General features: G+C 36.5%; 17 protein-coding genes and 4 long non-coding RNA genes across 49 annotated transcripts; 13 read left to right on the top strand and 8 right to left on the bottom strand.

Moving 5' to 3' along the window:
• Positions 1 to 5119: 5119 nt before the first annotated feature.
• LOC110381994 (protein nessun dorma) lies at positions 5120 to 13731 on the bottom strand. Of its 2 annotated transcripts, none has more exons than XM_064040544.1 (10): positions 13265 to 13731; positions 12462 to 12642; positions 11736 to 11949; positions 11124 to 11353; positions 10666 to 10826; positions 9974 to 10184; positions 9379 to 9551; positions 8787 to 8894; positions 7935 to 8104; positions 5120 to 7519 (listed from the first exon to the last, which is right to left on the bottom strand). In XM_064040544.1, the coding sequence occupies exons 2-10, from the start codon at positions 12640 to 12642 to the stop codon at positions 7426 to 7428; spliced, it is 1542 nt and encodes a 513-aa protein (XP_063896614.1). In that variant the 5' UTR covers positions 13265 to 13731; the 3' UTR covers positions 5120 to 7425. The 2 variants fall into 2 exon arrangements, with proteins under 2 accessions (XP_063896614.1, XP_063896616.1); XM_064040546.1 differs by lacking the exon at positions 13265 to 13731 and adding an exon at positions 12950 to 13102.
• A 1889-nt stretch (positions 13732 to 15620) lies between these two features.
• LOC110375617 (cytochrome P450 4g15) lies at positions 15621 to 24687 on the top strand. Its single transcript, XM_064040496.1, has 11 exons — positions 15621 to 16104; positions 16714 to 16884; positions 19484 to 19590; positions 19819 to 19906; positions 20321 to 20506; positions 21300 to 21375; positions 21574 to 21838; positions 22318 to 22386; positions 23302 to 23473; positions 23929 to 24108; positions 24502 to 24687. Exons 2-11 carry the CDS (start codon positions 16722 to 16724, stop codon positions 24684 to 24686), a joined length of 1491 nt encoding a protein of 496 aa, XP_063896566.1. The 5' UTR covers positions 15621 to 16104; positions 16714 to 16721; the 3' UTR covers position 24687.
• A 2902-nt stretch (positions 24688 to 27589) lies between these two features.
• Positions 27590 to 33209, top strand: LOC110375616 (cytochrome P450 4C1). The gene is made up of 11 exons (XM_064040683.1): positions 27590 to 27732; positions 28196 to 28356; positions 29963 to 30069; positions 30242 to 30332; positions 30750 to 30932; positions 31214 to 31289; positions 31468 to 31771; positions 31855 to 31923; positions 32107 to 32275; positions 32603 to 32782; positions 32987 to 33209. Exons 2-11 carry the CDS (start codon positions 28197 to 28199, stop codon positions 33151 to 33153), a joined length of 1506 nt encoding a protein of 501 aa, XP_063896753.1. The 5' UTR covers positions 27590 to 27732; position 28196; the 3' UTR covers positions 33154 to 33209.
• A 352-nt stretch (positions 33210 to 33561) lies between these two features.
• LOC110375615 (serine/threonine-protein phosphatase Pgam5, mitochondrial) lies at positions 33562 to 44352 on the top strand. 4 transcript variants are annotated; one of them, XM_064040431.1, is made up of 6 exons: positions 33562 to 33882; positions 34940 to 35127; positions 35588 to 35805; positions 38421 to 38551; positions 39021 to 39167; positions 41817 to 44352. In XM_064040431.1, the coding sequence occupies exons 1-6, from the start codon at positions 33710 to 33712 to the stop codon at positions 41872 to 41874; spliced, it is 915 nt and encodes a 304-aa protein (XP_063896501.1). In that variant the 5' UTR covers positions 33562 to 33709; the 3' UTR covers positions 41875 to 44352. The 4 variants fall into 4 exon arrangements, with proteins under 4 accessions (XP_063896501.1, XP_063896500.1, XP_063896503.1 ...); XM_064040430.1 differs by having other exon boundaries at positions 38418 to 38551; XM_064040433.1 differs by having other exon boundaries at positions 38418 to 38551; positions 39021 to 39176.
• A 926-nt stretch (positions 44353 to 45278) lies between these two features.
• Positions 45279 to 69954, bottom strand: LOC110375627 (neo-calmodulin). Of its 2 annotated transcripts, none has more exons than XM_064040425.1 (8): positions 69679 to 69954; positions 57085 to 57207; positions 53816 to 53919; positions 49181 to 49320; positions 48650 to 48793; positions 47908 to 48117; positions 47564 to 47620; positions 45279 to 47334 (listed from the first exon to the last, which is right to left on the bottom strand). In XM_064040425.1, exons 2-8 carry the CDS (start codon positions 57085 to 57087, stop codon positions 47225 to 47227), a joined length of 768 nt encoding a protein of 255 aa, XP_063896495.1. In that variant the 5' UTR covers positions 57088 to 57207; positions 69679 to 69954; the 3' UTR covers positions 45279 to 47224. The 2 variants fall into 2 exon arrangements, with proteins under 2 accessions (XP_063896495.1, XP_063896494.1); XM_064040424.1 differs by lacking the exon at positions 69679 to 69954 and adding an exon at positions 65159 to 65333.
• A 3601-nt stretch (positions 69955 to 73555) lies between these two features.
• On the top strand, positions 73556 to 89434 carry LOC110375618 (sodium/calcium exchanger regulatory protein 1). Its single transcript, XM_021333801.3, has 4 exons — positions 73556 to 73793; positions 87027 to 87193; positions 87584 to 87694; positions 89131 to 89434. The coding sequence occupies exons 1-4, from the start codon at positions 73724 to 73726 to the stop codon at positions 89179 to 89181; spliced, it is 399 nt and encodes a 132-aa protein (XP_021189476.1). The 5' UTR covers positions 73556 to 73723; the 3' UTR covers positions 89182 to 89434.
• A 1797-nt stretch (positions 89435 to 91231) lies between these two features.
• LOC135118390 (uncharacterized) lies at positions 91232 to 92331 on the bottom strand. The gene is made up of 2 exons (XR_010277551.1): positions 92056 to 92331; positions 91232 to 91741 (listed from the first exon to the last, which is right to left on the bottom strand). It is a non-coding gene; the product is annotated as an uncharacterized LOC135118390 (long non-coding RNA).
• Positions 92332 to 92395: 64 nt separating this feature from the next.
• Positions 92396 to 338274, top strand: LOC110375594 (unconventional myosin-XVIIIa). 2 transcript variants are annotated; one of them, XM_064040283.1, is made up of 37 exons: positions 113818 to 113883; positions 130127 to 130309; positions 138923 to 140137; positions 142913 to 143050; positions 208441 to 208623; positions 209092 to 209271; positions 212827 to 212951; positions 214387 to 214524; positions 214944 to 215087; positions 215630 to 215859; positions 216144 to 216291; positions 216808 to 216918; positions 217273 to 217402; positions 217736 to 217832; positions 218160 to 218283; positions 218752 to 218899; positions 219254 to 219354; positions 219820 to 219944; positions 220420 to 220595; positions 220808 to 220893; positions 221177 to 221315; positions 296674 to 296946; positions 304987 to 305076; positions 324265 to 324408; positions 324819 to 325052; positions 330119 to 330235; positions 330680 to 330841; positions 331340 to 331516; positions 331870 to 331999; positions 332285 to 332432; positions 332639 to 332744; positions 332853 to 333050; positions 334089 to 334298; positions 335313 to 335479; positions 336050 to 336259; positions 336612 to 336719; positions 337000 to 338274. In XM_064040283.1, exons 1-37 carry the CDS (start codon positions 113833 to 113835, stop codon positions 337082 to 337084), a joined length of 6531 nt encoding a protein of 2176 aa, XP_063896353.1. In that variant the 5' UTR covers positions 113818 to 113832; the 3' UTR covers positions 337085 to 338274. The 2 variants fall into 2 exon arrangements, with proteins under 2 accessions (XP_063896352.1, XP_063896353.1); XM_064040282.1 differs by lacking the exons at positions 113818 to 113883; positions 334089 to 334298; positions 335313 to 335479; ... (1 more) ...; positions 336612 to 336719; positions 337000 to 338274 and adding an exon at positions 92396 to 92689 and having other exon boundaries at positions 332853 to 333545.
• On the top strand, positions 120495 to 124231 carry LOC126056540 (uncharacterized). Its single transcript, XM_049849955.2, has 3 exons — positions 120495 to 120723; positions 121139 to 122165; positions 123991 to 124231. Exons 1-2 carry the CDS (start codon positions 120588 to 120590, stop codon positions 122158 to 122160), a joined length of 1158 nt encoding a protein of 385 aa, XP_049705912.2. The 5' UTR covers positions 120495 to 120587; the 3' UTR covers positions 122161 to 122165; positions 123991 to 124231.
• Positions 155144 to 158098, bottom strand: LOC110375595 (uncharacterized). The gene is made up of 3 exons (XM_021333757.3): positions 157816 to 158098; positions 156421 to 156662; positions 155144 to 156191 (listed from the first exon to the last, which is right to left on the bottom strand). Exons 1-3 carry the CDS (start codon positions 157976 to 157978, stop codon positions 155751 to 155753), a joined length of 846 nt encoding a protein of 281 aa, XP_021189432.1. The 5' UTR covers positions 157979 to 158098; the 3' UTR covers positions 155144 to 155750.
• Positions 240564 to 241847, top strand: LOC135118433 (uncharacterized). The gene is made up of 2 exons (XR_010277587.1): positions 240564 to 240731; positions 241498 to 241847. It is a non-coding gene; the product is annotated as an uncharacterized LOC135118433 (long non-coding RNA).
• A 5371-nt stretch (positions 338275 to 343645) lies between the features above and the next one.
• LOC110375596 (AP-1 complex subunit beta-1) lies at positions 343646 to 358421 on the top strand. 2 transcript variants are annotated; one of them, XM_021333759.3, is made up of 18 exons: positions 343646 to 343772; positions 343962 to 344148; positions 345180 to 345350; positions 347115 to 347312; positions 347650 to 347767; positions 348180 to 348370; positions 349037 to 349219; positions 350076 to 350258; positions 350736 to 350930; positions 353471 to 353563; positions 353951 to 354072; positions 354413 to 354603; positions 354959 to 355059; positions 355379 to 355483; positions 355855 to 355987; positions 356446 to 356563; positions 357166 to 357292; positions 357639 to 358421. In XM_021333759.3, the coding sequence occupies exons 2-18, from the start codon at positions 344041 to 344043 to the stop codon at positions 358038 to 358040; spliced, it is 2739 nt and encodes a 912-aa protein (XP_021189434.3). In that variant the 5' UTR covers positions 343646 to 343772; positions 343962 to 344040; the 3' UTR covers positions 358041 to 358421. The 2 variants fall into 2 exon arrangements, with proteins under 2 accessions (XP_021189434.3, XP_021189433.3); XM_021333758.3 differs by having other exon boundaries at positions 343718 to 343846.
• A 55-nt stretch (positions 358422 to 358476) lies between these two features.
• On the bottom strand, positions 358477 to 371648 carry LOC110375610 (PAX-interacting protein 1). 2 transcript variants are annotated; one of them, XM_049843218.2, is made up of 15 exons: positions 371442 to 371648; positions 368868 to 371351; positions 368223 to 368390; positions 367211 to 367324; positions 366773 to 366851; positions 364305 to 364456; positions 363829 to 363931; positions 363320 to 363519; positions 362809 to 362919; positions 362563 to 362709; positions 361985 to 362197; positions 361401 to 361553; positions 360892 to 360970; positions 360304 to 360535; positions 358477 to 359566 (listed from the first exon to the last, which is right to left on the bottom strand). In XM_049843218.2, exons 1-15 carry the CDS (start codon positions 371535 to 371537, stop codon positions 359002 to 359004), a joined length of 4896 nt encoding a protein of 1631 aa, XP_049699175.2. In that variant the 5' UTR covers positions 371538 to 371648; the 3' UTR covers positions 358477 to 359001. The 2 variants fall into 2 exon arrangements, with proteins under 2 accessions (XP_049699175.2, XP_049699176.2); XM_049843219.2 differs by having other exon boundaries at positions 363320 to 363417.
• A 3973-nt stretch (positions 371649 to 375621) lies between these two features.
• Positions 375622 to 398407, top strand: LOC110375636 (serine protease gd). Its single transcript, XM_021333827.3, has 9 exons — positions 375622 to 375972; positions 389562 to 389724; positions 391625 to 391825; positions 392466 to 392769; positions 393111 to 393319; positions 395524 to 395685; positions 396086 to 396201; positions 397003 to 397150; positions 397537 to 398407. Exons 1-9 carry the CDS (start codon positions 375766 to 375768, stop codon positions 397752 to 397754), a joined length of 1728 nt encoding a protein of 575 aa, XP_021189502.3. The 5' UTR covers positions 375622 to 375765; the 3' UTR covers positions 397755 to 398407.
• LOC135118396 (uncharacterized) lies at positions 381841 to 382245 on the top strand. Its single transcript, XR_010277558.1, has 2 exons — positions 381841 to 381915; positions 382098 to 382245. It is a non-coding gene; the product is annotated as an uncharacterized LOC135118396 (long non-coding RNA).
• Positions 398408 to 398576: 169 nt separating the features above from the next.
• On the top strand, positions 398577 to 402033 carry LOC110375625 (N-glycosylase/DNA lyase). Of its 2 annotated transcripts, none has more exons than XM_064040312.1 (6): positions 398577 to 398772; positions 398940 to 399290; positions 399810 to 399921; positions 400166 to 400340; positions 401147 to 401337; positions 401906 to 402033. In XM_064040312.1, exons 1-6 carry the CDS (start codon positions 398696 to 398698, stop codon positions 401996 to 401998), a joined length of 999 nt encoding a protein of 332 aa, XP_063896382.1. In that variant the 5' UTR covers positions 398577 to 398695; the 3' UTR covers positions 401999 to 402033. The 2 variants fall into 2 exon arrangements, with proteins under 2 accessions (XP_063896382.1, XP_049699179.2); XM_049843222.2 differs by having other exon boundaries at positions 398579 to 398772; positions 400166 to 400336; positions 401143 to 401337.
• LOC110375609 (N-chimaerin) lies at positions 402030 to 410232 on the bottom strand. Its single transcript, XM_049843221.2, has 8 exons — positions 410023 to 410232; positions 409745 to 409946; positions 409300 to 409530; positions 408664 to 408902; positions 407395 to 407646; positions 406426 to 406557; positions 405374 to 405479; positions 402030 to 404164 (listed from the first exon to the last, which is right to left on the bottom strand). Exons 1-8 carry the CDS (start codon positions 410054 to 410056, stop codon positions 403996 to 403998), a joined length of 1365 nt encoding a protein of 454 aa, XP_049699178.2. The 5' UTR covers positions 410057 to 410232; the 3' UTR covers positions 402030 to 403995.
• Positions 410233 to 413906: 3674 nt separating this feature from the next.
• On the top strand, positions 413907 to 418406 carry LOC110375614 (phospholipase A2). Its single transcript, XM_021333791.3, has 4 exons — positions 413907 to 414204; positions 416047 to 416206; positions 416675 to 416827; positions 417675 to 418406. Exons 1-4 carry the CDS (start codon positions 414021 to 414023, stop codon positions 417757 to 417759), a joined length of 582 nt encoding a protein of 193 aa, XP_021189466.2. The 5' UTR covers positions 413907 to 414020; the 3' UTR covers positions 417760 to 418406.
• Positions 418407 to 419060: 654 nt separating this feature from the next.
• LOC126055874 (uncharacterized) lies at positions 419061 to 426444 on the bottom strand. The gene is made up of 2 exons (XR_010277589.1): positions 420669 to 426444; positions 419061 to 420606 (listed from the first exon to the last, which is right to left on the bottom strand). It is a non-coding gene; the product is annotated as an uncharacterized LOC126055874 (long non-coding RNA).
• Positions 426445 to 426519: 75 nt separating this feature from the next.
• On the top strand, positions 426520 to 428347 carry LOC126055209 (uncharacterized). Its single transcript, XM_064040601.1, has 3 exons — positions 426520 to 427001; positions 427073 to 427136; positions 427492 to 428347. The coding sequence occupies exons 1-3, from the start codon at positions 426766 to 426768 to the stop codon at positions 427798 to 427800; spliced, it is 609 nt and encodes a 202-aa protein (XP_063896671.1). The 5' UTR covers positions 426520 to 426765; the 3' UTR covers positions 427801 to 428347.
• Positions 428348 to 428431: 84 nt separating this feature from the next.
• Positions 428432 to 454968, bottom strand: Rbp (RIM-binding protein). 20 transcript variants are annotated; one of them, XM_049843010.2, is made up of 22 exons: positions 454484 to 454967; positions 444344 to 444550; positions 443896 to 444094; positions 442806 to 443729; positions 442622 to 442736; positions 442370 to 442547; positions 441253 to 441400; positions 440561 to 440775; positions 440162 to 440365; positions 439890 to 440090; positions 439114 to 439308; positions 438693 to 438962; positions 437709 to 437768; positions 436593 to 436682; positions 435609 to 435851; positions 435137 to 435394; positions 434688 to 434915; positions 433933 to 434107; positions 433515 to 433712; positions 432334 to 432404; positions 431525 to 431554; positions 428432 to 431161 (listed from the first exon to the last, which is right to left on the bottom strand). In XM_049843010.2, the coding sequence occupies exons 2-22, from the start codon at positions 444545 to 444547 to the stop codon at positions 430844 to 430846; spliced, it is 4524 nt and encodes a 1507-aa protein (XP_049698967.1). In that variant the 5' UTR covers positions 444548 to 444550; positions 454484 to 454967; the 3' UTR covers positions 428432 to 430843. The 20 variants fall into 20 exon arrangements, with proteins under 20 accessions (XP_049698967.1, XP_049698970.1, XP_049698969.1 ...); XM_049843013.2 differs by having other exon boundaries at positions 433933 to 434095; XM_049843012.2 differs by having other exon boundaries at positions 435609 to 435848.
• Between the last annotated feature and the right edge of the window lie 1352 nt (positions 454969 to 456320).

Genomic DNA, 456320 nt, shown 5'->3' with positions numbered 1-456320 from the left:
CGATGGCGCGATGCGTTTTTCATCTCACGATCTCACTATCTCACTTGCGAGGTTCAAATAGGACACTCTGATGAAATCTGTATGTTTGAACTCATCGAACGACGAGAACGCATCGTGTCATCGTACAATCGCTGTCAATTAGGACGACGTCTTAGATGAAAAACGCATCGCGCCATCGCGCGATCGCTGCCAATTAGGACGACGCCTGAAGCTGCCGCCCCTGACTGCTTCAAGCGGTCCGTGTTTATATAGCCGGTCTTAGGTACCTCCCCACTCGGAGACATTTAATGGTTACTTAAGTCAATCCTTAGTGACGGAATGTCATACAAATCCTTCACTAAAGAATGGCTTAAGTAACCATTAAATGTCTCTGAGTGGGGAGGTTAGACTAAAAGCTGACCCCAATATGTTGGGAAAAGGCTAGGTTGATTTATTATAGAAAATCGGACCATTAATAAATTCAGATTTTTTTGTTACTAACACAGATACAACTATTTAGGTACCTATACCTTACCTATTAATGAAAATTGTTTATTTATAAGCTTTAATAGTATTTACCTATATTATGACACATGTAAGGAATTAACTATCTAATTAGTCATGCTGTGATTGATCAACATATTGGAATATTTTTTTAATATGCATATCTAGTATGACATACTTAAAAAACTTAATTAATTAATTGGTTTTTAATTGATGATTAGTGTAGGCACCGATTAATCGAGTACTAGCCGTTTTCCCGCGGTTTCACCCGCGTCGGGGGGGGGCTAGACTACCTACTTACTGCCCGTAGCAGGATAAAATATAGCCTATGTACCTAACTCACAGATAATGTAGCTTTCTAATCTATACACCTATACATAATTCGGCTTTGTTTGCACTGTTTAGTAGATGGTTTATGTGAAGTTTGCACAAAATCGGTCGAAAGGTTCATTTGTCACATTTTTTGTAACAAAATGGTGGGCTTTATACGTAACGAAGCACGTAACACGGGACACTAGCAATAGTTTACCAGAAACTAGGTATTTTGCAATATGCAGATTTAGGGTTTTAGGAAATGGAACGAACAAGGCACGAATATTGTTAAATTTTATTACCTACGCAACGCAAATATTTGATTGATTCGTACCTAATTGCTTCACGCTGAATTTTAATAACAGTCTATCATAATATTCATAATACTAGGAAACATTTTTTTGTTCGTTTGTGCCGAAAGGCTCCGAAACTATTGAACCGATTTGGACAATTCTTTAGCTAAGCTAGACGCTTTCCGACGTAACATCCTACTATCCTACTGATATAATCTATAAACTAATAGGTATTATAAAAAGTTGTGAGAATATAGGTACATAGGTATGGATGTATGTTTGTTTGTTATTCTTTCACGTAAAAACGGCTGCACCGATTTTGGTTGTTTGGTACGTAGATAAGTGATACCCTGGATTAATACATATGCTACTTTTTATCAACACACCACGCGGGCGAAGTCGCGAGTGGAAGCTAGGAGGCTATATTTTATCCGGGCTGTAGTTTTGACAGGACGCGGGTGAAACCGAGGGGAAACGGCTAGTATTAAATAATCTTGCACAGGTGTTTTGGACAATAAGTAGCTAGTAATGATGATGAGACAAAATTACAAGATTGTTTTTATTAGATAGCAACAAACAAACAAATATAATAAGTGCTTAAATCCAAATTTATGGTTTGTCGCGATGACATCCAATTCAATCATTCAATGACTGTGATTTTTAGGGTTCCGTACCCAAAAGATAAAAGGGAATAAATATTTTAAGGGTTCTCATACAACACACGCCATTTTTTGGTAAAATTTTATAATTGACGATATATCCACGGAACTCTTCGTGCGTTACAAATTGATATGAGTAAGTCAAAAGGAAAAAAACCTGCGTTTCTCTGGTTTAGACTGTACAAAGTCCGTGGTTAGGGGATCCCCGGGGCCCATAAGACCTGTACTTACCCACCCAAAAATATTGGTGATGTTTTTTCGAACACTGCTTGCGGTTTAAGATGAGCTTATAATGGCTTTGGGAAGAGGGAGATAAATTGTACACTTTTCCTTCTCAGCCGATTTCGGCATATAAGTATTATGTACCTACACAATTGCAATTCATAGATATTTATCTAATTTTCAACCAAATATTAATTTTAATATCTCTTTAAAAAACCTGGTAGAGAATGCCTGTGGAATTAAATCCGGCAATGTGCCATTTTTTTGTACATGAAATAGGTACAAATCAAATGATTAATTTATAACATAGGTAGGTAGGTACCTAGATTTATTGAAGACTCCGCGTTTGAAGTCATTTTCAGAGACCTATATATAGAGTCATGATGATAATGCAACTATAAATGCGAAATCTTATATCGAATGAGGACCGCAATGCGTTGCGTTGACGTCATTAATACGAGTTTTATATTAATAACAAAGGCATTATAATAACTGTTAAAAACCACACCTCAACCGGTTTTCGTGTGTGAAAAGCTTTACGGTGGATTTCAATAACTTATCTATCTTTTGATTTGAGTACTAGAAATAGAAAGACATTAACATGTAAAGAGCTAATGAAAAATCTCTCTATAATTACTTCATTAAAGTAGGCACTTAGTTATAGACAAACAATGTTGATATGTTTTTAATATAAAAAAATAGTTTCAAAATAAAAAGAGGCTAAAAATATATGCAAATTATGTACCTACTTAACTACTATACATACATCATTATACCAATCACTGCATCAATGAAATAATTCTTTAATGCAGAGTTTATTGGTTTAAGTAGTACCTAGCTATGTGTTTGTATAAAATCTTATCAATATTGTTTATCTTTAATGTGCCTATACGAATTTAGTAGGTACAGGAAGCAAAACAATAGACAAATTGATTATAATATTATTAAAATCCGCAATTAGAGGACAAAGTCCAAACTTCACGAATGAGGGTTTTTGAAATTTTTTCTGCCACCGGGTGGCGCCACGTATGCGTCTGGTCCAAACAGCTGTCAAATAGTATGGAATTGTAGGTGCCGAACTTATTGTTTATTGAAATTCTGTTATATTGGAAGTGTTATTGATTTTATTATGGACTACGGTCAGAATAAGGTTTCCGAACTAAAAATTGAGCTAAGAGAGAGGGTGCAAAAGTCACTGGTAGTTGAAAAATTTGTTAACACAATATGATTTAGTTTTTTTTATTTACTCAACCTCAATAGTAAAACAATAATGCAGTGCTTTAATTATAAAATAAAAAAACTACTAAAATCGTTCACTATTCATAGTAAAGATAAGCACTTTGACAGTTACCTGGACCTGACGACTCAGTGCGCCACCTGGTGGACGCCATTTTAGAAAACCCTCATTGTTTACGAATTTCAAATCCGATTATTTGACCAAAGTCCAACATTGAATTAGAACACAAAAAATCAAAATACACTTTAGTCACAACAAAGTATACAGGGTTATTGGTAAATCACTAACAACCTTGCAGGACTGTATTACTAACGTCATAAACTACAACTTTTGTTCTATGACTTTTTATAAAACATAATACATTTGCCAAAAACAAACCTACAAGATTTCATTGGTCTATCTAACACATTTCAACTCTATTTTGCTATAGTGATAAAATTTGCACGCCCCTACCATTTCTTCACCAACAAAAGGCCCGATCGAGACCAGTCGAGCGATTAGTCGACCATAGAGTGTGCGGACGAGTCGAGATTATCACACATTACAATAAATTCGTTTGGTGAAGGGTTTGCATTTTTAGAATGAATGCAAGATCTTTGTCTACCCTGCGCGGGCGCATAAAAACGACTGACGTCCGCTCGTAAATAGGTCAAACGCTCCCCCCGCCCGAGCCCCGCTCCCCTCCGCTGTCTTTTGTACTACTGTTTACTGTGCTTCGCATAGACTTCGTAACTTCTAGAGCGTACCTACACTTGAAATATTTTAAGTTTTGTGTGAAAATTTTGATGAACTAAAATCTGAGAATTATTAAAAGTCATAGAACAAAAGTTTTAGTTTATGATATTAGTAATATGGTCCTGAGAGGTTGTTAGTGTTTTACCTATAACCCTGTATAAGTAAAAACAGGCCAAGTGTGAGTCGGAATCGCATGCGAAGGGTTCCATACCATTATTTAGAAAATGAGCAACAAAATCATGTTTGTTGTATGGGTGCCCCCCAAAATATTTATTTTATTCTTGTTTCAGTATTTGTTGTTATAGCGGCAACGAAAATACATCATCTGTAAAAATTTCAACTGTCTAACTATTACGCTTCATGAGATACAGCCTGGTGACAGACAGACGGATGAGACGGGCGGACAGAGGAGCGAAAACAATAGGGTCCCGTTTTACCCTTTGGGTACGGAACCCTAAAAATCAAAACTCACTTGAATAACAACAAAGTATATAAGTAAAAATTATAATAATAGAAATTTTGTAACGTGCTAAAGTCCAATTAGTCACTCAAGGTTGTTCATTTTCAAGAGAGAAAAAACATGGACTTTGTACGGCTATTACTAGTTTATCAATATGTACTCAATGATTGTACTCAAAAAACCTATTTACTTTGGTTTCAGTGTTTTATAGCCAGACTACGAGGTAAGATTGCAACATCATTGAATGACGTTACTCATAAATAAACTGTGTAATATGCATCATCTTTGTTATCTTTTTTTTAACACGCTTTTATCTTTATGTAACTGTCTGTTTCTTAAAACTTGGTAGCTGTATGTAGTTCTGTAGACAATACAATAATATAGGTACTATTGTCGTACTAATGTTTCGAACCTTATGTGTAGTTACTTCTCTTGAAGAAATGTCGCTCTCGTATCGATCTGTTCAGTCACGAAAGGCGTTCTATCACAGACACCACCACATAAATCGTCTGCAATAGACGAAAAGGCCGTTGGACTGTCGAACTGATCTGATGAAGTAGCCGGAAGATATGAACTGGAACTTCATGATGGAACATCGTATTATAGCTGTGTTTGGACTTGTTAGAAAAGTCTTGAAATTTATTTTTACGTGAATTTGTAAAAGCGTGTTTTTCTAATGTTTTTTCGAAAGGTGAAAATTAGAATCCAAAAATAATTGTTAAAAACTATTTATTAAAACATAAAAGGGAATCACTTATTCCAACGAAACATAATATTTTTTAGTAAATAAAGGCACTTACAACATGAGGTACTTAAAGCTGCTCAATCAATAAACATTATTATTATGTAAAATACTTATATTAATTGGGTACCTAATAATTATTGTGTGAAACAGTATTTCACCTACGTCCCGTATCTGTGGACCATCAATCGCATTGGTTAAGTTCGACGACCTCGATGGCGCAATGGTCACCATGCCGGACTGCCGAACCTGAGGTCCCGGGTTCGATTCCCGGTTCGGTCGACATTTGTGTGATGAGCATTTGTTGGCCGTGATCTGGGTGTTACTATATGTATCTATCAATATGTATATATGTAGCTATATGTAGTCTATCAGTTATGTTAGCACCCATAACACAAGTTAATTAATAACTTACCATGGGGCTAACCGACCGTGTGTGAAAATGTGTCCAGGCATTATTATTATTTATTAAGTAGTTTTAGTTAACATACAGGCTGACAAAGTTACGTATTTATAACATTAATTAGTAGCGAATGGCCCTAAACTATTTTACACCTTCTTATATGTATAACATTTACATATATAATCAAAGTGAATAACATGCTTCATTGAATGTCTTTCAAGGCAGTCTCCAAAATTATTCAGTAGATTTATAGGTATAAGTATACAAAATTGAATCGTCATCATAATAATATTAAGCCAAGTTAAAAATATATTCAACAGAGAGCATAAATATTTATAATTCGCTTTTAAGATATGTGTGGTGGGTTGCACCATTTTACTATAACGATAGCTTATTTATTTATTTGTTTCTTGCGTCATTCGTGTTTGAATTAAATGTATTTTCTTTCTTTCTTTCATAGCTCAATCATGTTTAGTCATATCACCGAATTTACCAATGCGTATAGTTATCGGCACGGCTGCGCAGAAGTGATTTATCAGCAAAGATCCAATCCCGAGTGACGGCTATGACGCGATGCCCTGCGGGCCGATCACCGCTTTAGCCCGCCCCCGCGCCTCACTTCATACCACAAAAGGGACCCAATAAATTACTTCTGCGCAGGTGAAGGTCAGAGCCCAAGATTCGTGCCGATAACTATAGCAGTTTCACGGCTGGTTATCGTTATAGTGAAATGGTGAAACTTACGTCAAAATATGTTGTTATAATTTCATATGTTAAGTTATTTATTTTACCAATTAAGGCTGCATCTATATTGCTATTCGTGAGCATGAATGTAAAAATAAACTTTGGTAAAATAAAATCATATTATATTGAGATGAAAAATAGGTACTTAAATATGAAACTTAATAAACACAGAGACTGAATAGAGTATTACATCATTTCAAATGACAAGGCACATACAAATCATTTTCAGTACAATTCGCACCAAATATCTTTTCAATTCTTAAGCCTCCGTTCAGACAGACTGGGTCGGAGAGCATCGGCGCGCATTTTCCTTTTCACACGGACCGGAATCGGCTCCGATCGGCTCCGTTCGGTTGAAAGAGCATGCAATCGGAGCCAAACGTTTGCAAGACCGAGAAAAAGTACACGACCGGAGCCGATCGGCTCCTTTTATTATTTCACACCGAGCGCCTTCGAGTATTTTTAATGACAACAGCAGTGCACATGCAAAAATAAACCTTACTACAACTACTAACTACTCGATTTGCAATGCATTAAGAATTTGCTCTCCTCTCCCGGTCTTTCTGAAAGGACGAAGTTAGCCATTTGACTTATTACGTATTTGTTCCTGTAAGTAAACATTTTTAAGAAGCTTTACTCGTCCCATTGACATATATTCTAACGATAGACAAGAACATCCATACAAATAATTTACCCGCCTATGTTCTATTCTATTCTTGGTTAATGGCAAGTGAATCGTCGATGCCAATGTCAACGATACCCGCATATTTTTTTCTTAAAAATAATAATTAAATCATAGACTTGCAATACACTTGCAGTGTGGTGCATGTTTGTTATTGGATGAAATGAGTGGATAACGATGTTGATGCGCTGATATTTCTTGTAGTGTTTATACAGTAGCGAAATACACACGACGTCATATTATATATATCGAAGACTTGTCCGAAGATGGCTAAAATTGACTTCAAAATAGTAAAAAACAAAATACTATTGCGCATGCGTGTAGCGTCAAACAGCTAACTTCAGAATTGCAAACTTATTTGGCGCCAACTATTAATAAAATATCTCATTATGACTTACAAAATATATAAATAATTACCACTTGTCTGTTGTATTATAAATTGTATGTATTTTTTCATATATTGACGTCCTGTTGGACAACTAAAACTTCATTCTGTAGCTTGCCGGAGCCGATTTTGCAGTTCGCATGCACTAGTAATCCTTCAACGCTGAAATTAGAAACAAAGGAACTAATTAACATTTAGAGATATTATTTATGATTCAAAACTAAGTAGGTATGTAATATGTAAGTTAAAAGTTAATTATATTAAAATAATATTTTTTTTTTAAATCACTACATATTATAAAACAAAGTCGCTTTTTCTATCCCTATGTCCCTTTTTACGCTTAAATCTTTAAAATTACGTAACCGATTTTCATGCAGTTTTTTATCAGATAGAGTGTTTAAAGAGGAAGGCTTATATATATAATAACATCCATTAAATAGTGGGGAAATACTGGTAATCACGCGCGAAGCTGGGGCAGGTCGCTAGTATTACAATAATTATAAGTATTACTCAGACTTTGCATCTCGACATTACTAAACTTCGTGATAAAAGGTCTATAAAAACATGTAATCCTCACCCATTAAGGTTAGCAAGTTTATCGCCTTCTTCAACAGTGGTGTCCATCTCACATCGGATGCACTGCTCCGAACACTTGGCTATGACGGTCTCGTTCAGTTCTACTTGAGAGCCGGCGTACATCTGTATGCCTACTCCACAGTTATTTATTGTGCAGTTTCGCAGTTCCACCTGGGAAAAAACAACGGTAAATATGGTTGGTTATTGATTGGTGGAATTTGATGTTACAAAATAGATACCTTCCTGCATGTGCATATGCATGAAGGTAGTACAATATCTATATATCGGGTGTGTCGTTCATAATCACATTAAATTAAATGCATTAATATACTGGTTAATATATGTCGATTAACACAAAGATAAAAGAAAAATACGTAAAAATAAAAAAAAGATTTTTTCAAACAAAGTAAATGGAATAAAAAAAATGTGCAAAAGTTAGAACACCATATAAAAGTCAGTCATTAAAAACAACTGAAATTCTCCCTTGAAAACTGACAGCTATCAACTGATCAAAACATACGATACTCCTAACTTTATCTCTGCTTTACACTTGATGTTGTAAATTATAAAAACGAAAAATGACTCCTGTGGTTAAACCACTGAATGGATAAGGTTATTTTTTTTACAATTCGCCATAGAATATCATAAAGTATATGCGATATGATTTAATGTGATTGTGAACGACACACCCGATATATTTATTGTCTCGCGGAATTGACACTACATATTTTTATTAACATTAATAAAAAACTCACTCAAAGCTAGGCGGTTTTTAAAATAACTGATTTTAGTAACTATTTTCAGGACGGAAAAAATGCTGGTTAATTAAGATATACAAATAATAAATTTTTACCTGAGCTCCTTTATGAACGACGATACCAGAGTAAAAGTTATCAAACGTGCACTCCTCGATAAGAATCTTTGCTCCAGACATCGCGACTAAACCCTGTGCGAAGTCGCTCTGTAAGGAAAATTAATCTCTGTAAGGAATAATACTCATAGTACTTTTTATGTAAATATGTTTTAGACACAAAATCATTGAGTAAAATTAAGGATAAAATCTTGAATTTTGAATTGATTAGTGCTCATTCTTTCTAGCGCAAGAAGCGTTCTGTGTTCTGCAAGGGGACAATAATAAGGTCGATCATCATCATCAGTTTAGCCCTGTCCTAACTATGTTGGGGTCCAATAAATCAAACTACCGGTGATACAGGTGAGAACCCAGTGTTTAATGTTGAGACTACCTGTCTGTCTAACATAACCCAGTTTTTTCGGATTCCCTGGATGACAGACTTTCTGGCTTCTGACTGCCTATAAAGACTGCCTAAGATGTTCAAATGACAGTCGGGACTTACAGATTATTGTACCTAGTCGTCTGACAGCTTATTATATCATATAGTAGCTTCCCTGGGACATATATATTATATAAAAAGGCAGTATAATACCTGTGAACTGCTAGACTGGTCAGCAATATTACAGCGAGCTATATGCAGAGTTCCTGCTCTCATCACAATGACCGTGTTCACTGTATCACACTGTAACGTCAGCTCCCGGAGTCGGCAGTCGTCAGATAGCATGAGGAGGCAGGAACGCATGTCTGATGCCTGGAGGGTAGCGCCTGAAATGTGGAGCAATTTGTTGTAGTTGGGTAAAATTGTTGAGTTTATGATAAGGCGCTAAGTTAGGGTAGATTTAAGTTTAATGTTCAGAATAATTTGGACGCCCGATTGTGGCAGAGTCTAACATCTTATTGTATCTATATTGTGAGAAATAAATGTTTTAATGTTTATCTTTCGTTACTTTTATAACATTAATTAAATTAGTTTTCAGAGTTTTTCATTAAAGTTACTGCTCTTTTTTACACACTCTTCCGTTTTGTTTCCACTAGAAAGAAATTGCACTAAAATATTGTATGTATGAAAATACGGAATTTTAAAAACACTTTCGACTTTCCTTATGTAAAATTTGAAAACCTACGAATTCACAACCTCTTTTCGTGTAACTCGATCAAAAACCCATCAGTATTGAATATAAACATACCATTAAAACTCGTAATATTAATATTGGACAGCGGCACTTCAGGCAGCTGGTAGCTGCTGCTGCAGACGACCAGCTCCTCAGGCTCAAGCAGCAGAGCATCCTCCGGTGACGTCATCACGCTGAGAGTGTACTCGTTGGTCAGGTGGGAGACCAGGAACTTGGATATCTCGCCGAACTCGAACACTGAGCCGCCCTGCCAGAGGGCTACTACCTGGGAATTCATTTAATACTATTTTATGTCTGTTCCCTATATGCTATCTATCTGTTTTTTGGGTTACTAGAGATAGAGATTTGTCTTGTATGGGGGCTAATGTCGAAATTCTATCTATGGTAAGCTAATAAACAGTAGATAGAATATTAGGATTGGCCGTTAATGGTTTTGAGATAAAAACTATTCACGGATCTGTAACTTCAGATGCCTAGCCTTTTCCCAAATATGTTGGGCTCGGTCGGCTTCCAGTATGATCAGCTGCGGGTTTATGTGGCGCGACCGCCTATCTGACCTCTGCAACCCAGTTACTTCGGTCCATAATGTAATTGATTTTCAGACCGACTCAAAGGAATGAGTGCTTAAAAAAGGTGACAGCGGAGAATATAATGTTAAAAAGAAAACATTAACTGAACTTTATAGTCTATCTCAGGTAAAAATATATAACAGGTAAAATCCTATTCATGAAAAATTGGTAACTTACATTTTTCTTACACTTATTCTTCTGCCACTTGGACCGTTCCTTCGCTAGATACTGTTCTCTGATGAGCGAGTTCTCGTACAGAGTCCACTTGGACATCAGCCCGTCGAGCCGGGCGTTCATCTCCGCGCATAAGGATATGTAGTTTGGAGGTAGGAGGGAGTCTGAAATGAGAAAGGAATTATGTAAGAGATTTGTTTTCGCCAGCGGTTTTACCTGCATCCCGTGATATTAAAAAAAATATATTATTATTCTAATGTTCTATTAAGTGTAGTCTTTTATTCTATTGATTTTATCAATTTAAATAAGTATTTTGCTTTAATATTGATTATGAACCCGAATGCCTCGTTAGTTCTAGTAACTGATCAAACCTACCGTAAGTTACTTGACCTACCTTTCTATTTGCATCTCTGCTATATTTCTTTCCTCTGTGGGCTGAACTAATTAGTAATCACACTTACCATCATCATTAGCCAGGTCCCCCTCACACAGCGAGGAGTCCAGCTGCCGGAGCTTCTCATGGGCATCTATGGCACTGTTCCTCAGCAGCGTGATGGACCGGGCCACACAGTTCGGTATGCTACCGTTGTGCATATCAGACCAGAGTTGCATGCGTTCTTCTATTGTGTTTGGGAGTAGAACTTTGTCGTCTGCATCGTCCCATGGCATCCAGATGTCGTTGTAGTAGAATCTGTAAGGGTAGTTTGGTACTTATGTAATTGATTTTTGACTCTAGCTTTGATAATATTTAGATTGGTTGCATAAGCCAGTAGGAAGATATAACAGTTGCGTTTTGGATTTGAAAACCGAAACTAGCGAAGACGCCAACAAAAATTTTCTTCTGATAATATAAATGCGATGGTGATATTGTTTCTCTTTTAAGCAAATAGCATAGAACAGATTTTTGTAAAAAATTTACACAGTTAACATCATAATAAAACATACAAAGCCTTCTTTTCATGGGCAGAGCACTATCAAATTGGAGGGCACTATCAAAACCTAGTCATTGCGAACACATGATGTAATAATAATTTATCTATACAAATACCCCATTACCAAGTAAAGTAACTTACCTCAACAAATCAATAAACTCAGCCGTTGTAGCAGCATTGATACACTGTTCTCTCTGCTTCATGGTCGGCCACAGTTCAATCAGAGGCACATCTACAATGTTCTCCGGCAGAGACACGGACTCATGTTGCACGCTCAGCACGTCTACGCAGGCGGACAGGTTCTCAAAGTCTACTGAGGTCACTGTGATGTAGGCGATGCAGGGAAATCTCACTTCTGGAAAATATATTAAGCACTTCATGAGATCATATTTTGGTACTATTTTATTTTACTACAATTATACAATTCAAACTCAGTTATGTGTACAAATAATTATAAGAGATTACTAGATACATACATAGATAGTATTTTTATTTTATTTTTATTTATCAATAGTATATGGTATTTGCTCTTATTTTATACCAGAGAGAGAGAGAGCTTATCACCTTTGTAGAAAATATTTGTTAATTAAATTAAGTGTGATAAACAGGTCAAAGGTTATTTCTTGAATCTTTAATGTAGTTATGGGTCTCAATTTCCAGAACAATGATATAGCATACTTTTAACTGACTGACTTCTTATAAAGGAGGTCCTCAAGTTGATTATTTGTATTTTTTTTTTCAATCAAATTAAGGTTATGGAAGTCAAGTTAAAGAATTAAATAATGTAATGTTTAAGCTTTTTCATGCACAAATAATGATATTAAGATGACTTTGCATCAATTTCCAGTATATATTACTTAAACGTACCAAACTTTTTACAGAAATCTTTAGACAATTTCCACAAGGCGTCCCACCCGACAGGCTCCACCAGCAGCTCCGCCTGCATGCTCCACTGTTCCCGAGCCGTGCCACGACCAGAACTGAAGACTCGGAGCAACTCCTGCATGATCTCATTGTCGCTGCGGGAGAATGTGTATACTGATGGCATCTGGAAAACATACAAACATAATGAGAAGTTCCTCCTTTATAGGAACTAATGGGAAGTTGGAAAAAAAGTGAGATAAGCTCATGATGGAAACTGTCTTTTGCTGAGCATTTTCCTTAGTTAGCATATTGGAGTCTGCAATAGCAATAAAAGAGGTTTATTTAAAAAAATGCTTAGATCACCATGGTATTATCATGGTAGTGCAGTAAATTTTTGTAATTACAAACATTTTTGTAAATAGTCAATCGTTATTCCACGTCTGCCGATTTGTTTTGTCTTCTACTAAGTTTTAAAAGTGTAACATACTTACAATTTCAGCTTATAGTTCTTTTAAGTACGACACACTGATCTAAAATGGTCAAGAATTTACAAACAACAATTCGGTTTCTCAATTTTTTTTTCGATCACACAAGTAAACAAAAACTATGCAGATACTTTAGACTATTGTCAGAAAATGTACTGAAATACAATAGTATATATGATATTTCGAACAAACACAGTTTAACTATTAATTACGTTAAATCGGTAAACGCGTTTTCAAAATAACCGGTGAAAATGACTCATTCCTAAATATACGTTTCTAGAAAATGCTCGTAGTTATCAAATTAAATGTATGCATTTTTACCTTTGTTGCTGCTTCTGTTGCGATTTAGAATTTGTTTATTATTTTATTCAAGCGTAAATTATTATTTTAGATTCATAAATTTCGAGCTTTCGACCGCTAAACACCAAAGTTTTGAAAATTTAAACTCGTTTGACTTTGACAGTTTGTTTGTTTGACACAATCACTGACCTCTATATTTACCACTGGACCGGCTGTTCCGTACGTTTGACAACAATTTTTTTGTGCCCATTTGAAGCGCCAATATCGTCTAAGCGAGTGTCCACAGAACTAATTTTGACGTATAATTTCAAATGGCTGTGAGAGAAGTGTTTGTTCATTGGTTCACTGTAAAATAATTTTAGTACCACGGACACTCGCTACATCTAACAGCGCCAAAATGGCGATTATCAAACGGGCACAAAAGCACGTTGACAACAGCCTGTCCAGTGGTAAATATAGAGGTCAGTGGACACAATGGACAATGGTGTCGCGTTTGAATAGATTCCGTTTTACGCATTTTTCTCATAACAATATGGTTAAACCTGCTGCTTTAAAGTCGTTTTTTTTTAATATTTTGGTATTCTATATTGATAATACTATAATAGCTTGGTACGACAAAAAATGCAAAAAGAGTCCGCTAAGCCTCATTTTATAACTGACTGACTAAAAAAAATACTTGCACAACACTTCATAATCTTTCGTAATATTGGCTGCTTGACATCAATTTATTGTATTCCTTGAAAATGTTCCTGAAGTTAGCATCCTATAGTTATAAACGTATTATGCAGGTCTAACGTACATAATGCTACTTCAAGAAATAACATATTCTTGGAAACATATACCTTTTATCAACTAGGCAGGTCTATTTAGGTACCCAGTATCTCTGTATTTCTCATTGTACTCATCTTTAAAATAAGCCACTACAAATTCTTTCCGCAGCCACCGTTTCATCATTCAACAACCAAGAACTCCTTATTTGTCATACTAGAATAGCTAGTAACGTACTCTATTTAAAGGAAAGGGTTTGTTAACGTTTACCTAGAATTTGGGTCGTTAAGATAAGTATCAAAATAAGTCCTGAATACAAAACAGGGATTCTGTGGTATTATTAAGGTTAAAACGTGGACAACATGATAAACGAACTAAGTAGGTATAATGTGTTTAGGTATATCTACGTGACTACGCACGAGATTTTGAGAAATCTTACGTATGTAAATTGCGTAAACACTGGAAAGAAACGACGGGCATTTTTTGTGAGAACAGCCTGAATGAAATCTAGGTAGTAAAAATTGTATGAGCCGAATTTAGATCACGACCATTCTCAATGAACTGACATGAACTAGTAGGTGTGTCAACTTAGGCATTATAATATAAAATATTTACCTAAGACTTTGTGCTCAGGTACAGGCAAAGGTGCGCTGAAGTTTCTTCGCTTTCATTGTGGGTAAATATAGGGAATAGGATACCACCTGGGACCTGGGAGAGATTAGGCGCTGGACCCGAGCGACCAGATGCGACGGTTATTGTTTATGTTGATCTGTTAAGAAAATTATTTACCTAGGTACCCACCTACTACCTGCTGATGGGTACTCAGACTTTAAGACGCCTATCTTCGTGATGCTTTCCTTCCCCAATATTAAATTAAAGTTTTTAAGACTTGTACTTCTTTTAAATTTAAAACTTTTAAAGGGCTTTGGGATTATTAGAATAGGATGTACGACTACACAAGAAGATCCAGAAGGAGCAGAGGTGGGTTTTAGTAATTATTCTAGGTATATCTATCTTCTATATATATCTATGTAAATATATATAAAAATGAAACCCGCTTTCCGTTGACACGACATAACATGAAAGCGGCTTGACCGATTTGGCTGAAAATTAGAGGGGGGGTAACTTAGACCCGGGAGAAGGTTTTAGGATAGGGAGTTTTTGTCACCACCCAGCTATGGGACGTGGGTGAAACCGCCGTCGAAAGTTAGTTATTAAAAGTTAGTTATAGTTAATGAAAGTCAGATATTCCTTCCCATATTTTCTTAAAATACCTACATTGGAGTCTGCTTTCACTCTGCATGATGAAGAGTTTATTTTGATGTGGTCCATCGACCACAATAAACAACATCTAAAACTAGCAGATACAGGAAAACAGCTAGCCATTTACACAGACGCGGAAAACCCCAATTACATTGCAGGACAGAAAATTGACCCAAGGATCTTATGTCCAGTCATTCGTCAGCCATTATGCAACTGACCAGTTATTTAATACATACAATTACATTTTGTTGCATTGTGCATGCCTACACACTTTACGCATACATAGGTACCCAATGAAAATGCAAAAAAAAAAATATCACATAAGTCATAAGTACTTTTTATTCAAGCTAATTGTTAGCAAACGGGCCATAAAGTTAGTTTGACGTAAAGCCTGTATATATAAAAACTTATTTTATGCTTCGTAATGCACTAGTTGGTCAGTGGAATGGTAAATACCATGTCCATAGCCGTGCGTGGAATTCATTTCATATAGTTCACAAAGAGGTTCTATAGTCACCATACTTGCTTTAAGAGTAGAGCAGTGAAAAGGCCTAATACGGAAAGCCTTCCTGATAATAATATTACCTCATTTAATAAAAAAAAATAACAGCTTTTAGAAAGTGTTTCTAAATAACTTTTGGTTAATTTATTTGGCACCAAGTGTTTGGGTCTCACTTAATTTAGTAAATCTCTGTTTTCATGTCGTGAATTTGTTAAATGCTATTTTTTGTGAGGTGGTATAAAAACGGAATTGTGTGTAAAAAATGTTTTAATTCCTGCAAATCGTTCAGAGGAGCATAATTTGTGAAAATTCTTGAAAAAATTTCAAGGTAAATATTTTTTTACTAGTTGTTACACAGGAATTCGTACCCACACTCGGATAAAAAGTAGCGTCATTGTATTTTTTTTAATCAAAGCTATAGGTACGTACCAAATTTAATTTAAATTAGTTCAGTAGCTTTAGCGTGCAAGTGCAACAGACAGGCGGATAGTGTTACTTTCTCATTTATAATACGTCCCATTAATATCCTACTTCCTACTATCCTACTAATATCCTTCTAATATTATAATCCTACTAATATTATAAATGTGAAAGTTTGTGAGAATGTATGGATATATGTAGGTATGTTTGTTACTCTTTTACGCAAAAACGGCTGGACCAATTTGGTTGAAATTTGGTATGTACCTAGATAGGTAATGCTTTGGATTAACACATAGACTACTTTTAATCAACATACGACACGGGCGAAGCCGCGAGCGGAAGCTAGTTTACATATATAAGTCACGTTCATAGTATTTACGACTTAATTCTTGGATTCCTTACCTACTTAAGAAAGGCATTTAGGTACCACATAACTAGGATGTTGCCAATTTTTCTCTCTCGTTCTGTCGATATATTGTCTCTCATATTTTCTACCACCATGTATCACCACTTTCAGCTATCACCATGTGGTTCGAAGCACTGATGGTCATTGCTGCAGCAGTTGCCATTGGCTGGCTGTACTGGAGGTGGACTCACAGACGTATGCTGGAGCTGGCAGCCAAGGTACCGGGACCACCAGCATTACCCATCCTTGGGAATGCCCTCATCTTCATGGTGAATCCTGGAGGTAAGTTTGTGGGGAATCGGAGGTTTAAGGGACGGATCAAAGCCTTTTGTCGCTTAGGGACTAAATTAGTCATTTCGTTGTTTAGGCAATCGGTTGTTTGGGAATTTTGTAATCTGTATTTTTTTCCACAAAATACTAGGTTTGTACCTAGCTTTGCACAGCTTATGCACCAAACATTTCATACGCACTGACTAGACTGATACTTTTATCTACACTAACGTGAGCAGAAAAAAAAATCTCTTTTGGTACCAATTTTGTCCACTAGCTGTGAACAAGCATCCCCATTCACACCTTTCAATTTATTTTCCGCCCCCATCAGTGGCTCTCTGATTGATTCTGTCACTAGGGTTTGTCAGGTGCCCCCTCTGCACATTCCTCTAAGATATACTTATTGTTTAACATAATTAACCTCCCCACTCAGAGACATTTAATGGTTACTTAAGCCATTCCTTAGTGAAGAATTTGTATGACATTCCGTCACTAAGGAGTGACTTAAGTAATCATTAAATGTCTCTGAGTGGGGAGGTAAAACCTTAAAAGAATCTTGTCTGAAAGACAACATTCCTTACTTCAAAAGTCTCTTCAGATGCATACCTAACTATTATGTAGATATTCGCTTGTTACTAAATATGTACATTAATCAGAATCTTAATTAGCATGCAATTCATAATTACGTCTTGATTTTATTGCACCATAAAATTGTGAATAGGATTAACTGACAGTAAAACTGTTGTTTACGTAGTAATACACAAAGGGATATAATATATTAACAATACGAAACAGAGGATAATAAATTAAATTTTCATAAACAAATAACTGGCCACTGGCCGTTTACCAACAAGTTCAAGTAAAAACTGTTTACAATAATTTTCACGTTAATTTTGGACGGATAAATGGAAACGAAAGTTAGGTTCATATTCTAATTGGATTGGGTTGGACTGAGTTTTTTCTTTTAAGCGTAGGTAATGCAGCCACATATAGCTGAGCTCTGTGTCTCTGTCGCAAGGAGTCTGCTAGCTAGCCCACAATTATTAGGCTACGCAGTAAACCCGAAACAGTTAATAGCAAACTTCATATTAATCTACTCCAGACTACCGATGGACAAAAGCAAATCATATAAGAACTCCTGACTGTCTACGGAATACCAAAAACACCTATACCGGAAAATTCTTTACAATAGTTATTAAATAGTTAATATTAGTAATTAAACCAGATACTATAATTAACGGTAGTTCGCTCGGAACAAACATGTTCATTAGATATATGTCGCAAGAGAATAACTCTATTTATTTACGTCATTATTAGTTTGATTCCAAAGGCGAGATTCCACCGATGTACGGTGCTATGACGCACACAAAATATTACTTCTGGGCTACTCGGTCTAGCAAATTGTTTACAAAAAAATTGTTAGCAAAGTGCAACTTTTGTTTGCAAACAAATGCCTGCTATAGACTCGCGTCGACCGACACGTAGGTACCCTTTTCTTTGGAACCTTGCCATAAGCAATGCCTAACAGATTGAAAAAGTAACGCATCTACAATTCGTCCAAGTCATCTGATGGTAAAAGCTCCAGCCTCTCAAGTACGAGGCGGTTACCATTCCAGGCCTGGCAAGTACTTACCGAAGTAACTTTTCAAAAGTTATATGAAATTCTTCATGGTAACCTGATTGACAGTTAAGGAGATCTTAGTTGAGAAAACTTGGACATAATTAGGACCTTGAGCAAGCGTGAACATCATTCCTTCTCTGTGTGAAAAGAGGTTGATGATTAAAGGGCCGATAACATATCTAAATAGCCTGCATACTAGTTTAACCCACGGCTCGTGGGGTCCGAATGCCCATATCCTATTTAAAGATCTATCTAGGCGGCTGGTTGATACTTCTCGTGATCTAACTTGCCTTTTTACCTAGGACAAAGGATTAGCTTGGCGATAAAACGAAGCAATGCTACCAGCCTCTTGGGCACGCTTCCAATCGACAGTAGGTAACTGGTTTAATGTGTAGGTATAGGTCAGTTCTAATAGAAATGCAACGACCCGAGATGAACCGGACAGTTAACATGCAAATAAGTTAGACCACTCCAGTTGCGCAAACGTTGGGGTCGTGCTAGAGATTGAAGATTAATCATGTTTATTAACATTTGATCTCTATCATCTTCGTATTATAACACTTAAGAAACACTTCCAAGCTCAAAACGTTGTAGGGCCCATTTTCACCGATAGCTTGAACATCTGTTCTCGTAACACTGTTTACTTTGAAAAATAGTAAAAGTAAAATGAGGTTCGAATGTAATCGGTGAACTGGGCCCGAAATTTTCAAGATAACATAATCACGCAAGTGGATGATATATTTTCATGCGATGTGATCTTAGCCATGTTTGTTATGGGGTTTTACCATTACTTCATAGTCCGCAGAAGTGAGGACATATATTAAGAATATCTTGAATAATCTCCATGTCTAATGCCACATGGTACCTACCTACTTATACATTACCTAATACCAATGCGCCGAGTTCTATACAAAAGGTTTCAAATGCGTCACCACTGCAGGCGTAAGATACTCATTAGATCCCTAAAAATATTTATTCTCCTATTTTCAGAGATCCTGAATAAAATCGAAGCACTGTGTCAAACTTACGGAGACTACTTCAAGTTCTGGTTGGGGCCAGATCTCAACATCTGTGTTAAGAATCCAACGGATATCAGGGTGAGTAGCTCAAACGAATCTTTTTTTTAATAGTTCCATGGCACCTGCTCCCCGCAACGGGATAAAAAGTAGCTCATGTTTTCTCTCTGGACTAGGGATTCCTCCAATTTAAATCGCTCCTACAGTTTTGTCGTGAAAGCGCGACAGACGAATACACAGACAGTTACTTTATGAATGAAGTAAGGATTTTCAGTAAGAAATAAAACAAAAAAAACTGTTTATTTTCAGACACTGCTAGCGAGCAATAAGGTGAACCAGAAGGGGCCACTGTACGAGCTCCTTGTACCATTTATTGGCTATGGTATTCTAACGGGAGGTGAGTACTTTTTTTTCCCAACTACGTCGTTTGATTGGTGAGTTGAGGTGAGTTCTATCTCTTCTCCAGTCTAAAAGAAGTCTTGCAATTCAATTTTAAATCCCCACACACACTCAAACTTATTTTTTCAAAAGTGACTTAAAATAAATCACTTTTTGAACGTCAAAAAAACAAAAGACCCCAAAACCCCCACCCTTCACTACACATTAAACTCTTGACTGACAAATTGAAGAAAAATCGGATGGAGCACTTGCACTGCAAAAATCAAGTACTCACCATAAACCTTATATTAAACAAGAACCAATGAAACTGGCTAAAAGCAACAATACCATAAAACCATCTGATCCTTATTTGGTCCTTAAAAACAAGAATCACCCATAATATGTTACTATAGAGATTTTCAATAACTTCCAGGTCCTACATGGCGCAACCAACGGAAGACAGCAAAACCTTCTTACAACAAGAAGTCAGTGGAACACTTCACGCCTATATTTAATGAGGAGGCTGAGCAGCTCGCGAGGTTCCTCAGCCATAAAGACCCGAATGTGTCTTTCGATGTTTTCAAAGACGTCGTCAAGTGTACCACGCAGAGTGTTAACCGTAAGTCTCAGAAACATTTTTTTCTTTGTATAGAGCCTACCTCAATCTGTCAAATTTTTTCAATAGATTTTCAACCTTATCACAATAATGTAAGGTTAATGTTCGATTGGTAAAATTTGACAGATTCGGCTAGGTTTTTTTTTATTTTTATTTATTAATTACTGAATAGATTTGAAAATTCTACCACTGTTGGGAGGGTATTGTATTCCTTGGTGACATAGGATATATTATATTTTATCCGGGTAAGGCATGTACTACCCATGGGACGCAACTGAAATCGCGGAAAACATCTATTGTTCATAAAAGAGTAAAGATTATACACCTAGGTACTTTATTAGTATTAACATATTTATTTGACAAGCAATTCATTAGGTACCTATTAAAAGGAATGAGTAATTGATCGCCAGCAGTGATAATTTATGGTATATCTGCACTATTAACTGGTATTTATACTCCATAATCCAGGTTTTATAGATCAGGAATTGCCTTTTAATGGCATTACTCATTCGGCAATCATAATAGACCTTAGCATATAATGTATGTATATCATAAAACGAAAAAGTTTAGTTGTGTATGTTTGGACATGCTACTATATGGAACTGCTGGTGCGATTTGAAAAATTCTTTCAGTGTTAGATAGACAATAATTTATCGAAGGTTTTTTTATAATGTTGCACTTAGTAGTTTCTAAAGGACGCGGGTGGATTTTTTGGACCTAAGGGCTTAACATTTTCGAAAATCCAAAATGTAAATAAGTAAGGCTACTATTTTATTTGGTGATCTTTTCGTTTCAGAGACGCTCATGGGATTGTCAAAAGAAGATTCACAAAATCTGCACAGAATGGAAGAAATGGTTGCCAGAACACGAGAGTAAGTTAACTGACCTTTTATGGCCAAGTACACCACCAATCAGTGTCTACTGGGAAATCCAGCACTTCGAGCTGTGTTTTTGCAATCAATATTGAACCTTACACTTTAGAGACAAAGTTGAAAATTGAGTAGAGAAAGACAGATTGTAGGTTGATGTTCTGCCGTATTAAATCTATTATCTTTCTCCTTATCCCACAGCATGTACCAGCTAATCTTCGAAAGGATGACAAAATGGTGGCTGCAAATACCCTTCATCTACTGGCTGGTGGGGAAGAAGAAGAAGCAACTATACTTCCAGAAGCTGGTCGATGCTTTCTCCAGCGATATCGTGAGAAGAAGAAGAAAGGCCTTACAGGTTTCTACCCCTGATGAAGAATGTATGGGCGTTGCGGATCGATATATACTGCATGGGGATTTGAGTGAAAATGAAATTAAGAGGGATACATTTACTTTGTTTACTACGGTGAGGAATTTATGAATTATGTTTTTAGAAAATATAAAACATACTTATGGGGCTAATGGCTAAGTAGCAGCCGCACGTGTCCTGCGGAGATGATGTTATCTAACCCTTAATGTGGTCGGTCCGTGGATGGGTGACCATCTTGTCTAACGAGTTCCTTTGTGTTTCTAAAGCCACATTACAATTTTTTGGGCCCAGTTGCCATTTAAATATCTTCGCCATTGGTTAGGGTACCAGAAGCCAAAAAGTTTGGCAACCAGCACCGTCTTGCCAGGGTTATTGAGTTGAGAGGTTTGATAGACAATTGCTTTATGTCAAACACTGATACTCAGCTGTTCGGTCAGACTGGAAGCCCACCCTAACTTAGTTTGAGGGAAAGGCTACTAAGGCTTATTAAGACTAGGCAAATGACGAGATGAATAATTGAAAACGACTTTACCTATACGAAAATTAAAAGCAGTCAATGTATTCTTACTTTTCAGAGTCAAGAGGCAGCTGCAAAAATCGCATCAGGAGTTCTGATGTTCCTCGCTCATTTACCAGATTGGCAGGTACAAACATACATATTGTCTATACATCTAAACGAATGTTATGAGAAAGTTTCTAACTTCGACTTGCTGTTTCCCATACTCTCACCCGCGTCCCTTTGAAACTCTTCCTGCAGCCAGATAAAATACCAGGTGACGTTAAAGTGACGTAACTTCCCGACTATGTTTCAAATCGGTTCAGTGGGGTATATATAAATTAATATGAATAGAGGTATAGATTACACTATAGTATCTGATCTACCAAGCCAAAGGAAGGTGATTAAAAATAAACAATAATAACGCGGAAACTTGTGATTTTCCGGTTAACTAAACAATTTGTCATACCTGTCATTATTAAAATTATATCTAATGATACGCAATTAATGTAAAACTACTCTTGTCTTGAATAATTAATGTTATTCATAGAGTAAGCACCGCGTTAATATTTAATTTGATCAAAGTCATTTGCATTATTGTCAGGTATAAGGTAAAGTAATTATAAAGTTAATTGAACTAATACGCAACTACGCACACAAAATTTTGTCCGAATAAAGAAATTACAAGTACGACTACTTTAGATCCATTTTTACCAACTGTTTATCTACGTAGTCAACGGTAAACATTTGGGTCTTATTTTTCTAAAATGACCTTTTCGCAAAGCCACAAGACTCGAGTCTTTTAACCGACCGACTACCTACTTAAACTACCGTCGATGAAATTGGTCCCTAATCTTGAGAACAGACATTATTAACTTGTGATTTTCAATGGTTTATTAAACTACATAATTGATAAAGTACTTATAATATAATTGAATGGAATTTGTTAGGTATTTGTTGTAGGATACCTATACCTACAAGTTTTTGCTATATTGTACTTAATTGGTAAACTCTTGTTAACTTCCCATGATTGCGGACCTAAAGATCAATTCCTCAATTTCAGGAAAAGGTGTACAACGAAATGATCGAAGTGGTAGGACCGACTGGCCCGGTGACCAGCGAGCAGTTGAAACTGCTGCATAACTTAGACATGGTATTTAAGGAGACCTTGAGGTACTTCCCCATCGCGGCGCTGATACAGAGGACCGTGGAGGAAGAGATTACTATTAATGAAGGTATGGAGTCTCTGCAAGGAGTAAAAACCACTATTTTTTTAAATAATTTAAAAACTTTACTTGCATTTACAATATAGACCATTCCCATTAACGAGTTTGAACACTACCTACTTGTAAACTACTAAGTATTTACCTTCATCGTATTAACTGAAAGACACCTATTGCTGGACAAAGGCCTCCCCAAGGTCCACTACTTTGCTCTATTTTCAGAAATCCGCATCCACTGCTGCCCGAACCAACCTTGCCTAGGTCTTCCGTCCATCTAGTGTCTTGTGTACATCTAGTTATTTCCCTTGTAGATACTTATTTGAGGATTTATTTATTGATCGTTGCGGGCTTCTACTTAAGGCAGAAAACCTTAGCTTCATCCTTTACAGTCCAAGACTTGAAATACCCACGACTCCTTCATATAATAATTCAACTTACTCCACCATCATTACTATCTCCACTTCCAGGTAAAATAACCCTTCCAGAGGGTACCTCCCTAGTAATACCACTGCACCACCTGCATCGAGACCCTCGCCACTGGGAGCAGCCGCACCGGGTGATGCCGGAGAGGTTCCTGCCTGAGAACGTGAAAAAACGAGACCCTAACGCCTTTGTGCCGTTCAGTTTGGGCCCTATGGACTGTTTAGGTGATTATTTCCATAAATTAGAATATTCGTTTTCAGTTATTTTAGCTTTTATATGTGTAGTTCTATACTTTCTCGTTTATTTATTTGGTTTCTGTTCCATATTGTCCTCGTCGCGATTCATGTCCGATACACCCGGATCTAGTCCTTTGCCATTACCTAACCTAATTGCAAGCAAAAATAAATCGTTCTACAATTTTCAAGACTTGAATCGTGGCATGGACTATACATTATGTATATTTTGGTCGTTTAGGTTCTTTTATTAAAAGCAGACAATTTATTTCTTCAAAAGTGTCATGGAGTATTTTATGAGCGAAAAAATTATACATTCCCGACACTTGTTATTTCTTCCACTCATTTTATAAAAATTCTAAACAACCAATTTCTACTTTCCAGGTCGAGTATACGCCACAGCCTTAATAAAGACAATAATAGTGTGGGTCCTTCGCTACACCCGCTTAGAACCAGCCGGCAGCTTAGATAATATCAAACTGCACGTCGCGATCTCCGTCTCCTGCGCAGACGGGTACAACGTCAGAGCTAGGCCCAGGAAGAATGGCAGAATAAATGGTTTTACTTGAGCACTTGTTGGTTTTATTAATAAGCGAGACCTTTTCGTCGTCCTTTCGGACGTCCTCCAACAAGGTGGAAGACGCTAGATGCAGGTCGCCTCCAACGGGTATCTGTGGAGATCAAAGGGGGAGGCATATGTTCAGCAGTGGACGTCCTATGGCTGAGATGATGATGATGAGACCTAAACATATAAAAAATAATAAAATAAAAATACACAGATAAGTTGGCAACGTACGGAAATTGAGTACAGTACGTAATATTGTTGTTTTATTTAATCTTCCAAGGAACTGACCTAATGGAACCCTTGAATATTTTCTTTAAGTACACTCATAATTGTACACAGATTTTATAAGATTCCGTTAAAAATATTGGACAGAAAAAAAGGTACAACGGCTATGTAGACGCCATTTGTAATGTATTTGTTAGAAAAAAATATTCTGAAATATTGTCATCGCGGTCTGCGGCGACTATATTTTAACGCCTTTTGCTAGCAGCTTTGATAAAAACAGTTTTAGTATCTAAACGCTACAGCGTTACCTAAACAAAACAGGTAAATTGTCATTGAATAAGTATGAATTCACTTATTATCAGAAGCGTAAATAAGTAAGTAGGTCTATACATAATTATCTAGGTTAAGTCAATTAAAGTTCGCTGTGTTTGGAAAGTTTCAAAAAATTCTCAAAGTGATTTTGGCCCGACCCTTTGACCGCCCTACGTGAATCAGCGTAGCAGTGCTACGCCGTAGCAAATTACCAAACCAAAGTATTTTTGCTCGCCTGCCACTGCCGAAGAGCATAGACGTTTTTAGTGACCAATTTAAAAAAGACCGGCCAAGTACTAGTTGGATTCGCACACGAAGGGTTCCGTACCATCCAAACTAATATTCTACATATATATTAATCGATATCGAGCAAAAATGAGCAAAAAATCACGCTTGTTGTATGGGGGCCCCCCAAAATATTTATTTTATTCTAGTTTTCGGTATTTGTAGTTATAGCGTCAACAGAAATACGTAATCCGTGAAAATTTCAACTCTCTGACTATAACAGTTCATGAGATACAGCCTGGTGACAGACGGACGGACATAGGAGCGAAAAAATAGGGTCCCGTTACCCTTTGGGTACGGAATAAGAGGAGTATATAAAAGAGTACATAAGGGGAGTACATAAGAGGAATATACATATAAGAAAGTATATAAGAGAGTACATAAGAGGAGCATATGAGAGAGTACAAAAGATGAGTACCTACATAAGATGACTAAGAAAACGATAGGGTCCCGGTTTACCCGTTGGGTACGGAACCCTAAAAAACAATTATCTGGAGTAGGATATTGAGATTGAAGAAAAAAAAACAGTGAGCCAAGCAAGTGAAACAAGAATCATTATCCCAATTCACATTCTTTTTGTACGAAACTCATTTTCGTGGCGATTTCGTAAGCAAGACCGGGTTATTCAATATTTTGAAAAATAAAAATATTTTGCAAAATAAAAATCTTTCATAATCATAAGATAAACCACTCGAATATCCACGTGATGTGCAATGAAGTAACCAAATTACGCAAACTGGTGCAGTTTGTCAATAAAAAAATCAATTTAGTGCACAGATATAATAAAAAGGCCTTACGTTAATATTTTAATGCAGTAACAACTTTTTGTAAGCTTGTAAGTAGCTATTCGTAATCAAAGCACGTTTGAAATGGACCATTATAACTTTCGACAAAAAGTACTTCAGTTTCCTCAACAGATGACATTAAAAGATTAAGGGGAAAATGTACCAAAAGGATTTATTTTTAACACAAAGTGCGTAGTGTTTCAAGGTTTAGTGCTAAATCCGTCACACGTTATACATTCGAAATGAGGAAAAATTACTGTACCTACTTATGTATTTTTTGCGGGTGGAAAATCACCAAATTGCGTTAGTACTAAATTACCTGATTTCGCAAGAGTTAGATTGATCCTGGATATCCACTCTTCTTTCATTTCATTTAATAAAGAATAATTACCTATTTATGATCTACGTATATTTAAATCATCCCTATTTTTCTGGTCATCGAAGGCTAGACTAATTCCTATTTGTTGTATTCGTTCTAAACCTATTTAGAGGGCAGGTCTGGAAATAAACAAAAAACATTAAAAAATTCAATAAAGAAAAACCATGTAGGCAACTTATGTCCCGAAACAACTACTATGTCTCATTCTATATTTCATAACAATATGGGGACGCGGTCAAAATCCGATAGTTTTGAATATCCGTTCATATTGTAGCCGAGTTTTTATCAACATTGATTGAAAAATAATGTGTATAGTAAATACCGATGGTCAATTAATGCTCTCGATAAGTTGTGGTCGTCTCAGAAATGTCACTTTGCTATAATCCCAGCAAGTTTTTATCTACAGGCATCTAACGTGTGGTTTCCTATATCTCCATAAAATGTAATAGGTACCTATGTTCCACGGACCATGTGCTTCGATAATTACCTAGGTATATTATTTAGTTCTTTAGCTATTGAGAGATACAGCGACCTGTCGACACTTATACCACCTTATACGCTAATATGACACGGTACGAATGTTGAGGAGTCGCTCCAGGATTGATTTTTACGGTGACGGATAAGGTAGATGTACAATTAAAGTAGAGAAGAGACCACTAAATATTTAAACAGCGTTTTGAACTTTTAGTAACCCTGTTTTACAAGAAAAATGCTTGATTTTCGGGACTGTCAAGTAGCAATTCATCTTCAGTTCGAAATCCGACTCGTAGAGACATTTTAGTAATCCAGGCACCCAGCTTTTCTATAGATTTGGAAAACAGCTTAAATAATATTTTACAATTTCTAGTTCGTCATAATTTTAACTACAGCTGATACCTCCAACCTATCATACCATAGACAGAAGGCTCATTATATTCTTTGTCCTTATTTACTCCTCGACATTTGTGCCGCATATCACACGCACTATGGGCGGCATTTTTATGTGCAATTATTACGTTTACGTTGTCACGTACTTAGGGTAGTTTGTGATTCGTATTGTGTGTGGCACGACGTTTTGTAAACAGGTAAGCAATATGCAAATTGAAAAAAAAAAAATGTTTCATAATAACTTGGTAATCGAGGATTGATATGAAAACTCCTTGGACTTTTGTGAAAGTTTTCTCTTTTAGTCTGTGGTCGAACGTTGAGCGGGAAAGTTTCTAAATAGTTCGTTTTTCTTTTTCAATGTATATATTTTTATGTCAGTTATTTTTTAGACCATGTCAATAGCACTAATTGTTGTTCTTTATATTGTAATGAATTTTAAAACATAAAACATATTGCCTCCTCTAGCATATAATTATTGAGCTCAATCGCTCGTAAGTTTGTAAGGATTATCTGGATACATGCTTCATTGATGGTTAATTTAAAATATTTTCAAAGAACGAAAAACAGTAGGTATTTTTATTGTCCCGTATGCCTTCCCGTTTGGGCATCGCTTCTGCAACTTACAAGTAATTTGGCTCACTGAAAAATATTTTTTTCTAGAATGATCTGGCCTCTATACTTGGCAGCAGCAGCCTTGGTCGCCTCCTGGCTGCTATGGCGCTTCAAAAACAGGAGGATGATCAAAATGGCGGAGAAGATACCTGGACCTCCAACCATACCCTTGCTGGGAAATGCGTTGATGTTTATGGGTCAGCCAGAAAGTAAGTAAATAATATGATAGATTTTTAGTAAGTATAGATGTTCCCGAGAAAACTGCTTCCCGCGCCCGGAAAACAATTAGATTAGATCGAGAACTTAACATAGGAAAAAGATGCTTTTAATCAGTGATCCATCTAATCCCTGGAGCCGAGCTCTTTCCTAAGCCTTCTAAGCACAAGAGCCGCGGTTATCTTTTTCGAATAATACCACAGCCTCGGCAGCGTTTGGCCCTGGTGGGCCCCACTGGGGTTCGCTGATTCTCTTTTGGGAGCGCGTGGAATAACGCTCACCACCGACAAAAGCCTGTCGTCTCTTAGGAGACGGAAGGACGATGAGCCACCTGAAACTTTGTGACTTTTGTGATGACTGAGAGCCATCTCTCTACAGCAAACGCCCGTGGATGCTTCCACGTCCACCGCAGCGGCCGGGATCAAATTTATTTATGTTAGCTTTTAAAATTATGCCTGCCAACATTATTGGGTATATGATCTCACATTATTATGTGCCTGATATTGAATCGCAATATCGATAAAATTGATTAAGCGTCAAGCATAAAGTAATTGTAATTACTGTAAGCTCATCGGACAGTTATAAAATAATAATGAGTTTAAATCTCAAGGGTTCCGTATTATTCAGGCATTTTTTTTTCGCTTCACTGTTTAATTACGACTGCATTAATAGTTAACTCTATCTTTTTATGAAGAAACAATTAGTATTTCCTTAAAATATTTCATTGTAATTTGATTGTTGACTCGCTAAAGAGAAGCACTGACTAAAAGCTACCATGTTCCTTCTTAAGCCCTTTATGTACTGGGACCTCGCAGCAGGACATAATCCGTGCCATCAATGTAATCGGTCCAGTAGTTTTGGCGTGAATACTGTCAATAATAGTAATAGGATAAAATGCAACAATTACGACAGAGATGATTATTTGCATTAAAGCTGACCATGACGTATAAAACTACCATTTTCCTTGTCTGTTGACCCGGCAATGCAAGGGTTAAACTATTACGTGGAACAGTGATCATTTCTGACCTCTGTCCTTTACATAATAGCAATGTTATAATTGACCCGATGTTTATTTGTTATTAGGTGTATTATTTTGTAATTATAAATGGCTTTTAGAATGGAGTAATTGCTCTAGGTGACTATCTTGATATCTGTTAACGGCTTGACCTGTAATTATATTATTGTTGACTGTTGACAGACGTCATCGCGTAATCTGATTGAAAAGCTTGTCAGTGGTTGATGACCAGTTTTGACCAGTTATGACCAGTTTTCGGTTCCAAAACTACCGTTTTTTCAAGACAAATTATTTTATAGTTCCAGCTGATGTTAATTCCAGGCTTTCGACTATTTTTGAAGGCACTTTTTACTTTCTTAATCGCAAAAGTTGTAAACGCATTTTGATGAAACTTACGACCAAGTTTCATCAAAAAATATCAATAGAATAAACTCAAAAACTGCCTTGCAATTTTAAAAAATCTTCCTCGATGGTAATGCTACACTATAATTTCACCCGGGTACGGAAAGTTTAGCTACTACCCTCGGAACGCGATAAACAGCTAAGCAGTCAAAAAAGTTCAGAATGTTTCTGTCTGTTTTCAGAATTCACTGAAGTTGTGAGAAAGCTGATGGCAGATTATGGTGGGGTCATGAGATTCTGGCTCGGACCTGATCTGAACATCCTTGTCAGCAATCCCGATGAGCTGAAAGTAAGTTTGTTGTAATACGTTTATGAACCACATAAGTTGCGTACTTAGGGATTAGCTACGTTAATGGCAAGATTGCACCAAACCACCAAAATCTTTCGCGCATATTTTATTCCCAAAAAAATATTACTGTTTGTTAGTGTAAATACCTATATATAATATAATATTTTTTCAGCTACTGCTCTCTAACACGAAGACGAGTGTGAAAGGTCCTCAATACAAGTACATGGCGGAAGTACTCGGAGGTGGAATATTGAGTGGTTCAGGTGAGACTTCAATTTACACTATTTCACCCTTAAATTCATCCTCATCCAATACTCACCCGGATAAGAAGTATCTGTCATCTGTGCTCGGAGATTAGCAGCCAGCCGCCACTATGTTTTGCGGGAACTATACCCCTTTCTAGCCCCCAATACCCCCTTTACACATTGGTGGATGGCGTGTAGTGGCCACGCATGGGCCATTGTGTACTGGGGACTTTATGGAAAATCATCAAATGCCCTTCCCGCTTTGGGATAGCAGCGTTATGGAGTGTCAGACTCTTACTGATTAAAACCGATTATGTTCCTTCTTAAAGCCTTTATGTACCAGGGACGCGGTAACTCTTTCGGACAATTCCGCAGCAATAGGAGAACTGAACCGCTCTTATACCTAATTTACTATACGTATTATATACTTCCCAGGTCCAATATGGCGCAAACACAGGAAGATAGCAACTCCTAACTATGGCAAACGAGCTATAGAGAGTTACGGCGAAGCCTTTAACATCGAGGTGGACTCTCTTCTTCATAAGTTCAGGACTGAGAAGAGGGGAGAGTTTAATGTGTACAAAGATGTCGTGAGGACAACCAGTTATGCTGTTTGTCGTAAGTACATTGAAGTTAAAACTGCAGTTCTGTAGCTTATACCTGCAACGTGTCTTAGTAGTTTTAGTAGGGGAAAATATGGCGTAGTTTCTGGACAATTTCCGACAGACGCGTGGCTAGGAGCAGTGCTCTTAAAATCCACTAAGTCTACCTATGTCGATAACTACATAAGTGACATTTTAAACTAGTATAAGACTAAAAGTTTTTCTAATTTCCCAAGAAAAAAGAGAAAGTTATTTAAGATTAATGCTATAAGATTAAAATATTTTTTCCTTTTACAGAAACATTGATGGGCTTAACAAAAGAGCAGACCTTGAAATTACCTCACATTGAAGAAGTTATTGATTCATCACCAGGGTAACTATTACCTACTCGTCTTTATTACAACCCCTTCGCTTTGGCGTAGTTTGGGCCTTAATATGTTTGTTTGTTTTTTTGCTTGCCTCACTAAGACAGTAACAGCACTTTCACATAAAAAATCTTCGTGTTCAAAGATAGATTTCTATGTTCTCTAAATTATTTTCTCTATTTCCAGCCTCTACGACGTAATATTCCGAAGAATGACAAAGTGGTACCTCCAAATAGACCCAGTCTTCTGGGTGACAAGTGACCATCATCTTCAGAAGCATTTCGTGAACATCATGACAGAGTTCAGTGAACGCATCCTATTGCACAGGGCTGATAGATTGAAGACCTTGGAAGATAGTCAAAGGAACCTGATGAATTCTGAAGACGATGCAGGGATTAATACGCAGCTTAGTGTGATTGACAGGTTTCTGCTGTCCCAGGAGTTGAATAAAGAGGAATTGGTTCAGGAGACTTTTACTATATTTACTTCGGTAAGTTCTATTTGCACCTGAATTTTGTAATTTTACGCTACCTTAACTGCATTGTAGATTGCAATATTATGATTTTCTTTCAGAGTCAAGAAGCAACAGCAAAGATTTCTTCCTTCCTCATACTTATGATGGCTTATCACCCAAAATGTCAGGTAAGGAATATTGCTTGGTTTGTGAACTTTTAGAAGAGAACAGAGAATATATCCCTAGATATTCTTTTCTACATAACGCTGATCTATGTAATTTACATAGGTAACTGCTAATGTACCTAACGCATTTCCGTATCGACGAAAAGTTTGCCGGAACTGTTCATTCGTATATTTTATTGTTTTCAGGAAAAACTCTACGATGAAATAAAACGAGTAATAGGCGACGAAGATAGATACGTGACTGACGATGACTTTAAGCAGATGCCATATCTAGAGATGGTGTTCAAAGAAGTACTGCGGCTCTTCCCTATAGGAGCCATACTGCAGAGGACTGTCAACGAAGATATTACTGCTGGTAAGCTGTTAGAACAAGTCTTTATTAATTTTCATAAGTCCAAATCCAAGATCGGAAAAAGTGGAAAAGCTTTCTGTGAACCATATGTCCCTATTGTGAGATAGTGAAAGGACACCATCCTCACCATCATCTCCAAAGCGGAGCGGCGAAGTTTTTAAGCCATCAGATGTTTGTATTACGAAATTCTTTTAAAGAAAGGCCTACGCTTTACCTAGTTGCTGGAACAGGTTTTTCCTAGACGTTTTTGAAACTGAGAGGAACAGCTAGTGGATAGATACTTTGATTTAACAAAAACCGTTATTTAATGCCTCCTTTATTACCTTTCAGGTGAATATACTCTACCAGCAGGCTGTTCATTAGTGGCTCCTATCTACCATTTGCATCGTGACCCTCGCTTTTGGACCGACCCTGAACACTTCGACCCAGAGCGGTTCAATCCAGAAAATGTCAAGACAAGGAACCCCAATGCTTACATTCCGTTCAGTTTGGGACCTATGGATTGTTTGGGTGGGTACATATAGGAAAAGCTGCCTACATGCTATCCAGATACATAGGTTACATTACTGCGAAAATGCATCAAAATCCATTCAGAATGAATCTTTACTTTCTAACAAAGTCGTTCATAATATTAGTAGGACCGTACTAAATATATTTTAGTCTATTGAGCCAGTATAAACTGGAACTTATTGGCGTATTGTTTTAATTTTTCAGGAAGATACTTTGGCACTAAATTAGTGAAAACAGTCTGTGTGAGAGTGCTGAGAGAATTTGAAGCTTCATCTTCGGAGACCTACGACGATATGCGAGTGTTTATTTCCATTTCTGTCGCTTCATTGAACGGGTTTCCAGTTCAGTTGAAACCTAGGAAAATAAGCTAGATAATGAGAGAATAATGTTAATATTAATGAATGTTTGTAAGGGTTGAATAGTTAAATGATATAAATGTATTTTATTACCGCCGAGTTTTATTTTATCATTAAGGTCTATGTATTCCTCAAAAATGTTATTATTTTGTCCCCTTGCTAGACTCGTGAATTATGTGAAACTACTGGAATCTTTAATAAATTACAATAATCGACTAAAATATATTAAACTGTCTTCAGGCCTCGGGGCTTTTTTAAAATTTAGTCTAGAAATTGCATTTTTTAAATAACATACGTCGTTTAAAGAAGCTATAAACAGTTTCATAGTTTAACGTAAATAGTACATTTTCAATGCTTTAGTTGATTAGTAACTTTAGTTGACAGCACTAACCTATCCTTCCACCTCTATTGAAATTTCTTTAAAACTGTCAGTTTGCAAAACGTCGTGGAAGTAAGGAGGTTATTTTGTGAGCGAAATAATTTCAAATAAACTTCCTATTAATAGAATTACGGCAAAAAATACTACCGCAAATGGTATTGTATTGTCGTATCGGCGATTAATTAAATCAACATGGCTACGTGGTCGAGGTTTCAAAAGGTGGCTCTGCTAAGTTTGGGTGCCGTTGGAGGCGGTTTAGCGTATTACCGAATAAACAATGACACAGATGAGAGAAGATCTATAGCTCACAACGCTTGGACCACAAACTTTACTCCCAGCGTCCAATGGGATAGAAATTGGGACCAGTAAGTACTTTGTTTTATCAAAATATCTGATACTTATTTTCGGTCACGAAAAAATCATTTGTTTGCATAATTAGTAAGTAAATAGCGTGTCTAAGGCCTATTAGATACACAGTATTGTTCCCTTTTGTATTCAAATCCTTATCTGAGCGCAGTACGGAGGTTTTATTCATGCAGATGGCTTCCAATATAAGCAGGTCATAACCTACTTTATGACAGCAATGTTTTGATGCTAAAAGCGAATAAAGAGCGCATAAATTTTAACGTATTCTTCAATGTAGGTAGATCGTTTAGTGACCTTAAAATTTACCTGAAATGTGAAACAAATGTCATTATCAGTGTAACTCTGAAAATCTTATTAGGCTGTGCTATTTGTTAAGACAATGAGATTACATGAAGACAATATAAGGGACTTTCCCTCATAGAAAATAGTATGTATATAAAAGACAATTTTAGGGACTTCCCCTAATAGAAACAAAGTATAATTTAAAAGAGTTTTCCTTACTGAGACTATGTTATTAACATTTCAATAAGACAGTTTACCTTGACTTCCATATGCAAGACTATACTTGGTTTGAAAGTTAAGGTGTTAAGTCTTTAAATGTAAAATAAAAGGACACAAGGTTTGGTAGTATATGGCGGTTTGTGACACAATTATGGACTGCTTATATATTTTCTTGGTTTGTCTACACATTGATTGAGTACATAATTTAAATTATTTCTTTAAATAAATATTATACTCACATTATAAGACTAAATATTACTTACCAACCTAACCTTGGATCCGACCCCAACATAGTCGGGATAAGGCTTGGAGGATGAGGATGATGACTGAATATTAATTCAGTCATTTCAATTCTAAGGTTTTGGCTATATTGCAAAAAATAATTAGATAATTTTCACTACTCTTACTAGGTACTACTTTTTATTTACTTTCAGCAAGTTGTTCATTTCATTCAATAGTTTTTATGTGACAGTGTACAAACTTTCACATTCATGATATTTTATTATGTAGAATGTACATTTATATAGTATTCACAGTATCACTTCCCGTTTACAGCCGGGAACCGGAATGTCTAGTGAAACCAATAAAGCGGTCGGTCGGTGACCGTCCTGAAGATGACAACAAGTACAATGAAAAGCTGGAGAAGGCTAAGAGCCGTGCTGTAAGGCATCTGTTCCTGATTAGACATGGACAGTACAATATTGATGGTGCTAAGGATACCGATAGGACTCTTACGGATTTGGGTAATATGACTATAATATTTTTTTTGTGCGGTAACTAGCTTTCCGTCCAAGACTCTGTTGAGTCTCCAAAATTACTACCGCATCTATATAATAAACATCATAAGAATGTTATTCTAAATAACTATAATGGGACAGCAATCCATTCAGTAATTTTTGAATGAAATATTTACATATTTAGTATATTGTTGATTTACTACGAAACAATCAGAATCATTAAATAAATTCTTCCTTTCCCATACTCATATAATTTTTGCTGGAATTTCATTATTGCAAAGCCTCTTGTTATGTACTTTGCGATTTGTTTTTGTTAGCTGTCAAGAATATTTTTTTGTGATTTGAAATTAAGCACTTTGCTTTCTGATATCAATAATTATGTTACATCTTTTACCAATATATCAATATGTTTGCGTTGAGGGTCAAAAAATTGCCACAACTTAACAAATACTCTGTACCATTCCAGGCCGTCTCCAAGCAGACTTCACAGGCCAAAGATTGGCCAACCTTGACATAAAATGGGACCTCCTAGTCCAATCAACCATGACCAGAGCCCAGGAGACGGCTAATATTATAGCTAAGCACTTAGATAAGGATATAGAAGTTAAAGACTGCCAGTTGATTGAAGAAGGAGCTCCAATTCCTCCGGAACCTCCCGTTGGACATTGGAGGCCGGAACCCAAAGTAAGTATCACAATGATTTTTTTAACTATGTCTCATAATATCATGCGTGCATCATTTTAACAGAAGAATTCGTAATACGTTGACCTATTTGCTTTGTCTTTGTCACATTTGTGTTCAAATAATAATGAATAATAAACATCTTTATTTTCTCTTATATTACAATAATGTTAAACACTACTATATGTTGCATTTTTTAGAGAATGATGTCTGAATAAGGTTACCCCTGTGATACAGATCACCATTTATCCTTTTGAATCGGTTCATTTATACAATGCATTTTGTATGTAGTTATTCTATTGAAGGCACGCTAGCGTATTCATTTCTGAGCAATGGCCAACGAACGGAATTCTTTTGTCAACGCACGTGCATACCTCAAGTCAGATCAACTCTTTCAAATCATATATAACACAATACTTTTGTAATTTGATAGACTCCATTTTGAAAATATATTAAGTACTTAGGTACCTACTTAAAGATAAAATATAGGTTTGTTGTCTTAACATCGGATCAAAGTAAATAAGATAGCAATGAAAACAGATAAAGGTGCATATCAAAATGTTTCTGAACTACAATACCTGCACATAATCTACAAACACACCCAGAATTTGTAGTTATAGAATTTCGAGATATAAAACCTCTTTGCACATTCAACGGCTTCAGAGCTGCTTATTCAAATGTTACTGAAACTCTCAAAGGCTTATTGGAAATTCAAATCTTCTGATCACCTTAGGATAACCTGTTTGCTGTCATATCTATGCTAATATTGTATAGCTGAAGAAAAAGTGTTGTCTTGAAGGCCTATATTCTAAGGAACTACATGCACAATTTCTGTTTCTGTATTTACGGGAATTCTCATTTTCTTTCTTCATCTCTACTTAGTACATTATATTCACTTGGACATAATAGTAGACTCATTTTGCATATACTTTTGGCCTATCTTAGGCTCTATCTGTCCAAATTTCATTTAAGTCGGTTCAGCAGTTTTGTCGTGAAATACAGACAGGCAGGCAGAATTACTTTTGCATTTAGGGAACAGCTGGTAAAATATGTGTTGAATGTTTTTAAACTTCATTCTCCTTATTATAAAACAGGGTCTTGTAAAATATTTTTATCACTAATTTAAACTGACGTCCTGAAGTTAATGATCTTAACCTAATACTAAAGACCAAGTTTTATAATAAGGTGGTATTTGTCCAAATTGTACCACTTCGTGGACCTGTTAAATGTCATTCTATTTGGACAGTTGATTGCATGTATAATTACCATTTATATTTGTATTGTACTATACCACCCAGTATTGCATTTCATTAACCAATCCATTATTTCATCCTAACACCCAACGTCATTTAAGCTGAATTTCAATAACCTATCTGATTAACTTACTAGAGATAGAAGTTAAGACATTCATGTCAATAGAAAGTCTAGTAAGAAAGTTACCGATAGATATATTATTGAAATCTGCAGTTAATTGGTGTGATCCTTTTCCTAACATTTATATTACCTTTTATCTAAGCCTTACCCCTTTCAACTATGTCCGTACCATTTTAACTAGATTAATAGCACTTTCAAGTCAGAGTTACCCTCTACCTAGAGCCAAATGACTTAATATGGAAAATAGTAACCATACCCACACACTTCAGAGGCTTTATGGAGTAGGTCACATGTTGTTTTTACTAGAACTACAAGCTTCAAACATGAATAACATACTATATTGCACACTTATTATTCCTACACAACTTTCCTTCCATACTCAACCTTATCCTAACACACATAAGTTCTGAATTGCAATGCAACTGGCGAGTATAGTAATGCTATCGTTGGCACGTGCAGCAGTTCTTCCAGGACAGCGCTCGCATCGAGGCCGGGTTCCGTCGCTACTTCTATCCAAAGCAGACAACCCTCAAACTACCTATAACTACATTACCTTCCTCCAATCAAAAGTGCACCTTATCCTTCACACATTAGGTCTCAATTGGAATGCGCAGGCAACCGTCAGACTTCCTATCGCTACTTTACTTCAATTAAAACCCGACCTTATCCTAATACACATAAATTCTCACTTCCCATCTCTCTTTCCTTCGATCAAAATCCAATCTTATCCTAAACACATAAGTTCTAAATTGGATAGCGCAGGCAACCCTCAAACTTCCTATTCTTACACCCCTTTCCTTCAACCAAAATTCAACCTTATCCGCTACATTATTTCTCTTCAAAACTCAACCTTATCCTAAAACACATAAGTTCTAAATTGGAATGCAACTGGCGAGTATAGTAATGCTATCGTTGGCACGTGCAGCAGTTCTTCCAGGACAGCGCTCGCATCGAGGCCGGGTTTCGTCGCTACTTCTATCCAAAGCAGACAACCCTCAAACTACCTATAACTACATTACCTTCCAATCAAAAGTGCACCTTATCCTTACACACATTAGGTCTCAATTGGATAGCGCAGGCAATCCTTAATCTTCCTATTCTTACACCACTTTCCTTCAACCAAAACTCAACCTTATCCGCTACATTATTTCTCTCCAAAACCCGATCTTATCCTCACACACATACGTTCTGAATTGGAATGCAACTGGCGAGTATAGTAATGCTATCGTTGGCACGTGCAGCAGTTCTTCCAGGACAGCGCTCGCATCGAGGCCGGGTTCCGTCGCTACTTCTATCGAGCCCCCCCTGAGCAGACGGAGGACTCGTATACGCTGTTGGTCTGTCACGCTAATGTGATACGGTTTTTCGTTTGCAAGTGAGTATTTTATTCATAATTTTTTTATTGAGATACTTCTGACTGTCGGTTAGCCCCGTTAATTATTGATTTGCTTGTGTTACCCGGCTTTTACACCTGTAAAATGTCGTAAGCAACTTCCGTAAGTTGTAAGATACAATTTTGTATAACCTTGTGATTAGGTACATCTAAAGTACATATGCTTTACACATAATATTGTATTAGTCTATATTTCTAAAGTAGACTATAAAAAGTACAATAAGTCACATATGTCTTGGTTTATTTATATAGCGATATAATCGAGTAATAACTAATTTGAGTACTCCCGAAAAATCACTAAATAGAGCGCATTACCTAAATTAATATCATAAAATACCAGTTAGGTTGTTGTTTTGAATTCTAAATTTTCCTATACATACTTTTGTTATAAACATTATCAAACTAATTTATCGTTATTTCCAGTCAATAACAATGATATTTTCCGTTCCAGAGCACTCCAATTCCCGCCCGAAGGTTGGCTCCGAATATCTCTAAACCACGCATCCATCACTTGGCTATCGATAATGCCAAACGGCAACGTGGTACTACGCTCACTGTCAGATACCGGCCACATGGAGCCTAAGTACATCACTAGCCGGTAAAACAGGTCTCCAAAACGGTTGTAAAGGGTAGCTAGCTTGTTTGTTTGTTAGTTTGTCGTATCACAAACTGGGATTAAAAAAAAATATGTGACACTTTCAGCTGCAGAAAGATCCATTAAAATAAAATACATAGTGTAAAAAACGTTTCTTAGCTAGTCATGTATTGTGATTAGAACTCAGAGCGTGTGGAAAATTTCATCCTAATCAAAGACCGGGAAGTTGGTCAAATTAAGATTGCTAGATTTTGTTACATACTTATACTCTATCCACGGAAGCAAGAGCTAAAAGGTAAACAAAGAATGACACTTTTTCAAGATGGCGGTATAACCCGACCTATGACAAAAAGTCACATTTTTGTGTAAAATGGTCGCAATATCTGTGATTTTGTCATCGGTCGGGTTATACCGCCATCTTGAAAAAGTGTCATTCTTTGTTTACCTTTTAGCTCTTGCTTCCGTGGATAGAGTATAGTTACAAGTGAAGTTAATATAAGCGTGTTAATAAAAGCTTCTTAAAATCTTTTGCTAACACTTTTTATCTTGTTGACAAAGAAAGAGTCAGCAATCGATTTGAAGAAGCATTAATTTTAATGGTTCTTTCTGCAACTGACGGTTTAGCTCGAGTTCATTGGCAATATAAACGTCAGTTTTGTTTAAAACAACTGTGAGCTATACATTTTTAAGTAAGCTGACAGTTGTTTTAAGAAAAACGGAGGTTTATGTGGTCGGTGAACTTGGTCTTGCATTCGAATTACGTAATACAATTAGTTTAATTGCATGACAAAATTGATATGGGATTATCGATAGATCATATTACTATGGCTAGAGCTGAACTAAGAGTATCAGTTAATCGATATTACGTACCTTTTTTAAACATATCGACAAATTATGTGGTGATGGTTATTCTTCATATTATAAATATGTTACACTGCTTTGATATAAATATCAGTATATAGATACATGTAATTAAGTAATTTGAAATATAGCAATATATAAACTGCAGTGTCATAAATGTGCCTGAAATTGTTTTACGTAATTGAATGCAATTTGCACTAGCTTATCGTCCAAGAGAGATTTTATATACTGACATTCAATGCATAACAAATATATTGGACCTAGTTTCTCTTGAACCACAGGCTTATTCAATGGTTTTATAAGAGTAGATGTCAGCACCAACGGGAGTAAATTAATTATTAAGTGATGAAAAAACATAGACTTTAATGCTATAATTAATTTTCAATGTAAAATATTTTATTCTATTTTACTGGATCAAAACTGGAACTTCTAAGCATGTTCATATAAAGAGAATAATATATAGATTTTCATTCATGATTATATCAAGATGTGATCATGTATGAAAATCCCTGTTAATCAGTTGTGATGTTGCCAAGTCTTATCTGTGTTGCCATCACTAAATAATTAATTTATAGGCGATGTTTTTTTTATAAATGATGTGTAGTAGATAGTTATCACCTGTGTGTTGTAGATAGATACTATGGGCACAAGTATATAACACATTTTGATGCAATTTTGTGCGCTAGACCAACATTCATGTGCAATATTGAAATTATGTGTTCTATACATATACGTTTTATGACATAACCAGATACAAGCAATAAATGGATAATACCACGTAACAAGACTTATCACATCGAAATTGAAAGATAAGATTTATAACATAAATATGTTGCATATATCTGGGTTCGTCACACTAAGTTGTAGGACGAGCATTGGGATCTGGTTTAATCGCACTAACTTAAATTTTATAACAGCTCAAACATAAAAAAAAACTAAATAGGCTGGATTGCGTATCTACCCACTGAACACCTCAGCGTTATCCACTATTTTAAAATGTTTTATCATTTAAAATCGTCAGTGACGTAGGTATGTTTGAGATATTATGGCGTTATACGTGTTTAGTGAGAAGTTACCAAAGCTAGTAGTGGTTTAATCCAAATAATTGAATTACACAGGGAAAGCAAAAACCTTTTATCGTGACTTCCAGTAGGTACACCTTATTACCCGATTAAAGTGAATATCCTGGATATGGAATGATAAATAATGGAATTATAAATAAGGTGGAGGTTATAGACAATAATAATACTAAACCGCATTAAACGGTACTGATACCGGTACCATATCTAAACACGTTCGAAAATCCGTATTTCCCACGTTATATATAAAAAATAAAATATATTCTTACTTTGCTGCTACATTGTCAACTAATTACCAAGAAAATACCGATACATTTATTCTTAAAAAGGTATGTTTCGTTTTATACTAATCTGTGCAGATAGAACTAACAAGTAGATACAGACAAACAAAGTATGTATATGTCATTTCTGTTGAATTTGGGTGCTAATTTTTATGGTATATAAAAGAAATTTGCTTCTGGCAACACACTTTTTTGTGCATTTTCACGCTAAATGAAAACGTAGTTAATTTTAACCACAGTAGTTATATCTAATGTTGTGTTTTACGTTGCGGTCCGGGGAATTTAGCTATGCGGTCTAATAGGCCTCCTAATATTTTTGATGCAAAATTAAAATCTTATTTAACTATATTTGATATCAATTTAAATATTAAAGAGTCATGTGCAATTGTTTTTTAGTCTCAAACTTGAATTCAAAATTATTTTGCTTACAGTAATAGCAGCTTAAAACGCAATGCCAAGACTCGAGTTAGTAAGGAGAAGAAAGGGTAAGGTATTTCCAAAAGTATTTCTAATTGCACATTACAATCTATAGGTAAGGCTTATTTTTTTTAGTTCACAAAAAATCGATTCCGAAAATATAATTTTTGCATTTTTTGTGTTGATGAAAATGAAATGAATGTGGGAAAAAACAGTTTAAAACTAAAGTTATGTTTCTACGAATTTGCACTTTATATTATTTACTCTGAGATCTTCAAATGTGGACGTTCCCTATAACTTCATATAATGTTGCCATATATTTTTTTTAATATTATTTGCTGTTATATGTCTTGAAATGGTGAACCATAGTGAAATAAGCTTCGTTATTTTAAAAATTCAATTATATCAAGTCATTTTATATCCTTTTAAAATATAAATGCATCCAATATAGGTAGTTTGTCAGCATAATTTTGGTAGGCAATCTTGAATTTAAATGTTTTTAATACCTATGTGAATAATAATTCAAATAACTGTAATTTTATATTTTCCGTCAAATTGTAACAGTGCACGCTTTTTATATGCTTTCATATTATCATTGTAATTTTGTTTGTCATAATAATCCATTGTTTTTTTTTAATTCTATGTAAAAAGGTTGTTAGATAGTTTGTTTTATGGCTGTTTCATGTTATTATTGTTTTTTTTTGTGTACCATAGATTTTGTAATAGGAAATTACTGCAATTTTGTTGAGGATAACCATAGAGTATACTTAGGCCTAAGTGCATCAACAACAAAAACGTCTGTTTTTCTTAAAACAACTGGCACTTTGAAAATTAAACTGAAAAATTCATAGTGAATTTATTTTAAGAAAACGGACGTTTATGTTAACAGTGAATTTTGGCCTTACTTGCATTTAAAAACCTTATTTTGTAAACTAGCTTGCAAATGGTGGGTGAATTTGTTTTATCATATAAAATGTGTTCTTATATGTAAGAGTAAATTGGTCTTATCAAGTCTTATGAATATAATTGTATCTTCGTTACCTACGCATATAGAGGTAATATATTTCTTCCAGAGTACAAGAATATCTTGGTTATGCAACTTGCTTGTGTGTCGGCTGTCGCCAATTGTAAAACAATAGAAAATCAACTGTCTCTCGCGTATCTGTGCTCCGAATGCTTACTGATAAGAAAATAACAATATGCTGAGACAACTTACATAAAAAAACTTTATTACTTATCGATTTTGAACTGCAGTTTTTAGTGCCATAGACCAAATGTAAGATTATAGTACATGGAACAAATAATCAAAATATTTTTTCGACCACTGTTAGCCAATAAATTTGCCAGGTTGTTAGTGCTAAACCGAACATAATATATGAGACATTGAGAGCCATAGAAGCCTCGAACATTTTTACAATATTGACCTAAGGATTAGCTATCCAAAACGACTATTTAATCTTATTAGAGGTACTCGGTGGAATAAAAAATCTGCTGTCTGAAAAGGCTATGCAGAGGATGATTAAAAACAATAGTTAAGTGTATAGATTTCTCAGGCTTTCATGGTCTCGTATATCAGTGTTTCAATTACATATTTTAAGAATATCTAATCAAGTCTATGCAACCTTTTGAATTACCACTCAATCTAGTCAAGTTTAATGAAATATATATTGAAAATGAAATGTTTTAACACTATATCGAAGTTTGCTAGCAAAAAAACTGTTTTATGAGAACGTGAGGCATAATGGTAATGTACATTTGCTCTTATATTTATGCAATTACCGATCAAATGAGGGAAGTTTCTTATAAAATGTAAGTACATCAGAATAAGTATATGCATGCATCCATATTGTACCAACCTACTATCTATGTATTATTGTGATTAAATCCAGTGAAAGTGCTCAAATCAACTAAAAACTTTTATCGAAGCAATTTTATTAGAACTTAAAGCCCAATTTTGATGTAGACCTTAAGTTATGATTTATCGTCTATTGCCAATTGATAGCATCTTGTTTTAAAACAATCTTATTGTGTCCACCACTTGGAAGCAACTCATGACGAGAACTTTGGCTCCGGGGGCGTCATTACGAAAAGACCAGTGTGGCGAATAAGTACCTAAAGCTAAAAAAAATAGCATCTTAATTATTGAAGCAATACTAATGATTTGCCAACCTGTTTTCAGCAGTGGACAGCAATTGGCTGTTGATGATGGTGATACTAATAATTTCTGGGACCATAGTGTCCAATAAATAAGAGACATATACTCAGTAACTAGTTCTTTTATCACAAAATATTACTAATCGTGAATTAACAATGAGTGCGTTCTACCTAGAAATTGGGCCTAGTCTAATCAATGTGCCTTGCAATTCGTTGGTACACTGTCAATTAATGTAACGGTTAGGCTGCGTAAAAGCCAATGCATAACAATTTTGTACCGTAAACAGACTTGCCAAATTACCTCTAGCATTGTATTACTTATGTGAATTTGTATCTTGTATAAATAACTTAGCTGTAAATATTTTGTAATGTTGAATAAAATATGTATGAAATGTATTAATAGTTGTTGTTTTGTTTCACGCGAACCAACTCAAACTAAGTGGGTATTTGTCAATACTCAATACAATTCTCGGCCTCAACTGTAATGACATATCTACCTCACGGATTATGGAATGTAGTTACAAAAACTAACCTACAACTAATAAATAATGTCACTATGTAACTACAGCGATTGTGTGAAACGGACTTTTGTGTAGTTTACGCGGACCAATAGATATCAAGTCAAAATGTGCAGTACTCGTTTGTTAAAAAACAAAAAGTGCTTGTAAAAGTGCAGTTGCTCCAACATGTAAGCTTGTGTTATAATGGCCAACAATACCATGATGAAAATGGATGAAGACGCGGGCGAAACACTAGGGTAAATACTGGATAAAGCTTACAGTTGTTGTAAAATTATATTGCAATATTTTTACTGATAACTGTACAAAGAACTCCGAAATGTAGGTAATCTTTATAAATCGACACAACATATTGTTTGTTATTTAAATATTGCAATCATAAGAAATTATGCCTCAAAGAGACCTCTCATATTTTTATCTTTAATGGCAGTCAATAGGTTAATCTCGAGTCGAAACTTGCAACGGTCTTGCCAAACCATTGAAATGTAGGTACCTAAGACAATAATTAAAGCCCAACGGACGAAAGCCATCGTTTTCTTTTTTGACTTATATCTCAGGATCAGATCTTGCTTAAGTCCACCCATCTAAATTTGAAAACCCCCAAAATTAAACTTAATTCCAAATCGCGAAGTGGATGTCTGACCTCTTAATATCAGTCCTACCAAAAGCAGATTTGACCCATAGTTGTGAAGGCCAGCCCGCTGGTCGATCCTTGGTAAACAATGGAACCTGATTGAAAACGAACTTCAATAGGTTCTATTGGGTAAGGATTAGGCAGATGAATTAAAGGAAATAAAACACCAGTTCAAGAAGATTTTCTTTGTATATTGGTTCTGTATTATTAATGTACAACATCAATATTTTGCGAAATATCAGTTAATTTTTATACCTATTCATATTCATGCATTTTATTAGACAAATAAAAGCTCTGATTATATAAATTCTTGTTAGATATGTTGAAAAGTTTGAGGTATAAATAGTTGATATTTTATTGATAAAATCTTTAAGAAGATATTACAAAAAATAATTGAGTTAAGTACATAATGTAGATATGAATAGTGCTGGACAAATTCGATAGATCGAAAATCGTATAAGGTACGTATGTATGTATTTGGTACCTTGTACATTTTTCTAAGTTGGTAAAAGGATTTTTAACTTTTTCTCGCTCAATGCGTTGCGAAGGGTCCTGAGCTTACCAAGAGCCCTTGGTCGAAAATTGAAATATAAGATTTTTTCTACAACGAATCTTGTCCAGCACTATTTTTCTTTCGTCCTTATTTTCTATGAGAGGCAAAAACATTAAGCCAGAAGGTAGTTTCTAAATGTAAATAGTTCTAATTTCCTTACAATAGTCACAAGCAAGGTACGATTACGTTGCAACTATCTCACTCATTATTACAATTACCTGAAAGATAGTAAAAACGACAAAATATTTACATTATTTATTTATTAAAAAATTGGTGTTTTATGGAAAAATCACTATATTTATATATGGAGTTTGGTTTATATGTATATTTTCCCGTGTTGATCACGGGTCGGGTAGGCCATCTATGGATATTGCAAGACGATGGATTTTGTTTTTCAAGCTACGTAGACTCTTTACATAGATTATATTCTTCACAATGCAAAGGCGTTTTAAAAATATAACAAGTACTACTATAGAGATTCATTTTAAACAGAGATTTCGAACCTATCTATGAATGATTTGAGCAAGAGTTGGTGAGATTGAAAAAAATAGTTTTTTCTCTTCTGAGCAGTTTTTAGGTATTGATTTGAAGAAGTAACTTTTTTTTACTTTAATGACGTAGTGACTTAGGGAAGAATTCGTTGTACCTAGGTTTTTATATTTAATTGATATGGGTCCTTCTACTGTATGAATGAGATAAAAGTTGAGGATTAATTTAAAAATATAAATTGCAATTTTAGCGAGTATTTCGTAGGCCTAATTATAGTATGTAATTATATTATATCAAGGAATTATTTTATACAAAGGTATTTCCATACTACTTTATTATTCTTCAATTTCTGTTTTCGTAAACTAAAACCGCCAAGCCACATTTAGCTATCTTATGTCCTGACATTATTCAATGATTTCATATCGGAGTGCTGCATGAGGCCCAATGGGTCTCATAGAACCTAAAAGGCTGCTGATTGTTTTATGCCAAATAGTGTAAACCGGCTTAAAATATTATAGGCGCGTTCAAACTCCATATTCACAATAATATTTTAGTACAACGTAATAAATAATTAAAGCCAGCGTTAGCATAAAGCGGTCCACTTAGGATCGTAGCCAGGGTCAGATGACCTTATGATCAAGACTTTGGGCATTTTATGTAGCAAAGAACTGCCTACCAGAAGATCACGTGTTCTGTCTGAAATGGGGATTTTACTTATCTCTTCGGCCTGCTGAATTTATTCTTTTAATAACCATCGTAGGTGTAAGTAATGGCTTGTATGTGAGACCCCTGTTTCCTTTTGTATTGTGTGGGATTATTAACTTCACTAAGCTTATCTCCTCTACCCTACTCGCAAAGTTTATTGATGAAGATCATGGGCTAGTTGTACGAATACCTACATGACCTAGTCGCAAAAACCGAATAACCGTAATATACATTTTAACACTCTTGTATTCGAATCTTCGGTCATCTTCCCATGTAGTGTAGAGAAGTCACTGTATATCTTCCCAATGTTAACTTAGGTCAAACTGTTCCAGTACTCCTAACCCTGGCTACGTGATGCTGTGCAGTAGTTCAGTTGGCGGCGACGGTTCGCTGCAGCAGCAGGTCAGGTCCGTCAGTCGGGTCGTCCTCGTCTTCATCATCACACGCGTCCTCCGGCTCGCCGAGGGCGCGGACGAATTCTGAATTAAGAGAGGAATCTTTATAGAATATTCGTAGAAAAACTTTGTTTGATCAATGATTCAGAAGCTTATGGCCCAGAGACCGCCAAGACATAGCGGATAAGTTTTTAAACAACCAATACTGCCGACTAGGGATAACCTATCCCTGAGCGGAGAAGTTCTATTGGGAGTTTTAAAACAAGACTCCCCTTTGATTCTTTTGAACTTTACACTTCTAAAGTCAACTCACCTAGGAAATCTATGCGACCATCGCCATCAGCGTCGACTTCTTTGATCATGTCTTCGACTGAAACATTAAACAAGATTAGTTAAAAATAACGCAAAACAAATAAGAACGGGAAAAAACATAAAACCTAGGGATTCTCAGCTTGAAACTAGCCGAGACCCAAAAAATCACTTGCTGGGCTGCGGGGTTGTTCGACAGAGTTACCGCGGCCCTGGTACATAAAGGGCTTAAGAAGGACCATGGTGGGTTTTAGTCAGTAAGAGTCTGACACTCACTTACGCTGCTAGTACACAGCGGGAAGGGTCATTTGATGATTTGGAATAAAAAAACAAAAGCAGTCTACTCACTCTCCTCCTCCGACAGGTCTTCGCCCAAGCACTGCAGCACAGCCCTCAAGTCCGACGCGCAAATATAACCCCGGTTATGTTTGTCGAACACCCGGAACGCGTCCCGGAGCTCCCTCTCTTCTTGTTCAGCAGAGCTGGTTCCACCGCCAGCACCGCACATGGACTTCGATAGGATGCTCACGAATTCCTCGAAGCTCACGTTGCCGTCGCCTAATAGTTGGGGGAAATCAGTCAGTGAGTGTTTTGGCGTTTTTGGTAAGTGATTATGTAACATATATAGAATAGATATTCGTACATATTGCCAGGAAAAGGAGTTCGTTAAGGGAGATCAAGATGATTCATTTTGATGGAGGTAGGTATTGTAATCATGTAATTTCATAGAATATAACACGGTGTCTTCCATATGGAATGCTTCTGTAAAATAGGTACATAGGTACACAACTGGAGACATTGAACTCGAAGCAACAATCATTCTAGGTTTTTAGGTTCATTACTTATTGCGAAAAGCTTGCACGAAAACTATCCATTAGGTGTGCGAATGTGTAATTTACTTCTTTCTCTCATATGTTACAAGCATTTTCTTTACAAATTGAATACTACTTTTATCCTGTACTCTGCTATAGAGTATCATATTTCTTCAATATTATCTTCCATAAAGAATCAAGCGATACCTAGTCTCTTTTATCTTACTACTTAGTGGCTGCCTTGAGTGCTTTGATAAATGCTGTTTCGCTTGACTTACCATCGCTATCGACCTCCTGCAGCATGTCCTGCAACTCCTCGACCCTGGCGAACTGGCCGAGGCTGCGCATCACGCGCCCCAACTCTTCCTTCGTGATGGTCCCGTCACCATCTTTGTCGAACAAGCGGAATGCCTCGCGGAATTCTGGGAGGAGAGTTACAATTCAGTTTGGAGGTATTATGTACCTACAGTTGAAAGCCTATCCTTAACCTTGAGCAAGTGCGTCTCTGACCGAGAGAGGCTTGTAGGTCCTGCAGTGGGACTATAAAAATGTGATAAATGTTCAGTTGTCCAAAAATTGTATGCTAAAAAGTAATGATTTCAGTTTTATCTGATTCAGTCGAACTTATGTTTATTACCCACGAATATTTTAAGATTTTTAATGAATTGGATGTATTCTTTCAAATATGTAAGGATATGAGTCCCTCAGACCCAGCTTTAAAAAAAACGTCCGATTATAGATTGAACATTATTTTACGAGTCCTTTATCCACTAAATGACAACATTACAGTCCGAAATTGCCATAGTTACCTTTCATCTGCGTCCTGGTAATCCCCGAAGTCTCGTCAACTATGGAGGCCTTCCTATCCAGGGTGGTGTCGGCAGCCGGCTTCAGGAAGGTCACCTGTCGCGGCGGCTTCGATGGCGAGCTCTGCTCTGACAGCTGTTGGCTGAAAATGTTCAGAAAATAATGAGATTTGGGTTAGGTACAATTTTGTTAAAACAAATGAAGATCTTTAACATGTTCTCAGCAGCACGTCGTAGTGGTTTCTCTATTCTCTCCATTAGGTACTCCATACTTCGGTACAAGGCGTTTTCATATGGTCATAAATCTTAAATTTTTCTTATGAATAAAAAGCGTAAAGTTTAGGTTAAGAACTGTCAAATTCTTATAAACTGTAGCTTTACAGCTTAGTTAGAATAAAAATACATATTGACCTAAGCTTGCCGTGTAAGTAAACAACGTAAAAGGTACCTACCTAAACGAATAAATATTTCCTATTCGGTTTTATCAAAAATAAACTAACTAAATAGATATAATATGAAAGGTACACCGCAAACCCCAATTAAATAGGATTTTATATAAGGGTCCGAGATGAATGGATCGCGTCCTTCGACTTCTCGAACGATTTGACCAATAGCCCTGTCTAGACGTAAAGATTCGAAAAACGAAAAAAAAAATACATATTTCAAACATCTCTTTATATTGAAAGTTTTTCATATTGCTCTATAAAAAGACCTTTCTTAAATTATCTCTTTTTTATATAAATTCGACGACACTGAAAATCAGATACAAGCTTAAACTCGAGACGATATACAGCTGCTGTTCCATTTTATACCTATTTCTTACGAACCTATAGTTGCAGAACACCAAAATTCCTCAAAAGTATTTCGCCCAGAAACAGACGACTTTACTTTGACAAATTTAACATTTAAAGCAAATTCTTGTCCCAACAAACATTAGTTGTACATACGTAATGATATAATTCCTCGGGCGAGGCGTCCCGACATTGTTTGAACGAGTCTTGCAAGCCCGTTGGGCAAATAGAATTTTTAAATTGGATCGTTCGGAGCGCTGGCGGTGTGTATTTAAACGTTCACCGTTTTTGCAAATAGGAACTGATTTTTGCGATCGTTTGGTGGTCTTGTTACATCTAGAAGCATATGGAAATTGTGTATGTTTTTTACTCTTTCACGGAGAAAGTACAGAAAAGTTTTGGATGAAACGTGACAATCTTCTTCTTTTTATTAAGTAAGATACAAGTTTTCAAACACCCAAGAAGCGGTAGTGTCAGGGTTTTCTTAAATCTCCCTGACGCGCTCTGACGTGGAATTGTAACAACTGCTTCTGAGTAGGTAACGTTATGGGGCGCCGGCTTTACGGTATTACACCACCAACGTCCAGACTCCGAGATACTTTGTGACAATTTCTAAAACCCACAAACCTTTCGATTTTATCAACAGTTAGACCTTAGTCAATTTAGTAAATGTTTAGAAGTATCTTAACTAAGTATGTTTTCAGAATACAATTTAGATCCAGCATAATATCTCTTCTATAATGAATGGAGTCAGTACTTACTTCTTAGAACATTCCATACATACTTAAGTATTTCCAAGTAAAGTCGTTAAGAATTGGACCCTTAACAAGTTACTTCACAATGAAGCTCTTAAACAAACTTGCTCAGCATACTTCGATAGTTTGTCTTAAACACAGTTCATTGAGTCGCTCAGACGAGAAATTAGTGTTTGAATTTCATTCAGACATTCTAGATTATTTATGGCTTATTTACCTACTTTGACGATGTCCTAAAGAAATACATATATAAGGCTTTTTATTGTTAATTAGGTAAATAGTCACTTTTTGGAGTCTGAAGACGTAAAAAATATGGCAGTAGGTAAGTAGAACATTCGAGAGTCAAAGATGAAGACGAAAACAGCGAGATGGTACTTTTCCAAAATGCGTATAGAACCGGGTGCAGAATTTATGTAAAGAGCAGTAAAATTTTAATGAGCTGGCTATGGGGGATGGGGCTGTTTCATGGTGTTATGTCTAAGAAACAAGAGAATAACTAATTGCCCAAACGTTGAGCTTTAGTAAAGTTTTTACATATTTATAAGATGTATTTTTTATTTCAGATTTTTTTTAATGTTTTCTAAAATTAAACACGAATTAAATGGACCGGCTGTTTTTGAAAGTAAATAGTATGTACAAAAACCATCAACGCCTTTGTTAAAGCTAGTGCAATGTTAGCAAAATCTAAACGTTATCTACAAATCTAGAGAATTCCATAATTTTCTAAGTCCCTCAATAAAATAGGGGAGATGTTCCTAAAACGGGTACCCTTCCTAAAACGGGTAGGCTTTGCCATTCGTATATTATAGGTCTTAGTGTGAACCTGTGAGTGTAGAGCGGTGCACTTCCCTCTCGCCGATCACGGTCAGTTGGCTCGGGCGCCTAGAACGAGCGTTTTCGAGATTAGATGTAAAAAAAGTTTTTTGCAGAGTTTATTAAAAAAAATCGGATTATGCTAGTGCTGACTACTCAAATATGGTGCAAGATACGGTTTTCGCAGTTTTGTATTATCATTTTGCATGTTATATGCTTATTAATTGTGAATACTTAGTGGTCTCCTTGTTTACTATTTTAAGGTTAAGGTAGTTGAAATTTAAAACGTGCTTTTGGGCAAAACGGGTAGGGGCATAACGGGTGACTACCCGATTTGAAATATGGGACCACTTCCTCAATTGATCCCACAGAAAGCTAATCGAAGACAAAGGAAGCCACAGAGAGCTGAAGAAGTACAGGAACAGCGTGAAAAAGAAATTAAAATATGTTTTCTCTGATTTTTAACAAAATTATCTGCTGGTAGGATTATAATTTCAAATGTAACATTTAATAAAGTAAAAAAGTGATCTAGACTGATCAAAATAAGAAAACTGTTTAACATAATTACGGAGACTAATTAACGATAAAGATTTCCTGGATAACAGGAGGCTAAGATACGTTTTCTAATTCATTTATCACATATATTTATTAATTACCTGCTTTGCCCAAAGGCGCTACCCGTTTTAGGACCCCCCCGAGGGCAAAGCGGGTATTTCGAAGGGGTTTATTTTTTTTGATTTTTTTCTGAATTTTGAAGAAGATTACTAAGACTATCTTATGTTTTCCAAAGTTTATCATATAAACAACCCTATGAGTACAAATACAAGTCGCATGTAATGTTCTTGATTATTTTATTTAACATCTTCCCTTAGCTTACCCGTTTTGGGAACATCTCCCCTAATCTTCATTTCGTTAAAACTACAACACCATCCCCCATCGTTTCGTATAACCAGCCAAACGGTAGTTTACCAGCGCTTAGGGAAATTAAACATCTGGATACGTCATTACTAAGCCTTCACCCCTACAATATGCTCATCATCCGCTCATCATCATACGTAAGTGTGTAAATATGTGCGTCAAGTTTAGCCTTGTCTTTGTCAGTTCGTCATGTGTGACGTTACTTGATCAAAAATGCATGAGTGACCTGTTCCCACAGGGAGAACTTATCTTTCCGTCCTCCCTGGCTATCACTACGAATAGGCTTTACTACATTTGGCAGAGTTTTCCGAATAGTGATTTGTGTTGTCAGCTCCAGTTGGTAACATGCTCTAAGGTAAAACGTTAAAACAGACATTAAACTGGTCCGTGTCGTAAGACAGAGGGCGATCGATCCTCCCAGTATCGTTAAGTATTTGTTTTGCGCCTCTTTGAGCGCTCCTTTGTTTTACTTCAGAATGAAACGAGTTGTGTCGGGCTTTCGGACTTATTGGCTGAATTCTGGAAGTGTTAGGAATTTTTTAACGGTCCAATTTGCTTTAATTGTCTTGTGATTATTTTTTGCTTATCCAAGTATAGGAACGTAGTCATAGGGGACCTAACAGCATAAGCCAGGCAGGCATGCCGTTTCATGTTATCATGGCATAATGAAATGCAGGAGAAAGGAGAAAGAAAGATAAGATTCTTAACTTAGGGCGATAACGATATCATCAATATTTTTCGTAGATGAAAAACCAAGCTGCGGTACTTCACAAAGACACAAAGCTTAAGCAATCTACCACTGAACACTAATTTAATATCTGAAATCAATCTGTAAACTGCATTCAGTGCGGAAATGGAAAATGCTTTTGCACTCGTTTTTCTTTTTAAAAGCAACGTTTTACCGCTCAATGAATGCTAATGGAAAAGTAATGCCATCGAAACGGTTTGTGGGCAGATTGAAATATAATTAAATACGGACTATCATAGCGTTTAAACGGTACTGATGTTAAGAAATATGTATGTTATCGTTTTACGCAGTCAAACTGTGGACAAGCCAGGATAAACATGCTAACTGATACATCAGTATTGAGGTGATTAGTAACATCAGGTATCCGGCTAGTATCAAACCGAGTAAGAAGTTTCTTAAAGACTCTTACAATTATTTTCAAAGTAAACTGTCTACCAACCATCGGACCAATAGGCTAAAACGGACGGAGTAGTATGCGGAAACACTTATTTCAGAAAGAGTATTGTTGTGTCGTAATCGATAAAACATTCCCTGTTGCTTCTTCCGAAACGGCAATGCACGCTTAATTTAACCTCCCAATAAAGACAAACCTAGTATAAAACACAGTACCAACCTGTCTGAAGGGCTGAGAGCCAGCGCTGGTGGACCTCTGCTGTCTGGGCGTGAAGCCTCATCCGGGGGACCCGGCTCACCGCCGCTGCTGTTCGTTTGTCTCGTCTGAAAGAGACATTATAACTTCATTTATGAAAGCCAAAGTAGGGAGTTTTTGTCGCGGAGCTAATTATTGATGAACTTAATACCAGGCTTTAAATCAATGATGATCATGACTATTAAGTCAACTTCATCTGGATAGGCTATAATATAATAGTCAACTATGTAGAGGACGGTTTCCATTATATCCATCTCCATAGAAACAGCTGAGTAACGGTGTTTCACACGGAACAACTGCCTGTTACCTACCTGGAGAGCCTTCGAAAGTACGACTGATTCTGAAGCTTTAGGACTTTCCAGTAGGTACCTACATCTATTAGTTACAAATGACAGCCGGGACACACAATTTAGCTTCAACATGCCATCCGAAACTTTAATTCAATAAATCGTCAAATTCATGTTTTATTGAATTAAAGTTTGTTCATCATAAAAAAAAGAAGCTTTATCGGAAGCAATGTTAGGAATTGGGGCAACGGGGTTACCATTTTGTTTGACATGCAACATTGTTCAGATCGATATATGTGAGTTAGCATGGTGTCCTTTATAAAATTTTAATCTAATCCATACGTAGAAGGACTTGCAATATACATTGTTTATCTATTTTAGGAAAACGGCCAGTTTTATTTTTCTATGTAAATTAACTACCTTCTCGTAGTTACCTCGTGGTAAAATAAAGCCACAGAAACCTCGAAACACCGACTTTTACAAGTCTTATTTTTGTCTTTTAAGCATTTAGATAAATCTTATATTGTAAAATTATACTTTCAAGTTAAAGACCCAAAGCTTATTTACTCAAGAAAACTTCAAGAACACTTCCCCGATGATTTCCCTAATCCGAGCGGAGGTCATACATTTTTACGCAGCCTTGAGCATCCTCTTACATTCAAGTAACAACACTCGAAAGGCGAGATTCGCGCGAAATTCTTTCAACCATTCCTCAAATGTAGCTTCTGGTAATGCGCGAACATTTCTTAAATGCTCTCAAAACTGCAAATTCTGCTTATATATGTCACCGTAAGATTACAAACATCGTTAGATTACAATCTATCTCGAGAGATTGTAAACTGTCGAATTATTGTGAACCGCAACATCTGATTGCAATATAACGCATTATTTTTCGCTATATTATAATCTATCGATGAGAAATTGTCAAATTGTCAACTGTCCGAAAGCTCTCCCTGATTGGTCAGTCTTTTTGTAAGATCGACCAATAATCCGTTCTGTTCCCATGGAGTTCCCGTAGAGTTAGGAATGAAATAGAGGTGTCAGTTAAATAAAATAAATGCTCTTCAAAAATTCTTCAAAGATTTATTATTTAGTACGAGTATGTAATTAATATTCCTGACATATGGAGAGAACAAATTGTAACGAAATATTTATTCTTCAAACACAAATTGAAATTGGAAACATATTGATTTGTGACACTTACGCGAATATTAGACATCTAAATAAAACTACTTTTACGGATTTTATCGCGGTTATATTATATTATTTAATCCCGACGTTTAAAACCGACCGCGAAAAAATCCGTAAAAGTAGTTTTATTTAAATGAAATTGGAAAATTATAAGAAACTTTTTAAATAAAAAAAAAAACAAAACAATTAGGTAGTTTGTCTTCAAACACAAATTCATTCCTAACTCTACGGGAACTCCATGGCAACAGAACGGCTGGTCGTGATTGGTCGATCTTACAAAAAGACTGACCAATCAGGGAGAGCTTTCGGACAGTTGACAATTTGACAATTTCTCATCGATAGATTATAATATAGCGAAAAATAATGCGTTAAATTGCAATCAGATGTTACGGTTCGTAATAATTCGACAGTTTACAATCTCTCGAGATAGATTGTAATCTAACGATGTTTGTAATCTTACGGTGACATATACATTCCAGACTAAATATTAAGTGGAGTCCATTCGTGACCAAAAGGCTGGCATATACTTCGGCCAAAGAATATGCATTGCCATCCAGCGTGGCAATGCAGACAGTATTTTGGGCACGATCCCCGCTGACAGCGATGCGGATGAATATTTTGATGCATAGTTTAATTTTTTTTCCCTTTTTTTAATTTTTGTAAATATAATTTAGAATGTAATTTTTTTTGCCCAGTAATATTAAAGATTATTCAAAAAGCTAAAACACAATTTTAAATCTACAATCCAGTATCTCAAAGAACTTGCGAGAGATTTCCACGCCAATACATTGAAGCTTGTAACGTATTCAATGGCAATTTGTAGGGCCGATGCGATCAATTTCCATTCTGAGCAAAGCCGTCGCGTTCCCGTCGTGGAATCCGCCAGAAATCCCTACTTTCGACAGTTTGATCTTCGCTCTTCGCAATAAAGGAATATATTTTCGAATATTTTGCAATATAATAAATAGGTTTCGGGGTTTAGTCTTTGACATTTCACGGTGTTTTGAACCCTAATTTTGCCTTTGGTTCGTGTCGTGTATTAGAAAACTGTACACGCTTTTCGAATCTATACAAATTTTATAAAGCTGTAAATTTTACACGGGTGAAACCGCTGCGCCAGCGAAAAGTAACGTAACAATAGAACAGAAAATATATGCTTTATACAGACGGGGATTTATGGCTTATTCTCCCATCCCATTGTCCCAACAAAAACATACAGAAGGAGTGAAATGAAATACGAGATTCCTTTTTGCAGTTAAGTAAAAACTATAGAAACAACACGTTTTTGCATTTTGTTCCTAAGGTATGGATGGCGGTATAGTTTTTTTGACCATTCAAAGTCGCTACAGAAAACCATATAAAATATCTATTCAAAATTAAATAGACATCTCTTCGAAGTTTAAAGTTACTAAGTAAGCTGTTAGATTAATAGTCTAGTTTAATTAAAATTAGGCACTCAATTTTAGTTAAACCAAGATACTGAAAATTAAGTAAAGCTTTCCATTAATTTCCATTATTGAAATACCTAAATGTATTCGAGATAAAAATATTTCTAGCATAATTCGTGTTGAAGAACATGTTCATTTAGAAAAAATAATAGTAAAAACCTACTTGAATCATATTTTAAAGTAAGAAGCTTTTTATACAAATCACAAAGGATCTACTTTTTTTAGTTTTACAGTTAATTTCAGAGAGAAAAAATTATACGTATAAAGAAAAATGTTTAAGCGGTTTTCCAAGAAAATGCACACTCACCATGATCCCTTTGAGCTGATTCACCAGCGGCGAATCAGCGAAGAAGTTGTTCACCGCGGTGAATATGTTTGTGCGTTTGTTCGTCGCGGCGCAGCAGGCGTTACCACGCCCGCTCAGCTTGCGCTAAACAAACAAATAAACGCTGTATATTAATTATCTAGTTAAGTAGTTAATATGACCCTACACTTAATTCTAGCTTCCGCCCGCAGTTTTACCCGCGTCCCGCAAGATGGGTCACCTGGGCACTGGTATCACACTGGCACATGGATAAAATATAGTAGTACCTACTTAGTTAGAAAGTTTCATCAAAATTCATCCAGAAGCTTTTGCGTGAAAGATGAATGAACATCCATACATACAATATTTCGCATTTATAAAATGAGCAGTCTATTAGTTCTTTCGTTATTTACTTATTCGTTTCTAACTTATCAGACTTAATTTATATCTACCGGAGTCCAGAATATTTATAAATGAATGAAGGTATAAAGTACGTAGTGGTGTAGTAGAGCTCTGTATATAGAACTATTTGTGTAGAACAAGTTTTGACAACCTAGATAGATTGATGAAATATGTTTTCAAAGTAATTTTAACGCTAACATAGTTTCACGTTAAACAGTTACCAACAAGACGAAATAGTCGGGCGGAAACTTTTTGGAAATATCTGAAAAGCTTTTCATGTTTTAAAATAGAGAATAAAGTTTATCAAAGTCAAAATTCAAACTATTTTAACTTCAAAATATAGGCCTGTAAAAAAGCTCTTTCAAAACGTCAAGCTAGTTGCACGGTTCCAAGGAATGGGTCTCACGGAGAAGAACCGGTAACACTCCATATAATTTTTTTTGCACAAAATAATCAGTACATAAATAAGGTAAATACCCAATATAGAATTACAGCTGAAATATCCAGCTGATTAAACAAAACATACCTATTGATTATAAACTTCAACAGCAACAGTAGGTACCTTTTAAATAAGTAAACAGAATCCCAAAGCTTTCCACTACAAATTCTACAAGCGAATCCGTCTCAGTATTTTCCTCAGTATTAATCATCAACCTTCACTTTAAAATAAATGACTATCAAACCAACATATGTAGCTTAAAACAATATTATTCCCTACCTAACCAGGAATCTCCAATGTTTACGAAAAAGCGAAGTAGCTCATACGAAAGATGTTTCACCTTGCTAAGTTATTTACGAATCCAAAATGGCGTGGTTTGTGTCAGCAGTCTATCTAAATACTATCCGTTAGACAGGAATGATTATACCACGGAGTAGGGTAAGAGCGGAGATGCCATAATGCAGGTAGGCCAGGGCCTTCGTTTAGGTCAAAAACGTACGGTGTGCATGACATAAAGTTACGAGTAAACTAACGACGTGTTCGGATTCTTTGAGACAACTGTCAATGATTTTTGGTATAATAAAAATGGACGGGTTTCAAAGAAGGCGTAGAAAGTCTGAGATATAAGTAACGTTGCTCGTTAACCGCACATTTTGGCGCGCTACTTTCTTAGGAGATTTTCCGCTATGGCATCTCCGGCAGTAGTTTTGTTCTCCATGAATATTATTGCTGATTTTGTTTATATGTTCTACAAACGCAAATGATTCACGTATCTATCGGATACCTATGTTTTGTTCGTTGCCATTTTGTATCACGTGGGATTCACACCTTAAAACTGTGGTAAGAGAAGAGATATGAATGTTCTGATGACGTTTGGAAGGACCACAAAACTATTTTACTGTCTAAAACAAGGTACCTATGAGTTGAATGATCTTTTGACCTTTCCTAAACTTTGTTGTAGGTATAGGTAACTTCACTGCACTATTTGACATTAGGTTTTCTCTACAGAACTCTTGATCTAGTATAAAAAGTACCAAAATTTTAAAATGTTTACATTAACAATCGATATATATATTTACATTCCAAAGAAACGGCGTTTTCCATCAAAACAAATGTTGTCGTGAAAATAAAATGCATGCCAGTAAATCCTCCATTTTGGGAGTCGTTAAAACTTGACAGCTGTCAAGCGAAGAAACGCGCGGGAAACGTGACATTAAAACGGTTTTTTATTAAATTTATGGCGCCTGTTCCAATGTTCGCAGAGTAAAATGATTGCAGGCAGAAAATAATATATATTTACACAGAAAATAATCAAGGGTATTTAGCTCATTTGTCAAAACCAATGATAAAAAACATTATGCAGATAAGTCCTTACTCAGACGCAATTCATCAATGTACCTACACTATTCTACACATACCTAAGCAGTAGAATATGCACAGAGATACAAAATCACGTATGCAATACCTAGATATGCTAGGTGAGGTATTTTTCTGTTTTTCTTCTTTTTTTCACTACCTACTCACGTATTGACAAGTTCCATCGCCCCACAGATCCTTACTTACATATGCAAAAATAAGTCTGCATATCTGTCTATACATATTTTATGCCACACACGTATTTTTGTGAAATCTGGTTGGACTTTATTTTTTTTTTTTTTTAGCGACGTAAAATCATCAAATTGACTCGATATTTTGAAAAAAGAATGGACTTAGAAAATTACAAGTCATAGTTTTTTTCTGCCTATTTCGCCCAGAAGGTACACTTCTTGTCAACTTTGCTTCTGAAGTGAGCCTTATAAAGCCAAAATCTTGTTCGGTTCTTACATTTTAACCAGTGAAGTCATTTTTAGCCAACTTTGGAGCGTTTTTCACCAGAACAGTAAGCAAGTGAACCCGCAGGAAAGAACTTTGCAATATTCAAAAGCTTACACCTAATTGTATAGGTACGTATTGGAACAGGCGAGGAGTGTGCCAATAACGTCATTTGATCATGCATCCGTGCTCAGAAAACCTATCTAAATTGATATATTAACACTAAGCAAAAGTGGGATAGCTTTCGTTTGAAAATAGCTGAAGCTAAAGATGAAGATAAAGATAAAAAAATAAAACGCGCACATTATTCCTGACGAAGACCGGACTTTAAAGTCTGAACTCGCCAATCCAACTTGAACTATCTCCAGTGTATGTCCCACACGTTAAAAAAAGCTGATAATGATATGTATTGCTACTTAGACAGCACATTATTACTTATAATAAAATGACTTATCTAAGTATATCGCATTAATATGCGTCACCATTTCAATTGTATTATAACAACCATTAACATCATTATCATAAAATCTTATTACGAATATCACAACCACTTACCGATAATAGGGATTTTAATAATAAAATTACGTTTATTACTTAATCAGTGCGTCACAAACTATGCAGAGGCTCTGGCTTTGTTAATTAACTACTTACTTAAACCTAAGTTCAATGGAAGGGCCGACTAAAGGTTACGTGCCTACGTCAGAGTTTCATCAATAATTATTACGCCTACACCCAGACATAATGTGTAGTGTACCTAGTGAGGTGCAGATTTGGTATTTCACTGTTTTATCTGTAACTAACTGCCAAATACTTAAGGGAGCTATTAAAAAGGTTTTTACCGACTTACAAAAAAAAGGGAAGGTTCTCCATTCGAAACATTTTATTTTTAAACTTAGGTATAGGTTTTAAACTTAGGTTGCAATAGGCAAAAGTAACAGTGTACTATTGTAGATTCACACATGCAAACTTTCTATTTGTTACGACATGGGACAAAAAATAATCCCCAAAATGTATCTTATGTGACACAGTCATCTTTTTCAGACAGGAGACTTTAGAGCTAAGTATATTCTTGCCAAGATTTACCTAAGTCCGTACGTTTAGTAAGTACTTTTTCACACAAATATCTACACATTTAATCTTTCACGTTTATAATATTAGTATGACGTGATGTGATGGTGTGATGTTATACCAAATCAATTTTCTACTTAAATCCCATCAGACAAAACGATGTTCGCTGACGCAGGCACTTCCATTGCCAATCATTAGTGTTGTGCCTTATGTAAATAAAGGAACATTTAAGTATTAATATATGTATAAAATAACGTCAATTCCACGCTTTATACGAGAAAATACTTCGCTCCTATGTTATGCTTTAAAATCAGAAATAAACTCATGTTAAAGCAAGTTGTACAAATGTATCCTTTTGAAATTTCAAAATGGACTCTATTTTTGAGAAGTTCACGTTTTTTTTTAAATATAATTTAAGATTCTCTCTAAATCATTTCTGGTGATGCCGGCTAAACTCGTCCATTTGTTCAGGTGAATTATTCTTAGCTAAGAGTCATAAGAACTCCTACTTAGCAAGCATGCCTTATCTGTAGGATGCAACAGTAAGCATTAAATAGCAAATAAATCTAGCAACATATTGCAGTCTCCTCCATAAAATACAAAAGAAAAACAAAGTTAGAGAACCTATTTGTCATTCTGTGGCAGTAAAGATGCATTCGAGCAAAACGGGTCGGCCAGTTACTTGCAAGTAAGTTGCTTGACCGATATAAACTGCTGCCATTTATTATATAAAAATAAATTTAATAAGAAGGACACTCTAAAATAAATATGAAATAAGTAGGACCTGGACTATAAAGTCTGAAATCATCAACCCTCATTGAGCAAGCGTGGTGATTAGGTAATGCTCAATCCTTCTCCGTGTGAGAGGTCTGTGTCCAGCAGTGGGACGATAAAAAGGCTGTAACAGTAACAGTAAGTAGGACACTGAAGAAAAATGTCGTTGCTTTGTTATTTTTCTAAAGGGAGGGAAAGACTGAAGGATTAATGCGGCTGATCGTCGGCTGAAGAATATCAGTCTACTTTAGGTTGTAAGCCGAGCTTTCTTCAGTTCATTGAACCAATTTATGTGGATGTTTTGAGATTAAATTCTTCGTGTGGATAGGAATTTAGGTGAAAACAGTTTTGTAGACATATTTATGAACCACCAAAACAATGTAGGCAGGCAATGGTGAAAAGACTCCACTGTCTCAAAGAAGCAATCTGTACCTACTCCGAAATATTAAATCAAATCAAATCAAATCGTTTATTTTGCAAAGAATATGGGTACAGAATAAGATGTTAGATTTAAACAAAGTTCCAACACATTCTACCTTACGGCATGCAAAAGAAAAAGAAAAAGTTTTATTAGGTACTACCTATACAAACAAATAAAAATTTATTAAAAGGCAACAATTACTTAAATTATAATAGAGAAAAAAAAATAACATTATTATAGACTATCGTCATTCAGAAAATCTTGAATTGAGTAATAGCATTTATCTATAAGTAGTGACGTCAGCCTCTTTTTGAATAGACTTAAAGTCAGAAAAGCCTTAAAAGCTGAAGAGTTTGTTTGTTTGCTTAAACAAGCTGATCATAAGACCTATTTGAAAAATTATCTCAGTTTTAGGCAGCATATTTACCGAAGAAGACTTCACTTAGGTCGCTTGCTGTGTGTATTAGTGCGCGAAGTTTTCCAAATACAATCAGAACCTACTTCCTACGATTAGCTTATTCAAACAAATCAGCACACAAACTCTTAAGCTTAATAACAGCAGCATAGACATATCTACGTATCAACTAAATAACTCACAGCCCAGCGACCCAGCTTCCATTATAAAATGGCAAAGTCCGACATAAGCTGGGATTCAAAGGAAAACGCAACAATACTGCTTATCGACCGGCAAGAACTGTGTCCGTCCAGCTACCGGGTGAAAATGTCTGTCGGCTTCTTGCAATTCATTTATTTAGTAGCGTTTGTTAATAGCCATGTTATATGCACACATTAAAACATTATACAGTTCCCAATGTATCAAAGTTAAGTACCCAAATGATCATTTGCTTAGTTGTTGAGAAAGTTAAATCAGATAAGTAATTTCAGAGTTCACCTCTTTCTTTTGGCTTTTCAAAATCTCGATTGAAATCATTACTTTTTAGTCTTGCACTAGATATAAGCCTGTCAATATAGCCTGTCTACCAAAAGATACACTAAGAAAGGCTCATCTATTATATTTACTGAAACCAGAAACGCCATCCTTCTTACGCCAACCTAATCAAGATCCTGAATGAAAACCCCAACATTTGGGGTCGGCTAGATAGTAATCAAATAGTCATCCTAACACATTAATTCATTGTAAGTAGGTACATTATATGGAACCCCTTCACAGAATACATTGTTCGCGTTATTTATAAAAGTCATCTATTCTGAAAAGGTAAACCACCAGGCCTTTAATATACACGCACATTTTGGCTGCACCTTTTACTTCTCACGGAATCATCTAACAGCAAGTTTCATATACGTTTTTAGTATTCAAGTACGTAAGTTTTCTTAGCGTTTTAATATATTTTCCCAAATAACAATTCAAGTTCACTGTTATTATAATCAGTGATTGATTTCTAATAAACGACGCAAAATGAATGCAAAAAATCTTCGTTTTAAAAATAAAGTCGTAAGTCAATTGAGTGCTTTTCGAGATAAAACCGATGAAATCTCCAGCAAAACAGCAAAAGGACGCCCACGGCAAATGAGACGTAAGTATTTAGGAAAACAAATCATAAATCTTGCAGGTATTTTAGGAGAAAACCGATGTTAAACTTCACTGAACTCTAACAGGTAAAATTGGCACAATTGGCGGTTCTAGAAATAGTTCTCAATTATACGAAGCGTATGGCAAATATCGCCATAAACTTCACTATTGAGCGGCCATCTTGTTTGGAAACATGGAGTAAAGAAAGATGAGCGGAGATGCCATCATGCAGGTAGGTCAAGTGGCTTCTACTAGGTCAAATGTACGGTGGGCAACTGGGCATGACCAAAACGATTGTTGGGTGTTCAGGTTCTTTTTGACACCTGTCAAACATTTTTGGTAGGTATTACAAAAATGGTCGGATCCAAAGAAGGCGTGTAAGGGCCAAGACAGTATCGTCCTTCGTCTCCTGTTCAAACGCATTTTGGCGCGCAACTAGGCAATTTAGCGTTATGACAGCTCCGCTGGTTTGTTCTCCATGTTTAGAACAGAAGCACGTAAATCATTTGAAAATAACAACGGTTTCAGAGGTTATCCCACGCAAGGAGGTTCGCAATCTTTCAAACGTTTTCCTTGACACATGTCAGGGTTGTGTGGATTTTCGTTTGTGTCACGAACTCCCGATATACTTCCTTTCCTTATGGGGTTTTTGGGATACATACGGTATCTGTTTTAGCTATATATTTCTTTCTGTTTTTGGATAACAATGCATTCTTGAAAGGGACTCTGAATAACTGACTACAATACAAAGGGTAACATACTAAAAACTAGTAAATAAATGTTTTTAGTTCGAAACGCCGAAATTCCTCAACTTGCAACTTTTACTACTGTCAAACTTTTCCAATATTTTATCATGAAAATATCCTAAAGGTACATGTAGTTCATCATTTTTATAGAAGCACCCGAATTTCCGAACTTCCACTGTGTCGTACAAAAAAGTTTTAATATGAAACATTATTTAACGTGGGAACCGACACCGACTGACCTATTTTTTGGAACAAACGCACATGGGACTACTCCTTGTTTTTAAAACTGCGATGTTCGCAGACACTGTTTTATTATTCGCAAATAACTTACTAAAAGCTATATATTGGACAAGCTGTTTGCAATCCTTATTTATAAAATACTAGCTTCTGCCAGCGGTTTCACCCGCATCCCGTGGGAACCTCTGCACGAACGAATAAAAAGTAGCCTATAGCCTTCCTCGATAAATGGGCTATCTAACACCGAAAGAATTGTTCAAATCGGACCAGTAGTTCCTGAGATTAGCGCGTTCAAACAAACAAACAATCAAACAAACTCTTCAGCTTTATAATATTAGTATAGATATCAGATAAAAGAAGAATATTCCTCACAAGGATTTAAGTCCATTTTAGATTTACCGTGCAAACGCAAAAATAAAGCGAGTAAGGAACTATGGAACAAACGCGAACTAAGGATTCAACAGATTAAACGTTATCATTGGAATTCTCAAACCATTTTTTAACAGCCCAGATTTTAGACCAAGGGGAAATCCAATTGAAAGTCACAGGTCTACATCCGCAATTAAACCCTATCTTCCAAATTAACCCAAACAGGATATACACCAAAATAACTAACAAAAACAACGAAAAACCCAACATATACTCACTGGAGGCGAAATCCAGCACTGCAGCCAATTAATCATTGTGTACCAGAAACCAGATGTGTACCAATCACTCCGAAACTTCACGCAATTCAGACATAAATACAAAATCCGTTGATAGGCGTACGCGCAGACGGAACGTACAACCGCTGGGTTCGGCCTCAGATCGCGAACTACCACCTTTATTTATTCGATGTGTTGGGATCGTGCTATATTTGCAATCATGGTGAATCAAGGCATGTTTTCATGTTACGGGAAACCTAGTTCTGTCCTATGACTTGGTCAGACAAACCGCGATTTCTCAACCTATAGTAGGCCTGGGATTGTAAACCGTTCATATGCGACACAGGTCGTAAGCATGTCTTAATATGGATATTGACTTTGTTGTCCAAGCATACTTCTATTTATCTCATCTATAAAAAAACAAATACCTCTTCAGAATTCATATACCTTAGTAGAAACTTCTTTCCCACTGAGATAACCTAGGGATGTCCTATAAGTGACTGTAACTTTGCTGGATGAAAGTGGATTTGACCAAACTAATATTATCTATACTTATTTATTAGCAATGCTGATGAGTTTGTTTGTTTCTTTAACGCGTTAGTTTTCTCTCTAGAAATCTCAAGCCTCATGTTAGATAGGCAGCCCTAGCCCGTTTACTGAGGAAGGCTTTAATCAATTATCGGGGGCGCAAATTTGTTCCAACGCGATGCGCCGCAGACGGAAACAGTATCTCCAATGTCATCGGAAAGTCGGCAATACTTAAGTACTTTACATTTAACATTTTAAGCATGTATTGCTATGATATGAACTTTTCCGAAATGGAGTTTGTATTAGTATTGCTCAGTCTACAAACTCCAATTCTGGGCTTTAACCAAATAAACGTTCATACGCCCACGCTCCTGTATTTACTCGCTCCCAAAACTTTCCTTGACCACAAATAAAACAAGTTTGTTCATACCTACATATTTAGAAACACCACTATAAAAGGAAAGCCAAAGCTACAAGGAGTATCAATACCATCCACTTCTAGTAGCTGAATTTATGAAATTGAAAATATTTAACTTTACAAAGTGATTTATAAACGGAACTACGCGATGCCACTGATGGGGGTTATTATATCAGCACTTTTATGCTAGCGGATTTTTCGGTAAACGCTGGGATCATACGACCGGACGATGTCGCGGGTATACGAGCGACAGCGAACAATTGAGAAGACAACTACTGGTACAGAAAAGTTCGTCGATTTTTTTCCGTTCGGAATGTATCGCGTAGGTACGCTCGGTGTTGCTAAGAGCTACAAAAATCTGCCACTGCGAAAACGCTGTTAGATACCTCCCAAATACGGCAAGAATGTCGAATTAACAAAAATGCAATTAATGAGGATCGATGTTCAAACATAATTTTGAGCGAGCGTGTGCCCATTCCGGGGATGGAGGAATGATTAAGCCAAAATAGTTCATTGTTCGCTAATTATATTCGAGCGATAGGATAAGGCTGTTCTTATATGAGTATGTGAATGCAAATCCTAAAATAACTCAGAAATGTGAGAAATAAGGTCGACCTCCGATGATATCATCATCTCCCGAGCCTTTTCCAAACGTTGGGGTCGGCTTCCAGTGTCACCGAATGCATCATGGAGCGACTGCCTATCTAGGCCGAGAGAAAGTTAGATAACCTTCTCAGTTACCCGGGCTGGTTATGGTATTCTCTAAATAACTCGTGGAATTCCTTTTGCCCGTTGAATATTAAAACTGACTGCACCTATCAAAATATAAAATGTACAAAAGAACAACTAGAATTCAGTTGCAAAAGGTCAAAGGTATTATGCAAACCAATGCTGGGTAGGTAGGTAAGATTATGCGAATAATACCTACCTACTCGTAGATATGAATATTTTCATCTCAGAGTCATCTTATTTTTTATTTTTATTAAATAATAACGATCAAAGAAGTCAGTTTTTAAGGATACCATTACATCATCATCTGCCTTTTCTCAACTATGTTGGCGTTAGCTTTCAGTCTAACCGGATGCACCAGTGTTTTACAAGGAGCGACTGCCCATCTGAACTCCTCAATCTAGTTACCCGGGCAACCCAAATCACCTTGGTAAGACTGGTTGCCAGATTTACTGGCTTCTGAATACCCGTAACGACTGCCACAGATGTTCAAATAACAGCAAGGACAATTTATCGTGCCCTCCGAATCATGGTCCAACACATCAGTAGAAAGACACCTAATCTGTTCATCTGGTCTAATTCAGACTACTTTTTATCCAGGTGCGGGAAGAAGTTCCCTCGTGATACGGGTCAAACCACTGCTGAAGCTAGTGTAGATTAAACTTCGGTTTTAAATACTTAATTGAATAAAAATAAGACAATAAAGAACCTAAGTAGGTACCTATTCATTTCTTAAATGCCATAATTTGCATACCTATAAAATCCTGTCGAATCACTTTTATATACGCCTCTTGATTTCAATAGGTATTTTGTTATTAAATGAACGTTTAAGTTGTATAACCTTAACTTGACACCATATTAATAATTTTACCCGACTCCCAAGAAGAGTAATGTTTTATCTTTTATTTCTTTGAACTGAGGAGTTTTTTATCGTAAAAGTTTGGATGTGTGCTATGAAAATATACTGAATTAAGTACATAACTTAGCACCAAAGTAAGTACCTATTCAGGTGTAACTTAACAATACTGATAGCTGATCCAAGTAAGTATACTTATTATAAAGCTGAAGATTTTTTTTTTTGCTTTGTTTGCTTTAACGCGCTAAGCTCATCCGATTTGAAAAAATGTTTCAGTGTTAGACGACGTTTATCGACGAAAGCTACTTTTTATCCGTGTGAAGTTGTTTCTACAGGACGCGGGTTGGTCCAGTACTTCCTGAGATTAGCGCGGTCAAGCAAACAAACAAATTAGGTATGTAAGGCTTTATAATGTAAGTATAGATTTCGAAACTGATGTTTTAAAAGCAAACAACCTGTGTCCCTACAAAAGGATTTTGATAAAAGTTAATGACAAAAGTTTTCTATTAAAATAGGGTAAACTCGTTAGAGTTGGCCATAGTTTTATCTAGACATAATAAAAAAAAGAAAAAGTGTTGTTACAATCAGTCTTTTATTCTTATCATAATTAACAGTTATTAGTCTTGTAAAAATCAACGACAAATATTTTTTTATAATTCAAAAACATATTAAAAAACAATTTCTAAAAAAAAATAGAATTGGCCATCTCTCCCGGGGTATCAGGGTAAGTTGGCCATAGCTATACGGGATAGATGACCAGTACTTGACTTCCCTTTTCCCTTTCCCTTGTCCTGAAATTCGGCTCCTTTAGCTTTTTTTTCTTCTTCTGTCCACATTTGGAGCACATATCATGAAACTCGGTACAGTTTTCATGATGACCTGTCACAAATAAGACACTGGAGCCAATCTTCCACAAGACGAGTCTTATAATAATTTTCTCCGCATCCAGCGCAGTTATCTGCTTCGTTTTCTTTATCTTCTTCGTCAGATGTATCACACAATACTGGTTCACTGAGATCAGAACTGCTTTCGCTAATACGCCTTACAGCTTTCCGTTTTCTATTCTTATCGTTCTTTTCGTATCAGTCTTCTTATCTTTGGGTTTAACCATATTTTTTTTTGTGAATCTTCACTCCAACAACCACGAGTGGCTATGGCTTTTCTCTCATAATTATTTGGCATATGTAACAAAACACAAAACGCATTAATATCACTTCGCATAACAAGAATAATATGGCTATCTCAACCTGAATTTATGTGGTCATCTCTCCTCTTTCTGCGGGTGAGATGGCCATATCAAATTTTTGATTTAATTAAACATTAGCAGGCGCCATTTTGAGGTTATAATAGACGTTAACATTTGATAAACATAATAAACTAAGCAAACATTTAAAAAATGCAATAAAAAGTAGTACCACATGATAAAATATGACCACACTGTACAATTTTTGCAATACCCTGTAAAATAAAAGTTGATTTACTTACTTTTTAACATAAATACGCGCAGCAGCGTCGTCGCACAGTGTTCCCGAGCGTGGCTTGCGGTGTACTGACTGCATTGTAGAGCCATCTAGCTATGCATGCCAAAAATAATTCGATTGGCCATCTCTCCCGTATGGCCATCTCTAACGAGTTTACCCTATTCTGTTGAGTTAACCATCATAAAATAATGATTATTACCATGCTACGGTAACTACATAACGAAAGTGAATTAGGTCAATTCAATTTAAATCTTATCAGGTATTCCCATTCTTTTTACCTCTATATATATTCTTTGTCTATAGAAATGTTGACTATATACGTTATTTATGTATTAAACTTAGTATGTTTTACCTTTGTTTGGTTTAAAAATCGATTAAATATCTCACCTGTGGTACCATAATGCATTTGGCTCCAAAAATATCGAACTGTTCAAAAATGTTACCATAAACAACACTATTTTTTTATTCTATTACCTATAACTTAATAATATGATTATAAACTACAACTTACCTTAGAAAAAAATACTCGTACGAGGATTTACTTGTGTATATCAATATTCGCGCGTGAACCGATGAAACGTGGGCGTTTTCAGCACGACTACAGCTACACTGAAAGATGCTGAGCTACTGGCCTATGTCAAAATGTTCGCGCACGCGCTTCGCAAACCCATTTTAAAGGGCCGTTCTATCACTGCGACATATTAGAAAAGACTACCATAAAAATAAATTAAAAATCGAAAAACGCGTTCGCTTTTCTCGAAGTCCGATTTATAAATATGACATGATGCTATAGTTTCGACGGGACCAGGTTAATAAAGTCTGACCAACCTGTTTCGTGTATTTTTTATATCGTATTTTGTTGTTTGAAAACGTTTCTGCGACCTTAAGCTTGAATGTGATGGCATTCAAAACAAGTTTGTTTCAATTTATTTCGTCTAGTCGGAGCTATATGAATTTGTAATTACTTCCAGTTTGTAGCCTTATGCGAAGACGTTCGACGTAAATATTATTATATAGATAGCTTACAAATACGTGCCATACCTACAAAAACGTAAAGTACTTCATATTCATGTTTACATAATTAAAAACAACATCAAAGTATATCTTAGACACCAATGTGTTTCGGAGGGCACGATAAACTGTAGGTTCCGGTTGTCATTTGAATATCTTTGGCAGTTGTGACTGGTAGACAGATGCCAGAAAGTCTGACAACCAGTCTTACCGAGGGGTATTGCCCGGCACAATGATTCATGAAAACCTTCAGAGAAGTATCATGGCAAGGATTTGACTACGACATTCCCACCGCTGCGACCACAGCAGGAGGGGTTCTGGTGATTTCCCATAAAAAAATCCAAGGCATAATCCTGGTGCATAAGAAATTGTAGAAGAACTGTTAAAAACCGCTCGATTTGTGATGCAATTTTTGATGATGTTTTAATTTATTGTTATAGCATAGGTACCTACTTAGATTTCTTTATTTCGTAATATCTATATATAAATTTTCCTCTCAGATCTTGATGAACAATACTGGTTCTCGGCGCCGATTTATTTTAGCAGTTTTCCTGTTGATTAGGAAATCTTTTAAAACGTAAGGTCCACTCAAAATCTGCAAAAAAATACGATAATACCGGGTCAATACCTTACTAATGTTAAATGAAATTTAGTACGTATGATCGTTTGTATGTATTGTTTGTAAGTCTTTCACGCGAAAACAACTGAATAGATTTTTTTTGAACTTGGTTTGTTCAACATGACTAGGCCCCGAAATTACTTGACTGATTTGAAAAATTCTTTCACAGTTAGGAAGATATGTATGTATTATTCCATTATTAGTAAGTAACATAACATAGGTTATATTTCAACCTGGTACGGGCAGTAAGTATCAGGGTAGGGCTGTTCCCGCGGGACGCGAGTGAAACCGCGGGAAAACACCCAGAACTGCGTATACATACCTATATTATATCAAAATAACATAATTTGTAGCCCTACATTATAAGGTTTCTAACAGTGAAGGGTGTGAAGGGTTTCTTTTTATCCGGGTCCAGGCAATATTCGTAGTAAATCGATGTCTTGACACCGTTATTTTCAACGCTAAACAGTCAACTTCTTCTACGCTTGTCGCCGTAGTGGAAACCACATTTAATTAAGATTAAATACTACGTGCAATATACATTGTGATATACACGATATACATGGTTATACAAGCTATTAGAGGGGTATTTAGTTAATGGGGTACGCAGCCCGATGTTACGTACGAGTAGGTATTTATTCAATCTTTTAATTAGTAATAAAAACATTCGAATATTCTTGTGTTGGAATTAGCCTAGTGTGAAGTAATAATGCAGTTTCGAAGGACCGATTACCGCTCAATCCTTTTTTATGTGACTGGAGGCCTGTGCCCAGCAGAGGGATGAAAAAAAGACTGATGATGATGATGACGAAGGACTTTTAAAAAACGCGCGAGAAGTCAGAAAACTCCTTTAAATCTATGTGTTAGATTATAAGTACCTAGGTATTCCTATCAGTAAAAGAGTGTAGGTATTGTTTTGATTGAATGCGCTAATCTCAAGAACTTATCGGTCCGATTTGGAATAGGCTAGGTATTGAAATGTTCTGTTTTAAAATGCCCATTTAAGATAAATGCTACTTAAAAGCAAAGTAGCTTTTAAGTTTATCCAGATGAGAAAAGTCGCCCCAACGGTCATTATACTTTGACTTTGAGAAAATGACCAATTTGAGAAAAGTAAGCAGGTGTATTTTTTCTTTTAGTGTCTATTTTTGAGTTTCCGTACGAAAATGTTATGGATAAAATAAGATCGCTCACTTTCACATGACCCTTTATTCCGGCTTCGTGAAGGTATAAAGTTGTTTAACTTTTATCACTTAGGGCTGAAGCCTACCGGGGCTGCGGAATTGCTCGAATGAGTTAATTAAGGGCTCCAGAAGGAAAATCGTGGGTACTAGCTGTTAGTAAAAGTCTGACTTCGTGATTGATGAAAAAGAAAACAAATTAATTATTTTATTGAGAGCCAAAAAGTCACCAGTCTAACCAAAGGGTATTGGGTTGCCCGGGTAACTGGGTTGAGGAGGTCAGATAGGCAGTCGCTTCCTGTTAAGCACTGGTAGGTACTCAGTTGAATCCGGTTAGACTGGAAGCCGACCCCAACACAGATGGGAAGGAGGCTCGGGGGATGATGATTAAGAATCAAAAAGTAGGTAAGTAAATTAACTAAGAGCACACTGCAAACTTTGAATCGACCGATAGTTTGTTTGTGCTCATTAATCAATATAATACTTAAAGATAAATGGTGAAATAAATGGAACGGACATTACAAAGATTTTTTATTTATACAGTCATCGTACCGACTGAAATGGTTGATTGGAATCATGACATTGTATTCTAAAAAAACTTTCGTTACTCTGAATTCATTTAGAGCTCCTGACAAAATTTTAACGCAAGACCCAACGATGCATAAGATTGCGTTCGTTAATAAAGTAGGAGCTTTAAAAATTCATTCGATGTCTTACAAACTGTTGCATGTGTGCGGTGGCAACTCCTTCCCGCATCAGGTTAAAATTATGTACTACTAACTATTTATATTATACTGTTAAAAAGTCATAAAAATCGTTAAGTACTTTTTATAAGCAGGAGTAACACATTCTTACTTAAAATTGCTTTTACTTGTTTTTATTAACATACACATCCATTAATTAATCTTACTATTACATTAAATCTTAATATTACTTTCAGTTTGATGATTAATTCTATTTAAGTGTCATAAAATAACGTCCGTACCTAACAAGTTAGTTAAAATGTTAATCTAATCTAAAGCTATCAGTCAACTTTCCCGTACAGTTTTAATAACAATTTAAAGACTATTTTTCATTTTGAATCACAGCATTATATCCAAGTTGATTTAACAAAAAAAGAATTAAAGTACTTAACAATTCAAATCATTGTTCAGAAATAGCTTCATCCGGCCACTACAATTATAGGGGCTTTTGAAAAGAATTATCGAAAAGAGGTCAAAGTTTATATGTGGGAAAAGGAATGAAGCTATACAACATTTTTGCAATGTGTAAAACGAGGGGTGAGCAGCATTTCAAAGGGTTAACGCTAACAAGTATAAAAATGTGTCACTCATACTGAAATTAAATCGTAAATGTTACGTTTATGACACAAACATGTTATCTGCCTTTGCCAATATTCTCATATGACAACGCGTAATAATCTCTTTTATGAATATAATCCAATTTGCAAAGCAAACAAAATCTTTGCACTCGAAAAATCTATTACATACGAGTATAGGTCTATAGCCCCACCCTCATCTTTCCTTGTCTCCCGACTAACCACAGACTATAAAATCGGCGCGCGGTGTCAAGGTCATTTCAGTTCAGTAACGTCATTCGTTCCGCTCACTCACTCATTCGGTCGTTCACGCATGCGCAGAGGCGAGTAGCTGAACCCTTTGCCGCGTATATTCATTCCAGTTCTGACCGGTAGTACGGACTCACATACTTTTAACTTCACCAAAAAGCATTTTTTATATTAAAAAATGGAATTCGTCGGCAAGAAATACAAGATGGTCTCTTCCGAGAACTTCGATGAGTTCATGAAGGCTATCGGTAAGTGTGTTTGTACTGTAATATCATTGTAATACTTCTAGGAAAAAATCAATGTTGGATGCCGGCCGGCTTGTTCGCCAACCACGCCGCGAGGCTGAGCCGAGCCGACACCTTTTTTCACTTGTTGTACTTGAATGTTTGTCGGATGTACTTTCTTTTATTTATTTTTTAGGTCTATTTAATTTTCTCGTTTCTAATTTTGTTTCATAATTATTTAATTGAAAAAAAAAACGCCTACCTACATGCCAGCAAAATGTAAAAAGTTTTCTCCAGCAATACGGTATTTGTTACACGCTGATAAGTAATTTAATCTCGCAATTTACTTTAAAACTCACTTATTGTGAAAACGGCTGCAGTAAAAAATCTGCGTTTTAAATTTTTTTAGGCATTTTATGTAGGTGTAATATCTTTTTGGGAGTGTAGGGTACACCGATTTTTTCCGCAACAAAGATCAAAAGTATATTTTTCGTTAAAAGTGTTTCAAGCTTCATTAACGTTTTACTTAAATAATAATTTACGTTTTTTTGCGTGAAAAAATCTTTACTTATCCGCTGACCTTTGCCATTTACCTTATTCTTATATTTTCTGTACATGGTTATATTATATGTATTATAGTAGTGTAGGCCATACAATTTCGCAGTACTATTGTGCTGAAGCCTTGAACAGAGTATAATGATGTTTCAGGCACATGATTCAGGTCGTACATTTTATTACCTACCTGTTGTACCCGGTTTCGCTGTGTGCGTGAGGCCAAAGTTTTAGGTCAACATCGATTTAAAAGCCTAGGTTTCTAGGTAAGCCCGGGTCCTTTGTCCGAGCTTGTAATTACAAAGTATCTTTTGGTTCATTAGCCAGTTTTGCCGGGGTCAATAGACATTTTTTGTCGCATCGATGCTATTACTTTTATGGGGAGAAGTATAGGCATATTTGGGCATAAAATTATACTTTTTGGTTAAACCCATCGTTCTATCTGCGGTTTTGCATTTTAAAGACAATTTTCCTTTTTAAGATTGTGTAATATTGTAAAAATTTGTCGCAGTTATTAACCTAGTAAAATATTTCCCTCGACCTTTGAGATTGACTAACCTGATAAGTAAACCTGGCTAATCCACTGCAATATAAAAGTGATACGAAAGATTGATAAACTTGTAATCCTGTATTCCTTCTTATCGTGTTAACTCTACCTCCTATCTCGTGTTTCTGCCAATTTACTCCGTGCAGTCGGTTCATCGATTGTTCCATAGAATTCTGCCAGCATAACGGACATTTTGATAAAAATGCATACGCTCTGATAAAAAATAAACTGATAATACAATGGCTAAAAATACCCCACATTGATTTTGTGCAATAAAACCAACATAAAGAACGAATGAGTGAATGAAATAACAACGATCTTTGAAATTATTTTTTTTTTGTTTCGTCTGTAATATGTCAACCCTCTTGTTAAATTTAAAAAATAAACGACTTGACGTAGGTGGACGATAAAAAAGATTATATGTTTTATGCAATAAGTAATGCACAAAACGAGCATATTACCGCATTGCAGAATAAATGAGTCAAACCGGCTTCATAAACGCCCCATGCTTCCTACGTGCATTCATGCTCATTATTGTTCATTCTCAACTACCCACTAGAGTTTTTATAATAGAAATATGTTTTATGTGCGGCTAGCTGCTTCTTAATCAAAGAGTAAGGACCTGCTTAGAGCATTTTAATGAAGTTGGTGATTTTGAAAGAATAATTTTAGTTTCATTAAGAAAAAATTAAAAACAGCGTTGCACATGTCACTCTATAAAACAAATAATAATCGAAGTAAAAAATGTAATAAACATGTAATTTTTGGCCATCACGTAGGTATTTTATCACTTCCAAAAAATCATACAAACCATATCTATATACGAAAAATACAGCTTTAACAAGAATTTCCTCTATATAGAAACAATTTCTCGAAACAGCCAGATAATCTTAATTACTCATAAAATAAAGTTTTACCGACCGATAAAGAAAACTGTGGTTATTCACTTTTACTGGTAACTTTAATAAGCACCTGCTTTGTGAGATTATTCATATTTCTTATCGATAGCTCACAAAGGCCCCCTTGTAAGCATGGCGATTTACTCGATAACATACTGAATGAGCTCAAACATCTTTAATGGGTCTAATGAATACTAACATTCTTTCTCGATGACTGCTTTGTTGGTCGAAACTTCGATTAGGTCAGATGGCCGATTGACCGCAAAGAATTCGTTTTTTTTTTCTTCTTTTGAAGACCTGCAAGGTTGTAGTTAGACATGGATGAGTGAGCTTTGAACATAGGTTAAACCATGCGTTAAAATAGTCTGGGTTTTTAGGCTAGGTTAATTTTATCCAGTGTAAACTTAGGCTCATGGGTTGAGGAGGTTGAAAGGTAGCTGCTACTTTTAAAATGCCTATTATTATCTAGCAACAGTTAGCCGGCATTCTGAAAGCCAAGCTAAAGGAAAGCTTTTTAAAATTGTACTGAATCTAACTTCTTAATGGTACAAGATGTTAACAATTTGCATAACAATATCAATTGTGATTTTATCTCGGATATAGATAACCGTTTGTTTCATTACTTCGCGTGATGTGAATGCAAGTTTTTCCAATCTTATCCAGCGTCTCGTTTATAAGTAAAAAATCTTTCAGCTTGGTTGCATATTAGGTGCCTCGCGAAATTATTCACTTCCTTCATTGGATAATGTAACAAAAAACCGACACGTTTTTCATTGTCTAGTTTTTATAGCATCCAAGTAATTGTTGGAAGAATTTCTGAAGGAATTTGCATGACAAATAGATTAACCGCAAACCCTCTGAAAAAACAAGAATAAAAAGACTGAGAACGAAATCCAGACACAATGTTCGTTCGTTCATTCTTAATTCGAAAAAAGACAACATTCGTTCCCAAGAACCGTCAAAAAAACTAAAACAAATGCCATCACTATCAGTCATCATAATTCGAATTTCGAAAAAACATACTCGAGTAAAAAAAAAACCATATTGTAAGATGCCAGAGAGAAAAAACACAAAATCAACAAAACAGAGTTAGTCTCAGACCTTGGACTTAGCGCGGACTTTGACTCGACTCGACTCGGATACTTGCCAACACCTATTTACACTGTGATAATATCAGTTTTGCGACAAATACTTCTTGCAGTTTACCTATCAAAATAACTGTCAATTTATATTATTTTCTTCGTAATATCTGTAACTTTTTTGTGTCACAGATTTATTTTTGGATTCATTCTTATGCCGCTTTTAAAGTGACTTTTTTTTGTCATCTATATTTCAGTTTATATGCGTATACCTAGTGAATTCAGCAAAATAAGTTCTATAAATCGGTTTTGTGACATATTTTGTGTCTGGACAACATACCTAGTAGTAAACCCACTATAATATACTTACACGAAACAAATGAACATTAGCTATATTTGCTTAAGACCACTGCTGACAGCAAAAAATAAAATAAGATGATAGTATTAACAGATGTGGTTAAGTCTTAGTCACCCAGCATAAAATCTAATTGCTTAGCTAGTTAATATGTATTTTTATATTGTCTAACAAAAGAATCTTATGAAGAAAACAATCAAAGATAATCTGAAAACATTTCACAGCTTTACATAATAACATACAGGATATCCGTGATGTCTTAATCTGATTAGATATTGGTCCTTTTCAACCTTTGGCCTAACTTAATCACTTTTACCAATTTTGTTATATATAAGTAGGTACATTATATTATTAATGTCCATCCTCCTATCTTTTCAAGTTCACATAAAAATGATAAGATTGCACTTTTTGTACTTACTCAATATGTACCTATGTACCTACTATCTATATTTTTCTATATATCGGGCAAAAAAACATCACTATTTGACTGTATGCTTTACTTAAGTCAATGTACTCTGTCAATTGATCTTACGTGCAAATTAATATACCTAACAAAAGATATCTATATCCTTGTGGTCAAGATTACGTTACATACGAGAAATATGTCAGTGCACGCTAACATTCTACTGTTTCATATTTGAAATAATTTTAGCAGACTGTCTTGGACCAAAACAGCAACTATGATATGATTATTCAAGCAGATGTAGCCCAAAACGGATCCCAAATAGTCGTCTTACATAAATTAGTGTGTCATTGGCCTTTATATAACTGCGCCTATCTATTTATGTGAAATCTCAGCATCTAATGACTCAATCAACTTATTCGATGTATGCGGGTGAGGACAATACGGGTGCACTGATCCGTTGTGGTAGGTCTAAGACCTACCACAACGGAATATATTTTCAATTAATTAGGAAGATCGCATGAGAATATCCCGACATAGTTTAGCCATTAAGCTGCTATTGGTCGCAGGCTCCGACAATTGTCGTAAAATGGACGACAATCAGCCCCAATTGACGTCAATAAGATGCGAGACGGTTAGTTGAGAGCCGTCCATTTTCTATAACAATACTGATCTCGAGTTCCGTTTTCTATTTATGTGCATGTTTGATTTGCATGCGTTTATTGAACGCCACGGTCAAGGAGTTGTCGTGATTTTTTTTACTCTGTAAATAATATTGCTGGACAAACATGATGTAATGCTAAAAGCGCATGAATATCTTCGCATGATCTTTCAAACTTTAAGTAACGATCCTGATTTGTCATAGACGGTACTAATTCAGTGAATTCAATTAGGTTTACGAGATGACCCCACCCTAGTATTATTTCAGGTCACTGTAACAACACTTTTCTGCCTGTGGAAGCTTCTAGGACTAGATTGTATTGATTTATGGGGCGTTTTCCACGCAGCTTCGTTGTACGTCGACGCGAGACCTGTTGCCTCTCTCTAACGCGGAAACTGTATTTATGGAGTGTCAAACTGTTGCTAGTTAGTTGCATAAGCAGGGCTTTGATAAATAAGTCAGTCACCCTTGTCTGTGAATAGATCTCGGAAGATTTAGCTTGGCAATGATGCAGTTCTACCTATTCATTGTGTAGACGTTTATTTATAACTGTCATGTCGTCAATGCTGGGTGAATTTGAATGGAAAATTGCATAGCATATTACCGTAATGCTGGTATGATTCGAGGTCCTTTTGCTATGAATCGAAACTCTTTGAGAAATGGCACTCCTTAAAACCTACACACGTCAATAGCCAGACACTCGGCCATTTCGCATTCAATGCTGTAAAGATCCCAGGAGTATTCCTCTACTGAATGACCGTACAATTCCTGAATAGGCTGCAGTAAATTGAGCTTTAGAAATACCATATCCTCCTAGCCATGTGATCGGATGAGTCAGGATAGACGCAGATTATCTTGAGCGATTCAAAGATCAATTGATGGCAATAGGTTGGACACTCGTTTCCTTTGCTTGGTGAACGGATACAGTTGGCGTATGCCTACGCGGGTTTTATAATCTGCTGTCATTTGAACTTGACATTGCGGGTTACGAAGATTTATTAGGTGCCATTATTGGCCGTGCATTTTGCATGAACATTTTATAGTCATTCGGTAATTTTATTGTGGCTTTTTTATTTATTTAAGCATTGGAAAAATACCGTAGGTATGTTCTTAAAGTAACACGGATTATTTCTGATGTTATTTATTTTAAAGTATTTTGTTGACAATTGACATATTGAGTTACATGTTTCTTTTTCCAATTTGATGTTGAATTCGAAGAATTGGAACTCTTATTTATTACATAATTCAATAATCCAAATATAAATGTAACAACGAACCAATTATTTTCATTTTGATTTAAATACAAAAAATTGCATCCTAAATTGCTCATTAGTTTAAATGTTATTTTTATATCTAAAGGACGTTAACCAGACCGTTAACAGTAACAGGAAAAAAATTTTTTTTAGTTATGCACTTTTGCTTTAAGTAGGTACCTATTTATTTTTTGATGACTGTAATTTATGCATTTCTGAACTTGCTAAAATTCTATCTCTAGTTATCAAAACAGCACATAGATAAAATATTGAATACAGTCTTAAAAGAATATCTAGCTAGGTAGGTAATGAACACGAGACCGAATGATCAAGCACGTATCCTGAATGAAATGGCATGTTAAATCGGTCATTAGTTCAACTGCCGGGAATGATTTGATTACCCTGACTAATCACGCGATTACTTTACAGGTGAAGGTTATTTCAATCTTAGTTTAAAATGAAATTAAGGCAATAATTTACAATCTTAAAAAAGGGAATTTAAAGATTTCGCAATTTGTATTCATATTTAATGAACATTCACCACTTTTTTCACTATTATGAAACTAATTTTTATTTGTTAAAAATTTGATTTTAAAGAAAATATGACACAAAGTACGTAAACTACATCAAAGAAATTCTATATTTACCTACCTTTCTTTATATTTAAATGACATTGTATGCAAATAATCTGTATTACAAGACAAAGTCCAGAAGTCCACGTTTAATGCAATCCACGAGTATAGAACAAAAATAATGTTACGCAGGTCAGACATAGCATAGACAATAATAGATATACATACTTCTTGCAAGATCCTCTGAAAAAAAAATCATTGTGTAAAAAAATTTATAACGTGGTAAAAGTAGGCACGATGTAAATGAAGGATTGATTACATAATTTTTATTGCTATTTTTAAGCCTGACCTAATCAATAAAATTATAGCACCGAATTAATCGCGCTATAAATTACTTTTAAAGCCTCAGTTTATCATGCGGTAGATAACGCATTTCACAAATTTTTATACAGCCAGTGCTCGTAACTAGGGGAATGAGTTAAGTACATAAATCTTTAAAAAGTTCGCATATCATGCACAGTAAATGCGCCTAGATACGACATTGAAATAAAAAAAAAACAACTGACAGGTCAATTTAAAAAAATGCAGCAATCATCTCAAATCAAGTAAACATGAACAATAACATTGATTTAACTCTTAAATTACGTTCTTGAACATAATTTAATCGTATGATAACATTATAAATATGTACATTAAAAGTGCATCGACATTTTTTTATCGTGAGCTAAACTGCAACAAAGTGTAGCTGTAGTGGACATTGAACCTCTTTATTTATCTCTCTGGCATTCATTCTTAGCGCCGTTTTATTTTTAAACTTAGAATGATGAACGACTGAACGAAAGATCTATCCGTGTTATGAGCCGTCGGTAAACTATTCAAGTACCTATTTTCACTCTGTGGAAATATTCAATTCAAAAATATGTTGTGTGAAATTGTAGGTACTTAATTACCTATTTTATAAATACTTTTTCTTGTGATTGTCAGCAATAGAAAATATGAAAAATGTTTGGAATGAATAAAGAAAAAGCTTTAGAAAGTTTTATTATTGCGTAAAATAGGTAGGCTGTAATTTATTAGCCGCTAGTGAAACTTCGAGAAAATTTGTCACTTTGTACGAGTCTTGCAAATGCATGTAGGTAGGTACATCAAGTTGTCGTGTCTTTACTCAGATAAGCGACAGTCGTTTAGCAAATATTTTATGAGAGATCGGGAGGTGTTAAGTGTTATAGTAGGTAAACATGACACATTCTTAATTGTCCGGCCTGCTGCAATAATAGGTATCTAAGTCTAAGATTAAGGTTTAATTTTGCATACCTAGTTACAGCAACGTACTTCTGCTTCGTAAAATAATTTAAGTAGGCTTAGTCAATAATCTAAATTACTTACGAAATTTGTATGTCAACTCCATATGTGTATTTTTTACAATTTTGAAGTTTCTTTGATAAATCACAATGGAAACTTTTCTCACAAACGCCTACAAACTATCGATAAGATAATAATCTTTCAAAGGGTCCGACTTGTTAACATGATAATTTAAATAAATATTAACACTACTTAAATAGGCAATAAACGTGATAATACGCGATAAAATTACCTTTCCTAATATTTTATGACACAGATTAAATATTAGTCATAAATTGATCTAGAATAGATCAAGGGCACAAGAACAATATTCATTCATCCTAGTTCAAATAACCGAGACCTATCTATATCGATAAGTGCCTCTCTATAACTCAAACAAATGGCTATTTGATTGACAAAAACTTTCCTCCGTGTGTGTTCTAAATTGAAAAATTGCGCCAATTTAAAGGTCATCGGCCTTGACGTCACACCACGCGATGTCGACCAATAGCAGCGCACCGCGCCCACTATTCATCCAATAGCGACGCAGAATTGTTTATCGATTCATCTGTGCGTGTTGATAATAATTGGAGACATGAGATGCGGTCCAGGGGAACTTGTGACTGATTTTTACAGTGAATGATTTTTACTATATTATTATGAGGCCGTGATACTTATCTATGGAAATTTTCGCTTGTTTCGGCGTCAAATTAGGCCTTAGTGAGAGACACGGATGCTCATTGTGCTCAAATTGTAACACGAATCTTTGGAATTCGTAATTGGAGCCAGAATTGGCGGGAAGTTAGTCATCTACGTGGGTGGCTAGACTAGGCTGAGTTTCTAACTGTAGGTGCACTTGTGGAACTGCATTCTTGAGCGTGCATTCCGGGGCTGAGGCGATGCGTCCAGCGGGACTACCATATAAGTACTCCTTATTGACTAGGTTCGTACTGGTATATTGGTATATTGCAACAGGATAACCGCCATCTTGGAAATATAAAACAATGAATCGTTTATGTTTGCTTATCTTGTTAGGAGCACTCGTTAGGTTGTTGACGCTAATATGTTTAATTAGCTAAATTATGTGAATTGCAGTTTGTTTATATCTGTATCTTAGGTCATAATTTGTTGTTTACTTAGATTACACAACAACAACAACTTATTACATTGACTATTACGATAGATGATACAGCAGGTAACTGAAAGATATAAATGAAATTCAGTAAGTTCCTACCCACCTACTCGGACTTAGTAATGTGCTCTCAAACACTTCAAAACCCAAAAATAACGCTTTCAAATCGGTACTATTTGCAATCGGTTAGTCATTTCGATTAGGTACCAATAATAAGTGCCAATAAAGTGCTGAAATATGCAACATTGGCACTTCAGTCAGAGCTTATTTTCGTAGTACAGTGGCAAGAAGTTGGTTTAGTCTCCTTATTTCCCTTAGTTTCACCCACGTCCCGGGAGATCCGTAGATCGTATTGGTAAAATCTAGCTTAAGTACCTATGTCCTTTTTCAGGCCCTGGGCTGTGTTCAAAATTTCATTTAAGTACATTTGTTCAGCATTTTAAGCGTGAAAAAAATACTGTCGAATTTATATTACCTATTAAAAATTACTCATAGGTTAGGTTATACGGTGTACTTACCTATCGTGACTAATTTACCTAAATACTTCATGTTTAATTGTTTCATTATGAATGCTAATCATTCACGCTATGCTCCTGCCCAACGGTATTAAGTAATTTAATTAAAACAATGTTTTTATAGCCAATTGTTTTCCCTGAACACATTCAACGTTAGAATTCTGATAAGTAGGCATAAGGATAGGATCTGAAATAGTATATTTTGAACATTAAGAAGTATTATTTTGAAAGGTGTTTCCCATCATCATCATCCTCCGAGCCAGTCTAAGGTCGGCTTCCAGTTTTGAAAGGTGTTTCCCAATTTCCCAAAATAAGACTTCAATCAAGAAAAAAAGGTTGTCAATTAGTCTGTACCTACCTACTTGGTAAGAGTACCTAAGAATGTTTATTTTTTATCACAAAGTAAGTTTAAAAATATAGGAAAGATATAGATGGCCAGCTAGCTAGCTACTTATCTGCAGTCTGCTATAGACTGAATGAAAGCAGCAGTCGATTCAAGGTTTTCAAGTCAACGGGGATGTTTTCATTTCCACTATCTACCAGTACAACGTATTGTACACGGTCATTGTTGAGAGGAACAGATAAACATCCTCCTTGGAACAATCAGAGCTACTTCCATAGACTTGCCAAGATTACCAGACCATATAGAAACTACATAGAAAGGTTTCTTTGGAGACGGAACCCTTGGAACATCCTGGAAGATGGTTACATTAGTTATCTAAGATCCAATTACATAGTCAGTTACAGACATAGAACGACCTAATAAACGCGTGTTAATACCTAGTTTTTTGACATTTGCTGCAATTTTCTCCATGTCCAAAGCACCTTGACAGCTAGTCTATATAAACAGCTAACCCAGGCCCAAGTCCACCAAAAACAAAAACGTCAGTTTCCTTAAAACAACCATTGACATATTCTAAGCTCGATGAAAACAACTGGTCACTATGTTTTCACCACAGATTATGTTTTCACGTTCAGTTTTCAAAGTTAACAGTAGTTTTAAGAAAAACGGACGTTTATGTTATCAGTGCACTTGGATCTTAGCATGTCCAGACTCCATACTCACCGAGATATGACAGTGACTCAGTAACGTCTAGGTCATAGACACCGCATGCAGTAACCAAACACTAAATCCCATTGTCTCCGCTCGAGCTTCACGGATCCGATAAGATAAGAATGACACATTTGAAGGTCACATGATTCATTGCGAGGTCACGGCTGACATACTTATGTAGTTTATCTTTCTATTATGTAGGTAGGTATTGAAAATTTTATCTCGCGGCTGAATATCGTGGAAATTCATTGAGATAAGTAAAAGGATTTTTGTTGTGCAGCCAACGTTTTTATGGGATTTAAAGTTAAGTTTACTGTTTGTATCTTGTCTATAATAACTCGAAAACTTGAATGTCATATAGGTAATATGGCGGTAGCTTAAACTTTGAGAAGGGCCTACCTACAAGCCTTTTCCAAATGTCTGGAAAATATAATGGGAAAAGAAAATATAATTTTATCTACCCAGGTAGGTAAATATGTATATGTACTTTAGAACCTAATACTAAAGCTATACCTATACATAGGTATATCACCTTACTGTTAATTGTAGTAATTTTCTTGTCACATAGGTACGTTATCGTTTACCTATCCTATTAGATTACCCACTTTAATAGCCGATCAAACGTTTGATAAATTAAATAATCCTTATTAATTGCTTTTCTATTACTAATTAAATCTATTATCGTTGCTGATAATCTTTTAAGAAATAAACAATAGATCATTACAATCCATAAGTACCTATTTATTTATTTTGTTAGATTTGATTAGATTTCCTTTCAAGTTCAACATTTATCACGCTTCTTCACTGACCACTTTAAAAATAATAAAAAAAAACACAATTACTATACCTGCTAAAACAAAGGAAAAACATCTTTACTACGTGGTCTTAAGAATCAAAATGTTCTAAACAAGCACCAAAATGGATCAGCTAAGCCATATAAGGTGAGTGATTTCCGATCGGTAGCCGCGCGCGCATCGCATGTCGTCCATACTAATTAGAGCTTAGGTGCAAAGAAATATAGACCTTATTTGGTAAGGCATTAATTAGATTTTTCATTGTATGGTCTGTTTTTGTGCGGATAGAAAAACTTGCGTTGATACAGGTGCATCTATTTTCAATTGATATATTTGAGTTGCTCGTATTCTTTTAAACTGGAGTCTATAATTATTCAATAGGCTGGTTGGCAGTATAAAAACTACAGTCATTGATCTTATAAGAAGTAAAAACACTTATATTTCGCTTAGTTACAAAGAGATAAGTACTCTATTATTAGGTAATATTTGTAATTAAACACCTCATTATCTGATTGGACTTTGCACTATAATGCTGATTTATTTTGGACACGGCCAAAGTCCACGATTATCCGGGAACATATCATATCAGATTTAATAAAATAAATCTTTATCAGAACTTAGTTCCTTTTCATAATCAAGTAGGTATTAACTTAATTAAAGATAGAAAACTATAATGCTCTAAAAGTAGGTACCTACCTACACACTTACATGGTAAAATAAATATAGCATAAACCTCAAGACACATGAAATATTTTTTCACATACAATTAACTTCTTCCAAAATTTTAGCCGAAAACAACTGACAGAACAAATTGCCCAAAAGTGGTGGAACCAACTCACCAATTTGGCAATTCTGAACTCTGATACATACTTACCTACTATCAACGCCACTCGTGCGCATCACTCAAGCTAGTGTTTCTTCTTCGTTTGTTTTCACGGTCAGAGATAACAATTCCTCTGATAAGGTACTCTGTCAAGCTTGAGAGACAAGGGGATATTGTATTCGCGTATTTGTATTGATTCAATTTCATTAGACAACTAAGAAATGCAGGTACCTATATTGGAGTATGTCAAACAGTGCCCCGCGATCCTTGGCGGTCGTTACGGGTAATCAGAAGCCAGTACCTAAGTCTGACACCAGGGGGTATTGGGTAAGGGTAAGGGGTATTGGGTTGCCCGGGAACTGGGTTGAGGGTGTCAGATAGGGCAGTCGCTCTTTTTAAAGCACTGGTACTCAGCTACATCCGCGGAAGACTGGAAGCCGATCGATGAAACAGTGCCTCGCGAAATTGGCGACACTTGAATGTGAAATGACCTAACGCATTAAAAACGATTAAAATCTTGAAAGTTACTTACTTGCAATTGCAAGTAAATTAATAAAGAATTAGTAACTAGACAGATAAACAAGCTGACATAAGAGAACCTGAGGATAAGCTGAAGTCGAAAAATTACTTTTGACTAACGAGCCGCGAAAATCAATGTTGACCTATTAAAACCTCAGCCTACAACAGGTGCAATATAAATAAACTATGGTATCTTAGTCCAGTATAACTTGGCACCTGTTAGCAGCGCTGTTTATCAAAGGAAATGTCAACAATATATCAAAACCAGTACGTTTGTATCTATTTCTCAATTCTGCCATATGCCAAATTACCCTGGTCTTAGAGACGCCATTGACAAATGTCAATTTGGCTGTCATTTGTGATCTGGGTAAATCTTTCTTTTCACTAAAAAGTGTTCCAGAATTTAATTTTCTGTGAATGGTTTATGTTTAAGTATAACAATGTACCATTGGATGGGGAAAAAATACAAGTTGGTAGCCACCGACAATTTCGATAACTTCATGAAGGTTTTGGGTATGTACAAAACTAACTGCCTACGCGACGTCTCAAGATACGAGTCCCTCAACAGGTCACTTAAAATAGAATCAATTGAGAAATGACACATTTTAACTAAATATAAATTCTCCTCAGAATAGGGACAATTTCACGCCTTAACAATTCCCACCAAGAAACAATTTAACCAAGTCTACATCTCCCTCCAACCAAACCCAATGTTTAGAATAAACCTGTCTTCAATCAACTTCGTCTTCTTCCACCAGGTGTCGGCCTGATCACCCGCAAGGCCGCGAATGCCGTCACCCCCACAGTGGAGCTGCGCAAGGATGGAGACACCTACACCCTGGTCACCTCCTCCACCTTCAAGACCACGGAGGTCAAGTTCAAGCCTGGTGAGGAGTTCGATGAGGAGAGAGCTGATGGCGCTAAGGTAATCAAAAAAAGATCTCTTACCAAAAAATATTAAAAGTCGATTTGTAATCTAGACAGCAGATTCGGAATCTGCCATCCAAATACCAGATCCTTAAGAGAAGATTCAGAGACAATTCTTCAAAATTTTGGCACGTATCGGGAGCAGTAAAATTGTATACCTGTAATTGTATACTCCTTATTCAAATCACTGCTCACAGCTAGCCCAATGGCTGCTAGTATGAAAATGTTTCAAAAGCTTCATTAGATCTATCAAGACTAATTAGATCTTTCAAGCAAGACATACGTATTTCTACTATATTTATCTATCTTTCGGCTGTTCTGCAGCAGTTGATCAAACCAACATCATTTTCTCAACTCCATCCTAATGGTCTTCCATTGTAAATTCCAGGTCAAGTCCGTGTGCACCTTCGAAGGCAACACCTTGAAGCAGGTGCAGAAGTCAGCCGACGGCGTCGAGGTCAGCTACATCAGAGAATTCGGACCTGAAGAGATGAAGGCTGTAAGTATTGTAGCCATTGAAATGGTACAAAATATTTTGTGTAGAAATCTGACCATGAAGTCATTGAAAGGGGTTTAAAATAATTCTAATATGGAAAGACTATACTGTCGATGAAAGCTCCTGGCGACTAACAAATTCATGTCCCGTTAGTGAGAAAACACGAGATGAGAATAATGTAAAGTTCTAAAGTACGTTAGCATAATTAGGAATTGTGCCTAATCTGAAAAAACCGGCTGAACGAATTCAAGAACAATAAAAAAAGTTACGTCAATAAGAACGTTACACAAACAGGCTATTTCGAATAGACTCTAAATTATTATGACCCTGGTGAGTTAAGTAGGAACAGCAAAAATATTTGCCAATGAGAAAATGATAGAAATGAATATGCATTAAAGTTTTATAGCTAACAGAGTAACGGCATCTCAACGTTATCACATAATTGCAATAAACACGAAAATGATACAGCCGCTGTAAAATTAGACAAGCCTGCTAGATATGAAATCAATTTCACGGATACGCTAGAAAATTTATTTCTATTGCCTACATTTAATCAACATTTTTGCATGTATTTTATTTGAGTTCATGAGAGTTCAGAAACGTAATTCTTTTTTTTATGGGGGGCTTGTCAACGGCCTTTTTGTAATATGCATACTGATGATGATGACTATTCATATTAAGCCTCTTTAATACGGCTGCGGGATTGTTTGAAAGAGTTACCGCGGTCCTGGTACATAAGGCCTACAACGGAACACGACGGTTTTTAGTCAGTAAGAGTCTGACACTCCCTCACCGCTGCTAACCCACAGCGGGAGAGTCATTTGATGATTTTTGACGTCGCTTTAATACCAGCCTTAGCTTGATCTTTGTTTATATCTGCTTAACCGAAGAGTATTTAAGATGCAACAGAGTGCATCATTAAAATGGGATGCATCATGTAACCTTCTCCTTTTATGGTGGACAATAGACAGGTGCAATATGAAACTATTATTTCAATGTTTATCACCTACTTAAGCCTTTGATTGTCTGTTATTGGATCCAGTAGATGTAATGCATTCACCATCTGGTCTATTGAAGTATGGAGATTTGACCCTGGATTTTCTAAGGGCCTGTAATATAAATTCTATGCACGTTTATAAAATCAGGGCTATATTGAATACAAATTAGGTTTAGCTACAGGTCCATCTGTGGTATGAAAGTACCCTACCTACCTACAGATTTTTCAATGTCCAAATTACAAAGTACCTTATTGTATTACTCCTCAGTTTCTAAGCCACTGCGCGATTTTTTTTAAATTGATCTTTAGGCATTCATTTGACTGTGAGCCTATGAACATAACTTACCTTCTTTCTATTGCCTTCTTGGGCTATTATATTCAGTGACGTCACATGTCATGTCTTACCTAAAACTTCTGCTTATATTGTACCATCTTGTTCCAGGTGATGACCGCCAAGGATGTGACCTGCACCAGACTGTACAAGGTCCAATAAGCTGCTTCAAAAGACTGCGGGGCAGAGCCCTACTTGTGTCTGTACTGCACAACTAACTCTATAACTTATGTCGTCTAGGCTATTAGTATTCGTATCTACGTTGATTCGTTTCGAAACATCATGATATAAAAAAACGTTATTTTTATACTTTCATTGTATTTGCCAAAGTTTACGCGGTCGCGTACTGTCTTCAAGTTTCAACTGTTGTATAAGTTTTTCAGTGCATATTTAAATAAAACGTTTTTTTTTTGTATGTTTTGTTTGATTTTTTTCTGGACCTAGCACTTTTAAATCTAATGTTATAATTTTCTCACTGTATGAATGTGTGTGTTGCTATCAAACACGAACTCACCTCCATACATATCAACACCGTTAACGACCATTCCCATATTCTATATTCTATCTGTTGATACTTACTGGAGATAGAATTGTAACATTAGCCCTTAGAAGTAGTAAGTGAAATATGGAACCACCACACTCCAAGATTCTTTCTTACCCCCATACAAGTTTGTTGGGAAGGGCCGTGCGAATATGTATGGTCCACCGCGCAATACGCACTATTGATCAGATCAATTCTGTTACGTTAAAAAAAAAAACAACATTAACTTATGAAATTATTTCAATTCCACGAATAAAAGGGTACAAAAAAAGAGAGTATTCCAAGTATTTCCAAGCTAAGAGAGTTACTCTGTCGACAAAGATAAGTTTATATTAATAAGCATAATTTGATCAACTAGCTTATACACGAATGCATGTATTTACTACGAAGTATCTAGTGATCTTCCGTGATGGCTCCGAAGTAAAATAATGGAAAGGGAAAACGGTACGAAGGTAAGTACTGCGCTAATTCCAGAAAACTTGAAACAGGACAGAATGACAATATTATTTGCTAAATTCCTTCTATAGGTATACCTACCTCATGCATAGGTACAAAATGTTGGACTAGCAGATATACTTAGGTATCATTGTATTTAACTTGCAAAAGTACCTCAAAATACCCTCAAAATAAAAGCTGTAAGCAGAACCTAAACGCGAATGCGCGCGGTATCTAAAATCTTACTGTGTCTGTTTCAAGAGCTTACTGAAAAGATTTATCACGGTTTAAAATAAAGTGGCGAACTAAAAATTTATTTTTATTTATTTTTCAAAACCATTGACAATGACATCTACCGACGAGTAGCTGAAACTCGGAAGAACATTGTTAATAGTGACATCTAGTAAGTACTCAAGAAACTAATTGCACCACATGTTAGGTAAATAGTATAGCTATTCGACGCTAGGTGGCACTGTATATAATAACACGAGGTTTGAAAATTAAAGTAAAATAAACAGACGTCATGGCGTATAAAATTAAAACACCAAACTAATTAAATCATAACTGGGTTGAGTTTTTCTTCAAGGATAACTTTTAGTACTTTTGAGCGATAATACTTCCATTTTATATTTATAAAATTATTACGGCTAGGCTTTGGCTAGCCAAGTACTCACTGCGTACTTAAATTAAAATAAAATACATGTTATAATCATTGTCACGCATACAACAATAAATTATTTTTATTTTATTCTAACAATATGGATGAAAGTTAAAAAAAAACATATTTTTTCTAACTTTGACAACAGCACACAATCACTATTCTCGTGTGACAGGTTTTATGCTACAAAATTATGTTGTCTCCAGCACCATTTGAAAGTCGTGCTATTATTTCGACTTTTCAATTTATTCGGGTTGTAGAGGTTTTGCGGGCGTTGCACAGTGATTCACGCTCCATACAAAGGCGGCCATAAATACGAAACTCACAAATACTTTTAATTAATTTATTTTACACGTTGAAATATGTTAAGAGAAGTGTAAATTATTAAAATTATAACATATCCACATTCATTAAAAAATATATCATTACTATTTAGGTGTAAAAATGTCTCGCAGTAATTTTGTTTTAGACGATAAACCTAGAACATGTCATACTGCGACTTTTAATGAAAAATCTATATAAATAATGGTTATTTATATTAAAAACAACCATAAAGGAATAAAATAAAACAACAAAAATACACGAACAACCTTTTTTGCAAATACACACAAAACACAAAATATACCAGAATACATTCAAGCTCAAAAGTATTTACTACAAACAGATAACAAATCTAGTACAATTTTTGATAGTACACCTTTTGTTTTTGACAGGGAACTTTCGTAAACCTGTTAGGAAGGGATCTGAATGAAGAAGTTGATGGTTCAACTTTGTCAGACTTCTGAGATACATGTAACTCAATTCGCTCTACATCAATATTTTCAACTACATTCAGCCAATCTGAATATTTCTCTATAAACTTAGACCTACTACGATTTGATATTGCCCAATAATGAGAAATTCGTTTACATACATTCATAATTTTATTACTTAAAGTCTCTAGTTTGATATTTTCGATGTCATCCGAAAGGCACGATGTTTCTGTAAAAGTATTCAGGACATGTTGCATTTTTCATTTGGACTACCCTCTTTAGAGTGCCAAATGTCAAAAATAGTCGTCCTCGAAACAGAACATTTGAAAACTTTACCTAAAACAACATGAAAGCTGAACTTAAAATATAAAGTTTTTTTCTTTACTATGGACATGCATACTTTGACACTCCTTTAACCCAAGAAGGGGCAGAAAGATGCAGATGAAACTTATATGGTTTTATAAGAACATCCTCTTTATTCGAAAACATTTGCCTCAAGTGCAGCACTGAGCAGCAAAAAGTTATAGGTCCAAATGAAATCAAAGTATACCAAACAAATCTACAAAAACGCTACCTTCAATAAAAAAATAAAATAAAATATTAAACGCATTAAAAAAAATAAAAAAGTAGTTGATAATAGAAGTACATACCTTGGTCTTGGACCTCCATACTGTCACCATACGTAAACACTTGATTTGGAATAGTGACACTCAAAAACAAAGTGTTAAGTTTTGATGACTCACACGTTGCGATAATTAGACTCGAGATGCGCTAACTTCCGATGCACAAAAGTGAATAATAAGTTGACCTTATGACACTGGTATTTAGAGTTTTCGGAAGCTTCTTTACTTGTTAATCACTTAGTAAGTAGATCTAATGGGGATAAGCCGATGACATTTTTCGATTTATGGCCTTAGAGTGAATCACTGTGCGTTGCTCGACGCGTCCCGCTGCGTGTAGATGGTGTTTAGTTTACCCGTGCCGTGATAAAAGTGGATACGTTCGCATATTGCGGAGTTCGGAACGCGATTTTAACAATTATCGATAATTATACGACATCTGTCAAAGTTAACTATTCCGGAATTCTGTGTACGATGAGTTTCGTGTAATATTTTAATTGTAATTCATCAAAATTACTATGCCGGTGTGATAAAGTGTCCTTTTTCGTGTATTGTTATATGAATGTGGATATAATGCCTGGAATTTGTGATGTGTATTGTGTGTAACCACGGTTTGGTGTGTGAGGATTACACAGTTGCTTATTCGGATTAAAAATACGCACAAGTAAGTAAATATTTACACTAACTGCTTACGAAATATCTCTGTGAAGTCTATTGTCTGCGTACTCACGTTGTACTCGTGGTTACTGTTACAATATAGCAACTTTATTTTATTTTATCGAACTTGTAGGCAGACTACCTTGGTTTGGTACCCCCTCATAGCATCTTTATACGAGAGCACTTGCAAAAACGTTCTTTTTCCAAAAATTTGAATTTAGAATCCTGTGTTTATTTGCTGCCTTCTGGTTGGACCAGCTGAAATAGAATAAAAATGTGAATTCCTTAAATTATGCCTGCAACATTTACAAAATTTGTAAAAATCTTAGACAAAAATATGTAAATGGATGTGTGAAATAGGTTTTTACATTTCGTATTTTTTATTGTTATGCTAACCCTTAAAAAGTTATGGTAAGAGTACCTAAGACCTATCCTTTTCAACCACATGGCCCTAAATTGTCCAATTTCTTCTTATTGAATTACCTACTTATAAACAATCATGATTAATTTTTAATTACATACATTCTGCTATTTATTATCCACTAGTATTGATTGAATTTATCAGTACTGCTTATAATTAATCAATTTGCATTGATAACTCAAGGTTGATACTTTTTAAATTGTGATATACTGCAATAATTCACTTTATTAACTATTTATTTTGTGTTTGCTCATCTAGTAAATGTTTGTAAATTAGTGAAATGTGTGATGCGTAGTTCTGTATAATATTGTTTACTAATTTAAAATCTCCAGTAAGAGAACTTAGAAAAACAATAAATAGTAAATACTTCAACAATAAATACTACTGTTACAGCCTTTTTTATCATCCCACTGCTGAGGAGGCACACACAGAGTTGGATTGAGCATTAATAAATACTACATCAATAAATAATAAATATAAGACAACCCACTGACCCATGTTCTTTCTTTTATTTACAAAGTAGCTAGTGGTTCCCTTGAAACTGTTGTAGACATAAAATAAAACACATGAGGAAAAATGCATATGAAACCAGAAACTAAGTGTTTATACTTAATTAGCTAGCTTTATAGAACATATTGATAAGTAAATACTGAACATGATAATTCATGACAAATGACAAAATATTAAGGTATTTTAAATGTCCTCCATGATTTTATTTTGTACCATCAAGGAAACAGGGCCGAATTCAGTGAACTTATTACTACCTTCATACTCAATTTTTCAACAAGGAAGTGTTGAGTGCTTAATTTTATATTATAAGTAGGTATATGCAGTCAAACACACAACTCACTTTATACAAACTTTTTTTTATTGAATATGCAATATGTTCCAAGTATACATTAACCAGTTGCCACAGTTTTAATCATGTCCCAAAGGGACTATTTACTCTGCCCTGGTAAAACGTAGCCTAGTAGTAAAAGAATTTTCAAACTTTGTAGGTACAGCACAGCCAGAGCTGAGAGAGAGAAGCCATCTACATCTATATCTATACATATAATAAAATGATAGGAAAGTCAAAACTGTACATTGAATATTTTTTTAAAAGAATACTTGGGGGGTGATCCATAATCGATTCTGAACCCAAATATGTAGTTTTTAGAATTTTTGTCTGTATGTCTGTTTATCTGTTTGTCTGTATGTTTGTCCCGGATAAACTCAAAAAGTACTGCATGGATTTAAATCAAATTTTGCATGACTATTACCTGGGGGCCGGTTCAACACATAGGCTATATATTATCACGCTATCACCTACGGGGGTTGAGCAATGAATGATTAAATAAACGAAATTGGAAATTCTATATTGCTCACGCAGACGAAGTCGCGGGCAACAGTTAGTAAAATATAATTCTTTCATGTCATCATCCTCCTGCCCTTCCCCCATTTTTAATTGGGGTTGTCGCATTTTAATTTTAAAATTTTTCTTCTTTCAAACTTATTTACATTTTCAATAATTATGTATTCTTATTTTTATCTAAAGCTATCAATTAGCAGATAATTAAGTAATTTGGCTATCATAAAAATTAATTAGATGTGAATTAATTGATTTGACGTTGTAGCCAATGTTCAGTCTTGTGAAGTGTAATTTTTGAGGGTCACTGGAAATTTAATCAACCTTCATTTTGTAGAGATACCTTTCTAAAAATTATTGATAGGGTTTTGAAAATATATAAAGCTTTACTTTATTTCTTTATTATAACTTAGTAACCTGTTTTCTCAGTTATTCTGCTATATACTTCATTGCTATCATTATTTTAGTTGTTACTAGCTGTTTCACCCACGTCCTGGGGGTCTCCTTACTGAGCACAGACAAAATATGTAGGTATATTTATTTGTTTATTACACTATGGAAGACAGCTATATATAAAAACTTAACAATAGAAAAAATAAATATAAATAACCTTGTTACTCAGGGATTGTCTAGCTTCTCAACAAACAGTGAAAGCATTTTTCAAATAGTTTGGTCTTCACGGTACAAACAAATATTTTCCATAGATTAAAAACTTTACAGAATAAAACATTGCTGTCCTATGATTATAAGTTTATAGCACCTACAGTCAATTTGTTATTCCTAGGTGGCTTTTAAATATTAACTAAGCAATAAATCTACACTAAGAAATTACTTGCTTATATGGCAGTCAGCAATTAATTTGTAATATGTGCAGCTATTAAAATTGAAGGTAACTCATGATTATATGGGTTTAATAGCTCCATATGCTGCAAATTAAATAAGTATAAGCTTTAATAGGTTGTTAGTCATATTGTAAGAAATTGATGTGGTTAACGGTAGGGTGAGTTAGGGATAAATTACCCTGTTTCCCTTTTTTGTAACACTCAGAAACATATTTTTTTTACATTTATTTATTTATTTTATTTATATTACCATTTATGTACACACAGTAAAAACACACGAAAGAAGAGGAAGATTCAAGTGTTTTAAATGAAAAATTCAAGAGGCTACTAAAATTATTATTAATAAAATGCAACCACCTTGTAAAATTTTACATCCAAAAATGTAAAAAGGCATGATCATTAAAAGCTCAAGACTGGTAAAAAAAATGCCTTTTACCCTAAAATTATATTAGAAGAAGTTGCACGGTATTTAGGGGGAGGCGGTATGCTAGGGAGGAGACGAATCGATACCGCCCGCGGCCCGGCCCGGCCCGTCAGCTGAGCTGTGACCCCTAGCGTGGCTGTTGACACAGTCTAGCTAGGAAGTCATTGATTGAGACCTGTTGGCTGGTGTATTTAGAGATCTCGACACCTCTAGAATCGACAATATGCAGTTTCAGATTTAAATGCTGTGTGCCATTCTTTATGAAATCGAACTTTAAAGGCTGCAAAAATGCAAAAAGTCTTTTCGTATTTTGCGTGGCGATAGATATTAATGCAATTCTATGCAAGATACTTAAATGTAAACAAACTGCCAGATGTAGGTGGAGTATGTTTGCAATTAAATGATGGCTAAACCTATATATAGCTGAAATGTATGTTAATTAATCCATAGTTAGTAATTGTGACCAACTATGGATTAATTAACATAGCACTAGTAACATCTGTTTACCTAGTTATTTTTACCAAATAAAACTATTTTCTCTTTGATTTATTGCAGCCTGAAACTCGAAGCAAAGACGAAGTTCAGTGTGATGATGATGATGTCCTCCCAGACGTGTCCGTCGACGGCGACACCCTGTCAATTCCCGGCAATCTGTCTTCGCTCATGGGCCCGGTAGTGACTTGCGAACCCGAATTTGTTTTTAAAAACTCGGTCACATGATGCACAGTAGAGCTCTCCGTTTGCATTAAAGGTATAATTATACGTCGGTTTAGGACGGGTTTTACGGGCCAGGCGTTTACCATCAAGGTCTTCAAGACGATGGGACTCGAAGTTTTCTAGTCCTTGATGAATTGCCTTACGCCACTCAGATCTTTGGGTGGCTAGGTCCTCCCATGAGTTCGGGGATAAACCGGTCAATTTTAAGTGGCGCTTTAATACATCCCTGTAACGTAAATATTGTCCTCCAGCTTGTCGTTTACCCAAACTGATTTCCGAATAGAAAATAGTTTTCGGCAACCTGGAGGACTCCATGCGTACCAGGTGACCGCACCAGCGCAGCTGACCTTTCATCAGAAGGCACTCCATGCCCGCCAAGCCCGTCCGTCGAAGAACATCCGTATTGGGAACCCGATCTTGCCAACGTATACGGAGTATTGCTCGGAGACACTTCATGTGGAAAGTGTCAAGGCGTTTAATATCACCTTTGTAAAGACACCATGTCTCCGAGATGTAAAGAAGCAGTGGTAGAATTAAAGCTTTGTATACGGCAATCTTAGTCTGTAACTTAAGATCGTGTGAGTTCCAAACACGTTGTTTGAGTGCACCAAATGCTGCAGCCGCCTTTGCAATTCGTGCTGATATCTCAGACTCCAGACGATTGTCGCTACGTATAAGACTGCCTAGGTACCGAAAGGTTCCTACCTCCTCCAAAGTTTTGCAAAGTTTTTGTTCAGTGTACCGAGTATCAGACTGACAGAGATACTGAGTACCAAGTTTCTACAAAGCTAACAGTTGACAGTCTATATTGAATTATTTGATGTTCAACACGGCACGGCGTGAGTTGTGCTTTGTAACTGTCGCAGTTTCGCTATGCTGCCCTAGTCTACATAGATTAGACTACATATTTGCCTAGGCAGTTTGCTGTCAGTTCGTGTACAAGGCTAGTACATAACTTTGAGTAACCAATTATTAAATTGACGTCTATTTCTCCATAGGTACTTATGGTTCTATGAGTCTATACGACACATAACATTTAAAAATTAAACAAATGACTATCTAAGAAAGTAACTAAAAGTTTTACATCAGGAAAAGTAAGTTGGCCACCATACGAAAATGTTGTGTCTGCAGAAATGCAGACATGAAATTATGATTTCCTTATTTTTCAATTTATTTGAATGCAATGGACTTTGAAATGCAATATTGAAAGTAATACATTTTTAATTGCTAATCAAACGTAATTAATACCGTTGCTTATGAAAACTTATCGAATTAAAGCGAATATGCCACTCGTTCGTCCTTGAACTAAATGTCAAAGCAATATTTTATCAACGCTACGATCTTAGTTGGTAATTATTATGAAAGAAATATTAACTCGCCGAGTAATAGAAAGTAAAAAATTACCTAAGTATTTTAACCAATAACATTCTTTAAAGGGCGATCTCTTTTTATTATTGTAAACAAGTAGGTAGCTTGTCATAAAATAACTTAAGTAACTGTATACTTGTCAGTTACCTAAGGAAAATTCCGCACGAAAACAATGGATAAATGTCGGAAGTTATTCTTATTTATTCATAATAAATAAAAAGAGACAGACCCTCTTTAATTTAGCTCGTGTCTACCCATGTTTACTCACAAATTCTATGTTTACATTTTTGTTCTGTTACCACGATAAGACTTTTGCTACTATCCCATTTTGCCCCCGTCTACCTCACATCCCCATAAGGGAACGATTTATGAACGTCGCCAAACGTAACAGGATTTTTGATCAAAAAGGGGAAAAAGGCACTTTTGGACAATACACTATTCTTCTTTTACACGTGTTTTGGAACCTTGAGTCGTGAATAATAAATAGGTATTAGGTGGTCACGATTTCCGAAGCATGATTGACATTTTATGTTATTACTTATTGGCTTATTGTAAGTAGTGAGCATCGATAAGCACATAAACTAATAAGCAAATAAGTAGCTCCTACTTAAAGTAATCCACACCAATATTGACTATATTGCACGAACAAATATTGTACGTTAGTCCAGGGTAGTCAGTTTGAGGATAAAGAAATAATCGGAACAATAAAAGCATTATAAATTGCTGGATTTTTATTTGCATATCTCAAGTTTAAAATATTACTATAAAGTATAATTTAAGTAATTATGATAAAGTATAGAAAGCAACCACCATAACAGAATACTTACTGTCCGTCATTGTACCTAAACAGTTATAAAGATGAAAGTTTCTAAAGCTTAAAAGCAAGTAAGTGCTGTTGCAGACATACCTATTCATTCAAAAAATATTCTCAGTACATACTTCAGTATAGTTATCGGCACGAATCTTGAGCTCTGATCTTCACCTGCGCAGAAGTAATTTATTGGATCCCTTTTGTGGTATGAAGTGAGGCGCGGGGTCGGGCTAAAGCGGTGATTGGCCCGCAGTGCATCATAGCCGTCACTCGGGATTGGTTCTTTGCTAATAAATCACTTCTGCGCAGATGTAGGTCAGAGCTCAAGATTCGTGCCGCTAACTATATTACCTAATTATCTGATAGAATAGTTCCCATATTAACCTGCAAACAAGAATCAAGGAAGTGCAAGCCCTAACCAACGTGGCACAATAGTGTTCCACTTTGTGCTACTTGGTGCATACTGAGGCATAGCGCAATGACGTCATTCGGTCTGCAACGTGCAGTGCACATGTACCGGTTGACATTGGGGCAGTTGTGAATGTGCTCACTGGTTCTCATTGTGGGAATGTTGCTGGCCGAAGATGTTTGAAGAAAGAGTTTGTATATGACACTTTTATAAGGCCATGTAGTATTTGCCTGTTGAGGTGTTATGATCCAGTTTTCTTCATGAGATTGGCCCTAAAAGGGAGACCCTTGAGAGTCTCCCTTTTAAAGACCGGCAGGTTCAATTTTCGCTCGGAAATATAAATCCTTTTTCTGGATTTTATTAGGAGAGTCCACGAAATCGCTCTTCGGTAGATCACAAACCTTCAACTTCCTGACTAGAAAACTTATTCGATATATTCGATCCATAAAGCCATTTATTGAGTCTAGAAGGTTGTTAAAATCGCGTTGAAGTTTCATTCCAAGGCATGATTGATATTCAACATTAGGTACACTTCTTTCCAAGTATTGCATGTAAGCTAACCACTAATGCTAGGTAACGTTCACGAACCCCAATTCTATGTAAATAAGTCTGCAGTTCAGTCTAGACGCTTAAAATATCTGATTACGATCTGCAAAAAGTTGTACCGTATTATTAAGTCGATTTACGTTGGTACGAAATTAACTTTTGGTGCATTTTGGGGAATTACATAAGTTGACATAATGATTCTGAACTTGGTTGAAATTGTGTACTTCATTCGCAACTTAGGATCATTCAAAAGCAGTATTGCCAAAGGCTTTATCTAGTGTTAACTTTATGAATGCCATAAAATATTATTATTCCTACTAAGATATGAAAAGTCCGTACAGAAAAAGCGATTGCCTCGTAAAATTACAACTTCAATTGCGAAAGTGCGGATTTTAATCCATGACAGTTATAATCATCATCAGTTTTTGCAAGCACAGTTACTAAGCGTAATTTTATTAATATCCAGGTTATTCACATTAGCATTCAAGACGGTATTGCCCACACAGCAAGTAGAATCGTCGTACAATGTAATACCAATGACATCGAATGGCTTGCAAAACACACGTTTGGTCTAGCCTAGCTCATTCTGTAATACCTATGTGGGTATTAGCGTGTAGAAGCGCTATTCAGCGGTTTAATTGACCCACTTCCAGAGCTCTTTGTTACATTGTGTTTTACCCCTTTGTGCGACAGGGTATTAAAAGGTTTGCTCTGTTCGTTTTCTTTTCCGCCTTTTCCGAGTCGTTTTAGCTCGGTGCTGTCTTTTTGTGAGTGGCTAGTTGTGTTTGCTGGGCATTAGTATTTTTCGCCAGTTCCTGGGAAAGTTCTACACGTTTTCGTTGAAACACTGCTTTTTTAACATCATTCCATTTGGGATTCATTTGGTTTGTCACCGGAACATCAGTTAAATGCTGTATGATGGATAGAAAGTATTTTATTTATGTATGTTTCAAGCAATTACACAGGTATGCGAATTGGAACAGTAATGATGAACAAGATAAAATACTTCAAACGATATTGTAAACTATACCGATTTTAAAATCTTAATTGCCGCAGCAGCTCGCTGGAAAGACTAAAATAAAGTTTATTACCCCTTTTGCAGAATAACTGGCTGCAATAAAACGAAGTTTATTGTTAGTAACAATAAGCAAGACTGAAAATACTCTGTATTTTATAGTACATACTTATAGCAGAGAGAGGGAGTGAGAACAGTAAAAAGCTATTTAAAAATCAGTCTAGGAAGTTTTGCTTCCTTTATTTTAGCATTTGTTGGAGCTAATTTCAACGCGGTACTGCAAAAGAGGAAGATATTATCTAGCGGCTTCGTAACTGCGATTGGAGCTGGTATTGGTAATATTTGCAGCAGTCATTGCGTCACTCGCATACCTTGCGTACGTGCAGTTACGTCGCATTGTGGCGCCAAAGCATTCAGGCCTACTGTCATCATTTCCTTTACGAAATGACCTGTCTTTTTGCCAGGTAATGGGACTGCTCTCATCAGGTATTCTAAGTCGGTCCAGCCTGGAATACTTAATGTGAAAACTATGTGTCACTGTTTTTAACCTTTGAAAGACTCCTTGTCTTCCAAGATTGCTTTGTTAGGTCTTTTCCTTTTAGCAATGTCGACTGAGGAGCTTCTTTTCATCACCGTCAATCTAGGCAATATTAAGGGAAATCATTATAGACAGATTAATAAATTGGCGAGGGGATGCCGAATAGCCAACGATCGTATTTTGGTTATTCCAAATTCTAAACATTCCGTGAACACAGAGAAACTCAAAACAATCAACCCATTAACGGAATAGGACATACATACACATACTTCAAAATGGAATTCAGCTTCAATATCCTAATAACGCAGGATGAAGCTAATTACCAGTCCATTTGTAGCTATTTGGACTTGTATTCCTAACGTTCATTGCTCCACTAACCTGTTGGGATCCTGCACTGTTTATACCGAGCCCATTAGACACAAGACTGGTTATTTTAATAACGTTATGACTCAGGATCAGTAAATGGTATTGTAGTATTACTTGACTGGTGTCTGGTATCTTTCGAGCTGAATGGCCATGACTAGTTTACTCCAGTTCAAGTTATATTACCACGATGATTATTCACACTTCAATGCATGGCGGGCTGTATCGTATGTGCTTGTGAACCTATAGTTTTAAATTGCATTCGTTGACCAGTATTATAGTCAAGAATTGAGTTTATGTTTGGACATGGAGAAGTTATTCTATCTTAATAAAGTTCAGTGTCAAACATCACATTTGCCGAATGCATTTTACCTCTACCTTTTTCCAAGCTCTTCGTGACTCTGTTAAACGATTTCTAATCGTATACAGCTATCAAAACATTAGCTATGCACATCTGTATGCAATTTGTAACAATCGATCATGTATGTGTGATCGTGTCAATGCAAATGTCCGTATGGACTAGTGGTACGTATGTAGGTGAAAGTTGACTAAAATTATCGATTAAATTAATATGATGATAATTTGGTAATATTCTTATGTAATAGCTAGAGTAGCATAGAACAGAATTTATCTTACACCACAACTAAAGCTAAGTTTTAGGACCAGATGATCATTAAGGTATGTCATATTTCCTTTGCAAGTAATGGAAATGATCATGCGATTAGATCTCTGTTTAAAATTCTTCCACAGTTTCAATTCAATTCAATTCCATCCAAAGGTTGTCTTGAAGAAATCCCTTTTTAGCGATAAGATCGCCTTCAGAGAAGAGAAGATTGTGCTCATACATATCTGTTTTATATTACCTTAATGGTGTACAATAAAGAAAATTATATTCTGTTCTATTGATCTGTGCCCTGTATTGAATGCCCTGTATTATACCCATCAAGTAGATCATTTTCTTGCGTTGTCGTAGTACTAAGTTATTCAGTACCAGTAGTATTGAACATTTTATTACTAAGATAACCTAGTTCATAGTTAATCTCGATAGATATCCTCCGTTATTAAAACCTTGAGAAATTCCGATATTGCATTTTTCTCATTTATTCAGACTTCGCTCTTTGAGTACTTATATCTAGAACTTATGGATTCTACTCTAGACTGCAAGCATATAAGAGAAGTAAAGTCTGAGTATTTGGTAAAGAATTTATATTTTCGTCTGTGTTCATAAGTTCTTGTGTTATTTTTCATTTAGTCATTTATTTGTAGGTTTATCAGACCTTCCTTGAAAAAGTAGCATTTTACAGCTAACAGATTAAGTGGCTATGGTTTTTGTTGAGTAGTTCATACTTACTACGTTTCAAGTACTCGAATAGGTACGCCAAAAACTAAAGCCGAGTCTGTCCAGACGAAATGAAATTGATTAACCTCTTTTCCTACATCGTCGCTAATATGAAGAGGAAATTACTAGAATTCCACACAGCAGTCCGGATATTAAACAAGAACACTTCCCTTTAATCGTAGTCTGCATGTCTGTCGTTTGTAAACAAGTTTTTTTTAAAACTTCCGTCATCGCTGTATTAACTTGACTATTAATAAATCTTTGTTTATGAAGTTTCTGTTTGGGAGATGAACAAGATTTTTATAGACGGAATAAGTAAGACAATGCCAATGGAATGGCGTCACGGCAAACATTGTTTGGACTTTATGATGATCTTGTAACAATATATTCTGTAATTTACCTGCCATTGTTTTGGTAGTTACAATTAATTTCGCAGTAAGAGAAGTAAACAAAGAAACTATGAATATACCTTTAAACGACGAAGGTCAAATAGAAGAAACCGAAACGGCACCAAACAGGGTATCATTGACTGAAACCAACTCCATAGTTAAGAATATACGAGGTAACAAGCTTACTGATATTTCTTCTTCTTTCTCCTGCCCTGTTCCCAATTTTACTTGGGGTCGGCGCAATATGTCATTTTCTTCCATTTTCCCCTGCCACTCGTCATACTGACACTCACTCCCTTCCTATGCATATCATCTTTCAGGCAATCCATCCATCTTTTCTTAGGTCTTCTTCTTCATCCATGATATTTAACCAGTGAAAATAAATCTTATTCAGAAGATCAAAAATAGAACTAATATCCGCTAATAAAGTACCAGCAGTTTCGTATAATGAAGCCACAAACTTTCTGAATTGCCCGTTCTAAATACAGTTTCCGCGATTAACGCAGTTATAATAATAAGTGCATGAATCATACTGCTAAATTGGAAGTAGGTACGGCGTTGCTCTCGGGCCATGGAAACAGCGGGAAATAGTAGGATAGTAGATTTTATTCTAAAGTTTGGTTTTATAAAGCCTACAGCATCAGATGTTGCCTTGAATTTGGGTTTGATGAACCTCCACCGTACACATATATATATATCAACTCTTGATATGTACAAGTCTCCCTTGCTACAAGGGTTCACCAAACTTGGTCTTTTCTTGAAGAGTACTTGAATAATTTACACCCCTCTATTTCGTCAAATCTCCCCTCTTGCACACTGTAATTCGGCAGTATTCAGAGTTTGCGTCTGAAGTTCTGACATAAAAGCGACGGCCTATGGCAATAGTTGTGGATGTGTTGTTACATTATTAATCCAACTGTGTCAAGGAGGGATTTTTGCGGAAATAAAGGAAGAAGGTTGAGAATTGTTAACGATAGGTCTCACAGAAGATTGCAAAAAGAATAGACTAAGCAAAGAAAGGTAATAAAAAAATCTCTTAATAAGAAGACAATAAGAAAGTCATCGATATATATACCAAAGGATTTACACTAGATAATTTAGAGTGAATAGTTACGCTAACCACATAACCGCTACCCGTATGTCCTCATTCACAATTATTCTTTGCATATGTGGTCGTAAACCGCAGACATTGACCTTCTATTCTGAAATAGCGTTCACTTACTATCCAATATACATTGGAATAACATCGTGGTACGGAAATATCCGACTTGGGTCAGACGGTCATTAAATTGTTGATATGACATTATGTCTCAGAAGTTGGTGATTGATTCACCCGTGCATCGGAGAGCACGTAAATGTCGGTCCTGCGCCTGATCTCTCTCCGGTCGTGTCGGATTGCCGTCCCATCGGATTATGAGAGTGAAGGAATAGGGAGTGCACCTGTGTCTGCGCAAATGCTCGTGCACTATAATATGTCCTGCGCAGTTGGCTGATCTCCTTACATGAGAACAGCCGCCGTAGCCGTAGCTAGGAGGACATCATCATCATCATCATCATATCTCAGAAGAAGTCGATTGGATATTATATGCTTTAAATTATATTCTACAGAGATACATTCTACATTTCAGACATTGACAGAGATATCTGAATTTTCCTCTCGTTTTGATGCCCAGCTTCCACTACTTCGTTTAATCAGATTATAAAATACTCTCAAACGTCAACAAGAAACCGTTCATTCTTAAGTACTGGATTTTGAGTTGGGCTAGATTAATGTTTACATTAGCTTAGAAAATGGATCCTCTGACAGAGGACGAACCTCTGACAGTCGGGAATACACACACAAGTAATACTGTCTTTAGAAGCCAGATTGTCGAAGGCTGCTATTCAGCTTCTCAATCTAAAAAGAAACAGTGTGTAAAGATTACAAATAATAACGCAGAAATATACGTGCGAGTAAGTTTTATTGCCAATTATAAACATGCGAACTGAGACAGCAGTCGTAAATTAAAGTTGCGTAGTAAAACGCCTTTTATGGATAGGTAACTGTATTCTATAGAGTAGCAACAGGTGAGTGAGTTATGGTTTATAACATTATCGACGTTACATAGTCTAGAAATCTTATTCATACTTACAGATAGTATTTGTTATATTTCTATTTTTTTTATTCTTCTCCAGTCCTTGTCTATCCGTCCATATTATCTCTGATCAAATCAAACTATGGTATTCACCTTAATCTTCTGTGGTCTAATTACTTGTCTGTATTCCGTCCGTCTATGTATATTCTCTGTCAACACATTCTTGGTCCCTATTGTTCTAAAGTAAGATAGGTATCCATCTGATTCAATAGAATTTATAATGCTAATAATTTATCAAGCAATAGATCATCTCAAATACCTAGTAAAGTTATTTGAGAATGTTAAGTAACTGTCCATATGATGGATTATTAGCCGGGGCAAAGTAGCATCGTAAATATTTGTAGCTAAATGCAAAGGATGGTTAACCTTTAAGGGGTGTCTGTAAGCATGTTGTTCCATCTTACACTTTTAAGGTTTCTAATATGGGATATCCTTAACCCCTCTGCTCGACAAGATTTTGACATATGACTATACCGTTGATTCGGCGGGCTATTTTGAATCGCGACATGGAAGTCAAAAATTTGTACTAACTTTCAACACATGAATTCTAAGTCCGTAATGCCTGATTAGAAGTATTTTACCTATAACTTTAGAGCTCACTTATTTGACAACAACGTGCAAAGGTCAAATGGGGTCAGTTAATTCAGAAAAATATAATAATTACGGTGTTTTTAAGTCTATCGAAAAGTTAGGCATTTCAAATTTGGTGAAAACTTACCAATAAATAATCGCATCACTTTCTCAAACACAACACAAACGTCATATTTATAACATTTTCAATCCATTGCAATACATTTCGTGCACTTATTTATGTTCAATAACTAGAAAATCAGCACATAAAATACACAATAAAAATGAACAATATTTACAAGATCAAAGTCACAGACAAGTAGAGTTTGGAATAGAGTTTTATTTTTTTTTTCAATCATCGGTGTGCATTCGATACCTAAATCGGATATTTATTATAAATAATCGAATACCAATTTTATATATTTTTTTTAATAGCAACTTATTTCAATTTTATTTATTAATTTTAAATTATAGGTTCAATTTGTTTTTGTTGTTAAGAGAAAAGATATTTAAGTTTTATGAAAGTTTTTAGCATTAAATTTTTATATGTATTATTTATTTTGGTGTTGCGTCATTCGTAATAATTTTTAACTTTAATTGAATTTTTATTACCTATTACAGAATTTTAATTTATTCTTATATTATTTCTGAACAATTCTAAGATTTTTGTTTCGGCGGAGGGTAAGCCTGCTCATAGAGGTATTTAGCCTACTTCAATCGATCTCAGTGGCGTGCACTTGGAGAGGCCTATGTCCAGCAGTGGACTGCGATAGGCTGATGATGATGATGATGATGATGAGGGTAAGCCTGGTGTTCTGAAATATAATGCAATTTGTAACTACCAAAGTAATGTACTTATTTGATGTTGAGAAACAATAATAATAATTGATTGATTTTAAAGTCACCAAATATTTTTTACCGAATCCCAAAAAGGAGGTGGTTCTCAATTTGGATGTTTGTTTTTGGTCGAAAGGGTATATTCCCCATATTTGTTATTAGGTCCAGGATCTGATGATGGAAACCTTGAGAAATCGAGGGCAACTCTCGAAAATTGTAAGCAAGGTTATAACTTGACACTCAGATGTATGTCTGATAACACTATGAAACAGTAAAGGTTTTTAGCTGACCTGATGATGGAGACCAGAGAAGGTCGAGGGATCTCGACAACCGAACTTCTCTCGTCTCCATCTCCTTCACTGTTGCAGAGGCCTCGTAAATACGAATAATATAAGCACAAACACGAGAAAGTTTAAATATTCAGTTGTCGAGTTCCCTCGAACTTCACTGGTCTCCATCATCAGTTCAGCTCAAAACCTTCACTGTTGAATAGTGCTACCAGGCAAACACCTGAGTGATAAGATTTCAACCTATGTATTTCTGCAACTTTCGAAAGTTGCCCTCGATTTCTCAAAGTTCCATCATCAGATCCTGACCTGATGATAACGGGACAACCTCGGAAGTATACGCTATCAAACAAAAAAAGAATCATTAAAATCGATAAATAAATGGCTGAGTAATCGCGTAACAAACATACAAAAAAAAACGGTTGAATTGAGAACCTCCGCTTTTTGGGAAGTCGGTTAAAAATAAGTCGGCGGCGGCCATCTTTCCATCTTGGACCAGCTTTCGATGAACAGCGAACTATTTGCCCTTTCAAACAATGAAATCGTCATAAAATTTTGCGATAACTACACCTAACTACGGCTCTCGTCAAATAGCTTTGCCGCTCAGTTAAAAAGTTGGAAGTAACGAATCGCCATTAAGTTTGGCAGGTCTACAGGAATCCTGCACATAAAACACCCGAAGAAATAAATAAGTCTTCATTTGCCGTCTTCAGAAACCCTAAAACCGAAGATTTTTTATTCCGGCTACAACGTATTTTCTACCACTGATTTTCTAGCATTTTTTCAAAATAAATTAAGTCATTTTACTTTTCCTAATTTATTTTCAGATTATGGTAAGTACCTATACAAAAGTGCAATTTAGTAATATTATAATATAAAATTATTAAATCGATTCTTTATTTTAACGAATCGGATCATTCGATGCAAAACTTCTATCACCGTCGCCATCTTGTCTATGCGTCTTCAAATTTAAAAAAACAACTAATGTAAACAAACATGGCCAGTTCGATCAGAATTCCCGGTAATTACGATTGGATTTTAAAAAGGTATATTTCTAACGGGATGCTAAATATGAAAGGTTTGAATGCGTAAAAATAATTTAAATTTATTTAGTTATTTTATTTAGTACTCACAAATGTGGTTTGATTGGAAAGAAAATAAATATGAGCGTAAATAATTAGGAAAGTGTATGACTGATTCGCAGACCCCAATTGGGGTCTAAACCGAGCTTACGGTGACATTGATGTTCAGACCCCGATTGGGGTCCGCTACGGATTTGACGGTTAAAATCAATATAGGGAAGGCGCGAAAAAGTAAAACTAAGCAAGTAACGCTTGAAAGATAATCATGTAACTCCAAAGCCGAGACGTCGGAAGCAAACGATAAATTAAAAACAAACCATTCAATTATACATGGGCATGGATGTCCAATTTGCATAAGAAAGCCATCGACTGAGCCATACAAGGACAGTTTTTTCAAGGCGATTGAACTGGCCATCGCTTGAAAGGAAAGAAGCAATGATAAGTTGCTATTTATGCCTATAATGTCATACTATCGAAATATCCGTTCCCCCTTCTCCCCTCATAAAGAGTACTTCCTGTGTTCCGTCATTCGAGTACGTTGACCGACGATGATGGACTATCGGATGTAAGTTGTACGAGAGACTTAACGGGGCCCCAAAATCGTGTCTTAAATGTTTCGGGCAAACGGCTTTCGGCGAATTTTGCGAAGAGTTTTTATGGTGTTATGTCCTTGATTTAGGAATGTAGTTAGTTCAGTTATTTGATTAAAGAATTGTTTACTGTTCTTGTTGTTTTATTTTTATTTGAAGACATTGAACTGAACTCGTACGATCCAAGAACTAAAGCAGAAAAATATTTCCAAGATGCAGACAGGTGCTATGAGTTTCAATTTCATTCAAGAGCTGAAGAATAGTTTACGTAATACAGTGAACAATTACAGAACAGATCTATTGTGTATAGGTGATAATAGACTGTATGGGAAAACTGTCGCCGTCACACCGTTTGTACTGGTGGAAGCTATAGTTCTTATGGTGATAGTGATCTAAAGAACTTAAGTGGCAAAAGAGGTCACTCAACTTTGATTTTAATAAATACGATTGTTTTTTTAACCTAATGGTCTCATGGGCTTAGGATTAGGCGACCAGGTGTAGTTCACTATCATTTAATCTACCTTCTTTACATGTTGAATGTATGTGTCACTATGTAAAGCTTTCATGTAAGTACTACGATGGAGCATATCCTCAATGCAAAATTCTCAAAATAAAATATTACTCCAACCATACTCTCATATTTTGTTAGGTTTCCAATCAAAACAAACAAAACATTTAAATACAAATATGCAAAGGATTTGTAATTAATTAAACACATGATAATAAGAGGAAGCAATGTACTAAGAATTCAAACAACAAGGATAAAATCATTGCTTTAGCCTAGTTTACACATGTTTATAAAACTATATTCATTGGACGAGATTCCACTGACCTTTGTTAGTTATTTTCCTCTAATGATATGGTATTCAAAACAGTAGAAGCTCATATGAGACTCTTAATTAGGTTTACCTTGTTTTATTTCTAAAGTAGGACGAGAAGACTGTCATGCAAAAAAGATGACAGGGCCATCCTGAATGTAGAAAGTAATAGGTGGTACCTACTCTATAAAACTCGAATATTCTTCGTCATCTATCTTCCTTATCTGCATTTAGTCCAACGAAATGTGACTTTTAGTTAAGTTCTAAGAAATAAGAGTACAAACCAATCCACATGAACAACATTCATTCACTATTTAATCTAGACCGTATTAGAGGAGCAGATTAAAACCTTCAAGATGTTTTAAGGCTATATGGACTTCTTGACGTCGACCAACGTTCAAAACGTACTTGAACATTTTTTTGCCGTATTTTAAGTAAGTCCATTCTTAAAGAGACTACGCTTTATTACTTAGCAATATTTTACTTATAACTTACTTCTTACCTAAAGGTATCATTCATCAAAACCGATCCGTTTTCGCTGTCTGGCTCTCAGGCATGCGGCAACGCGAACCGCTAGGAAACACTGATACTTCCTCGTTGTAAGACTTGTAAGTCTTATAGTAGATTAATTTCATTATAATTATTTAGACATGGTGGTAATGGAAATGGTGAATACAGGTCTTTAGTAGTTTAATCTTTACTTGGTGCCATTTTACTTAGCAATCATTTCCGGATGGGAATCTTTCATTTAGGACCCCAAGATTACACCAATATGGCTAGACTGAAACAAAATAAGAAACAGTGTCGTATGATTTGAGACTTTGAGAGTACGTAACTATAAAAGCCAAGACAATAATCGCCTGCAGATTCAATCTCACATTATTCATCAACCTTAATTAAATTACACCTTCAAACAATACGAAATTCACATTACTTGAAAGACCTTTCAAGAAATTCATTCTAATGTCTAGCAACGCATCTTAAAACGATTAATTATATTGCCCTTATCTGGCAGATTAATTCTTAGGCCTTAAGTTTTCGCTCAGTGGCGTTAAAGGCATGCGGTAGTGGCTACTTCCTAATGGGTCTGAGTGGATGGCTGACACAGACCACCCAGGAGATCTTCTGAGGAGGTATTTATTTTTGATTCTTTATAGAAATGCTGTGGAAATAGGGAGAGGCCAGTTACTTGCTGTTAAAGCCAGATCGGTTGGCAACTGAACAATTAGGCAGTTTCTTGTGGGGTATGGTGTGGGCAAAATCTTTGCGCAATTCTATGAGAAGCTGAATTTGAAATGACATAATATCGATCATGAGTAAAGTTTTCAGTATACTGAAACGTAATGAGATAAAGTACAATGATTATAAAAAAAACCTGCATTTTGGATGCATAATTCTTCTACATCACCTACGATTTCGTAGAATGCAGTTCCAAATGCAACATGTTAGTTCAACAGAACGTTACACAAAGTCCAATGAAGAGATAAAACTAAAGCTACTAAGATGTTTGTTTTTACATTCAACATTATTTGTGTGTGTTTCCGTTCGTTTACTTTGTTATTCTCATCAGCCGTAGCGTAAGATGCGTGAGGGTTGCCAGTTATGTAGAAGAAATAATTACTATAAAATATTACCTACTTGTTCTAGAATGTATTTTTAAATTAATTAAAATTCTATATTATGTTCAACGCTGATCCTAGGGTATGGTAAGGGCCAGATAGACATTACTTGATTTTGAGTGTTATGAAATAAAAAAGTCTACCAATAGACAGCAGTCATTCGTCGCAAGTTAAACACTCTTTATCTCTTTATAACTAGTCCTGTTCAAATAAATATTAATAGATACTAGCCAACGCGTTCGTGATGTTAATCGTAAAATTATGATAATGTGCCTAATTAAATTCGTTTTTAGGTGACGCATACTTTGTACCGTCTGACTCGGCTGTTTGGATCAACACACGGTATTCAACATGATTTTTAGGGCTACCACTATTATTTTTACAATATGTCGTGTCATCATACTCCAAAAAAGTGTGTTAGAGGTTCACAGTACCTAAACACACATGACAGGAGTAATAAAATAAAATTGTAGGTACATAGATGCTGCTTATTTAGTTATAGAAATGCTGTAGAAAGCTCTTACTGCAGACCCATAAACATTATAATATGTATTCTTGATTGAACGTCAATGTGTCTTTACCACCAAACACACTGCTTCCCGTGACGACTTCCCCGGGCACCTGATATTAAAAGAAGCCCAAGCCTTCCTCAATAAATGGGCTATTTATCAACGACATATTAACCAAAAAACTCTTCAGCTCGATCTGACGCCATTTCTCTTGGTTTAACATAATAAGATTACAACATTACTGGCAGCCCTAAACGCAAACGAATAGAGAAACAGATGAAAAAGCATTACCGCGGCTCTGATTGCGTAACGAGGTGGATGAACCTTGTGCGTGCGAATCAAATTGTCTATGATTGTACCCTTCTGTGATGGCTTGCCATGTGGTTGGTTGGCTGTCATGGCGTATGATTGGTGAGGTGTCAGCAGTTGACACCTGGTCTGTCTGGTTAGATTTAAATGGTATTTTCACTGAGAAGCTGTCCAGTTTTTGTTTTGTTGGTTTAAAGGGATTATGGTGGATTTGCTGACGTCATGCTTCTGTACTGATGTCTCACATATGTTGTCTTTTAGTATTGTCCATGCTACTGACATGTACACAACACTAAATAACTTATTTTTTCTCTCTCCCGCGATGACAATACTTACTGCCGTGATGTCCATTAGCAAAACAGACTACCACAAACTTGCAGCTAAACACTTAACTTACAAAACATATTGCACAAAACAATATGTTATTCGGCACACAATAAACTATTATTATACTGCCAAGTTGTAACACCGTCGTAATGTCTGGAATGATGCAAAACTATGCCATTCATACCCGTAGCGTCTGTTTACAAAACTCCTCAGCTTTTACGGTATTTAGACAAAGGACCCATGCACATGTTATGATCACTCTACCTAGTGATATTTTCTAGTGCTCGCATATTTCCGTGAGTCATTTTGCACCTGTAGGTACTACCTAAGGAGTAAGGAAAGATGAGCGGAGATGCCATAATATTATATGTAGGTAGGTGTGTCAGGCGCCATCTTCTATGTCAAATTCGTAAACTGGGTGTGGGGTGGGATAACTACGAAGCGTTGGGGTGCTTTGAGACTTCTGTCAACGGGATCCAAACGAATAAGCACGAAAACAGTAACGTCCTTCGCCCCCCTCTCACCCGCATTTTGGCGTTCTACTTTCTTAGGCGATTTTCCGTTACGGCACCTCCGCTAGTCATTTTGTTTTCGATGTACCTACCTGATAGTAGTGAGTGCATGATTGATCCTCCATTGTTTTTATCAATTTTCATACAATACTCGTGTGAAATTCGTGTTTTAAAGTGCCAGTATTGTTTTTACTTGTTTTGTGAAGGAATTTATAAACAGAACGTTTTTATTGCGAAGTCGATTAAGTAGCTCCTGCCGGTACTGATTTAGCTACTTTCTTGTACCGACTTCTTTTGTTGCTGCAATTAAATTAGAGTTTATTGGCTCAAATATTAGAAACTATCATAATATAAGAAGAGCTAAGGAGCCAAAAGGTCCCGGTTTCATTCAAGAGAAGTTCATAATTTGAAGTATCCCGCCAAGTTAAGTACATTTCAAATGACCTGGAAAAAATAGCAAATTAGCTACCTACTTTAGTAGATGGATTTGGATAAATTAGAGAGAATGTCCATTAGAATAGTAACCAATAAACCTCTTACTTGTTTATGTTTATACCCAGTTTCCTACTTACAAAGTGACCTATCTACCTCACATTCACTCACCGTAACTATGATATAACTGCAGTAATTAATACAGCGCGTTGCGTCGCCACATTCCAAGGTATTGTTGCAAGCCTGCGCACGCGCCGCCCCACAATACCGCAGTACGGTGATCAATGTCGCTTTGTATCTTGTGTTCAGAAAGCAAAAAAACTGGTTTAAACATACACGAAACTTGTTGGAAATATTTTTGAACAAAAAATATAAACAAAAGTATTGTTTTACAAGGAGTTGGTAAATGGTGTTTCTCTTTAATGGCAATGTATGAAGTTATTATTTTTTAATGTGCATTGAAAAGTTAAAGTGTTAATTGTGTCGATTCTCATTGACTTAATTAGTGAGGAACTGTTAAAATAGTTGTGTGGTGATTGTAGTTTTTAGTGCTGGAAAATTGGTGTTTGTGTGTAGTGGATAGTGCTGTTAAAATGGACTATAATAGAAAGAATGTTCAACGTTTGTATTGGCTTTCGAAGTGGGTTAGTATTTTAACTATTGTTCAACTATAGTCACTCAAGTGTGCCGCTCAATGTATACCAATTTATAATGTTGAGGAGTTTGCTTAAATATTATTATCCATGGAGGTTTTAAGTTATTTTCTATAGGGATAGATGTTCCTACGGGACACTGTTGAAACTGCTGGCAGAAGCTAATTCGGTAATAAGATTTAGAAGCTGTCGAAATCCTTGTCTCTACCATGGACTGTTTCCAAGTCTTTGGCTGTTCCTGGTCGTTGACTCCGCAAGGACCAGAAGGGCGGGCGTTTTGGGGGCTGTCTTTTGTAAATTTGTCGTTCGAAAAGTGCTGATTTTCAGCCTACTTTGAATAAATGACTTTTGATTTTGATTTTGCAATTCTTGACACCGATGACTACATAGTCTTTAATGGATATAAGCAACAGTGACTTAATCTAAAACAAATAGAAAAGTGACATAATCTTTAAGTACTAAGCAGACATCGTGACCTACTCATATAAGCTTTTCAGTATCTACCTAGTCATGGTCATACATGGTTAATTTTAATCTAAAATGTGAAACGAATTCTTTAACTTCTCACTAAGATGGAATCTTTCTTTCCCACTTTATTTTACCATTTGCTTACAAAACAATTCAAGACTCATCCGCCTTTACGGATATTATCAAATTCTTATTGAGATTCTTCATATTCTCCGCAGTATAACTGATGAGAACAACATCCTACTCACATAAAAAATGCAGTATATTCGTCTGTCTCGTTTTCACGACAGAAAACCGCAGTGACGTTGAAGTTATCAAACCTTTTTGATCATATTAGACATATTAAAAAAAAGAGCATCGAATCTCAATTTGAAATAAGAATACAATAAAAACCTAAATAATCTTGCCTGAGATGTTTGTTTGAATTTTACTATCCCGATTAACCGAGCAAGCGTAAACAATCAATTTTAAAAGCAAACAGTTTTTTCTAATCCATGCGTTACTCGTTCTTCTTTAAGTCATAATTTCCGCACAATGATTACTTACTCATTATTGCCAGTAAAAAATATTCAATAATTGAATGAACGGATTGAATGATTCATCTCGTATCTATTTATAGGTAATCGATTACTATAAAAAACTTCGTATCTTTCTATGCCTTTGTGATATCAGTTTTTGTCCGGCTCGTGCTGTCATTTATTTTTTTGCTGAATATGATGACGAAGTTGATTTTTCTTTCCTCGTATTCTTTTTAGAATCTAATGGACACTGTTTTTTCAATGTTATAAAAAAAAGCATGAATACTAATTGAAAATAACAAACTACAAAAAAGGTGTAACTAACTTGAAGATGAAGGTTTTGGTAATTTACTTTATCGCTATAACGTATGGCCATTTCACCACATATTTCCCATAGTACGTAAATTAGTAAAAGCATTTTTTTGTATGTCCAACGCGTATTCGCTGGGGTGACGTGAGTAACGGCTATTCCGAGGCTCTCAACGTGCATAGAATACACTAAAACGCTTGAAGTCACACTTGTTTGTGGTAATTCTCTATTGTTTTGGAGTGTGTAAATGACCCATTTTTTTGGAAAACTGCCTTCAGAGAATGTATGAAGACAATATTGCAATATTTTTTGCCATGCCATGTATGAACTCAACTCAAAATCATTTATACTCTTTGGCTGCTAAAATAGCACTTTTTGGACTTGAAAATTCACAAAAGACATCCCAAAACGTCCAGTCTTCGTCACTTCTTCTTTTATCATTTATAATTTAACTGCCAATGCGAGTGGAAGGACCTGTTTTGGCAAATATTGGTCCTTCGATACTTTTCCAATTTTCTAAACTTTTGTACGTGTATGTGTATGTGCTAGAGTCATCGTCCTTTTCTCTTCTGTCCTGCCCCTCATTAACTACATCCAGTGATGATTTACCGCTGAGCTCAACACCTTTTATGTCGGCTAATACCATTAGGGGTAGCCATTAAGTACAGAATTGCTTACGCATTTCCACTGTCCAACTAATTGAATTGTTGTATTATCGGCTGGGTCGTTTACGATAGAGTTTATTGTTTAGTTTCTAATGTTATTTTTATAGGTCTTTCTTGGTAATTTGATTTGAAAAAAAGGAAGCATACGCGCGAACATCGCGAACGCCAGAAAGATAGACAAAGCAACTTTCGCATTCGTAATATTAAAAAGGAAGTACCTAAGGATTATTTTCTCTTTGATTTTGATAGGCTTCGGCTCGTATACCATCTTTCTAATTTTAGAAATATTGTCCATTGAAATATCACAAAAGACCTAACGATGAATAATCTGAGTTCGGACCCCTTTCGTCCTTCGATACATCCGCACTGTCATTGAATAAATAACATAAACGACACGGGTCACTTCTCATGGCCATTAAACTTTGTATTTGATTCATAATACATAGTTTTTTTTGCTATGTACATGTATGCTAAAGCAGCCGTTCAGTCTTGACCAAACCGGGTCTTTACCTAAATGCTTACTGTCCGTTAATTCGTATTTCGCATAAGTAATACGAATTATTATACATTGATGATCGTGTTATTAGACCTTCAGTACGGTTCAGTAAGGGCTCTGAAATCAGTACGGAGATGATCGGTAGGGCACATTATAACGACGATTACCTTCGAATTGACAGTTTAATTTGATAAAATTTTGAATATTATGTCAAATGTATTGTATATTTTATGTACAAAATTAACCTCAAAATTAGCAATTTAATTTAAACAGTGTGGTTTTCCTGTTGTCAAATTAATCATAGCAGTTACTTAATCGTCGCTTTGCTGTTGCAAACCTGTAACCAATCAAACGGCAACAGAGACCACCAACTTTTACATATAGGTACCTACATCATCTAATTCTCTCTTCCTCTCAATCTATCATCAACATACCAAGCACGATCCTATCAATTGGGCCCAACATAAAAGTGTACGCATCCCAATCCCGGCGCCCGTGACGCGGCGTCAACGCGTCTGGACTTAACGGGTCAACGCCCACTGACCGTAATATTATGGAGCTTGATACACGCACGGAGAACTGCTGTCCTTTCTCTGTGTGTGATGGAATGTGTGGTAATATTTTATACCTAGGACTGTAGTTGAAGGACTGAAGAGATTGAAGGTTTAGGATATAAGGGGATCAGCTAAGACGATTTTGTGGTTTATTTTTTAGCAAATGTAAAAGCTATGACAGTATACCGGTCAACGTCCACTGACCGTAATATTATGGCGCTTGATACACGCACGGAGGATCTACTGTCTTCTTTCTGTGTGTCTGATGGAATGTTGAAATACTTTGTACCTAGGACTGTAGTTGAAGGACTGAAGAGATTGAAGGTTTAGGATATAAGGGGATCAGCTAAGACGATTTTGTGGTTTATTTTTTAGCAAATGTAAAAGCTATGACAGTTTACGGGCCAATGCCCACTGACCGTAATATTATGGCGCTTGATACACGCACGGAGGACCTGCTGTCTTTTCTCTGTGTATGATGGAATGTTGAAATATTTTATACCTAGGACTGTAGTTGAAGGATTGAAGAGATTTGAAGGTTAATTAGTGTATCAGTTAAGAGGATTTTCTAGTTTATTGTACAGCAAATTCAGAAGCTATGACAGTAAACGGGTCAACGCCCACTGACCGTAATATTATGGCGCTTGATATACGCACGGAGGAACTGCTGTCCCTTCTCTGTGTGTGATGGAATGTGTGGTGATACTTCGTACCCCGACAGAAGATTGCAATGAAGGGTTGGTTTTGAATTAGATTTAACGCTGGTAGGTGGAATCAGCTAAGAGCAAAAGCTATGACAGTGTATGGGTCAACACTCACTGACCGTAATATTATCGCGCTTGATACATGCACGGAGAATCTGCTGTATTTACTCTGTTGTATTTTGTACCCGGGACATTGTTGAAGGATTGAAGAGATTGAAGGTATAATAACGGGATCAGCTAAGAGGATTTTGTAGTTTATTGTATAGCAAATTCAGAAGCTATGACAGTATACGGGTCAACGCCCACTGACATATTATGGCGCTTGATACCCGCACGGAAGATCTATGTCTTTTCTCTGTGGTATTTTATACCCGGGCCGTTGTTGAAGAGTTGGTCTGAGAGACTTAAATGTGATTAGGGCATGGGCTAAGAGGAGTTAATTTATGATATGTGAATGGATCAATGCCCACTGACCGTAATATTATGGCGCTTGATACCCTACACACGGAGGATATACTTACTGTCTTTTCTCTGTAGTATTTTTTACCCGGGCCGTTGTTGAAGAGTTGGTCTGAAAGACTTAAATGTGATTAGGACATGGGCTAAGAGGAGTTTGTAATCTATACTAATATTATAAAGCTGAAGAGTTTGTTTGTTTGAACGCGCTAATCTCAGGAACTACTGGTCCGATTTGAAAAATTATTTCTGTGTTAGATAGCCCATTTATCGATAAAGGCTATAAGCTACTTTTTATCCCGGTTCGTGCCGAGGTTTCCACGGGATGCGGGTGAAACAGCTGGCAGAAGCTAGTTTATAATACGTGAATGGGTCAACGCCAGTCATCGCCCACTGACCGTAACATTATGGCGCTTGATACCCTACACACGAAGGATATGCTGTCCTTTCTCTGTGATGGAATGTGAGTTATTTTATACCCATGCTGCTGTTGAAGGTATGGGTTGAGAGATTTGAAGGTTCATTAGGCGATCAGAAGAGTGGAATTTGCTATTTATTTATACAGATATATGACAGGCTTTGATGAAAATAAATCTGATTGTGTTTTCATTTCTTAGCGAATAGGTAGTCGAAAACATTGGATATTTATGGATTAAAAGGTTAACTAATACATAATTTGATTTGATAATATTCACACATAATGTCAACTCTGTTGCTACGTTTCTTATTTGGCTAAAATCGAATTAAGATACTACTTCTATTTATTTTTAGTGTGGCCTTGTGAAGTTGCCCTATGACTCATATAACTCCGTTAATAAACCGGGTCTTGACATGTGTTGATATTTTTTTAGTTTTATACATATTTAGCTAAACTTATATTCATCACATATAACGTTACTTATCTAGGATACGGTAAAAACTTGTTTAGTTGATATTTATGTTTTATTTTAGTTTTATCGTATTGTATAATAGTCTAAATAAATGTCATATTTTAATGGGATGAATTTCGAGGGATTGGTATTTATATTATTAAAAATGACGTAAGCGCCATTTTGACCTTTTCTTAATGACCTTTAAGAGATTCGTGGATGCATTCTTAATTATTACCAAATAGGATGCGTCCGAGATTATATAATACTTAACTAAAAATAAATGTCGATTTTATTAATTTTGCCATAAGGTGAAACGCAAAAATAATATGATGTCTACTTTTTATATAGTGTCCTAGGTAGCTTATGTCATAGTACACATTACGTTAACTACCAAATAAATCATTCTAACTGTTATTTAGGACCTACAGTTATATTGAAAAGACGTGTAAAATCTATTTTCGACTATAGTAACTCGTTTGGTAAAATTCTGAATGAATGACGCATTCGTATTGAATGAAAACAGTTATAAGCAACAATGTTAAGACCGTTTGCAACGAGACGTGAGTATTCAGAAACATTTCGTGTTCATCCCACTTATTGTTGGAAAGCTAACAGTACACTAACAAAGTCGCTAAACACAATAAATAATGCTTTCCTCTGTGAATGAGCAATACCAAAAAGGGACGTCATATATGACAGCTGTCATTTTGATCAAACGTCATTTTACTGGATGTAGCATTTGTTTGACTGAATAAGCATAATTCCTGTCGTAAAAGTCTTATAAGACACGTTTTCACCGACGACGACATAAACGTCAGTTTTCTTAAGACATCTTTCCACTATGAATTTTGAAGTTTAATAATAAACAGTTGTTTTAAGAAAAACTGACGTATGTTGTCAGTGAACTTGCGCCTTAGTGGCGTGTCTTTACGGTCTCTTCTCTTCATATACTTCTCATCATCCAGCGACTCATTCAAATTCACCAAGAACTTTTTGGATACAGACGACAGTAAAAAAGGTGGTGCGTCATTGCATTTGAAAATGTATAACAAAAATGTACCTACATTTGAACGATTGCCAATTCCTGCGTGCCCTTATGGAATGCGGATCAAAGTAATAAAAGGTTTCCCGTTTCTCTTTCGTTCTGAGGAAATCGTTTCAGCCTGATATCAATCTCATATCCTTCCTTAGATTTATTGCAAATGTAAATAAGATAATAATAAATAGCTTCTAGTAGTTTGGAACCGTGCGTATACCGTAGCTTCTGACGTTTTATAAGAACCTGTGATAAATCCGACTTTTAGACCGAGAAGGATATAGGTAACGTTAACTAACATTGAGTGAGCCCAAAGTCCATGGCTTAAAATGTTGTATTACACTCTGCTCTGTCCGAAGAGATCAAGAACAACTACGTAGTAACGCGCAGGTACTACACTATCCATCCACTGAATTTGAAATAAAAAAATAAAGATTGAAAACCAACAACTGTCAGCGCCCTCTCTTGGTAGGTAGGTCATTCGCGTTTTAGTGCTCACACTATCCGCCACGTTTTTTTCGTTCCTCTCAAATAATTATTATTTTAATTAAAAAATCCATCTTATAGGTACTCGTAAGTGTTTATTACTGTGTTAATCAAGCTTAAAGTTACAATTATGCCGAAAAAGCGATATAGTGATGAAGATATTGAGTCCTACGTAGATCGGAAAATGAGGAAGATCGAAAGAAAGTTACGGAAGAGGCGAGCACACCGTCTTCGCTCATCTTCACAGGATTCGTTAAAAATCTTAGGTAAGTGCCTATTAATTAGCTGATTTCATCAATACTACGGTTTTTTCCATAAGAAAGATTTATTTGTTTCGGTATGTTGGATCTACCCTCTTAATTTTAGAAATTTTATTTTCGTGGTAGTATATTATAACGGAATGTTCCTACAAGCTAAGTCGAGTTCTAACGATTACTACCCACATTATTTCATAAACTATTAACATAAATATACTTTGTTGGTTGTGAACATTTTAATGGAATGTTTCCGCCATCTGATAACAACAAGCTGTGTTCAGTCCACAGGGATTGTTACCAATGCTGATGTAATAAGATGATTGTGAGCATTACAATGGAATGCTTCCGTCATAGTTCCCCGCATAAATGTTAAATAACAAATTATGCGAGCAATTACAATTAAAGGCAATAATGCCCATTTCAGACGAACCTCACAGAACCCACCCTGGTGAAGAACGCTCGTCATCTCTCGCGCTAACTCATCAACCTAACGAGGCCGCACAAAATATAGACCACCATGTCGTGGATGACGCCCCACTTAATGACGTGGTCAATATATCGGAGCAACCTCCAGATTTATCAGCTTCTATTCTCCCTGATACTGCAGCGGCGGCCGCGCAAGTAGCGGACAACGATACAGTTGAGGATTCTCTTCCTGATGACATTTTAGAAATATTAGGGGAAGCCCCCATAAACGATAAAAAATTTGGCCCACCCTTGAATTCAAATCTAGCTATCAGGTGGGAGCATACAGCGACGAATGGTCTCTCTAAGGAAGCTAGAAAACAGATTCTTGATAAACATTCTATCCCACAAAACTGCAAGAATATCGATGCTCCTGCTCTCAATCAGGAGGTAAAAGCAGCTTTATCTGAGGTTCTCAGCAAGAAAGATAAAGCTATCGAAAATAAACAGAAGCAAATCGCATTGATAATCGCTTGTGTAGGAGATGCCCTTTCACAGATTTTATCCACCGATAGTACAAACATATCGCTTATTAAATCATTAACTGACGCCGGTAAACTAGCCTGTGACTTGCAACATACAGAATCCATGATTCGTAGGAGTTTTGTCTGTTCTTCAATCAAAAAAGAAATAAAAGATCACTTGTACGAAGCAAAAATTGATAGCCATCTTTTTGGTAGCCAACTGGGTGACTTGTTAAAGGCGGCAAAAGCGATTAATAAAACAGGTGCAGAAATGAAGACTGTAGCACCTATACCTGGACCGTCAAGAAGATTAACCAATCAGACGCAGAATTTAAACTCGCGGCGCCCACTTCCACCCATGAGCAGGCAGACGGGAGTTGCGGCGAGACGTTCGACAGCGCCTGCTCCGACCCGACCGGAGTACCCGCGCCAACAGCGTCGCGCCCCACCGCCGCCGCGGCCGCAGCCGAGCGCACCCTACAGGCGCTCACAGACCCACGCACCGCACCGCCGATAGAGCCGGTGAGTCATACAGGACGTTTGTCACACTTCATCGATAGGTGGCGTCTTATCACCAGCGATGGGCTACTTTTATCTTGGATAAGGGGTTATAAAATACCTTTCCATACTTACGTACAGCAAAATAATACCCCATCGGCACCAATCTTAAATAAAAATGAATTAAAAGCATATAGGGAGATTGTCACTGATCTAATTAAGATGGGTGCCGTATCACCATGTGTACCATGTCCGGGACAATATGTCTCAAGCACTTTTCTTGTACCCAAACCAGATGGAAGACAGCGTTTTATATTAAATCTTAAAAAATTAAATACATTTATAAATACAAATCATTTCAAGTTAGAAGATTTACGAACAACAATAAAATTAATTTCTAGAAATTGTTATTTAGCCACGTTAGATTTAAAGGACGCATATTTCTTGATCTCAATTGATAAAGAATTTCGTAAATTTTGCGTTTTCAAATACCATATATTAAGGGTTTGGATAATAATCTTTACGAATTCAACGTCCTTCCATTTGGTTTGTGTACAGCTCCATATGTCTTCACCAAATTGCTAAAGCCCGTGATGGCATTACTGAGAAGCTTAGGATATTTTTCAACTATTTATTTAGATGACATATGTTGTATTGGAAAGACTTATGAAGAATGCTTAAAAAATGTTCAGACGACAAAATTAATTTTAGAATCTTTGGGATTTGTTGTTAACATCGAAAAAAGTTCATTGACGCCACAGACTTCATGTAAATATCTAGGTTTCATTATTAACACAGAGTTATTCCATATACAGTTAACTGATAAGAAAAAGTCGCACATCATAGAAGAGGTGAATAATTTTATGACCCTTAACCGCTGCAAAATTAGAATTCTTGCTCGCCTGGTGGGTCTTCTGGTTTCTGCTTGTCCAGCTATCCAATACGGTTGGCTTTATACAAAGGAATTGGAAAGATGTAAATACTTAGCTCTGCTTAGGTCTAACGATTATGAAAGTTTTATGGATATACCTTCACACATTCGGCAGGATTTACTGTGGTGGTTAAACGCTGTCAAAAATAGTGTCAACCCTATTCGTGACGAAAAATATTTGCTTGAAATATTTTCAGATGCAAGCAAAACAGGGTGGGGGGTGGCATGTAGAGATGAGACGTCTAACGGACAGTGGAGTGATGTAGAAAAGGATCTGCATATCAACTTGCTAGAACTCATGGCAGCCTTTTTTGGCCTCAAGATATTTGCAAAACACCTAAAAAATTGTCAGATCCTTTTGCGCATCGATAATACCACCGCAATATCGTATATTAATCGAATGGGTGGTATTAGGTTTCCTAATTTAAATAAAATTGCTAGGGAGCTCTGGCAATGGTGCGAGCAGAGAAATATTTATGTTTTTGCTTCTTATATAAGCTCAGAAAATAATGAAATCGCAGATGCTGAATCTAGGGCCACGCATCCTGACGTAGAATGGGAGCTAACTAATCGTGCCTTCAGTAAAATCATTCACAAGTTTGGTTCACCATCTATTGATCTTTTTGCATCTAGAATAAATAGAAAGTGTGACTTATATGTGTCATGGAAGAAAGACCCTGACGCTTACGCCGTTAATGCTTTCACACTAAATTGGCGCAATCTAAATTTTTATGCTTTTCCACCTTTTTCTGTGATTTTAAAATCTTTGAGAAAGATAATCACGGATGAGGCTGAAGGCATTGTCGTTGTTCCATACTGGCCTACTCAACCTTGGTTTCCGTTGTTCGAAAGTTTATTAGTATCAGATATTATTCTGTTTGAACCATGTGACCAAGTTCTGTTGTCATGTTCCCACAGACCTCCACCTCCACGGCTTACCCTGGCTGCAGGCAGATTGTCAGGACGGCACTTCTAAGAAGAGGCATCCCGACTGCTTCTATTGATATAATGTACGCTTCACTTTCCAATAATACCATGAAGCAGTATGATACAGGTTTGAAAAGATGGTTCCTTTTTTGCCAATCTCACAGTGTTGATTTATATGAAGCTTCTGTCCCTAATATCATATATTTTCTTACGAAGCAATTTAATAACGGGGCCCAATACGGAACTTTGAATAGTTATCGGTCAGCCCTATCTTTGATTATTGGTTCAAGAATCGGAACTGATGATAGAATCATACGTTTATTTAAAGGTTTCTATAAACTTAGACCACCACTGCCTAGATATAATGAAACCTGGAATCCGTCTATTGTACTAAATCATTTGTCTCAATGTTATCCCAACGATAAGTTAGATTTAGAATGTCTCACCAAAAAGACTGTTGCACTGATCGCATTAGTGACTGCTCACAGGGTTCAGACCATCTCAAAAATTAATATTAAGAATATCAGTGTTAATTCAGACCACATATCTATTAAGATCCCAGATTTGATTAAAACTTCGCGTATTGGCTCAACACAATCCTGTCTTCATTTACCATTTTTTAGCCAGCAGCCAGAAATATGCCCAGCAGAAGCTCTCAGAGCATATATTTCGAAGACTCAGACAATTAGAGGCGCACAAGAAAACCTTTTCATAAGTTTTAAAAGCCCCTATAATTCGGTAAATTCACAGACTTTGAGCCGCTGGATTAAAAATGTTTTATGTGACAGTGGTGTTGATACCAGTAAATTCAAAGCCCATTCAACTAGACATGCATCTACTTCAGCTGCTCTAAGATCAGGCGTATCCATAGATTTAATTAGAAAAACAGCAGGCTGGAGTGGATCCTCATCAGTATTTGCAAGGTTTTATCAAAGACCAGTCCTAACGGATAATGCCAATGATTTTGCTGTATCAGTTTTAGAATCTTAATTACCCCTTTTTATTTCGATAGAAGAAATTTATTTTTCCAGTAAATGTAAAGAATGCCTTTTTCTCAATAGTATCTAATTTAAATTAGTAAGTATGTAGCATACCTACTTATGTAATTGCCATAAGTAATCATTAAGTATTGTAAAACAAATAAATATATAATTAATGAATAATCTGTTACATGCTCTTTATTTTCTTTTATTCAGTCATAAAATAACAAAACCGTACATACATACAACGCAACTGAATGCTTTCAAGTTCTACGTAGTTGTTCTTGATCTCGAGGACAGAGCAGAGTGTAATTGATGATTAAACGAACTTACCTGAAGTGAAGTTCAATCCCAATTACACGAAGGCTCTGTCCGAAGAGATCAACACCCGCCCGATCCCGTACTTGAACAACCAGGTGTGTTCAATTGATACCCAAATGCGTTGTAAGTATGTAATCGTAAGTAATTCCGTTCTCTACTTTTAACTAAATGACCTACCTACCAAGAGAGGGCGCTGACAGTTGTTGGTTTTCAATCTTTATTTTTTTATTTCAAATTCAGTGGATGGATAGTGTAGTACCTGCGCGTTACTACGTAGTTGTTCTTGATCTCTTCGGACAGAGCCTTCGTGTAATTGGGATTGAACTTCACTTCAGGTAAGTTCGTTTAATCATCAATTCTATGTTTTTCATTCTTCTGCATGACAAAATGATGATAGTGGGTCATATCATAACCCACTTTGCACAGCTTATTAGCTGTCAAGTATGGAAATAAGTTAATGCATGTTTTGTTTTGGTATTAATGTTTAGGGACAACCGGTCATCACATTAGTTATTTTTGTTTTACATTCATTTTCCCTTAACGCGCACATTTTGTCATCAGTGCCAATCGAACTATACCTAGAGATGTGTTGTGAATAGTGTAGTTAATAATTAATAATTGTTAATAACCAAAATAAACAAAGATGGGGCAGAAATTCGTAAGTCATTTTTTTACCTACTCGAGTAATTAAGTTACGATTTAATCAGTTCAGTATATAGGTTAGCGTATATAGTATATAAGTACTGGAAAATATATAAAATACAGGTGTAATAGGTATAAATGTACGTTGATAATAGAGAAGTATCTGTGGATCTGGTCTGAATAGAACAAGACACAATTTCGTAGACACATACCTACAGCTTGATAACCTATACGATGTTCTTCTTTATTACCAAGACCACGTAAGCGACACTCCTTGATTCACGACTGGACAGGCGATCCTTCAATACCTTGTCTTCTTCAATGCCATTAAATCCTTCTGAAAGCTGACTCAATTTGTATGCTTCGCGCATCTCATACAACGCGCTAGTACGCACAGAATGCGTTGACAGTTATTTAGATGCCATCGGTATTGTAACGGTAGTCTACGTGTTACTATTGTTGTTGTTATATTTAGTTACATGTAACAAGGCTGAGTTTATGTTGAGCGTAAAGTTTGCAGCTCAGAATGTGCGGCATCACTGAGTAACTACTGTAGCTATAAAGAGTTAAGTTCTTTACATGGAGTCCATCTCACCTCCTCAACCTAGTTACCCGATAATACTTTAGTAAGGCTGTTTGGCAGACGTGCTAGTGTCTGACTATTCAAAACAATTGACAGCCGGTACTCCAAAATACGGAAGACCTGGTCCTGATAAGATGGTCACCTAACTTTGTTACGACTCCTTACGATGATTAACCCTTGAGCCTGTTACTTATTAAGGCCGCTGTTACACGCTAGAGCTAAACATATTGTGATATGGTTAACTGTGTCGGTGTGCACACAGTCTTACTACGTAATTTATTTACACGAGTCTCGCGTGTTATAATTTTCAAAACGCTGCTTACTAAAGTTTTTACGTTAGAATTACGTTAGTTGTGTCGTGACCTATTTCACTAAACAGTAAAAAATAATGGTTATTTAAGTGTTTTATGAACATTACAACAAATGTCGTGTCGCTTACCATGTTATTGATAACACCATAGATATAACTTGCTTGTAGATCACGCATAGAGTTGCACATTACTTACTTACCATCCTTGGGTAGGTACCTTTACATTCAAGATATAGGCCAAAGCCTGCCAGAGCTACGGGATTGTTCGAAAGAGTTACCGCAGCCCTAGGACCCAGAGGGCTCCAAAAGTAACATGAATGGGTTTTGGTCATGAGTGTGACAAGCCACAGCGGAAGGGATCGTAAGATGATGACAAATGGGAAGTAGTTCCCTCAGGACGCGAGTAAAACTACGGTAGGAACCTGGTACAAATGACAACGGTACTTTAGCTTTGATATTCTGAATAGTTTGAAACAGGCCGTTAACCTATTCGCCTACAAACAATAAATGGTTAATTTAAAGTAATAAATGTCGTTGTTACTTGATAAGGAACAGTTTATTGGATAGCTTTGATAATAATATTAGTGTACGGGGTGGAAGCACGAAAGTAGGTAGGTAAATATTTTTTTGTGATGTAAGCGACACAGTAACGTCAATTTGTTCCAAGAAGTTTAGACAGTTTTCAGGTAATCTGCAATTTACCTTTGAAACTCATTATTCGGGCGGAAAAACAAGAGAATTTGAAGTTTTCTAAATTACCTTCTCGAAATATTAAGTTCTATTTAAAACTATTCGGTCGCAGAACTTTTCGAAAGTGTGAGACATAGAATTATGTTTGAGCAATTCTTAAAATTAAGTGGCGTTTTCAGTAATCAACATTTTCACTCTTATTCGGCTGTTCAGAATTTTAGTTGTTTTATGGTGGAGGTTCCTATTGCCTGAGGCGTTTGTGCACTTAAGTGTGACATACAAACAAACAACCACCTGCCTTAATGAGGAAACAACTCATTACGATTTACAAAATATTTGTTAAAGACATAATTGTACAGGTGCACTGATTAGATAAAGTTATTTGTGTTCGGCTAATGACGATATGCTCAATATGCTTGCTTTTACCGTTGCACGAAATTCTATTGATTGGTCAAAAACTTTTTCGTCTTGGCCTAAAAGAATTTGTATGGGCACAGTTTACTAAATTGTATGGGCTTTACTTTTAGCTAGGAAGAGTCGATCTATTTCTACCCCATTTTTCGGTCATCGAATTATTTCTGTCATTAAAATCTTTTGAGTTCTCCATCTCTATAAAAACTCGACTAAAGACCATCGATCGATGGCTTACTAAGGCAGTCGAGGTTATCGTACTTAATCCACAGATTACTAATAAATTGCATTATGTATGCTGTAGGGATTTTCTCCACTTTCTCAGCTTTTAGGATTCCTAAACTGTAGTCGTTTTGTTCCTTGGCTACAAATGAAGGGCTACGTGCTGAATTTAAAGAAGCATTCATTATTTAGACATTATGTAGAACGAAAGGGAGTTTGCTTGTGACGCTCTCTGCCCGAAACGGCTCCATCCATTGTGATGACATTGGTCCTTTTATCCGGGTGCGGAACGCAGTTCTCTAGAGTCGCGGCTGCAGTTGTGGGTGAAATCTAGTTGTTACTTACATACATACCATACTCTTCCGTTTATTTAGAGCAGTATGACCATACAAGAACAAGGTTATCTTACCTTTCCCGCCTTCAAAAGCGCAACAAAGTATCAAGAACATTGCCAGCTGTAAATAAATCTGAATGCGCACGCGTCAATCAATTTTATGGGTCGGCTGCCGCGAAGGCAAAGATAATATGGTTCGGATATCCAGTGCACTTCAAGTAAATCAAAGGGACGGGATGTGTGGTTTGTCACTGATAAGATAGGGTACAGAGAGCTTATAGAAAAGAGAATATTGGTTTTGTTACAATACCTACTTTCTATCGCAGGTTGCAAGTTCATTAAATAGAATAGGTAAATCCAATACACTACATGCAGATAATCCCTTTTTAACAAAAATGTCGTATCGGGGCCCTTCTTTTCATTTAAGTCGGTTTTTCCTGTATGACGGCAATAGTTAAAACCATATCTTCCATAGTGTTCTCCAACTTAAAGATGTCGCTGGAACCAAGACACTATAGCTACGGTTGATATAGGTACAGAATAAATTATGTCTTTAACGTCACACCATTTGACACCATACATTATCCATAACTTTTTCAACGTACTTCAAATCCGTCACCAATTCGAATTGACCCCCTTGAAACCCAATCTGTTCTACAGTGTCTCTCCATGTCATATCTTCTCACTGGCATGACGGGTTGCATGATAGATTGTTGTATGGAACTGACAGTTCTGTTAAACCAAGTGTTGGAGTATGAGTGTGATTGTATGAACGTATGTATGTAGATGATTGAGTCTTTCGAACACTATGTACTCTTCAGTTTTCGGGAGTTTTGGTTCTACGGTACCTACTTTTGATTTTTGATGATGCTATTTAGCAACTTTTAACTCTACGGTCCTCTTCTGTATAAGAGGAGGCCTGTGCCCAGGAGGGACTATAAAAAGGTTGATGATGGTGTTGATTCAACTTAAGTATATGTACTAGAAATACTAATGTAAATCGTTTGTGCCTGTCCAATCATTATTTAATACAGTGCGGTGTTATGTATGAGTATGACCGATGAAGATTTATATAAAAGCTCACATTCAACGCATAAATTAAGAACTAGGTTCTTTGGCAACGATAATGATTTCATAATATCCAGAGCAATGAACTTAGTTGCACTGTCCAAATGATTGCTATTGCGGTTACAAGCGTTGCACAATCACGATGATATTCTGGTCCTTTAGCCCGGAAAAATGATAGACAAGCAATGAATAAATACTCATAACTACATGATAATAATACGTACATAATAAAACACCCAAGGCGTTAAGTCTGCCGTCGCAGAAAATGTGCATAAAATATCATAGGTAAATAATATAATTGGTCGCTAAGTCCTATGAAAAGCAATTGACCATCTTATGTTATAAGTGCTAACACAACTGGTAGAGTATTTTAATATCCAGACAGCAACCAGGAATATCTACTACTTAATTACCCAAATGTCGACTGTAGTAGAATCTAATGCGGTATCTTCAGTTCGGCAGTCCAAGATGGTGGCCATTGCGCTAACGGGCTTAAAATACTTTCCACTCCTATAAATCAGTAGCGAGTTAAACAATTACTTACCAATTTTTTCTCTTTTTTCCAGAGCCAAGCCGCCATGTTCAACTTCATGAAAAAGACCGCGGTGTTGACTGGCGGCGACGTCGGGGCGGGAGAGGAGAGGGACGGGGAGAAAGAGAGGCGGAAACGAGAGAAAAAGGAGAGGAAAGAGAGGGAGAAGCGGGAGAGGATAGCGGCCGGCCTTGAGGAGCCGCTGAGGCTTGAGGAGGTGAGTTTGAGGGAATAAGTCAAATAAAGAATTGTGAGTAGGACTTCATGAGTTTTTAGGAAAGTCTGCGTGTATTAATCAATTGATTTTAAGATATCTAATTTCTGCGTGGTTTAAGATTGTTCTGAATTTAATAACATCTTCACGTATAACATCAATCAACAAGTGTAGACACCTTCTTAATACTTTCCACTTTTGTTTCATTATTTTCATTTGTTTTCTGTTGCTATACAGATGATATTCAACAAAGTTTTCCTTACAAATGAAATTCGAAACGAATGAACTTTCCAACATGTTAAATAAATCGTATCTCCAAGAAAAACAAACAAAGTCATCAGTTTCTATGACTAACAGCTTCAGAAAGTGGCAACCAACATTCTCAGATCACATCGCTTTGACAACATTTTCACATCACCACGGTAATAGCACCCATGTCATAATATATGCAATTATAATTAAAAAGTAATAAACCGGTCTGTAGAAAGTCACACGCCTTCTGTATACAAACGTACAAACGTAAGTGGACTTCTATGTCATGCTTTGCAAAACGCATTTTTATGCTGTAAAAGCACTTACCAGCAATTTATTTGGTAAGTTTATTTTAACCTGAATACTTTTATCGGGATTCGTGGAATAGTTCTCACGGGATGTGATGCAAATATGAATTGGTCCTTAACGTTATTTTTCGCGTTGACGTGACGTTGAATTCAGAAAAAATAATTGCGATACTTGTTAACAGTTTCTTTTATGCAAAGGTATATGTTAGCTATATAACCCCTGCCAGTTGTTGACATAATGTCTTAATTACAATATATAATTCATCATCACCTCAGCCATAGGATTTCCACTGCTGAAACATAGGCCTCCCATCTCCACAGATTCAATATATAATTGCTTCAGTGTAGTTTGTTTTTAACTCACTCTCTTTTGGTATTCTGCTTATCATTTTGAGTGGTAATAAAAAGTGATCCTATATTAATAACTGATGAAAGTCCAGCAATATTGCGCATCTCCAAACCTGCCAATAAAAATATAAACCCATATAAAAACAGTTATCGTTTACAATAAATATGTCTATCTACGGACATAATTCTGTTGGCTGTGGTAATGGTCGTTCAGCTTTATATCAATTCGTGAACAAGCTCTTCCGGTTTTTAGGCAACTCTGTTCAACGGTATTTTAATAAAATTATGCCTCAGTGTTTTTTCTACACATTTCTCTTCTCTCTACACACCGCTCCGTATATTATTTGTATATGTTTCGTTTTGTTCGGCATCTAAGCCTCATTGAGTATGTTGCATGTCTTTAGTTGTTCCTGTAGGATCAGGTGGATTATTATGCAATTTTTTTTTTCAAAATCTTTTCTATAGCTACAGATTATTATCTCACTGATTTTTCTACACATGTTTCTTCTAACAACACATCGCTCCGTTATTAAGTTTTTTTTTCGCATCAAAGTTTCATTAAGTATGCTGCATAACTTTAAATCTTCCTAAAATATTAGGCTATTTTCTATACACATTAGTACTTTCAAAATCTATTCTACAACCACAGATTATTCTATGTTAAAGATACCAGGTTAATCATTTATCCACTTATTGTATTTTGGTTCTCCAATTGTCAAGGTTTGTTGTCTACACATAATTAGAACAGCAGTACAGTTATAAATTCGTCTTGTTTGTCCTGACTTTGATGGGTCAATTCTTTTGTTTCCGTTTATAATTAGAGTTGTTTAAATTATAGTCTTATATCTGTATCATCTTGAGGATGGCGCAAAAGTGGTGTGTACATATCTAATGTATATTTGAACTGGCAGCGACCATGGGTTTCACCCGCGTCTGGTGGAACTGACTTCGCACCTCCTGATGAAAAGTAGCCTTCCTCGATGAGTCGACTATCTTTATACCTAAAGAATTTTCGAAATCGATTCGAAGAAGTTTAGATTCATCGAAGAGCCCACGTTTTAACAAAACTGTATATTCGTCAGTTCGTCAATGTCTAAGACAACCGGTAAATGTTTTTGCTCCACTCCTAGAAAATACACTAAAAACTGTTAGTAATCGCGTCCGAACAGGTCTTTCTAGATTAACTTTTTATGCTGTCTCGTGATTTGATTTCTTTTGTTTTTTAATTTACTTCCTTGTTCTAATTGATAAACGTCTCTACTGCTTTGATTGACTTTTACTTTCAGAATTATTTTAGTTTTTGTAAACCATTGTGTCCTTTTATGTATCAAAGGACCATTTCGTAGCATGAATGAACACATCAAACGCAACATTCTTTCTCCTCACTTGTAATATTACAATAATTTATGGTAATACATACAATAAACGTCTGTGTTAGTAGACAGAGCCCAAGACCACCCAGAAACATTCTATTGATATAATGAAGTACGTAATAAATGATTTAGTAGCGCACACATTTACTCACCATCTTATTCTTGCGCTTGCACATGATCAAGATAAATGGATGATCAAAATAAACAAATTCTGGTATTTGTAGTATGCGATTGTTAAGCACGACTGTGAAATGTCAAAGATTTCCATGACTTCATTTAAGGCTTGGCTCATATTATTTGATATTATTCTTGCTATCCTGTGTAAGGATTGCTCTTAGAATTCGTACACTGACTAAATTACCATGATCTCCTTCTGCAAAGTAAGGTTTAGGTTTTCGTTAAAAAATACGTCATGGTAATCAGATCTGTTCTAATCATCATCATTATCATCAGGCTTTTTATGATCCCATTGTGCACAGGCCTCCCTTCATATAGAGAGGGAAAGAGTTTTAACCACCACGCTTGCTCGATGTGGACTGGTGATTTCAGACTTTAAGTCCAGGTTTTAATATGCTTTCTTTTACTCCATTCTGATAGTGTCAATAAATCGTATTTCTGGAAGTTTTGTCTTACTCAATTATAGCAGCATTTCTGTTTAAACAGTTTTTTGCAATAAGCGTGCTGTCAGAATCATGATTCTAACAACTCGATTACAGAATTAAGCTACTAAATCAGCAATCCGGACCCAGCCTTACTAAAGTTCGGATCTTTCCAAAGCCTCTGAGAGGTTGTGTCGCAATAGGTCAAAAGTGCGAGGTTGCTATGGCGTTCACTTGTTCTTTGCTCTGTACCTCAATCCAAATTATATTTGGACCTATTAAACGTACGATTTGTATCATTATCCATAGCTTATTTGTTTTTGATGAGGCCATTAAATTCTCCAGTCGATTTTGTAGTACCGTTTGTTGAATGAATTGATGTACTCGTAACATGTTCTCGTTCTTTGTAGTGAATGGAGCAATCGATCTCTAGTGGGTATTACATTGTAGCTATTCCACAATTCGTAAGCTTTCTTGCTGTCATTTGCCTGCACGAACCTGCAACATTTGAATATAACTTTGCTTGCTTTTAATGTGGTTCTCTTGTTATCTTTCATCTCACGTAATGTCATGTTTTTCATCTTGTCCCTTAAACACTTTACCTTATCTTGCTTCTGAAGTGTCGTTATCTTCATCATCATGTAGGTACTCCACGAATACATCAGTTTTTTACAATTATGTTATCAAGTTTTTTTAAATTTCGAAAGTTATTTTTGGTGTCTACATTTTCCACTTTTAACGGCACGATGACTTCTCTACCATACTATCTCACACTTCTAAATTCAGGACAAATATTTCAGTGACTCTTTGCATATCCACTTTACAATGCACACTTAATACAACTGACACAGAATGAATGGCATCTCATTCATATTAACCTAGACTAGCATTCTCATCAATGAAAACATTTCGAATACAATAAACGTCAATCAATTTAATGAGAATCGATTGTTGGGTATTATTGATGATATCACCGATACTTTCAACAGGCTTATCGATATTGATACCTTTTATATATATAATATTGTTATATATATTGTTATTAGTGTTGTTTAGATCGATATTTTGTCGTATTGTTTGAGATGATAATAGGTAGGAAGCCAGTTATTTTTGGTGTCTACATTTTCCACTTTCAACGGCACTATGACTTCTCTACCATACTGTCTCACACTTCTAAATTCAAGACAAATAGTTCAATCACTCTTTGCATATCCTCTTTACATTGCAGACTTAATACAACTGGCACAGAATGAATGGCATCTCATTCATATTAACCTAGACTAGCATACTCATCAATGAAAACATTTCGAATACAATAAACGTCAATTTAATGAGAATCGATTGTTGGATATCATTGATGATATCACCGATACTTTCAACAGGCTTATCGATATTGATACCTTTTATAGATTTGATGAGTAAGTTATTAGTTTTGTTTAGATCGATATTTTGTCGATTGTTTGAGATGATAATAGGTAGGAAGCCCTCAAAGCTTTAGAAACAATAGAAACAGTACAATACATATGAATAGCGTGATTTGATGATTTCTGGGCATAACTATTCGTAATCGTTTAGTTAACGTAGAATACTGTAGTGATCTTTTTTCGACAGTATCTAGTATCCACTACAATTGAACATGAAATTATTAAATCTAAAATTCTCTTTGTCATGTCAAGTCAAGAATTTCATAGGCCTTCTTGATAAAAGGCATTCTTTAATATCAATAGGCGTAAAAATAATACCTAAATAAGCAGAACCGTCCAATCATACACCACTAGAAATACAGTTTTATCGGTCGAACAAACACTTAGAATGTCTTTATTTGTTGAACTTAGTTTGTTAAGGATTAGTACGTTTGTTCTAGGTGCGTATGGGCATACAACGTAGTAGAATTCCATATGAATTTTATGTGTTACGCCAACTCCTTTGGTAAATGGTGTAAAGGGTCCTTGGATTGTATTTAAGAGTATGTCGATGTTTTTATCGCTTACTTTGATTACTTATGCTTTTGTTAACGGAGATAGACTGAAGATCATAACTAGCTTCCGCCCGCGGCTTCGCCCGCGTGGAGTTCGGTTATATCGCGTTTCCAAAAGAATTCTTCAAAAGTCCGGGATAAAAACTATCCTATGTTCTTTCTCAAGGTCAACTCTATCTCTGTACCAAAATTTATTAAAAACAGTTCTGTGGTTTAGACGTGAAGGCGTAACAGACAGACAGACAGAATTACTTTCGCATTTATAATATTAGTAGGGATAGTAAGTATTTTAGGAATGGGGCCATATTCTATTAAGGTGGAGTAACTGCAACACTGAATGCGCAGAGAAGTTCCCTTTCGATTTATTTGATAGCCACGCCGCTACTAAACTAACAGAATAAATAAACAATAATGTCGGACGTCGGAAAACCATTCTACAAGTAACACAGAACAAACATCTTGATCTAATTTATTGAATCAAGTGATCTTCGGAAACCCATTGTCCAAACAACGAGGGGACTTTTCCCCCACTTCGAGAGTATTTTGACGAGAACCGAACAAACATAGGAGAATAAATTCTTACTCGATTCAGAAGAACGAACTGAAAGTTTGAAAGAGGTGTACAATTTGCAGCTTCACCTGTGAAAATAAGTGAGAGCCGATAAAATTTTTGATCATAAATTCCTAGAAATATTATATGCAATTAATGTGGTATTGTGTGTTGTATCAGAATTGACTTTCTGTATATCATGTTCATTAATAGGAAACGATAATGATACACATCAATTTTCATGATATTTTTATAAAAAACCGTGTTTCGTACAAACGATAGAATCATCTACAAAGCAAAGCGTTTAGAAAGGTGGATTTTTTTGTGGATTTGGCTGCAATGCAAGCAAGAAGTAATTCGTTGATCCTCAACTTAGATTGAAAGTTTTCATGTATGTATGCAAATTATATCAGTTCTATTGACACCAGTTTATAGCCTTTTACGGCTGTACTCAGCCATTTTAAAAACCTTCCTTACCTTCCGTTGTAAATGAATCTAAAGTGCTTTTTTAAATTACATTGTCCGTTGTTTACCCAAGTACACAAAACGGTCACTTCACATCTAACGGTACTATGAGATTCATCTTCAAGTTTCCATCTACATTATATGGGCGTTCCGCTTGCTGGGCTCATGCAGACGGAACGACACGAAATTAATTAGGGTGGGAAGTATTGAAAATGGTAGAACTAAGTGGACTACTTTTGTTAGTGCTGGTGGTTTATGAGCCGTGAAGGATGAAGTAGGATGGTGGGTTATAAGGATGAATGGAACACACTGACATATTGCTCTAGGTATTATTGTCAAACAATTAGATATAGGATAAATCAGTAATGATGAAAGCAATAAGATTCTTGTAAAGCACTGGTACTCAGCTGAATCCGGTTAGACTGGAAGCCGACCCCAACATGATTAGGAAAAGGCTCGGAGGATGATGATGATGATGAAAGCAATAAGATAGAACATCTTAGGCAACAGAGCTATGAAGAAAATTATATTTTTGTAGAAACAAAAGTGTCGTCACAAATCGCGTTTTCAATATGAGATTCTTGTCGTGAATTGTGTTGAATATGTAAACAAATTGAACTTATCGCGAAAACAAATCTTGTTTTCCTAATAAATTTCACGCTCGACGAAAAAGAAGAAATTGACGTCAATGACAATATAAATCATCCGATAACAATCAGACAGGCTGATAACGAATGCACTCTACACGCAATTTTCCGAAAGTGCTACCAGCCATTTGTAACCCAAGTATTTGGATGGGGCCCAAATTCTCAGGCACAGACACTGGCTAGACAGCCGACAGTTAGCAAGAACGTAGAAAAACAAAAGAACTATTGGTCATTGCTCACAAAAGAAAAACAAAACACAACCGTTACGTTCAACCTCTGACCGACAACTGCATGCTAAGAAATTGTTTGTCAACAACAATTATTGTTGTTTTATCCAAATAATGTTTTGTGTTAATATTTCTGTAAACATAGCTATTGTTACTTGGTTAGCTACATTTGTTCTATTCATTAGTTTTGTAGTTGTCCATTGAAATGGACGCGGAAATACCGATCACGATCGAAGCTACCGGTTTGAAGATGATAGGATTTGCTTTGACAACTTTGGTAATTGCTATTTTTAGTTTCCGTGTATCTGTGTGTGATTCTATGCTTTTGTTTCTGTTTAATACCAAACAGCAATAATCTGCTTACTGTTTCTTTTGTATGTTAAGTGCATCCTAATCTTCGCAGATTGTATTGTAACTTGACTACTAATCTATTCGTTATTCGTTAAATTAAATTAATTAAATATATTAACTATGTACTTAATTAAATACTTACTTTCTTGGAGTTCCCTAATATACAGAAAACGGTACCGCCACGGTACATGAAGTGGGAAGTCATTGAATGGCTTAATTTATGAATCAGAAAGTTTTTTTCTCGTTGGGTTTTTTGAGGTCGTGAACTGCAAATTGTATTGTTGAATGAGTATTTTTTCCTGTATCTAGTACGATATGCTATTTTTGTGCTTAAGTTTGTACCAAACTTACCAGCAATTACATGCATTTTCAACTTATTTCATTGCAACAAAATCCAGTCTCTAACTCTCCAAAAATGTGTAGCTCTGTAATTAATTTGAATTTAGATTCTCCGAATTAAACCGTACAAAAAAAATGCAATTTTGTCCTCTTTTATCACAGTTACAATTTACTTCATACATAAGCAATTATGAAAAGAGCGATTCCAAAACAAAAGAAGTTTCCTTCTCAGATTCAAAAGATGTAATAGTTTTACAATAGAATACCGACTTCGCCTTTCTCTGTGAGGCTTGTTCAGCTCTATCAGACCGCGTCTGACGGTCTGACGGACTCGTGTCTGATCTGGCACAATTATCGCGCCGTTAGAAAGATTCTAATCAATAGCAGCCTTGATAGGTTGTACGATTTCATCCAATTATGGTAAGAATTATTGTTCTGATGTATTGAGTGTTTTTGATCTAGTTAGTCGTTAGATTGTTTTCGTTTTGATATCTAATTACTGCTAGAAATATTATGATCAATAAACTTTCTTGTTTTACGAGTATCAAGATATTAATCTTGTCTACTTCACGGCTTAGCAGTCTCGTTAAAACGTTACACTACTGATACACTATGTGTAAATTGAATATACTCGTATAAGGACACATCAAGTTCTTTTTTAATTAATCCAGTAGAACCTGTTTTCTGTTATACTTTCGTTGGGAATTATTCATGAGACGCCCCGAGGAATGTCGCTTCCAAATTGCACCAACCCGTCGGGTTTTTGACCGATCACAATACTTCAACAAGACTTGTCGCCGCGAAATTGAGAGTCATCGGTCATTTCGCAAAACTTTATCCTTCCCCAACAAATTAAACCCTTGTCACGACGTAACAGGGATCAACTTCGCTTGCACTTTCTCCTTAACCAACATCAACATTATTTCCTCAAGTGTCAGCTGTTTGACAAATTACTACGTTCACTGTTTTGTTCACTTCATCAGTTTCCCATTTACAGGTGACTTGCGCATTTAAAGCGATTAGATTAAGCTTAACGATATAACGCTAATATCCTGCCATGGCCGTTCCATTAGATTTACTAGTTTTATTAACTGTTACATTTAACCTTCATGCCCACTGAGCCGTATCGAACAGATTTTACCACAACAATTCACTAAAATCTACTTTTATCGTTCACAGGTTCGGCGATCGCTGAAATTGCGGGGCAGACGCAAGGAAAAGGAGAAACTGCCGTCGGGCATAACAGCTGACTACACCGCCTCGCTGTTCGCCCACCTGGAACAAGATTCGAATTATTCCAATTATCCGCTGATACCTACCTCGGGGTCTAACTCCAATCTGAGCGACGAAAATAACCACCTGTCGCCCGGGTACCCCACAACTCATACCTGGAGCAAGAAGGAAGGAGTCCTACAATCCGACAGTTCTGAGACATCACTAAATTCATTAAATAATCCGAATAATGCCAATACCAGCCCTAGACAACCGCCAAATCTACCTCCTATACCACCGCGTCCTCCAAAGCGTGGGATCCTAAAGGGTCCACGTCTCAGCAACACTAGTTCAAATTCCGTAGAAAACAATGTCCAAAGCACCGATGCTGTTGATAACGTTAACGGCCAGGACACAAATCTCTTGGCTAGAAATACTCAGCAGAATGAGATGATAACGTGTGGTATTCCGGCTTCGAAGAGCACCTCGTCCAGCGATGATATGCAGCACGTGCAGAACTTTACCAAAAAAGTGATCCATAGCCCTGTGGAGACACAGTACAAAAACTATAAGAATAATTCAAATAACCCTTCGATAACGACCCAGGATGTTGATGAGGTACCAAAGACGAATGGGAACAGTTATATTGGAGTTACGTCGACGTCTCCTAGCGCTGATTCTCTCACTGACACTACAACGAACTCCTCATTCGCTACTCCGCCGTTCTCTACCTCACCAGTTGGCGAGTCGCAAGGTTTCCACAGATGGTCAAAGACTAGCAACTTCGATGATGTTTATCTACCACTGCCTTCGTTAACTCCTGTTCGATTGCCGAAGGCACGATACCTGACAATTCAAAGGCAGAAGGCGCCCAGAAATGATTTCGGCTTCAGTCTTCGCAGAGCTATGGTTCAGGAGAGGGTCTTCATTGGAGACATAAATGGACATGACAGTAATATGCTCCTGAATGGTGACAATAAGTGCAATAGCATGGGGATGGTCAGCAAGTTGACGTTCAAAGCTGTAATTCTGGCAGAACCTGGATCTTACCCGGGGGCTAGTGAGACTGGACTGTTACCTGGTGATAGACTTTTGGAAGTGAATGGTGTTAACGTTGAAGAGAAAAGCAGGGAAGAGGTCATTGACCTTATCAAGAGCAGTCAGGATTCTGTCACTATAAAGGTGAGTTTCAAACTGTCTATTAAGTTAATTTAAGTTAGTAAATATGAGTGATTCGTTTCAAATCGAATATCAAGCGATGCATCGCATCACAAATCGATTACTTATCAGCATTATCGATGCATAAAGATAAATTAGTTTCGGAGAAGCGAAGAAATTCTGTTTGTAAGATTGGGAACGTGTATATCTGCATGTAGGCTAAAATTCGACAAAGATAAGAATGCATTCACAAACGTAGGTAGTCTTACTGCGGATTTCAATAATGTAGCTATCTATGGATTGGCTTACTAAAGATATAATTGACATGCGCCCCATACGAGTAATGACAAATACCTATGTCTATTAAACAAATCTACAGATGTTTAAGTGAAGGTGCAATTTTCCTAAACAGTTTGGCAGCCGAAAGCAACACAGCTGATCTTGTTGTACTACCATTGGTTTCTGATCTCAGTGATGTTATGCGAAGTATTAGAATTATAATTTGTAGCCTGAAAGCCTCCTACGACATGCTTACAATTATTTTTTTTAATGTGATAGTCAATTTTGTAACAACGCAAAAAGGTGAAGCGGATTTAAATATAAACAATAGCAAATAATTATGAGTCCGTAAAAATGGCGATATGCTTTCCGACCAGATGTATCAAATTTCAGGACATGGTAGAAACTGTAGGAGGCAATATGTAAACAGTACTAGCTATGGGGTTTCACCCTATTCTCCTTGAGGAAAACAGGCATACTAACTACTGAATATTTCATTCAACAATTTGCAGTTAACATAACTTTTACCCAACTAATCACGTTTGTTACTAACGGTACTTTATATTTAATTTTATTACTCTAACTACTAAGTTGTTGCTTCTGGTTTAGACAAAAAACTACGAAACAAGATCATAATAATGATTTTCAAACGGCTTTCAGACCGTTAAGAACAGTTAAGCAATTTCTGTTTATAAATAGTTTCGTAGACAATCGCGATTGCTGAATCTGTTACGTTTTGATCTGTAGTTATCTTTTCTAATATTGATCCACAGTTACATAAACAAATCACTTCTTAATGCAATTAATACAAAGGTACGAATATTGCTATATAAAAAAGGTATATTGCAATATAAAGCGTTTGTTTGTCTGTTTGCGAGCTTTGAATGGGCTTATCTTTGGAACTACTGCACCGCTTTGATAAAATATTTGTATTAGTTAGACCATCAAGGGGGCCTGTAGGATGTAAATCCCGGTGCGCGGAGTAGTCGCTACTGAATGCGGGTGTAAACGCTGGTGGAAGCTAGTTATACAATAACGCTATAGTTAAAGTAACTGTCTGGTCTATTGTACTTGTAAGAGAACAATAAGAAATATAATAATATAACTCGCAAACAAAATGTGTGTCGATCTGTTACTCAATAACTCAGAAATAGCTGCACCAATTGTTAACGATTTTGCACACGCAAAAGGCGGTACGGTTATGTATGATATATCAATGTTTTTGTACCGGGAAGTAAAGCAGGTTTAATGAGTTAATAAATGCTGTTACAAGAACCAATGAGATAATTTTAAGATAACTTAAATAGATTAATAGAGAATTTCCGGCTATCGATTTCAAGTTAAGTAATTTTGTTCAATAATATTAAGTTACAGTAGTCACACCTACTCGTGTGTTTGTATCTGCAACACATTGCATTTGCATAGCTTACCTTTCCATGATATGCCCTGCAAACTGCAGCCAAAAACCAAATTCAAAAGAGTCCCGAATGATGTACCTAACTTACTATCAAGTTCAAGGAGGTACTTTTAAAATAAATTCATTGACGGTTAAAAACGAAATCGAAATAAACAAAACACGGTCGACAGAACAGTTACCGCTTCCTAATTAGGTTTATAACTTTTCAAAATAAACGACACCAAAATAAATTCATTGACACCTGAGCAAAGGCGTTACACCAAACATCCTACCAGACCAAAGAGTTTTCAACCCTGGCTTGTAAAGTTGTAACTATTAGTAATCTGTGCCCTGGCTCCCATCATACAACACGTTTGCATAACTTTCTCCCTCACACCGGGTGTTTACAAGAAAAACCACTTTCAAGCTCGATTTGTGTACATTCCTATTACACTTGAACTACTCTATTTAGGTCTGTAAGTAACACTGGCTGTATGATTGACATACCTTTGCTTGATGATTCATTTGTAGTAGCAATGGGTGTTTTGGGTTCAAATGATTTTGTTTTTGATATTAGAATCTTCTGTGCTCTTTTGTTTTGGTGTAGTTTGATAACTATGTAGGGCCGGGTTATACGTGTTACAATGGTTCAGATTTTAGATGTCCGAGAGCTAATTTGGGTTCAAATATGATCCAATAGATTGGTTTTAGATTTCTTTAGAAATACCCTTCCTTAAATTCGTCAGCCTGGCCTTTTTCCAACTATGTTGGGATCGATACTATCAAATCTAATAGGCCGCAGCTGAGTACCAGTATTTTGTATAGAGCCTATCTGACCTATTCCACCCAATTACCCGAGCAATCCGATACTTTAATAAGCGCAGTTGTAAGAGTTTCTGGCTTCTGCCTACCAATAACGATTGCCAAAGATGTACAAATGACAGCTGGTACCCAACCACGGTGTGTTCCGAACCACGGAGGAACTCGTGTATGACATAAATCGTCTACTTAAACACGGCATCGACAAGAGTTACTTACTTCACATTAAGATCTTGCCCCGTGTGACTGTTAGTTCTTAACCACGAGCCCTTCCATCCTTGCTAAAGTTGACTCTTACTATCCAGGTGCAACCCATAGCAGAGCTGTGTGAGCTGTCCAGAAGGAAAGCAGTCGACGGCGGTGGTGATGTCGAGCTGTCTGACAGCAACGTGAGGGGGGGCACTCTCAGCAGGTCTGGCAGTCGGCGGTTCACTAATTCTCAGGTATGTACCTACTTACTTAAATAGTTAAAGTACGGATTCCGGTCAGTAAAATGACATTTTCAGAGTTGCAGGTTTTCAAGTCCCAAATAAATAGGGATGTGGTAGAATCGACTTTTTATAATGTTTTTGATCTAGATTATTCTGGAAGGACGTAGCGCAAAATAATAGGTAATACTCGGTATTCTAATGTAGGACTTCATTACATAGTACAAAACGAAGTGGCTTTTTTTGTCCCTATATCCCTATCTTAACTTTTAAAAACTACGCAACGGATTTCCTTGCGGTTTTTTTTTAATACATAGAGAGATTGAAGAGGAACAAACGTTCCTCTTCAATCTCTCTATGTATTAAAAAAAATGTATGACTAGCGACGCTCCCCGTCTTCACGGGTGCAGTTATTATATTACCTTGGTTTTCAAATTTATTTTTCTCAGGTTTATTGAAACCTGGTATTTGTAGTATCTTACGGGCCTAGGCCAAAGTGAGATACTAATTTATTGATGGGATAATTTGAGATGATGAATTTGGTACTGCACTGAAATTATTGTCCAAATCTAGCTGTAGAAATTTTCTGACTATGCGACATGTATTTAATATAGCGGCTTTTTGCAATGTTAGGTAAGTGTATTTTGATAGATTTAGGGCATTCAGACTATTAAAAATTTGTTTTGGGATGACGCCTGTAGTTGAAATAACTATTGGGACTATTGTTACGCGGTTCATTTTCCAGACTCTAGTGATTTCTTCTTGTAGTTCTGTGTATTTTCTGATCTTCTCTGTGATAGTTTTTTGTATGTTATTTGTATTTGGTACTGCTATATCTATTATGTATGTGTGTTTGTTTTGTTTGTCTGTTAGTGTTATATCGGGTCTATTATTGTATATGGTGTGATCTGTGATGATAGTGCGGTCGTAATACATCTTATATCGTTCATTCTCTAAAACCGATTTTGGTGAATATTTGTAATATGGTGTGTATGGGTCTTGTGTGAGTTTGTATTTGTCTGCTAGCTTTTGATGTATGATATTGACGAGTTGGTTGTGTCTGTGTGTATAATCATTTTGTGTTAGTGTACTACATGCTCCTGTAATGTGTTGAATAGTTTCCGGCTTACTGTGGCACTTCCTGCATAGATCGTTTCTCATTGTTCTATCTCTAATTATATATTTCCTATAGTTTTTCGTATTAATAACCTGATCTTGTATCGCTAACATAAATCCCTCGGTTTCTGGGAACAATCCACTTAATTCTAACCATTTATTAGAAGCTTCTTTATCTATGAATATCTGCTGTAGATCGTTCGGGTGCCTACCGTGTAGTTCTTTTTGTTTCCATTTTCTGTGTATGTCTTCTATATGTTGTGCTTTATTTTCTGATTCTGTGTTATCGTCGTTGCTTAAATTTAGTGGTGTGTATTGTTCATCTAAATCGCTTATAGCCTTATGTAGTGTACTATTGTTTTGTTTCCGTCTGAAAAATTGCTTAAGATTTATGATTTGTCGTTTGTGAAGATAGCCTATTTCAATTAACCCTCTCCCTCCTTCTTTTCTAGATAAAATTACTCTTTCTATTGCTGATTTAGGATGATGGTATCTATGTTGTGTTAGTATAGTTCTGGTTTTCACTTCTAGGGCATGCAGTTCTGTTTTGGTCCACTTAATTACACCGAATGAATAAGTTAAAATAGGGATCGCATATGTATTTATAGATTTGAATAAGTGTTTACTAGCTAACCTCATTTTGCATAGCGAATGAACTCTACTGTAGTATTCTTTTTTTAATTTATCTTTAATAGTCTTATGTTCTAAAAGTCGTGCTTGGTTATAACCTAAGTATTTGTACAATTCTTCGTCTTTCATAGCTTCTATTACTTCCTCTGTATTTGTTAAATAGTTTCCTTCTACAATCTTACCTTTTTCTATATTTAGTTTACGGCACTTGTCTAGGCCAAAATCCATTCCAATGTCTTTAGAAAATGTTGCTGTTTTATCTAATAAACTATTTAAATCAGCGCTTTTGTTAGCATATAATTTTAAGTCATCCATATATAATAAATGTGTTAGTTGGTGTACTTGTGACCTATTTATTTTAATATCAAAACCTAATTTGGATTCAATTAATAACCTTGAAAGTGGATTGAGGGCCAGACAGAACCATAGAGGACTTAAAGAGTCCCCTTGAAATATGCCTTTTTTAATTGCTATCCCGTCTATAACTATGTTTGTGCTATTTGTTTGTATTTTAAGCGTGGTTCTCCAAGTTTGCATGGTGGTATTAAGAAAATTTATTATAGTTGGGTGAATTTTATAAATTTTTAGTACTTCTAATAACCATGAATGCGGAACACTATCGAACGCCTTCTTATAATCTATGTAAGCTATGTATATGTTTTTCTTAGATCTTTGGGCGTGTTTTAATATGGTGGAATCTATAATTAATTGTTCTTTACAGCCCATATGCCCGCGCCTACAGCCTTTTTGTTCTTCAGTTAAAATGTTATTTTTTTCAGTATGTGATATGATTTTATTGGTTAAACATGACGTTATAATTTTATATAGAGTTGGGAGACAAGTGATTGGTCTATATTGTGAGGGATCTTGGGTTCGGTTCGATTTTGGGATCATGTAGGTGATTCCCTTTGTTAGGAATTCTGGTAGAGGCTGGTTTCCTTTTAGAATGTCGTTTATTTGTTCTGCTAATATATTGTGAAGTGACTGTAGTCGTTTTATCCAAAAGTTATGCAAACCGTCTATTCCTGCTGCTTTCCAGTTGTGTGTTCTATTTATTATTGCTGTTAATTCAAAACTATCTATATCTTCAGAGGCCATATCTTCTATTAAATTAGATCTAGCTGTTTCCTCGTGTATCCACTGTGCTTCTTTATTGTGTTCAGTGCTATCTGACCAAATGCCCTGCCAGAATTCTTTTAGGGATTCTGGTGTCGGAGGATTTACTATTGTATTATTGCTACCTTTTAGTTTTCTATAAAATTGTTTTTCATTAGTTACAAATAATCTATTGTTATCTTTTCTTTCTTTAGCTTTCTTGTATCTTGCTAGTCTGTGACTCCTAACCAGTAATTTTTGCTTTAGTGTATCTAAATGTTCTTCTAGAGTTTTATTAAAATTTTCATGTGAACTGTGTTGTTTAGTCTTTTCTATGATATCTTTTACTTTTTTAACGAGTTTTTTACCTCTGTTACCATTTTTGTATTGAGTTAATCTACCTATATCTTTTCTAAATCGATCTATATCTATTTCTAATCTTTTTTGCCACGGTGGGTCTTTTGGTTTCCTATTTGTGTAATTCTGTCTTTCTATATTTATTTTTATTTTAAAGTGTGATGTAATCGTTAGAGCTGTGCAATAGATTAAAGTGTGTGTATCAACTAAGTTTTCTAAGGAAGAGAGTTTAGGGGGAATAATTTTTCGATTAAAGATATGTATTATATCGGATAATTGACGGGTTGATCTTATTTTTGGCAAAAGAGGTCTACATGCGGGGTCCATTCCACTGTATTTTATGACATTTGTTTCTAATTCATTACTCAATTTATCTAATAGTGACTGGTCATAATGGAGTTCCGTTATACTAGTTGCTATATTATCGGTATCGTAATGGGTGTTGTCGTGTATACTTTCTAGGTCAGGGTAGTCATTTGCTAGGCTTGTGTCATGCTGTAAGATGTCATTATGTGGAGTTTGTGATTGAGTTACATGTAGAGTGTTTGTGTGTTGAGTTGTGTTTTCTTCTTCTTTTTTAATTTGTTCTGCTACTTCGTATCTTATTTTGCTTAAAGTGTCGTCTGATAGTAGTTTGTTTCTAATTATAACTCGTCTTTGGTCTGCTATTCTTTGTTCTGTAACATTAAGTTCTGGGTATTGTAATTTAAATTTGTCAAATAATTGCGTGCAGTACATTGTTCTGTCCTCTTCAAGTTTTGTAATGTAATAGTATGTGCGCATGATGAAAATGTTCATATCTTCGGTCCATTTCATGCGCACTCTGGGTTTTCCCGCTTTGGTGGTCGCAGGCTGAGTAGCTGACGCCCCCTGCGAAGCATCCTCAACGGGACTAACTGTATTCGCCCTATCGTCTGGTCTGTCTGTCGGTTCGGCTGTAGTATTTTTATCGGGGAGAACCCGCCTGCTCAGTCCCCCACCGCCGATGGGTCGCATGCTGTGACACCCAGCATCGGCCCCAGGTGTGCCCCGACGATCGCCCTCGGGTAGCGGTCCTATACGTACTTTCCTTGATCTAGTCTCCATGTTTAATGGGTTTCCAGAGCCACGTTAGCCACGCCAGTAATTTCTCATTCGTGTGTCCGCCCCCCACGTGATTAGATGGTCAATCAGGACGTGTGGTTGTTTAGGGGGCTTATATTACCTATTATTTAGCACTGCACCCGTGAAGACGGGGCGCGTCGCTAGTCATACATAGACAGTCTATCAATTATTCCAGCGGAATGATTAGCTTATTATCTGTGACTCGTATTTTATTGGAATTTCTGAAACAATGTGTATTGTTACTCTGTCATTGTTACCTACATATGTTATTGTATTCTTCTTCTACGTTAGATTATTCAATTAGATGCGGAATCATAATTTTCTTTATGCATAGTATTATTGCTTTGTTTTAGTCATTTCATTCATATTGTTATAAACATGTTAGAAAAGGTGAGCTTCTAGTGATTTTTAACTAGATGAAACTTAAAATATGACCATTTTCAAAATTCGTGCGTGACAGTTCTTATTAAGTTTCCTACGGCTAAAAATATTACTTCATCATCATCATCTCAGCCATAGGACGTCCACTGCTGAACATAGTCCCTCTTTGATCTCCACAAAATATTACTTACACAGAATTAATTAACTGTATATATTGTCACAAACAATTTAGAAGTTGTTACCTAATGTATAGGTGTCATAAAAACGAACTGTTTACACGCGTCTGTCGTAATCGTTATTAATTAGTATATTGTTGTTACAAAACGACAGGTTTTTTAGCTGTTTACGTGTTGTCATGCGATATTGTGTGTTTCACACTTTATTTTATTCTGTTGAATAATGTTTGGGCAATAAAAGATCGTGTCCATGTTTTAGGTATGAGGAACAATTCATACCCATTTTTTTATAGAAATCAGAAAGAGTGTTTTACAATGTTTTATTTGTAATCCTTCTGAAACACTTTCCACCAAACAAAATGGTGGAATCACCTCTTGTTCCCGCGCAAACTTGTCTGTTTCAATTCCTACGGAACTTGTTGTGCTTATCACCCGTCTGCAGCCTGCACTAATTTTACAAGCATACCTACATAGCAGCTTAGCACCCCATCTTATAGTATATTCATAATTATACTTATATCTATGTGTCTATTACTCTTAAGCCGTCGACACACATTGTCGCGCTACTCCGCACGTGCTCAAACTATGCTCTCGTGTCAAACGGTTACAAAGAGAAGCTCATTCAACGTTGTCTTTGTAACATGTTATAACACTGTTTCCAGCCTTAGAGAACTCGCAGACTGTAAACTTTTAGTCGGCCGATAATTTGTCTGTCCCTATTAATCTGTATGAATATGAATGGTGACAATGCATATTACAAAGATCAGGCATTTAGCTGGTATCAGAGCAACGGACAACTTTGATTGAAATCCAGAAAAAAAATTGCTAACCGTCGGGTTAACTGTCCGTCGACTGTTTAGTTAGCAATATGCACGTTGGCTATGAGTTCTCACAGAATTGGCTCTTTATCAGAAAAAAACATGTTTTTCTTTAGTCTTGCATTCAAAGTTTTTAGTCGACCTGATACTGCACAAATACCTGACTGTTATAACGTATGCACTTCCATTCATCTTCATACTGATCTGTGAGCCTAAACACACTATCGGCCGACTTAAAGTGTGCAGTGTGTGTTGTCTTAATCTTATTGGACAACGGCGTCTAATGTAAAGTGACAAGCTCGTGCCTTTCATTAGTCAGAGGTAGTGTCACCTTACTAGGGTTGCAGTTACAAAGTTACAATATCGGCTAACATCGAACATTTAGGTCGCGTTCATGGGGAATAGAAATGCGTCTTTCATTTTGTCAATTTATGTATAGGTACTATACGGCTTTAGTTAGAGGTCAGTGAGCAAAGTCAAGAGTTCAATAGAGTTGACAGTCCTGTCAGTCAGTACAAAAAAAATGCAAATCTCGCTTGAAAATTGACAGCTGTAAATTGCACAAAAGATTCGGTACCCATAAGAGTAGGAAAGGCCCCCAGCTTGTGTCTTAATGTCACTTATCATACTGCTAAAGGTAAAAAAATACATACAATCAATCATACAAACTTGCTTCATAAATCAACTGAAACAGCCCATTCCTGACTAGATATGGGTCAGAAGCTGTATAAATGACTCTACTAAAATACTAGGTAAAAGATAGGCTGAATTGAACTTCATTTCACGTTCAAAATTGGAATTCTTACGTCTACTAACGTTTTAAGTTTGGTCACTGACGTTTACAGCCTATAAGCGTCTATAACATTCGAAAATAAAACAATATAGAACAGATTTAGGTGCATTGGTATTGCAGTCTAACGTTACATCATGTTGCGCGTGTCAAAACAATGTGCTCGACATCGATTGGCGCCAATGATCTCGATTAGGGTTGCCACGTTTTGAAGTAGCTAGCCGTTTTCCCGCGGTTTTACCTACGTTCCGATAGAACTACTGCTACTGCCTATACCGCTATAAAAAGTACGTTACGTTATATACGTTGCTCGATGAACGGGCTATCTAACACTGAAATATTTTTTCAAATGTCGATAATTTTTTTAATAAAATACCTTTCCCCAATTTGTGAAAATTAATTTCAGCTGTTACAACCATGCCACGCTTCGTAGCAAAAATGTATTTTTAAACGAATCGCATATGCACTCAAAGCAATAAACATTTACCTTTTGAACTCAGTTTTAAACATGGTACTGCATCTACAGTACAAAAAAAACGTTCAGATCTCATTATGCAACGTAGACACTCTAACTTTTCCTAATTAACTGAATTGCACTTCACTCTTTGAATACAGACTAACATTACCGTATTTGCTACTACTTGAGTTTACCTTTATTCTCTTTAGTTTTGTGTTCCTGTGGAATTGCGCAGAGCAACTATTACTGAGGTATAAATGGTATAATATTGGTTGAATGTAGTTTTCTATATGTAGGTTAGGTTAAGCTGCTATTTTTGATAGGGTTTGATAGGTCATGGAACCTAAAACCAAAATTTCATGAAAGGTGGTCGTTTTGGAACTCTCCTTTGTAGGATTGCTCCTCAAAAATAATTTTCTTCATGATTTGTTTTTTTTTGTGTTTTTCCAACAATTCAATACTGGATTTCGCTAAATCCTGCTAAACGTCAGGTGCAATTTCATATCGAATATTTGATTGTCCAACTCTGGCAAATTGCATAAATATGCTAAGATTTGTCGTAAAAAATAATTGAATTTCTGGCGGTCCCTTTATGCTTGTAATTTGATTATACCATATAGGACCTACCAAAACCACCATACACAATTTTGAAGACAGGAGTATTATGTAGCTACAGACACATCAACCTGCCTCAATGTGTCAAATAGATTCTCAACCTTATCACAATGCTGTAAGCTTAATATTCGATTGGTAAAATTTTAAAATTTGGAAGATTCGGGGAGGTACCTTGCCTCTGTACAAGACTTTCTTATTGTTAGCAATATAGGTAAGTACATATTTACATTTTTACATACAAACGACAACATGCCAGCTGATAAAACTGTACACTAAAGAGACAGTAAATTGACCCACAAAACGGTCGCTTTCGAATAATATTTTATTCGGTATTATTTTATCTGGCAACCCTGATCTCGTGGTGTGTTGCCAACATTGTGACATGCTGTCATTGAAACGTAACTGAAACGTTATCGCAATCTTACTTAACAGTTGTTGCGGTTTTTGCTTAAATTATATCAGTTTTTACCGGTTCACGAGGTTCAAAAACTAAGATTTTCTATGTGGTTACCACCAGGTTAGGTACCACGTACCTACATAGGTCTCCAGATCAGACCACAGAAAACTAGATCATCAGCTTAGAAAGTATTATGAAACACAGTATTTATTATTAAAGGCAAGAAAGGCAAAACAAAGCCCTATTTCCCATCTGTCATGTTTCAAACAAAATATGTACTTAGGTACTCATTAAATGTCCAATTATACAATAGCTGCTATGTGTGAGTAAATACGGTCATGTAATATTTTGTAACAAAATATCAAATTATATTCAAACACGAACGTTACGCCCCCAAATAATTAGCTACGGCCATTAAAAAAAATATAAATTCCAATTACAAAATACCTAGGTAGATATACTATATTTTAGCTTTGCTTATTCAATAGTGCGTGTAAAAACGTTATTGTTATACTGCAATTAGGTACAATACAAACACAATTTTTGCGCAGACAACGTGCTACTAAAGCATAAAATATATGTCTGTGCAATCCAGTTTGGATTCACGACGGTACTTTTATTTTGACACTAGCCGTTTTCCCGCAGTTTCACCCGCGTCCCGTGGTAATTACTGCCCGTATCGGGATAAAATATAGCCTATGTTACTCGTGGATAATGTAGCTTTCGAATGGTGAAAGACTTTTAAAAACGGTCTAGTAGTTTTTGAGCCTATTCATTACAACCAAACAAACAAACAAAGTTTTCCTCTTTATAATATTAGTATAGACTACGCGTCATACGCCATTTCCTATAACAATATTAGTAAGGCTTCTAACTACCACCTATTTCCTAAGATTAAAATCCCACAAACTACATATCAAGATCTTCCCCAATCTAAAAGCCGTGTAAATTCATCAATAACTCCTAAAAATTACGGTCATTCTGACCCCATGCTTCGTACAACAATACTGCAAGCTAGGGAGGGTTGATGAGCATCGGGGTCATTTCGACCTATTTGAGTTGATTAAGATGCAGTGGCCAGCCGAAGGTTAGACAAGTTGTCGGACGTTATTGATTTTTCCCTAACATGCAGACTGCAGTGGTTTTGGGGTTGAAAATAGCAGGGCACGACGATAGACGAATTTACCGTGTGATGTTTTGAAATGAGAGAGATTTTGCAAAACAGAACATGGTAATAAGGGGTCTTGATATTTAAGGTAGTATTACCTACACTAATCGAAGGTCTTGATCCAGTGTAGTTTTAATTTAGACTTTATCAAATGTACCGAATACACCGAGATTTGATCAAGTATTAATTATATTGAAATTAAAATGTGCCGAAGCAAAATCGAAGAATCTTCAAGCTGCTTTGAATTCAAACACCTGTCTGGCTTAAATTTCGCGAGGCAGGTGGTAAAAACAGGATTTCAGATAACAACCAGTACATACCTACTTATTAACTTTACTAATTAACCAAACACCAGGTTACGGTAAAGACGCAAAATATTCAAAAATATGCGTCTTATTTATTCTCCGTACAAGAATTTTCGGTATCTACCTAATGTACCTATATACCTGACATGGTACCTACACAATTTTATTTTACTACTACAAGTACTAATAGTCACAATTACATACACACACACATACCCAATTACTCCACAACACTGGTACCCAGTTCATTGAATAGGCTACAAGTCTGTTCCTCGTGGTTGGTCCTCATTGTATTTCAAGAGTCGACTGCGCCCCTTTGATCTGATGCAGGGGGCTCGTAATGCCTAGCCGGAGAATTATTTTCTAGACATTCATTGACAACTACGCCCCGAGCTAGGAGGGTTTTAGAAAAGAGTTTTTATTTTCGCGTAAATTGCCTGCGTATTTCTTTGATTCTGCAAAAATTTACTGACTTTTTTCAGTCTCATTTCAGCTGAAGGGAATATTACGGACTGAAAGTAGAAAAACACCATTTCCAAAGGCATTCTAATGCCGATTTGTACGCTAATATGTTTTTATCCCGGAGGGTTCAGAGTAGTTCTCATCGCAACAAGCGGAAGCACATAGGGGCGAAATCCAGTGTATGATATGATATGTATCAGTGGGTGTATTGTCAGAGCATAATTTTCCAATTGTACAAAAATGGATGGAGGCAAAAAACAGAAGTATTCCTTATAACAGAAGCATCTGAAATTCTTTAACAAACTGCCAAGTCCAAACCAACTATAAAATTACAACCAGTACATTTTCAAGAGTGAATCTACCAGCAACGTTCACTGCTATTAATTCAATATTAATTAATTACTCTCCTCCACACTATGAAGTATGGTTGAATCATCCCATAGGTACCTACGTATGTAGGAATATTGAAATGTGCTTCCGAGTCCGTTGAGAGGTTTCCAATACCGATGTTGGGAGGCTATTTCGATGAGAGTAATTGAAATTGGAGTATGGAAAACATGCATGGTTTTTACAGACTTCATAGATGTAAAATATTGTGCTTTCTGATTTTCGCTTAAATATAATAAGTTTTCGCTCTAGCCTAGGGAACTACGTCTCTCGACTGGATACAAAATAGTCTATCTCCGTATCTAGTCACTACTTATAACCATGCAAAATTTTATCTCATTCGCTTCAGCGGTTTTAGCGTAAGGAACCAAAATAAACTTGTATTTATCCTACTTCATATTATGTTTTTTACTTTTGTGAGGCTGTAAGGAGACTTGCATATGTAGACGTCTTGCAAGCATAACTTTAAACTTGCTTCAATTCACACCCAAATAATTTTGCTTCTACCAAGCCTGTAACATTCCCTATTAAAATTAATGCTAAAACAAACCCTGAAACATCTGAAACAGTGGAACCATTCATTAATTTTACAAGCGGCAGCTCGTCGACCCATGTTCGTCTAGACGGTCCTATACTATGTTGTGAGTAGTTACAAGTAGCGCTGCAGTCGGGACTTTACTATTTACGTGACTATTAGATACGTAGGAACTAGGCTCGGGAGTAATGATGTGGGAATGTATTCTGAAAAATTTAAAATGGATGCTGTCGTAGCTAAACCTGAAGTAAAAGCAAAAGGTGTTAGAAATATTTTTAAATTTCTCGGCGACTTTAGAAGTTAATGGGAAGAATTACTCGTAAAAATGGATCCCTATATCCCTCGGTCGCGCCATCACGCGTGAACCGCTGATTAGGCTGAATATTAGAGGGAAGGTAGCTTCTTAGACCCAGGAGAGTTTTTGTCACCATCCGGCTACGGGAAGCAGTTGTCTTGAGATCGCGGGCGGAAGCTAGTGAGGTCATGAAGATGTCGGTCATGTGCCATAATTTTAAAGATTAAAAATTCTTACAATAAAACAATCCGTTAAAGGAAAAAAGGCTCATGGCGAGTTTACGATAGTGCGAATTTATATCATACTGAAACGTGTGTCAGTCAGTTCAGAAAACAAAGACTCAAATGGAAATCTCCCCGAGAACGTAGTTAGGACTCGTTAGCACTCGTCAGTGCGTAAAGCGAATTTAAAATCTGATTCCAGTTGGGAAATGGAATTCAGTTTCTAATCCATTTTATCTACAGTAGTCTGATTGAAGTATTTTTCAATAACTTTGAAATTATTCCCACGATTGTCACATTTGCCCACACAATGCATAATTCCACTAAGTTACAAAAAAAATACTTATTTTATCCATGGGGGGTTGAAGTTGAAAGACAAACCTACAAAATTATTTTGGTTTTATACACATTTGATATTTTGAAGTTAATATAACAATCTTGTAATACAAGCTTGATACACGTTTCGGAAACAAAGCCTCCATAATTCTGATCGCTCATAGCTCGCTGTCCATTTACTCAAGTGAACAAATATTCATATTCAGTTGTTTATGACTTTACCTATGTAGTTTTTATTACTGAAGTAAATTAATCACGTCAAAGATTTTAAGTCATCTAATTTTTCTAAATGATTTTCTATGTAGTTGTCAGTGTACATATAGTTTTAATTGCTAGAATGCAACATTCAAGTTAATTATTGTTCACATTTCCTTTGAAGATATGTATAAATTTTAATAAAGTTTAGAAGAATGGGTTACTATTTTATTAGCCTAGCATAGTCTTCTAACAAAAACAACAGCAGTACTTATAGTAAACTTTTATTACAATAAGATCAGTAATACCGTACCTATCTGTTCAATAAAAAAATATTTTATAACAATTTTTTACATACTCTGTAAGTCAAAAGTAATATTCTACACTATAGGTCTTTATCACAAGACCAGAATATAATAATATCCATATTTTTCATTATATTTCTGGGTAAAAGAGAAAAAAGTTTTAGTTACAAAAATTGCCACTGGCGCTAGTTGTATGAAGATTTAAAGTTCAAAAATACATATCAATTTTTTAATATTCAGGTGTTATATACAGTTTCTTAGTTATTGAAAAACATAGTATAGGTTGAGGCAACATCTTGAAAATTAAGTCTTCATACGAGCTAGCATATTAGGTGGGTGTTTTACCATGACTAGTGAGTAGTGGTCATAGACCATATATAATTACTATAACTTCAGCCAGTATTTTCTGAAAAATGTATTCTTCATTAAGAAGCCACTAGTATATAGTATTGCAGTTTCATAGTTCACATCTAGCCTCTAGCAGAACAACAGAATTATTAAGAACAATCCATTAAGGATATAAAACATACTTTAGGATACTTCATGCTCCCATCTGCATATAAATAGGTGTTAAAAATTAAGGTTCTTATCAAAACTTTGCATTTCATATTTAGCAATAACATTACAAACTTCCATCTTGACTTTAGGTATTAAATTAGGCTGTAACTTTTTGACACTGGCCGCCATACTGCGGAAAAATACATCTACTTCATTGGTGTTTTCTTTTAATATTTTTTCTATGAGTTTGTCTATAGTTTGTGACCTTTGTTCTTGTTGTTTTGTGTCTTCGACGTATTGAATTGTATTCGTATTGACTATTTTTGGCCCTTTCATGAGTATAGGTTTAGGTAATATTTTTATAGGTGGCACATTTTTAGGCACAGGTATTGCTTTCTTTCTGCCTCCATTCTTCCTGCATATCTTCTTTGGAGGTTCTTCTGTTGTCTCTGTTTTTGGTAGAATTTTTAAGAAAGGTTTAAGCGGTAGTTGAGGTCCGTCCACAACAGTGATCTGAAATTTATAAAGAGTTGTTATAATAAAACATTTTATACAAATTTCTTGTAAGAAAAATATTATGAAATTCCAATGCTGTTGATTACAAACAACTAAGCAACCTATTTATACATTGAGACAAGTCTTACTAATGCTATTAGCACTCAGAACTTTGCCCACTTCTGTCATAATAGTTCAATGAACTAATCTATAAATATGCCGTAAATTAGTGTGAAATGACCATCACCTCATAATACTCCTGGTTATCAGTAATAACCTGCTGCTCAGCGCCAACCGACTCATCCTGAACTGGTTGTTCTTCCTGCGTCTCCTCCATTTGTACTGTCTCTTCAGTATTTTCCACCAGTACCGAGTCTAAGAACTGTAGCTTCTCGTAAAGGAAGACTTTGGTTCGATGCATAGTCCCTAGACGTTTGATGCGGGTGTAGCCATCTCGGAGACCTCTCCAGCGCTTCTTGCATTCCTCAACTGAAATCAGTGGACAAGTTAATTAGTTCTTTTTTTTTATGTTGTAGGGTGTCTTAATGATAAGATGCTCTAATGATCTAATGACACCAATTTCCTTTATCTTGTCTTACCTACTTGTTAATTGAACTTAAGACTTAATAATTGCACCATATGGTGTTACTATCCATCCTTCCATCCTCCGAGCCTTTTCCCAAACTATGTTGGGGTCGGCTTCCAGTCTAACCGGATTCAGCTGAGTACCAGTGCTTTACAAGAAGCGACTGCCTATCTGACCTCCTCAACCCAGTTACCCGGGCAACCCGATACCCCTTGATTAGACTGGTGTCAGACTTACTGGCTTCTGACTACCCGTAACGACTGCCAAGGATGTTCAATGACAGCCGGGACCTACAGTTTAACGTGCCATCCGAAACACAGTCATTTGGTGTCTAAGATATACTTAGAAAGTACATACAAACTTAGAAAAGTTGCATTGGTACTTGCCTGACTTGGAATCGAACCCGCGCCCTCATACTCGAGAGGTTGGTTCTTTGCCCACTAGGCCACCACGAACACCATATGGTGTTACTAAGTTAGTTTAATATTTGAAATGTTTGTAATATTAAAAAATTTAATTATTTATTAATGCACAAGCTTGTAATTAAATTATGAAAAGGTCGCTCATGATTTTTGTACATTATAAAATGTTTTTGTAGATTGGTTCTGCAAATTATGCGAATTCTGCGTATTTTCCATATTTCAAGCCATGTTTTTGTTTATTTGCTAATTGCTTATCATGAACAGCTTAGAAACAAGTCTACCTACGTCATCTAATATTGATTGAAACGTACATTTACAAGGCCAAACATACGATACTTTTACAAACCAAAGTTTATTTACTTTAAAATTGTAATGACAACAGCAATCAGCTGATTTTAAAACGGGTCTAAAATAGATTCCTATTGAGCAATACGTAGGCAATGAGTCTTCAAACGTTCAAAAATAGGTCACCGTATGTATTATTGGGAATAGACACAATTCTTCGAGCTTATTTTAACAAATATGACGACAATCTGTTAGTTTTTCGAATTCCCATTCAAAATCTCATTATGCCTTGCGGTTGTCCTACGCAGCACGGCAGTTTCACAGCAAAAAAAAACGAAAGAACGCTCACCTGGCTTCGATAGTTGCTCCGCTATTTCCTGCCATGTAGATTCCCTCGCTAATATGTTTTTCCGAGACGGATCGTAAATGTTGTACAAGAAACTATGAGGCTGCACTAAATCCACGAGCTGTTCGTCCTCCTCCGATGTCCAGCCAACCGCGTTCAAAGGCATCTTCAACTATCCGTTTTCGCTTGCGTCAGATATCTAAACAATATGTCCGCCGCCTATCACAGGAACGAAAATAGTCGCGCTGCGCAGCACGACGTCACAACCCAGCGATGTTGCTCTTTTGTTTGTGCATTCCTTCGTTCTCATTGGTCGTTTGTATGACGTAGTGGAACGGCACTGCCTCAGTCGCGCCATCTAGCGGCGAATAGCGGTTTCAGTGTGAATGCGCCCTCTGAGCAACTTTTTAGAAACTAGTAGTGCTGTTACTCGATACTAGATGGCGTTAATTTCTGAAAAGAAAATTATTTAGTTGATTTTTAGTCGTTCGTTATTTCAGCTTAAATACAAGCTATATGTATTTAAAATAAAATATGCAAGCCTTAAAATATTATTAGAACAAATGTACTACTACAAATCCGTTCACGGAATCCGTTCTGTCATTCATCTCCTCAGGAGGATGGATGCTTCCGCTTCCGAATATACCTAGCCAAAGTTGCTTCAATCTGTTTTAATAATTTATGTAATTTAATTAAATAATTACTTATTTATACAATTTAATAAATGAATACTTTCGGCAACAGGAGTGTATTTTTACTTGGCATGAGGGGCGCGGGGGCGCAGGACCTCTAGCGCCAAAAACGATTGTAATTTCACAATTTACCTACCGTCTACGAAAAAAGTATTTTTTGGTACGTTTTCACAGTTTCACACTTGCTCTCTGAAAGAATAGAATTAGGAAGACAAGGTAGTCCTGAAAGGACTTCTATTCTTTCTTACAAAATTACATACATACATTTTTTTACATAGGTACATACAATTTTTTAAATAAAATTACACATACGCAATAAATAAGTTGTCTGACAAATCCTAGACGAATCTAAAACTTGAAAGTAATCTCTGTTTGATCTACACTATCGGTCATAGATTAGATAATGTCGCATGAAGTTGCATCACAGTTTTCTTTTAAATAGAACTTTCTTCAGCATTTTGTAAGTGCAGCCCATGCAACTACTTCTTTTAGTACCTACGTACATAATTTATTTAAGAAATGCGTTTATCTAAGTATATGAAGCAATTGATACCGACCAGGGAAAGTCTCTTTTACCAAACCCAAGAATGCAATAATCTATCTATACAAATATATTAAAGGGGAGACATTGTTTTTTGTCTTTGTTTGTACCCCAAAGACTCCGTAACTATTGAACCGATTTGATAAATTATTTCACTGTTGGAAACCTACACTCTTCCTGAGTAACATAGGCTATAAGTACTTTATCCCGGCACGGACAGTAGTTCCCACGGGACGCGAGTAAAACCGTGGGAAAACGACCAGTCTCAATAACTAATGGGATATAACATAACTTGTTCAGTCGAGGAACTTAAACAATATGATCAGTCGTTTTGGACTGTTCTATCCAATATCATTGGAATTTGGCCTAATTCACGAAAGCGTTCACTAGTTTACTAGTTATCTCAAGTATTCAGTGCTTGCTAAACTGAATATTGGAATTCTTGTGCAGAATACTCTGGTTAGGTGACCTACTCTAAGCTTGGAGGCACGCTGTTGTAGAATCACAAACTTCCTAATAACGTCATTGATTTTTGTAGTAGTAGACTAAGGGCCCAATTTTGCAATATCATTGTCAGTTTAAATAAAAAGCCTGAACTAGGAACATTTACTTTCAATTTTCAAAGTAAACAGTTGTTTGAAGAAAAAACGGACGTTAATATTGCTAATGAAAAGGCCTGGGTAAGTATACATAAAAGTTTTCCTAACCAAATGTTCGCTGTAGTTTCACCCGGGTCCCGATGAAACTACTTGCAGTATCCGGATGAAAAGCTTGATATATTATGTTATTCTGTAGTATAAGCTATATTACTGCCAAGATTTATTAAACTTCGTTCAATTGTTTTGGGAAATAGCATCCATCCATCCAAACCTTTTACTTTAAAAGATACCTCACACCCAAAATTTCACGTTTATTAGTGTATCTGTGTGTGTCCTCAAGTGTGTCATTAAACTTCTAATATAAAGTTGGTATAATCAAATAGTTACGCATGAACTACAGATTTTATACATGGGGTAGTCGATGAAGTGTATATCCGTTGGCGTCGCTACTAATGCTCTTTTTAGCTATTTTCATGCTATGGAAGTCATATTTTTGTGTTGTGTATTTTGAAATTGAATTAGATGTTTTATGATTAAATTGCATACAGGAAATTAGTTCGGAGGTGTGAGAATGTATTCATTTGTATAGTGAAAGATACTTGTATCTTTCAGGATATTAATTTAGTTCGGCTAGCAGTTTGTGTTGCAGAAGCTAACTCAAGATTAGGCACCTTTTGAATTAGGCCTTATTTGTGCTGGCAAAGGATAAGCAATGGAAAAGTAACTTTAAAAATGAATACGATTGATTCAATCGACTTCCCAAAAAATAGGGAAAACTCATCATATCTCTGCCATCGCTTCCGCCATCCAGGGAAGATTTGGCCTAAGTAAATCCAGTCTTGTGTGTTGTGTTTTCGTTACAATTATGTTAACAATCGATTTTCTTTTGTGATTTCTCAATGTTTTCTTACCCGTCAGGAGGATTAGGATTTTCCAATAAACGATCGAATTAAAAAAAAGGCGGATATTTGACCAAAATCGTATTCTTTACCAAATTAAATATTTTTACTAGTTTCACTAATGTTCGGTTTATTCTAAACCAAGGACACAACGCCGTAATTAAAACCTTAACTTTCCCCAAAACTCATAACACCTAAAGTGTTTTACCTACCTATTACCTACGTAAAATACTGCATCATCTAAGGAAGAGATTTAGTTAACATCTCAAGTTATCTCCTTACACGATGTTTGTAGTAGATACGGAGATACGCCCAACTAAGCTCCCAAGCTAAACAGTTAAAATCTGCGCCGCGAACCGTGCGCACGCGTCGGTGGCCGTTACGATACGAATATCGAACTTAGAACGATCGTTTGAAATCGGAATCAGTTGCTTCGAATTTTAGAATAAATCGGTATTTTTGTGAAGTTTTCGTTGTTGTTTATCGATATATTTAATCGATTTATTTTTGTATCGATTAAAAGAGTTGTAAGTGTAGTGTTGTGTTTGAGTGTCTGGTTTCAACGGTGCATATCGGCTTCTTAATTTGAAAAGTGTAATTGAGCAACACTTAAGCCTAAATCAGGAATTTTGACAGTTGTCAACGTGACATCTGTCAACTGTTTCACGCTCGTTATGTTGCAGTCGTTTTGACATTGTAATTTAATGTATTCTAGTGTTGGTTAATTGATTAAGTAATGGACAGGTTTAACTTGTAACTGGATGGTGCGACAGACGCGGTTTAGATATTAGTGTGATAATAACTGTTATTAAACTTATCTATTTAGGTGATAATTAGCATAATATTCCGTTTGCTTAGACGTAGCTGCAGGCACATAAGTCTGGGATATTATGGCTTGAGGATAATTCAGTTCCTGGTTAGGTAACGAAATAAAAACTTGTACATTTCACACCTTTCCTAGAAACTCTTAGCATTATTTATTATTTCAGGATTAGTATTTCTTGTAATGTCTAATCAGACATAGGGAGTTCTGGTTTCAAATCAACTTTGCACCATTTGAACTTTGAGATCTCCATTGCTGAACACCTGAACTCGACGATCCGTCTTAAGCAAGCGTGGTGATTAGCGCTCGATCCTTCTCAAGGACGTACCCAGGGGGGGTCCAAGGGGTCCGGACCCCTCCCGAAAATAGATGCAACCCATAAAATAAATCCCTCAGTAGTAAATACAGTGCCAAATATGACTCTCAGTTTTGATCTGCGGGGCGGGCGGGTGGTGGCGGGGCACCTCAACGGTCATTGGAGCAAGTATTAATATACCGAGATATGCATTAAATAATTTGTGAAAACAATTTTCTTTTAATTTTAAGTATCCATTTACGCGATACCTTAATAATTTGCCTGGACCTGGACCCCCCCCCCGACAAAAAATTCTGGGTACGTGCTTGATCCTTCTCTGTGTAAGACGAGGCCTGTGCCCAGCAGTGGAACAGTAAAAATGCTGCTGATGATGATGATGATGGTGTCCTAGAAGATTTTACTTAGACATGAGATTGTTCAGAGGCTTAAGGCAAATCTCTATCTGCAAAAAAATATATAAATGTGAAAACTATTTCTTTGAACGGAGTCCTAACAGAAGAAAAATCAATAGCTTTCAGACTGCTTAGTGCTTAGAATAACTTACGTAGGTACCTAGGCACCTTAGGGAGTCGGCGACGTAGGTATGCCCAGCATTAAAATTGGAGTACCTAAGCAAACAGAGGTGTCTGGGACTATATTTATCGCAACTGACCTTTTACTAAGGCTTTTTATTCATTTAGAAATTCTTGTTGAAGATTTAAAGCACTATATTTTGGAAGTACATTTAGGTTTAGGTCTCCTAGGTCAATGAATATTTTTGATCAGTTCTTGCCTAGTAGTTTACCGTGCCTACAAAAAATGTAGATTGATATATAAGTAGTACAAGGTATTTTTAAATAAAGATTCTTCAATTTCCCACCCCTCCTAAAGTGCATTTAGAATAGATACTTAGAAATCATTGGTTACATCGTCATAACGACTTTACTGACGTCAAGGTGTAAACTACCATATCCCGACAATGTGTTCCGGCCAATTTCTGATCATCTAGTTAGGAGAATACGTCACTTTTTTACTAAATTGAGTATTCATTTTATTTATTAATTAATTTGTATCGTCATCTGCCTAGCCTTTTCCCAATTGAGTATATTCGGATCGGTTTCCAGTCTAACCGGAGGCAGCGCAGTACCAATGTTTTATTAGAACGACTGCCTATCTGACCTCTTCAAGCCAGCTACCCTGGCAGCCCGATACCCTTGAGTAATATAATATTATCTAAAAGTAATAAGTTGGACCTTACTCTTTTTCTACTTTTCATAATAGTTCTGCAGGCTATTATTCTAGAAAACCTTATTCATAATTCACCAAAACACCAAGTCTACATGATTCTATGTAGCCATCAAGTTGACACATATTTATGTGGTGGTCACGCAAAAAGACAATGTACGAGATCCCTCGGAAGTCGCGGAATGCGCGTGCGCGGTGGAACTGTCGCTAAAGAAGGGAAGAAGGATTAGGGATGCCAATTCTACAAAAAAATGCGATTAGGCTTTGATTATTCTTAAAGATTTGACAACTAGAGGAACACAGAACTTTGCACGTCGAATAGTACCTATTTGCCCTTTTTTCTGCAAATATAGTAACCGAGTTTGAAAAAAGCGGTTCTTCCTTGATTTTTTTTTCTATAAGTACTGAAATACTTACTTAATTTAAGTACTTTATTAATGATGGTATGTGGTAACGAAAAACGATAGTAAGTACGGACATCATAGATTTATAAGACGGACATGTAATAAAGTACCTGCGAATAGTTTGTATTCAAAACTTCAAAGCAGATTTTGTTCCTTATCCATAACTTTCTGCTAAATCAATAGGCCGATAACTTACTCAACATAATTTTCCGCCAATATCAACAACTTTTACCTTATAAGCTGTGAACAGTCATAAACGTAGGTGTATTAGTAAAAGTTGTATAATGAAAACAGTTCGTTGCACTATAGCCCATCAAAATAATAACCAACACGGTAGAATTACAATAAATCTATCATTAAACTTTCATTCGTTTTCAACTTAAAACAAAACTTTAATGTCTCATCACCGGACATCCGTAGGAAATAAATTCTTCAGAGTTATGGCAATAGTAAAATTGTGAGACGTGTAACTGGCAACCCTAATTGGGAAGTGGTAGCTTTGGTAGCTCCTTGCTAGATTATTTTCGTACGGTGAATATCCAGACGGCCGGCCGTGGAATGAAATGTGGCTCGCTTTATTTTTATTGCTATTATATTTATTTAGGTACAGGTTGGGGATTTGAGGTATTTCCTTTCTAAGAAAGTTGGTTAAGTTTTTTTGATTGGGATTGCAATCAACTATTACCAAATTAATCATTTTTTGTTATTTTCTTAATATATTAAATGCGAAAGTAACTCTGGTCCTTTCTATCGCAAATGTTAAATGGTGAATCTTGGTAGGTATTCAGAGTCTAAAGCCCGACAAAGGACATCGGCTATGCTTCAGCCGGGTGCGGGAAGTAGATTGCTCGAAACCTCACAGCCTTTGTTTAAGTAAAGTTGAGTTTAAATCTGTGTATGAACTTAAAAGTCTGCTATGACTCCTTTTACATTTTCCTCTCCATATCACATAGAAATGCATAACATACAGCAATTTCTCGTCGTACATTTAAAAGGCTTCTTACCATAAAATCAGTTACAACAAATATTATTCTATCAAATTACAAGTAAACTAATACATAACGTATGTAAATAAACCGCAGTAGTATGTTTGCACAAAAATTTCTCTGCACTCGAAGACGGCCCACGCTGTGACAACCGGTCACCGGTCATCGGTGACAATATGGCTATGAATAGTTATGAAGAAAGGTTAACGTGTTAATATGTAGGCTTTTGTTAATAGGTTTTACTTTTCTTGATATAGGTAGATACTTTATAAATAACAACGGTATGTGAGCTCACCTCATCTGCGTAGCCCATTCCCCAAACATGTTGGGATCAGCTTCCAGTCTAACCATAAGTAGCTGAGTAGGTACCAGTGTTTTACATGGAGCCTCTGTATATCTGATCTCCTCAACTCACGTACCCGTACAACCCGTTACCCCTTGGCTTGGCTTCTGACCACTCGTAAATATTGCCGAAGACACACAAATTTAACGTGCTTTCCTTAACACTGAGGAAACTCGTCTTAAAGTCCGATTAACCAGCACGTCCTTACGTAGCAAGTTTTAATATTTTGACATAGTTTTGCAGCATTGACATGAAAATTTAAGCGTTTATGAGCTGAGTATTAGTATTTCATATTATTTGCGTAATCACAGCTTATTTAAACTTCGTCCAGCTTTCTTTCATTATTTTGGTAGCTTCGTGGCTATTCTGTTATTTAAGCCAGTAATTACTATTGGTACTTGATGACCTGATGAAATACTTTATTACTCTATATACACTGTTTATTGTGCTCAATTAATTAAAATTAATTATTCATTAAATCAAAGCACGTTTGATTGAAACTCGTTGTAATTAAAATAACAATTAAATGGGAGTGGTAAAATGGCTGTCGAAAGATAGTTTGCATAATAATTGAGTAGGTACTTAAAAATCAATAGGCTTATATAGGTACTAGCTGTTGCCCGCAACTTCGTCTGCGTGGGCAAGTTTCATACAAACTTTCATCCCCTATTTTATTCCTTTGGGGGTAGAATTGATCAAAATCCTTTCTTAGCGGATGCCTACGTCATAACATCTACCTGCATGCCAAATTTCAGCCCGATCCGTCCAGTGGTTTCAGCTGTGCGTTGATAGGTCACTATGTCAGTCAGTCAGTCAGTCACCTTTGAGTTTTATATATTTAGATAGGATTCCTGATTTGCCCTAAGCTGACTTAATCTTACTTATGTACAAACTTTAAGAAAAATGACTTGCTTCTTGCTTCTTGACTATGAAGCTGCGTTAAGTTCTAACGTTCCTCCTTCCCTAAATAGTGCGAATCTTCATGTATTCTTATTTAAGTTAATTAGAAAACACAACAAGAGGCGTTATGTACTGTATACTACATAATATGCAAGGAAAAGTTTGTCAATGAAAAACCGTTGGCTTCAAACCGTGTCATAACTGGAAAACCGTTGTCTTCAAACATAACACATACCTACTCATTAGTAGAAAACCGAGTTTTTCTTCGATATCAATCAACATTTTTTTCATCTGGCCTTCAGCAATTAAGCCTAAGATTTTTTGCCAATAATTGTTGAATGATTACCGCGCTTCACTTCTAAATCGAGAATTCTTGTGTATTCACGTGTCACAACAATTAGTCGGCCATGTTAATTTTCAAGTGTTTAGTGAAATCTAGAGAATTGACGCTAAACGGACGAAGCGAGCGTGAAATTGTATGTACAGTCGATGAAAATATAAGATTGGACTTGTGTTTGATAAATATGTGTTATGCAGAAGCATACTGACTTACCTGCTTTTGAAACGGTATGCTTTTGTTCTACATTCTCCAATAGATAGTCGTATAAAAACTGCAATTTTAATGTTCATACCAAGATTGAAATTATTTTTGGATTAAGAAATCATCGCGTGATGACATCCTCATTACCCAAAAGAAATGTGAGAGAAAATAAACTAAGCAATCAACAGCAATTTAATGAAAATCTACAGTTAATTAGTCACATCTTTTACATGTCTCAAGCAAGAGCCATTATTACACGCAATGATAATAAGATATTTTAAGATTTTTATTTCATGTATAATGAGCATATTTTAGTAAGATATTCAATTATTTATTCTTAGGAAAGCTTACAGACTAATGACAATTGTAATAACTTAATTCATTTCTAATTTCCTAACAACAAGCTTCCGCCATTAAAAATACATATACTTATTAATTCCATATGTATTTGTGTACACAGATTTCTTTTCAGTAAAAGGATCTTTGCTTAGCTTACCTAACATCTAAGTTCTCTAAGCCACCAGTGTACTACAAGTTTCCCGAACACACAACAATTTATACACAAAACCATCACTTTTATATAACTATGTTATCATTTCATCGCTGTCTGTGAGACCACACCCTGATAAGAGCCAGCCAATAAAGTCGCTAAGTTAACTGTTTTTTATATCCGGCACATAGGTTGCGTTTAGTTGTTCATGCTGATCTGTTGATAAGCAGTAAAAGTGCAGTAAACACCCAGTTTTACTCTTTATTACTGTCGTATCTGAACTTACGCTTTAATTAAGACTTGAGATACGTTTTATTTGTGTTTGAACGCATTTTTTTTCGTGTAATGAAGATTGTATGAAACGAGTGTGAAGTCATTTCTGAGGGTGTAAACATCTTATGATTATGCAATATTTGGTTCTCCTTATTTAGGGACTGTCTTTGCTGCTCCCGTGTAAGACAATTCAATGTAGGGATCTAATAGCCTGCTTAATTTCTCCAAAAGAGTGTCACATGATGTCTGAGTGTGGATCCCAGATTATCCCGAAAAGCAATTCTCTGCTCATCATATTATAATACTTTTTGCGATGTTTGTGCGGGATACCGTTAATACTCTTAACATAAGCGTCTTATTGACATTACAATTTTCAAGATACAAGTTATAAAAATATGTATTGTAGAAATATGATGAAATATTTTGACAGAATTCTCAAAACTTTATGATCTTATTCAACCAGATAATCGTAAATCAAAGAACTTAAATCTGCTAAGTATAAACATATTTTGAGAGGCTCGTCTACATATTTTGGACTATAATCAGGCCTACCTTGTTATCTCATTTGTTTACAAAGATTTTTTGATACTTATAATGCTCAGACATCAGGGATTTAGAAGTTTTATGATATTTAAGACCTTCTTTCTTATCACCGTCTAGCTATGCTTCTATGGACATAATATCCTGTAGAAATAAATTGCTGGGATATGCGCTTGTCTCAATATATAATTAGGGTTTGCAAAATCTGACAAGGGTTTGGGTATTCCCATAAGTAAAAAACGTTTTTGACCATACAGGCATCAAAGTGCTTAGTTTTGATAAAGCCCGTCATAGTTGAAGATTTTCATATTTATTTTGGCCAACTGGTCTGGTTATGAAGTTTCTTGTCGGCTATTCTCCATGAGACCAACTTTTTGGAACCGTGCAACTAATGTGACGTTTCATAGAAACCTGCAAAGCCCTATTTGAAATAAAAAACATTTGACTTTGACTTTGGTATTCTTAAACATTAAATCAGTTTGTGGTTGATGAACATTTGATGAATCATACTTCTTTACTGCACCAAAATTTTCTCTTTGATAACCTTATCTTCACTTACGTTTATTTACACTATCTCTATCTACATCTATGGTAACAACTTCGTCATAGCACAAGTAAATAGTTTCTAAAGATTTCCCAGTTTCATTATTCTCGTTTTTCTGTACAACTGACAGTTTGTCACATTATTTGTTAGCATTTGCGGAACGTACGACGGCGCGGGCTATTTTCATGTAAATAGCTTCTATTTATATGGAATTACTGTGTTGCTTCTGCGTCGAACGGAGCGTCTCGGTGGCCCGAGTGTTTTGCTCGCAAGTGTACTGTATCTGGAAGTTTAAATAGGTTGTTATTGTCAAAGCTGTCTGTATGTTATCGTAATGATTTTATTTCTGCTGTTTTAGGATCTTGGTATTCAAGGCTATCTTTGTCTGTTGTGAAGTTCTCTTTAGTTTCAGTTATTTCAAGTTTATCGTTACGGAGCTTGGATCCATAATGCCAGTCAGAATGATCTTTAAACTTAAATATTGTGACTAAACCATGTATCAACATGTAATTAACAATATGTAGTCAAAAGGACTGCCTAACCTCTGGTATAATATTTTCTTGTATTATTTGCGTCAAACAATAGTGCTAGTGATTATTTGAGACAGCTCATCAAATCCTCAGCCAACATTGGAACCAAGTCTACAGCCAACATTGGCAATTCTTAGTTGAACATTGAAGGGCAAGACGACTCACGTATGAATTACATAAGTACGTAAGCATCAATGAACGATATCCATCTGCCAATACTCCAACATGAAGGCAGCAATATAATAATACAATTGACATTTGCTCCTGAGCTTCGTGTGAAGGATAACCAGTTACGAATACTTACTTATTGTTTTGCATTGATTTCTGTTCTCTATTATTATGCAACGGAATTGACTGGTTTAAGAACGGGGCTAGAGATAAACGCTCGATATTGTAGCCCGCTCTTTAATTAAGAGGCGGGGGTAGTTAATGTAGCTAAGTCTAGAATTTAGCCATAATTTTATTTGCTGTGTCGAATTGGGAAGGAATTGAGTCAGGATTGCACAATGAGTAGCTGGAAATATGTCTGTGTGTGGTCCTTAGCCAATCTTTGAAAATCTGTGGCCAATCGAAGTAAAAGTGGTCTTTTGATTCTACCTGTGGTTGTTGCCTCCTTTTATGAATGTCCTAAACACCATATAAGTATGACATATTCACCGTAAACTCAAGAGTTGCCATATGCAAATCTTCACAGGTGTTGCCAAGATTAGCATATTTACCGTGAGACGAATTGCGTGGCAAACAATTTGTTATACATATGTATGTATGTCTGTTATGTATTCGTGTGTCGTAATGAGTACTGTTGAAAAGTATGTGGAACTAAGGACCAGATGTGAGGAGTGTATTAAGGTCTTACATAATCAGTTGATAACAATCCCGCTTGTGGGATTTAGGCCTTCATTCTCAAGGAGTCTCGCCTAGACACGCTTATGCAATGGTGTCTCCTAAATTTTGGGTCTAGGACAGGGACAACAAGACATGATGAGTAATGTAGAATATTTTTGAAGCGTAGATAAGATTTGTTGCAATTTTAAAAGAGGCTCAAAATATTTTAATTCTGTATTTTTCAAGAAACGACTTTCTACCATGTTTTGTGGATACCAAAGATTGATTATAATAAGTTTTAAACAGGTAAAAGGAGCCTTTTGAAAGGGTAACCAATTCAGATTAATTAGGTACATTATGTACAGAACACGGTACAAGACAGATTCAAAGTACTAAAAGCCGTCTTATAAATATGTAGAACTAACAATACTGGTTGACAAACAGGAGTTGTTTATGTATGTATTGCGTTAGAACGTTTCCGACATTCTTTGCATTTCTTATTGTTAGTGCATTCTTGCAATCTTTGATGCAAGTTTTGTTAAAGCAAGCATTAGCATTCAAGGCGAAAGCCTAATATACTGACAGTCTCCTAACATTATGTTCTGCGTCTTCTAATGTTTTGTGTTCATCCAAATATGGTTAGTCTTCAACTTTTGAATGGAAGCCATATGCAATCGTAAAGTATGCTTCATTAATATCTTCAATAAGTTCTGTTTTGGCTTCTTTGAAGAGCAGTCATTGGGCACTGGTTTGATACAGATAGTTAAATATTATTTACAGCTGATGATGTTTTGTTCTAATTGCATCTAAATTATTTTAGACCACTAGGATCTTCTTGTTTGTCAATTTTGTTTCCTATTACGTCTACAATAGCTACTGGGCTTTAGTTATGTAATGCTGTATCATCATTTCAGTTTTTACCCAAAAAATATTAAGTTCATTCGCAGAATTATTCAGTATAAGTAATCCAAAAAGATAGCAATCGTCAACTGATATATTTGTGCCAAGATTTACCTTGTTAATTGAGTCGTGTTTGCTCTTTTAAATGTTGTTATTGCTAACGGAGACGAGACCGCTTTTCTTTTTAACTTAAGTGGAATTAATGTTCTTGGTGTATTTTTAGATGTTCCGAGTGAATCTTTATTTAGATTTGAGACTGAAGACGTTAAGTGCTGTTTTTGGTTTGATGTTTCATTCGTTGGTGTTTGATTATCGTTTTGATGCTGGTTTTAATTAATGACTTGTAAAAAATAATCACCAACAACATCCACGGTGTCATTAAAAAAAATGAACTCAATGCATAAATTATGTTTAGACATACTAGATCATGGAGAGGCCTATGTCCAGCAGTGGACTGCGATAGGCTGATGATGATGATGATGATGATACTAGATCATTGTCATGATTTAGTCCATCTTCGAAATATACTTTTCTAGGCACCCTATAAACAGTTCATCACTTATTAGAACAATTAAAGAAAAATCTAAATACCTTAAAAAATTTAAAACATATGGTAATAAATCTGATGAACTAACATTCAAGCTTCTTCGTGAAAGAGTGAAAGTATTGGAATCTCAGTGTTACCGAAGCTATTTGGATCTAACAGAACTTTCTATAAAAAATAACCCAAAATATTTTTGGACGTTTGTAAAGAAACGACATAATTCAAATGCAATTCCAAGCACCTTAAATTACAATGGTAATACCCTGCGGACCGGGGAATTAATATGTCAAGCTTTTTCCGAATACTTCCATTCTACTTTTCTCAATCCTAGTGTTAGTCACTCAAACTCTTCTCATTTTCATTTTATTGAATCGTCAAACCTTTCATCGGATGTTTGCGGAATTAACGTGAGCTCAGAAGAAATAATGAATTTGCTTCGAACATTGGACGCATCTAAAGCAGCAGGTCCTGATAACATATCATCCAAACTTCTTGTGTCGTGTGCACCGTCGATAGCGCAACCAATTTCGATTTTATTTAAAAAGTCCTTAAACTTGGGTATTGTTCCACAGATATGGAAATCAGCGTATATAACACCTGTGCATAAAAAAGGCGTAAAAACAGACGTAACAAATTACAGGCCGATATCCAAACTGTGTATTATAGCAAAGATATTTGAAAAAATTATATACAATCAGGTTTATAATGCTCTAAAAAATTCATTTAGATCTTTTCAACACGGTTTTTTAAAGGGAAGGTCTACTGTTACGAACCTGATTCTTCTAAACGAATTTATTACTGATGCTATGGATAACGGTGCGCAGGTCGATGTCGTTTATACGGACTACAGTAAAGCCTTTGATCGAATTGACCATAACATTTTAATTGCAAGGTTAAATAGCATGGGAATACGCGGTGATCTACTCAGATGGTTTTCCTCTTATCTTGTGAACAGATCTCAAGCAGTTGTACTCAACAACTATATTTCTAGCTGGGTTCCTGTTCCTAGTGGAGTGCCGCAGGGTTCATTGCTCGGTCCTTTACTGTTCATCATCTATATAAACGATATCGACTCTTGCTTAATCTCATCCAAGCTTCTGTGCTTCGCTGATGATATGAAAATCTATGCCACAATATTATCACAGTCAGATGCATCAGCACTCCAGGACGACCTGCGTCGTCTTGAGGATTATTGTCAGCGAAGTAAACTGGATCTTAATCCCGCGAAATGCTTGGTTGTTACGTACTCTCGAAAGCGTTCCATTATTGTCGCATCATATATTCTAGGTGATCAAATTCTACCCAGATCAAATTCCATCCGTGATCTGGGAGTGTATCATGATTCTAAACTTAGTTTTGAAACACACGTTGATGCAATAGTCGCCAAGGCATCTAAATCACTGGGTTTCATAATGCGGTTGTCCAAGTGCTTCACTCAAGCCAAAACACTAAAAATTCTATATTGTACTTTTGTTAGAAGCCACTTAGAGTACGCGTCTGAAATATGGAACCCATGTTACCACAAATATATTGACCGCATAGAGAGCATCCAAAAAAGATTTATTAAGTATTTGTGTTATCATCAAAAAGTAACGTATCAGTCTGAAAACTACCTCAACTTCTGTAAAAAATTTCATTTACTGCCTCTAGTTAATCGCCGCGAGATTTCTGATTGCGTTGGCTTGTTGAAGATTTTCAACAATAGTATCAACTGCCCTGATATTCTTTCCAAATTTTATTTCAATGCTCCTATGAAGTCTAAAAGGTTTAATCCACCCTTGCGTGTGCCATTATCTTCAACAAATTATAGACAGAATTCGTACATTGTGCGTGCAAGCAGAAATTTCAACAGGTTGTGTAAGCAGCATGATATAGATCCATTCCTAACTAGTGTGTCCTCGGTCAGAAAGCGCTTAAGCCGAAACTTTTTCATTTAGCCTTTAATTAATATTAAGGTTGATATGTAATGCGAACAAGATTGTACTTAAACTGTTTACTAGTTATTTAGCAAGTATTCTCTTCTCTGTACTTAAGTGTCCATAGAATTTAGTATTGTACTGTACCCTATAAGTGAGGACTTGTTATTGGCTCTCAGGTTATCTTACAGTTCCTTGTCTGTGTTTTTTAGCTGTTAGTCCTCCATACTACTTAAATAAATAAATAAATAAATAAACTAGGAAATATTATGTTTCGAGATTTATTGAAAACTGATACATGTAAATATCGCGATTAACGATTCATACCATATATCGTAATTATCAACACATGTCATTATAAAACCATAAAGATTTGATGTCCAAAGTTAATGCACTCATTTGCTTACATCTGGCGATTCATTTCCAAGAAGCCGTGAATTGTGATGCAGTGTCAAAAGATTGTGTTGAAAGATTATGTCGGACCCGTTTAATGTTTGGCTAACGAAATATTTTTATTGGCTGCGTGATTTATAGCCGATTTGTTTTATATTTTAGCTTCTATAGTAATAGTATCTTGTAGTAAAACTACATCTGCTTTAACGTTATATTCTTTGATACCAGTTAATCCCAAAAGATAGACAGGGGTATCGAAATCTATTGGTTCAAGTGTTATTTCTCTAGTTGTGTTTGGGTATCATTGAATAAAATCCATTGTCCTGTGTTGAGAACAAATCACGTAGCCCAAGACTTTATAGGTTGCTTTAACAAGTGAATTATTATTTATTTAGTTGTAGCTATTGTAATAAGTATTAGACTATTAGGCCAGCCCGCTGCAGTATTGGTAACTTGCTGGTTATATTATATTGAGTACTTTTAAAATAAATCCAGATAAGCTGCTGAACGAACGATTCTTGTCTGCCATTTAAACTTAAAATTGTCTTTCAAGTATTCTTATTTCTAAACCTCAAGTTCCAACACGAAAACAACATTGATTAATAGTTACGTTCCTAAATGTTCAGAATGAATATTTTTTTTTGCGAACTGGTTTTTTATTCAACGAATTATCAAAAGTGTCAAATTTTTTTTAGCAGCCATAATTTATTTAATTCGATTCGTTGTGAGCTTTTCGTTTTTCATTCAGTTTCGTTTTATTTGCAACCTCTTGCATCTTTTTAGATGTTTGCATATCGATTAGGCTCTGTTGCGTAGATAACTTTATTTATTTCTTAGTAATTATTATTATTGGAATCCACCTTTGTTTTTTCTTCCTTGAGAATTACCATTGCTTTTTGTGCATCATAGAAAATGCAAGCTCCTTCATTATCACAAGAAGAGATGCAATTAATTATACTTGTAGAGCTTGGCGCCTTACATAGATAAATGCTATATAAATTATATTTCTTTTAAAGACATATCCGTGTTAATCCAGCCTTGAAGACCCGTCTCTTGATTCCATTCATAGAATCGTTTAAAATCAAACGATTATTCTGTAGAACTGGATATTGGTATTTGAATTATATAATTTTGCATCTATAAACCGGTCAAGAGCGTGCCTAAACTTCGACCCGATATTTATGTGTTTTCGTGTTAAGACCTTATGGGATTAAGAAATGGTCAGTCATTCATAGTCGGCTTTTTGAAAGGCTCATTTAATATGTCAAATTATTTATTTTCCTATCTATACATATTTCCATTTGCATAATGTTTCTAAATTTCTTCTGATTTATTCGTGCTCGTGAATTTTAAATAGTTTTATCTTGAGCTTCATCAATATCAGCTATTAAAGATATACGAACATTTGAGGCCTCTTTAGAGCACAGTGGAGCAAGATTATTATGTGTATTTAAGATTCAACCCAAGTAAATTTCCGGATATATTAACACGTTATGTATAAAATATTATTCTTCGAACACGGCCGCAATACATACCTTCATAAGTATAAAGTTCTAAGAAGTTTTATAAAAAGGACTATTTAATATTAGACCCAGCGTCATTGAATAAATTACAATATCTGTCTCATTTGAGACCGTTTCCAAAGCTGTGTTTTTATTTTTTACTTCTTAATACTGGTCCTTTGGCCCGCACTATTTTAGTCTGGCGTCAGATTTTTTGTCGTAATGTAATATATCAACTCGTGTAAATGTTTTTGATAGTTTTTCTTGCTGATTGCGATCTAGAATTTGAAATTGGATTAGCTGAATGTTATTTATTGTGATTTCTTTAGTTTTATCTTGGATTTTAACATCTTCATTAGCTAAAATCGTCCATAGATATCCAGTAGTCAGTATAGAAGTTCTTAGAACATCGTTTCTACAGCGCTAATTGTTTCTTTTATTTTTACAACGGTTACAATCATGGTTGTTTTTTTACATCCTTTAGTTTTTGTTGCTTAACGAACAGTTTTTTCGTCTATATTTTTTCCTCATGTGCCCAAACAAATGCATATTGTATAAATTGTGGTTCATAATCCTGGAATTAAAGATTTAAAGGCTCAGTAAGATTCCTGTAAGGTTGCCTGGGTAACAGGGTTGAGGAGGCCAGATAGGCAGTCGCTCCTTCTTAAGCACTGGTACTCAGCTAAATTCAGTTAGACTGAAAGCCGACCCCTACAAAGTTGGGGAAATAGGTTGATGATGATGAGATGCTTGGAGGTCTTCCATAAGTGTGAACATTTAATGAATTCTATTCTTCAGCAAGGCGAGATGATTATGTCGTGATGAAACTCACGTAATACCGCTGTCATCATTAACATGATTGTTCTAGATAAAACGATAGCATCAATTAATCTTATCTGTTGTGATTATGCAAGTTTAGATACTAAAATAGACATCCTCTCACCTTGATCTTGGATCGTTTGACTTTCAGCTTATTGTATGGTTTTGACTTTTGTTTTCGTCTTCTTACTTACTCTTAAGATATTATTGGCTCTTTTTTTAATCTGTTCAATTCAATACTTACTTAATTATCTTTACTAATATTATAGGTGGGCAGGTAATTAACCCGAATTTGGTTTAACATCTTTGATATTATTAATGGCTATTATAAACGTTAATGCTGTGAATAATCAAGATGAAGTTTGACTTAGCAAATATAATATTTGTCGGATTTGAAGTTATGACCGATACATTTTATGAATTATCTAGCTTTTCTCTATGTTTCCACTCTGGTCTCGAGGGTAGGTAGTGCTTTCCATGCCCGAGTAAATAGTAGCCTATGTCATTCAACGGGCTCTAGACTATCTAATTATGTACTTATTAGTAAGGATTTGTATTGATATTACTTTTCAATATCATCAGGTAATTATTTCTCAGAATCAGCTGATCATAGGTCACACACTAATAAAGTATTCACGTCAAAGATTCGCTCACCTATGGTTTCACAGAAGCATTTACATTCGAACCAGGATTCGTTATCAACGAATCGAAGAGTAAGTTGCGAGTCACGATCGATCCACGAGATTGACTAACTGCTTGTTTGCACATGGTCCATTGATTCACGGCAATGTGTAACGTAACGTGTCAAGACGTTACTATAAAATATGGCATGGAAAATATAGGCTTCCTAAATTATGTACAGTTTTGAGAAGAACATTTGGTGGAACATCATTTTCTTTCTAGTCATGGTTATCTGCTTTGAAATCTACGTCATCGTTATTTTGAAAATCATTGCACGTAGTCATACCGCTTATAAGTTTATCTCTAGAAGGTCCTTCCTTGCGTTAACTTATCTAAACAGCTCACTGTCGTATCTTTCAGACAGCTATAATGTCATCTACATAAACAAATATTGCACAGTAAAAAATTTGTCCAAAAATCTTCGATTGGTCACAACGCATACCTTCGAAACACCTAAGATCTCGTGTGATAGTGGAATACTTAAACTTATGCAAGAGCAATTTCAATATTATCGAATAGGTGGGATCTGTGTCGCTAGACGTATTTGCATGAACGTTGACCAATAGCCAACAGCAATAGGTTTCTTTACTGTTTACAATGCTTATCGTTTGACTAAGAGCGTTTTCTTGTATTCTTTTGTGAGGCTTATATTGTCCGGGTCTTTTAAGACTAATGCTTACCGGGGTAGTGGGATTGTTCGAAAAAGTCCTGGGTTTGTCTTAGTTAATAGAAGTTTGACGCTTTCATTTGCTCAACCTTTAGCAGGAAGGGTAATTATTATCTTTGGGACATGTTCTCTTTTTTTGTGGCGTATTCTTTAAGTTGATATTTTTAGTCAACACTTTTTTGTGATTTGTGTGCTAAGAGTTGACACTGAACTTTGCACAAGAATAAATGAAGCATAGAAAAAAGGATAGCTTACGAATGCCTTAATCTAAATATGATTAACATTTGTTGAATGTCGATTCATAAAAAAACACTATTTTCGCCCACGTCTTCTTCAATCTTTAATTCTCATCTTCACTAATGTTTATGTAATTATAACAAATTATAATTTTTAACCTTCACCGTCGCCATCGAAATCGTTTAAACCCGATTTTTTATCAGTTTTCTTGTTAAACAGCTAATGTTTAACGAGTAGGAAGTTGAAACAGGTTCGAATCATAAGATAATCTGAGAAAACTACTGACCTTAATTTAGTGTTCAATAACGGTCATTTAACTTACATCTAATAACATAGTTTTTCTTAAAGAGTTTTTCCTAGTAATACGAAAAAGAAAACAAGTAGCAGGTCTGCGAATAGGGAATTATAATAAACTCATGACCAGTTTTAATCCAAGCGTTCTTATCAAAGAACGTTGATCTGGGTATTTTACATAGTCACAGAAGCAGAAAAAATTAAGAATTTACTAAAATCACCCAAAATAGAGACACTATCAGACATCTTTAAAACGACTGTGCTAGCGACACATATTGGTCACAACAAGTTGTAATGTCAACCTAACCCAAATGCGCTAATATGATAAAAAATGAAAGTAAACTTAGTTCCCACGATCACGTGCAGAACCCAGATAGCATACAACTTGTTCAAATATTGATGCAAGATAGCAATTTGGAGATTTATTTTTGTAGTAGATTGCTCATTTGAGTGTTTTTCTGACCCATATTTACTAATGCTTTCATGTTTATTCGAAAAGATTGTACATGTTCTGTCTCTTTAGGGTCTTCTGTTTCGTTAACAACAACAAAAGGATCACTATTTGATTCTATTTTAGCACTACGAGGCATAATTAGTTTCTTAAAATCAAGGTAAAGTTTTTCACTTTCTTTTTCAACTATATTAAGAAACATTGGACATGCTAAATATGAAACGAAAGAAAACAATGCAGCAGCCCACACAGTTTTTACAAGCGAACTTAACATATATCAAGAGTCACTAGTGGGTGGTCTTAGTCATTGGTCAGATGGTATTTATTGCCAATCAGTTCATATGAGTTCCAATTGTATTATTTACCATTGACCTTTACTTTCTATTAAAGAAATCGCTCCAAGATTCCTTTTGTCTTTATGTATCCTAGTAAAAAGTAGCCTATATTTTCCTTCTATCTCTGCATCTATACCATTTATAATTTCTACGAGTATCCGACATAATTTATTGACTAATGGTAAAAAAATCGTGACAAAACCTGAACATAAAAGTCTAAAATCGCCAACCCGTCACATACTGACGTGATTGACTCTCATTACTTCTCTGTTTGAGAAAACCCTACAGTAGAAAAATGAAAATGGCTGATAATGATGAATTCTATAACAAACTCTAAATCATCTGGTTCGACCCGTATAACCGTTACATCCAAACTCACATTGACATTTAAACTATTAGTTGTAATAGAAATAGATGATAAATGGCTTCGCGTTACCACAAAAGTGTTGTTACTTAATAATGCGTAGGTTTTATTGCATAGCCAAAAGTTTCTGGTTATTCGAAAGTTGGGTTTAATGTGACTTTTGGTATCGAGTTTCGTGATTTTCTTTTTTCTCCAGTTGCTTTAAGAAAAAACCTTGACCAGCGTAAGTTATCTTCCCTTTGTGGAACTGTTCTTAAAGCTAGATGCTGATTTTTGCCGTTGAGGTTTGAGACCCATAAAATGTTATTGGTCTTAGAAGTCCACAGTTTCTCGATCGTCTTTGAAAAAAAATGTTATTAGATTTGCTGATGGTATCAACATCATCATTATTAGCAATACAATCTCAGTTCACTGACTCAAAATGACTGATTGCATAATAATCAAAATTGCAACTCCATTAAAACACATTTAGTTTCCTAAACGATTGTAAATGAGCAATCAGGCAGATATTAACGGAATAAAATAATAATTTGTTCTTGATGCTAAAACATGCCAAAAACGTAGCATCTTGGGCATGATTATAATCTTTCTATCAACGTTTAAACGAGATAAAAGTTTCTAGGCAATCATATTTTAGAACACACCCAGTACTCGGTTCCAAAATGTCGTAACCAACATCTGAATCAATAATGTTGTATACACTTGTAATTTTTCTATAAAATTGCACCTAATTTATTTCGTTGACCTCAATCTTATCGGCGTTTAATCAAATGGACTCCTTTCTTTCTATCGTCTTACATTAATTCGATATTATTGATGAAGTTGTTTTACATGATTAAAATAAGTTATTTTTTAAAGAGATTTGACACTGGATAATCTCATAAAGTAAGATTTATTGTTCAAGTCAAAACTCCCTAACCTGCTTTGTGATAAATACAAATGTTAAGCTCCAAGTTAAACGATATGTTGTGTATCAATCTTGCTACTTACCTCCCAGAACCGCACTTAAGTCTCAAGTTAATATCCGACATTTCTCTTTAGGCTTGAGTACTATAATTTAAGTACTTAACTAATTGCACAGCAATTTGCGAACGTTGAGTGCGTGCGGCTTTGCCACGCGTGGCTGGTAAAGCCATGGAAACGGTAAAGACTTGAATATTATTATGTGTAGGTCACGTCTCTTGTTACTAGAGGTAGGCGAAGGGTCTCAAAAGCTTTGGTTAAGACTGTAGAAATTTATTTGGTTTTGGATAGTTCCGTAACAAGTATCGATTATTCTAATACCTCATTGAGTCTGAGAATGCATTGGTCCTTTGTTAAGTTTGTAAGAATTGATATTCAATGATAACTCACGAACAGCAAATCTGTCATTTTGCCCTAAATAATTACCACGATACAAATGTCAAAACGTCCATAATTCGTTACTAACAATATTTTGTTGCATTTAGCGCCAGTCGGCTCATGCTCACGACTCGTTATGATCACGCGCCGCTGATATACCTTATGATCGATATTATTGCGCCGATCTGCACCGTAAAACCTATAACTCAAGTAAATGCTCTCATTGTGCAGTGACATTCGATATGATCCGATCTACAGAACTCTGACCTCTTAAAATGCCAAACGTGGTGGGTCTATGTCCGCGTGAGACTGTGGAGAGAGAATAACTGAAGAATGTTCCACGTGCAAGGATCCTTCGAGCAGTCACTGCGCTGCGGCGACGAAGTGTCGCCTAACGGCAATAAAACATTGGCCGCTTTGGCAAAAATCCACAAACATTGTACCGGCAAAGCACATGCAAATGGATGCACCGACCACAAACATAATCCGTTAGCAAAGTCGGATTCAAATACCAGTCTGCAATCTCGTAAATCTTTTCGCAATGAATGCATAATAGAAATCAAAGAAGCAGATAAGAATAATCACAATAACGTCAAAAATCATGACGGATTGTACAGCAAAAGCTTCAGCAACAGTACTAGCTCCTACGAAGGTCATAGCGACACGGATTCGGAAAATACGTTCAAATCTCGATCAGACCAAAACAAAATGACCGATCCGTGTGAACGCTTGTTTGCGCAAAATACTAAAGCGTCTCTAATGAAAACTGCTCGGATGAGATACGCTGATGACAGTGTCATATCTGCTCTACAAGACGAAGTTGATGGAGAGAAGGTAAAACAACCTTTTTGTAGAACTCCACTTCGAGGAAGTTATAGAGAAAGAAAATCGGCTGTCGTAACTATTGAAGAAGTTAAGTCAGATGGTTCCAACCATGATGAAGAGTTAGCCAACGCAGTGCTTTTTGACGAGAAGAGAAAAACTCCGACTCAAATCAAGCCTGGCCTACAACGCAAAGGCTCTTCGGGAAGCACTGCTAGTAATGGTAAGCCCAATGTGAACGGTACCAAGCCTCCATGGAGGGGTGCCACCAAGAAAGGTATACCAGCTGAACCATTCTCGAGGACTCCATCATTCAGAGGAAGCATCAGAAAGAAGACTACTAAAAGTGATGGAATCCCGTGGAAGAAACTTTACGAGCTCTCGCTTTGGCGAAGATATGGGGTCAGTTTTGCTTCCGTTGGAGCTGATGCTGAAAGGGCCTTGCTTAGGCCTTGGACCGAGATGTCTTGTCAGCCTGAGCCGCCTCATTATATGGTAAGTTTTCTTTGTACATTCCATTCTCTGAACATAATGTCATTCTCATGTATCTGATGCCATTTCTCAGTCAATGATGATGTAAACACTCCACATCGCCTAACCTAAGTAGCTCTCTCGAAAGCTAGACAGCCGTCAATCATCGGGCCTGGGGCGCCCACTGCTCTTTGATAGCTCACTCGTATTTGGCAGGTTGATTGCTGACTTGCTATCGATGCCACGACTGATCATTACAAGAGGTCACGATGTATACAAGTATTGTTGGATTTACCTTTATGAGTAACTTATGGATTATATATCATTCTAGACTTAAGACACTTATTATGAAAATTGCGTTGGTAGGTATTCTTACAAAAATCTACTATTATTCGCACTAAATGCGGTCGTTGATCCAGGATTTAGTAGCTACTTGATACTATGAAAACTGTATAATATTCTTTTAATTCTGTAATTGATACTCGTCACGCTTGCGACCTGAGATGTTTTTTGTGTCGTAGTGTACCTAATACTTAAACGTCAATTTTCTACTATTATACTTAATTATATGCAGTGTGACTTCTTTTCACAAGGAGAAGAAACAACCCTTCAGGTGTTTATGGATTAGATTCCAAAGGTTATATTTATAGAGTTTAATCTTATCTTCGCCAAACAGTTTGCTCTCAGATGACACAGTTAAGCACAAATGGTGTTCTATAATATTTGCCAGGAATAAAAGATAAATGTGGTTCCTTTCAATGTGTGGATAAGGAAGATAGTATTTATGTTATCGCTAAAAGTGTTTGTTTATTGATATCTAGTGATGCGAGATCATGTTACAAGCTTGAAAGAAGGAGCATTTTTATTTTTATATTCACTCATGATGTTAATGATAAAGTCGTTAAACATTAGAGTTCGTAGATTACTCTCACGTATTTCACTTTCTCCCATCTAACGAAAATATGGTCGGACCAAATAAGTCTGTTATATTTGACCATAAATCCAACTGTTCACACAGTCATTTCCCGCAAAAGCGAACACTTTCGATTTGATCACGATAGGAGTTCACGGATTGCTACGTAACGGACGGATTCGTCCGGACCGTGACGGACCGGACGCCCGAGGCTGGTGCCGCTCTGTGATTCAAAGGCGTATGGGTTGATTGGATTGATTTTCCTGTGAGGTCCATTTAAGCATGGAGTATTACTACCCTATCTTGTCTTTTTGGAGAAAGGATTGATTCGTTCAATTCTCTTTCGGGAAACCATCATTGCAATGTAACTTAGAGATTTTAAGATGAAGGAAATGCTAAGGTAGATAAGAGTGCTACTTCCAATTTATGTAAATCTGCAGATTCATTTACTAACCGTCTTACCACAAAAACTTTTAAACGTCAGTTTATGCCTTGTCTAAAAAAATGTCAAATTATGACGTTGACATATGGTTCATTTTGCAGCCAAAATTTTATTAGACAAGTGTAAGACAGGGTTTAAAGTTTTTGTAGTAAGGCCCTTATAGTTTAAAAATCATGCTGATCTCTTTATCCTACTCAATGTTCTAGTCACACAAATAATGTTTTCAAGATTTAAGCTTGTTCAATATTTCCACAAAGTCTAGCAGGATAACAAAACAGCACAAGGACTAAATGTAAATCGTCAATGTCGCTGATTTGCAACGTCGCTTACATAATAAACTTACGGGAGACATGTGAATACAAATTAAGTGCGGATCGGTATATCGTGCTGTCAGAGAAACAGAGCGTGGGTACGGTTGCGACATTGTACGACTATGTAGTCCGGGTTAAGTTTTACTTGATTTATATTTGACAACGTGGTGCCTTGGTCAACTAAAATATTATAAGCAAAGCAAATACTAGAATTAAGGCAGACAATAATGTGGATGAAGAAGAAGAAGCTATGATGTTGATCATTGATAAATTATTTAGGTGAGGAAGACTTGATAAGGTCATTGAAAGCAATTCAAAATTAAGCCTATCTTGCCATGTTTTAAAAAGAATCTCATCACAAGTCACTATTTGTGTTAGTCAATACAAATATGACTTAACAATTTTCTGTAACTCAAAGTAACTTTGAACAACCTTCGATAAATGCGACTTCGAATCGTGACTGTTCAACAATTAAACATGCATTACCTAGAACTAAGAACACTGTGTCTCCTTCATATTGTCTCATAAACATCATGTTATTAACAACACAAGACACTACTGTGCAGATTATGCTAAGATCGTTAAGAGCCCTGCCTCATTAGGACGCCAATGGCGACGTCGCCGGCTACGTATCCAAACAGTTAGTATTGAAATGTATGAAACCTAACTCACTTGGCGACGGTTTGGCAACGTCGCCAAATTGGAGGTGTGGCCACGAGCTACAGTTCCCTACGTGGCTTCTGGCTACCGTGGCAGCCTGGCGACGTGGCCACAGTTGCCACTATAATGTACACGGTGAAGCGCACCTCCCTCACACAGTCGCCAATGTGGTCGCCAGTCAGTGTGTAATTTCTTCAGCGCCGACGTAAACAATTGACTGTCGAGACGCCATGGCCACTCGACTTGGCGACATTTGGATGCCAGAAGTAGCCAGACCAGTGCCGCTGGCGACGTCGCCATGGCGTCCTAGTGAGGCAGAGCTCTAAGTAAATGCAAAGCGTCTCGGTTTCCTAGTTGGAAAACAAATAGCAATTACCAACGCCTTCGTCGGTTATTTTTGTATCTATACATTCAAGGTCAGCATTGATTACTATTGATATAATAATATACATTACTGTTAATATTATTGTGGTCTGTATGTTAGCTTTTTGCGTTATAGTTTCGTCTATTGGATTTTCCTAATCAAACAACAAATCATGATAGTTAACCATCTTATCTTTGATCTTGAATATTTTATTTGACGATGATAAAACTTTTTTGCCTGTTAATACTGGGTGGTATTATGTCTTTTTTAATAGCAAAAATCACTGTATTGCCTCCTATTCAACCTTGGTTTTTCTACAAATTATCTTTTCTTAAATCTTTAGTAGCGTTACCAATTTTGTGAAAATTTATAGATTTTGGATACATTAAACCATTCCTGCTGTAACTGAAAGAGAATGTTACGATGTACCGTGAGATATATTAATCAGAATTCAAAAATGTGTTTCCAAATTATGTCCATCTACTGCTAAAACCAAATTAATAGCACTATAAATTATTTTATTTGTTTCTTAATTACTAATAAGCAAACAGCAGTAACTCACGAATGAATCGGGTGCCTTTCTACTCGATCTGTAGTTTGCAAAACTTTACCGATCGCTAGCCAAGCCCATCAATCGCAATAGGTCATAGAAATTGACTCGCAATCATTTGTATCGATATAATTCGATAAACGATCTCTTTCAATCGATTTGTCAGTAGTATTGTGCTGTTGAATAGCAACAATATTTGCATTGGCCGATTCATCATTATTTGTTATGTGAAAGGAGTTTGCTAGTGTAACATTGCTTATTCTTATTTTGTCTATTTACTCTTTGACGTCTAGATTAACTTCAGTAATAAAAAAACACTTATGTTGTTAAAAGCAATCATTGCATGAACATAATTGTAACAATATTAAATAAACAATATAATTTTACAAACCATCTAACAAGAGAAAGCTTACCTGTCATAGTAAATCAAATAAACAGTCCCATTAAAAGTCGCATATGCGCGTCGTATCTTATGCTAATGGTGGAACAGCAGCGATATTTGTATCAGCAAACAATGGCATGTCGCAACGTCTTTAGATTCATTGTTAATCTGCTGAATAATTTGTCTCCTACACTTACTTGCGAAACCTGAATTGGATGCCTTCAGATGAATTTAATCGCGATAAATCTTTGCCTTCAAAATGATTAGACGGTCGTGTACGCTCAGTCTTAGGAAGCAATCCTACTTACGCATACATTACTGATCCTGTTTTGAGTTCACCATGAAATATATGGGAAAATTCAATATCAGAACGTGTAATCTCGAGCAATAAAATTTTACGCGTAGCTTTTGCAGATATAACCTGTTTGCTTTCAAAGTTTTTGCAATTAGTGTAAAATAAAAGCAGTTTAATGATCTTATCTTCATCTTGATTATCGTCATTTCTCTTAAAACCGTCTCTAATTGTGAATCTATGCAAATTATCAGTTATTATATTGTCTATAAGATCATCTGATTTGGTCATAGTATTACATTTCATCACGATTTCCTTTTCGACGTTTAATTCCATGAAGACGTTATTTGCCAGAATCTCCTATCTCTAAATATTGACTATGGCAAAGGCTTTATTTTATGCCGTAACTTAAAGGGTCATGATCGCCCATCCACCAGACCACAGAAACTTGATAAATGAATTCGTACAACACTTATTGCATGATAAAGGGCTTAATCCGATAGATTCATTAATCAATGATATAAACGAAACCGATGCTATTGCCTAAGAGAATGCTTCTCTAAAAACAATTGATGTAATACTTAAATACCTTCTCCGTACTGATGTCCCAGCAATTAGAAGGGTTTACCATGAAGGTCACACTAATGTCAAGTATAATTTGTCTCCTACACCGCGTGAGTCTATTGTGAAACTTATAGGATATGTAAATTGTAATTATAATGCGTGTAACAAATATTTGTCTGATTGTTTTAGCGTTGCGTGTGGTTCAACAGCTGTTTTATTTGCATTGCAAATTTATTTTTATACATTTTTAATAGATTTGATCTCGAGGCTTTTTTTCTAAGGCTTTGGGTCCCATCGGACTATGAGAGTGAGGAAAATAGTGTCTGCAGAAATGCTGGTGCACTGTTATAAATCCTGCGCAGCTGGCTGATCTCCTAAGGTTAGCGGGGCAGACAATCGGTCTGAACGCCAATCAAATTCGAAATCGAAGAATAGATAGGCAACTTGTTCTTTTCTTCTTCTTATGCTATCTACATTCGAACATACAACAATGTTTTCTCCTATTCTCATCTTTTTGTATTTGAATAAGTTTTATGTTAAATAAGGCGACGCATTCTTGAATATACATACTCGAAATTATGTCAGGTTTTTTTCTTTGCTAGTTTATTTTACATCTGATGTTTCTGTAACATCTTCGATTTATAATCTTTTTGATCTTTAGTCTGATTACGCAAGATATAGACCGTATGACAATGTTAATATAACTTCTCAAAAAATAAGGATGCTAAATGCAGACGTATTTGGCGAAAGTGGGTGACGGAACCTGCGCAAGAGTAGATTTGATCTCGTCGGCGCTTTTGAAGATACGCTTCTGTAACACATAACTTATATGTATACTTAAGTAATAAATAACATAATAAATGATGTATGTGATGTAGCTAGATTTCCTTGACTTCATTTAGAAATAGCGCTTAAAGCGATAGAAAAAATATTGATGTAGCTTTAATATTTTGCATTCAAGAAGTTTTGTTACATGATATTTAGGTAAGGTAAGGCATTTATTAAAATGGTCTGTTTCATGTAAATTACATATGTACTTTTACATAATATATATGAAATGAAGTTATTACTCTTTATTTAGGTTTTTACACCTTCTGTAATCCAGTCGTAGTCATGTTAATCTTTTTTATGATTTTGCTCAAAATTTGACAATTCTTTTATTTACCTTCGAATCTTTATCATGTATTTCACTTTGCGATTCCTATTGCCATTTATTAAATTACAATTTTTTTTGTTACAGGTAAGCTTGCGGTACATACTATCATCTACATAGAACTAAGACCAGGTAAGTATGAATAATTTTAACGCAACAACAGGTTTTGATTATTGTAAATTGACATGTTTTGTGCAATACTCCTTAATATTTTATGGTTAGGTATTTGCACGTAATTACCGATCTGGTGTTTCACACTTTGGAATTTGAACTTAAGTCATTTGAAACGCAAAATCATTCCACGTAAAGATCTCGTGTCAAGTAAAATAATCAGACAGCCTGAGAAAGCTTCTTCTTATCCGGGTGCGATAAGTTTCCAGTGGGACGCAAATTAAAGAACTGTAGCATCAAGTAAAATATGATGATTATAAGATTCTGTTAACCTATGTTTGCAGAAGACTTTTCCATTCGACCTTATAAATAATATCTTGAGTAAAGTTAAATCATATTTTTACCAAAGCCATGCTATATTACGCATATAAGCATATCAATAAATATCAAAGTATCTCCCTGTAGACAATAAATTACTAATTCAATTTGCCCTAATGCAGATCATATCCCCTTTTGTTCAAGTATACTTAAGCGTTAAGATGATCAGATTTGATGGCTAATAATTAAGAATGACAGGGCAGATTGCGACTCGCATCATTGCTCTTGTAAAGTCATCCCTACTAATATATTAATGTGCAAGCAATTCTGTGTCTGGCTTTCTGTTTGTTTGTGTGTCTTGTCTCGGTAAGTATAACTACGTACTGGAGAGCCTGAAGATAAAATTTGATTTGCTAGATCAGAATTTGGTAAAGGGCATATACGATTATCCTAAAAACATTTTGGATTCACAATAATTAAGAGTAGATGTACCTAAGTGTTTACATACAGAAACAAAAATTCCATATATTCAACAAAGATAAGACCTATATCGCTATAAAAGAATGCAGCCACCTCCGTGCCACCATCAAAGAAATTAATTAATTAACATAGGATCCATTCTTCATTCCATCCATTTAATCACGTCCATGATCCGTATCAACCCTTTTAGGGAGTCAGGAATGCACTGGATTTCAACGGGACTAGAAATAACAGACAACACAACTGCATAGATAGGACGGAAGATGTGCGCACACATGTAAACCTCCATACATGAGGCTGCTTCACTATTGATGCTCGTTTATTTTACTCCAGTTTTTTAAACTTCGATTGGTGTGTATGTGTGAGTGACCCCCTACATGGCTGTCGTCAGTTATAATTGCATGTCAACTGGTATGAAGACCTGGACTTGGTATTGATGTCTTAGTCTTATGTGTAACTGGATGGACGAGATATCTGTTTGCGGAAGACGAGGGAATGTGTAGCAATGTCGGCTATTACTGGGGGTTTTTTAAACTTGAATTGAGTGTGGTTATGGAAAGAGGTAGAGGTAGGTTAAACTCATCGTTTAATTGTTTCCTGAAGTTTTGGTGAGGGCTAACGAACTCACAAATTCTGTTAACTTCTATTGACCTTATAAAAATCAAAATTGATCAAAAAATGTATATTTGACTGAAGTATACTACTACGTACTCTGTCCTGACAAGAAACTCATGTGTTGTTCTCCAATGCTTTTAGATTTGTTATTTTAATTCTGAACGTTGGCTACTCTCATAAGCATAGCCACAATAAGACTAACCTAACAAAGAAAGGTGACTTTGACGGAACCTGCATCTATAAAAGTATCGTATTCAAGCATATTTCATTCGATCGCAACGCAAATGACATTGGCGGCGCTAAGGCATTCGCCTACACGCGTCGATTTCCTTACAAAGTGACGCATAAGAATGACATAACGTCGACATAATAACAATTTATTATTCGATTCGTGTAATCGAGATGCTTCTGCATCGATATAGCTGTTAGGTGCTTCACTAGCTGTAGGCATAATTTGGATGGGACTATCTGTTCGGGAGTTCCCGGTTGCATTTGTTTCTTGGTCTAGTGCAAATAGGTGTCCTCAAAGGGATTGTATGTAACATCTTCAAATACCAATATGTCATATGCTTTGACAAAATGTCCTGGACGGAAATACAGTCGATATATGAATGGTAATTGATTGTCCTTTAATCGGAGGTAAGGACTATTCAAATTCTCATGTGGTAGCTACCATTGAAGCTGAATCTAGGAAGCTCAAAGATTCCAAGATTTTCTTACATATTATAGTTATAGTTATATTTTTAGTAGCAGTATTAAGTGAAGCATATATAGGCGTGTTAAAAACAAATGAACGTTACTTATGACAAGAAGAAAATTATAAAAGTACATAAGTACGAAACTTAAATCATCCACGGTTCAAGTTACACACTAAATCTTGTCACAACGCAGTTAAATACAATGTAGCAGTAACTGTTCTCAATTAACTAAGTCAGTACGACATGATTTATAGAGAAGGAATTAGTCAATGAATGTGTAACAGTCACTGTAATATTAACCATAACTGATTTGGTATTGCAGCTTTTACAAGTTGCTAAAATGTGCTCAAGCGAGCCATAGCACAGTCAACGTAGAAGATTAAAGAAGAATTTCCCATGAAAATTAAGGAATCCCAAATCATGTAGAATGATGTTTTGGTTATTGTGACAAAAGCGTTAATTTTGGTTATAAATTGAATTATTAAAAATTATTCCCTTCCTGCTTGTTTCGTCTATCTACATTTAGTTTCTCTTCCAATTCAACTGATTATCCTTCGATAAGTATTTCAATTTCCATTCCTTTCCACCTTTGCTCTCTCTCCAAAGTTCTTAGGCAGACTTGAAATTAGCTCATTCAGCTTACCTCAGCCTTTAAGCTTTGCAATTTTGTTTTCAATGCTCCTCTGACTGTTATATTCAGCAACAGTAGGAACATATTGTTATATTACATTACACACTATAATTAAACCATGTCTTCAATTAAAACTTCTGCCACAATCTTCGGAACTAACTTGCGCAGTGCCTCGCCGGCCGGTTCACAGTAAGCAATCGTCGCCCACGCATGTTGCGCAAGCCATGCGACGGATTTGTCGATCAGCTGCCACTTACTGGCGGTCTCAGAAGTTTCGTCTATTGTTTTAATAATTATTTTGATGTGTAGATAAAGGGAGTGACAGGAGGTAGAATTTAGAGAGTAAATTAAAGCTGAAGAACTCCAGGATGTAAATTGGAACATTTTAAAGCCTTGAGGGTCCTGCTAAACCTTGACCACAGTTTTGACAGTAATTTAATGCTAAAACATAATAGGACTTACTTTTAAATGATGGAAAGACTTGAAAGGTCCTAGCATGCCTTCCTATGTTCACCAATTTTTTTCGATAAAGTTCTTGTTAAAGGACCTTATGACTTTTATGCCTAGCCTTTTAGCTTTATTTAAGGGAAAAACCGCAAACTTAAATTCATCAAACTCTTCTAACCGCATAGACTCATCAGGTAGAGATAAAACACCTCTTTCAAATAATCGTCAAAAGGACCGACCGCCACTCTATCAGCCTACGACATTAGACAGTCCCGTCGCGTTGCGTGCGCGCATATCGCCGGATTTGTCGATCAGCTGCCACGGTAGCAGCCGGTGAAGCTTCCAAGAAATGTCTCTATTGTTTATGCTATGTGTTTTTGTTTTATTTATTATTTGGTCACGTGACTTGGTTGTGAATGAATCTATTTTTGACGTGTCGTCGAGTGCTACTATTCCTATTAAGGGGTTTTTTATTGGTTAAATCAGAGGTATATGGTTTCTTGATGAGGTGTGTGTTGATATTTTAATTGCAAATATAATAAATTTTACTTTGTAAAGTCATTTCCCGATTGACGCAGGAAGACTGTAGCGTAGGATAAAAAATCATATTAACTCATAGTTTTGAGGAGACATTGCGTCGCAATTTACTATGAGAAATAATACTATTCATACATATGTATGTATGTAGAAGACAGATCAATGTTGCATCTCCAATCTAGTTACTAATGCGGTAGGAAAGTTAGTCAATTGATTAAGCTTTCACATAAAAACTCGGCAACGATAAATCGTTCAATACTCTCCGACCGAACACTTACACTCACCATTCATTCACTCGGTCGCAATTCAACTTTCCGTTTGTTGAACTTGTTCAGTTATAACTTTGGTATAAATAAAGGTAGCTAGATGATCGTCTTCTGTTTCAAGTGTTTGATGTATGGTGATTATTGGTTATTTATTGTTTTTATCAGGCTTTAGAGCTTTATTATCTCTTTGTTTTTTCATGTTATTAACTAGCATCTTGTGATTTTGTTGAATTCTCTTATGTAATTATTGCTAAGATAAATGCGTCCTGCATTTTAATTTGGGTACATAAAATTATCCGCTTTACATACTATTGCATGATTGAGTAAGGAAACTTACAGAATTTTGAGCTATTTCAGATAACCCAGGCAGAATTGTGAAAATTAACGCTAGGGTTTAGTAGATACATAACCCGAAAGTCATGTAGCGTGATTGCTGGTAGTTATTTTTGAGTAGATTAGGTATTTAAGGCAAGCTGAAAACATGTCCTGTAACCTTACCCAGAACCTGACTGACAATTTGTGAGGCTTTAATCGAATTCAATATTTTCAAAGACGTATTTCAATAATTGTATTACCATATCTTTTTATGCAGTCTATCAACCTTTAATATTATAATTGGCACTTGACGAAGATCCACCGGTAATTCTCGTCAAAGTTGACAGCTAGATGGCGCATACCCAGACATGAGACATGCCATTCAAGAGTTTTATTATTTGCCTATCAACGGCTATGAATGAGAAGTTATTTCATTCAGTACTTATATGTTGATAGGTGAATGAAATTGTATGGTGTTTAGTATAGTTGTTGATATATTTATACATAGATTTTTGTTGTATTTTTGGGTTTGAAGAGCTTCGGTGGGTACTTGATAAATAAGATTTACTGCCGTGACTGCTTCTGTGATATCTACTTGATATTACAAAGCTGAAGACTTGGTTGGTTTGAATGCGGTAATATCAGGAAGTACCTACCTACTGGGAAGGCTTTAGTTCTCACAGTATGTGAGTGAAACCACTGCCCAAGACTACTATAAATAAAACGTATGACTTATGTATCAATCTTCAGATAGTAACCGATATACGATTGCAGCAATTTTAATAGTGAACAAACACATTTTCATACATCGTAAAAACAAATACGCGATTCAAATGAGACTTCTGCATCAGATATTAATTTTCCGGTTCACAATATCCTCAAGCACGAGACAAATACACTAGCGTGCATACATGAGATACGAGCGAGATACGGCGACATGACGTCCCATTTGTATTCAGTTTTACTGCAATTCAGTGTAAACTGTGCGTTGTATGCTTGCTGGTAGTGTACCGAGTTTTACATGATTTATGTGAGAAAGTTTGGTGAATGATGTAGACTGTTTTGATGTTGTTATTGAATATTTGGAAATACAGATACAGGGTGACCCTAATTGTTCCTACTCTTGTTTTTTCTTTCGTATAAACATAAGTATGAATAATATGTCTAGGTGATACAGATTAATGTAGCTAAGTTTAGTAGGTCAGATGGGTAGTCGCACCCTTGCTCGCACTCAGATGCACCCTTCGAGACTGGAAGCCGACGTCAACATAGTCGAGTAAAGACACAGCAGATGACTTTATTTGAAAACCTTTGTTCCTTGAGTGCTTGTCTCAAATTAAAATACCTACCTCAAAGAAAAATTACAATAAATTACTTCAACACATAAATCCCCACAATTAAAACATTAACATGCATTCCACATTACCTATTCAAACTGCATGTCAGATTTCCGCATTTGCCTGCACCTCACCATATTACGAGTATTTCCGACGCCCGACCTACATATATGCGATGCACTTAAGAACGTGCGCATACTACTAACTTTTAGTCGGCCGACTGTCGGTCCGTTGATAGAAAAACATTTTTTTTTTAGAAAATTGAATTCAATATTTTTTTGTCAATGAACAAATACCTCATCGTTGTGACACGTGTACTTCCATTCATCTTCATACCGATTTATGAACCCAAATAAACTATCGGTCGATTAAAAGTTTGTGATGTGCGCCTTCCCTTATTCTCCTATGGATAAAGTTCTTAAAATGGCCGCTTCGCTCTATGGAATGCTGAGTATGCTTCCTGTCTTCCTAATGCGTATTCTGAGCGCGTAGGTAGCAGAGATTAAGTGTCGCGTTTGTTTTTTTGTCGCTCTGTGGTTTGTGACGGTTATTTTTGAATCTTTTACGATTTATAAGTCGGTTACCTGCTAATGAGTGATTTTTTAAAATCAAGTTGTGTGCTTTTTATTTATTTACTAAAATAGGCAAGTCTGCTTTTAGTAAAGGTCAAATAAGGGCTACAATAAACCTTCCGGGGATGTGGGATTGTTCGAAAGAGTTACCGCGGCCCTGGTACATACCTAAGAGGCTTACGACGGAACACGACGGTTTTTAGTCAGTAAGAGTCTGACACTCCCTCACCGCTGCTAACCCACAGCGGGAGGAGTCATTTGATGATTTTTGACGTCGTTAAAAAAAAGGGCTATAACAAACCTTCTTGCAAGAAGACCTGTTAAATAAACGGGCGATTTCTAAAATGAACTATGATAACATTTGACGTAACTAATGAGTGTGAGTCAGCCGGCGCCTTTTCTGTAGCGTCGGGTTTCCATTTTGATGCACCAAGCGTTTCTAAATCCTTGTTGTTAAACGCACTGGGTAGTTTAGACGTCATTACTTTCCGTCGTAATAAATTTAGTAACTACTTCTGGGGATTTCATTTGCTACTCCTCAAACAACAGTTTGGTTTTCATGGAAATTTTATATTTTTTATGTGGTTTAAACACTCATTCATTTCATCTTTTGATCAGCCTAGAAGTCTTTCGGCTGAAATGACGAATCATTAATTTAAAAAATCTGTCATTACCAGTTGTTAGTCAAAAAATTAGATATGGTCTAGATACTTCCATTAATTTGAAGGAAACGTTTATAATTTTTTTTTGTACTGTCCCACTGCTGGGCAAAGGCCTACCCATTTTGCCTCCACACCTCTCGATCTTTTGAGTCCTCCCACCAATCAGGGTTGTAGGCATCCAGGTCATCCCGCCATCTCTTCCAGGGTCTACCCCGCCTGCGATGGGCAAATTAAATACATTACCAAGCAAATTAGTTAGTTATTTTAGTTACTGGTTACCCGTCGCAGTTTTCCTACCTAGTGCGTCAGTGCTTACGTGTAAACCAATGACCTTGTGTTGTGGAGAAATTCTGTAATTATGCTCTTTATGGTATACTCTTACCTGCACTGTTATGGAGCGCGACGATTGATTGGTTTCATTCAGTAAATGATCCCTGACTTGTTTCGGTTTTTCTTTTGTGGTTCTTCGTGCTGTGGTTATTAAGATTTTCTACGTGTCTACAAAAAGGTTTGATTCCAGGTAAGGCCAGTACCTATGTAACTTTTCTAAGTCATGTGGACGTGTAAACGCCAATCTACCCTGAGCAAGGGGGCGATTAACGCTATTTCTTCTCTATGTGACAAGAGGACATTAAAAGTAGTAGTGACAAGTAAGCAGAGGGACAGTAAAAAAGCCGTTAATGAGTCAAGATCATTTCCAGAAGCAGGATTGTAATATAAAGTAAAATTATTTAAAATTAAATAATATAATATTAAGATGACTCGTGTTTGATAATATCATTTTAAGTTCCATTGAAAAGCACCTCATATCATGTGGTGAGATGCCATCACGTATTTATGACACAGTTTGCCCAAAATGGCGCCTGTTTTGAGCGACACTACATCTGATTACAGATGTTACCTGTCGATAATGTTCGATACGTATGGATTAGTATTCATTTGTGTGTTGGTTGTATCTGGTAGCGAATGAGAGGGTGATAAATGTATTTATAGCAGAGTTTAATAATATGGAGATGGTTTTCGTAGTTCAGGCTCAAAACTAATATTGCAACTACTTATATTTAAAAAATTTCGCTACCACTTTCTCAATGAATGGGCTATCCAAATGAGTATTTTTTTTTCAAATTACTCTTGTATTTCCTGAGACTAGCGCGTTCAAACGAAAAAACTTCAGTATTATAACGCTTGTGTGTATTCGTGGTTCACGGCAGTTTTAACTAAGTACGTCTAATCAAGGATATGGTGTGCCCACGCGACTACCACATTTTCGGCAATCACTCAATAAGATTCGTCAAGGGCGATATAAAGGTATTAGAAGGAATATCCTCTACTAACTGGTCATAAAAATTCCAAATCCGATTAAAACAAGAAACAGCACGGTAGTAAATCAAGTGATTTGTCCAAATATTGCAATAACTTACGAAATACCGTAGTCAAGTTACCTGATCCTTTTGGGTGGCAAAATATTATAGCGAGATTACATCGTAAAAATAAACTACCTATAAAATTTAATAGCATAGAAAATCCCTAGTAATCTGTAGACCAGTTTGAAATGTAGGCTCTTGTTAATAAGATTTTATACAAATTAAATAAATCCTATAACATTTTATTGAAGAAATACCTGATGTTAATAGTCGAAGTTATAGAAGTCATGCACTAGAATCCAAATAATTGCAAAGGACACACGTAATAACATAATAATACCCATGTTTATATAAACCTACCATTTAATAGAGGAATTAAAAGCCATCGGCTGTCGGTTGACGAAGATTTATATTGAGTTAGAAGCTTTTAAGTGACTGCAAACGGTTTTCTAATGGGGATAAAATTGTTAAATTGTACAACTGTTGGTTTCGATAGAAACGCGGATAGCTTGATGGAGACAATTTTCTATTTAGATAGTGTTATTGGGTATGGAGCAGTAGGTACAGTGTGGATGGTGACGCCATCTGTTATCGAGATATGGTTAAGAAAACATAGTTGCAGTCATCAAAGGAAATTATGTTAGCAGGCTGCACAAAGACTTTAATAATATACATACAGTTAAGAGATCAGCGAGTCCTTTTTAAAACTGTCATCTGCTAGATATCGACAGGCTAATTTTTGAAACGTGATTTCAGATATGATTAATTAAAGCTTGGAAACATTCTAGTAAGTCAGTCTACCTACAGGGAACGAAGTCACTATGCTCATAAAAAACCCTGTGACGTATAGCAGTAACCACAAAGAACCCAAAAGAATTTAATGACGGAGATAACAATGACCATTACGCTTTATCAACTCATTCACTCCCGAATTTAACAACAGCTTCATTATTTGTCCACAAAACGAAACTGATACCACATCCATAAACACTTCATATCTATCACATGGCCACGTTAATAAACCATTTGTTCCCTGATCACGATTCTTTCCAGTGTTGGCAGTGTGAATATTGACAGTTTTGTAACATCTGCATCTGTAGCTTTCGTTGTTACATCATGGATTTCGTGGTATGTGATAATTTGTGTCTTGGTGGTTGTAAAAACTATTGCTAGTGTCAAATTTTTGATAGATGTTATCCGGAATTTTGTATTGTTGAACTTTCTGCGTGAGAATTTTGATATATGATAAAGTTTAAGGAATTAGTCGATAGCTGAAGTATGAGTCAACATCAGTGGTAGGTACTTTATTTTTCTTGCGTTAATCCGATTGTACTCCTTCTTTCTGTCATGTCTATTTACCTAGTTGACCAATATCTTGTCAGATTTTCTATAACGTTTTTTTCTGTTAGCCCTTGAAATATAATCTCCCATTTTCACATACGTGTCAACTTTCTTACACGTCCTACATCTCTTAGCGCTAACCTACTAATGGCCGTCATAATTGCCAGCCATACCTTCGCCTACTCCAATATTATTAGTAGCTTGAACAGATCGATAACTATCGGTTTCCTGTGCCACTCTGGGATTACATAGATCATTACTGTCGTCGCTATTATGTGTAATAACACGCTGACAGACTTGAAGACTTTCTTTATCGTGGTGAGTTGCCTCTGCTTCGGTTAAGACATTTGTCGGTGGTTATTCATACCTAGTATTAATGACGAGGCGTTCTTCAAATGTTATTACATTTGGAACGCTGCTTTAATCTGTTCTATGTCTAAGCTTCGTATGAATGGATGTCGTTGTTCAGCCAATTTCAACAGCAAACATAGTTTTGTACTTTTATGGAAAATTCGTGAGACGCAATTTATTATACTGCTGTAAGATTAAATTTACTAAATTACGATTATGTCTTTTGTTAATAGCAGTGCCATAAGTTCGCTCTGTTCAGTCAATATCGTTACAAACCATAAAAGGGAACAATACCCCATTATGTGAGATTTGATAATTTGCTGTTAATTTATACAATTTAATGGACACAATAAAATGTTAATATACTATTTAGTATGTAAGTAAATGTCCTAGATACTGATAGTAAATAATCTAAGCCTATAACAATAAATCTATTTGCAATTTTGAGTCCATGCCCCCAAGGCTTAGACATTCGAAGAACCGATTTCCTATTTGCAACCCTTCATGAATAACAATTAGGATTTCTACATAATATGAGCGATGTCTACAGTTGAACTAAACCCAACACTAGATGAAGAAGACAGAGTAAAGTAACATCGAGTCTTGATCAATTTTAGGTTTATGTATGTCACAAGTGCAACTTGCATGTATCTAATGCGCATAACGTAGCCGTTTTTAATGTTTGGTATTCTAATGAACAAAAAATCATTGGCTTTAGAAAGTCTGTTTTGCATTTTTTTAAACAGATGTCCTTGTTGCTTTTAAGACATATCTCCAAAAACTCTGTCCCAAACGTTTTTTTGGTACAACTTTCGCGTATTATACAAAATTCCTAACAACCTAAAATTCCTTGCTCTATATCGACCATCCTTTATACCACCCAAAGTACTCCTCTCGAATTCCTCAAGTGCAACCATTAAATCGTTCTGAACTAGAAACACTTTAGTAGATTACTTGGAATTCCTGAAATGTACGTTTGAGCCAGAATCCGGTTGTTTGGCGTGACTCCTGTTAACATTAGTTGATACTGCCAGCCTTTTGTCTTAGCTTATGCTAAATTGGACGGCTGGTTTCGCTAACTTTGCTGGCATATTTGGAATTCCATCGTAATGTTTTGTTCTAAGTAAATTATGTGATTGGATGTTTAGCTGTAGTATAATTGCGTGAAATAGATTTAGGTAAAGTATGGAATTTCTACTAAATAATAATACATTACTTTTACTGTCTATGTTTAGAATTTCACTAGCTTATTCAGACATTGTAATAATTGAAGTTCTACCTTCGCGTTACGTAATACTGAAGATGTGTCTAGTAGTCTTTCAATACAACTTGAATCTCCAACAATATTAACTCTGGACTGGACGACAATAACATTACTCGTTTTATGCCTTAACTAAATGACAACTAGTGTTTACAACTTCTGGTTAGCTAGACTCAATCATAATTAGATTACATAACGCCACTAACATGAATGGGCTTCCATCTTCAATAATTTTATCATATTTTGAAGACAACTGGACATTTTCCATGCTTAACATTCATCATCATCTTCCTGCCTTATTCCCAAGTCATTTGGGGTCGGCGCAACATGTCTTTTTCTTCCATTCCTCTCTGTCAGATCATCATCATCATCAGCCTATCGCAGTCCACTGCTGGACATAGGCCTCTCCAAGTGCACGCCACTGAGATCGATTTTCGGCTTCTCGCATCCAGCTCCTGCCAGCCGTCTTGCGAAAGTCATCACTCCACCGTGCCTGAGGACGTCCTACACTACATTTGCCGAGGCGTGGTCTCCACTCTAGAACTGGTTTACCCCAACGGTTATCGGTTCTTCGGCTAATATGGCGAGCCCACTGCCACTTCAGCTTGCTGATTCGGTGGTTCGGTCTCTGTCAGATAACATACTTACCTCCACTCCCTGCTTAATATTATCTTATAAATAAATATGGAAGCACTTCAGACATGGACATAATTGTATTGGATCTGTGCCCAGTTCACGAGATGCTTCAGGTTGAATAACTGCACTTTTTCCTCTCTCCCGTAACAAGTCTTCAAGTTTTGGACGATGGCCAAACATGGTTTTAATACTCTTACTGTAGTTGGTAACTATTGTATTCAGAAGGATTTAGATGTATTATAGATTGAATTTCCGTTTAGTCTGTTTTTCAAGAAACTCAAAACTAACGATTGAAAAGAAGAAGAACTCTTCTTGGCACTCGGGTAAATTATTGGTACATAGAAGGAGAAACCTGTATGAGTGTGAAGGTGTACTTGAAGAAATTGATATAAACAAGTTTTTCAATTTAGATTACTCAGACCAGTGTTCTTGTAGTCAGGCATAGCTATTATGTACCAACAGTGATGACGTAACATACATGCAAGTAGGTACACCTAACATCAAAAATATGCATAATACACGTCTCAATATGGCGACGCACGAGCTGCAGTCATTAGGGCTTGGAGTCAGGGTCGAACAACAATAGCCGTTGATTTTAACGCAAATCATGCATTTGTCTCCCCTGGGGCTCATTAAGAGATGCAATCTGTGTTTTTGTGTGGTTTTCGTGGTTTAAATGTACGTGTGCTTAATAAAATAATGGGGTGTGGATTTGAATGGTGGTCTAGCCGCAAACATGAGGTAATCCATTACGATCAGTTGTATGATTGATATTGTAGGCATCCTAGAAAGAAGCAAAGTAATCTATGGAGTATTGTCTATCAATTGAAAGTCCTGCTAGAGGCTAGTCTAATTCTGATGATTTATGTTATGAATACTTTGATACGGGATAGATAACATCAAATAAAAAATTGCCACCACTTAGACCATCTTTGCACTCACCTATTGCAACACCAACCAAATAATTTACCACCATATCTAAATCATATTAAACATCAAAAGCTTCACCAACAGATAACAATTTATCAAATATTCCTATATCTACTACCCATTTGAAGTTACCAATAAAATCTATTTTAGTTCTAACCCTACATCCGCATCAAAAAACGCCAAAAGTGTCGTAACTTGTAATTCTGTTCCGTGTACAGTCAACTGCACATCAGTGGTAACTGTCATGCACCTTAACTCAATAGTAATATGTACGATTTTCCTATAAAACTGTTACCACTGACCTGAAGTTGTACCAACAGATGTGCTCAGTAGGTCAGACTCTAACGTAAATAGTGTTTATTCAGACACCTGTGATGCTATAAAATGGCTGTAAAATTGTGGCCGTGTAAGCTTATAGGGTATAGGGCTGGCCTCCCACGGTGTTCAATGTTTGTGTTTGGTGTTTGCAAATAAATAAATGTTAGATCCTAATTTGGTGATGTTTGTGTGTTTAATAGCTGATGTTGTTTGTAATGGTGTGGTAGGATTTATTTAGGGTGCATAAAATTTGCTTTGTAGTTGTACTATCAAGCTTAGAGTAATGCCTTCGGGACTACCGCTTGAAAATTAGCTTTCAACTAGAAACTCGCATCCAAATCGGTTCATTCATTTAACAGCTACGGTCTATGGTGCCACAGATAGACACACAACCAGATGGCAACAAAAAATGTTTAAACTTGTAACACCCGTCTTTCTTCGGAGAGGTTTAACGTGCTTCTTTTCATAATTGTTAGTCTTGTTAGTCATCAAAATGAGACCCAAAGCAATCTTCTACAAATTCTGTCAAACAAAAGACTCAGAGAATTTGCTACAATCTTCAGTAGTTTCTAATAATACCTCTCTATATTTGACAAAACAGAACAACTACCAGCCCTGGAGCCTGATGGAGCAATGCATCATCCGCCAGCTGGAACGCTTAAGTTTCCGGAGGCTAAAATTAAATCGAAGCTCTCCCGATGCGGAGTTGCGTGTCCACTACGGTACTATTGTTACAAGTTAGCGATGTACAAATTAATAGAACCTGCATCTTGTTAATTTTAGAATAAATAACAGGACTTCATTTTGTAGCAAGTGTTGAAATTAGTATATAATAGGAATGCAAATATCAAATTGATTGACAGACACATACTAAGGTGAACAAGTTGCTATTAGTCGCAAAAATTGAGAGTCACTTATACACTTTGCTACCAGTCGTAGGGGCCTAGAGAGGTATGTACCTATCAGTTTGATATCGCCAATCCGGCTTGAGCAAGCGTGATGATTAAATGTCATTCTTTCTCTGTATGAGAAGAGCCTTATAACCTGCAGCAGAGATATAATAAAATGGCTAATGTTATTTCAAATTTTCAACATTTTTTATATTGTGTGTGGAACTGTGGTAGCATCTTTTTCTTCGCGACGCGGCGACGTTCGCCAAACTTAAATAAATACTATTAAATGTTGAAAATATAGTATAGTAAGTTCAACTCAGTTGTGCGCGCGGCCTTATGTGTGGGTAACCCTTGTACATATACAGTAACTTTGTGTGCGTGACAAGAGGTACAGTCGGGTACAATACAGTTATTTAGGGGTTGTATACGGGGGTTTAAAGAAAAACAGTTATTACGTAATTTAATGTTTATTTATTTATAATGATTATGAATCGCTATTTGAAAAATCAAATGATGAATTTTCGGATTCGCTACTCTCCAAGGAGAATTATAAATTCTGACTCCAATGTCAAAATGTGTATAGTATTCTTCTTTTTTCTTTTCTACATGTCGACAAGTATTACCTACGCCACATCCCTTCATCAATTTGACTTAAACGTTCATTTATGAGTTTCATTATTTTGTTATTTTGGTCGACATTATGCGAAGCAATATAACTTTTTAAAATTCCCCACACATTTTGTTTACATTATTATACTAGATTATACCTCTTTTTACATTCTTAGTCCACACTTTTATTTATTGTCCACGTACCCCGAGCTAGAAAATATGAACTTAAGGAGTATTCAATTCTTAGATACTGTCAATGTCAATTTGAAAAGACGTATGAAAAAATAATGAAAAACTATATTTAATAATAAAAAGCTTTGAATGTCGTTTTATTTTTTGAAACGCTTTATCTGACTCCTTAATAATTTCTCCGCGAATAACTAGTATTTTCGTAAACGACTGTACCCATAAGAAAAAGTGATAAGAACACGTCATCCTCGGACGACGTCACTGTCACACGAATGAAAGTTGTATATTTACAAGCCGACGCACACATAGGGCCGCGCGCAAATCTGAGTTGAACTATCTATAATAGTCTTATAATACAGAAGCAACATCATTAAAATTGACCCAATAACAAACAAGACAGGAACAAGAAAGCAAGTCAATTAACGAACAGAAACTGTCGAAACGCAACGACATTTTATATCTAAATGCATTATCTATTCAATGAGATCAAATTAAGCGTAATCAAATATTCTAATGTAATCCACACTTAAGTTGTCTCGTATAAAACAAACAATAAATAAAACTGTTACCGTTTTTCTGATATTAATGTAATATTATTTGTATAAGTCAATCTGTACGTAACTATGTAATGGAATCTAAGGTAACTAAGTTAACCATCTTCCAAGGATCGTAGCGTCATGAAAATTGGCAGCTGTATGTAGTTCTGATGACAATACAATAATATAGTTCTGTGTAACTTATCTGATGATGGAGCCGGAAGATATGAACTATAACTTCATGATGGAACATTTGTATCTCGGCTGTTTTTGGACTTGTTAGAGAAGTCTTGTCATGAAGTTTGACTACTTTTACGTGTAATAAAAGCCTGTTTTTTTTTGTTTATTCCGATACTCGTCCGCCCGCGGCTTCGCCCGCGTGTAGTTCGGTTATATCGCATTTCCAGGAGAACTCTTCAAAAGTCCGGGATAAAAACTATCCTATGTTCTTTATCAAGATCAAGTCTATCTCTGTACCAAATTTTGTTAAAATCAGTTCAGTGGTTTAGACGTGAAAGCCTAACAGACAGACAGAGTTACTTTCGCATTTATAATATTAGTAGGGATTGAACGTAAATTAATATACCTCATATTCTTTACGATAGTTTATGCTGATATGTTTCTAATAAGATGATGATATACGACGGTTAGCTTATTAGATTTTTTATTTATATTTGCTTAGAGGTTAATTTGTTTTGATTTATGAATTAATGTTCGGTTAATTAAGTTTAACTTTATTGGATATGTTTAATGAGGTTTAGGAAGCCACCGATTCTAAAATACAGTTAAAATAGGTTAATGTATAATACCACTGTAAAAATATTTAAACACAGTAGTAACTTAGAAACCACTGAGCTGATTTTGACAAAACGTGGCAAAGAACATATTGGTCAAACTTAAACAGGGGCGTAGCGTGGGGGGGGCAGGGGGGGCAAATTCCCCGGGCGGCAGCTTTTAGGGGGCGGCAAAATTTACCCAATTAAAAAAAAAACGTTACGTACGCAACTAGTATCTGCGCCGCTACATAAACTGTCTAACAATAACAAAACATTAAACAAGAAAGTTGAAACTTTTTAAACATAAAATTAATTATTGTTAAAATTTGGTACCTACTTAAAACACACGTGACACTACATTTTATGTAATTTTGTTTTTGAGTCTTTTAAAAAAAATTATTAAAATTTCGCGCTCGCTCCGCTCGCATAGGTATTCAGGAACTGTATGCGCTTAATTTTGCATTTGTCAACTAACAAAACGTTAAGTAGGTACGTTTGGGCTAAATTTTACGTAATTTTTGTTTTAAGTACGATAAAAATTTCGCGCTCGCTTCGCTCGCGTATTCAAAAACGATATACCCTTCTTTTTGCATCTATCAACAAGCAAAAAGTTAAGTACGTTTGGGCTAAATTTTACGTAATTTTTGTTTTAATAAGTCCAATAAAAATTTCGCGCTCGCTTCGCTCGCGTATTCAAAAACGATATACCCTTATTTTTGCATCTGTCAACAAACAAAAAGTTAAGTACGTTTGGGCTAAATTTTACGTAATATTTGGTAACGTCGATACAAAAAAAAAACCTTTTTTTGAAGTCGGTTAAAAATGACAAACGGCCAGTAACACTTGTTAAAAAATTCATGGGAAGGGGCGGCAAAATCGACAACTGCCCCGGGCGGCAGATACCCACGCTACGCCACTGAACTTAAAATATCCTTCTTTTCATGGGGTATTAAAATTATAATGTCGTAAAGCGGATCTCCTTGGATCATAGAGTTACAAGCACAATAAATATTTCGTATCTGTAGCAACTGTTAAAAAAAGTATGAAAAAAGTCAAGTCAATTATTGACAGTAGTATCGAAAACATCAACAAAATAAACTTTCCAGGAATATTTTGTCTAAAATGCTAAAAATGTGCAGTTCACATTACTAAGTCATGGTTCTACGAGAACCGTATGAACCGTAGTTCAGACATGATAAGTTCGGACTTCAATTCTCAGAATGGGCCAGTTACTGAGGTGGGCAGAAAAGTCTTGAGAGGTTGGATAGCTCGGTTTATGTATCCGGTATGTATTATTTAAAACCATATCTCCGAGAAACGGTACATATCTTATGGACTAATAGATCGGAAGGCACTTTAAGATGGTGCGTCCCGCCCGGCTGTCGTTTGAAAATCCTTGGCAGTCGTCACGGGTACCTAGAAGCCAGAAAGAAAGTCCAAGAACCAGTTTTAAAAAAGGATATTAGGATGAGAAGGTACTCGTAACTGAGTTGAAGGGGTCGGATAGGCAGTCGCTTCATCCATGTAAAACACTGGTGTGGTGACTCAACTTGCTGATGATAAATGATCGATCGATAATTCCTCGTTGTCTCCTTTTCCATACTTGATGCATTTAAACTACTACATGGAAAACACCAAAATTAAAATATTAAATGAACGCATAATAAACCTTAGTATACGAGCCTTGGACATAAGCAACAAACTCATATGAAGTCACCGATAACTTCTTATTAATCCTGATTTATTTCAATTACCTACCGTTTATGCGAACATTGATTAAATTGATAAATAACTCGAACAAAGTGATGCATCTTGCTGTACCGTCTAATAATAAACGTATAACCTTCGTTGTAAGAATACATAACAATACGTACCAGAATATTAATTAGCCAGTTAGCATTTACTTGAAGATGTATTTATTTTATTAATAATGAATATCCAAAATCTTGACATGTTGTTTTTGGATAAGAATGACAGGTTTTGAAGAATTGCAATGTAAATAATATGGTAATTTTGTGCAGTATTTAGAATTATGGTACCTACTTAGTTTTAATATTAACTGACTTCCAAAAAAGTAGGTACTAAATACCGCTGAGAGTATGTACCTCTTTTTATATGGTAAATCATCAAATTAAACCTTTCATCGGAAGTGGACCAGAGGGGAATTACCTATGTACTTGTAAAACAAATAAATAATAAACGCAATATCTCATTTCCGTCTCTTCCACTTCTCAGCTACCTCCATACCAAGTTTCAGCCGAATCAGCTCAGTTCTTGAGTTATAAATGGTTAAAAATACTAATTTCCCTAATTATAGCCCCATGTACATTAAGCTTTGACCGCAAATAATTGTCCAATCACTAAACATGACATTTGGTAGAAAGGCGCTCCCATGTTTATTGATTTGAGTAGTCATCGTCAATTACAACATGGTATGTCAAATGTCAGGCATACATCTGGGTGGCCTTTTATCTATATATATAAAAATGAAACCCGCTTTCCGCTGTCACGACATAACATGAAAACGGCTGAACCGATTTGGCTGAAAAATAGAGGGGAGGTAACTTAGACCCGAGAGAAGGTTTTAGGATAGTTTTTGTCACCATCCGGCTACGGGACGCGGGTGAAACCGCGGGCGAAAGCTAGTTACTGATGTTTAAGGACCATACAAGTGCTTCTTACGTTAGTCATCCATGATTAATGGATATGTTTTGTTATTGAAAAGGTTATATTTTCAGAGAGGGAAGCAACTGTCCCTTTAGACTCGATTTTAGGTGCCTTAAGGTTCCAAGCGTCGGTAATACTTAAACAAAATATTTGAATAAATCCATATTCTAAATGCGTAAGTACTAACTCTGTCTGTCTGTCGCACTTTCAAGCGAAAAAATATATATTTTATCCACAATATAGACGAAGGACGTAGGCTGCGTTTATCCTCGTTTGAGAAATAGTTCTTTCGCGGGACGCATATGGTACAGCGGCAAAGAAAATATAAAGGCATTTTTTTAATCTCTCTCTCAGAATACTTCAATTTAAATTAAACCAGGAACAAAACACCAAAGGAATACGTATTACTGCTAATTACGGAAACACACTTGTCACCCCGTGTAGGCTGTGCTTAACTTCCTAGTAGGCTTTGCAGTGTGGGTGACCGGACCGAAAGGTTTAGTTGATTAAGTTTAACTGTGACGAGAGCGTGGTGCGTAGGATTTTTGCGAGAGTCATACAGGCTGGTAGTTGTGACCTTTTTCGTGGCCAAGGTTTTGGTAATCTACTCTGCCGTCGTAATTAAGAAAGGCACAACTAACATTTTACAAATGTTGAGAAAATCGAGTTTAAAATATTTTTTGAATTTTGTAAAAAAAAACACGTTTAAAATGTGTTTTTCGAAATTGTGAAAATGTAAAATAAATGTGTTTTTTTGGTATGTACACAACGATAGCAATATTATATTTTATTTTAAATGGATATATTTAATAATTAGCATAATTCTTTTTAACTTAACATAAAAAATAACAAGAAAGGAGCAATATTATGTTGAAAAGGCACATATAACCAAAATGCCTTTTCAATGTTAAATTTTTAGTAAAAATTTAAAATTTTACGATGAAAAGGTAATTTTTTAAAATGAATATATAGGTACAGAAAATATTAGAATTAATTCATAACGCCGATGTCCCTTTTTTATATAACATAAATTTATTAGCGTAGGGGTAAATAGAAAGAGCATAACTGCCAGTTGTGACTTTTCTTTCTACATTAATTGCCAAAATGTTCGTTCCATTAAAATATATCGATAGTAAAAAGGTAAAATAAAAGTCACATCATACAATATGCCTTTTTATTGTAATAATATTGTAATAAAACTTAAAAGGTGATGTAGTTGTGCCCTTTAAGCTTATGCTATCTCTGTTTATTTTGCAGCTAAAAATCCACAAAAAATCAGGCAGATAGGCCTTTTTTTCCTGATTCCGAATATATATATAACTCATTTTGACAAAAAATGTTAGTTGTGCCCTTTTTCGGTAGCACGGCAGTACTTGCATTTGAATCCGGTATTTACAGCAAATCAAAAAAAATACTGAAAATTACAAATAAAATTCTATCGTCAATAATAGTAACTGGCATGAGACCCTTTTTTGAGATGTTCAATAAAAATTGGTCTATCTTCTCTAAGATAAGTGGCTTCCAGTAAACTGTCTATATGTCTGTCTATATCTTGGCTGCATAGACACGAATTTCGGTCTGTATACCTGGTGATATATACCGTTGCATTTTCTAAATGAACATAGGTACATTCTAAATAACGGACCGTATAATTAACGTATACGTAACTGCTCTTTGCAAGATTAAATATCATTAAAAATCACCACTAAACCTATTATCGGCCATCACTGACACTTCAGCTGTCGGCGTAACAATGTTCTGAAACAAATTACAAGCTTTCATGCTTACTTACACCAACGTTACTTCCTTTAAGAGTGCGTCCACATCTGGCGAATGCGTAGCTCGCGAGCTGCGCGTGTGCATTCTTCTTAGAGCCTTTTTTATGGGAAATAATCAAATGACTCCTCCCGCTGTGGGTTAGTAGTCGGTGAGGAAGTGTCAGACTCTCAGTGACTAAAACCCATAATGGTCCTACGTAGGCCTTTTATGTAGCAGGGCCGCGGTGACTTTTTCGAACAATCCCGAAGCCCAAACCTTGCACAAAACCATTGCAGTGACTGCACGCGTGCCGCGCATTCGGCAGATGTGGACGTACCTTTAGAACTAATTATGATACTGCGCTTAAGACGGTAATCGCTTTTCTTTTGTCTTAGACGGGCGTGCCTTGTTTGAGGGCTCGTAAAAGTCTTTCTTCAGAGCTAATGACTACTATGTACTTAGATAGTCTGCGTGAATTGTTTTATGTACCTAATTCACTGACGGTTTACCGGTTTACATTGTTCTTAGGGATTTAGGTGAAGTAAATATAACCATTAGCTTATTTTATCGACCCACTGAGGGGGCTTCCTTTCACAGAGAAGGATAATGTGCCCAAATATAGGCACATATAAAACGACTAATGAATCATATTATTATTTTAGAGGAACATACTTTCTCTGAAATTGAATTCTAGAACCTCGTTGCAACAACATCATCAAGGAACAAAACCAAACAGAAAACTAACTTATGAGCCATCATTTTTCCAAAGTCAAATCACTTTTTCATCCTAATTTATTTCCCTATGCATCCTAATTTTTACACTGAATAACCAGAATTCTAACTCTCCTACTACGGGTCTGCTGGAAGAGATTTCTTCTTAGAAATAAGCAGTACCTTTGTACTATTTTTGTTACTTCTTTTTCTTTTGTGTGTACATAAATCTATACTAATATTATTAAGCTGAAGAGTTTGTTTGTTTGTTTGAACGCGCTAATCTCAGGAACTAATGGTCCGATTTGAAAATTTATTTCAGTGTTAGATAGCCCATTTATTGAGGAAGGCTACTTTTTATTCCGGTACGGGAAGTAGTTCCCACGGGATGCGGGTGAAACCGCTGGCAGAAGCTAGTGGTTAAATAAATAAGTAAATAAATAATTCTTCTTTCTCCCCAGGCTAAATCAGAAGAGCAGTTAGCATGCGAGAAGGAATGGCTTCAAGCTGGTCACATGTGGCTGGCTCATCGCGGTGGCTTCACGGCCGTCGTGCGAGATGGAGAGGCTGATGCTGGCAGAGCCAAAGTGAGGGTCCTGCAGACTGGAGAGATTGTTACTGTCGATGAAGATGATTTGGAGAAGGTAAGAGTAGGAAGCTTTTGAATAGAGTATAATAGTTTTGTAGCGGTTTGTTGGTTATTACAACCCATTTACGAGGGAATACAACTTTTTAGATTTCTATGGGATGCAGTCATGGCAGCAACTTAATTGATTTAAATTATACCGCGTTGCTTTTAATGCCGTTCGTGTAGTTATAATATGTACCTATATTCAAGAAGTCTTCATTTGTTCGTATTTAGCATTATTATGATGAAATGAGTAGGTATACCTAAAGTCTAAAAATACTTGAGGTCAGAAGCACGTTCATAAAGATATCCTCGACAAAGGCATTAAGACTTATTTACCAGAAATCTTTTTCAGTTGATGTTATGTTGTGTGTTTCCTTTATGTGAACAAATGTTTTTTTTCTCCTTCATTCAACTGGTCATACATTCTCTAATTTTCATACGGCATCCCTCCAAATAACTTCATTTCACTTTGATCTTCCAGGCGAACCCTCCCCAACTAGAACGCTGTGAGGACATAGCCTCCCTCCGTTGTCTGAACGAATGCGGCGCTCTCAACGTGCTCCGTTCGCGATACGCTGCCGGTCTGCCGCACGCCCGCGCCGGTAATGCCCTCCTGGTACTCGGCCCACCGAAGCGTAGTGCGCCTATTTACACAGATAAGGTAAGAATTACTTTTCTACTAAAATTACGCTGTGAGGACATAGCCTCTCTCCGCTGTCTGAACGAATGTGGTGCCCTCAACGTGCTCCGTTCGCGATACGCTGCCGGTCTGCCGCACGCCCGCGCTGGTCATGCGCTCCTGGTACTTGGCCCGCCGAAGCGCTCAGCTCCTATTTACACTGACAAGGTAAATAATACTTATTTTTCTACTAAAATAACGCTGTGAGGACATAGCTTCCCTCCGTTGTCTGAACGAATGCGGTGCTCTCAACGTGCTCCGTTCGCGATACGCGGCCGGGTTGCCGCACGCCCGCGCTGGCCATGCGCTCCTGGTACTCGGCCCGCCGAAGCGGAGTGCTCCTATTTATACTGATAAGGTAAGAATTATTTTCCTACTAAAATAACGCTGTGAGGACATAGCCTCCCTCCGTTGTCTGAACGAATGCGGTGCTCTCAACGTGCTCCGTTCGCGATACGCAGCCGGGTTGCCGCATGCCCGCGCTGGCCATGCGCTCCTAGTACTCGGCCCGCCGAAGCGTAGTGCGCCCATTTACACTGATAAGGTAAAGTTCATTTTTTTCTACTAATAATACGCGGTGAGGACATAGCTTCTCTCCGCTGTCTGAACGAATGCGGCGCTCTCAACGTGCTCCGTTCGCGATACGCTGCCGGTCTGCCTCACGCCCGCGCCGGCCATGCGCTCCTGGTGCTCGGCCCGCCGAAGCGTAGTGCGCCTATTTATACTGATAAGGTAAAACTTATTAAACGGTTTTATTTAGCTCACCCCGTTTGTTTTATTATTTATTATTTATTCATTCTTGGGTCAAATTTAGAAATTGAAATTTCAGTGCCTTACTGTTGTCAGATTTATCTGAAATTTGGTACACACCTTTATTTCCGATGACATTACAATATAGTACTATCAATAACATTGTAAATCCAAGATGGCCGCCGTTACAAAATGGCGGATAACGTAGGTTTTATCAATCCCATCAATGTGGGTATCAAATGAAAGTGCTCAACCAGTAGAATACAATGTACTATATAAAATTCAAATCCAAGATGGCGGCCTCTACAAAATGGCGGATAACTTAGGTTTTATCAATCCCATCAACATGAGTATCAAATGAAAGGTCTCAACAAGTAGAATACAATATACTATGCAAAATTGAAATCTAAGATGGCCGCCGCTACCAAATGGCTGATAACAATTTTTATTAAACGGTTTTATTTAGCTCATCCCGTTTGTTTTATTCTTGGGTCAAATTTAGTAATTCAAATTTCACCCTCTTCCTGTCAACCGATTAATCTGAAATTTTGTATACACCTTTAATTTCGATGACAATACAATATAGTAATATCAATAACATTGTAAATCTAATATGGCCGCCGGCACAAAATGGCGGATTACATATTTTTCCACAACCCCCTCAATATGGGTATCAAATGAAAGGGCTACACAAGTAGAATACTGTCAGCAACCTCAGCGGGGCCCAACAGGGCCAAGGCCTGCCTGGGCTGCGGGATTTTTCGAAAGAGTTACTGTGGCCCTGGTACATAAAAGGCCTACGACGAAACATAACTTTTTTAACATTTTTAGTCAGTAAGAGTCTCCCTTACCGCTGCTGACCCAGGGAGGGGTCACTTGATGATTTTTGGCGTCGTTAAAAAAATTGACTTTTTTAAAAATTAGATTGTAATAAATTATCAGGGAAGGGACCGTGTAATAATGATGCATGAAATGAATTAGATAGTATGAGGAATATTCGGTAGGCATTTTCATTAAATACTAAAAACTAGAAAATAAAAAATCGGTAAAAAAACTTTTAAGTCAAACGGTTTTATCTTATGTGCACTGAAAACTAGAAAATAAAAAAATAGTTACTTACCTGTCAACCTACGTAGGTAATCTTGGTCATATTAGACTAAAATAAAAACGTGGGGCCCCTGTGAAATCCTACCTATGGCAAAGCATATCTTTATACTTTGGTAGATCATGAGCTCGGCGTTCGCTAGTGAAGCCGCTACGGCTGATTATATTGATGCTATTGAAATGAAATGAATGAAATGAAATTTATTTATTTGCTAGAATATAGGTACATTATGATGGTAAATACAATAACAAAAAATGGTTTCACTATATTCGACTTATAAATTAGTCATGCAAATATTTAAGTTTTCCTATAATCTAATAGCTAAATTTCTATTACAATTCTATTTCTCCTCTAGGTATTCTTTAACTGTATAAAAACATTTGTCAATAAGCCAGTTTCTGAGGGACTTCTTAAATTTACTCATAGGTAGTTCTTTAATGCGAGATGGTAGCTTATTGTATATTCGAATGCACATTGGGTAACAATTTCTACGGTTGACATTGATTGTCAAAATCTCCAGTTACGATTATAGTAAGTCGATGCAATCCACACCTATTATACCTCTAGAAGAAAGTACTACAGCAACATTTAAAGGGCCCCACGTTTTTATTTTAGTCTAATATGACCAAGATTACCTACGTAGGTTGACAGGTAAGTAACTATTTTTTTATTTTCTAGTTTTCAGTGCACATAAGATAAAACCGTTTGACTTAAAAGTTTTTTTACCGATTTTTTTTTTGTACTATAATTACGCTGTGAGGACATAGCCTCTCTCCGTTGCCTGAATGAATGTGGTGCACTCAACGTGCTCCGTTCGCGATACGCAGCCGGTCTGCCGCACGCCCGCGCTGGTCATGCGCTCCTGGTACTCGGTCCGCCGAAGCGTAGTGCGCCTATTTACACTGATAAGGTAAAACTTATTTTTCGAGAATGTAATAGAAATCTGAGGCCCTAGTATCCTTCTAAGAAGTTACTTGCTAGTCCGGGGTACATCTTTCAATGTCATTTGTTAAACAGGAGTCCGCAGAGGGTAGTTTCACCTACCCAATTTTTGAAAACCATTTAGGGTACATAAAGGTAGTCGTGGTGGCCTAGTGGGTAAAGGACCAACCCAAGTATGAGGGCGCGGGTTCGATCCCAGGTCAGGCAAGTACCAATGCAACTTTTCTAAGTTTGTATGTACTTTCTAAGTATATCTTAGACACCAGTGTGTGCTGTGTTTCGGATGGCACGTTAAACTGTAGGCCCCGGCTGTCATTGAACATCCTTGGCAGTCGTTACGGGTAGTCAGAAGCCAGTAAGTCTGACACCAGTCTAACCAAGGAGTATCGGGTTGCCCGGGTAACTGGGTTGGGGAGGTCAGATAGGCAGTCGCTCCTTGTAAAGCACTGGTACTCAGCTGAATCCGGTTAGACTGGAAGCCGACCCCAACATGATTGGGAAAAGGCTCGAAGGATGATGATTTAGGGTTACATGTTACGGAATCTCAGATACTAGCATATATGTGTACATCCAAAGGTTCCAAACCATTTTATACCCAGAAACGAAAAGTTTCGACTCCTGCTTGGGACATATTTGCGAGTCATTGTTTGATGAATCTAAGAACTCACGTAACGGGAGATGTGCCTAGTGTAGTACGGATCTATGTTCTGTCATTCTAAAGTGCTGAACTTCGTCTCCAGGTAGCAGCAATGTTCCGAGGCTGCCGCGCTGACGACATGCCCCCCCACGTGTTCGCCGCAGCTCAGTCTACTCACCGCTGTATGCTAGCGTCCCGACGAGACCGAGCTATCGTCTTCCTTGGCAGGTTAGTAATGGATAGAGGATGAATGCAATCGCACCGCAAATCAAAGATCTTTAAAAGCGGAGTAGAAAAGAATTTATGAGTTCGATGTTTGTTGAAATGGCTCAACTGACTTAGATGCAATGTTAAATTCAATTTTTTTTTCAAATAGGCCTATGAAAGCTCTTTGAAAAGTCAAACCAGTTGCACCACCATCCAAAGAGCATTTGAGTACCAAAACTGCTACTTCTTGAAAAACTTAGTAGGGACATGTATGTAGTCAGGCACATAAGTTGTTTTACAGAAGTAGAGCATGGGCAAAACTCTTACCATGAAATTCCAAAGATTAAATACACACAAATTATCCCCATAACCAAGTAGATTAACAATCAATCAACAAATAAATACCGCTACTTGTATCCAATAAAATCCTTTTCTCTAAGCATTTATCTTGTTAAAACCAACTATGACAAATTATCATTAGGCGCCATCTATCATTAAAATATGTAGCGGCAATTAACAAATTCACTAGAAAATTGGTTTTCGAGATCATATCGAAACTGGTTTCTTTATTATCCGATTTGGTGAACGAACAAAGGAATTTGAACTTTAAGCTTAGGTAGTGGAGTCTAATTTTGTTTGGAGCTTGTTCTGTATGTCTAAACCATTGTTAAAGGTCTGTAATTTCAAATTGCAGTAGTAAATTCTATTTCTACGACATTTTGGCAAAGGCCTCAAATAAAAAAAAGCAAAAATAGATACAATTTACCCAATGATTTCCTAAACTTTTCTCCACGACTACTATATTTCAATTTGTTGAAATAGATAAAACAGTAATTAAAAGATAACATTAAGTAATTAAAACAAAAAATATCACCTCAAAATTTACTGGTTTTTACTCAATACAGTTTTGTGTGGCAAAACGTATTAGCAAATGTCGTTTGCATACGTAATAGGGACATAGAAGGACGAATATAGTCATTTTATAGTTATTAAATATATTAATAAGTAATTAACAAGAAAACTAATCAAAATAAGCCAGTTTGTTTCATAATTTATGCCTACAAATGTCTGGAATTTAATTTATTTTTTGACATTTATAATTATTAAATGATAAAATATGAATATGCATATGACGGGGGCTATTTCATTTTATTTAGAAAACCACTTATGAAACTAAATTGAAAAAGTCGAACTAAGTTTACACGTAGATAATTAGGCTTGCCTGTTTTATCAAATACTTAACATGAAAATAATGTGTAATTTACATAATTATGCAAGAAACATAAATAAGGAATTATATTATGTCTGTTGGAATTAAAATTTATGATACCGTATCAAAAATACGGTACATGCTTGCATACACCAAACCAATCAAAGTTTCTTTACATCTTAACCTATGTAAAGGCCAGATACATAATAATATCTCACTAAAATCTTCACTCTATTTCTCTCCCAGGTCCGGATCGGGCAAGACCTCAGCTATGCGTCATTGCGTATGGTACCTAGCCAGCGCTTACCCAGCACAGGGATCGAAGCTGACTCCTGAACGATTGGACGCTGCTTTTGACGTGCTGCACCTATTTGGATCTACACGGTAAGTTTGTGTTCAGAGATTTTTTATTACTTTTAAAAGTTGACTAACAGGAAAACTCCTTCGCCCTATTTTTGCCGCTAATTGGCTCCGTTCAGCTTTAATAATTACATTACATAAAAAGTATGTGAATCTAATTTGCTTTACCTGTGAAATTCTGGCACTTAAGACTGCGATTGTGTCAAGCTTACATTATAAATGTTCTAGTACCTACTCCTTCACTATCAGATGTAGTTCTCGCCAACCTATTTGTATTGTGCTCCTGTGATTTGTGAGTCCTGGTTATTGCGCAGAAGAATATGGGTCAGGTCTCAGCCAGATGCGTGTACTTGTATTAGAAGTTTAGTTGCAGATCCACCATGTACCTCATTAGTTATCTTTATCATCAAATACCTAAACCATCTATTGTACTGCAATTCCAGCACGAGCTCCAACAAGCACGCGTCGCGCTTCGTGTCGCTCACGTCGCTGGACTTCGACGGCGGCGGCGCGCTGGCGGCGGCCTCCGTGCAGATCCTGCTGCCGGATCTGCGGCCCGGACAGGCGCCGTTACGGGCTCTGCACACGTGAGTACTGCACTTGCAGCACGAGCTCCAACAAGCACGCGTACCGCAGTCTGGAAGTTTGTGATTGATACACCCGTGCATCGGAGAGCACGTTTATGTGGGTCCTGCTTGTGATCTCTCTCCGGTCGTGTCGGATTGCCATCCCATTGGGCTACGAGAGTAAAGGAATAGTGAGTTCACTTGTCTGCGCGAATGCTTGTGCACTATGTCCTGTGCAGCTGGCTGATCTCCGTATATGAGAACAGCCGCCGTGGTCGAAATCGGCCTTGGACGTATAATTAATATAATTTCCATATAAAAACATTAAAAGAGACTGGGTACTCATTTGGATTTGATGAATATTAAATAATCATTTTGATCGAACCAGCAGCGAATAAATTCTGAATGTTTGTTGTATTTAAATGTGCAATTAGGTTTGTACACATAAATGCGTTTTGACACAGTGAAAACTTTTACTTTTGTCACTGACCATGTCATTAACTGTCATGGACCATGCCTCAACAACCTCATAAAACACCCTACTGACTTCGTTCCCCTTCCAGGCTCTACCACGGCTGCGACGGTCGTCTCCGTCGAGAACTACTCTTCGACCAGTCCCCCATCAACACGCCGAACCCCTTCATGAGTTCCACGGAGAAGGCTGATGCTCCTACCGAGTTCTCCGCGCTGAAAGAAGCATTACAACTCCTGGCTGTGACGGAAAATGAACAAATGGCTATATGGAAGATTATGGCCGCTATCTGTCATTTGGGATGGGCTGGAGCTGTTAAAGGTAGGGAGGTGTGATGATGAATGTTTGTTATGGAGAAATCTATCCGTGGTTAGGTGGTCTTGCCAACTACTAAAACTACCGCCTTGTCTAACTATCAAACCACTTTAAATTGTAAAAAGCGTGAAGCATACATTTTAGTCATCTGGTTTACTCACTATATCATACAGCCATCTTTAAAATGTCCGGGCGTAATTGCAACCTTTATGCTCGAACACATGCCCGAACTGCCAGAATTCCGATTAGTAAATTGATTCTTGAAGGGAATGTCAAATCATCCATTTTAGCGAACACAGGGTCCGGTATAAAGTACCAGTTCGCGAGCGCGGGCTGCGGGCAGCGCGCGGCGCGGCTACTGGGCGTGCCCACTGAGGAACTCGCACGAGCCGTGTTTGTGACCGTGCCTACGTCGCCGCAACCGAATGCTAATTTGAGGTGAGTTTAAAAAAAAGTTTGATAGATAAATCACTATTGTAAGGAATGTAGAAGTACTTGAATGAAGTATATTTTGGAATAAGGTGTTATATTAATGATAAAGCTGGAATAAATAAGCCACAATTAATATGTAAACCACCTTCAGATAGGCAGAGCCTCTCGATAAGATCTTTACGAACAAATGTGCACTTGGAGAGGACTATGTCCAGCAGTGGACTACGATAGGCTGATGATGATTATGATGATGTGCAAGAAGTCAAATGGCTACCTTATACAAAAGTCGAATTGCTACTAAATGCAATGTCGTTTGGCGCGAACTGTAGGACAATCACACAGATTTACGCTTTTCTAGATATTTTTTAGTGAAAAGTGATTTAGGTAGTTGTTGATTTCTTCTGTTTACCAAATTGACAGTAAGAACCAGGAATAAACACTGAAATTATAAAAAAAAACTTATCTCCCAAAAAGTCCATTTCACTTGACTTACATTAACATAATAAACTGCAATAATTTCAGAACGCCATCTCCATCGAACGAGCGTGAGATGTCGGGCACTGAAGCAGTGGACGCCTTCGTCACCGGCCTCTACAACGAGACGTTCAATATAATCGCTGCTTTAGTTAACAGGTAAATATGGTCTTTATTGTAATGTATTTATCGTCTAAATATAACTGATTTTTGGGGTAAGAAGTAATGTGAAGAGAATATTATTAATTACTTATCAAAAAGTTTATTTAGAAAGTAATAATTTATTCTAGTCCATTTTACATGTAATTTTACCTTGTAAACTGGCTGTAAAGTTTAGAAAATCAAAAGACACGACAATACAATGTTTTAGTCAATTTGTTCTTTTAAAGTAAGGTATGCGTCACAAAAGAAGTCTTGTATTTGCAGCGCTAGTGTATTGCTTCTAAATAATTTCCCAAGTTTCATTTTCTCTTTGATAAACTTCAACTCTATATTGTTATTTGTAAATTCCAGGAGTTTATCAACCTCAGCCAGGACTTCAGCGTCGATCCTGCTGCTGGACAGCCCCGGGGCCGACAACCCCATGTGTGCCGGCCAGCAGAGCGGCGCCCCGCTCTCCAAGCTGCTGTCTAATTACTTACAAGTAAGTGTTACTGCGGGATGGCGATGATCGAGATGATTCATCTTTAATCAGTACCTAGGCAAGCGTGGTGATCCCTAAGTACCCAATCCTTCTCTGTGTGAGAGGAGGCTTGTGCTTGTGGGAACTGCTTCCCTCATCCTGATAAAAAGTAGACCATAGACTTCTCTGATATATGCTATCTAACACTGAGAGACTTTTAAATCGAACTAGTATTTCCTAAAATAAGCTTTCGACCAAGCTCTTCAGCTTTGTTCCATTGACATCCAAGATTTTTTTTTTGTTTTTAAAAGTCATATGTGAGACAAATATTTAAATACTTTTGTTATTTTGCAGGAGCGCCTGCAAGCGATGTTCCACGAAGCACTGCTAGTGGCGCCGCGCGAGAGATACGCACAAGAGGGGATCACGCTAGACGACGGCAATGAAGAAGGTAATAAAACCACAGTTTTATAAAATAGCAGGTCTAATTTCATCGACAGTCGTTTTCGTAATCGGTCCGTTAAACAATGACTGTAAGTTTCCACGAAGAGGGAATATGTTCCTTAAATCTACTTTTCATATACTTATATAACTATAACTTCCTTTGGAAATCAGAAGAGAAATAAATAAAAGAAAACCCTGCTATGACAGCTGAAACGACTTTTGTTGTATCAAAATCCTTTTAGTGGTTTTGGCTTCAAAATATTATAAACTTTATATAATAAATAAACTTTATATAATAAAAATAGTAAAAAGACGATGTCAATGTGTATTTCAGACTGGCTATCAGAGACAGTGAACCCTGGACCTATGGTTGAGCTACTGGACAAGGCACCACAGAACACCATCGTACGAAGTTCCCAAGCTGATCTGAGAGAGTGTGACAGACGGGGATTGTTATGGTGAGATATTTAATCTATTGATAATTTATTCTATTTATTTATTTATCAGAAACACAGCTACCATTACAGGTACATAATTTAGTTTAGTAACATTTCTCTTCTCTAATTTTTCACTGTAACATATTATACACAGATTGGTCTTTGTGAATTCATTAAAAGTGCAGGAGTTTTTATTGGCTGAACTGTTAATTTAAACAGTGTCCATGGAGTCTCCGCCGGTTCCTCCTCATGAGACCGTCTTCTTCGGACCGTACAACCGGTACAACTAGCCAAGAATCTTTCAGGTCTATCTGAAATAAAACAAAATGACTTTAAGTGTTGAAGTGATATCAATGCCAATTATGTGATGAATTATTGTGCGCTTCTTTTGGTAATAGTTTTAATTATACTTTTGTTATCCCCATATTTCTAAATGGATCCTCAATGGACTTGATGAAGAGCCTAATTACGCCTTAAATTTTTTTCCAGGCTTCTAGATGAAGAGTCGATGTACCCCGGCTCATCAGACGACACGTTCTTGGAGCGCGTGATGTCTCAGTACGCGGCGCCGCAGCACACACACTACCTCATTAAGAAGGCTCCTCATGCCAGGCAGTTTGTGCTGCAGCATTTACAGGTAATATAGCCTTTTATTTAATACTAGATTTCGCCCATGTCTTGTACGCTTCTCGATAAAACTACGTCCCGTTCCTTCCTGGATAAAATAAGTCCTATAACACTTTAAAAATAACGTAGATAAAAGAATATAGAAATTGGATCAACAATTTATTTAAGGGGATTGGACACGAATTACCTGCAATAGATTTACATACAGAAACAACACACAGTAAAATCACACGTAAGTTCCCCCTAAAACTACAAAAAAGTAGACGTCTTCCAATTTGGAAGTAGTTAGCACACTAAGGCGGTCTCGATATTAAAAGTGCAATCGTTAATTAAAATAAATAATTATGTTTATAATATTTTTTAGGGCACAAACCCAGTTTTATACGACGTGACTGGATGGGTGAAGGCGAGCCGTGAGAACCCAGTTACCAAGAAATCCTTGACATTGCTGCAAGAGAGCCAAAAGTAAGTACATCATTTATTTTATTTCATCAGACGTTTATTGACTAACCATAAGTAGATGTTTTATTTACACGAAAGAGTAAATAAATTATAGCCGTCTCACCACTAAAACTTTTTAACGTCAGTTTAAGACTTGTCAAAAAAAAACAAATTATAACGTTGACATAAGGTTCATTTTGGAGCCACATTTTTTTTAGACAAGTGTAAAACAGTTGTTAAAGTTTTTGTAGTAAGGCCATAGATGTTTTAATTTCATAAGAATTTGTGATGAATACTCGTGTGAGTAATAAATGCTTGGGAGTGTATAATAGAGGCCAAGTTGCCGCGTCATACTTACTTAAATGGTCAATTTTTTTACTTACTTCAGACATAAATCTAGCTATATAATTTTTGGAATTAGCGATTGTCAATTTATTATCTCGAATTATAAAACAGTCTATATATTAAATTTTATTATTATTTTGTCAGCGAGGAGATCGGTCGCCTGTCCTCCTGGGCTCGCGGCGCGTGCGGTGTGAGCGCGTGGTCGGCCGCCGTGGGCGACGCCTCCACGCTGCGACGCGCCTCCTCCATACGTCGGACACTAACTTCAGGTAACTAATTCATTATTATATTATTTTTCAAAAACTAGAACGTTCAGGTCTTTGTAAAAAGTCGTTCTGTGGTTAATGACAAAGAATGATGTTCGAGATGACTTCAAAATTGAGGGTGATCATAGTTTGGAAAAAAAACAGATATGTGCTAAAGGGCTTGCGTGGCGAGGCATTAGATACTCGACATATTAATGTTTCACCCCTCCACGGAACAAATGTTGACTCGTCGACCGCTCGGGCGCGAATGACTGCTCACGATGGGGTCTATGATGCGGTCAGCTTCCAGATGCAATCTTAACAGGATGCAACTGAGTATCAGTATTTGACATGAAGCAACTGCCTTTCTGAGTTTCTCAACCCTGTTTCTCGCGTATCCCGTGCCTTGTCAATATACACTAAGATTACTAAGAATACCCGTGCCTTGTCAATTATACACTAAGATTACTTACCTATTATCCAACGTTTTTCCCCTCAGGCACAGCAGGCATGAAGCGTCGTTCAACAGCATTACAAGCGAAGTTCGTGGCAGACGGCATAGTGGACACGCTGCGGCGCTGCGGGGCCGCCGGCGTGCACTTCGTGTGCTGTCTGCTCACTAACCAGCCCACTGATGTGGGGGACGATGTTAACGTGCCGCTACTAAGGTCTCAGGTAAACGTCTCTAAAACAACTAAGGTACAAAAGACTCAGCACCTAATTTGAGAGCACCTTATAAGCCAACACGGTTTTCGTACACCAGCTAACCACAAAACGCCGCTACTGGCATATTTTTTGGATTTTCTTGCGTTAACCGCACGGCAGTTGTTATTTACTTTACATAACTATCCGTAACTTTGTTAAATAAAACAATTTTTTGTCCCCAGTTCCGAGGCTTCCAACTGTTAGATGCGGCGAGATTGTACAAACAGGGCTTCCCAGAACACATGCCACTTTCTGAATTCGCGCGCAGGTAAGTTTTCACAATCAGACTATACTATTACCTAACTTAAAATAAATCGATGATACTCTGATGGCCAATCTATGTTAATATATGTATACTTCTAAGAAGCTGTAGTTTGAAATATTGTTTAATCTTTCTTGCCCGTATGAAATGAAAAAAAAGAATACTTTTCAAAGCACAATTCCTTACAATAGTTCCTATTATTCCTGTGCGCTGAGGGTTACCACTGTGTAATCATTTATTATTAATTTGTAAATATTAACACAAACTCAATAAACCCTTACTTCCTTAGGTACCGACTGTTAGCGACATCAGAGAGTTCAGACTCTGACACAGTGCAGCAACCAGCGCTGTCAGACCGACAGGTGGTCGACGATATGCTGTTGACCCTGGATCTGGACGTCACCAGCTATAGGCTTGGACTTACTCAGGTATGTTTAGTTTTTAACTATATTTAAGTTTGGTACACATAAATTTGTGTCTAGGTGAATTTTTGAAATTGTGATTTTTTTGTGTTGCCTCGGTTTTTCATATAGTTTATTACTAGAGACCCGCCCGGCTTTGCACGGGTGCAATAAACCTCCAAAAGTACACAGTATTTCTCCACTATTTAATGTATGTTATTATACATATAAACATTTATTATACATATAACCTCTTAAGGCACTCTATCTATTAAAAAAAACCGCATGAAAATCGTTGGCATACTTTTGAAGATTTAAGCGTACAAAGGGACTTGTTCTCTTAAAACTTTCTGACAGTCGAAGCTATAAAGAACTAGAATACAGTCATGGACACATAATTAAAGACACCATTCACACCATTCACATTCATCTGTATTTCTTTTTTCTGATTACTACTGGAACTTTATTTTCTATTTTAAAATATTTAAGAGGGCATTGTGAAATATTAAAACTAAAGACTATCTTCAGTGATCCTTCGCGACAAGTTTTTTTTCGCTTTATCCGAATCTCGAGCGGTATGAACCATAACGTGGCCTGGCCATATAATTAAAGACACTCCATTTGCTCAGAGGAAGAAATGCAAATTATTAATATTATTGATGGTACTTTTCTATAACAACATTCCCTACACTGTAACTAAGCATACTAATGAGTACTAATATTTGGTTTATTTCCTTTTACCTCAATGACAGCACGACATCCCTAAGCGTGCAAGCGGTCAGTTTTGTTTTAAGTCGCTACGGGAATTTTCTTCCATGCTTCATAAAAATCTGTGTAAAATTGATCAATGTTTCATGTATGACTTATCGCCATTGTGTTTTCTGGCCGATCACCAGTTTTTTTTCTATTAAATTTGCGATGGGCCAAACCAAAACCGTCATAAGTTGCTCGATCAAAGAGTCCCTTTTACTAGGTACTCTTACAGTGTTTTTCAGAACTTTTCTAATTTGGAAAGTGCTAAGGACCGGTAAATTATGCTTAGCATATAACAAAATGCTATTTCTAAAATATTATAGTACTTGAATTCGCCTATTCTTAATAATATCTTTCTAAAAGATCACTACACCAAGTAGTGGGAGAAGCCCCACACTATTACTTTTTCGCCTCCTATGTTTGAGAACTTTCTTAGTGTATTTTGGTTCCATCTCATGTTTTGGAGGCGACTAATTTCGATACATTATTTTAGAATTATTCGTATCCCTTTGTTTAATGAGAAAAAAAAAATACATTTTTGAACACTTGTTAACTGCACCTTTCACATTTGATAGAAATAGCCAACTACAGTATGGACACGCGGTGCTTTTCCAAAAGTAACATCTTCCGATACCCATGCCTTACAGCTTTTCCCGACCCGGTTGTAGTCTAAAAGTTCTGCAGACACAATTGTCGTCCTTTTAGCATCAGATGACTCCCAAAAAAACCAGTACCGAATCATGTAAATGGTTCACTATTTGCCTTAAAGTCTGTTTGCGGACAAGTTTTCCTTGGGGTCGGTTTTGAGTTGTTCTCAAACCATGCCTTTTTAGTGCCATTGATAAGAAATCTTTAATAATAAATTTATTACCATGTACTTACTACAGATCAAGTGGTATGAATAAATCCGTATGTCAAAATATAGTATTAAAAAGCCTAAAACATTTTACTTACCAGAATTTTTGTTCTAGTCTTATAGATAGGACTAAAATGAAAATTTTTAATGAAATAAACCTAAATTATTACCTAATTCGAGTTTTCATAAGTATTTTACTCACTTCTAAAAAAAAGCATGGCAACTATTTGTATCTTTCGTTTTTTTTTTCTTAACTGGGCTTTAACTGTCTTTAATTAGCTGACCAGCCAAGTATCAGCTACAAAAGTTAGTGTTCATTTCCCACAGAGCTTTGTATCTAAAGTATTAAAGAAAGAAAATATTTTTTGTCCTTAATTTAAAGAACACAATGTAATGTTTGTTTTAATAATTATTACCTTACAGTTTATGCCGTGCTTAAGCTCATGTCAGTACCATAACTATTTATTTCACTTCGAGTCGGGGGGTGTCTTTAATTATGTGTCCATGACTGTATCATCATCGAGCCAGTTGTCAGCAGATGGCTTCGAACTGTCAGGGATATCATCGTGAAAGAAGTACAAAGCCCAAGTTCAAAATTTAACATAAACGTGAGTTCTTCTTAAAACAACGATTTTCTTTGAACATTGGAATTCATAATTATGCATATTCAGCCAAGAATTCGGCAGCAAAATTGCCGTAGTAAATGGATGCACCATAAAAGATTTGTCGTAAAAACCCAATGTAGTACGGTAGACTGCACATCAGTGGTAACTGTCATGCACCTTAACTCAATAGTAATAAGTACGATTTTCCTATAAAACTGTTACCACTGACGTGAAGTTGACTGTACGACTTTCAATCAAACATCTCCTTAAACAGTACTCGTAAAGACGCCATATATGCAGAATATAAACCATTACGTACATAATTAATTACTCATTTTATACCATCAACAACAACAAACATTATTGACATTTACATTAAGCCATAATTCAATAAAGTTCACAATAATTAACCTGTATGAAAGCATCTTCATTAATACTTAATTCTTTTAGTGAAGCGTTGCATAATGTATGGACTTATTAATTACCGGTTTTCCTGTCAAAAGTAATAGTTATTTGTTATACAAGAGTGCAAAGTTGATTTTTAACCGCGGGCTCAATTTTGATGACCGAGCAAGCGAAGGATTCTAAAATTGAAACACGAGCGTAGCGAGTGTTTCAATAATTAGAATCCTGAGCGATAGCGAGGGAATCAAAAGAGCACAAGGTGAAAAATCTTTGCACTCGAGTGCAACACGTAACTTTTCATCCCACCTCATCGAGGAAATTACTAAAACAAAATGGCGCGCACATATGAGTGTCAAATTAAAAAGTTGTACCTATTAAAGTTCACTTATTTGAAAACTCAGTTTAAAAATGAAACGAGGTTAAAAATGTATGTTAAAACAATAATAAAAATTACTTAATTAATTGAATAATTATTTTAGGCAGTATTTTATTTGTTTAATATGTATTTGTATGAAAAGTCTTATCAAGATTGTCACAAATGGAGTATTGCACACGATGTTCTAAATTCAAATCACTTTGCCGCTCTAGAGGATAAAAACGACTTTTGCGCTCAGATATCAAAGGGTAAAACTACTCTTTCCGAGATGGTGGGATGAAAAAGTAATTAAGAGTGATGTGAAGACGTCGCTTAATTGATACTTGTAAACAAAATTTTTGATGAAAACATATTTAGCTTTACAATTCAATTTGTATGCATCTTTAATATGGGGAGTTTTGATCTTTTAAAAGCCGATTTTTCAATCACCAGATATCTTTTATTTGAAGAATATATTGCACGTTTTGACAGCTTTTGTATAGAAAATATGTCAGTCAGCCATTTTTATTCCTCAGTTAGATAGTGTTACCTGATGATTGAAAATCGGTCCTAAACCCTAAAAAGTGCCAGGTAATTTTGTGACAATTCATTCACAATATAAGTTCATATATGAACGTGGGTCCTCCATGATGGTAAAAAGTTAACATGAATATAAAAAAAATAATCTTTGGCTTTTGAGCTAAAAATACATAATAGATTCCGTTTTTGTTCTGATTACAGAAATAAAACTGTAGACAATGTAACGTAAGCTTACGATTTTAAATATTATTTTCATCCCACCATCTCGGAAAGAGTAGTTTTACCCTTTGATATCTGAGCGCAAAAGTCGTTTTTATCCTCTAGAGCGGCAAAGTGATTTGAATTTAGAACATCGTGTGCAATACTCCATTTGTGACAATCTTGATAAGACTTTTCAAACAAATACATATTAAACAAATAAAATACTGCTTTAAATAATTATTCAATTCATTAAGTATTTTTTATTATTGTTTTTACATAGATATTTAACCTCGTTTCATTTTAAAATTGAGTTTTCAAATAAATGAACTTTAATAGGTACTCCTTTTTAATTTGATACTCATATGTGCGCGCCATTTTGTTTTTTTGCATTTAGTAATTTCCTCGATGAGGTGGGATGAAAAGTTACGTGTTGCACTCGAGTGCAAAGATTTTTCACCTTGTGCTTTTTTGATTCCCTCGCTATCGCTCAGGATTCTAATTATTGAAACACTCGCTACGCTCGTGTTTCAATTTTAGAATCCTTCGCTTGCTCGGTCATCAAAATTGAGCCCGCGGTTAAAAAGCAACTTTGCACTCTTGTATAACAAATAACTATTAGTAGAATGACGGTAAGAACTTTAATATAGCATGTCTTAAATCAATTGGGGAAAAAATGACGTTATTAAAAACGTCACTATTTATTTATTTATAACACAACTTTACGTAATACGGCCGGTTTTATTTATATTTTATACGCAATCATTTTTGTTTTTATTTTATAGATGACATAGGTTCTATTCAACTTCCGTAGTATTATATCCATTGGAATAAATAAATATTTATTTTATTTATAGACTTATTTGTGTGTTTGTTCGAGGTTTTGTTTAAGGTTTATTAATATAAATAAGGAAATCTATTGTCTAGCCTTGAATCTTGCCTCGACTTAATATTGGAAGATGTATTTGGAACTGAAATAGTTATTTTGAACAATGTAATACGTTAGTTACTAGAAATCTATAGCCTTGATGATAATCTGCCAATCATAACCAATTGCTATATAAAGCCCAATATATAGGTACACTGACTGAAATACTGATTTAATTTTTATTTATTTATACCAATTCAATTTCTGTTTGTACCTAATAAGGGCTTCGAAACTACCGAACCGATTTGAAAAAATCTTTCACTATTGGAAAGCTACACTATTAGCGACGAGTATTTTATTACAGTCAAAGAGTTTGTTTATTGGCTGCTAATCTCGGGAATTACTAGCTCGATTTTTTAAAAAATATTTCAGTGTTAGGTAGCCAATCTTTTAGTATGAATGTAGATGGATGGAGAGGAAGAGGAAGACCTAAGAAAAGATGGATGGATTGCCTGAAAGATGACATGAATAGGAAGGGAGTGAGTGTCAGTATGACGAGTGACAGGGGAAAATGGAAGAGGATGACATTGCGCCGACCCCAAATAAAATTGGGAACAGGGCAGGAGAACGAAGAAGGTAGCCAATCTTTTAATCAAAGTGCGAGAAGTCATTTCCACAGGATGCAGGTGAAGCCACTGTATGTCGCTAGTACTTCATATATCAACCGAATTGCAAAAAAATACAAACTTGATCAATCGATATGATGAGTGTTTGACTGATTAATGCGTCTACCTACTAAATATTCTAATTCGAGATTAATCGAGTTATTGGGTTGTAACTCGAGGTTGTTTCTCCAGTTTTTGTGATAATTAACTGCGAAACATACAGTGGAGTTGCATCCAAACATTATGGCCTTATAGTTGACGAAATATAGTTTTTACAGCCAACTTTGGCTTGATAGGTTTCTTGCGAATAAATTGGGTAGGTATTAGGTGTAGTAGGTATTGGACATAGTGATGTGTGCTCAGTGTATTTTTAGTTTTGGTTTTTATGCTTATACTATTAGCGGTTTCACCCGCGCCATGCGAGAAATACTGCCCATGGGATGTTATTATGTTACTCGGGAAGAGTGTAGCTTTCCAACAGTGATTTTTTTTATCGGTTCTGTAGTTTCTTAGCCTTTGGGTACAAATAAAAAAATGATTCCTCTTTATGATATAAGTATAGTCATTTACAACACAAAAAAAAACTATCCTAGTAGAACAATAAAAAAAAAAAAAATATATATATATCTAAAAGGCGTCGAAAAATTCATCCCCATCGCTGTCAACTGGGAGCGTACCCAAGAGGCTGGCAGCATTACCTCGTTGGATGGCCAAGTATAGTCTAGCAAAAAATATACAGGTATTCTGAATGCTGTTATGGGTGATTGCAATCGATGTTTTTAAAAACAAACAATAAACATTATGTCAAACTGAGTTTTTACATAAGATTGCTGTATAGAAATTGTAGCCAATCAAATATCATCAGCAAAATAACTCAAGAGAAAGGTAACAACAAAACGAACATATCGATAACAATTTACAATCGATGTTTTCATTCGATTGTTGTTAACAATCATCGTGATAATGTGTGTTTTGAACACGGAATAAGGAAATATGAGCGGAGACGCCATAATGCAGGTGGAACAGGCCTTCTTCTAGGTCAAATTCGTACGGTGGGCATGACCAAAACGATCAGTTATGACTGTTACGAGTAAACTAACGAGGCGTTCGGGTTCTTTAAAACATCTGTCAACTATTTTTGGTATTACAAAAAATGCTCTAATCCAAAGAAGGCGTACCTATAAGGGCGGAAACAGTAACGTTAACGAATTTTGGCGCGCTACTTTCTTACTCCCACACTCAGAGACATTTAATGATTACTTAAGTTACTCCTTCGTGACGGATTGTCAAAGAAATCCTTCACTAAGGAGCTTAAGTCACCATCAAATGTTTCTGAGTGCGTCCATTTGGAGATTTTTCGTTATGGCACCTCCGCTAGTAATTTTGTTCTACAAGGTTTACAAATAAAAGATCGTTGACCAAGTGAGAGTGATGACGCGTAAGATGCGTGTGCACCGACCATTAGACTTTAATGACGTCATTATTATTATAGAAGATAGTTTTCGACACCATTTTACCGTATTTAAGAAGTGACATTATATGGTAATATACCTTTGATTAATGGTTATGTAACGCTCGTTTGTTTTTTTATGACAGTCTAATGGCTTGATGACAGATGACGTTTTTTTGGACGGTTAAAATAAATGGTCTTAAGATTATGACACAGTATTAGTTGCTTCTGTTTTTAGATAACGTCTTTTGCTGTATTTATTTACTAGCATACATTATAAAGTTACATCATGCTGAAAGATGTGTTTAATTAAGTATTTTATTTTCAAATGACACCCTTTCTTTTTTTAGTTGTTGACAAAAGAGAGTGTAATTTACAAGCCAAACCTAAATCGAAGTTTTTTGACAAGTTGACTTAATAGTGAATTGTTTTTTATGTGTGGCCTTGGCCCTTATATGTTAATCACAAACTTGTCAAGTATGACAACCAGTCTTGCTTAATGCTATCAATTGAGATGTAGAGGTCAGATTATTTAAACAAAATACTGTTATTTTATTCGCACATTGCAAATGGTATGCCTGAATTTGCACGCGAATTGGCGAAGCTATAATAAAATCCGTTTAGTCATTTTGAATTTATTGCGAACAGACACAGGTGTTCCGTCACTTTGTTTTATATATTACCTATAAGTGATAGACATAAAATATTCAACAATGTCTTCTTATCACAATTTTCCCGCTACATCTGCTACATTTTCTATTATCTGTCAAGCAGGCCCGCGCAAGTGAAAGCCAAGTTGCGCAAGTTATCTTACGATTTATAACTCATTGCGTTCTACCGGGAAGTGGGCGAATGACATCGATAGCTGGTACTTTGATATATTATATGTATGTATCTAATTCACATAACTTTGTTACGTAAAATTGTTTTGATTTGAGTTTTTGATCAAGGTCGAATTTGTTTTTTGACATACTTCATGAACTATGGCATGTAATTGAAAAAATTGGTTGAGCTTGTCAAGTACCTAGATACTTTTAAGTTTGTGTGTAAGTTGTTTATTTTATAACACCATTTACTTTTGTACCCATATTTGCAAAATAAATATATCTTTATCTTTAAGTTATCAAGGGCATTGTTTAAAATGATTTAAAAGCTTAAATAAGAGACAAAAAATAAAAGGGAAATTGTTATCTTCCGCATTTATGACCAGATCAGTGCTTTCTCTGTTATTAGATCTGCTCAAATCGATTTGCATATGCAATGCATGTACCTGACATTTGAGCCAACATTTAAGATTTATATCAGCGGAAGTCGCATACTGATATTCTTACATTTATCAAAATAAATGTTTAAATATAGTTTTTCATTTGCAATTCAAAACTAAAACCATGCAACACTATCCATCAATTTCACAAAAAAATAAATAAACACGAGATAAGAATATAAAACAAGCAAGTCATTCCGCTTAAATCTTCACTCTCTTGTGTAACATGACGTAACTGTTACGTCACTGTCACACTTCCGAACATGTTCCGAATTGGCTCTGTGTGCCGATGCCTTCCACTCGGCCTTCTTTCACTCGCCTTTGCTTTTGTTCAGTGTCATTTAAAACTATGTTGGCCTACTTGTTGCTGGTTGTTGTTTCGCGGTTACGTCAACGCTTGATTTCACTGGCCGGTTATAGGTCGTTCTTAGTTTGATTTGGAATATTTGACTGAATTTAGAATATTTTTTTTAAAAATCTCATCGAAACTTAGCTATTGTTTGTAAAAACTTAGGGTACCGAATGTTTTGAGCAGTTGAGAGTTGTCAGTTTTCAAGGAAAAATAGCATTTTTTGTACTGATTGTTAATAGACATAGACCAAAAATCAGTCAGCCATTAATGCTGTTTTGACTGAATTTGGTATGGTTTCGTTTTTTTTACGTATAAATATCGTGACAAAACTACTTGTACCCACAATTATTCTAATTACTGTTGAAAACTCCGGTCACAATAGCATGAAATTGTGTATTACGCAAGAGAAAAATTTACTCCAATTTTACATAACCGCTTTCGTGAGCGCCATAGATACTTACGTGTGAAAACTTTTTATAAAGTCATTACTTCGCCCCAGTTTAAGAGAGAACCATATTTGTATTTAAGTAGTTTAAATTAAAAGAATTAGCAAAAGTAAAACCTTTGTGGTCTAATCTAGATGTTGCTGGCTGGTTACACAATCATTATCTTGATTCTATTTAATCTGTGCTCTGCGGTTTGTCAATAGCACTCACTGATTGGTAGTAGAGGAATTACTGGTTGCAATTAAAATAGATCATAGATTAAACTGTTACTTACATCTAGGCCTTTCCCTTGCATTTATTAGGTATTAGCCGTTTTCCCGTGGATCCACCCGCTCCCCATGGGAACTACTGCCCGTACCGGAATAAAATGTAGCCTAAGACAACAAATGTAGAGAATTTTTCAAATCGGTTCAGAGTTTCGGAACTTTTCGGATAAAAAAATTATAAACAAACTAAATATATGGTAGCAAAACGAAAATTGAAAACGAATTTTAAAGGTCAAACATGTATCATAAGATACGATTGATTGGTTTCAAGGCTTTAAAGCCGAATTAGATGACCCTTGGCTCGCGGCTTTTAAAGAATTAAAAAGACTGCGGTGCGCATTACCTTAAACTTTTTTGCACCGTACGGCCTAGACACATATGAATTGATATGAATATTATTAATCGTAAAACTCTTCTTAGTCCAAGTAAATTTAAGCCTCACTTACCTATTTGAATTAAATATAAGTTAACAGTCAAAAAAACATTTAGGCAATTTAAATAAATTAAACTATTTATTCTTAGGCACATTAACCAAAGAAAAAAAAATAGTTTAATTTCTTAGCTTCTATTTAGTTCCGTATAATTAATTCTTATGGTAATTAAAATGGCACTGTTAAGTATGTTTAAGATTAACATACGGTTTGAAAGGGTTAGAGAAAGGCGTCATAATTCACGTTTACTTGTAAAGGAATTCCCCTTTGGTACTATTGTATAATTCTATTTCCGCTGTCAGTAAATAAATATGAAACCTTACACGTGAATATCTGTTCTGAACATAAAAAGTAAAAACAGTATCTAAGTTGGATGTTGATGAAAAGTAAAAAAAAGAAGCTTATGCTTTAGTCTGATAGCGTGTGACAAATTATCTATGTACCTAATGAAATTGTTAGTAGACTTTTTGATATTTGGCTCATAAAACATGTACTTACAAAACCTTTCTTTTACAAAGTTCACATTAACATAACCTCAAATCGGTTGTCTATGTAAGTCATCACTTACACGAGTTTGTGGGATACTCATACCATGAAGACTTCAATTTAAAAAGTTAATAGGATAATGTTCTAGGGCTTTCTCGTGCAACACGAAAGTCCAATTTCAATTTACAAAATAGTAGCAATCAGAATTTCCCTACAATTTTCTTTTGTTAATCTCTCTAATTTACTCACTTGCTGGAAAATTATGATAGAAACCAATTTAATTTTGAGATGTGGAGAAATGTAGGACTCAACTTCAATGACTTTTGACATCTTTGTAAGTTTGTGGCGCCATCTTTAAATATCATTTTGTCAATTTACAAAATTGACAAATTACCTACTTTGGTAGTTTCCTTCAAATTCAGTCACACATCATTATTTTACTGTTCACTTCTGAAATGTTCAAAATATTTGTTTTTGATTAATATTGATGTAGAAAATGACATGAATACGCTTATAGTTGTAGGTACCATTTTATGGTACCCAGTTACCTAATTTATTTTTTGTGACTCATAGGTACATACATAAAACATTAACATTGAGAAACTAGTTTTTAACTAGGCCTCATAGGCAGATTTTTATGAACATCGAATGTAAAAAAATATATCTGCCTTTACAATGAAGGGTATGATTAAATTAACGTAATTTAGAGTAAAAAATAAAAAAATAAAATTATAGTGCTCATTACTCACACATAATTAAGAATTCTCATGTGTCACACATAATAAATTCTCTTATCTTGTATACTTTGCATATCTTTATTTTAAATAGCCCCTTGCATACCTAAAAATAACAGTAACTGTACATAAAGTTTAAAAACTACTTTGTTTTTTGTAGTTTTTGCTGGAGAAAGTCACATAAATTTTAATGTTTCTCTCAATAGAACGTAGGTTGTTCAATGGGTAAAGTATCGTAGTTCTTTTGTTTCTTGTTACAAGTGTAGGTACAGGCGTTACTTGTTCCCTTACAAAAGGCTTTTACTAATAATAGTTGTTAAGTGTATATGTATACTTGTAGGTAGGTACTTGGTTGGTTTCTGAAGTTGTCTTGACCGATAACTTCGGTTAAAGCACAGAATTTTGCGTTGAGTATTCGTTTTTTTAGTATGAAAGAAATAACCATCTCTATCCTTGACTTTTCATGAGACAGGTTTTTCGAAAACGCTTTCTTAATTTAACCAATTATTAGTTCCTATATTTTTGTTCTTGAGACTCATTTCTAGAAAAAATCGAATCAACTCATAAACCCAACAAATTACCTAAGTATGTGTACAACAAATTACCTATGTGTACAACCTCTTTTTATGAAATAAACCTTATTTATTTATTGTATGCGGTTATAAAAATATCTTCAGTTCAAAAGCCATTCACCCACTGCAGTCATCATTCGATTATCATACTTGACATTACATCTAACAAATGACAGAGGTTAAGCCCGACACGGTGTAATCGATTTGTTCAAGCATGGTCACACTATCAAGGCTTATCCCATGGTTTTTCTATATTCAGAACATTGACTTTCAAAATATTGATGTACCTACCTATGTTATTTTTATTTATTTTCACGGCCATCTGAGTTATTAAAGTGCGTTGTTTATTTTTATTTTATTTATTTGGCTCACCAACAATCGTTTACACGATACAATTATTACCTAAATACAAACATCATGAAACAATACTTGTGTAACAATCTCTTAAAGGTTGTTAGAGACTTTTGGTGACGCCCAGAAATATAATGCGAGATTACTTTTAATTATCTTTTTGATATTAGAAACAGTCAAATGTATTTTTTTTAATTTCTTTATCTATCTATGAATTTATTTTGAGATGAGATCTATAATAGAGCCTTATTTTTTTTAAAATTCTTTACCTACTTACCCAAAAACATAGAGTAAATAAAAAAGGCATTTAAATTAACCATAATATGTCCGCAAATATCTTTATATTTATAACAAGATTATCTACGAGTATCATTCTTAGAAAATCGGCCTAAATGTGATAAAAAAGAAATCTCTGGTTAATGGACACATCACTTTTACTAAATCGTGTTGGAACATCGCTAAGTACTTTATAATGTGCGCGGAAACATGTGTTATGTAAGTTATACGTTACTTAAAACTTAACTCATTTTACTTGCATATTAGTTCGGTAGTTACAACTATGTTAGTTAAGATCTCTAAGACATGTGTTGATATAACAATTTCTTTTCCTAATTAAAAACCAGAATCTCGCCTTCATGAATCCCGGGACTTTTGATTCTTGGATTCGGGGAGTCTTGATTTATGTCCTTTTTTGTGGGAAATTAGACCCCTCCCGCTGCGTATTTAGAGTGATCGATTGTCAGACTCTTACTGACTAAAACCCACCATGTTCCTTCTGGAGCCCTTCACGTAGGCACCAGGGCCGCGGTAACTCTTTCGAACAATCCTGCAGCCTTGCCGGCCTTGGCTCTGGACCCACTGGGGTTGATATGCCTTTGCTCAGGATCTAGTCTAACTTTGTTACACTTACAAAATGTCCGTTCATTCAGTTCAGTAATTTTGGCGTGAAAGCCCCGACAGACAGAGTTCCCTACTTCTGCATTTGCAATAGGTATAATAGGTAATAGGGTAGGGTAATAGGGGGTAATAGGTATCAGTAAGAATTTGTAGATGTGCATTTGTTCCCAGCCCCTCTAGAAAGTAGCAATGTGAAGGTGACACATGACTGTCAATTAACCAATTTGTCACCATCAAATTATTTGTAAGAAGCGTAGCGGGTCTCATAATCAATAATTACTCTACACGTTAAAGCGTGTAATTTTTTAAATGCTGAACCTTTTTATTATTTGGTGATAGTTTTCTTTGGAGTCAGTTTAAAATTTTCCGTGGTAAAATCTTTAATCTTCGAGTAGGTACTAGCACATATGTAGGTACAACTTATAATTCACATGATTCATGTAACTATGTAAAGTTGTATCATAAAATAAAACTGTTTCCCTTGTCGAAAATTCGTATGACTACTTTGTCTACACATTTTTTCAAGAAGAACTTAAGGTTTCTTTAAAAAAATCTATGTAGGCACTTATATCACTTTGCAATCCAATCGATCAATGCATCGCCATTAAGATTTATATCTCGGCTCACTAAAATGCATAATACATAACAATAAAAACTACTATAACAATAATAAATAACATTCGCGTTTGTAACAATAAATGCAATATTCATAAAAATACCGAGTGGTTGCGTAAACCAGCTGTTATGGAATATAACTGAATTTTATTGTGAATGTGAAAGCCATACTGGACTATAATAGCACAAGGTGTTTAAACTGCGAATACAGTTTTATCAAAGAGGTTCAACTATGAATTGTAAAGAAAAAATCTATTCTAAGTTGAAGAGTTTGTTTGCACTCTAATCTAATCTCAGGAATCAGTAGACCAAATTAAATATTTTTTTCAGTGTTAAATAGCCCATGTATCGAGAAAAGCCTTAGGTTTCTTTTTATAAAATTGTGCGTAGTAGTTTCCATGGGACGCGGGTGAAACCGCTGGCTGAAGCTAGTTTTAATATATTCAGTTGACACAATAAATAATGGTGAATATAGATTTATTTGTGCGTGTTTTTATAATAATACGGAAATGATAAATATCTACATTTATAGCATTTAGTATGTCACATGTAGATACTCGGTTTATAAAATATGAGGTGAAAATGCTGTGGGTGGTATCAAAAGGGATTCATAAATCTACAGGATAGATAAATCTTCGATAAGTAACACCAAACGGTATTTTCCATAATTCTTACGTAAATTATTCCTCTAACAATATTTGGTAAGTGGATGCCAGGCATTATTACTATGCATGGAATCCTGGGGTCGCTTCTCAAGTAACTATCATAAAAAAAACTGATGTCTCTCCGGTGGTGTCGGATTGCCGTCCCATCGGGTTATGAGAGTGAAGGAATAGTGAGTGCACCTGTGTCTGCGCAAATGCTCGTGCACTATAATATGTCCTGCGCAGCTGGCTGATCTCCTTAAATGAGAACAGCCGCCGTGGCCGAAATCAGCCGTGGACGCCATTATAACTATCATAAAGCTGCCCAGTCTAAGCTGATATGAAGTGAGAACAGCCGCCGTGATCGATAAATCGGTATGCAGAAACCGAGCTATGAAAGTTACAAGGATCTTTGATATATTTACTAACACCTAGACTTACGAGGCGATTGACCTACAGATTGGAGTCAACACATTCAAAAGTCTAGACCCAAAAATGCTAGTCTATTACATCACGATCTGCAGGGGCGCGATTCTACTAATTTGACTTAAGCGACATACTATTCACATCCGACTGAGATGCAATCACGACTTACGATTGAAGCATTCCGCTCTGTTTCTTTTAAATAAACGTTTTTATCCGTTTCTGTGATTCAGTAATGAATCATATTGTCTGCAAATTATTTACAATTGCAATATGATTGTAGAGCAAACTACCGTAAAGACCAAATGGCAGACCAATCGAATGTCATTGGAATACGATTGGTCTTATATTAGTAGCAGAATGCTCGCTTAGGTTAAAACTGCTATTGCGATTCAATTTTGACATGATCAACTTAGCAGCATCGGACCCCTGCAGTTAATTAAGACTAGAAATCTAGTGTTTGTTGCAGTCTGTTTTATGGTTAATACTTTTTCGTCTAGAAGTTTTTAAACCGGATTTTAACCGACCAGTAGATCAAAACATGAATTTTGAAAGTTAGATTGTACAGTTAATTTTGTCTGTGAAAGATATTTTTAATTTATCATTTGAAAGGAAGATGATTTGCGACCAAATTTTACTTACGGTAAAATGTTTTTAAATTGTAGCGAGCCGAAATATGAAATACTAATAGTTTTTCCGTGGTTAGACCTGTGAGAACTACTGCCCGTATCGGAATAAAAGCTTTCCAACAGTGACAAAAATTTTCAAATTGGTTTAGTAATTTCGGGGCCATGGTACAAACAAGCAATAAATATTTCCCCTTTATTGTAATGACTAGGTAGTTTAAATATATTAACCGTCAAGGTTTCCAAGTAAAGGAATTTCTCATATTGTTTAAACTGTATTTTATAATTTAATGTTTTCCTTTCATAAAGTTTAGTGAAGGAAATTGCTGCTACAAAGTTATGCTTGCGTGAAATATTAAATTCTAGATGTTACAAATTGCTCTTGAAATAATGTTAATTGTATTAAAGCGGGGCCTTTCCAGAAAGCGATTTTGCTTTTATTTTAGACATGTCAAAGACTCTCTTGTTCACTTAAATGATCTAGTTAATGTTATTAATGTTATAAAGAGTAGGTATTGTTATTGTTCTTGCACCCTAAAAGTTACGGAACTACTGAACTGTTCACTGTTCGAGTTCTCCCGTATTCGGGCGCAACCAATGGGAACATCTAGTTTTTCGAGATGTTTTCCTGCAGTGTTAATATGAGTAGAATTTAGAAAGTCCACATCCTTATTTTGAATTGATAGCATTTCCAAGATATTTCCCATAGCTCTGCTCGTGTTATCAAAACCTTGATCTAGCAAACCCACGTTTAATTTGCCAATTAATTATCAACATGCGTTAATTAATAGTAAAGCGACGCGGAAATAAGGTTCTTCCTACATGAGACTTTTGATTAGAACCAGTTTTATAACTTTAATGGCTCTATAATTTAAGGTTTTGTTGTTCCTCCGTTTTATGTCACATAATATACAACCACGGATGTTTGGTATACAAATGTGAGCTTTTGGAACTAAAGCTCACTAAAAATGTCGTCTGACTAAGCTTCCGCAAGCGGTTTCATCCGCGTCGGAACTTCTTCGCACCAAGACCAAAAATCGCCTCTTACCATAGCCTTCCTTAATAAATGGGCTACCTTACACTGAAAGGATTTCTCAAATCGGCCAAGTAGTTCCTAAGATTAGCTCGTTTAAAACTCTTCTGCTTTTTTATAAAATACTTTTTTTTTGGGTTCCGTACACAAAAGGGTAAAACGGAACCCTATTATTTTCGCTCATCTGTCTAGCACCAGGCTGTATCTCATGAACCGTTGCCGCTATAACAACAAATACTGAAAACTAGAATCAAATAAATATTTTGGGGGACTCATGGGAGTCCCCCAAAATATTACAACAAACGTGATTTTTTGCTCATTTTTGCTAGATTTCGATAAATAGAATATTAGTTTGGATGGTACGGAACCCTTCGTACGCGAGTCCGACTCGCACTTGGTCGGTTTTTTTTTAATTAAAGCACTTATTTGTCAATACTTTCTCCAATCATACATACAACAATTTATGTAAAGAAGACATAAAGACTCTTTAACATTGCCGCATACAATATTGTTGTTTGAATGTTAGCAATACATCAAGTAGTTTATTTCTTTCTCATTATACCTACTAATAATCATTGGAATGTTAAAACATCTGTTGTCACATAGATAGTTGATATTGATCATCGGTTTACCGTCATTGCTAATAGGAATGATAAATGGAGAATGACTTTAGAATGAGTAAAGTCTGTAAAATGTATTTAAAGCCTCATGTAGGCATGTATATTTTTCACTGTATGTACCGATGGAGGTAACAAGCTTCTCGTAGGCATGTGTGGTTGTAAATGGTTAGAAATACTTAGAACTTTTCGGGAGATTTAGGACTAAGGGATGATTTATATTAGGCCGGGCCGTGTCCGGGGCGTGCCGTATACGTGGCTCGTACGGGGCACGGATGTGAAACGTTACATACATTTTGTATGAAGCTGTTTATATTACAACGTGCATGATCCGTGGCCCGTCCGGGCCACGTACGACGCTCGTCTTTAGAATTTCGTAAAAGCCCGGACACGGCACGGCACGGCCCGGCCTAATATAAATTAACCCTTATGAACATGAACCTATGAAAATGTTCGATTTTATAGAATCGAATAAAATCGAAGTATATGCTTACCCGGTCCTGTCATTAAAAACGTCTTGCCACTAAACCTTTGCTCAAAAATTTAATCACTTATAATACCACAAGAGCTTCAAAATTATCGGGTATTTCCCGATAGGTTCGTTGCAAACAAATGAAGGAGTCAAGTTTTTCAGGTCAAAAAATCACGAGCGCGAAGCGCGAGTGATTTTTCCTGACAAACTTGACGACTTTATTTGTTTGCAGGGAACCTTGAGGGAAATGCCAGAGAATTTTGAAGCTCGTGTGGTATTCGGGGGATTATTTTTCCGTCCCAAATGTCGGCCACAACCTGTCAGTTTGACATAGCAACGACCAGAGAAAATATTCAAAAAATTATCAGTATAATACCATGTAGGTTGTACCACGTGACGTCGAATGGTGCAATTCTATTGGTCGATATTTGGGTCGGAAAAATAATCGTAATTATTTCTCTGTAATTAGTGTAAGAGAAAGTACTAGATTTTAGTAGGTATTGTACTTTTTGTACAAGTCATGATGCGAGGTGTTAATTAAGAATAGGCATTCGTAATTGTTCGATACTGATAGGCACTTGATATGAGTTTAGGCTTCATTTCAACATCAATCATGATCTCTATAGTAATACTAGCTGAATGTGGTACAAAATTATTCTGCTTTCTCTTGTCTCGTCTAAGGGTGAGTGGCAACACTATAACGCTAACCAAAACCATAACCAATCGTAGGTATGCTTGCAACCTGCCGGGGTTACGGGATTGTTCGAAAGAGTTACCGCGGCCCTGGTACATAAAAGGCCTACGACGGAACACGGCGATTCTTAGTCAGTAAGAGTCTGACACTCCCTCACCGCTGCTAACCCACAGCGAGAGGGGTCATTTGATGATTTATGAGGTCGTTAAAAAAAAGTTATGCTTCCCACCCATAGATCAAATCGGCGATTTGATAACTCAAAATAGTTCGGTTATAGTTGAATGGTGCAACAATCACATTTTTTAAACCAAATTCCACACTTTTCAAGCGTCAGAGCTTTCGTCAGAGTTATCTTTTAAGTACCCGATAGGAAGCAGGAAATCTGTCATACATAAATAAATTCAGATTTTAACACTGTGGGTAGCAATTATTGCTGTTCATAAAATAGAATATACCTAATAACTAACCTATAATTATATAACGGCCATTATATTCTGATCAATTAAAAAAAGCATTTGCGGCAATATGAAATCCATTTTCTTTTACACCATTTTCATTTATTATACGTACAAAAGATTTATGTAGTTGTGGTTTATTTAATACTGCAGCAAGCATTATTCATGTTTTGGTTACAGAATAATTTATTTTTAATAGATTAGATTATTGCTAGATTAAACTGTAAAGACAAGTTTTGTTAATGTTTCGATAAACCCGACTAGATTTTTAAATTAAGTCTTAAAAAAGTCAGTTATATCGAGACTAACCGTTCAAACTGGTTCTCGGGTTAAACCCCGGAAAAACAAAAGAACTGGCTACTGCCAGTATGCAGTAGGTATACTGATCTAATTAATATAATAAAGTACCTATCAGGAGGGTCCTTATTGTAACCAGCAAGCGTGCCATTTTTATGTTGAGTGATCATCATATTACCTACCCGACAGCGAAGAGCCATTTTTTTTTTACTTCATTCGTGCCCTTCAATCAATCCCCACCTGCTTTTAATCTTAAAAAACCTGAAGATCTGTTTCCATACCTACATAAGTACCTACTACTGCCTGGTACCTATAAGTTAACAATGAGTAAGCTTAAACAACATTTCGTAAAAAGTTTCCAAGCCAAATAACTATCCGTTGCATCACTATTTATTTAATTGTGTTATTTTTAATTAATTATACTCATCACATGTGAACAACATCCTACGGTTCATACTTAAACAATACAATGCAGTTACAACAAGTTCAAATTCTTTAGTATTGTTAATAAGTATTTAATTTTACTTAAGCTTATCTTAATTTCTACATAATTAACATTTCAGTAAATGCATTATTTTCCATATGGCAACTTGAAGACAATAATACGTTTAGTTATTGATTTATTAATATTCAAATATTTTAATTGATATTACTTATTAGGCCCAGCTTAAATAAATGGCAGAGTTGCCTAAATAAGTGACATAAATTTCAGAACAAAACATCACTAAATGTAAGCTGTACGATCACCGACGGCGACGTTATCCGTTTCGTATTACTGAATTCTCATTAGTACGTACCGGTGGCGCTAGTGTGCTGTGCTCGACACGATGGTTTGACTTGACACTTGACAGTAATGACAGTTCTACGTGACAGCGGCGCGGGCGGGATGCCGGCGGTAGGTAGACAGACCGTGGTACGAACGAAGAGCAGCACCGGCCTGTGCAAATAGTTCCATCCACAAGCAATCTGACAATAGACCGGAGTTTATTGTTCTTCTGTGAAGAAAACAACGAAAACATGTCGGGTCCCTCGATCGCTAAAATGTTAATATTCCTCCAAAATAATGAACAGAGGCAGGCCTCTTTCACTCGACGTACTTGCGCGCGATAAATGCCTACCGCTCGCTGGGTTACCGGTAGCCCCACGCGGCTCAGGGCTTTCAATAGTCACACGCACCGCGCGCGTTCCAATATTATTATTTTTATTTCGTGGTATGTTATGTTGTTGGTTTTTATTCGGTTTTTTAAGCTACCTAACAAACTGATGGATTATTTTGAGTTGTGTTGGTTTATATGCGACTATTGTAAGATTTAGAAACATTTTATATTTATGAACTTATCTAGTAATTCAATTTTTTTTTTAATAAATTAATACTTATCTAGAGGTACTTTATGATTATAACAACAGAGATCATTTGGTACTTATTTTACTTTAGATACCTACTTAGTTATATGAACTGTATTGTGAGTTTTGTAGATCAAAACACATCTCGAGTGGAAGTAGGTAGAAAAATATTCTTGATATTACTTTTTATTTTAAAACTCAGTTTTAAAAAAGGCTATCTTAAAATAAGCGTAACTTTGTTTTCCTACTTAAATATTAATAAATTGTAAGAAGCAACCCTTAGCACGGCCGCGGCACGGTTGCGGTCACTGAACTGTGCGCTATCGCATTGGAATAACAGTCAAGCGCTCGAGCTTTTAAGGTTCATTTTATAACGCAGCTAGGAATTTGTAGGTAGTTAGGGAACTTGTAGGTGCTTATAACAGTAGGTATGGACTTTTTTGTATGGAGTGATTTATCTGTTACGTAGTAACTATTATATAATCTGTGACAGAGGTTAATCACTTTCATAGTGCCAAAAGAACACTACACAATTCTGGAACTGCTTAAACAGATTAACATTCCTATTTCGGCGGATACTCACATACAATGTATGCGAAGCGCATCTCGTTCATGTGAAATTGACTATTTTGTCTCAGTGGACTCACCAACTAGAATTGAAGAAATGTTAGAATATCGCCCGTTAGTGAAATGTCTACACTTGAAAAATCCAGACAGAGACAGACAAAGGTCCAGATAATATAGAACAACGTCCAGAAACCCCAGGGCTGCGGTCGCCACCCGGATACGACTCCAGTCGCTGTGAACGGCGTAAACGAGTATTCACTGAGGGACCTAAAGGTGTACCAAGCGAAAAATTATGTCAAAAGAAAAAGAACCAGAGAAATTCGGTTTTTGAAATCAGAACACGAATATGAATGTAACAGAATCAAAGGAGATTGCCTGTTTTGTAAAGAAAGTTGGGCCCTAGTGAAAATGTTTGTGCACTGAAGATTTTTTATGTAAACTAATAATAGTAAAAACATTGTATTTTCATAATCAGAAACCTTTTTCATTTATTCACCCTGGTTCAAGAGATATTTTTTTTTTTCTGTTTTAAGAATGTAGGTTATAATGAGAAATTGACTTGGACATAGATTAGGTACTATGAGCATAGATATATGTACTGTACATAGAAGTACCATATATTTATGCATAAAATAATGGAATTATGTGTTGTTTCCCACGGTTACACCCACGTCCCCGGGAACTTCTTTCCATACCCGGATAAAATATAGATTACCTAATCTTCCCTCTTTATAATATTAGTATAGGCTCATCAATGTTATTGATGGTTATTATTATTTTTGTAATAGTACGGGAAATGAAAAAAATCAAAACATTAATAAACTATTTATATTTGATAAAATATTTCCTTGGCCTCAGCTTAAATACCACAATACTGGGTCTATTTAATCTTAGATTGAACTTGTAATGCTTGTAGTAGTTGAGGTGTTGGACCTGGCATTGGAGGTGGTTCAGGATCCCGGGGTCTTCTAATGAACATAAGGCATTCATGACTTGCGGGTCTGATTGAATCTTGAACCTCTAAACTGGAACCTTAAATGAAATAGTTAGTTTTAGTGAATATCAGTATATAGGTACCGAACCCTATATTGTTTTTGTGCAATCATATGAATAAAAATTGCATTAGAAATAAACTATGCAGCATTTATTCTGAGACATTATTTATAAAATGTTAAGCTCCATTGCAGGCATCTCAGGTTCAGTTCCAGGATTGGGTTTCTGGGTATTTCCATTTAGATTTCATGAGTAACCAAAAGAGTCTGGAAAACTGGGTTTGTGCCTGTTTGATTGCAATAGCCTCAACGTTACTACTTAGAACATAACTGACAAAATGTATTGGGTACTGTTAGGTACACCTCTGCCTAATCGTCATCACGCTTGTGGTTGGGGATTATAGGGGTAATAATACAGAATGTTATATAATAAATACCCACCAGGTGTGCTAAAGTCCATCTTAAAATCATGCTATGTTGTGGGCAGTCTCAACTCTGTGGTTTCTCTGACTTGCTACAGATACCACATCCATAACAAACATTCAAGTGGCCAGTGGCAGTTGACATATCCTCGTGAGATCCAGTTATATGCGACAATATCCTTTCTTGCAACAACAAATAACATTCAATACACAGGATATCATCTGACGTTACCTATAAAAGATTATAAAACCTACTATTAACTCTACTAACTACTATTCTATATTTATAACTGCCTAAACTTGTAAATACATAAACTCTCATAAAGAACTAAGTTTACTCTAATCGAATGTTATTTTGAGTTTGCATAGTGCATTTAGTCACTATATTGTGTACCATAAAAGGGTTCGTTTTGATATCGATTACTCTATTGATTAAAATACGTGTAATTTTCAATATTGATTTGATATCTGGCAACTTTTTTTTGTTTACCAATCAAACGGATGTCGACGTAATGTTTAACTATTAATTAATTTTAACTTTATTCCCAGGGTGAAAGAAATTGTATAAAAAATATTTGGGAACAAATAAAATAAATAATATTTTTAGGTTATTATTCCATTTAGGCCACGATGCCACAAAAGGGACCTGTTCGGTGGCAATCTCCTTAAAAGACTACAATAAAATAAAATAATGGACAATGTAAACATTAAAATAAACATGACGGTTGGCCACTACACTACCAAATTGTGATTTAACGTGAATTTTTATTAGTCACACGATCTATCTATCACGCTCATTTTATCTACAGCCCTTACAATGTTGCATTTTACGACACATTTAATAACATCTTAAAATGTCTGTTTCAGGTAATTACTTATGCACCAACTGACCCGAGGTAAAACTAATATGATTAAATCTTGCGTGTTCTTAAATTGGCTTTAAATAATATTCGCTCAAGGACTTTTAATACTGAGATCGATATTACAATTGCAAATGAAGGTATATCTTGGCTGTGGATGCAGCAGAATTATCAGTGAGATACGAAATATTGAACTCTGTTTGGAAACAGGACTTGCGGAACGATTCTCTCACAGCTAAGTTCAGTGACTTGTTTTGTATTAACGGTGATACCTTTTTCCCAACTAAGTACGTTGGGGTCGGCTTCCAGTCTAACCGGATGTAGCTGATTACCAGTGCTTTACAAGGAGCGACTGTCCTATCTGACCCCCTCAACCAGGTTACCCGGGCAACCCAATACCCTTTGGTTAGACTGGTGTCAGACCTACTGAGTTCTGACTACCCGTAACGACTATCAAGGATGTTCAAAGACAGCCGGGACTTACAGTTTAACGTGCCATCCGAAACACAGTCTTTGGTGTCTAAGATATACTTAGAAAGTACATACAAACTTAGAATAGTTGCAGGAATCGAAACCCGAAGTAAGAGGGTTACTTGAGAGGTCGGTTCTTTGCCCACTAGGCCACCATGACTTTTTAAGAAGTGTACCTAACTCAGGTACTTAATATATATATCTAGATCCTGCTTAGTTCTACATGTTCTCTCACCTTTTATAATTACAAATACCTACGTATTTATCTTACAACTATTCACCAAAATAGGTAACCAATCCACTGGTTGTATGAAATACGCATGTAATGCAGTCCTGGATTTATCAATAGGCCGTATAGACCGCGGCATTGTCACAAGGAGGCAAGAGATAAAATTAAAAAAAAGGTCTCCTTGGCCGAATTTACTACAAACATTAAAAAATTTATTTCTTTACATGGGGTGGCGGAAATAGCCTACACCAATTAAAAATAAAATAAATCTGGCACTGATGTAATGTTTTCGACTTTGACAGGATTTTAATTCAAATGCATCATCTGTGCTAAGCTAAATATATCTCGAATGTTCCTAACAACCGAATCTCTTGTAATTAGTGCTGTAATTCGATTTGAATGGACGGTTATCGATAAATCGACATACGTCAGTTCTCGATTCTGATCTTGCGATACGTCTAAATTATTCAGTGTTTTTAGACAATACAGCACCGTCTGTCTTAATTGACTCATCTCAGTAACGTTCTAATGATTGCTATCAAGAGGTATTATTCGAATCCAAATTCGTTTTGTTAGCAAATTTTAATTCGATTTAATTTTTTGATAGTTGAATGGTGCAGTCGTTTTGTATTTTTCGTTTGCATAATCGTTTTCTAAAGTTGGTCGAATAAAATAAAACAATTTGTTTGAAATAGGTTATTGTTTTTTTAATAACTGTTTTTTTTGTAATCTCTGAAATCTATTTTTGATCAGATTTCCTTATATAAATAATATATATGTTATGGACCATGTGATTAATTCGGGCATTATTTATAATGCCCGAGCATTATGAATAATGTCTAGCTTCATCGGGCCAAGTGATTAATAACTATCTTAACTACATTATTTATCACATTGCACGGTCATTATTATATTGCTACATGATAGTTGGGCAATTTGATAATAAAGCTATATTTTATGCGGTGCGAGGGTGGCAGTTGTTCTAATAAATAAATCCTGTTACTTGCCACATATTTTATGATTATTGTTTTAAATTATATGTTCTATTTTAATGGGAAATTATAAGTCTAGCCACAAAATTATTAATTGGACAATTGTCATCTAATTTACTAACTCGGCCTCGTTTTTCTTGATCTCATTTTCTTGGCTCGTTTTTTTTATGGTAGAATTTAATTTGGATTCAAAACATTGTATTAAAAACTGAACTTAGTGACGAAAACGAATCGCTGCAAAACCGACTCCACGTAGTCTTGTCTGCCCTACCCCTAGAGTGCAATTAAAAACCGCGTAGGCACGGAGGGGCGAGGCGGCCTGCGAGCTGAGGCGCAGGTAGTTGAAGCGCTCGCCGCCGCGGCTGAGGCTGGCCGGCTCAGCCGGCCAGCAAGCCGAAGCTGCGGTGGTGAGCGTGAAAACCATCTGCGACGATAAGCTCGCATGGGACCGCCGGAGCCCCGCAGCGCCGGAGCCGTGACAGAAGCCATGCTTGCTGCATGTTGCATGCTTACTTTGCTATGCTCTGTCAATTGATATGGGATGTGTTATATTTAGTTTATTTTAAGTTAAATGTCAATAACAATAAAAAAAATAAATTAAATATGTTTGTATTACTTTGCCCAAAAGGTCACGGGCAATATGTATAGTGCCCGGTCAATTTGATTGTTTGAATAATTATTATCAAATTGCACTCTCATATTGGGCATTATTCATAATGCCCGGGCATTATGTATACTGCCCAATTTATCACTTGGTCCATAACATATAAAATACTTAATACTAATACATAAGTTTACGAAGGAATTTTTCGTTTATTCTACTGTTTCGGAAAAATTACATGAAATTGCGTTTACTTCTCATTTTTCTTGTGCTTAATGTTTCTAATTTCCTTGTTTAATTGCTCACTCAAAAACAAGATACTTTCTCTTAGTCAAGTCTGAGTCACCCGGGTTTTTTATAGCTATAAACCGTATTTTGATCGACTGGTTGTTTAAGTTTCATAATAATAGATTGTGGTCTTAGAACGGACTTTAGACTGCGGTGCAAAGTCCAATTTTTATATAACTTTCGTCATGCGAAAGGGGGATGCCGTGCCGCCATAGTGAATCAGGCGCTGAGTGCTCGCAAGTAACATTAGCCATACCTTTCATAAACATCGTTATCGTTCATAATTAAATGGCTAAAACTGGCACCAGGTACACAATGATTAATTATGTTGCGAACACTGATTAAAAAATGCTACCAAAATGGACTTCATAGAACTCAAACGAAACGCAACATCACGGCTTACCTTTTGATATCTAATCTAAAAAAAATATTCTATTTACTGCTTTGGCCTTCTGCCTTTTTATATATCGTGTTATATACATAAATACATGTGTTGCAACACTTATTAAGAATATCCAACTCGTGAAGGTCACAGGATGTGAATGGGGACACTCACCTTCAAATCCGATTTTTTTCATCTTAATTGCACCGAAACTGCAATTGGTAATTTTGCATGCTTGCAACGTTTTGCAATTGTTTTTAAAATGCAGTTGCATTTTTTGTTGGAATTTAGACTGCAGATTTTTATCTGATTCTGATGAAATTTTACATTTGAGGGATGGGTTGTATTCAAATTGTTATTAAGTTAAAGAAGACTCTGAAATTACTTATGTCTCCCCGATAACACTAGGTATACAGGATAACACTCATTACACTTACTTTCATACAATAACTGTGATAGGGGTACTGATGTCCTCCTATCCGATTATTGGCTACGGCGGCGGCTGATCTCATGTAAGGAGATTAGCCAACTGCGCAGGACATATTATAGTGCACAAGATTTGCACAGACACAAGTGCTCTCAGTCACTATGCCTTCATTCTCATAGCCCGATGGGACGATAATAGGGGTTCTAGTAATAGGAAGTCTACTAAAGTTGAAGCCTGTCAGAGCTGCGGGATTGTAGAAAAGAGTTGCCGATACCCTGGTTCTTAAAGGGCTCGAGAAGGAACGATCTTGGGCTTTATTTAGTAAAAGTCTAACACTCCTTCCCTCTGAACCCAAAGCGGGAGAGGCCATCTGATTTTCCACATCAAAAAAAGTTCTTCTTAACTAAACCACCTACTTATAAACGTACAAAAAGTGTGCCAACTGACTCATCATTTTGTTCATACATTTTACATAATGCGTGTGCCTAAGCTAAATATGGCCCAAAGTTTTCTAAGCTCTATCTCAATAACTGGTTTTCAAGTAAATTAGTAAATACTAGTGACTGGCCAATTTTTTCGAAAATATCGGATGCGCTTAATGTTGCATGACTTAATAGCATTTTGCGGCGAAAGTTAGATTTCGGAAAACGGTTTCTGATTGAAAAAGAAAATGAACTAGAGTTTTTTAGTGGAACGTGATTCGGATTTTGATTAGTATTGTTTAATCTTATACTAGCTTGTGTTATTCAGGAATCATGTTTTTTTGACAGGTGTTAGTCGTCACTTAAGGTGACGCAATAATTCGTAACCAATTTATTTGAACATGTCTGTCGCATGTCAGAATTGGTATTAAGTAACAAAAAATGTTTTAGGTACACACACACAGCTATTTTTATTTCAATGTCAAATGCTTTTCAAAATCTTAATTATTTTTCGAAAATAAATGAATTATTAATAGATGCTTGTTCAAGTACTAAATCGATTGTAATATCACATTAGATTTTTTTGAGTTATGAGACTCCTACATATGTATAAGTTATAGATCCAATTAGGTCCACGATATTCGATTAAAGATTATTTCGTTATGTCAATCGATTTATTTTGCTTATCATCTCAACACGACAGCATCCCTGCATTTGCCTAAGCACGGTCTTATGCATTTATAATACAGCTGTTACGTGAACGCCGGCCAACTGTTACGCTACCGCCAAGAGGTGCGCGCGCGCAGTCTTGTACGGCAACGCACGCGAATCACGCGCACTTTCGCTCTCGCTCGCGACGTTTCCGCGGTAAACTTCCCTGGTATACGGAAGCTACACTTATCAGAAACACATCCTCATTTTTTATAAAATAAAGAAAAAATATTTTTTTCTTTTTTATAAAAAAAGGTTTTTGTCGGAAAAAATATTAAATGCATTTTTTGAAATTATTAAAAAAATATTTTGGTTGCGTAATGTTTATAAGTTAAATGATTACGAAATACCGTGTCTGGACTTGCATAATAAAATTGCATTCTGTGATTTGCATAAACTAGATTGGAAGTGAAAAAAGTGACTCAGTTATCGAATGTTTTGTTAACGCTACAGACAGTCTTATGTAAAACTTTGATTATTAATATCGTCTCAGAGTGTCAATTTATAAACTTTTTGGACAATATTATGTGCACTAGCTACATCACTATTGGTACCGCGACATAAACTAGAGAAACTTAACCGAAATTGTGGTCAAGGATCACTTCTTATCGTGACAAAATTTTTGTATTACGAATACTTAAATAGTGTTACACTGAAAAATAAACTAGAAGGACTAAAAACAGTGCTCAATTGACGAATTCTAGTGTTCAATTGACGAACTATTTTGTTCGATTGTCGAATTCTATTGTTCAATTGACGAATTAGTGCTGTATTGACAAAGTGACTTGTTGGTGACAAACATTGGTTCCAACTATCCCAGTGCAGTGTTGTGCAGTGTACTATGTTGGTGATATTGGCATACATTGGCGTGCGCTTCGCTCTCCATGTGTCCCGGCAAAGTGGTCGAGCACTCGCCGATGAGTGCTATACTAGGAAGTATGCTCATTTTTCTATATAAAAAAAAATATATTACCTACAAAATCCAACACAGATATTCGAGAGAGTAAACTTTTATATAGATACTTAAGTATAAAAAGCACACAGATAAGGCAAAGATGGTTTATAACTGTTTCAATTTTAGTGAAATATTCATTGTGATAAATTAACAGTTTTCTCTCAGAATAAACAGTTTTCCCTCGCTACTAATGGATAGTTTGATCTTTTAGTAGATAACAAATCAGAAATGTCTCTGAATCCTTAAAATATTCATCTGGTCAAACGTCCTTAACTCTAGTGATTTTGTCAAATACTATAAAATATTTTTATAAGTAGGATTTTATCCGCATTAGACAAAACTTAACTTAGTAAAGTAGCGGTCTATGCGAGTACTATAAATTCAGTCTATATGAGATATTATTTTAATTTCATTACAGCTGCAATGCGTATGCCGCAATGAGTAAAATACACCTCATATTTTCTTACTTATCATTGCTCACGTGTTCATAAGGTGTATTCTCTGACCTTAAAAACTAATCCATTACGGCGAGGGAATCCTGCACACAACTTGTATATTTATCTCGACTTAAAGTGATAACAATCTTGGCATGTTTACAAGTCAAGTTATGTTACTGGGGAAAAAGTTGAAAGTATTCTTATGAGGCCTTTTGAAAGATTTTTGGGATATTGTATTTGAAACAAAAAAGAACAACTTGAGGAAACCTGGACTATACAAGTGTGAAATCGCCAACCCGCATTGAGCAAGCGTGGTGATTAATGCTCAATCCTTCTCCGTGTGAGAGGAGGCCGCAGCCCAGCAGTGAGTGGGACGATACAAAGGCTGTAAAAGTATTTGAAAGACTACTAATTTTTGGTTTTGTGAATATAAAAGAGACCACAGTATAGGTTACACAAAAATAACTATTCAGAATTCTGAAATCTTTGCAAATGCCGAAATAGTTATCACTTTGGGTCTGATCAAACATGCTAGGAACGCTACGTTTATAAAGTGTTTCTTGTGGTATGGCGTACTACACATTCAACACTTATGTTACACGAAACAGAATATCACTAATTACCTACTGCAGTTAATTGAATCGTCAATTACGTGTAGCTTAATGAAAACATTTATTTAAAGCCTTACTTATAAACGTGAATTAAATAATAAGTAATACTTAAGGGCTGTTGAAGAAAAAATCTTTTTACCCTTGCTTAAGCATGTCCTAACTAATGAACCCATATATTTAATCACTACTTAATGCCTTTTTTTTTAACGACGTCAAAAATCATCAAATGACCCCTTCCGCTGTGGGTTAGCAGCGGAGAGGGAGTGTCAGACTCTTACTGACTAAACACCGTCGTGTTCCGTCATAGGCCTTTTATGTACCAGGGCCGCGGTATCTCTTTCGAACAACCCGCAGCCCCGGTAGGACTACTTAAAGCCTTACGCAGTGATTAAATATTAGTTAAAATAATGTTTAGAAGATGATTAGATGATTTTTATAAGTAAGGCTGTAAGTACTTAATTAATTGCAAAAGAATATTGTCAGTAAGTATCTCAATTTAGTCACACTTTTAACTGTCTAGTTAGATAATTTAGGAAAAACGTGACGATAACTTTCGCCAGGTTGTCTAGAATCATTTAAAAAATGGCACTCAAAAAGTGCTTAAGAATTCGTCAGTATATAATAAGTATAATATAAAGGTTCAATTTAACAGATTCGATTCCCGGTTCGGTCGACATTTGTGTAATGAGCATGCTTGTTGACCGTGGTCTGGGTGTTACAGTAGCTGTATGTAGTTTATCCGCATGTTGTGTTAGCACCCATAACACAAGTTAATTAATAACTTACCATGGGGGCTAACCGACCGTGTGTGAAAAAGTGACCCGACATTGTTATAAATATGTCTCGACCAGACCTAGAATTTGTACCAACATTCGGCTCAAAGCGACAGAAATGTCCAGTTTGAAAAAAAAAAACCCTAAAGGTCGCTTTTAATTCTTTTTGTTGTTGTATTTAAATATTTTCAATCATTAATAAAAAAATGTATGGCCTCCAAAAAAACCTGATCGTCGTATTACCAACATTCATCGCGATCTGAAGGTTACTGTTAATACTTATAATTGACATACTTCAGTACTATTTTACGATATTTTACGTAACAAACGTAATGGTAATTATTTTCAATACATTCATTTAATGGTAATTGAAAAATACCTTTAACTTTAACATTTAAGGCTACGTTACGTTGTTTTATCATTTTGCGATAGTACATTACAATTAATACTGTTTATAATTTTATCATACACCGCTTTATTAGAAAAAACTGTTAAAAATAACAATAAAAGTAGAGAATAAAACAAGAAAAAAAAAGGATGGATAAACAAATGAAATAATTATGCAAATCAGAGCTTCACGAGCTTTAATAAATTAAATAATAACTTATCTAAGTGACAAGTTGAAAGCGAAGCTGAAAACAGCAAAAATGGCACTAACTATCGCTTTACCTAAGAACTAAACAGTAATTTATAACCCTCATGAACAAGTCAAGCCGTCACTTTTCAGAGAAAATATTAATTTATGTTAATGACGTGTCAACTGTTGCGGCAGGTCATGACTTACCCGCTAAATCCATTACAGATATTGATATATTATTGTTTAGAATAATATGCAGTTAGAAGCTAGTATCTACGGATAACAAAATGACTACCGGAGATGTCATAACAATAAAAAATCTAAGAAAGTAGCGCGCCAAAATGCGGGTGCCCGAGAGACGAGGAACGTACTAGCTCCACCTTTACTCGCCTTCAATGGAACCCACAAATCATTTTCAAAATCGAATTGCCAATCTTTGACAGATTGGTTTTGATTTCTCAAGGACGATAGGGTTTATCGTTCAGACAGAATTGTGTTGCTGGGGAGTTTGTTCCACCACTTCTTCTTCCCAGCAAAAACACATAGGAAGTGGTGAAGGGTGGGCGTTTTGGGGGCTGTCTTTTGTAAATTTGACGTTCGAAAAGTGCTGATTTTCGGCCTACTTTGAATAAATGACTTTTGATTGATTGATCTCCGCTATCTTTTCATCCTCCGTATTTATATCCTACGTACGGTTAGAACGGAGAGAGTTACATTTTTCAATTATTTTACGAGGTATGTATCCGTTACGGTCTAAAAGTTTCTTGTATAGATTTATTGATTGTTATTTACAGTAGATTATTAAAATACCCGTGTGGTAAGATGCCTTTCATTTTATCGCAGACGTTTCAAAATATCTTAGATGCATTAAGTATTGCACTCGGCTATTAGTAACGAGCAAAAAGTAGACGAAATAATCTTTGAGTTTGAGTAACTTTAGAGATGTCGTGAATGATATTAATCGTAAGTCTGAACTAATTATCGAACTAGTAACTTAGTATTAACTAGTCATAGTTATAAATTAACTAAACTAAATTAAAAAAATTACAATAATGAGATATCTTTATTGATCGCAACAGATAAACTTGTAAGTAATACAATACAAAGCCACAGTCTAAAAACTAATCTAAAATTAATGTTGTAAGCACTATAAAATTACCGAGATTTATAACAAAAGTAGGTAAAGTAACACAAAAAAGCCTAGAATTACACACTGGTTTACTTATAAAAAACGTCAGCTATTTACGCAGTTTTCACATCACAAGTGAACAAACAGTTTCTCTCCAATAAGCACTCCACTTATAAGTGAGCACGCACTCTAAATAGTTCAACAAATATTGTTAAGATGATGCCCCATTGAGGCGGAAACAACGTTCAATATAATACCCTTAATTTTAAAGGTATATTTTTTTCCAAGATTTTGAAATGTGTTCCAAGATTTTTCTTACTCAATGCATCTTTCAGACTCATAGAGTAAGAAAAAGTTTTAGAGTAATACGTTTTTAACTGACTCGGGAATAAAGTACCTATTAGCATCCCATTATGAACTGAAAGTTAAGTTTAAGCCAGACAAAACAATTTAATCTTCGGCTTTATACTGCAGTAGGCATAAGCCGATAAATTTTCAAACCCAGTAATAATAAAGTATTCTCTCTCTTATTCCGTCAACATTACCAGTAACGTCACAGTGAGGGTACTATCGTATTACAACAAGTCTTACAAACAAGTGCCTATGCGCCGCAATGGAGCAGCGGCTTAACTATCATACATTAGAGCTATGTGCTGATGTGCCGATAATACAATTTACGTAGCTTTCTATTACGCTAAGCAAATAAGGCGTACAATTTCATAGAAAATGTATTTGTTGAAGACAAGTAGCTGAAAAATGCCGTATTTTGAATGCGAAAGCAAATGTTTTTCTGATAAGACGCCCACATAACCCAGTCTATATTTGAATTACAAAAACAGGGATATTAAAAAGTGATCGTGCAATGCAAATTCAGTGCCTAAATAGTGTAGTAAATTGTTTATTAGCACCTTGGTCTCGTTTGAACTCCACTAAGCATTTAGTAAGTTTTTATTCGAACTAAATAATTACATAGGAACTAAAATATTTGCCATGTTTAATTACGCAAATCTCTCTATACGTTAATTAAACATTGCCTACCATAGCTCATTATGACGACTCCACCTAACAATTCTTATCTCATCATTTTCAACACTGTTCACAAAAAAAAAGTAATTTATATAAGCTAACAGTCAATTATCATCTGTCGTGAACTATCAAAGGGCGATCAAATAAATTAATAGGAAAAAAAGTTTTAGTAGTATGACCATACTTTAAAGATCTTTTGAGACTGTCTATGAAGACAGAACCTTTTAAAATCCTCTTTTCAACATGGATTTACAACCTTTTTTAAACATTGGTATTTTTGCAAATACTTATATTTTTCTGTCGATTTTTCTACGGAAATTCTACTGTAAACAGTAACATCGAATTCATATTTTTGCTATAGTTAATTCCAGTAGTACATTCCCATCAATGTCCGGACATTTATTTATAGATCTGGCCAGCCTACACGGAAAATCATTAGAATGTCGACAAGTAATCAGACATTGATGGAGAAACAGAACGTTGCGTATCAATTTCTAATGACTATTTTATACCATAGAGAAAATAATACAATACTTTTTAAGTTGTTTTTTTTTAGTCTATTGTAAACAATAGTGCTATCTACTCTTTTATGTTGCATTTGATAGGAAAGAAAGTAAAGCGGAGGGTGCGTCGAAATGTTTAATCTGGTTTTGTGATTTGTTATCTGATTGTTAATTTAGAGTGACGGGTAATTATGTAAACAGGAAAAGATAGCTTTTATTTCACTATAGTAGGGGAGGCCTAGAAGGGATTTCGGGATTTACTCAAGCGCGGCAGATTAGTATATAGGGAGGTACCTATTACCCCATTTAACACCTCCACCAAATATAAGCCCTGTATATGCAGCCGCGCGTCTAGAATAAAGGATCAGATTAGTAAAAAAAAAATTATCATCTGACATTCTCCAGCGCGTCAGATTAAGTTAGGGTAAGTTAGTTATATGCTAAAAAGTGTATATTCCACTAATCTGACAATTTGCGATTGACGATAAGAAGTAGGAAGGTTACAAACTTGTAAAAAAAAAACGTCATCTTGACTTTCTCGAGCGCGGCTATTTTTTTTTTTTATTTTGAAGGGAGTAATTCAACGTTCACGAAAAACATAAAATCTGACGATTCCCGTAAGCCGAAGTAAGGAAAATTAATCGATAAAGTTTAAAGCGTGCAGCTACGTGATGCCGGTATTCTCCTCCCAAGTTTCTATTCCTCTCTCTCTTTTTTCAATTCAATTCATTTGCAATAAGTGTTAGTACATTTTGGGTCTTAAATAATCTACACTAATATTATAAAGCTGAAGAGTTTTTTGTTTGAACTCGCTAATCTCAGGAAGTTACTGGTCATGGTATGCAGATATATTGTTTTTAACGAAGACGATTCATTTTATTGGATACTTTTGTTAAATACGTGTGCCTTCCAGTTGCATTGTTTGTCTATCGTGATACCGAGAAATGCCGTTTCGTATACTTCGCCTTTTTTATACAGGTCGTGGTGGCCTAGTCATCCGGTTAACATTGGCTCTACTCTGCATAACGTGGTTCACAAATTACGCGCGTAGTGTCGCTTCTACAATGAAAGCAACTGCTATCTCTTTCTATCTGTTCTGCAAGAGTGGCAACGCGCAACTCTACTGGATGGTTTTAAATTAAACTAATAAATTAAGTCTTTATACGTATTTTTTTGTGTACCTATGAAAATAGCTGGGAAAAAGGCTGGGCAGATTATTTAGATTTTAGATTTATCTTTGTGTATTAAATTGAATAAAATTAGTTTTTGTAAGATTTACGCGTAGATTATTTTCGTCAAGCCATGTTATTATAGATTCTATTGTATTGTTTATGACACATGTATATTTATCAATGTCATTATAATTAAATGTAATTATTATAGAAATGTATGTAATGTATGAGCAGATTGATACACTCCGCTAATAGCAATGTCATATATATCATTGTATTATGTGCCTTCTTATCGAGAACAACATTTATTATAACAGCTTTGTTGAAATGTTTGTCCGTTCTGAGATATATCTCAAAAAGTGTCTTTTTGATCTATAGATCAAAAAGTGTGTAAAAGTTGATAGTACTTAGAAGACATACTCGTAGTAGCACTTAGATATTCCTTTAAAAACTTGAGATATCAATGGATTATTTAGTTTTAACTTTTACACACTTTTTGATCTATATCTCAGGACGGGCAAACGTCAACAAAGCTGTCATATAAGGTTGTTCTAGATAAAAAGGCCTATACAATGATATGTATGACATTGCTATTGGTGGAGTGTACGAGGTTCCGTATATTTGTGTCCATTGTCCTTTATGTTTTTCATACTTATTTGCTTATAAATAAAAGTTTTGTACTTCAAAGAATAGGTACATACTGGTTTATTTACTTGCAATTTTTTCAGTTCTTCAATTTGTTAAAAGGTTTGCAAAAAAACTTTCCATTGTCAGATTAAGCGAATTCCTCCAGATAATCGTCAGATTATAAGATGATTACGTTAAGGGTACATAAATGAACCATATATATCTTAATCTGACGCGCTCGAGTATTTCAAAATGGCGATTTTTTTTTGCAATTTCAAGTAATGGCCACGAGTTTAGGTCACGTCTAAATCGTCAGATTATTGCATAAGAGCCTTCGTTTTGGTTCACTTAACACCCCTTTTGATAATCTGACACGCTCGATAAAATTATTTTTTTTCCCATTTTTAACCCTTACCTACTACCACCCCCACCATGGAAACAGTCAGATTAATATACGTATGTTTTCAAAATGACGTAGGACGTGCATGCTATTAATATCTGACGCGCTCGAGTATGTCCATGCAACTGTTTTTTTTTACATTTTTGAAAGTTCATAGCCGCTCCACCCACCGATGAAAGTGTGTGTATGTCAGGACATTTTTTTCTTCTTATCATCTAAGCTTCGCAATCTAATAGGTCTCATTGACGCTCGAGTCACTCCCGATTTAGCACTCTCGCCTCCCCTACTACTAGCTCAGGCAGCGGTTTCACCCGCGTCTAGGTTCTTCTCGCACCCGGATAAAAGTAGCCAATAGCCTAGCTTGTGCAATGGGCTATTTAACACTGAAAGAATCGCTCAAGTAGATCCTAAGATAACAAACAGAATCTTCAGATTTATAATACGTATAATTATAAGCGTACATAGATGATTTACGATCTACCTTTTTTTGGTTTGAAATCATCAAATGACTATCCCGCTGTGGGTTAGCAGCGTGAGGGAGTGTCAGACTCTTACTGACTAAAACCCATCATGTTCCTTCTTAAGCCCTTTATGTACTAAGGTCGCGGTACCTCTTTCGAACAATCCCGCAGCCCCGGTAGGCGTAGATGATCTACTTACAATATAATGAATGGTACCTACATAACTGTATCACGTACTTACTTGTCACATGTACTTAGGAACTAATATTGGCAAGTCACTGTCATGGCGATAGAACCCGGGTGTGATTTGTCAAACATACATTGTTATTTTTGAACAGTGGGTGTTATGGCAGTATACGTAGGGAAATTGGGCGGAATATTTTCGTATGCTAATATGGGCAAGTAGAGCAGATTGAAAGTGGTAACTACCTACCTTATATCTCATAGAAAACTTATAAAAACTTGTTGTGGTGTACCTATCTGTCATCATCAGCCCTTTTACTGTCACAGTGCTGGGCACAGAACTAGATATACTTAGAAAGGACATATACACTTAGAAAAGTTCCATTGGTACTTGCCTGCCCTGGGATCGATCCCACACACTCGCACCAGAGGTTGTTACTTTACCCATTAGGCCACCACGACTTTTATCCTGTTCCTAGCTATAATATAAGTTGTGTAAAAGGCACAAAAAGTTAAGCATCCAAGCTTATTCCCATTTTTTTTGTTTAGCCTATGCTGTCCCACTGCTGGGCAAAGGCCACCCCCATAGCCTTCCATCTTTCCCTATCGGTCGCTATTTGTGGCCAGTCCTTGAGGAAGCTGTCTAAATCTTCTTATTCCCATAGCTCGCTAATGTGCCCATATTTTATGATGAAACTTAATGCGCTAGCAGCAAAGTACACGGCATATAACAAGTCTCGCAGTCATTTATAGATTGCGCAGCGCTGCAAAACGCTATGTTACCAAACTGGTTATCAAATGACCCCAAGTTAAGTAAAGTGCATTTGTGCGCAAGTCTGTTATAATGATGTTATTTTGTGTTATATTTGAGACTGAATATGAAGAGAAGGTGGTAAACTGGGGTAAATGGTCGGATGTTTGAAAATATATGCACATCGCTGGAAGTGGATTCATAGAGGACAAAAAAAAATGGTTTTTAACGGGTAGTTGCTTGCATTAAATTTTAAACGGTTTTTTGAAGTTTCATAGCTCGAGTATTGTTCTAACATTTCAGTTAAAATTGTAGGTATGTTCCGCAAAATCTTGGTTAAATATAACTGAATAAACTGCATAATGAGCTCCTTTCGAATATAAAAGTTAATTACATATATGCTTCTATAATGTCTAGACTTCAGCTACTTTCCAAAAAAATTGACTAGCTAATTATTCCATGTTTATTGCTTTACTACCTAGTGTTAAATTCACTGCAGCTGCTTACAATGAATCGATGAAAAATTGTTATATTTTGCAGGAGATTAGAATTAACTGGATATAATAAACAAAATTAGCGTATTCTGTTATTTAAAGGCATTCAATATAGGTTAGGTAAATTAGGAAGAGGACAAATATTAAAAAAAAAAGTTTTCTTATAACTTTTACCAAGGAACCCGCGGTTTTTAATGCTCTTATCTGCGTCTTTGTAGCATGTAAAAAAAAACTTGTACGTATTTTTATTACATAATCGCCTTGGCCAATGTACTCATCTGAATAAAACAAGTGTTTTCAAGATTACTTTATTTCAAGCAAATTATACACTTTTCTCAAGCGTAGTTTAGCAAATCATTTACATATTTTTCGTATTAAGCGTGCACTTATATCTGTATGCATTGTAATTTCTAAAATCTGTTGTGATACCGGACCGTTTGACAGGCTCCGTCATCTGTACGTCAAATGTCAAAATAAAGAGAGTGAAACGTCATAGTTTTGACAAGGACTGACGTTTGAATGACGTTTCACGACAATACAGCGGTTTTAGAACGTGCGATGTTTTCCGACGTGATTATGACATTAACAAAACATTTTTTTTTAAAGAAAACTAAAACTAGTCTTTACCGTGGATGCTATGTATTGTATGATAGTTAAATCTAAGGGATAGAATGTTAAATTGTTACTTTCAAAATCTCAGACATAGATGGTAGTGTACCAATAGGTTAAACGTTCACTATTTTTCTAACCCTCGGTAAAACCCATCTTATTACTTTCTAGCCAGGATGTTTAAACTATCCTTACCGACCAAAGCATAGAGGGCGCAGAAAGATCTCGAAAGAAAAAAAACTATTACTCTTCAAGTACATCATTAACGGACCACAATAACAAGACACATCAAAACGACACAATAGGCAATTTCTTTCGCTACAGTGAAAACTCGTAACATAGGACAAATTAAGGTCATGTGGGTTATAATTCGAAATAATAGGTCCTAGACGAGAGACGATACGCTACACTGATCCTGGTAAGTGGTCTGCAAACTAGTAATAAGGTAAATAAATAGTTATGCGGTTTTGGAGACAAAAAGTTGCCTGCAAATTACTGGTAGAGTACAGATTTTTGTGTACTGTTTTTGGGTATTTCCAAGTTAAAGGAGATCATTCAAGTCTCGAACATTTTGTACCCAAAAATGAAAGTGCCGGCCAGAAGAAAAAAATAGTAGATTCTTGTAGAGGATATTTGCCGTAACATTCAAGTATAGATTTTTATTCACGATAAACTCAAATAGCAGTCTGAGGGTTAACCGAAAACGTTCTTTACAATATAAAAAATCTTCAGGGCATCCTCGACAAGAATAGTACGATATTTTTGCGGGGACAAGGCCTATCGGGGCTGCGGGATTCTTTGAAAGGATTATCGCGGCCCTGGTTTCCCCATGATGGGTTTTAGTCAGTAAGAGTCTGACTTTCTCATGGCGAGAGGGGGGTCATTTGATGACTTCCCAAGTCGAATAGGAGTCGTTTGAAGGCAACGGCTGGCTTCTCCAGTTTGGGGCTGTAATGTAATGCTCCAAACATTGTGGGTATTTTCAAAGTCAAATAGCAGCCTAGGGGTTAATTGTAGACAATTCTTGTAATAGTAAAAAATCTTCAGGGCATTATTCTCTACAAGAATCTACTATTTTTTTCTTCTGGCCGGCATTTTCAGTTTTGGGTACGAAATGAATGTTCTCCTTTGGTGTCTACTTGGATACTGTTTTCGATTTGAATAATGTAATCAATCTATAATTATAAAATAAAGAGGAAACCTTTACTTATTTGTTTGTTTACTGTTTGGCTCCCAAACTACTGAAACGATTTATTAGTACGGGCAAAAGGTAGGTAGGTACATGTCACGGTACGCGGGTGAAGCCGCGGGAAATGTCTAATAAAATATGAATTCGATATCTTCTTGTTTTGGATCTAATTTTTTACGCAATTCTGTGGCAATAAATGGAATTAAGTTTGATACGTTTTGGTTGGGAAATATATTTCTTTCCATCAAATAAATAACTTACCCAAAACATTTGTGGGACAATTTTATTACCCACATCGGATTTCTTTAGCACTTTTTATTAATTTCGGTGTTAAATTATTATGTATTAAGTTCCCATGGATTGATCAAAGGTTTCATTTTATCGATTCTATAACCGAGAACATCAAAACATTTGATTAAGAAAATATTTTATTCAGATTTTCAAATCATTATCATGCAGATTTTCTATTAGCAATAAGTCGTTTGCTTTCCAAAACTAAATATATTGGCTTATATCGATTTATATTCGAAAACGAAGGCGTTTCTTTGAGAAAATGAAAAACTTATGGCGGTTTTAATTTCTCAGATGCGCACGTGGGCCCGCCCATTCGAAGTTTTATCAAATTGAATTCGAAAGTATTTTTGTATGTATTCTTTTACTTCCGGATATAGGTACTCAAAACCATACATAATACTTAACATTTTTAGTATATAGTTCCTTCATAAGTGTCTGTTATAGATGATAAACTAAGATTCAATTTATCGGTTTTTTTGTTTATGAACACTGAGAAAAATATTTGACCAATCATACAACCTGTCTCAAGCCTGAAGCTTTTCCAACACACAAATTCACATAAATGGGTCAGCCGAATACCCTTAGCTCATTCTTTTGGAATAAAAATAGCTAAGTACTCAATACAAATAACTACAATGTAAATATAACAAAGAACTTGATTATATAGATGTCTATAAAGTAATAGACAAAATAATTTTGATATTTTGACCGAGTCAGTCACCTTAACCCGTATGTCAAAGCCGTCTTCAGTTTTAATAATAAAAACATTTTAGCAATGTCATGACCTTTAGTTCAAGAAAATCTTTTGTATATTTTTTTTACCGCTTAATTCTACTGCCTAAATTATGGGTACAATGACTTTTATGATAATGTTGGAAATGTACTGGTATCGAAATAACTTCGACTGTGTAATAGTGTTTTAATTTAACAGCAGTTATAAAGGACAATCATTAAGAATTCAAAGGTAATAAAATAAACTTTAAAGAATATTTTGCTGGGTTCTCATCTAACCGCCTTCCGTGCACAGTCGGATAAAAAGTGATTCATAGACTTCCCCGATAGATGGGCTGAGTATCTATGAGTCTACCAATGATTGAATTTTTCAAATCAAAGAATCAAGAAATCTTGGGAAATCAAGTAGTTCCCAAGATTAGCGCGTTTAAGCATTATTTATATATTTCATGGTATTAGTATAGGTACGTAGAAAGATCATCGTACCCTTTATTGATATTGGTTTTGGCACATAAAGTTACGTTGTCACATACTCTGAACTGTGGTAAACCTCAGCTTCTTGCTGTCAAACTAAACCAACGGACGAAAATCTAATATTGTAGGTATGTATCGATTTCCTACAAGTTATTTTAGGTTTTTTTATCGATTTAATGCCTGAAGACTGATGATGATGATGATTTAATGACCTTTGTCTAAAAGTTTGGTTGTGTTGTGAAGCGAATGAACTGTCACAGCTGCCGTGAAAGAATGATTGGTTAATCTTTGTAATTATTGGTACTTGTAATACCTCTGAAATCTGCATACTAGGTTTTATTTAATCTGTGAGAAAAATCTATTGTTTTTATGCAACGACAATAGGTGTTACGTTATAATTTGTGTTAACAATAAATATAGTTCTAGTGGCAAGTTTTATTTATAACTTTTTTAAGCGTCTTGCGTAGGAAAATACGTTAACGATATTATTAACATATTTAAGAAAACTGATATATGGTATGGAATTGATTAAGAAATTCACGGTTTTAATCAATGTATTTGTGATATATTTTACTTTGCTACGAGCTACGCCGCGCTGCTACGAAATAGCGCTACGAGATATCGCATACGATACGCCTAGAGAGGAATGTTTATCTATCCTCAAATCTTTTATATACCTAAATATACAAAGATAATAATATATTCCTACTACGAAAAATGATCTTAGGTATTTTCAATTGGATGTTTTTTTCATTTAATCTACTTATTAAGTAATTTACAAAATTACTCGAAAAATACAATCATTATCTTTCTCACGAATCCCGGTAACGTATGTCATGCCCTACGTATAAGTAGGTAATACACTAACGGTACTTTTTGACATGCGTACGATATAGTACCTTTTTCGTCCACGCACTCATAGATAACCGTGCCTCGTTTACACGCAACTGGAAACTGTCGCGTGAACTCGACCCCGAAACTAGAACGCTTAGAAGTGGTCTGTTAATGACAGTAATTGTTTATTTATTTACACGGCTAGTAGTTCACATGGAGTAGTTTATTTTTCTTGGTATATTTTGGTAGAAGCATTTTGGAATATTTGAATGTTATTTTGGTAATATAACCTGTAATATGGTCAGGCAAAGGAAAAAGTTACAATATGATTTTAGTGATATCAAAAAAGAAGTCTCTTAGTTAACCTTAGATAAATAAAGTAATACGTAGGTAGCATATTATTTAAATGTTATACTCTTTTTCAGTTTGATGGCTTTTCTAATACATACAATAAAACTTAAGAATTATTCATGAATAGAATAATATAAAATATGTAGAAAGTTAACTTTTGAAGTGGGTAAAGGACCGTTTAAGAAGGCAAATAAAATTTTGCATATTTTAACCTATTAATTAAATATTTTAATAAATGCAAACTGGCTAGGCCTAAAGCATTAAGTTTGTAACTTTATCTAAATACAGTTCAGTTAATGGCCCTTAAAACTAAAACTAACTTTTTGCTAAATTAATATGAAATGACTAGTTTTTCGCTTCGAATATGCAAAAACAAGGTTTTTACGATCCTGCCAAACGTTAATTATGAAGTTTGGACATTCCGTCACGTGCGAGTTCAGTAACTTTGTTGTGAGATTTTTGTAAAAAAAAAGGACAAGACATAAACACGTGCGCCTAAATTACTTGTTTTTACTTAATAAAGCTATATAAAACTTCATTGACATCGTTTCATGCTTTTGTTTTCCTTTTATTTACGAAGCAGTAGAAAGAAAGGTTGAATCTGAAAATACTGATTAATTCATCAAAATTGATTTATAAATCAATACAAAATCAAAATAATGAGTCACAATGTCCGTAGATCAGAAACGGGTTTTAATGAGACGGAGATTTTTTACTATTTTTTGAGTTGAATTTATTTGTCAAATGTGGACTTTGACCATAACAAAATAGTTTTCAATGACAGCTCTATAGAGGTTCTTCTATAAGACTAAGTAATAAGCTAGCTTGTTTATTCCAGATTTAATAAGAAAATAACTTTCTAAAACTGTAACCACTATAGGACTCAATGTAAGCAAATGGCTTGAATAACCTTACAAATTAATTTATTGCAAATACTCATATGCATAATACTGCTTGTAGTAGTAAATTATGTGGTAATAAAAAGCAATTTGAATCGGATGTTATGCAATGCATTGCAAAAATGACCTTTAAAAAAAATAATGCCGAGTAGAAGAGTAGAAACACTTTTTATTAATTTGCGATCATGAAGATTTTATAAATAATTAAAACAATATTATCAAATATTTTATTTTTTTTATTAATCTTTTCTCAACATATTTTTTTTTCGTTTTCAAATATAAAAAAAAAAACATTTCAAAATTTCTTTTTTTATTATCATAGTGAAATAATATATGTTCAAACTTGTTATCAACAATAACCGAGTAAAAATGTTCAAAACTTTATTTGGAATGAAGTTTGTTTGAATAGTCCCACGAAATGACCACGCAAGTCACGAATAGTGCGTCTCAAACCTTGCTACTTGAGACGTGCGACAAAATCTGATCAAATAAATGTCTAAAGTACAAATATCGATAGACGATAGAGGCCGTTGAATTTCTATATTTGTAGAAAGCTCGTAAGTACAGTTTCTCAAATAAACCGAATATCTGACCACTAGGCCAGTACTGGCTGGCTAGTTAGTGGTCAAGTGCTCATAAATATGCAACGAGCCTTGAAAATCTCTTGTATTTTGAACCTCAAAAATAAAAAGCCTATAAAATTTTATAACGTCTTTAAAATAGAATAGAAATAGGCGCTGATTCTTGTGACAAATTCGATATTGATTAAAATACGCTATATTTACAAGATGACGATTGATTATGCTAATAATATTATGTTTGCGGTGACATTAAACGGTAATAATTTGAGAATTTATTCTCTTATGACCTTTGGTGCCATAAAAGTGACACTCAAGGGAAAATTAGTTTTCCATATTATGGTAAAAGTCTGCAATTTAACGAGCAATGTGCTATCTTTGACACTATTAAAAGATTTCTAGCAACCTAGAGAGGCATAGACTAATATATTCAAAGCCTCTTACTACTATTTTTAAGGATGTACATTTGTCAACAAAATAAGTATACAAATGACTACTTATGGCTCAAAAAGGAAATGGCTAGAACCGCTATTTTAACCGGCTTAAATAACTTTCTTTGATCGTCCTTGTTTTTACTGATAAACTATTATCGCGGTGAACGATCTACCTGTATTGATATAGTAAAGCTGAAGAGTTTGCACGTGCACGCAGTCCCGATAGTTCTATTCCGGGGTCGGACCTAAATAGCTTTGTGAGTTTTAGAAACTTTCACAAAGCACACCGGGGTCTGAAAGTTTGCAAAACTAGAGGTACACCCCCTTTACCATGCCTTGATAGGTCACTTAAAGCCGGCGTCCCCAAATACTACTCAGTAGCAGTCGTTGTTACATTTCCACGTCAGAAGCCGTCAGACAGATTTAAGAACACTCCAACACTAGGGCTTGTAAAGCGATTAAACCTGTAGCACATTCGATAAGTAGACTTTGACCCTTAGAATAATTAAAATAATCTACGAACGGTTTAGCGATGCGGTAGGTCGGGGCTAAAGGCGATTAATACCGCGAACAACAACTGGTTGGCAATAAAATATAGAAATGTTTAATTAATACCTTAATTAACATTTTATGCCCACACCAATCAAGGTGACAGTTTTTAGTATGGTTCGCAAAGTTTTTAAAGCAATAAATTATAAGTTTTACTAGCTGTTCCACCCATGTCCTAAGTAAACCATTTCCTGCTCCCGTTTGTAGTAAAATGTTGACTATGTTTTTCTCAATCTCTGGCTTGCCTACTTTAGAGATGCATAGTTCTAGAGGTTTCTACTTTGACGTAAACAAATCTTTTGCACACCAAATATTTTTGTTCTGAGAACACATTAACCGTCAGTGGAAAGCAAGCAGAAAATACAATATTCCATTTTAATATGCCTCTTACTACCTTAATTTAAATAATTTAACAGTTCAAAACTAACCAAAATGAAAGAAAGAGGTAATAACTCGCTCACTAGACGTTTATGGAGAAAGATACGCTGTGAAAACGGTGCGGTATTCATAAATGACTTTAACTATTCTAGTTTGTTATTTACTCTGTGACAGTACGTAACGATGTGAAAATTGTTAAAAAAAATACTACCGTGTGACCGTCTTTCGTAGGTAATTAATTGGATTTCCTGCTTTTTAATTACCGCTTAATCTTTATTAAAAGTAGATGTATCAATAAATCTTTCTGAACATAGTTTAATTCGATTAAATGTTGTTTACATAACATGAAGGTGGATTATCTAATTGTTTGGGCGCCATCTTGGAAAGTAAAAGGCGGCAAACTGTACCGAGTTGGAACTAATAAGGTTACGTCATTTTGTTATTGTTCCTTACTGCTGCTTCCGAGATTGTAGAGAAAACAATAATTAGGGCTAGTATCATAGCTACTGTTACTGGTGGTTATAAAAATATTTTCACTTTTACGTAGTTTATGAGCAAAAGACATCGTATTTATTTTCTTGAACTAAGTTTGAATGAATCTTTTAAAAAAATATTATAGGTAAAGAATGAAAAAAAAAAACGAAAATATATATATAAAAATACTCAAAAAAAACGTTATTAATTCTCAGACTAGTCAATTTATTGAAGTCGAACAAGAAATCGCATTACAAGTAGAAAAAAGAAATTGCATCTTCATATTATACGGAAAAAGATTTGACCTGATATAACCACATCAAGTTAATATTAAACGCATGATTATAACTATGACGTAATAATATGATGCATCTTTTATTCTCGCAATCGACCCAGTCAACCCGGTTGAATGAATGCGATACGTTACGTAAGCAGTATCGGAGCTTATGACCTCAATAGCGAGTTACTTAATAACTTACTATCACGGATCATACGTGGCATACAAACATACATAATAATAATATAATAAGAGTAGGAGTTGGCCTTCTTTTTGGGCATGGCAATTCACCAAATGACCTCTGAAGTGTCACACTTTGACTGAGTAAAATTGTATCTGTTTCTTCTGCCCTTTGTGTATTCTAAAGATCGCGGTGACTCTTTCGTACCATCCCGCAGAAAGTATGTGTTTTCTGTGGATTTGTCTGCTAATCAACATCCTTTTATACCATGATTTTAAGCAAATGAATATATTATATTCTAATATGTTTAATATATTCTTATTTTACCCGAGTTATATATTTGTCAATTTGACAACTTATTACGTATGTCAAATCTCCATTAATTTTCTTCAACAAAACTTAATGTCATCGATCTGTTATTCTGCGTAAACTGTTATAATGTATCGTAAATAACAAACATGATTCTTTGTTTGTGTAATAAAGGACATTGTCAAAGCCAATGCTATTGTCACTATCTTCACATATTACTATTACAAAAAAAACGCATTTTTTTCTACAACGTGAGAACAGAATTTTCTCACCTCTAAACCGTAGTTTCTTAAGTTATGGAAATTATATTTTCTTTTTAATAAAACATGCCTACTTGTAATGTTACGTGATGCCAAGGCATGGTTCGTCAAATGTTTGAGTTTCTCCAAAATTTTGGGACGTAAGTCGTGTTTTCGTCGTAAAGTCTTGTTAGGACGAACATATGTTTGCTTGCAAGCTTTGAAATCTAGAAAGTAGTGAAAGATTTTTCGATTAGGACATGAGATAGCTTTTAGTGCATATGAAATTCTAAACATTATGTGACCTGAGTATGGATATTTTTCTTGGCAATTTTGGTGAGAGTTCTTACACATTTACGTAGTAACTTTTTTTAAGTAGAACGATTTCCAAAACTGTTCGCAAATGATATCCTAAAGCCGTTTCCTTTCAATTAGTGGCGAAAACTTATCGATTAAATTGTATCTCGAGTTACAAATCCCTTTAAGATAATCGAGTCTGCGATGATTGTTTTAGATAAACTAACAATGTATTAAGTTTTTTAATACGTTGATTATATGTATTTTTGATTAACTGCGTGATTCCTTTTAATTGAGATGTAGGCCTACGGGGTTTCTTTATCGAGTATTTATCGACATGGTATGATGATGACAAGACATTTATAGATTGTTGTTGAAGGGTCACGATTTAAGTATTCTTTTAGGCTTTTATTATAATGAAAGCTGTAGTTTCACCTTTTCTAATTTTGGTTTATCTATAAGATTTTAGATTCACTATTGGCATATTCGCCTGCATAATGGACATGTGATATCGATCGAGATTTCGTTTTAGCGACTTATATTCTGATAATGAAAAGGTCAATCTCCGCACATCCCTACTTTCAACCCGATCACTTGAATACTTTAATTTAATTGCAATTATCCGTGAATTTCTCAAGATCCTACAGCATCGAATAAATTTTCATTAAAACCAGGATTTTAATGAGCATAACAAGCATCTTGAAATTCTTTGCACATATGGTCACATCTCCCTTATCTTAACGTGTATCATTTTCTCTTACTCTCTGGACAGTTAAACTGGTTTAACCACGGAGTAAGGAAAGATGGCCGGAGATGCCATAATGCAAATAGGTCAAGCGCCTTCTTCTAGGTCAAATAGTCATGGTGGGCATGACTAAAATGAAACTGTTTAACGAGGCGTTTGGATTCTTTGAGACATATGTCAACGATTTCTGGTATTCCAAAAAATGGTCTTATCCAAAGAAGGCGTGATAGAGCGAAGAAAGTAACGTTCCTCGTCCTCCGCACACCCGCATTTTGGCCCGCTACTTTATTAGGAGATTTTCCGTTATGGCACCATGGGAAATCATCAAATGACTGCTCCCGCTGTAGGTTAGCAGCGGTGAGGGAGTGTCAGACTAACTAAAACCCATCATGTCCTTTGCCATTTATGTACCAGGGCCGCGGTTACTCTTTCGAACAATCCCGCAGCCTCGGCCATTATTGCTCCTCCGCTAGTCATTTTGTTCTCCATGGGTTTAACTATCAGTCATCCTTGTTAACCAGGTTTGTGAGATGATGAGATAAGGGTCGAGTGTCACGGACTTGGGAGGGAAATGAGGCTTCCACTCTTACAGATGTTTGTCGCGATTAGAGCAATGTCTTTATTAGGAAAGCTGCTCTGAGGTCAGACGTGATTCTGAGATTAGTAATTTCTAAGGTTTTCTAAAATACCGTTTCGTATAAGCTTGAGTAAGAGTCGTCTTTGAGTACCGAGATAGTACTTTCGTTAACAATGTTGTATCCGATTGCCTAAACTAAACAAAGTAACTAACACTAATGCTGCATTATTTATCGAACCCTAATCGGTGGTAATCAGGAAATAAAGCCTCTCAATATAACAGCTGATGCCGACAAATATGTTTATCATGACTTATTCATAAACGGTATTTACTTTTTATCTCTGTAAACATGGCAATAAAAAAGGAATAGTTGACATGTTTATTTAAATTCAATCCAAAAACAAAGCTTAGTAAAACAGCGGAACTCTTGTTAAACTCATTGAACTGGTCCAACCTAACCACAATATATATTCCTTCATACAAAACCCACAAACTATCGCGGTACTCATATTTACGTGCATTATTTTCGTCATGTACATTTGACGTCCGTCACGTCAAGAGAGACGTCCGTCGCGACCTGTTGACGGAAGCGAACTGAATCATGGCTCTGAATGCTCTGATGTAACTGTTGATAGTTCTCCCACCTGCGTCTCCCCCCCCCCTCACTTTTGTATAACAGCTGTTCGTGTACAGCGTGTTGTTTTTTAAGAGGCTGTGTGTAATACGGATAAGTTGAGGAGGTCGGTTGGTAAATGATCGGTGACAAAGTTTACAACGTTTTATTTTGGATATTTTATTTAAACTTTTTACTATTTAGACAGTGTATTTAGACTTTTTAAATTATTTATAGTATATCTATTTATTTTAACTCAAGTGTTTAGATAGATAATCAAATAACTTTTTCACGTATACAAATTTCAAAAACTAGGATATCTAACCTTCGTAAGCAAAAGCAAGCGTAAAATATTTAGCTATTGGTATCTACACCTCATTTCACCATTCAATGACACACAATTCAACAACACACCTACACATTTACACAAACCATACCACAAGTAACACGCCCCAGCCGCCACAACATCGTCCCCCCTCCTCACAGATGCACCACCGCCGCCGTGGAGCTGTCAATCCCGGAGTGGGTGCACTACGTCACGGCGGCCATGTTCCTGCTGTGGCTCGCTCTCGGGAGGAGACGGAGTGACAGCCAGTCGTCACAGTCAACATGAGTGCCTTGTATGTTGTTAAGTTTATTTTTTATTTTGTTAACGGATGGTGAAATGTATCAAGAAGGAATAAAGTCAGGAGTTTGACCTAAAATGTGATATAACCGCTTTTTGAACAATATTATGCGCTTTTGAAATTATCATTAACGACAAAAAAAGCAATAGCTAAACTGACTTTATAAGTATGATGATATTTTTAATGAAAGAATCCAACTTTGTGAAATAACGAAATAAACAAATATTTGAATGACTAACTAAAGTATTTGTTAAAACACAGCAGTCATTTTGAACATAAACAGATATATTTACACAATTAATGAAAAAATAAATCTTCAACATAAAAAAAATAGAACACCAAAATGACTTCTCAACTCAGTCGCATCATACGTTAACCACGCATAAAACAGCAGCCTGTATACGAACTCGCTTCGCAGAGTCATTGACCGTAGTGCTACGCGCGCTACGAGATCGCACTGGCAGTCGCTCGCTGACAGCGAACGAGTAACAACGTATTAGAAAATGATTGTGAATTTTAGCTGGGTATTTATGATCGCGTAATTTTATTGTTATTTGAGAGATAGTGTATCTCTCTGAGTAGGTATGAGAAGTAAAGCTTGGATTATGGATAGTTTGATGTTGATATAAATAATTTCTTTTTTCGAAAGCTGCAAAGATTTACTAGGTTTAATTGGCAGAGCAAATCTTTAATTGGCGTTTAATTGCAGCTCAATACATTGTATGTATAATGCTCAAATATACGAGATGCAATAATTTTGTAACAATTAACATCAATTTAGTATTTTTTATTAATCTTATTAGTTCGTTATTGTGCGTAGCTGAAGACATGCGAACTCTTCACGAGACTTTGAGTTTATAATATTATCTATAGCCTGACGAATTGGTAGTATATGGTTTACTAGCATCGGTATGTAGACAGCGAGGGTGATGAACCATGATTTTCAAATGACATGGCTGTTCACGTTAACCCTGTCACTCCACGTTTATCATAGAAATCATCACCTATGAAATGGCCAAGCTATAATTTAACTTGGACGACGTTTGTCAGAATAAGAATATAAGTGTGAATCCCACCAGGATAGTGCAGCAGTTTCACGAGGGAAATCGAGGTGCACACCCAACTATAAACAATTTTTCACCACCATCAACCGGTCCAAAGCAAAACATAAAACGATTCTGAAACGGGGACTTTCTAAAATGGCCGCCCGTCATTCCTTATAAGAGGGTGAGGCACTGACAACGAATTTATCAGCCTAACTGGCAGACGCGGAACCAGCCAGCTATCTGATAGAATTCCCTATACGTATAATAAATAAGGTTTTACTTCGTCATATGGGAGTTGCCAGTTTCTAAAATTAATTAATATCTATTTTCTATCCCGAATTTTGAAACCTATTCAAATTTTTTGAATGTGGTATTTGGATGTTCACTCTGTTCTGTTTATTTGATAAGGCTTCTGTATTCAGTTTCATGTTATTTTGTACCTACTGGATTTTCTCACGGTTTCGCTCATGTCCTAAGGGCTCTACATTTCCGTATCCAATTAAAATATAGCCTATGCTATTCATAAACAAAGCTGAAGTTGCTTTCTTCTTGGTTAATTTTCGGACCTAATAATTAACAAAAACCAGCATCTTGAATAAAAACACAAAGTAAATACACATGTTCTTTTCGGTGTTCCCAATTTCAGTTCTTTCCCACCATATATTAAACGAATTCTGGCTCTAACAAACATGGTGTCCAATAACAAACTAACTAATAAAGTAACACATCAGCTACACCTCATTAAAATTTCCCTTCCTGGTCTACCAGACCAGAATATCTTCTTCAAGTTTTCCATATACGCAGCCTTTCTGATAACTGTGAAAGTTTATGAATAACCGGGATGGCTCGGCCACTCCTAAATAAACTCTTAGAAAGGACGTTATTACAAGTGATTTAATGCCGTGTTAGGCCGTACGTTAACTCTTTATGCGTGGAACGGAATGAAAAATTATTTATTCTGTGCTGGTCGTGTGAGGTGTCGGTTGTTTATGGTATAGCGTAAATCTGCTCGATTCTCACAACTTTTGGTCTAAGTAAAATAGTGTTTTAAATTGCGTTCAATATTATGTAACAGAGAATTTTCGTAAGCTACGCTTTTCCAAAATAATTGTAAACAATGAAATCATATCCTTTACGAAGGTCAGGAACCAAGGTTGAAACTCCATAGCACAATAGCAAGGCTGAACACGATACGTTACACAATACCCTATTGTTTATATGCTCTGTGGTCTTCACCTGTCAGATTGACACAACTTTCCCGCGCAAACATTTGTTTACTTCGCAGTTCGGCCGCTTGCCAATAGATGGCGTTACTAGTTGCAAGTTTTGTTTTACAACAGCAATTAAAAGAAAGCGTATGTATAAGATGATTATACTTTTGTTTGTGTTATGTAATAATAGTTGCGAACACGTAATGGGTAATTAGATAATTTTATGGTGTTACGATGGGGAAAATTAGAAGTTACATGTGTAGAATGTTTTATTTTGTTAATTAACTGTAAAGTATAAGTACCTAATATCTACACACATAACGACGTAATAAAAAAGTTATTAGTATATTATTTAACAATAATAACTCAGTTTTCATAACTAGTTTCGTAATATTTGAAAATTCGTTTAAAAATAACTGTCTTCGCAAAAATAAAATCTCATTTTCCTGTGTATATTAACCTATCACAACAAACCACTACAGAAATGCATTTAAATGTAAATAAAGGCATGCAAAACGATAACAAAGGCGTTTTCCATACGTATGCTAATGTTGCAATTTGTAGTTCACCGGCAATACAGAGCGTTTAACTCACTCACTCACTTTTGTATTGAAAAGATTTAAAGAGATCTGTTTAAGTATTGACGTGTCTTGCAAACTTATTTGTCAATGGTGTTATGCCTAAACTCCATGGAGGTGGATCGGAGAAGTATTTAAACAAAGAATTTCTACATTTAGAGTTACGACGAGATGTTTAAATAACAAAATTCTATTCGTTGTTTAAAAATTCTAGGATCCGCTCTAGGCTTTATCATGACGTCTTTTCCCTGCCATGAAATGTTATTTTAGCTTTGGTAAAAAAAAATGTTTAAAACAATCTTGATATGATAAGTCGGTGTACATAAAGGTATGACTTTTATTCTTAAACTCATTCTATTATTAATCTATTTTCAATAACATTTCACATCGAAGTTTCATCAGTGCAAAAAGAGAGTGCATTCATAATTTCATACCTACCATTTCACTGCACTTGCCTGCATAATGCACCACGTAGAACCATTGAATGCGTGAGTTGCATACATCTTTGTCGAACCCATCTTCATGCAAATGGCTTCATTGCTCGAAGTTAGTTCAATCGTGGCTTTTTTTGGTTAGGGAAAATTGCCCTTATTACGTCACACTAATATTATAAATATAAAGTTTCAGTATGTGGACGTTTGTAAAAACTACTGAAAAGTTTCAATGAAACTTTTGCAGTAATACTTACAACTCATAAGGTACATTAAAATAACAAGTGCGCCGTTGAAACTACAGCGAACAACTTTGTAATTCTAAATAACATTAAAGTGCCATATAGGTTTATGCCATATTAATTGCCTTCCAATACCCATTTTCGATATTTGGATAACATAAGTCAGTGACAGCATAACTATCGAAGACATTAGACATGATGTCATCTCACAAAGAAAATTAAAACGCCTCCTGTCGTAACTATCCCCGATGCTAAGAACTTCTAGTTACACCAAAACCTTCATACTCCCATTTAACTTAGAAAACCTTCCTTAAACAGCTCCGTTTCAAGTAAAAATATCATATTTTCTTCCATTGAGGAAAACTTATTTAACTTTACATTCATCCGCTTCTGACTAGCTAAGCCTGTACAATCAAAGCTCAATAGTCCACGTACGGCTTTTCAACGCGGTTGCGCGTGCGACGAATATGTTAACGTCTTGTCTGTGCTATGGCGCCCTCTGGTGGCAGTTATTTATTCTGTCTTTTGGCTTTTGTTTTGGAAATTAAGGCTGGTTTGTCAGATAAGTTTGTTAATTGTTCGAAGGAATGAATACGAAACACTATTATTAAAATTATTTTAGGCACAAAAGACTATTAAATGTCCATTCTACCTCAGTCCAAAGGAACCCAAAATATTAAGGTAAGATCAAGGGAGAATGATGACGATAATGCTCCAAAGAAACTTGAAATATACATACAAGAAGATAGTTAACGTAATCTGTCAGTAATAGGAAAAAACAGTATTAAAAACCCGTAATTTATGCAATAGTATGCTTTGCCGACGACGAGTGGTTACGCAGACGGAACCGGGAGTGCACGCGATAACTTTCTATATACACCTCGTCTCGATTCAGAGGAATACCATATTTAGTATACACATGTATATGAAGAATGTACACTGACTTAAACCCACCATGTTCCTTCTTAAGCCCTTTATGTACCAGGGACGCGGTTACTCGTTCGAACAATCCGGCAGCCCCACATTGATCACTTGACCTGATACCTATATTGAAATTTTTTGTAACTGGAGATGAACCAACTGTCATACTTGGGTGTCCTAATATTCCTTCACTTGACATTAGCTCAGCATTCGAGCTGTTTACAACTGGACGAGTAAGGCTGTAAATCAATCACTGCAACACAACGAATACTTACTTTAAAGCAATACATAATATTCAATACTGCTACTGAAAAACTAACAAGGCTATCCTACCCGAGAATCAAGCCTTGTATCTCAAAAATAGCACTTTACCCACTAAGAAAGTGCACAAGAAAATCGCAACAATAAATTACCCCTGACATTGTACCGTTTACATGTCAACAACTTCTGAGAGTTATAACAACAATTCCAATAGCGAGTTGTTAGCGTTTTGATATCAATGCTTGTAAATCTATCTGATAAACCGCCGCTTGAATAGTGAACAGCCTGTGAGAAACTCGCCATTTGTCCTATCAGAACCCGTTCTGCGACATCAATGATGTCGCAGTATACATTGCTGTGTTCGATGATAAAGAAATGGTGGAAGAAAAAGAAAATAAAAAACATAAGGGAACACCTTATGACAGATGTACTGTTAAAAAGGATAATATATTTACAACATAAAAACCACACATTACAATACTCTTGGAACTAGGTACACCTTTTATCCCTGAGTTCAATATCGATGTATCATACATATGCATTTAAAACAGAAGATACAATAAAGAATAGTCTTTTTCATTCTAAGATGTTAATGGAGTTACTGATAAACGAGCAATGAACGAAGTACAGAATGATACAATCGCTTTTCTACCTCTTAGTGCGGTCACGATTGACAATCATTTGAATGGATTATCTCTATTGTGCGAAATTGCTTACAAATTGTGTTTGAACCGGGGTCATATTAAGTGATGTTTTTCTAAGCGTTCATGAAAGTGGTGTGAAGATTTTCAAGGAGCGATTGGGTATTTTCTTTGGTGAAGATTTTAATGAGAATGAGCATGCTAATAAAGTAGATGATTATAATGGTGGTGATGCTAATGATTCTTTGCTGGCTGAAGTTTCTGATGATTCTAGAGCGATTGCAAATGTAATTAGAAGGTTGTTATGTAGAAATTAAGGTTACGTAAAGCATAATTGATTTGATAATAGGAAATCAACTGCTTTACCACAAAGAAAGATTCGTAATTTACATATAGGTAGACAAATAATAAAACTAAAAGGTGAATGCCCCAAAAATGTTAGACCAATTAATGGTTACCCAATAATAGCCATTTCTTTTGGAGATAAAATATTATGTAAAAACAAGAAAACGGTCAAAGATCTAATATAACCAGTTCTAGAATAAATAACAAGTTTTGTCGAAGCTGCATTTATAAATGTCTAGCTTAAATTGCATAATTTGATACGACGTGAAATTTTAATAAAATATTAACAAAGTGGCTAAACAGTTTGTTATCTAACTAAAACCGCTATTTACAATATAATATACATATACTATTAAGTAATATGCAGCTGAAGAGTTTGCTTGCCTGCTAGAATGCTAATCTCAGGAACTTCTGTACCGATTTGAAAAAATATTTCGTGGTTAGACACGCCTATCGATTTATATTTTCATTTTTGGGACTTGGGTGAATCTGCGTTGGCTAGTTTGATTACACTTCTATAGCTGATCTTTCTAGAAACTCCATCAGGATCTCCATCAACCATCTCCAATCAAAACGCAGTTTTTGTATGGCACGCACTGATCATTCAACAAAGTGAATCGTACCGTGGCTGCATTCCACCATCCACCATGGTTTTTCATGTCCTATTATAGTTACTGCTTTGCTTTCGATCAGTGAAAACCGTGGGATAGTCGGTGGACAAAAGCTCATGGTAAAAACGTCTAATTATGATCGGGTTGAAAACGAATTGATAGCACTTTTTCATGACTTTGGTTATATGAAAGTTGAGGCATGGAATGAAGATAAAATAGGTATAGATGGTGTTGTTAAAGTCTCTTCTATAAAAATCATAGTGGAATTTAATATAAATCAAGTCTAAGGAGTGTTAATCCAAAATTATCTAACTGGTAAATGGAGACCCAGTCTTATATTAAATGGCACTCTTGATATTTGGGAGCTTCCTGTTTCTCTTGAATGTTCTATTTAAATATGAAATTAGTCCAATTTAATGAAGTTTAACTCCTGTTTCCTAAATAAGATAAAATTAAGCCCACGTGTACTTAACTGAGTTCAACCTCGTATGCTTGTTTGAATGCGGTGTTCTGTTCAAATATTAGTCTTCACCACTTCCTCTCGTATTACGTTCGTTTAATTGTACAAACTGTAGCTTCAAGAGTTTCTACCGTAACATTTTTCGTATTTTCTGAAAACTTGTTTGATTTAACTTCAACTTTTCGTTAACGTTGGTTCTTACTGGGTTTGTTTTTTTGGAGAATCTCGTAGTTACATGAAGTCTTAGAACTAGGGCCTAGAACATAGATTTTTGTTTTACAGTGCCTCGCTCAAAACATACCTCATCTTATTCTCCATATATCTTAATAGAGACTACCACATTCACACGGAACTCCTGACCCTTCTTAATTTCCACTAAGTAATAATACTTTTATCAATATAAAAGCTTATCGCTTGCACCGCGTCTGCTTATTTGCTAACGGTCGCCTCCACAGTGAGACAGGAAACGCAGCGATGCCAGAACTGTATTGATATAGTGCACCAATGTTTGTTCAGGGCGACATCATTAGGACACTTGTTTGACTTTAGCTCCAACAGACTGTTCTAGTTCATTAGTATCAAGTTTACGTCCTGTTTATATATTTTAAACTAGGTTAGTTAAAACTTCAAAGGAATTTTCGCCATTCTCTAAAATTATTTTTTCGTTAACATCAATGTTTAAAATATCATGCTCTGGATAATAACTTTGACACTGCTGTCAATATCAGTGACCTAATAAAGACGGTAGAGAAACAATCTGATCTCGTTAACAATTGACCTGATTCTTTCAATCACAGTTTTAGTAGCCTAGAAAAAAATCTGGAATCGTCTCCTGGCAACAGATGATCAACCAATAGAAAATCACGGTAAAGGAGTTGATACACTAATAAAAGAAGATTACCACAAAATGTGTTCAAGAAAATAAGATTATCTTGAATCATCCAATGATGAACTTGAATTCAAAAAGACGCATGACAAACCAAGCAGAACATTGAAATGTCCATCATAATTCAACACAATTACGGTTCATTATTGCACACTGTGACGTATCGTTCATAATTGGATTGTCAACAATTAAGTGTCAACCAGACGCCCAGCCTGTCTTTATTAAATCTCTTTATTAGCTAGCAAGGCGATGTCTATACTGGATTGAATTTCATTGAGATAATTGCCCTGTGAGGTGGAATTGATGAGAAATAAGTAGGTCATGGTCATGAAGTTAATCTTATTGAAGAGTAATTTTTGCCATCATGGCTTTGCTTTCTGTTCTTTGCTCAGTATGTAATACATTATTAGACTCATATATTAAGATCAAAAAACATACACAGTAGACGTTGATATAGTTTTACTAAAAGGTACTTCTCCAGGACGAATTCTTGTTAACCTGCCTACCCTTGATCTACAATGTTTCTCTGAACAACATAAATATGAATGGCTGTAACTGTGACACACAGTGCATGTACACAGTACTCTATGCATCTTGACACGATTTCCAAGCTAATCCTCTCCACGGTCGTCGGTCACGGCACTTGGTAATTACATGTCGTGTTATGTCACACATTTTTAACTAACACCCGTGTATTGTGCGTTTCTTGCGTTTCGTTGTGGTAAGTGACAAATGTAACACTTTCTGTATTAGTTCCTTGTGTTTTTCTGTTGTTATGCTTATTGGTATTTATGTCTTTGTTTCTTGTTATATTTGTTGGATGAGTTTTTGGAAATAGTTCTACTGCATCATCATCATCATTCTTTTGCACAGATCTCAATTTATTTGGAGTTCATAAATCTTGTTATGATTCACATTTATCTTCATCATAATCTGTTTGTTCATTGTGTAAGTGCTATTCGTATAATATCAGCTGTCAAATCGATCGCTATTGTTTATCGTTGACCGCTATTCACGACTTATCTCAGCATGTTTATGTTTATTTGTCTATCTTTGTGTCTCAATAAAATTTTGTCTAGTTACTAAGTGCGCGTTTATTCTTTTTATAGCGTTATACTATTTATACGTAGATTAGGAATAAAATTAATGGTTGTATTCGGCGTTCTTTTTATCTAGAGTATTTTAATTATAATGAGGTTAAGCTGATTGCATTGTTACTTCACCATAGTTTTAGAATTTACTTTTGTTAGGTAAATGTTTCGTATTATTTTCGCAGTTTGCTTTTTTGATTCGTGTTGTGAAGAAGTGCTTGAGTTATGTTGGAATCTTACTAAACATAAGCGGGTAAGTAGGTCTACTGTTAAAGAACCACAACACACTATAGATAGACAGATTACCTATCAGATCCAACAAGTTCAAATACTGTATCTTCTCACAAAATAAGTAAATCTTCACTCTTTATATCTCTCACGTTATCACAAACAACTTAATTAACATAAAAGTGTGTCGACACAGTGTTTTTAAATTTCAAAACGGTCCTCCCAAAATTATTCTCACCTTTAGAGCTTCTAAGCCAGATCATTGACTTTGCTTTTGAGACAAAGAATTTTACACCTGTCAACGACCTCACATCCCGACAGCTTGTTGAGTACTGTCATATGTTACGTAAGAAAATGGTGTTAGGATTTTACTTTTAATATTTCAGATTAGGAGATAGGCTATTATGCATTGATTGTTATGTTAAGAGGTGACAGTGCACCTAGTTTGCATTTCGTTGACGTTATCATTAATTTATTCGTCTATGCGTTTCATAACTGTCTGCTGGTCCTTTTCTTTATTGGGTACTTTTGGTACCTATCTTTTGTTTACTGAGTCAAAACTCTTAATAATTTGCTGCTGCTGTACAAGTGCTATTATAACCTTAATAAAATTTCTTTTTGTTATGTTGTTTTTGTAGATTCTGTTAGGTTTCAACAACTTTCTCCGCTTTTATACATGTCAGGCCCTGAAATTTGCCCTGTGTTACTCACATGACTGTTATATTAATGTGATATAGCTGTCGTTTCATCTATTTATAAATAAATACCAAATGTTGAATAAACATCTACCCAAATTCGAATTCAACCTTTGTCCACTCACAATACTCTCATCATATATTACATAAGTATTAGTTCACCAATATTTACCAATATTGCGTCAGCTGCACTATTGACGTCTACAGCCTAACGTTACCTGAGATCATAGTCTACAGAGTCTACAGTCTACACCTGGTTTGTTACGTCTCTTTCATTAGTCATCACTAGATTCAGTTGGTCTTAGAAAACTGGCTGTTATGGAAAAATATTCGCGGTATCCCAAAGCTGGTTTTAATTGCGTAAGTTGACTTCCGTAAGAGACTGGTTCTGGATATTGCGTTATGTCGACTTTTAGATAGTTTTGCACTCTATCTTTGGGTAAAGCTAAAAATGCTGCTGACTCAACTCGTGGAAATGCTGGATTTTTTAAGGAAAGCGATAAGTTTGATTTAAAACATAGGCCTGTTATTATACTTTTCTCCATTTGTTTTAGAATGTTAACATAAACTAAATTCTTTCGGTATGTTTTTCTTACATCCTCAGGAGAATTCAATTATTTTTGTTTCATTTCAGTCTATTCGTAATTTAATCTAAGCTCATCTGACAATATATTTCTTTTCTTTACTGGCCTTACTGTTTGCTTTTATCTAACAACATTTTCATCATCAACAAAAACTGTAACTTCATCCCCAATAACAAAACATCTCAATTTGACATCAGTATCAACTTACATAATTCGTTTAATTTCAATATTAGAAATAACATCACGTATAGAGTTACTAGGACGCTAACCCGCATTTACGGCGACATGAAAGCAACCATTAACGGCACGTGTTTGGTTGCTCCACCCAGGATAACCGGGTTCTTCTTTAATTAGGTTACCCATATTACGTTTCTCAGTAACATTTGAGATTTCAGCTGTTTTTGCAACCTCGTTGAGTTATTTATTGGGTGGTTACTTGTCAGCTGATTTTCGTCGACAAGCGTTTGCTCTGCACATTGTAGGTTGATGCGAATGTATTGAACAAAATTTTCGTAGCTAATAAAAACTAATAAGCAAATGACTGTACTTATAAAACACTTTGTTCACACTACACACAAATGCACGCATTATGAAATGAAAGTACCAAGTTCATGTTTACAAAATTAGATATAGATGTTCGTGCTTCCGCAGTAGCTCACATTGTTTACGCGGCACGGGATCACAGACGGTTTGTCGGTCAATTACATCATTGTCCACGACCCCATTCCTACTTTCTATCGAGATTTATGGTTTTTATATAACTCGTTTTGTTCACGAAAGTATGCTCTTACTCATTACATAAAACAACAGGTTGTTTAAAGAAGACGCTTGGCTTACTTATCTCTTAAATTCTGCGATGAATTTATAACAACAATTGAATTTAAAGGTCGATTGTACACCATTGTGGATTGAACACAATCGATTGTAATAGTTGTTTGATGTAAATGGCATTTCTCACGAGGAATGCGTAACGGTTTGTTGTTGTTTAATTGAATACAGTCAGAGCGCATAAGTCATGTAAACGGTGGCCGGAGCGGTCGTCAATCGGTCCTATATCGTCGGTCGTTCATTAAAGATGATTTGTCACGTCTGTGGGCGCCTGAAGTGACATTGACTTTCTTATTGTCTGCGGCTGATAGCGGCGCGCGCAGCCTGCGCACATGCACGCCGCCCGCCGTGACGCGCGCGCGCATCCACGCTCCGCGACCGGCACCCGCGCGCCGGGCCCGCGACATGCCCGCAGTGAAAGTATTCAACATATTCGGCGGACAGAAGCCGACCGAGAAGCACCCTCCCTCCGCTCCCCCCGCTCAACAGGGCGCGCTGCAAAAGTTCTACAGGACTTTTTCAGTCGGTCCAGAAACCTCACCCGAGCACAAGGGCAGTAAAGTGACCGCGATCGCCGCCTGCCTCGAACGTAGGATCAGTGAACCTGTGAAAATTAGTAGTGATAACGTGCAAAAGTTTGTTACTAAAGTCAATATTACGGACGTTGTTGTGAATGCGAAGACTGACTGTTTGACGCCGCGTCGTCACGTGTACGAAAACGTAAACATTGCCGGCGATAATAATGTGGTTCGAGATAATTTACTCGACGAATCTAAAGGATATTCCTCGATCTATGAAGACGTAGCTATACTCAAGGCCGAGTCTAAACCTCCAAGTGATTCTAAACCTGAAACTAAATTAAATAAGGCTTTGGAATCGTTTGACAAAATCTTATCCGAGTTCACTTGCACGTCTCTTACTTCAGATGTGAAAGTCACAAAGAACAATTTTATTCCGCCTAAATTGCAAAAATCTAAGACTTGCAGCATAATTGAATCGCGTTGTATATTGAAAAAAAGTAATTCGGACCCTGAGACCGATTGTAAGATTAGAAACAAAGTCGCACGGAATAATTCTATAGACAAAACGACAAGTCTGTGGAATCTAGACGACATGAAGGGAAAAGAGTTGACGGCTCCGCTTGTGCCCCTCAGTGTGCCGCCCAATGACAAGATGAATCCTGATAAGTATGCTACGTATAAAATAACATCAAAAAACTCGTCTCGGCCGAACTGCTTCAAAGCCGAAGATTTAAAAAAACTTGACGTAAAAACGAGAATACTGAAGAAAACTTTATCTAATCCACCGTCGACACCGGTTCCGGTTGTATCTAAATCGAAGCCAGTAATGAAAAAAGTTGAGAAAAAAGTGAACGACCCAAAGAAAACAAAACCTAAAACATGTACAGATAATGGATCGTTAAACATAAAGATTAGTTTAGAAAGTAAAGAGACTCCGAAATCACAAATGCAGAAAGCAAAAAGTGTGTGGGAAATAGGAAACGAGTATGTGATTTCACCCGGCTTAGAGAGAACCAAATCCACAACTTCTATCGCGGGCTCTCCTAGTAAGATCCCGGTGATAAGGAGTCAAATGTCACACAACAAGTTCAGCAGTACACGGGCGCTTTTTTCTCCCACTCCGGTTGATCTAAGTAATGTAGACCAGGCCAGAGAGTGTGCTCAGAAAAAGAAACCGCTTGCGCCACGAAAAAACAACGACAAACCTGACGGAAGCAAACAAATAAGACAAAAGTCGCAGCTCAATCTTAAATCCGACGCAAAGCGACAAAATGACAAAACCAAGAAAGAGCCGGTTGACGTTAAAAGTAAAGCAGTATTGTCGACGAAATCAACATTGAAGGACTATTCGGACGAAATCAACGCAGTGCGAGCCAAATTACAGCACAGAACGATCAACAAAAGAGATATAGTCGTAACTCCGGATACCAAACGAAATGAAAATGAATCGGGGGATATCGATTCGACACTGTCACCTGTTAAGTCTATTGTGAAAAAACTCGAGTTAAAAACTGCTCAGGAGTTGAAAACCGAAACATCACAGTTTATAAACTGTAAAGTTATCCCTCCGGTACATAAGGAGTTATGCGTGGCGAACACAACTTTCCACAACCACTTGAGCACACTCGTCGGCCGACAAGTCAAATACGTTGAGTCGCGGGACGACTCCAAAACATGCTCCCAGATCGAGAAGCTGCCACTGCACAAACAAACTGAAGAGAAGATATCCGATACCCACTCAGATTGCAGCGACGACTCGGGTCATGTTTCTAACGACGCTGTGCACGATAACGACGTAGCGTTTGATAACGTGCACGACCTGAGTCCCGTGCATAGTGTCGACGAGGTGGATTTCAAAGTGTTCGACGGTCCCAAGCAGTTTGGGATAGATTTGCCGGAGAATGCTAAGAGTGTATGTCCCGTGCGGCCCGCGAGGCGCAGCGGGCGCGGCAACGAGGTCGCTAGCGGTACCCGCGCCACCGACGTTCCGAAAGTGGACGAACAGGTACGACACTGTTAACATATCGATAACAACAAATTACAGGTGCTGCTTATCCGCACTCGTTCGGTGCAAACATGCAACAATTTAGATCGTAACGATATTAAATCTTGTTCATGCTGACTAGTCTAACTAGATATAGAGTCGAAAGCTGTCCGCGCGCTCCCTTCATCAGTATTAAGTGCGCACGGTCGAAGACCTCTTTACCATTTCGTCAACGTAACAACTTACTATATTTGTAGAATACGCACGACTAACTGTGAATGCAATGACTATACTTATAAAAGAAATTGCACGTTACACATTAGTATTCGCGTCGATGACTCAAACAACATCGATTGTTTCCTAATAGAATACGTTTTAAATAAAACTTTCACATTTAATAACAATAAATTATGAATTTGCTTTATATTATTCAATAAATCTAAAATTCATTGGGACATTAAAATGTCAAGTTATGATTGATAAAGTTCTTATTGCTACCGCTGTAGCTTTAATGTCCGATTTCGCTATAGTCAACAATTTTTAAAATTAATTTATGATTATACAATACACCGTTTTGTATCCCTATTAATCTTCAGACGGAAGAATCGCGGAATCAAAGAATTAAGTAAGATGTCAATATCCACCGTATTATGTAAGATACAACATTCCTCGATAGTTATATTGTATTTTGCATAAAGCGATGATTTGTTGCGTTTATTTTATTATGCAACCCATTAACTACTACTAAGAACAAACGCATTCTTTCGAGAACCCGACGCAATTCTTCTTACATAATGAGGCTCATTCGAATTCTAGGACGCGTAAATATGCACTTTAAATGGTATGCAATAATTTCATTTTGAACGGTTTGTCGATTTATTTGGCAATTTAAGCACCAGGTGTACCGCAGGGGTCAATTTTGAGGCCAGATTTATTTATGCTTTTACTTTCACCGTATTCTTGCGTTTTTGACTCATTATTTTATTTCGTCTGTGGTAGTGTATTACGTTGATAAAATGTGGTGGTTGTATCGTGTTTTTCTTGTTACGCCAATGCGGTTAGAGAGTAGATTGATATGTTTTGGTGCGAAGTGTTACGTATGATTTCAAATCTGCATCTGTCGCGGTCTTGATCGATCGACGACGGTAAAGCGAATTTCATTTTATCTTCACGCAATATAAAAAAAACTATAATATTCGTGACCACGTAATATTTGTATTTGCTTCTTAAAAGGAGTTGGAATGTATATCTTTTGTTGTGTCATGTAAAATTCGAATTAGTTATGCTTCATGAAGGGTCAACAAAGGTTCACTTTGAAAGTTTGCTTTCTCAGAAACCGATGACTTGTGATATATCGTTGGATACACATAGGTACATACATATACGTATACGTACATACATGTACTTGCCACACCACAATGCTTAGTTAGCACAATGTCTCATTACATTTTAACTTCACAATCAACTTGTCATACCGTACCACATGTTTTATAGAAACCTAATTAAAATACACTAACGATCATTATTATGCAACTGCGAACCATTTTCCAACACCCGGATCATCTTTGGCACCATATGGACAGCTTTTCAAATTCTGAATGCACAACGAACCCTGGGCGGCTGGGCGTGATGCGTTGCAAGCAAAAAAGCCGACACTTTCAATTTCGACTTTCTCGCGTCACACTGTGACAGCAAATATTACGTGCAGATACACTATGCCAACTTTCCTTAATAGACTTGAAAGAAAGACATCAAACATTGAAGGGTTAACCTACCTACCAATGGGTACCTTTGAAATAGATGCCTTCAATTTACTCTTGAACTTTGACTCTTTTCTGACCTCCATCCGTTCAAAAGTCAAGTGCTTCATGCTACTGTAATTTTCACACACATAAATAAGTTTTTACTAGCTATGAAAAGACTTGAAGATCCGGTCACACGAATAGCAAAGATGCGTAACCAGACAAACGAGTAAATTGTTATCCTTTGTTTTACTCTTTAATGCTTCTTAATTAACGAACATCTTTATTTCATTGGTATTATAATTTCAGCATCAAAAGATTAGTATCTTCCCATTCCATAGCTGAAAATGTATTATTGATTGCTGATCTCATCTAGAATTCGAAAAGAATTGTTTAAAAGATCAAGATCATAACTATTCAAAGCATGTTATTCCAAATAAAAATGATGTTATCTAAACATCTCAATTATTTTACAGCGCAACTGACCTAATTCAAAAATCTTTATTGATCTGAAAGACCCAGATAGGAGTAGGTTTACATCATCTTCAACCCGAATCTTTCACGCAAATTCAAACATTCACATCGGAAATAAAGTCTGTAAGTCAATCATTGGGAATGTTTTCACAATCACGCTTCTCATGATTATCACGTCCGAATGTTTCATAACGTATCTTGTACAATTCAACTTTTCATTTCTCTTCAAATTCATTGCCAGACTTCAGCGATTCGATTTATTTGGTCACGTCTCCTATTTCGAAGATTGCTTTCAAATTAGACGTTAAGTTAGGTTCGAGTCATGTCGTTGGCATCTGATACGGGATATGCTCATCACGTACTGCTTTCGCTTCGGGGAAAGCCTTGTCCTGCTATCAAAACGACTAAAACATTGGCTAGTGTCTCAGGTATTGCTCAATCGGTTGTTTCACGTACGTAACGAAATACAGGTTTACTTTCTTCTAGGTTTTTATTTTTAGTGTCATTTCCTTCTTTGTTGTGTCATCGTTTGATCGTTGATATACATTTCTTACATTCACCATATTTACATACAAATGGAAATTTCCAGTCTACACTACTACAGACAAGTTATAACAACAAACAAATGAAGCCTAAACAATTTTTCACAATCTTCCATTTCCTACTAATTGCTTAGAACAGTTCATGACAACGGTACATGCATTTGCTTCACAAATATTAGCATTTACTCGTATTTTATCGCGTGTGGCTTCCCTCGTGAATGTGTGCCGGTTCCGCGGTTAATCAGTTCTTTCCGTTTTGTCTTGAACTTTTATTGCGGTTTATTAGTTGCCACTTTTATTTTGCCCGTCTAGACGTACGTTCATTGCATCTCTCACTTAAGTTCTATTTATAAAAGTTTCAAATTATGGTTATAAAAGACAATAAAAATGATCTCTCTGGGAATCATCTTGAGATTTACAGCTGCGTCTATTGTTTGCAAAAAATGTCATTTTTAACTTCGTCGTTTTATCGGAAATATTAATATAATGTACCTACACGGTTGGATCGTCGTCGTCCTCACGTGAAGCTGCATGCAGCATGCGATTTCTAGCGGTACTAATGCGCCTAGCGTCAATACCGTTAAAATTCTTATTATGATTCCGCAGAGTAAATTGGTAAATTGAAACTTGCGCTTCCTGAATCATTAATTATTTATTATTATTCATGTTTCGTGTTCAGCGAGAAACAATATCAGACGATTCATGTTACATAATCGTTATTGAAAAGAATGTTAAATAAAAGCGAACAGTCATCATCGAGCATATTATTGTTACGTGTAAGAAAAACATATGAAGATGATCTTTTGAATTTATGTTCAACAATATGTCATTTATTTGATTTTATGAAAACGTGTACTTTATCCAAATGTTTTTGTTCGTACCAATATGAGAGTTTTGAAACAGGTCAGTTCAGGAATTTTTCTCAACACAATATCATCTGCAGCTTCAACTGAGGATGTACCAAACAATACGAAACCATTTGACACAATTCTTCTCAGAAGTCTGGCATGTAAGATTAATCTTGTTTGGCTGTTTATTAAATCGGTTCATTTGTCCAAGATCTTCAGTTGTTGAGATTCCAGGTTTCTGTTTTGATGTTGTTTCCCTTTCAACTGTATCAATATCTTCATTGAAATCTTTGTTTATATCTTCGCATGCTTCGATATTAATAAAAAAGTTACAGGGTGCTCTATTATTAGAGATCACAATACAAGTAGTCACAAGTACCTATATTTAGAAACTCATTCTCACAGTATCAATTGTATATCGATTTCACTTTTTTATCTCATCTAGTAATTATTTAAAAAGTGTATCAATCACTGCTAGTAATTATATTTGCGTTTGATTTGAGCCGGCTTCTACAATACAAGTTATTAATATGTCTGTGTGTATGTACGTTTTGTTCGTTCGTTCGCCTAGAAAGTGTATTACATATACAATAGCTGTTGCTGGAACAATAATTGCCTTGTATGAGTCGAGAATATTTTTTTCTTTGTCAATTTTTTCTATAGTGTGATTCATTGGTAGCGTTTGAGATAGGATTAATATAGGCTTGTTATTGGGTCGGAGACCTCTCGTTAAGGAAGGCTGATGTATGACTCTGTTTATGATTCAAAAACTGATTCTAATTGGGCAGTTTTTTCCTTGATATTTATTAATGTATATCATTCATTTCGAAGGAGGTAGCTTGATTACAAAATGATTGTATTATGCGTTTAGCTTTTTATAGTTTTAAGATGGTGTAACAAAATACTGATGCATAATAATAATATGGCCTTCAGGTCAAAGTTCAGTTTACAGTTTTACACAGTTCTTCTTATGGACATAATTAGATATGATTGGCCATTTTAGTTAAAATTAAGCTCTTTGTCTTCATGCAAAATGATGACATGTAATTTGCAGAAAATACTGCTATTAAGGCTTGAAACACTTTTTGACATGCAAGAACTTTGTAATGACAGTCGTCACTCTAAATAAAAAATCCTTCTGGCATAAAAAATGTGGTTGAATATCATTTTGGTTTTTCAACTGTCATTTAACTCCTTATACATGAGTATTACAGCTCAGTGAGCAAGTTTTAGTTTTTTCTTATGACAGCGCTATGCTTCATCCTTTGTAGGACATAGTTCTAAAATCTCAGATGAAATCAAACTGAAATTATTGTTAAAAACTTTTCAACCTTATTTCAATTCAGTGAGGGCTAGTATCCTTACCGTGTACAGCAGAGGTGAATCTTAATTACATACAGGCTCCTTTCTCGGAATCTTCGCTTTCTTAATGTCCACCTCGCTGTTACATTAATGTGTTCTTAAGAAAAAGTTGTCAATTTACGAGCGTGGCCACGCAATTTGTAATGTAACGGGCAGCTGTAACTACCAAGTATAAGTGTGTAAATAACACCTCGCCAGTTTCGCAATCATTTCTAGTATTATTGGACTTTCTTTTCGCTGATTTCGTTGTAGGTCTGCGAAGATAATGATCGGAAACTTGGTTATTATCTACTTTGACTTAGCAACATCAGGTGGTCAGGATTTTGAAGGAACTAAAAAATGATAGTAAGAAAAGAAGAAGGAATTTGAAAGAGGTCCAAACAAGACATACCAGAGCATACCCAGTATAAACTTTTTACGTCGCTCGCGTAATAATGAAGCTGTACCATAAAAAGTCCATAAAAACTCGTTCAGAACGTGGTTACGAAATGCTGACGGGACCTGACTCCATGACAAGATGGAGGTAATTGAGAGCCACAGGTGGCCGAACGTGGTTGGCCACTGTGGTAATGGCTACCGAATTTATGTCGTTGGTATTATTTTTCTCATCATCATCATCATTGCAATAAAGGGTTTTTGAAGTCTTCATTATTTTAAATTTCCTATTGTTGTTTATAGCAATTGATATCACTTTCTCATCTTTATCTCCTTAACCCATAGATTTCACTACAACTTTATTGACATTTGCTGTGTTTTTATACTTACCGTCATTTCCATTTTAACCATGATGTATATTATTTCTGCGTCTTAAGTATCGATGTACCTTGTATTAAATATTTTTCCTATCCTTAGGATATCAAATATAAAATCTTCAACTACAACAGATTTTATCGTATCTTTAGAGTATCCAGTAACACCTTTAACAGGCTAAATTAATGATCAGTATCTAAAGAAATTCCCTATAATACAAGTTGTAGTAGACACAGGTGAAACTCGGTTCGCCCAGCCAGCTTGGCGACTAGAAACCAATGAATGTTTTCTCTGATACGTCTAATTTGAATAATAAAGGTATTATTAAGTCTTTAGGCTTTTCTGATTTGCGAATTAATTGCTGGTTCGTGCTAGAATCGTATAGAGATGAGTTTCAAATGAAGTCCAAACGTGTTGAAACTTAATTTAGTGAAATTGATGTGGCCTAATAGGTAGTGCTGATTTCTTATCTATGTATTACAAATGGCTTTTGTTTTGCTATCTAATACTTGAGAATAATGACACAGTTTCTTTAATCTATGTGATAACATTAATACTGTTTATTTGTCCTTCATTAGCGTTATCTTCCAAACATCATCCTTGATTATTTTTTCATCTACTTACTGATCTTCTTTCATTTATTCTTAATAATTTATGGTATTTCGACAGCATATTTACTGCAATGACCATGGAGTATTATCTTACTTCAAATTCATTCCATCTTCATGGGCTTATCATCATCATTTCTTCGTCATCATCCAAATTACCGTTAATTAAAATCCTTATCCCCACACAACTGAAACATCACATTACCAATTACAACGATAACACAAGGAGTGTCGTATGCTATATTCTTAGAACTACGAAACGTGTTGATATGTCAGCACCGTATCGTTGGCGTCTTGAATTACGTGCTTCGTTTTATGTGCGCCTAGTAATGTGGGCTGACAGTATGCCTCTTATCTGATAGTTAGATATCTTGATAATAAGGGTCATACTAGATAATTGGAGTCTTCTATTAGTTGAAATAATACTTGAGGATGGCTTTCTACTAGATCTAAGATCGATAAACCCAAGTCTGTTAACTAATTCTACAAATACAGTATTCTATCCTTAGTGCATAAAACTGAAAGATATCAGACATAATGTAGACGATTTCTTATTGAACTGAGGGAAAAATGATAACTTGGTACAGGGAGGTTTGTTTTTCTTTGAAAACCTGAATGATTTCTGGCTCATCGCCTTCGTCACCTTTACGCTATGTAATTGGTCTTTCATCTTCGTTGGTCGTCCTTCCCTTATATTTATCATCATATTTCCCGATTCTTTGTCTTATCCAATATTAACCCCAGCTTTTCCTTATCCATATTAATATTTTAAAAAGATCATAAACAGCCGTTAATAAACTGGCCTTCTTCAAAGCCAGCAAAGAAATGAAAGCCAAAATCTTATCACACGCTGAGCAGGTAAATTGCTTGTATTACATGTGTTCACGTAAGTCTATTGTTTGTGTTATCATCGGCATAACAGTCAGGTTTCTAAACAATTTTTATTGCGTTATGTTATGTTGTGGCCGAGTGTAGGCTCATGTTACGACTGCACTCGGGTTTGTTTACGTGCAGTGAAAATTGTAGGTTTACTTGATAGTGATGTAGTATCTGTTGGTACTACATTTATTATGAACTGTGTACTGAAGAAAATATGCAATAATTTTAATACGCTACTTTTTTACTCTTTCTGACTTCTACCATTATATTTCCCACCAGCTATTCCCTGAGTTTCGAGGGACCTGCTTCCCGTACACGGATAAAAATAGCCTATGTGCTTTCCCATCATGATATAGCTAGACTATGTATTTACTAAAAAAAATAATCGTTTCAGTAGTTTTAGTGAAAAACATGAGGAGTTACTTTTGCATTTGTGGTATTATTAGTAAGGGTAGGTCATGGGGTAGGTATCACACCAGTGAAATTAATCGTTGTTCCTCTTGCAATCCCTACCTAGTATCCACTGCCTTACAAATATCATCTACCTACCTACATCCACTAAGAGGGGTATATAGTATATAAGTACTATGTACTCTAGTCTGATATCCCACTAGCCTAATAAAGAAAATGATGGCTTTCTAACAGCCGGCCGGCTCATAGTTTTCCCGTGCTATTTCCCGACATAGAAAGTTGTGATTCGCGTAATGACGCGTGCTTTACTAGGGTTGACAGCCAATTGTTTATACTGAACAATAAATGAAACATATAAATTAATTTTACGAAGTTCGGGAATACCTCTGAATAAAAACTGAAACTGGAAAAATTGTTCTGTTTTTAATTTAATTACGCACTGCAAGATATTTTTCAGATGCATACAATGCAGTTGGACCCTACTCCTGAGGAACGTTATAAATAATTTTTCATCCCACCATCTCGGAAAGAGTATTTTTACCCTTTGATATCTGAGCGCAAAAGCCGTTTTTATCCTCTAGAGCGGCAAAGTGATTTGAATTTAGAACATCGTGTGCAATACTCCATTTGTGACAATCTTGATAAGACTTTTCAAACAAATACATATTAAACAAATAAAATACTGCTTAAAATAATTATTCAATTAATTAACTAATTTTTATTATTGTTTTTACATAGATTTTTGACCTCGTTTAATTTAAAACTGAGTTTTCAAATTAATGAACTTTAATAGGTACTTCTTTTTAATTTGATACTCATTTGTGCGCGCCATTTTGTTTTTAAATTTCCTCGATGAGGTGGGATGAAAAGTTACGTGTTGCACTCGAGTGCAAAGATTTTTCACCTTGTGCTCTTTTGATTCCCTCGCTATCGCTCAGGATTCTAATTATTGAAACACTCGCTACGCTCGTGTTTCAATTTTAGAATCCTTCGCTTGCTCGGTCATCAAAATTGAGCCCGCGGTTAAAAAGCAACTTTGCACTCTTGTATAACAAATAACTATTATATACTTAATATGTATTTTACATGCATCAAACCATTTCTTAAGTAGTTGTATGTTTGTGATGTGGCAGTACTCTTTTAAATAAATAAAATATTTTACAAAAACTCAAACAATGACAATTCTTTAAGTGTATAAGTAATTTTATGAGTGAAATTCAGTATTGTATTCAATTCTCCAAACCAAATACTGAAAAAGCCTTATTGGCTCAATCAGCCGGTGCTCTTTGATGTGGTATCGCAACCAATTATAACTTACATAAGCGAAACTCTTGGAAAATATCCAGCAGTTTCGATTTAATTAAATTAATTAAACGAAAATTTCACTTGATTGAAGAAAATACATTAATTGGCGTTGAAAACTGTTTGCCGGTAACAAGATTGAACTGAAAGATATGTATAAAAAGGTTGCATGTTTCAAATATTTAAACACACGTTCAAAAATGAACATGCATAAAAATATCATCAGAAAACAAAGCATTATTTCTTAAATATAATTCCGCCAAAAAACTGGTAAAGTATCCTTGTCTCACAAAGTTTTTGGGTATGATTTATCTTTCAAAAAAACTGTAGCAAAAAACTCTTGATTAAAACCTTTTTTCGCGTCAGCCGTGGTCTTTGACATGGTCGGAATACTGGTTTAATTAACTTCAATTACAATTATGATGACCCTGAGTCTATGGTGAATCATGAAACGGATGCGTCTGCGCATGTACACGATTTTGATATCATACACGTTCTCTTGATATCCGTTGATTAGTTTTATTATATGTTATTAATAATTGCAGACTGAGAATCGGTTTCCCACGGTTTTAAAGAGGTATTTAGATAAAAATAGACATCATCATTTCACCTAGGTTCTCATTTATATCTAAACTTTGCATTTCTGCACAGATCGCACCAATTAGCTTTTCATTTCTGAGTTAGCGTCAAACAACGCCTCACGCGTGCGCAGCAGTGTTTTGTTTACTATAATTTTTTTGACTATAATGAAAAGCAATCTTCGGACAAACAAATCTTGACAAGATCTGTACAAACAAACGCCCAAGGAGTTAAACGTCTAACTTCAGAACTGCAAAGTGAAGCGACCCCCCCATAGCTAAGCCACTTACCCAGTAGGTAGTGCAGTCATGATCATTCTACATATTTCTCGTACGATGTTCCACAAGATGAAGATGCATAAGCCATTGCAACCCAGTTATGCAGTGTGTGGACGTAACTGCAGATATTATTTGCTGTTACTTGTTACTGGTACTGGTAACTAGGGGAAACATTGATATGAGATAACTTAGGGAGATGTGAAGCTTGATAGCTGCTTATTTTCTATAGATGGGATGCTTCTGCCTACAAACTATGCTAGACTAACCTAACCAGGTATAATCAAATTCTGATGACAGTATGATCGACTAGCTGCAGATTTCAATTACCTATATATCTGTTGTTTTACCTACCAGAGATATAATTTTGAAATCCATACAAGTAATGCCACATTCTTGGCTAGTAGGTAAATCAACAGATCCCCTATCAAACATACCTACATCGGAATGGTCAATCAATCTCTATCTATAAAATTATTTAAGAGAAAACAAAGAAAGAATTCGGTATCTATTCACATTTGAAGAATAGGGAAAGAATGCTTAAATACTGCAAAACAATGATCTTGTTCTTTTGGTATTAACAAACCATGACATAATTGCATTTATTTTCTTTTAAACATTGTGTACCCTTCAACAACCTTCAAAGCAAACAATAAGCATTGAATGTGTCTCTCAACTAGATCTCACTATTCATTATAATTGACCTAATAAACTGATATAATAGCAACTTTATTATGACCTAATTATATTACAACGCGCAATGAAAAAGGACGCTTCAATACATATACAACAATTTAAATAATAATAGGCATAAAACTTGATTCGTTTTATGAAGGTTCCCATCATTTGCCGAGCCTTTGTCCAACTATGTTGGGGTCGGCTTCCACTCTAACCAGATGCAGCTGAGTACCAGTGTTTTACAAGGATCTACTGCCCTATCTGACCCCCTCAACCCAGTTACCTGGGCAACCCAATACACCTTGGTTAGACTGGATAGTTTTATGGAGATTATAGAATCAAGAAAGCGTTCAAGCTAACAGATCAAATTCCAGAGTAAATTGTTTGTAACAATGAAAAGTTATAAATATTATTTCCAATTTTCCTCTTCGCGCTATGAATAAGAAAATTGAATTGAGTTAAAAGGAGTTTATATGGACTTGTATCATTACTATGTGCTGGTCAGAAATAAATATTTTCAATTCAATTCAATATTTTTTTTTATAGGTTAAGTTTACGGCTTTGTTAGATTGTAAAGATTTTGAAAATTCTAATTAAAAGTCACTTCATTATTGAGGTGTTCGACTACTTTTTGCCCTGGCAGAAATGCGGGTGAAACAACATTTCTGCCTATCAAAAATCTATCAAAAAACAGCTAGTTTACAGACATAACGATAAATCACAACACAATCCTATATATACAGCAAAAAATAAAATATTACAGTGAAAAGCCCTACAAACCAATCATTGCCTTAATACTTTTACCGCATCCCGGATCTACAGCATGATTGAAACCGCTGTGACTCCGAACGGCCCATTCACAGCCATTGCATGCACTTACTCCAATAACAGGTGCTTGGGCCATAAGTAGGCCATCGCTATAAATGGCCTTACGCTACATTGTGGTCAATTGTAGCTATCGGCCATAATGGGTTGGTTTGTGGAGCTGTAGCTCTTGCAATTGATTGATATATTGATATAGATATGTTTGGTAATTGAGTAAGTGGTTCAATGGGTTTGTTTATGTATTATACATGTTATATACGTTTTCTTTTAATTGAACACTAGCTGGTCCTGCGAACTTTTTGCCGCCTCTACAAAACATTTTAAAACCAAAATAAGCCAAATTGATTCAGGCAAAACTTAATATTAGCCTAGCCTGCCCAGTGCCCAATGAATTGGATATTGGATACTAATAAATAATGAATAATTCTAATTGGAAAGTATTGCATTCATATTGTTTTTAATGCAAGCCCTATTATATTTCATGGTCATCCTAATCATTTCAATGCATGACTTGGTATTGTTTCTATTTCAAACAATAAATCTGTTGAAAACTAAACAATAACTCCATAAATTATTGGTATATTTCACCCTTATTAGCCGAGGAAAAGGCAACCTAATAACGTGTTAATAAAACCCATTATCGCATAACTTCATAAAACCATTTACAACTCAAGTATTTGAGGAAAAAATTGCGAGTGATGAACTATGGGTATGTTTCGTTACATAAATGAATAACTTTCGTTTTGAAGCAACGTTACAATTTACTGCATGCGGGTTTTCAGTCGCCGATAGCGAAGCGAATGCAACGTTCGCATGACCAATTTTCAGGTTTATAAGTATAGTTTTTTTTTTATAGTTTTCGAACGTGAAACAGGTTTTTTATGACATAGGTAACAAGCACTAGTATCAGAATTTTCTCAAATCTGCCTAATGGCTTCTGACGTGGAATTGTAAAGTTTGCTACTGAATTGAATCCGGGAATTCAGACTCTTTTCATCGGTACATCGGTTTCACACCTCTAATTTCAGGTCTGCTGAAAGTTTCTAAAACCCTCAAAGTGCTTTCGGTCCGAACCTAGTTTGGTCGCAGCTGAAAATACGTGAAACAGCTGGTCTTTCCTTATTTCCTATAATGTCATTCTCTTGCAATCATACAGTATTGCAAACCAATTCATTTGATAAGAAATACATAGTAACATGTATTTAAATCTTGTAAACACTATAAAAGCAACCGGAACAGCAAAGATAAGGTATATTTATTGAGTCTTGTTGGTAATGATTGTGTAATTTGTAATGGAAACTGTATAATGTAATAATAGACGGAGATACGATGTTACTTGTGAATAGATGTATCAGATGTTGCTTTATGACGTTAAAGTTCATGTCGATAAATGAGTCATTGGTTAATAGAGGTGTTCATATTCAAATGCCGATATCGATAATTTAGAAGAACTAGAGGTATAACTCTTATTATCACAATAAGCTGCATTTTTCAAAATCATTTAGATACCTAAATCGTTTATTCTAAATTGGCTTAGAATTTTTTTGAACGTCAAAAATTTACATAAGACAGCCCCCAAATCGCCCTCGTGTACCACTTTCGGTATACTTAACGATTTCAGTATTGAAAGGTTCGAATAAGTTAGGTATAGGCTTTTAATCAGCTCTTTCCATTAAAATAACTAACGTAATTCTTCTTCATTTGTTCTAGATTATGTTCCGGGGCGGCGTGGTGGGCGAACTCGACGCGCGTCGCGACGCTGCGCTCGCGCGAGTCCTCGTCCGCCTACAAGCGCGCGCCCGCGGCCTCCTCGCGCGACGTCGTGCTCAACGCCTGCGCACGCAGCATACAGCCGCGCGATGCGTACAACGGAACGTGCGAGCGTTCCTCGCTGTGAGGGACTGGCCGTGGTGGCGGTTGTTGGTGCGAGTCACGCCGCTGTTGGCTGTTCATCGGACTGAACATCGGCTGAAACAGGCTCAGGTATGTATCATAGTTGTAAGAAGTTCCATTTCGAAAGAGAATAGACCTGCTTGAAAGTGCGTTAGATCAAGATGCCAAACATCATCATCTGTATACTTAGTCCGGAAGCTGATTATACACTATGAATAATACCCATTAATTTATTTAAATCAAATACATTATGCAAGTTTATTTAACTAGGAGGCAAAATCATAAATTTTATGTATTCGAGATGAAAAATATTCAAACATTCTAATTTGGAACTCGTTTGATGACGCTCTTATACATATATCGATTTAAATCGTTATTCAATACTATAAAATCGTTTTTATTTTATCTATCGATAAGGATCGAGACAGTTACACTTTTATATACTTAAGTTATATTAAAAAGTTATGGTAAACACGGTTTACCACTCAAAGCAATCTATCGAAATTGCTTTTACGGCCACTATTATGACGTTATAAGTTTCGCATAAGCTCATAAAATGCCAGTTCAGTAATTGAATGTAAATTAAAGATAGGTGCAAATCGTTAGTATCAACTGTGAGAAAATATCTCCGGATAGTTTATTGGGAGAGGACTTTAATTGGCGAATGGTTCAAAGATTACTGACACCTATTACTTGAAATTGTATGAACTACAGAAAAAATATTAGCATTGGATTAATTGTGTAGGTGTTGTGAGATAGGTGCATAAATATTGGTAGGTATACTTTGGCTCAAAAACTTAACGGAGCCTGGCAAACTTGATTTACATAGTAAATGACACTATACTGGTACCAATATTTTGATCCAATCTGGGAAAAAAGAAATCATTAGTAAAGAAGTTTTTTTCACGAATGTGGTTGTGCCATACCTGTGTGTGTAAAATACAGAACATTGTCATCGTATAATTCTATGCCGCAGCCACCACTGACGGCCCCAGAGCTTACGCACACAAAGACAATGTGCATGTACATTTACACACACAAGTTTGTATGGCTCACTCCTTTCATGCAATAAAACATCTATATTACCCATTAATTTCATAACCGTTGATACAATATAATATTCAAATCTCAACATATTCGGCAACCCTTATCTCAAGTTTGAAGTAAACAGATGCACTTTGGCCTGTAAAGTGTTACGGAACCCACGCACCCGGTCACAGGTTATCATCAACCCACACAATAGGAGAGCAACCAGAGATTTCCTGCTTCTAATCGTAATGGACCACGAAATGGGTCGACTGACTTATATTACATTAATGTTGCTAGTTTGAAAGTTAGAGAAAGAAGTTTTAATAGGATCTTAATATGTAGCGTAGTTTTGAAGGTTCTTTAGGCTGATTTTGGCAATATTGGCTAATAAGGTTAAATAGGAAGTAAGTATACAGTAGTTGTAAAATATCACGAAATAATGTGTCGCTTATATAAAGGCTTCATTGTGCGGTTTCACTTGTGAGCCAAGAGAACTACGTCCCGTACCAAGATATAAATATTCACATAATAACTTACCATGTTTTACAATAGGTAAAATCGATCCTTCTCCGTGTGAGAGGAGGCCTGTGCCCAGCAGTGGGACGATAAAAAAGGCTGTAACAGTAACAAAAATTGTGATCTTGGGTTGTCGGTCCAAATTATTCTTCTAGTGCAACTATCTGATCGCCTTAAAAAGAACAGTCGATGCAGCCCAAAATCAGTCTGAATACCATTATTACGTTCTATATTTACATAAACAAACTTTTAGTAGGGCTACTTAAATCTATTTGAAAATTAAGACGCCATTAAATTCGACTCCCGTTTCTCAAACATGATACTCGACCGGTCAGCATGTCACAATTTGGACGTGAATCTAGTTTCATATCCGGATTACGTTATCTGTGGCTTAAATTGACACCGTCATTTCAAATTTAGAAGCTTCGATATGTTTAATTTTTTTTAGTTGGTAGTTAACCAGACATATACTTTTGAAGTCTATATAGTGATGCAAAGAAACTGTATGATTCCTACTTAAAAAAACTCAAACATTACGTTACATATCTATACCTACTTTAAAGTTTTTGTGTTGAAGTATTCAGTGTAAAAGAAATAAACATGATTTATGAACTGCTCAAATTTACAATGCCTGAAAAAGGCCGTTAAGCTGTACACTTGATCTTGGCAACACCTGTAAATAATACCTTAACGAGCAAATAAATATTTTGAGTTTGAGTACCTTTTCAGTATTTGGCCTTACAGCGAGCGCCTTTCAAAATCTTGAATATTTCAGTCACAGTACCGCGTGATCTATTTGTGTTTCTTACAATACGATAAGGCGCCTGCAATTGAACTTGATATATGTAAAGATTTTAATACTGTAAATTATTTCCAGTCATAAACAAATATACCACAGTTTTGTACTGCAATGTAGTTTATTTTGAACGTCATCATCATTCATAGTAACTTACAAATATTTTACGCCAACACATTTACACGTAAATCATTTACCTACTAGAAATACATAAATTACTTAAAATTCTGTTTAGTTTCTCACGTCTCACGGTAAACATTCGTTGACAGCGTAATTAGCATTAATTACTAACTCAAATTCATACATAAATGCATCTAAGTGGGTTTATGCAGCTTACTTTAATATTGCACAGAAATTGTTTACATTTTCGCGTCATCTAACTTGCACCTAATTAATCAAAATTAAAACAATAAAAATCATATCCAAAAATAAATGTACCTTCGCATGAAACCATTATTTTTGATCGAATTGAATCGTTTTTATTCAAACAAACTTTTCAGCTTTATAGTATTAGAATACATGTTGTATTTTTAAAAGCTATACCAAAACAAAATTAGTTCCAGCTAGTTAAATAAAAATATTTTAACCGACTTCCGAAAAAGCAGGAGTTTATAACTTATTCGTTCAAACCTCGGCCTTTCTATAACATCGTTCTGTAATAGACACTGATTCATATATCTCATGTCATAGATCATACACTTCTCGCTTCATAGACATCGGTAGTTCCCTCTTGAAAGTACCTAATGATCATAGTGTGAGGTCTACCATATAACTAATGACTCTTTTGCTTCCATTCTAACGCGCATGACGCCTTCATTAGAAAACGTGTGAGATGCATTAGAAGGGTTATTTTGTAAAAAATAAGTAAAAGGTTTTTGGAGTAATGATTGATTATTGTCGGATTGTCCGTAATTTAATTAAAAACAGTTCAGTTTAGGCAAGGCATAGCTTCAGCAGTAAAAGTATAAAAGTATTTTCATAATCATATATCATAATCTAATGATCATGATAGTAATTTCATTAGGAAACTTAACGTAACTCTACACTACATTATTGTCAGGTATACTCAAACCGAACAGTGACAAAAAGGTCTCATTAGAAAGACTTTTTTACAAAGAAATTCTTCACAACATAACAATTTCCGTATCTAATATCCTGCCTAGACTACATGAAAAAGCAGCCTATTAATCATTTTACTTTATCCCAAAGCAATCAGTCTCTTTCACCGCGCCTTAGCAATTTCCTGCGTGCCTTGTCGCTAGTTTTTCTCCTATCATTTGCAGCTCGTATAAAAATGGACGCGACCGCATCGGCTCGAGGCTCGCGGTCGACTAATCGTTTGCGATTTCCGCGCCTTTGCGCACGCGTCGCTCGAAGAGATGTGACACTGATTATATTGTGTTGTGTTAATGGTTATTACTGTATTAGTTGATTGTTATTGCAATTATTGCTTTAAGATAATCAGTTATTTTTTTTCTGCATTTCGTGTTAAAGTAAAATATGTATATCAGACGATACTAGGTCTTCACCAAGCGTGCTGGTTGATGCTGATTCTGTACAAGTATCTACAAGGATTATAATTATTAAAAACTGTTATTTCCTTGAAATTATCCTGTTTTTTTTTTTCATTATAATCTATTTTGTAACAAAAACTATAGGAAGGTTAAATTAACTCCTCAATATAGGAAGTAATTTGCACCAGCTTCAATAATGGAAGCGAACCAATTAAGTCTACTGTTGTACAACATTCCTTCTGTCGCATCACTAAGGCTTGCGCAGACGCAGCGGTTTCCAATTACCTCGTCATAATGAGTTGCATGTAAGAACGTCACATTATCAACGTAAATACTTTAGAGGTATTTATTATCTTGTGTAAGTTTACATTATTTCCTCTAAGTAAAAGCTACGATATATTAAGCTAGGCTAGATTGTGGAAGCTAATATCAATTACAAAAAAAAATCTTTTTACATTCGTATTTTTCAAAATATTATTCACTGCTGTTTTCCGGCGGTTTCAGTGCCCCTTGAAAACTACTACCGGGATAAAATATAGTCTATGGTACTGTAGAAAAGTGCAGTTTTCGAATCGGTTCGGTTCGGTCGGAAGAAACGAAAAACAAACCTAAAAATGTTTCCTCTTTATTACATTAATAATATAGATTTTTTGTTTATATTTCTCCCGAATAAAATGCCTATTTAACACTGAAATAATTATTAAAATCGGATAAGTAGTTCCTGAGACTTAGAAACACATTATCATTTCACATCAATAGACACTTCCCATACTAAATACACAACATTGATTCCATTAATCAGATCACCGTCACAAATACTCGTAACCGTTCCATGGGAACTAATAATAACTGTTCTTTTTTTTCTCACTGGCGGAACTGGTACCCCGTATCTAGTAGTCTTCTCTATAGCTATGTGGTTTTTGTCGCTATCGGAATAGGTTAGCGACTTATGTGGGTATTGACTGTTCCGTTTGCATGGGATGTGTTTCCTCACTAATCGGAGGATATAAAATGTCGCTATACTTACTTAAATGTTTTAGGTATGTACTTGTTCTTGTTGATATAAGCGGGAGCGCCAAGTGGAAATTCTGTTTGCGAATGGTAGATTGGAAAAACGATCACATATTTTCCTTAATAATATTTGAGTAAATCCGGATTTTTTATTGATTAATTTATTAATAGCGGTAGGCGCGTTCCTTCGTATGTACAATTTAGATCTTGCTTTATAAATGTGTAGAGGTACTTTGTGCTTTTGGAAAATACTTATATTGGTTTGTCTGCACTCTATAATTTTCTTAGTTAAGTTCCTTCTATTTGCTAGACAAATATACTATACTTACAACTCCTCATAGTTAGTAGATAGTCCATGACCTACCCCAATACACTTACAGCAGTAAACAACCAATACAATAACATCACGTATTGAATACACAAGTCTCGTCTCGTGCTATTTACTGCAAGTTATTTGCATCACAACAAGCTAACTGTTCACTGAAATATATTTACTAAAGGGAAATAGAGACCTCCTGTATTTTGCAATATTGTCAAACTTGCAAAAGTCTCCTATTCATCCTTTACATTCCTTAATATTCTTCTTCTTCTCTGTCGATTCACTCTTGGCAGAGCGGGAGTGGTCACGTTGAGGCGTCCACATTAGAGGCGGACACAGCTCTTTTGACGATCTCCCGCCATCTCTCTCTGTTAGCAGACTGTCTGGCGCAATCTGACACGTATCTACCCACTATGGATTTCTTAATAGTTCTGGAATAAACCAATTTGTATAAATTACAATCATCAGTAACGCTAACTTTTCCCCTGCATCCAAAATTCAAGTTGATTCAAGTCAAGAGTAAAGCCAAAAATAATAAAATATTAACATGAAAAATATTATCGATCACATCACTAAAATATCACAGTAAAATCATGATAGTAATTGTCGTTTCAATCATCGGGAACATAACATCCGCATGACTGGTTGGTTCGCGAGAACTCTATAATGTGTCTCATAATTTAGCTGTGGTTACAAACTGATGCATTATTTATTAGTAAGAGCTATCGTAATCTTTAGTATTAGGGGTGGTTTACACTCGATAGATAGCTTTGCTCTGCAAATATTATTTACTAGCTGTTTTCCCGCGGTTTTACTTAACTACTACGGAAAACTTCTTACCATAGCGAATTGTGAAGCTTTCCAAACAGTGGAAGATTTTTTAAATATGTTCAGTAGTTCCATAATGTTCAGGGTGCAAATAAACAAAAAAATCCTCTCTATTTTATTGGTATGAAAAGTCTCATTAATAGACTGAGAACAGACTATCTAAACCCACCCGGTATTTAATTTAAATAAATAAAAGCCCAAATTAGTTAAAACAAATTAAGATTCAATTAAAGATAGCATAATTGCCTTTATGTTTCTCAAACCAGTTCACTTAAAAGTTTGATTGGTTTCTTTTATGTTAAAAACCTTTTTAATGTTTATTAATTTTGTCCTAATTTACCACTTTAATGGGTAAAGGAGGTCGGATAGACAATTGCTCCATGCGAAGCACTGGTACTCCGATGCATTCGGTTAGACTGGAAGCCGACCCCACCATAGTAGGAAAAAGGTTAATTAGATGATGACGTAAAAAATATCCATAAAAGTTGCTTTTAATGTAATAACAGCTTCATGAAATCTCTTTATTTATAACCACCACAGCTATAAAATCCGTTTGGTATAAATTAATATTTTTATAAAATCTCTTTCCTTACAATTCCAAGTCTATAAAGTTCCTAACAAAACGTCCGTTTTTCCTCACATTTCTCAGATGAGAGAGGCGGCAAATATTTCCGCATGGCGTAACACTGTGTATGACAAGTCCGTTCTAATTGGCCGGTAATCGTATCTGCGATTATGCGATTAGAAATCAAACGTGCGATTAAATAGTCGTTGTGTAACGAACGTAATGTTGTGGGCCTGCGGTTGAGTGTGGGCTGGCCTTAATGAGATGATTAATTTATTGGTTTTAATTTTGGGTTTTGGAGTTTTTAATTTATGTTTATTAATTATTAGAAAAAAGTTAAAAGGGTTTGACTGTATTAAAATATTCAAGTAGATTATGTCTTAGAAAAATACATTATAAAAGTGATGAAGTTAGTAAGGTGCCTTTTTGGTTATTAAGTATATAACTATTAGTATCGAACGCCTATGGGCCCTATCGGAGCAAACCTATATGCTGCTGTTAAATATCAACTATAGGGGCTTCTGAGAGCACTATTAATATAGAATATAATAACATTAATAACCATAACTAAAGTGTGTCTCGTATTAATTTAAAAAAACAAGTAACATCACAGAAAACGCAGTTTATCTAATTGATCTTTATATAGACTGGGTAACTCGGCTGATTTCTTAGAAATTCTAGCCGGAAAACACGGATTGAAAAAACTAGAATCGATATCAATATGCCACTTAAAATTCCGTAGTCGATTCCAAATTTTCTCGCATCTGCGGTCAAGAGCACGCGATGACGCGACGCTCCACTGCGCATCTTGATCTTAACGCACTCTTGCGCATGTACTCACGTCGCCATTTTTATTTTTTAGTTTTAATATTGCATTTTATTGCACGTTTAGGTAAACGTTGGTTAATGTAATTTATTAATTGGCATTTTTAATGTTTTTTCTATTGTGTAAATTAATGGTTATTTGTCAATCAATTTATTTCTACTATTCTTTACATTTAATAGTAGTAAACTTTCGACAATTTTATCTTTATCTATTTGTTTAAATATTTTATTAACGGCAGTTAAGTATAAAAAAAATATTTGCTATTATTTTTCTTCTTTAAATATTTATTATTCGCTATTTCCAATTATTAACTACCAGAGTTTCACTCGCGTCTCCGCTGACTTCTGCTCGCATCCGGATAAAATATAGCCTAGTGTAAAAGTAAAATTGTACATCGGTTTTGAAGTTTCGGAGCCTTTTAGGTCCTTTTCATTATATTAGGTATAGGTATTATAGATGATTCTACAAGAGAAAACATATAGGTATCTACCAATTACTTACTTGGAAGATTTTCTCCATGGGAAGACACGTGCTTAAGCAAATCTTTATTATAATGAAACATTACCATGTTTACGCATACAAATGTCGCGACAAACAGACAGGTCATGGCATCCATAATCACATACAAATCCATGAATAGCTGAAAGTGCGCGGTTTCTAACACTTACATAAGCTACGCAAAAATCGACCTTCTTCCCTTGTTAATAAGGTTGCGTTTTGTTTCAGGATGAGCTGGAGAGCCTTAAGGCTAAACTGGAAAAGGTGGAAAGTGAGCGGACACATTACAAGAATGAGTCGGAACGCCTCGAATCTAAGGTTAGTGTGAAAAGTGGCTTATTTTCATTTTATTTTCTCTTTTGTTTTATAATAGGTTTCTATGGATGTTTATGCTCGAAGATAAAGACAAGTACCTAATAGTTGGTGGATTTATGGGCTCACTACGATTAATTCGTCGAACTGTTTATGAGATGGGCCTAAATTGCGGCATGTTTCTAGTAGGAACTGAGATTGTTTAATTAGATTCATCAACCATTTTTACATGCATGGAATCTGTCATCGTCAATTTCTTCGTCAGAAATGTCATCGTAGTTAGCTACTTAAACTTACCGTAACTGTTCCTTAATAAAGGGATAAAATAAGTTTGTACCTTATTAATTAATTTATTAAATGAACCGCTATACTTATAATACGCGACGATAATGAACTTACTCGATTGCGATCGTATTTTGTTTTGTCCGTCGCGGCCAATGAGCTTCTAGGTCGCATCATCTACTTAGTTCCAAGATCATCGTAAAAGTTAAGAAATGTCTCATTGTTCTTATTTTACAAACTATTAATTAATTGTTTTTGGGCGATTAATAATTTTGTTGATAAAAAGGCAAATGAATATTAAATTAATGCACCTAATGTTTTAATAACAAGTTTTATTCAATCCACATATTTATCAAATCAAAACTAATGTGTACCTACTTACCACACAGAGCTACGAAATTAGTTCAAACTGCTTTATAGCCGTACTATCCAGTATATATGTCAATAAAACAAATATTATTCTACATTAAATGAGTAATTAGCTGCAAAATATTGTCCCCGATCCCAATAACTTCAATAAATAGCTACACAGCAGCCCACCAAAAAGAATGATGTCCAAAACAAAAGTTCTCGTATTGACAACTACAGGTTTTTACTAAAGAACGGGTTTTATTTCAAACTTGAAGAAAAAACTCATCAGTGTTAAGGCTGAAACACACCTATAGGTACTTTAAGTGCTTGTAGACCACAGACTAAACTGTCAGCTGATAGTTAAGTTGACAGTTAATTTTGAAAGGTATCTTGAACCTAATCAAAACTATTTAGTAAGTCTGGTACCGGCACGGCGCAGGGTCCATGCTATTTATGCGCCCGGTCTAACATTTTCTTCTAAAAAGTTGTCAGTGCTCATTAAATGCCACATTTTTATTTAAAAAAATTAAATGTTCAAATCATTTGATGCATTTTTCTAGAATAGTCAAGACTTCATTCTACAGTACACATAAAAACACAGAGAAGAATAAATATTAGAAAAAATTGTTCATTTAGTTAGTAGAAAGAAAGAAACAAAAGTATGAAGCGTGATGCTCATTTTTTTATACTTATGGTTTCAATGCACATACCTACTATAATATAATCATAGGAGAAATTCATAGCCATCATAACTGAGTAAGTATCTATGTTACTTATAATTCTGTCGAAAGCAAAAATTACGTGTAATTTGCTTCGATATTATTTGACGCTCTGTTTAACTTTGAAGCAGTTATGAGCATAAGTAAGGAAATGTAAAAACTGAATTTTTAACGCGCACGTGTACGTTTTGACGCTAAATTGTGATAGTCACGTTTTGATAAGTGGGTAACTAGGTCTAATATTTGAAACTGCATTTGATTTTAAACTTAATGCTTACATTTATATAATAATAAGAGTCAGTTAAGTATCATAAAGCGCATATAAAAACTGGAGATATTTTAAAGACAATCGGGATGGAATTGGTTAATTTCTGATCTTTTAAACTTTTTTCTAATCGTTAGATAGTTTAGATCTGCCTTCTTACATCCACAACAAATAAATTGCTTAGCGCAGTAGAATATAACATTTTATTATGTAAATGTTGACTCGCGATAGACAATTTTCATTTTCTTCTTTTTTTTAAATGGAAATATCCAAAAAATTATAAATCATGATCCTTATATAAATTAAGTTAATCCTTACTCTTAATTTTTTCAACCCAATTAATTCTACCTCCTACAATAAATAACTTAGTAATTTGTAAACAAACTAGGATTTACAGCAGTATTTCCCGCCAATAGGCCATATTTTACACAAGACTTATTGCCTCGTGTTCACTGTCAACGGGGAGCGTTTAGTTTTTGGCTTACGAACTATATCCATGGCCTCCTTTGTTTGATTTAAAGTAATTATTGGGAATTACGAAATTAAATTAACGTTGTGTGTTGTTATTAATCATTTTGTGTAACATTGCTTTTTATTCTGTCACAATAAGTAGTTGACGTAGACACATGACGGGTATTTCTATTGCTTAGAAGTTTATGATTAACTTGAAATTATTTATGTTAAATAAATACCTAAATTACTCGTAGTATTTAAATATTAACCAGTTCTACATTTTTATTTTAGTTTATTTACCTTTTTTTTTTTGGTAATACATGTAGTAAAAAAATAATTATTGAAAAGTTACTAAGTGTGTTCCCACCTCAATATCTTAAACATCAGCTCAGCTCTCCCACAGTTAAAGACAAGGGTCGTATCCGGCCTGACCGGATGGACGGCATTATCGTTGTACAACAAACGCCAAATGTCGCTAATAAGGTTTTATATTATCTCAACAAACCTTGCTCAATGGCAACATTTCGTTTTTGGAGATTGCTTTTTGTTTATGGTCAATGAACTCTTTGACTCATACATACATAAAAAAATTTAATTCTTTATTAATTATGCAATATTAGCAAATTATATAGGTACATAATGTTTTCATCTGCATCTTTTTTGTTTAAAAAACCGTAGAAAACATGACACAGAAAATTATTGAATTGAAAATGCTACAAAGTATTCAATGCTGCAGATCTCTAAAACCCAGCAAATAATGACACTGCCACAAACTACTACCAATTAATCGAAAACCAATCAACTGTCATAATTAACTTAATAACCTCTTCAAAACTGGGAGTCGCCGTTAACAACAAAACAATACAAAGTAATATTTACAAAGATCATTGGTGAGGAACGGAACGCCCACTGGCCTAGTACCCGTCTGGCTTACCTTGGGCCAGGATACGCGTGCTTACACAGCCAGTGTCTAGGTGCCTTCTGCCTATTACAGCTGGCTTTAAAAAAAATATATCTGTCATTTAAATGACAGATTTGGGTGACAGTTTGGTTTGGCGGTATTTTTGACAGTTTTTTTTCGTGAAGGTTGAAGTTTGTTTTTTTGTGTGTTTGGGAAGTAAAAACTTTTTCGTGAATTATGGAAACTTAAAAATATTGAGGAACTTATAAAATGCATGTAAGTAAGTAACATTCTAAATTAACTATTAGTAGTCAATCTGATACATCTTAATGTTTACATGGCAATTCTATTTACTTTGCTTCAGAAATTATTTTATTAATATTTTTTATTGCATAACGAAATGAATTCAGTTTTTAAACTTAATTGACATGTGTGTACATGTACCATGAAAAATTAAAACAAATGTCGCTGTCTTCAAAACAAGCGTTTGAAAAAAAATACTTCTAACAAAAAAAAGACGTTCTGACCTAGAGAACTAAAAAATAATTAATTTTCGGCCTCCACATAGTTCCTTGACCGAGACGAAAATACTTCTTCACTGTTGGGCGCTCAAAAACGCGAATGTAACAAAAATTACAAAAGAAAAACACATTCGCGGTATTGAAAGCCCACTGTCAATATTTGTTTGACAAGTAGCCATTACGCAACCACAGAAAAAAAATATTGAAAGAAGCAAATATTTTTTAACTGAGTGTTACACCGTGTTACGAGAACTTTCTAATGAGCGTGGGTTTTTTTAATGTTCGATGTTACTATCAACGACGTTACAATGTCATAGATTTAGAATTGCCGTTTTATTTAAATTAGTTAGTTAGTTGCAGCCTATTTATCGTCCCACTGCTGGGCACAGGCCTCCTCTCACACGGATTTTTTTTTTTTTATTTAAATTAGATATGCTTTAATTACGTATGTACATTATGGTTGCGCCATCTATCATATCTATCATCCATGTATAATATTATGGTTATGGTAGGCAAAACTTGATAATTAAATACCTTTCCTTAGATCACTGTCTTCACAAAAAGAAGTCACTAAACATAGAAATGTTATCAAATTATTTCTTAAAAATACAACATAAACCTTCACAAATTATTACTACCCACAACTATTCGAGCATTTAGCAAATCCTCTCAAACAATTCAATCAGCCGAGATCAAGAGAATAAAAAGCGAAATTACACATAGACAAGATTAAAAAGACAAATGAAGCTTATCGATGGATGCCTTGACAATGAATAAAAGTTTGAAAATAGAATTGTAATAGATGGCATTTCACCGCCAAGGTCAGATTAAAAAAGTTTGGCTCACGCAGGGCCGTTGTCAATGAGTTACCACGTAATAAAAGTATTTGGCGGCATTTTTTTTTCAACATGTCTGGCATCAATATTCAATGAAAATAATTCGAATATAAAATAAATATCTTTCAAAGCACATCATATAGGAACAAATTCCAAGTTTAAAATGATCCGATATCTCTTTCGATTTCGATAAAGCGAATCTTGTAAAGGACTTATAGCGACGATTATAAAAAAAATGTCGACTAACTGAGTTGTACAATAGACAATTTACATAAGACTTCAGGCTTGACAAGTTTCATGGCCAATAAAGCCAAGATTGATCGTCTTTTAATGATAAGCAAGTAGATAGAAATCAAACGATGCCCCGATAATACTGCAAAAATTCTACATGCATTGTTATAGACTAATTTCCATACTTACTGGACGTTTTTACGGTAATCGCTGAACGTATAGAGAATATAGAATTTAATGGCTTATGTTTAACTGATCACCAGATATAGTAACAAATAGCAGACAAAAATTGTAAATGATCACCAAAATGAAACTCGCATTTTAATGTAAAACTATCACCAAAGTTTTAACACTTTGCTATCCTATTTAAGTGAAATTACTCCAAAATAAATCATGTGTAAGCCAAAAATAGTAAATGATCACCAAAATTATACCACCATTTTAAAGTAAGATTATAACCAAATATTTAAGCAAAATGAGTCCAAATAAATCATTGTTATCCCAAAAATAGTAAATGATCACCAAAAGTAGTAAATGATCATCAAAATTATACCAGCGTTTTAATATAAAATGAAAATCAAAGTTTTTACATCTTGTATCCTGTTTAAGTAAACTGACTCCAAAAAAATAAGTTAGGCCTGATACAATAAGAGTTATAACATTATGGGGACCCTTTTCCTGCACTAGGGTGGAAAATTGTCTATTGCATGCCTCTAAACAGTGCGATAAGAGCGTGTTTTCGAGGGAGTGTATTGAGAAACACATTCTTCTTCTTCTTTCTCCTGCCCTGTTCCCAATTTTACTTGGGGTCGGCGCAATATGTCATTTTCTTCCATTTTCCCCTGTCACTCGTCATACTGACACTCATGCATGCATTGCAAGCCGGACACATAACTTAATATGGCATCATAAGACTTTATTTGGTAATAAGTCTACATTTTATGGCAGTCACAGTGACTTATTTAGGCAAAAATAATACATAATTTGGTCGTCAAGAGTTGGTGATCATTTACTAAATTTGGTGGTCGAATACAATTTAGGCATCGTTCACACCAAACGTATTGTCCGCCGCTGACTGTGAGCGCGCGTTACGCAGTTTATTGCTTTTCCATATATATTGAAATTGTCGTTCACACCGAACCGACTATACGCTGTTACGTCGTCTGTTGTAGCTGACTCTCAGTAGCCGATTATTTTACTACGCGACTATGCACGGCGGACGCGGATTGGCTACGCGGACGCAGTTGCCGAATAGCGCCGCTCCGCCGCGTACGCACCGCCGCTCCGCCGCGTCCGCACCGCCGCGCACTCTTTTATGTGTAGAATAGTCGGCCGCTCAGCGTACGCATCTAGTGTGAACCTACACGAGCGTATTTTTTTGTTCACACATGTAGCGCATCGTACGCTATAGCCTATTGTCGGCTTGGTGAGTACGCGTACTGCAGATTGAGTCGACGTTCACACTGAGGCCGACTGTGAGTATACTCACAGTCAGCGGCGGACAATACGTTTGGTGTGAACAATCCCTTAAAGTGAAGTCGTGACTAAAATAGCTGGTACTATTACATTTTTAGACTTTATTTTTCTGGTGTTCAGTAGATATTTCTGGTTACAAAACTTAGGGTATCAAAGCATTTTATGGTGGTCATTATATTTGTTCCCGAATTTAATGTCAGAAAGTTCATTGACCTCTTTGAAAATGCAGAGTCGCGAAATATTGGAATTCCGAGAGCGGTTAAGTCAAGATTATTATTTTTAAACCTACAGCTGCTGTTTTGAATTGAAATGTCAATGCATGAGAAGTTTCGTTTTAATTTATCAGGTTTATTGAGCGTTGAAGTTAGATGTTGGCACTGGCGTGAGTCATACGGAACGTTCTGGATCGAACAGGAATGAGAATGTTTTGAAATTTCTTTTTTGATCAAAATTAATTGTTGCGGTTAATCATTTGAGCTTTGTGAATCACTGTTAACTCAATTTTTTGTAGATTGAAAAAAGTAAATATTTTTTGTTTTTTTCTGTACACCGCAATTTGAAAAACAAACACGAAAGTTAATCATCCTAAAGTTAGTAACTATTTAGTATTTTGTGCTACAGTGACTCAGTAAAAAAATATAGGTTACCTACAAAAACAAGCAGTATTTAATTTCACACAACACATACTCTTTAATAAGACCGTGTCGTACGTGTCAACGTGTTATTAACACGGCGAAAGATGTTAGTATTTTTTTAATGAACATTTCAAACATCGGACGAACTCGCGCCCGACTCCAGTCTGAAATGACCTAATTTTCTTGATTTATGCACACAAATCCAAGAATAAGCTTCTGAAATCAATGTTTGGCGTTCATGCTTCATTTGTTTTCAGTTTTGCGAAACTAGATTGGTTGTGAAGAAACTGGGAAGTAATTTTTTGCAGAACTAAAAATGTTATCCGAATGATAGGTTTTCAGAGAATGGATTTAAGATGTAATAAACAATCTCAACCTTTTAACGGTACACAAATCAGGCTAATATAATGTTATTTTTTGTGCGAAATGCTTCTGAAATTATTAATATATCAGAAAGCCACATATAAAAGTTATTTACGCAACCGTTTAATATTTTTCAAGACATAGGTACAAAATAGATTGCAGTTTGAGCATCATTTAATTCACCGCAATAAATCCTCTTCCGAACTAAATTTAAAATAACGTTCCATTTCTAAAATCCGAGACACGACTTTCAGTATGTCGCGAAGCGCACGCGACTATCCCGCGAAAAAAGCGCGAAAATAAACGAACGATTATTTTATCGATACATCGAAATATAACGAGGCGTAGAACAAGTGACTTGAAAGTTATAGTGGTAGTATTCATTTACGATATAACGATAGTTTCCAATTATCGATCTATCTGTGTATTTGCTTACTAAAGATCGGAATTTGAAATTCCTGTATGAGGCTAATCTCAAAATTATGTCTCTAGTTAGCAAATCAAGCGTTGGAAAGAATATTGGTTACAGCTTTAATGATTTATGTGAACCGATAAAAAGATGATCGATGATCTTTAAAAGTCGATTGCAAAACACTTTTAATTGTAGGGTGGTGTTTTTTCGAGTCGAGACTGCGAGAGCGTGTGACAACATTTTCAATTGTTGATTTTGTTGAATCACTTTCTTTATTTACTGGTATGGTTGTGTTATTGTATTAGAGCATCATACATGTGCGTTCTTACTTTTCTTCTTCATTGGTATTTGCGTTTTTCCATCAGTCTTTGTTCGGGTCGTTCGTCGTTTGGCCCCACAAGCGATTGGCACCGCGGTGCCAATCGACGAAGCACAATTTTTGAATGGGTCGATTGGCACCACGGATTTTGTTTTGTTTTATTCGGGGCGAATGGCCCAAGTTATCTTAAGCATAGGTCGATTGGCACCACTTAGCAAAACATTTGGTTAACTCATTTCGAATATTGTCTATTCCAATTATTTATTTGTACTGTCGCTACGAAAATTGACATCATATACCAGGAGAGCAGAAGTGTAAATGTGAGTGAATTGTGTTGAAAAGGATTAGGGGGGGAAACCAAGGGAAGGTTCATTAACAGTTGGCTAGTAAACTCGGCCAAAAATGCATGGGCCAGATTACCATGAGAAGAAAGTAACGTTGGTAAATCGACCTATTTTAATTAATTTCCTGAAATCTGGTAGTTGTGAAAATTTTCACAGCTCAAAATCATCAGGAGGCCAAAAGACTTAGATCTTTTCATAATTTTCATCAGAAATATTATAAGTAAAATTATTCTTATCCATTATTTACGTTTTGCTTCAAAATTGAGATTATTTTAACGTATCATGGGTACTAGGAGTTCAGCATTTTAGACAAAGTCATCTTCATAATCCGAGCCTTTTTCCCAACTATGTTGGAGTCGGCTTCCAGTCTAACCGGATGTAGCTGAGTACCAGTTCTTTATAAGGAGCGACTGCCCTATCTGACCCCCTCAACTCAGTTACCCGGGCAACCTAATAAATACCCTTTGGTTAGACTGGTGTCAGAGTTACTGGCTTCTGACTAGTGACTACCCGTATATTAGACAAAGTATTTTATGCGAACTTCGAAAATATTCTGAATATTCTGAATAACACCCGCTTCAAGGAAAGTGATCGTCGATTACTGACATGATACCTAAATTTGTGAATGTGATAGGTACCTTATTATTCTTTGACAACATAAAAATATTTGTCGAGAATAAGTCACGTTTGGTAAATTAAATAAAAAACACATATGCGTTGTAACCTAGACATTTAATAAGTGTAAGTCAAATAGGTAATTTATGTATTGTACAATTATTTACATATCTTCTCTTCTATATACATATATAAAAAACACTTTTGGTTTCTGCGCAGCTACTTGCAAAATGTGCAGTGATGAAAAAAGTTAACTACTTTTAAGGAGTTTATCGCGATTATATTAATGTAAACGGTGGTGTAAAGGTATGAGAGCAGAGAGTAAAGCTCATGCCTCCCAGAAAAAGGAGGATCCTCCGACCGGACGAGAGTTATATCCGGTGGGCTACTGCCCGACTGTTGCTTGTTTTTTTTTTAATAAAACGTCAAAAATCATCAAATGACCCCTCCCGCTGTGGGTTAACAGCGGTGAGGGAGTGTCAGACTCTTACTGACTAAAAACCGTCGTGTTCCGTCGTAGGCCTACTATGTACCAAGGCCGCGGTAACTCTTTCGAACAATCCCGAATTCGCGTGCCTGACTTGGAATCGCGAAATACAAAAAAAAAAGGAGCGAAGCTTTCACTTCGTAAAAAAGGATATGATGGAATATTTGAACGAAACGACAAGATACTTCGACGGCATATTCCGCATTTGCCCAAACAATTTCTGAAAAGTTTTCACTGTCCATACTAATCAGTAGCAATCAGGCATTTGCTAAAGTGGTTTCATTCGTGCTCCATGTATTTCTTCCTGATGAAATAAAGGCCACATATGAAACTTTTATTCAAATGAGAAAAACAAGTTATAGAATGTAAACCTACTTACACAAATTTTCATGCATTTCGGTGGAAGTACAATTTTAACAATTAAAGATTTATTTCCAAAGTTATTAATTAGTTGGATGTTATTTTCACTTTAAGTTTAAAGCGAAAGGATAAATAGATAGGCTATACAGGGCGTAGCTCCCGCGGAAAGCGGACTAAGTCGCTAGCTAGTAATATATATGTATGACAAAAGATTAAAAGTCATTTATTCAAAGTAAGCTGAAAATCTGCACTTTTTGAAAGTCAAATTTACAAAAGACAGCACCCAAAACGCCCGCCCTTCATCACTTCCTAGGTGTTTTTGCTGAGAAGAAGTGGTGGAACAAACTCCCCAGCAACACAACTCTGTCTGTAGAGTTTTGTCTTTATGGAAGTTTGTAACTCTTTAACGCAATACATACTGAATAGATTTTGATGAAACTCAAAATTAAAAGAAAAAACTTAAAATCTTAATTTTTCTAGACAATGGCCGACTGTTATTTTTTTACTTTCTAGTTCCTGAACAATGTTTTTTATTCTTCGGTTGAACTCTACCGTTTCTGGTTTTCTTTTGGTGATGCGTAACTCACCCATGACATTAACTTGGCCGTAGTAGTAGTTGGCATCTTTTGTATTCCCCTCAGAAATTGGGCAATGTTAGGATGTTGGGGAATAATTTTTTATTCGTGCATTCCACGACTCCACCATATTGTTCGTTCTATCAAATTGTTGGTATAAATTCCACGTTGAGGAAAGAACATCATGCTCAAGCCACGTTTTAACAAAATAGTCATTAAATGCTGTGACTTGAGCACTTTTTGGACTTTCCTCCATTATATATAGCCACCCTTCATCTAAGAAGTTTGGCGGCAAGTGTGCTAATTGCGTGCACAGTTTAACATGTATCATAGACAGTTTTGATTTATTCAGCCCGAGTTGTTTTGCCTTTCGCCATAAACTACGATTAAAATGAAAATAGCATCCAACAATTTTAACATCTGGAAATAAATTTCTTATTGCTAAAATGGCACTTACCTCGAAATCCATCGAAATGTGTGTAGGCTTCCATTCTTTCACTTGGCTTTTTATCATCTGAAATAAAATTTCATATGTAGCCCTTGTTTTATCGGGAAGCAATGCATATAGTACGGGAACCACATTTACATACTCTTCATTGCTGCCAATGTCTGCATGAAGAGTGTACACTTGGCAGAAACACTTTGGACAAATTTTGAACGTGCCGTCCATAAAATATTTTGAGCTTTCTTTCAAATATTTAATCATTTCTTTTTTTGCGAAAACGAGGATTCGCTTCTTTTTATCTTTGTATTCAGCAAATAACAAATTTTGATTTGTAGGCACTTCCAGATCGCAGGCTTTGTGAAATTGAGTTTGGTGACGCCTTGCGACTTATTTCTAACCCTGTACAATTTATTTTTAATGTTCCGAAAATTGGGCAGTGGTTTAAGCAAATTGAGTCCTTTATCTTGCAGGGTCTGTAAGGACTCTTCAAAAATTTGTGTGACCGGCACATTGATGTTTTTCTGCACTCTCTCCGAACAGATGTTCATTTCCCCCTCTATTGTTAGCTCCGCTTCATCTTTGGGGGCGTGGTTATGAACGGTTTCATGGAGGATCACATAAGGATTCACCTAAAATAAATCTTTTTATTTACATATCTATCTTCTATCTAAATAAAATGAATTGTTGTTCGTTAGTCTGATTAAAACTCGAGAACGGCTGGGCCGATTGAGCTGATTTTGGTTTTAAAATTTTGTCGTAGTCCAGGGTAGGTCTAAACGGTGAGTAAATAAGGAAAAAAAAATTGTGTCGTGTGTTTGTGACTTACTAAATATGCCTCCAATAATTAGGCGGTACGAAGTTCGCCGGGTCAACTAGTTTACAATAAGGATAAAGACAAAAAAATATCCTAGTCAAAACAAAAATTAAATAAACTAAATAGCATCAAAAAATTCATCCTCATCGCTGTCAACTGGGAGCGTACCCAAGAGGCTGGCAGCATTACTTCGTTGGACGGCGTCAACCAGCCGCCTAGATAGATCTTTAAGTAGGGTCGCAGCTGCAGCGGCGGCAGCAGCAGCACAGTACGCAGAACTAGCAAGATGGGACGGCACAAGAGTATCGACGCAGGTTGCGTCCCATACTAAAGGCCTACCTATACAAGGGAAAAACGGCATGCCGTCGGGTCTCTTACCGTCGTCGCGTGCCAAGCCGCTTGGTGCAGCTGGCACCCCGACAGCAACAAGAGCGCGATGTATACTGTCGTTGATGTTTGCGTGCCACGCAATAGGGCCCGCACTATGGCTGCACGACAGGCCGTGGTTCAGCAGCCTCACTACAGTGGCAGCGATGACGGGAGAAGCAAGGTGCTCCTATTTATTTATTTAGTTTATTTAGTGCTCGGATTTACCTTCAATTTTATAGTTGCGTTGCACTTGGCTTTGTTCTTATTCGTGCACCTCCATAGCTCCGAGCCGTCTTTATTGACTCTTTTCATTATGTAGGTGTAGCCGGCCCGACATAACATGCGCCCACCTCTTTTTGTTGTTTGAAAAGTCGGTTCAAAAAAGCAAGCAGATGTCGTAGCCTGAGACATAGTTTTGTTATAATAATACAACGTGTTTAGAGATGCGAGAAAGGCGGAAAAGAATTATTTTTTTACGTGACCTAAATTATGACAGTTCATTCCAAATTTAAATAAAAGAAAAAGAAAAGCATTATTACAGCCAGCACAATAACTAAAACCTTTTTTTTTGGTTTAAAAGAATATTATTTATTTTAAATAAATAAAATAACTAAATAAATTTAAATTATTTTTACGCATTCAAACCTTTCATATTTAGCATCCCGTTAGAAATATGCTTTTTAAAATCCAATCTTAATTACCGGGAATTCTGATCGAACTCGCCATGTTTGTTTACATTAGTTGTTTTTTTTAATTTGAAGGCGCATAGACAAGATGGCGACGGTGATAGAAGTTTTGCATCGAATGATCTGATTCGTTAAAATAAAGAATCTATTTAATAATTTTATAATTAAATTCAATTCAAGATAAATATTATTACGAATGACGCAACACCAAAATAAATAATACATTTAAAAATTTAATGCTAAAAACTTTCATAAAACTTATTTTTTATTTCTTAACAACAAAAACAAATTGAACCTATAATTTAAAATTAATAAATAAAATTGAAATAAGTTGCTATTAAAAAAATATATATAAAATTGGTATTCGATTATTTATAATAAATATCCGATTTAGGTATCGAATGCACACCGCTGATTGAAAAAAAAAATACTCTATTCCAAACTCTACTTCTTGTGTCTGTGACTTTGATCTTGTAAATTGTTCATTTTTATTGTGTATTTTACGTGCTGATTTTTATTTATTGAACATAAATAAGAGCACGAAATGCGTTGCAACAGATTGAAAATGTTATAAATAAGACGTTTGTGTTGTGTTTGAGAAAGTGATGCGATTATTTATTGGTAAGTTTTCACCAAATTTGAAATGCCTAACTTTTCGATAGACTTTGAAACACCGTAATTATTATCTTTTCTGAATTAACTGACCCCATTTGACCTTCGCACATTGTTGTCAAATAAGTGAGCTCTAAAGTTATAGTTAAAATACTTCTGGTCAGGCATTACGGACTTAGAATTCATGTGTTGAAAGTTAGTACAAATTTTTGACTTCCATGTCGCGATTCAAAATATCCCGCCGAATCAACGGTAAAGTAATATGTCAAAACCTTGTCGAGCAGAGGGTTAAAGATTCTACGTCGGTAAAATTATGGTCTCCGAGTAATGGTTAGCACAGTAAGTTTCCAGTTGACTGATTGTAATGTTGATTATTGCATTCAACAAGTCGTTTTATATTACCGACTTATTAACTGAGTTTTTTAATGAAAATTATGAAAACATCTAAGTCTTTTGCCTCCTGACAATTTCAAGCTGTGAAAAATTTCACAACTACCAGATTTCATGAAATTAAGTAATGGGTGCTTATGCTAACTTCGAAAATATTCTGAATATTATTCTATTATATTATATTTAGCTATTCCACGCGGTTTCACAGACGCCCCGAGGAATTTACTTCAGGTATTTTATGCTGCCCTAGTACATTGTGAGATAACACTGGGTACTAGAAAAGTTCAAAAGTTCAGATGCAATAATGCGTTTTTTCGGTTTTGAAGTACACCACTTGGATAAAACTTCAGTAGGTGATGATACTAAACTGAAAAATTTATAATAAAAACTGCTTATCTCCTTTGCTGCAATCACCCTTTCAAAAAAAGAACTGTTCAATATTGTGGGGCGAACCGACCCATTCCAAATGGGTAGTTCGTCGATTGGCACCGCGGGGCGAATCGACCTATTCAAAAATTTTACTTCGTCGATTGGCACCGCGGTGCCAATCGCTTGTGGGGCCAAACGACGAACGACCCCTTTGTTCATTCTTCACCTTTTTAAAAAAATGACGATCGTGCGTCATGATCTGAGTTACACATATTGTTCTATCGTTGTACTATTGAATACCTCGTAATGCAATAGAAATTATGTCGTAGAAGTTATATTATATATTAAATAGATTCACCTACTTACCTTTTCACACAAGCCTGTGGACGTCATTGCTCTTTTCTCATAACTTTTTCTGCAGGTACAAAAATGACAATAGCTGACCGCATATCCCAAAAAGCCTGCTCAGCCTAATTACAATTTCACCACTAGATTAAAAACTCATTTGTGATGTATTGCGCAATTGTCCCAGCATTGTAGCTTCGGGATTGCATCAAGCCACATTGGCAGACGAGTGTAGTTATTTATTTCTTATTGGAACATCTGACCGGCAGTCGGTTAGAATTGGAACGGCTTTCATTTTGTGGCCCTTTGCTTTCGTCTTGTCTGTTTGTTCGAAGAGCTTTTCTACTAAAGTTTCTGATTTTTGCGCTAGTTTTGATTGTCTTTGTAAATAATTGTCTTTACATTTCTCTATTTTCGTAGTGGTATTGGTTATATTTGTTTCTTGTCTTTGAAGAATGAAATGCTTGGTCTTCTTTAGCTCTATTTGATCGTAAGAACGCATCAGCATTGCGTTAAGTACTTTTTTACCTTTAATTCTTTACGGCTTTATAATCCTAATTTGAACTTTCATTCCAAAGAGTGAATTTTCTTATAGGTCCTTTATATATCTAGCAATATTCATATTTGCAAGCTAATTCATGTTTATCTCCCGCGTCAAATCCAACGTCTAACCACATTAGCAAAATTCTCTGATTTCAGACATGTTGCAAACAAAATAGCGTGTCAAGGAATGTAGAACAGTGTATTTCAGATAAATAATTAGCCATGTTGTTTGCAGTATCTGGAAGCTAATCTAGGTTTACAGCGTTCTTGTCGTATTAATTTGGACAGAAGTTTGTCTTCTTTTGTTTGTTGCTAGGAGACGTAACCCGGTCTGTTTACATGACATCAAGAGACTTTGAGAATTTGGGTTTCGTAGGTTAGTTTTACGATCTGATTAATTTGTTTGATTTCCGATAGAATCTATCTGTGTTGATCACCGAATCCTACTTTAGTTGTCTTAACCTAATTGATCTATGTAATTGATTTTCCAAAATAATCGGAACTTCTTATTTATAGAACTTTTCATTTATCTTTAACACAAAATACCTTGGCATTAGCCCACCTGTCTGTGTTTACATAACAAATAACAGTATCCATACTCTAACAGACAGAACTACTCGTATCTTTGCTGGACATGTTGTTTTTGCCAAACGATGCATATTACCATGCTATAGTATTCACATTTACGTTATTTATAAAATTTCCTTGCCAACGCTCAGTTAGTACTTGCCAACGAATACCGTTTTAGTGCATACGTACGTCAAAACGACAGTTAGTACGTGAATATGTTTTGATACCGTCCGCGCAAATGGTTGATATTGAAATCTGTTCCGGACTCTTGTTTGGTATCCATTTGCGTAAGCATTACCGATATTCCTGTCCAGTTTGTTATATTTGGCAATATTATGTCTGGTGCGTCAGTGTCGTGTAATTCAAGAGTTACATGATTATAATTCCTTATTATCTTACGTAACATACAGTTCATGTTATATTTCCTACTGTTTTGGGCACAGTCTCGCGTTACACACGCTTTGACTGAACGTTTAACCAAGCTCGGCCTTCACAGTTTCCAGTTGACTGCTCTTGCGCAGACATCCTGACGACTGCGTCTCTGATCTATTGGCATTCACATCGATTGACCTACTTCTGCTCTTGTTTATCAAAACTACACAGTATGACTTATATTTCGGTCTGATTGATTTACGCGTCCTGAATGTTGGATACAGGACGTTCGGACGCAGCAATGTTGTCATTGGCTTCGTACTCCAACGTCCACCGAATGTTGAAGGTCCAGCGCGTGTCAGCCGCGCGTGCACTTCGACATCTAAGTAAACTAAAATAGTCGAGCGGCCGCGTCGTCGGCCCGGCGACCGAGATAGCCGGCGCAGTGCGTCCGCGGAGCCCTCTCGCGCCGGTTCTATTTCCAACTAATGTCCCGACGCATCCCGTAACGCTCGCGACAATAATACTGCAACGGATCACTGTGAAATGGCACTGGACTTTCAACGTTCGCGACACTTCCGCTACAGGAAACGCAAGCGAACAGCCTAAACGAAAATGCCGCACGCGCCGACCGCCGTCGAAGCCGTCAACGGGACGGGCTCCAACCCGCTGAAGCTTCAAATACCAGAACAAAATAACAATTGTGCAACAAATGGCAACGGTGTCTTCTCTCCGCCGATCAATGGAAATGGATCTCTTCCACAAAATTACAATGGACCTCTTTCTCCACCTATACTGGACACAACTCCGAAGAAGCCGCCTAAAGCTCCGCCTAGCAGGCCCATATTACCAGTGAAGAAGTCCAAGACGCTTCCTATTGATTTCGATGAGAAAGTACCTCCGAAGGTATCATCTTCTCTTATGAATGGGAAAAAACTTTTTGTCACGAAACCTTTGAAAGAAGTGCATACTATAACACAAACCAATGTTGAAAATGGAAGGTGCTTAGTGAGTCGCTCGCCTAGCCCGTCCTACAGAAGAAGCAATTCTAGTGCTTCCGTAGAGACGGGCTCTATAGCAGAACTTGCTAAGAGACATGTGCCTGTTAATTTATTGACCTCGAGGTCTCCGAGTCCGTCTTCATACAGCAGCATCCGCAGTTCAGCCAGCCAGTACTCAACATGCAGCAGCAACGGGACCTTCGTACCACTTTCCCGTTCTTCGAGTATGAACTCCACAATATACAACAGCAGAACGCCTACACCTAGAAGAATGTACCCACAAACCTGTGATATTTCCGAAAGAGTAGATTTAAAAGAACTAAGGTCCAGAGAACAGGCCCCTGTTGTGTTCGATGCTAACATGTCTTTCGTGCTCGGCTGCAACAAACAACCCATCCGGCAGAAATTCAAGCCAGTAGCAGCTCATATGGAAGAAGGAACATCTTCCAACTATTTGAGCAATAAAATCGACAGCTTCTTGCAAAGAACTGACCATGTTATGGACGAATGGCGACGATTAGGACACAAAGATGACTCTGACATGATGTTTGATGGAAAGAAGAGAAGAGTAGGAAGATCTAAGTCCGCGACGAACATCATGATCAAGGGTTTCACGCTGTTCAGCCGGAGTGGGAGCAGAGCCAGCAGTATCTGCAGATCCAGTCGGGGAATATCGGAAGACCGAACAACTGTCTCCGAAATGGATGAGGTGACTCATGTTTACGCTTAAATTCTTTATTTCATAACGTACAAATGTTCCAAAGAGTTGGCGATGCTCGTAAAGATAAGGCTAATACACTGCAATAAATTATCGCCGACTGCTTAGGATAGTTTCACGGGCTACCAGTGGCGCTTGATACAGTGGCAGTTGGCTTTCTATTACCGCACGCGCGTCGCTTGCCAAAACATTTTTTTCTCATTGTTGATTTCTTGCGACGGCGAGTCGACTCCAACGCGAGATTCTGCCTCGTCAGTCAGCAAGGTATTACGACATTGTCACTCAAACTGAAACAGGAAGCTTGCGTTTTTTTTTCTAACGTTTGTGGATTTTTTGTAGATATTGTGTGCGCTTTTGGCAAGAGTTAAAGGTTGCTTTCGTTGCGAATTCGCCAGAGAGTTAATACGTTGGTTAGGCCACCTACTCTGCGCGTCAGCGCGTTCCAAATTTAACTTGTTATGTTTGAAATGTTGCCGCTTAGTTAATTTCATTCAGCCTCATGATTACGGTGTCAATAAGTAAGAGTAACGAGGGATTATTAAGGTGTTAGACCGACATCTTAATGATCGTTGACCCGTCATTTGTTATTACTAACAGGCTAGGTGTTGCCTTATTGTTATGGTGCGATAATCACACACTGGTTGACGCGGTAGTGAAGAATTAACCGCTAACGACTAGGAACATTGCAATTACCTACTTTCTAAGTTAAACGATTTGTCGTAGACTATAGACTATGGAATATTTTAAACACTTGTACGTGCTATGGCTTGGCTTGGCAGGAAGGCTTGGCGTGCCATTAAAGAGTTTCATAGCTGACATTAATATTCTATTATTTTATGGCGATACTTATTATTGGCTGACATCCCGCGCGGTTAATGGTCTCTAATATTCTCTATATTGTTTGGTGCTACTCACTCCATTTATTATTTTCACTGGAAAGTACTCATGTCATATTATAAATCCAATAGGGTCCAGGGTTGAAATAATGAAATAATATTTAGTCCGCTTTTTAGATAATCAAAAAATATTGGATACGTATTTTTTCTTTTTTAAATTAAACATAAAATGACAAAGATAATACACTTCAAAAATTAGGAGTGGGGGCCTTTTACGTCACAGTGTCCTGAAAATTGTAGCAACTTGTGACGTCACACTCAACTTTAACACGCTATATCTTAACAAGTTCTGATCCAATTTAAAAAAGAAAAAATACGTGTCGCTTAATTTTGGACAATCTACAAGACGGACTAATTATTATTTTTTAGGAAACTAGCTAAGAAAATGTCTCGCAATCACATACGTAAGGTTGTTCAAATAAAACGTTCAACACTTTCACTGCTGCTGGCGGTTTGACCTCATAAACTCTGAAAGCATCCCATAGCCTCGAGGGAAACCTATCAATGTAATGTCATGGGGCGAAGCACCTTGATGTTTGATGTTTATTATTACATAAATTGTTAAACTATGAGAGATAGACAGTTGAGAGCTAATGACGTTTAATGTTTATTATTAGATAAGGTATTATAATATTGTGGGAGATTGACAGAAAAGAGCTAAACAATAGATACTTGGCCTTTCTTATTATATTTGTCTTGTTCTGATCTATAGGGATATTTACTTTTAATTTATGACATTTTCCTAATCAGGGTCGTCTCTTCTTTCATTCAGTGATGAATTTGGAAGATTAGGCATCTTCCAAATACCTTCTGATTAAGAGAAAAACAAAAAGTATATTTTGCGTTTTTATGTGTCCCAATTATATTGCCCACTTATTTTTTGTCAGCAAAATTATAATTGTTTTATTATTGTCTCCAGCTATCCGAAGTTGGTGGCGAGCTCGCAGAGGAAAGGGCGGCGGCTGGCCTGGCCACCGAGCGAGCTGATGCTGAAGCGGCCGAACGACTCCGCGTTGAGAGGGACAATAGGGACCTCTTGGCTAACAACCAACGACTGCAGCAGGTGGGTTATTGATAAGAGTTAATTATTACTTTAAAAGAGCAGCACATTAAAAAGTTGTGAATGTAGGAACAGTGAGTAGATTTCTTCCCAATGGAGCCATTTAAATATTAGTACTAACTAACCACATTATATTGCTTAAAAGATTAAAAAGGTAGGTCTTTTGTAACAATTACCATTGAAAAGAAATGTTACGCACGCACTATTTATTCAATTGGGGCTTGAAATATCCATTGAGTTTATTAAATAAAGTGAAGAAGTTTCTTTATAAAGCATCATCTGAATTAAGTAGAGTGAAGTCTTATTTTAAGTAGATGGGACAAATTCAGAAATATACAGAATAATAATATTTGTACACTGTTATTTATCACTCTTGATACACACGAAGATGCTAACAAACTTTTCTCCTTTAGGCCTCCGAACGCCTAGAACTCGAACTCCTCCACTGGCGCTCCGCCGACAGCGGGGGCGCCGAACCATCAGACTCCGAAGGTTCAGAAGCCGACGCATCAGCCTCAGGAGACAAATACAAGCGAAGGTTCGAGAGAGCTCACCGTGAGCTGCAACTCCTGAGAGCTCAGCTGCGCAGACAGCATGAGGATGACCTCGAACAGCTGGTCACTGTTAAGAAGCAGCTGGAGAAGAAGGTAAGAAACTGATTATATTTGTCAAATAAATGGGTCTTGGAGTCTCTAGACGAAAAGCGTTTTGAGGATTTCCTAAGTCAACTTTCAAAATGGCTGACTATGTTCTTAAGAAGTGCCCGGTTTTTAACCGATTGAAGATAGAAAGTGTAAGATTTAAGATTTTACATTAATGTCTAGACATAGAATTTACTTTGATGTGTGGAGTTTTTCTAACTTCGCGGAAAATTCGATGTTTCAATGTTCAGTAATAATCAAATATGTTTACTTATTAAAATTGGACGCGCAGGGATCACTGGGCCGATTCAAAAAAATATTCTGTGTAGGTAACCCTTGCAACGAGGAAAGTTTTAGTCTACTTTTTGTCTGGGTGCGAGAAGATCCCCGGGACGCGCTTGAGTGAAACTGCGGAGAAAAGCCATTATTTTTATATTTCGCACTGCAACAATAACATTATTATTGAATCTTTGAGTACGTTCTGGTCAATGCGGTTATTTTCGCGGAAGTTGTAAATGCTGAATGGCCGTGTTTACATAAATAGGTTAACGTGAACACAGCGCGAATAACATCCTACATCGGCTTGTTTGTTGCTATTCTACGTATATTGTTTACGCGAAGTTTTGACTGCGGGTACATATGCGGGGATATGGTACTACTAGGAAACTGTTTCCCGTGGTTTCAACCGCGTCTCGGGGAAAAAACTGTCTATACCTATATAAATATGTAGCCTATGTCACTCGAGAATTATGTAGCTTCCCAGCATTGAAAGGATTTTACAAATCGGTTTAGTGATTTCCGAGTCTTTAGGCTACAAACAAAGAAACGAACACACATTTTTTTTTCATTATTATATTAGTGTAAAGTCGCCGTTTCCCGTAATTTCATCCGTGTCCCATATAAACTCCGCACTCCCGGTTTAAAAACCAAACATAACCTATATCCTTGCTGATAAAAGAGATGACGAGAAATGGTTATTTTTCGATTCAAAAATCGATCTTTCTTAGGTACATGTAGCCCAGAAAGTATTACGTAGTATTAAAATAACTATCCTAATTTCCTTCCTACGTTAGCAACATTGCATTAAGGTTGTTTATTTGGTCTGTCTGTCTGCGCTTATCTTGGGAAGCGCTGAACTTATTGACGAGCGTTTGATGCGCCGTTCATCCAAAGTTTATTGGGTTATTAGGTGCAGTTTCAGACAGTTTGAGGTAAATCAGACACGATTTCGTAGGAATTCTAAGTTAACTTTAGGAATCCTTAGTAATTGTTCTTGAGATGATAAATATTTTGAAAAGATGTACGATGTTTTGACCTAAATTATTTTTTTCCACACGGATTCTGTTCCGTAGCCTGCGGGTATACTTATGACATACTTACTTATGAATTTAACAAGCTCTAACCTCATATCCATATCTAATGTTAACCCATTCATATTCCAATTTCCCGCACCTCATCATACATTCCACTTTAAGTTTGATTTAACTACCACAGCATAACCAAGAGGTCAGTAATTTTTCATCATAATCTTCACGTAACACCCAAGGTTTTAAAACTGTAACAAGGCTGAAACGTGCGCATACGCCATACTAAACTGCATAATTTTGTAAACAAACCTCTTTAGTTTTTAATAGGACCGGTTTCCTTTATTGCTACTTAAAGAGTCTTTATATTGTTGTTAAATGTACAAAGTTTTGAACGTGTATTTTGGGTCAGATTTGTAGCTGAGTTTGTTCATTTGTTTTTTGTAGTATTTAAAAACTTAAACATCTGTTTTACACTTGTCTAAAAAAATTGTGGCTGCAAAATGCGTCATAATAAAAATATTTTTAGACAAGTCTTAAACTGACGCTTAAAAGTTTTTGGTAAGACGGATAATGGTTATACTCAGAGGCATTCAATTGTAACCTAAGCCGTTCCTTAGTGCAGAATTTCTATGAGAATCTGTCACTGAAGAGTGACTTAAGTAATCATTACATGTCTCTGAGTGCGGGGGTGAGAAATTATGGGGCTATGTTTGAGAGAATATGTAGTAGATATTTGAAAGAAAATAAACAAGAGAAGTGACTTTATTACTCATCTTTAAAAGACGTGATTTTGTTTAAAAACAAACATTCAATAGCAATGCATTTGGCCCAGATAAATCAAAACAAAAAATAAAAATTGCGTTCAAATTGTAATGACAACAAATTCCAGAGCGATGAATTCTTCCACAAACAAAATATTCCAGACAGAAAAACATCTTTAAATTAACTGTGTAATATTTCTTACTTTTTTATAATAACATGGTACGCAATAACCGAATTGCTGCACTAAAATCTTTTTTACTAAAACCTCATTGATCACCATAGACAATAATTACGATGTTTATGCCGTGTTTCCGTATCAACAATTCAACACCCGCCTACATACAGTTTTATTTTTACCCAAAGAATTTGTCATTGAAGCTGAACATTAAATTATTTTGAATCTGGAAATAACTTTGTGAACTCATTTTGAAGATTCCATGGCATAAAGAGGTTCTTTTCAAAGTTGTCTATGGTCGGGGACTCGATACGTGGTACAGATTTTGAAAGGGTAAAATGGGACCCTATAACTAAGACTTCGTTGTCCATCTGTCTGTCTGTGACCAGACTGTATCTCTAGAACTGTGATAGCTAGACAGTTGAAATTTTCACATAATTGCTGGATCTTATGTTGCCACTAAGTATAACATTAAATACTGAAAATTAGAATAAAATCAATATTTTAGGGGCTCACATATGACAATCATGATTTTTTTTATAGCACGGCCCCTCCGGTCGCGAGTTAGACTCGCGCTTAGCCGCTTTTTTAATAATGTATTTCGGTTTTCAGTATTGCGTAAAACTACATCAACAAAAAGATCATGCAACTTCAAAATGTTACAAAAAAACTTGTCTACATGAATAATGATGGTTTTAATTTTGGAAATTGCATTGAAAATGACAACGTCTGTCGTCATTCAGTAGGCGGATCGTGGGCGGTTTTGTTTGTACGAGTATGATCGACTTTCAATGAAGTTCTGAAAATACTCGTGAGTAGCCGTACTTATTTTCGGAAATAATTAGTGTGGTAAAAACAACTGTTAACAATGTTATCGTCATCCTCATAGACCCGTTTTCGATTTTAACAATCTCTCTTATATTTCTGAAAAACTAAAAAACCTAAGTACCTATGCCAAGGAAGCTTAAAATCAAATACGAAAAAATAAATTAAAACCCATTAGTATAGGTAGTAAGTCATTATATTCCACCTTGATTATCCATTTCCAATTCAACATGATGATGAAAAAATCTCAAAATATCTGCAAATTGTAATCACACTATAAACGTTTGTATAGTATTTATAGGGAACATCCATGACCTAGGCCGTACGGTTGGCAAACAAATATAAATCCTACCTGTTGCTATGAACGAGCTATTAATACATTATTACCTGCGTCTATTGAGTATCGTTACACCTATATTTATTTTAAAAAGCTACCTCTAAAGTCATATGTATTTTTGTTGACATGAATTCATTGAACACACAACAGGTTAAATCTTCTAGTGGTTTACTACTAAAGAGGCCTTAACGTCTAGGTTTACAAGCCGTCTAATCATGTTTTATCTCGACATATCTCATCCTTGGCGCGGTTTTCCGATATCAAACCTCAGGTTCCCATGCGATCTCGATTCTTCGGCGTCATATTTCGGTCAACTATCAACGATATAACATGACATTTTAATTTTTAATACAATCAATACTTTGTGTTTAAAACCTCTTTTGAAAGTATTTGAATTAAAAAAAACTGAAGAGTGAGATTCGAATTTCAAATTGAGTAACAAATTCCCGCCATATTTTTTATTAAAAGCCAGTGACGAAACATTTTGTGTGATAAATTCTTGAGTGTAACTATAAAAAGTTGATATGCGTATAGTTTATGAACGTTGTGCATTTAAAATAATGATAATAATGCATTTTATTTTATTATATTGAAGTGAATGCTTTCAACTGCTGATAAAGCTGGTTTTTATTTTACTGGTGTCATCATTCAGTTTATTGAGGCCAGTTAAGAAAGAATCGCTTCGTTTTAATGTGGAATAATAAATTTTGAAATAGGAAATCGAGTGGAAAGTGACATATTTTAAAAAGTGATAAAAGTAATCTTAATTGGTGGACCAACAGTTAAAAGTTTCACTAATTACATAGAGCCCAAAGTTATGATGTAGAAAGTTCAAAGTGTGTTTAAAATTACAACTGGGCAAAGAACATATAATGAAAAATCCTGTAGGTACCTATCACATTTCAAATACCAAAGGTTGATGACATTTGTGTTTCGTAATTCCAAAATATTTTGAAAAAATCTCTTGATCATAAAAACCTACTAAATGGAGGAAGAAACGGAGGTTAGTGCACTTGAGTAAGAAATTATTCAGTTTAACAATAATAATATAATTTAGTTGTTTTATCGTAATCGGTTAACTTTTGGCGTTCGTCCAACGCCGTCTCGTGTACATAAAGTTTCGTAATACGTCTCGTTTTAATACGAATTGGTTTAATGGCGTTGTTAGTGCTGTTTCGTATGGAAAATCTGGTGTTTTGAGATGTTTGGCCTTCGATGCAGTTAGTCATATCCTTTTTGTTGATACTAGTTTCCGCATGCGGTTTCACCCGCGTCCCGTGGGAATTAAGTACTTCGAGTATCTGTTCAAAAAGTAGTCTAAGTATAGCGTTCCTCGATAAATTAAATGGACTATCTGACACTGGATTCTAGAAGTCGGCACATTAGTTCTTAAGATTTACGCGTCTCAGCAAACTGCCTAGCTTTGTTATATTGGTACAATAGATTTTAATGAGATTGTTATTGAGTTTTAAGTTTAACCTGTGAAGTATAAATCTTTACTCAGGCGAACTACCCTTAATTAACCCGTTAAACAAATTCGATTGGTATTTGACAGGTTTCTTACCATATGATCAGCGACTTCTGCTCGGACATTAGTTGCAAGCCGCCATTAAGTTTGGCGCATGACTGTTAGTAACAATAACTCATGATATTCCTCTACCCCCAGGTGCAAGATGCTTACGAAGAAGTGGAGGAGCAGCGCGCAGTGGCGGCGCAGTGGAAGCGCAAGCTGCAGAAGCTCACCAACGATATGGCTGACCTTCGATCTCTGCTGGATGAACAGGTATGTAAAATATTATAAGCTAATAATATTATTTATATAAGTTAAAGTAACCCATAAAAATGTCAAGAGAATACTGTAAATATTTGCTTTCCGTAGGTATTAGGTATCAATTGTAATAAAGTTGGCATACCAATGAAAAACAGATTATATTTTTAAAGTATCGGGTACTTTCAGCTTTACGTCTTATTTGTAAGACCCTGTACATAAGGCTTGAAAAGCAAGACCGAAAGCTCTCCTCATATGCTTGAGCTAAAGAAATTGGCATACCTATAAATATATGTATTTATTGCAAAGACAGTGTGACCACCGTCCTAAGACTGTATTTGCCAGACCATGGTCTTCTTGACTCCAAAGTTTCTAGTATCTTTCTTGGTGTCCTATATTAAACCCCTTTTCTGCCTCTTGACTTCCAATGCCCATATTAACCCCTTCGTCCATTTGCAGACATGCCGCAACAATCTCCTAGAGAAACGCCAACGTAAATTCGACGGCGAGCTGCAAGCAGCCCAGGAGGAGTTGAAGCGAGAGCGCAGCGCCAAGGAACGACTGTCGCGCGAGAGGGACCAGGCTCACGCCGAGAAGTATGCCGTCGAACAGAGCCTCTCTGTGAGTATCATCTGCCTAGCCTTTTCCGGTGATAGGGTCAGCTTCCAGACCAGTACCAGCTTTTTAGAACAACTGGCTGTTAGATCTTCTTAACCCAGTTTCTTGAGTAATCCGATACTCGATACCCTATGATATGAAGGCTAGTATTAGATTAGACGTAACGACTGACAAAGATGTAAATGACAGCCGGGACCCACTTATAATTCTTCTGAGTAACACGCTATGTCATAGATGCTAATCCATCCATGGACTGACCGCACCAAGCTTTGCTTGACCATCTGTTCCTCGTTACACACAGGTTCCTCTGTGAGTAAACAGTTCGCACTAAATAACTTTGCTATCGTCAACTTTCGTGTGACTTCTTGGGCATTTTTCGTACAGATCTTGTCTTTGAGGAGCTTTTCCGAATTTGGCAACTATTGACATCATAGTAGTCAACGAAATAATAGGAACTTTACCGGTATTTGTGTCTGAAGGAACCCTTCTTTTGTTCCACAGGAAGCTCGTCTGGAACTGGAGCTGAAAGAAGAGCGCCTGGCTGCGGCGACGCGGGAGCTTGAGGAGCGCGGCGGCGGAGGGGACGAGCTGTCCGCGCTCAGGAGGAACAAGACGGAGCTCGAGAGGAGGGTCCGCGACCAGGAGGAGGAGCTCGACGAGCTGGCCGGACAGATACAGGTCAGTTGGCGACGAGTAGGAAGTGAGTGAGGAGTTTCTGACAGGTGCAAGTCAGTTACTGGAAGGAGTTTTGATAGGTCTTGCTAGACTCATTTGTTAAAACGACCAAAAGTAGGTGATGAAGTTTTGTTACACTCACACCACAGGTTGCATTTCTCTGAAACGCACGGCAACGGCAAACTGTGTAGTGACCGTTTCTTACTGAACAGATTTTAAAACAGAATTTTTCGGGAAACAAAATCATATTGTCATCCAAATACCATTTCAGTTGGATTTCAAACCCCTTAATTTTGTACACCATTTGCAAGTCCTATTTAAATAGACAATAACCCAATATTCCACTCTCTCTCCAGCTATTGGAAAGCTCGAAGCTCCGACTCGAGATGCTGCTAGAACAACAACGCAAGGAGGCGCGACTAGAAGCCGCTGCCAGGGATGACGAGATGGAGGAAACCAGGGCTAATGCTGCCAAGAAGCTTAAGAGTAAGTTGTGTTTACTTTGAGGGGTTTTTGCAGGATTAGGGAGAAGAATAAGACCTTTTGGGACTTGGTGTTAGAGTCTTCGAAAATCTGCCTGTATGGCTTATGATGTGAAATGTAGCATAAAGAAATATAGCAGTCTTTAATAGTAATATTTGTTTTACATGTCTCCTTTTTTATTTTTCTTCTTTTCTTCTTCTTCATTTTCATCTTATCTTTTTTTTTAGTTTTAGTTTATTTATCATAAATTTTTTGTATATTAAAATTTATTTATTTCCCTCGTCACAGTGCTAGAAAGCCAGCTAGAGAGCGAGCATTCGGAGCGAAGCCTGCTGCTGCGCGAGCGACACGAGCTGGAGCGACGCCTCGCCGCGCTCGAGGAGACCGCCAGGGCCGAGAACCATGAACAGGCTCAGCTGCTGCAGAGGCTCAAGAGGTAAGCACTGCAGGGAACTGGGGCCGCTGCTAGAGCGAGCATTCGGAGCGAAGCCTGCTGCAAGAGAGCGATATGACCAATACTTTCGTACATGGATAAAAATAAGCCTCCACATATGTTATTGTGATTCCTATACACAAAATAAATACCTAATGTACCTCAGTACCCCTTTCGTTCATGATAATGATAAGTGTATTTCATTCTAGGGACCTGAAGAGATACCGTGCTTTACTCCGTGACGCGCAAACCATGCTTGAACAGAAAGAAAAGGAAGGAGGAGCTAAGGCACAGATCAGACAGCTGAAGAACCAGGTATGTAAACTTCATAAAAATGTTCCTATCCGTAATTGAGATTGGCGTGATTTTCAACGCAATAACTTTTCATTTACGAATATAAATAAAAACCGTTTTTTTCTCCAGGTTGAAGACCTAGAGCTAGCCGTCCGCGCAGCAACCAAAGCCCGTCAAGCGGCCGAAGCGGAAGCGGCGGAAGCGAACGCCGCTCTAGAGGAAGCGAGCAGAGCGAGAGTCGACGCGGCCGAGCGAGCGATGACCGCCGCACGAGATGCTGCTGCTGCCAGGGCACAGCTAGATGATGCAGAAGAGGAGGCTGCTGAGGTATGTGTTACATTAGATATAGTGACAATGCTTTGTAAGTTAATGCTGCGCTAGAAGCGAGCAGAGCGAGACTCGACGCGGCCGAGCGAGCGATGACCGCCGCACGAGATGCTGCTGCTGCCAGGGCACAGCTAGATGATGCAGAAGAGGAGGCTGCTGAGGTATGTGTTACATTAGATATAGTGACAATGCTTTGTAAGTTAATGCTGCGCTAGAAGCGAGCAGAGCGAGACTCGACGCGGCCGAGCGAGCGATGACCGCCGCACGAGATGCTGCTGCTGCCAGGGCACAGCTAGATGATGCAGAAGAGGAGGCTGCTGAGGTATGTGTTACATTAGATATAGTGACAATGCTTTGTAAGTTAATGCTGCGCTAGAAGCGAGCAGAGCGAGACTCGACGCGGCCGAGCGAGCGATGACCGCCGCACGAGATGCTGCTGCTGCCAGGGCACAGCTAGATGATGCAGAAGAGGAGGCTGCTGAGGTATGTGTTACATTAGATATAGTGACAATGCTTTGTAAGTTAATGCTGCGCTAGAAGCGAGCAGAGCGAGACTCGACGCGGCCGAGCGAGCGATGACCGCCGCACGAGATGCTGCTGCTGCCAGGGCACAGCTAGATGATGCAGAAGAGGAGGCTGCTGAGGTATGTGTTACATTAGATATAGTGACAATGCTTTGTAAGTTAATGCTGCGCTAGAAGCGAGCAGAGCGAGAGTCGACGTACCATGGAACTAAAATTATAAAAAATTTAGAAATATACAATTCTTTCATGAACCATTTGCTTCTTTTTTAATGTTTTATGTAAGTAAGTACATATATATGTAGATAAATATCATAACTTATGTACACCATCGATTGTCAATCGTGTAAAACTTTGTTGGATCCAAGATCCAACTAAAGTAAACTAAAATTCTGCTAAACGTCACAAAATGAACATTTTAACCGTTACTTGGAAATGTACAACTGTATGTCCTAACACAAATTTTCCGCAAATCATATTCTCTCTTCATCTTCTAACCAACCAATATTTTTTTCAGCTCCTCAAAAAATATCGATCCAGCACATCAGCGCTCTGCGCAGCTCAAAGCGAAACGCGCGAGGCCTGCGCCCGCGCCGACGCCGCCGCTGAAGAAGCTAGGGCAGCTCGGGACAAGCTGGCGGAGCTTACTGCCAAGCTGGCGCATGCTGAGGCAGGACACTCGCATGGACATATGGAGGCTGAGAGACGACTGGAGCTTAGAAATAAGGTCAGTTACTGTTACTGTTACAGCCATTTTTTTTAACGTCCCACTGCTGGGCTGCGGCCTCCTCTCACATGGAGAAGGATTGAGTATTAATCACCACGCTTGCTCAATGCGGGTTGGTGATTTCAGACTATATAGTCCAGGTTTCCTCATGATGTTTTCCCTCACCTTTTATCATTCATTGGTGTCCAAGCTATGCTTAGAAAGTAAATACAAACTTAGAAAAGTTGCATTGGTACTTGCCTGACCTGGAATCGAACCCACACCCTAGTACTCGAGAGGTTGGTTCTTTACCTACTAGGCCACCACGGCTATCAATAATAAGGTCAGTATCAGTAATATATAAGGTCAGTGAAAATAAAAAAATACAGGTCAAGGTCAGGCCAGGTCACGTCAGCGCAGAGCGAGACGAACAAGGCCTGGTAGCGGGATTGTTCGAAAGAGTTACCGCGGCCCTGGTACATAAAGGCCTACGACGGAACACGACGGTGTTTAGTCAGTAAGAGTCTGACACTCCCTCACCGCTGCTAACCCACAGAGGGTCAGTTGATGATTTTCGCCATTAAAAAAAAATATACTCGCGAGCCAAAAAATATTTTGGAAATAAAGAACACGATCAAGATTTTCGAAACTTCTTTAAACATAAAATAAAAAAAATCTCGTCCAAATTCTGACACTCCCGTTCTATCCCCAACATTTTTTTTTACAATTTTCCACAAAAACAAATGGACCTGTTGATTTCTTTCTTCTGACACTCCCTTTAGCTACACTCACATCCCATAACTCCCCACCTAATAAAACATCAACAACTATTTTTTATTTATGTACTCAATAACTTAAGGTATTGCATACCATAATGTGTACAGGCTGGTGGGTAAAATTAAAAGAAACAATTATGGACCCCGTCGGGCACAGCAAAGTTTTACTTATTTATTATTAATTTTTATATTCGTCGTTTATTGTAAACCTTAATTATCAGAGAACTATGAAACTTGAACCTTAAACTAACCCCCACAGGAACTAGAATCCAGCTTAGAACTGGAAGCGACGGCGCGGTCCCGACTTGAAGGGCAGCTGTCCCGGCTCCGCGAGGCTCATGAGCAACTCGCACAGGAGTTAGCCACCGCACGGGCCAAAGAACAGCTGGCTGCTGACGAGCTCAGGAAGATTACTAGGCAGCTACGGTAAGGCAGTACAAACGAAAAAAACGTATTAAAAAATCACAATTGATAACCTCATTCTTTTTGGAAAGGCGGACAAGTCTTGTCCTCTATATGGATCCCTCATTCATATTCATAGTATTTATTTGCATTCCACAATGTATAGAATATGTGTTACAATTTGACTTAGAGCTAGGTACAATTGTGGACCCTGTAGGGCACAGCAAAATTTTGGTGGAATCGCCTCATAAGACCTCATGGCATAATGTTTTCAAAATCCAAATTTCAATCAATATGTAAAAATATGTTAAAATTGCCATTGTAGCCACCACCACAGCCCGTGCAGCGTATTCGCCTATGTGCCAGTTGTTCTAGTAGACTTTAGATTCTATGACAAAAAGAAAATTCCATATCTGTTTCCATATTAGCGAGGGACACGCCCTCCCTAACTAGAAAAAAAACATTATTCCTTTTTTTTTCAATATTGATATCGATATGCAATAGGCATTATATTTCGATCAGGCAAGTGATACATGGCCTTTAAATTCTTGCTATTTGTATTTTTACTAATAACTCAACACTTTATCCCAACAGCGAACTCAAAGAAGAGAACAGCGCTCTAAACGCTAAGCTCAGCGAGGCTGGTCGAGCTAAGGCAGCCGCCGAAGCAGCCGCATCGGCCGCCGCAGCTGATGCAGCAGCCGCGAGGGATGAAGCCAGGCTGGCTGCTAGGAGGGCTACGGCCTTGCAGGAAGCTATAGCCGGGGATCTGTCCAGTCCGGGAGATTCTAGGGATACTGACAGGTGAGATATTTTGTGTTTTTCCTGTTTATATTATCTTCATGTTGACCAACGCACATTGTACAAGCATGATAATTATTGCTACAACAGTGGGGCACAATGAAAAGGATGACGTTGATGATGATGAAATACATTTTTGAAATATGATTATTTGGATACCTACTTAAATTCTTGACATAATATTAGGTTCTTAGCCTGTGCTATATGAAAGTGTATATGTGGCTGATGTAATAAAAACATACACTTGCGATCAAAGTGCCATTCGCTGTCCTCTATGTGCCTCAAACGTATGATCATAATTAATTTTGTCACATAACACTTATGGATTTTCTCTAATGTTGCTTTATATTTGCAGCGACAACGACAGCTACAGCTCGGACGAGTCGATCGGCACGTTCCTGGCGAACCACAAGCTCAGCCCCTCCGCGCCCTCGCGGAACAGCGTGCAACTAGACACACAGAAGTATGTATTACTAATTTATGTAATCTTTTGTCTTTAGACTGGTTGGAAGAGTATCTGGCCCTCAACAATGGCTACAGATGATAAAATTACCGCTGAGACTGACACGTGTCTTCTGAAATATTTATAACCATCCTGATAAGATGGCGTTGCTAAAGGTGTCTTCTAAAACTCAAGGCAACTCATCTGAAAGGCACCTTTTGATCGAACGAACTCTTTCGGATTCACTACAAGCTCCCCTATGATCGATAATAATAATTAAAATCTAATTTTCTTCCCTCAGATCTCAGTCATCCGGTGGTCGCGAGAGCAGATCAAGCGTGGGCTCCAGCAAGCAGATGAGCCCCACAAAGGAGTCGTTCGCATAACAGCAGCCCTCCGGCGCCGGCCTCCTCACCCGCGCGCTGCCCGCGCTCTGCGCCGTCTTCTGCAGCCGCCACCCGCCCGCGCCCATCGCCCTCACCGACTGAACAAGACGCGCCAAACGTCAAAAATGACACCTGTCAAAAGTGTCATATGTCAAATGTGACAGCTGTCAAAATATGGCGCGAAGTGCGAGATAAATGACTCCTCAGTGCAAATGATGTTGTTGTGTGTTCGTACATCCACCCCCACATACCAGCGATGATTAATATTATAACATAGGCCACACAGTAGCAATAGACGCTTGGAATTCAATGTAACGATGGCTCCTAAATTAGACTGCTCGTAAACATATTACCTACAGTTTTGATCGACATTTTACATTAAACGATTTTACATTCGAATGATTCATGTATTCATAGAGAAGCTTTTGATATGAAATTATTAACGCGGTTTGATAAAGATTTTTAGGTAATTCAGTGTATTTAGGAATACTTGGCGCCGGTGTCCTGGACAGTGTTGCCAGTTATTAAAAATGAATGCATTCCAGATTAAAAAAATATCTTTGAACAAGAGCTTCTGATTACTGCACCGGCGTCATATTATCTAGGCTTGGACTTTAATTTATTTAGCGTAGAATTTTGTAGGAAAAATAATTATTATCGGTTAGAGATCGGTCAGCGACCGGCCAGCCAGTCAGTATTTAGACGGCCTAGTGGCGTGTAACTTACAAAATAATATTAGGTTCTTTGTTATTTAGTTAGCTAACTTTTGTAAATAACTAGATGGCATATACATTTTTATTATTTAATTTGTAATATTCGTGTGATCAGACTGTTAAACTATGATTTATTTGTTACAAATGATTTGTTGGCTTTATAGTAGACTTGAAACATATCTTGATAGGTACATAGAACATGTTTTTTTTTTAACTTTCTTCACGACTGGTTTGTTTTATAGTAATTTTAATATACACTAGCTGATTATTGATTATGAAAATGTACTCCTCATTATAATGTATCTCGTATTGTGTACTCCATTACTCATTCTATATATACGTATTATGTCTATGTGTCTGTAACCACATTATGAAATTGTCTATGATATGTGTATGTACTATAATGTGATGAAATGTTACTGCATTCAATACTGGTTGTAAAATGAAATTATTTAATAAAGTAACTGAAAATATAAAGTGTATTACGTTTATTTCACCTACCTTGTTTCTCTAAATTGTTTTTGCAGCAATTTTCAATCGGGTTTCTTCCGTAAGGATGTTTTTATATCACAAACTTATCCTTAGCTGCTCAGTCAATAGGTCAACGCGTTTTTATATTCGAATCTATATCTTTCCCCCTGATGGTTTTTTCAAATTAAACAGTAAGCTATTGGTTATTCTCATAGTTATTGGTCTACTTACCAATGCTGAATATAGGCCATCGATTTATAAAAAAGACCTGATTGATAAGACAGGGGCGAAAAAGCCCTCAAAAAAGGGCATGGACATTCATACATGAGAGAGTATTTAGGGGAACATAGAGGGAGAGTACATAGGGGTTGTACATAAGAGAGTGCATAGGGGCGACATAAAAGGAAATACACATTTGCAATCTCTTTATTGGCATATTTTGTTAACTAAAAATTACTTTAATCCAATAACCATCAGGGTAAAGGTCGTTCTATGCTGGGATCTTATACTAACAAGTGTTATATTTAATTTAAATCATAAGAAATTGTTTATTTCAGTGGCAACTTTTTAAATACCTATTAAATTAGTGCAGCTCAGTTTTATTTTATTTTTTGGCTTTGGTTTGAACATTTATTCTTTATTTTATGCAATGTACACACTATATATACAAACTTAAATTACTTATCTTTATACAAATCTAAAAATAAAATACTACATACAAAATATATATAAACATAAAACATATAAAAGAGCATCGATCAGGCGTCGAAGTATTCCTCCGCATCACTGTCCTCCGGAAACGTGCCCAGAAGACTGGCTGCATTGCCACGTTGAATGGCAATGCTAATTCTTTGTCCAAAGAATAAGCCAGCCCTCTGGTCACGTGAAGGGTCGACAAGCTTTTTCGCGATGTCCTTGTAAAGTAACGCCAACCGGGCCCCACGGTCCAAGCGCTTCGACCCCAAACGGCCCAAAACTATAATTTCCAATAAGGTTATTATATTTGCGCCGCTTGGTGGTCTCTGCAGAAGGTGCAGCCGCCCCAGCACAGCCTGCCGTGCTAGGAAGATGTGATGGCGCCAGGGTGTCGTCGCATGTTGCGTCCCACACCAAGGGCCTACCCATTTTCCATGGCAACAACGTCATGCCATCTGGCCTCTTTCCATCGTCACGTACCAGTCCATTAGGCTCTAACACGGCTGGTACGCCGGCGGTGGAAAGAGCTCGACGCATAATGTCGTTAATGCTGGCATGCCGTGCAATACGACCAGCACTTCGGCAGCACGACAGACCATGGTGCCCGAGGCTGTCGACAGCTTCACCGCAATGGCAGCGATGCGGAGCAACACAGGGAGCGCCTAATCGAAGGCATGTAGCGATCCGAAAGGTGTCGTCATCCAGCATAGTACCTACACTGGTTGACGGAATAAACTGCAACCATAGTCAGTCTCCCACAGCTAGCAGACGAGCACGCTTGGCAGCACCATTACACATATTAAGAAGATCATTCCGTGTGTGTGATGCTGCAGAGCGGCCCATCCCACTGTCTCTGAGAGGAGGGGTCGCTGGGCAAAACCGTATTTGGGCAAGTCATTTTCCAAGCATTCATGTGTTCACCCCAAAGTCCACCAGTGACCAAGATATAATTTTCCTAGTGAGACTTGCGGTGCTGTGGACCGAGGAGAGGAATGCCGGTAAACTAAGACTGGAAATTTTGCGGACGCCGAGGCCTCCCAAGCTAATAGGCAGTGAGGCCTGTTGCCAGGCTCGGTCGTCCAGGGCCAGATTTAATATAAGAGAAAGGCTGTTCCTTATCTAATAGGTTCGGATGTTTCTACAAATGAGAAGAGCGAAGGATAGATGTTAATTTTGGTCCGAAACAACAATATCGAATAAGGGTATATGCCGAATGTACATTAATTTTAAGGACAGGTTAGTCCGAAATGTCATTGAAGTTTTGAATTTTTCGTGATTCATTGAAGTTTTGTCGTCATAGATTGGAGACCCTAGTAGGCGAAGAGAGGCTTCTCAATGATTTTTAATTGCGGAGCTATGGTATGAAATTTTGAAATATTCGTTTGCCTATGAATGTTGGTGTCAGGAATGGAAATTTCGCATTTCGAAAAGTTGAGTGTGAGACCGATTGATTTGAATTTTTCTTTTAATAGTGTAAGATCATTGAAAACGATCTAACCAAGGGGTATCGGGTTGCCCGGGTAACTGGGTTGAGGAGGTCAGATAGGCAGTCGCTTCTTGTAAAGCACTGGTACTCAGCTGAATCCGGTTAGACTGGAAGCCGACCCCAACATAGTTTGGGAAAAGGCTCGGAGGATGATGATGAGTGTAAGATCATTGAAAACAGTATCTACATCGCCTCTTAGGGTGCCATCATCTAAATACCAGACGTTAATTTTTGAATTTAGTTGACGAATAATTGGATTTATAGCTAAACTAAAAATGACTGGCCCAAGAGGGTCACCCTGTTGACATCCAGCAGCAGATTCGAGATGATGGCCTTTATATAATAATTTCGAAGAGTATCTATAACATTGCCAAAGGAATTTAAAAACTTTAATAATTTCTTTTTTTGCGGTGTTTACGGAGTTGAAGGCATTCATGACTTCAACCTTTAAAATGACCTCCCCTTCATTACTATTGAGGAAAGTTGTTAATGCATGTACCGCAGCCTCACAGCCCCCTTTAGAACCGAAACCTAACTGTAGGGGCTGGAACTTGCTGGCCAAGGATTCGCTGTAATAGGCACAGCTTATTTTGGCTACGATACGTTGGTAGGTGCTACCTACGGCAATGGGACGAATGCCGCCATCCCTCTTGCGTAGGGCGCTAAGTTAGCCCCATACAAGACATCGATGACGGCATCGTGCACATTGCCGGCAAACATTAAATTTATAAGAGCTGTCAGCTCCCTCAAAAGCGACTCATCAGCTTCCCCGGCGCTTGCACTCGTTAAGTCTTCTAAGTGTTGGCCCCCGGCGGAGCCGCTCCTGAAGGAGTTGACAGCCGAGCGCAATTGGATAGCTGTAATGTATAATGGATCTGGGGTCGGGGAAGGAGAGGTCATTTGCTGCGGCCGGGTGTTTACTTTCCAAGGCTGTAAAAGTCTCTGGAGAGTATGGCGCGAACACATCGCTGCTAAAAAGTACCCTAGCAGCCCCCCGTATGTCACCTTCTCCTAATTTGGATTCCACATGATGTAGAAGCCCTTTGTGGGGTAGACGTGCCGGTAATTTAGGGTCAAAAGAAGAAATAGTACTCATACAGTTTTCCTTAATTTGGGCTGTCTAAGTTTTTTTAGATGCCAAACTTTTTTGAACATGTAGAACCCTATATGGGAAGGTTAATAACTGTTCCCAGGCACGTTCAGAGTTCTCTCGGGCAGCAAGGGATATACGCACCGTGCTAAACTTTTTGCAACCGACGGCGACGGTCTTGCGCAACGAGGAACTCTCTTCAGAATGGGCACTGAATGTTTTAATTTGGAAAGTTGTTGCCAAAGTGGGGTGAGTGTTGTAGCTGTCGATGTGGTAGGTAGGGGATACAGTTTAAGAGGCTGAGGATACGCCGCGAGCTTTATGTACTTTGCCATAGTGCACCCTCAAGCCTCGTTCACCTTTAAAAAAACGTGCCTGTGAACAGTGGGGACATCTCACTGAGGTATCCAACGATGTGGTAGGTTGACTGTCTTCCGCATCACCACAGCCGTTTATGCCATTCATATAAAAATATAGGTACTTACGAATATAATATATTTACACTTATTTATTACTTAAAAATAAAACAGCACAAAACACTTCACAAAAAAAATCCAAATAAGATCTTACTGACGTATGACTTAGCGAACCAGACAGTTCGGCGCAGTCGCTTAGGGCCGCGACAGGAGGCACCGCTCGGCAGGGCATCGCGCTGCGTCGCGGCGCGCCGCATCCTGACTGCAGCCCTCTACGAGTTCTTATTTACAGCCAAAACTCAAGGTGCAAACTGCGTGAAAAGATGGAGAGGTTTGTGGTCGCCAAAGCGGAGCGAAACGGTCCGAAACGATTTACCGCAAAACCTCTGATACTTAAAATGAATACGTATCATGTTTGTGAATTTCGGAACCATTTGAACGATTAAATAATTAATTATTTAAATATATTTTGGGAGCCACTGACCTGTGGTAAACATAGAGGTCAGTGTTGGGAGCAGACCCTTGACAATTGCCATAGCGATTCATTCAGTTGTCAGTTTTATTGTATTTGTGAAAGTCTTCTAAACCCACAAAGCGATTTCGACCCGACTCGGGATTCGAACCCGAGACCTCGTGCTCAGCAGCCGCACTTGCGACAAATAAGGTAACAGGGGTAAAATGAGTAACACAAAGAATTAAACAACGGGGTAAAGGGCCTTTTGAAAGCACATAAAGCGGTGGACTAGCAAGTACCTACATAGGAGGGTATACTACTACTAGACTACATAAGAGACCATTATAGCCTTCAAGGAGAGTATGCGAGAGCTTAATATATATACAATTTACATAAGAGAGAATACCGGGGAGTTCATAGAGATGTAAAACAAGAAATAAGGGTGACGTCACAAATAAATTAGGGTTATAGGCATGCCCACTACGGCCGGATCGCTACAGGGATTGGAATCGGCCTTATGTCCAGCTCAGCGCCAACACAAGACTTGTCTTTCCCACAGTGTTACTCTAATCTTTCGACTTTGTCGTCCGACCACCACGTCATGTCAGCGATAATCCTTCGCTGCGCTTACCAGTCTGTGGATTCGTGTTTTATTTATTCGTACATATGTTGTAATATTTTGTTATTTCATTTTCATTTTATTAGGTATTATGCAAAATATTAACGAATTATCCTAATTTTTAAACGTTTCTGATATAAATCAAATTGCTTTCTTGGTTTCTGAACGAAATTAGTGATGTGATCTTTCAATTTATTTTGAATGAGAAATCGATGTGACTAAAAATGATAAATCAATGTAATGTTTTCAAGTGTCACAGCATTTGTTTTGTGTATAATTTAACCGAACTCGTCGCTCGTAACGACGTACCTACAATCAATTCAGATAAATATTTGATTCTGCGTTGCTGTATTAAAAAAAAAACATCGCAAAGAGCTGAAAGAGCTCAGACCTATTTCTTTGATCTGAGGCAAAGAGCTTAATATTTAAAAAGGAATATTAATACAAAGCTTTTTGTTGGGGTGCCGCTTAAACTATGAGTGTACGATGTTTTCTTTATTTTTCATTAATCAAATCTCGGAATCGGAGAGTTTTGTTAGTGCTTTTTTTATTTTAATGAGTGAATAAACGCTGAAAAATAAACACTGTTATTCAATATTTCAACTTCACATAACGTCACTGGCAGAAGCTAGTATTTATAATATAATCCATTTCATTACTGAAGTAGCTAATCGATCATTAAGTTACTACTCGATACGACCGCACATCCCTATTATTGTTACGCCCCTTCCGTCGTGTCAAAAGTGCGTTTGCAAGTTTTATTACATTTGTTTTACAATTTTTCGACTTTAGAAGTAGATTTTTGCAATTATTTAACGTAAATATGATTCTTCTTTTAATTGATTACTGATTTGTGTTTAAATTATATTTTCTGCAAGTATTCGGTGCCGCAAACTGCCTGTCAAATTCATCTGATATTATCGATTTTCTAGGTCGGGTGTTACAAATAAAAAGGATTTTCTCAATCATAGTGTAGTTAAATTATAACAGAAGTGCTTATAAGCAGCCAAGATGACCGATTCAAAGTATTTCACGACGACAAAGAAGGGCGAGATATTTGAGCTCAAATCTGAGCTAAACAGTGATAAAAAGGAAAAAAAGAAGGAGGCGGTGAAAAAAGTAAGTTTTACGTACTCTTTTTCTGCTTTAAAACTATATTCGTTACTCAATATCCTCATTTTGAAGTTAAAAGTACTGAAAGATAGGAATTTACACTCCAATGCCAAGAAACTTTCATGATAGTTAGAATGATGACAAATCTGTCAATTTGGTCATAACCATATCATCATATTATCTAGCTGAATATTGGGACGATTTCGTTGACTACTTCATACTAATAAGTAGTTTAAATGCTTCAAAAAGATGGCTTAAACACTAGTATTGCATAAGACCTTTTTTAGACTTTTATGAATAGAATGAGTGAAGGCACTTTCTTTGCCTTCACTCATTATGTACCTATGGTCAACAAACCAGAAATGATAGTAATATATTAGCTGTTAAACGTTGCTTATGTTGAGGACTTCCTGATTATAATTTAGATACCAGCTTATCAGAAATATGAGTCATATTATATTATGTTTCTTTTTACCATCTCTGTTTTTAGTTCATATTCCTATCTGGAATGCAGTTGTCAATATTTTGATACTCAACTATACTGCGGGTTAGAGACGTATTGTGTACCTACTTTTCTCAATTAAATAGCAAAAGTGGATGGTGAAAATATTCGACTACAATTTTACTAACAAAGCAAGATTTAACTATACCCAAGATCCTCTGATCATCAACCAAATTGTAACTATATTTGGACGTAGTTATGCAGAAACGTTCCAACCCACAAGTCACCCGAAATCGAGTTATTGTGATTGAACAGCCTAAAATTTAGCATATGGTTATCTAAACTCAATATAATTCAACAATGAAACCTCTAGTACCTTTACTAGTTAGAATAAAAAATAATACAACTGAAACGCGTAAATGCATTTACGCGTACAGTGGGTTGGAACGTTTCTGCATAACTACGTCCATTTTATGATAGCTTTACAAATTCACATTAGTCCCAAAAAATAACTTTTATATTTTTTATATTATACCATTTTTTTTTAAATGTCTAGGTGATGCTTCAATAATAAATACATTCTCATTATTTCTAGGTCATTGCGTCAATGACAGTCGGCAAAGATGTGTCCGCTCTATTCCCCGACGTGGTGAACTGCATGCAGACCGACAACCTCGAGCTGAAGAAGCTGGTCTACTTGTATCTGATGAACTATGCCAAGTCCCAGCCGGACATGGCTATCATGGCCGTTAATACTTTTGTCAAGGTAAACACTGTAATACGTTGGTGTAATATGTTGGTTTGTTGTGTTATAAATGGGGATTGTTCAGGAAATGTTAGATAATTTGATATATAAACTACTTCACAATGTTTTTAATTATGGTGTTAAGAGTTGTTTCGAATAACACAGTAGTAATAAAGAGATTTTTAAAGCTATGTATAGTGTTGCTTATGTAATTTTTGAAATGTAAATGTAGAGCGAAATTGAGCATTGAAAATAACAAAAATTCTCGAACTCTTCCTTGTTGAGAAGTCGGTTAAAAAACATACCTACATACATACATTCTATCAACATTTCCTGAATAACCTTCCAATTTGTGAATTTCAATAACTTTACTGTGTTTTCTCTGCATGGGTTGAATATCTGAAAATTTTACCAAAAAAAAACTGTCAAATTCTACAAAAAAAAATATGAGCATGGCAATGGGCATAGATTACAAAATACAAAAAAACTTCAAGAAATCAATGTTTAATTGTTTTAATGTATTTAAAAATTAATAATAATAACTACTGTTTGTAGTTATTTGTGTGTGTGACATGTATTTTTTATCGTTTTTTAATGTCTACTGTACCTATAATGATGGGTGGAAGGATCTACCAACATACCAGCTTGTTAAGGTAACAAAATGATCCAGAAAAACCAAAATCAATTCATCTGATTGTAGATTTACACATTGATGTTGTTCTAATATCAAAAGTTGTTGAAATTCTTGAGAAATTTCTGTCAGACAGTCCTTATTCAATGATTGATTAACTTTTTGTATATTAACTTTTAACTTTTTGTATATTAAGATTACTATTTGGGGATATTATCGGCATCCGCTATTAGCCACTTCTACTGCATATTATATAATTTGGGTTGTTTTACAACCACTATCGCGCCTCATGGTTAGCGATGATGTGGTTAAAAGTGACTCTTTGCAGAGAAGTAACTTCCGTTCTTATTTAATGTAAGCCTAAGATGATAATATGTAGTCTTGTTTGGGCATACTTAATTCATTTAATGTCATCTCACCTATATTCTTCTATCTCACTGTAATTCAAACTTTCCGTCATAACATGTAAGATATTTTTTTCCGAAAATATTCAAATGTCTAACAGAAATTTAATAAAACTCAATTCAAACAAAATTAGCACTGTCCAATCCTAACTAAACCACCCTGCATGCAATCTATAGGAAAATTGTACATTGCATGATAATAACTTATCATCACAAATATTATTATTATTAACCAAATATTTTGTATGAACCCTGTCACTAGCACAAAAAATGTGTAAATCTACATAATAATCGAAAGTATTGAAAAAAAAAACAAGTATTTATTGAAAATAAAATCCATGCCTCATACTTTATTATGTTTAGAAGCACATCGGCTATTATTTTATTATATTATATCCCATTTATTATGAGGAGGAAACTTTTTGGTCTGAAAATAAATATTGAGTAATTTCACCAGCAAGAAAATTATAGCTGTATTTTTCTTTAACTCAAGTTGTTATTGCAAAAGAAACTAATAGTTTTATTTTTCAGTTATAAGCCAATATAATACAATATATGTATTGATTCTATTTAAGTCTCATTAATTATTTTTTTCTTATATTCTTATTTCACAAAATACATATTCAATCTAATATTCTCAGACTGCAAAGTTACCTCCATTGCTTATACAAAAATTGCTTCAGTATGATTGATGTGTTGCTTCTCTTTTCTTTTTATACACAATACCAACACAAACCACGTTGACTCCAGGACTGCGAGGACTCAAACCCATTGATCAGGGCCCTGGCCGTCCGGACCATGGGCTGTATCCGTGTGGACAAGATCACTGAGTACCTGTGTGAACCGCTGCGGAAGTGCTTGAAAGATGAAGACCCGTATGTCAGGAAGACCGCTGCGGTCTGCGTTGCTAAGCTGTATGATATTTCTTCGAGCATGGTGGAAGATCAGGTTGGTTGTTTTCTGATATTTTTATTATATGACTAGTGGTTATATTACAGCTATGGTTCATCAAAATTCATTTGTATGTTTGCACGTGAAAGAGTAACAAACATACATACTCCCAAACTTATGTAACTGTATGTGACTCACACTAGTGCAGAGTTTTAAGTAGGTTATTAGAAAAATAAGATAAATTGGTCAATTGGCCTAAATTATTGTAGTCAATTCATTTATAGCTTATTTCTGTCATTCCTTCTGTGTATTCAACATTCTTTATTGATATTATATTAAATATTATATTTTTCATTTATAACTCTTGATTCAATGTTCTTGTACTTTGTAATAGGGCTTCTTAGACCAGCTGAAGGACTTACTGAGCGACTCCAACCCTATGGTAGTGGCGAACGCCGTCGCCGCTCTATCGGAGATCAATGAGGCCAGCGTGTCGGGACAGCCTCTTGTTGGTAAGTGCAGTCTTATTAAACAATGTGGGATAGTGCTTGGACTAAAATAATAATATCGTAGTTATTGTAGCCATAATTAAGATGGTCTATTTAATATCCTTATTTAATATTATAATTGCGACAGGAATTCTGTTTATCTGCTACAAAAACTTCTTAACCAGGAACAGCTAATAAGCATTTAAAAGATACATTAGGTAATTTTTGTGTAACGTTTTCAATCTTATGGCAAAATAAGAGAAGTGGCATTTTCATGTGAATCTCCGGTTCAAAAGTAAAAGATATTCTTGCTTGTCCATTTTCTTTAAAAACAACAGCCAATTTATTCCCAAAAAACTGGCATCCACCCAAAATCCAACCCACCATAAACAAACCAAAAATAGACCCACACACAACCAACCTCTTTCGTCCACAGAGATGAACGCGCCGACCATAAACAAGCTATTGACAGCTCTCAACGAGTGCACGGAGTGGGGACAGGTCTTTATATTGGATGCCTTGTCTAACTATTCGCCGAGAGATGCGAGGGAAGCTCACTCTATTTGTGAGAGAATCACCCCCAGGCTTGCTCATGCTAATGCTGCTGTGGTTCTGTCCGCTGTTAAGGTAAAAATTTAATACTTAATCTATATATATAAAAATGAAACCCGCTTTCCGTTGTCACGACATAACATGAAAACGGCTTGACCGATTTGGCTGAAAATTAGAGGGGAGGTAACTTAGACCCAGGAGAAGGTTTTAAGTTTTTGTCACCATTCGGCTACGGGACGCGGGTGAAACCGCGGGCAAAAGCTAGTATAAACTGGCTTCTTTTAGTGGGTAATGTGGGAACTACATCGAGGGGCCGGGTAAAAACTAGCCTCTCTCGATGAATGGTCATGGGAATTATAATACTCAAAGTTTTTTCAAATCGATCCTACTGGGACATAGACATTAGGGCGTTGAAATAAATAAACTATTCAGCATTACAATATATTATAAGCCAAACTTTAAGTGGGCAGTTTCGAATTTTTGATCCCAACCGAATAATTTTAAACTTGTAAATGCATACTTTAAAGACCAGTATCGCTTGAACAGATTGATAAGGTGACGAGCCTCGCGCGTCTTGTTGGTGTTTTCTCTCGCGGCGACGCGCGGCCTCGAGTTACCTTGCGACTTTTTCAAGCATTTCAAGCGATGCTGGTCTTTTAAGTATGCAGTTATCTAGGTCCCTAGTCTAGGTTGTTCAAGTTGGATGTAAGGAGGATTAATGTCCCAACAAACTCGTCGCAGGTGCTGATGAAGCTGATGGAGATGGTGTCGGAGGACGCGGAGCTGGTGAGCACGCTGTCGCGCAAGCTGGCGCCGCCGCTCGTCACGCTGCTGAGCGCGGAGCCCGAGGTGCAGTACGTGGCGCTCAGGAACATCAACCTCGTCGTGCAGAAGCGCCCCGACATACTCAAGCATGAGATGAAGGTAGTGTTGCAAAAAAACCGTTCTTTTTCTAATGTGAAAAAAACCTGATAAAAAAACAGTTTTTTTTCTGGGCCTTGTTTTTTTCAAGTGTATAATAACTCTAAAATTGTTAGGGCATTTACCGTTAAAGATTAATACTTAAGATTACATAATACAGTCTTAGGTTTATTCTTGAATCTACTGTACTTTTCTGATAAAACAGTACCAAAATTTCATAAAAATATTGGCAACATTCATTGATATTGACTCAACACAAGGGAAATTTTGAAAATTGAACTAAAACATAGGCTAGAAAAAAACAAATTTAGAAAAAAAAACAATGATGCAAAGTTTTTTTTTTTCAATAAAGTGAAAAAATACAAATCGTTTCTTTTCATTTTACATCACTAGATGAAGGTATGTGCTGATGAAGCTGAAGTTTTACCAGCGGCCAAAGGAAAAAGTCTCAAAGTCTCGTGAAAACCGGATCAGCTCTGCGGTCCATCTATGTAACAGATTAGACAAACTATCTGTGCAACGAAAGAACTTTTCGCATCCAAATAAAAAGTAACCTATGTATGTGTTAATCAAGAGAGTCAGTTTTGTGCATACCATAGTTCATCAAAATAGGTTGAACCATTCGTGATAAAGCAACAAACATACATACCATTTGAGACTATTTTCCCATTTTAGGTCACTACATATATATCCCAAGGAGTTTGTGGATCCTTAAAATGATATGATGAAACTTACCTCACATTATGTTATGTATAAGATGTATGAGAGATTTTGTTCACCGGTAAAAAGCTCTTGTACACAAAATATATCTTTTATTAAAACAATTTTCACCCTACTCTCTATCACCTTTTCCCCGCAGGTGTTCTTCGTGAAGTACAACGACCCTATCTACGTGAAACTCGAGAAGCTAGACATAATGATTCGGCTGGCCTCGCAGGCGAACATCGCTCAAGTGCTGGGCGAGCTCAAGGAGTACGCTACGGAGGTCGATGTGGACTTCGTTAGAAAGGCTGTGAGGGCTATTGGTAGATGTGCTATCAAAGTAAGAATCTTTTTATTTGAATTTGAAGTTTTGTGGGAAGAAAAATAGGGGTGTATTTAGGGCCAAACATTTTTATTTACTAAATAAAGAATAAAGATGTTTGTTGGTTTTGCCCGTTTTCGGTGGGAACTATTCTCCGCAACCGGCTAAAAAGAAGTCTAAAGCCTTCCTCGATAAATGGGCTATCCAATACTGAAATAATTTTTGAATTATTGCAGTAAGTAGTTCTTGAGTTCTTCAAATCTTTAAAATTTTAATACCCATTTATTTTGTGTCATAAATTGCTTTTTTGCATGTGGAAACCAATAAAAATGTCTGGTCTATATCTAGACAATCCTAATCAGGCAGAGAATTTTACATAAAAATTGAGAATTAAAGCCTGGATAAAAATACAATCATGTCACATTATAAAACAACCAGTGCTGAGTTAAATATTTAAATTAAACCCATATTTTAATTCTCCAATTTACTCCTCAGGTGGAACCATCGGCCGAGCGTTGTGTATCAACTCTTCTGGAACTCATCCAAACCAAAGTGAACTACGTGGTACAAGAAGCCATCGTTGTCATTAAGGATATCTTCCGCAAGTACCCCAACAAGTACGAGAGCATCATCAGCACGCTGTGTGAGAACCTCGATACCTTGGACGAGCCTGAAGCCAGGGCTTCCATGGTGAGTTGCTGTACAATGAATAATGGTTTATATTACACCATTAATAGTTTGTGATAACATTACCAGAGAAAAAAATATGCCTGTCTACATTTTAGTGGATAGTTAATGTGGTAGGAGTTTTAAACAAATACGCATTGAAGAAATAAACAACTGCTTAAAGTTATTATTGTATATTCATAAATTTTTAACTTTAGAACTGTGACTTTATATAAAAAGTCATGTTTAAATTAAATAGTTAACTGCTGCCTACGCATCTTCGTCTAGCGCACTTAGTAAATTCGAATGAAAAACACGAATAAACGAATACAACTACAAATGTAACAAATGGTCGACAATTTGCGAACTGTACAGGAGTCGGGGGATGGTTGACAATCTTTTATTGTACGAGTGTTTAAGTATTTTATACATTACTAGCTTTTGCCCGCGACTTCGTTCGCATGGAATAGTGACTTCCGGCATATTTTTGGTTTGACCAATAGATGGCGCTATATGTCCGGAATAAATTTTTGGTTTGTACCAATAGATGGCGCTATATGTCCGGAATATTTTTTTTTTTTTTTGAAATAAAAACTATCCTATGTCCTTTCTCAAGTTCCAAACTATGTCTGTACCAAATTTCACACAAATCGGTTCAGTAGTTTAGGCGTGAAGAAAAGACAGACAGACAGACAGAAAGAGTTACTTTCACATTTATAATATTAGTTAGGATTATATTAATCAAAGGATTATATAAATATCCACTAACATTCCTTGTAAACCAATCCCTAGAAGAAAAAACTTTCCCGTCCCGACTCAAAATTGCGATAATTAAACCCATACCAAAAAAAGGTGGAAACTCTAATGACCCGAGCCAATATAGACCCATAGCACTTCTCCCCGCATTTTCGAAAATATTCGAAAAAGTAGTTACCAAACGTATGTGTAAATTCCTAGAAAAATATAACATTCTTGACAATAACCAATTTGGATTCCGGACAAATCGATCAACTACCTTAGCAGTCTATAAATATACACAAGAAATACTGACATATATAAAGGACAAAAACTATGCAATAGGCCTCCTCCTTGACATGACAAAAGCATACGACAAAGTATCCCACTCGATCCTATTAACTAAATTAAATGGAGTTGGCATCAGGGGAGATGCACTTGACTGGCTTAAGTCGTATCTTGCTGATAGGAAGCAGTATGTGCAGGTGGAACACCTCGATCACGACACATGTGAGCTACAAAACGTGCGCTCGGACATCCTGACCACGAACTGGTCTATTCCACAGGGAAGTGTGATAGGGTGTATACTATTCCTAGTATATATTAACGACCTGCCCAAAATATGTGACCACCTTTGTGTATTATTTGCTGATGACATCTCCATCCTCTTTAAAACCCCAACAAACAATCAAGAATACACCTATAAAATAACCGAAACATTTAACCTAATAAAATCTTGGCTCTTACATCACAACCTTGAAGTAAACAATAAAAAAACTAAAATAATACAATTCAAACCATACCAAAAACAAAAAATCAACCTCAAAACCATAACTAGCAATATCCAAATTGAAGAAGTCGAAGAATTTAAATTACTAGGAATCACACTGGACTCACATCTAAACTGGAAAAAACATGTCGAGCAGATAAAAACAAAACTATCACAATTTTCATATGGACTTGGTGTTCTCAAAACGAACACAAAAGCAGAGTGTGCTCTCACTGCCTACTACGCGTATGCCTACGCATGGCTACGCTATGGTGTGATCATGTGGGGGCACAGCGTAGATGCCAAAGATATATTTATAGCTCAGAAGAAACTTATACGAATAATATTCCACATAAAGCCAACAGACACCTGTAAACCCCACTTTATAAATAATAAAATATTAACTTTACCATCAATATACATATTAGAAATTGCCATTTTTGTTAAGAAAAATCTAAAAATGTTCAACTTTGAAAAGAACGAGCGCCGCAAAACTAAACTGACTTTACCAACACCTAGGATACAAATGTTTAAAAATAGCCCAGAATACCGAAGCATTCAAATCTACAATAAGTTACCTGAAAGCATCCGTTCCACCGAAACCCTAGGCATATTCAAAGCTAGACTTAAGTTATTACTGTTAAAAAAATGCTACTATAGTGTTCAGGAATACTTAGAAGATAGAAGCTTAAAATAATAAATAACCACCTCTAGATATAATTTAATTTGTTGTTTTAAATGAATAAAAACAAAACAGTATTATGTCGTTCCTAAAACATTGTGCAATAATAGTAGATATAATAATTAAGATAATAAACTAAAACTACAGTCATATACCTAAGTAGATGTAAGCTTAACTAATAATTATTTATAGATATTGTTAACTTCTTATAAATTAATGTAATATATATATATATTTATAGTTTAAGTCATTATTATAATACTTTAGTTTTAAGTTAATTTGCTGCGCCCTAACAGGGTAATGTGTACCTAGCATAAGATGCATCTGTATACATTTTGCAATAAATAAATAAATAAATAAATAATGTGTTTGCTACAGGTATGGATAGTGGGTGAGTACGCGGAACGTATCGACAACGCTGACGAGCTGCTCGACTCATTCCTCGAGGGCTTCCACGATGAAAATGCACAGGTAAAGTACATTATGAAAAACATACATATTATTTACATTTTATATGAAAGAGGGTATATAGTGCTACAATACCAACAAAAAAACCATTTTCAGCTACAAGTACATTCTCGCCAATCTTTCTCCCTGTGAGAGGAGGCCTGTGCCCAACAGTGGGACGGTGAAAAAAGGCTGTAACTGTATATTCTCGGATCAAAACTCGTTTAGTGTGTACGACTTAATGGCGGCTCCGAATATCGCGCTAGTTACTGCACAGGAGCCATTTTAAAGTACACATGCACGTACCTTTTCTAGGATTTTAGCTGCGAGACGCCATCAAGTTTGGCGGCAAATACATATACTTGAAATGAAAATATGATCGTACTTATATGAATATGTGAACACCTTCAGGTACAACTACAACTGCTGACAGCGGTGGTGAAGCTGTTCCTCAAGCGGCCGGCAGACACGCAGGAGCTGGTGCAGCACGTGCTGAGCCTCGCCACACAGGACTCTGACAACCCTGACCTCAGGTATTACTCCATCATCATCTCCCGAGCCTATGTTTGGGGTCGGCTTCCAGTTCAATTGGAAGCAGCTGTGTTTTACATGGAGAGACTGCCTATCTGATCTCCTGGTAAACCAGGCAACGCGATACCCTTGCTAAGATTCGTTTGTGATTTTCTGGCTTCTGACTACCTGTAACGACTGCCAAAGTTATGTAAATACATATTGACGGTTGAAAGGTCGCATTATATACGCAAAACTCCGGTTACTTTTTATCTGGCTGCGTAATGTAGTTTGGGACACGGCTGTGACACGGCTGGACACACCCAATGTCAATAAAATTTAATTTGTACCCTTTTTTCTCAGGGACCGCGGTTTCATCTACTGGCGTCTCCTCTCAACGGACCCGGCAGCCGCCAAGGAAGTAGTTCTGGCTGATAAACCCCTCATCTCTGAGGAGACCGACCTTCTGGAGCCCACACTCCTGGACGAGCTCATCTGTCACATCAGCTCGTTAGCCTCCGTGTACCATAAGCCACCCACTGCCTTTGTTGAAGGTAGGTCAATTTGCAAATGTTTGCAACTACTTGCTATTGAATGGATCAACTGATTCACTGTTAAATTATAAGTGGAAATTTTATGATGCTTGACCAGTTGATAATTTGTTTGTTGATAAAGTTGATAGTTGGGCCAAGTAAATAATCTTTATTCAGTAAGTGGAAACCTCATTATCATCTTGTTTAGTGCCCAATACGTATATTGTCATATCGACATTCTACTTTGGGGACTTTTAGAAGAATCGGTCTGATCATTTTGGGTTTCCACATTTCGAAAAACCATGATTAGTCAAATCACGAGCTTTCTTTTCAAATTGTTACTATACTTAATAATATCCCTTCCCTTTCCCCTTAGGCCGCGGCGCGGGAGTCCGCAAGTCCCTGCCCGCGCGGGGCGCAGCCCCACACGACGACGCGGCGCCGCAGCCCACCGTCATACCCAACCAGCTGCACGGGGTATGTACTGCTCATGTTATTATTATATACAACAAGCCTTACAATCCTCTGAAATTGAATTAAAAAATGTAACACGTTCATGTCTCATAATAATCATATAAAGGGTATAATAAAAGTTTGAAGATTTCAGAATATTTGTATAAAAATATGTATAACTTGGATTCTGATTTGATCAGGGTTAAAGCACAGCGTCAATGACATTCCACATCACCATAATTAATTGTCTCGTCTTTCTAATAAAAATTACAAATATATTTTTTAATATGGCTTTAATATGGTTAAGTATATAAAATGTCTAATTCCAAACCTTTGTTCATAGGAATCTCTGATCGGCGACCTGTTGTCTATGGACATCGGCGGTCCCCCTCCCGCCCCCGCGCCTACCTCCAACCTGGACCTGCTGGCCGGTGGACTCGATGTACTTGTAAGTTAAGCTCACAAAATCTCACAAGTTTTATAATTACATAATTGGTTTTGGTTAAAAGTTTCGCTGCACAATGGGACACAAAATAATTAAACGTTACTTAACTTTAACTACATTTGTACATAGAATGATGTTTGAGCTATCGGTTAAAATTGAGTGGCGTTTCAGTAATCGGCTCTCTAGGGCAGCTAATTAAATTTTTTTTTTTTGCTAACAATATACTTTCTTGTCATGTAAAGTATATTGTTAGCAAAAAAAAATTAAGAAAATGTCTTCGAACCTTTGTTCGCAAATACATAACATTAAATTGGTTGACAATTTGACCAAAATGTATTTTCCTAAACAAATAACTAGCATTATTTTCGGCACAGTTGGGCGGCGGCCCCGAGCCGGCGACGACGTCGGGCACGACGGGTCTGCTGGGCGACATCTTCGGCGTCAGCGCAGCGCCCGCCTCCTACGTGCCGCCCAAGCAGTGCTGGTTGCCCGCTGACAAGGGGAAAGGTATGTACTGACTACTTTTATTCTTGTTTAAAACGGGATTATTCAAAATTGAAGCTGTTGTTGTGATTTAAATAGTTACAAGTGAAGCTAATATAAACGTGTTAATATATATTATTGAAATCAGAACTTTACGTATTGCGCTTTAGATAAACATAACATGAGTAAAATGACGGTCTGATGAGGGGACATGTTGCTTATCACCTTAAAAATAGCCAAAAGGCTAGTTGTTATTTTATCCTGTGTTAGTTTATCCTTGTGCCCTGAAACCTGCTCGCGGGAGGACTTAATGAGCGCATCCGGCCGTGCTCTCGCTGTGGCGGAATATTGGGCTGACATAGTGTAGTCTCATATGACATGTCATCGACTCGAAAGAAGAAGAAGAAGAAGAAGAAGAAGATTTTATCCTGGTGACCGTTGCTATCAAATATCACACATTAAATAATATAATTTCTCTCTAGGTCTGGAGATCTGGGGTACGTTCAGCCGACAGAACGGACAGCCGCGTATGGAGATGACGTTCACTAACAAGGCCATGCAAGCCATGAGTGGGTTCGCCATACAACTCAACAAGAACAGGTCAGATATATATTATTGTTTCTGTTATACATTACTTTTAGGCTCTGTTTTGATATAGGATTCTTGTTAGATTTATTTGTGCCAGATAAAATGATGGTGGGCAAATGTAGAAAGTTTTAATTTAGCTATAATATTTTGCTGATCATAATTTTTTTGCCTGTCTAGTAACAACGAAACAACTTTACAAATCAAAAGTCCATTGATGTTTTTTGCTAGCATGAGCTTGGGGTATTCGTCATTCGTCTAATCTGTGACAGAAACTTATCCAGGCATGAGTTTATTTATTTATTTAACTTTATGCAATCATACAATTACAAAGGCGGACTTAATGCCATGGGCATTCTCTCCAGTCAACCTTAAGGTGATGCAGAGATAACATGGTAGGTGCATTACTTAGAAAGACATGTATAAGACAACTAGAGATTAACATTTTAATAGAATACTAAAATAGACGTAAGTAGGTACATGAGTTATGTAATGAAATAGCTGATTTCGGAGCGGTTTAGATGTGACAAAAAAAAATTACTTTAAGTTAGCAAAATGTCCTCCTTTATAGAAATAAAGGTATAACCACGATTAAAATCATAATGATTTTGTTCTAGTTTCGGCGTGTTCCCGGTGGGCGGGCTGAGCGTGGGCGCGGTGGGCGCGGGCGCGGCGGCCGACGCGCCGCTCGCGCTCGCCACCACCGGCCCCGTGCAGCGCATGGACCCGCTCAACAACCTGCAGGTACATACATACATATACATCCTGCGCCGGACCTCTGTCTGGTCGTGTCGGGAAGCCGTCCCTTCAGGCCATAAGAGTTAAGGAATAGTGAGTGCACTTGTGTCTGCGCTAATCCTGGCTGAACATCACGTATGAGAGCATCCGTAGTAGCCGAATTTTTGGCTATGCAAGTAAAGAAAATCTGACCTTACAAGCCAGCGCGAAAAGTTCGTCTAACACAAAGTAACTACAGAAAAGTATTGTCCGTATAAAACGTTGCCTAAAAAAATGATTTTTACTGTGTAGTTTTGTATGGTATATAATAGTACTTACCAATTACTTTACCCACCAATAAATTTGCCAACAGGTAGCGATAAAGAACAACGTGGACGTATTCTACTTCGCGTGCCTCATCCCAGTTCACATCCTCTTCACTGAAGACGGACAGCTAGACAAGCGAGTGTTCCTCACCACATGGAAGGAAATACCCGCCGCCAACGAAGTCCAGCACACACTCTCCAACGTGACCGGCACCGCTGACTCCATCGCACAGAAAATGACCTTGAATAACATTTATACCATCGCTAAAAGAAATGTTGAAGGTCAAGACATGCTCTACCAGTCGCTAAAACTCACAAACAACATCTGGGTGCTTCTAGAATTAAAACTTCAGCCTGGCAACCCTGAAGCTACTCTCAGTCTAAAATCCAGGACGGTCGAAGTCGCCTCTTGCATATTCCAAGCGTATGAAGCCATTATCAAGTCGTAATCTCACACTATGTTATATGTATATGTTGGTCTAAGATGTTAAAGTATTCCTATTGTAAGTTATAAAGACTTGTAATATGTAAATTCCATTTATTGATGTATGAATGTTTATCGCGAGAGTTTAGTCGTATTCAAATCAAAAGCCTCAAAATATTTACGCAGCTATATTACATCTGGATTTTTAATGTAATTAAAAACTAGAAAGAAATAAATGTATAATTTGTATTCGAAGATTATCAATGAAATTATGAATTGTATAATATTTATGAAACTGCTGTAAATGTGTGCGGCGTATGTTCTATAGTATAGTAGGTGTCATAGTTTGGTAAACAAACGAACACGCTATATTTAAGACGTTATAATAAATTTACGTTATACACAATTTTTTTTTCAATTGAAATACTATGCCAATAATAAGTAAGGTAACAAAAAAACACTTTCATAATCGAAAACATACTTTAATATACTCTTAAGTTTTCTTTTTTAATTTATACATGGTCCAGACCTTTGAAATGTCTATTTACACAAAATCAGAAAAATATTTCAAAAACTTCTCCTTACAAGTTAATAAACGCAACGTGAATTGCTCTTTCAAAAATTTAACAAAATATAGATATTGAACTTAAAATGCAAACTTTTAACAAGAGAATGAATATTATACGAAATAAGAGATTCCAAAATAAAGGAAAATAAAGTCAGAAATCGATTCCAATCGTAACTAATTCATAGCTTCATATTACAGTTGATACAGACAAAAGTCAAAACAATTTTTTTTTAACATAAAAACATCATGAAAACAGGAACATTTTATAGTTATTCTTATGGAACCTCGCACTGTATAATATAAATACTTTTAATATTGTCAAATACTCTATGATAAGTTCATGCACGTAAATCTGTAAATAGACATAATTCGTATACCTAACAATAAAATTTAACGACAAGTCTCAAGGAAGAATGTTCTAGTCTATCTTGACGAGGAACTCCTCGACTTCCAACTTTTGCCTCATAATGGCGGATAGCACCACTTCAGTGCTGCAGACGACGTTCAAAGTCTTTTCTGACTGCAGCAAGTAATAAACCAAATGCAAATCATTGGGTACCGTTAGAACTAGGTAACTATAGTTTTTCTGATTATGCATTTCTTGTATGGAGACGTAGGATCGTCGGTTCTTTTCGACTTTTCCTCCGCAGAGTTCTATCATTTCTGTTAGCGCTCCTCTTGAAGGTTTGACGCAGGGCGTGAGGAAGAATGTGACGCCTTCGAAGAGTTTTTTCCTCATTTCTCCGCATAAGAGTACCTCTGATATGTCGCACTTGAACATTTTGTTGAAGGCTTCGTCCCTGAGGCCGTGCTTGGCTTCGTCGGCGAACTTGTTGAGTCGCTGGCTCTCGAGGATCCACTCGGGCGTGAGGAGATGCTTGACGGTGACTAGTGAGCTGATCAGTTTGCATGTGCGGACCAGTTTGTCCATCACGAGGTGCGTTGCTTCAGCTGCTGAGGAGACTACTAGACCGCCGAGTTGCCTGTAAAATAATGTGCCGTTAATATGTGGTTTAATCGGAATTGAAGATAGTTTTGGATGCAAAATCTATCGACAGTTACCGATATACGAGAAAATTACTTCAAACCACCGAGAACTACAAGTGACAACACAAATTGTTAGTTTCTCTATCCTGAAATACAGATTATGAATGCATTCCGACGCTCACAAACTAACATGGACGATACAACATGAAACACGAAATACCCTCAACCACTAAATGATTTAGTACATTAAAAAAATAACCATATTGAATGGAAACTGATTAATTAACTTGATGGTCTTCGTGAATATGGTTCGCGTTTTCATCCGGTTCGATTTTAACATCACTGCAATAAGAATATGGCATTTCAGTATCCGTTGTCTGGTGTATGATATAATAATATACACATTTTGTGAATGATTGTTTCACGCTATTTTATATTTAATGGATTTTATTTTGTGAGTAACAACAGCAGTAGGGTCTTATGTATTCCATCAACATGCCTCGCTGGTATGCTATTTGTAATGTTCAGTATTGTGATGAGGGTTTATGCAAAAAAATATGAAGCACTCATAATGATGCTCTTGTTAAGTGTGTTGTTTTCTTGAAGTTTTAGGTAATGTAACATTTAGATGGAAAGACACATTAAGGCTTTGAAGCAGTTCAATGTCCTCCCTTATCAGATCCCATACAGTTTACCAAAACTCACACCATAACCACATTAAACCTTCGCTTACCTAACAATAGCAGCGAGTTTATGGTGTGCATGCGGCGTGAGTGCGGAGAAGGCGACCCGGGGCGCGAGGTGCAGCGGCGGCGGCGCGGCGGGCGGCGCGGGCGCGGGCGGCGGCGACTGCAGGCGCGGGCGCTTGGCGCGGCGCCCGCCGGCCGCGACGCAGGCGGCGGCGGCGGAACGCTTCGCGCGCTCGTGGGACTCCTGGGTTATGTTTATTGGCATTTTCCACGCGTCTGTAATGTTCAAAGTAGTAATTTTATTGAGTAAACTTTCCTTATTGTTGCATTTTTATGAATAGGCCCTATTTTCGCAATAGCTGTATGCAGAAATAACTTTACACAATCAACCAGATTAGACATCTACAAATAAATACATGGTATGATCACATAGTACATGATACATAACATGGATTTATGATCCATAAAAGCGTACAAAGAAAGGAGAAACACAAGAATAAAATTATACATTTTATTGGGAAAACCTTTTGATTGAAACAAAAAGTTAGCTAACCTAAATAATTGTACTGTACAGTTGGTCTTTATGGAAAGTCATCGACATAAAATATTACAAATGAAGCATTAGTACTCACTCATAAGATGTGACACTAAGCTATAATCCATTCTGAAGGGACTGGTGAGGTTGAACTGTTGGTACTTCGCGTTCTCGATCTGTTGGCGAAATAAAACATTACAAAAGGAAAGTTTAATCTAAAACAACAGTAACTTTAATAAATTGAATATTTCTATTATACATATATGAATATTTTAAGCTCAATCAACTCGTGGCCTAGCCGAAGCCGCGCGGATCGACCGATCATACGGTTAAGCAACGCTTGGCGAGGCCGGTGCATGGATGAGTGGCCAACTTGTTATGACGAGGTTTTTCGCGGTCTAGACGACACGATAAGTGGTCCCGGCTGTCATTTGTATATCTTTGACAGTAGTTACGGGTAGTCAGAAGCCAGAAAGTCTAACAACCAATCTAACCAAGGGGTATTGGATTGCCCGGGTAACTGGGTAGAGGAAGTCAGACAGGCAGTGGCTCCATGTAAAACACCCCCAGGTAGTTGGGAAAAGGCTAGGCAGATGATGTCAGTACCTGCGACAAGGCGCTCATGTTGCCCAGCAGCAGGTCGGTCAGCCAGGCGGCGGTCACTACTGGGATGCCCCAGTCCCTAGCTCGCCGGTACTTGTTGCCTTCAGCTCGCTTGCAGATCAGCACTGTGTTGTCTCGTGTCATGTATGGGGTTAGCTGGAACAAAATATTACAGGTTACAGAGCCAAGAAACAAGCCTACGGGTTGACTGGTCAAAGTTCAGTGGTTGTTCAGTGGCCCCGTCAACATTTTATTAATGTATTTTCTATTTCCACCACATATCTACCATTACAAGTTTTTCTTTAGCTAATGCAATAGACAGGACACAATTCTAATAAGTATTGCATTCTCTTAAAAAAAATCAGACACTAGTTTCACGTTCCCAAAAAACAAGATCCCATGTTGAAAAAACGGCAAGATACTCTATGGACTTTTCAAAATAGTATCATCCAAATACTCTGTTACAAGAAGACACTAGTTGCGATAATGCGATCCAAGAAGTGAATCCCATGGAGAAGAATCTGCAAAAATCTCCATGGACACACTTTCCAAACTAAATATTGTCCAGGATTCTGTTAGATACATACCTTAGCACCAATATGTTCAAGACAGAATGTGACTCGATCCCTCTCCTCGTCCCTCCACCCCGATATAGCGGCTCGATGATGCCTGGCAGGCCTGTCCCTCGCCGCGTACATGCTGGGCAAGTGTAGCGCGTGCCACGGCGGTAACACGCCGCGGCGTAACATCGCGTCTGACAGCCAGTAGGCCGTGACGCAGCGCTTTGCGTCGCGTAATGCCTGTGGGTGATAAATTAATGTTGATTAATATAATGTTTGATTGATCCAAGAGAAAAATTGAGGTTTAAAAAGTGGTGCACAAAATAGAGCTAGATCAAAATGTGGGAAGACATAAAAATATTTTAGCAAAAATATAATTCTGGCTTTCAAAAACACCACAAGAAAAAATTTTTCGTATATCGATTTACGCTAGAAGTTGGTGTAAAATTTTTCATTGAGCAAGATGCTGATCTTAAGGTAACTGCTGTTTATTTTGTCTTATGTTATGTTGATATGGTCTCGCCCCACGCCGCCGCGCCGCTGTAAGACCTCGCCCTCCCCCCCCCATGACTGTCGGCACTGCACCTGGTACAGTGGCACAGTACCTGCATGACGACGCCGTGGCGCTGCGTCTCGCACAGCACGTGCGTGACGCGGGCGCAGTAGACGGGCTCGACCTCGCCGCCCCGTCGCTGTATGGCTTCGCCCCACCGTGATACGCGTTCCGCCCCCCACGACTGTTGATATTCCACCTAGGTAAAATAAAATGAGGGATCTCAGAATATTGATATGACTTGAAAAACACTGAAAAGAAACAAAATATATGATATTCAATCAAAAACATTACTCACGATATGAAACACACATCCCAGTAGGAAAAGATCTGGCGGTAGTTTCAAGTTGGGATTGTGCCCGTAGAACTGCGCCCGCGCAGGCGGCGGCCGGGCCGGCGGCGCGTACACCTACACACGAGTAATATATTGCATTTTATTTACTATTTTAGCTGCCATAAAATTAAATAAAGTCGTAAAATGACGCTGACACCCTTCAGGTTTACAACTTTACTCCTACTGTATGTGACCGTGGCTAGTATCGTATCATCATCATCGTACATGACATTAGAGGTATCTTTTTTTCCATTTGTAACAAACGTGAAGTAAGAAGTAGTACATAAGTAAATACATAAATTGATGTAACTTGCTACCTGTTAGTTTTGAATCTTGCTTGGAAGACTATTTGTGTCGGCCGTTCGAAACATTCACGTGACATTGTAGCTGTCTAGTGTGAGGGCTGCCGTCACAGGCTGGAGTATGGCTGCAGGAGACTTGGCTGCCGAGGTGAGGGTGCTGCAGGACACATTACCTTGTGGTGCGGATGTGCGTGAGCGTGCTGCAGCAGCAGCCGCGGCGCGGCGGGCGCGGGCCGCGCGTGGGCCGCGGTCATGAGGCGCAGGGTCCCGGCTGCGGAAGGCTCATGTTCAGAAGCTGTGCCACCTTGCAGGCGAATGCTCAGCATGTTTGCGAGAGCTGTCTTGGTCTTCGGGTTTACCAGAAGAGCGTTGCCTGGAAGGTAGAAGCGTCTCTCCTGTTCTTAGGGATATCAGGTTCGAGTCAAAGTCATGCGCACACAAACTCCACTCTACTGAAATAGTCCCCTCCTATGACATGCCGGTTTGACTCAACTACGATTTTTATCGCATCCCTTTTGTCAAAATCGGTATTAATTGATTTAGTTTTTCAGAACATTCCATGCAACCATGCAAGTTTAGACAGCTCTCTACCAACACCGTCCCTTCGCCTTGTATTTAGTTTGATACAGCAATGGTACAACGTCACACAGGTATAACTATCGTCAGACAGAGTAATATTCACCTTGTTGTTGGTCGGGAGTGGTGGGGGTGAGGAGGGCAGCGTCTACCGGCTGCTCGGCGAGAGGGGCTCCACTTACCACGTGTTGTGTCACCCCGGGGGATACCTGCACCGATAATACGACACACGTTGATGACAGATGAAGAGTTATACCGTGGCATCTTCCAGATATACATATGTTTCAAGAGCTGGTAAGTTCAAGAGTTGGTATTCGATCTAAGCTTGTAAGATATAAATGGACACCTCATTTAAACAAAGTGATTATAAAAAAGATCTGTCATTTCAATACTTTATGAACTGTAAAAATGGTGTTTGTATTTTCTGAAATTCTCTCTACATTTTAACCATAAGTAATTGTAGACATTGTAGTTTAAAACAAACACACTAGACATGACCAACACATACTTTCTTATTTTTCTCTACTCTCTTTGCTAAATCTTTCTTTCTTCTCTCTAGAATCAATACGATATAACCCCCACCTGTTTGACAGCAGCATGGTGAGCCACATGGTCTCTCTGAGCCTGCAGCTGCTGCAACCGCTGGTAGTGCTGCTGCCGCTGCATCTGCAGCTGCTGCAACTGGTTCTCTACCGTGCCACCCGGCCCCGGTTGTGCTGCCGGGCTGGCCACACCTGTAGAAACAAATATGTACCTTTGTTCAACAATTGTAAAGGCACCTTCAGAAAAAGGTACCTACATGGTACAAACAGAGATCCTCTGATCAAGTTTTACCCTGAAACACAAATTTAAATAAACCTAGTTTGGATGATCCCAATACTAGATTAAGAATATAAATTTCTTGCATTTCCATTCTCTTCAATTTGCCGGTAATTTAGTATTCGAGCTAAATGAAAAGGCCACTGATACACTTTCAAAGGTCTGCTGAATGATCCTGAATTTCAAAGGGTGCAATTGAATGAACACAGGGCAGTTTTAACTTTGTAAAAATACTTTCCATGCGACGATACTCAAACTCGATATGAAAACTTACCGTTAATTTTTGATTTTGAATAGATATATCAATTTTGCTACCAACTGGATCGATCAACAAAATATTTACCACTGACAAATCACGACAAGATATATTTTATTCACACATAACACATTTAACTTAAAACAATAAACGTGCAAAATAAAGTTACAAGCTATATAATAATTCCTGACGCACATTTCGCGGTCAGCCAAACATTGACATAAAAATAACATTATCATAACAAAATATATTTTTCTTGTACACAAATGAATAAAATTAATCACACCTACTTCAAACAAGTATTAATAAATAATAATAGGTTACTTGGGCAAATACATACAGTAATTAATATTTTCCTGCAAAGTTAACTTTATATAATTTTAATAATCTGGCTAGCCTTTTCCCAACGCCTTCCAAAATAACTTAAAGGTGCTGAGTTTAATTTCAGATGGTGCGACTGCCTATCTGATCTTTTCATCTCAGCTATTGGATAGATAACATGATACCCCTTAGTAGGACTAACCCTTTTGAGCTTTGGACAAAGTGCTAGAATATTTTTTTATTGACAACTTACCATTGCTTTCAGTGTGTTCAAAATTCATTATGTTAGACACAAACTCCTTTTTTTACAGCGCTATTTTGATTGAAATTGTATTTTTTAAGAAAACAACAACCTCTTTTTATGATAACTGTTTTCTTTTTTAATATTTTTAAAGAATACGGCAAATAAACGTGCGTTCCCCGTAAAAATACTAAACATATTGAAGTTTAAAGCTAGATAGTGCTTTAAAATTATAATTTTCGATATGGTTACAGCGAGCGTCAACATTATGTATGAAGAATCATTTAAATACCAAAATTTCTAACGTTTCGCTCAACACTTGATCAATATGTAAAAGTTTTTATCGTGTTTTTCCATACCTACGGGATATTATGAAAGTAAAGGCTGATAACTTTGAGAACAAAATTATGGATTGGCTTTATTGAAACAACTGATTATATTTTTAATCGATTACACGAAATTGAAACAAACTGTTATAATTTTTTCACTACATTGATTTTTTATTGATTTTCTATAAAATTTGATGAAAAGGAATAAATAAACATCAAATATGGTGACCCGGGTAACTGGGTTGAGGAGGTCAGATAGGCAGTCGCTTCTTGTAAAGCACTGGTACTCAGCTGAATCCGGTTAGACTGGAAGCCGACCCCAACATAGTTTGGGAAAAAGGCTCGGAGGATGATGAAATATGGTGACCCAAAGGTCAAAATTTTATTTTTCAAACATGAGAATCCCATTTCGCGTCTAAATATGGATTCATACCGGTATGACTTCAAAAAAGTTTTTTTTTAGACAAAATCTGGAACTTCAAGATTCCACGCTATTTTAGAAAACCGCGGGAAACAAGCTAGGAATAAATCAATAAATATTAGATCAGGGTTCGCAGACCTTATTCACGCGTGCTTTAATACAAGTGGCACGTGGCGAATATATCGTTATGATTCATAATTTAGTTTGACGTATTCTAATATTGTAGGGCGATTCTTTATATACATACATAATACATCGTTTTATGTGTTCTCAGAATGATATAATTTTTGTATTAAGGTTCTCCTAATCTAAAAGACAGATGTTTGTTGCTGGGGAGTTCGCGCGCCACTTCTTCTCAACAAAAATTCTTTGGAAGTGGTGAAGGGCTGGCGTTTTTCGGGTCTGTCTCTGATTTTATTTGTGTGATTGTTCAAAAAGTGCTGTTTCTCTGCCTGGTTTGATTAACTTCTTGTATGCCGCTAATTTATAGAACAATTAAAACTCAATTGTGTCTCGCGTGTATCAGCGCTGTACGGTTAAATGCATTTTGACTTCAAAACTAGCCTAGATTAAGGTACATTAAGAAGTAATAAGTACTCAGCCAACCCTAAGATCAATTTTGGCAGTTGGGAAATGGCTAGGTATATGATAAACAAAACTAACCTGGTGACTGTGGAGGCGGCGCGGGCGCAGCGGCCGGTATGGTAGCTGCTCTCGCCCCTTGCTGTTGTAGCCATTGTACCTGAGAATATAAAAATATATATATTTTTGGAATTTTTACATAAGACACCCGACATGTGTGAGTCGGACCGGCCCTCCAAGGGTTCCGTACGATGATGACACTACATTATAGATAGGGAATAGAATTTATTATGGTACTATTATGCACTTTACATTATAGTTAAGAAATTATGCGTCTTCGTGGAATAGTGGACTTGAGTATATGGTTAAAATTTTACTTTGATTGGTACCTTCATACGTTTCCGAAATATAGGGTGATAAGAATAATACGACAGACAGATAAGAAAGTGATCTTATAAGGGTTCCTCTTACTATTGAGGTACCCTAAAAATTACATTGGAAGTTGGAGTTTTTACTTACAGGAACTTGTTGTTGCTGTGCCAGGCCTGGTGCCAGCTGGCTGCGGATGAAGGTGACGCTTTGAGCCCCCGCCGGGGCCGGAGCGCCGGGCGAGCCTGCCACCACGCCCGGTTGCTAAGGACGACGGATTATCGTTAATGAGAGATTACAAATACATCTGTGTAATTATACTATGTTTCGTGCGATCAGGGGCCTGATTCTCCTAATTTTACTTAAGCGTCATACGATTCACGTTCGACTCGATTCGACTGATATCCAATCCCGACTCGATTACGATTGAAGCGTATGTGGCATTCCGCTTCTTTTTCTTTGAAATAAACGTTTTTATCCTTTTCTGTCATTCAATAATGAATCATTTTGTCTGCAAATGATTTACGATTGCAAAATGATTGTACAGCAAACTACCGTATAGACCAAAATCACCAAAATAGCAGACCAATCGTACACCAATCAAATGTCAATCGAATACGATTGGTCTTTTATTAGTAGCAGAATGCCCGATATGGTTAAAACTTCTATTACTTACTATATTCTACTATATTCGATTTTGACATTATTAACTTAGGAGAATCGGGCCCCAGGGGGTAATATAACAGAGACAGATATACGTACATAGGTCAACAGCATGGTATAGCAAAAGGACAGGCAACAATGCCTGATTTATGTTTTGAATGCATTCAAATGAAAATTAATGACACTTTTCGTTGTAATTTTATAACTCAAGAACAGGCTCACCTATCCAAGCCAAATGTTTAGGCTTTGTTCGGACTATTTAGTATATGGTTTATGTGAAGTTTTCACAAAATCGAGTGGTTTTTTTATTTATTTTCTTAATGAAGCACGTACCGGGCCTCTAGTGCTATATTTTCCGCACTTGGATAAAAAGAAGCCTGTGCGTTATATTGTTGTATCTACTATTGTGAATTTTATCTAAATCTGCAGTTTTTGAACTCAGGAACGTCAGGAAAATCATCCTATCGCGAGTGAACTACAGTGTGATATGGTCAGTTACCTGCTGCTGAGCAATAGCAGCCTGCCGCTGCAACGACAGCTGTCTTCTCTTCTGCAGCTGAGCCACGAACACTGCTCGTTCCTGAGGCTTCATCTGCTGCAGTTGTGCGTGCGTCTGCGCGTCCAGGTGTATGAGTTGCCGACCGCCGCCGCCCGCTGTCCAGGAGACCTACGGAGTTGGTGTTTTTGTTGTATTGGTGGAATAATAAATGGAAAAGTTGCGACAAATGATGATAATAATTGATAAGTGAATTCGAGCAGAAGAAAGTAACAATAAAAAAATAAATTCAAGCTGATAGCTGCTTTTTTTGTTCTTGTAATTTTTTAATAGAATTTCAGAATTAACCCAATTTTACGAATGATCGTTGTGTATGCTTTGGGTTTTGCTGTTGTGCCAGTTGTAAGGCTAGTAACACAAGTGCCGAGTTTCAATACAGCTGGATTACACTGACGGATTTCCGTAAATAAAAAAAAATTACGTGCCCATTTTATTGTTGGTTTGGGTCGAGAATCATTATTACGTCCATGAATTTTGCACGCATGCAAATTAACAGCTTGTATAGAACTTGACCACAAATATCGTCTTCAATCATACTTCAGATGAAAGCAACTTCTTTATAATATAGATACATTAGATAACACTCACCCTAGGACCCACAGTTCCCGGTTGAGCAATTTGCTGCCTCTGTTGCAAATACTGTTGCTGTTGCCATGACACATTCTGACCACCTTGCACAATCTGCTGGCCTCCCGGAGACACTATCTGCTGAGCCCCTCCATGCGTGATGATCTGCTGAATACTGCCCCCTCCCGCCTGAGGCGACTGCGGCATTTGAGTCAGAACCTGCTGAGTCTGACCAACAGCCTGACCCAATATTTGCTGACCGGATTGCGTCACAATCTGCTGAGACGACTGAGCTATAACTACATGCTGCTGTTGTCCTTGCTGGGTAATCACATGCTGGCCTCCTTGCGTCAAAACCTGCTGAGTCCCTTGCGTTAGAATCTGTTGACCACCCTGATTCACTATTTGACCTCCTTGGTGAACTATTTGGCTCTGAGACACAATTTGCTGACCTCCTTGCAGTGTCACTTGTTGGTTGCCATGCACTAATATTTGTTGCTGGCCAGTATGTTGGTTTATTAATACTTGTTGAGGAGCTTGAACTATCTGCTGCTGTCCTGAACTACTTAGCAGCTGTTGTTTTTGGAATAGAATCTGGTGATGAGTTTGGTTCAGTTGCTGGCCCTGCCCTCCGATAGACTGCTGCAGAATCTGCTGTGGACCTTGCTGTATTGTATGCTGAGGACTTAATTGCGGTTGCTGGTTGTTTATCAAGGCTTGTTGCTGTGTCTGCATGATCTGTTGCTGCAATATAACCTGGTTTTGTGGTGCTCTGGACTGCACAAGAGGGTTTCTGATAATTTGATGCTGGCCTTGTACCATTTGAATGTTCTGCTGTCTCCAAGCTCCTTGGACTGGCACGTTCGCATTCTGTTGAGTCTGTATTGTCTGTTGGACGGACTGTATCTGTTGACTGAGCACTGTTTGCTGGTTAGAGTTCACTAGCTGGTTCAGTTGCACCCCCTGACCACTCTGACCCTGGGATGAGGTCACAAGCCCCTGCACCCCCATATTAATGTTCTGCTGGTTATTCATTGACTGTACATTTTGTTGCTGTATAAGATTCTGGTTTTGCTGACCCATTTGCTGTCCCGATGATATTAATTGCTGGTTGATAACTTGTCCTTGTCCCAGATTTTGGCTTAGCTTTGCATTTTGAAGGTTTTGTGTGGACTGTGCGAGCTGTTGGGCAATGTTCTGTACAGCTTGGGAGGCACTCTGCTGACTCAGGCTCAAGCTTTGCTTCATAGCCATATTCTGTTGTTGCTGGAGATTGTTAGCACTCTGACTCAACATCTGACTGATATTCTCAATGTGCTGCTGAGCCGAGCTCATAGTAGTCGGTGGCTGGTTAATATTCTGCTGCAAATGATGCTGATTACCCTGTATATGTTGCTGTAATTGACCCTGCAAGTTCTGAGACATCTGAGAGACTGAAACATTAGGCTGAAAACCTTGCTGGTTTTGCTGGTTACCAAGCTTATTGTGTTGTAACATCTGCATTTTCAGTTGATGTTGTTGCAACATCTTTTGTTGCTGTATCTGAATTGCTGTAAGCCCATGTGGCTGTTGCTGACCCTGGTTGTAAGACTGCTGTTGCTGTTGCATGCCCATCTGTTGGTTTGGTATCATACCAGCCTGGGATACCACAGTGTTCTGTTGCCCAAACTTCTGTAGCAAGGGAGAGTTGGCCTGACTGCCTTGTATCTGAACATTCTGGGTCACTATCCCTTGAGGTATGGACTTACTCATGATTCCAGGAGTCGACATAGCTGTTGATGTGTATCCCATAGAACTGATGGGTGTAGTTGAAGCAACTGAGGCACTTGAACTGGCAGGAGGATGGTTCCAAGGCATCCTTTGTTTTAGTTTGTCTAGCAAAGCCTGTGTACTATCATCCTTATTCTCAGCCATGTTTTGTGTAGGCACTTCGTTCTTAGCAATACTTTCCTCAAAGTCAAATCCTGTGATTGCACTTATACGGTCCATAGCTTTTGGAGGTGGCTGGGGGACAATTAACAGCTTTGGGTGAAATATGTCGGTCACCGCTTGTATTCTAGCCCTGATGCTCTCCAACACCCAGTCCGGAGTCACAATCTTAATCCTTGAGGAGGGGAGTGTGAGCGCAGCACTGTATCTCTTCCCCGCAGCTGATCCACAGATCAGGTGAGTACACTGAGAGTCCAAGTTCAACTTTACTTTGCCACCATGATATGTGATTACAGCGAACAGGGCTTTAGCGTCGGCCACACTCACTTTAGATATACAACACACAGTGTTAGTGAATATCTTATTCTTAAGTGGAACGTAGGGCTTGGGGTCGGCCAACTTCTTGAGGCGCGCGCACGCAAGCACCCAGTGCTCGGTCACTGCAGGGATCTGGTAGATGTCCTGGGCTTCGTCGACATCTGTGTCCGCAGCATTTTGACCACAAATTAGATGCGTGACATAGTCAGAGAAGTATTTTGTACTCTCCGCTCCACCGGACTGAAGTAACAGCATAATCTGTAATTACCACACATCCCTTAATAACCCTGCCCACTAATTACAACATACAAACAAACGTAAATAAAGGAATCAAGTCAGAAAACTCACCCTTTCCGAGACATCGCCAGAAACATAATATTTGACATCCTTAAAAATTGGCTCTTGCAAAGTTAAAGAATCTAAATCGTCAACAATCGTTACCATTTTCTGTTATACGACAACGTTAAAAAACACACGATTTACAAATTAATTACACATTTTTGCTGTATTTTTCAACAAAACGCCGATAACTCAAGCGACGACGTCCATGATTAATGTTGCAAGTCTAAAAAATTAAAATGGTAGTGCCTTTGGTTTTTTTTTTAATTTAATTATTTTAACCATATGCCTATAAAATAAAATTCAATTTAACTAGATTACTTGATTTTTTCAATAATATATGTGCCAGGGAATAATAAAATTGGCTATATATAAAATATTTTCCTACTACTATTTAGTAATAACTAACTAATAGCAACACTGATACCAGTTTATAAAGTTAGCAATAAATAAAAACACATTTTTACTTTATTTATGTTTTTTATCTCATCAAATCTTTTATGTTGAGGAAGATATTAAATTATCCCAGCTACAATTCGTATATCCCGACAGTCTCTCCTACATCCTCCCATTCTTAAGAAGGGGGAGTAGAAGAGGGAGTTGGCACATAAGGAAAGTAAATAAATGAATACATGCATAGAGGGGTGGGGGGTGGGGTAGGTAGTTACCTACATAAGAGCATATAGAGAAAATATGAGTACCTAAGTATTGAGAGTATTCAGTGGCAGTGCTTAAAAGAGTTTATAAGGTAGCACTAGCACATAATCAGCTACTGGTAGACAGAAGATAGTCGTTAATTATGATCATATTTATAAGTAGGAACCTAGGAATTATACAAATAAATAAAAGTATCGACTCCATAAGAACTATTTTTCAGCAGATCTAAAAACATTTTTCCTTTTTAGGGTTTTTGCCGTTAGTTAAATTTTTGAAATAAAAGTAACTTTTCCTTCCTCTTACTCAAAAAGTTTATATTGAAAAAATAAATTATTTATTTGTCCCTTTTTATTTTTAGTATTTCTGACTTTTTTATTAAAAGTAAGTTAGGTTAGGTTAGATGCCCAAGGCATTGATCTCAAAAGAACCAATTTTGTTTCATTTCACATTTTTTTTTCTTTCATTTTATCCGTTACCCGCTAGTTCCTGTGGTTTCACCCGCTTTCTGTTCATGTTCGCTATGACCTTATTAGTTATCTCGACTGAAAATCAAGTTAAACTCGGTCCAGCCATTTCACATACTAGGATTATGCCTATTAAGTACAAAAAGACACTCCAATTTTTATTTAATAATGTAGGAAGCTATAGATTATTAAACTATAAACCTTTGCACCTACCTATTGTTAAAACAAAGAAAAAGAACGGAAGAGACCTGCCTAGCAGGTAAGTTGACTCACAAAGGCTAAACTTTTTCCTTCAAAGTTGAAAGTTGTAAAGTCCATCCTTTATTCGAATGCTTTTTTTCTACGTCTAAAATTAACCTTAGGTAAGTTTAAACTTTTTGAAACATTTGTAAACCCAATAGGTAGGACATAATGGGTTTTTTGACTGCGCATTTTGGGCATTCCGTTATTGTCTTTTTGTTTTAGATTTAGACTATTGCCCGGAGCAGCTGGCATCTGAAATCTCAAAGATCAAAGTCGAAGTTAATCGAAAATAGAAACTAGAAAATAAATGCTGACGCCATAAATGCTAAAAGGGAAATAAATAAAACCACTGGCCTGGCTCTATCATACAGTGTCTCCTTGCTTTTTAGTGTTCTTTGAAATTCGTTAAAATTTTTTGCAGTAGGTAGTACCTATATTTGCAAATGCAGTTTTTTTTGCTTTTAATTATCGGGTTACTTTGCCCCTTTAACAAACACAAAGAAGCTGCTATCAGACATTAAGGAGTACCTTATACTGCAATTGGCCTCCTTTATTAGGTAAACGATGACAAGTTCCCAAGATTTACTGTTGTATCCACTGTGTCAGCTCTATTTTCAAACTTTGACTGTGTGCTTTTACCCGATGCGTGCTTACCTACAGCTTTTGAGTATTGCCTTAGATTTCTCAGGGTTTCCATCAGGTTACCCTAACATTTGGGACCACCTCGGACATATAATTTTCTTGGAATATAAAGTACACTTACCTACACAAAAAGAGGATATTTACGAAATACCGTATTTTTAAGAACTTGGGGCTACCTCTGACGTCAAGATCATTACTTTATTATTTTCAGTGGTAGCCTGACGTCATGATTATGACGTCAAAACACGTTAGTGGTCATGAATGAAGTCGTATCTGAAAATACCCAAACGACAGTGTTTAAGGGTTTTTACGAAATATGTCGTTATAAGTAGCATTGGCGAAAGTTTTTCCGTTTGTTCGTCGGAGTGACAAGTTTACAAACAAATCATTAAAGTTCTTGTAGGTCGGTAAATCCCCTCTGCCGGGTAAGAAAACGAGTTATGTAGGTACCTACCTATGTATGGTACATCATTTGCTCACATATTTAAACGTAGCTACTTATATTATGTTTATGAATATTTTAATCATACTTATCTACTTAGTTATAATATTACCTACGCGTAAATATTAGGAAGTATGAAGCATGCGCATGTCATTTGGCTGCTTAGGTATAAAGGGTAGGTACCTAAGTAAATGTTAAAAAGGTTTTATACCCACGGTTTTTTTTTAATTACTGCACAGTTTATATATTTTAATGTGTCATACTAACCTATAGTTAACCACGTAAAAAATATAAATATACCTATCCATCATTTTTTAAACAACATCTGCGCCTAAAACGGGTATTTCCGAAACGTGTTTTAATTTCGAGTTGTTTTCCTATTTTGAATATTAAAGATTATACAATATTAACAAAATAAGTTACGAAATAAACGTGAGGCGATGAACCTGAATTATTGACGTAACTAGATTTTCCCGCAAAGGCATAATAATACTATTTTTATTCATTTATGAATTTGTAGTGGAGTTTCCAGTACCATCAATTGGTCAAAACCTCGATTTCAGATAATTACAGGCTTTAATATTTTTTTATGCATGAAAATCTGCTGCCATAGAATGAATCATTTTTCAAGACTTGAACTTTGAGTTTGTTTTTATATTGTGATCAGAATAAAAAAATAGTTTCTTTGGGGAAGTTGTTTGTAACCATGAACAGAATCACCTGCTGAAACCGTATATTTATATTCTTTCATTTATGTTCAAAGGGCACAATTTATAACTACTTAGGTACCTACCTACTATTTTGCGGTACCCACCGCACCTACCAAGTACCTAGCTTTATAAGTAAAATAGGTACACGTATAGGTACTTAGTTTTACTATACTATGCAGTAGTTTACAAGATTTTTGTATGCAAAGCACGTGTCTCATACTCAGTATAATCAGATGTTCTTAGGTCCACGTTCACTGAGAACTTAAACATCCGTTTTTCTTAAAACAACTGTTTAAAAATGTAACTGTTTTGTAACATAATAATATCTACATTTTTAACAAATAAACCTGGTTAGACGTTAGCCGACCCTAACATAGTTGGGAAAAAGCTCGGGAGATAATGATTTTTAGCAAATAAATTATTTTGAGTTTGGTATCTACTTTGGAAGTTGGCGTAAAAATTCGTAGTTGTTTTAAGAAATCTGAAATCTGCCGTTTAAGTTTTCGGTGAAGTTCGGCCTTATTAATACTAAGAATGAGTCAAGCTTAAAATCTTGAATGACTATGTTACGTTGTGACAAAAGCGACCTTGTCGGGTACAAATGTTTTACTTAAAAACAAGTTATTGAGTAAATAAATGTATAGATTTTATAATCTTGTGTTTTGTATTTATATTTCTAGTGGGATTTTGAATATATTCACTGTTCAAAGTGATTGGAGTTGACAGAAGTTGGGGTTTTAAAAAAATCGCGAAATTACCACAAATAGAGTTGATGGTAAAATGGGAAAAAAACGAAAAAGACAAATCCTGCTTTTGAATAAATATTAATTTCGAACAAAAAAAAAGGTTTCCCTACATATTTTAATTTCTACACCGCATTGTCTTTGGAAGTCTTGAAATGACGCGAATGCTGATCTGCAGAATACCATCATAAAACTTGGCACTTTCACCCTTCTACGCGAAACACGGATCGTGTTCCAAGTACAAATTGTCCTCTTTAAACCACAATAAAATAAAAAGTTCAAAAGTCGACGGACCACAATGCGAAATGTTCTGTTCGGCCATCCATCTTGATAATAAAGCCAGTCCTCGACCAATCGGACGCATGGACCGACGTCGCGAAGGATTTAAAATTCGAAGCGCAAAATGCGAACATTAATTCGAATTTTGAAAAAATGGATGTAAACTCCGTGTGCTTGTGTGTTCTAGTTTTAAGTTTAGAATTTGTGTGTGGCCAGTACTCGAGTTCGCCTTGCCCTGGCATTTTTGACTATGAAAGTGATGGGTACCAAGTGTACGGGAAAATTGTTTTAAGGCCAGTGGAGCCTGTGGCTAATTTAGTAGTTAGAATTAATTTTACTGTTGCTGCTCAATTATTTAGTGTGAGTATTTTGAATTTCACCTTTTTTAGTATGTAGCTTACCTACTTCGTACCAATTACTAGACTGGAACCTTTTTCAATACAGAAAATAGGTTTCCATATTATTATAATCTTAAATGCTCGACCTTAGTCGATGGTTTTCTTTTTTTTTTCAAATATCGGCACCGCTGTGAACACTACAAAATAAAAATAAAATCAAATGATACACTTTACGAAAAAGGTTGTCAGGCGCGGAAACAAGATCAACGTGTTTTTGACACATACATTCCAGGAATTAATTAGGTTCCTAATAGGTGCGTGTTTGTTTTCCTAATTAAGTTCAACGAACATTTCAACGGTAAATTATTGAAATTAAATATTTAATTACGTTACTCTATAATGGTAACTAAATTATATATATAAAAAAAAAAACAGAAAAATATTTTTTCTACTTACCACGTTATTGCGTAGACCAGTGAGTGCTACGAATAGCTACGAGTCTATTGTAACTGTATTAAGCTACTACGAGAGAGCTACGAAATCCGAGAAATTCCGAATACATACTTAGTGATTATATATTAATGTTTTATACCGTTCCTATTACGGATAGTCAGAAGCCAGTGAGTCTGACACCAGTCTTACCAAGGGGCATGGGTTGCCCGGGTAACTGAGTTGAGGAGGTCAGGGCCCCGATTCTCCTAATTTTACTTAAGCGCCATTCGATTCACGTTCGACTCGATTCGACTGAGATCCAATCCCGACTCGATTACGATTGAAGCGTATGTGGCATTCCGCTATTTTTTCTTTGAAATAAACGTTTTTATCCTTTTCTGTCATTCAATAATGAATCATTTTGTCTGCAAATGATTTACGATTGCAAAATGATTGTACAGCAAACTACCGTATAGACCAAAATCATCAAAATAGCAGACCAATCGCACACCAATCAAATGTCAATCGAATACGATTGGTTTTTTATTAGTAGCAGAATGCCCGATATGGTTAAAACTGCTATTACGATCATATTGCGATTCGATTTCTATTCGATTTTGACATTATTAACTTAGAAGAATCGGGGCCCAGGTAGGCAGTCGTTCCTTGTAAAACACTAGTACTCAGCTGCATCTGGCTTGGGAGAAGATGATGCGTTAATAGTTTCCTGGTACATGAGCTCATTATAAGTATAAGTACCTACGATATTTTGTATGTGATAACAAAGTTTTGTGTAAACCGCAACTTCATAAATATGTGAAATAAGACTATTTTTTTCGCAAGTGCTTGTTACTTAGCTAATAATGCGGATTTATGTATGTCTGAGCTTAGGAATATTTTTTATCTCAGGATACCTACTACTTATCAACACAACACATTACTATAAACATGAATTAAAAATCATTACTAATGCTAGGTATTTATAAGAGCGCTAAATATTTAGTAGCAAAGTCAATAGAAATTCAGATAAATACATGCTTTCAGAGAAAAATGCTAGAAATACGAAACTTTGAAAAAAAATAGCTTAAGCAGAAGCTAGTTACTGGTTCTTCAAAATTATTTTTGTGTCTATCGACCTTTCATGGTCAATGAACGAAAACATAAATTAATTAACGTAGAAAATCTTGTTTCGAATCGTTTAAGCAGAAAATATGTTGCTCACGAGATCTTAAACTCGTTTCGAACTCTTATCAAAATGTGTTTGATTTTGGATTACCTATACCTATCTCTATTTAATTTAAATTTAAACAAACAAACAGTTTACTTGAACGTCTTTGAAAATCAGTATCCAAACTAATATTATAAAGCTTAAAATTATTTAATTGTGGAAAAAACTAATCTCAAAAACAAAAAGGTCTATTAATCTGGGTACGCGGAGTAGGTTACACAAGACGCATCACAAACCGCCGCGCCGTAGAAAGCTATGGAAGAGAAGAAATATAAGAAACACTTGGATTATTTGTCATTAAGTAAAATTGTAATCTCCTGATAAGTCCTCATGAATAAGGCATTGTTCGAAAGAGTTACCGCGGCCCTGGTACATAGAAGGCCTACGACGGAACACGACGGTTTTTAGTCAGTAAGAGTCTGACACTCCCTCACCGCTGCTAACCCACAGCAGAAAGGGTCATTTGATGATTTTTGACGTCGTTAAAAAAAAGTTATTTTATTTATTTAAGCAGATACCTACTTGTTCTTATTTAAGTGTGTGTGATTTCATTTAAGTAACTCTGATGCCTAAGTCCTGATTATTCTTCCAAAAGATTTATGCTTTCGAAGATAAATCCCTCAAAGACAATGCTTGTATCAGACATGTTTTATTACTTATACTTGAATTCTAAGTTCCGAGGTATCTCATGTAAGTTGGGCTTGTAAAACATCATTTTTCATTCGATAAGACTCCGCAAATGCAAATAAGCGGTAAAAGGCTTTTGATGAATTTGACGGGACTTAACACGCTGTCGAAAATTACTTTTTTTTGTGAAAAACTTTTTGTAACGAAGTATGAATAACCGATTCGTAATACAAATCGAGAAAAAGACAAACAATAAGGGTTTAATTTTATGGTTTTTCGCTAAACTTATATTGCAACGCATTATCATCATCGTTGCACATACATTTTTTAATGGTGGGTCCTTCTTAGATTTGAGAATCTACCAACTCTAACTCTAACGATTAATAGTATCTATACCACTACTATTATTCGTTATAATACCTACAGTGTTAAGGCAATCTTAAGAACCCGTATGTGAAAGGATCCTTGAAGTTAGGACATTAATGAAAACTTTTGAATTAAGGAAATTTACTTAGTAGCTTCCTCTTCGCTTTGCCACCAAGACTATTGACTATATTGACTGATATTTGACTAGCTTAATTCAATTCAAAGCATAGAAGTACAGGTTACATAAAAATGTTTTGTTTTTGTTTGAAATAAAAACAAATATTTCCAGCTACTGTCATTAGATAATTAATCGGTATATCCCGAATAACAGTAAAAAACTGAGTATCACGAATATAAATCTAACAAAAAACGGTTCCTATAGTACTTATCCGAATAAATGTTTTCCTTGTAACTGACTTTTTTCATACGTTGTTGCAAATACTTACCACGTTATTGTGGTCACCAGACGAGACCGTATGAAAAAAAAAAAAAACAAAAAAATGGCGGTGCGTTTTTACGTATTCCAAATTCAAGAAGTGCGGATTAAAAAAACATAACGATGTATCGAAATTAAAACAAACTGTTTTAGGCACTCTTTTGTTTGAACCTAAACAAAGATTGGTTTAATAAACGATAATATAATTATTTAAGTGGCGACTTAATAACTGCAAAAAGTTATTTTACTTATGAAACGGAACCCCGCACCGGCTTTGCCTCAATCGGGAAAAGATTTAAGAGGACGAATTGGAATTTTTGGCCCCAAGGATTTCAATTTTTCTCAGTAAATACAAAACGGATCAAAATACAACTTGGTTATCTGAAAGTTCACGATATAAACCTTATTTTGTTTGTTGTAGAAACATGATTAGGTAACTTTTATAACAGAGAAAAATATATCAAACATACCTCTTTTTAAAAAGAGATTCACATATTATGGGCATACGGGACCGATTTAAGCCTCTTAACTTTTTTAGTAGTTGAGTATATACATACTCTTTAAAATTGTAGAAGGAATTTTTATCAAATTATCATTTCTAAATAATAAAATTACAAAACCATTTTGTCGCTTACGACTTTTAGTTATAAGCTAGCGCGCGTATTGTTATCCTCGCCCCGCTCAGACGCTCCGACCCCTTCTGGCGCCTTAGATGCGCGTGCCGGTTATGGAATTATTGTTGACCACTTCCTCGCCTTAAGGAAAAGGCTAAATGCAAGTCATTCGAATTTTGAAAATATCAATGACGTTGCCAAAAAGTAATAACAAGGCTATTTAATAAATAAACTAACTTTACAGTGATATAATAAATAAATAAATAATTTCAAATATTCATTCTTTGACGAAGGTAGGAAATCAATTCTGCGGGATTGTTCGACAGAGTTACCGCGGCCCTGGTACATAAAGGGCTTAAGAAGGAACATGTTGGGTTTCACTCAGTAAGAGTCCGACACTCCCTCACGCTGCACCCATAGCGAGAGAAGTCATTTGATGATTTCCTGTCAAAAAAAAAATGCTATAAATATCATGGAAGTGCAGTTGTCGATTTTATTTGCCGTATTCATAACTTGAACATAGGTATGTTTCATACACATAATAATTGTAAATAATGAGTATGACCCACGTTTGCTCAACGATGTGTGAAGTACCTATGTAACACTTACCGAGTTGCATGAGGCTTGAAATAAATATGTATTTATCAATAAGAATAGACGATTATCAGTAATATAGGTAGGTATGTGAATATAGATTTCTTGTGAAAACCGGATCGCTACATGCCTTCGATTAGGCGCTCCCTGTGTTGCTCCGCATCGCTGCCATTGCGGTGAAGCCGTCGACAGCCTCGGGCACCATGGTCTGTCGTGCTGCCGAAGTGCTGGTCGTATTGCACGGCATGCCAGCATTAACGACATTATCCGTCGAGCTCTTTCCACCGCACCAGCCGTGTTAGAGCCTAATAGACTGGTACGTGACGATGGAAAGAGGCCAGATGGTATGACGTCGTTGCCATGGAAGATGGGTAGGCCCTTGGATTTGTGTTCATTTTAAATGCCTTGTCTGCATGTGCATCGGTTTAAAAACTCCGCCTCTTTTAGATTCTCAGTCGGCGTCGAAATATTTCAATACTAAGCTTGCTATAAAGGCTCTCATTTGCACTCTACAATTTCCAAATAATTTAAATTAAGCTTATACATACCTTGAGGCATCAACTCGTACTACTTTCCCCTGCCGAACAAAGTTGGTATAGATATACCTACTTAAAAAGTCGACAAAGATAACGCTTTCTTCAGGCAGCCGATATTAGCTTAACATTTTTACAAATTATTTGGTACTTTTACTATAGGTATCCTCATACCTTACTGATGATTAACAGGTAAGTTATTCGAGGAAAGGAAATAATTTTTCATAATATTTTATTTCGTTTTCTATTCGATGCTGGCAGGTACAGTCACCTTCAGGTCAGTGGTAATAGTTTTATAGGAAAATCGTACTTATTACTGTCGAGTTAAGGTGCATGACAGTTACCACTAATGTGCAGCTTACTGTACCTACGAATGTTTTTCAAAAAACTAATCGTATCTCTTTAGAAGGATTTTTAATGAACATTCAAAATTCTGCCGAGCAGTTGTCATTAATTTTTCTAAAAAGGAAAAGGTGTCAAATTGTCACAGTTATCTTTTTTGAAGGTCACAAATTAATGATCATTTAATAATTGGGGAGTCAGACTCAGTTTATTACTGTCAAAGGAAAGAAGAGTGAGAGAAAAGATCTTTTGAAACTTTTTAAAATAAGTTAATTGATAGCAGTGACAAAATACAATACGTAAGTACCTAACTTAATACATCGGGTATGTCGTACCTTATCCTTTGCCTGTATCCTTCCTGTTACCTGTAATACTGTTTTTTTGAAAGAAAGTTTTAAAAGTTACTTTTTACCCTTTTAACTTGTAAGTACCTATAAACAGCGGCGGCCCTAGCCATTGCGAGGCTACGTGCGGCAGGTCTATGCGAGGCCCTTTGTCCTACGTGAAAAGTCTGTTGTGAGCTAGCTAGGAGATATTTTCTTGTTAATAAAAGGACTTACAAGCGGCGCTACCTTCTAGGTTCGGCTAAAAAAGGATGAAAAAAATAAAAGAAGTGGAAAATAAAGCACCCGCGAGCGTAGCGAGCGCAAAAATTTTTAAGCTTTGGGTCACTAAAGCACCTAAACTTGTACCTATATTAAAGAATGGTGCAAGGTGAAGTCGCGAGCGCAGCGAGCGCGAAAATTTTTGAGTTTTGGGACATAAAAGTACTCTAATCATGTTAGAATGAACGGTACTGACAAGCGAACAGCCGCGAGCGTTGCGAGCGCTAAAATTTTTGAGTTTTGGGACATAAAAGTACCCTAATCATGTTAGAATGAAAGGTACTGACAAGCGAACAGCCGCGAGCGTAGCGAGCGCGAAAATTTTTGAGTTTTGGGACATAAAAGTACCCTAATCATGTTAGAGTGAAAGGTACTGACAAGCGAACAGCCGCGAGCGTAGCGAGCGCGAAAATTTTTGAGTTTTGGGACATAAAAGTACTCTAATCATGTTAGAATGAACTGTACTGACAAGTGAACAGCCGCGAGCGTAGCGAGCGCGAATTTTTTTAAATTGTTTGTTTAAGGACTCTCAAATTAAACTCGGAATTAAGCACAAATAAAAAGAATCCGTGACTGGATCGAGAGCCAGTTGTTTTTGTTACGTTGGTGTTCCAATTTTTTTGTTAAATTGAGAACTCAAAAAGTAAACGCAGAATGAATAAGAAATAAATAAAGAAAAATATTTTTTTCTTGGACCAGATATATATGTATTTTTTAATTATATCATTATATATTAGTGTGGGTTGTAGCGCGAGGCCCCCCCAAGCGCGAGGCCCTGTGCGATGGCACAGTTCGCACACCCCTAGGGCCGCCACTGCCTATAAATAACTAACTTTACAATCTTTGACAGCATAATGCGGTTTTCCGCCATTGTATGAAAAATTATATAGTACCTAGGTATGTAACAGATTCTGACATATTGTTCATTTGCCCTTCAAAAGTCTAGGTAACCGAGAATAGTTAGTACCTAAGTCAAATTGTTACCTATTTAATAGGTACGGATACGAATAAGTGAATAAGCAGTAGTTACGTAAACATAAATCCCTAAGGTAATTTGCACAAAAATATTAAATAAGTAACCCACCCAAAACAAAAATGTGAAAGACTGCCAAGTTCGATGAAATGGGAATACTTCGCCTATAAAAGAAGTGAGATCTGAATAAGTACCAAGTTCCATACACATACCTCAGTTAAAAATAGTTACTTTTTAATGATGTTACTTGGCAAGTTTTCACACACCTTGTTATAAACCTAGTAAACGCAATGAATCAAGTATTTAATTTTCTATTAAAACTTGCCAAGTAACATCATTAAAAAGTAACTATTTTTAACTAAGGTATGTGTATGGAACTTGGTACTTATTCAGATCTCACTTCTTTTATAGGCGAAGTATTCCCATTTCATCGAACTTGGCAGTCTTTCACATTTTTGTTTTGGGTGGGATTTCATTTATTTTTGTAAGGTTGTTTATTTTATTTTTTTCTTATTATTAAGTTTTGAATATGCACTATGCTTCTTACAAAGAAATAAACTAGATTAACTAAATGGCCTAGATTTACCAACTGACTGACAGACATGTTATCATATATTATGTTCGTGGATCAAAGTTACACATTCGTTATTTTCGAAAGTGACTCACACTTGGCCGTTTTGCAGATTTTTACTTTACTTTGACTAAATACAAACCTTTGTAACAAATTTCAGATCGGTACGACCATTCGAAGATATATTATATAAATATAGATAAATTTAGTTCGTTCTAGTTCCTTAGGGGTATAAATACCTTCATTATTTTGAAACCGTCTCACACTTGGCCATTTTCAGATTTTTTCCTTTACTTTGACATAAAGACCTACCTCCATGCCAAATTTCAAGTCAATACGACCATTGGAAGTGGTCTAGGTTTTTGATGAGTGAGTCAGTCAGTGAGTGTATAGTAAAAATAGCGATTTTCTGACGTCAATATCTCAAGACCTACAATAGGTATATTAATGAAATTTTGTATTTTAGATAAGTGAAGGGGTCTCAACAGATACTTGAAATTTGATATGCGTAAATAAAATAGATTTTGAGTTATAGGGGGGTCGAATTTGGCCCGAAATGGTTCGTGTAATATAACCCACGGCCGGTGTGTCGCTTTTTTTGCTCGAACTTGGCGGACACACTGCCGTGTGTCTAGATACAGCCCAAAAATACCACAAGAGTGAAATAGTTGAGAAATCCGAATTACTTATTATGGTAGCTAGACGAATTGGGGTTGGGGGCTTGGGGCATCATTTTCAGAGGAGAATTTTGGGCAATATTTTCAGTGGTAAATTTTACAGGATATTAAAAAAATACATAATATAGGTACACTACTCGTGGTTTTTGGAACCACATTGATTCAAAGGATTTTATTATTATGAAGTTTTATGTCCCAAAATGCTTTTTCTTTTTAGCGGATACCTCCAGGACAGGCCATTTATTTTGAAGACAATATGATCATTAAAATCACTCCCACATGCAAGATACACATTATTTGACGTATGATAAAGGATGACCGGTCACATATACATAATGCGTTAAGTATTTTGTCGCCCAACACGAGTTTACAGTCAAGTAAGGGAACACTTAGCCCTAACTTAACTGGAACTTTGCCAAAACACGGTACAATGTCATCTTATATAGCTAGGTACCTAAGTCTAAAATGTGGTTTAGACTTACTCAAAGAGTCGTGATTGCATAACACTTTCGCATAAACTAGTGTAGTTGGTAATATGATTTACTTAAAGTAGCATTTAACATTTAGGTAGGTTATCCTTATTTGTACTAGCGAAGCAAAAAAAACTTAAATAACAAAACAGTTAATAACTTTAAGGCGATTAACACACGGCACCGCGCACCGCCGCGGTAGGCGGTGAAAAGCGGATCTTATGTCGCTGTATTAAATCCGTTGATGCCTCACACGGCAACTACACCGCCTGACCGCGCGTTCGAGCGGTGCTCTTTTGTTCGAGCGCCACCGCCCTCCGTAGCGGTGCGCGATACCGTGTGATAATCGCCTAAAACGGCTGAGCCGTTACTGATGCGCCGAGGCTACTAGCCAAACGCGAAAAGGAGAGACGGAGTAAGGAAAAACATCAGTTACCCTAAAAAATCTTGTGAAGAAAGGTAACTGACCTACATAACAACAGTTTATGTCACAAGATCGGAAAAGCTCTTTATTAATCACTGACCTACCTACATTAACTGTTTAGGAAAATCCAAAAACATCATAACGTAACTCTATCTATCTACATAAATACTTTTTGGTGCCAAAAGATGACACATTGATATATATCAAGGTCTTTCGAGGTATATTACCGGAATAGCTAGTACGCAAAAGGTCATCAGATGAAGACGTATTTAATTTATTTCGTTGGCTACAAGATTTATTGAGAAAAACATGTTATCTCGCATACTTGCTTCAATAGTAAGATACCGTTTCCTAGTGCCTACATTTGTGTACCAGGGCCGCGGTAACTCTTTCGAACTATCCCGCATTGCCGGCAGATTTCGGCACTAAGGGAAACTTGTCTAGAGTTTGCTGTATAGAACCTAGTTTTTCTTTGCACTGCTGACTGCTCTTTGCCAAGCCGGCTTCGGAGTTTACCTCATTATTGATGTGATGACTTTTGTTGTGTACCTATTAGTCATTGATAGGTCAATGCTCGATGGCACGATTTTGAGAAATGACACCTCCTCTTAAATCATCTTTTCCTGGTACCTATCTTCTTAGGTACGCAGACCGCAACTCGAATTCCTAGCCAAGAAGGTAATTCATAATTATTGCCACTGCCAAGCTAAACAGTTTGTTTTTTTGTTTTTCTCAAGAACTACGTAATTTTTCAATTAGAAAAAATACTTGGTTGTTAGTAGGTAAGTCCATTTAGCAAGGACAAACTATTTTGTTATATATTCAGGTGCAACAAAATGGTTTAAAGTCAGTTTTTTTTTTTATTTTAAATAGGCCTGATAAAAACTCTTTCGAAACGTTAAGCTAGTCGCACGGTTCCAAAGAGTCGGGCTCATGGAAAAGAATGGGCAAAAAACTCCATGGACACTTTTTTTAAAAGAAAATAAGCAAAATTAAAATTTCGCCCTACGGGACTCGCATGAAACAACGGGAACGGCAAATACCTACTAAGAAAAATAATGGCATAATTTCGTTTCTTTGTTGGTTGGAAGTGGTGGAAAGTGTCTCTAGTAGAAGGATACTCGTTGGAGAAAAACCAGTTTACTATTTGACGCTTTTTAGTTGTTTGTTTTACTAGGATAGTTTGTGATTTTTATTGTGAATATGTATTGTAAATATCTATGTAAAGAAATAAAAGTTTACTATTACAGTTTATAATTAGCATTTATTTTCTAGTTTCACAAATCCGTATTATCATCAAACTCAAACACAAAATTACCACCATTAATATCGCTAACTCAAAAATGCGCTAACTCAAACTCCCACCAGCTAAGTCCCGTTTTTTATTCCCCTTCTTTTCTTTTTTTTAAAGAAACCCGCGTTCCGTCTGTTGTCAGTTGTCAGTTCTCAAAACCTTTTACAATCGAAAGAGTTTTCAAACACTACTAAATTGTAAAACCTTACAATTGCAAAGAAGCCAATACTAAGTAAGCAAGTAAGTAATTCCTAAGAAACCTTCCTTCAAACAACTCGTATATCAATGTAGGTACTTTTCTCAAGCTTTCAAACATTAACTGCACAATTTTCCTCATTGCTTTCTTAGTGTACCGCAAACTGCAATATAAGTAAGTAAATACAACCTGTTTGCATCACCGGTAAACTTCGAAGATTAATTGTAGACGGTTGATGGGAACATAAGTTATGTAGTTACTGGGAGTTACCTTTTATGGGAACTTGAAATCAACTTGAACTTGCAGGGCTGTCAAGGATAAATAACATATTTTTTTGTGGTTGTAACGGATCCTCTATGGATCCTCTCGTACCTTGGAATACAAAGGAGGTTGGTACTTAGGTTACGGTCGCTACTGCAAGGAGTACCTATTTATCTTTAATCTTAACAAATCAATAAAAGAAAAATACAAATGAACCTTTTTTTATTTATTCTAACTTCCATTCAAATGGTGTTCATTTGTTCAACTCAAGCAAAGAGCTTTGCAATTTATGGCCATTAATAATGCCTTTTTATAACATGGTAACCCAGTGGTCTGGCTGCAAAGAATTTAACAAAAAAATCGGACCCTAATATTTTTTATTGCCGACATTATATTAACCGTATATCCGATAATTTATTAGGACGGAAATTGCGGATGCCAAATCCGTGATAATAATAAAAAATACAGTTACAACTTATATTTCCTAAAATATAAGCTAAAATGCCGCTGAAGAGGTAAAACTCACATTTTTGGAACTATAAAATACTGCCTGATATCGAAATCATAACTAAATGATCTACAATAAAAAGATGACAAAAATAAAAAATTGGGGTTTACCGCTTTCTGGGAAAAAAACACAAACTTATTTTATTTTATTGAGTGGAGTGCAAATTATAGGTAAATGGTTTTTAAAACGAACTCATTACATTACATTTACACTGGTTGGATAAAGAAGCAATGACATTATTAACCGACTTCAAAAAAAAGGAGGAGGTTTCTTGTGTATTCTTAAGTTGAATTTCGAACAGACTATAGATTTCACTGAACAAATTAAAAATAAAACACTTATGCGGTAGAAGGTAGCCCTATCGGCGTACCTTCATAGATAAATCTTGTCTGTGGTAGTAAAAGCGCGAACAGCATGTAATTTAGAGCTTTTGCAGATAAAATGCCGCTGATAATTAACATTTATTGTTAGCAAAATATTCAGAATACCTTCGTTTTGTACTTTAAGAGTAAGACTTGAGAAATATAAAACAAGTAGGTAGCTTCCACCAGCAGTTTCACCCATGCATCCATCCCGTAGGATCTAAGTGGGCTTTTTTTTAACGACGTCAAAAATCATCAAATGGACCCTCCCACCGTGGGTTAGCAGCGGAGAGGGAGTGTCAGACTTTTACTGACTAAAAACCGTCGTGTTCCGTCGTAGGCCTTTTGTTCCAGGGCCACGGTAACTCTTTCGAACAATCCCGCAGCGCAGGACAATCCATCTTCAGATCCTTGCTAACAACTATATAATCACTGTCATATGAAATGAGTATGTCCTTATACGAATAAGATACATTTTTGTAGATGGACGACAAGTTAAATTAAGATAGTGTGAAATATGATATGGGTGCAAAATTTGCGAGATACGTTAGATAGATAGGAACGTATCAAAGACGAAGATGTATTGCACCGACCCGTTATAAAAATGGCATAAAAAGAGAATAAATAAAAGGTAGATTTTTGTAGACGTAACTCGATAGGTACCTACTGAACACATGAAAAAAGTAGGGAATTCCCTCAGGATCTTTGAGTTTTTTTTTGCATTTGCTTTATAATAATGAAACTAACTTTAACGTTAATACGTAGCTAATTCGAAGTTTAATATTTCTAAGTTTATAATAGTCAACTTCTTGTTTCCTTGAAAATATTATGATACTAGCTGGTGCCCGCGACTTCGTCTGCGCAGGTTTAGTATTTCGAACAATATGTTAAAAAATTGTACCTAGCCTATGTGTTATTCTGATGTATAAGCTATATTATTGTAAAGTTTCATTAAAATCCATTCAGTAGTTTTTGCGTGAAAGAGTAACAAACATCCATACATCCATACATACAAACTTTCGCGTTTATAATATTAGTAGGATTAATTAATGGAGATATTACTTAATGAATAAATCGAATTTGGAATTGGGATCAATATAATCGCTCACCTTTGAATACGTTTTTACGTGTATTCTATAATTTATATTATAAGTATAAAAAAAAGATTTTTTATACTTAAAAAAAAGTTAGTGACACTATACCTTTAGGTACTTACTTAAAATTCGAGAATGGCTAAACCGTTTAGGATTGACCCGGGAGAAGGACATAAAGAGTTTTTTTCGGGACGCGGGTGAAACCGCGGGCGGAAACTAGTGTTATTTAAATATCTCTATATAAATTAATTTTAAAAATTACCTACGTATTTCATATAAAACATATATACTACTTACTAAATCGACATAGGTACCTATGTTAACAAAACACACCTAAGTAGGTATTAGATAACTCAATAACTGCATAAATAAGAACAATATCAATTATCCTTAAGCTTGTGATTCAGGTACCTACATAAAATAAATACATACTTAGAATTATAACATAAATAAATAAGTATGTAATACTTATGATTGTACTTTTTAAGTTTATTTGTTTTCTAAGTGTTCTTGTAGTGTCAAAAATTGACCTAACTTTTTTTTAAGACATCTGTACTGACCAAAAACTACCTTAGTTCTTTCTGAAGCCTGGAGTCCTTTGAATCCCAGACCCTTGGTCGAATAATTCTGCAGTCCCTGCATTCGTCTGCCCAGGCTCTCACTAAAGCTGACTGCTCTTTTAAAACTACTTAAAAACATCCCTACTACTAATATTATAAATGCGAAAGTAACTCTGTCTGTCTGTCTGTTACGCTTTCATGTCTAAACCAATGAACAGATTTTAATAAAACTTTGTACAAAAATTGAGTTGACCTTGAGAAAGAACATAGGATAGTTTTTATCCCGGACTTTTGAATAATTTTCTTATAAACGCGATATAACCGAACTCTACGAGGGCGAAGCCGCGGGCAGAAGCTAGTAATATGTGTAAATAGGATATATAATTGTGTAAATTAATAACATTTTCTAAAAAATAGGTAACATATTCTTATTTCTCTTTCCAGAATTACGTAGGCCGTTTAGAAGCGCTGGACAGCACCCACCTCCTGCAGAAGTACAACCAGGGTCAGGCTGTGAGCTACATGGTGCATTTCCCCGTGACTTCTCCACTGCCGAAGCTGACTGCACTCACTGTGAACGGGGATGTTGTATGCTATGGGCCTGGAGGTGATTATCTAATTATTTATTTTTATTAACATAAGGTCATTTTTTATTTACCTACATAAGATCACACTTTTACAACAATAGGCACTTATATCGTACAGCTGAAAAGCTTGTTTTTGTTTGAATTAGCTAATCTCAGTACCGACTGCTCCGAGTTGAAAAATTGTTTCAGTGTTAGATGGCTCGATTATAGAGGAAGGCTTTCTATCATCAAATGACCCCTCCCGTTGTGGGTTAGCAGCGGTGAGGGAGTATCAGACGCTTACTGACTAAAAACCGTCGTGTTCCGTCGTAGGCCTTTTGTACCAGGGCCGCGGTAACTATCTGGAGACAATAGGGTATTTTAGTCTAGATGAGAAAAAAATTAAAAGTGTACCTATTACAATGATTGTTTAGAGGAAAAGCAATCGGGAAATGTTAGTTTCACTTCGTAAGGTACATAAATATATTTTTTATTGCAGTTTAAAGTTTTTAGGTTTTTTTATCTGTCTTTGAACACTACGAAATGTCGCCGCCATGCTAATGACGTGATTACGGTAGTAAACAAAAGTGTCAGTTAAAATTTTCAATACATATCAAAATATGTATTACTGACAGCTGTAGTTTTTTACTAACGTAATGACGTCATGACCAAAAAACAATCATGGCGTCCGTTGTGTGCCGCGTTTTCGCGAAATACGCGCGAAATTTGAAATTATGATAAAACAATTAATTTATATTCGTACATAACGTGAGAAAAAAATTATTTTTAATTTTTTAGAGATATATTAAGACTAAAGAATTTATTTAAGATATATTTCAAAAATGCATGTAATACCCTATTACGTTGCCAAGACGCAAGATAACCGCTGGGAGCCACCTAAGAAAATAAATAATACCTAATGACGATTGAAGGTATTTTACCGTGAAAACCTTCAATCGTGAAACCGTTGTGGTTAAACATTTGGTTTTCCCAGTCTCGTTTTTACGTTTTCAACGTTACTTTGTTTTTTACCAAACTTACTTTTAACAGATCGTGCAGAGTTCAGTAGAGACCCATGACTAACACGTTAACGGTCGCCCTGCAAACTGTAATATAAAACAGGCAAACGAAAAGACGAACACAGCATTCATGACGTCCTTTTACGCCAAGATTAGGGCTGCCATCCGTCCGGGTTTCCCCGGATTTGTCCTCGTTTGGAGGCCGTCCGGGGGCCGTCCGGGGGCCGTCCGGGCGGGGTTTCAAGAAGTGTCCGGGGAAAACCCGGACACTCTTCATGTAAGCAAGCACCTCATTGAATTTAAGTATATGTTAAAAATAAATGGATTACAAATTAGGTAGGTATTATTTTGTTTAAAAAAATCGTACTCGTTCGGGGAAAAATGCGATTTACGCCTAATGTCCGGGTTTTTTTAATGTTTGTCCGGGTTTGGCGAAATTCGAGATGGCAGCCCTAGCCAAGATTCTTATTTGATTACGCATTGATATTTTAAAATACGTATTAGGGAACCAACGTCAGTTTTGGTCCCGATTCCCTACCGCCCTAACGGAAACTGGTTGTATTAAATATGACGTCAAACGGTTCTGTGACAATTTCGCCGACTTTTTCCTTGAGTTGTGGGTAATCAGTTACGTATGCAAGTCCTACCTTTATCTCATCGGTTTTACCACATTTTGTAAACACAGTTAGCCAAATGTTGGCTCCAACATGTGCGCCAATGTTAGGAGCATTTTTGTCAGCCATCCTAACAAAAACATCTCCACCATATTTGTACCTAGGGAAGACCAATAATGGCCCCAAGAGGGACGAAACGAAGACTTTATCTTTCTTCCATGTGCAAAGCTAATTATTATAGGATAGTACAGGGATCGTCAACGTTTAATAGACTCTAGAGCTTAATCCAAAAACCCTGAACTTTCCAGATATACCCAGACCGAACCAGTACGTCACGACCCTAAGTCTTCAACACACGTCATTCCTGCAAGGCAATGGGCCAGTCTACAACAACTTCCAGCATCAGCCACAGCACAGACCACAGAGGCCCCCAGACCATGTGATAGATGATGACGATGCCACTGCTCATATCTATACTTTCAATAATATTGATCCTACTTGGACTACTGGTAAGATATAGGAAAAATACATATTTAGCTCTATAGCTCAATTCCGTCCCATCGGGCTATGAGAATTGGGAACGAAGGAATAGGGAGTACCTACACCTGTGTCTGTGCAAATGCTTGTGAGATGAGAACAGCCGTCATGACCGATAGTCGGATTAATATTATTCTCAATATTAGCAGTGCCAATTGTAGCTAAAAGTATAGGGAAGTTATTGATGTTAATCGAGAGCAAAAAAACTTATTTTGGAAGCTCGACATTTCATCACACACGTGTTCTAGTGACGATATATTATATCTCATTTATAGTGCAGGTGTTAGAGCATATTAGTAGGTAGGTAAGGATGGCTTAAAAAAAAAACTGCAATAATAAATTGGGTTCTCGAACCACACTGATCAAAACGTGAGTCATCGCTAGGTCAATAACAAAAACTGAGCAGCCTTTTTTGTCAATTTTTCCACAAAATTTACAGCTTTTGTTTAAATCATAACAAAACTAATTCGGTGCAGTATTTTCAAAGGGACATGTTATAATATCAAGAAGACAAATAATTTTAAACCAGCAATACGCTCAGCCTTAGGTGTTTTTATCGTGCGTCACTTCTTCTTATCCGTTCCTACAATAATCACCACAATCTCTTTCCAGGAAACTCCCCGTATTACGTGGTAAACAACTCCAGTCCCTTTTCTCAATCAACCCAGCAGTACCAGCCACCCACCCAACAAGTATTCCAGTCCAACAGACCAGTCTACGACCAATATGAGCAGAGTGTGCCATTCCAAGTGACGACGCGAAGACCAGTCACCTACAGACCTAATACTCCTGTGTTCGAGCAAATGACGAAGAGGCCGACTTATGAGCCTCCGGCAACAAGGCCTACTGAGTTCAATAATAATAACTTCTATAGTCCTGATCGCGTGTCTCCAACGGCTAGGCCTACGGCAACCAGGTAAGAGATGAGAATCTGATGTGTTTTTGTTTTTCTGCTCTAGAAAGCAGGTGAGGTGTTGTATTGAGCAAGCTCCCCAGGCAAAAATAACAGGGATCCTTTTAAGTCCTATCAAGTAGGAAACTTCTTGCTAGCCTATCTTGACTGAGTGTACACTGTACAGTGAAAAAAATAAGTCAGTTCGGTTGCCCTGGGACCTCCAGGTCCCAATGGTCCCAATGGCGAATGTAGGACATTCTTCTTTGTAACAAACGATTCTATAATGGGCCGGTACTATTAAAACTGAAAACGTTACCCTTAAAGCATCAGGTTAATTATAAATACATGTTTAATAATTTCAGCCCAGACCAACGTTTCTCAAATGGTCAAACCAGAATTGATGGCTGCGGCGAAGTGGCTGGTGGTAACGAGAGAGTGCCTCTGATCTACAACGGACAGTCATACCCAAGGGGTGATATCCCGTGGCTCGTGGCTATCTACAAGAGTGAAGCAGCCACTCTAAGATTCATTTGCGGTGGAACTCTTGTGTCTGATCGCCATGTTCTAACTGGTACGTCCTTACTGATCTTTTAACATTGCAAAAAAAAAATGGGTAGTATTTAAACGCAAATCAAAAAATATCCCTTTTCGATGCAATAAGATTCCGAATTCCCATCAAAATTACTGATTGCACAGCAAAATATTCAACTCAAAATATCACTAAACACACTACAATTTATTTTCGCAGCGTACAGCGATTTTTCCTTAAGCAAAAGCTTTTTCATCAATGCACAGCTAATAATCTTAATGCACATTATACATGTTAACTCTTTTTCTTTTAAATATAGCTTCTATTTTGATATTATTTACAGCAGTTTTTCTGAATAAAACAGCTTTTTATTAGTCAAAGTCATCTTATTATTTATTAATTACGGCATAATGAGATCAGCAAAAAAATATAAAATTAAATACAAAATTGTAATTTATTGAATCCTTTTTTGCCCAATAGGCACATTTTTAGCTTCTGCAGGTGGCGCCACGTACTTGAGTCGGATCGCAAGTCCGATGATATGCTTGCACATATAGTTCTTAAAAAAATGGGGCAGGTGCATTGTCAGTCATTGTCAGTATTTCCTTTTGGCATACATTTCATATAAGTAGTCATTTAAAGGCTACTACTATAATAACATATTTCAGAATGTTTATAGTCAGAATCATCTTTTGGCATAGTTTTGGAATTTTTATTTTCCTGTAAGAAGCATGCAAACAAACCTGAAGCATGCAAGCAGGCATGCAGCATGTAAGCAGGCATGCAACATGGAAGTAAGCATGCAACATGCAGCAAGCATGGCTTCTGTCACGGTTCCGGCGCTTCGTGGCTCCGGCGGTCCCATGCGAGCTTATCGTCGCAGATGATTTTCACGCTCACCACCGCAGCTTCGGCTTACTGGCCGGCAGAGCCGGCCAGCCTCAACCGCGTTGGCGAGCGTTACAACTACCTGCTCCTCAGCTCGCAGGCCGCCTCGCCCCTCCGCGCCTACGCGGTTTTGAATTGCACTCTAGGGGTAGGGCAAACAAGACTACGTGAAGTCGGTTTTGCAGCGATTCGTTTTCGTTACTAGCTTCAATTTTTAATACAATGTTTTTTAATTGAACTCTATCTTACTCGCTCGCGCCACTCTGCACTCCAGTGACGAAATAGCGCGCGAAGCCGCGAACCTTTTTCAGTTAATTTTTTCTGTTTTTAGAAATAATGCAATGTGACAGGATTTTTTTGTTATAATAATCATTAAATTTGCCGAGCATGGCTTCTTGAAAATTAAGACAAATATGATGAACAGGTTTTGTTGTACTTACTGGTTAATATGCGACTGGGATAGTTATTTTGCTATGAAATATGGAAAATTTGCTGTGCAGTCAGTATTAATGCTATGTATGTAGTATTTTTGTACAAGAATAAATTTAACTGTATTGCATTATAATAAAAAAAGTAATGTCATATTGATGTATAATTTCGAATTATCTGCAGTTTGAGTTTTGTTAAACATTTAGTTTATTTGTAGTGAAGTAAGTTATTTGATGTAAAAAAGAATATAAATGATGAGTATTTATTGATAGGCGATTATTTATTTGATATGCAATTTATAATATCCCAAAAAAAATTAAACCATACCACACAACATTTTCCTACGCTAACCAAACAATCTTTTAATATGAGTAAAATATAACTCATATCTATCACAATCCTTGAATCATCAAATAGACTGAAGAGCAACCTTGCAAAGGTCATGAAAATGTGAAAATTATTGCTTGACCGGCTCTGATTGGAGCAGTATCCGATCATAATTGATAATGTTTGGTAACGTCTTCAATGGAAGCACGGCACATATGTATGTACATGAGACCAGATCGACTGTCATTTTTAGGGTTCCGTACCCAAAGGGTAAAACGGGACCCTATTGTTTTCGCTCCTCTGTCCGTCCGTCCGTCCGTCTGTCACCAGGCTGTATCTCATTAACCGTGATAGTTAGAGAGCTGAAATTTTCACAGATGATGTATTTCTGTTGCCGCTATAACAACAAATACTGAAAACTAGAATAAAATAAATATTTTGTTTTTTTTTTTGCTAATTTTTGTTCTGGTACGGAACCCTTCGTGAACGAGTCCGACTCGCACTTGGCCGGTTTTTTTTCTTTCTTTACATATCATATCCTGAAAAATATGCATGGCCAGGTATCTTCTGTTCTCAATTTAAAAGTTCTCTTGTCTCCACAGCTGCCCACTGCATGCAGCGTCGTGGCGAGTCCACCCACATGAAGGACATAGTAGTCAAGGTTGGAGTACACAACCTGAACGACTGGAGCGATGACATCACGGTCACTAGGACACTCATGACTGCAGCTATACATGATGCGTTTAATCCTGCTACACTTCAAAGTGAGTATGGTTTGAGAGGAGTTATAGATTTGAACACGTCGAGTTCACTCGTTGGATGATCCTCTGTCAATCGTGTCTGTGAATCGTGAATTCTTTATAATGCCTCATTGAATGAGCCTCTTCATATTATTAGAGAGGTATTAGCCCTGAACCCGAACAAGACTTTAGCTGCTCATATGTTAAATCAAAGTTTAACACCTCACTCTGCAAAACCCTCATACTGTTTTAAAGGTAAATTTAATGAAAAGCCAAGCGGGACTTTCGCTTGAAGATTCATTAGGATCTTTCTATATTTTTTGACGAGACACGGGCTTACAATGCCTTGCACCATATCGCTATTGGTTATCGTGATAGATAAACGGTGCAACAAGGTGTTGAACTATATTAATTGTAATTTCAGATGACATCCTCATCGCCACGATGAACAAGCGTGTGACGTTCAATACGTACATCCGACCAGCTTGTCTGTGGGGAGACGACACTGATCAGTCACGTGTTGTTGGAGCTACTGGAATTGTGAGTAACAGTAACCAATAGACCTTTTGACGTGACAACGTCTTATAAATTGGTTTGCCGGGTGACACTTCAAGAAACTGCGTTACGCTCCGCTCACGTTATGCGCTCACAATGAGAGTGAGTGAGAGGCACGCGTCCCTTCCACTCGGGCATGGTTAGCCCGCCTAAGAGCGAGAGAGACAGACATAAAAAGTGAAAGGCACGCGTCTCTTCCACTCGAGCACAGTTAGCCCGCCTAAGAGCGAGAGAGACAGAGCGAGAGAGAGAGAGAGAGTGAGAGAGATAGGCATACACACCGGTAAATAAATGTTTTAAATTGTTACTATTATTCCATCCTTCTTCCTACTATACGAATTAATATTCACATTAAAATTATTTTACCACTCAAAGTCGTTGTCACGTAAAACTTTCGCCCGTATACCGACTTTACAGGCAACCAATTTTTTTTTAATGGGAAATCATCAAATTACGCCTCAGACTCTTATGACTAAAGCCTAGCATGTTCCTGAAGGTATTTGTCAGCGCTCTTCGGCCATCTATCCATACATCGTAGTGTTTTGAGATCTGGTTCAATCACTGTTGCTAGGCTTGCGGAATACCTTCAGGAACTCCCTTCCTTTCGCATTGCAAATTCCAATATTTAAACTTTGCCTTTTGGCCATATAAAGAACGATGCCCGTGATTTTAGAATAGGTACTTAATTGCTTAATTGTCTTCAATAAGGATTAGCCAAAAATTAGAACTGATCAAACCTTGAGGGAAATTCTTTCAGACGAATATAACAATGGTTTGTACTCCCAGGTGGCCGGTTGGGGTGACCAAGGAGTGGGCGGCGTGGGCAAGCAAGGCGAGCCGCACATGGTGCGCATCCCCATCGTCAGCACCAAGGACTGCCGCGCCAGCAAGCCCGACTTCCACAAGATCACCTACGACACAACGCTCTGTGCTGGTATGTATTCAGGAATAGCTCTTATGTAGACGCAGCTAAGGTATATTTAAGATCGACAATGTTTTGCAAGTGCAAGTGTAACAATGATTACTTTGTTATTTTGGGAGTTTCTCAGTTGCCTTAATGCCATACCACCGACATCAAAATATTAAGTCTTACATGCAATATTCTGGGTTTATTTTATATATTCTGGGTTTATTTTATATGGTACGACACCAGACAATGTGCTTCTACAATACCGCAATTTGGAGAAATTCCACTCCTTTTAAAACACAAAATGTCGAAATACTGCGTCCTGCGGCGGGTATTTTAAACTTAAATACTTAGGTATTTTAAAATTAGGCATAGGCACATTCAAACCGATAACCATTTGCATTTGTTCACAGGAGACAGAAACGGCTCAGGCCCCTGCATAGGAGACTCCGGCGGAGGCCTATATCTACTAGACGGAGGCAAGTGGAGGCTCCGGGGCATAGTCTCAGTGTCCCTTCGAGCAGCCAACGGCGACAACACTTGTAACCTCAACGAGTACATCGTTTTCACTGACACGGCCCAATACTTGTCGTGGATCAAAAAGATATTAGCCGAAAAGCATTTTGATTAATAAATATAGTATTGTTTTATTTTTCTTTAAGACTGGTACTATAGTGAATTGAAACAAGATTTGTCCTTGCTGAACTTACGTCTGCTTTCAGCTCCGAATCTAATGTATGAAGAAATCCTTAAGTCCAGATTTGACTATAATATAACAGTTTTGGAGACGATTTGTAATTTTCATTGCTGGGACATTTAGTTAAACGCTTCTCTTTTGTTTTGTAATAGTAGATTAAACATTGGTCAGCTCAAAATGTGCTATATCTGCTCAGTTAGGTGTAAAATAAATTAATTATACATTAAGTATACATTTAAGTCCACAGTTGCTTATGACAATAAATACTTAGTTTTGTAAGAAAGTTATAATAAGAATGACAATAAAACATGTGTATTATTAAAATTACTTTATTTCTAATTCAAATCTTGCCACTCTAGGTACAGTTGGTTGTCTCACTTTTTTTACCAATTCCACCAATTTGTATTAAAATGCGAGGTGCCGTATGAAGCAGCGAAAAGATGGGCAAATAAGCTTAATTATTGTTCAAAGCTAATCTACCTATTTCACAACAGCCATATTTAACAAAATATAATTATAGGTACGTAGATTAAGTTTAGACAATAAATTATTGCTATGTCTGACTCGCCAATAAATAAATTATGCAACAGTGTTTTTTTTTATTTGTTTACTAGACTCGTTTCGGGCAGGCAAGTCTGCATCGCAATATTACCTATCGTTTGTTTCACAGTTGGCCTAGGAAACAGACCCAAAATATTGAACTTCTGAACGAATCCACGACTATCAATGTCAGTGTCAAAATTCAAATGTTAACGTCAATTTTCGCGGTTTTCCTTCGACTGTCACAGCTGGTGGTGTGGTTGGTTGTTTACGAGTATAAATAATGCGATTTTTATCGAAAAATCAAAATAAAATTGTGTAAATAATCACAGAAGATGACTTGGAACAAATTAATCTGTAACATTCGGGAGTTACAGTTGGTGGGAACATTATCAGGAGGACAAAGTTTCAGGTACACAGCATGTTATTAGTTTTTTTTTTCCATAAAAACTTATTTTACTTGAATAAATCCTTGATACAACAGTAGCTATTTCTAAGAAAAATATTCTACGGCAAAGACAAAGACTTCTTCAGTGTAGATACACAATTTTATGCAAAACACATTTACGTTTTTTTCAGATGGACTCACAATAAAGAAAATGATGAATGGATAGGCGTTTACTCAAAAACAGTATGGAAACTGCGGGAAAATGATGATGGTCTACAATATCAAGTCATAGGCTCTTTGCTCAATAACTCAAAAAGTCAATCAAAGAGTAAAAATAAAAAAGTTAATGTGGATTTTAAAAAGTTACTTGAAGATTATTTCAGGCTAGACACAAATTTAGGGATTTATTATAAGGAGTGGTCTGCAAAAGATGAGTTGTTTGAAAAGGCTTGTCAACAGTTCTATGGTATTAGAATGTTGAGGCAAGAGCCTGTGGAGAATTTATTCTCTTTTATTTGTAGTCAGAATAATCACATATCCAGGTAATTATTAAAATATAACTTAAAAAAACTGACTTATGAAAACACACAAAAAATATATTTTTAGTTCATAGAAGTCTATGTCTAGTGGAAGTAGGGCTGCTATCTCAAATTTCGCCAAACATGACAAACATTAAAAAAACCCGGACATATGACATAAATCGCATTTTTCCCCGAACAACTATGATTTTTTTAAAACAAAATAATACCTAATTTGTAATCAATTTACTATTAACATTATTTAAATTCAATGAGGTGCTTCCTTACATGAAAGGTGTCTGGGTTTTCCCCGGACACTTCTTGAAACCCCGCTTGGACGGCCCCTGTGACGGATGGCAGCCCTAAGTGGAAGCAACTATGTTTATTTTGCCAACAACTTCTAGGCTTATGCATTTTGAAGTGTATGGCTTGAGTTTTAAAAAGTCAGTTTAATTTTAAGTAAATATACAAGGATTAATAAAATAAATTCCTAAATAGGTAATAATTTTTTAATATTTTATTTTTAATATTTAATTCTAACAGGATATCTACAATGGTAGAAAAACTATGCACACACTATGGAGAGAAAATATGTGAATATGAAGGGGAGACATACTATGCTTTCCCAGAGGTTGATAAACTAGCTCATAATGGGGTAAGTATTTTAAAATATAGCACAGTTTCTCACTGCGTCCTATAGAAACTTCGCCGCTACCTGGATAAAAAATAGCCTATGCACCTGAGGACACTGAAGCTACCAAACAGTGAACAAATTTTTCTAATCGGTTCAGCAGTTTTGGACAAACATACAAAAAAAAATCCTATATTTTATATCATTATAAAAGGAAACATTATTTGTTAATATATATAATAATATATCAATATCTTATTTCTTTCAGGTGGAATCAGAACTCAGAAACCTAGGCTTTGGATACCGAGCTAAGTTTATACATAAGTCTGCGTCTCAGATAGTTGAGTGGGGTGGTGTGGATTGGTTCAACAGTCTCCAAGATATGAAGTACAAAGACGCTAAGGTGGAGCTCATGAAATTATATGGTATTGGACCTAAGGTTGGTTTCTAGTTCTTTTAAAATTACATATATATTAAACATATAAGTCGTGGTGGCCAAGTGGGTAAAGAACCAACCTTTCGAGTATGAGGGTGTGGGTTCGATTCCAGGGTCAGGCAAGTACCAATGCAACTTTTCTAAGTTTGTATGTACTTTCTAAGTATACTTAGACACCAATGGCTGATAAAAAGGTGAAGGAAAACATCTTGAGGAAACCTGGACTATAAAGTCTGAAATCACCAACCCGCATTGAGCAAGCGTGGTGATGAATGCTCAATCCTTCTCCATGTGAGAGGAGGCCTGTGCCCAGTAGTGGGACGATAAAAAGGCTGTAACAGAATAACAGAAACATATAAAAGTATAGCTTTTTAAACAATTAAAAAGGTTATCTATAGCGTTCCTTGATGAATACTGAATTTAATTTTTCAAATGTTTGGGAACTCCATTCCTGGGATAAGCATGTTCAAATGAAAAAACTACCTTTATTTGTAAAGAATATAAGCATCATAAGCTGCTACTATTTTAAAAAACTGGCTATAAATGCACAAATACTTAATTATTTTTGAAATTATGAGATATGGGTTTAAATAAAGCAATTATGTTTTTTATGGAACTCAAAGTTTGTGTGTATTTTTTTTTCTAATCATTAGTTTGTAAAAGACTGTTTGTTTCCTAAATAAATAAAATAAAAGCAAATTATGAGAACATACATTTATAAAAAAAAAAAACTATTTGATCACTCATTTCAAATGCATTTCTAACTTCAAGCAAACGTCAAAATTCTCATAAAGTCTAACCATCCTCAGGTAGCGGACTGCATATGCTTAATGTCGCTAAACCACCTGGAAGCGTTACCAGTAGACACTCATGTGTACCAGATAGCCGCACAGAATTACCTCCCACATTTGAGAGGCAAGAAGAATGTCACCGACAAGATGTACACAGAGATTGGAGACCATTTCAGGAGTTTATATGGAGATATGGCGGGGTGGGCTCATACTGTAAGTATTAATTAGTATTACTCTGCATAAATGGATTAAAAGTAGGCTATTAGTTATGTTAATGTTTATATATAGTACTGCAAGGTGTCATCAAAATCGATTTGGTAGTTGTTGCATGTTTTTTTTTAATTTATCTCATATTAAGATGACTTCTTTTAGTCCTAATTTTTATTTTTAGTAGAGCTTGTACATACTATTTATCCTAGACAACTGATGCATAAATACTACTCTATTTTTATAAATTCACTCATGCTAATTGTGGTAGGAGTCTAAATTAAAAAAAAAACCGGCCAAGTGCGAGTCGGGCTCGCGCACAAAGGGTTCCGTAAGTGTTGTATGGGAGCCCACCAAAATATGTATTTAATTCTAGTTTTCAGTATTTGTTGTTATAGCGGCAACAGAAATACATCATCTGTGAATTTCAGCTCTCTAACTTTCACGGTTCATGAGATACAGCCTGGTGATAGACGGATGGACGATTTGAGCAGCGAAAACAATAGGGTCCCGTTTAAATCCTTTGGGTACGGAACCTTAAAAAACTGACATTTAATTTTTCATGTTGTTGCAGGTCCTATTTTGTGCAGACCTTAAGAAATTCCAACAGAGTGATACAGATACCAACGACACTGGCAAACCGAAGAAAAAGCGGAAAAAACTGTGATAACTATCGATTATGAAATAAAACAATACAATACTTGATCAAATCTTTTATTTTATGTATAAAGCGATTATTTAATGTGGTTACATATGTATAAAAAAGTATAAAAAGTTACTAACAAGTGGAGGACTTTTAAAACAACTAATAGAATTTCTCTGCTATATTGGATACTAGCTTCTGCCAGAGGTTTCACCCGCATCCCGTGGGAACTACCCGTACCGGTATAAGTCTATAGCCTTCCTCGATAAATGGGCTATCTAACACTGAAGGAAATTTTCAAATCGGACCAGTAGTTCCTGGGATTAGCGCGTTCAAACAAACAAACTCTTCAGCTTTATAACATTAGTATAGATTTGAATAACTAAATTCTATAGGGTGTTTAAAAACTTCTCCGCTTTGAAGACTGGGCCTAGATGAGGTTCTTCTTAGAATAAAAGTGATATAATATAAAATACAGTAAATAAGTTTTTATTATGAGTTTCAAGTCTGTGCTGAAAACCTCATTACTACAATTAAATTCAGTTATTTCTTAAAACAATATTTATTTTGGTTATAAAACTTAGAACTAATAGTACACAACCTGGAATGGTGAAAAAGAAAATTTTCTTTTAGAAAGACCGAAATTCCGATATCACAATGTTTTTTATAAGAGATAAATAATATTGCACGTACAAACTAACTTACCAACTAATTTGTGAGATTTTTTAATAGCACTTATGCCTCATATTTAAATCTTAAATCTAAGTAAATGCTTAAAATTTTCTAAGATACAATTTCCACTATAAAAGTCAGGAATTCTACAAAAGATTGAATAATAAGCGCTCAAATACCTACTACTCTTTGCAACTATCGAGCTATGTATAACTCCGACTTTATACAAAGTGTAAAGTGAGTTTAAACTCGCAAGACTACAAGTCTTGTCGCTTCAAATAAAAGTACGTTAAACCAATTGCAATAGCCGTCGCAATTTCGGTCCGCCATGCTTGGATGTATGTTGCAGACACAGGGTCTGTTCAGACAGACCGGCTCGGAGAGAAGGGCAAATTCTTAACACGTTGAAAATCGAGTACTTAGTATTTGTAGTAAGGTTTATTTTTGCACGCGCACTGCTTTTGTCATTAAGAATGCTCGGAGGCGCTCGGTGTGAAATAATAAGAGGAGCCGACCGGCTCCGATCGTGTACTTTTTCTCGGTCTTGCTGACGTTTGGCTCCAATTGCATCTCACGCAGCTGATCGGAGCCGACTCTGGTCTGTGTGAAAAGAAAAATACGCGCCGATGCTCTCCGAGCCGGTTTATCTGAACGGACCCTAAGCTATATAACAGACTGACAAATTTTTAAATCAGTCCAGTAGTTATAACACAACATTCGTAACGTTCAAAATACCACACACTCCATGATATTTGAGCATGAAATTCTTAATACTTCAAGATAAAAATCAGTCTACGCCAGTAGCACAAATATGTATACGAATAAAAAACCTATTTTATATTGTCTTTGTGTAATACGAAATTATTATGATTAAAATACTACGGAAGTAGGCACACAAAATACTTATGAAAGTGTTTAAAAATGGTCCACCATCTTTTTGTCAATTTTCAAATAATATTTAGGTATTATGATTTTCGGAATTTAATCGAAGTATCGGGTGTATCGGTAATTTTTTTACAATTCGCCATAGAATATCATAAAGTATACCTATGTGATTAGGTACAATACACCCTGTATAATTTAGCTCAAAGATAGGTAAGTTTATAAATCAAAGTAGATACGTCTTGGCATACTATGCACTTAAACATTTTTTATCACTACCTTTAAATGTGTAAAAGCAACTTAATTAGTCTCCTTCCTCATTTGTAACTGAGTTGATGAGTTCAGACAGGCTCTGGTACTCGCTGCATCCGGTTAGACTGGAAGCCAACCCTAACGTAGTTGGGTAAAGGCTAGGCAGATGATGATATGAAGTATTTTCGTTCTTTCACTTTATGTCTGTAGGCCGTTTATTTATTACCGTAATATATTTGCGGGCAGTTTTCTATAAGCACCTGTAGGGCTCGTATTTCGAAGGCGAGGTCAGTGATGGCGGGCGGCGTGGCGACTAGAGTTGGCGCGAAAACTGTGCTCAAGTTGTGCGCACTCATCTTGTTCACGTCGGATAGTTGAGATACTCTGGAAACGAAAGGTAAAAATACTTTAATAAAACAGAACAGCCAAGTGTGAGTCGGCATAATTTAAAACACGTTTATGACATGGGCGTCCCCTAAAATAAATTTCAAATTATTGATTATAGTTTTAAGCATTTGTATTTTCAGGGACCCGATTCTGCTAGGTAACTAATGTCAAAATTGAATCGTAATAGCAGTTTTAACCTTAATAAGGGAGTTTATGGGGAGTGTACTTAAGGGAGTATATGAGGAGGGTACGTAAGGGAGTATATGAGGATAGTACTTATGGGAGCATATGGTGTAAGTACATAAGAAAGTCTAGCGGGTAAGTTCACAAAGGAGCAAATGGGGTAAGTACATAAGGGAAACTATGAGGACAGTACATAAGGGTGTATATGGGGGAAGTACATAAGGGTGTATATGGGGTAAGTACACAAGAGAGCAAATGGGTATAGTAAATAAGGGAGTATATGGGAAAGTATATAAGGGACTATATGGGGTTAGTACATAAGGGAGTCACGGGGGCAAGTTCATAAGGGAGTATATGGAGTAATACACAAGGGAGTATATGGGGAGAGTACATAAGGGAGTATATGAGGAGAGTACATAAGGGAGTATATGAGGAGAGTACATAAGGGAGTATATGAGGAGAGTACCTACATAAGGGCGTACATGAGGAGAGTACAAAACAGAGTATGGTATCGGGAGAATGGTAAATAACATGGATTGGTCACAAAAAAAAAAAAAAAAATCATACCGTGATTCATCATCATTCCCCGAGCCTTTTTTCCCAAACTATGTTGGGGTCGGCTTCCAGTCTAACCGGATTCAGCTGAGTACCAGTGCTTTACAAGAAGCGACTGCCTATCTGACCTCCTCAACCCGCAGTTACCCGGGCAACCCGATACCTCTTGGTAAGACTGGTGTCAGACTTACTGGCTTCTGACTACCCGTAACGACTGCCAAGGATGTTCAATGACAGCCGGGACCTACAGTTTAACGTGCCATCCGAAACACAGTCATTGGTGTCTAAGATATACTTAGAAAGTACATACAAACTTAGAAAAGTTGCATTGGTACTTGCCTGACCTGGAATCGAACCCGCGCCCTCATACTCAAGAGGTTGGTTCTTTGCCCACTAGGCCACCACGACATTTCACGTGATTAATCATATAATAAAACATAAAGTAAGTATATTAGCAACTTTAGGTACCTGTGTAAATGTTGCACCATGTACTGCAAACAGTTGAAGTGCGCCGGCGGTAAGCAGTCCAGACATTCTCGGAGCAAAGATATTTGCTGCGCTTGCGTTTTGGCTTCTACAATTAAGGCGAGGAATTGGTCAACAATAATTCCATAACCGGCACGCGCATCTAAGGCGCCAAAAGGGGTCGGAGCGTCTGAGCGGGGCGAGGATAACAATACGCGCGCTAGCTTATAACTAAAAGTCGTAAGCGACAAAATGGTTTTGTAATTTTATTTACAATTTTAAAGAGTATGTATATACTCAACTACTAAAAAAGTTAAGAAGCTTAAATCGGTCCCTTTAGCCCATAATATGTGAATCTCTTTTTAAAAAGAGGTATGTTTGATATATTTTTCTCTGTTATAAAAGTTACCTAATCATGTTTTGACGTCTAACAAAATAAGGTTTATATCATGAACTTTCAGGTAACCAAGTTGTATTTTGATCCGTTTTGTATTTACTGAGAAAAATTGAGATCCTTGGCGCCAAAAATTCCAATTCGTCCTCTTAAAATACACCAACATAAGTATCCTTTTTTTTAACGACGTCAAAAATCATCAAATGACCCCTCCCGCTGTGGGTTAGCAGCGGTGAGGGAGTGTCAGACTGTTACTGACTAAAAATCGTCGTGTTCCGTCGTAGGCCTTTAATGTACCAGGGCCGCGGTAACTCTTTCGAACAATCCCGCAGCCCAACATAAGTGTCCTTAATTATAAGAAAATCGGCCAAGGGCGAATCGGACTCGCGCGCTAAGGGTTCCGTACTATATACTATAGAATGGCCAAAATTCCAGTTTATTGTATGGGAACCCTACGAAACATTTATTTTATTTTAGTTTTTGTTATAGCGGCAACAGAAATACATCATCTGTGAAAATTTTAACTCTAACTATCACGGTTCATGACATACAGCCTGGTGACAGCCGGACGGATGGATAGAGGAGCGAAAACAATAGGGTGTCGTTTTACCCTTTGGGTACGGCACTTTAAAAATTACTGATAGGTAGATGATCTACTTACGTATAGCCTGCACCAGCTTGGGATGTACTTCGTACGTAATGAGCGGCACCGGGAGAAGACGCAAGTACAGCTTGAGCGTACCGGCCACTACGTTGATATTACTGTACACGCTGAGATCTGCTGCTTCACCGTCTGTAATAGAATATAATGATAATAGGGTAGTTTCCATGGTCGAAATAATGAAATAATATTTAGTCCGCTTTTTAGATAATCAAAAAATATTGGATACGTATTTTTTCTTTTTTTAATTAAACATAAAATGACAAAGATAATACACTTCAAAAATTAGGAGTGGGGGCCTTTTACGTCACAGTGTCCTGAAAATTGTAGCAACTTGTGACGTCACACTCAACTTTAACACGCTATATCTTAACAAGTTCTGATCCAATTTAAAAAAGAAAAAATACGTATCGCTTAATTTTGGACAATCTACAAGACGGACTAATTATTATTTTTTAGGAAACTAGCCTATTCTAATAATGTTGTAACCATTTCATTAAAGTTGACTCAAAAAGGCTTCAGCGTGTTGGCTTCGGCCCCACGTTCGCCTTCCAAAAATCCGGGACCCTGTAGTCCCGTGGTCTGGTCGAGACATACAAAATATTATAATTTTATTTTAAGATTTTATCTATGTATAAGTAGGTAATACCTAATTGAAGTTTAATTTTATGAATAACTTGCAAGATGTCGGAAGCAGACATTTTCTTATATACCTATTTGGTATTTTTTTTATCCATCTGCCAAGAAAGGTAAAGATTATGGTCCATACTGATCTCTTAAACTATTAATGCGTTCTAAACATATATTTTCCTTATACACAATTGTTATTAAAAGTACTGAAATAGGATTGAAAAGAATCGAGAGTCGAGCAAAACGATTGCTACATTGACACTATAAGTGGATGAAACCACGAGCCAAAGCTAGTTTGCCCTTCAAGGGTCATTTTTCAGCTGAAAAAAAACTGCTCACCTTTATCAAAAGCTAATTTCAAAGCCTCAATCTCATCAGCAAACCCTGACACCCTATATATCCCTTCAGAGTCCATTCCTCTCTCTTCTATTTCGTTCACACACTTCTTAACCACGAACGGCAAAGTGCTCGAGTGTGCGTTCAGAAGCGTCGTCAAATCTATGCCGAAAACTCCACGGAGTTTCTTTAAGTCAGGCACGCAGTGATTCGGAACGCGCTCCGAACATTTTGAGTGGGCTATGAATCCGCAATCTGGAAGTTTTAGAAAAGCTAAGAATAAATTAATAGTTTCAAAAACACTGGAAAAACACGCTTTTATAAATAATGTATTTAAATAACTATGATACAGTCTCATCATGAAGTTCCAGTTCATATCTTTCGGCTCAATCATCAGATCAGTTCGATTGCATTATAAATTATTGTATTGTCATCAAAACTACAGCTGCCAATTTTCATGACGATGCTACGATCTTTGAAAGATACCTTAGATACAGGTAGACCTACTAGTTAAAGCGTGTAAAGAGGATTTTTTTTAAGGTATTAAAAAACTTTACATTTGCGTGCTATACTAACCGTACATTGTTAATTTAAAATAGCTCTAAAACACCTTTACGGTTTTCCTATAGGGAAAATAACACCTAAACATTATATTAAAATAATATAACCTACATAGTTGTCAATTGAAATAATATTTTGAATGGTACCTATTTAAATTTTTCCTTAAACAGTACAGGTGGTCATATACATTAATAAGTATATATTATTAAATATTGAAGCACTCTGTGACCTCAGAGCTTTTATTGCATATACATAGGGCTGCCATCTCGAATTTCGCCAAACCCGGACAAACATTAAAAAAACCCGGACATTTGGCGTAAATCGCATTTTTTCCCCGAACGAGTACGATTTTGTTTAAACAAAATAATACCTATTTTGTAATCCATTTACTATTAACATATACTTAAATTCAATGAGGTGCTTTCTTACATGAAAAGTGTCCGGGACGCTTCTAGAAAACCCGCCCGGACGTCCCCCGGACGGGGTCAAAACGAGGACAAATCCGGGGAAACCCGGACGGATGGCAGCCCTACATATACAGCTTTTAAATTACTGTTAATTACTTGTAATGAATTATACAAACAAACATTTTCAATGATACAAGTGCATCTATACACTATTAGTATTTATATTTTCAATTCTATCCTCACAAATAGCATGTTAAAAAAATATATCAACAAAAAAATAATTAATTTCGAAATTTATTATTACCTTCACATTTCACTCCTTGAGCAGTGAATCCCCACAGGAAATTCGCACACAATTCACACCAATTCAGGCCTTTAAACGTGTGTACTTTAAAACTATGTGATTTAGAGTATTTCACCACTAGAGGATTGTCCTCTATGGATGGTGTGAGATCAAAAGGAGGCTTCTTCATTCCATCTTCGTCTATGGTCACTTTGTTTTCAGTCTTTTTGGTTATAATTGGGCTGGTGTTGTTTGAAGCCCTGTAATTAGATAATGAATAAGCCTAAGTAAATGCTTAAAAAATAGGTTAGTTATATAATTTTAATTGTAATAATAGTTTATTTATTAAATCTTGTTTTGCTTATGTTACTGTTATAATAAGTTATATTGAAACATTGTAATATGTATTGGTTATATCCATAAATGGACAAGAAAAAGTTTGTAATTCCTTGATCATGATAATATTTTGCCAATTGCCCTCCTGTCTGACCAATGAACTACAAAAATAGGAAAAAATGCAAGTTTAAAAAATGTCAGATTATGACGTTAAAATAAGGCCCGTTTTGCAGTCACACTTTTCTTAAACAAGCGTTCAACAGATGTAAGTTTTTGTGGTAAAGCTGTATATATTTTAAATAAGTTTCCATAAATACTTACTGTTGCATCCTAGAAAGTGTGTTTAACTTCCGTCTGTTTAGCGTAACATACGGACTTTCAGGGTAGCTTGCTCTAGAGTTGATCATCTCAAAGATATGATGAGCTTTCAGTTCCATGTGGCACGTGACCAGCCCATCCGCCACCAAGTCATAGATAGTGTCATAGCGTTTAGCACCTATGTAATGTGACCCATCGTAGTACAGTTTATAGTGATGAATTTTGCCATCAAATCTAAAATATTTTTCATTGTTATAAAAATATGAATGTTTTTTTTAGTTTGTTATGTTTTTATATGATTTTGCCTTATACTTTTACTTTTTGTAATAATAAAATTTTAAAGTTACTAAGTTATGATTAAGTATTGAAATGTTAATACTTCAAAATAAAATAACTATAATAATAACAGATTATTTTCAAGTAGAAAAATATTAAAATTAATATTTACTTTAGAGTTAACGTAAAGAAATCGTTGCCCTGACTGCCTTTTCTTATTAGAAAGGCACCATCGGGTTCGTTTTCAAGAATTGAAGTGGCTTCCTTATGACTCATTACACCGTGGTATTCTCGCCCGTAGAACTCCGGTCTATCGTCCAAATTATCACAAACCATTCGTTTTGGCTTCGGAGCTTCCATTTGTATTCGATACACTGAAAAAAACGCAATAAATTCATCAAAATATGCGCGCTTAAAATACTGTCCTAAAAGTCCCGATCATCAACTTACATTCCGGTTTCCAAATGTTTTTCAGGTTTTCCATTTTATGGATTTGTTTCGGTCCTTATTAGAAATTGATTCCACAATTTAATTACACCTTTGTATGTCAAGGTGTTAAGGAATGATCGCGTTTTTATAAACTAATTAGAAATCGTGAATTCGTAACGTAAACAAAACCTGCGGGTTGACGCTGTCAATAGTGACGTTTTGATGGATGGTTAATCTGTCAAGTTTCTCGTTTCGCATTCGATGTTTCGCATCCGCATTCCTGATAATCTCATCTTCGTTAAAGACGTACCGAGTCAGCTTTGCATATCATTAGTTACTTACTATAACTTATATTTTTATGTAAGGAAAAAGGGGGTTATTATAATTATACCTTATACTTTTGAGCCGTTTGGGGTTGAAACCGTCGGGCCGTGGGGTCCAAGTGCTCATCTCTTATATAAGGATATCGCTAAGCGACTTGCTGACACTTCAGGTGACCCAAGGGCTGGTTTTTATTTTGGCCAAAAAGTAAGCATTGCCACGTTGGATGGCAATGCTTACCTTTTGCCTGGTCTTTTGGCCTCTTGGGTACACTCCCGGTGGGCAGCGATGAGGAGGAGTTTTTTGATGCAATTTTTTAAATATTTATATTTATAGTAAGTGTATATTATTAGGTAAGTTAGTTGTATGTTGTATATATATTTATTATTAAGATATTGTAAAAAGTTATTTGTAAATAAAAGCAAATAAATGTAGGTAAGCATGTAAAAAAAAGGAAAAAGTAATTAAATAAATCATATCTAGAACTCCTGATCTGAATAGAATGCTCTGTGGGTCTCTCCACTCTTTCATTAGGTATACCAATGCATTTCGTAGTTTAGGTGCTACAAAACAATTTGGGTTCGAGTTTCTTATTAAAAACCAACGCTGGTGGTAACATTAGACTGTAATGTCTACACGAAACCTTTTTTCTTGAAGTTCTAGAAGCACCCTAATTTTGAGGAAGTGACCTACTCTTAAAAATACGGTTACTGGTCCTTGATTTTGATAAAAGACGATTAATGTGGCATTTGTTATTGACCTACAGAAACAATTAATAAATTACCTAATTTAACTCCACATAGGGGTTCCCTCACAGTTTTTTAATTGAAAAGTATGACGTTTTTTCTGTTGCTAATCAGAAACCTGACCTTAATCGGCCCTTATGATGTACCAAAATGGCTCGAAGATTTATTTCGACCGAGAAGTATAACTAACAATATTAAGCATGTACCTACCTAAGTTATAGGTATATATTAATTATATTGCTACTTGTATGGCTTCATTACCTATATCGTAATTTATCTTATGGAATTTTCTTATAATATGTATTGTAATAAATAAGTTTCACTACAAAATGAATGAACCGATTAAAATGAAATTTTATACCAATTTGAATAGAGAATACCCATTGCAAATCAGGTAGGCTACCGAAATCATGTAAGTCTGATGACTATTTTTAAGAATTGAAGTCTCAATCTTATATTTAGCATTTACTTTCACAATCAGGAAACCAAATACATTTACTAAGTATTCCTGTCATGGCCCACCGAAGCCTGATAGTAACCGATAGAGCTCTCCAGGGGTCTATCCTTGCAGGAAACATTAACCACTACAATGATAACATGCTGATAAATTAACGGGGACTCAACGAAATTGTCTTGCTTATACTTACAATCGGGAATTAACCTAAAAATAATGAGATTTATTTATTTTTTCCCAAAAAGGAGGGGGGAAAATGCATAAGGCTTCAATAGTGCGCGATGTTTTTATTATAAACTAGCCGTTCCCCGGTACTAGAGCACGTAAGGGTTGGTCCTGCTTGTGATGCTGCTATAGGCATGATGGCAGCGTTAAACAAATGTGATTCTAATTGGTCCGCATTTTTATTTTCACAAAACATTAAATATTTACTAGCTCCCACTGGTCGTGGGTGAAACCGGGGAAAACCGTTAGTTGAGAAATACTACGTTTGGTCCATAAGACAATGAGTTCAATTTCTTTGCCATTAACACTCTTCATGACGAGCAACAAAGACCAACCGGTAGAAAATATACGTCACTTAATGATTGCTCTTAGGTAAGTAAACATTTGCATAAGAAGTGCATTTTTCCTCTATGATGACGTTGCGACGAGACGGCCTTTTCTAGAACATATTGCTCACCAGAGCGAGGGATATCCTGAATTCCTCTTACACATGACGTCTTGACGGTACCTCGAATGATCTGGTTAAGGGTACCTAACAGGTGTTATATGGACAATATTTATTTATTTATGAGTATGGAAGACTTACAGCTAAGTGCCATATAATATGATGTGTGATGATGATCATTGTGTGATTAACTGACAGCTAATCACAAGTCTTCACTTCTAAAACTAGTTGGTACATAATAAAAAAGAACAATGGAACAAACCAGAATCAAAATTTAGGATTAGAGTAGGTATAAGGGTTCTCGACCCACTGAACTGATTTTGAAAAATATTTGATTGACTTGCTTCCACCCGCTTCCCGTTGCCGGATGGTGACTGTCCTACATCCTTTGCCCGGGTCTAAGCTACCTCCCCTCTAATTTTCAGCTCAATCGGTCCAGCCATTCACGCGTGATGCCGTAGATTGTTTACCAGAGGCGGTTTTTATTTAGATGCCCCACATTACTTAAGATTCTAATGTAATTAGGTAAGGGAAACCTTTGTATTTAGGTACACAAACAAGAATTTTTCGTGAAAAAAGATAAAAGTAATATCGTTTTTCACGAAAAATCCTTCTGTCTCTTCTTAGCTTATTTTTTAGCTTAGGTAATGCGTTTTGTCAGAGAGGCAGTTGTCTCATACATAAGGATGACTTACAAATGCACTTCAAAAGACAATTACAAATACGTAAACAATATACGTAATGGGAATAGGGAAATATTTGTGAAAAAACGATCGACGACGATCCTTCGAGTAATTCATTTGGTCTTATCACTTTTTGAACGTTGATCCGGGGTCCCACTGTAAGCGGAAAATGCAGTGCTCGTCTTTCACGTAATATTTATTTGTAATGGAATCATTTATCGTAATGCATAATATTATGCTATGCGTCAATATCCGTATCGGAGTTTCCTTAAATGGGAATATTATAATGCAGGAATTAAGATATGATTATAAATCTTTTACCCACTTCTCTGTCCACGATGGAGAGACAATAGTAAAACAATCGGTTCGTATCACATATGACTCAAGGGACAGGGAAATTGTTAAGTATGTATTTTCTTATATCTTAGTTGTATCTAATTTATTATGCGGATAATACGTATCAAAAGAGGCAGTAAAGATTTTTCATTCTAATGTACATAATGTCATCATCTTCCGAGCCTTTTCCCAGCTATATTAGGGTCGGCTTCCAGTTTCACCGGATGCAGCTGAGTACCAGTGTTTTACAAGGAGCGACTATCTGACCTCCTCAACCCAGTTACCTGGGCAACCTAATACAGAATATGGTTGTCAGACTTGCTGGCTTCTGGGACCTAAAGTTTAACGTTCTTTAAAATGTACTTAGAAAGTACATACATATAAACTTAGAAAAGTTGCAGTGTCATACTTGAGCTGTCGCCACCACGACTTCTATTAATTTACATATATTATACTATTTAATTTACATAGTAGCTGTATATAAGTCTTTTACATAATCAGTTTCCTATCTATATTTGATTACATTAGTATTTCTTTTCTTAGTCTGGTCTTATTGTTTTAATATATATATCTTTATCAATTAGGTACGTATATGGAAAAGTACCGTCATTAGCATAGCGTGTTACTCAGACGCGCCGCGCGCAATCAGACCTCGCCTTACACAAACGTTTGCTATATAAACATAAAAGATCCTTCCTTGGTATTATTCAGCACAAGCTTCTACTGCAATTACCTTATTTATTTTATTAAACACCATTAATTTTTTTTCTATACGTATAAAAGATTTTTTTTGGCATTTGCCCGCGAAAATGTTGAAAGTGATTCTACTATCCTGTCTCTTAACTCTGTTTTTCGACTCTCATAACTGCTGGATCATAAACGATATAAATATAAAAATGTTATCGAGAAGTGCTATGAACAACGATGTTCTTGAAGATCAATTAGTCGACGAAACTACCATATCACAGAAAAATATCAATTTGATTTATCCCGGTAAGTCCATAATCAAGATTTTTAGAACCAACCGAACTCCCGCGTTTATACTTGAATTACAAGAAACTCATACAAAATAAAACTACTTTTACGTATTTTATCGCGGTTATATTAATATGATTAAATCCCGACGTTTCGGATCCTTTACAGCATCTATGGTCACGGGCAGACTAAGGTGTTGGTCGTCTTGATATTTTAGTTATTTAAATGTCTAATATTAGCCTAATGCGCGTTTTCACTATCAATCTCTTAACGTTTCCCTAACTAAGTGTCACTTAGAATAAGGGCTCCCCCAATAATAAAGGTTATAAGGGACACTTAAACTTTGGTGAAAACGAAATTCGTATTAAGCGTTCCCGAAATGTTCTTACTTCCCTGCTTCCCTAAATGGGCATTAGTGTCAGAAATCAATATGATACAAAATAATAAATATATGCTTACTTAGCTCATATTTATATCTACTTAATTACATTTATATTGGAAGTGTAATAATCTCCTAAGTGATTAAATAATAAGTAGGTACAAATGTTAGAGTTAACGTAATCTTTCTAATTTACTTTATAATATAAAAAAAACTCATTCTTGATATTTGTTACACCTAACATTCGGAAAATTTTATCGATATGCATAATTTGCATGCTGCGAGTTAATTTAATTAACTAATAACATTAGTACGGGCTAATGACAATCATAACAGCGTAGGTAGATCCCAAATGTTCGGAGAATATTCGAGAAGTTTTCTTTGTAATGTGATGATGATGTCCTCCTAGCCGGATAACGGCCATGGCGGCTGTTCTCTTATAATCAGATAATCTAGCTGCGTAGGACATATTATAGGGCACAAGACCTAGATACCAGAGACCTAGTGCTCAGTAGCCGCGCTTGCGACAACTAGACCAACGAGGCATTTTGAGTTTGACACCTTGTTGCCTACTCAATACCTAAGATAACACTTACGAAGTCACGATATTACTCACACATAAAGTTTCGCCCTCAACCACTAGTGATGAACCAGCGGCGGCCTCAAACAAGAACATCTGAAAATGAAAGAAATTGATTAAAGCGTGATTAAACCCCACTCCACTACGAAAATGATAAATCTTTAAAGTTTGAAAATGAAAGAAATTGAATTTCGGACTTTCAACCTCACAACTGCCTTTTTTTTAACGACGTCAAAAATCATCAAATGACCCCTCCCGCCGTGGGTTAGCAACGGTGAGGGAGTGTCAGACTCTTACTGACTAAAAACCGTCGTGTTCCGGCGTAGACCTTTTTTGTACCAAACCCAAATCTCACAAATGCCTTAAGAAATCAGGATATTACACGCTCTAGGTATAAATTGGCATACAAACAAAGGTTTTTAATCTTAATGCGTAGCCGGAACTTACAATTGTACTAAAAAACGCATCTAGAACAAGGAAATTCAGAGAATCGTCGACTCGGAACTAGTTTAATGGGAGGTTTTCTTCATAGAACTAAAAAAAATGATTCTAAGTACTCGGTAGATGGCGCTATACCTATTGCGTTTCTGGGCCCTTTTGAAATCTGTCCCATCGTTCAATAGATTCACAGATTTCTGCATAAATTGATTTTACAATCTCTTGGAACATTGGGATAAGAATCTGACTTCTTTTCTCCTATAATAAAATTGTTATTGCCTATTAAATTGTTGACGACATGATTGAACGTTTCGTTATACGACCTCAAAATTATATGACGTTGATAAGATATGACGCTCCTTTTCTTATAGTCACGGAAGCTAGGAAAATAATTAAACAAAAGAAAATCCCTCTAGATTTATGTTTACCATTTATGGAAATTTTTATTCGTTTTAAATTCTAGGAACGAAATGGTGTGGCGCCGGCAATATAGCAGATAATTATGATGACTTAGGGACTGAAAGAGAAGCAGATATATGTTGCCGGGACCATGACAACTGTCCTGACACCATACCTGGAGGGCAAACCAAGTATAATCTGACTAACGAAGTGTTTTATACCAGGTAATTGTTTAAGAACATAATGACTTACCTTTTAAAAGGCACGTATAAGATGCACAGACTTCATGTCCCAGATGGGCGCCAAAAACCCGCTTTGGGTGCCAATAAGAATATAAGTTCTTGCTATGTCCATCTCTATGTCTCCCTTCATTTTATTTTTAATTTTTACGTATTTTATTTTTCTTTTTGCTAATCGACATATATTAAGCAGTATCATCATCCTCATCCTCCGAGCCTTTTCCCAATCATGTTGGGGTCGGCTTCCAGTCTAACCGGATTCAGCTGAGTACCAGTGCTTTACAAGAAGCGACTGCCTATCTGACCTCCTCAACCCAGTTACCCAGGCAACCCGATACCCCTTGGTTAGACTGGTTATAAGCAGTATATTAACGTATTTAATTTTTTCAGTTTTTAGACAATGAATAAATCGTAGATTGAGAATAGGTATTAAATACCTCAAATGATTTTCAGATTGAGTTGCAAATGCGATAACAAATTCCTGAAATGTTTGCGATCAGCTAAAACGAAGACTGCTAAATACATCGGAATGATATACTTCAACGCATTGCAAACTAAATGCTTCAGGAACGACTATCCAGTTACCGAGTGCAAGAAACGAGGAGGGTATGTATTAGATTTATTTATTTACTAGCCGTTTTCCCGCGGTTTTACCCGCGTTCCGTGGCTGCTACTGGGATAAAATACAGCCCATGTTACTCGCAGGTAATATAGCTTTCTAATGGTGAAAGAATTAAAATTAAATAAAAGCAACATATAAAGAAAAATAACTATAAAACGAAGTTATGCTACACAAAATTATACGCAATATTATAATATAAATAAATACTTAAATAATATACTACATACTACTATATTACATTAAACGCCTTCCTCTCTTCTAACTATTTTGCTCTGCCCATCAGGGTCCATAATTGTGACTACCTCTATTATTTTATGTTTTCCACCAAATGTACATTATGGAATGCAATAAATGATATGATAAGAATATTTAAAATCGGTCGAGTAGATTTTGAGTTTATCCATTACAACCAAACAAACAAAGTTTTCCTCTTTATAATATTAGTATAGACTAGCTGATCCGGCCGTTTTCACCGGCATCCTTGGGTAATTTCTCCCCGTATTAGGATGAAACTTGCCCATATTCAGCGTAGACGTAGCCCAAATGGACGGACAATCTGACCAAGGTCGCCGGAAGCAGTGGATGAGGGTTGCTGAAGATCAACTGGTGAACCTTGGAGGAGGCTTTTGTCCAACAGTGGACGTCTTTCGACTGAAAGGATGAGGAATGTTCTTCCTATCGATTTGGTGTTTTAGGATAGTTTTAATACATGCATGAGCAGCAGCATGAGCGTGACACCTTTTGAATTTTGATTCTCTGATAGATCACTTCATGTGAGCGTTTGGAAAAAGACTTAAAGTAATAACATAATATTTATTGTGTATATTTCAGATGGCTCAACTCAAAATGTTTGGAATACTCTTACGATAAAACCGGTGAAAAGAAATACCAATGGTTTGAAGTGCCAGACTTTTAAAGAAGATACACCCTATCAATCGATATCAAGACAATATTTCAATAATATGTGTAAATTAATATACTAATTTATTATTCAATAGTACGGCAGCTCTAAATGAGAAAGCAACTAAATTAAAAACTAGTCAAAGATGCGTTATTTATTATATCTAAACGTTAAAAAGTTATGTTGTAAAAACGGACTAAACCTGAAACGGAACTTTCTACCCAGTGCCACGAAAATTGCGCTTGCACAATCTCTTTTATCTACTTCCTATCCTTGAATATGCCAATGCCAGCTATCTCGACCTCAGAGTGGACCAACTAGATAAACTTGAACGACTTCATAATGTAAATATGTGTATGTCTTGTTTATTTGCTTATACTTGTATATATACCGATTTAATCATTATTTGTACGTCGACTACCCGTAATCTATTCAAAATCATCTCCATCCAAAGGTTGTCTGTAAGAGATTGCTTTTGAGCGATAAGGCCTGTTGTACTCACACATATTTGTTTGTAATGTCCTTGTCTATGTTTGTTTTGGTGTACAATAAAGAATCTATCTAAACCTGTTAAAAGTTATTTCTGTAGAAAAACGGCCAAAGAGAGATAAAAGTTATGATGAGGACCTAAATATTTAAATAAATAAATGAGTTTTATTAAATTGTTCCTGTTTCCTTAACGTTTTATCATATTTGTATAAGCCTTAGTGATGCTAACTTTATTTATCATTCCTCTATAATTTTGATCTTGTTTACAAAACTGTGGGATGTGATTGAATGAAATAATTTGTAAAATTATATAGATTTTACAATAATTAAAGAAGCTGTATTCGTAAGACGTCGAAAAGCCCTTCTCCTTTGACATAAAATAAAAATATTTTGAGTGACATAAGGCACAATCTTAGTACCGAACATTTGGAGCAGTACCTACCTGATTGTTATTGAAATTAAATATTAAATTGGTAATGTACGCTGAAATTGCATTTAATTTGGTAATAAAACTCAAAAAAATCCATTTCGTTACATTTAATCTTCAAACCATAATGAGTAGCCGGAATTTACAGTTGTATGAAAAACACATCTTTAACGAGGAACTGCAGAGAATCGATGAATCGGAACTTGTTTCATAGAAAAAAAATCGATTCACAATCGACACGCGAATAATGATCAGCTGAATTTATAAGTAGATGGATAGGTACTTGTACTTTAAAACATCTGGTTTTAGTAGGTATAATATTATTTCCTGCTTTGTTTAGTTTGATGTATAAGCTAGGGTATGATCTCCTAGCCTTAATCAGAAATAAAACGTCAATTCGTATCACAATAACTTCTTGTATTCACTTTTAAAACACAATTTAATATCAATCGTAAGAAAACATAGTTTATCAGTCCACCAAGGAAGCGCATGTAAAGCGCGCGCTCTAACTGTCAAAATCTCTTTTTAGTGTTGTCCTCACAGTAGAGGTAGTGTTGTCCGTATAAAACTAAAATGATTTAGTATACTTCGGTAAATATAGTATAGTTCCTTAATGTATGAAAAGAGAATATAACATACAGAACAACACAGGATAATATTAGTCTAACATTCGGCCATTCTGACCACTAAGTTTGTCCTCAAACTTCTCAAAGTCAAAGTCAAATCATTTATTTCATTTAGGCCTTTACAAGCACTTATGGACTTCAAAACCATAACTAAGTTTGATTCTAGTTGCCCATTCCAAAAGTAGCTTCCTATGGAGAAGAACGGGCAAGAAACTCCATGGTTACTCTTTTTAAAAATAATATAGTATTACAATTTGTATGTATTGATACATACAGTAAAAGCATGCGAAGATCATGTAGAATCGCAAAGACAAATGAGAGTAAAGTGACAATTAAAATGCTACATGGTGTTCACATTTACAAATTGGTTTATATTTTGGTACAAAGTTAAAGGTCAAAGTCAAGGGGTTATTCGCCAGCAAGAATTCATGACTATGCCACCTTTACAGAGCTGCGTTCCTAGGACTGCCTCGAGGCCTTCACTCTTACTGGAGCCATCCACGCCTTCCAGCCAATCTAAACTCACGACATCTGCATTTGACCCCTCACCGCAAAGCCAAGAGGATGTCCACCAACAAGGCTTCACGATCGTGCCAACCTTCCAGAGTCGTATCTTTAACTAGGACGGACTGCATCGTGGCCTTCACTCCAACTGGAGCCATCCACGCCTTCCAGCCAATCTCAACTCACGACATCTGCATTTGACCCCTCACCGCAAAGCCAAGAGGATGTCCACCAACAAGGCTTCACGATCGTGCCAACCTTCCAGAGTCGTATCTTTAACTAGGACGGACTGCATCGTGGCCTTCACTCCAACTGGAGCCATCCACGCCTTCCAGCCAATCTCAACTCACGACATCTGCATTTGACCCCTCACCGCAAAGCCAAGAGGATGTCCACCAACAAGGCTTCACGATCGTGCCAACCTTCCAGAGTCGTATCTTTAACTAGGACGGACTGCATCGTGGCCTTCACTCCAACTGGAGCCATCCACGCCTTCCAGCCAATCTCAACTCACGACATCTGCATTTGACCCCTCACCGCAAAGCCAAGAGGATGTCCACCAACAAGGCTTCACGATCGTGCCAACCTTCCAGAGTCGTATCTTTAACTAGGACGGACTGCATCGTGGCCTTCACTCCAACTGGAGCCATCCACGCCTTCCAGCCAATCTCAACTCACGACATCTGCATTTGACCCCTTACCGCAAAGCCAAGAGGATATCCACCAACAAGGCTTCACGATCGTGCCAACCTTCCAGAGTCGTATCTTTAACTAGGACTGCATCGTGGCCTTCACTCCAACTGGAGCCATCCACGCCTTCCAGCCATCTCTAACTATGACTGCATCGTGGCCTTCACTCCAACTGGAGCCATCCACGCCTTCCAGCCATGCTAACAAATCGTCAACAATATAATTGCATAAACTCTCACTACGATAAACAATTTCTGCGAATATTTTCATTTCATTTCATTTTGAATCCAAACTGTGACTTGTGTACATTGCCATTTTAACAAATTGGCAACCATATACTTGTACAAATTCTTACTACGGTAAACAACTTCACGTCTAGTATTTGGACTTGTATACTTTATCAAAACATTCAAGTTTAACAGAGTAAGTTAATCTTACTATCACTGTGACTGCAACGAGGAATTCACTCCTATTTGGAGCTATCTACGTCTTCTAGTCATGTTAACAAATTGACATCAAGATCCTTCTATCAAGTCTCTCGACTTATGTACCTTATCAATACATTCAAATTTAACCATGACAAGTCAACATCAACATATTGGCATCTATATACTTATATATTTTCCTATTTAAATAATCGACTTGTTTTATATCCAGTCTTTGGATTTATTTCTTTATAAATACATTCAAATTCAACCATTACAAGTAAACATCAACATATTGGCATCTATATACTTATATCATATCCTATTTCAATAATCAACTTTATTTATATCCAGTCTCTGGATCTATATTCTTTATAAATACATTCAAATTCAACCATTTCAAGTCAACATCAACATATTGGCATCTATATACTTATGTCATTTCCTATTTCAATAATCGACATGTTTTATATCCAGTCTCTGGATTTATTTCTTTATAAATACATTCAAATTCAACGATTACAAGTCAACATCAACATTTTGACATCAATATACTTTTATCATTCCCCATTAAATAAACAATTCTCTATATCCAGTCTCCGGACTTGTGTAGGTACCTTACCAATACATTCAAATTCAAGCAATACAAGTCAAAATCAACATATTGACATGAATTCATTTATATAGTTCCCCATCAAGTAAACAATTCCTTATATCCAGTCTCGGTTCTTATCTTACACATACTTTATCAATACATTCAAATTTCAATATTACAAGTCAATATGAACATATCGACGACAACATACTTATGTATATCACTAAATAAACTAAAGTCACAAACAAATATCATTAAATAAAGAATCCTATGTATCCAGTCTCTGGATTTGTGTACCTCATTCAAATTCAAGCAGTACAAGTCAACATCACCATATTGGCATCAAAATACTTATATCATTTCTTATTTCAATAGAAAACTTCTATTATACAAAGTCTCTGAACTTATGTTCCTTATTAACACATTAAAATTTATCACTATCATAATTCAAAGTGCAAATCAGTATTTACACATTGCTTCTGCTTATATAATTCTCATTACAGTAAACAACTTCTTTCTATCCAGTACCTGGACTACTGTACATTAACAATACAATATACAATTTCTTAATATCCAGCCTTAGATTCATAAACTGCGTCACTACACTTGTATTGATCTTCAATACAATATACAATTGCTTAATATCCTGTCTTATTTTATATACTTCACAATTACACTTTATTGGCACAATATATACAATTTATTTTTTAAGGACTTAGTTTCGAAGAATTGAGAGCTATGAAAAATATACACAGCTTTTTAAGTAGGTATGTGTCAATGAAGATCTCTATAAATATTGATTAATAATATTATCACAAGCGGCTCCTTACACAAAACCGTCCTTACACAATTCCTTCCGTGTATTAAATTCAGAATCATAAATGACTCGTAATTGTCAATATCCTCAAACTGGACAATATACAAATCTCTCAATTTATTACATCTTCTATCTCCGACTACAATATATATGTATACATATTTTATCTCGTTTAGTATCCATTAATCATCAATATGATCAAAGTAGCTAATGCAAATTCTTTAGTCAGTTTCTCTGCCCATCTCTTATTTATATTCGTTATCTCACAACTAGTACAATATATCTTGTCTATTCAATACTCAATTCTTTATTAGCATTCCAGTCGCTAGTTTTAATAATTAACAACATAATAAAATGAGAAATGTACAAGTAATTACATTTTCTCTGTCCATCTCTTATTTGTATTAGAGCAATGCCTATGGTTGAACTAAATCAATACATGTCTTCTATTATTATTATTTAACAACACAATCAAACTCAATCAGACCACTACAAGTTACAATTGTTACAACATTACAATTGTTTCTGTTAATCCTTATTGTAGTGGTTAAAATATATAAATACATAATATCCATTTTCTTCCTCGAGTCGTTTGTTTTCAGCAACAAACAATAGAACCAGCTAAAACAGTACATAGTGCATACCTTCCAACCTATGAACTTATCAAAAGTTTATTTATGTAGTCTTATTTCAATAATTCAACAATACAACCAAACTGAATTAGTATGAATCTTTCAATTCATTTCACATCTCAATACAGAGGCTCGTAAGAATTAATAACAGATAATCAAGGTAAAAATTGTACAAATCTTTAATTTATTCATTCAATTTTCTTCGTCTGGTATTGTTTTATTAATTAACAATTCATTAAAATCACTACACTTCTCAATTTAAGCTTTTCTTTTTAGTTAATACCATTTAATCAAATTATAACTCTACAAGTTGTAAAGCGTGAGTGGAAAAGCTTTCTGCTCCTTCGGAACTATATCCCTGATGAGGGATACGAAAGCAGAATTGAAGGTGGTGGCGTAGAAACAATTTTAATACAAACAAAGTGACAACAAAGTACCCCTGAGCCTAGTTTAACTCATGGTTCTTTATTTATGGTGCCTTAAAGTATTGCCTTCTTTAGCTGTGCCCTAACAGGGCCTATAATGGTACCTACTTAGTTTTAAGCCTCTTCAACATCTATTGTAACATTATGGAATGCAAATAAATATATATGAATATAAACATAACCAGATGTCATCATCTTTAAATATAAGTTCCAATCACCATATAAATTGTTCTTTATCAGTCAGTTTTTTTTCAATTAATGGTTCAAAACTAATAAATACTAAGCAATGCTCTTTCTTAGTTGTTGACTGTAAAACACTTGTGGTTGTACTTACTGACTTGTTAAAGATGTTGTTGACACCCCACTGAATTCACTCCTCTGATCCTCCACAATCTTGGTTTCTATTTTATAAGTGGTCAGAATAGACTCACAACATCAATCAAGAAAATCATCATAAACTGTACATGTAATTTTCTGTGAGAGAAAGTCTAACATACAATATGTGCTGAAATTTAGTCTCAGAATAAAATGTCTTACCTCCCAGGAAATTACAAGATTTCCTGTCATAAAGAGAGTATAGAGAGAAATGTTAACTCGTATTGTTACCATCCATAAAAGTTCAGGTTCAGTTTATTTATAATAATCTATATGTTTTACTGAGTGCCCTGGTATGCATTCAACTTTTTAATGGGTTAGGACAAATTACTTATTAATTGCCTAGTCTTTTATTCTTTAACTGTCTCACATACTTCTTTTTCAGTATGGTATAATGTATTCTGATGGTATAGCTCCTGTGTAGTATCAGACAATTTTATGTATAACTAATGTTGTTTTGTTCCAACTCAAACCTATCTCTTATTGACCCAATTTATAATATTCATTTATTAAGTTAATAATATATAGACTGCTTTCGATTCAGATTTCAAAGCCGAAATTTCTTTATTTTGTATTTATTTGATTCTAGTATACATATCTTTAAGCAATTCGGGTTATTTTTAATGGTTGAGAAAACTGGTCTCAGCATCAAGTGGTGGATTCCAAATTAAAATGAAATCTTTCAAAAAGAACATATCTGATCTGGCTACTCAGATTACTGACACTACTGAGTTATATTTTCTTCTGATTAATTGACACTACTGATTTATATTTATTTATTATGCTTCAGTCTGTAAAATCCTTTAAGTAAATAATATTTACTACAATTGCTGCATCTTTACTGTGATTAAACTATCCTTAATGTGTTACAGTCCTATAATGTACCTGTTAGCTGTAATATCATCCAACATTCAGATAGAATAAGCAGTTTAACTTTTTCTAGGTGAGGCAATTTACAGTTAATAATATGGAAAAGATCATTTAAAAAGATTACCATTTTTATAATTTTCACTTTAGATACTCTTTAAAATAATAACAAGCAATGATATTTGCTTGGAATGAAGTTTTACTTAACAATGATGTATGTTATTGGCAGTACCAAGATATTGGTAAAACATACTTACTGTCTGAAACATACCGGCTTGAAGCATTTAGTTTCATAGTTACTTTATTAATAAAAACCAGTTTAGTGTTTATAGTACTTTAAAGTATTTGATTATCCATTATTAATACCTGTTATCACCACTTTGGATGTACATAGAATAATCAAGAGCTGTGTCGCACGGTTTTTGTTGGTTGTCAATTAACCACTTTATTTTCTACCTCTATTTGTAAGTGATTATGACTATTTCAATTTTAATTATTGTAATATTGGCTTTATATCATGAATATCCTATTGTTATATCCTATTTACTTATTTTTATAGGTACTTCCTTTGTCTATTTCAGTAATGTATGTAAATAATGCATTAACACCAAATCGTTTGGCCATCATCCCCATGAACTATGCAATTAGCTTTACTTGCTTTATTTACTCTTTTCTCATGAATATTTTATGTATTCAATGTGTAGCAAAAATAACACCATACATAATTACTCAGGATATAAATGTTTACCTCAGAGTATCTGTCATGTTCCCAGCTGGTTTATGGATGTCTAATGAAATATATTGTTGTACATTTACTCACCTTAAAAATGTATGCATCAAATAGATCAATAGCAAACACTGTTCACATCCATGTAAAACTACACTTATGTGCTAAATTATATTTTGAATGGCACCCATTATGTACAACAAAATATCTATAACCTAGAGAAAACTCAGTACCGAAGCTCTGAAATGTCAGCTCAAATAGTTTTTAGTATATAGAGCTAAATGTTTCTGGTTTTATATTTGTATGCCATGACAAGTGGCAAACATGTTTTAAGCACATACCTTTAATAATTGTATTATCCTACATGCATGCACCTGCGTGTGTATGCATGTATACACATGTTTGGGCAATTAAATGATTGTTTTCTATTCCATGGATTAATTGGAATGAGAAAAAAAAAATATTAATGCTTATACCTGATTGTCCAATGTCTCGGGTACCTGTTGCATCGCGGCGGAGAAGGTGTCTAATCGCCATCAGGCGTAGTGTGTGTCAAGCAGTAATCTACACACAAGAATCTTGTCTGGTTGTGGTTGACCATGTCGCTTTGTTCTCCTTGAGTAGATAAGTCCTTGATACATTATTGCGGTTGAGCAATCAGTGCTGTGGTCATCTCGTCTTCGTTTAAGTGTTTCGCATAGTGTGGCGTGATCATTAATTTTATTGTATTCGGAGCATTCGCGCCCCATTGGTAATTAGGCGTTTTCTGTTCTTCCCGCTTCTGATATAAGCTAGGGTATGATCTCCTAGCCTTAATCAGAAATAAAACGTCAATTCGTATCACAATAACTTCTTGTATTCACTTTTAAAACACAATTTAATATCAATCGTAAGAAAACATAGTTTATCAGTCCACCAAGAAAGCGCATGTAAAGCGCGCGCTCTAACTGTCAAAATCTCTTTTTAGTGTTGTCCTCACAGTAGAGGTAGTGTTGTCCGTATAAAACTAAAATGATTTAGTATACTTCGGTAAATATAGTATAGTTCCTTAATGTATGAAAAGAGAATATAACATACAGAACAACACAGGATAATATTAGTCTAACAGATGCGGTTTCCATCCAATCGGATTGTGTTTTTTGTTCAAAGATTTTTCAACGTGTATGCTACGTTGAGGACCGATAGAGTAATTTCAGTTTTTAGGGTTCCGTACCCAAAGGGTAAAACGGGACCCTATTGTTTTCGCTCCTCTGTTCGTCCGTCCGTCTGTCACCAGGCTGTATCTCATGAACCGTGATAGTTAGAGAGTTGAAATTTTCATAGATGAGGTATTTCTGTTGCCGCTTTAATAACAAATATTGAAAACAAGAACAAAATAAATATTTTGGGGGGCTCCCATACAACAAACGTGATTTTTAAATAATGGTACGGAACCCTTCTTGCGCGAGTCCGACTCGCACTTGGCCGGTTTTTTATTTGTTTTTTCTTCGTATTCTAGGAACCAAATGGTGCGGTCCCGGTGATATATCAGATAGTTATAATGACTTAGGGACTGAAAGAGAAGCAGATATGTGTTGTAGAGACCATGACAAATGTCCTGACTTCATACATGGAGGAGAAACCAAGTATGATCTGACTAATGACGGGTTTTATACCAGGTAATTTTGGGTTTATGTTTATAGGTTTATAAAAAGATTTACTTATTGTTAGGCGCTTTTATGACATGCAGTCTTCCTGTCCCAGTAGGGCGTCAAAAACCTAAGCTGGGTGCCAAAATCCTACATTGGGTGCCAGTAATGATATCCCTTCTGGGCGCCACAAATATATCAACACTAAAAAAGCATTTTTACCGTGACAAAGAAGAATATCCATATATTGCAATGTTACACATGTATGCGACTGCCTCGTTGGCCTAGTGGTCGCGAGCGCGGCTGCTGTACCCGAGGTCTCGGGTTCGATTCCCGGGTCGGGCCGAAATCACTTTGTGGGTTTTCTTAAACTTTCACATAGCAGCCCGTAGTCTGGAAGTTGGTGATTGATTCACCCGTGCATCGGAGAGCACGTAAATGTCGGTCCTGCGCCTGATCTCTTTCCGGTCGTGTCGGATTGCCGTCCCATCGGGTTATGAGAGTGAAGGAATAGGGAGTGCACCTGTGTCTGCGCAAATGCTCGAGCACTATAATATGTCCTGCGCAGCTGATCTCCTTAAATGAGAACAGCCGCCGTGGCCGAAATCGGCCGTGGACGCCATTACCATTATTACTCATGCATGATTTTTTGTGCACGATTTGCAGGTCAAGTTGCAAATGCGATAGCCAATTCCTGAAATGTTTGCGAACAGCCAATACGATGACGGCAACGGAAGTCGGAATCATATACTCCAACCTACCGCAAGCTAAATGCTTCAAGGAAGACTATCCAGTCACTGGGTGTAAGAAACGAGGAGGGTATGTATAGATTAATTTATTTCCACGCGGTTTTATCCGCATCCTGGGGAAACTAATTATCGTACCGGAATAAAACATAGCCCATGTTCAGCGCAAATAGTGTAGCTTCATAACAGTGAAAGAATTATTTGAATCGATTCAGTAGTTCCGGAGCCTATTCGATTCAAACAAACAATCAAATCTTTGCGCGCTCTTAACACCGTATGAATTTTGATAAAATTAGGTTTCTCTTCATGTGAGCATTTAGAACAAGATTGAAAGTAATGTAATATTTTTTTATGTATATTTCAGATTTTTGAACACAAAATGTTTGGAATACTCTTATGATAAAACCGGTGAAAAGACTTACCAATGGTTTGATGTGCCAGACTTTTGAAGAAGATAAACGTTTGCCAATCGATATCAGTATATCAATATTGCAGTTATAAGTGTAAACTAACATACTAATTTATTATTCAATATTAGGAGATTACCCTAAGGGATTAACTCCATGTATTTATTTTATGCTGTCCTGTATCGTATTTGTGTAACTCTTAGTGTTACTTACTTTTTTTCATTCCTCTGTCATTTTGATCTTGTTTGCCAAACTGTGTGATGTGATTTAATGAATTAATTTGTGAAATTATATAGAAATACAATAAATAAAGAAGCGGCATTCGTATTATTTATTTTCCAGCATATTTCATTGGTACATTGTTAGAGATTTTGCCATAATTCATTAGTATATAAGTAATATACAACTCTTTATATTAAATTATGCACACATGAATGCACGATTAATATACATAATTTATATTATCTCATAGGTATAAATAACCATACATTTAGTTACACATGTGATAAAAGATATGAATACAGATTTATAACAATATATAAACAAGTGAACAACTTCGAACCGTGTCGGAAACAACACTAGATTATTCTTTATTAATGATAGAAAAACTTCAAATATGGGTTATACATATAATATATTATGTAGATATGTAGCGGTGCTTAGCTAAAACATGGGAACGCGGGCGCACGCATTTATGTACAACCAGATATAATATACATACATAGTATTACGTAGTGGACTAACTGTGGGGTTATATACTTTACGAGTGAATAACACTAGGAATCGCAAGCTAAATCTGGATTTATACGTGAAAATGTTGAAATACATGAGAACGAGAACTTGTTTGGATAGATACGAAGCAATATAAAGGACTTAAAGAGAATCCCTTGTACGAGTGAGCAATGTCCAAGTAGCCTACATCCAAGCGACCTTACCGACCAATATGTACAACAACAACTTTAGAACATTTATATATTATTTAGATCTTTCAACATCGCTATGTATGCGCTCGTAGGTACCTACGATATATAGGGCAGGTCGATTGGTTTCATCAATCATTTTATATAATTATTTATTCAAAAGTCTGAAACGATCACCGTTTCTATAATATTTTGGTTTATCTAACACGTTTGTGTTGCGATGAAGTATAATAATTTTAACGAATTCTATATATTTTCTAAAAGTAATAATATTTCATGCAAGCAGTCTTTTGTAGGGTGCAAACGACACTAACTTGGTTGTTATATGTCGCTTCTCACGCCAACAGATTACGATAAGAATTTATTCAAATTCTATTATTGTTTTTATTAAAAACTCCATATCAAAACCGTATGTAATACCAATGATAAATAAGCTTAGGTTGATTCTGAATCCAAATTATTTCCAAAAAAGATTGCTTTAGTTAATGAGTTGATTTATTGTTAATAAAATCATTTTCATAAAACTCTATGGCTCATCTTGATGAAAAAAAGCTGGCGAAGAACGCTTTGATAACGAAACATTCACATCATAGAGGAATCAAATAGATCACGATCAGACACGTTAGGTGACGAATGACGCAGTACTGTATAGTAAGTAAGTATTATATTAAGAATGATTAAGATGGTATCACGTCTACTATCACAGAATATTATTATTTCGAGAATAATCAAAGAACCAGCATATAAATTTAATGCGCTTACTTCTTATTTAAAATATCTTTATCATGTAAGTATATTGTGTTTAGCAGTTGGAAATTACGATCAGGTTTCGGCAAATCTCAGTAAGCACCTATACTTACATTTTCCCAAGATTTACATCTATTCAACTGTCGTATAGTATGTTATATAAGTTATTTAACTTAATGAACAGGATTTAGATATACAAATAACGTTTATTTTATTATATGTATGTATTTTTACATAGGGGAACGACTTATTTATATGGTTGACATGATGATGTCTTCAACGGCGGTAACCGATCGTCGTCTTCACAATGTAATATTTTGATCATGAGTGGATTATGGGTAAGTTAAAGTTTCGTTTATAGAAATTCATTAACAGATAGTTTTGATTCGATTTTTGGTCAATGGGACGGTCGCAGCAGCATACTGGTGCTTGAAATATTGCTCGAATTATTTGAAATTTATTTATTATACATTTGTATTGTTAACATTAATAAAATGTATTAGATCTTACATTGAAGTATGGTGAAATAAACATTTAAGTTTCAACTACTCATTTAGGATACATTCAGGTAACTCACAGCTAGCGATCAAAAACGTAACGTAGAAAATCACAACAATTCTATGCCATAAGGATCGTGTAGTAATAACTAGGTATATAATATAATAACTTTACGAACTGTTCCTACACATAATAAATAATGCAGATCCAATAATGTGTAAACAATTCACTCGATATCATAATCTAACCTAACAAATGGACGCGAGTCCAAGATATTGAAAGCATCGGATACACGACTAGCCGGTGTCGGGTGGTACAACTCCATCCGTGGATGCGATTAGACAGCACTAATACTCGAATATTCACTAGACTGTGCGTTTATTGAAATTTTACTATGTACAACATCTCCTAAGTGCGGTACCGCGTACCGGCGCGTCGAGCGGCCTACAAGAGAACATTTTCTACAATGGAGCCGAGTTCCACAGCGAGCCGCAGCAGAATCAGGCGACACACGGCAGCGGCCAGGCCGCGCCCGCGCGCCCGCCCTGCCGACATTATTTGCCGCCGAGGCCGAACTTCATGAAGATGAGTTCCTTGCCCTTGCTCAGGATGTCCCCGCCTGGCGCCGTCATCTCTGAGAACTTCTGCATGAGGTTTGGCTGCGTGGCGGGCGTGGAGGTGGCGGGCGGCTGCACGTTGGGCGCGGGCACGACGGCAGGGCCAGCGCGGCGCGCGGGCGAGGCGGGCGCGGGCGCCGGCGCGGGCGCGGGCGCGGGCGCGCCGGGCGACTGCGCCGTGGGCGTGCCGGCGTTACCAGCGCTCGTGCGCGCGATCGTGCTCGGCGCCGCGCTCGCCGCGCCTCTCCCCCTCGCCTGTGCCGCACAACTCAACTCACTGACTGCACACACGCGTGCTACAAACGTCTTAAGTGTTTTGGGGACATGTTCATCTTCACTTCTATCAATGTCAAGTTTCTCATAGCTTTGTAATAAAGCAATCCCCAAAACAAGTAAGACGGTTAATTAAAATCGATGTTCAATTAGCGTGATCAATATTGTGAATCAAATGCAACAAGCAATTGTTTATGACAGGGACAGGTGCCTAGACTTAAGGGTCTGGTATTAAATTCTGATCTCAAATCAATTTACTGTTATTGAATAAGAGATGTTGGGGCATATCAATTGCGAAATGCGTGTCTTAAAATATTTACATATAGGTAAATAAAGAACACTTACATCAATACCTAAGTCACTCTGTGTATCATGCTATACAATATTGAGACAAAACATTATTATTTACAAAGTATCATAGTACACACATCAATATAGTATAAAAACTGTGCAATAAAAAATCATGCATTGCCATAAACAAAGCAGGTGGCATATAAAAAAGAAAATGGCTGACAAGTTCAGTTAACTGTGGTACACAATATTTCATATATCTTTGGAAGAAATCAGTCATCAGGGTCATTAGAAGCCAAGAATCTTTAGGGGTCAATTCAATTCATTCAGTACATTCGTCATGCTTCGTTAATCTACAACATAAAGCTTGAATAGAACATACTATTCGATCACGCAATGATGGCCAAGAGTCATATAAACGTCAAGGAGGTTGCTATAGTGACGTCATCACCGACGCGATCGTCTAGCAAGGACCACATTCACAGGCCTCAGATTGTAGTAACATGGTGAATGGGTTATGGTATCTGATGTGAGTGAAGTACGCCAGTGTATGTATGTACTAGTCTCTGTTTGATCTGGTCCAGTATGCGATGACAGCTAATGATGTGTAAACAATAGTAATCATGACCGTCCGTCCACGCTGCGAGTGGACGAGTGACCGAGGCCACTACCAGATGCCCTGTACACTGAGCGTAGTAATGAAACGCAAGGTATAGATAAAGAAATAAATGAAGAAAAGGAAATAGTGAAAATAATAAAATCTAAAGATAATGAAGTGACAGTCGAAACAAAAAACGTCTAGTATCGTTGCATAGTATATTTGAAAGTATTCTTGTGGGTCGATTACAAACGGTATTTTTTACCTGAGAATTCGCCTGTTCTGGATTACTGGCGCATGTGTTGTGGTCTAACATAGAGGAAGGAGGGCAGGCATCTAGCAAACAGACAATACACACAACATATATAGTGACCACAGACAACCACTTGAATCTTGGATCACACCTCACGAACACCCCGAGGGTTCAGAGCGAGATTATGTTGCGTGTATTTGTACGACCAGCCTACCCGCTGAGAGACTAAATGCCAGGGTTACCGTATGACCAACAAAACATAATAATAGGACAGAGAGTTGGATAGATGAAAATAAAATAAGGTATCCTCAGTCTTAGCGACGTGGCGTTGAGTAGTGTGGATTGGTTATTAAGAACACACTTGTAGTAGCAAGTTGTTGTATGGAATCAGAACCTCTTCGAACGATGTTTGTGACTGTGTAATCCAAGATAGAGTGTTCATTAGCAAAGTGTACACCAAGAGTCTTTGTGCTCCGTAGATTGCAACCGGACTCGCATTCATACATTCCGTTTTACCATCACTGACACACTTGGGCTAAGTTCAGGACCGAATGGAAAGGAAATTGTGACTTTTAATTCATCATTGAAATCAACACACCATTTACAAGAATTTTGAGGAATTGTTTTAGAAGTAAACAATAAATGTTCAAGAGGACAATGAGGCAAAACGGAATGGAAAATCTAAAACATAAACTCGCTGAGCGAGTCCCGTCGCAATCGCAAGTGTACAGGAAAGATGATAGAGGGTTCCAGAGCGAAATAGCTAGCGTCTTTCAGTAGTCACATAGCAAGTCCAAGGTGCAAACATGAAACACTCAAAGCTCTCGGTGAACGATGAAGACACGCGTCTTCACCGAACTTACCTAAGGGAGGTCGGCTCGGCGATCTCTAAAGCGATTCGATCATCACTACTTTCAGTGTACGGTCTTTATCAAGTTAATTTCAAAAACTCATCAACATGAAAAGTTCTGATTGTATTTGACGTGAAACTGACAAGCAGGACGGAACAAACTAGTTAAATCGTGTCATGTGACGGGTGACGCTAACGGGGCTTTGTCTAAAGCGTGTGCATCGCTGTTCTGTCATCGACGAGCCGACCGACCCGGCTTAGTATTAAAATAGGGAGCGAGGGCAAGAGCAGCAGTGGCAGCTCAGGGAGAGATGAGGAGCTGAGGAGGGGGGGGGTGTCGTACCTGCCCGGCGATGGTGATTGCGCTGCTGGGGCTGTCCAGCATGCTGCGGGTGTTGCTGGTGCTGCGGGTGATGCGCCACGTTCTCACGCGGCGGAGGCGGAGGCCCTCGGGCTCCGAGCCCGGGCAACGGTCCTGCGCCCCGGCCTCGTCCCGCCCCGCGACCCGCGCCAACACCCGCTGCCGACATGCCCGCGACCCCTGCACCCAATATCACTGCTTGATATCCCATGCTAAGATTTGTCTGCGCTACTCATGCTTTCTGTTAGGTTGGAATTTTATATGTTTTGAATTTGTAATGTATCTGCTTAATCGTCAGATTTAAATACTTAATTCGAATCTGTATCTACCTACTACTCTTTTACTACGTAGGTAAATAAGAAAAATATAGTCGCTAGTACGATAAAATGTAACTTCTTACCTTGATTGCTCTGTCCAGCTGCGCCGTACTGGTCATTAGCATCGGCGAGGAAGTTGCTCGGCACAAGACCACGGACGCCATCGATCTCAGCCATGTAGAAGCCATCGTCATCCATGTCTCCGTACACGTGAATGATCTGACCCGTTTGGAAGCTCAGCTCAGCCTGCAAAAGTTTCTGAGTGACAAAAAATCAATTGTGAAAGATATGTAAGGGTTCATAGCAGTTATAGAATAGATCGAAGAGGAGAATATTGAAAAAGATAGTTTTGAATAAGAAGGTTAAGTTAAAGATAGAAAGATAGGGGAAAGAACACTGATTCAGGTTACAACAAAATAGACGAAATCAAAAGTTAGAGAGATCATAAGGGTACTGATACATATAGACACGATATCTAGTCTGAAGCAGTTAGTAGATAAGTATCCATGTACACATTAAAAGCTATATTCAAGTTAACACAGCATTGAAGTCTTTTGCTACAACAGTGACTGAAGAAATCGAGATAGTAAAGATTGACAGTTTTTTTTCAGCAGTAGATACCTGTCTGAGCTCCTAGACTTACATGCTAGTTAAATCCTTCAGCATCACTCTCATCTTAATCAAGTATCAATTTAACAAAAATGATGATTCTATATCATGTGCAGTTTATTTTACTGTCAGTGGTGGTAACATTTTTAAAATCATCGAGGAGATAACACATAGAACTTAGTACTAAATATGAATTACTAGCTAGGAAGAGGAAGGAGATGATACTTACATCGGCATCGACGTTAGGGCTGAGCTCTTGTGGGTCGTAGTCGTACAAAGCGACCATGCGTCTGACTGGCTGGTTGGCGTAGGCATCGGCCCAGCGGTCTCCCCGCTTGGGCGGCTGGCCTGTGACCTCTTGCTCCGAGACTTCCATCACCATGTTGTGGGGTACGTAGCCGCGGCGACCCCGACACTCGCCCCAATAGAAGCCGTCGCCATCCTTGTCTCCCCAAACCTGAGGGATGAGAACAATTTTTTATTACAGTGGAAGAGATCTTTTTGTTAGTTAATGGTAAGTAAGACTTCATTCTTAATCAAAATTCATTTTAAAAGAAAACATCATGTTCAATACAAAATTCAAATTCTGCCCCATTTTAGGCTGCTGGTGCTAGGAGAGCACTATTCCAGTGTATTTTTTTTCTATACTTGTGTGTATATTGATCTTTGATCACCAACCTTGATAGTATCTCCTTCACTGAATGGTAACTCTTCATCACAACTATCAGGGTTCGGGCTCATAGTTTGAGGATCGTAGTCAAACAGGGCGATGAAGTAACGGCTTCTCTTGGACTGAGGGTGGGCCTGCGCGTGCCTGGCGCCAGGCTGGGGCCCGCGGGGGCCTGCGGGTGGGCCCCCGCGGGCCGTATACTGCATACTACTGCCTTGCTGGCTCTGCTGCTGCTGTTGTTGTTGCTGTTGTTGCTGTTGCTGCTGCTGCAGGAATAATGTACCGATTAGAACTTGTATTGGGTCTTATTTTGCAATAGGTTGCTGTTCTAATTCATCAAGCAATGAAAAGGGATCTTCTATTGAACTCATAAAACTTGAAAATTTATAAATTAATTAGTCTAGGGGCAATATAACTAGTCATAATAAGGTAAACACTACAGAAGGTTCCAAACAGTGGATAGTAAGATGGTTTGCATGCCTGCTCGTTGTGGTGTCCGACTTGGTGCGGGTTAGGGGGGCGGCCGCGCTCGTGGTGGTTCCGGGGGGGCGGGTTCTGGTAGGGCGCGCCCGGGACTCCGCCCGCCCCGGGGTAGGCCTGGTTACTTTGGAACTGGCCGGCTGGTGGATATTGGGGTTGCTGCGTGCCATGGTAGGCTTGTGTACTCGGGTACGGCTGACCCGAAGGCTGCTGCGACGCTTGCGTTGGTTGGGACGGTTGCTGCTGACGTCCGTACGAACCAACACATTAATAAGGTTAGATTTTCCATAACAAAGCCAACAGCAATCGAATAAGCTCATAGCCATTAACCTCATTGGCGTTGCGTCTCAAAGCGATATAAATATTACCTTCTCCTCGGACGATAAGAAAAACAAGTCATTCCGTTGTAGCTCTAGTCAACCCCCATGCACAACGAAAGCTAGCGTGCAGCGCTTACACTTGAAACCACATCATTCATAGCGGACATAATCATAAACAGTCGGTTCCAAATGTGCTTGTCACAAGTTCAAATAAATAACATTCAAAATTCAACTTGAACAATAACGGAAAAATCGTATCATTAACCGATGTCCCCTCAGAAACTGAATACCTTATCTGTTAACATATAGACATTGAAGTGTGGGAGGTGTGTGAGAGGAGTGAGTGTTCGGCATGGACGCGTCGAAGCCAAGACAGCATGCAGGAACAGTCATACATACACGCGCGAGCATGCTCCAGTGTGGTCTGTATCGAGTGCTCTGTGGCCTAGTTCCTAGGACGGGGCTCCGGGCCGTGTCGGGTCGTGTGACGTGTGTGCGCGGACATCGAGGACGTACAAGTGAAGATGACAACACAGAACACCGAGAAGTGAAACTCAGAAACTCGTGATCGGGAGATCGTACAGAATTGAGAGAAAGACAGCATAGTGAGTAGTGCTAGCACGTGGAGAGCACATCGATGAGACAGCTAGGAGAGATCCCAGACCTGCGGGCGGCGGCGCGTCGCCTCCTCGTCTTCGCTACCCAGCTCCGTCGCGCTCTCTTTAGTGATTTCGATGGCCGGTATCCCCGATTGCTAATACCACATGGTCATTCAATATTTTATCATATACACAGTTGTTTTATAACGACATAATACAGTGAGGTAATGGTCGTGCTGATATGAGCGATATTGATGACTATGGTGCTCGCAATATTTTGGTCGTGTCCCTTGCTTCATACTCCGTGTTTACTTTCTTGAACTATTGAATTAATTTTAAAGCAAATAGAAGTACACACTATACGGAAAGGGAATTAAGCGTTTGAATAGAAGCTGATTTAAGAGTGAGTTAAAAAGTACTTATCGTAAGGTAAAGTTTATCAGGCATTAGAGCAAGACGTGAAGCCTGTACAAGAAGCTGAAGTGGAAAGGTAAGTTCACTGCCGTGTAAGCGATCGGCTTTCATTCGACGTGATCTGACGTTCGCTAGACTCGCGACTATTTCGTTTCTCCACGATTCGTTTATATGGATGATGTGTGAATGTCCATGAGTGATGTATGTCTATGAGTTGTGAACTGTCATGAAAATCTTCTTAAACGCAATTGACCACACCTAGGTTACATCAACTGGTTTCTTTTACAGCAATATAAAGACGATCCCTCGCTATTAAAGCTCGATTTAACTGTTATTTCCAACTCTATCCAGACGTATTTTCAAAATCGTACAACCGCTAAACAGAAGTTTGATTCCAAAAACCTAGTTCTCTTTATATAAAATAGATATGCATTTAGCTAGTTATACTTGTTTTCTACATATTTTGGTCTACTTTCAGATAAATATAAAGCATACTCAAAGTATAAATATTGTCTTCATATGCTGATTATATGGCTACAATATTATAGTATTATGACACTATTTGTATAATATACGGGCACACTGTGTATAATAATAAAAATTCAAAACGGAAAATAAATAAAAAATATTTTACATAACTAATAACACAAAATGAACGCTTCCAAAACTAAAATAAAAATTCATAGAACGCTAAACAAATCAGTCGTGTAAACTTCAGAATTAAATAAATAATGATAAATATGAAAAGACGTGTTAAAATTCCTTACCGAAGGGGTTATTTTGTCGAATATACTCTTTAGGAGGCCTGTGCCGAATCCACTCGTAGGCTATGGAAAGGTGTATAACAGTTATGTGAGCGAGGTTAGGTTAGGCTAAGTGGCATGATACAACTCATGATATTGTCTGTGTCACAAAGTACAAGCTCTTTATCTGTTCTAAGTTGTATCTGTATGTGTCGTGCGTTGTCGGGTATCGGCCAATAGCACTAGAGACTACTGATCTAGTCGCAAGCAGTATGCATTTAATTTTGAACGATCGAGCCGAGTGCATAGCTATAGTCGATGGCGCGGTGGTCGTGTCGTGAAACCGTTGGCAGAGAACTAAATACTGGACATTTAGAAGATGCCAGCGACAGAACCACAGGAGATAGTATAAAGAGTGCAGTTTGCAACACCGATATCACGCGACGAACTGTCTGTGTACATGAAATGGTTGGAACAGGTACGCTACGTGAACAGGGAACTCGGCTAGATGAGACAACTTGTGACCACAGACTGTTTGTCGCGCTAGAAGAGAGCATATGACACTGATCGTTATAATGATAGCTAAGAAGACACAGACGAAGAAAATTATCAGAGTAAAATCAAAAATATAAAGCACATATTAAATACTTAATCAACCTCTCAACGAAATAAACTGGCAAAATGAAACTTGACGTTACACACAAATGTACAACATTGATTTGCAAACCAAATATAGACAAAGTGCTATGCCGATCAACATTGATTTCAACACAGTTAACATTTAAGTTAATTTTGACAAAAGTTTCAAAATTCCAATTCGGGTAGCAAATAAAAATCCAACGAGATGTGTGAAAGTACAGAAAAGAATCAATGTAAAATTTTGACATTTAAAATTTATAATTAAAGCCAATTTGTCGGGACAAAGACTCCATTGTATCAGACATAGCGATATCAATACCAACATCATAAAGGGACAATAGACAAGTTAAATAAAAAGTGTTTGGTCACCTGAGCAGCGTGCTGGTCGTGGCGGTTTACTGTGGGGAATATCTCCTTGTCAGAGAGGTTCTCATCGTGCTCAATGACTTGCTGGTGGTGTTGGTAGGGCTGGGGGCGCTGTACCGGGCCCCCTCGGTACCCTCCGGGCACCTGCTGATTGGGCCCCGGCCCCGGGCCCGGGCCGCGCGGCATCCGAGTCGCTACGCCACGCAGCACTGCCGGCGGAATCGGCGTCGGCGCGCTGTCGCTGGACTGACTGTCCCGAGACTTTGTACGTACCTGAAAACAACAACGGGAATCGCAATAAAAAACGTCAACATAAAAAAACAAACACATATAACTCTACCAATTAGATAAACGTCACCATCTATCTAATATTGCTAACATAGCGTTCACATAGCCAAATCAAGCTCCATACAGCCATACTTACGGTGACACATTTAGGATTGAGGCCGATCAGTTTGCCAATGTCGATGAGAGCGTGGTCACCGGTTGGAGAATCCACGTCGGTCACCTTCTTGCCATCGGCGTACACAGCGTACCCAGTGACCGGGCCCGAGGCGGGCGGACGCAGGACTGGCTGCCAAGTCACCAGCAAGGTCCCGTCCTGAGGTCCCGCTTCCACCTGCGACACCGCACCAATCACCACCAACAATCCAGCCAACATTCGTGAGGCAAGCCAATTGGGTTTCAACTCTGATTACATGTGGGCCAACGTTGAACTAAGCCACATCGAGGGGGAGCCGACAATACGGATGGGGGCGCTAAGCTAACAACGAGGTGAGCGTTGGGGTATGTCAAGATAATTTTCCTGGAGCTGGATTTATGGTTGCGATTGACGCGACTTCCTCGAGACGTGCTGTGTGCTTTGAGGTTGTGAATTATTTGAAAGGAATAGGGGTGTATCAGTCGGTCTTTGTGAGTATTCATACTGTATTATCACACGTTCGTGGAGCATTGGAAAGCTACCTTGTGCGTGCTAAAAACGCTTTTAAAGTTACTGCCTTGAAAAGCATTGGTCAATTATAATTATTCTATAATTTTCCACTATCCACTGTGTGATTGTTAGAATCTGATTCCTGACTAAGTATAGATACATATAACATCAGCGAGCAAGGAATGTGAGTGTAAGATGTATAAGTTGGATCCAAAAAGCATGCTCAATTCACGTCATGCTGATTGTTGGATTTATTATTTTCCACGTACCATTATTTCGTTCGGTGGATCTGGCAGTCCCTTGGGCAGCGTCCTGAAGTCTGTGTAAGCCCCAGGAGCTTCTTCGATTGGAATCCCTGATTGTGGCGGACCAGCTCTTAAGTGCTTAGCCCTTACAGTTACCCGATACTGAGTGCTAGGTGATAAACCTGTAATTGTGTGGCGGTACACTCCTGGCTTCACTGTTCGAACCTGTAACCGAGGGTAACATATCTAGTCTATTCTGTTGATGAATGGTGACATTGTGGGTAACGTGTCCTTACTTCAACATTGTTTACGCAGACGACGTGCTGGTGGTTAGAGTTGGCCGGCAGCCAGGAGATGACTGCCTGGGAGCACGTCACGCCGCTCGCTCGGACACAAGTGGGGCCCATGTTGGCCGTGTCTCTGCCGATGACCATTGTACAAGCCGCGTCCCTCGATGTGCGCCGCGTCACTGTCACCGACCGCACGCTGATGCGATGCGGCTTTACAAACAAAATAACCATAAACCTGATTGCAATTTTGCCAACATCACAAGAATGCAAAAGTAAAAGTATAAAATCTATAAGCAAACGATGACATCGACGACCAACTAAATGAATTTGTGCTCACTGGTAACATGTAGAGTGACTACTGCAGAAACGTATAAGAAAAGCCTAATGAACATTGTAACAACTCACCCGATTGGAGTCGACTCCTTCAACGAGTGCTCGTGTGCGTTCTGAAGCCTTGACGGTAGTTTTGAGGACTCCGTCGACGTAAACGTGGTAGCTCTCGATGTTGGCTTGCTGCACGCCTTCGGGGGCAGTCCAGCCGATGAGCACGGACTTGTTGAGCTGTCTCTCGAGGGTGAGCTGCCGCGGCGCCGGCACTAGCGACGAGAAAAACAGCTCGGCTGTTGAGGTCCGAGGGCAGATCGCGAGGAGTGCGGCCAGGCAGGCGAAGTGCGTGACAATGCGAAGAAGCGTGCAGCGAAGTCCAGGGACGGGACAGGGGAGGGACAAAGGTTCGACTATAGAACTATTTCTAGACAAATGATTGTAACAACCGTCACAGGTGGTTTGTGTGGCGTTCTGTTTGAGTCTCTGTGCGAAGCTTCATGATTGTCTCGGAACTACTATGTTAGTTCAAGTGCTCGATGCGTTTGGGTTGCATGCGAAATGTAAACCTTCACTGGATTATTATCAAAAATACCTAATGAAAATTCTAAAATTCTTTTACTGCTAGCTAGACTTTGTCTAAATCTCTTCGTAAAAGATCTAATAAAAGTAAAAATTTTGTAAAAATTACTAAGTTGTTTATAAAGTACTGTTTGTATCTAAAATTCGTGCTTTTGAATTCTATGAGAGGATGTTGATGTGTGTATGCTTACCATTGTCGTCATCTTCTGGGCCTTCACTTAGTTCAGCGACTTCGCTTAAGCGAGCGACGTCTCGACTGAGAGACAATTCACTTATCGCAGTTGTAGCCTCATCCACGTCTCTCAGGGTTGAGATTATCGCCTGAGGGCAAAGAGGGACCTTGTATGAAAATATTAACGGATCATTGAAATAACGCTCGCGGCTCACATGACAACACTCAGACCTAGAGAACCTGTCTAGAAGTGATCATTGCCTTGATGCACAAGTAAATGGAAAGGTACTTGAAACTCTTTCTCTAGTAATCCTGGCAATATGTTTCTTGTCTAATCTAGGCAGTTTGGCCAATGACTCGCATTTGTCAATTTTTAGGGTTCCGTACCCAAAGGGTAAAACGACACCCTATTGTTTTCGCTCCTCTGTCCGTCCGTCCGTCTGTCACCAGGCTGTATCTCATGAACCGTGATAGTAAGAGAGTTGAAATTTTCACAGATGATGTATTTCTGTTGCCGCTATAACAACAAATACAATAACGCTATGAAAACTAGAACACAATAAATATTTTGGGGGGCTCCCATACAACAAACGTAATTTTTCATTTTCTAAATAATGGTATGGCCCGTTTTTATTTTTAAATTAAGGGTAATACACATATTTACATGACCTAAAAATAAACTAAAACTTATTTGTATATAGGTACAACTAAAAACAATTCTAAAATGGCATCAAAAAACTCCTCCTCGATGCTGACCCCAGCGAGTCTCTTTGCCATCTTTAAAAAGCAGATGAGCACTTGGACCCCACGGCTCGAGGGTTTCAACCCCAAAAGGTAAAGGTATAGTTACCCACCAAATAACTTCACTTTTTAAAAGTAAAATTATACTTAATGAAGTTTAGTTACTTTGGATTCTATCAATAAAATATACGTACGTATGAAAATGAATTAACCATCAAAACATAATCACTCCTAGACTGTCATGAATCTACAAAGCCTACAAGCCTACAAGCCAACAAAACATTCCCATTACATACGTAAGTGGAATATTTTGGCAATTTGTCACTTATTTTTAAAACGCTTTCTATATACGCTTTAAAAATAAGGAACAAATTAAAAGAGAAACTGTTTATCACCTGATGGAATTCTAAAAGATCGTCACCGACCAGTCTTTGAACGAAATTTGCTGGCACGAGTCCACGGCGCCCATCTAACAGTTCAGCGTCAAGCATGGACGCATTGGGATCTGGCGGACCCCATACCAATAAATAATCGCCAGCACTTATTGACAGCTCCCCTTCAGCAGTTTCAACCCTGAAAACATTATTCGTGTTAATACGATGTCTGGAAGGATTTCGTATTTAATTTCTGTGTAAGTGTCCACTTACTCAGGGGGGTCGTATGAGAAGCGCGCGATGTACACACAACAACGACCCTTCCCCGGTATGTCCAGCATGTCCACCATGTCCGAGGAGCCGTTCATATAATGAGACGAATTACGAACTGAAACAAGTGCATTGTAAAACATTTCTCCTTTACCAAAGAGCACGGAGAAAATTGGATTTCACTCACCTTCCATTTCCAAGCCGGTATTAGGCATAATCCGCGCTATAGCTCTTTGGTTCCGATCGTGGCTGAATCCCGAGTCTAAACCCCCTAGTCTATCAGTTCCGAATTGGTTATCTAATCCTAAATTCCACGAGGGCTGGTGCGGCGTGACCGGCGTGGCCACCCGCCCCACTCCCGCCGTGTTTCCATATCTACCGAGACCAAGGTCTATTTCATCTAGAGGTTTAAGTTTTATATTCATAGGATTTGTTCCGAGTCCGCCGGAGAGAAGGGGATTAGTGTACGTCCCCGTCCCAGTTCCGTAAGCGCTTGTGCCACCTAAACTTGTGTTTAGCCCTGCGAGTTGCGTTCCAGTCAAGTTCGAGAGGGCGTTGCCTAACCCGCTTGTTAGAGTCGACTGTAATCCTCCCAGCGTGTTCGTGAGTCCGCCGGATAGATTGGTTTGCGCATTGTTCAAGCAGCTTGTGAGTCCGGTGCCAGCTATTGTCCCTGTCATGCCGGGGTTCATGCCTGAGCCGAGGTTCAGGGAGGACACGTTGCCGGTTAAGTTCTGAAGGTTGCTCTGCAAGCCGGCTAGTGTGCTGGAGATTTGTCCGATGTTGTTGACGAGTGGCGCGGTGACTGGGTTCGTGAAGGTGACTTGGTGTGTGTTGGGGAGGCCGTATGTGTTGGAGTAGGCGGACACTGGGTTGGAGTACGAGGTGGGGTTGTGCGCGCTCATGGAGTAGGCCACGGAGTTGGAGCTGGGGGCGGTGAACTGGCCGGTGGCGTGCAGCGAGGACAGCGTGGGCATGGTGCTGCTCTGACAGATGGCCACGTGGCCCGCCGTGCTTGTGTACGAGTGCGGCAGCGGCGACGGTGTCGGCGAGTGGTAGTCGCCCAGCGCCTGGTTTGACCCGCTTGATTGGATACCTGCGAACATATAGTCTGTTTAACATTATTATCTGTAGCTTTGAGTGATTCTCTTAAGGAAACCTTCAGAATCAGTTAAGAGGTATTTTCGGGAGAGGGTTTAAGAGACGTTTAAGAGGTATTTTTGGTCATCTTTTTACAGGGTACATTCAGGGTCATTATTCTAGCAGTTCTCCCTCACCATGTGTAGTGGATCTCGTGTGCTCGAGTTCGGCGAGGATGCGGTTGTCCTGCTCGATCTTGGCCATGATCCTCTCGATCTCGGAGGCGGGCTGCGCGGACTGGGTGGACCACGTGGTGACTCCGCCCTGCCCGCGCGCGCGCAACGCCGCCGATAACTCTAGTTGCAGCTCTTCGCATCGAACTGTTTCTAGTGCCGCCTGTAAGTTGTGTTGGTGTTAGATCTTACTAAAAATATACATTAGAAGAGACGAAATTGATGGCTCCCAAATTAGATTAATCTTTAGTTAGATAAAAGAAAAACAAATACGTATAATAATTTTCCATCAATTTCAAAGCTATCTGCCAACTTGCTTGTAAACTGATTGCAAATGTTACTTTCAGTTTGTTATTCAAAATTCCACCTCTATTCACAATTATCTTAAAAATACGTCATAATATATAGGTACCTTCTTCTCCAACTCCCTAGCCCTAGACTGCAGCTGCTCCACATTGTGCTGGTCTACCGGCGACCGCTGAGCCGCGCGGAGCTGCGCTAACGCGTCCGCGTGTGCGCGCTCCGCGTCCGCGCGTTGGCGTTCCGCGTCCCGCAAGCGCCGCGCAAGCGCGTCAGTGTCGCCGCCGCCCGACATGCCTGTGCCGTACCCGCTCATTTTCTATGTAAATAAAAAGTCACATGTAATATTATTGACAACATACACATATATAAAAACCTGCTCAAAAAATAAAAATTACGTACTTACTGAACTACATCTATATTTACATAAAAAGAAACTTAAAACTAATAAAGGGCGTCGAACAAATTGGTCCTCATCGCTGTCATCCGGTAGTTTACCCAAAAGGCTGGCTGCATTGCTACTTTAAACGTAGGACAATAAAAAAGTCACAATTAAAAAGACTTAGGTATAAATAGTAGAAATAATATCTTGTGATCGGCTTGAACTTGATTGAGATTGAGATTTTTTTTAACCACTCTGTACAGAATTGTTAATTAAGCAGTCATGTAAAAATATTAAAGTATCTAGGTCAACAAACGCACCCTCCATTTATATAATTTTGCAGGCACATAATATTGACTGCTGCCGTAAAGTCCTTCGGGAGCGTCATAGCAATACTGATGATTCGCATTTCGCATCAAAATTATTAAGTTTAAAATCGTAGCACTCGTAGTATGTTCGTAGCAGACTGACTACGCCTGCTACGAAAACTAAAATTATCAGTTTGACTCGAGCAAACTGAGCAATTTATTTTTCTCGCTGTAACCCTTTTGTTATCTGCCTCTTTCTTGCTTCATGAATAAAAGCCTGTAATTATGCACTGCTTAACATAATTAGGGCTTGTAATGCCACGAACTATGTCAATGAGGTCTCGGTGATATGCAGTTTAGCGATAGGTCTTTTTTTAACGACGTCAAAAATCATCAAATGACCCCTCCCGCTGTGGGTTAGCAGCGGTGAGGGAGTGTCAGACTCTTACTGACTAAAAACCGTCGTGTTCCGTCGTAGGCCTTTAATGTACCAGGGCCGCGGTATCTCTTTCGAACAATCCCGCAGCCCCGGCAGACTTAGCGATAACTCTAAGACTTTTTTTACTTTTTAAAACAGTCTGATCTGATCTGATGAGTCTGATTATGTGATGGAAGACAATCCGAAAGATACAACGTATCAAAATAATTCTAACAGAAGATTAAAAGAATATGCGGTAATCAGAAAGGTATGTACATAAAAAAAGCAAACAATGATTTTTTGATCCTAAAAATATGTACTTTGGTACTATGAAGATGTGCAAGTTTGTATGTTCAAATGATTTCGTGAAAAACTGTATTACGCGTGAAATGGAATCAAATGTGACGTAAAGAACTTTTATCCTAGATGATCAGTAGAAAATTAACTAGGGAATTATTAACTCGATCTTTGCATTTGAGCACAATTTGAACTTTACCTACTCAGACAAAACGTAGGTACTTACTTACTTAAAGCTACTCAACAAATAGGTATGTGTAACCCACAAAAAACAATTTACAATCGCTATGAAATCAAAAACCTTTATCAAGCTAACTACATAGGAATATTTTATCGATTTTATGTTAAATTCGAGTCGATGCTCGCCCTTCGCGCTGACGTCATTCGATAAAGGCGACCTACGTATCGATATCGATAGACCGTTAATCACAACATTTACCTGTCGATACTGTGTGTTTTACAGGGTTTGAATATTATTATGATTTGATTATTGATTTTTAAAAGATTAGAGATAAATTATAGCGCTTACGGTCCCCACACGACAAGTTTGGAAGTAGTGAGATGGTCATAGTCAGATATTTGTTTCGATTAACTTTTAAAACCAAAAATACAATTAATTACAATACAATAGACAAATCAACATTTTTTCCAATATATTTTCTAACTTTCACAGTCTTTCCAATACCACCAAAACCCGATACTTTCAGATACAATTACAACCGTGAACCACAGTTTAACATAAAAAAAACATCTACTACATACTTTAAAAATAAATAAAACAATTAAAAACCCAATATAAAATAACCACGCAATTTTAACATTAACGAGATTAACAATCAAGTCGATAAAGAAAGTATTCGATGAGATATCGATTATTTGGTAAGTACAGCCCTACTGAGGTGAATGAATATCTAAATAACTATGTATTGTAAGGAGTTCTGACCTTGGGCACGTCATTATAAAATAAAAGTATTCAGGGTTGTAGGCAATGGTTTTTATAAGATACATGTGATGCTGGGCAGATTTTTGAAACGAGTCTCTATGTAGCTTCTTGCCGATTCTTCTCCATAACGCACACCACTTTGAACCGTGTAGTGTGTAGTGTGACATTAACATTTTGTAAGAACCTGTAATAGGTCTAAATCATCACTACATAGTACCTCTATAATCGTCTAGCCCCTCTGTCCCTTTGTACGCTTAAATCTTCAAGACTTCGCAACGGATTTTGATGCGGTTGTTTAATAGATAGTGATTGAAGAGGAAGGTTTATTAAATAAGTATAATAACATCCAGTAAGAAATAAAAGCTTTTGCTTTTTAATCGGACAAACTGACTGCGGACGGAACTGCTCGATCAGAGGTTAAGTTTGTTCAAAAACATAGTGGTTGAATTAAGAACCTTATTTTTGGAGAACTCGGTTTAAAAAATAAGGACATGTAGTTAGTAACTAAATTCTGAGTTGTAGTGTATCTGTTGTTTTTGAATGGTTAAAATCATTACCCGTCCTGGCAGTCGGGTAAAAAGAAGCTTGAAGTCTCAGTTCCTTATGATAGTTTTGTAACGGATATCGTCACAAACTACCTGTTTAAAAAATACTTAAAGTATCGTATCGTAGAATACTTAATAGTGCATGTTATTGACACTCTTGCCTGCGTATCACCCTATCTATTGTTTCACCCTACACTAAGCTATACAGTGTTATCAGGCATCGGCTTTTTTGTATCGTACCTACGTTTATGATAAACTCCATATTGGAACCTCTGTTAGCTTATAAATGGCTCCATTGAAAGTGCTGTGATTCTCGTAAATAAATGGATCTTCTTTCTTTCATAAAGCTGAAGAGTTCATTTGTTTTTCTGAACACGACAATTTCAGGAACTGCTAAACCCAATATTCATTACCCAGATAGCTCATTTCTCGAAGAAGACAGGCTTCTTCAGGCTAAGAAGAAAGTTCGCTGGTGGAAACGAATTTAGGTACCTAATGTGTGACATTGAGATTACGCATCAATTAATAGCATAGATTTCAGAAAATGAAAAGGTGATGCTAATATAATATCAAGTATAGCATAAAAATTACCCACCGAACTGAACAACTTATAAATACATACGCAAAAAACATCTACACAAATCAAAAACTGTGAGACAACTACACCCATAAAGTCTATCACAGACGTGGGTAATAGCGGCGCTTGTTTACGTACGTCTGTTTCTACCCTTAGGCTGTAGATTCGACGCCGCCCTGTCTCCACGCCATAAGACGGCGGAGTGCGCCGACCTGATTCGACCCCATACCCCCCCCCTCCTTTCTCCCCCACCCCTGGGGTATGCCAGACTCCTTGGCAGGGAAATTGGGCATGGTTTGGCATTACCCTTGCTCTCAATTCATGCGGTAATTCTATAGGCCTTTTATTATAGGTCTACGAGTAATTATGTAATCGGTAGTTTTAATGAATCTTTGGAGATGTAGGTAGCTTCTAATGGCCAGTGATGAGAAAGCTACGTTTTGTTGAATTTGAATGCTGAATCGTAGTTGATTTTGTTTGATTTGATAATAATATAAATCTTAAGTAGTATCATTTTCACTGGCTAAGGAAATCATTTTTCAATGCTATACAATACCAACACCTGTACCTGTACCCATGTTTGCAAATAATAAATGACTTTGACTTTAAATATTAATAACAAGCACGTATAGTTATCGGCACGGATAATGAGCTGTCGGCGGAAGAGTTTGGATCGCTTTGCGCACTGTACACTTTTGGCAATAAACTAATGAATCACTTCTGCGCAGGTGAAGGTCAGGGCTTAATATCCTTGCCGATGATTATATCAAAAGCTTGGTTTATTACCCGTTACTATATCAATCATGATGGAACCACTCTAGTGGCAAACCGTTTGATGTTCCCATATGTCCCCAAAGGTTAGAGGTGCTACCGAACGTTTGAGCGAAAATAGACATTGTTTTTATCGATAAAAACAATAGAGAGAGATGATTGGTTTTATAGTTCGAGAGACTTTGTTGGTTTTAGGCTTTGGTTTATAGAGTGTGACTTGTTCTGTGAAAGATTTGGTGTGAAATTGATTTTTTACGACTTTGTAAAAAAAAATCGAAAATGAGGAAGGTGTTGTAATTGATTGACCGAGCTATTAATAAATATTGTGGCGGTCAAAAATTACCTTACTGTCTTCCTCGACAAAAAGGCTGTATAACATAGAACTTTTTGAATAGTTCCAGTAGTTTCTGAGCTTAGCGCGTTCAACCAAACAAGCTTCATATATTATTAGCTTCATATATTATAGTAAGTATTGACTTTTTCAAGTGCCCTGAAGCTATTTTTGACAAGGCCCTGTATTATGTTGTTGATGCCTTACAGACATGAACATCAGTTAATTACCTAGATCCTGAAATACGTAGGCAGAAAGGCAGAGGAGGAACATAAAACCCACTTCTTAATTTCTATAAAAACGTGGGCGAATCTATTGACATAGATAATAATAGTATCTTTTTTTTTCCGACGTCAAAAATCATCAAATGACCCCTCCCGGTGTGGGTTAGCAGCGGTGAGGGAGTGTCAGACTCTTACTGACTAAAAACCGTCGTGTTCCGTCGTAGGCCTTTTATGTACCAGGGCCGCGGTATCTCTTTCGAACAACCCGCAGCATAATAATAGTATCTCAAATCCAGACTTCAAGCTACAGAAGAGAATTTATAAATAATTATAATCGCAATTTTTTGTAAAGACTGGCTGTCAATTTCAAGATTTTTTTTCTGTTAATCGTGCAATGATACAACTACTAACTTACCTAAGTTAGTAGGATATAAATAATTTATTTTTTTATTTTATTTTATTTTCTTCAGGAAACAAACAGTCACGTACAAAAAACTTCATCTAAATCATGTAGTATATCTAAATATAAAAATGAATGCCACTTTTCTTTACAATTTTATAACTCAAGAACGGTCTCACATATCCAAACCAAATGTTCGCAATGTAGGCTGTGATTCGCTATTTAGTAGATGGTTGATATGAACTTTGCACAAAATTGATCGAACGATTCTTCATTTATCAAATTTTTTTGCAACAAAATGGTAGACTTTATACTTAAACTGATATTAAATTATACTTAAATTTAAACTGTTACCACTGACCTGAAGTTGACTGTACCACAGTAAAACATTACATAAAAATGCAATATTCACAATGAGTATGGTACTCATGCACGTTATTGCAGTTCCGAAAACACAATTTCAAAAAAGGAACTTTCGAAACACGTACTGGCACAAAAGATTTTAAATCTAAACGACAAAGTGGCACTCGGGCCGCACGCTACGCCCATAACTTGTAATTTTCCCATCGGCTTGGCAAAACTTGGACGTACGTGCCAAGTTGCGATGGGACAAGCATGGCAAACTGGCAAACTTGGCAATTCGCGACATTATTACTTTTTATATGCCGCAATAGAGGTGTTTGAGTAGTAATTATAAGTTGTGTTTTTTTATTTAATTAAAAGAGTTTATATTTTTATTTTGTAGTTTATGGTTTTAATTATAGATATATGATAACTACGGTATAGATAGAGGTTAAAGTGCATGTTTCCTTTTACTGCAAGTAATATAGTTTTATTTAGTAGAATGCTACAATTGTAGATCTTTTATTAACGAGGGGTTGACGGCGTTGAATATTAGTATACATAGGTAGATAATCAATACCAGAGCAAACTTCTAAGCTTAAGTCGTCAAATGTATGAAAGAGCAATATCTAGACTTCTAGACGTCTAGACTGGGACATTTGCTTGTAAAAGATCTATCTAAAGTACAAGAATTTTCTATTCGGGTTTTCCGTGCGTCACCGCTAGAATCGTACGGACGGTGTCCCGTGTATAATTATTGACGAATGCCAGTACAAGAATTATAATCTCATGTATATCCTATCTATATTATATGTACTGCCTAGTTTCATCAAAATCCGTTTGTTTTGCAGGAAGCTTTAAGACAACGTAACAAAGAAACATGTGATCTAAAACGCGAACTGAGAATTATCAGAAGATCAATAATTCAGCGAATTTTATATAAAAACTTACCAGCTAAACAATAAAGATAAATGTCGAATCATTTACCAAGTAATTAGTATCTTATTTCAACCATTAACATAATTTACAAGATTGGACGCGCGAAACGAAACGTTCCTAAATCACCGATGTTGAAATCACAAATTCGAATTTCGAACTCCCAGCCCACGTGTGTCAGTGCGAGTAAACAGAATATCATCCCGGTCGTTAATTAGCTTAGTGCGTGCCCCTGACATACATTTGTGTTCACGGACGAACGCTATATTCCAGGAACCAGGATGCATCGTTGAAACTGATCTGAATTTGCGCACCGGTCAGTACTTGCAAGGTCAGTTCCGAGGATTCAATTAATATATCGTATTTTCTGTGAAACTCTGCCGTGTTTGTAAACAAAGGCTGAATGCAGATGTGTGTGTGCGCCTGCAGGTTTATTGGGTGTTCTGTATTGTCTGTGATTTTGAAATGGTACTGAACAAAGCGTAGTAAAGCCTTCAAACGTTTTTAAACAATAACAAAGAACATTATTTAACTAGTTCAATAATCCAATAGTAGATAACATAACAAATAATTATCTAGCTTTCCAACTTTCCGAGGAATTATCATTCCCCTAAAATCCTAGTCGAGCAACGCGATTACAAGACAACATCATTTTATAAAAAATGCATTCATTTATTTCGTTTTATAACAATCCTGTGCACAACTCAAACAATAACAGCCTTACATTTCATCTGAAGCAAGAACCTAAATTCTCTAGTAGCCAGATACGACCGCATTCACGCTCAAACATCCCAAAGATGTCTTCGCGACAATCGATCAATTCCTGACGTGTTCCACCACGCTAATGGCTCCGGAGGAGGGGGGGATCATGATACTCGCTTTTTTCCCAACTGTCCGACCAAAGACGGAAAAGATTGTGTCAGATAAGAAATTGCTAAAGAATTTTTGAATGGGGTTTAAGAAACTTGTCAAAGAAGGTGTTTTGAATGATCTAAAGGCTATTCAAATACGGTAATTTGAAGGAAACATCTGTATTCGAGGATTTATCAGATATACTTATGTATCTGCGAGGAGAATGATCTCGATTGAACTTCGAGCTCGTGGAATCTTGGTTCGCGTCCAAATGAGGCTCTCTGATTTATTTACTGCTGCGGAAATGCTATAAAATAAATACGGGCTAGGTATACTAAATCCTTTTAACAGTCGCAATTCATGTTTGTGGAAAACAAAAATGTTTCAGTTTCGTGTAAATAAAGCGATTAAATAAGAAACATGAACGGTGAAATATAACAAACGATGAACGTATCCACTTAAAAGTCGCGATACCGATACAGAATATGAGATCCTGGAATATATTCAAACGTTTTGTTACCGAGAAACATATTCGTGAATCTGAATGACGATAAACTATGGGTACGATACAATTGTGTGACGTCGGCTGTGGTAAGCCGCGGGTCGCGTGTTAGTCCCTGAATATTTCACTCGAGGCCGGCACAACGACCGATTTAATTTTTTAGTCTTTGATTCTGATTTTATGTGCGCACACTGATTAGCTTCACTGAAATCATCTAAGATTTCAGCTAACCATGCAAAAATTACTTATGCAATGCGTAAACCCCACAAAAAAGTTACGCAGGTAGTTTATGTCTCATGAAATGCGAATTATCTTTGTTAAAATAAATATCTTGTTTTTGATCATCGTTTATTTCCACACTAATATTATATCTTACGTACATTATTACTTAGTATTTTAATAAAACTTAGGACACAAAGAAAACGTGGCAAAGAGAGAACCTTAGCAATAGACAACAGTGTTACCATAATTTTAATACAGAAGAAATATAAATGTACCACAGATACTAACAATCTTAATCAACGGAACAATCAATTGAAGGTTGGCAAATCAATCCCTCAGTCTAACAATGCTAATTTCTAATCACCTGAAACAGTAGATTCTGAAACTCGCTTCAAAAAGGAACCAAGATCTCTTAAAATTGAACAGCCATCGCTTTCAAAGATGAAGCCTTTTCAAGTAAAGAATGGTGCGACGAACGTTAAAGTGCAATCAACTTCGTTTATTGGATATACAAGTGAGGAGGAACGTTTTCCCAAACTACATAAGTGCCAGTAGCCATGAAGATTGGATCGTAAATAATTCACTCACTCGTTCACAGGTGCCGCGACTTATGAATGAGGTCCACTCATTTTTGTTACGGTTTTTTTTTTATATGGCGGGAGGTGGGGTTGTGTGAATCAGGAGTTTTTCCCACTGGCTGGATGAAAAGAATGTCAACGAGGCAACTTAAATTATAGACAACTGCTTAGATTTGAATATAGAATCAAAGTTCTTAAATAGTCATGACTGAAAAAAGAATTTAAAACAGTCAGTCACGTTTGAAATTAAGAATCGATTGTAGTCATATCAGCCCGTGGTAGTTACAGATAATATTTTTCTAAGTTTCTTTGATAGATCAAATAATCGCTCTAAGTATAACTAAGATGAAGGAGTTAATATGTATATGAAACATTTCGACAAATAACCAACATAAGAAAGATAAAATACATCTAATCTTTACATCCAAGGCCGCGCACAAGACGAGGAACTAGAGCTACTAGCGCCAAGTTTCATTACCGTCTCATATCTAGGTTATTTTTTATATGAAATCAGTACAAAAACTACATGAAGAATAAAAAGGAGGGTGCGGGAAGCGGTCGGCCTGATGCCAACTAAGGGGGCGTGGCATTCCATATATTTACCAGTTACCACTACCGAACCGAATTGGTCTGCTCCCAAGATTGAATAAACAACTAAAGCATTATCTTATTGGCCTCATTTTGGGCAGACGTTTGAGTAGCCAATAAGTCTGGGATCTGGGTATGGCTAGATTCAATAACTTTCGGGGTGAATAGCTGAAAGATGGCCAAACAGTCTCTAGCGACTTAAAGTCTCTTGGGACATTTCTGTCTGTCTAATATTGAGAATGACTATTCTGCTATTAGCAAATGAGTGCTCATGCACCGTGTTACGGGTGTCTCCAATATTTCTTAAGGTTTAAGACGATAGGGTGTTCTAAATAGATCTCTTAGTGAATGTTCGTTTCTCAGACTATTTTTTGCTTACAGGCTTGAACTATATTAAACGCTGTTTTAAACCTTTCAGTACTTATTCTAAGGACACGATTCTCGTTTCTGCAACATAAGAATGGTAAGTGTGTGATACTTCTTTCATCATAAAGTGAGTAGGAGCCTTATAACCAGGGAGTTAACGCCACTGACAATACATGCGCTTATACATTTATCGACAAGTCAAATTAAACCACTAACTACATACCGTTGAAATAGCTCAGTAAGCCTATACCAATTTCAAAAACTTTTCAAATATTCCATCGATAACAATATTAGGTCGTGTAACTTCGAGAAGGTCATTTATATTACGAACTTCATCAAATATAGAAAGCTTCCAAAAACAATAAGCAGATTGATCAATACGAGCTCCCACATGCGACCGAGTGCTGTTGACAGGAGACCAGCGCCACGATACCTCCTGCAACCACACACCTCGTTACTTTCCCATTAAACCGCAATATCCCACCTCCCTTTATTCGTTGAGGAAATACAAAACAATTTCCACTCGGTCCGGATAACGATTGGATCGATAAAAGCGAAACTCGAATGCGATTACCATTAACGAGCAGTGGCCTGATGCCTTTGTTGTTACGATAATGTTGCACTGGCTTACGCGACCTGGCGAGTAGTAATCAGGCTTAGAGGTACTTACCGTGCAGTGGCGTGGTGGCGCGGGTTACATGGGCTCCGGCACAGCACGGGACTTAGTTCGTGTAACAACAGATGCACCTCGTCGTGCCCACTCCGAGCTCAACTTGCGTAACATTTATATAACGAGACACTGAGGAACCACATCGCTCGGTCAGAGGCGGACTCGCGCGCGGCCCCGGACCCTTCGTCCTGCCATTTTGGTGTCGACGGGGATCGTTCGAAAAGCGGAGATGGCGGTGAGGCCCGCCGGTTCGGGCTGTCGCGTTCGCGTTTAGAGCGGGCTTTTGTGTGAAAATGGGGATGTCACAGCGGTGGTTACGTTCGGTGGGAAAATAAAAAAGTGTGAATCGGTCGGGCGGAGCGGTCGGCCGGCTGCGAGAGGGCCATGCCGCTCGATAGTCGAGCGCGTGCGCGAGAGCGGCGCGCGTCACTCGCCGCACTTGCGCCGCGGGCCTCAATGGACCGCGCCGCCACTGCCCCACGCCGCCACTGCCCCACGCCGTAGCCAACCCAGCAGGCCTACTCATATCAAATACTCAATCATAGCCACGTCTTACAGCTCTTCGTTTTGGAAAGCCTTCGTCAAGTTGATGGAGAACCTGTTGCGATATTGTTTGTCACTCGATTTGCTCTGCACGTACTATTGCGTATGTAGCTCAGCATAGTCGTCATACATAATGTTGTCCTACATAATGTTGTGTATTATAAATTCATTATTTTTATGATTAGAAGCTGTCACAAATTATTTTCTTTAAATCCCTGAGCAACGAAATTAGTATTTTTCTGACATCACTTGTCATTGTCTCTTGTATTCTTCTTAATTTATTTTTAGTTCATCTTAGTTAATCAAAGTCACAGCATGAAAATCTTCAAATACCTGGCCTTCTGCCTGGTTTCCTTTATGTTGTAATTTTCCACCAAGTTCATTATTTGGCTATCAGTCACTCGGACGCTGTCTATATCATAATGAAGGTTGTGACACCAACCAATTTATGCAGACGCCCAGATTCTGATTCAACATATGTTATGACGGCTTCCCAAAATATTATTGAAGGTGTTTTGAATATCGATGCATGTTTTGTAGAAACCCCACAATCAGTCATCTCCGTCATTGTACCGAGATAGAATGGAAAATTGATGTGGTCTGAAGATTGCGTAGTTGTAACAATGTTGTTCAAGAAAGTAAAGGGCACTACTGGTAACGATTGAAACCTATTAACTTGAATTAAATGATTGAATATTCATCTAATACTTCTTCTGCCTTTATTTTTCTTATGCATTCTATCATCAGTCCGATTGGTGTTGTCTAGAAGCAGAAATTTTAAGTGTAACTCTAAAGAACGAAGGATATACACTAAGCCACGTCGGAGGAGCCAGTGTCCAACAGATTTTATCGTGGTTATTTTAATATTATTTAATCCCGACGTTTCGGATCTTTTACAACATCCATGGTCACGGGCAGACTCTGTCCCAATTAAATAATATTAATATAAATGCGATAAAATCCGTGAAAGTAGTTTTACTTAAATGTCTAATATTCGCGTAAATGTCAGAAATCAACAGTGTCCAACAGTTTACTATACACTGGCTGTCGAAAAGTATCATTTGATAAAAAATACCTATTACTTGATATATATTGTTACTTACTGATACTTACAGCATTACCACCGTCATTGAATCCATCAGTACCGACATTTTTAACTGCAGCTTTCCCATTTTCAGCCGCATCACGATCAGACAGCACACTATCTTCATCAACATTATTTGCACATTCCCCATCATTATGACTAACATTAACTCCCTCAGCAAGTTGAATATAAAACACACTTTTGGATTCA

Source organism: Helicoverpa armigera, chromosome 22 (assembly GCF_030705265.1).
Source record: "Helicoverpa armigera isolate CAAS_96S chromosome 22, ASM3070526v1, whole genome shotgun sequence".
In the NCBI taxonomy this organism is placed as follows: domain Eukaryota; kingdom Metazoa; phylum Arthropoda; class Insecta; order Lepidoptera; family Noctuidae; genus Helicoverpa; species Helicoverpa armigera.
Note: the sequence above shows the minus strand (reverse complement) of the source record. Positions and strands in the feature narration are given on the sequence as shown.

Excerpts from the sequence above, each read along its gene's own strand:
- LOC110381994 (XM_064040544.1), bottom strand. The coding sequence starts at position 12,642 with ATGCCATCAGTATACACATTCTCCCGCAGCGACAATGAGATCATGCAG. Across the intron at positions 11,950-12,461 it reads AGATTTCTGTAAAAAGTTTG|AAGTGAGATTTCCCTGCATC; the intron begins GTACGTTTAAGT and ends TATATTTTCCAG. Across the intron at positions 8,895-9,378 it reads ACCAGTCTAGCAGTTCACAG|AGCGACTTCGCACAGGGTTT; the intron begins GTATTATACTGC and ends TTTTCCTTACAG.
- LOC110375617 (XM_064040496.1), top strand. The coding sequence starts at position 16,722 with ATGTGGTTCGAAGCACTGATGGTCATTGCTGCAGCAGTTGCCATTGGC. Across the intron at positions 22,387-23,301 it reads CTCATTTACCAGATTGGCAG|GAAAAGGTGTACAACGAAAT; the intron begins GTACAAACATAC and ends CCTCAATTTCAG. Across the intron at positions 24,109-24,501 it reads GGGCCCTATGGACTGTTTAG|GTCGAGTATACGCCACAGCC; the intron begins GTGATTATTTCC and ends TCTACTTTCCAG.
- LOC110375616 (XM_064040683.1), top strand. The coding sequence starts at position 28,197 with ATGATCTGGCCTCTATACTTGGCAGCAGCAGCCTTGGTCGCCTCCTGG. Across the intron at positions 31,924-32,106 it reads CTTATCACCCAAAATGTCAG|GAAAAACTCTACGATGAAAT; the intron begins GTAAGGAATATT and ends TATTGTTTTCAG. Across the intron at positions 32,276-32,602 it reads CAACGAAGATATTACTGCTG|GTGAATATACTCTACCAGCA; the intron begins GTAAGCTGTTAG and ends ATTACCTTTCAG.
- LOC110375615 (XM_064040430.1), top strand. The coding sequence starts at position 33,710 with ATGGCTACGTGGTCGAGGTTTCAAAAGGTGGCTCTGCTAAGTTTGGGT. Across the intron at positions 33,883-34,939 it reads TGGGATAGAAATTGGGACCA|CCGGGAACCGGAATGTCTAG; the intron begins GTAAGTACTTTG and ends TCCCGTTTACAG. Across the intron at positions 35,806-38,417 it reads ATTGGAGGCCGGAACCCAAA|CAGTTCTTCCAGGACAGCGC; the intron begins GTAAGTATCACA and ends TGGCACGTGCAG.
- LOC110375627 (XM_064040424.1), bottom strand. The coding sequence starts at position 65,194 with ATGATTAATTGGCTGCAGTGCTGGATTTCGCCTCCA. Across the intron at positions 49,321-53,815 it reads GCTCTCAGCCCTTCAGACAG|CCAACAGCTGTCAGAGCAGA; the intron begins GTTGGTACTGTG and ends GAACATTTTCAG. Across the intron at positions 48,118-48,649 it reads GCAGGAGGTCGATAGCGATG|GCGACGGCAACGTGAGCTTC; the intron begins GTAAGTCAAGCG and ends CCCAACTATTAG.
- LOC110375618 (XM_021333801.3), top strand. The coding sequence starts at position 73,724 with ATGGAATTCGTCGGCAAGAAATACAAGATGGTCTCTTCCGAGAACTTC. Across the intron at positions 73,794-87,026 it reads TGAGTTCATGAAGGCTATCG|GTGTCGGCCTGATCACCCGC; the intron begins GTAAGTGTGTTT and ends TTCTTCCACCAG. Across the intron at positions 87,194-87,583 it reads AGAGAGCTGATGGCGCTAAG|GTCAAGTCCGTGTGCACCTT; the intron begins GTAATCAAAAAA and ends TGTAAATTCCAG.
- LOC110375594 (XM_064040283.1), top strand. The coding sequence starts at position 113,833 with ATGGACTATAATAGAAAGAATGTTCAACGTTTGTATTGGCTTTCGAAG. Across the intron at positions 208,624-209,091 it reads ATGAAGATGATTTGGAGAAG|GCGAACCCTCCCCAACTAGA; the intron begins GTAAGAGTAGGA and ends TTGATCTTCCAG. Across the intron at positions 217,403-217,735 it reads TGCTGTCTAATTACTTACAA|GAGCGCCTGCAAGCGATGTT; the intron begins GTAAGTGTTACT and ends GTTATTTTGCAG.
- LOC126056540 (XM_049849955.2), top strand. The coding sequence starts at position 120,588 with ATGCCGAAAAAGCGATATAGTGATGAAGATATTGAGTCCTACGTAGAT. Across the intron at positions 120,724-121,138 it reads GGATTCGTTAAAAATCTTAG|ACGAACCTCACAGAACCCAC; the intron begins GTAAGTGCCTAT and ends TGCCCATTTCAG.
- LOC110375595 (XM_021333757.3), bottom strand. The coding sequence starts at position 157,978 with ATGCCTTTGAACGCGGTTGGCTGGACATCGGAGGAGGACGAACAGCTC. Across the intron at positions 156,663-157,815 it reads GGAGCAACTATCGAAGCCAG|TTGAGGAATGCAAGAAGCGC; the intron begins GTGAGCGTTCTT and ends CACTGATTTCAG. Across the intron at positions 156,192-156,420 it reads ATAACCAGGAGTATTATGAG|ATCACTGTTGTGGACGGACC; the intron begins GTGATGGTCATT and ends TATAAATTTCAG.
- LOC110375596 (XM_021333759.3), top strand. The coding sequence starts at position 344,041 with ATGACCGATTCAAAGTATTTCACGACGACAAAGAAGGGCGAGATATTT. Across the intron at positions 356,564-357,165 it reads ATACAACTCAACAAGAACAG|TTTCGGCGTGTTCCCGGTGG; the intron begins GTCAGATATATA and ends ATTTTGTTCTAG. Across the intron at positions 357,293-357,638 it reads ACCCGCTCAACAACCTGCAG|GTAGCGATAAAGAACAACGT; the intron begins GTACATACATAC and ends ATTTGCCAACAG.
- LOC110375610 (XM_049843218.2), bottom strand. The coding sequence starts at position 371,537 with ATGGTAACGATTGTTGACGATTTAGATTCTTTAACTTTGCAAGAGCCA. Across the intron at positions 362,920-363,319 it reads ACGCACATCCGCACCACAAG|GTGTACGCGCCGCCGGCCCG; the intron begins GTAATGTGTCCT and ends ACTCGTGTGTAG. Across the intron at positions 360,971-361,400 it reads ACATGAGCGCCTTGTCGCAG|ATCGAGAACGCGAAGTACCA; the intron begins GTACTGACATCA and ends TTTCGCCAACAG.
- LOC110375636 (XM_021333827.3), top strand. The coding sequence starts at position 375,766 with ATGGATGTAAACTCCGTGTGCTTGTGTGTTCTAGTTTTAAGTTTAGAA. Across the intron at positions 389,725-391,624 it reads TGTATGCTATGGGCCTGGAG|ATATACCCAGACCGAACCAG; the intron begins GTGATTATCTAA and ends TGAACTTTCCAG. Across the intron at positions 396,202-397,002 it reads TTGTTGGAGCTACTGGAATT|GTGGCCGGTTGGGGTGACCA; the intron begins GTGAGTAACAGT and ends TTGTACTCCCAG.
- LOC110375625 (XM_064040312.1), top strand. The coding sequence starts at position 398,696 with ATGACTTGGAACAAATTAATCTGTAACATTCGGGAGTTACAGTTGGTG. Across the intron at positions 398,773-398,939 it reads TCAGGAGGACAAAGTTTCAG|ATGGACTCACAATAAAGAAA; the intron begins GTACACAGCATG and ends CGTTTTTTTCAG. Across the intron at positions 401,338-401,905 it reads TGGCGGGGTGGGCTCATACT|GTCCTATTTTGTGCAGACCT; the intron begins GTAAGTATTAAT and ends ATGTTGTTGCAG.
- LOC110375609 (XM_049843221.2), bottom strand. The coding sequence starts at position 410,056 with ATGGAAAACCTGAAAAACATTTGGAAACCGGAAT. Across the intron at positions 409,531-409,744 it reads TTCTTTACGTTAACTCTAAA|ATTTGATGGCAAAATTCATC; the intron begins GTAAATATTAAT and ends AAAATATTTTAG. Across the intron at positions 408,903-409,299 it reads ACACTTTCTAGGATGCAACA|GGCTTCAAACAACACCAGCC; the intron begins GTAAGTATTTAT and ends ATCTAATTACAG.
- LOC110375614 (XM_021333791.3), top strand. The coding sequence starts at position 414,021 with ATGTTGAAAGTGATTCTACTATCCTGTCTCTTAACTCTGTTTTTCGAC. Across the intron at positions 414,205-416,046 it reads TATCAATTTGATTTATCCCG|GAACGAAATGGTGTGGCGCC; the intron begins GTAAGTCCATAA and ends TTTAAATTCTAG. Across the intron at positions 416,828-417,674 it reads GAGTGCAAGAAACGAGGAGG|ATGGCTCAACTCAAAATGTT; the intron begins GTATGTATTAGA and ends TGTATATTTCAG.
- LOC126055209 (XM_064040601.1), top strand. The coding sequence starts at position 426,766 with ATGGTACGGAACCCTTCTTGCGCGAGTCCGACTCGCACTTGGCCGGTT. Across the intron at positions 427,002-427,072 it reads AATGACGGGTTTTATACCAG|TCTTCCTGTCCCAGTAGGGC; the intron begins GTAATTTTGGGT and ends TATGACATGCAG. Across the intron at positions 427,137-427,491 it reads AAATCCTACATTGGGTGCCA|CACCTGTGTCTGCGCAAATG; the intron begins GTAATGATATCC and ends GAATAGGGAGTG.
- Rbp (XM_049843010.2), bottom strand. The coding sequence starts at position 444,547 with ATGAGCGGGTACGGCACAGGCATGTCGGGCGGCGGCGACACTGACGCG. Across the intron at positions 443,730-443,895 it reads CACGAGATCCACTACACATG|ACTATATGTTCGCAGGTATC; the intron begins GTGAGGGAGAAC and ends AATGTTAAACAG. Across the intron at positions 431,555-432,333 it reads CAGAACAGGCGAATTCTCAG|CATGATACACAGAGTGACTT; the intron begins GTAAAAAATACC and ends AATATTGTATAG.